Source organism: Eschrichtius robustus, chromosome 8 (assembly GCF_028021215.1).
Source record: "Eschrichtius robustus isolate mEscRob2 chromosome 8, mEscRob2.pri, whole genome shotgun sequence".
Taxonomy (NCBI): Eukaryota; Metazoa; Chordata; class Mammalia; order Artiodactyla; family Eschrichtiidae; genus Eschrichtius; species Eschrichtius robustus.
This window is the reverse complement of record NC_090831.1, coordinates 3,162,945-3,739,660: the sequence shown is the minus strand read 5'-3', so window position 1 is coordinate 3,739,660 and position 576,716 is coordinate 3,162,945. Positions and strand designations below refer to the sequence as shown.

Genomic DNA, 576,716 nt, shown 5'->3' with positions numbered 1-576,716 from the left:
GGAAGCCTACACAACCCACTGAACCAACCTTAGCCACTGGGGACAGATACCAAAAACAACGGGAACTACGAACCTGCAGCCTGTGAAAAGGAGACCCCAAATACAGTAAGATAAGCAAAATGAGAAGACAAAAAACCAGACAGCAGGTGAAGGAGCAGGGTCAAAACACACCAGACCTAACAAATGAAGAGGAAATAGGCAGTCTACCTGAAAAAGAATTCAGAATAATGATAGTAAAGATGATCCAAAATCTTGGAAATAGAATAGACAAAATGCAAGAAACATTTAATAAGGATGTAGAAGAACTAAAGAGGAACCAAGCAACGATGAAAAACACAATAAATGAAATTAAAAATACTCTAGACGGGATCAATAGCAGAATAACTGAGGCAGAAGAACGGATAAGTGACCTGGAAGATAAAATGGTGGAAATAACTACTGCAGAGCAGAATAAAAAAAAAGAATGAAAAGAACTGAGGACAGCCTCAGAGACCTCTGGGACAACATTAAACGCACCAACATTCGAATTATAGGGGTCCCAGAAGAAAAAGAGAAAAAGAAAGGGACTGAGAAAATATTTGAAGAGATTATAGTTGAAAACTTCCCTAATATGGGAAAAGAAATAGTTAATCAAGTCCTGGAAGCACAGAGAGTCCCATACAGGATAAATCCAAAGAGAAACACGCCAAGACACATATTAATCAAACTATCAAAAATTAAATATAAAGAAAACATATTAAAAGCAGCAAGGGAAAAACAACAAATAACACACAAGGGAATCCCCATAAGGTTAACAGCTGATCTTTCAGCAGAAACTCTGCAAGCCAGAAGGGAGTGGCAGGATATACTTAAAGTCATGAAGGAGAAAAATCTACAACCAAGGTTACTCTACCCAGCAAGGATCTCATTCAGATTTGATGGAGAAATTAAATCCTTTACAGAGAAGCAAAAGCTGAGAGAGTTCAGCACCACCAAACCAGCTTTACAACAAATGCTAAAGGAACTTCTCTAGGCAAGAAACACAAGAGAAGGAAAACACCTACAATAACAAACCCAAAATATCTAAGAAAATGGGAATAGGAACATACATATCGATAATTACCTTAAATGTAAATGGATTAAATGCTCCCACCAAAAGACACAGACTGGCTGAATGGATACAAAAGCAAGATCCATATATATGCTGTCTACAAGAGACCCACTTCAGACCTAGAGACACATACAGACTGAAAGTGAGGGGATGGAAAAAGATATTCCATGCAAATGGAAATCAAAAGAAAGCTGGAGTAGCAATTCTCATATCAGAGAATATAGACTTTAAAATAAAGACTGTTACAAAAGACAAAGAAGGACACTATATAATGATCAAGAGATCGATCCAAGAGGAAAGTATAACAATTCTAAACATTTATGCACCCAACATAGGAGCACCTCAATACATAAGGCAAATACTAACAGCCATAAAAGGGGAAATAGACAGTAACACAATCATAGAAGGGGACTTTAACACCCCACTTTCACCAATGGACAGATCATCCAAAATGAAAATAAATAAGGAAACACAAGCTTTAAATGATACATTAAACAAGATGGACTTAATTGATATTTATAGGACATTCCACCCAAAAACAACAGAATACACATTTTTCTCAAGTGCTCATGGAACATTCTCCAGGATAGGTCATATCTTGGGTCACAAATCAAGCCTTGGTAAATTTAAGAAAATTGAAATCGTATCAAGTATCTTTTCTGACCACAACACTATGAGACTAGATATCAATTACAGGAAAAGATCTGTAAAACATAGAAACACATGGAGGCTACACAATACACTACTTAATAACGAAGTGATCACTGAAGAAATCAAAGGGGAAATCAAAAAATACCTAGAAACAAATGACAATGGAGACACGATGACCCAAAACCTATGGGATGCAGCAAAAGCAGTGCTAACAGGAAAGTTTATAGCAATACAAGCCTACACCAAGAAACAGGAAACACCTCGAATAAACAACCTAACCTTACACCTAAAGCAATTAGAGAAAGAAGAACAAAAAAACCCCAAAGCCAGCAGAAGGAAAGAAATCATAAAGATCAGGTCAGAAATAAATGAAAAAGAAATGAAGGAAACAATAGCAAAAATCAATGAAACTAAAAGCTGGTTCTTCGAGAAGATAAACAAAATTGATAAACCATTAGCCAGACTCATCAAGAGAAAAAGGGAGAAGACTCAAATCAATAGAATAAGAAATGAAAAAGGAGAAGTAACAACCGACACTGCAGAAATACAAAGGATCATGAGAGATTACTACAAGCAACTCTATGCCAATAAAATGGACAACCTGGAAGAAATGGACAGATTCTTAGAAATGCACAACCTACCGAGACTGAACCAGGAAGAAATAGAAAATATGAACAGACCAATCAGAAGCACTGAAATTGAAACTGTGATTAAAAATCTTCCAACAAACAAAAGCCCAGGACCAGATGGCTTCACAGGCGAATTCTATCAAACATTTAGGGAATAGCTAACACCTATCCTTCTCAAACTCTTCCAAAATATTGCAGAGGGAGGAACACTCCCCAACTCATTATACGAGGCCACCATCACCCTGATACCAAAACCAGACAAAGATGTCACAAAGAAAGAAAACTACAGGCCAATATCACTGACGAACATAGATGCAAAAGTCCTCAGCAAAATACTAGCAAACAGAATCCAACAGCACATTAAAAGGATCATACACCATGATCAAGTGGGGTTTATTCCAGGAATGCAAGGATTCTTCAATATACGCAAATCAATCAATGTGATACACCATATTAACAAATTGAAGGAGACAAACCTTATGATCATCTCAATAGATGCAGAGAAAGCTTTCGACAAAATTCAACACCAATTTATGATAAAAGCCCTGCAGAAAGTAGGCATAGAGGGAACTTTCCTCAACATGATAAAGGCCATATATGACAAACCCACAGCCAACATTCTCCTCAATGGTGAAAAACTGAAAACATTTCCACTAAGATCAGGAACAAGACAAGGTTGCCCACTCTCACCACTAGTATTCAACATAGTTTTGGAAGTGTTAGCCACAGCAATCAGAGAAGAAAAAGAAATAAAAGGAATCCAAATCGGAAAAGAAGAAGTAAAGCTGTCACTGTTTGCAGATGATATGATACTATACAAAGAGAATCCTAAAACTGCCACCAGAAAACTACTAGAGCTAATCAATGAATTTGGTAAAGTAGCAGGATACAAAATTAATGCACAGAAATCTCTTGCATTCCTATATACTAATGATGAAAAATCTGAAAGTGAAATTAAGAAAACACTCCCGTTTACCATTGCAACAAAAATAATAAAAACCTAGGAATAAACCTACCTAAGGAGACAAAAGACCTGTATGCAGAAAATTATAGGACACTGATGAAAGAAATTAAAGATGATACAAATAGATGGAGAGATATACCATGTTCTTGGATTGCAAGAATCAACATTGTGAAAATGAGTATACTACCCAAAGCAATCTACAGATTCAATGCAATCCCTATCAAACTACCACTGGCATTTTTCACAGAACTAGAACAAAAAATTTCACAATTTGTATGGAGACATAAAAGACCCCGAATAGCCAAAGCAATCTTGAGAACGAAAAATGGAGCTGGAGGAATCAGGCTCCCTGACTTCAGACTAAATTACAAAGCTACAGTAATCAAGACAGTTTGGTACTGGCACAAAAACAGAAATATAGATCAATGGAACAGGATAGAAAGCCCAGAGATAAACCCACGCACATATGGTCACCTTATCTTTGATAAAGGAGGCAAGCATATACAGTGGAGAAAAGACAGCCTCTTCAATAAGTGGTGCTGGGAAAATTGGACAGGTACATGTAAAAGTATGAAATTAGAACACTCCCTGACACCATACACAAAAATAAACTCAAAATGGATTAAAGACCTAAGTGTAAGGGCAGACACTATCAAACTCTTAGAGGAAAACTTAGGCAGAACACTCTATGCCATAAATCACAGCAAGATCCTTTTTGACCCACCTCCTAGAGAAATGGAAATAAAAACAAAAATAAACAAATGGGACCTAATGAAACTTAAAAGCTTTTGCACAGCAAAGGAAACCATAAACAAGACCAAAAGACAATCCTCAGAATGGGAGAAAATATTTGCAAATGACGAAACTGACAAAGGATTAATCTCCAAGATTTACAAGCAGCTCATGCAGCTCAATAACAAAAAAACAAACAACCCAATCCAAAAATGGGCAGAAGACCTAAATAGACATTTCTCCAAAGAAGACATACAGATTGCCAACAAACACATGAAAGAATGCTCAACATCACTAATCATTAGAGAAATGCAAATCAAAACTACATTGTGGTATCACCTCACACCGGTCAGAATGGCCATCATCAGAAAATCTGCAAACAATAAATGCTGGAGAGGGTGTGGAGAAAAGGGAACACTCTTGCACTGTTGGTGGGAATGTAAATTGATACAGCCACTATGGAGAACGGTATGGAGGTTCCTTAAAAAACTTAAAATAGAACTACCATACGACCCAGCAATCCCACTACTGGGCATATACCCTGAGAAAACCATAATTCTAAAAGAGTCATGTACCAAACTGTTCATTGCAGCTCTATTTACAATAGCCAGGACATGGAAGCAACCTAAGTGTCCATCATCGGTTGAATGGATAAAGAAGATGTGGTACATATATACAATGGAATATTACTCAGCCATAAAAAGAAATGAAATGGAGGTATTTGTAATGAGGTGGATGGAGTTAGAGTCTGTCATACAGAGTGAAGTAAGTCAGAAAGAGAAAAACAAATACAGTATGCTAACACATATATATGGAATCTAAGGAAAAAAAAAAAAAAAGGTCATGAAGAACCTAGTGGCAAGATGGGAATAAAGACACAGACCTACTAAAGAATGGACTTGAGGATATGGGGAAGGGGAGGGGTGAGATGTGACAGGGTGAGAGAGTGTCATGGACATATATACACTACCAAATGTAAAATAGATAGCTAGTGGGAAGCAGCCGAATAGCACAGGGAGATCAGCTCAGTGCTTTGTGACCGCCTTCGGGGGTGAGATGGGGAGGGTGGGAGGGAGGGAGATGCAGGAGGGAGGAAATATGGGAACGTGTGTATATGTGTAGCTGATTCACTTTGTTATAAAGCAGAAACTAACACACCATTGTGAAGCAATTATACTTCAATAAAGATGTTTAAAAAAATAATAATAAATTTGATATTTTGTCACAGAAGCCAAATCTGGCTTCTCTACCCTGACACTGAATTAAATCTTGGAGACAGAGTTTTGGGTGAAGTAGAAAAGGATAGCTTTATTGCTTTGCCAGGCAAAGGGGGCCACAGCAGGCTAATGCCCTCAGAACTGTGTGTCCCAACTTGGAGGGGCTAGTGAGGAGCTTTATAGGAATGGTGCAAAGGTGGTGTGATCGGCTCGTGGACATTCTTCTGATGGGTTGGTGGGGAAGTAAGTGGGAGTTGGCATCATCAATCTCTGGTTCCACCTGGTCTGGGGTCTACATGCTTGTTGGCAGCAGACAGTTAGCTTCTCCCACCTGGTGTGGGTTTCAGTCTCTGCAAAAGAGCTCATAGATACTGTTATGTGTATCCCTTGAGTGGGAACCAGGACCCTGACCCAAGGCTGCACTATTGTTTCTTGACTACTCCTCCCTTGTCTCTGCATCCCCTCCCTTCCCTGATTAGCATCTGTTTGAACCTGCCCTTTGGAACTCAGGGAAGGTCATGGAGGCTGAATGAAGCCTATTTCCTTAATCAAAGAAATGGGGGACACAGAAAGGATTTTGTGCCTAGAAGCCCCACAGGGTTCTTCTTGGTATCACCATAAAGGTTGTGCATTAGTTACGATTTTCAAAATGTTGAATTAATACATTATTTATCTTGATTACTGAGTTTTTTTGTTACCTCCTTAAATTTTGTGCCCAAGCTGAGTGCTGTAGGGAAGTAAAATTTTCCCTTCTGCCTTTCTAGTTTCTGTGGCTGGTCTAAAAATTAAATTGACAGAGGAAAGATTAACAGGAGAAGGAGAAAAAAACCCAATTTAAATCATGTATGCATGTACAGTAGCCCAAAAAGATATAGACTCAAAAGGCCAATAGACCATTGAGGCTTAAGTACCATTGAGGAAAGGGACAGGGGTCTGGAGCTTCAAAGCGGGAAGAGATTCCAGAGAAAGTGGGAAGAGAAAATGTTTGAAGAGCAAAAGTAAGTCTCTGACAGACCTGGAGATAGTTCCTCCAGGTGAGGCCCCCTTTGTAATTGTAATGTAAATTTCCTTTATAAATGTAGATTTTGGGATTTCCCTGGTGGCATAGTGGTTAAAAATCTGCCTGCCACTGCAGGGTACATGGGTTTGAGCCCTGGTCAGGGAAGATCTCACATGCCGTGGAGCAACAAAGCCTGTGCGCCACAACTACTGAGCCTGTGCTCTAGAGCCTGCGAGCCACAACTACTGGGCCCACGTGCCACAACTACTGAAGCCTGTGGGCCTAGATCCCGTGCTCCACAATAAGAGAAGCCATGGCAATGAGAAGCCCATGCACTGCAACAAAGAGTAGCCCCCTCTCGCCGCAACTAGAGAAAGCCTGCACACAGCAACAAAGACCCAATGCAGCCAAAAATAAATAAATTTTTTAAAAATGTAGATTTCTCTTACAAAAGGGTAACTTCTACTTTCTTTTCAGATTTTCTCCAGCATCTTCAGCTGCTCAAAATAATTCTTATGCCAAAGAAGCATATTTTGGGGTTGCATATTCTGCTCCCCTTCAAAGCCCCGCTTGGCTCACTCTAACCCCAGCCCCCTTACTGAAGATTACACTTCAGCAAGAAGGAACTTGTACCAAGAAGCAAGGAGAGGGGATGCAAGGAGCCATAGTGAGCAAATAAATCATTGGCAAACATGTAAATAAATCTAAAATGTGTCCATTATAAGCACTATAATAATTAGAGTTACTATTTGGAAAGGATTAAAAACAAAGTAGTATTAAAATGCTACACAATAATGAAATGAAAGATGGGAAAAGGCTGAAAATTTTAGTGATATTGTTTCACTTTAAATTGCATTTATTAAGTCAAGATTATTTAAGAGTAATCCACTATTAAGAATGAAAATTAAAAACAGTGCAGGAAAAAATGTGTAGTGGGGGTGAAGAGATGAAAATTGATTAACTTAATTAAAGAAAGTAAAGAAAAGCAAAGCAGCAAAGGAAACAGATGGAAAATAGAAAATGTAAAATAACATGATAGAAATAAATTCAAGGATGATGGACCCCTCTGTGAGGCTCTGTTGTGAGTCACAATTAATCAAGTGCTTTTGCCAGGGATTCTTTGAGAGGTGTATTTGTATTCTATGACTGCATCACAAGTCATCCCAAACTTAGTAAAAAAGCACCTGGGGGGCTTCCCTTGTGGCACAGTGGTTGAGAATCTGCCTGCTAATGCAGGGGACACGGGTTCGAGCCCTGGTCTGGGAGGATCCCACATGCCGCGGAGCGACTGGGCCCGTGAGCCACAGCTACTGAGCCTGCGCGTCTGGAGCCTGTGCTCCGCAACAAGAGAGGCCGCGATAGTGAGAGGCCCGCGCACCGCGATGAAGAGTGGCCCCCTCTTGCCGCAACTAGAGAAAGCCCTAGCACAGAAATGAAGACCCAACATAGCAATCAATCAATCAATCAATCAATTTAAAAAAAGAAAAAAAAAGCACCTGGGTATCATCTCACTGTCTCTGCAGGTGGGTCAGGAGGCTGGGCAGGGCTTACATGGGTTCTCTGGCTGAAGCCCAGGTGTCAACCAGAGCCAGAGTCTCATCTGAGGCTCAGGGTCCTTCCAGATCACTGGTTGATGGCAGGATTCATTTCCTTGTCACTATAGAATGGAAGGCCCCCATTTCTTGCTGCTTGCAGGATGGAGCCTCTCTCAGCTCTAGGGAAGGGGGGGCGGTCCTCCCACAGGCAGTTCATGGTGTGGTTGTTTGCTTTCTTCCAGTCCTGCAGCTTCACTTCCTTTTAAAGGCTCTCTGATTAAGTCAGCCCCCACTCTCCCCGCCCCCAGGATCATCTCCCTGTTGACTGATTTACAGCGTGTCCACAGTAATGACCTCTGGACATGGATGCAGGTTTTGCCCACACTCAGGAGCAGGGGGTCACACAATGTATGTCTACCATGGATGGGAATCATGTTGGAATCCAACCTACCATTAGTGAGAGCACCAAACCCAAATCTGCCAAAAGATACACAACTGATATCTTTTGGAGATTTCTAATGTTTTCCTGTTAATGAAAAGTGACACCCTTATGCAGAGAAATTTCCCTGCCTTCCTGATTTTCCACATTGCTGTCAGAGGGAGTGATGCATAAGCTTCAGCCAGCCTGCAGTCCTGCAGTCCTGGGGGATGTCTGGAGACCACGGCTGGTCTACCCACCATCCTGTGGTCACCCCACCTCCCACTAAGGGACCCAATGCATGTGTGGGCAGGTGAAGTCTCACGCAGCTAGGTAATCTGTTACTCTGGCTACTAACACCCTGAGTGATGAGAAGCATATATGGGATTGATCATGGAAGAAACCTAAGGGCCCAGTGACAGACGGATGGATAAAGATGTGACATATATACACAATGGAATATTACTCAGCCATAAAAAAGAATGAAATTTGTCATTTGTGACAACATGGATGGACCTGGAAAGTATTATGCTAGTGAAATAAATCAGACAGGGAAAGACAAATACCATGTTTTCACTTATATGTGGAATCTTAAATCAAAAGAACTGAATGAATATAACAAAACAGAAACCAACTCACAGATACAGAGAGCTAGTGGATACCAGAGGGGAGAAGGACAGGGAGAGGGGCAAAATAGTTGAAGAGGATTAAGAGGTACAAACTACGACGTATAAAATAAATGTTACAATGATGTGATGTACAGCACAAGGAATATAGTGAATATTTTATAATAACTTTATATGGATTATAATCTATAAAAATATAAAATCACTAAGTTGTACACCTGGAACTAATATAATATTGTAAGTCAACTATACTTTAATCAAAAAAAACAAAAAAAGAAAGACAAATCCAGAAAAAGTGAACACCATCTTCCTGCATGTGGTTCCCTGTACAGTGGGAAGGAGGGACAGGAATGGGGTAGGAGGGAGCCTTCCCCAAATCCTAGTTTTGTTTTTTTTTAAAGAGATGACAGGAAACATGTTAACATTCCCTAAGTCTGAGTGCTAGGTTTTAGTAAGCCTACCATATTATACTTGGTACCTGTCTGCATTTTGGAGTGTTGCTTAACTTGAAATAGAGCAGAGGTGGTACAGCAGTGGTGGTGGTATAACAGCCCTACTGAGAATTCCTCCAGCTCTCAGTGGCCCCAGCTTCACAGAGATGCCTGGGGGATACGGATGCAGATGAACTGGGAGAGAGGGCAAAGGAACCTTACATGTCACCAAACACCACTTATTCCAGCATATAATATTCTGAATAGAGAGTGACCAGGAACCTTGGTGCTCCATGGACAATCTCAAAAATATGTTCTATTTATTTCATGCTAAATATATTTTATTTTTTAAATTTTATTTACTTTTTATTGAAGTATAGTTGATTTACAGTGTTTCAGTGATAAATAAATATTTATATATGTATGCCTACTCATTTTCTTTCTTTATTTATTTATTTTTGTTTGTTTTTTTATACTGCAGGTTTTTATTAGGCATCAATTTTATACACATCAGTGTATACATGTCAATCCCAATCGCCCAATTCAGCACACCACCATCCCCCCGCCACCGCAGTTTTCCCCCCTTGGTGTCCATATGTTCATTCTCTACATCTGTGTCAACTTCTGCCCTGCAAACCGGCTCATCTGTACCATTTTTCTAGGTTCCACATACATGCATTAATATACGATATTTGTTTTTCTCTTTCTGACTTACTTCACTCTGTATGACAGTCTCTAGATCCATCCACTTCTCAACAAATGACTCAATTTCGTTCCTTTTTATGGATGAGTAATATTCCATTGTATATATGTACCACATCTTCTTTATCCATTCGTCTGTTGATGGGCATTTGGGTTGCTTCCATGACCTGGCTATTGTAAATAGTGCTGCAATGAACATTCGGGTGCATGTGTCTTTTTGAATTACGGTTTTCTCTGGGTATATGCCCAGTAGTGGGATTGCTGGGTCATATGGTAATTCTATTTTTAGTTTTTTAAGGAACCTCCATATTGTTCTCCATAGTGGCTGTATCAATTTACATTCCCACCAACAGTGCAAGAGGGTTCCCTTTTCTCCACACCCTCTCCAGCATTTGTTGTTTATAGATTTTCTGATGATGCCTATTCTAACAGGAGTGAGGTGATACCTCATTGTAGTTTTGATTTGCATTTCTCTAATAATTAGTGATGTTGAGCATCTTTTCATGTGCTTCGTGGCCGTCTGTATGTCTTCTTTGGAGAAATGTCTATTTAGGTCTTCTGCCCATTTTTGGATTGGGGTGTTTGTTTCTTTAATATTGAGCTGAATGAGCTGTTTATATATTTTGGAGATTAATCCTTTGTCCGTTGATTCGTTTGCAAATATTTTCTCCCATTCTGAGGGTTGTCTTTTCGTCTTGTTTATGGTTTCCTTTGCTGTGCAAAAGCTTTGAAGTTTCATTAGGTCCCATTTGTTTATTTTTGTTTTTATTTCCATTACTCTAGGAGGTGGATCAAAAAAGATCTTGCTGTGATTTATGTCAAAGAGTGATCTTCCTATGTTTTCCTCTAAGAGTTTTAGAGTGTCCAGTCTTATATTTAGGTCTCTAATCCATTTTGAGTTTATTTTTGTGTATGGTGTTAGGGAGTATTCTAATTTCGTTCTTTTACATGTAGCTGTCCAGTTTTCCCAGCACCACTTATTGAAGAGACTGTCTTTTCTCCATTGTATATCTTTGCCTCCTTTGTCATAGATTAGTTGACCATAGGTGTGTGGGTTAATCTCTGGGCTTTCTATCTTGTTCCATTGATCTATGTTTCTGTTTTTGTGCCAGTACCATATTGTCCTGATTACTGTAGCTTTGTAGTATAGTCTGAAGTCAGGGAGTCTGATTCCTCCAGCTCCATTTTTTTGCCTCAAGACTGCTTTGGCTATTCGGGGTCTTTTGTGTCTCCATACAAATTTTAAGATGATTTGTTCTAGCTCCGTAAAAACTGCCATTGGTAATTTGATAGGGATTGCATTGAATCTGTAGATTGCTTTGGGTAGTATACTCATTTTCACAATGTTGATTCTTCCAATCCAAGAACATGGTATATCTCTCCATCTGTTGGTATCATCTTTAATTTCTTTCATCAGTGTCTTATAGTTTTCTGCATACAGGTCTTTTGTCTCCCTAGGTAGGTTTATTCCTAGGTATTTTATTATTTTTGTTGCAATGGTAAATGGGAGTGTTTCCATAATTTCTCTTTCAGATTTTTCATCATTAGTGTATAGGAATGCAAGAGATTTCTGTGCATTAATTTTGTATCCTGCAACTTTACCATATTCATTAATTAGCTCTAGCAGTTTTCTGGTGGCAGTTTTAGGATTCTCTATGTATAGTATCATGTCACCCGCAAACAGTGACGGTTTTACTTCTTCTTTTCCAATTTGGATTCCTTTTATTTCTTTTTCTTCTCTGATTGCCGTGGCTAGGACTTCCAAAACTATGTTGAATAATAGTGGTGAGAGTGGGCAACCTTGTCTCGTTCCTGATTTTAGAGGAAATGATTTCAGATTTTCACCATTGAGAATGATGTTTGCTGTGGGTTTGTCATATATGGCCTTTATTATGTTGAGGTAGGTTCCCTCTATGCCCACTTTCTGGAGAGTTTTTATCATAAATGGGTGTTGAATTTTGTCAAAAGCTTTTTCTGCGTCTATTGAGATGATCATATGGTTTTTATTCTTCAATTTGTTAATATGGTGTATCACATTGATTGATTTGCGTATATTGAAGAATCCTTGCATCCCTGGGATAAATCCCACTTGATCGTGGTGTATGATCCTTTTAATGTGTTGTTGGATTCTGTTTGCTAGTATTTTGTTGAGGATTTTTGCATCTATATTCATCAGTGATATTGGTCTGTAATTTTCTTTTTTTGTAGTGTCTTTGTCTGGTTTTGGTATGAGGGTGATGGTGGCCTCATAGAATGAGTTTGGGAGTGTTCCTTCCTCTGCAATTTTTTGGAAAAGTTTGAGAAGGATAGGTGTTAGCTCTTCTCTAAATGTTTGATAGAATTCGCCTGTGAAGCCATCTGGTCCTGGACTTTTGTTTGTTGGAAGAGTTTTAATCACAGTTTCAATTTCATTACTTGTGATTGGTCTGTTCATATTTTCTGTTTCTTCCTGGTTCAGTCTTGGAAGGCTATACCTTTCTAAAAATTTGTCCATTTCTTCCAGGTTGTCCATTTTATTGGCATAAAGTTGCTTGTAGTAGTCTCTTGGGATGCTTTGTATTTCTGCGGTGTCTGTTGTAACTTCTCCTTTTTCATTTCTGATTTTATTGATTTGAGTCCTCTCCCTCTTTTTCTTGATGAGTCTGGCTAATGGCTTATCAATTTTGTTTATCTTCTCAAAGAACCAACTTTTAGTTTTATTGATCTTTGCTATTGTTTTCTTTGTTTCTATTTCATTTATTTCTGCTCTGATCTTTATGATTTCTTTCCTTCTGCTAACTTTGGGTTTTGTTTGTTCTTCTTTCTCTAGTTTCTTTAGGTGTAAGGTTAGATTGTTTACTTGAGATTTTTCTTGTTTCTTTAGGTAGGCTTGTATAGCTATAAACTTCCCTCTTAGAACTGCTTTCGCTGCATCCCATAGGTTTTGGGTCGTCGTGTTTTCATTGTCATTTGTCTCTAGGTATTTTTTTATTTCCTCTTTGATTTCTTCAGTGATCTCTTGGTTATTTAGTAACGTATTGTTTAGCCTCCATGTGTTTGTATTTTTTACGTTTTTTTCCCTGTAATTCATTTCTAATCTCATAGCGTTGTGATCAGAAAAGATGCTTGATATGATTTCAATTTTCTTAAGTTTACTGAGGCTTGATTTGTGACCCAAGATGTGATCTATCCTGGAGAATGTTCCGTGCGCACTTGAGAAGAACGTGTAATCTGCTGTTTTTGGATGGAATGTCCTATATATATCAATTAAATCTATCTGGTCTATTGTGTCATTTAAGGCTTCTGTTTCCTTATTTATTTTCATTTTGGATGATCTGTCCATTGGTGTAAGTGAGGTGTTAAAGTCCCCCACTATGATTGTGTTACTGTCAATTTTCTCTTTTATAGCTGTTAGCAGTTGCCTTATGTATTGAGGTGCTCCTATGTTTGGTGCATATATATTTATAATTGTTATATCTTCTTCTTGGATTGATCCCTTGATCATTTTGTAGTGTCCTTCCTTGTCTCTTGTAACATTCTTTAGTTTAAAGTCTATTTTATCTGATATGAGTATAGCTACACCAGCTTTCTTTTGATTTCCATTTGCATGGAATATCTTTTTCCATCCCCTCACTTTCAGTCTGTATGTGTCCCTAGGTCTAAAGTGGGTCTCTTGTAGACAGCATATATATGGGTCTTGTTTTTGTATCCATTCAGCCAGTCTATGTCTTTTAGTTGGGGCATTTAATCCATTCACGTTTAAGGTAATTATCGATACGTATGTCCCTATGACCATTTTCTTAATTGTGTTGGGTTTGTTTTTCTAGGTCCTTTTCTTCTCTTGTGTTTCCCACTTAAAGAATTTCCTTTAGCATTTGTTGTAGAGCTGGTTTGGTGGTGCTGAATTCTCTTAGCTTTTGCTTGTCTGTAAAGCTTTTGATTTCTCCATCAAATCTAAATGAGATCCTTGTCGGGTAGAGTAATCTTGGTTGTAGGTTCTTCCCTTTCATCACTTTAGGTATATCATGCCACTCCCTTCTGGCTTGCAGAGTTTCTGCTGAGAAATCAGCTGTTAACCTTATGGGAGTTCCCTTGTATGTTATTTGTCATTTTTCTCTTGGTGCTTTCAATAATTTTTCTTTGTTTTTAATTTTTGCCACTTTGATTACTATGTGTCTCGGCGTGTTTCTCCTTGGGTTTATTCTGTATGGGACTCTCTGCGCTTCCTGGACTTGGGTGGCTATTTCCTTTCCCATGTTAGGGAAGTTTTCGACTATAATCTCTTCAAATATTTTCTCTGGTCCTTTCTCTCTCTCTTCACCTTCTGGGACCCCTATAATGCGAATGTTGTTGTTTTTAATGTTGTCCCAGAGGTCTCTTAGGCTGTCTTCATTTCTTTTCATTCTTTTTTCTTTAGTCTGTTCCACAGCAGTGAATTCCACCATTCTGTCTTCCAGGTCACTTATCCGTTCTTCTGCCTCAGTTATTCTGCTATTGATTCCTTCTAGTGTAGTTTTCATTTCAGTTATTGTATTGGTCATCTCTGTTTGTTCTTTAATTCTTCTAGGTCTTTGTTAATCATTTCTTGCATCTTCTCAATCTTTGCCTCCATTCTTATTCCGAGGCCCTGGATCATCTTCACTATCATTATTCTGCATTCTTTTTCTGGAAGGTTGCCTATCTCCACTTCATTTAGTTGTTTTTCTGGGGTTTTTTCTTGTTCCTTCATCTGGTACATAGCCTTCTGCCTTTTCATCTTGTCTATCTTTCTGTAATTGTGGTTTTTGGTCCACAGGCTGCAGGATTGTAGTTTTTCTTGCTTCTGCTGTCTGCTCTCTGGTGGTTGAGGCTATCTAAGAGGCTTGATGGGAGGCTCTGGTGGTGGGTAGAGCTGACTGTTGCTGTGGCGGTCAGAGCTCAGTAAAACTTTAATCCACTTGACTGTTGATGGGTGGGGCTGGGTTCCCTCCCTGTTGGTTGTTTTGCCTGAGGCAACCCAACACTGGAGCCTACCTGGGCTCTTTGGTGGGGTTAATGGCAGACTGTGGGAGGGCTCACGCCAAAGAGGACTTCCCAGAACCTCCGCTGCCAGAGTCCTTGTCCCCACAGTGAAACAGAGCCACCCCCCGCCTCTGCAGGAGACCCCCCAACACCAGCAGGTAGGTCTGGTTCAGTCTCCCCCAGGGTCACTGCTCCTTCCCCTGGGTCCCGATGCGCACACTACTTTGTGTGTGCCCTCCAAGAGTGGGGTCTCTGTTTCCCCCAGTCCTGTCGAAGTCCTGCAATCAATTCCCACTAGGCTTCAAAGTCTGATTCTCTAGGAATTCCTCCTCCCATTGCTGGACCCCCAGGTTGGGAAGCCTGACGTGGGGCTCAGAACCTTCACTCCAGTGGGTGGACTTCTGTGGTATAAGTGTTCGCCAGTCTGTGAGTCACCCACCCAGCAGTTATGGGATTAGATTTTACTCTGATTGCGCCCCTCCTACCATCTCACTGTGGCTTCTCCTCTGTCCTTGGACGTGGGGTATCCTCCTTGGTGAAGTCCAGGGTCTTCCTGTCAAAGATTGTCCAGCAACCAGTTGTGATTCTGGTTCTCTTGCAAGAGGGAGTGAGAGCACGTCCTTCTACTCCGCCATCTTGGTTAATCCTCCCGTTTCTCCGCCTATTCATTTTCAAATTCTTTTCCCTTATAGGTTATTACAAAATATTGAGTACAGTTCCCTGTGCTATCCAGTAGGCCTGTTGTTTGTCTATTTTATATATAGTAGTGTGTATCTGTTTATTCCAAACTCCTAATTTATCCTTCCCCCTGCCTTTCCCCTTTGGTAACCATAAGTTTATTTTCTATGTCTGTAGAAAAAAATGTATGTATGTATCAGCATGTATCAGTACCTCATCCTTTTTAATTACTGGATAGTATTTCATTGAATAGACATACAGTAAGTCCCCTACATATGAAAAATTCCTTTCTGAGAGCAGGTTCATTAAGTTCAATTTGTTTGTAAGTCCAACAAAGTTAGCCTAGGTACCCAACTAACACAATCGGTTATATAGTACTGTGCTGTAATAGGTTTATAATACTTTTCACACAAATAATAGGCAAAAAATAAGCACAAAAAATAAAGAAATCGTTTTCAATCTTACCACACAGTACCTTGAAAAGTACAGTGGTACAGTACAACAGCTGGCACGTAAGGGCTGGCATCGAGTGAACAGGCAAGAAGAGTTACTGACTGGAGGAGAGGAGGTGGGAGATGGTAGAGCTGAAGGATCATCAGCAATAGGAGACGGAGGGCAAGCTGCAATGTCACTCACACCTGGCGTTGATGGCACAGGTTCTGGTTCCTTGCTGGATTCAATTCTATCTACCCTCTTGAAAGAACGATCCAGTGATGTCTGGGTAGTAGCTCTTTTTTTCTCGTCATAGTTGACACAGTAGCACTGGATTGCATTCTGAACGGCTGCTGCAACCTTCGTGAACCATTCCACATTTGGGTCCTGTGCCTCAAAAACTAACAGTGCCTCCTCAAATAAAGAAAATCCCCTTGCCATTTCCTGCATCGTGAATCTCTTCTGTTTTTCAGTTACTTCTTCTTCCTCTTGTCTCTCTTCATCCTTTCTCTGGGCCTCCAATTCCATCAGGTCTTCATTGGTAAGCTCTTTGTGTTGCATGGCAAGGAGTTCAATGAAGTTGTCCTCTTGTTGATCTAGCTTGAAATAAAGACACTGTACTACTGTACTCTGTTATACAGTACTGTACAGTCAAGTGCACGAAAGCACAACCCCCTGTAGAGGATGAACATATCTTTGAAAGCTTACAACCTGAAAGTTCGTATGTAGGGGACTTACTGTACTACATTTTCTTTACCCATTCACCAATTGTTGAACATTTGAATTGTTTTTACCTTTTGGCTATTATGAATAATCCTATTATGAACATTCGCAGGCAAGTCTTTGTATGAATATATGTTGTGTTTCACCACTTTAGGAAGGTACTTCAGAGTGAAATTCCCAAGTCATCTGGTAACTTACAAAACAAAAAGAGTATTCTTAAGCTTTCTGCATCTCTGCTTGTTTACAGAGGACCATACATACTCAAGATTGGAGGCATATTAACTTCTCAAGTATTGTGTCTCAAGTAGTTAAAAAGAGGAATAAAAACTACTCTGCATTTAATATGGCTTCAGAGCCACTGCTTTAAAGACACTGGGGGATTTATCATATGTGACAGATTTAAAATTTTCTATGTTAATTTATAACTCTGTTTTAGCAATAGGCATTCATTCCATTATTCTGCAGGATATAATCTACCTGTTCATTTAACATAAAATCATAAACATTTTCAAGCTTGTTATTTATTCTTTTAAATTGCTGCTTAAAATTCCAGTGAATAAACATGATATGCATTTATGTAATCATTCTATTATAGATGAGAATTCATCTCTCTTAAAAATTAAGAAAAAAATCTTCCAATATTATCTTTGTGTAAACAGCTTTCCCATGTTTTTGGACAATTTCCTTAGGAAAGAAACATCCAAATGCAGTTCCTGAGTTAAAATAAATGTGCCTTAATGGTATTTGACCCTTAAGGCCAAATTGCTTTCCAAAGGTCTGTACCAGTTTGTTCCTGCTGCCAGCAGACTGTGAATGTCAGTGTCACCACATCCTTCCAACACAAAGTTACTTTTTCCAAGCATGCCTACTTAGAGTTCTCCTTTTCCTAAATCACAAGAAATCGGTGTAGAAAAATAATCTGAGGTCTCCTGTCTCCTTTTCCTAGAATCTGTATAAAACACACAGCCACCTCTGGTCCTCAGCTCTCGAAAGGGGCACATTTTCTTAGAAAAGTTCAGATTTTTTCTTAGGTAAGTCTTTTCTTTCCCTTTGCTCCATCCTTCTCCCCTCACCAGCTTGCATTCTGAATAGATTTCCATCTCAGATTGAAATCAACTGCTCAGCTACCATCTTATCTTCCCAACCAGATAAATCTTCCCAAAGATCTACTCAAGAAGAAAAGGATGTATTAACGCATATATGTGGAACCTAGAAAAATGGTACAGATGAACCGGTTTGCAGGGCAGAAGTTGAGACACAGATGTAGAGAACAAACATATGGACACCAAGGGGGGGGAAACCACGGTGGAGTGGGGATGCTGGGGTGCTGAATTGGGCAATTGGGATTGACATGTATACACTGATGTGTATAAAATTGATGACTGATTAAAGAAAAAAAAAAGAAAAAGAAAAAGAAAAGGATGGACTCAGGAAGAAAATACCCAGAAGAGCAGCAGTGTCCGTTTCCTCTTCAGGACGCTGAGCGGACAGCAGGGCTCGTTGCTTCTTCATGTTTGGTCCCACATCAGTAACGGCTGCCCAGGAGCCGTGGCACGTGGTAGGCCCCCTCAGCCTCTGATGAAGGTGCCTCATTGATGTGGCTTTCAGTGGCCCCAGATCTGTGGCTATTTTTAAAGGCCACACAGCAGTCATGGTGGACTGTCTCGGTGGCTGCTGACATAGGACAATGTCCAGCCCAGAACAGCCTCTGAGCCAGAGCGTCTGTGCAGTTCAATGGTGGTCCCCAGCATCATCTCAAAGCCCCACTAGGTGGACCCCACCCACAAGCTCTCGGGGGGCCCCTCTCTAGAATTAGCAGAAGGCTTAGCTGGGCAGCACTCAGTAGGTTACATTCTGCTCACTTAGCAATGCTGCTCCCACCACTTCCCCTGCCCCCACCTGAGCACTGCTGAGGCGGGCAGGGTGCTCTGACTTTCCCTTAGATTGAGGTCAAAGTTCATTCTCAACTAGGCATCACTCCCTTCTGGTTCCACCTGAATATAGCTACCCAGGACAGGCAGAGCCTGGACACATCAGTCAGCAAAGGAGTACACTCAGCATCTTGGAGACCCAGGATTTCCAAGATAAAAAGAAAACAAATTGCAATAGTGATCAGTACCCAACTTTTAGGTACTTGCAAAATGCAACACGGAGATTAGAGGACAGTTAATGACAGTGGAATCTTAGGATATACTAGAAAAAGGAAAAGAGGAATGTACATTAAGAAACTAATATATTTTGAATACCATTAAGTGACGGGCAGTGTTTATGAAACGTCTTCATAGACATTGTATCTCTTTACACCTAAGGAAGGCCCACCCCCTCACTCGGCTCAGGTCCTGTGTCACTACGTGTGTGTGGGGTGCCTGACTCAGTTCTCACTGGTCTGTGACAAGCCCGCATGCCAAAGTGAAAAGAGTAATGGGACTTGAAGTCAAGGATGGTGGATCTCAGTTCATCAGAACCAAGACCTCAGAGTCAGAGGAAGTTGATGTGACATCAGCAAAGTCCACGGCTCTACAGCAAAAGCCAGATATCAGTCAAACAAAAAGCTTCATCTAAGGAAGCTAAAAAAGATAAAAGGTAAATGTCAAGCAACCGCTTAGCCCACTTAAATGTTCACCATGTTTGAAACAAAAAGGGCATTTTGGACATTACAGACATTCTATGCCTTCACAGCCAATTCAAGTGTTACCTATGAAATAGCATGTGCTCGCTTGTTTCCCCAGGACCTACACATTAAGTCCCTATTAATGGCCATAAATAAGCAAGTAAATCAGAATACCTGCTCTGTTGCCTTACCAAACTGGAGTTGACCTTCCTTGCTCAATCTCAGTACCTAAAATCTATTTTGTGTGCCATGCAGAGACAATCCTGGGATCGGTAAACGTCTGTCTTCATCACCTTCTATTTGTGAGGCCTGAAGTTGGGGATCCTTCATTTGTGATACTGACAATCTCACAGAAATGGTGGTTTAGAAACCATGAAAGTTAAGAACCTAGAACTTAGCGACACCGAATAAATGGGAGAGCGTGGAGCTGTGGCTTTGCCAGGTCATTCTACTCAGAGGGCTCTCATCTGAGTCCCTTCAAGTATCGTAAACTCAGTTTAAAAATGAGGAAACCGAGGCGCAGAGAGGAGAAATTACAGAGCTAACTGGTGAGAACCACAGTAGAACAGAACCCGAAACTCATCCTTTTATAGTCTGTGATTCCCCTCAGAGCAGGATGCAAATATTGGTGGTTCCTGCCCAGCAAGTAATAGACACTGTGATTTGATTTGATTTGATTTTTTTAGTCATAAGCTATAAAATTGGGAGTTAACAAAAAATAAAAATTGTATTTTATATAATTTTGAGAAAGTTCCTTGTATTCAGTTTTCTCATATGTAAAAATTAAGGTTTTGTTCAGATTTGTTTTGAGATGATGAAAATATTCTAAGATTGACTCCGGTGATAGTTTCACAAAGCTGTGGATGTACTAAACATCACTCCATTGTACTGTATGTGAATTACTTGTATTATAGCTCAGTAAAGCTGTGAAAAATAAGTAAGGAGTTTGAGGAGATAAAACCAACACTCCTTCCAGCCAAATGAGAAAAACAGGAGTGAAACAGACCAGGATCCTATGGTCCTCCCCACCCAACCCATGTCCTCAGCCTGCCTTTTGTCTGTAGAAAAACTTTAGCCAAAGAATAAGTTTAATTAGAGAAGTGAGAAAATGTAGAAGCAAAGGAAAGCAGTCAAACAGGACAAAACAATAATAGTCTAGTTATTAAGCAAAGTGAAGAACCTTTAGTTCCTCCTCAAGGGCTACAGATAATATTCTGAGCCATGTCCTGTGAGCTGTCTCATAGACACTGAAACCCCCAGCAGGTGGAAGAAGTGAACTACATGATGACCAGGCTGTAGCCATGACATAAGCTGCCACAATTCCGAGAACTGGCCTCAAAGAAATGGGAACAAGCAGACCCTGGAACTGAAGACTAACTGTACTTAAAACAATCAAGATGATGTTGATCAGACCACCGATGACCAACTTCAAGATGCCTGCCAGAGCTGACTGTGCTGTTTCTGTATGTAGCCCCCTCCCTCTGCCTTTAAAAGCTCTTGCCCACTGGTTATCGGGTGTGTGTGGCCTCTGGACAGAAGTCTGCCCTCTCTACACCACCCTCCACCCCCCGTTGCCAGCCTCCAAAATAAAGCAAACTTTCCTTTACATCAGCCTTGCCTCTTTATTGGCTTTTGAGCTGCAAGCAGCCAGACCCCACTTTCAGTAACAGAAGCAAACTACAGCGTGAGCTGGAAATTGAGAAGACTAAAGTTAACCTCAGATGGGCCTCCTTCTAGCTGGACAAATGACTTAACCCAGCTGGGCCTCTACATCATTAAAATCCAATTAAAAATGGTATGAAGGTGGTAAATAAAGGCATAGATTTTCTTGTGAGTATATGTGAAAATGCCTGGCACTCAAACATTGTCAGTTTTCTTTATTGTTATTAAAATTCTAAACTATTAGGGACTTAGCTATATTGCTATTTAAAAATGAAGCACATTTCCTAAGAATTGGACGCTTGCTATCACTAGGGCACCAAGAAGCCAGAATGTTATACCCAGAAATGCAGGACACACGGAGGATTGTATTTACATCTACTCCGTATCTACAGCCCCTCATGGCTTTGGGCAGAAGGAGAACTTGGCCCAGGTCCAGAGAGAATTGCTTTCAAATCCACTGTTTACTTCTGTCTCTTCGCTGTCAGGCAAGTAGCTTCATCGTTGAGGCTCCCATGCTTGTTTGTAAAATGCTTGTAACAATGCCTAACTTATGGAATGATATGAGAAGATAAAAGAAGTATTACATAAATACTGCCTGGCACTGTACTAAATGGTCATCAATACGTGCTTTCTTCCCTCTCAATAAAAATGCCAAAGTTAGTGGTCAGGTACGGGGTACAGAACACTCACAGGTCGATGTGGCAGCGTACAAACCAAGCTGCCTCATGTTGGATTGATTTTGCTTTTCCCCCAGGTGTGTGAGGGCTGATTGGAGGTTCCTGAGCTGAAAGACATCACAGGGATTGGGAAGGAACCGGCTGGGATGTCCATCACCCCTACTGAGTTTTCAGTCTTGTCAAGAGTCTATGTGTAGAGTATGGACTAAACTCAGAAAAGAATTTCCACTGCCATTCCAGGCATCTCTCTCCTTTTGGCTTTACTTTTCTTAAATTCTCGGGGAAAGAAAACATAAAAACTCCCCAAACCCTCGAATCTTTATGTCTTTTACTGAGGGTGCTAAACTGTCTCTTTTTTCCTGTGTAGATATGAAAAAGATATGGTCTTGCCTCTGGTGATATTTGCTCTGTGGGAGAGAGCTGAAATAACACTCAGAACGCAAATAGACTACAAATGACCAGGGCCCTTTGAAAATTGCTCTCTCCATATTGATTCACTCCAGAAAGAGAGCCTGTTGGCCTGAGTTCAGCCAGCCCTGGACACACCCAGCTGGGGCTGCAGTCCCCCCACCAGAGGCAGGAACATGCAGAAATTTCAGCTGCCAGCGGCACTTAGCACCGTGCCCACCAGCCAGGTGTGCTGTAACTGTGTCCTCACCTTTGAAAGGCTTTTTGTTCATTCTGAACATTCTCTCCCATTTTCAAGTGACAAGTTTGGAAAGAAGAATGAGATCATTATTTAATACAGAAGCTGTTATCACCAAAGATATTAGGACACTGTGATTTGTAACTTTCAAAGCTCTTGACTAAACATTACTGTATGTTAAGCCTCTCATGACCTGTGAGTCCCTCCCCACAGAGGGGGAAACTTAGACTCTTGAGACCCTCCGTGGGTTGCACAAAGCCCAGCATTGGACAGGATGGAGTCAGGATTTCACCCCCAGTCTCTGATAGCTGCTAAAGATGATCGCACCTCTCCGGCAGAACTGGAAATGCACTAACTGCCCATCAATGCAGGGGTGGTGAATAAAGTCTGTTAGAGGCACAGTGGAAAACTGTGCAGCCATTTGGAAGCATGAGCTAGAATCTGGCACTGACACAGCAATCTGTTCTGCTTGGGGAAGAAAAGACATTGATCATACAAGAGGGGGTAGGTATGACTCAATTTCAGTTTGGTAAAATATTTCTAGGTTTTGGATGGTTTTTGCAGAGAGGTATTCAAGGATGCATGCAAAACACCTGAATGAGTATGTGACTCCCTCTGGAGTGAAAGGCATGCCTGCTTTGCGGGGCTGGGGACAGAGATGTAGCAGCTTTCACTTTTTTTCCCCAAGTGATACAGTGATGATACCAAGTCTCTCACGGCCTGTGCTCCAACGTAACCAGCCAATAAGATCGGAGTTAAGATGCCCGGTAGTTCCTTCCAGTGTGTTCGTTGAGTAGTGATAATAACTTTAAATAAATAAATCTACTATCGTTGGGCCAACAGGGTGCTGAAGGCCCTACTGCCTCCATCACCGCTGCCCTGCCTGGGCCTTGCCACTGTGTGGTTGGCATTAACATGAACAATAATAGCTCTTCTGTATGGATGCACAGGAGAAACACCCACACATCACGGGAGCTGACACCGAGTGGACCCGCCCTTACACCGCACCGGGCGGCTGGGGGGGCTGTCATCTCACTTCACCATGAGGAATCAGGGGCTCAGCCAAGGAGCTTCCAGAGCCACCCAGCCACTCCGTGGCAGAACCTAAACCTAGACCCAACCCTGTGGTCCACACTCGGGCACAGCCATGGAGATGAGCACAGGCAGGAAGGGGGGATATTTAAGGAGAGAAAGACCTCAGCCAGGGTCTCCCTTCTGAGAAGGGATGGTGAGCTGCCCCAGCCTCCATCTGTTTACTCATCTGTCCACTAGAGGCGCTGGTGGCCATAGGCCTGCTTTTAGGTCATCCTGCCTGGGAGCACTTTTACCGGGGAACTTCCCACTTTACAAATCTTAGAAGAAGGCAGAGACCACCTCCCACTTTGGAAGTTCACAATACCAGACAATCCCTTCTCCAAAGCAAAGACAGGTAGCCTGCATCATCACTCCTGTCCCCGCCCTGGCTGGGACTAGAAAGCCAGTCATTCAAAGGCTCAGATATTGCCTGCCCTGGGGGCAAGGGGTCACAGTGGGAGTGACAGCCTCCCTTTTCCAGGGGCTGCCCTGGAGTTGGTTCTAGAAGCAACATCCTTTGCCCAGCACTTGGGGTGTTGGTGGGGCAAGCAGTAGATTTGGGGCCACGCAGAGGAGAGAGTGGAACATTCGTGAAACTTGATTTGTAATGTGATTTTAGACTTTGGGTTTTGGCGTGTGGTCTTCAAACACGGCTCTCCTGGAAAGCCACTCGATATCTTATAATATATTACTCTTTTGCTGAGATTAGGCAAAGCCCGCTGCTGTAATTTACCACCCAGATTAGCCGCTAACTGTACATTTATTGAGTAAATGATAAATAGAAATCCGTGGTCAATTGTCAAGTTCTTCTCAGTTTTTCTACCCCTTGTCAAAGTCAAATCAATTGCGTATGAACAGAAAACTATATTTATTTCCTTTCCGTGCTCCTATTCCTCAATCAGCAGCAGAAAATAATCTTGAAGCTCCTAGTAATACTGGTCACTGTTTTAAATCTCAGCCTCTTCCCAACACAAATTAAGCCCAATTCATGTATTACCATGCCAGGTACTTTTCTTCACTCCTCCACTTTTCTTTTTATGGCTCCTAATTCCACAGGGTTTTCATATATTTATCACAAGGCAGCAACTGGGAGAGAGAGGGGATTGGCTTAGCTGAACAGGCACAGCTTGGTAGAAAAAAGAAATATTCTCGGTTGTATCTACAGCTCAGCCAGGAGCTGATGTGGAGAGATGCTGAGGTCTGAGTGGGCCCTCATTTCTGATGTTGGCTCTAACATGTTCCATGTTGGGTGGTCTCAGGCACTGAGCTAAGTTCTTCTGGTGTGTGCCATCCTAAGATTGTTTGACCAAACCCCATCAGCATCTGCTGGGGAAGTCCTCTCACCACCCACCACACACTGCACGTGGCCCATGAGAGGATGGTTCTAATAAGAAGACCTCCAACCTCATCACCCCAAAGAAGCTGCAGGACCTCATGCACCCAAATTAGCTCCCCAGGAAATAGGTGGAATTCGTTGGCCCCTCTCTCGGTGGTAGAATTTTACTGTCTCTCTACCCTTCCGTCCTCATCCCCAAGCGGTCCAGATGCTTATCAAACTCCACAGGAGACTTGGGTACCAGTCTTTTCTGCCCAGAATCAAGGCCAAAGTTCCAATGAGATGCTCTGTGTCCTCCTTGCCTCCAGCTTTGCAGGTAGAATCACCTGGGAGTGGGTAGTAGCAACATAAGTCAGTGGTCCTCAAAGTGAAGTCGCCAGACCAGCAGCTTCAGCATCATGTGGACACTTAGAAACACAAAACTTGCACCCCACCCCGACCTACAAAATCAGAAACTCTGAGTGGGAGCCCAGCAGACTCTATTATCACAAGCCCTGTAGGGGATGTGACTGATCCCTGCTAAGCTTGAGAACCACAGTCACAAATCATCACTAACCTGCTTCTCCAGCAGAGACGTGCCTCTGTCATGAAGCCTCTTTTCCAATTCCCACCTTGTCTGACTACAAAACGACTTCTGCCCTTTTCGTCTTGGTGATAATTAGGAGAGAATGGCTCCTGCAGTTTGGTTCCATTTGAAATTGGCTACGTGGAATATTCAGCACCCGTATGCCTGCATGTGTGTGGGTGTGTGTGCATGTGTGTGTACTTACACACCCACATATGTGTCACACAGGGCCAGAAAGGATAGGGAAGCAACACTTATCATCTCACACTCTTGCCATGAGCTAACCTTCTCCATCTCATCCAATTACATCTTGTTAATCACACCTAAGAAATCCTGTCTCCCAACCTGACCCAGGTCCATGACGTGTATCCTCTGACAGTACCTGGATTCTCAGGAAGCTGTCTGAGCACCAGGAGATACTCTGAGGAAGTTCTGGGACCTGAGCAGAGCCTCTTCCACTTTTCTCTCCAGGAGTCTTGTGGGATCTGTCCTCTCCTTCCTGTTTCAGAATCAGGGATATGAGTAGGAACAGGGGTCAAGGAGGGAAAAGGGTGACAGTGACAAAGGCTCCTCTGCATCTTTTTCAGGCAGGGCTTCTAGGAGCAACTTCCAAGCCTGGCGGGGAAGGGAGTGTTGGCCTCTGAGGGGCAGGTCATGGGGCACAAGGAAGTGGTGGCCTGGATGTGTCTTATGATGAGATTCAGAAGGACACTTGAAAGTGGGCAGAACTTATGTTAAATCCATTAAAGGAGGAAAACGGGACTTAGATGTGTGTAGGTGGTGTGGGGAGCAGCTGACACAAGTCACCAAAGTGCTCAAGGTTGACGTGTCATCTGATAAACACCCCTGGTCCCGCCCCCAGGGTTCTGTGCGCACCCAAGATGAATTTAAATTGCAACGGGACAATATATGGAAACAGAGAAAGTTGAAATAAGCCATTTGGAACTCATAGCTGCACAAAGTCATTGTGCCCAGAAAGTACAGAGAAAAACAATTGGGATCATTTCAGGCTTTGAAAACTTATAATTACAGATGAGTGGCTATTATGTTATTGGAGCAGCCATTATAGCTGAAAGGTACAATTTGAGATAATATACGTGAGGACATTAATACACCATCAGATTTTTACAGCATGAGCATCACAATGCATCCTATTTCAAATTAGAGGTTACCTACCTAGGTTTTTATTTTCTCCATTCTTTGCCTCTATTTTTAAACAGAGCATTCATGTGAACTAATGGCATCATTTCTTTCCCCCAAAAAAATCACAATAATTTTTGGTTGTGCATTTTTCATTACCATTTAAAAGTCTCCAGATCTTGAGACTTCCCTGGTGGTGCAGTGGTTAAGAATCCACCTACCAGTGCAGGGGACACGGGTTCGAGTCCTGGTCCAGGAAGGTGCCACATGCTGCAGAGCAACTAAGGCCATGCGCCACAACTACTGAGCCTGTGCTCTGGAGCCTGCAAACCACAACTACTGAAACCCATGCGCCTAGATCCCATGCTCCACAACAAGAGAAGCCACCGCAATGAGAAGCCCGTGCACTGCTATGAGGAGTGGCCCCCTCTCGTGCAACTACAGAAAGCCTGCGTGCAACAGTGAAGACCCAATGCAGCCATAAATAAGTAAATAAATAAAATATTTTTTTAAAAGTCTCCGGATCTTGAACATTTTAGGAAAATAACAAAAATCAAAATCACCCATTAGTACATTCTCCATGTGACTATTACCTTTAAGTTACTTCTGCTAGTTAAGCAGAGCTATGGCACGGCTAATCCAGATGGAGGGCAAGATAAAAATCATCTTTATTTATACTTAGAGTTTACATTTAGATGGAAATGCATTTGGTGCTTTGGAGGCCTCTGGATTCTGGATGAAGAGACTCAACAAGCACTACAATAGAGTGAGAAACATGAGTCAAACAGAAGGACCAATGGGATTCTGCCCTGGACTCTTAAGACCTTGTTGCTAGGCAGCATCCTTGATATCCCTGAGCCTTGGTTTCCCCCTGAGTCACGTCTACAGTGTGACTGTCCTGAGGATGATAGTGGTGGACTGTCTACAGGATAGGCACACAGGTGAAGGGCCAGGAGGGACCTCTAAGACACCTGCATAAGTGGCAGGTCCTTTTGGACACATTCTCCTGGCAAGCGCTAGGCTGTGGCTGTCTCAGTGAAGATCCAGGGAAGATCCCAGCATCGGGTCCCATGAGTAAACTCCCTTTGCCATTCCTACAGGCATTTGGTGCCTTTCTGTCCAATCTCAACCACTCTAGAATCCCTGGCTACAGGGTCACCTGTCCACTCGTGGGAAAAACTGAAAAATTAAAACTAGGAAAGCAAGTGCTTACTTTGAGGCTGAGTGAATCACATGTCCATTGGCCAGGTACCCATCCCCTTGGCAGGTTTGCATCCCAGGTTACTGTGATAAAATCTAGCTCTGCTCAGTGCCTGGCTTGTTATAAGTTCTTGATATGTTAGCTTCACATTTCATAAGATTGCAAACGTACCCCCCCTCTCCAACTTGCCCTGTCAAGATCCCATTCAAAACAGCATGTGAACTTTCATGATTATGCAAACACTGGCCTGAATAAAGAGATCTTTTACTTCTGCATTTATTTTTCCTGTTTTCTTGGGTTGATTGAAGTACCAATTTGCCCTAGATTTAGCTGAGAGACTATCACCCATGAACTGACCAGGCTTTCTTTAGAGGCTTTCCAGAGAGACTGATTGGTGATATGTTATTGGAAAGGGTAAAAGAGACCTGTGGTGACAACAGATTTCATCACATAAGCCACAGTGACAGGAAACTGGTCTAAACAAAAGCAGAGAGAGGTTTGAGAGTAGCACTAGTTACGGATGATTAAGGATTAAAATGGCCTTTTGTCAATACATTGTGTTTTCTGTATTAAATTAAATAAAAAGCCCCAATTTGATTTATGATCATCTAAATTTTCTATCTGTGAAAATTGTCTCATGCCCAGATATATAACATAATTCTGAAAATAGTATTAAAATTATATTGTGCATAGTTTTCTTGAATTATATCAAATGTCTGCAGAGTGGAAGGCGTTTTCCCATGAGTGATGAACAACTTAAGCATATCCATATATGAAAATCAAAGTCAGAGACAAAGGGAGCCTAAAAAGTGACCTACGAAACCCTATCAGATTTTATTTTTGATACTGGCCACAGAGAAAGAGAGACACGTTGGAGACACATCAGTCGGCATGTTTGTTATTTGATGTAAGGATTTGTTTTGTGAAATATTCAATCAAATCTTTATCTCAAAATAGTTGTGTATTGTGTAGAAAGCATAGATTTCAAAACAAAAATGTTATAGCTCCCCTACAATGTGATACAACTGCTCATATTCAATATGAAGCCATAACTTGGAAGGAAATAAATGTCCTGAACTAGTTATTAACCTTCTTCTGTGTATACGGTAAGTGACACACTCAGTGAGAAATAGGATGTTTGTGCCGGTAGTGTGGGTTCTGTTATTGCGGTCCAGGTGCCCAGTTATTCATCCAAGTATCTTAAGCACCTTCTTTGTGTCAAGTACTGTGAAATAGGGACCATGATGTTCCCTATTAATTTAATGTTTCAACTCAACTGGCCAAATGGTGCCCAGGTTAAACATGATTTCTGGATGAGATTAACATTTGAATCTGTGGACTCAGTAAAGTGGTTGGCCCTCCCCAGTATGGGGAAGCATCATCCAATCCACTGAGGGCCTGAATAGAACAAGAGGTGGAGGAAGGAAGAATTCACCCTTTTTCCTGCCTCATAGCTCAAGTCGGAGCATCTCAACTCATCTGGGATTTACACCACTGGCTCCCCTGGTTTTCAGGCCTCTGGACTCAGACAACATTACACCACTGGCTTTCCTGGGTGTCCAGCTTGCCAACAGCAGATCATGTGGTTCTCAGACTCCAGAATCCTGTAAGTCGATGTATCTGTATTTATCGCTCACTCAAACTTGCTCATTCCTGGATGAAAGAGTTCCTTAACTAGTGTAAATAATTAAATGAGGTGGTTCAACTAACCCTAAAAATTTAAAACATGTGTTGATGGATAATAAAGGTATAAACCAAAAACACAATCTTCTTTGCAACCAAGAAACTTATTCTTTTCCTAACATATATATTCAAGATGAGAAAATTTTGCTCTCAAAGCCATTAAAAGGGAGAGTCAGTTTTCTAGTCACAGTTGTGTAAAAATAGCCTATAGAAGAGGCAAAATCGCTCACGAGGTCACACAGTTGCAATTCATATACTCTTCAAATGTGGACATACATTTACACGTAGCATTCCATTTTCAGAACACATTTAATAGGCAATATGGCAAAGTTACAGAAATACTTTCAAAGCATGTGCACTCATCATGTACAAATAACTATGGTGCAAATTAGCTGAATTATTCATTGAAGTGCAGTGCTAAATAGCATTATCTAGACTTGAATGTCTTGCAGGTTTATTTCATTTTTCAAAAACTGTAATTGACAGTTCCTTATGATGCCTGAGTTTACACTAAATCCATGTCTGTAGCATGCTAAAGCATTTGTGAGAAAAGGAAACCATTTAGCTGGTCACTCGCCATGTTTCTCTACACAAAGCCAAATGCATCTGAATGAAGACTTTGGGCAAAACAGCCAGCTGATTGACTACAGTGTCAAGGTAAAACCTGGGAAACAAGATCCTTTTTTTAAACAATTGAAGTATAGTTTATTTACAATATTGTGTTAGTTTCAAGTATACAACACAGTGATTCAGAATATATATATCTATTCTTTTTCACATTCTTTCCTCTTATAGGTTACTACAAAATATTGATTGCAGGATCCATTCTTGACAGTTTTATAGAATATAACTCAAATCCTTTGTTTTCATATGTGGGGAAATAAAAGACCAAGAAGATGTCCAACTTACTCTGATGGCATCTCTGATGCTTGGAAAAGCCAGGTAAGCGTACAGCAGATACTGTGTTCTTACCTGTACACATCACCACCCTCTGTTTGCCTTAGGGCTTCTTTGTAGGAGGAAAACCAGTGGCTTGGGACAGGAAATGTCTTCAAAGTGAAATTGGGTCCTCCTTCAAAAATATCACAGAAAGCTCTCTGCAACTAGTGTTTCCTGTGTTTCAAGAGAAGCATCCAGCTAAAGATGCATTTGATGGGGTGATACCACGATGCTGTGGGCACATTTCTCGTTCCAATCTTTTCATGTGTGAGATTTAGGTAGTGTGCTCACACACAGCCAGCCCTGACACCTTCCTCCCCACCCTCATGCTGGGATCGAGGGGCTATAGGACCCAGCAAAGGTGTTCTGGAGAAGCATCTGGATTGAAATGGAGTGAGGTATATTGTCCTTAACGACAGCCTCCAACAACTGCTCCCTGGCCTGTGTGTGTGAGCTCCTCCCCTTCCCTTGAACCTGGTGGACTTATGACTTGACACTGTGCCAGCTTTAGGGTTAGCCCTTAATATGCCTGGTGGCTTTCACTTTTACTCTCCTGGGTCCCAGTCTCCAGACTCTAAGGAGGCAAGTAGAGGCTGTTGGAGAGGCGTCTTAAGCAGCACCAACTGCTGGATGTATGAGTGAGGTCTTTTGGAAAGTTCCAGACCAGCTGAGCCTCCAGCTGACTATGAAGGCAGGAGCAACTCCCACTCCCAACACCAGGGGGACCAGAGGGACTGCTGAGCTGGGTGCAGCAAACTCATGGAATTACAAGAAATGATAAACTGATATTGCTTTAATCCACTAAATGTAACATTTTTGTGGGTGATCTTTACTTTGGGGCTTCTTATTCAGAATTGCTATGCCACGTGAAAGACAGGGTTTCTCCTTACAACTAGGTCGTAAGCATTCTGAGACAGAGTAAGGAAAGGTTGTTCCCTGGCAACTAGGACATCCTCCCATGTAGATAAGGTAGGTGAAGGACACTTTAGGGGAAAATGGGGAGAACAGAAGAGAAAAGCCTCGTGAAATATTATCAATATTATTGGCACCCCTCACAGGGCTGCAGCTCATCAAATCACGGCTCCAGCTCCTGACCATCCCACACTAGGAAGTTACTAGCATGGGTGCCAAAATTTGTTGAGTGCATTTTTTGGAATTTGATTCCCCAAAGAGTATGAGAGTGTGTGTATCAATATTAGCTACATGAAGAACCCAGTCCTGCATCCCTCTGCCATCTTGTTTCCCTTGACCAGTTCTAAGAGAAGGGGCTGGAGAGGGTGTAGCGCCCTTCACGCCAGACAACGAAGCAAGACTGTCATGCACATTTATGCCAGTGTCACTTGTCCCCAGCAGATAATATATGTCATGGCTCCAATGATGTTTCCTTCCTCAATGGTGTCGTTTCAGAGCTCATTGGTTATATAGCAGGCCAAATTCTACAAAGGCTACTTATGCAAGTGTCAGAGAGCTAGAGATGGTATTGAAATGTGATCTATATCAAGCTTAACGTTCCATTTCAGAGCAATTTTAAGTGGGAAAACTATATGCCCGTAGTCCCAATAATCTTGAACTCTCAGCTATCCTATAATGTGACAGTCTTTTCTAATCAGTGAGCAATGAGCAGATAAACCTATAAAATAAGAACCCCAGAGACTGTCAGAACTAAACCTGGCCCCCCATTGACACAGTGACCAAAAGAAGCACAGTGACCAAAGGAAGTCCTTCATCTGGGAAACGTACACACCACATCAAAGAAACTTTGAGCAGAAGAGGAAACAGGACTGAGGTTCAGTATTTGATTCTTTAAGCTTTTATTTAATGTTTCCATTGTGCTGTGTGTGTGTGTGTGTGTGTGTGTGTGTGTGTGTAAGACTGGCAATGAGAATTCTATTGAAGGAAACTGTCTTTGTCTTTGAAACTCTCACCAACTGATATTGGACCTGATGATTTAAGCAGCTAAAAATGAAAAACTATGTCAAATTCTATATAAATTCAGAAAACATATTTTCCAATTATATGACCAGCTTGGTTCTAGCACTGGGAATTTAAAAAGAGTCTAAAAGATATGGACATTTTAAATGTTTACAACACAGTGTGATATATGCTTAACCCAGGCAGACACACAATGCTACCAAAGCACAGGGAGAGACTGCTGTAGAAGTTCAAAAAGTTTTCCTTGAGGAAAAAATACTCGTTCTGGGTTTTCAAAGAAGATTTGGAATTGGTGAAAAGAGAATGAAGAAAGGATATATTGTGTAGAGACAACAGTGGATGAAAAGGCATGTAGCACACAAAGATTCCTCATGGCTGTTGTATAGAATGAGCTTAGGAATAGCAGAATATGAGTCTCAGATCACAGATTGTTATGAGGTTGAATGCAAAGGACTTGAGTGCCATACTAAAGAGTTTAAAGTTTATGAAAAAAGCAATAGGGAGAATAAACCAGCTAGGTCTAACACACACAGAATTCTAACCAACTACAACTGGATAAATACACATTCTTCTCATCTGCACATGGGACATTCTCCAGGATAGACTTATATTAGGCCACAAATTACATCTCAGTATATTAAAATAGAAAGATATCATACAAAGCAACTTCTCTGACTGCAATAGGATAGCTAGAAATCAATAACAGAAGGAAAACTGGAAAATTCACAAATTTGTGGAAAGTGAACAAAACAACCAGTGAGTCAAAGAAGAAATCAGAAGGGAAATTAGAAAATTTCTTGAGATAATGAAGTAAAAATGAAAACGCAACATGTCATAACTTATGGAAAGCAGAAAAATCAGTGCTAAGAGGAAGATTTATAACTGTAAATGCTTATTAAAAAAGAAGGAAGATCTAAAATCAATAACCTAACTTCACAACTTAAGGAACTAGAAGAAGAAAAACAAACTACACCCAAAGCCAACAGAGGAAAAAATAATAAAGATTAAAACAGAGAGGTGTGGAATAGAGACTAGAAACACAGTACAGGAAATCAACCAAACCAAATGTTGGTCCTTTGAAAAAAGTCAATAAAACGGACTAAGTTTCAGATTGATCGACTAAGAAAAACAGAGAGAAGACTCAAATTACTAAAAATCAGAAATGAAAGTGGGGACATTACCAATGCTACAGAAAAAAAAAAAAAAAGATTATACGAGAACACTATAAACAGCTGTACACCAACAAATTGGATAACCCATATGAAATGGACAAATTCCTAGACACAAAACCTACCAAGACTGAATCATGAAGAAATAGAAATCCAGAATAGAGTCATAACTAGTAAAGAGATTGATTCAGTAATCAAAAATCTCCCAATAAAAAGAGTCCTGGATCTGATAGCTTCACTAGGGAATTCTACCAAATATTTTTTTAAAAACACCAATTTTTTTCAAACTTTTCCCAAAAAATGAGAGGAAGAAATGCTTTCTAACTCATGCTATGAGCGTTGCCTTGATACAAAGCCAGACAAAAACACCACCAAAAAAGAAAACTGCAGACAAACACCCCTTATAAACATTGATGCAAAAATCCTCAACAGGGGCTTCCCTGGTGGCGCAGTGGTTGAGAACCTGCCTGCCAATGCAGAGGACACGGGTTCGAGCCCTGGTCTGGGAGGATCCCACATGCCACGGAGCAACTGGGCCCGTGAGCCACAACTACTGAGCCTGCGCGTCTGGAGCCTGTGCTCCACAACAAGAGAGACCGCAATAGTGAGAGGCTCGCGCACCACGATGAAGAGCAGCCCCCGCTCGCCACAACTAGAGAAAGCCCTCGCACAGAAACGAAGGCCCAACACAGCCAAAAATAAATAAATTAATTAAAAAAAAAATCCTCAACAAAATACTGGTACACTAAATTCATCATCATATAAAAAGGATTATATACCATGATTAAGTGGTAACTATTCTTGGAATGTGAGGATGGTCTAGCATATGAAAATTGATTAATGTATAGATAATACACCACATTAACAGAATTAATGGAAAAAACTGCATGATCATCTCAATTGATGCAGAAAAAGCATTTGACAAAATTCAACACTCTTTCATGATAAAACATTCAGCAAACTAAGAACAGAAGGAAACTACCCCAGTACAACAAAACTAGATATAAAAAACTCACAGCAAACATCATACTCAAAGGTGCAATACTGAAAGCTTTTCCAATAAGATCAAAGAAAGGCAAATATGCCACATTAACCACTCCTAGTCAAGATGGTACTGGAAGTTCTAGCCAGAGCAATTAATTAATAAAAATAAAGAAAAAGTATCCAAATTGGAAAGGATGACATCATATTATATGTAGAAAACCCTGAATATTACACACGCACATACACTCAGTATGTTAGAACTAATAAACAAATTCAACAAAGTAGCAGAATACAAAATCAGCACATAAAAATCAGTTGGATTTCTATATACTAATGATAACAGTCTGAAGAAGAAATTAAGAAAACTATTCTATTTACAATAGCAACCAAAAATTTAAAACTTTGGAATTAATCAAGGAGGTAAAAACTCTTACAATGAAAACTGCAAAGAAAGATTTTGCTGAAAGAAATTGTAGAAGACATAAATGAAAAGGTATCCATGTTCATGGATTAAAATACTTAACATTAATTCATCAACTTACCTAAATTGATCCACAAATTCATGCAACCTCTATCAAAATCCCAATGACATTTGTACATAATTAGAATATTCATTCTGGAATGTATATGGAATATCAAGGTATCCCAAATAGCCAAAACAATCTTGAAAAAGAATAACAAAGTTGGAAGACTCACACTCCCTGGTTTCAAAACTTACTGCAAAGCTATAGTAATGAAAACGTTATGGTGCTGGCATAAAGACAAACACATAGACCTATAATACAGAATTGAGAGCGCAGAAATAAATCTTCAATTATATAGTCAAATTATTTTCAATAAGGATGCTAAGACCATTCAATGGAGAAAAGAGAGTGTTTACACCAACTGATGCTAGGAAAACTGGATATCCACCTGCAAAAGAATGAATTTGAATATTGTCTTAGTCTGTTAGAACTGTTATAACAAAATACCATAAACTGGTGGCTTATAAACAAGAAACATTTGTTTCTCATGGTTCTGAGGCTGGGAAATCCTAGATTAGGATGTCTGGTGAGAGCCCATTACCTTATGACCACCTTTTCTCTGTAAACTCAGATGACAGAGAAACAAGTTAACTCTCTGGAGTCTCTTTTATAAGGGCACTAATCTCAATCATAAGGACTCTGGCTTTATGACCTAATCACCTTCCAAAGGTCCCATGTCCTAATACAATTACTTTGGGGTTAAGATTTCAAAATACAAATTTTGGGGAAACACAAACTTTCAGCGTATAACACATCTTTACCTAACACCATAAATAAAAATTAACCAAAAATAGATCAAAGACCTAAAGGCAAGAGCTACAACAATAAAGTTGTTAAGACAATGCTTCATGACATGGAATCTGTCTGTGATTTGTTGGATATTACACTAAAGGCACAAGCAATAAAAAAATAAATAAAAATAGACTAATTGTACCTCATCAAAGTTAAAAACTTCTGTGCATCCAAAGACACTATTAATAGAATAAAAAGGCAGTCCACTAGATGGGAGGAAATATTCACAAATCATATGTCTGATAAGGCATTAATATCCAGAATATATAGAGAACTCCTAAAAATCAACACCGTCTGATTTAAAAATGGGCAAAGGATTTATATAGACATTTGTCCAAAGAAGATATACAAATGCCCAACAGGCATGAAAAAAGATGCTTAACATCACTAATTATTAGGGAAACGTAAATCAAAACCACAATGAAATAACACTTCACACCCATTATGATAGCTACTATCAAGGAAAAAAAAAAAAGAAAATTACAAGTGTTGGCTGTTGACAAGGACATAGAGAAATTGGAACCCCGTGCACTATTGTTGTGAGTGTAAAATGGTGCAACTGCTATGGAAAACAGTGTAGAGTTTCCTAAAAAATTAACCATAGAATTACCATATGACCCAGAAATTCTGCTTCTGGGTAAATACCCAAAATAATTGAAAGCAGGGTCTCAAAAATATATTTGTACACTCATGTTCATAGTAGCATTATTCACAATAGCTGTAATGTGGAAGCAACACAGTGCCCATTGATGGATGAATTGATAAACAAAATGTGGTATATCTGTACAATGGAATATTTTCAACCTTAAAAAGAAAGTACATTCTAACATATACTACAACATGGATGAACCTTGAGGATATTATGCTAAGTGGAATAAATCAGTCAGAAAAAGACAAATACTGCATGATGCTACTTACATATGACTACCTAAAGTAGTCTTATCCATAGATACATAAAGTAGAATGGTGGTTCCCAGGTATTGAGAGGAGAGGGGAATAAGGAGTTATTGTTTAATGAGTAGTTTTGGTTTTGAATGATGGGTTCTGGAGATGGATGGTGGTTATGATTGCACAATATAAATGTACTTAATACCACTCACTGAACTGTACACTTAAAAATGGTTAAGATGGTAAATTTTATGTTACATGCATTTTATCACACTAAAAATGTGTTATTAAAGGAAAAAAAGCAATGAGGGAGAAATGGACAATTTTTAAGCAAAGCATGAGATGACTTTTTTTTCTGTAGTTTAGGAAGATCATTTTGTCAGCAGCGTGGAGAACAGATTAAAAGAAAGTAAAACAGAAAATATTGAGAGAAGGCATAAAGACCTGAACTAGGACCATGTTTCTTGTGAGAGAGAAGAGGGTAACACTCAAAGGACTCTTGTGTGAGATAACTGGCAGGAAATGTTGAGCAATTTGAGAGATAAGATATGGGAAGAAGTAGATGGAAAGTCTTAGGATCTGGGCTGGTAACTTTTCCAACGTGGAGAAGACAGAAAAGGGAGCTGATGAGGAGGACGTAGAGTCCAGGGTTTGATGTGAGTGTGATGAGATATCACCCACATGGAGTTCTCCGGTGCAACACCAAATATGGGCATGTAAGTCTTGTGCTCAGAAATGTCTCAGCTTGAAAAGGGACCCTCCTACACTGTTGGTGGGAATGTAAATTGGTGCAGCCACTATGGAGAACAGTATAGAGGGTCCTTAAAAAAACAAAAATAGAGCTACCATATGATCCTGCAATATCACTCCTGGGTATATATCCAGACAGAACTCTAATTTAAAAAGATACATGCACCCCTATGTTCATAGCAGCAATATTTACAATAGCCAAGACATGGAAACAACCTAAATGTCCATCGACAGAGGCATGTATAGAAGATGTGAGATAGATAAACACACACACACACACACAGTGGAATACTACTCAGCCATAAAAAAAGAATGAAATAATGTCATTTGCAGCAACGTGGATGGACCTAGAGATTATCATGCTAAGTGAAGTAAGCCAGACAAAGAAAGACAAATATCATAAAATATTTATATGTGGAATCTAAAAATATAATACAAATGAACTTATTTACAAAACAGAAATAGACTCACAGACATAGAAAACAAACTTATGGTTACCCAAGGAGAAAGTCAGGGAGAGGGATACATTAGGAGTTTGGGATTAACATATACATACTACTGTATATAAAATAAATAAACAACAAGGACTTACTGTAGAGCACAGGAGACTATATTCAATATCTTGTAATAATAATGAACAAGAATTTGAAAAAGAATATATATTCTTTTTATATGTATTTATATATTCATATATAGAAAGAGATGTGTGTGTGTGTGTGTATATATATATATATATATATATATATAAAACTGAATCACTTTGGTGTACCCCTGAAACTACCACAACATTGTAAATCAACTATACTTCAATTAAAAAAAAAAGAAACGTCTCAGCTTGAAATATATATTTGAGAATTCTGAATATGTAGATAGTAAAGATCTGAACATGAGAAAAATAGCCCACAGAGGTTCAATGACTTACCCTAGATGGTCCACAGAAGCCAAAAGGATGATGTCATCTGCTGGATATACAAATCCCTAATAAAACTTTTCCTATATTTTCACTTGAATTAAATCTTTGATTTGATTTGATTAGTCATTAGACTAACCTTTTTCTAAAAATTATTTTTAGTACAACAAATCTATAAGTTACAGTAGTTTGGAATAAGAAAACAAATCTTCTGAAGGGGCAAGAGCTGTAACCTCAATTTTACAAAGAAAATATCTTATTAACCTCTGTGGATATCACATGCTTGGATAGAGCATATCCTTAGGAGACATAGACCTGGGTAATTTTCTTGTGTCCAGAATTTAATAGCTATAACCTTCACTTACTGGGAAAATCTAATTCTATTTAAAAAGTGAGAACTGGTAGAATCTTAGCTGTATCTATGATGAGGCATTTGGTACTGGAGGCGGAGTTATTATGGGATACATTTCCCAGCTAAAGTGTTGATTCCTAGATTTCAGAGCAAGATTAGGTGTGTTTCTCTCAGCAGAACCTCATGTTGTAAGCAGAGAAAATGCTTATGAATGCTACTAACAATGGGAAATATTTATTGTTGAACACTTAGGGAAGGTGGTGGTTTTCTTGTTTGCAAAGGAGTTAACCACTGAGTAGCTGATAAATATTCTTGGAATCAAACCTGCAGAAGGGAAGTAAATAAGACACACCCACAGCACCATGGTCAGTTCAGGACTCCATGGTTTACAGAGGACCATGCCAGCAGGGGGAAGGAATCACCGCTGAGTCTGGGGATGCAGAAATTGGCAGGTCATATCAGCAAATACTGTAGGGGCATTCACCTCTGCCCTTAGCCAGGATTTCATCCAGGGATAAATACTGTGTTGATGATGTATTCCCAGAGAGAAGACCAGGGTGCAGGTGTCCAGAGGAAAGGTCAGCAGAACATGGAATGGAATTGGCTCAAGGTCTTTGCATATATGTATTTAAAGAGCAGTTATATGGAAGTACAGGAAGGAACACATTTTCATTTACCCTGAAGCAGAGTTTGAAGGCCAGGCATCCCGCAGGTGAAGTAATTGCCTTTTGGAGCAGTGACCACCTTTTCAAGACCACTTGAAGTCCAGCAGAGAAGCCTGTAGCAGACAGGATCTTATTAACTGTTTGCATGACTCCCATAGGAAAGAACCCAACCCTGCGTTCCATGGACATCTTTGGCAAGATTATGTCAACAAAATAATGTATCCTGTACTGAGAGTTTTTAAAACAGCTTTTAAAACCTATGATTCGATTTTTAAAAAGTCATCACTTATGGTGGAAGATGATTTAGTCGTTGCAGTCAACAAATATTGAAAAACAAGGATTCTAATTATTTTTTTCTGATCTCAAATTTCCTGTTTCCCTCAAGGAAATGATCACACATAGTATTTTATGAGAAATATTGCAGTGGACTCATAGAACTACTACAATTACAGTTCTTTTATCTCTATGTGACCTCAGGTGTAGGTCTCTTAACCTCATTTGAAATTTGGGGATAATTTTCATGACTTGCCTCGTATTTTAAAAACTAAGAGCTATACAAATAAAAATTATTATTTTAAAGTGTGAAATGATAGGTGTAAAATAAATGATTTTTCCCCTTTACTATGCATGGCATTGAAAAAAATATATTTGAGACCCTTGTATAAAAGTGCATAATTTAAGTGAATGCACATACTGCTGACTACAGAATTTTTTACCATCACAGATTTTGGAGCTCCAAAAGGCCAAGAAAACAATGTTTTCAAATAGTGGCACTAATTAAAATTCTTACTGGAGAATCTGGATCAGTTTGCACTTTTCTTTTTCAAAGAATGACAGATACAGTATATAAAACTTCAGTGGGGAAAAAAATTGGTCTCTTTAAGAAGAATTGGGAGTTTTAAATGAATGGAACCCAGCCTGGAAATATACAGGGCTTTAACTGGAATCTGTGAGTCAATTACTCAGTGGCTGTCCAGGATTTACAAACAAGATTAAACTTGGAACTGTATGGGAAGCAAAATTTTCCACCCCAAAATGTCTCTTTGTCATGTGGATTATTTCAAGCTGAAAACAATCAAGGTCCAAAAGATTCAGAAAGGAATGTTCACCTTCCCCCCATCTGCCTAAAGAATGTAGATAGAGGACCTGGTCCAGGAAGGAGGCTGTCACCATAGATAATCATTAGTATGAACTGGGTGTGTAGACAGAGAGGAACCTGGCAAGGGTCCATTTTTTAAAAATTCCTTTCTGTGTCTCATTGTCTCTGCAAGCCCAGCAGACATTTGTTTTTTTCATCTCCATGTGAATTACCTTCCTTACCTTTGAAGTCCCAAACCACTACCCCCAACATCCTCCTTTGTTTTTAGCTGAAGATGATATTTGAGGTGAGGGCTTCATCCATTTTCGTGAGTTACTAAATTTTCCTAGATCTCGCCCATGTATACGTGTTATTAAACTTTTGTTTGATTTTATCCTATTAATCTGTCTCATGTCAGTTTAACTCTTAGACCAGGCAGAAGAACCTCAAAGGGTAGAGGAAAATTTTTCTCCCTGGCAAAACCAAAGCCAGGCAACACAAACCAGGGCCATTACGTTTATCTTGGCTGAAATTTAGCATAACGGGAAAAGATATAATCCCGAAGGCTCCTTGTGGAAAATAAAGCCATGGTAGGGGAGGAGTTACAAACGAGAACTCATTCACACTCAGATTCTAAGAAAAGAACTAAGAAAGCAACCCAAGCACAGGCAGGGAAAAGGTACTAGCTGGAGGCAGTGAGAGTATGCAGAATATTTCAGGGTAATTAAGACAGAGTCAGGGAGAAAACTGGAGGGATAGATGGGAGTCAGGTGGTGAGACTCTTCTATGATAATAATAATAATAACAGCAGTAATAATAAAGTCCAGTGTTAACATGAATAGAGCTCCAGAGATTTCAATTCCTTGGAACAAAGTACAGTAAATGTGAAATAAAAAGTTAGAATACCAGGACTTCCCTGGTGGCGCAGTGGTTAAGAATCTGCCTGCCAATGCAGGGGACATGGGATCAATCCCTGGGCCAGGAATATCCCACATGCCGTGGAACAACTAAGCCCGTGCACCACAACTACTGAGCCTGTGCTCTAGAGCCTGTGAGCTACAACTACTGAGCCTGCGTGCCACAACTACTGAAGCCTGCGTGCCACAACTACTGGGCCCACACACCACAACTACCGAGGCTGCACTCTAGGGCCTGTGAGCCACAACTACTGATCCCATGTTCTACAACTAAGGAAGCCCACGCACCTAGAGCCCATGCTCCGCAACAAGATGAGCCACCCCAATAAGAAGCCCACGTACCACAGTGAAGAGTAGCCCCCACTCGCCGTAACTCGAGAAAGCTGGTGCATAGCAACGAAGACCCAACACAGCCAAAAATAAATTAATTAAAATAAATAAATTGTTTTAAAAAGTTAGAATTCCGTACAAATTGGATAAAAGTTTTCCAAGCTTCTCATTCTTTTAAATATTGCTTTTTATATACTTCAATTTGAACAGACATTTGAATATATAAACTTACTGCATACAAAACAAATAATGTGGATCTCTTATTTCCTGTTTTAACACTGTATAAGATGCATGGCTATAAATCTTCTGATATATCACCATCATTTGGCACCATACTCCCAAAGATTTCTAACTTCCAGGGGTTTTACCTGGACATTCAATTTATTTCTTGCATGATCAGAAACTCCTGTAGCCATGTCTCTTTCATGACACACAACTTTCTCCCTGGTTGTAGTCATTTAGTCAACAACCGCTTTCCCCAAGGCTGGACACTGAAATTGGTGTAAAGATTCAAACATACGCAACACACTCTCTTTCCCTCCCCAACAGTTTAGTGGGGGAGGTGAATTTCTAAGCATATAATTAAAATGTTAAGGTGAGAAGTACTATTATTTTTAACATTAAAAATAAGTATTATGAGAACATAGGGAGGAGAGGTCAAGCTTTCTAAAGCAAAGGGAGTAAAAATAAAATATGATGTAATAACATTAGGCAGGATGGTGAAAATAAGTAGGATGAATCAGATGCCCAGCAGGAGAACCTGCATATGCAAAGAGCTGACACAGTTAAAGAGCATTACCTGCTTGGTCTTGGCAAGTGACTTGAAGTTAACTGGATAATATGAAGAGCAAAATGCATAAAGTGAAGTTGGAAACATAATTTCTGTACAGTGTTAAGAATATTGGAGGGGCTTCCCTGGTGGCACAGTGGTTAAGAATCCGTCTGCCAATGCAGGGGACATGGGTTCCATCCCTGGTCTGGGAAGATCCCACATTCCATGGAGCAACTAAGCCTGTGTGCCACAACAACTGAGCCTGTGCTCTAGAGCCCACATGCCACAACTACTGAAGCCTGTGTGCCTAGAGCCTGTACTCTGCAACAAGAGAAGCCACCGCAATAAGAAGCTTGCACACCGCAATGATGAGTAACCCCTGCTTGCTGCAGCTAAAGAAAGCCCATGCACAGCAACGAAGACCCAATGCAGCCAAAAAATAAGTAAATAAATTTATAAAAAAAGAAAAAGAATATTGGAAATGGTGATCAAAGTAGCATTAAAGCAGAATATTGATGCAATCAGAATATTATTTTAGAAAGACGGATTGAAGGTTTATGTGCCTGGAAGAAAATAAACCAAACAGGAAACTATTGCAATAATTTGGGTGAGATTTAGAAACATTGGCAATGGGGAAAGAAAGAAGAGATGGATTCTACAAGTGTGGTGTGAAGAATGTTAAAGAATTGGGTGCAGGAAGAAGGCAAGTAGAGTTTCTGAATTTCTAAAGAGGAAATGTGATGAGAAGGTGTACTTTCATATCTCCTGTGCAAGGCCAGGACCAGGGTGAGGTGACTGAGGAGCTCGGGTGCAAAATTTAAGAAGGCACTAAAAAACTCAGTAATCGAGATATATAATCGTTTAATATTTTTAAAAATCAGTATTAGTCCAAAATTATGATGAATGTATAAGTCAGGGTTCTCCAGAACCAATAGGATATACATGGAAGGAGGAAGAGATTTATTACAGGGAATTGGCTCATATAATTGCAGGGCTGACAAGTTCCAACATTTGCAGGCTGAGTCAGGAAGCTAGGGATCTAGGAATGCTGATTTTATAGTTCCAGTCTGAGTCCAAAGGACTGAGAACCAAGAGAGCTGATGGTGTATGTAAAGTGTGAAGGCCAGCAGACGTGACAGCCAGGAAGAGTCGATGTTTCAGTTTGAGTTCAAAGGTAGAAAAAAGCTGATATCTCTTTTTTTTTTTTTTTGGCTGCATCATAAGGCATACAGGATCTTAGTTCCCTGACCAGAGATCAAACCTGTGTCCCCTACAGTTGAAGCATGGAGTAGTAACCGCTGGACCACCAGGGAAGTCCCATGATGTCCCATTTTTGAAGGCAGTTTTATTTAGTTCTATTCAGTCTATGCAGGCATTCAACTGATTGGATGAGGCCCACCCACATTAGGGAGGGCAATCTGTTTTACTCAATCTACTGATTTAAATGTTAATCCTGCGGTCTGGGCAAGATGGCGGAAGAGTAAGACACGGAGATCACCTTCCTCCCCACAGATACATCAGAAATACATCTACACATGGAACTGCTCCTATAGAACACCCACTGAACGCTGGCAGAAGACGTCAGACCTCCCAAAAGGCAAGAAGCTCCCCACGTACCTGGGTAGGGGAAAAGAAAAAAGAAAAAACAGAGACAAAGAATAGGGACGGGCCCTGCACCAGTGGGAGGGAGCTGTGATGGAGGAAGTTTCCACACACTAGGAAGCCCCTTCGCGGGCGGAGACTGCGGGTGGCAGAGGGGGGAAGCTTCGGAGCCACGGAGGAGAGCGCAGCCACAGGGGTGCGGAGGGCAAAGTGGAGAGATTCCCGCACGGAGGATCGGTGCCGAGCAGCACTCACCAGCCCGAGAGGCTTCTCTGCTTCCCCGCCGGGGCGGGCGGGGCTGGGAGCTGAGGCTCGGGCTTCGGTGTTAGCCGGGAGGGAGTCCAGGAAAAAGTCTGCAGCTGCTGAAGAGGCAAGAGACTTTTTCTTGCCTCTTTGTTTCCTGGTGCGTGAGGAGAGGGGATTCAGAGCACCGCCTAAACGAGTTCCAGGGACGGGCGCGAGCCGCGTCTACCAGCGCGGACCCCAGAGATGGGCATGAGACGCTAAGGCTGCTGCTGCTGCCACCAAGAAGCCTGTGTGTGAGCACAGATCACTCTCCACACTGCCCCTCCCAGGAGCCGGTGCAGCCCACCACTACCAGGCTCCCGTGATTCGGGGACAACTTCCCCGGGAGAACGCACGGCGCGCCTCAGGCTGCTGCAACGTCACGCCAGCCTCTGCAGCCGCAGGCTCACCCCGCATCCGTACCCCTTCCTCCCCCTGGCCTGAGTGAGCCAGAGCACCCGAAGCAGCTGTTCCTTTAATCCTGTTCTGTCTGGGCGGGGAACAGATGCCCTCAGGAGACCTACACGCAGAGGCGGGTCCAAATCCAAAGCTGAAACCCGGGAGCTGTGCGAACAAAGAAGAGAAAGGGAAATTTCTCCCAGCAGCCTCAGAAGCAACGGATTAAAGCTCCACAAACAACTTGATGTACCTGCATCTGTGGAATACCTGAATAGACAACTAATCATCCCAAATTCAGGAGGTGGATTTTGGGAGCAGGATATGTTAATTTTTCCCCTTTTCCTCTTTTTGTGACTGTATATGTGTATGCTTCTGGGTGAGATTTTGTCTGTATAGCTTTGCTTTCATCATTTGTCTTAAGGTTCGGTTCGTCCCTTTTTTTTTTTTTTTAACTTAAAAAATTTGTTTTCTTAATAAATTTTTTCTTAATAATTTTTTCCTTATTTTTTATTTTAAAAAAATTAAAAAAAAATTTTTCTTAATAATTTTTTAATTTTTTATTATAATAGCTTTATTTTATTTTATCTTACTTTAATATATTTTATTTTATCCTCTTTCTTTCTATTTTTTCTCCCTTTTATTCTGAGCCATGTGGATGAAAGGCTCTTGGTGCTCCGGCCAGGCATCAGGGCTGTGCCTCTGAGGTGGGAGAGCCAACTTCAGGACACTGGTCCACAAGAGACCTCCCAGCTCCACATAATACCAAACAGTGAAAAATCTCTCAGAGATCTCCATCTCAACATCAAGACCCATCTTCACTCAACGACCAGTAAGCTACAGTGCTGGACACCCTATGCCAAACAACTAGCAAGACAGGACCACAACCCCACCCATTAGCAGAGAGACTGCCTAAAATAATAAGGTCACAGACACCTCAGAACATACCACCAGACATGGTCCTGCCCACCAGAAAGACAAGATCCAGCCTCATCCACCAGAACACAGGCACTAGTACCCTCCACCTGGAAGCCTATACAACCCACTGAACCAACCTTAGCCACTGGGGACAGATACTAAAAACAACAGGAACTACGAACCTGCAGCCTGTGAAAAGGAGACCCCAAACACAGTAAGATAAGCAAAATGAGAGACAGAAAAACACACAGCAGATGAAGGAGCAGGGTCAAAACACACCAGACCTAACAAATGAAGAGGAAATAGGCAGTCTACCTGAAAAAGAATTCAGAATAATGATAGTAAAGATGATCCAAAATCTTGGAAATAGAATAGACAAAATGCAAGAAACATTTAACAAGGACATAGAAGAACTAAAGAGGAACCAAGCAACGATGAAAAACACAATAAATGAAATTAAAAGTACTCTAGATGGGATCAATAGCAGAATAACTCAGGCAGAAGAACGGATAAGTAACCTGGAAGATAAAATAGTGGAAATAACTACTGCAGAGCAGAATAAAGAAAAAAGAATGAAAAGAACTGAGGACAGTCTCAGAGACCTCTGGGACAACATTAAATGCACCAACATTTGAATTATAGGGGCCACAGAAGAAGAAGAGAAAAAGAAAGGGAATGAGAAAATATTTGAAGAGATTATAGTTGAAAACTTCCCAAATATGGGAAAGGAAAAAGTTAATCAAGTCCTGGAAGCACAGAGAGTCCCATACAGGATAAATCCAAGGAGAAACACGCCAAGACACATATTAATCAAACTATCAAAAATTAAATATAAAGAAAACATATTAAAAGCAGCAAGGGAAAAACAACAAATAACACACCAGGGAATCCCCATAAGGTAACAGCTGATCTTTCAGCAGAAACTCTGCAAGCCAGAAGGGAGTAGCAGGATATACTTAAAGTGATGAAGGAGAAAAACCTACAACAAAGATTTCTCTACCCAGCAAGGATCTCATTCAGATTTGATGGAGAAATTAAAACCTTTACAGAGAAGCAAAAGCTGAGAGAGTTCAGCACCACCAAACCAGCTTTACAACAAATGCTAAAGGAACTTCACTAGGCAAGAAACACAAGAGAAGGAAAACACCTACAATAACAAACCCAAAACATTTAAGAAAATGGGAATAGGTACATACATATCAATAATTACCTTAAATGTAAATGGATTAAAGGCTCCCACCAAAAGACACAGACTGGCTGAATGGATACAAAAACAAGACCTGTATATATGCTGTCTATAAGAGACCCACTTCAGACCTAGGGACACATAGAGACTGAAAGTGAGGGGATGGAAAAAGATATTCCATACAAATTGAAATCAACAGAAAGCTGGAGTAGCAATTCTCATATCAGACAAAATAGACTTTAAAATAAAGACTATTACAAGAGACAAAGAAGGACACTATATAATGATCAAGGGATCGATCCAAGAAGAAGGTATAACAATTGTAAATATTTATGCGCCCAACATAGGAACACCTCAATACATAAGGCAAATACTAACAGCCATAAAAGGGGAAATTGACAGTAACACAATCATAGTAGGGGACTTTAACACCCCACTTTCACCAATGGACAGATCATCCAAAATGAAAATAAATAAGGAAACACAAGCTTTAAATGATACATTAAACAAGATGGACTTAATTGACATTTATGGGACATTCCACCCCAAAACAAGAGAAAACACATTTTTCTCGAGTGCTCATGGAACATTCTCCAGGATAGATCATATCTTGGGTCACAAATCAAGCCTTGGTAAATTTAGGAAAATTGAAATCGTATCAAGTATCTTTTCCAACCACAACGACATAAGACTAGATATCAATTACAGGAAAAGATCTGTAAAAAATACAAACACATGGAGGCTACACAATACACTACTTAATAACGAAGTGATCACTGAAGAAATCAAAGGGAAAATCAAAAAATACCTAGAAACAAATGTCAATGGAGACACGATGACCCAAAACCTATGGGATGCAGCAAAAGCAGTTTTAAGAGGGAAGTTTATAACAATACAAACCTACCTCAAGAAACAGGAAACATCTCGAATAAACAACCTAACCTTGCACCTAAAGCAATTAGAGAAAGAAGAACTAAAAAACCCCAAGGATAGCAGAAGGAAAGAAATCATAAAGATCAGATCAGAAATAAATGAAAAAGAAATGAAGGAAACAATAGCAAAGATCAATAAAACTAAAAGCTGGTTCTTTGAGAAGATAAACAAAATTGATAAACCATTAGCCAGACTCATCAAGAGAAAAAGAGAGAAGACTCAAATCAATAGAATTAGAAATGAAAAAGGAGAAGTAACAACTGACACTGCAGAAATACAAATGATCATGAGAGATTACTACAAGCAACTCTATGACAATAAAATGTACAACCAGGAAGAAATGGACAAATTCTTAGAAAATCACAATCTTCTGACACTGAACCAGGAAGAAATAGAATACATGAGCAGACCAATCACAATCACTGAAATTGAAACTGTGATTAAAATTCTTCCAACAAACAAAAGCCCAGGACCAGATGGCTTCACAGGCGAATTCTATCAAACATTTAGAGAAGAGCTAACACCTATCCTTCTCAAACTCTTCCAAAATATTGCAGAGGGAGGAACACTCCCAAAGTCATTCTACGAGGCCAACATCACCCTGATACCAAAACCAGACAAAGATGTCACAAAGAAAGAAAACTGCAGGCCAATATTACTGATGAACATCGATGCAAAAGTCCTCAGCAAAATACTAGCAAACAGAATCCAACAGCACATTAAAAGGATCATACACCATGATCAAGTGGGGTTTATTCCAGGAATGCAAGGATTCTTCAACATACGCAAATCAATCAATGTGATACACCATATTAACAAATTGAAGGAGACAAACCTTATGATCATCTCAATAGATGCAGAGAAAGCTTTCGACAAAATTCAACACCCATTTATGATAAAAGCCCTGCAGAAAGTAGGCATAGAGGGAAATTTCCTCAACATAATAAGGGCCATATATGACAAACCCACAGCCAACATTGTCCTCAATGGTGCAAAACTGAAACCATTTCCACTAAGATCAGGAACAAGACAAGGTTGCCCACTCTCACCACTATTATTCAACATAGCTTTGGAAGTGTTAGCCACAGCAATCAGAGAAGACAAAGAAATAAAAGGAATCCAAATTGGAAAAGAAGAAGTAATATTGTCACTGTTTGCAGATGACATGATACTATACATAGAAAATCCTAAAGATGCTACCAGAAAACTACTAGAGCTCTCAATGAATTTGGTAAAGTTGCAGGATACAAAATTAATGCACAGAAATCTCTTGCATTCCTATACACTAATGATGAAAAATCTGAAAGTGAAATTAAGAAAACACTCCCGTTTACCATTGCAACAAAAAGAATAAAATATCTAGGAATAAACCTACCTAAGGAGACAAAAGACCTGTATGCAGAAAATTATAAGACACTGATGAAAGAAATTAAAGATGATGCAAATAGATGGAGAGATATACCATGTTCTTGGATTGGAAGAATCAGCATTGTGAAAATGACTCTACTACCCAAAGCAATCTACAGATTCAATGCAATCCCTATCAAACTACCACTGGCATTTTTCACAGAACTAGAACAAAAAATTTCACAATCTGTATGGAAACACAAAAGATCCCAAATAGCCAAAGCAATCTTGAGAACGAAAAATGGAGCTGGAGGAATCAGGCTCCCTGACTTCAGACTATATTACAAAGCTACAATAATCAAGACAGTTTGGTACTGGCACAAAAACAGAAACATAGATCAATGGACAGGATCGAAAGCCCAGAGATAAACCCATGCACATATGGTCACCTTATCTTTGATAAAGGAGGTAAGCATATACAGTGGAGAAAAGACAGCCTCTTCAATAAGTGGTGTTGGAAAAACTGGACAGGTACATGTAAAAGTATGAAATTAGAACATTCCCTAACACCATATGCAAAAATAAACTCAAAATGGATTAAAGACCTAAATGTAAGGCCAGACACTATCAGACTCTTAGAGGAAAACATAGGCAGAACACTCTATGACATAAATCACAGCAAGATCCTTTTTGACCCAGCTCCTAGAGAAATGGAAATAAAAACACAAATAAACAAATGGGACCTAATGAAACTTAAAAGCTTTTGCACAGCAAAGGAAAACATAAACAAGACCAAAAGGCAACCCTCAGAATGGGAGACAATATTTGCAAATGAAGCAACTGACAAAGGATTAATCTCCAAGATTTACAAGCAGCTCATGCAGCTCAATAACAAAAAAACAAACAACCCAATCCAAAAATGGGCAGAAGACCTAAATAGACATTTCTCCAAAGAAGATATACAGATTGCCAACAAACACATGAAAGAATGCTCAACATCATTAATCATTAGAGAAATGCAAATCAAAACTACAGTGAGATATCATCTCACACCTGTCAGAACGGCCATCATCAAAAAATCTACAAACAATAAATGCTGGAGAAGTTGTGGAGAAAAGGTAACCCTCTTGCAGTGTTGGCGGGAATGTAAATTGATACAGCCACTATGGAGAACAGTATGGAGTTTCCTTAAAAAAACTAAAAATAGAACTACCATATGACCCAGCAATCCCACTACTGGGCATATACCCTGAGAAAACCATAATTCAAAAAGAATCCTGTACCAAAATGTTCATTGCAGCTCTATTTACAATAGCCAGGACATGGAAGCAACCTAAGTGTCCATCATCGGATGAATGGATAAAGAAGATGTGGCACATATATACAATGGAATATTACTCAGCCATAAAAAGAAACGAAATGGAGGTGTTTGTAGTGAGGTGGATGGAGTTAGAGTCTGTCATACAGAGTGAAGTAAGTCAGAAAGAGAAAAACAAATACAGTATGCTAACACATATATATGGAATCTAAGGGAAAAAAAAAAAAAAAGGTCATGAAGAACCTAGTGGCAAGATGGGAATAAAGACACAGACCTACTAGAGAATGGACTTGAGGATATGGGGAGGGGGAAGGGTAAGATGTGACAGGGTGAGAGAGTGTCATGGACATATATACACTACCAAACATAAAATAGATAGCTAGTGGGAAGCAACTGCATAGCATAGGGAGATCAGCTCGGTGCTTTGTGACCACCTAGAGGGGTGGGATAGGGAGGGTGGGAGGGAGGTAGATGGAAGAGGGAAGAGATATAGGGATATATGTATATGTATAACTGATTCACTTTGTTATAAAGCAGAAACTAACACACCATTGTAAAGCAATTATACTCCAGTAAAGATGTTAAAAAAAAATTAATCCCACTAGCTATCTATTTTATGCTTGGTAGTGTATATATGTCAATGCTACTCTCTCACTTAATCCCAGTTTACCCTTCCCCCTCCCCGTGTTCTCAAGTCCATTCTTTATGTCTGTGTCCCTATTCCTGTCCTGCCCCTAGGCTCATCAGAACCACCTTTTTATCAATTCCATATATATGTGTTAGCATACAGTATTTGTCTTTCTCTTTCTGACTTACTTCACTCTGTATGACAGACTCTAGCTCCAACCACCTCACTACAAATAACTCAATTTCATTTCTTTTCATGGCTGAGTAATATTCCATTGTGTATATGTGCCACATCTTCAGCAGCATAGCACATGGAGATCAGCTAGGTACTTTGTGACCACTTAGAGGGGTGGGATAGGGAGGGTGGGAGGGAGGCGCAGGAGGGAGGGGATATGGATATATATGTATTCATAGAGTTGATTCACTTTGTTATACAGCAGAAACTAACACAACATTGTAAAGCAATTATACTCCAATAAAGATGCTAAAGAAAAACAATAACAACAACAAAATAAATGTTAATCTTATTCAAAAATACCCTCACAGAAACATGTAGAATAATGCTTGATCAAATATCTGAGCACCCTGTGGCCCAGTCAAGTTTACACATAAAGTTAACCATCATAATAAATGAAATATAAAAATTTTATATAAAGACAGGATCAGTATTACTGAGTTTTCTTTTACCTCAGGCTCCAACATGGCTTGGCATGGCACTGCTCATGTTCTCCTAATGTCCCCTACATGGCACAATATCTCTTGAAGGAAGGTATCATAGAATATCAACTCTTTATTCCGCCAGTGTTTGCAATGTGTCATATACAAAATAAAGCTCAATGCATGTATATTTAATACATAGTGATGCCAGTTAACTTATGTAGAAAAGCAAGATTTTCCATCGTGACATCAGCCACATAAATTTAACAGCAAACAACCTAGAACACTCTTAAATATTCCTTTTGGATATTTCAACCAAAATGCATTTTTCATGCTGTTACTATTTAACAATTAATACTAGGTTTGCACATGAAAGGAGCCTAGTGATTGTCTTCTATTTTCTATGGATGTAATTTTGGTAGCTGTAACTACAGAAATGGCAGTCTAGAGTAATGGAAAGAGATTCCTAGAATATTACTGCACATCTTATTGCATGCTGTTAAGATTATTATCTGCGCTATGCAAATTGGAAAACTAGGTCTCAAGGATTCTAATTAACTTGATCTTGCTTGCATGTTTCATGAGCAATGGTAACACGACATAACCCTAATTCTGTCCAACTCCCAACCTTAGGATATTTCATTACTACCTCCATGTTAATCTCCCCAAAACAGAAAGAAACTGCCCAGCATTGTTTTCTTGAAATGTAAATATACACTTACTTTTAAGAAGTCTATTAACTCTAAACAACTAGTTGCCAATTTTGATTTGTATAGCTGCACCAAAATGCCATGAAAATAATGATTTTTAAAATATCTGAATGCAAACCAAGTGCCTTTCTCCAGTAAATTAAATGTTATCTGAAGTCAAGGTAAAATAACCAACAATTCAATAGCATTGTTCCAATCAGGAAAAGTAACCATAGCAACATAATTATTAACTTACACAGTTCCTCACCCCTCCATTTTGATTCTGAAAAGCCAATTTGACTGAATTAGTTGCTTATGTATTTTTTACAATCTGGCTTTCTATTGACATTGTCTTCTTAATCAAGTCAGGTGTCTTTTCCCCCCACCAAATATAGTCTGAAGTGAAATTTTAAAAACAAATTTCTCTACAATCTCTCCTCAAACTTCTTTCTGACTGCCTGACAGATAATTTGGTAAGCTTGTCCTCTTCATGTGTAAATATGGGGACAAATTGTGTCAATACAAAATTTTGGAATATTAACTGGTACCTTTTTCTGCAGGATTTTTTGTTACCCTCTGACTTTTTTCTATTCAACAGCTAGACCATGAGGCATCCCTTGCTTCAAGGAAATGTTTTTCAAAATGAACAGCAGTGCCAGAAATAAAATAGGCAAATGTTTGTCTTTAATTGTTTAAGTAGTAATTCAGGCATAAGACACAAAGGATAAGATAAGTGGGGTAAAAAGTAAGACCTCTCTAATTTTTGTCGTGAACAGAGATCTATCATTCTGGCTCCCACCATATTTTGTATTCACAGTTGTAATTACCTCATTATTTTTGTTGCTTCTTCCATTCTTACAGCCCTCATGCAATGGCCAGAATGTCATTTCTAAAATGCACAAATATCATCACTCTCTTCCTTAAAATCATTCAAGATAAAGTCTAATAAGAAGACTTTTACATTCCTATCCTGCCACTTGCTCCTGTGTGGGCCATGCACTGAGACACTGAATTTCTGGCCATTTCCCTGAGCCACAATTTCACACCTGTCTGCCTTTGCAGCTGCTCTTCTGTCTGCCACTATTGACCCCACCACTACCACACACGAAGCCCTCATTTACCTGATGACTCTCTTCCATGCCTTAACATTTCTCTGAAATATTATCTCCCCTGAGATTCAATGAGCAAAACCCCTTCCTCCAAAGTGCATCTTAAGCAGCCTGTCTGTGCTATTGGAGGACAAATACTGTCTTCCGTTATAAGCTCTTAACACATGGTGTTGCAGGGTTTTTCTTACTTGAATCACTCCTTCTCCAGATTATAAACTTCATGAGAATAAAGAAAAAATTTAGACTTTTCTATACCTTCTGTAACTAGCGCAATGTCAAACATACAATAAGTTCTCCGAAAAATGCTTTCTTAAAAAATCAATTTCATTAAAATGTCTTGAATGAAAGAGGAAAATGCAATTGTTTCTAATGCTAGGCTTTTTTTAAATCAGGGGGCTATAGGAAAAGTTAGTGACTATTAAAATATAATCTATTCTACCCTTAGAAAAGTTTTCACAAATTCAATTTTGTATATGTGCTTGTAGCACTCACATAGTCATCCTTAGGTGACTTGACTTATTTATTTAGTGTCCAAGTTATTATACACATTAACCTGAATTCCTAACTCCATTTAAAGTGAGTTGCAATAATAAATATTTTGAAAATTTCCTGACTTTGATTCTATTAAGAGAACCCCCTGTTTGGGAAAGCTTCTTCTCATCACTCCCTTACTTTCATAACCATCCTATTCTCTCTCTCTCTCTCTCACACTCTCTCTCGCTCTTTTCCTCTCCCTTTCCCTCTCCCTCCCCATGCTGCAGGGTCTTCATTGTAACACAAAGGATATTCATAAGATATACAAGGTTTTGGATACACATGTGGCTTTATCACTGAAGCAGAAATAAAATGAAGCAGAGCATTTGGTGGCTGCAACTGGAAGTTTTTAATTTCTTCAAATCATTTGGAGCCCCGCATCCTTTATGATATTGTTATTTAGTTCCAGTATCTCTCATTGTCCATTTAGATTTATTTACCTTCAGTCTAAAGAAGACCTTTTAGTTCATGTCAAATAATGACAAATTATCTTAGTTTTTGTTTCCCTAGAATTTTCTTCATTTTATCATAATTTTGAAGGACATTGTTACTGCACTTATATTCTGTAATGAGTTTTGTTTCTACACCTGAAATGTGATTCTGTTATCTTCTGCCTTGCATAGTTTCTGTTGAGAAGTTTGCACTAAGACTCTTTTGCTCTATTGCTTTTTCATTCTAGCTACTTAGAAGAGCTTCTCTTTTACCTTCATTTTTAGGAGTTTTACTATGATGAACCTCAGGTTTGGTTTAGTTTGGTTTTTAATTCATTATGAGTTCTGTAGTAATCCTTGAATCTGTGAGTTGATATATTTCTGCATTTGGGGAAAATATTCAGCATTCATCTCTTTCGATATTGCCACTTCCATCTGAGACTCCAATTACACTACATTGGACCTCTTAAATATGTTCCATTTGTTTCATATAGTCTCTTCTGTATTTCTTGTTCTTTTCCATACTTCAGTCTGGGTATTCTCTAGTAACTTATCTTTCAGTTCTGTAATTCTTTCTTTAGCTTTATCTACTATTTTATTAAAATCCTCTATTGTGTTCATAATTTCAGTTATTCTATGTTTAAGTTCTAGAATTCATAGTTTATATCTTTTTATAGATTTCAGATATCTAATGAGACTGCCTATCTTTTATCTGTACTATTGAACACATTAATCACAGTTATTTTAAATTCTGTGTCTCATATCATATTAGATTACCTGTGGGCTTGATTCTATTGCAAATCTTTATTTGCATCCTGTTTATAGACTTCTTATAAAATACTCAGACATTGTGCATTAAAATTGTTTTAGCTTTGGAAGATGCCATCTTCTCCCATCAAGCATACTCTCTATTCCCTTGGCAGGCAGCTGGAGTCAAGGCAGATCACCTTGATCCTATCAGGGACCCTCTTGGCCTAAGATCAGTTTTCAGATTTTGAAAGTCTCAGCCTACTTCTGGTTCACTCCTGCTGTGAAAGCATAGCCCTCCAGGGGATCAAAGAGATAGTTTGGGGTGTGTACCAGGGCCCCTTTTTCTTGGATAGTCCTGAAATCCAATTTTGTCTCCTCAGAGCCATGAGATTTTTTAAATCTCTAATTACATTTTCTTGCAACATTCTGCTAAATTTCTTATTCCTTCACTCAGGGTAGGTAAATAATCAGAAAATCTATCAAGAGGAAACAAGGTGCAGCCACCATGGAAAACAGTATGGAGGTTTCTCAAAATACTAAAAATAGAACTACCATTTGACCCAGCAATCCCACTCCTGGGTATATATTAGAAAAAACTAAAAACACTAATTCAAAAAGATACATGTGTCCCAATGTTCATAGCAGCATTAATTAAAATTGCCTAGATAGGGAAGCAACCTAAGAAGTGTCCATCAACAGATGAATGGATAAAGAAGATGTGGTACATATATGCAATGGAATACTACTCAGCCCTAAAAAAGAATGAAATAATGCCACTTGTAGCAACATGGAAAGAATTGGAGGGCATTATGCTAAGTGAAAGAAATCAGAGAAAGACAAATACTGTATGATACCACATCTATGTGGAATCTAAAAAATACAACACACTAGTGAATATAACAAAAAAGAAGCAGACTCACAGATAAAGAGAACAAACTAGTGGTTACCCATGGGGAGAGTGAAGAGGGGAGGAAAAGATAGGGTTGTGGGCATAAGCAGTATAAACTATTAGGCAAAAACTAAGCCACAAGGATATATTGTATTGCACAGGGAATACAGCCAGTATTATACAATAACTATAAATGGAGTGTAACCTTTAAAAATTGTGAATCACTCTATTATACACCTGTAACTTACATGTATTGCACATTAACTATACTTCAACAAAAAAAGAGGAAACAAATTCAAAAGATGCCATGTTTACTCATAATAAGAGAAATACAAATGCAAATGACACTTACAACCTATTAACATCTATAAGATCAGCAAAACTTCCAGAAGTTTTACAAAACACGTGGTGAGGCTGTGATAAAACAGGCACAACCATGTATTGCAGAGTGGGATAAACCCTATAGAGGATATTTTGGCAATATCTCTGAAAATCACATACATACACACACACACACACACACACGAACACATCACATACTCATAAACTCTTTGACCTGGAAATCCTCCCTCTAAGAATCGAGCCTGATGGTATATCTCATAAATATGAAGCCTTGCGTGAACATGGTTATGTTCTGTGACATGGTCTACTAAGCAGAGGTAGGAAATGCCTTTGCTAAATGGAGTATAGATTCACACAATGGTGTATTGTTCTGCCGTAAAAAAAAAAAAAATTGAATCTCTAAGTAGTGATATAAAGAGGGTTCCAGGATATATTTTTAAGTGAAAAAGCCAGGTGCAAAACAGTGATTATCTAATTCTTTCTGTGTTGTAATAGGAAGAAGAATACAAATATACCTATTTGTTTATTTTTGTAAAAGTTAAATTCTGGATGGATAAAGAAGAAAGTAATAATGGGAGTCAGAATGTAAAGGGATGAAAAAGAGGCTTCTCTGAATATGCCATTTTTATATTTTTGAGTTTTGAATGGAGTGAATATTGTACATAATCAAAAAATAAGTAAATTAACATCAAAAGGGATAAAAGAAAAACATAAAATTGAAAACAAACTGAAACAAATGAGTCTACATAAGTCAAATTGCTGATGTAATTACATAAGAAAGGATTATTTGAAGATATTCTGTAATACAGTGTTCTGACTTTTACATTCTTACATTCTCAGTGGGATATATTCAATATTCAAAGAGAATTACAAATAAATCTAAAACCTCATTCAATCATTTTACTGATGGCAGCAGTACTATTATATTTTTTAATATAAAGTAAATAAATAAAATACTCATTTGTGAAGAATCTAAATTTTTCACCACAGAAGAGAGAGAAAATATAAAATCAAAGAAATTCCACAAAAGTAAACTGTGTTGTTAATTTTAAATTAGGAATGTGAGTATGAATACATTATTTTTTATATTATATGTGTATTTCTTAACTCTAACCACAGAAAGGGCCTAGAAGCAATGTCACCTCAGTACCAATGAACAACCCAAACATGCAGATCTTGGTTTCTAAATAGAATTCCCCACTGAAAGGAGACTGGGCAGGTCTGGACAGGAAAAGTACAAGGTAAGCTTTGCATATTTTGTACTAGAAATCAAGGAAATGTTAAAGACATAAATGAATATAGCCAAAGGATAGCCTACTACTACATACCGTCTCATATAATACAAAATGCAGTTTATAGTATGAGGCACACAATTTCCTTGCCAAAAATGTTTCATTTGAGTATAATACAGTCTTTAGACCTAATTCCAGTTTATAGGAGAGAGGAGATATAAGAAAAGATAAACAGCAACCCAATCAATATATACACACAATGAGAATAAAGCAAATGCAGCAAAAATATTAACAATTGTTGTATCTAAATGATTAGTAAATGGGTGTTTGTTTTATCATTCCTTTAACTTTTGGCATTTTGGGAAAATCTCATAGTGAATATTTGGGACCATAAATAAATTACCCTGGAGTTATCTCCTGCTGACCTGGGATCATGGTGACGCAGCAGAAGTGGCTGACTACTGCTCTGGTGGGTCAGTGGAGACACTGTGACATCACAAGTACACCTGCTCCAGCGAGGGAGAACTGGGAGCCCTGTATACAGACTTCCGTTTCCACGCTCCAGTCCCAAGTTATGTTTTCACTCGCCACCGAGAAAGCATCCTGGAATAGATACCCACAGTGCCATGCTTCACTGGATCCCTTCCTTGTCCCTATGCCCCTAAAACACCTGGCTCCTTCACACAGCAGTGGCTCTGCTCATGCTTTCTAATCTGAAAAAAAGTCCTTTCTTATCCCCCATGGACTATCTCTCTACAGCATTTAAAATTCATCAAGGATGTCTCTGCCTCAAGTTTGTGTGCCCATTAGATAGCACTTCCATTTGCAATTAACAATAAGCCTATCTCTCTACTTCCTGAATAATAACCTCTTTGAAAGTGAGGACTTTGTATTCTTGGCATGGAGTATTAAGTATGGTACATAAATATCCATTGCTTAAATTCTATTATAGACAACAGATTGTGACCTAGAACGTGGCAGACAAGCACTCTGCCAGCCTTTGGCCATTGTCAACAAGAATGAATGAAAGAATGAATGAGAAGACACCCTCCAACCTGGCTCAGAAGGTCACACTTGGAATCCTCCTAACCGTAACTATAACAACAAAAAAAAAGAAAACCACGTGCTGCATCATGGCATCTTGTGAGCACACAATGCCTCTGTTCTTTAACACACTCATAGCTGTCATATCCACATTTTCTCCACTACACGTGGGATTCACATGCAGATGACTCACGGGCAGCAGTGAAAGATAATCTGAAATGGACGCGCTTGTCAAAATGGCATGCAAAGCCACTCCAGTGGAGTGTGTGTTTCCCCAAAGGAAAGCCTTCCCCTGTGAAGCAATGCTGGCTGATACAGATAGGATGTTTCCTTCAAGAACAAAGAAAATGAAAAATGTGCTTACTACTTAACAAACACAATTGGCTTTGAAAATGCATAAACGTAACATTTTTTGGCCCTGCTTTTTCCTGCAATAACCCTTCTCTGCAGTGTTTTGAGCATAACTATTTTCATGATTCCTGCCAGGATATTTTAGAATCTTATTGCTACATTTCCCCTCACCCTAGCCAACTGGCATATTCCCAAGTCATCATTTGCTACTGATTTCTTTGGACATTCCCTTTGCGTTGTAGGGCGAGAAGGTCCTCTGATGCAAGAGATCAGGGTTGGAAAGGTCAGGCAGAAAACTATTCAAAAAAGGCTAAATGATAGTTTTCTATGTTTATTTCAATACAAAACAACAAAAGCATTTTAAAGCCCCGCTTTTTATAAAACATGCTGCTGGTATATGTGAGACCTTAAAAAAAAAGGCAAGGCATGACCCCTACCCCCAACCTGAAAACAACCACGGTGTAGTTAAGAAAAAAGAAGATGACATATAGATGATAGACAGATGATGATAGATAGATAGATATGATAGATAGAAACATGAATAGATAGATAACTGACACACAGCAACAAAAATAAAGGATCAAATATGGGATTATAATCTATAGACATATGGGGGAGAAAGAATTAACCCAGCAAAGAGAAATTATGGAAGGCTGGAAGGCTTTTTAAGATTCTTTTGTGCTTTCCTATATTCAATGTAATGAAACTTATGCCATGAAAATAGTATAAACAAAAAGAGGACAATTGTGATTAAGAGACTTCGCTCTGAAATGTTTAGGAGAAGTGGGTATTTTAGGGCTACTCATAGGCCAAATCTCCTTCCAGGCCATGGCCCTATTCCAACTGTGGAACTGCCAAAACATAAGGTAAAACCAGTTAACAGAGAATTAAATGCCATTCTCTAATTTAAAAATAACAAAGCAATAATCAGAATAGTGATTGAAAAAGGGGTTTTGGGTTTTGTGTGTGTGTGTATTGTTGTCATTGTTCTACAATGATCGTGCCACAACCTAAGACATCCAAGAGGAAAATGGGCCTAATTCCCATATGAGCGACCCAACAAACTGTGGAATCCAGTGTTGAAACTAGCACTGTTACGTGCTCACGCAATGGTTTCTGTGAGGCTTTTGGTTCTGAGGCTGGCCTTGTTCTTGTTATATCACTTCCGACCCAGCTCTTGAAGAGCCAGGCCCAGAGACAACCCAGTACATGGGAAGATTTAGGAAGATCGGTACAGCAGCGGAGAATGTGGTAATGAGTTCATTTCATTGCTGGTCTCACTCTTCATAAATGAAGTTCAGGCAGGTAACAGCAGGAAATTGAAGAGGGATTCCAAATTCTGAGACCTGAGAGACAAATGAAAATGTGTCTAGTAGAGGAAAAGGTTTAAAAAAATAAGAAGGATAATTTGGGCAGAAAAGCTGATTGGAGGCCCTGACTCTAACAAGCCAACTCTAACAAGCTCCCCCCGAAAATTATCATTAATAAGATATGAATAACAAAATAATAAAAGTTGCCAGATTTTTTAAAAGTCTTTTTAATTCCAGATACTATTCCTTAATCCTTCAAGGAAAGCATTATTAAAGTCAAATTCTATATGAGAAACACTGAGGGGCTGAGTTGAAGTAATTTGCCAAAGTTCGCCTGGCTGGCAGATACGGGGCAAGGTGTGTGTACGCATGTGTACAGATGAGATTTATATGCGTGTGTATATGTACACATGCATATGTGTTTCAGTGGGTGTGTTAATATATGAATATAAATCAGACTCCAGCTAACGGGTCTGCAGACATATTCTGAGTTGCTATAGAATCATCGCTAAGCCATAAAGCCCAACTCGTTTTGCCACTTATTAATTGTCCTAGTTCAGCCAAGTCGTTTAAACTCTCTGTGATTCAGTTTTATCATCTGTAAAATGAGGATAATATTAGTACTAATCTCACAGGATTTTCTGATTAAATAAGTTTTTGTATATAAAGTGCTTACAACATTCCATGGCACATTGTAATTGCTATGTAATTGTTAGCTATTGTTATCATCATTGTTATTATTGATGTGTTTCATTGAAACTGGTTTTCTTTTTCTTCTCTCCTTACTCTTTATTGTTTTGTAGTTTTATCTGGTTTCCTGTATTATTTTCCATAAGGAAACCCCAGCAGATTTTGTAAGCCAAATTTATCTGAAGCAATGATGGATTCAACCACCACCCGGAATAGAAATCTCTGTTATTGCCCAGAATAAGACTTCTTCAACAATTGACCGACACCCCAGTGGGGTACCACAGTTGTCAGAGTGCTATGTGCTCATGCCACTGTGGGCTTTTTTTCACTCACCAGAGAATGGGTGGTGGTCACTAGGAAGAGTAGGGTCTGTCCACACAGTGTCCACAGCGGTCATCTCAGATCCTGTGCTCAGCAGACCTTCCCAAGGCCCTGGCCAGACTCACAACTGACCCACAGCAGTCACAGGCCATTGAGCTGAGTTTGAACAATAAAAATTCTCATATGTATGATTCCAGAGTCCAGTCTATCAACTTTTGTCTCAGCTCATAAAGCCTTGCAAACCTATTTTCTACTCAATTAACTGTTTATTATTTTCAGTTTCCCAATAATCCAAAGCATTTCAGCAGTCTCCTCTCAATGTCTTCCACGTGTGCATTCAAACAGTGGGGTCCCTGTCAATCTGAGAAGGACTTGCTAGAAACTCACAATAAATTGATTGCAGATTTACAGTATTAGAATAAGTCTCAGCGAGTAGAAAACCATATTTTAAACAAAATTGGGTTTTGTGATTTTCAAAACAAAAACGATTTTTATATGGAAAAACCAGATCTGGGTGCTTAGAAGGGTGCTGTAAACTGCCTGAGCAGAGTAAAATGCAAAAAAAGGCAATTAACTCAGATAAATTGTGCAGTTTGTCTTGAAATTCAACCATTTGTTCCCTTGTGGAAAGGCCAACTTGAAATCCTCCACATGCAATATGGCAGCCTTGACAGGTGTGAGAAGTTCATTCCTAACTAAGCCAATACACACACACATACACACACACACAGTGGGCACACATAAAGGCATGTGCCTACACACATATATACACATGCATATGCACACATGCATGAAAGCTCACATATGCATACATATGTGAACTCACCATTAGGGAGGGGGCAGTAGAACATATATCCTTCCCTGCTTTCCCACAACAATTTCCTGGGATATGTTGCTTGTACATAGCCCATTATTTTTCTAGATCACATCTTTGTCCTTCCCCCATATCCTCTATAGTAGTTATAGAAAAGTAGAAAAGTCTCAAAGAAGATTTTCATGTCTTTTTTGGAAGCCAAAGTTATTAATAGGTTGGACTGTATAAAAACTGCTATTTTGTAGCCAAAAATGGTTTCACAAGAAATTTCATATTGTTCAACCTAACATGTTGCTGACTTTAATTAATTGAAATATAATTTACACATAATAAAATGCACAGCTCTTAAGCCTACAGTTTGATGGGGTTTAACAAATGTACAATCTGTGCAGCTAAGATACAAGTCAGTATATAAAACTATTCCGTCACCTCAGAAAAGTCCTAGTGCCTCTTTATAGTGGATCTCCTGCTCTCCACCGCCACCATTATGATTTTTATGAACATAGTTTAGTTTTGTTTGTTCTAGGACTTCCTATAAATGAAATAACATAGGTTCCTTAATGTCTGGCTTCTTTCATTCAGCGTAATGAGATCCATCAGTGTTGCTGTATGTGTTAGTAGCCATTCCTGTCTATCGCTGTGTTAATATTCCATGGAACGGACAAACCATAACAATGGGAACCTAGGCTATTCACAGTTTGGGGTTATTATATAACAAATAAATAAATAAATAAAAGCTGCTTTGAACATTCTTGAAAACCTTTATGTAGACATATGATACCATTTTTCATGGGCAAATACCTTGGTATGAAATTGCTGAGTTAGGTTTATAAGAGGTGTCTATCCACCAGAGCAGCACCCCGTTTTCTGATGTGTTTCTACATCCCATTAGCACTGTGTTGGAGTTGTCACTGCTGGAGGTCCACACCAACATTAATTATTGTCAGTCTTCATAACTGCACATTCTAGTGGGTGTGAAGTGGTATCTCATTGCACTTCCTTCATGCATAATGATGTTGAGCACTGTTCATGTGTATATGTGTATGTTTCTTGCAAAATTCCATTTAATTGAGATTCAGAAAATAGCTAATTGGCTTCTGCATATGACTGAAGCAATAGCATGCAAATTCAGGAGCTGAAAGTGGGAGAATCACTATTTCCACACATGAACTGAGACGAATCAAAGGAAAGTCTGCAGAGCAAAAAGAATAAAGCAGGAATGAGCTAGGACAAGAGTACCGCAGGGATCCTGAACATTCCAATGTGTGTGCTGTTCCACTATAAGTTTCCTGTTCTTCCTTAAACACGTTTAATACAGTTTCTGTTACATTCAATCAAAAGCAACTTGATGCCAAAATTCTTTGACTATTCATTGTTTAGCCTATTATAAGTATTCATGTCTTTTAGTTTCTGCTTATTGGGAGTTTCAGAAAGGATCCTTTCCTGAATATTTTACCTATCTTAATTTAATAGCAGGCTCTCTTTATTGAAAGAAATTACGCCTATATTTATGGCCACACACACCCCTCTTTCCCTCTGTAGCATTCCAATAATTTTCAGAGAAATATCCAACAATGTCTCTTTTGCAGATTTTTAGTGGAAAAAAAATAGTTGGTTGAAATAGATGGAATGAAATGAGTAGGTTGAAAACTAATATTTTTAGGTCCTGAATTTTTGTGTATTTTGTTAATTTTTAAGTGTAATTGGTCATTTCATTGCATAATGGGATAGTTTTGCAAGTTTTCATTTTTCTTTAGTTTTTGAAATTTTATATTTCAATCATCTGCTAGCAAAGATTCTTTTATTTCTTCCTTCCCAATCTGCACCCTTTTAATTTCTTTTTTGTGTCTCAGTGTATTAGCTAAGATTTCCAGTGTGGTTGTTGAATAGGAGTGGGAAGAGGAGACATCCTTACATTGTTCCTAATCTTAGGGAGAAAGCATCAGCTTCTCATCATAAGGTAAGATGTTACCTGAAGGATATTTTTTGTAAATGTACTTTATCATGTTCGGGAAGTTTCCTCTATTCCTAGTTTGCTAGGAATTTTTTTCATGAATAGGTGTTAGATTTTTGTCATTTTTACCTACATCTTTCAATATGATCATATGATTTTTATTAAAAATGCTCTTAGCCACAATCTTATTTTATTGTACAGGATCCCTATTGCTGTGGTGGTAAGGTGTGGAGTGGGGGAAAGCATTATATGGTCCTATATTAGGTCTCAGTCTTTTTAATGAGCTTGAATTGGGTATTTTCCTTCCTCCATGTTAAAGGCTAGATAAGACTGGAGTTGCGTATTTACCTTCCCCCAAGTAGATTAGGTTTGGGTAAAATCCAAGTAGGTTAGGCTCTGGTAAAATAGTTTCCCATGAGAATAAGGCCTTGTTAAAAGAACATAAAGTCTATGTATATTTCAGAATAATAGCTTTTCCTTCCACCTGCCTGAAACTCTGAGGTATTTTCTTCTGATCTTCACTGTGAGAACCTGGAAGGCATTCTGGAGGTAAACTCGTGAAAGTGGGGGTCCCACAAGACTGTGCCCCTTGGAGTTTTTAACTCTTAACCACACTGATCCTCCAGCAATTTGTGGATCACAGGTTAAAGTATTCTTACAGCTTCTGGCTTTAGCTTGGGGCTCTGCTCCTGGGCATTTTCTATGTTTGATTTTCTGTATCTTCCTGTCTGTCTTTCCAGTTTTCAGGGCATCAGTTTTCCCTGTGACATCAGTTCTCTGATGGATCTAAAATGAGTTGTTGAGTTTCAGTTTGTTCAGCCCTTCTTTTTGTTGTGAGGTTGGGAGTGATGCCTTCCAAGCATCTTCCGTGTCAGACTGCAGCCCAGAAGTTCCCTACTTTCAATCAAATACCTAGAGCTATGTCTTTTAACACCCAGACATACTTTAGGGAGTTAGCATTTCTGATCCTTTTCAATAACTTGACTGTGGTCTGAGGGAAGATGTCTGCATTGACCTCAAAACCAGGTCTATGACTCCTCTTCACACGACAGCTCTGCTGACAGTACAGAATTAAATCTTAGAAACTGACCATTATGCTGAGATGTACCAGTGGAGTAAATGGTTCATTTCTGATCTCTCATCACATATTATCAGGGTGCCATTAGGTGCAAGGCATAGACTTGCACCTAATATAGGATCCAGTGCAATGTCTGATACAGTAAGATTAGAATAATGCCTACAACCTATCCAGATAGTAAAGAATCCCTCCTACGGTTGGGTGGGCCATTGGTCAGTAAGCCCGTAATAAAATAGTGATTTCCTGAATAAACAAATCTCAAATCAGTGGTCATCGCAGATGTCAAGTTCCCTGATGGTGAGGACCATGTGTCTCATGGTTGTTCCTCTATCCCCTGGACATAGTATTAGAATGGGATTGAACAGCTGCTCAAAGCTATTTGCGAATTAAATAAATGAAGGAATAAATTGGGAAATTTGTGTATCCAATCGGAAGTATATGAAGATTAGCCTAGTGGCAGAGCCTTAGAATTCCGGAAATTGCAGCAGGCAGTCAGCAACTTCATTTGGAAGGGGACATTTAGGAAGGGGTAAATTGACACAGTAAACCATCATTATTCAGAGTGACTGTGTATCCCAGAGCTCTGTGTAGATTTTAGTAGAATAGAGAGGGTATTGTTGGCTTTATCATAGTTGGGAAAAAAGAAAGAATAAAATCCGTCACTTCCAAAACTAATATATGCCTATCAGTCAAAAGTGAGCTGAAGTAGGCAGACACTGCATCTGCTGTCCACTCTCAGAAATCTTACGCTGCAACCAGGAGTTCTATGCTGGGGTCTATGGATGAGCTTCAGGGGTCCTTGAATCTCTGGACATTTTGTGCAAACATTTTGCATGGGACTTCCCTAGTGGCACACTGGTTGAGAATCTGCCTGCCAATGCAGGGGACACAGGTTCGAGCCCTGGTCTGGGAAGATCCCACATGCCGTGGAGCAACTGGGCCCGTGAGCCACAACTACTGAGCCTGAGCGTATGGAGCCTGTGCTCCGTAACAAGAGAGGCCGCGATAGTGAGAGGCCTGCACACTGCGATGAAGAGTGGCCCCCGCTTGCCACAACTAGAGAAAGCCCTCGCACAGAAATGAAGACCCAACACAGCCAAAATTAATTAATTAATTAATTAATTAATTAATTAATTAATTAAAAATGAATATTTGCTTATTAAAAAAAAAACATTGTGCATGTACGTGTATTTATGGAAGAAGAGTCATGAATTTCATTAGCTGCTGAGATGATTATGTAATGTAGAGGAATAAAACAGTATAAGAAGCAGGGAAATGCCCCAAGAACTTGTCCCCACCTTCAGAAGTTCCTCTTCTTCAAATGAGTAGATATCAGCAGAGAGTGTACATTCTGAGAAAAGAGAGACATACAGACAGACAGACTGCCCTGCACAGATCTGATGCTAAGCACCAAGCAGCCTCACCCCTTCGTCTTCCCAGCCTGACTCTTGGGGAGAAGGCAGAACAGACCTGATAATTAGCGGACCAGGATTTTTGGTTTAAGTCTGTTTGAGATATATCATTAAATATTCATTTATTTAACAGATGATCAATCCTTCCATTTCTATTTTGATGCAAAGTATCTATTGAATGCATTAGACTGTCCTCAGCTAATGAGCAATCATTGTCATTAAACAGCTGCATCACAGAAATAATAGGGAGAAAAAAATTCAAGATCTATAGTATTTTCATTTTCATCATAGCTAACGCAGAGGCCCTTATGCGGACGACAGGTCGGTGGCATTTCCAGGAACATTTCACGGAGGCTGACCCCTTCCTGCTGTCTTGCTCCCCCACAATTTCTCACACTCCCTCTTCCTTCACCTTCACCCTCTGGCAAAAAAGGCCAAAATCTCTTGACTCTCTTCACTTAGAAAAGGGTGAGCCTGCAAAGAGAATCAGATATAACAGCTGTTCAGCACAGGACTCAAGGCACCAGGAAAGAAGGTGATTTTCCAAAGTTAGGAAGAGGTAGGAAATCATCATGCCACAAAGGTCAGCAGCATCCTTAACCATGCTCATCCACTGTTCTTAGACCTTTAAACACCTCAACTGGCAGATGGCTTAAAACGGAAAGATTCTGTTAAGTAGTGCTAATTGATTCCACCTAATGTCCTTCTTACATTTTCCCATCTACAGGATGCCCTCTGTCCTCACAGGGAAAGAGAGCTTTGTATATTTGGTTGGTAACAAGAAAGCCCTAAATTAATTATGGAGAAAAGCCCATGATTTTAGCAGGAAAAAAACAGTGTCCATGGATTTCTTGTCTGTCACCCTGACTTCTTGAATTTCGCAGTCTTTTGTTGGGACAATTTCTCCACATGCCTATGAGAATTTGGAAGCCAGAGTCTGTTCCTGAAAGGAGGGGGAAACCACAGAGCTCATCAGGAGCTTCAACCACAACGGTCTTTGATTATTAGACAATGCTCTTTCTTGGGAAATCAAGATGCATATGCTATGCATATGATATTATTATTAAGATTATATATATTTCACCCAGAACATAATATTTTAAAATGAACAGTTTAATACATGTTATTAAACTCATGCTCTTCACAATCCTGGTTTCTCCCTCATATATGATTGAAGACATAAGTACCCAATTCTATTGTCTTTGTTCTAATTCTCACATTCATTAACAACAGTTTTTCCCCTAGCAAGATATTGCACACATGAGTGGCATGAATTTCATGTTTTTGACAAGTGTTTCCCTCTAGCATGACTAGACTCAAAGAGAACATCACAAGTGAATAGCACCGGAAAAGATATTCCAGAGAAAATTAATGTAGAGACAAGTTTCCATACCTACAACATTTAAAGAAGCTAAAAGCTCATTAAGGATCTAACAACCTGTCCACGAAAACCATCCAGACCTAATTCCTTTCTCAGTATCCTATTATGCTGCTGATAGGGTCTCAGACATGGGAGATGGCTGATGGTTCATGGGGTTTGAAGTCTTCATCTTAGTGATTTGGGGTTGGGTTGCTGTGCAGAAGCATCTTAAGGTAGCTTTGCGAGAATATTTTATTTTGTAAGAGCCAATTACATAAAAAGTTTCAGATCACACTCTCTTAAAAGTATTCAAAGAAACATAAATGGACATGTCTTTCTGGAATGCAATTGACAGCAAATATCAAAATTCTACATATATATAGTTTATAAAATATATAATATATATTAAACACATACATGTGTGTGAGTGTGTGTGTGTATATCTTTTGACCTAGTGGAGCCACTTTCAGGAATTCTTCTTATAGCAGTAATTGGACAAACATGCATAGGCATATATAGAAAAAAGTCTACTGAGGCTATGTTATAGTTGTGAATAACAGGAAACCACTCTCCATCAATAGGAATAAATTATGGAAATAAATATATCATGGCATATCCATTCAAAAGAAAAATCTTCATCCACTAATGATGATGAGGGAGACATATTTATCCATATGAAGAGATGGCCAGAAGATTTAGTTGAGAGGAAAAAAAGAGATTAAAAATCATCACATATAATAATAACATAGAGCCATATATGTTGAGAGAGAAAATGTCAGAAAAGAACTTTATTAAAATGTCTACCTCTGGATAAGGATTGTTTTAATTTTCTTCTAATATTTAATGTTTTTGAATTTTGCTTATAAGTAAAACAATAAATCAGTTTTCATTTTAGGGAGGAAAACTTACAAGATGTATACAGAGCTCACAACAGCAAAATAATGGAAAACAACAGGGCAACAGGTGATTTGAAATGCTGCCAACATTGGACTCTGCCAGCCTAACAGCCTGCAGTGTGCAAAGGCCTTTCTGTCCTGAGCAAACAGGAGTTACCACCGTCCCTCGTTGCATATTCTGTCCTGAAAAAGTCAGCTTGTTCCCAGAGCGTTTGGTTGTCAAATATTTTTTTTGAGATTTGCAGCTTGGCAACCACTCCGCTCAATGATTTGTTCTTTCGTGTTTCTTTTTTTTTTTTTTTTAATTGAAGTATAGTTGATTTACAATTTTTTTTTAATTGAAGTATAGTTAGTTTCAGGTGTACGGCACAGTGATTCAGTTATATATCTATTATTTTTCAGATTCTTTTCCCTTATAGGTTATTACAAAATATTGAGTATAGTTCCCTCTGCTATACAGTAGGTCCTTATTGGTTATCTATTTTATATATAGAGTAGTGTGTATATGTTAATCCCAAACTCCCAATTTATCCCTCTTCCCTTTCCCCTCTGGTAACCATAAGTTTGTTTTCTATGTCTGTGAGTCTCTTTCTGTTTTGTAAATAAGTTCATTTCTATCTCAGTGTTTTTGTTTTTGTTTTTGTTTTTTTAGATTCCACATGTAAGCAATATCATTTCAACTGTGTCATATGACACATTCAAACACCTGGGCAGTGCTCCACTGTTTCCATATAGAAAGTTATGCCCACTGAAAGGAATAGATGGATTATGAGAAAGTACCTTCCAGGTAAGACAGCAGAGTACGTACAGTCTAATTCCCGCCCTTTCAGATAACCATCTGAAGTAACAGTACAAAAAGATAGAAAATGCTCTTGGATGCTGGAAACCAGAGAGGTGTGACAGGACCCTAAGGAAATATAAGAAATTTCTGCTGTATACAGGCAGATGGGGTAGAAGCAAAGAAAGGAGAAAACAGCTCTCCAGGAAGGAAACAAAGAGAAGCCAGAGCTGGAAGTGAGGGTCCTGGGAGCACATCTGGACCCATGAACAGCTCCAAGAGCAGTCGGTCTGGGCTGCAGAAGAGTTGTCCGCAAGTCATTCTGACAAGTGTACGTGGAAATGACTACATCACTACCTAACTTTGCAATGCTATACCAAAGCTGCAAAGGAAAGGCACAGAAATGAAGATTCTGAACTGAAAATTAAATTTATGGTAAATTTAAACTTTTTCCTATCAATAAAGAATCTGGATAAAATCCATTTGAGTCCTTGTTTGAAGAGCATAGACTTTTTTCTTTAAAAGTATAATCTAGAATTATGCTTAAAAAAAAACAGCTATGAAATAAGGGGCAAGTTGGAGAAATTAATACAGAGATCTCTGTAGAATTTCTTTGAGAGAAACAAGAGGAAATGTGACAAACTCTGAATCCCATCTTCCACATCCTTCAGGGGCTTGTGGTGTATAGGAAACTATCAAAGACAGTCATGGAGGTGAAGTAATCCCAGGTCAAGAAAGGCCAGTGGAAACAAAAAGCTACGGTTGCCGAATTTAAAATGCAACGAGGGCAAGGAATATTCAATTGGATATTCAGAGACTGAATTAGCAAAGTAGAACACGAGTGTAAGAAATTATCCCAAACCTTGGGATAAGGATCTAAAATTTTTAGCATGTACATATATATAATAAACAGGAAAAACAGAGTCAGAAAATCTATCTCTGATATAATAGCAAGCCAAGAAGTAGAGAAAAGGTAAAAAAGAAACAATAACCAAGGAAATAAGTACCCCTTTCCTGATCCAAAGCCTTTTAGGGATTTCCTTTCTCACTTAGAGAAAAATCCAGAGCCCTGGCCCAGTGTACAGGCTTCCCCTGGGAGGTCCCTGGTTCCTTTGTGACCCTTTCCCTCCGTTCCTCCCTCCCTCCATCACTGGCCTGGCTGTGGTGGCACTTTCACTCCTGGAGCTCCCTGGGCCCTCCCTTCTGGGAGCTCTGCACGGCTGTGCCCTGACCCAGTACCTCACTTCCTCTCGGCTCCCTCAGACCCTCAGCCCTTGTTCCTGTACATCTCCCTGCTTCCTGGGGAACCTCCATCCCTCCTGCCCAGTTCTGCATGTCCCCACAACACTGCTCTCAGAGAACACACAATGGATTCGCGTGTTTGCTTGTTCTGTGTCTCCTCTCAATCACCCCACAGTCAGGCACAGTTTTGCCCCCAAAGGCACATTAGGAAATGTCTGGAAACATTTTTGGTGGACACAACTTGGGGGAAGAGGAGGTGTTACTGGCATCTACTTGGTGGGGACCAGAAAAGCTGCCAAACAGCCTGCAATCCACAGGACAGCCCCCCACAGATAACTATCCAGTCCCAAATGTTCACAGTGCTGGGGTTGAGAAGCCCTGCCCTAGGATAACTCGAGTGCCTAGAATGTAACAGGCACACAGGAAATACGGTTGAATTAATGGATGGATGGAATGTTGTATGGATGGACAGATGGATGTGTGGAAGAATGAACTGAAGATAACTTTCCTGAGCTGAATGCGGCCTATTCAGATTGAAAAAAGAGATCAAAGAAGAAATGTATTATTAATTTGAAATAATGGAGGGGAAACAAATATGTATCCATAGATATCCTGGAACTTTTAAATTCCAAGTTTTTAAATAATTACAGGCATTGAGGTAGGGAAAAAATTTACCAGTAGGTAAACAGACAAATTAAAAAAAATTAAAATGAGTCTCAGATTCCTCCACAGCACAGCTGCCAAAAGACAACTTGTAGGTGTCTACAGATTTGCTGGGAAATGACCAGGAGCAATGCATTTTACTTCCGGTGAAGTGGTTCCATGTGCTGCCATGTTGGTAGGGATAAAATGCTTTAACATTCCAAAAGAGCAATTTCTCAGAGATGTGCTCTGGTTAAATGAGAAATAAGTCAAATCAAATAATTCAAAACTGGGAGGCGTTGGCCCAGAAGATTTTCCCAGAGAAATAACTGTTAAGTAGAAAACTGTATGCCTAAGCATTGTGAACATGTAATGAAACAATGCAAATGTAAAAAGCAACACTTGAATGGGAAAAATAGACAAAATCTGGGGAAAAAAACACCTGTATATGAGATTATAGCAATGAAACTGGGATTGAAATAATTTAAATACAAAAAGCATTACAAAAATCAGAAGAAAATATGGTTAATAGTCAACAGATCTCAGGTAGGAAAACAGCATTCTAAATAACAACACAAACAAAAGAAATAAAAAGGAAAAAAATGACAAACCCGATTAGACAAAATTTTAAGACCTACATTAAAGTATATTTTGCAAGAACAAAAGGCAAATTACAAACTAGAAAATACACTAGCAGCATATGTTTGTGTGTGTATCTGGGAGTATATCTTAGTATCCCTAAACATTAGAAACAAAACCTCTTAAAAATAGATAAGAAAAAATATGAGTATCTCAGAAGAAAGCTGAACAGAGGAAATAAATGCACACATAAATACAAATGGCCAGTAAATATTCTTAAAATGTTCAACATCTACTAGTAATAGTTATACTGTTCCCATAATATTTTTCCTGCATAAGTGGAAACTTTTATAACAATTGCAATAATAATTATTCTCAGTACTGTGGAGTACAGGGCAATGGGCACTACCATACTCTTCCTATAAAAGTATAATTTAGGACAAACTGCCTGGAGGACAATTAGGCAGCATGAGGAGAGAGCCTCAAAAAACAGCACACACTTTGATTAAGGAGTTTTATTTCGAGCAATTTTTCCTAAGGAATCAATCACAGATGTTTATTTAAAAAGATGTATGAGCAATGCTGTTCTCCTCAGCATAACTTATAATAGTGAAAAATTGGAAACGATCTAAATGGCTGTCAATAAGAAATTGGTTTTTAAAATATGGATCATATAAACTATGTTGAAATTCAAGAGAATGATCAGCAGTCATGTACAAGAATACCAAATGAAAAGGGGAAATGACAGTGAGAGGACTAAGCTCAAAGTAATGTACAGTGTGACTGAATTTGGTTAAAATATGTGCAAATATCATAATAATTTTTTATGTATAAAATATGTGCAAAGAAAAGGTCTGAAATTACATATAACATTATGTTATTGCAGACTCTCTAAGTCAACTTTGCACAAGAAAAGCAAAGTGGAGGACTTGTCCTGCCAAATGTTGATACATTTGAAGTCTTGGTAAAATAAAAGTATTTATTAGCCCGCAAGAACAGTCTACAGGACAATGAATCAGGTGGAGGTGCCAAAGATGGACTGATTTGTATATGAAAATTTAACACTTGATAAAGATGCCACTAGAATTAAACAGAAAAACTGTGGGTGGTTTGAGAAAATTGGTTCACTGAGTGAAGAAAAATAAGGATGGTTACCTACCTAAGGTCATATATACAAATGGATCCTGTCTCTATTAAAGACCTCAGTGTAGGGGCTTCCCTGATGGCGCAGTGGTTGAGAATCTGCCTGCTAATGCAGGGGACACGGGTTTGAGCCCTGGTCTGGGAAGATCCCACATGCCACGGAGCAACTAGGCCTGTGAGCCACAACTGCTGAGCCTGCGTGTCTGGAGCCTGTGCTCCGCAACAGGAGAGGCCACGATGGTGAGAGGCCCGCGCACCGCGATGAAGAGTGGCCCCCACTTGCCGCAACTAGAGAAAGCCCTCACACAGAAACTAAGACTCAACACAGCCAAAAATAAAAAATAAATAAAGACCTCAGTGTAAAAGTAAATTTTCAAAGTTAATAGGAAATATTGTAGGAGAATATTTTTTCTGAATGAGAGAGGAGGAAGACTTATTAAGGAAAACTTCGAACGTATACACCATAACAAAGGACAGGGTGAATTTAACCATGAAATTTAATGAGTCCTTTTCATTTCTAACAGCTTTATTGAGGAGTAATTGATAGACAAAGAACTGTGCATATTTAATGTGTTCAATTCAGTGAGCTTGGACACGTGCAAACGCCCATGATACCACCACCACTATCAAGGTGATAGACACCCAACACCTCCCAGAGTTCCCTGGTGTCCCTTTGTGTTTTGACATGAGATCTACCTTCTTCACACATTTTGAAGTGCACTATACTGTATTGTTAACTACAGACACTGTAGTTAACACAGCAGCTCTCTAGAACTTACTTGTCTAGCACAACTGAAACTTCATACCGATTCAATAAATTTATGTAAAAAAGTCAAATTGGGGCGAAGATATTTGTACTGTCCAAATGAAAGAAATTAATCTCTTGAATAGGCAAGAAAATCTTCCAAATAATAAAGAAAACAATTACTCTAATTTTTAAAAGAGTAAAGACTATGAAGATAATCACAGCTGCCTTTGTAAACTTAAAAGTCTATAAAAATGTAAAAAGATGTTCAAAATCGAATAGTAATCAAAGAAATACAAATTACAGCAAAAAAAAATGACATATCACTATACACAAAGTAGATCTGGAAAATTTAGAAATCTGGAAAAGGCCAGTGTCAGCAGGAATGGAGTTAGGAGTATAGAAGCAAACCAATGTGCACTGCTGGGAGAAGGTAGGTTGCTGAAGACCTTCTATAAAAGAGTTTGGCAGCATTAAGTCAAGTCAAAAATACTTACAACATGATCTACAGAATGTTTACTGCTGAGTTTAATTCCTAAATATATTCTCACACAAATGGATGAGAAAATATGTAAGTAAAGTTGGGAGGGGCTTTACCAAGTTGCTAAGTATAGTTACACAATTATACAAAATGTTGGGTGAAACTAATGGAGAAATATTCAGTTGCAATCGAAGGTACACTACTGTAGCAATATTTATAACTGACAAGAGAATTTAAGACAAAATGGATTTATAGATATAAAGTATCAATACATAATGATAAAAGCTTAGTAGAATGGTTGGATAAACCATTGTAAACTTGTGCATGTTGTATTATAGCATCAGTGTATACAACAAAAGATTACAGAACTGCCAGGAGGAATTGACAAATTAACCTATCAGGAAAGATTCTAACACACCTCTTTAGTATATTATAAACCAAGCAAACAAGTAAACAAAAAAAGCAGGAAGCCATAGAAGAGTAGAACATTAAAAAGTTTGATCTAATGGACATATTTAGAACATAGCACCAAGCAGTTAAAGAATACATATTTTGAGATTGGTTCAAGATGGCAGAGTAGAAGGACATGCTCTCACTCCCTCTTTCGAGAACACTGGAATCACAACTAACTGCTGAACAATCATCAACAGGAAGGCACTGGAACTCACCAAAAAAGATACCCCACATACAAGGACAAAGGAGAAGCCACAGTGAGATGGTAGGAGGGGCGCTATCACAATAAAATCAAATCCCATAACTGATGGGTGGGTGACTCACAAACTGGAGAACACTTATACCACAGAAGTCCACCCACTGGAGTGAAGGTTCTGAGGCCCACGTCAGGCTTCCCAACCTGCGGGTCTGGCAACAGGAGGAGGAAATCCTAGAGAATCAGACTTTGAAGGCTAGCAGGATTTGACTGCAGGATTTCGGCAGGACTGGGGGAAACAGAGACTCCACTCTTGGAGGGAACACACAAAATAGTGTGAGCAGATGACATGATACTATACATAGAGAATCCTAAAGACGTCACCAGAAAACTACTAGAGCTAATCAGGAATTTGGTAAAGTTGCAGGATACAAAATTAATGCACAGAAATCTCTTGCATTCCTATACACTAATGATGAAAAATCTGAAAGAGAAATTAAGGAAACTCTCCCATTTACCATTGCAACAAAAAGAATAAAATACCTAGGAATAAACCTACCTAAAGAGACAAAAGACCTGTATGCAGAAAACTATAAGACACTGATGAAAGAAATTAAAGATAATACAAACAGATGGAGAGATATACCATGTTCTTGGATTGGAAGAATCAATATTGTGAAAATGACTATACTACCCAAAGCAATCTACAGATTCATTGCAAACCCTATCAAATTACCAATGGCATTTTTTACAGAACTAGAACAAAATGTCTTAAAATTTGAATGGAGACACAAAAGACCCCGAATAGCCAAAGCAGTCTTGAGGGAAATAAATGAAGCAGGAGGAATAAGACTCCCTGACCTCAGACTATACTACAGAGCTACAGTAATCAAGACAATATGGTACTGGCACAGAAACAGAAATATAGATTAATGGAACAGGATAGAAAGCCCAGAGATAAACCCACGCACCTATGGTCAGCTAATCTATGACAAAGGAGGCAAGGATATACAATGGAGAAAACACAGTCTCTTCAATAAGTGGTGGTGGGAAAACTGGACAGCTACATGTAAAAGAATGAAATTAGAACACTCCCTAACACCATACACAAAAATAAACTCAAAATGGCTTAGAGACCTAAATGTAAGACCAGGCACTATAAACCTCTTAGAGGAAAACATAGGAAGAACACTCTTTGACATAAATCACAGCAAGATATTTTTTGATCCACCTCCTAGATTAATGGAAATAAAAACAAAAATAAACAAATGGGACCTAATGAAACTTCAAAGCTTTTGCACAGCAAAGGAAACCATAAACAAGACGAAAAGACAACCCTCAGAACGGGAGAAAATATTTGCAAATGAATCATCGGAAAAAGGATTAATCTCCAAAATATATAAACAGCTCATGCAGCTCAATATTAAAACATGGGCAGATATTAAAATCCAAAATTAAAATCCAATATTAAAATCCAAAAATGGGCAGAAGACCTAAATAGACATTTCTTCAAAGAAGACATACAGATGGCCAAGAAACACATGAAAAGCTGTTCAACATCACTAATTATTAGAGAAATGCACATCAAAACTACAATGAGGTATTATCTCACACCAGTTACAAAGGGCATCGTCAGAAAATCTACAAACAACAAATGTTGGAGAGGGTATGGAGAAAAGGGAACCCTCTTGCACTGTTGGTGGGAATGTAAATTGATACAGCCACTATGAAGAACAGTATGGAGATTCCTTCAAGAACTAAAAATAGAATTACCCAGCAATCCCACTACTGGGCATATACCCAGAGAAAGCCATAATTCAAAAAGACACATGCACCCCAATGTTCATTGCAGCACTATTTACAATAGCCAGGTCATGGAAGTAACCTAAATGGCCATCGACAGACGAATGGATAAAGAAGATATGGTACATATATACAATGGAATATTACTCAGCCATAAAAAGCAACGAAATTGGGCCATTTGTAGAGACATGGATGCATCTAGAGACTTTCATACAGAGTGAAGTAAGTCAGAAAGAGAAAAACAAATATCATATATTAACACATATATGTGGAACCTAGAAAAATGGTACAGATGAACCGGTTTGCAGGGCAGAAATTGAGACACTGATGTAGAGAACAAACGTATGGACACCAAGGGGGGAAAGCAGCAGCGGGTGGAGGTGGTGGTGTGATGAATTGGGAGACTGGGATTGACATGTATACACTGATGTGTACAAAATGAATGACTAATAAGAAAATTAAATAAATAAAAAATAAACATTAAAAAAAAATTTGTACAAAATCTGCATATGGATATTTTTAGCACCTTTATTCAATATTACCAAAATGTGAATGAAACCAAGGTGTCCTTCATTAGATGAATGGAAAAATATACTCTAGTGTATTCTGGGAATGGAATAATATTCAGCACTAAAAAAGTAAGCTATCAAGCCATAAAAATATATGGGAAATTCTTTTTTTTCTCCTTTCAAGTATAAATGATTTAAAATAATGTTAGTTTCTGTTGTACAGCATACTGATTTTTTTTTTTTGGAGATTCCATTCCATTATAGGTTATTACAAGATATTGAATAAAATTCCCTGTGCTATATAGTAAAAAAAAACACAAAAAATAACACATTTCTTTCAAGCACACACACACACACACACACACACACACACATTTACCAAAAATATGACCAACCACAAGAACATAAATCAAATCTCAACAAAATAACTCCAAAGAAAATAGAAGTAAAAAAAAAAGGATAAAAATGAGAGACCAAATTAATAATATAGACTAGACTAGATTAGATATATTTTATAATATTTAATATAGTAGGTGGTCCTGGGACCCCAGAAAAAATTATAAACAACTTTATAACAATAAATATAAAAACCTAGAAGAAATAAATTCTTAGACAATATAGCTTAAGAAAGCTGACTCAAAAAATAGAAAAGCAGAACAGTTATATTAACGATCAAAAATTGGAATCTGTAAATATTCCAATAAAGAAAACACAAACCCAGATGATTTTACAAGTGATTTTACCAAATCTGCAAGGAAAAAAGATAAATTCAGAGACTAGAGAAGGAGGAACATCCTAAATTATTTTATCTCCTATGAAACAAAGCACTTGGACATGGTGCCAGACAAACTTAGGTTTAATTTCCAAATCTACCAAGTGACAGGTTTGTAACTGGAGTTATTTACCTAACCTGTCATAGTTTCCTCATCACCTTTTCAACAAATGTTTTGTGACATCTCCTATGTTCCTGGCACATTTCTAGACAGTGGGGATACAGGAAGGAACCAAACAGACAATAGCCCTTTTATTCCGGGAGCTGGGAAAGGACATCCCAAGGATGTGTGGAGAGGTAGCATTCAGGCAGAGCCAAGGGTGTATGGGCTCTGGGCGGGAAGTAGGGCAAAAACAGACTGGCCGCACATGGGAGCAGCACAAGAGCATTAGGAGGTGAGATCAGGCAGGGCACAGGGACCAGGCTGTGACTGGACTTGGTTGGTAGGAGTAATAAAGAGGAGAAAAGAATGACTCCAAGATGCTTGACCTGATAAAATAGAGTTGTTTCTAAATGATGGGGAGGACTGGCCAGGGGAACAGTTTAGGGAAGCTGGTCTCAAGTTCGGATGTAAATATTTTGAGCTGTGTATCCCTCATCCGAGTGGAGGTCTGAGTTGGCTGTTGGATCTAGATTCTAATATAAAATTGAAATGCCATGTGTACATAGTACTTACAGACAGCACCTAAAGCCATGAGGTTCTATGAGATCACTGAGAAGGTAAATAGAATTAACAGGAGAAAGAATCCAAGCAGTGAGCTTCAGGGTACTCCAGCACTTAGAGATCAGGACATAGACAAGAACCATCTAACTTGATCCTGTGAGAATAGACCACTAAGGTAAGAGGAAACCAAGTGAACACAAGTGCAAAGGTAAAATGAGGATAATAAATTGATAGAAATATCATCTGATTCAGTATATTGTGAATTTCATAAGACATGTAAAGTGCCTTGTGGCTTTCCCTTCTTTTCATTCACTTATATGCCCACAAAAAGACTGAGTTTGCATTCTTTCTGTATGCTTTTGTTTGTCTCTATATGACAAGCCACCTGTTTTAGCAACAAGATGGAAGGTAAGTACTCTTTAAAATTGCTTTATTATTATTTATGTACTTATTTATTTATTATGATTTATTGACAATATGTATCTAGAAAAATAAAACTATTCACACCTTTGAATAATTAATTCCATCTCTCAAAAATAACTCATATTAGGGAGAATAATTACATGTACAATATCCTCACTTCAGTATTATACATCATGGTGTAAAATTGGAAAGAAAACATAAATGAACAAAATCAAAGGAATGGTTAAATAAATTTTTAAAAGCCACTCATCAGAAATTTAAAAAGATGATTGTAAAAACTGTACCACACAGGAAAAAACAGACTAATAGAAAATGTAAAAAGCCTGAAAATACAGAAAGAATTGTCATGATGATTACCGTTACATAAAAAATAGGAGCAAGAGGCAGAGAAAGAAGTTGAAAGGTGTTTAGCTCATATGCCGGGAGAGTTTCTGTTACAGTAGTATAAATAGAGACGTCTGGTTTTTGTTACTCCCTCCTTTAGTAATTTATCAAATTGTATGTCTACAGCTGAGATTCAATCACATGATTTTCAAAATCAAAATACATTATTAGTTTAAAAAATTCCATGCTTAGGATCTGTGTTCAGTGATAGTGTGAGGTAACAATTGAGCCTGGGTCCTACCTCACAGGAAAGGCTGCATAATTAAGTCATTGAATACAACATGAAAATACTTTGTTAATAAATCAGTATAAAGGTCTGGCTGTAGTGTTTCTATTCTACAGTCAGGAATACTCCCCAAAGAACATAATAGTTTGTACATGGACAACACCTCCTGAGCAGTCATGTTCAGGCATAGCAGTAAGGTACAGGAGATGTTCTGTCTCCAAGGAGACAACTTCCTCTGCTGTTGCATCCAAGCCCAATGCAAAGCTTGAGCAAAACCTCTGTGATTTATATTTTTGATAAAAAATTAAACGGACTTAAATGCTAACATCTTTTTAGCTACATAAAATGTAGACTTCCTGATTTACTTAGATAAGTAATTTGAAATATCGTAGTTCCAAGAATGAGAAAAGAGGATGAAACAGAAAAATGAAGGGAGAAAAAAAATCAACTTCATACCTGGTGTTCTCAAAAGCCTTGACAGCCTCTAAGGTCTTAATCGACAGCACTTCTCCTTCTATAACTGAAAATGGCAATGCTAAGAAGTCCAAGTTAATTCAAGTGAAAATGCAATAGAGTCCATGTAGAACTTAAAAATCTATCTGTGAGGAGACAACTCAATAATTCTTATTAAACCCACAGCTTATTTTCAAGTAAGCTCTGGCTTAGTGGATGGAGAGTTATTTTACGAAATAGGAGTTTGAATAAGAAACAGGAAAAACTAGATAATGAGAGCATGTCCTAGAAGTGGGTTTGCCAGAATCAATTTTGCTAGATTGGAAAGTGATCTCCACAGTGAATTTCCCCAGAATGTGTAATGACTCTGCTTTCTTTCCTTTCCATGTGAGTGTCTAGGAATGGGAGACTAAAATATTAGCAAGTGGAAAAAATCACAATCAAAGTGAATTCAAGAACACTTACATTAGATTCTTAAAATAGAGTAAACTTAGAGATTTTCCTCAAATGAATGAAAAAGGTATTAGTCAAGTATGATGGATAGCACTTGAGACTTGGCGAGCATTTTAATATTAGGATTTGTTTCCTTAATCAAACACCTGTATCTGGTTAGAGTAACTGGGAGAAAAACGATTCTGGGTAATGTAATTAGAAAAGGAATCTTTGGAAGGATATGAAATACAAACAGAATCAAGAATAAGGATAGAAAACCAGGATCACAAAACAACAGAAATCAGGAGTCTTGGGAGCAGGGATTTAATAATAATAATAATAGCAATAGTAACAACAGTAACAATAGTAACAGTAGCTTGGATCTATTGGGAGAATACTATGTAACTGGCATTACCCTAAACCATCTGCAGGAATGAAGTCACTAAATTCTCACCCTATGAGATGGTTAGTATTATCCCATTTTGAGATGACAAAACTGAGACATAATTAGAAGTTTCTTACCAAAAATTCAACAGCTTCTAAGTGGCAGTAAATCTCACTTGAACGCCGTTGTTGTTACCTACAGTGACTCATTCAATGGCACAAGCCAGGGGATTGGTTGGCTTCCACCATTGTTTTCCATTCCACCCCTGCATTCAAGGCCCAAAGTATCACTGGGCCATGGAGTCTTGGAAACAGGCATCCAAAAAGGGCATAAGAGTCAAGCCTACTTTCATGTCTACCCTATGATGTTATACCAAACCTGATAGACGCAGGCTATTTCACCCAATTAGCTCTCTTGGTTAGCAAAATGCGATATGAGTTGAAGGTAAAAGAGTCAATATTTTTTTAATTGAAGCATACTTGATTTACAATGTGTTAGTTTCAGGTGTACAGCAAAGTGATTCAGATACATATATATAATATATACTCTATACTATAATATATAATATATACACTCTTTTTCAGATTCTTTTCCATTATAGTTTATTACAAGATATTGAATATAGCTCCCCATGCTATACAGTAGGTCCTTGTTGTTTATCTATTTTTTATCAATATCTAGTAGCTTGTAGCTGTTAATTCCAGTCTCCTAATTTATCCCTCCCTCAACCTTCCCCTTTGATAACCATAAGTTTGTTTTCTATGTCTGTGAGTCCCCTTCTGTTCTGTAAGTTTATTTGTATCATTTTTTTAGATTCCAAATATAAGTGATATCATATGATATTTGACTTTGTCTGACTTACTTCACTTAGTATGATAATCTCTAGGTCCATCCATGTTGCTGCAAATGACATTATTTCATTCTTTTTTATGGCTGAGTAATATTCCAGTGTGTACATGAACCACATCTTCTTTACCCATTCATCTCTCAATGGATACTTAGGTTGATTTCATGTCTCAGCTATTATAAATAGTGCTGCTTTTTATACTGGTGTGCTTGTATCTTTTTTGAATTCGAGTTTTTGTCTTTTCTGGATATATGCCCAGGAGTAGAATTGCTGGATCATATGGTAACTCTATTTTTAATTTTTTAAGGAACCTTCATACTATTCTCCATAGTGGCTGCACCAATATAGATTTATTCTTCACTGAAGAAAGTTGATTTTACACACACACACGCACACACAGCTGGTAAGCAGAGCACACCAATCCCTAACCCCATCTGACTACATCTGAAGTGTGACCAATGACAGAAAAGCAAAGCAACAAGGGACTTCATCTACCAAGAACTGGTCACTGTGCTTCACAAAGCATTCTCATTCCATGCTCACAAAAATCCAGGAATGGAGGTGTGACTAACTCTCTTTTATGGTTGAGGGCATCCTATTTAGTGAGACTAAGAAGCTGCCCAGGATGACCCAACCAGTCAGTGGACCCAGCATGCTTTCCACCCGGTGTTCTCTGCTTCTAAAGCTCACACTTTTGCTGCCCAGGTAAGGCGATATGTGCATCTGTCAGTAGTCATAGACAATTAATGCCCTACACTGTTGGTGGGACAGCTGGATCATCTCCTACCCAAGGGCTGAAGCTCCAATCCTAATTTACTATTTTAATTTCTTCTCCACAGAGAGAAGCCAGCAACGTCATCACTGAGTCACCATGCTTAACCCAGATGGTCCCAAAAAAAGTCTGTGGAAATGCAGTGAGCAAGCAAATTCGAGCCAACTAGTTTTAGTGGACAAATACAGTTCCATTCTCCCAGAAATAACTAGGGCATCTCTATCCCTCCTGCTTTCTGTCTTTCGTCTTGGTGCCTAACACTTTCTCTATCACTGTGCACTTTGATTACTTCTGAGACTTCTGAGCTGTATTTAAATTTATCTCTCAATTCTATTTGTGACACCACTTTTAGACTACAAGATGTTGACATGGTCACAAATTTGAAACCAAAATTGAAGCCAAAAAATGCATATGTAAAGGTTTCTGCATCAAAGATCCCGCGGAGGTAAAGATAGATATGCAATTAAGGACCTAATTCACAGGGTAAATCCAGCTGAGAGCTGAGAAGGGAGGGGCGGTGGAGGGTTTCAGAGGAAGTATCTGGGTGGATTCCACATGGGCAACAATGAAAGCAAAATAAGCCAAAGCCAGCCATCTGCACTTGAGGGTGATGCTGACCTCAAGCCACCAGAGGGGGAAAAAAAGGGTAATAAAATGTTGAAAACTGTTAGAAGTAAACATTCGAATGGAGCTTATAAGCCAAAATGCATTAGGTCTAAAGGGCATCTTTTTCTCTCTTCTCAATTTCACTCTCCCTCTGGACTTCCAGTTGGGCTTTTTAAATTTAGCCATAATTAGATCTTTTCACTACGTTTTTCTGTAATCTAATTTTTCCACTGCTCTTTAAAGCTCCTAAGAAAATGTCTCACTATGTAGTTTAAAGAGAAATCGGCATATGACTCCTCCCACGTGCTGACAGAGGCTCGAGACTTAGTGCTGGGGAGGAGAGACCTTCCACGGAACACGATGCTGGAATTTCAGGTGTGGAGCCCCAGGGAGTATCCAGTGAGGGGTGCTGTGCCCTGTGTTGCTTCTACCCCCTGCACCTCTTCAGTAGGTCTACTGCTAACTTGCCCATTTTCAAGGTAAACCAGATTCAGTCAACTCAGGATGCTCAACAAGCACTTCTGATTCCCCAAACATGACAGACGCAGTCGCTCACTCTGATTTAATGAGAGAGAAAACCCAGCTGCTCTCGTCTCAGCTGAAGTCAACACAATTACTTGTTAGCATTTTCCCCATCACTGCATCAAATATCCAGCCCCTCTCCTCTTCCCAGCCTCTTCTTTCTCTGCCATCCCCTTCACGCATTTGGTTGCTCCAGAACATTCTCTCAGCCTGTTTCCTAGTTTGTTGGGAGTTCTGACCACGGTTCTCATCTTCACAGGTCATCAGTCCCTTTCAAATAAGGAGAATATCTAGAACAGCTCTGTTTAATAAACATACAATGAGAGCCACACATGTAATTTTAATTTTCTATTAACCGTATTAAAGAAAAGGAAAGAGGAGAAATAGGTTTTAATCTATATTTAAAATATAATCCAGTGTATTCACAAGATCATCATTTCAATATATGGGCTGAGCTGCATTTCACATGCTCAGCAGCAATATGTGGTTGGTGGCTTCTTTGTGGGCAGGGAAGCCTAGAAGGTGCTCTGCACCCCAGGTAAGAGGGACTTCACTTACATCATGCCCTAGGTGTTGTCATCTCCACCTACCATGGGGAAGCTCAAAGCCAGGGAAGCCATGCAACCTGCCCACGTTACCCAGCTTGTAAACCACAGAGCTGGAGCTTGAACGCAGGTCTGATTCCAAAGGGCATGCTCTTTCCATTTCACCACACATCTCCCTAATTCCAGAAAAGACAGACTCACCAACCTGGTCCAGGGGCCAGTCACTTCAAAGATGCAGTGGTCCTCCAGACCTTCTCCTCTCCATACACAAACTAGGCATCAATCACCCCCTCCAATCTGTCTCCTTTTTGCACACACACACACACACACAGAGGGAACTTAACCTCTGTAAACTTATAAAAGCTACATGCAGAAGCATCTAGCTACAAGTTTGCCACTTCACTCTGACTCCCTCACTTGTCCTGCCATTTCTTAGTATCCTTAATACCTGTGTCATGTGGCTTACTTTTCTACCATTCTCCAAACATTTTGGAGGTCTCTGGTCATCCTTTTATACCATATCAGATGTTTTTTTTTTTCTCGGTCTCCAGGACAATGCACGTTGGCATATTGAAGAAACAGGACAGGGGACTCCAGGTCAGTATGACTTCAACCAGTAAGCTATCAGGACCAGGACTTAAGGATGCTGCAGGCTCTTACACATAGTAAGGGCTGAACCAGTGTGAGTTTTGCACACTGCATTCACAGGGAGGCCACGCTGCCCTCCCTGATGTTAGAACACGGGGACAAGTCTTATCTCTTCCTTCCTCGGAAATTGTCCTTGTCTTCCCTAGAGCCTGCAGGAGAAATTTCAAACTACCTGCAAGTTAGTTTCAAGGCCTCTGTTATCTGATCTAGCCCAGGTGGGAAGCAGGACACAGGGAAGTTCTGCTCTAAGGGAAAAATCTCCCATGTTCCAAGATCTGCCTTCAGGCTCAACAGCTAACACAGGGCCCAGAGGCCAAACCAGAGGATAAGGTGTGTGCCTACTTGGAGGGTCTGAGTATGAAGGAATTAATTTGTTTCAGCCATGGAGATAAGCAGTTTACATGTGTAGTACATATAGCAAATAGTACTTTACATATGTGATATATGTGGATATGTAGAAACATGCATGTATATGTGTATACATGTGTGTTCACATATATGGTACATTTTTTTAAAACCCTCTTACAGTTTCATAACTATTTCCATTTCCAAGATAAGCTAGTCCTTTTGACATTAGCAAGTTTTAATACATGCTATTTTAAAAGAAGCTGAAAATGGGAAATCTGATTTTACCACACTACAATTTAATTCTTTCACAGACAAAGGTTCTATTGATTTTAGTATATGCAATGAACTAAATAATTCTAATATTCAGTTGATAGGCAAAGCACTGAAGAAATCTACTGCAAAAGTGCCAGAAGTTTGATCAATTTCAAACAAAAAGCAATATAAGAAACCTGTAGAAAAATCAGGTGGGCCATAAATTCCTTTCTCTTTGAGAGAGAGACCAGGCAAGGGAAGGTCTTTTATTTTTGTGGGGGGGGGATTCAATTTATAAATTAAAATATAAATATTTTTACTGTTCTCTGCTATAATCTCTGATTATGACCAAAGATAGCCATAGTACCCATATCAGGAGATAAGGAATGAGAGTTCTGGAGGAGGTAGTCTGGGAAAAAATATAGGAAAGTGCAGAAAGGTGGGAGAGGGAAGGATAGAGAGAGAGACAAGCTTCCAGTAAGAAGAGGCTGCATATTTTTCAGTTGCAATAAAATATTAGATAGTTAACTCTTGGGAAATAAAGAATATGGTGATACAGTTAATAGAAAAGATTTTAAACAATGTGATACAACTTTGTAGTTGAATGCAGCCCAGTAAGATGCTAGTTTAAAAGAAAATAAGGGAGAAAGTAAATTTATTTGTACCCTTAAGATGTACTTTAATTCTTTCAATTAATTGATTTGAATGACAGTTGTGGATAACTACTGAGCTACAGATGTCCAACTCCAAAATGCAAGTAAAACATGGCTTATCGGTTCTTTTCGAGAAAAGATAGGAGTTTACCTCCCCTTCCTTTCTCCTAAGCTCTGCTGTCTTTGTGAAATATCTCTGGCTCCATCTTCAGAGAAGCAATGTGTGCGCAGCTTTGAAAGAGAGACTGATGTTGGAAAGCCGAGACTCGTCTATCAAAGCAATTCCACACACTGGGTCCCTTTGCATTGGAGACTGAATTTCTGGACTGCCGAGACAGCAGAGACAGACTTATTGCCTAATGATGGTTCTTTATGCTGAAATTACTCTTGCAAATTGATCATCTATTTATTTCCAGGGTGAATGCCCAAGCTATTTGGAAAGGAATTCTATATCGGGGGATATTGATGGACCACGGGACTGCCTCCGGAGTTTACTTAAGTCTTTTAGGGAGAAAAAAACCAGCAAGGCAGGTATGGTGGGTGGATGGTCAGTAGAAAGTACCAAAATGCCTTTGGATGGTTATTCATCAGCTTTGAAGGCCAGATGCCAAAGTCTTAGGAGCCCACTCTGATTTGGAATTGGAAAGCTTTCTTCTAACATTCTAAGCAAACATTTGGTTCAGAGGATGCGCTGGCAGTCAGCTGAAGGACCTGCTGGAGCCAGATTAACAAGATGAATGAGGAGTGCTGGCTGTCCGGAATATCCCTCAGAGGAGCCAATGTGGCGGACACCTACAGCCCACCGCCTTCAGCCAGCCTGCAAAATAGCCACAGGAATCCACAGGCATCAGGGATTTTGAGACAAGGGATACTGTGTTGTTCAAGGTCAAAGAATAAGAGAGAATAGAAATCTCGGTTTTCTTTTCCACTTCTGAGGCCCACGTCAAAACAAATTAAAACTGTTAAGCTCACAATGATGAGGATAGCGTGACTTTGAGCAGTGCCTTGTACAACAGCCCAGGGAACTTTTATAGGATGTCTTTAAAAAGCCATCCAGCAGAGATTCACCAGACACTCACAGATGGTCATGAAAGTGCCTGAATGCCTTACCATTTCCAATAACTGAAATTGAAATCCAAGAGAGTCAATACTTACATTACTTATGTTTTTCAGTAAAAACTAATTAAAGCTACTTAAGTTTTTAGTGATGGGCCTGGGAATGTAATCGAGCAGGTTCAGATTTAGCAGGCCATTCATTGAGTTCTCGATAAGGATACGAATGAAGAAGGAATCAGTGGCTTTTGGATTCCAGCCCATTCACCCCACCAGGCAGGGAGGAAGCCTCAGATTCCATCTTTTCTCCATGTTCTTCTCTCTCAGCCCCTGGAAGACAGAAAACAGCATTCTTTTAAAGTCATTGTTAGGCTCTCTCAGAGATGGTGCTTAGATTCAGCTGGTTTTCAATTTTCCAGCTGGGTTCATTATTTTTTGGAAATGTGGATGGTGGCAAATGCCAATCAAGGGACGTGAAGAGAGGGAAGAATTAGTCACATGATGTTCGGGTCACTTTAGCTCCACTTTTTGTCTCTAATACTGCCTAGAAAACACTCCAGTTCTATTTTAAAGACATCTTTGAATTCACAAAAGGCCATGGCACATGCTTGCTACTGGCTGCTGTGAAGGAAAATTCAAATTCTGGCAAACTGCTGCTTTCATCTGGTCCTTGAACAAAGATGCTCTTTTGAAATTCTGATTGCATCTTGGGGAAAATAAGACATGCTCCCAAATTTAGAAGATAAATTCAGCTTATCACCTAACCTCTGCATGGAACAGCTAGTATTCCCAGGGAAATGTAGCATCCCTGTTACCCCCACACTTCCTGGAATTAGGATGATACACAGATCAAGGGCAGCATCTCTGCAGAGATGCTGTGCCCCCACTGCAGGAAACCGAGCTTGCCAGCTCTCTCCAAATGAGTGCCAGTGGCACCAAGCAATTCAGTGCAATGCTGAGGGAGAGGCGGGTGTGAATCACACAGTGACACACTCCAGCTTTGCTTACTGGATTTCCTCCCAACTCACCTAGCTTCTCCTGCAGGAAATGCACGTAGATTCAGAGCAAAATGATCATTCCTCCCTACCTGTGCGTTTTTACTTCTGCTCCAGCAACAAGTGCCATCGAGGACACATTGTTTCCTTGATAATGTCCTGTCATCCTTGGCCCATGAGAATCGCCTGCTGTCTCCACTCATCGGACTCCCTCTGCCTCTCGTTTGGAAGGACCAGGTGATGACTGGTGATATTGCTCACAGGGCTTAGGACTGTTAGCAACATGCATTGTACATCCTCACCCGCACAACCTAATTGCATGTTCAACATCCGTCTTCCTCACTGGGTGAAATACAGAAGGAAAAGGACAGTGAACCTCTAGGTTGGTGTGTGATCCACAGAGCGAAGCACCTTGTAGGAAAGCAAAATAAATGCAGGTTGAATGTATAAAGAATTAAATCATCAAGTTGGTTTTTATCCCATGATTAGATTGTAATATCCTCAAGATTACAATGTTATGTCCTAGCTTATATAATTTTATTTAATTTTTCCAAATCAAGAAAGTATTTTGTAATATTGGGTGCCCAGAATTGATTTTCACTGGCTATTTAATGAAGATTATTTCTCCCATTAGATTCTGCATTATCTTCTCTAAAAAGGTTGTTCCAATACAGTAGTTTCTGGTGTTATAATTCCCTCTATTTGGAGGGAATCACCCACGGTATTTGCAATGAGAAAATGTTGTTAAGGCACAAATTTAATCTTGGTGTCTGAGAAACAATGATCAAACCTAGTGGACAGCCTGGCATTCCAGTCTCACTGTGGTTTTGTTTTTATTTGATATAGGTCCAAACGAGGAGAATACAGACTAAGTGCTATTTGCAGGTTTGTTCTTAAAGGTCTGAAAATGTCAAGGTTCTGGTTCCGTTTGCCTCAAACATAACCAGAGGCAGAAAACCACATTCTTCAGTGCGCGATTGTTTGCAGCTCTTTTCTATGTAAGATAGAGGCACATTTTGACTATATTCTTACTTTTGAAGGGCATGAGACATTACACACAGGCAGTGGTTGTGTCACACATAGCTCAAACTAAAACAGAGTGGAGATTTTTACTGCTGTACACATTTAAATAGATAAGGCTCATAGGAATAAAAATCCATATGATTCATTAATGTATATCCTACAAATTGACGGTAATTTGGATAATTCTGATTGCATCTGGCTGATTTACTTTAATGCAGGGTTTCTCAACCATGGCACCATTCGCAGTTTGAGCCCAATAATTCTTAGTTATGGGGTCTGTCGTATTCATGTGCGACAATTAGCAGCCTCTGGTTCATACCCACCTGATGCCAGTAGTGTCACCCCTGACTTGACAACTAAAATGTCCCCACACATTGCTAAGTGTCTCCTGGTGGGAGGGGGCAAAATCACCCTGCGTGAGAACCACCGCTTTAGTGCCATCTTGTAGAAAGAATGCTAAACAATGTCAGGGATAAAATAGGCAGAATGCTGGACTAAGCATCTTTGGAAGTGTTTGTACCACAGATGTGCTCATGTCATCCTATTCTGACTAGTCAACAAAGAAAGCCTCAGCGCCATCCAGGGCAGAGGTCTTCCAGAACAGCAATTGCACCTAAAAGTAGCCAGATGCCATTTCTAAGAGCCCATAATTAAGATTTTTGCTAAGTTGCCCTAGAATGCTCAATGGTCATCACACGGCAACTAAGTGTGCCACTCTCTGATGTGCACGTAAATAATTGTCTTTCACCCTCTCACGAAGTTTGCAAAGAAAATAATGTCAGTCCTTGTTTACAAACAGGCAAAAAGCCTTGGAGAAGTTCGGAATTTGTCCTAGGATGCACAAGGAGAGAGTGACATAGGAATTTAGGGTTCTGTACTGTCTGCCTTCAAATTTTGTGTTCTATCATTTTCATAGTGTGATATCTGTTAACTTGCAGTTTGCCAAACTGGGATTAAATTCACGGACACATGTCTTGAACTTAAGTGGAGAAGAGAAGATGGTGATGGAGGCCACAGACGTGCAGGTCAGAGGCAGGGTCTCATCCTGTAAGCAGCTTCACTTACCACTCTGGGGGTCTCAAGCCCAGGGACCCACCACCCACATGGAGCTTGTGCCCTACAGCTTCCGCCATGTTTTATCTCAGGAAAAATAGCATTGGGTGGTAGAAAAACACGGCCATTTAGGTCTAAACTCCAACTGTACCAAGGGGAGGCACAGAGACCCTGAGCCTTTGTTCATCCTGTTCTCCCCAGGCGAACAGGGGGACACTCTTAGGTCAGATGTGCAGCCGGGTAGTTTCCTGATGGAAGGGAGGTTTTCTCCATCCCTTGTACCCAGTAGTTAATAACTGCTGTGCCTGGTTCCCACCCTAACTTTCTGCTATTCCATGTAACATGGTGTTCCCACTTTAATGTAAGGGTGTAAGGGCATTTCCCCAGCTGACCTGCAGGTACTATCAACAGGAGAAGGTCACGGAGAAGGAGGTCAGGGCCCCCATGGACCTGTTGCCAGCACCCCAGTCACTCTGTCCCCTCAGCCCTGCTCACCACCTGTAGTTCCCCTTTATTAACATTCAGTCTCCTTTTCCATCAGCTCAAGATCAAACCAGGAGTCGTCCTAGTAGGACAGGCTGAGGGTCTTGCCCCATCCACTAGGGCAGAACTTGTTACTGACATCAGAGCATCAAGTGCGACCTTAGGGAAGGTTTCCTGGAACACAGTTCCTCACCTGAGAGTGAGGAGGCTGGGCTCCATCAACCCAAAGTTCTCCCAAGCTCTGAAAATTCCATCTACTGCTCATCAGGCTGTGCTAATTAGAGGAAGCAGCCTAACGCAATCTGTCTGACTAATGATGCTGTGTGAGATGGACGGAGAAATCAGGTCAGGAAACCGGCTTCCTAATGATCATTAGCATATGTACCTGCAGCTGTGTACCTGTTTTGGCTGCATGCAGACCAGCTTGTGCCCCTCTCTCATTACCTGAGTGCTGAGGGAAGCACACACGTCTGCACTGGCGTTTAGATTGCTGTTGTGGATTCAGTTCTATCATTGCCCTTTAATCTGAGTATCTTTTGCAAATCTTTCCCTCATCCTATAGATGCCCTCCAGAGACTGTAGGCCTTAGCTACCCAGAGTGGGTCCCTGGACCAACAACGTGGGCATTGCTCTAAAGCTCGTTAGAAATGCAGACTCTCAAACAAAACGAAAAGACAACCTACAGAATGGGAGAAAATATTTGCAAATCATGCAGCCAAAAAGAGCTTAATTTCCAAAACATACAAATGGCTCATACAACTCAATAACAAAAAACAGGCAATCCAATCAAAAAAAATGGAAGAAGACCTAAACAGACATTTCTCCAAAGGAGACATACAGATGGTCAGCAAGCACATGAAAAGATGCTCAACATCGCATATTATTAGAGAAATGAAAATCAAAATGACAGTGAGGTACTACCTCACACCTGTCAGATTGGCCATCATTAAAAGTCTACAAATAACAAATTTGGAGAAAAGGGAACCCTCCTGCACTGTTGGTGGGAATGTAAGTTGGTGCAGTCACTATGGAAAACAGTATGGAGTTTCCTTAAAAAACAAAAAAAAACATAATTACCATATGATCCAGCAATCCCATTCCTTGGCATATATTTGGAGAAAACTATAATTCAAAATGATGCATGCATCCCAATATTCATAGCAGCACTATTTACAAAAGCCAAGACATGGAAGCAACCTAAATGTCCATCGACAGATGAATGGATAAAGAAGATGTGGTACATATATACAATGGAATATTACCCAGCTATTAAAAAGAATGAAATAATGCCATTTGTAGCAACATGGATGGACCTAGATATTATCATACTAAGTGAAGTAAGTCAGACAGAGAAAGACAAATACCATATGATATCACTTACATGTGGAATCTAAAATATGACACAAATGAACTTATCTACAAAACAGAAACAGACTCATAGACATAGAGAACAGACTTGCGGTTGCCAGAGCGGAGGGGTGGTGGGGGAAGGATGGAGTGGGAGTTTGGGGTTAGCAAATGCAAACTATTACATATAGGATGGATAAACAACAAGGTCCTACTGTATAGCACAGGGAACTATATTCAATATCCTGTGATAAACCGTAATGGAAAAGAATATAAAAAAAGAATGTGTATATATATATATATATATATATATATATATATATATATATATATATATATATATATATATATATATATATATAACTGAATCACTTTGCTGTGCAGCAGAAATTAACACATTAGAAGCCAATGATACTTCAATAAAATAAAATTTACAAAAAAAAAAAAAAATGCAGACTCTCAACCCCACCCCTGAATCATTGTGTTAGGATCTGCATTTTAAGAACATCCCAGTCAATTCATGGGCACCTCAGAGTTTGGTTTAGGCCAGCACATTGTGGGAGGGGGTGCCATCCCTCTGTGAGATTCTGGTGGTCTTAATACAATTTAACTCCAGTGGAAACAGTTGGTATGGGTGAATCGTGATCCTCAAAAATTCATATGATGAGCTCCTAACCCCTAGTACCTAAGAATGTGAACTTATTTAGAAATAGGGTTGGAACTTGCAGATGTAATTAGTTAAGATGAGGTCATCCTGGAGGAGGGTGGGTCCCTAAGCCAATATGACTGGTGACCTTAGAAGAGGAAAAATTGGAGACAGCCACAAACACAGGGAGATCACCATGTAAAGATAAAGGCAGAGATCAGGATAATGCTTCTACAAGCCAAGGGATGCAAAGATTGCCAGCAAACCACCAGAAGCTAGGAGAGAGGCCTGGAGCAGATTTTCAGAGGCCTCAGAAGGAACCATCCCTGCTGACACCTTGATCTCAGACTTCCAGCCTCTGGAACTGTGAGAGCATAAATTTCTGTTGATTAAGCCACCCAGTGTGTGGTACTTTGTTTCAGCAGCCCTAGCAAGCTAAGACAACAGTGCAGGTGATTGAGTTAGAATTCTGAGCAAGACACAGCTGCTCTGTGCCATGACTTCCTCTCATAAAAATAAGGACCATGGGTTTCTTTGTCCTGGGTCGGTGTGACCTTGGAGAGAGTCTGTGTAAAGAGCTGGCCAGGTGAACCCTGTGTTTGGTGTCTGTAATTCCTCTGCAAACTGAACTTCTCTGGAGGCAAAATCAGAACAGATGACCATTGCTGCCTAGGAAATCAGCTGTCCACCAAGATGTTTTTAGGCTAGAATCAATTAGCATGATTGTTAGCATGTATTCATAACAGAAAGAGTAAATATTAAAACACGGGAACTGTCCAGACACGTGAGAATATCTTTACCCTCCCCAACCCCAGATCATCCCAGGGGCCTTAAGGACATCCTCAGACAGCATTTCTTGACAGATTGTTCAAGTGCATGCAGCTTCCTGTTTCCCCTGATTCCTCTGGGAATGGTTCTGGGACACGGAGGCTCTCTCTGTCTCTGTCTTCAGCCCTCACAACCACACAACTCTTTCTACCCCCTGAGGAGTTGCCCAGGATGCAGGACTTCTGGTGCAAAACTGGGAGGGTCTCAGGCCAAATGGGATAAATAGGTCACAGTTACAGGTGAATTGTGTCCCTGCAAATTCGCATGACAAAGCCCAAACCCCCCAAGAATGTGAACTCACTTGAAGATGTGTTTGCTGCAGAGGTAAGTAGCTAAGATGAGGTCATCTTGGGGTCTGGTGGGTCCCCAACCCAATGTGACAGGTGTCCTTATGCAAAGGGGACCTTGGGAGGCAGTCACGCACAGGGAGAACACAGGTGATGGGAAGAGTGATGCTGCCACGAGCCAAGGAATTACTAGAAACAAGGAGAGGGGCCTGGACCAGACCCTCCCTCACAGCTGCAGAAGGAACCCACCCTGACGATGCCTTGACCTTGAACTTCTGGCCTCCAGACTGTGAGACAATACATTTTTGTTGCTTAAGCCACCCAGTGTGTGGTACTTTGTTACAGCAGCCCTTGCAACCCAACACGATCAACCTAATTGAGATCCACTCCAGAAGTCTGAGATAGGCAACATGGACAAAGATCTCCTTAGTGCTGCCGCACTCCACAAGTATCAGAGAGAAAATAAGAGGTGGGGGGGATTTAAAAACAAGAACAAAGTTTTCCTGGGCTGTATATTCCGAGATATCTCTGCCCAGATGGCATCCTTCTGACATCCTTCTTTGCTGTTTCCTTCTCAGAGGTTGTAATATAAGCCACACTTGTCTTTTCTACATTATCATCATTCTCATAAAATCCATTGCTACTCCAGCAGGATGCAGCCAGGGGCAGAACCATACCAGCAATAATAGTGAAGTATAACAATGTAATCCCACAGCTCAGGACAAGCTGGCAGAGCCAGATTGCATTCAAATAGCAAGCTCTGTGTAGGGAAGAAATTCCGACTTCCCATCCCCAGCAAAGGGGCATTGCTCGTTACTCTATCACAGAGATTCCGACCCTTATTTATTATTTCTGTTGTTTGAAAGGTGCCAGCTGTTCATCATTTTAAAAAATTGTTACACATCAGTATCACACAAGAGACTTTATCTATCTATTTATTTATTGGTTTATTGATTTTGATTGGAGTATAGTTGATTTACAATGTTGTGTTAGTTTCAGGTGTACAGCAAAGTGATTCAGATATATATATAGATAGATATAATTTTCCAAATTCTTTTCCATTATAGGTTATTTCAAGGTATTGAATATAGTTCCCTGTGCTATACAAAAGGACATTGTTGTTTATTTTATATATGATAGTGTGTATCTGTTAACTCCAAACTCCTAGTTTATCCCTCCCCCAGAGATGTTAAATACATGAAGAAACTAATCCTTAAAATAAACCTACAGATCTATTTTCATACCCATTTAAGATGTGAGGAATTGAAGATCAATAAGATAAGTGAGGTGTCCAGAGACCCAGAGCACTTCCTTGAAACCATTGGTCCGCTATGCTTTTTCCCTGCGAGTATACATTTGTATACTCGCTCCTAGCTCACTCTCTGATGGCAGAAGGCACCCAAGAACATATTTCAAGAGCGTGGCAATCAGTGGAGAACAGGGAAAGAACTGAGGGCTGCCTTCCCACTTCCCATGGAGTCCTGGGAAGGACAAACTCAAATGTTCCATGCAAAGCATGGAACAGAATGGGGACCCAGAGCTGCTCATGGGCCAAGAGGACTGTAGGCAGATGTGACAGCTCTGGGCCACCAGCAGCAGTTACAACCCCAAGGGCTTCAGGTGGGCAGTTTGAGCAAGTGACACTAAAAACCTGGGCAGGGGAGGGACAGGCCTGCAGGGTCGGGCAGACAGGCCCAACCTCGGGGGCCACCCTCCACCCAGGCACCTCCTCTCACTTCCCGAGACACTGGGGAGCTCCTCTCACTCTTCCAGGTGCTGGGGAGTGAGGGGAGGGTGCAGGGGTTAAGGACACAGACTCTAGCATCCAGGCCTGGCTCCATACTGGCTCTGCTGATACCTTACCTCCTCTGTGCCTCAGTTTCCTCGTGTATAAAATGGGGTCAGCCTGGTGCCCTCATCACAACGTCTTCTGAGAATTAAGTTGTGTGCCTTGCCTGGAGCCCGGCCCACCAGGACCACTTAGGCAGTTAGCAGCCCCACCTCTCTGGATCCCCCGCCAGGACTGTGTCCTCCTGGGAGAGACTTTGCGAGGGTCCTAGCCCCTGAGAAAGAACCTTCTCCACGCTTTTCTGTGTGCCCTGAACTCAGCACATGCCCCAGAGCCTAAGATGCCTTCGATCCCACTCAAACTATTCCCTTTGGAAAAAGAATATAAAACTTTCTTTAATTAGAAACACAGCCTCTGCTTTGCTCGACTGTACTGGTGATCATTTTCCCAGAGATCGTGGGGACTGAGACCCTGTCAATACCTTGGCTTCTGGCCTCCGCTGCCTCCCCAGCCTGGCCTCCATCAGGCCTCGTGTGCCCAGATTGCACTTGGATGGCTGTGTTTTCTGCCTGCTACTTAAATGACCTTAAAATGTCATTACTGAAATGTACAGAGAAGAAATGACTTATCACTTCGCTTCTTTCATAAATTACCACCAGCTAGAGTTCAATTTCCTGCAAGCATTCTCTGCTGTATTTGTTTGACATTAGGAAAACCATTCTTCTTTTTCCCTAACAGTTTACAGGCCAGGGCAAGTGAGAGCTCCATGCCCTGGAAGGCTATGTGGGGGCCTTGTGTACGGGGTCCAGCTGTGCGATCTGACCCTGAAGTCTGATTTTCAAGGAGTAATGGACAGTCAGTTCCTGAGAAAACCAATGTAAGCTGTGTCCTTGTTCTTGGGAACACATTTGAATCCAAACAGAAATGCAGGTGCACATTTGAATAACTGTGAGAAGAAATAGTGTTTTGCTCTGGTTCCTAAACCTTTGGGCTTCCGAACACCATCGCACCCTGGAAATGGATCAAGAATTCCCTTCCCACAACATAACTCAACAATATTTCTCGTAGATCCCTTTTTCTGAAAGAGAATTTCAGTGTCAGGGTAGGATTTTCCTACTGATACTCTGTAGTTACATTTTTTATGAAATGTGTTTCCCTCGAACGGAACATAAACTGTGGATGTGTAAAGGCTCCTCTTAAGCAAAATGGTAAAAGAGAGCAATGAATCAAAATCGCCTTGAGTGCCTGTGGTCTTTCATCACGGCATGTTCAAGAAAACATTTTTCTTCATAGAGTATATTCAAGCTTGCCATCAGAGGGATTCTAGTAATACCAGGTATTATTGGGTCTTCCAAGTAGGCAATAACTTCAGCGCTGCCAAAATTTATACCTTTTGCTCAACTCTATCTGACCTGCAAATGGTCCTTTTGTAAAAGAACAGTGGTCCATAAAATCAGATGTTTTTCTGGACAGATCAGTTAGAACAGGGAGCCTGTTTCCACATCAGTGAAAATCTGTTCTCTGTGCCGTATTTAAGTCTTCCTGCCCTCGTGGCAGGAGCTGTTTGTCCCCAGGTTCTGGGGCTGTCATCCCTCTGCACCATAATCTTTCACTCTTGCTCAGAAAGCGCTCTCTTAAGTAAATACACTGCGGCCGTTTGGTCTCCTAACATAACAAAGTATGATTTCTCTCTTTTAATGCCGTTTCTAGCCTTAAGCAGGTGTAAAACCTTTCCCTTGCCCCATGAGCTGTCACATCTTAATCCTCACCTATCACATGCTTTCTGGTAGTTTCTGGTGTTTGTTCAAAGTTTTCGACCTATTTTCATCCTAAAATTCGAGCTCTTTTAACGTCAATATACAACACTGGGAAATGCATTCTCCTTGGCTGAGCTTGCCAACATTTTTTTTCAGCAAAGCATTTTTATTTTTATTTTTTAAAATTAATTTTGTTAATTTCTTTTTTTTATTGAAGTATAGTTGATTTACAATGTTGTGTTTCCCATATAAGTTATTACAAAATATTGAGTATAGTTCCCTGTGCTATACAGGAGGTCCTTGTTGTTTATATACTTTACATATAGTGGTGTGTGTATGTTACACCCAAATTCCTAATTTATCCCTTCCCCCTACCTTCTCCCTTTGGTAACCATAAGTTTGTTTTCCATGTCTGTGAGTAAGCTTGCCAGTTTACAGGAGGGTATCAGTGCCTCACAGTGGACCCGGCGCATGGAGACTCGGTGCTGTATAATGCAGGGGGGCATTTACATGGGGGCTACCAGTGTGGCTGTGGAGTGAGGCCCTCACATGGGAGTTCCAAGCCCACCTCAGGCTCAATGCCTAAGTTATTAGGCACCAGGTGGAGGTGCTTGAACAGGTATTCTCTCTAATTCTCAGTTGACTAAGCTTTGGAATCTATGAAATAATGTATGTGAAATGTGTAAAAGTATCTTTAATGTATCGCACAAATATAAAATATATTTTTAGGTATCATGCAAACGGAAAGTTACATACAGTCCGCACACCCAAAGGGCATTTATGTGTGTCCATCTATGTACACCAGACAAACCATTTTGCATTTTGGATATTATCATTTCATGACTTAAGAGAAATGGCTGCCAATGAATGGAAATCTATACAACACCTAAGAGAAATGCTGCATTTTGTCAGGCTTCTAAATTTAACTTTTAAATAATATTGATGTGGAAGGCCCCACTATCTTTGAAACTCACTGGTTGTCACTACATAGCATGCATAAGAGGTGAGCTTAAATCTTATCATTTTATAAGTTCCAGCTTCCTGGGAGGGAAAATCCTTGCAAAAACAATGTGCATTTTCTGACCTAAATTTCAAGGCTCATGTTATTAAGATGTGAACTTACATTTCTGCATGAGAGTCTGCAAGTCTAGAGACTGATACCAATTATTAATGTTTTGAGATTAATAGCTTGGAAGATGGGAACATCTGTCAGGTTGTAACAACAGCTTTCAAAGTAAATTCTTTACCTGGAGACAATAACTAATAAATGTGTGATTACATTTCTGTGCCTTTCTTCACCTGAATCTAGATGGCTGCCTCTGGGTATATGACACTTGAAATTCTCTCTTCATCCTCACTTAAAAAAAATCCAATGAAGGAGATACAAGTTCAATCAGAAACTTAATATTTAAAAAGTGTTTTTTATAACTTGTCTGCTTGTCTCTGCATTTCATATGCAAAAAGTCTGTGAACCTGTAAATATAGGTAAAACTTTCAACAGGATGGCATAAAACATCTGTAAATGTGACACTTAAGAACTCCCAATGTCCGATCTTTAAGGGAAGGCACAGCCCATCCTGGACAACTTCTTCCCCCACCCTGCAGGCAAATATTTGCAAGTGTCTGTGGCACCATCAGGTCAATGCCCTAACTGCTCCTTAGAACTGAAAACTGGCTAAAAGCAAGTCTCCCTCAGGGAGGCAGATCTAGGTTCCTAGGTTCCAATTTCTTCTCTCCCCCATGTGAACTTGGACAAGTTTCTTAATTTCTGAGTCACAGCTCCCTTATCAATAAAATGGAGTTAATATGAAGCACAAATACATGATCACCAGGTTGCTGCAAGGATAAAACAAGATATTGCATGGAAAATGCCTGAAAGTTAAAAAAAAGAATCTCAATACTCAGTAGCTATGCCTAGAATCATCAGTATGCCATGGATACCCTGGTAGTAAGACCTACCAAGTCCCAGAGCTGTGGTCTATGATGACGTTGGTTTTGCTTTTCCCCACCCTCTTCCCCTTGCTTTATGGAATTTTGTACATCCACACAGACAGTAGCTACTCAGCTCCTTTCCAAAGGGCCTCTTAGCCACTGCGATCACCCAGCTCTTCAAGATCTGAAACAACTTTCCCCTCTCCAGAATGTCTGCTTCCCTGAGAAGCATGAACACAAGCCCTAAGAATAAAAGTTTAATGTTTGACACATTATTTATTGCAAAACAAGAGCTTCTCCCAGGTGGCCAGTCAGAGCAAAGTAGCTGCCCACCCCGAGGCTTCCATTATTGAATGAGAAAGAGAACTGTGGATGGGGCCATTGTAAGCCCCTTGGAGACATTCTGACTCTGGACACCTCACCTAACACGTAGCAAGCTCATAGGTGATACAGAGTGATAAGAGTTGAGTTCCAGTTAACAAGGTGAGCCACTGTTATATTTTATAGGCAGGTAAGCATTTGTTCATTTTGATTGTGGAATCTCTTTTCATAGTTTTGAGCCATTTTCCAGATGTATTTACGTTCTTTAAGTCTTTGAAAAGGTCATGTGTCTATTGCGGGGCCATCTGCAATGCCATAAAGAACTTGTGCCTTGACCCCGATCTTAGCAACATCATTCTGGATCTGTCTCCTCAGGCAAGGGAAACAAAAGCAAAAATAAACCAATGGGACAACGTCAGACTAAAAGGTTTCTGCACAGCGAAGAAAACCATCAACCAAACAGAAAGATAACCAACCGAATGGGAGAAGATATTTGCAAATCATATATCTGATAAGGGGTCAATAACCAAAATATACAAAGAACTCATACAACTCAAGAACAAAAAGCAAACAACCTGATTAAAAATCTGGCAGAGGAGCTGAATAGGCATTTTCCAAAGAATACATACAGGTGGTCAACAGCAACATGAAAAAATGTTCAACATCACTAATCACCAGGGAAATGCAAATCAAAACTACAATGACTTATCACCTCACACCATTTTAAATGGCTGTTATTGAAAAGGCAAGAAATAAATGTTGACAAGAATGTGGAGAAAAGGGAACCCTTGTGCACTGTTGGTGGGAATGTAAATTTGGTGCAGGCACCATGGAAAACGGTATGGAGGTTCCCCCCAAAAATAAAAATAGAACTATCATATGATCCAGCAATTCCACTTCTGCGTATGTGTCCGAAGAAAATGAAAACACTAATTCAGAAAGAAGTATGCACCCCGATGTTCATTGCAGCATTATTTACAACAGCCAAGACATGGAAACCACATAAGTGCCCATCAATGGGTAAATGGAAAAAGACGTGGTGTATACACATACATATACATACAATGGAATACTACTCAGCTACAGAAAAGAATGAAATCTTGCCACTTGCAACAGCATGGATGGACCTTGAGGGTATTATACTAAGTGAAATACGTCAGGTGGAGAAAAAACTACAGTATGGTTTCACTCATATGGGAATAACAACCCTCAAAATAAATAAACAAATGAAACCAAACAAAAAACAAAGTGGTCAACCAAGGGAAAGAGGCAGGGGTGAGGGTGAAATGGATAAAGAGGGTCAATTGAATGGTAAGGGATGGAACCTAGATTTTGGTGCCGAGGACACTGGAGTGTATTCAGAAGTCAAAATATAATGTTGTACCCGTGAAACATATATAATGTTATAAACCAATGTTACGTCAATTTTTTAAAAAAAAGGAAAAAGCAAAACAAAAACATACTGCTTCCTTCATTGAAAAAGTTTTGCTGTAAGTTAAAAAAAAAAAAAAGCCAGCTGTATTAAGATGTGCTTTTAGTGAAGTAACTGATTTATATTTTAGTACAAGTTCCTTTCACATTACATACTGGTAACAAATAGATCCCGCAGGCAGCCCGTCCCCAGAACACATGCTGAGTGCCAATGCCTCAGACAAGACAGCCTTCCTCACTACTTCACCTCTGAAATGCTCCTTGGTCACCCCCAAAACTGGTGTTATTACAGCCTATTTTATTCCTCACCCTGGACATATATAAGCACATGCACACTAAAACCCCTATCAATATTTCTCAAAATTGTGTGGACCTAAGAAGTACTGGGGAGCTTTTGAACATATAGATTCCAGGGCCTTGTTCCCTTTAATTCAGTAGGATTTTCCTAGGGCTTAGGTATTTGCATTTTTAACAAGTACACCAAGTAATTCTAACACTGGAGACCCATGGAGACTCTGTCCTTCAGGCTGTGCTGTCAAAAGTGCCTCTCAGCAATCCCACTACTGGGCATATACCCTGAGAAAACCATAATTCAAAAAGAGACGGGAATAAAGATGCAGACCTACTAGAGAATGGACTTGAAGATACGGGGAGGGGGAAGGGTAAGCTGGGACAAAGTGAGAGAGTGGCATGGACATATATACACTACCAAATGTAAAATAGATAGCTAGTGGGAAGCAGCTGCATAGCACAGGGAGATCAGCTCGGTGCTTTGTGACCACCTAGAGGGGTGGGATAAGGAGGGTGGGAGGGAGGGAGACACAAGAGGGAAGAGATATGGGGATATATGTATACGTATAACTGATTCACTTTGTTATAAAGCAGAAACTAACACACCATTGTAAAGCAATTATGCTCCAATAAAGATGTTAAAAAAAAAAAAAAAAAGAGAGACATGTACCCCAATGTTCATCACAGCACTATTAACAATAGCCAGGACATGGAAGCAACCTAAGTGTCCGTCGACAGGTGAATGGATAAAGAGGATGTGGCACATATATACAAGGGAATATTACTCAGTCATAAAAAAGAAACGAAATTGAGTTATTTGTAGTGAGGTGGATGGACCTAGAGTGTGTCATACAGAGTGAAGTAAGTCGGAAAGAGAAAAACAAATACCGTATGCTAACAAATATATATGGAATTTTTTTAAAAAAATGGCTCTGAAGAACCTAGGGGGAGGACAGGAATAAAGACGCAGACCTACTAGAGAATGGACATGAGAACACGGGGAGGGGGAAAGGTAAGCTGGGATGAAGTGAGAGAGTGGCATGGACATATATACACTACCAAACGTAAAATAGATAGCTAGTGGGAAGCAGCCACATAGCACAGGGAGATCAGCTCGGTGCTCTGTGACCACCTAGAGGGGTGGGATAGGGAGGGAGGGAGGGAGAAAAAAAAAAAAAGTGCCTCTGCCGATTCCTGAATGGAGCTGTCCTCCCGGCTGCATGCAAAGATCTAAGGAAATGCTGAAGAATAGCAAGGTCACAGATCACCCCCTGATGCCACGAGAGGTTGGGCCAGTATCAGCAGTAACCCCCTCCTCTCACAGAATTCTCACTCGATGGGAAAAATAAACCACATTTTGTGGTATTTTCCTGCCATTTACAGCCAAGTGTAATCCATGAAATCACCTCCCAATTATGATGAGCCACTCTGCTTTCTCTCCCTCTACCTGCTGATATCTTATTAGAACTTGTTTTGTTCCTCGTATACATTTTTGTCACTTTATATCATTTTCCTTGTGCTGGTCTGTTTTATGGATGGCAAGTTTGCCTTCCCAATAAGAGTTCAGCTGACTTTGGAAGTGTCCACAGAGTACCAGCAAGAAACAAGCACTAACTTGTATCATAAAAGGCTGGGATGGTGATCCAATTCAACCGTCAACTTATCATGTGCCGCTCTTTCTTTAGCTCCGACACTCCAGCCACACCAGAGTTTTGGAATTCCTTGAGTTGCTGTTGCAGGGCTGTTTCAAAGGCAGACTCCCTGCCCCTGGCATACTCTTCCTCCCATGTTTCCCCTTCCTAATCCCCACTCATCCTTCAGACTTTAGTGTGACCGTATCCTATTCTCAGGTTAGGTACCCCTTTCTAATATTCCCAATGGACATTGAATTTCCCATTGATCCTACTTAACAAACTACTAATTACTGGCTAATTGTCTGTTATACCCACCCGCCTACACAGCTCTGCCTATGACCAATATGGGAAAAAATTTGGCTTATGTTTATCTTGTTGACTAAATTCCCAGTACTTAGTCCAGTAGCTGACAAGTGGTCAGCAATCAATCACTGTTGAATGAAGAAGCGGATAAATGAGCAAAAAATTCAAGCTTTACATCCTCTGGCTGTGACTTTGAAAATGGCATGCAGTTTCCTGACATTCTCCCAAGTTCTTCACTCTTCAGAGGTGATAACGCCAATGCCAAAACAGCAGCTTAGATCAGGTGCATCTCTCTGAAAATATCTCCTGAGCCGCTTGGGACCCCACATGCAATAACATCTTGGCAGGAAACCATCTTTGAGGCAACAGGACCCAAGAGGCATCAGTGGTTCTGAGCAATGTTTGGAAGCACCCAGAAAAAATCAATGAAACCTTTATTTTAATTTTCCTATCACATATAGGAAACATCGTTTCTGACAAACAGATTATTTATGAATCCTATGACCCTCACACTGATCCTTTGTTACAAAGGTCTGCAAAAATGTATCCTCAAGTTTAAACCAAAACCCTGTGAAATAAATGGAGGAGTTGGTGGAGACCAAGTCAGGTGGAGACCTAGGGACAACACGGACCAGAAGCGATGACACACCTGGGTCAGCAGTAGGGCAGGTGGAGAGTTAGATGACTTTGGAAGGTGTCTGCATCCCTCAGGTCCCTGTGTTCTCAGGCCCCCACCTGTAAACACGGCGTGTGTGTTGACTTAAGACAGGGATTGGGAAGATGATTCTAAAAGATGTCTAAGAGTCTTTCCTCATCTTATATTCAACAATCTGTTACTCTTTCTCTGAATGAAATCAAACTGAGTCATTTGAAACTGTCTGAATCAATACATTTCTATATTTTTTATTGAGGTAAAATTGATACATAACATTATATCAGTTTCAGATATACAGCATATAGATTCAACACTTTTAAATACTGCAAAGGGCTTACTGCAATAAGTCAAGTTAAAGTCCATCACCTTACATAATAGTCAGAAAAAATTTTTTTTCTGGTGATGAGGACTTTTAAGATCTATCCTGTTAGCGATTTTCAAATATGCAATATGGTGTTATTAACTATAGTCACCATGCTGTGCATTATATCCCCATGATTTATTTATTTTATAACTGGAAGTTTGTACATTTTGACCCCCTTCACCCATTACTCCCACTTCATACCCCCTGCTTCTGGCCACCACCAATTTGTTCTCTCTATTTATGAATCTGCTTCTGTTTTGTTTTGTCCATTTCTTTGTTTTGTTTTGTTTACATTTCACATATAAGTGAAATCATATGGTATTTGTCTTTCTCTGACATTTCACTTAGTAAATATCGTCAAAGTCCATCTGTGTTGTCACAAATGGCAAGATTTCATTTTTTTTTTTATGTCAGAGTAGTATTCCATTGTATATATATATACCACTTCTTCTTTACTCATTCATCTATTGATGGACACTTAGGTTGTTTCCATATCTTGATTGCTGTAAATAATGCCACTATGAACAGTGGGGTGCATATATCTTATCAAATTAGTGTTTTAATATCCACTTGTAAACCACTTTGGTTGAACAAACTTTAAAAATGCTGCTGCTACCAGAGAAAAGAGGTTAAAATTAAAAATAAATACTGCATACAATCCACATATCACAATTCATATTTGAAATGAAAGTATTTGAAGACTTTCTTAGCATGATTAAGAAGAGGCAATCAAGAAAGCACATTGTATAAAAACCAGCCTCATTTCATAAAGAAGATATTTTCTCATAATGATTTTCTGACAAAAATTGGCCCAGGACAATGCATTAAGAAATAATGATATTCTTACCATGATACCTTCTAACTAGGATATGACTTTCCATGGGGTTTTGCCTAGGGAGAGATAATTCACTGGCTGGACGCTGTAGGCAGTTGTATTTTTCATTTTATAATAATTAAAATTATTTTTATCACTTCCACACACAAAGAAATCAATGGTATTTCTTTGTAAATTTAATCTTGCAAAGAAAAGAGAAAAAAAAAAAAAACCTTTTATTTCTAGACCTTAGTGCATTATGCTTCGAGATTTCCTTGAGGGTTCTCAAAAATCTCAGGGTCAACTTATGAGGAATAATAAATGGCTGTTTATCCATCTCCCCCTTATAAAGGCTGCATACGCTGAGGCAGAAGCCAGCAGACAGGATTCAAGCGAGTGTCTGCAATAACATCCCAGGCAAAGCGGTATGTCAAAGTTAGTCCAAAGCAGGAAAATCCGACAGTTCAATTTCATATCAAAGTCCTTGAGGGAAGCTTGATTGAGTGACAATAAGTACCATCTGCTTTTTATTGTATGTATAAGCAATGTTCTGTACTATCTTCATAATAACCATAACATTATGTTAATATGAGGGTATTGAGGCTCTGAGTGGTTGGAACCCACTAGTTATATGGTAAATGAGCCAAAGTTGGATAATCCCAGGCTCTCGGCCACTGTGGGTATCTTTCTGGTTTGCAGATGTGAGTTCTCTCATCCAGAGGTGAAGAGGCCAAACACAAACTCCAAATATGAAAGGGAAGAATAGGTTTGCAAAGCAAACCAAGCAGAGGGTACATACAGGACACAAATGTTCAGAGGAAACATCTAAGAAAGGCTCGGGCCATTTGCTGCCAAGGAGCCTGTGATACCTGCTACAGGCCATTCCGAACCTCGGGTTTCCGGCCCAGGAACCTTTTGGCTTCACTCGGAATACACATTGAAAGGCCAAAAATGTGGGACTTGTGCATCAGATCTTAAAGCCAAAAACTGATCAGCCCTTGCAGTCGTTTTCTCCTGAGCATTTAGCCAGGGGATATAAATCCTCCTAGGAGTGGGTTGAAGAGAAGGAGGAAAGAAGTAGCAGTTCTTGTTGTTGCTATAGCTTGAGATATCTCTTGCCTTCTCAGTACTTCACAGCCTCCAAGTCTCTCTTTCTGTGTCCCTAGGTGGCACTGCTCATGGGGCAAGGGTGTCAGAAATTCAGCAGGACTGTTAGATGTCATGTCACAGCCAAACAAACATCCCACTCCTGTGGCACTAGAAAGCAACCTTATAAATAGATAAAGCAAACTAAACGAGATTGTGTTTATAAATAAAAAGTGCTATGGAAATTGTTAACTGCTAATCAGATGGGAGGTATGTTACATAAAAATGCCAGCCACATAGTTTCACCATCCCAAGCCTTTTAATCCCTATAAAGTCTGGCTTGCCTCAGAGCTTGGTCCACCCAACTTGTAACCGGTATGAATAAACATTTCCATTCTAGCCTAAACACATCTCCCTTATGCTGCCTAATCCTTTATTTCCTTCCCCAACTCAGGAGAAGTACATTGAAGGTAACAATTTTATCATCCTATAGAAATTTCCCATCTAATTCATTAAAAAAATATCTTGGTACCAGATGAACTGGCACACGCTTCTCTGCATTTAAGATATAAGAAAGATTTTGAAGGTGTAATAAAATCTGCTTTCCTCCACCCAAGATCAAAGCTCTTCACACTCAGTGCCCAGGACCGTGGGGCAGCAGGTAACCTTGCTGGTCATTTGGTCCAAGTTCCTGGTTGATCTCAACCTCTTGGAGGTTGGTTAACTCAGAGGATACCAAGCCTGGGGTCTTCCTCCATGGCAATCTCTGTAGCCATCTCTCAGGACAAACTCTACCTTCATACATGGAAGGGTCATCATGGGCACAGAGAAGGGCAGGGGCAAGGAGGTGGTTCAAGATATATGACAAACACCTTTCTAATCCTTCCCACTGCTGCTTTCTCACACCTGCCTCGTTTTGTCGGACCCATGGCTGCCCACAAAATCTTTCCCTCCTTTCCTCGCACCTGGATAATTATTTCCTGTCTTCCCCTCTCTGACATATGTTCTACCCTCCATACCTTTGCTTTTATCTTTCCATATTGTCACCAGGAAAACTCTTTAAAATACAGCTTCAAAATCAAAATCCTTCCGTATTCAAAATTATTTAGGAACTGTGAAGTGTCAATTTCCCCCATCAGATGAGCAAAAGTGGACAGATGAATAGTATCTTGGGAATTCCCTTGCGGTCAAGTGGTTAGAACCCTGCACTTTCACTGCCATGGGCCCAGGTTCGATCTCTGGTCGGGGAACTAAGATCTTGCAAGCCACATGGTGCAGCCAAAAAAAAAAAAAAAAAAAAGAATGTTATCTTGTTGGTGTGAATAGGGGGAAATCAGCTCACTCCACACAGTGGTATAACATTTTGGAAGGTCTGTGTCTATCTAAATTCAAATGCACGTTTTTGTTTTTTTTTAACTGAGAAACCAGTTCTAGGAATCTAATTTATATGAATTGTTCAGCTTGTAAATAAAGGTGTGATGTATGTTTAAACAACAACAACAAAAAAAAGTAGCACTTCTAAACACTAATCGGTAATTGAAATGGTTCTAAAATTGCAAAGCCCTTCATTGTCCGGAGCAGGGAAGTCCTGTCTTTCCTGAAGTCTGGAGCAATTACTAGCTGAACGGGCATGATTCTGTTCTAGGAGTATGTAAGGCTTCACATAGAAAAGCCCATTTTTCAAATTCTTTTATCAGACCCCCTGCTAGATTACTCTCCTCAAGCATTAAAAGAAAGAAGATTGAAATACGAAGGCTTTGAGGTCAGAAGAGCCAGCAATGAACAGCGAGGTAAGAAAGATTATTCCTGGCTCACGTCCCCTGAAACAAGAACTCTTTTACATGATTTCTTTTTAAACTAAAAATAATGCTTCCTTTTTCTCTTTTCCTTGTAATGAAAGCAATAAATATTCATTAGAGACGAATTATAAAGCATAGAGAAGCTAAAAGAATGATGGAAATCCACATTTGTACTACTCTGATATGTAACAATTGTACTTTATTATTTTTTTGTCCTCGTGGATCTTTATTTCTGAAGTATGTTTGTGTTTGTGTGTGTGTGTACATTCAAAAGTGATGAGAAAGAGGCTTCATCTCTGGTGATAGGGCTTGAGAAGAAATACAGCTAGGGAGAAATTCTTGGCGACAGGAATAGCTGGGCAACCTCTAGGAGTGATGGTGTCAATGCTAGGGTTGTGTAGTTTTGGCTTTTATGATGCAACGTCCCCAAACCACCTCCATTTTCACCCTAACTTCAGCAAAATCTCTCTCTACAATACCTTCTGTTAGTGACATTTTGGCTGGAAGGGAAGTGAAAGCGGCACTGTAATCAGCTTTTTAGCTGAATTCAAGTGGACAGAATTTCACACTCACAGAAGCAAAGTTGCAGAGTGGAGGTGGGAAATTCCGTGGAAAACTCAACGTAACTGAGAAAACCACAGACCCTCAAAGGATCATTAATGGTTTGGGGAAAGGCCCTTGGCTCCTTACTCTAGCAGAGTAGTATCTCATTTAGATTTCCAAAAACACTCAGGGGAAGATGGCTCCAGAAACGTATAGGATTTTTTTTTTTTTTAACATCTTTATTGGAGCATAATTGCTTTACAATGGTGTGTTAGTTTCTGCTTTATAACAAAGTGAATCAGTTATACATATACATATGTTCCCATATCTCTTCCCTCTTGCGTCTCCCTCCCTCCCACCCTCCCTATCCCACCCCTCTAGGTGGTCACAAAGCACCGAGCTGATCTCCCTGTGCTATGCGGCTGCTTCCCACTAGTTATCTATTTTACATTTGGTAGTGTATATATGTCCATGACACTCTCTCACCCTGTCACATCTCACCCCTCCCCCTCCCCATATCCTCAAGTCCATTCTCTACTAGGTCTGTGTCTTTATTCCCGTCTTACCACTAGGTTCTTCATGACTTTTTTTTTTTTTTTCTTAGATTCCATATATATGTGTTAGCATACTGTATTTGTTTTTCTCTTTCTGACTTACTTCACTCTGTATGACAGACTCTAACTCCATCCACCTCACTACAAATACCTCCATTTCATTTCTTTTTATGGCTGAGTAATATTCCACTGTATATATGTGCCACATCTTCTTTATCCATTCATCTGATGATGGACACTTAGGTTGCTTCCATGTCCTGGCTATTGTAAATAGAGCTGCAATGAACATTTTGGTACATGACTCTTTTTGAATTATGGTTTTCTCAGGGTATATGCCCAGTAGTGGGATTGCTGGGTCATATGGTAGTTCTATTTTTAGTTTTTTAAGGAACCTCCATACTGTTCTCCATAGTGGCTGTATCAATTTACATTCCCACCAACAGTGCAAGAGTGTTCCCTTTTCTCCATACCCTCTCCAGCATTTATTGTTTGCAGATTTTCTGATGATGGCCATTCTGACCGGTGTGAGGTGATACCACAATGTAGTTTTGATTTGCATTTCTCTAATGATTAGTGATGTTGAGCATTCTTTCATGTGTTTGTTGGCAATCTGTATGTCTTCTTTGGAGAAATGTCTATTTAGGTCTTCTGCCCATTTTTGGATTGGGTTGTTTGTTTTTTTGTTATTGAGCTGCATGAGCTGCTTGTAAATCTTGGAGATTAATCCTTTGTCAGTTGCTTCATTTGCAAATATTTTCTCCCATTCTGAGAGTTGTCTTTTGGTCTTGTTTATGGTTTCCTTTGCTGTGCAAAAGCTTTTAAGTTTCATTAGGTCCCATTTGTTTATTTTTGTTTTTATTTCCATTTCTCTAGGAGCTGGGTCAAAAAGGATCTTGCTGTGATGTATGTCATAGAGTGTTCTGCCTATGTTTTCCTCTAAGAGTTTGATAGTGTCTGGCCTTACATTTAGGTCTTTAATCCATTTTGAGTTTATTTTTGTGTATGGTGTTAGGGAGTGTTCTAATTTCATACTTTTACATGTATCTGTCCAGTTTTCCCAGAACCACTTATTGAAGAGGCTGTCTTTTCTCCACTGTATATGCTTGCTTCCTTTATCGAAGATAAGGTGACCATATGTGCGTGGGTTTATCTCTGGGGTTTCTATCCTGTTCTATTGATCTATATTTCTGTTTTTGTGCCAGTACCATATGCAAAGTCGCTGAGGGATCTCGTGTGGTCTCCAGCAACCTCATGTTAGGATGTTAAGCATTCTATAAATACAGGCCAGCGACCAAAAATAACTCAAAGTACTTTAAGTGTTCACGCAGGCTTTCAAAGCAATGCCCAGTGGAGTTTGAATCTGGGCTGTGACTTTGGGACAGTTCCTATCCTCTCTGAACTTCGTTTCCTGCTTTGTAAACTGGAGATAATAGCGCACTCACACCCGCGGCTGTGGACAAACACGGCCTCAGGGCATAAGGTGCCAGCCCTGCTTGATGACTCACAAACATGGATGCCCATCCCCCTCTTTGGTGTCACCTGTGCTGGGCTCGCTGACCTCCACGTGGCTCTCAGCAGTGTCTCCTTATCGCCATGACCCACATTGGAGTCCCTGGTGCGAACTCCCTAGCTTTATATCTTAGCCTCCTTGGATCCAGTGCTCAGTGCCTTGCGAGGTGATAATATTCTAATTCAGTATGTTTCCTGGCAATAATATGCCAATGAAAGGAGGCTTAAGCATCATTTCCAGACTCAGCAGCCTGCACCTGGACTATCATTCTGTTCGCGTTCAATTCCACGTGTTAGAGATACCTAGACAGGCTGGGACAAGTTTGGGGGAAAGAAAACAGTTGTGCTGCAAGGGAAAGATTTGCTGGAATTGTGCTGAGGAGCCAAGAGGATGAAAGAGTCAGGAGACTATATGATCATTGTCTTCAGGGGCCATAACCTGGGATGGATTTTCAGGTATTCAATATTCAGTAATTTTCCATTAGGACATAGGGTCTGTGTTCTGTAAGAGTGCATTACTGAGTCACACAATGGCTTCAGAAGCTACCGGCTTAGTTTCAGGCCCAAGAGAAGTATAGCTGCTGTCTCCCTGACCCCTGAAATCTAGGGGCTCCAAGAGCCAGATATGGAACCGAAGGAAGATGGCTAATCTCAGCCACGCCCAGGAATCCGTGGGCTTGACATTATTTGTAACCTGTGGCTTAAAGCTACACCATTACCTGATTGTAAAGAGGAGTGATGATTTTGATCCAAATTCTATCAGAATCATTTTTATTTGGCCTCTAAATGACTAAGGACTGAGGAGGGAAAAAATCTCTTATGCAGAATAAAGAATAATCTTAGTTTGATTTCTATTATCTCAAGGGCTAGAACGAGGACCCTTGAGTACAAGGCACAGAACAGTTATGCTCAGTGTAAAAAGGAGACAGAGGGGCTTCCCTGGTGGCGCAGTGGTTGAGAATCCGCCTGCTAATGCAGGGGACACGGATTCGAGCCCTGGTCTGGGAGGATCCCACATGCCGCGGAGCAACTAAGCCCATGCGCCACAAGTACTGAGCCTGCGTTCTAGAGCCCGTGAGCCACAACTACTGAGCCTGCGCGTCTGGAGCCTGTGCCCCGCAACAAGAGAGGCCGCGATAATGAGAGGCCCGCGCACCGCGATGAAGAGTGGCCCCCCGCCCGCCGCAACTAGAGGAAGCCCTCGCACAGAAACGAAGACCCAACACAGCCAAAAATAAATAAATAAATAAAAAGTTTGATTCTCACTGAAAAACGGTTGTATTCCCCAATCATTTCTTTAAAAAAAAAAAGGAGACAGAGACATAGAACAAACCATAGGCTGAGTGATCTAAGTAGGCAGTGAGCTCATCACTGGATGCCCGCAACCAGAGCGACGCATCTGTGCAGCAGGAACGTGGTCCAGAGCACTCCACGGCCTCAGGTGCCCCAGCTGGGCAAACGCGGTTTCCCTCTGAGTCTTAGAAGTCACGTAATTCTGAAGAAGGGACCTCAAAGGAGGAAACTTCAAAGCAGGCGGCAAGGGAGGACCGCAGAATGACGTGTTGCAGAAATATTTGATTGGTCAAATCCCATGGGATCCCCTACAGCACACGCCCCCGGTTACAGGGGTGTGTGGAATTTTACATGTTGTGTGCATCCGTGCCGTCAGTGGGAACCATGTAGCAGAAAGTCATTATCAGTGTGTGGCCCAGGAAAGAGACTGACTCCCCAAATTACAGGGTCTAGGAACTTTGAGCCAGAAGGAGGCTGAGATGTATCTTTTCAGCCCTCCAGAACTTGTGTCCCACTGAGAAACATTCATTGCAGTTTTCAATGTTATTCTCTTATTTATCTCCAGATTACAACTCCTATAGAGGATGAAGCAACAGGGTGTCATGAAGAAAGGGTCACGGAGGTCGTTGGACAGGCCAGGTTTTCACTTGTCAATGGAAAATATGAAAGAATAGTGATGTATCTTTCTTTAATGGAAGACCCTGCCTGTAGGGTGTATGCATTTGGATGACTCTTCAGCCTGTGTCCTCAACACTTTCTAAAATGCTCCCTAAGCTCATTCAGGGAAGGTGAGGCAAGTTTTTCCTTTTGTGCCCAATTGAAACACTGTTCTATTTCTTTAAGCATCAGTATATCAACAGATCTTAAGTTCAGCCCGTGCCTCCCACACTGAGGAGGTGGAAACAGTACCCGTGACTGTCCTTGAGCTGGGGTGTTGCTCATCGGAATGCCACCTCCATTGGGAGGATTCAGACATTACTGACGCTCGGTGCCGGCTCTAGTTTGCCCACTTCCAAATGAATTTCCTCTGCTCTCCATGAGCATTTTGACAGCCTCCAAATGCCAGGGGCAGACATAGGAAGCTGCCAGAAGGAGGAATCCAAGACAGCTGTCCTACAACCTTGCATCTGTGGGTACCAGCTCTCAGAAGAGCCAGCAGTACCACCTGAGCCCTGCCCTGCTGAAGCAGCAGACAGCTTCTAGGAAACAAAAAGCCAATTGGTACCCGGTGCCATTTCTGCATAACTCCACTGGCTAATGAAATGTGGCACGGGTCCCGCTCCTTTTCCTTGTTCTTCCCCAGCACAATGAATATATCATTCCATTAGCCTGCAGCTTAGGGCTGATTTCACTATCATCATTTGTTTAGGGCTAATAGTGTTTACCCAGGCTTTCACAGGGTTTCTGTGTGTGTGTGTGTGTGTGTGTGTGTGTGTGTGTGCGTGTGCACGTGTGTGTGACAGGCAGTAGAAGCCAGCCTAGCAACTGTAGCTAACGGGCTCGAAGCAGTGCTGTTCCCCAGAAATCACTGCTCACAGCATCTCCAGACACTTGGCTAGTGTTCTCTGAAAAATCAAAAAGTTCTAACAAAGGAAAATAAACTGCCAGGGACCCAGGATGACAAGGAAAATAACAGGAAACATAAAAAGAAGCACTAAGGTTCTCAGCAGTCTTGGATGAGGAGGAGGAGGGAGGCAAAAGGAGGTGATGGGCCCCTTTGTCAGACCAGGGCAGTGGGAGTCGAGGTCTAGAGAGAGGCTCTGGGACTTGGGGATGCCCCCCCCCCACATATCTGCTGTGATTCAGAGATGTCGGAGCCGAGGCCGGTGGTCCCAACCCCATGCATCCCACCATCCACTTGCCCCACTGGGACCACCCTCTGCCAACTGTGTGCAGGGCGGCCAGCCTTCCTTTGTGGTCTGACCACCAGGCCCTTCAGCTGCCCTGCGCTGGTGAGCTAACCCCCGGTTCTCCACACCAAACCCCACTGGCAGCCGGGTTCCCAGAATGCGCACTCTTCCCTTATGTGATTTAAAGGAATAGATGCATTTTGTTTCTGTCCACATCTCTGATGGTCAAATGAAAGGATATCTTCCTGATTGACTGGTGGCAATTTCAGACACAATCGAGCCCGTGCTTTGGGACAAGGATGGGCTCAGCGTGCCTATGTTCACAGCAGTCACTTGATGCCCCGAATCCCACGCTAACTAAATGGGAGTCTTCTAGAAAATCTTATCTTGTTGGCTTTGTACAGAGTTTCAGATACGTTAGATTTTTCTGTTATCCTTTGCCCTTGGTCCTCTCCTATCTGATCCTGGAGAGAATCCTCATGGAAGCAAGGTCAGCCTAGTTCCCTACTTCCTTTTTTTTTTTTTTTTAAACATCTTTATTGGAGTATAATTGCTTTACAATGGTGTGTTAGCGTCTGCTTTATAACAAAGTGAATCACCTATACATACACATACATCCCCATATCTCCTCCCTCTTGCGTCTCCCTCCCACCCTTCCCATCCCACCCCTCTAGGTGGTCACAAAGCACCGAGCTGATCTCCCTGTGCTATGCGGCTGCTTCCCACTAGCTATCTATTTCAGTTCCCTACTTCTGTTGTCTAATGTGATGACTGTTTGGTTTGCAAAATCCTCACGGGAAGATCATTTCCTGATCGAAGGCAGCTGATGGGATGCTGAGAGCAAAGCACACTCACAGTAGCCGCCTCTCAGACTCCCTTGAGGTCACGTGGGGCGGTATCCCAGGGAAAAGAGAAACTCCTGTGCGCGGGGGGGACTGCGTCTCTGGAGAGGTGGTCCTCATGGGTCCAGAGCCTCTTGGGCTTCACACAAGCACGGACATCACTGCATTGAAGAAGACGGTTTTTGTTCCCTAGTTGTACCTACGATCTCTCCACCTGTTCCCTCAATTGAACACCTCTGGTATTCAGTGTCTTCATCCTTAGGACTGGAGTAGTGACAGACCTGCTTCCCAGAGGCGTGATGAGGACGACATGAGATAGTGCATGAGCCCAGGACTCTCAGCTCTCGCCTGGCAGATCCCTGGCACCCCTGCTTTGCCAGCTGGTGGTGCTGCCTCGGTTCCCTCCACTTGCCCACGAGACAGGGAGGCAGGTGCCGCAGGGCAGGGATGGGGACGTGTAGCACCCCCCCTGGGGCTCTGGGTCCCTTTCTCCCTTCCCTCCCCATCACCCGCCCTTCCTCCCTGTCAGGGTAAGAAAGGTTCCCTCAATCCCTCTTCCCACCGCAGTGTTTCAAGCTGTGCTCCTCTCCCCACCTGAAGACGAATTTCTGCTGCAGGCTGACAGGCATCCAATCCCGAGTGCTCAGAGCCGCTCCTGTCTCTGTGAAGGTGGAAACGCCCTCGAGATGTGGGGAAAGGAGATTTGCTCCAAAATGGTCCAGGCAGGGAGGCAGGGCAGTGTGGTGCCACCAGGGATGGGTGGCTGACCCAGGAGCAGGGCCTCGCCCGGTGAGCTGTGTCCTGTGCGCCCCTCCTCAGCCGCTTGGGCTAAACAGACCTACCCGAGGGGAGGTGCCGTCAGCGGGTGTGAGGGGAGCAGGGCTGAAACGTTTGGAGAGTCTCATCCTGGCCTCTTTGCTGGGAGCAGGGCCCAGACAGATGCTCGGGCTGAGGGAAGCTCTAGGTGTAGCAGAGGGAGTACTGGCCAGATATTGGCTCTGTGCTCACCTGTAGCTGAGCCCAGGCTCCACGACGACCCTCCCCTATCCTGAATTCCCTCCTGGGGGATGTGGACAACTGCAGCACCTTCCAGAGGAGTCAGTGAGCTCAGGCAGGAATGACATCCAGCCCTTGGCAAAGAACAGCAACTCAAACTACTGATGGACTCAGGCACTTCAAGTGCCTTCCCTGGTGTTTATATCAGGACAGACACAAAAGGTTGCCGAGTGCCAGAGCCATTTAGCTTCCTTAAAGTTTGAGACCCCAGACATCCATCATCTGGCCCGGAATCTGTCAGGGGCTTTGGCTGCCTTAGTCCCAGCCTGGCAGATGGAGCTGGGCAGGATTGGCCCTGGATTTGCCCAGCTGGACGGCACAAACCCTGAGGCTGGGGCCCCTGTGTGAGCAGCTGAGAGCAGCACCCGGCCTTCAGGTCTGGTCCAGAATCAGGGGGCAGGGGGTTCAAGAGTGGGTGCAACCCAGAGGGGACCAGTCAGAGGGACAATTCCTTCCAATGTCCACAGGAGGCAGAGTTTTGGAGAAATCTTGAGCCGATTCCAGACCCAGGCAGGTGCACTCAACTTGTGGGGAACTGGAAAATGCAGCGGGAAGGTGATGGAGCGGGAGAAGCGCAGGAACCAAGACCCCAGGCCAAGCTGCCAGGGCCAGGCACCTCAGCGTTTGCGCAGGGAAGTGGAAGAGGTGGAGGCCACATGGGGGCTGGGACTCCAGGGCTGAGGTGGGGACCACAGTTCCTAATAGGAAGGGGCAGTGCTTCTGTTATGGGCTGAACTGTGTCCTCCCCAAATTCACACACTAAAGCCTTAACCCCCAGCTCCTCCGAATACAACTGTATTTGGAGAAAGGGCCATTGCAGATGTAATTAGGATGAGGCCATACTGAAGCTGGGCAGGTCCCAATCCAATAGGACAGGTGTCCTTATACAAAAGGGGACATTTAGGGACAGACACACACACATGCACATACACACACACACATACACAGGAAATCAACACGCGAAGCCTGGAGGGATACTGTCACAAGCCAGGCAATTATCAGAAGCTAAGAGAGAGGTCAGCCAGCAGCTGATTCTTCCCTAGCGCCTTCAGGGGGAGTGTGGCCTGCCCACGCCGCGATCTCAGACTTCTGGCCTCCAGGAGAGTGAGTCAGTAACTCTGTGATGTGTAAGTCACCCAGCCTGTGGTTTTGTTATGGCAGCCAGAGCAGACCAATGCATTTCCAAAGACTGCTCCGTGACTGGGTCTGGATCAGGGCAGGGGCGTGTGAGGCCTGCGTGGACCCTGCGGGGGGCACCTGGGGGTGGGACAGAGCAGCCCTCCCTGACATCCTGGTGGGGAGGGGCAAGGCTCTAGAAGAGCCTGTGGAACCAGAAATATTGCCGCTGGCATTTCTGGAAAACAGCACTGTCACGGTCTGCCCTCGGGGTTGGGTAGAGATGTATTTTAATGTGTTAGCACATTAAGAAATTTTTCAGTGGTGAGTGGTTACTGGAAGTAGAGCAAAGGTTATAGAAAAAGTAGTTTGCTCTATTAACCACAGAGCAAGTAAAAAATACATACATTAACTTTATTTAGCAAAGAAAAAAGTGCCACAGTTCCATCTCCAGTCACTTTTAGCCTGAATAATCAGCTCTCACTGGTCTTAATTTATGCTGCATCTCACTTCCCCCTGCCAGAGCTAGGATTGGGGTTAGGGTCAGGGTCATTGTCCTCTGATACTCAAACCCTGCCCTTCCTGCTCTGAGCTGGAAAGATTTCTGGGAGAACTGAGACAGGGGAAGCAGCCTGAAACAGCCCAATGTGGCATTTTGCTGAAGCAGGCATTGCCGAAGTTATCTTAGCCTGGTCGTCCTCATGGACTGTTGGCCCAGAGTAACATGAGGTATCTGGGGATTTCTGTCCTTTTCTAACTTATTTTGTAGAACAGATCACGCTCTTAGATCCCAAGACAAATGTAAGTTTACTGCATTCTTAGCTGCTTTTTTTCCGTCTGGAGCTCTGAGGGCCATCCCGGGCCTCAGGAGTGTTGGTTTGTGGAGGTCGGGATCTAAAATACACATTTGCTCTGTGTCCTGTCCTGCCCTGTCTGGACCACACTGGTCCCACAGCCCTGCAGCATCCACTGCAGATGCCTCTCACAGGTGGGCCATCTGCCGGGCACAGGGGTTAGCATTTAGGACAGGACTCACCTTCTCCTCCCGTTTCCCAGGGCCCAGCACACATCCTGCAGTGACCTCAGCTGTGGGCTCAGCAGGATTTTGTGCCAATGTGTGGCCCTGGTGAGTCATGTAAGGACGGGAAACTGTGGTCTCCTGTTTGTAGGACAGATATAATAGCACTTACACTACGGGTTCTCTGAGATTCGAGACGATGATCAGAGTATGGCCCCTGTCCCAAGGCTGGCATGTGTTGGGGGACAGTCCACCATCTTGGTTCCCTTCCCTCACTGGCACCCCCAAGCAACTGTCCAAATGCTTCAAACTGGACATTCTGTGTCCTAGGGTCTCTACTCACATCCCACTAAGGCCTCCCTGCCTCCAAAGAGAACTGTTAGTCCAGCAACTTGATACAAGCCTGTGCTCTTGACGCAAGAAAGGAGATTGAAGTAAAGAAATATACAAAAACCAAACATCCAGCCCTGAGTGGTTCCCGTCTCCAGCTCTGAGGCAGAAAGCCTCTGACATATTGTTCCTTAGACACTGGGAAGCAGGGGGATGGCTGCTGACATGTCGAAGGACTGGCAAACATTTTTCTAAGCTGCCTGACCATGCAGAAACATATTTTTTTATATTTATTTGACAGAAAGCCCCTAGGTTCCTCAGGGTTTTAGAGAACTCAGAGCCATCTGTGAAGTTTCTGAAAACTCCTGCTCCTAAGGGTGTCAGCTAACACCAACTTCCCAGAAATACAGCTGGCTGGGGGGCAGGCGAGATTCTTATCACAGGGCCTCATAGGAGAGTTGATTAAGTTGGATTCACGTGTGGTATCCAATTGCCTAACACTGCCAGGGAGCTTGCTTTCTAAATCAGGACTTCACCGCTTCCCACAGGGTAAGCTAGAACCATCGCGATGTAGCATGGAGCCTAAGGAGCTGCACAGCCATGAACTGGGGGAGGGAGGGTTGGAAGAGAGCCCCTGGGTGCCCGTGACCTTGCAGGAACTGGCATCCGTCCGCGTGAGAGGCAGGTGGGAAGCAGGTCTCCATCGCTCCATCCCTCCCCATCTCTCATTGCCCAGCTCCTTGTGACTCCCTGGGTCACTTAGCAAGGCAGCAGGGCCAAGTCTGAGGCACCACCTCCCCTTCCCACGACCATATCACACTCTCTCCATAGCTGTCCTCCCTCCTTCTCACCTGCCGACGTCTCCCTCAGCTGCACCAATGTGCAGTCTCGTGACTCGGATTCTCAAGGACTCACCTTGTGCAAATGGACTGTTATAGTCGAGCAATTCTCCAAAAATCCTATTCTGAGCATCTCCTGTCCAGAAGGGTGCCACCCAGTAGCCATACAATGTGAACCGCATATGTGACGTTCCAGTAGCAACATCAAAAGTGTAAAAAGAAACAGATCAAGCTAATAACATATTTTTAGCCAAACATGTCCAAAATGTTATCATTTCATACATATATATGTACACACACACATATAAACATATATATATAATATTAATGGTCTTTATTTTATACTAAGTCTAAACCCAGTGTGTATTTTACCCTTACAGCACATCTCAGTTTGGCCTGGCCACATTTCCAGCGGCTACCCTACTGGACAGGGCAGCTCTAGAAGCCAGGGTGTCGGGGAGCAGGAAGGGCTCACCATGAGCAAGACAAGGACCCCTCTCCCAGGAGCTGCACTCTTAGGGTGGCGGACAGGGCAAGCACAGCAGAGGTTAAAGAGTTTAGCTAATCACACAAGCCTGGACTTGAATCACAGCTCCAAGACCGGTTGGCTGTCTGACCTTGTACCAGTTATTTAACCCCACGAAGGCTCACATGACCTCATGTGTTGAAGATGTGGAGCCATCGTCTCTACTGACAATAAGGATACAGCAGAGAGATGCTATTTAAGGTAAACAGGGAATGTTAGTGTCAAAAGTATTATTGTTTCCACTCAAAGGTTCCGTGTATTGTTCCAACATCTCCTTGGGCTTCATGATGTTCTGTTTCCATGAGGCCTCTTATCCATCCACATCAGCATCGTGGTCCTCAGCCGTGCCCATCAGAATGAACTGGGGTGTCTGAAACCACAGCTGGCTGGCCACTGCCCCCAGAGTTTCTGGTTCAGCGTGTCTATGGCGAGGACCGGAATCTACATTTCTATCGACTTCTCAGGTGATGCTGGCCCTGATGGTCCTGGGACCATGTTTCAAGAACCAGCAGTAGTTCCCCACTACACACTGGAATCCTCTATTAAGTTTTTTTTTTTTTTTAAGTGTCCATGTCCCACCCACTCAGATCAACCAAATCCAAATCTCTGGCACTGGAACACAAGGCATGGCCAGGACAAGGATGTTTAAAGCATCTCGGGATATTCTAATGTGCAACCAGTATTGAGAGTACCCCAAAGCCAATCAGTAGCAAGAGACTCAGCTCCAGGGCCACCAAACTGCCCACAGAGGTTCTCCCATCTGCACAGGTATGCAGGATTCATTGTTATTCCTGATGAGGTAGGAAAGAGCCCCTTCAGAAAGCTAAGAGCTGAGGGTTCTTTGGGTCCCGGGAACCAGACCCCTGTGTTCATCCTGTTTCTGCTTTCGGGCAGGTGGGAGGTAGTCCCTCCTCTTCCTTCCCATGCACCCCTGCAGACAACCCTCCTCTACCCCAGGCTCCTTCCCTCCACTGAGGGGTGCTGGGTCCACGGGTAAGGGAGCAGACAGCTGAAGGCCCATGAGGGGCTCTCAGACAAGATCCCAGACCTCCAACACCACAAAGGGAAGGGAAATAGGCTGGGAGGTCCCGGCAGCTGCCAGGAAGGGAGTGGGTTTAACCAATACTGCTGATTGTTTCCGAAGAGCAGGTTGAAACACCCTACATCATTTTGCACGCTGTGCTCTGATTTGTGGTCAGAGAAGCAAAGTCACCATGTCTGCAGGGCACGTCTACAAACCAGGTCGGGAAAATCAGGAAGACTTGAACTTTGAAATTTTTGAACTTCTGTCTTCTTGTATGTCTTTTTTTTATACCTCAAGTCCAATTACTTTTTTATTAGGTTTTCAAGCAAATTTGTATTTGTGAGTTGACACTGGTGTGTCTTTTTCTTGCATCTCTTTGAGGTCTGAAATTCAATAGGATATACAAATAATAATCATGATTAAAATAACAAGGTTGCCATTTATTGATGATACCCAGTACATTTTAGTAGCAAATTTCTGAGTAAATAATCTCATGGAATATTGTCAGAATTCTTGCAGAAATTCTGGGACTATGTAAAAACAAAACAGTACTTTTACATTAGACCTATTGCAAGAATCACGATGAATATATAATGATGAAAGCGACAAAGCAGTAGGTTTTCAAGTGAGACCAGCAGCACCAACATGACCCAGAACCTGGTTAGAAACATAAATTATTGGGCCCCACCCCCAAGTCTATAACGTCAGGTATTCTGGGGTGAGAACCACTATCAAACATTACATTCCTGCGCTACATAGGACTGAATAACGCCTCTGACACCTGTCAAGCCTTCTGTCCTTTGCTGCCCCCAATTCTAAACATTTCCAGAAACCTCTCAACCTGCTTACCCCCATCTCCTCCAGGTCCCTCCCTGGGGGCAATTTTACTGGAAAATATCGCCTCTCATCCCCACAGCTTCACATATCACATAGGAAATGCCATCTGTCTCTTTCCTACTGCATTCTTCCTCTGTTCTTTACTTTCTAGAATATCCTTAGATGTGACCTCAAAGAGGACCAGTAAATAATCTCATGGAATATTGTCAGCACCCACTTGGCTTCCCTCTCCTGAAAGAGCAAATTAATTTATCTCAGTTATGCTAAGATTTTGCACAATCCTGAACTGGGTTGTAAAACCATATAGATGGACAATCTTTACAGGCTGAGAGATTATTTTTAAATTAATAAAAAGTGTAATACATGGTAGAAAAAAAAAAAAAAACAACCTTGATTTTTCATCTGGGCTCTGCCCCCAACTTATCAGCCAATGTTGAGCAGACGTCTCACTCCTCTGGTCACCAGTTTCCTCACATCTTAGGGAAGGAGGCCGAAAGGGACCCCTGACTCCAAGGTGAGTTCCTTGGAGTGACAACAGCTCTAAGGAGCCCCTTAGGCTTTTGCAAAGACATGTGGGGAAGAAAGTTGAGGAACAGAATATAATATGCAAGCCAGCGGACTCAGCATCCTTTATACCCATTCCAATATGAAATGCACCTGACTTTGTGGAGCTTCTGGGGAGGGGCCCAATAAGCTGATCACCATATGTAAGGTGGGGCTGCGTTGTCTGGGCCGAAGCAGATGAACCAGCATGAGGCCAGATGAGGCTGAGTCTTGGACACTGGGCAAGAACAAAAATAAAGTTCTGGACAGAACCCTGGTTGGGTCTGTCAGAAGTTGTGGCAGTTTGGATATAACAATGCAAAGTAGGTAACAGAGATGCATGGAAACAGGTCCTGCCTTTTCAGGCCTGACAGTTCCAACAGGAGTTTTCAGCGAGGGCTGCCCTGGCCTCCCACGCCCTCCCTGGGTGGAGGTGCCGTGTGACAGTAGGATTGTGTGTGTGTGTGTGTGTGTGTGTGTGACTGTTTTGTCTTCCAGTCACCCTCTTTGTTTGGAGCAGATGCTGAACTATACTGGGAACGTGGATCCATCATGAAGCTTGCTGGCCGTACTTCTCACAGCAGGTATTTATTTGACGGTTGGGAAAATTAAAGTTTATTTAATAGGTACAAGCAAAGATCTGGGAAAACATATGTTATAGTAATATTCTCATGATGTTTCCATCACTTAATGTTCTTTGGTTTCTAACAACGCAAATCATCTTAGCTATTTAAGCAAAAAAGTAACTTGAAGGATACTGGATACCTGTATAGAAACAGCAGGACAGGAGATACCTGAAAGGTTGGAGCAGCAATGTTCCCAGGTCAAGGCGCCTGGAAGAGGCAGCGAAGGGAGCACCCAGGGCACCGGCAACAAAGAATTTGACCCGTCATCCTCCGCCTCTGACCCGTCACCTTCCCGGAAGGGGGACTGGACTGGCCTTGCTTGCACACGTGTCCATCCCTCTGGGGGTGCTGGTGGCCCCACGGCACAGAGGCGGGTGGCATAGCTCCTGAAAAGGAGGAAAGGAGGTGATGGAGAAATTTACTAATGCAGAAGGAAGTTTACAGGGGAGGTGCCGCAGTCATGCAGGGTCTCCGTGAAAGGAAGATCTGAGTTTGCAGGGATGGATGTGGTGACCACTGGCTGAGCAAGGTGAGGCCAGAGTGACAGGACATTAGCAAGGAGACTTTGTTTTGTTGGCTTGGGTGGCAAACATTAGAGACCTGGCAGAAACAGACCCTCAAGGAAGACAAGAGAGAAGTAGAAGTGTCACTGACTGTGTCCACGTGTGCTCTGTGTGACATGTTACCGTGAGTCGCTCTACCTCCCAATACAACAGTGCATAAAGGGGTTATTGCCAGCTTGCTTTGGGAGATGGCTGCCTCTCCAGGGCGATGCAAGCAGAGGAGGGCAGGTCCGACCCGAGTGGGCAGAAATGAGCAGACTCTGACCAAGGAGCTCCCCCAGCAACCCTTCATACATGTACTAGGTAACCAGGACAGGTGTTTAAGGCAGACGTTCCTTAACTAAAGAAAACGTTCTGTCTCCAGTCTCCTTCCAAACATACTGACGTTTTTTCTTCATAGCAGACAAAGGTTTATTGCAGGGCCAAGCAAGAAGAATGGGTGGCTTATGCTCAGAAAACCCAACCTACCCGATGGTTTTTATTGAAGAGTTTTTAAAGGTGAAATTTGGGGTGAGGACTGCAAGGTGTGTGCTTTCTTCTGATTGGTTGGTGGTGAGATAACAGGGTGAAAAACACACTGACTTTTAACTTTTCTGGGTTTTGACCAGGGTCCTGACATTGTTAAGTGCTGAAATGTAGTTAAAGGTTTAGCCCAATATGGGTTCAACCAAATATTTTTCTCTTTTTTCTTTTAACAGGGTGGGATAAATATACTTATTGGAAAATGCCAACAAGTTCATTGTCACCATCATCTTCTCAGTATATATGCACACATGCAGACACACACACTTACACATGGGCAAATACATGCACACCTATATGCCCATACACTCCCCTAGACACACCACGGGTGCATTGTACACACATGTGAACACACACACACATGCACAACCACCTGTACTCACAGAGACCAACACTTCTGAGGGTGTGATGCTCTTTGATCTGATTCAATCCCCTTCTCTAGTAAACATAGATGGAAATGCATGCTCATGGGGCTGTGAGGAGATTTCCATGAGAAAATGGAAGGAAACCCCTAATACAGTACAGGGTCTCTGTAGCATCAGGCACTCAGCCATTTCTTTTTTCTTTTCCTTTCTTTTTTCTTTTTTCTTTTTTTCCTATTTATTGTTTTGATTTACACAACTTACAGAGTTCAGGGAACCATCAAAATAACTCTCAAAGTCTCCCTCGTTAAGCATCAACAGACATCTCTTTATTTCTCATACTCATTATGCATATACTGAACTAAAAACGCCATCAATCAAAGAAAACAGAAGAGGCCAGAAAGGGACATTCACTGTACATGTGCTACCGCAGGCAAAGTTTAATTCAAAAACAAAGGCAGATGGACAGTTTAATTGGGAAAGCTGACAGCACACATTATGTCAAGTTCATTCCATAGTGAATAACTATCTGGGTTTATACCGACTGAAATGAGGGCCTGAACTCCTTCGCAAACTGCAGTGGGGCCTCCTTGCACCGTGTGCCATCATCCTGAAACTCACTGCGTAGATGTTGGTCACATAACTTCCTCCAAAACAAGATGGCCACATAAGAACTAAGTAATAATATCAAGATTAACATCAGCCCCAAAAGAAGTTTCAAGAAATATACCTCTCATCCGTTAGGCTAGGCTTCCAACAATTTTCAGTGGTTTAGGGCAGGTACAGAGGAGCCACTCTCCCACTCTTCCTCACCTGCTCAGGGATGCATCCAACCACTTGATCAGATCCATCCAAATCACCCCTGGCTCTGATTTGCAGTGCTTGTACTGGGTGGCTCTGCTAATGAGTTGGTTGGTGGTGGCTATGGGCCGAATGATTGTGTTCCCTCTAAATTCATATGTTGAAACCCACCACTCCGAAGTGATGGTACAAGGAGGTGGGGTCTTTGGGACATAATTAGGTCATGACACTGGAGCCCTCATGAAGGGGATTAGTGTCTTTATAAGAAGAGAGACAAGATAGCTTTCTCTCTCCCTCTCCCTCTTCTCTCTCTCTTTCTCTCCCCACCAGGTGAGGACACGGCAGCAACAAGGCAGCTCTCTATAAGCCAGGAAGAGCACTCTCCCAAAGAACTAAATCTATCAGCACCTTGATCTCAGACTTCCCATCCTCCAGAACTATGAGAAATACATTTCCTTGTTTAAGCCACCCAGTACATGGTGCCTTGTTATGGCAGCCTGGACTAAGACAATGGTCCATGGGACATAGTTCTGTGTCCTCATTTTCTCCATCCTCACCCTGACAGGTCAGCCTCACCTGCCCTTTCCATCCATTGCCCAAACCCACATAAGCCAATCACAGCATTGCTCAGGTGGAAGTAGGCAGAAGAGCCCCATGTGTCCCACAGGTGACCCCCTACCTGGCAGCTAGGCAGGAGGATCGCTCAGAAGGAGACACAAAGTGAGGTGGACTTGTATGACATGGCGGGAGGCCCTCGTGGGCAATGGAGTGACTGGAAGCGAGGAGCAGAAGAGCAGAAATGCTGTGACCTCCAGCCAGCCTGGGGCGGAGTCAAAGAACAAGCCAAGTCTGAGCAGAGATCACAGCTGGAGGTTTGGGACACTGCCAAGAAGCCCAGGCATGTGGAGGAAATTAAATAGTTACTTGCCCACCTTGGGTTTTGATTTTGTCACAAAGCTACTAAAAGTCTATGCATTTTATAACTTAAACTCACACGACAAATATGTTCAAATAAATCATCATGCAAATGCCCCAGAAGTGTCATCTGAGCAGCCCCCAGCATGGTGTGGTCTCTAAACCAAGCTCCTACACAGGGCCCGGCACAGAGGAGGACCTGGATGCACCGTGTGAGCAAATGAATAAGTCATCACGCGCTTACAAAGTCCAACACCATAAGTTTCCTCTATGCTTTGTGAAAATAGTACATAACACAGTAGAAAAAAGGAACTCTAAGCCAATCTATGGTCTGACTGGTGACTATCTCCTCGTGAGCACGTCTTCCTCTGGGTGTGTACATTTTTCTTTTGTCGACATCCAGCTCACTGGTCTACAATCTCCCAGTTCTCCCCAGTCATGAAAACCCCCGGAAAATTCATGAGAATCTTGAGTAACACCACATAATTTTGTTCCTATCCCTTTGGAAGTAGATTGAATTATACAAACTGTAACTATTTTTATTCTGTTTAAGTAAGTGACATCCAGAGCTATGAGGCCCTTTTTCATAAAATAGACTTACACTGAGGAAAAAGAAGCTGTAACACAGGAGGACCTCTTGTCAAAGCCCCTCCGAAGCTGTAACAGTGTGTTTGCTGTGCTTCTTCTAGACTAGATGAGAAAAAGAACCTTGCCCCAAATGAGGACAGGGAGTAGTACAAAGCGTCACCCACGAGCTCCCCCAATCTGCCTGAAGGAGAAAGACACAGGGTGCCAGAGCACCTCCCCCAACCCTCTCACACTGGGTTCCAGTTCTGCTCACAGAGCTCAAAGGGGCAGAAGACCCAACTCTTGGTGTCCAGCCCTTCAGCCAACAAACAGGACAGAGCATGGCTGTGCAAAAACTTCCCACCCTAGGCACCAGGCTGGAAGGTGTCTGTTCATTACAGGAATTGTGCTTGGCATCGTTTCGGGGAAGAGTGGGCAGCAAGAGCTACAACTGAGTTGTCTTTTTGTTTCCAGAAACTTTTTATTTCCTTCAAAAAGTGTCCTCCCTAATCCAATCACCATCACCATCTGCATCCCCACCAGTGATGATCACCATCTGCATCCCCACCACTGAAGCAGCAGCCCTCATCTTCTCTCACCCAGACTATTTAAATAGTGCCAGAAGGGTTATCCACACTGCAGGCAGGAATACCACTTAGAGATATAGCCCAGATCATGTCACTCATCTGCTCAAATCTTCCTTTGGCTTTCCATCTAACTTAGAGCAAAAAAAAAGCCCCTCCCTTGCCTTCGAGGTTCTGCAGAATCTGCCTTTCCCAAGACCCCACAGGGTTCTTCTGTCTCCAGTGAGCCCCTTGCTTCCTGTGTCCCAGCTGCACTGGCCTTGCAATGCTTCACACAAAACAGCATCCGCCCTGCCGGAAGGTCTGGACACGGGCCGCCTCTCCCCAAGACTCACTCACATGGCTGCTCCCTTGCTGCTTTCTGTTCAAAGCTTATCAGAGAGCCTTTCCCTCGCCCTTCACCCAAGGGCCACCTCCCACACCCTGTAACTCTCTCCATTCCTACTGTAGTGAAGATGGGTCTCTGTCTTAGCATTTGCCACCACCTGACACATATACTCCCTGAAAGCAGGGCACTTTATTGTTCTTTGTCTGGTCCCCAGCACCAACAGCGACACCTGGAATGATGTATGTTCTCAATAAACACCGCGAGAAGGCAGAGAAGGAGAGAGAGCCCAAGGTAGCTGGAGATAATTTGCGATTACCTGCCTAGACTGCCAAAGGTTTGTCCTTTGTGTGGCCAAGTTACCCAGCTCTTTACTCAATTTTGCGGGCTACTCAGTATCCTTCCAGTGATTTTTAAAAACAAAACTAGAGCCCATTTATAGGACTTGCAACCACACACCCCGGATGGACACACAGCCCCTCTCAAAGTGAATGCCCTCTCCCTGTGTCTCCTAGCACCTGCTTTCTTGTCACCAGTATCTTGTCAGCCTCTCTCATCAGGTGATGGTCCAGACCTTTCCACCAGCTGCATATTTCACCTTGGCAATCTCCCTAACACTTCTGGATCTCGACTCAATCATCAGCCCCATGGATATTCTAATAACCCCTCTCCTGATATCATTCCCTTGGAATTTATGAATATATCCAGTGAAATAAGATACAAATAGACACTTTCATATGGATAAAGTATCATAAAGTGCAGGCATTTGTTGCCTTCATTTAAGGAAAGAGAAAAAGAAAAATACTTAGGCAATCACAGGGGCAGTTTGAACGGGATCAGTCAGCTGGAATTTTCCACCTTGCAGCTTTTTTTATGTTAGCATGCTAAAAAACCTTCCTTTTGTCATTTTTCTAAAGTTTTGCAATTTATACAAGTCCTTAGGTCTACAGTTTAAAGAGTTTATATAAAGTTCAGGACTATTTTGAAGAAAACTGGCATCTTTTATCCTATTTCCTTTTTGGCCTTACTAGAGGCAGATAAGGGCCCGAGGACCATCATGAAAATGTTCATGCAACTTCGATTTATTAGCACGTTACTTATTGAAATAATTAATGGAGTATCACCATTTTATTTTTTTACAACGATTTCTAAGTGATCATACCATACCCATGAAGGGCAATGTCATACATCATCAATCTTAACTTCTCACAAAAATGGTGTGTTTTGAACAGCATGCCTTCAGGGGTGTGCCTGTTATGGGATACTACCTTTTGGGATAAACACACTTAAGTGCTATTGCATCTCTCCACAGCCCACCAGCTTGATTCCATGCATCAAGTACTGTACATGCCCGACCCTGTGAACAGAATGGGGGAGAGCTCCAAGTTATTGGAAGAGCTTCCAAAATGGAATGGTAGATCTAGCACCTATTGCCCTTACCCCAATCCTACCTAGTCCTTAAGTGTAAAAAATATTTACTTTTATTTATTAAGAGTGAATTTGGCTGGAGATCCTATGATACTGATCCTCTTGACTAAGAATTGGCTCTTTGATCCGTGGGTCAACACTGGCCTCGAGGCATCACCTGAACAAGTGAAATTTCTACCACCTGGATGGCCTGTCAGTTGTCCAGCGCTGCACCCACCTCCCAGCCAGAAAGCAAGTTCCCCCTCAGCCTCTATCTCCCCAAACAGCTACTTAATAAGTACGGATGATTCAGGGCGGGTACATATCTGTTCACGGTCCTAATGCCTTAACTCACTTAGGGTTGGCAATTTAAAAATCAAATCCTTTTCTGGTCAGATAGTGGGATTTTTACCACCAACTTGTCTACCTGGATGCTGAGAAGGACCCAGGATATCCTGCACCATAAATCCCCTAACACAAGTTAAATATGTTTCACCTTTCCCCCAAGCAAAAGCAGAAAGTCTTCTATAATAATAAGAACTTGAGAAATACCCTCTACATAAATCTCCAAAGCAAAGGAAGTTGTCTTCCCAAGTGGGGTTTTCAATTCCCAGGAGGGAAGCGGGAGGGAGCAGAGTTTCTAGTTCAGGGAAACTGATGCTGAAGCAAGATGACATCCATTAAGGGTTGCCAAGGGAAAGAAGCAATTCTCTTTTCAGATGTTCTCCTAGCTCCCCTGGTTCCTGCTAACATGGGACTCAGTTAGCCTGTGAAATGTAGCTGCTGGCTGGAGGTGTGCTTGGCAGTGAAAGGCAGCTCAGTCAAATTAAACAGGTTCATTTAACAATCCAACCAACAGAATGGTGCTCTCAGCCAGCAAGGGAATTAGTGCAAAGCAGGTCAATTTGAACATGCACCAACCTCCCCCATGTGGATGGAGGAATCTGAAAAAGGCCAACCTTTCCTGGGAAGGATGGGTGACAGGCAACACCCCCATCTCCCCGACACACAGAATGCCACCCATCCACCACCAGGACTCCCGCATCACCCTAGCCAGGCCAACACACACCAGCAGGGGGGTCACAAATGATCCACAAAAATGGGTCACCTGGAAAATCAAAGCCCTGTTTCAGTTTCAGGACTAGCATCAAAGAATGTTGTTTTGACATGGTTACAGCAGGTCGAATGGCCTTCCTTCTCTTGAAGAATGAAGATATTCTACGCCTTGTGGAGGCATAGATTCTGAGAATTTGAAAGAACCACCAGGCGTCTCATCCTCGTCTTGGAATTGTCTCTCCAGCTCCAGAGCTCAGACCCACCACACCCATCCTCTCCCCATCAGCTCTCCTGCGGTCACTTTATGAAGATGTGCTCCCTCGTATTGACCTGAAAACACTCTCAGAGTGAACCATTTTTTGCATAACCTGAATCTCTTCTTTTTTCTCTCATGAATTTTTTATAATTAGTTTTTAAAAGCCTGCCAAAGCGTTTAGCACTTGCTAACCCAGATCAAAGACTCCTCTTTTGACGTCTTACCATGGGATCCCTCCAACCTCTCAGAGGACTTCTTGGTTATGTTATCTTCATTCTTCATGTTTCCTTTTAAAATCAGAGGTTAATAGATAGTTTCTGTATCAGGCTGGGTCCCAACAGGAAACTGAATTATTCGAGGAAGATTTCTTTACAAGCAAGACTAATCGTGAGAGTGTGGGTGTGTAATAGGGGGTTATGGGGCAGCTGCAGAGCCCTCACTGTCCCCAGCCTGGGAAGGACGATGGAGAGAGAAATTACCAGAACGCAGGAACCAAGGGTGTGACCTTGAGAGGGTCAGTGACTTTCCCTCCCACAGACCAGGGGTGTGGGAAGGCCCCCAAGTGGCAGAGGGCTGGAAGGGAGCAGCGGGTCTGAGGCGAGTGCCCCGTGCAGACCCTGCACTTGGAAGACCCTGGTTCTTGCTCTCCATGTAGATTGGCAGTAAAACTCCCTATGAGGATCTTCTCATCCCACGAGCATCTTGCCCTCCCATGTCTAGTGTCCCCTTAGAGTCTGGTCTGCTGTTCAATGAACTTTTTAAAAAGTGTCTTCCCAAAGTATAATTTGAAAAGATACATGCACCCCAGTGTCCATAGCAGCACTATTCACAATACCCAAGACATGGAAGCAACCTAGGTGTCCATCGACAAATGAATGGGTAAAGAAGATGTGGCACATATATATACAATGGAATATTACTCAGCCATAAAAAAGAATGAAATAATGCCATTTGCAGCAACAAAGATGAACCAAGAGATTATCATGCTAAGTTAAGTAAGTCAGACAGAGAAAGACAAATACCATACGATATCACATATATGTGGAAGCTAAAATATGACACAAATGAACTTATCTTTGAAATAGAAACAGACTCACAGACATAGAGAACAGATTTGTAGTTGCCAAGGAGGAGTGGGGTGTGGGAGGGATGGAGTGGGAGTTTGGGATTAGCAGATGAAAACTATTATACATAGGATGGATAAATAACAAGGTCCTACTGTATAGCACAGGGAACTATATTCAATATCCTGTGATAAACCACACTGGAAAAGAATTTGAAAAAGAATGTATATATGTGTATAACTGAGTCACTTTGCTGTACAGCAGAAATAAACAAAACATTGTAAATCAACTATACTTCAATTAAATAAAATTTTTAACCAAGTGTCTTCTTACAACATTGGTGGCCTCACTGGCTGAGTGAACCCCTCTCCCCTACTTGATGATTTCAATCCTACTTTGCACCACTGCCTTCCACATTCCTGCCACTAGCATGTCACCAAATGAGGAAGGGGGTGGAGGGACGTGAGCCCTACAGGGACTGACACGCAGGTGGGCAAGCCCACCGTGCCTGTTGGCAGGGGAAGGCAGAGAAGCAGGGGCTTAGGGGGAAGATGGGGCCCCCACTGTGGAGTCCCCAGTGCCACCCGCAGTCCAGGTCTGAGCCCACTGCAGACTGGACAGAGGAGGAAGGCTAGAGGGTGGGTCTGTGACAGTCCCAGGGCCGGCGTGTGTCACAGGCTAGACTGGCACTCACTCTGCTCCTGAGAGGTCCCACCAGCAGAGAGATCCACCGAGCATGGGTCACACTGCCCGCCTGTGCGGTCCCTGGGAGACGACAGGGAGCAGGTGATGGAGGGGAAAGGCTTTGCTTGGGAGCCCCTGGGACATACCTCCAGGGCTGCCTAAGACAGTGGGGCAGGAGCCCCATGGAGAGGGGGCAGAGGGCATCCGGCACCAGGGGGAGCCCGGATCCCCTGACACAGGCAGGCAGCTCAGACAGGGTGGGAGTGCAGGCCCCCACTTGGGGCTGTTTGTCCTGTCCTACCTTGGCAGAAGAACAGGCACTAAGCTGATTTAAACCCCTGTCAGACCCCCCACTGTGAGCCCAGGATGGTGTGCAAATAACCTTGTGCTCCCAGGCTGCCCCTCCTTAGTCACCTGTCCCCAAGGCACTTCCTTGCCTCTGTCACCAGCGCAGAGGAAGCCCTTCTAATATGCTTCACTACCTGGGTCACCCATGTCTACACAATGTCATTTCACCTTGATGTTCAGGGCTCTTTTTTTTTTTAACATCTTTATTGGAGTATAACGGCTTTACAATGGTGTGTTAGTTTTTGCTGTATAACAAAGTGAATCAGCTATACGTACACATATATCCTCATATCCCCTCCCTCTTGAGCCTCTCTCCCACCCTCCCTATCCCACCTCTCTAGGAAACAAGCCTGTCTCTGTGAAATGACATCTCTCTCCAGCATGGACTGAAGGTCTGCCCAAGTCTCCGGCTGGGGGACCCTGACAGTCATCGCCCGACCTTGGGGAAGGGTGCTGCTCCCCCAAGGCTTCCATCTCTTACCTGTGGAACCAGCACCAAGGAATTCCACTTACCGGTCTGTAGCCATCATCTATGGGGGCATCCAGCCTGCAGGACAGACATTCAAACAGCACTGCCTGCCTACTGCCACGCACCTGCCATACACCTTTACCTGCAGAGTTCAACCTCCCAGACCCACCTGCAGGGGCTAAACTGAGGGTGATGGCTCAGTGATTCCCATCCCAGAGAAGGGGGAGAAGGGTGCCGTGCCGACCACTTGAAGGAGAACCCAAGACCGTCCCTGGCACCCTCACCAGGGACACGCTGGGGTGACAAGACATACCTCTCATCCCAGCATGAGCCTGCGCTGTGCCATCACCCGCTAGCTGCTGGCTTCTTCGCGGTGCTCTCTGCAAGACTCCACGATTCACTGTCCTCTCCCCCAGGAAAGCACCCACAGCATGGAGCCCACCTCTAGTGGCTGGAAAACCTTACCCAAGAAAATATCTAGAAGTTCAACCAAAAGCAGATGTCAGGATGTGAACAGAAATACCCAGTTTCTTTCATCATAGAACATTTCCACTGTTCTCCACTTCTGCAGAAGGGAAGACCCCCAGGAATCCAAGTCAAGCTGTCTGAGGCTCTCCCACCATGGCTTTTTGTTTTTTGGACAAAGGATGTGAATATCTGATACAGCAATTGTCTACAGATACCTAATATCAACACCTACCTACAGCACACACTATAAGGAGGTACCTGGTGACCCAAAAACAAACTGAGATGCCGGAAGAGAACATTCCAAGGGTATCATGTTGGATAGTCTCTTGCAAAAAAATCAAAGCAAGAATCATGAAGCCAGCCCACTCTGGTCCTCCCTCCCCCATATTCCTACGGGATCTCGGCCATGACTGCTGGATTGTGGATACACTGGAAGAGATGCAGCAGGTGGAAAAGATGCATTTCCATGTTTGGGGACTTCTGCCATCCCCAGGGTCATGGAGGCCCCCTTCATACTGGCAGGCATCTCAGAGCCTCAAAATATAAGCACGTCACTAAAAATGAATGGCTGCCACCAAGGAGGCTAAAATGCTGCCCTGTGCTGCCTCCAGTCTATTCATGGATCTGCCTATTAGAAGCCCAAAAGCTCTAAAGAAAGCCAACCTTCACACGAGTCCCACCTCGGCCTTCCGGGGGGGGGGGGGGGCGGCTCACCAGGCAGCCTTCCCAGCATCTGGCCTCGGCTTCCCCCTCTTTTTATTTATACATTTCCAGCTGCCCTGCTTTCTGTAGACAGCAAAACTTGTCCTCCTTTGATTACAGATCCTCCATGGTCAAATAGATGTGCCTCTGCCTGTTTTATTTTTTTTTCCTTTATTATTGGAGTTTAATTCAAGGCTTATGTGAGTGAAGCCTTTTGGCATTTCTTCCCCAAGTTTTCCATGTACCTCACAAGGTGCCTTTTAAAAGCTTTGCAGAGTGCTGAGCACAGTAAATGAATCATTTCTCTGCTGTTTATATTTGGGTACAATGAAAGCTCTTGACAAGAGGCAAGGCTTTCCAAGCCTGGCATTTATGGTCAATTTCTGTAGCTATTAAACAAGGTCAGAAGCTTTTTGGAAAAGTCTACCCACCTGTGAATTTCCTTTTTGTTTTTCCAACTGATATGGTTCATGATTGCTGAGGTTCTTTTCTAGCATCATGAATAATACACCAAGGATAACGGACTGCTCTCTATTTTTTACTTATGAATCTTGGATTTTTGGCAGGAAAAAGCAGCACTCGGTTTTTCTGTAGAAGGAGTATCATTAACAGTATGCCTCCTCTGTACCCAGGCACAAGTGCTGCTCCCCAGGAATGCCAGACACAAGGACATAGCCTTTGTGCCCCATCCAGAAAGGGCCGAGTAGCACTGCATTCTGGGAAAATCCCCAGAGATTGGTCCTCACCAGAAAGGAGCTTTGTGCAAATTTTGGAGACAAAGAAAAATAGGTATTTCCGCATTTCATCGCCTTAATTTTTTAGAGTAAACATGCTAGCCTTCTATTTGAATCCAGCAGCATGACCATCACAAATGAAGTCAGGCTTTAAAAATAAAAATGAAGCAAAACACAAGCTGTAATGTTGCTCCGTGCAGGAAGGTTTTCTGAGCTATGCTTCAGCCATACAACAATGTCTCAGAAATGACTAGACAATCCATGATGAACCAAAAGCCCAGTCCACACTTATCAGCTGAGATGATCATGTCCCAGATTTGGAAGCCAACGCAGTTAAATTGCATAAGTCTTTGTGCCTTAATTATTGAGCTAAGCAGACAATCCTTGGTTTCCCTTCAACTGGCCCAACGATACTGAGCTGGGGAGATTGATTCCTCTCTTCTGGAAGTGTATAAACAAACTGAGAAGGATCTGTCTCCCTGGGCTTCAGCTCTCTTTGTGAGTGGTTCCCTGGGACCAGAAAACAAGGTGCTATGCCAGGCTCTGAACCATGGCTATGTGTCACTCGGCTCACCAGCACCGGCAAATGTGTACTCTGATATTCAGAATTCATCGTGATGGAAGTGGTCTTAGGCTAGAGGAGTGAAGGAGCTCGTGATGGAAGTGGCCTTAGGCTAGAGGAGTGAAGGAGCTCTTGAAGACCCACAGATCATCTGGTCCAGCCTCCCTCTGTAGGTGGCCACTAGGTTATCCAGAAGAATATGAAATGCAGGGAAGTACTCATTTTAATTCTTCCTAATTCACCCACAATAGCCAATAGAATTCAACACGCACAACACCAGACTCTTAGAGCAGACATGCTTGGTTATGAAGTGGACTGATTTACGCGATAGCACAAACCACCAGTACTTGCCAGGGTCCCACTCCCTGCCCTGCACGTGGATCTGGTGGCTCTCCTGATCAGGATTCCCCTAGAGTGATGACAACGGATGCTAGACAGCCAAGCTCGGGCTGGTTTGCAGGAGGAAAAGTCAAGAAAGTTAGCCAAGGGACTTCCCTGGCAGTCCAATGGTTAAGACTCGGTGCTTCCAATGCAGGGGGTGTCGGTTCGATCCCTGGTCAGGGAACTAAGATCTTACAGGCCCCACGGCATGGCCAAAAATAAAAAGGACAAAAAAATTTTTAAAAAAAACAAAGTTAGCCAGGTATCAAAGCAAGATACCTGCATGTCCAATGTTGTCAAGACACAAGAAAGAGCCTTAGGAAGAAATGATAGGAAAGCAAAACTCTGAGAGATGTACAAAAGATAATTTTTTCTTTAACAGTGTCTGTTTCACATCCTCACTCCCTCACTCTCTGATTATACAACACATTGTCTATCCCACTTCCCACCTTGACCCCAGGCTGCTCCTCCTACAAATTGAAAGCTGAGGTTTCCTCCCAATGGATATTTTCTCAACTAACACTAACTGGATAGAAGCAGGTTGCCATTTCTTATTGATTTATCTGTTTTATCTGACACAGAGAAGCAATATTTAGTAACTCTAAAACCAAAGGAGGAAGCGTATCTCAACTGCACTTAGACGAGACGGCACCTCCCAGTGGTCACAGAATCTCCCCTTCTCTTTTTCTCTTTGTTAGGTTTTTGCAGATGAGGTTCTGTGAGCATCCTAGGAAATTCTTCCAAGATCCAGATAATGCAATCCTCACCAGAAAGGAGCTTTGTGAAAATCTTGAAGAAAAAAATTCATTTCCCCTTAGATATGACTTGTCTGAGGCTACTTGGCTACAAAGTGCCAGAGCCTGGCCTTCAACTCATAGCTCTAGCATCCAAGTTTAACGTTATTCCCCACTATATCATATTGTCTCCTCAACTTTGATATTTCAGCAAGAGTTTATTGAGTGCGTACTATGTGCCAATCCCTGACATATGTGCTGGAATTCAAAGATAAATAAGAGTTTCCTCCCTGTCCCAGGAGCTCACAGACCCTAATACAATGTGGTGAAGGGGCTGGAGCACCCCTGGGAGTTAGGGACAAACATATGTAAGGTAATATGCAAAGCATCCACAAATGGAAAGTAGCCCATATATTTATCTGCATTAATATAGATAAATAAATTGTGTTATATTCATACAATGAAATAATAGAGAGCAATGACAATAAATAAACAACATACAATACCATGAATTAATCTAACAGAAGTAACTTCGAGAAGAAAATAATCTACAAGACAATTCTACTTCTGCAGTGTGAAATCGCTGAGAACAGTGCATTGTTAGGGGCCTGCATGGGCAGCTGATAAGCTGTAAATAAAACCAGGGATTGATGAACATGAATGTTAGGATGGTGATGATCTCCAGCAAGGGGAATGCTATTGTGGTGAAGAAGTGTAGGCAAGGGCATCTGTACTGCATCCCCATCACCATCCTGTGGAGCTACAAGGGCTCAGGGCTCTGCTTCCACCAACTATTCAGACAGAGCCATAGAGGCTCGGCTCCTGGGGAGCTCAGCGCCCACTCCGGGGCTCCTTCTAGCAAACCAGCAGGGATGCATGCTTCCATTTCCAGGCCAATGTCTTATGTCTCCCACTCTGGTTTGCACTTGGTCTTCATAGCGTCATTTCCTAATTTCATTTTTAGTTCCTCTTCTTTGTGAAAACTGTCCTAAGTTCACCCTGGAACAAACTAGAGAGAAAGCACAAATAGATAACTAATTGACCAAATGGAAGTCATGAGGTGCCCCAGAGAAGAGAGAGATTGGAAACTTGCAGACTACTCTAGTTACCATTAACTAAGTTAGCTATTTTACCTTGGAAGGTTCAGGAAGAATGGCTCTGAGGAAGTAAGTCACTGAGCAGATAGCTGTCACAAAGAGTCAAAGAAGATCCCACTGTAGTAGGAGGCTCTAGGTGATGGAGGGATACCCACAAGGCCTTCTGAGGATGGGCTGCCCTGGGAAGATCCTGAAGGCAGCAGCAGAACTTAATCTAGCACCCCAGGCCACGGCCATGGCCATGGCCATGGCACCTCAGCCCAAAGGACATGGAGGTGAGAGGCAGCCCATGCAGACTTCTGAATTCACCACTAACCTTCCTAGTTTCCCATTAGTGACTATTACCACATCACCTTCACTTTCAAGGTTGGTCCCAGCTTGAGCTTAGGCCTCTGGAATTCACACTCGGCCAAGTCTCGAGGCAGAGTGGGGGTAGAGTCACCCTTACACCTGCTGGGTGGGGTACACTGAATGGCACAGGGCTCCCTGACATCCCCTTTGCACCTTCCCCGTGTGGGGTGTCCAGGAACACGTGCCTTCCATTTGGTTTGTTTGAGCATCCTCTGGATGATCTTCCACAAGGCTGGTTCCCAGCATCTTAAAGTAGAAAAGTGTCAGGAAATTGCATATGCAGAACTCTGCCTCTTAAAAGCTCTCCCTTGCTAGGCTATAAACCCTTAGAGAGCTGCATTTCTTTTTACCTCAAACCTCTAGACCAGTGCCTGGGACATGGCAGCCCCTAATAAAGACAAACAGGGAAGGAGGATCAGAGCACGGCTCCAAACGCAGCACTGGTGGCCACGTACGACACGCGTCCTTCAACCATCTTCTGGGTGATAGGAACCAACTAGCCACCCCTGAGTCCCTCCTATGCTGGACCTCGAGACCAAATGTTTCCCAGATCCACTTTTCTATAAACGCCGGTGAATACTTGAAGAGGGCAATTGTTCACACCTACATGCGGTCAAAGAAGCAAAAGAAGCTGAAGCTGCGATCCTTTTAAGTTCCATGCAGAGGTGAGGTCATGTAAGGAGTGAAGCAGCGGGAGCTCTGTGTAGGTGGGAAACAAACTAAAACAGGGAACTCTGTTAGTTTGGCAGTTTATAAAATGTCTGTCTTTTAAAATCTTTTGTGACTCTAAAATCCACTTCTGAGGAATGAGGCTCCTTCGCGAGCTGAGGGCCACAAGATCTTGCTCCCCACCCCTTAAAGTGGACCTCCCAGGCTCTGAGGATAGGCCTGGGTTAAAAGGAGTAAATTATTTTTATCGGAATAGAGTTGATGTACAATATCGTGTTAGTTTCAGGTGTACAGCACAGTCATTCAGTTATACATATATATATACATAGAGCCTTTCTTTTACAGATTCTTTTCCCATATAGGTTATTACAGAGTACTGAGTGCAGTTCCCTGTGCTTCACAGTAAGACCTTGTTGGTTATCTATTTTATACATAGCAGTGTGTACATGTTAACCCCAAACTTAAAAGGAGTCATCTTAATTGTAATAATATCACCAAATATCAAATGGGAGTCACCAAATATCAGAATGTGGCCCAGGGCTACATTCAGGATGTGCCAGACTGCGGTGTCTCCTGCCTTGACCACCTGCCGCTAAGGGCATCCAGCCAGGTGAGCAAGGAGAGAGCCGCCTGGACTCACAGCCAGCTACTCACTGATTTATGACTTGGGCGACTTGCATCACTCCGTCGCTTGAGTTCGGTCAACAGTAAAATGGAGATAATGGTCCATTCCTCCCAGGGTTTTACAAGGATTGAGTCAATACTCATAAAACGCTTAAAATGGGGCATAGCACGCAGAAAGCCCTCAGCGGAGTCAGCCCTCTGTCAGCCGCGCATCTTAGACCAAAGTTCTCAAACTCTGACCTCCACACCCCACATTTGTAAACTGAGGTCAGTTCCAGCTCGGGGTCCCAGCCAAGATCCGCTCCTGCCTTCTAGCCCCACCCACCACCACCCACCGTACTGCCAGCCGGACACGGCTGCCCCACTCCCTCATCCAAGGCAAACTCACCCACACGGGCAGCAGTCCCCAGAGTGACAGCTCCTTAGCTCATTTCTTTTCCATTTTTGGTGGATCTAAAAAGGAAACTCTAAAAATGCAAACCAAAACTACAGTGAGGTATCACCTCACATCGGCCTGAACGGCCATCAGTAAAAAGTCTACAAATAACAAAAGCTGGCGAGGGTGTGGAGAAAAGGGCACCCTCCTGCACTGTTGGTGGGAATGTAAATTGATACAGCCACTATGGAGAACAGTATGGAGGTTCCTTAAAAAAACTAAACATAGAGCTACCGTATGATCCAACAATTCCACTCCTGGGCATATATCCAGAGGAAACCATACTTCAAAAAGATGCATGCGGGCTTCCCTGGTGGCGCAGTGGTTGAGAGTCTGCCTGCCAATGCAGGGGACACGGGTTCGAGCCCTGGTCTGGGAGGATCCCACATGCCGCGGAGCAACTGGGCCCGTGAGCCACAACTACTGAGCCTGCGCGTCTGGAGCCTGTGCTCCGCAACAAGAGAGGCCACGACAGTGAGAGGCCCGCGCACCGCGATGAAGAATGGCCCCCGCTTGCCGCAACTAGAGAAAGCCCTCGCAAAGAAACGAAGACCCAACACAGCCAAAAAATAAATAAATAAATAAATAAATAAATAAATAAATAAAATTAAAAAAAAAAAAAAAAAAGATGCATGCACCCTAATGTTCATATGTGAATGTTCATATTCACAATGGCCAAGACATGGAAACAACCTAAATGTCCATCGACAGATGAATGGGTAAAGAGGATGTGGTACATATGGACAATGGAATGTTACTCAGCCATAAAAGAGAATGAAATAATGCCATTGGCAGCAACATGGATGGACCTAGAGATTATCATACTAAGTGAAGTGAAGTCAGAAAGAGAAAGACAAATACCATATGATATCGCTTATATGTGGAATCTAATATATGACACAAATGAAATTTTCTGCAAAACAGAAACAGACTCACAGACATAGAGAACAGACTTGTGGTCTCCAAGGGGGAGGAGAGGTGGGGGAGGGATGGATTGGGAGTTTGGGGTCAGCAGATGCAAACTATTATACATAGAATGGATAAACAACTAGGTCCTACTGTATAGCTCAGCGAAGTATATTCAATATCCTGGGATAAACCATAATGGAAAACAACATGAAAAAGAATATGTATATATATGTGTGTGTGTGTATAACTGAGTCAATTTGCTGTACAGCAGAAATTAACACAATATCGTAAATCAACTATACTTTAATAAAATTAATTTTTAATTAAGAAACATATTTTAAAAAAGGAAACTCGGAAGCCTATCCCCTCCAAAATTAAAAGGACAGATGTTAAGAAGATTTTAAATCGAGTCCAAACTCTCAAGTCCATTTACTCAGCCTCAATTTCCTCATCGTGTATATGGGATCAATCATCATTATGTGTTGCTCAGGGGTGGTAGTATAGATGGAGACTGGAGTGTCAGGGGCTCAGTGGCTGACACACGACTCATGTTTGCTGGAATGTGTTTGTCATCATCGTGGTGCAGTGTGGTCACTGAATGACTCTCCTATCTCTTGCTACCACACTGTTGGTTCTTCAAGGACAAGGACGTGTCTTCCTCATTTTGATACCTATCATCCAACCTAGTTGAATGTAGTAATTGGTGAAAATGATGCAATCATATAATTAAATCGAACAGTACATGTATATAATCTGTCTTATCAGTTCTCAGTTCCAACTGTACATTTGAATCACTCGAGCAGCTTATAAAAGTCCCTGTGACAGCTCTTCTCCCTGAGCCAATTAAAGCAGAACCTCCAAGGGAAGCTTGCAGGCATCAGTACGATACACAGCTCCCCAGAGAAGTCTGGAGTGCAGCCAGAGCGGAGAGGCTCTGTTTCCTCATTTACAGCTGCCTACTATGTGCCAGGCTCCGCTGAGAATGACAGTGACAGACGTCGGCAAGGGGAGCCTTGCCTCACCACCTACAGAGAACGATGCATAAATAAATCACTAATAAATCAGGGGACCACCCACGCGTAAGGAGATAGGAAGTTCATTTAGAGGAAGAGATGTTTTTAAATGAGGGAGGGAATTAGGAAAAATGACCTTCAATGAATTGAATTTCATTGTCATGCCTTCAATGTTTATTGAGGACCATCGCTATGAGACAGGATTCTATTTATGAAATAAACATCTTCCCCAGTATGACTCAGTAACCCTGCTAAAGGAGTCTCGAAGGAAACTTCTTTCAGAGTTTCCTCTTTGCTCGGCAGAACAAAAGTGGCATTTTTATCCTTCCTCTAACTCTGGTTTCATAAGACATTTCTTAGGCATTTCCCTACTCACCTTGAACTCCAAAAATTTTATAGACAGGCTTCTGTGCATTGGTGAGTTTTGTGTCTACAACTATGGATGAACTACTTATCTTTTTTTTTTTTCTTTTGGACCAAGACTCATATTTTAAATTACTTCAAATTCTTTTTTTTTAGAAAAGAGGGAGAGAAATTATTAAATGTAAATGTCATGGGTCTGTATTCCCTACAAACAAAGCATCTATGTTGTAATTCTCAGTTCAGCTGCATTAGAATGGGGACAGGGAAACATATTTACTTAGCACTTAGCATGTGTCAATTTGTTATGTGCTTTACACACATTATGTAAAGTATGTCTCCTGATAATATCGTAACTTTGGCACTAATCTCCCAATTTACAAATGCAGGGGAAATGGGATTCAGTGCAGATGGGGCCAGAGGACTGGTAAGCAGCCCTTTGAGGGGTTGAAAGATTCTCTGTTAGTGTCAGGTCCTTTATATTTCTAATTAGTGCCTGTTCCTCTCCCAAACTTTACTGTTTGATTGTCACAGATCTCAGTGACTTTTCAATGCAAATCCCAAGTCTCAGCCACTCCACATCATGTACCTGCTTTTGTTAATTTAATACATTAAATCTGCTCACCGAGGACCATCCAGGGAATGAATCAGAAAGAGATGAATCAGAAATGCACTCTGCTCTTAAGGGAATTTATAAATTATTAGAGGGAGTGAAACACACTTATCATAATTAAAACCAATACATCAGGGCATCCCTATCAGAGGAGAAGCTGCTGAGAAATTCTCTGCCCACCATCGCTGGTGAAGGCCATTGTCCAATAACCCCAGTGGGAGTCTGGGCGGGGGCTGGGGGGGGGGTGGCGGGGAGTGGGGAGAGAATCAGGACCTGGAACCAAGGAGAGAGGAACAGCCGGGGGACCCAAGCAGGTGGTCAGAACCGTGGTGTGCACAGACCCTCTGGGGAGGGATCTCCTTAAAAGCTGGTTATGGGGCCTGAGGGTCTGCATTTCTCACAAACTCATAGGCGATGCCAAACCACATTTTAAGTAGCAAGGGTCTAGCAAGGATCAAACGTGTAAGGTACACAGTATGTGTGAGGTGCCTAGAACGGGAGGAAAGCCTGAAGGTCAGGGGGTAGGACACGCAAATGAACAAAGACGGCAACGAAGCAGGGAGGGTCAGGAGGGTGCCTTGTTCACGGCGCGTGAACTGTGACGTCATTCCTCTCTGAGCTGAGAGGTGGGCAGGTTAGTCAGATTAAAGTAGCCTTTAAGGATGGGGTGGACGGCCACTCAGTGCTCTCAGTTAAAACAATCAACCCACAAAAAATGGCGATGGAGCCATTACTGCAAAGTCAATGATTCAGGCCTCATCAAGAAACCCAGAGTAGGGACTTCCCTGGTGGCGCAGTGGTTGAGAATCTGCCTGCCGATGCAGGGGACACGGGTTCGAGTCCTGGTCTGGGAAGATCCCACATGCCACGGAGCAACTAGGCCCGTGAGCCACAACTACTGAGCCTGCGCGTCTGGAGCCTGTGCTCCGCAACAAGAGAGGCCGCGAGAGGCCCGCGCACCACGATGAAGAGTGGCCCCCGCTTGCCACAACTAGAGAAAGCCCTCGCACAGAAACGAAGACCCAACACAGCCTAAATAAATAAATAAATAAATAAATAAATAAATAAATAAATAATAGTATGGGCATGAAAAAAAAAAAAAACAAAGAAACCCAGACTATTAAGACCACTTGAACACACTTCACTTCCAGTACCACTGGGAGTCGGTTTGTCCACTTCCGTAGCCTGTTGGTCATCTGTCTCCATGGCTGTTGCTGTTTAGGTTTGTGTAGGTTTACTGTCAACCACAGAGGACTTTGGACATATCAATTAGCACATTGAGATTGATGTTGTTTAAGGGCTAATAGAAATCTGTTTCAACTGAAAGAGTTGATATGAAAGTGCTGTGTAAATACAAGTCATTTGGATTTTTCAGAAGATAGAGAGTTCATACTATCGGTCACATAGAAGAGAAAAATTACCCTCTAAAGTACAACCTTACCCCAGCACCCAAAATGTCATTATTTATTTAGCATTTATGCAAATATGACTTTTTTCTGGTGTACATCCTACTGAGGATTTGGAATTTTGAATTCCAGTTTGGAATTTTTTTTCCCTTACTGTTTGACTTACATATGAGCAAATAGGTTGACTAATTTTCAAAAGGAATCTGACTTTTCTGTTTTGAATGTTAATAGGAAAATGACAGCCCGGATACTTTGACAAAATAGGCCCTTGCCTACACTTCACAGCTGTCATCTGAAGTAGACGTCCAAAAGCCCAGGCGTTTCCTCCAGAGAGCTCTAAAAGTAGAAGGGCACTTAGATCAAAAAAGAGAAACCCCAGCTGTCCTGGACCAGTGACACCTACTGGGTGAGTAGTGGGCTTGTGAAAGAAAACAGTCATCCTGGGGAAGCAAACTTGGTTATCAAGCTTAGTCCTTTGCTTTAAGTAAAATAAAAGAACAAGATGCTTGAGCGAACAAAGAAAAGTTGCCTTATTCCAGAAACATGGGCCATTGGAATCCGTGATAATAGAGGTTGCCTGGAGAAAAGGTACAAGAATTCATGGCAAAATGCAAGTGTTGGGCACTCTGTTGATGGATACCTTGGAATCCTGGCAACTTGGTTAGTGAGAATACCATACTTGGAGTCGCAAACCATTTTCACTCCCCGCAAATAGACAATGTAACAGGGTGTGTGCTTTGGAGGGGGACCCAAGTCGATGAGAACATCATTGCTTGGTTTTGCGATGCTATGTGGGTGGGAATGATCTGTGCTGACCACGGGTTGGGCTGGCCAAACAAACCAGCCCGGAATCTTACATAATCCCTTCTGCGTCACGCACCAAGGCAAGAGCAGGGCAAGGAACAGGAGAATATGGATATTTTTAGTCCCATTTCTCAGTTCAACCAAGGACTATCACTCCAGACTCAGCAGATGGCAGACCAGACAGTTTTGTCTGATGAGCTAATTAGTTTTCAGCACCTCATTATCACCTCACAATGGAATCTAGAATAAAAGCTTAAAGTGCAGAATGTTTAAGGGACTTATTTGAATGCAGTAAAGTACATTCTTTAAGTTAAAGTCCTTCCTCAAAAATGGGCTTTATCTGTGCAGGAGATATTTGAAGAGAATGAAGATTGAGGAGAAAAAGATTCATAAAGTAGCATGTCTCTAACATTGAAACGTTGTCAAAATGTGATGTGCATTCCAAACAAAACACAGGTAAGCCACAGTCTGTAGTAAAAAAGAAACTAAGAACAAACTTATGGTAACCGGGGGGAAGGATCAGGGGGAGGGATAGTTAGGGAGTTTGGGATTGACATGTACCCACTGCTATATTTAAAATGAATAACCAACAAGGACCTACTGTAGAGCACAGGGAGCTCTGCTCAATATTATGTAACAACCTAAATGGGAAAATAATTTGAAAAAGAATAGATATATGTATAGGTATAACTGAATCACTTTGCTGTACCTGAAACTAACACAACATTGTTAATCAACTGTACTCCAGTATAAAATAAAAAGTTAAAAAATAAGTTATTGTTGGTTTGACAGGAAAAAAAAACTAGGAACCAGAGACTTGAATTTTAGTTTCACCTCTGTTGCTAATTAACTGAGTGGCTGGAGGCAAGTCAATTTCTCTGAGCTCTGTTCTCTTATCTACTAAGTGAAATCTCTGGAGGAGGTGGATGAACTCTGCAGTCCCTTCCAGTTGGAAAATTCTCCTGTTTTACTAACACTAACTTAGCGTCAACTCTGCAGCCTTCTAAGGCACATTTATGAGATTTAATTTGGGGGGATAAAATAATTTTCAAAATTGCTAAGCACTAAGAAGTTTTGTTTTTTTTTTTCTTTTAATCATTGCTTTGGCAGATCCATCTGTTTCCAGCAACAGAATCTGACATGCCATGAGCATCTAACCCCTGAGCATCTCACCCTTGAGCTTGATCAACAGAAAGCTGGGGGCTATGGGGTTTAGATGGTAGCCAAGCTTAAACCCCTTTTGCTGGAAACCACATTGAAGAGGGATTCCCAGGTCACGTGGCATGCTTGCTGAACATGTGAGAACCCAGGGACACGTGCTGTGTCTTCCACCTTCACTGTCTAGCTCCCACTTGGTGCTGGATTATTGTCGCAAAGAGACATGATACAAAGTGTTGTAGTATTTAAAATGCACTGAGATGTACAATTTTTCTCTGCTGGAGTCAGCTCTTTTCTGACATGACATAGAAGTTATCAATTAACACAGCCAAACGGCAAGTGTCTCACACATTCATACTGTCAACACTCTACACATGGCAGTGCCCGATTTAGCCACTAGTCATGTGTGCCTATTTAAGTTTAAATGTGAATTGATTAATATTAGATGGAATTTTTAATTCATTTCCTCAGTAGCACCAGCCACATTTCAAGCATCCAATAGCCACGTGTGATCGGTGGATACAATAAGGAACAGTGGAGGTCTAGACCATTTCCATCATCATAAAAAGTTCTATTGGACAGCGCTGGTCCAGACTGACCATTCCTGACACCGTGAAATTCCTTTTCAGTTTCAGCTTAGAGAGCAAAACCAACATTGAAACATTCTTTGTGTGTTAACAACACTATCAGAATTCTATTGTAGGTCATGGAGGGCTGGGAAGATTATAACTTATGGCATACTTGAGCAATGCCTTATTGTCTTTGGAGGAACACCAAGCACTCTCACCAAAAAAGCTCTAAGATCAACTAAAATTGGGAAAGGGTAGGTCAGACTTAGACTCGGTAAAGCAAAAAATCCAGTGAAGAATTTGTACCCTTATCGATATTTCCTAACTTGAAGCATTAAGCTTATTTACATGCTTACATTTACATCTTCTATAAGTAGGTTTGTAAACTGGGGAGGAAGAATCCCCATCACAATTCATCCTCTATTTTCCTGGAATTCACTTTTATTTCTTATTTCAGTCTCTTACAGTCCCTTTTTTTAAATGTGATTCAATTGAAAACATTGTTTTTTGTAAGCCTTTTTAGCTTTCTCATTAAGGAGATTTTTTTTTTCCTTTTGACCCCTCTTTCTAGAAAAGGTTAATTCACAAAGAAAAAGAATGAGTGGATGATTATTTCTCTATGACCACCAGTACTATTTCTGCTTGATTTTATTCCTTTGAAAGATCCCCTTCCTACTCCTTTAGTTGAGGTTTTCTTTTTATTTTTTTTCACTGAAGTATAGTTGCTGTAAAACATGTTACAGGTGTACAATAGAGTGATTCACAGTTTTTAAACATTGTGCTCCATTTATAGTTATTGTAAAATATTTGCTATATTCCCTGCTGTACAATATATCCTTGTAGCTTATTTCATACGTAATAGTTTGTACCTCTTAGTCACCTACCCTATATTGCCCCTACCCCCTTCCCTCTCCTAACTGGTAACCACTAGTACGTTCTCTGTATCTGTGAGTCTGTTTCTTCTTTGTTATATTCAGTACTTTGCTTTATTTTTTAGATTCCACATATATTTCCACATATAAGTGATATCATACAGTATTTGTCTTTCTCTGTCTGACTTATTTCACTTAGCATAATACCCTCCAAGTCCATCTATGTTGTTGCAAATGGCAGCATTTCATTCTTTTTTATGGCTGAGTAGTATTCCACTGTATGTATATGTGTGTGTGTGTGTGTGTGTGTGTATTTATATACACCACATCTCCTTTATCCATTCATCTGTTGATAGACATTTAGGGTACTTCCATACCTTGACAATTGTAAATGATGCTGCTATGAACATTGGGGTGCATGTACCTTTTCAAGTTGGTGTTTTGGGGTTTTTTCGGATATATACACAGGAATGGAATTGCTGGGTCATATGGTAGTTCAATTTTTTTGTTTTTAGAGAAAATATACCATTTTCCACAGTGGCTGCACCAATTTACATTCCCACCAACAGTGTAGGAGGGTTCGCTTTTCTCCATATCCTCGCCGACATTTGTTTTTTGTTTTTGTTTTTGTTTTTTAGAAATTTATTTATTTATTTATTTATTTATTTATTTATTTATTTTTGGCTGCCTTGGGTCTTTGTTGCTGCATGCAGGTTTTCTCTAGTTGAGGTGAGTAGGGGCTACTCTTCAATGCGGTGCACAGGTTTCTCATTGCGGTGGCTTCTCTTGTTGCGGAGCACAGGCTCTAGGTGCCTTGGCTTCAGTAGTTGTGGCACGCAGGCTCAGTAGTTGTGACGCATGGGCTTAGTTGCTCTGCGGCATGTGGGATCTTCCTGGGCCAGGGCTTGAACCCATGTCCCCTGCATTGGCAGGTGGATTCTTAACCACTGTGCCACCAGGGAAGCCCTGCCAACATTTGTTACTTGTAGTTTTTTTGGATGATGGCCATTCTGACAGGCATGAGGTGATACCTCATTGTGTTTTTAATTTGCATTTCTCCAATGATTAACAAAGTTGCACATTTTTTCATGCACCTGTTGGCCATCTGTATGTCTTCTTTGGAAAAATGTCTATTCAGGTCTTCTGCCCACTTTTTAATTGGGTTGTTTGGTTTTTTTTATATTGAGTTGTTGAGCTGTTTATATATGTTGGATAGTAAACCCTTATCAGTCATATCACTTGCAGGTATTTTCTCCCATTCAGTAGGTTGCCTTTTCATTTTGCAGATGGTTTCCTTTCCTGTGCAAAAGCTTTTAAATTTAACTAGGTCCCATATGTTTATTTGCGCTTTTATTTCCTTTGCTTTAAGAGACAGATCCAAAAAGATACTGCTATGATTTATGTCAAAGAGTGTTCTGCCTATGTTTTCCTCTAGGAGTTTTACAGTATTCAGTTTTATATTTAGGCCTTTAATCATTTTAAGTTTACTTTTATATATGATGTTAGAGAATGTTGTCATTTCATTCTTTTACATGTAGCTGTCCAGTTTTCCCAGCCCCTCTTATTAAAGAGACTGTCTTTTATCCATTGTCTATTCTTGCCTCCTTTGTCATAGATTAATTGACCATAGGTGCATGGGTTTATTTCTGGGATTTCTATCCTGTTCCATTGATCTATGTGTCTGTTTTTGTGCCAGCACCATACTGTTTTAATTACTGTAGATTTAGAGTATAGTCTGAAGTCAGAGACCCTGATTCCTCCAGTTTCATTCCTCTTTCTCAAGATTGTTTTGGCTATTGAGGGTCTTTTGTGTTTCCATAAAAATTTTTAAATTATTTTTTCTAGTTCTGTGAGAAATGCCATTGGTAATTTGATAGGAATTGCACTGAATCTGTAGATTGCCTTGGGTAGTATGGTCATTTGAGCAATATTGATTCTTCCAATCCAAGAACACAGTACATCTTTCCATCTGTGTTGTCTTCAATTTCTATCAACAGTGTCCTATAGTTTTCCAAGCACAGGTCTTTTGCCTCCTTAGGTAGGTTTATTCCTAGCTGTTTTAGCTGAGGTTTCTATTTGGAGCATAACATGGTACATCTTAGTAACCTAGGTTATATGTAGGAATTCTTAAAATTTCTACAAACACTTTCTTTTCCAAAACATGGAATTGGAGAGTACTGGTTTATAACAGAAATTATTTCAACTCTGTGACTGGTTGTCATCCTGCTCAGAATAAATAGTGGATATGTGTGTGTTTTGTCATCAGCTTCTATTCCCTTCTTCCAGTACCAATTTCCTGGTTTTCTCCTGGGATCCACATCTCCTGTCCTTTGGGAGGCCAATCAGAAGATCCCATTCAGCTGGCACAGGTGTGCTTTCAAAGATGGCCTATCTGATGATCAGAACCAATTGGGGTCACTGACAACTTCAGTCTAACCCTTCAACTTGCCCTCGGAAGGACTCAGGCCAGGTCTGCAGCTGCATGCTGTGTCCGTGAGGACAAATAAAGCCTGCCAGAGAACAGGAGCATAAGACAGAGAGACAGGAGATAGAAACCGAGAAACTGCAGGCTGAGGACATCTTCTGAGCCCTGAATTCAGCCAGCCTGGCAACTGGTCTCTTTTCCCCAGCATCCTTTCCAATCCAGAAGCCAAACTATGTATAGTATTTCAATGGAGCTTACGTCCTATGGATCATACATTTCTTCATAGAGTGTAGTTTAAATTGTGAAAATCTTTTGAAAAAATCTTAATTTGGTAATAATGCCAAACAAGTTATTTCTGAAAACTGGCAAGCATTTTAACAAAGGAAAACTTTCCTCAAACTATCCAATTTGTAGCAGCACAAGAAGATGATGGTGAGATTCTGCTATAATTAATAGGCACATTGTTAAGTGAATTATGCAATATTAAAATATCACCGAGGGGACAGAACTAGAGATAAATGTCCTCACCTGGGCTGGATGGAGCTCTTCTGGGGAATCACATTATAAAGTTCTTTAATTTAAAAAATTACATTTCCAGGGCCTAATATTGTCAGAAAGACAAATAATCTGGCTCAGTAAGAAATATAGATTTAGAGGATTGTACTTAAGAGCCTAGCACAGGGGTTGTACATCATTGTCAAGTGGAAAGTAATCAGGACAAAGAAGCTGCATACCTGGTTCTACGGGGTGAGTGTTGATAGAAAAGCATCCTTGAGCATCTCTGAATCTGAGATGCCTGAGTCCCGCCTCCTGCTGATACATTGCCGGGCACGCTCGATGTTTTAATACAGGTTTTATGATTATTTAGGGTTGGTGGGGCCAGCAAATCAGGAAATGACATCTATTGGTAAGATAGTTTGTTACTCACAAATCCTAAGAGAAGGGGGCATGCCACACCACGGAGGGCCACCCAGGGAAGCACCCAGGTCATTCAGGACACAGAGGGAGTGAGGACAACTGGGGGCAACTGTAGTTTCTCCAGAAAAGAATGGGGCGAGGCAGGGTGAGCAAGCTTAGGATTGTCTAGTTCAAATCATTTCAGCGGGTTCTAAGGCATGGGGGTTGTCCCTAGTTGTCTGGTACTTGGCCCTGGGGTGATTAAGACAGGGGATGGTGGCCCAGAGGATGAGAGCCCAGGGGAAGAGGTGGTGGGGGTGTGGGTTCTGCACTGGTTGATTTGCATATGGAAGGCTTGTATCTCTAGGGCTTGAATATCCCTGGGGCGTGGGGATGGAGCAGTCCCTCCAGGGTCAGCAAGGCCCCAGATGTCAAAGCAACAGAATTTTGAAAATAAAAGACATGACTAATACTCACAGGGTGGCTGGCCCACATTTAACACCTGCAAGCGTGACTGGCGAGTGTCACCAGGGGTCCTTCTACCAGGTGAGGAGGGAGGACCGGTGCTGATGGTAGTGACCAAATGCAAAGAGCTGATGACCAAAGCAGGCCTAGCCTGTTCATCTAAGGTGCCCAGTGAAGAACCTGTGCTCCTCACCACCAACATGTTTCATTTCCCGTTCTTGGTACCTGAAATGCACCAAGGGTGTTTTCTTTAAAAACAATAATGTTGTGTGGATTCTGGAAGATGTACCCAGACATAGACCCTTGCTCTCTCTCCCAAACCCCTCCCGAGAGGACTCTCACAATGTCATAAACTGGAGAGGTGGCTGGAGCCCTCCCCTGCAAGGATCTCCAGCACTTTTGAAGCTTAAGGTTCTTGTGAAGATTTGTAGGGCAGGGAAGGACGCTGCCTTCCCCATTGTCACAGGGTCTGGAGAGACCAAGGGCTCAGCACCCAGGAGGAAGCGGCTCAGCAGAGCCGGTCTAGGGCCAGCCCCAGGCTTCCTGAACATCCCAGGAAATGTCCTCTCTTATACTACACAGACCAGGAGAAACTTGACGCCAACCACAGCCTCTGCCACGGGACCACTGCAGGGTATTTCTGAAATAGATCCTGCCACTGGGAAAGGACTCTCCCCTGCCATCAGTCACAGCTGGAGTGCCCCCAAACCTCTGAATCAGAAAGCAAAAATGAACCAAAAAGGCAGCCAATCAGCCCATAAGAGCCTGCCATTTTCCTTCCAGCCTAGGAAGAAAACAAACAAAAATTAACTTTTCTTCCCCCTTAAACCCACCCCTGCCCCAAAGGTCCCAGTAGCCTGAGCAAGGATGCAGAAGGAAGGAGAAAACCCACATCATATGGAGCTCATTAAACTGAAGGGAGCCGGACGCCCAAGAGATTGGAGCAGGACACAAGGAGGACATTGCCACCAGAGATGCAGAGCCCCACCCACACCCACCCCTGTCCCGTGAGGCATCTGAGAACACAGGATGCCAGGTCACACCCTCAGGGGTTCTGACTCAGTGGTATGACTGCAGCCTGGGCGTCCCCCCAGGACTCCAATGTTTAGGCCAAGTCGAGAAGCAAATATATAGGAAGATATTGCAAAACATTATTTCTGATTTTTTTAATGTAATAAAGGAACTGGAAAACAGAATCAACAGCAGTGAATCAGGAATTTGTAATCAGGAGGGCCAAAGGGGTTACTCCCTCACAACAGAACAAAGAATATTGAGAACCACATATCATTTTCACTTATTTAGTAAATGCTTATCTAGCACTTAACGCGTAAGGCACTGTTATGAGTGCTTTACAAATATTCACTTGATTACACTCGAAATGAGCCTATGGAGGTTGGTCCTACTATTATCCGCCTTTGATAGACTAGTGAACGGCTGTTGGTATTGGGTAAAGAACATCTAAATAATTCAACCTAATTCAAACATCCAAACAACGTGAAGGAAAAGCTGATACCTCGGAGAGCTGCACCTCCATCTTTAATGGGCACCCAGGGCCCTGGGGTCTTGTTATAAAGCAGATTCTGATTCAGGAGGTGGGGCTGGGGCCTGGGATTCCTCGTCTCTCACAAGCTCCCTGGTGCTGCTTCAGAGGGAACAAAGAGACGCATAATTTGTGAATAACAGTGGTTCAGAGAACAGAACAGAAAAGAGACAAAGAATTGTAAAAGAAATAATAGAAGGAAATGTCCCCGAGCTGAAAATAGACTTGAATTTTTAATTGAAAAGACTATTTTCAATTAATCCAAGGATTAAGGAAAATGAGTGTCCCCACCAGCGTCCAGAGTGACTGGACTGCTTACAAAGTAAAAGGCAAGAGGCTGGCGTGGAATGCTGACAGGACACCAAAGCTGACACTGTCATCACAGAGCTGGTGGAACACACCTGGGGACCTGGGAAGAAACCTTCATCATCCAAACGTCCTCCTTCGAGAGAAATGCTGCAGCCTGGCAAGGATTCAGAAAGAAGGGGCTGCTCATTTTCTAGGGAAACTTCCTGTGGAAGTACTCAGCCCAGGGAATAATATTCATTCAGAACAAGAACCTCAAAGCAAAAGAAACCAGAAAAAGCAGCGAGCTTTAAAAAAATAATGAATTTTAAACAGAAAGTCATAATGACCTGGCTTATTATAGGCAGTCAATAGTTAAATGAAGAAAATTACACTTCGTATTTCAGAGAGAAGGTGAAACAAAGGGGGTAGGTGAAGATGGGAAGGGGTGTCAGGTTTTTATTTTATTTTATTTTTAATTAATCTTGATTGGAGTATAGTTGATCTACAATGTTGTGTTAGTTTCAAGTGTACAGCAAAGTGAATCAGTTATACATATACATATATCCACTCATTTTTAGAGTCCTTTCCCATATAGGCCATTACGGAGTACTGAGTAGAGTTCCCTATTATCTATTATCTATTTTATATACAATAGTGTGTATATGTCAATCCCAATCTCCCAATTTATCCCTTCCCCCCTTTCCCCCCTTGGTAACCATAAGTTTGTTTTCTACATCTGTGACTCTACTTCTGTTTTGTAGATAAGTTCATTTGTACCATTTTTTTAGATTCCACATATAAGTGATAGGTTTTCAATCGGCACCTTGAGGAGAAGCAGTGTGGTTCACTCAGTAACAGAGGGAAGTCCATGGTCAGGCCCAGAAAATCAGAGGGCTTGTCTCTTTAGGAGTTTGATGTTGACTCTTTCAGAGACTCACTCCCTGATGCAGCATGACCTTCCACCCTCTGCTTTATCATCTCAATAGACGCAGAAAAAGCTTTCGATAGAATTCAACATCCACTTATGATAAAAAGCTCTCCAGCAAATAGGCATAGATAGAACCTACCTCAATATAATAAAGCCCATATATGACCAACCCACAGCTAACATCATAGTCAACAGTGAAAAGCTGAAAACATTCCCTCTAAGATCAGGAACAAGACAAGGATGTCCACTCTTGCCATGTTTATTCCACATAGTTTTGTAAGTCCTAGCCACAGCAATCAGAGAAGAAAAAGAAATAAAAGGAATCCAAATTGAAAAAGAAAAGTAAAACCGTCACTGTATGCAGAGGACATGATACTATGCATAGAAAATCCTAAAGATGCTACCAGAAAACTACTAGAGCTCATCAAAGAATTTGGTAAAGTTGCAGGATACAAAATTAATACACAGAAGTATGTTGTATTTCTATACACTAATATCTTGTCTTCGATTTAACTGAGTATGATGGTGAAGGAGAACTGAGGTCTCTTCACAACATGGGTTCCCAGCAACCTTCACCTTGCTTTGGAGGAAAGCAATCTTAAGAAGCATTCAGCTGATAATGGGCCTGACCCCAGTTTTCTGACTGATTCTGGGAATCTGACTTGGTGCTTTGGGAGCTGGGTCCATCTTCATGATGCAAAGCATCTCTGTGGCTGGACAAAGAAAGCCAGCAGGAAAGGAGTGGACAGACAGCCTAGGTCACAATATTGTGCCAGTGACACTAAACAAGAATGGGGCTTCCCTGGTGGCGCAGTGGTTGGGAGTCTGCCTGCCAATGCAGGGGACACGGGTTCGAGCCCTGGTCTGGGAGGATCCCGCATGCCGCGGAGCAGCTGGACCCGTGGGCCACAATTGCTGAGCCTGCGCATCTGGAGCCTGTGCTCCACAACAAGAGGGGCCGCGATGGTGAGGGGCCCACGCACCGCGATGAAGAGTGGCCCCCGCTTGCCACAACTGGAGAGAGCCCTCGCATGGAGGCGAAGACCCAACACAGCCATAAATAAATTAAATAAATAAATAAATAAATAAATAAAGCATGACACAGATTAAGCAATGTGAATACCATCAAGCTTTAAAAAAGAAAAAAAAAAAAAAAAAAAACAGTTTAAAAAAAAAAAAAAGAATGAACAGAACTGTATTACCCACAATAATTTTCTTTCTCATACGTTTTCTAATCATAATATTAAAAAATGAAATTTAGAAGTTCACCTGTAGTTCCACTGATTAGCACAAGAAATAATTTTTATACTTGCCTTTGTAAGTGTCTCCACATGTACATGTAGTTTTTCCTTAAGGCATACTCAATTACTTTTGTTTTATTTCACCCCTTTTCAGGTTCTGACCCAGTTATTACATTTAGCATTTTAATGACTATATAATGTGCTATAATTTACTCATCTAAACCCAGGTTACTGAATATTTATACTTTTTCGAAATGGAGTTTTGCTAAGTTGAGAAGTGCAGTGACAGAGAATAAAATGCTTTAACTGGAGGATTTTGTTGGTCCTGGGAACAAAGCCAGCACATAGCTGGGAAGCCAGTGCAAGAACACTGAACATGAGGGAGCCAGGACCTGGCTGAGGCCCTGTCACAAGAGGCCACATCTGGATGTGGCCAGGTCCTGAGGCCATTGTCAGAGAAAAGCATGGGTGAGGGAAGGTGTCAGGAACTGGCTTGGGAAAGTTAGAGCAGGGCCCTGAGAGAGTCAGCTGGGCTATGGGGTTGGGTACATATGAAAATGGATGGTCAGGATGGTAAGCAGTTTAGGCTGGACCAAGTCCCTGGGCCCAGCTGGGCCTTCAACAACACTGCACTTCCTTTGCACCCTGGAGGGCAGGCTGCAAGCCAGACACACAGACACCTGTGCAGACAGCACCCATCAGCAGAGGCACCCGTGTGTCCACCCTGCAGCAGACGTGAGCACGGCCAGCCCACCCCCGTAGCCCTTACACCAGCCCGGAGGGAGCTCTTTAACTCAGGATTTACAACGATACAGGAGGATTTGTTGAAAATTGCTAAACTCACACAATTGGATAAGAAAACCAGGCGGTTCAGGGTACGTTAACTTCTCTGTGACTATGATAATTCTTTGACATTCACAAAGGTTAGGTCCCAAGACTTATAGAAATCTGCAAGTTTATGAACGCATCAATGCTTGGACTGTCTTCTGGTTTTCTCCGGAAACCGATTTCCGTTAAGAGCCGTTTCTTTCCTGGGAATTGTCTCACACTGTAAGCTAACCATCTGTCAACCCTTGTTAAGTTTTATCTCTCACTTAATGAGCACGGGGCAGAGTTGGCTGGAGATCTTCTTCGACAGTTTCCCCAATCAGTTGGCTGTCACTCGTGGGCTGGTGGCCAGAGTGAGGCTGGGTCCTGAGTGCTCCCAGCCCCCAAGGCTGGGGCCGTGGGGGTCCTGGCCATTCTGGCAAATGCTCGTGTTGTAGCCCCAATTAGATGAGGGATCCCCACCACCCAGGCTGAACCCCAGAGAGCGGTCAGACAGGAAATACTGAGTCTGTGGGCGAACAGGAGCTCCCCTAGGGCCACAGAGCAGAAAAACAGAGTCTACAACGGGATGAAATCTAAGAAGCCGCTTCAGTTCCAGCCAGTACCAAACCCATTCACACAGTTGTTCTTCTGCCCAAATAAGCACAATTCGTGTGTTTTAAATCTGCCAACCCACTTTGAACTTTCTTTTCCTTTTTCACATTGCTTGGAGTGAGGAGGATGGGTAAATTTTGGAAAAATAGCTCCTTACCCATGACTGCTGAATTCTTTGCTAAAACACAGGGCTGCCCTCCAGCCAAGATGTGTTCACTGTGTGTATATAACCACACCCACCGGCCAGGACATATCACCTGAGGGTTTTGGATACATTGCAAGTGTTCTTGACTTGAGACAAAAAGCTTCAAAAGAGAGGAACGCCACTCTGCTGAGGGCAGGACCCCCACGCGCCAGGATGTGGTGCCATACTCCGGGAAACCAGCACCCACTTAGAGAGCCAGAGCTGACCCCAGGTAAGCAAAATACCCAATGTCTGGTCCATCCAAACAGGCCTCCTTGAGAAGGATTGCACATCACTACCTTTGCCATTTCCTGGGAAGTCTTAGCCCTGCAACTCTGCAACGTGACCCTCACCCCATGACTCCTCAGACCCTGCAGTGGTCCCTCAGTTGGGTCTGTTGGCCCATTTTGTGCTTGACAGGGAAACACGAGCCGTGGGTGTTTTAGCAGAAGAGGCAGAGTGTGCAGTAACCCCATAACATCATGCCACCCAAACTCTCTGCTTCTCAAGGCTTAGTGAGCCTCCGCTATATAATAGCAGATACAATGATAAAATAGTTGCTGTTTATTAACTGCTACTTTGGTGTAGTTACTGTTCCTAATATTTTTCATACTTTCATTTATATCTTGAGTGTTTATTATGTAGCACATATATACAATGGAATATTACTCAGCCATAAAAAGAAACGAAATTGGGTTATTTGTAGCGAGGTGGATGGACCTAGAGCCTGTCATACAGACTGAAGTAAGTCAGAAAGAGAAAAACAAATACCATATGCTAACACATATATATGGAATCTAAAAAAAATAAAAAATTGTACTGATGAACCTAGTGGCAGGGCAGGAATAAAGACGTAGACATAAAGAATGGACTTGAGGATACGGGGCAGGGGAAGGGGAAGCTGGGGCAAAGTGAGAGAGGCATCGACATACATACACTACCAAATGTAAAATAGCTAGTGGGAAGCAGCCGCATAGCACAGGGAGATCAGCTCGGTGCTTTGTAATGACCTAGAGGGATGGGATAGGGAGGGTGGGAGGGAGGCTCAAGAGGGAGGGGATATGGGGATATGTGTATGCATATGGCTGATTCACTTTGTTGTACAACAGAAACTAACACAGTATTGTGAAGCAATTATACTCCAATAAAGATCTATTAAAAATAAACAAATAAGAAAATAAAACACAGTAGGAATTATATGAAGATTACTTAAACATAAAATTACTAAAGTTTATTCCTGGGGAGAGGGGGTAGGGGTAAATCTTAAAGGACCCTAAGGAGGATTCCTAAAGGTGGAAAAGATACTGATTCCAAGCCTAGGCTGGTGCGGTCAATAGTCCCAATTTTAGGAGGGCTGAGGGACGTTGTATTAATTTCAAAACAATATTATCTTACTAAATATGTGTTTAAATAACAGCCACGATGCATATTCCAAGAGTTTTTAAGCCATTTAATACAGAACATCTGTTAAAAGCAAGAGTTTGGTTGGGACTTCCCTAGTGGTGCAGTGATTAAGAATCCGCCTGCCACTGCAGGGGACACAGGTTCGGGCCTCTGTCCGGGAAGATCCCACATACCGTGGAGCTACTGTGCCCATGCACCACAACTACTGAGCCTGTGCTCTAGAGCCCACGAGCCACAACTACTGAGCCTGTGTGCCACAACTACTGAAACCCACGTGCCTAGAGCCCGTGCTCCGCAACAAGAGAAGCCACCGCAACGAGAAGCCCGCGCACTGCAACAAAAAGTAACCCCTGCTCGCCGCAACTAGAGGAAGCCCACGCGCAGCAACAAAGACCCAACGCAGCCAAAAATAAATAAATAATAAATAAACAAACCAACCAACAAATAAATAAATAATTGTTTTTAAAAAAAAGAAGAGTTTGATTCCAAACACTGCAGCAGCTGTCCTGGGATTTAATGAGCTCCTGTGGGCCCTCATCGGACAGTGATGACCAGCACAACATTGTATGGTACGTGTCCTGTGCTGCACAGCCAGAGGGGAAAGCAGAGGTACCTCTATTGATTGTGATTTTGCAGGGTCCTTCTTGGGTTTCCTTCCTCTGCCTGTTTCAAACACTGTTTTTCCACCAAAGCTATCTCCCAGACACACCTTCTTCTCCATTCAGATGCTCTCCCTAGCTAATCTCATTTCTTCCATGACCTCATATACTGATACTTTGTATGGAAGTACATCCTAAATAAACAGACACACTCCAGAGCTACCTCTTGAGCTCCCAACCCTCACATGCAACAGCTTAGCGGACATCTCTCTTTGGATGCTCCATAGTCTTTGCAGTCTCAACACTTTTCCTTGAAAAGCCATGACCTTGTTTCTGTCCGGTCCACTTTATTGAATTGTACCCACTTTACTAAAGGTGGAAATCTGGAGTCATTGTTCTCTCCTCCTTTTCTCTACCTCCCACGATTACCAAAATCTTGTAAATTATACATCTCTCAAAGCTCTGCACTTCTTTGGTCTACTTAAACTGCCCTAGTTCAACTTTTCATCATTTCTCCTTTGTTAACTCCAACAGACTTTTAACATTTCTGCTCTTTTACAGCACTGAGCTCTCCAAATTACCAGAATGGTGCATTTACTGTTTTGCAGATCTACTAGTACACCCTTATTTAAAATCCTCCTCTGGAGCCCCAGAGCCTTCAGAATAAAATCTGACATCCTTTGTCTGGCGTCTTAGAACCTTGAAGATCTTGTCTTGAGATTCTCTGTAGCCTCATCTTTATTGTAGCCCTCCTCCTAAGGGGTTAAGCTCTTTTCATCTTTCAAGACTCAGTTCCTCTTCCCCCACATCTGCACTGGCTTTTCCTCTAATAAGGTGTGGTTATGTCTACTGATGAGCAGTTGAAAGCAATTATGAGCTATATGGAGCAGAGAAGGGAAGGAAGCAAGTATCCCTGGACCTGAATTATGTTTGCCTCTGACTGCCTGACCTGGGCTGCAAAGGATAACAGGGTCAATCCATCAGTTGGACATAATGATTTTAAACATATATGCACCTAACTACATATCTTCAAAATACATGCAACAAAACTGACAGAAAAGAAGGGAGAAATAAACAATTCTTCAATAATTGGAGACTCCAATACTCTGCTTTCAATAGTATATACAACAACTAGGTAGAAGATTACAAGGCAATAAAATATTTGAACAACACAAACTAGCCCAACAGATATCTATAGAACAGCAAAATACATGTTCCTCTCAAGAGTACATACAACATACTCCTGGATAGACCATATGTTAGGACATAAAACAAGCCTCAATAAATTTAAAATGATTGAACCCATAAAATGCATATCCTCTGATGACAGTGGAATTAAATTAGAAATAAGCAACATAACAAAATGTGGGAAATTTAAAAACTTGTGAAAATCAATGAGTCAAAGAAGAAATCACAAGGAAAATTAGAAAATACTTTGAAATAAGTGAAAACAAAATAAAACATAGGAATATTTATTGGACTTAACTAAAGCTGTCCTTAAAGGGAAACTTATGGCTGTAAACACTAGTATTAAAAAAGAAGAAAGATCTCAAGTCAATAATCTAACCACCTATCTTAAGAAAACTGAAAAGGAAAAACAAATTAAACTCCAAGCAAGCAGAAGAAAGAAAATAATGAAGGTTAGAGAGGAAATAAATAAAATAGATAGAAGTAAACAAGCAGATATACTTATTGAAACCAAAAATTTTTTTTGAAATGATCAACAAAATTAAACAACTTTTAGCTAGACAGGAACTAAAGAGAAGACATGTATTTCTAATGTCATAAATGAAATACGAGCCATCACTACTGACCATACATAAATAAAAAGGATCATAAGAGAATACTGTGAGCAATTGTATGCCAACAAATTAGGTAATCTAGGTGAAACAAATTCCTTAAAGACACAAACTACTGAAACAGCCTGAAAAAGAAGATATGGTTCATATATAAAATGGAATATTACTCAGCCATATAAAAGAACATAATAATGCCATTTGCAGTGACATAAATGGACTTACAGATTCTCATACTGAGTGAAATAAGTCAGACGGAGAAAGACAAATATCATACGATATTGCTTACATGTGGAATCTAAAAAAGGGTACAAATGAACTTATCTACAAAAGAGAAGTAGATTTACAGATGTAGAAAACAAACTTATCGTTACCAGGGAGTGGGGGGGGAGGGATAAATTGGGAGATTGGGATTGACATATACATATATATATATATATATATATATATATATATATATATATATATATATGTATATATATATATGTATATATTTTATATATAAAATAGGTAAAACTGGGAGATTGGGATTGACATATATGCATACATATATATATATACACAGGTATATATATTTTATATATAAAATAGGTAACTAATAAGGACGTGTTGTATAGCACAGGGAACTCTGCTCAATACTCTGAAATGACCTATATGGGAAAATAATCTAAAAAAGAGTGGATATATGTATATGTATAACTGATTCACTTTGCTGTACACCTGAAACTAACACAACCTTGTAAATCAACTATACTCCAATAAAAATTAATTTTAAAAAAATTTTTAAAAAGAAAAAGGAAATTTGAAGAGATCTACAGTAAGTAAAGTGATTAAATTAGTAACTGGAGAAACTAACCACAAAGAAAGGTCCAGAACAAAATGTCTTTACTGGTGAATTCTACTAGATGTTTAAAGAATTAACATCAATCTTTTCACAAATTCTTCCCAAAGAAATAGAAAAAGCAGAAGCAATTCTCCACTCATTTTATGAGGTCACTATTGCAGATACAAAAACCAGGCAAAGACATCACAAGAAAAGGAAACTGCAGAACAATATTCTTTATGAATATAAACACAAATATCTTCACCAAAATACTATCCACTTGCATCCAGCAATATACAGAAAGGATTTTACAACATGACTAACTGGGATCTATCCCAGAAATCCAAGAAAATTTAACATCCAAAAATCCAACATAGTAATTAATGTAAAAAAGAACAAAAGCATTATGTCAACAGACACAGAAACAGCCTTTGAAAAATCCCAACACCCTTCCACAATAAAAGGTTTCAACAAGTTAGGAAGATAAAGGAATTTTTTCAACCCCATAAGTTCATCTATCTATTAAAAATTAATATCACAATTAGTGGTGAAAGGCTGAATGCTTTCCCCTAAGATTTCACCACTTCTATTCAAGACTGTACCAGCCAGGAAAATCAGGCAAGAAAAAGAAATAAAAGGCATTCAGATTACAAAGGAAGTCAAACTGTCTCTATTCACAGCTGGCATAATCTTGTACTCAGAAAACCCTAAGAAATCCACATTTACAAAATTTAAAAAACTATATAACTAATAAATGTGTTCAGCATGATTGTCAGATAGATCAGTATACAAAAATAGAATACAGGAATATGCAAAAGCCAATTCTATTTTTATGCACTATAAAAGAATAACCTGAAAAGAGTTAAGAAGATTGTATTTGTAATAGCATCAAAAAGAATAAAATTAGAAATAAATATTTTTAAGTGCAAAACTTGTACACTGAAAATTACAAACATTGTTGAAAAAATTAAAGATTTAAGTAAACGGGAAGACTTCCAGTTAAATCAGTGAGTCTTGCTGTATCCTGGTTACCTTGGAGCTCACATCTGCCATCAGCCACTGCCAAGGTTTGCTCTGCGGAGCTGTCACAACACAGTCAGGTTTGTACCTGCACCTGCATGTGGACAGCGGGGTTTGAACGTGGGACTGGAGTCAGAGCCTTGGCCTTGGCCGTCTCATTACATGAGGGCTTTGACTTGAAGTTTTAAGGAAGGTCATGTCACGGTTACTGAGTATTTATCAATCAAACAATGAGCAGGTCTATTTTTTAAGCGTGGGAATGCCAATAGGTATAACACCACAGCCGCTTTAGTGCTGTGGGCATGTGTGGCTGCGAAGAATAGGCAGGAGGGCCAGGCTGATTACGTTGCGTCAGATTAGACTCGGCAGGTCTTTCTAGCCTGACAAGGAGACCATTATATTACCTGAAAGGGTGTGTGTTTACTCAGCGGTTCAGATAAGGCAGAATGAACCCGAAGCTGACAGTTAGTAAACAACACAGTGCTTTCTGCAAGGAAGCTGGCATCATACTAGGATCTAAAAATAGAAATATAATATGCAAAACAAATGTCCTGGATCCCAACTCAGAAGCATCTCTGCCTCCCACTCTGCTTCCCTGGACCACTTACTGCCTCAGCCCGGCCCTCCGTCAGCCCTCACCCAGACTGTGGAAACCTGGTAATTGATCCCCTGCCTGTATTTGTAACCCTGATGCTGGTCTTCTTGAGACAGGCTGGGACCTGGGACCCTTTGCTGCAGTGCTTGCACCTGGGAAAACGTCTCCTTGAGCAACAAAATAAGGGACTAAAAATAACTGTATGCATATGCAGTTGGGGCAAATTCTGGACAACAAGATACAAAGAGACCAAAAAGCCACTTCTGAAGAACCAAGAGCAAAAACAGCATGTCGGGAGCAAAAGCAGGGCACTGAGCATGCCCCCTGCACACAACACCACTAAAGGAGCAGGGCAAAACACATAAGCCACCCCTCCAGCCAGAACCCTGGACACAGCCTTACCCTCACCCCATATAAGGAACCAGCTTGAGCCCCTCAGCGAGCAAGCAAGCAAGGGAACCTATTGTTTGTTCTTGCTCCCCCCTGCTGCAGCAGGGGCCCCAATAAAGCCTTGCCTGAATTTCTTGTCTGGCCTCTGATCAATTTCTATTGATTAAGGAGGCCAAGAGCGCTGGTCGGTAACATTCTTACAACCTCTAGAGACATCTGCCTAAAAGGAATGGTGTCCATAACCCACAAGATCATGTCTACACCACAGGTGAAGCTCTTGCTCTTGGCATCCCCGTTGGGCCCCCTCGAGACGCTGTCTTGAGGAAGCCTCTTGCAGCTCTGCAGCTGGCCAGTCATTCACTGACCCCCGCCAGGCACCACGCGAAAGGCCTTTCATCTTCCCAGAAAAACTGCCCCACATGACAGGCAGGTTCACGCAGATAGAAGGAGTGGGGCTGTCCCATCCTGCAGCCACACCTGTGCCCTTGGCAGCCATCACACCATCAATCACCTGTGCTGTCTGCGACCCGAGTGCCATTGAGCACTCTTGCTCCCCTCCAGATGCATCCAGGCTCCTTCTCTGACCAGAAAACTCCTTTCAAGGCCCAGGTCAAACTTGAGCTTTCCTGTGACCCCTCGCTGACCCCTCCAAAGTTGCAGCTGACCTTCTCCCATGCTTGGCTCTTGTCCCCTCACAATCGGGACCACCTCCGTCACCTTGGGTTACGTGGGCTCAGAACCTCTGGACCTAGGCCATTTCTTTTTCATCAAAGTATGACATGTAGTGGAAATAGAGTAAGATTTTTGGAAGAAGTGAATAACGAGATCATTCCAACCTCTTATCACTGATGAGATCTTCTTGGAACAGTAGTATTACCTTGAAATTTATAATTTGGAATATGACTTATTCAGATGAAGGAATTCATGAGTCTTAAAATTGAAATGTACTGTACAGGCCCTATGTATAAATTCCTTTATAAAACCTCTCAATCTGTTTGAGAATTTCCAAGGATGGGCTACTCTCCATTCCACAGGGCAACTCATTCTATTTTTTAAGTAACTCTGGCTTTTTTCAGTTCTTAGAATGCCCTGCACACCTTCCTACTTTGCAGGGATGCCTCCTAGGCCTGAGACATCCTTCTCTCCATGACTCCTCTCAAAGACGACTTGTTCGGGGAAGACTTTCCTGACCTTGGAGGCAGGTCAGAAGTCTCCATCACAAACTCTCAGAGCTCTCTGTGCTCCCACTTCACAGATTTACCACAGAAGAAAACCAATAAAACATGTGAACTTGGTTGATCATTTTGGTTTCACTTAGACTGTAAGCAGGCCCGGGTCGATCTTAACCACCACTGTGTGCCCAGGTCTGAGCACAATGTTTTGCATCCTATGTTCACTTAATATCTGTTGAATGAAATGAATGACTAGGTAATGTCATCTTTTGAAAGTTGATTCTTATATTGAGCTGGAAACTACTTCCTCTTCAATTCTTACTGCTATGGACTGCATGTCTGTGTCCCCCCAAATCCATACATTAAAGCCCCAACCCCCAATGAGATGGTACTAGGAGGTGGGGCCTTTGGGAGGTGATTAGATTTAGATGAGGTCATGAGGGTGGAGCCCCCATGATGGGATTAGTGACCTTGGAAGATGAGAGACAGACTTGAGCTCCCTCTCTCTCTCAGTTGTGTGAGGACGCAGCCAGAGACACACAGTCTGCAAACAAGGAAGAGAGTCTCACCAGGAACTGAATTGACCTGCACCCTTGATCTTGGACTTGAAGCCTCCAGAGCTGTGAGAACGAAGTTCTTGTTCCTTAAGACAGCCAGGTTATGGTATCTTGTTATACAGCCTGAACGGACATGGACACTTACCATTGGTCCTATTTGTCAAATTATCCTCCAACAACAAAGACACCATTACTGGGAAGCTGGCCCTGTTGATTCAGTTTTTGGTGGGGTCAAAGCTGGGAGGAAAAATGTGTCTTGTTCTGATTGGATGGTATGTCACATATTTGATGTGATCTGAGTTCCCACTTGCTTTAATCTGCAGGAATCAGTATTCCACCCAGGTTGTGGTTAACTTGGGATGACACCTCCAGGCCAAGCAGCCCAGATGACCACACCTCAAACCACTGGCTTTGCCAAGGGAATCAGAGCCAGCTCCAGTGTTCCTGGACATGTAGGCTCATGGAGAGAGGTTCTGAGTGCTGGATCTGTCTCTGATAAAATGGCTCTCATTTAAGGACTTGAGGAGTTTTTCTAGTCAGAAACCAGCAAGATGGAGTTTTCTAGAATGTGTGCAGGCTCTCATTTTTCTCCCAGGATTCTAAAGGCATTGTGGTCAGGTAATAAGTCCTGAAAGGATCCTTACACTAGCATTGCACAGAAACAATACAAGTTTATGCTCAACATCACTAATTATTAGAGAAATGCAAATCAAAACTACAATGAGATACCACCTCACGCCAGTCAGAATGGCCATCATTAAAATGTCTACAAATAGCAAACTCTGGAGAGGGTGTGAAGAAGAGGGAACCCTCCTGCACAGTTGGTGAGAATGTAAATTGGTGCAGCCACTATGGAAAACTGTATGGGAGTTCCTCAGAAAACTAAAAATAGAGCTACCAAATGATCCAGCAATCCCACTCCTAGGCATATATCCAGGCAAAACTATAATTCAAAAAGACATATGTACCCCAATGTTCATAGCAGCACTATTCATAATAGCCAAGACATGGAAGCAACCAAGCAAGTATCCATCGACAAATGAATGGATAAAGAAGATGTGGTGTGTGTGTGTGTGTGTGTGTGTGTGTGTGTGTGTGTATACATATACAATGGAATATTACTCAGCCATTAAAAAAAGAACAAAATAATGCCTTTTGCAGCAAACATGCATGCAACTAGAGATTATCATACTAAGTTAAGTAAGTCAGAAAGAGAAAGACTAATACCATATGGTATCACTTATATGTGGAATCTAAAATATTACACAAATGAACATATCTATGGAACAGAAACAGACTCACAGACATAGAGAACAGACTGGTGGTTGCCAAGGGGGGGGGGATTAGGGGATGGAGCAGGAGTTGGGGTTAGCAGATGTAAGCTTTTATATATAGGATGGATAAACAACAAGATCCTACTGTATGGCACAGGGAACTATATTCAATATTCTATGATAAACCATAATGGATTTGCATTTCTCTAATAACTAGCTATGTTGAACATCTTTACATGTGCCTCTTGGGCATCTGTATGTCTTCTTTGGAGAAATGTCTGTTAAGATCTTCTGCTCATTTTTTTGATTGTTTGTTTTGATGATATTAAGCCACATGAGATGTTTGTAAATTTTGGAGACTAATCCCTTGTCAGTCACATCATTTGTAAATATTTTCTCCCATTCTGTGGGTTGTCTCTTTGTTTTGTTAATGGTTTCCTTTGCTGTGCAAAAGCTTTTGAGTTTAATTAGGTCCTATTTGTTTATTTTTGTTTCTATTTCCATTACTCTGGGAGATGGATTGAAAAAGATATTGCTGCGATTTATGTCAGAAAGTGTTCTGCCTATGTTTTCCTCTAAGAGTTTTACAGTGTTCAGTCTCACATTTAGGTCTTTAGCCTATTTTGAGTTTATTTTTGTGTATGGTGTTAGGAAGTGTTCTAATTTCATTCTTTTACATGTAGCTGTCCCGTTTTCCAAGCACCACTTATTGAAGAGACTGTCTTTTCTCCATTGTATCGTCTTACCTCCTTTGTCATAGATTAGTTGACCATAGGTGCATGGGTTTATCTCTGGGCTTTCTATCCTGTTCCATTGATCTATATTTCTCTTTTTGTGCCAGTACCATATTCTTTTGATGACTATGGCTTTGTAGTATAGTCTGAAGTCAGGGAGCCTAATTCCTCCAGCTCTGTTTTTTGTTCTCAAGATTGCTTTGGCCATTTGGGATCTTTTGTGTCTCCATATAAATTTTAAGATTTTTTTGTTCTAGTTCTGTAAAAAAATCCATTGGTAATTTGATAAGGATTGCATTTTTATTAGAGAAATGCAAATCAAAACTACAATGAGATATCACCTCACACCAGTCAGAATGGCTATTATCAAAAAATCCACAAACAATAAATGCTGGAGAGGGTGTGGAGAAAAGGGAAACTTCCTACACTGTTGGTGGGAATGTACATTGGTACAGCCACTATGGAGGACAGTATGGAGGTTCTTTAAAAAAATAAAAATAGAGCTACCATATGATCCTGCAATTCCACTCCTGGGCATATATCCAGAGAAAAACATGGTCCGAAAGGATACATGCACTCCAGTGTTCATTGCAGCACTAATTACAATAGCCAAGACATGGAGGCAACCTAAGTGCCCATAGACAGATGAATGGGTAAAGAAGATGTGGTACATATATACAATGGAATATTACTCAACCATTAAAAAGAATGAAATAATGCCATTTGCAGCAACATGGATGGACCTAGAGATTATCATGCTGAGTGAAATAAGTCAGAGAAATAGAAATACTGTATGATATCACTTATATGTGGAATCTAAAAATAAATGATACAAATGCATTTATTTACAAAACAGAAACAGACTCACAGACTTAGAGAACAAACTTACGGTTACCAGGGGGGAAGAGTAGGGGAAGTGAGAGTTAGGGAGTTTGGGACTGACATGTACACACTGCTATATTTAAAATGGATAACCAACAAGGACCTAATGTATAGCACAGGGAACTCTGCTCAATATTATGTAACAACCAAAATGGGAAAAGAATTTGAAAAAGAATAGATATGTGTATAGGTATAACTGAATCACTTTGCTGTACACCTGAAACTAACACAACATTGTTAATCAATTATACTCCAATATAAAATAAAAAGTTGGGAGGAACTTCAAGAAGGCGGAAGAGTAAGAGGTTGAGATCACCTTCCTCTGCACAAGTACATCAGAAATACATCTACATGTGGAACACCTCCTACAGAACACCTACTGAACGCTGGCAGAAGACCTCAGACCTCCCAAAAGGCAAGAAACTCCCCACGTACCTGGGCAGGGCAAAAGAAAAAACAGAGACAAAGAATAGGGACGGGACCTGCACCAGTGGGAGGGAGCCGTGAAGGAGGAAATGTTTCCACACACTAGGAAGCCCCTTCGCCGGCAGAGACTGCGGGTGGCAGAGGGGGGAAGCTTTGGGGCCACGGAGGAGAGCACAGCCACAGGGGTGTGGAGGGCAAAGCGGAGAGACTCTCGCACAGAGGCTCGGCACCAAGCAGCACTCACCAGCCCGAGAGGCTTGTCTGCTCCCCCGCCGGGGCGGGCGGGGCTGGGAGCTGAGGCTCGGGCTTCGATCGGATCGCAGGGAGAGGACTGGGGTTGGCGGCGTGAACACAGCCTGAAGGGGCTAGTGCGCCACGGCTAGCCGGGACGGAGTCCAGGAAAAGGTCTGCAGCTGCCGGAGAGGCAAGAGACTTTTTCTTGCTCTTTGTTTCCTGGTGCACGAGGAGAGGGGATTCAGAGCGCCGCCTAAACGAGCTCCAGAGATGGGCGCGAGCCACGGCTATCAGCGCGGACCCCACAGATGGGCATGGGACACTGCTGCTGCCGCCACCAAGAAGCCTGTGTGCAAGCACAGGTCACTATCCACACCCCCCCTCCCGGAGCCTGTGCAGCCCGCCACTGCCAGGGTCCCGTGATGCAGGGACAACTTCCCCGGGAGAACGCACAGTGCGCCTCAGGCTGCTCCAACATCCCGCCAGCCTATGCTGCCACAGGCTGGTCCGGCATCAGTACCCCTCCCTCCCCCCGGCCTGAGTGAGCCAGAGCCCCCGAATCAGCTGCTCCTTTAACCCCGTCATGTAAGAGCAAAGAACAGACGCCCTCAGGCGACCTACACGCAGAGGCAGGGCCAAATCCAAAGCTGAACCCCGGGAGCTGTGCGAACAAAGAAGAAAAAGGGAAATTTCTCCCAGCAGCCTCAGGAGCAGCGGATTAAATCTCTACAATCAACTTGATGTACGCTGCATCTGTGGAATATCTGAATAGACAACGAATCATCCCAAATTGGGGAGGTGGACATTGGGAGCAACGATGTATATATTTTTCTTCCCTTTTTCTCCTTTTGTGAGTGTGTATGTGTATGCTTCTGTTTGTGATTTTGTCTGTATAGCTTTGCTTTTACCATTTGTCCAAGGGTTCTGTCTGTCCGTATTTTTTGTTTGTTTGTTTTTTGTTTTTTTAATTACATTTTAAAAATTTTTTCTCAATAATTTTTTTTTATTTTAATAACTTTTATTTTATTTTATTTTATTTTATCTTCTTACTTTCTTTCTTCCTTTTTTTCTCCATTTTATTTTGAGCCGTGTGGATGAAAGGCTCTTGGTTCTCCAGCCAGGCATCAGGGCTGTGCCTCTGACGGGGGAGAGCCAACTTCAGGACACTGGTCCACAAGAGACCTCCCAGCTCCACGTAATATCAAAGAGGGAAAATCTCCCAGAGATCTCCATCTCAACACCAAGATCCAGCTTCACTCAACAACCAGCAAGCTACAGTGCTGGACACCCCATGCCAAACAACTAGCAAGACAGGAATACAACACCATCTCTTAGCAGAGAGGCTGGCCAAAGTCATAATAAGGCCACAGACACCCCAAAACACACCACCAGACGTGGACCTGCCCATCAGAAAGACAAGATCCAGCCTCAGCCACCAGAACACAGGCACTAGTCTCCTCCACCAGGAAGCCTACACAACCCACTGGACCAACCTTAGCCACTGGGGACAGACACCAAAAACAACAGGAACTATGATCCTGCAGCCTGAGACAAGGAGACCCCAAACACAGTAAGCTAAGCAAAATGAGAAGACAAAGAAATATCCAAAAGATGAAGGAGCAAGGAAAAATCCCACCAGACCAAACAAATGAAGAGGAAATAGGCAATCTACCTGAAGAAGAATTCAGAATAATGATAGTAAAGATGATCCAAAATCTTGGAAATAGAATGGAGAAAATACAAGAAACGTTTAACAAGGACTTGGAGAACTAAGGAGAAAACAAACAGTGATGAACAACACAATAAATGAAATTAAAAATTCTCTAGAAGGGATCAATAGCAGAATAACTGAGGCAGAAGAATAGATAAGTGACCTGGAAGATAAAATAGTGGAAATAACTACTGCAGAGCAGAATAAAGAAAAAAGAATGAAAAGAATTGAGGACAGTCTCAGAGACCTCTGGGACAACATTAAACGCACCAACATTTGAATTATAGGGGTCCCAGAAGAAGAAGAGAAAAAGAAAGGGACTGAGAAAATATTTGAAGAGATTATAGTTGAAAACTTCCCTAATATGGGAAAGGAAATAGTTAATCAAGTCCTGGAAGCACAGAGGGTCCCATACAGGATAAATCCAAGGAGAAACATGCCAAGACACATATTACTCAAACTAACAAAAATTAAATACAATGAAAAAATATTAAAAGCAGCAAGGGAAAAACAACAAATAACACACAAGGGAATCCCCATAAGGTTAACAGCTGAACTTTCAGCAGAAACTCTGCAAGCCAGAAGGGAGTGGCAGGACATATTTAAAGTGATGAAGGAGAAAAACCTACAACCAAGATTACTCTACCCAGCAAGGATCTTATTCAGATTTGATGGAGAAATTAAAACCTTTACAGACAAGCAAAAGCTAAAAGAATTCAGCACCACCAAACCACCTTTACAACAAATGCTAAAGGAACTTCTCTAGGCAGGAAACACAAGAGAATGAAAAGAACTACAATAACAAACCCAAAACAATTAAGAAAATGGTAATAGGAACATATATATTGATAATTACCTTAAATGTAAATGGATTAAATGCTCCAGACAAAAGACATACGCTGGCTGAATGGATACAAAAACAAGACCCCTCTATATGCTGTCGACAAGAGACCCACTTCAGACCTAGGGACACATACAGACGGAAAGTCAGGGGATGGAAAAAGATATTCAATACAAATGGAAATCAATAGAAAGCTGGAGTAGCAATTCTCGTATCAGACAAAATAGACTATAAAATAAAGACTATTACAAGAGACAAACAAGGACACTACATAATGCTCAAGGGATCACTCCAAGAAGATATAACAATTGTAAATATTTATGCACCCAACATAGGAGCGCCTCAATACATAAGGCAAATACTAACAGCCATAAATGCGGAAATCGACAGTAACACAATCATAGTAGGGGACTTTAACACCTCACTTTCAGCAATGGACAGATCATCCAAAATGAAAATAAATAAGGAAACAGATGCTTTAAATGATACATTAAACAAGATGGACATAATTGATATTTATAGAACATTCCATCCAAAAACAACAGAATACACATTCTTAACAAGTGCTCATGGAACATTCTCCAGCATAGATCATATCTTGGGTCACAAATCAAGCCTTGGTAAATTTGAGAAAATTGAAATCATATCAAGTATCTTTTCCAACCACAATGCTATGAGACTAGATATCAATTACAGGAAAAAAATCTGTAAAAAATACAAACACATGGAGGCTAAACAATACACTACTTAATAACCAAGAGATCACTGAAGATATCAAAGAGGAAATCAAAAAATACCTAGAAACAAATGGCAATGAAAACACGAGAACCCAAAACCTATGGGATACAGCAAAAGCAGCTCTAAGAGGGAAGTTTATAACAATACAATCCTACTTTAAGAAACAAGAAACATCTCAAAGAAACAACCTAACCTTACCCCTAAAACAATTAGAGAAAGAAGAACCAAAAAAACCCCAAAGTTAGCAGAAGGAAAGAAATCATAAAGATCAGATCAGAAATAAATGAAAAAGAAATGAAGGAAACGATTGCAAAGATCAATAAAACTAAAAGCTGGTTCTTTGAGAAGATAAACAAAATTGATAAACCATTAGCCAGACTCATCAAGAAAAAAAGGGAGAACACTCAAATCAATAGAATTAGAAATGAAAAAGGAGAAGTAACAACTGACACTGCAGAAATACAAAGGATCATGAGAGATTACTACAAGCAACTCTATGCCAATAAAATGGACAATCTGGAAGAAATGGACAAATTCTTAGAAATGCACAACCTTCCGAGACTGAAACAGGAAGAAATAGAAAATACGAAGAGACAAATCACAAGCCCTGAAATTGAAACTGTGATTAAAAATCTTCCAACAAACAAAAGCCCAGGACCAGATGACTTCACAGGTGAATTCTACCAAACATTTAGAGAAGAGCTAACACCTATCCTTCTCAAACTCTTCCAGAATATAGCAGAGGGAGGAACACTCCCAAACTCATTCTACTAGGCCACCATCACCCTGATACCAAAACCAGACAAAGATGTCACAAAGAAAGAAAACTACAGGCCAATATCACTGATGAACATAGATGCAAAAATCCTCAACAAAATACTAGCAAACAGAATCCAAGAGTACATTAAAAGGATCATACACCATGATCAAGTGGGGTTTATCCCAGGAATGCAAGGACTCTTCAATATACGCAAATCAATCAATGTGATAAACCATATTAACAAATTCAAGGAGAAAAACCATATGATCATCTCAATAGATGCAGAGAAAGCTTTTGACAAAACTCAACACCCATTTATGATAAAAACTCTCCAGAAAGTAGGCATACAGGGAACTTTCTTCAACATAATAAAGGCCATATATGACAAATCCACAGCCAACATCATCCTCAATGGTGAAAAACTGAAACCATTTCCACTAAGATCAGGAACAAGACAAGGTTGCCCACTCTCACCACTATTATTCAACATAGTTTTGGAAGTTTTAGCCCCAGCAATCAGAGAAGAAAAAGAAATAAAAGGAATCCAAATCGGAAAAGAAGAAGTAATACTGTCACTGTTTGCAGATGACATGATACTATACATAGAGAATCCTAAAGATGTTACCAGAAAACTACTAGAGCTAATCAATGAATTTGGTAAAGTAGCAGGATACAAAATTAATGCACAGAAATCTCTTGCATTCCTATACACTACTGATGAAAAATCTCAAAGAGAAATTAAGGAAAAACTCCCATTTACCATTGCAACACAAAGTGTAAAATATCTAAGAATAAACCTAACTAAGGAGACAAAAGACCTGTATGCAGAAAATTATAAGACACTGATGGAAGAAATTAAAGATGATACAAATAGATGGAGAGATATACCATGTTCTTGCATTGGAAGATTCAACATTGTGAAAATGACTCTACTACCCAAAGCAATGTACAGATTCAATGCAATCCCTATCAAACTACCACTGGCATTTTTCACAGAACTAGAACAAAAAATTTCACAATTTGTTTGGAACCACAAAAGATCCCAAATAGCCAAAGCAATCTTGAGAAAGAAAAATGGAGCTGGAGGAATCAGGCTCCCTGACGTCAGACTATAACACAAAGCAACAGTACTCAAGACAGTATGGTACTGGCACAGAAGCAGAAATTAGATCAATGGAACAGGATAGAGCCCAGAGATAAACCCACGCACATATGGTCAACTTATCTTTGATAAAGGAGGCAAGAATATTCAGTGGAGAAAAGACATCCTCTTCAATAAGTGGTGCTGGGAAAACTGGACTGGTACATGTAAAAGTATGAAATTAGAACACTCCCTAACACTATACACAAAAATAAACTCAAAATGGATTAAAGACCTAAATGTAAGGCCAGACACTATCAAACTCTTAGAGGAAAACATAGGCAGAACCCTCTATGACATAAATCACAGCAAGATCCTTTTTGACCCACCTCCTAGAGAAATGGAAATAAAAACAAAAATAAATAAATGGGACCTAATGAAACTTAAAATCTTTTGCACAGCAAAGGAAACCATAAACAAGATGAAAAGACAACCCTCAGAATGGGAGAAAATATTTGCAAATGAAGCAACTGACAAAGGATTAATCTCCAAAATTTACAAGCAGCTCATGCAGCTCAATATCAAAAAAACAAACAACCCAATCCAAAAATGGGAAGAAGACCTAAATAGACATTTCTCCAAAGAAGATATACAGATTGCCAACAAACACATGAAAGAATGCTCAACATCATTCATCATTAGAGAAATGCAAATCAAAACTACAATGAGATATCATCTTACACTGGTCAGAATGGCCATCATCAAAAAATCTAGAAACAATAAATGCTGGAGAGGGTGTGGAGAAAAGGGAACATTCTTGCACTGTTGATGGGAATGTAAATTGATACAGCCACTATGGAAAACAGTATGGAGGTTCCTTAAAAAACTAAAAATAGAACTACCATATGATGCAGCAATCCCATTACTGGGCATATACCCTGAGAAAACCATAATTCAAAAAGAGTCATGTACCAAAATGTTCACTGCAGCTCTATTTACAATAGCCAGGACATGGAAGCAACCTAAGTGTCCATCATTGGATGAATGGATAAAGAAGATGTGGCACATATATACAATGGAATATTACTCAGCCATAAAAAGAAACGAAATTGAGTTATTTGTAGTGAGGTGGATGGACCTAGAGTCTGTCACACAGAGTGAAGTAAGTCAGAAAGAGAAAAAGAGATACCGTATGCTATCACATATATATGGAATCTAAGAAAAAAAAAAAAAGGTCATGAAGAACCTAGGGGCAAGACGGGAATAAAGACACAGACCTACTAGAGAATGGACTTGAGGATTTGGGGAGAGGGAAGGGTAAGCTGTGACAAAATGAGAGAGTGGCATGGACATATATACACTACCAAACATAAAATAGATAGCTAGTGGGAAGCAGCCGCAGAGCACAGGGAGATCAGCTCGGTGCTTTGTGACCACCTAGAGGGGTGGGATAGGGAGGGTAAGAGGGAGGGAGACGCAAGAGGGAAGAGATATAGGGACATATGTATATGTATAACTGATTCACTTTGTTATAAAGCAGAAACTAACACACCATTGTAAAGCAATTATACGCCAACAAAGATGTTAAAAAAAAAAAATTCTACATTTCTTCCCAGTGTGATTCCTCCTCTTCCTCCTCCCCCTCATCCCCCTCCCTCTCCCCCTCCCTCTCTTTCTTCTTCTCTGTGAGGGGAAAGGTTTTCCACTGGACTGCTGTTTCAGCTAGGAAATTTCTGGTGGCAGTTTTACCTGCCCTTGGGACACTTGTCATGGCTGAAGAGATTTGGGGATGTCAGGGTTGTTGCTAGCATTCACTGGGTAGAGGCCAGGAATGCAGCTGAACATCCTACAGAACACACACGTGCACACATACATGCATGTGCGTGCATACAGACCAAGGGTTTATCTGGGCCAAATATCAACGGTGCCATGGTTGAGACCCTTTGTCCTAGACTGTCCATTGGCTTCGCCTGGCAGGACTATTAAAGCAAGGCTGCTGGACCCCACCCTAGAATTTCTGGTTCAGTAGGTCTGGCTGGGACACAAGTTTTGCATTTCTGACCAGCTCCCAAGGGATGCTGGCACTGCTGGTACACACTGACTAGTGAGGAAGAACCCAGGAGAGTAACTTTAGGCTCTTCCTTCAGTTCCCTACTCGCCCTCCCCAAAGACAGGAGGATAGAGCTGCCCTGTGAACAAGTGTGGCATCCAAACATTCACCGTTCTCTACTGGGTGGGGCTGGTGGGTTAGAATCCGCTGGCTTCTGAGGCCGGCCTCCCTCTGCTGCTGCCTGGTCTCCATGGTGTAAGGCATCAGCTCTCCTCTGGCCCAAGTGGAGGTGATGCCGTGTTCTGCAGGTACCACCCATCCCGAGGGTTTGTGTCCCCCCCACCTCTGTCAACCTGGGTGGGACGAGGAGGAACCCACCTCACCCAGAGCCCAGCTCGGCTCCTGTCGGCCCAGTCCTCCCACCGTGAGCTCATGTCCCTACCTCTTCCAATGTCAGCAGATCTCCCGTGAGTTTCTGAACTCAGGCAGGAACAGGGGCAAGAGGGGTAGGGGTCCCTGTAAGCTTCAACCCAGGGATTTTTGACTGGAAACTGGTAAGTATCCATGTCCATACCCCGAGCTGGATGAGGACATACGTGGGGAGGTACAGGACTGATTCTTCAGGGGCCTGGAAGGACAGCCATCACATGGAGCTCAGGGAGCTTTGCCCTCCTGCAGGGGCTCCAGCAGCCTGACAGGACCAGCAGCCTAGGTCCCTGGGTCTGCCTGTAAGAGGCACCTGCCTGTTTTTAAAAAGTGCAAACATTTAAAACACTGGACAAGCAATTTCTACCGAGACTGAGCCTATGAGGTAAGATAAAAATTAGATTAAAGCTGGACTCAAAACAGACAACAGGCTTTTGAGCCATTGGCATGGGAACTATTTTTGCTCTCTTGAATGTGTTTTTCAGCCAGGGCTGCAGGCTCAGGCTTTAAACAGCGGTGGTGGTTCATTGTCAGAAGGTCTGCAGAGACCCAGCTCTGGCCTTCAAATCGCAACATCCCCAATGCCAATTCCACAGGTGAGCCCCAAATGCCTTCATCACTTCTAAAATGTCTTCGTGTCTAAGGAGGATGCAGCCTCCCCTACCCGCACCCATCCTTGGGTTCGTCCACAGACACCTAAAGTCATGCGGCCTACAAGGGCTCAGCAGGATTGGATTGCTTTTTTAAGAGAAAACAAATAAATAATATTCTTTGGACCAGTCTTTGGGTTTTAAGGACTCAGACAGCTCAGCCATCAAGGAGTGATAAATGTTGTCATGGAGCAGATAATGACACAAAGGCTGGATTATACAGGAGTGTGATTTTTTTTTGTTAATAAAGTGAAGTAATTACTAAAAGCTAAAGGAGCTCTGGGGAGAGATTGTAACTCACACGTCTTCTCCAGGAATCCTGCTTCCCCACGAAGCCATGAGAGGCTGGGTTGGGTTGAAACTTGATTTTGTCATTGGTGTCAGGAAAGAGGCAGTCACGTATAAAAGGAAAGGGTCTGATTAAACTGTAGGAAAAAAAGGAGCCCCATGGAGAGAAGGGCTATGAATTCAGGGCAGGCTCCAGGCCCCCAGGGAAGGAGGAAGCAGGACCCCTCCAACCGACGGCCATGCTGTTTAAGAACCAGTGATGGGCAGGATGTGGCTGCCTGAGGGCCGTCGACAGGAATCCAGCAGAAAAGAGAGATCAGGTCCCGAGGTGAACGAGAATTAAGCCCTCCATGGGACCCCAGGAGGTGGAGTGACTGCCAATGAGCGTTTCTGTCTCAGGAAAGTCAGGGCAGAGGCGACGGGATTGGTTTGGATGGTGATTGTTTTTGGTAGACCCAGAAATTAATGACTTCATATTTTTCATCTTGGGGTATCCATAACATAAAACCTAGAAGGGAAACAAATATCTAGACCTGAAAGCAAAAGGAGGGTTTAAGGGAAGAATAGCACTGCAAGAAACCCACCACCACCATAGCCCTGCAGGAGGGATGGAGTTGGCATGCAGGTGAGGTGGAGAGAGGGCAGGTGACCCCGTGGTTTGGCTCATATGACAGTTTTCCTCTTTAACAGCAGGCTTGCGGGACTGCCCCCCACCCCCAGCAGAAGGGCTGCTCTCCAGGGAGGGACCCGGAGGCCCAGCGATCACCAGAGCTGGAGAGGGGTGTGGAGACAGGATGCCCTGGAGGAGACCACTGCTGTTGTGTGATATGACCTCATCCAGACCACGTCCTCTCCCCACACCAAGTCCCTTAGAACTCACCCAGTACTGCAAGGCAAGGAAATAATTCAGGATTATGTTGGATCTGCAATCCAAGTTTTAAATGGGTAAGATTAGACTGAGGTGCCTGGAAAGCAGGAGGACCTGCCTGGATGAGCAGGGGAGGGTGCTGGCACCTCTGACAGCAAAGAAAAAGGGTTTTCATATGTCACCCTGCCAGGTTCTGCTTGTTCAATACACAGGTGATTCTGGATCAGGAACTACGAAGTGTCCTCTTCACTTTTCTCAGGACATCTTTGGCTGAATGCAGAAGGAAAAGAGGCTGAGACAACACATTAGGAAAGTGCCAGAAGCTTGGAATAGTGCCTCAGGGAGGAGGAAAAGTAGTGCTTTGTGCTCCGAGGGAATTTGTGCTAACATCAATCGGCGTGGAGACCGAGGTCAACCTGGGCAGGAGTGGAGAGGACAGGGCAGCAGGAGGGAGCTTGGAAGAGCACTCATAACCCAGCCGGGTTCCATCTGGAGAGCAGAGCTAGTTGAAAGGGTTCCTTGACATTAAGTTTGTTGACCCGGAGCAATTCTAGACCATGACCTGGTCAAAGATAACCATGGTCCTGCAGGCAGAAGTAAAATAGAGGTGAAAATTACTGAGTTTAAGTAGGTGAAGAACATGCATTCTCATAGACATTAATGGTGCAGGGTGAGAAGACAGGGGTCCTTTCCAGACTCCTTAATAAATGTAGGCAAGTGACTTTAAGGGTGTTTGGTGGCAGGGAGGAGGAAGGGATGCCAGAGTCTCTGAAATGGGAAGAAAGGGTCTTTGCAGGGGCAGGAAGCACCCTAGAGATTGCAAGGGGAAGCTAGGAGGACACCATGATTCCTACCAGGCTGTGTGTAGATGGGGTGTAGAGAAATGGTCAGGCATCTCCAAAGGACCACCAAGGAAGTGGAGTCCTCAAAAGCAGTGCAGTTTCCATCAAGACAAGCACTGGGAGAAGCGTGCAGGTGTAACCCAGCAGGACCCTCTGGAAGGGGCCCTTCCAGAGATAGACCTCCCCACCCCCACCATGCCATCCTCCTCCACCTGCACCTTGTTTGTAGAAAAACTTTAGCCTCCTAGACTTTCCCTGGGTCCGAAGAATAAATTTAATCAAAGTGAGAAAATGCAGAAACAAAGGAAAACAGTCAAGCAAGACATAATAATAATACTTGAGACATTAAACAAAGTCAAGGACCTTTAGTTCCTCCTCAAAGGCTATAGATAATATCCTGAGCCATATCCTTTGAGTTGTTTTTCAGCTACTGAAACCCCTACTGGGTGGGAAATGTTAACTGCATGCTGCCCGCAAGCACGTAGATCCCAGACTGGTTGGAACCAGAAGGTTGATGATGTTGACTTCTGATTACCTCACCACCAACCAGTCAGAAGAATGTCCATGAGCTGATCATGCACCCACAACCCTCCTTGCCCATCCTATCTTTAAAAACCTTTCCCAGAAATCCAGCAGGGAGTTCAGGTCTTTTGAGCACCAGCCACCCGGACTCCTTACTTGGTGCCTGCAATAAACGTTGTACTTTCCTTCACCACAACCCGGGATCAGTAGATTGGCTTTACTGCTCAGCAGTGAGCTGACCCAAGTTTGGTTCAGTAACACAGGGACCAAGATGAAGAGAGAAGAGCATTGTTGTCATGCACAGTGGCAAGGTCAGCTGTGACAGCATGCATCACATGGAAGAAGTCTGGAAATGTATGGAAATAAGGGGACAAAGAGGATTGAAGAGCAAAGGAAATTGCATGTGCGGAATCTTCCAAAGATCCGAGGACTGAAGGGCTAACATGTTATCCACAGGCTCTGAGCTCCACCCCAGACAGGTAGGGCTGGTGCCCATCACAGGGAATTGTAACCACAGCACCCTGTCTACTGCCAGGTGGGAGAAGGGCTCAGGGTCTATTTTTAAGTTCACTTAAAGTTTAAATGGTGGAGATCTTTTTGGCTGGTAGAGTCAGGACATGTTACTTCTCAGTCTGACAGCTCCTTTCTCCCCGGGCTTCTCCCCCTGCAGGGATGGCTGAGCGACATCTTACAGCAGAGTTGAGCAGTTGATGAGTGAAGATTCATGTTACAAAGGAAACTTCCAGAGTTCAAACTTAGTATGGACAGAAATCATAATAATCACAACTTTTCCCTGCCTTTTACCATAGAGACATAGATACAACCACCTTATACACAGACTATGAATCCAAACACCTTTATGTTTTTTCCTAAGACAGTCTGCCTTTCAGAATTACTAAAATTGGCAGTACCTTTATATCAATAGAACAATGACAGCCCCCATTTACCGAACCTCACGATTATGTCTCAACACTTCACTGTTCAGATGACCCCACAATAACCCCATGATGTGGGTCTGAGTCTCCCCATTTTACAGGTAAGAAAACTGTCTTATTTTCGACAATCATACAGCTGATGAGTGTCTCCTAACTCCTCTGTTATTTTTCCTCTATATTTCTAAAATGTATTGCCAAGGAACTCTTCCAACTGTAATTTGAAATAAGAAGAAAAATGTCTTCTTCATTTGAAATATAGTCTAAGCCCTTGAATGGGTTATGAAAGACATTAACCCTAGGGAAGAAGAAATTGATACTCCCCATCTGTTGAATCACCGTCTGGAGGCTGAGTGCACCTTGCCTCCACCTCTTTGTGCCAAGTGTGAGCACAGAATTATGCTTGCAGAGAACAGAAGCTATTCTCCTCCCCTCCCATTAGAAGACATTCACATTCACATTCTCTGCCGATCTGCTTATTTGCAAAAAGTGTCTTTTCAAACCATTGCAGATAGAAGTATCTCTTTCTTTCACAGCCAAGCAATAAAGCCAGATGATATATCTGGGAAAGACATTTCATTGAAAAGAGAAACAAAGACATTCAGATAGCCCTCAAGCAAGAGGCTCATTTCTAGAATATCTAAGGTTGTGTTTATCCTTCTGGGGTCGGTGTGGAAATCACTGAGGCAGAAAAAATGCTACAAAGAAACGCTCTGGGCTTTCTCCTCTGCTTTCCTCTGGCTGGATGACCACAGTCGGGGCCTGGTTTCAGCTGTGAAATTTGGTAAAGCCCATTTCACCCTCCTTCATCCTGATTTTCCTGGGATTCCATCCTAATTCTCCAACGTTATAATTATATACAAGTGTGCTGGCCTGGTAAATCCACTCAGTATTTCAGTTAGTGTCACCCTTAGCACAAATCCCTCAGGGACTGAGGTGCAGACCCCTAGCTGACACGCCTGCATGGACCGGGGAGCCAAAGCCGAGGGAAAAGAGCCAGCAGGCAGCTGTGGGGTGTGCATTACTGTGAGACCATCTATTCAACCTCCTGTTTCTACTGTGAATGATTTGATTTGGGGGCTCCATCTCCACGGCCCCTGGGGGAGCTCCTATGTGCTCCCCACTTGGTTGGCTCTTAATAAATATGAATTAAGGATGAACAATGAACAAAAGAACAAAATGTCCACCGTTAATAAAAGGGAGAATTTTTGCCTCTAATGCGACCTTGTGTGGCACCGGCCAGGCCGGGGAGAGGATTGGCCTTCACCTCTGACCCCTGCACCACCACCCTCCCGGGTCTGCTCAGCTGGGCTCAGAGTTCCTCCCCACCAAGCAGTCATCAGGCCCAGCCAATCGCTGGAGAATGTCCTGTCCCTGGCTTTCAGCCATCGATCTTCATTTCAGGAGAACTCGTGCATCCCTCAGTAAATGCACCGGTCGTAGTCGCCTTGGCCAGACCGTGGGCTGATCTAGGAAGTGGACCGGCCATTCATCTCTGTTTTTTTGAGACATAAAACACGATCTTTAGACTAAATCCTGGTGGTCCCTCTGGCTCTTAATTAAACTAATCCTGATAAAATGGAAAGCCTTTTCCCAATACTCATGAGTATTTGTATTTAAAACAGTACAATATAAGGTCCCAGGGGCTGGGAAGTGGCAGTCTTTAGGCGTCTCAATGGGCTGGTGACAGTCACACCTGAGTCACAGGTGGAGGTGGCACTTTTCCAGCATGAATCATCCTCTCCTCCATGTGGCCAGCAAATCCCTGGGACCCTTGTCTCACCTGTTTCAACTGTGAAATAGAAAGTAAACTAAACAACCAATAGGGACTTGTGCTTGCCCCGCTCGGAAAGGATGCTGAGGCAGAGCTGACGGAAGCTCTGAAGGAGCTACAGCTGGAAATGGGATTGCGGCTGCCAGATCTGTCCCCTCCCCTCCCTCCCATGCTCTCCCCACCTCTCTTCTCTGATTTTCTCTGCGTGGTGCCATTCCATAAAAACAAAGCTCTCTCCATGTGGTGGTCAAATGGTCCCTAGCAGCTTCTGCATCATTTTATTCCAGATTAGCAGCCCCTTCTAATCATCCTTCAATATCTGTATCCATTTATTTAACAAACAGTCACTGAAAACCTCTGTTCCAGGTGCTTGGACTATGTCAGTAAAGAAAAAAAGGGCAAACAATAAAACTAAATTTCATGGGATGAGACACATTGGCCTTGTGTGTTTTATTTTTAATTTTTATATCCTTAGCTTTATTGAATCTTTTTAACAGCTCCAAGAATTAAAAACATTGCACCAAGAAGGACAAAAAAGAAAGTTAAAGCAAAGCCAGTGAAGGACCTTGGGGTCAAACACAGTATGTGTTAGATTAGGATTCTGGAGAGTGTTTCATATGCTCCCTGGCCAATGGACCAGTCCCTTGCTAAGAATGCTGTGATTGGCCAATCCTGGGACTTATGTCCATCCTTGAGGTGTAAGAATAGAGAGAGTTACTAAGACTCAAAGCCCTACCAGGCATAAGGAATTTGAAAAAGGGAAGTAAAAAATCGAATGTGCCGAGGACACCACATTTTTTCCTAACCCCTCCCCTCCTCCGGGCACCGTGCATCCCTTCCTTGTGAAATTGCACTCACCTTTCCCAGGGCTTGAGCTCCTACCCTCCCTCTCTCCCCCCAACCCTGTGTAACTCCTGCACCCACACAGTTGACGGATGATGCTTGTCTTCAGGACTGCTGGACGTCCTTAAACCTGGTCGCCCTTCAGCAGCACTGTACCCCCACCACTGGACTTGGTTGCAATGCAGAATTGCCTGCTTCACAAGCAGAAAATTGGAAAGCCCAGCCTCTGGCTTCCAGCTCCTCTCATTTGCATATATCATTCCTATCAGCCTTGTTCTGGGAACTCTGCAAAACTTTATCCTAGTTTCCTAATCTCGATAATATGCCTGGGTGCAGTTGTCAGTGCTATCCAGACTAAACCTGAGGCATCACTGCTGCTCTGCCCAAGAGCACCCATTACGTGCCTGGGTCACCCACCTGTCCTCTGTGTCTCCCCAGGGCTTCTTGGGCATATGGAGGGACTCTGGGACACCCCCTACTTCTTCTCTGTTGTCTCCTCCTCCTCCCCCTCCCCTTCCTTTCCTTCCTCCTCCTCCCTCCCTGTCCCCCTTCCCCCCTCCTCTTCCTTTCCCCTCCCCCTCTTCCCTTCCTCTCCCTCCTCCACCCCCTCCTCCTCCCTCTTTCCTCACTGGGCACTGTGGAAGCCTCACCACGGCCAGTTCTCCAGGCCTGGTGTCCCTCAATCCTCAGTGCCCGCCCTGGGATGGGACTGGACATGACACGCCCCTTAGATAGTTGTCTGCCTGGTGAACCAAGCACAAAGGTAGTGCCCCTCTATTTGTTGTTGTTGTTGTTGCTTTTTCACAATAACTTGTATTTTATCAGGAAGAGCCACATACAGTCACAGGTATTTCAGAGACTGCAGCAAAGTGTCAAGATAAACACAACAGACCCCCCGGGATGCCAGCAGCTGACTTTGGCCTCCCGGACACTGGGGAGCCCACCGTAGCTGACTGGGTTTGCTTGGCATCGGGAAGTCAGCTCTGGGGCCGCCTCTAGCACCCCTGCCATTTCAGTGGGCATTCGCCTGATCTCTCTCTCCCTCTCTGGTCATCTCAGCAGAAGCAGCTGAGTCCTCAGCAAGATAATTCCTTTTTGCAAAAGTTCCACTTGTCATGAAAGCCTGATTTCAAAGGAAAGCCACATGCCAGTCCCTGATGAGACAACATTTACAGGCACAAACCTTCAATAAACACATGAGAGGGAAAGTATACCTGCCTGGCATGACCAAATCAAGCTCACCTGCTTTAGAAGTGGAGTCAAAGGAAAAGAGAAGCTGTTCTCATTCCTGTACTAGGTCTTGGATGCCAGGAAAAGACTGCATCTCATGAGTCCAAGAAGGGAGGTGGGCGGAAGGCAGGGAGGGCAGAGCCAGGACCACGGAGGAGCCATGTCCAAGGGTGCACTGGACAGCCACAGCTCCACTAAGCTCTGGCACAAAGATATAGGATGGGCTCAAATTTCAGTATTTAATTCTTTCCATTTTGCATCACAACATTATCAGTCTCCCAGGTGCCCTTGACTTCAAGTATGTTTCCATGGAAGAGTCCTTCAGGAGAGAAACAAGGAAATGAGCCTTCTTCCTCTCTTGATGCAGGATGGCCAGCCCAGTTAGACCTGGACATAGACCAGCCCTGCCACCCTGGCCACCAGATGCCCCCAACCCTCGCCTCAACCTCCAATCATCCACATCCACGTTTGCTTTCTAAGGCATTTGTTTGGCAAATCTCATGTTCTCTAGACATCTTTAATTGGGTGTAGCAGTATTGGGATGTCCATACATGCTGGATGAGTTTAAGAACATCACTTCCCCATCTTTAAATAATTTTACCTTCAGTGTCTACATCAGCTGTTCTGAATCTGTGTTCCTGGGAATATTAGTGTCAATAGATGCTTTAAGAGAAAGACAGGGAGGGAGGAAACAGGAGGAGGACTGTTTTATAAAAAGGGATTTTACTGTTAACTAAATACCCTGTCTCTTAGAGACTAGAGATTCACACTTCTACGTTTGCAAGGTAGAGGCACTAAAAACCCTGTGCTAAAGAAATCTGTTAAGAGTTTACAAGCTGCATAGCACAGGGAGATCAGCTCAGTGCTTTGTGACCACCTAGAGGGGTGGGATAGGGAGGGTGGGAGGGAGGCATAGATGGAGGGGATATGGGGATATATGTACACATATAGCTGATTCACTTTGTTATACAGCAGAAACTACCACACGGTTGTAAAGCCATTATACTCCAACAAAGATGTGTTAAAAAAAACCAATTCTTTATTAAAAAAAAAAAGATGCCGCTTTCTGCTTGCATAACACTTACAAATAGAGGAACAATCACAGACCAATTAAAACCAAGAGGTCACTGGTATTTGAGGGTAATATGCACTCACCTATCCTTACACAGAGGAGAGAACCATCAGAATTTTGCAGAAACTGAGCTGAAAATACTAAAAAGAACAAAACTTCTGCTGGGTCTTTATAGCTCTCTGTGGGTACCAAAGAGATTCTCTAATGAGTCTGTTGCTTCTGTACCGCTAAACCCAGGACACAGTCCAAAAATCAGACGAATGTGAGAGATCATCTCTTTTGTGAGTGTTGCAGTTAGGAAAATGATATAATGGTCCCACTCAAACCCTAAATATAGTTGTCCCTGGGTGAGGGGTGTGTGTATGTGTGTTTGGGGTAGGGGTGTTTGGTTCAAAAGTTAGCCATCAGGTGATTTGGAAGGTTGCGGAGCCATATATGCACCTCCTAAAGTCAGGGAACCTCAAAAATGCCCACCTTGAACAAGGTACCAACACCCATGTAGTGCACTATTGTCAACTGGGGCTCAGCAAACTGTTTAAACAAAGAACCAATTAGTACATATGGCTTTGCAAGCCATGTGGTTTCTGTTGCAACTACTCGACTGTGATGGTGTAGCACTAAAGAAAATCATACACAAATGAACGAGCATGGTTTTGTTTCAATAAAACTTTATTTACAAAACAGGTAATGGATCAGATTTGGTCTGCTGGCCATCGTTTGCCCCCCACCTGTGGTAGACCAGAGTGGTCCACTAAAATTTTCTGTAATGATGGAAATCTTTTCTATCTGCCCTGTCCAATGCGGTAGTCACTAGCGACTTTAACTATTGATCAGCTGAGGAGCTGAATTTTTAATTTTATTTACTTTTAATTAATTGAAATTCAAATAGTTACATGTAGCTACTGACTGCACTCTTCATTGGCCAGTGCAATTCGGGACTGAATAATGTGGTATAAATACTTCCTGTGATCTCTGGTCCCACCAAGGCCTGGACGTGAGAAGATTGAATACTTAGGTTAGAATATCCCCAATAAGTAGGAGGAAGATTATTCAGCACAGGCCTCTGAAGAAGGAAATGGTCTCTAGGAAGAACCTAGACCTTCAAATAGAGGAGCAAGAATTAAGGCGTTCAGTCAAGTTTCCTTCTAAGGGTTTAACTTGGAACCCATATGAAGAAACAATTCAACTGTTTGTTCGTTTTTTCTTTTACGCTATCATTCCTTTTACTCAAACTGTTCTCTCCAGGGAACCCATATCCCATCACATCAAACCGTATGATGGTGCTGTGAAGGGCGTAGGGTAGGAAGGTAAAGTGGGGCAGGACCTGCTGCAGTTTACTCCCTTCTGATGGACACATAAGGGAACAGCCCCTGAGACGGGGAGATCAGAACCCAGGAGCTCTGGCCTGGGGGTCATGCCGTGTGGACCCTGGGCCAGTTGGGGCTGAGAGCAAGTGAAGACGTCACAGTGAGGAGTGACTGGGGAGGGAAGGAGGTGGTGACAAAGAGCCCAGAGCCTCGTGGAGGCTGGTGCTTGGTTTACGTGTCAGGTAACATCCCAAGGTACTGGAGTCCCAAGGAAAATGCTTTGGGAAACACCTCACAGACTCACCTATTACACACTTAGAGTTAGCACCAGCGTCCTTAAGGAAGTGGGAGAGGATATAAAGATCATTTTCTTCTACTTAGTCTTAGAAACTCAAGGTCATTACAAGGACACAAGTGGCCCCACAATACTCCCTTCCGCCCTTCTCATACACTCTCTCTTTTTTCCCCTGGCTTCTCCCCTCTGGCAAAAAAAAAGGGCAGTGATTACCTCATCTCTGCCAATTACAAAGCCAGTGGAATGTCCAGCGTCTGGAGATGACACATTTCCTTCATAAGCCTGGCACTGTTGTCATCATGTCGGCCTCCCCACAGGGTTCTGGCTTGAAGCTACCCGCTGGGGCCTCTCCCTCTCAGCCCTGCAGAATCCTGAGATCAGTGTGATGCTTGTGGCCTCAGCCCTGGAGCATCCTGTCTTCAGTGAATACTCCTTGTGTCCTGCTCTCCCTCCACCCTGGTCTCTCTTGCCCCTGGATATCAGACTTTGACTCTGCCTCTCAACAGAAAAGACACATCACCTCCACCCCTAGATGGCTCTGCCATATAAGAAGAAACACACAAACACGCAAACAAAAAGCCTCCTTCTTCCCTCAAAAAGTGGAACATGGGTTCCCCATGAACTGACCCCACGGGCACCCCACATGCATGGACCAAAGACACTACAGCACACGGTAGTAGTAGGAAGCCCATGTCTGGAGTGAGATTAGACCAAAACCCTAGTCCAATTTGGTAGGAAGACTTTCCCATGAGCTGGAATTTAATGTTATGCATTTTCACTGCTTTAGTTTTGTTTTTGTTGTTGTTGTTTGTTATTATTTTTGTTGTTTGGCCATGCTGCACAGCTTGCAGGATCTTAGTTCCCTGACAAGGTATTAAACCTGGGGCACCGGCAGTGAAAGCACCAAGTCCTAACCACTGAACTGCCAGGGAATTCCCTGCCTTAGCTTCTTAAAAGCTTTCTACTGGGCCGCATTCAAAGAGAAAAGTTGACTTCAAACCAACGTTGACCCATTCAATTTATGCAGTGAATACTTATTCTGTGCCTACTGGCAGCAGACTCTGGGCACCCAGCAGTGAGAATGACTCCGACCTGCCCCACAGGCAAATGGTAAGAGTGTGAAGTGGGTTCACGTCTTAGGCCACCAAAGCTAAACTCTATGGTGGTCCATCTGGTGATAACTTATTGAACAAAGAAACCTAAAGCCAAAGATAAAATAAAGTGTCACAGTTATAATTAATTACAAATAACCTCTGTAGAGTGAGAGGTATAGCTCATTTTGGTTAAAAGTCCTAAATTCAAAGGCTGGCTTCTCCACTAATGGTTGTGACTATCATGTTATGTCTCAGAATGGACAATAATAACTCCTAATTCTCAAAGCTGCCATAAACAGTCAATAAGTCCTGACAATAGATTCTCAAGTTATGTAAAAGGAAAGAAAATCACCATATTTTTTTTGGCTGCACCGTGCAGCATGCAGGATCTTAGTTCTCTGACCAGGGATCGAACCTGTGCCCCCTGCAGTGGAAGTGTGGAGTCCCCACCACTGGACCGCCAGGGAATTCCTGAAAATCACCATATTTTAATCATCATGGTAATAATTGATTTAGGCAAATACTGTGATTGAAAACTAAAATAAGATTAGTGGGTGCAATTTCAATAAAGGAACAGGGAATTTATATAGCCTCAAAATATTTTTAACAAATTACTTAAACAAAAAACAATAAATAGTACCTTTGAGTGGAGAAACAGGATCAAAATTAACATCACCAATGTTGGGACAAACCGACTTCATGAACCCTGTGATATGATACACCGAGAAGGATACAACATCACTTGTGAGATAATCCCACCCAAACACACACTATCTAAACACCAGGCAAACACACACTGAGAGGGTATTCTAGAAATAACTGGCCTGTAACCAAAAATGTCAGTGATGTAAAACACAAAGACTGATGGTCTCTTCCAGGTTACAGGCGTCTAAAGAGACACGGCAACTCACAGCACTGCGTGCATCTGGTGGATCCTGGGCTAGCAGTTAAATTGCTGTAAAAGACATTTTGGAACAATTGCAAAACTGGAACATGGGCTATACTTTTGATAGTAACATTGTGTCAGTGTTAAAATCCCTAAATTTAATAACTGTATTGTGGTCATGTTAGAAAATGTCCTTCTTCTTGGGAAACACACCGAAGTATTAAAGGATAATACTTGCAATAATACATGCAACTTACACTCAAATGGTTTAGGAAAATTAGATAGGCTAGATAGAGAGATAGACAGATGATAGATAGGTAAATACGTAGATAGATGATAGATAGATTAGATAGATGATAGATAGATAATAGATACATAGATGATAGATACATAGAGGATAGATGATAGATAGATAGATAGATAGATAGATAGATAGATAGATAGATAGATAGATAGATAGATAGATGATAGATAGATAGATAGATATAGATAGATAATGCAAAATACTTACAATGGTGAATCTGTATAAAAGGCACACAGGTGTTCATTATTCTACTATTGCCAGTTGTCTATAAGTGAAATTGTTCTATAATTTAAAAGGGAAGGAATGTGGGACTTCCCTGATGGCACAGTGGTTAAGAATCAACCTGCCAGTGCAGGGGACCCGGGTTCGAGCCCTGGTCCGGGAAGATCCCACATGCCGAGGAGCAACTAAGTCTGTGCACCACAACTACTGAAGCCCACGCTCCACAACGAGAGAACCCACTGCAGTGAGAAGCCCGCACACTGCAAAGAAGAGTAGCCCCCACTCGCCACAACTAGAGAAAGCCAACGTGCAGCAACGAAGACCCAACGCAGCCAAAAATAAATTAATTAATTAATAAAAAGTAATTAAATAAAAGGGAAGGAATGAAAGACTACATGTCAAACATCATGGAACAGGTTCTTATGAAACAGTATTTTTTTCTCTCTCTGAGTCTCCGTTGCTCCCACGAGCACAGTGGGAAAATAATAGCACGCCTCTCCTGGGCTGGTGAGGGGCTTTAGCTGCAACGTGAGAACAAAAATTACAGGGTCTCACGCATAATAATGAGCATTCAGTGGATGCAAGTTGACTGTAAAATGTTGAGTAATTATCCCCACAACATAATAAAGGAAAACTGGAGGATTCCATGCAGCTCAACCTTAGTTCCTAAAAAAAAAAAAAAAAAAAGAGTACTGTGCACTCTGACTGTGCTGGTCCAGGTGAGAGAGGTAGTATTTGCTTTCCCTTGGCTAAGACGTTTCCTATCTTGGCTCAGTTTTATTCTATGTACAAATATGTGTTCGTGCCCAATGCTGACTTCAAGAAGTGTTCAACATGTGAGCAGCCTCTAAATTAAAATTAAAAAACAACAAAACACAAATGTGCCGAGCTTGACGTCGAATCACAGCTGCCTAGAAGATGCAACAGCAATCCAAACGCCCGTGTCCTTGTCAGAAACAGTACCGATGTTTGGAGAATACATTCTGCCTGGGAGGTTTTAGACAATGAAATAGAGAACGAGATATATTTCTCAAATATGAAGGAGATAAAGTACAGCAAGGACCAGCATTACCGGGAGCCGAGATAGGCAGGCAGAAAAGCGGAAGTGACAATTACATAGAGATTTCTGAGTCCAGCCCTCGGAAAGGAAGGACCATTTCTGAGCCCGATACCTGGGAGGTATGCGGCACACCCACCATGCAAGGTGATGCCACTTCCTCATTTTCTAGGTGAAGAAATTATATTCAGTGTTACATCTTTGCTCAAGTCAACGATGTTCACTTAAGCAGAGGTCTCCTAACTTGCAGGGCAGTTTTCTTTTTCTGATGTCCAGGTGAGGTCGTTGAAATCCATGTGCGCTCTAGTTTGCGCTCTGAGCTCACTTCCCCCTGCATCCCTTACCCCTCCTCAGTACTGTATTGCTGATCTGTTTCTGCTCCCAAACAGAAGGTAGCGCTTGGGAAGAATTAGGGACCTATCTCATCCAGGTTGCTTTATTTGCCTCCAACAAGTATTCCTGGAGGTAAGAACCAAATATAGAGAAAATAAGACTTCGATGGATTTGGGATATTTGAGTTATTGGCCCCAGCTTATGTACCATTGCTGACTTTGTTATCCTACAATGTTGAAGAATTCTGTCATGTAGTCATTTAACACTTGTATCTCAGAACTGCTAAGGGGTGACATCACTCCAAGGTTCCCCCAAATACCTGGCCCTGAGAAACCCTCTGAGAGCTGAGAAAAAGCAAAAACAAGGTGGTTCTGGACCACATGACCATGAGACAGACCAGAATTCTAGAGCCCAACGTCAAGCCACTGAAGGTTTCCCAGTCACCTGAGTGACACTGTTTCTCATGAGATGGTAGAGTTCTTCTCAGCAGTGGAGAATGAGGGCTGGTGGATAAAACAGACGAAGAACGGGAAGTTATCCAATTGGAAATGTGACTTTGAATAGTTTTACTTTTCTAATATGCAATGTTAATTAATTTTTAGAGTGGCAAAAAAATCTTCCAAAACATTCAGGAAGGCTAAGAACATAGTCAATGCACAGCTGTTTTTCGGGACAGAATTAATCCACACGGTGTTTTGCAGAATTCCAAGAGTTTGATTAAACATCAGCTCACTTGTTACTCCCACAGGTAGAAATGACTGCCTTTTATGAGAAAACTCGGGTTAGTAGATCAGGCTCAGAGGCGCTCAGCTGGCCAGCCAAAGCCAGTTTTCTGTGTCCATTTCTTTCTCCACTCTTCCTTACTTCCTGGATCTCTTGAAAGAAGCTTTGACTAAGTAAAACTTCAGCTTTGTTCCAAGATAATTTGCCCCCATTTCTGTCTTTATGTTAAATCAAAACACACCTTGGTTGCATTTTTGACACTCAGGGCAGGATGCTGTCACCCTGTGCCCCCCAGTCTGTCCCTTCTGGAAGAGGTTGGCCACTTCTGTTTGAAAAACCTTGTCTTACCTCCACCCCATGACAGCCACATGTAGAAAAACTGATTATTCCTCTTCCCCCCATTCATTTAAATCCTCAGGTCAACAATCCACCTGCTGGCGCCACTTAGGGTCTGTTTCTAAATGTTCCTGCAGTCTTCTCAAGATGGGCAAAATAAACTTTCTGAAGCAGTTAGGTGACCCTGATTCCCAAACATAGCTTCCAAATTCCAGATCCAGTGGTAAATTAGGCTGTCAGTTCTAAGGTCTGGGTGGATGTGTTGCAAGGCAATAGACAACCAGCCCCTGGGACGGTGTGCTGACGGCTCTGCCCGTGGGAATGTCCCCCTGAGGTTGGCAGGGGGGTCAGGCAAGTAGATGCAGTGCATCTTAAAGGCGTTCCCTATGGGGCCGGAGGGGCCCATTTAAGGGGATGACGCCTCCTGGGTCAGCTCCCTGGGGCTGCAGTAACAAAGCAGCACAGAGGGGGCGGCTTAGACCACAGCGATGCACTGTCTCATGGTCTGGAGGCCAGAAGTTCAAGACTGAGGCCTGAGCAGTGTTGGTCCCTTGGGAGACGGAAAGAAGAGCCCCTCTCCTTGGCGTGTAGATGGCTTTCCTGTTCCCTGTCCTCATGCCATCTTTCCTCTGTGCCACCTGTGTCCAAGTTTTCCTAGACGTCATCTTAGATTAAGCCCCCCTAGTGACCTCATTTAACTTGATCTCCAAAGACAGTCATCGTCCTCAGGTTCTGGGCTGGGCGGGACTTGGACACAGGAGTTTGAGGGGACACAATTCGACCCCTATTCTGTGCCCCTGATGTGCCTGCCTCACTGTTTGGTGAGGGACGGGCGGCCCAGTAAGCAGGCAGCATATTGCGGGAGAGAACCCACAGCCAGTGTCTTAACATCCAGCTACAAGTCCCCTCGGGGACAGAGCTGCTCTCTGTGACCTTGTCCAGTGAGGGGGAGAGCCCAGGAAGGGAAGACAGTCTCTCCATCCCTGTCCTTACAAGCTGGCTTTTGAAACTGATGCTGCCATCATACAAGGGTGACATTCATACCTGGAGTCAGAGCCGTGGGTGAGCTCTCTGTGTATGAAGCCGTTTTCCTGTGGTTGGTTGGGTTGAAATCTGCAATACCCTTTCTTCTGTCACCACTGCCCTTCTTGTGAACCCAGAGGCTGTCCTGTGATGACCACCTGAAAAATTTAGAACAAATGTGTGTCTGTGGCTATAGCAATTATTCAAATGATAAAAAAAAAAAAAAATACACGCTTTGCTGAAAGATCAGACTTGGAGGGGGATCTTTTATTTTTCTTTTATTCACAATTTGCCTTTGAACAGCTATAAAGGATTCCAGTCTTTCCCTAATGTCTAAAGGAAGTGAGGGCGCTTGAACATCTGACGTGATTAGATTGCCTTGCGGGTCACCTGCAACTTGGAAGTGTGTGTTTTCCTGCCAGTGATCAGGGGCCGTTTCCACCAATACTTGAGATTTAAGATGCAGAGCTGGAGATGGTGTAAGAAAAGTGGGTCCTCTGTCCCTTTGCTGCAACCTTCCTCTCGATGGGACTGGAGGTGGAGAACAGCGAGACAGGTTCAAGTGTCCACGAGGAGTACAAGAACTATTTCTTTATAAGAGAATATGATAATTCACATAAGCTCAGAGAAAATACTGCAGACCCTTGAGATAGCACAGGATTCGAATAAAACTGTAGTCAAACTTTAGTCCAAATCACAAACAGGTACTCATAAGGAAAGTGACATAATGGAAATGTAGCTTATCCTGGTTGGGTTTCTATAAACTGGACTGAAACTTGGGGAGAAGTGAGGACCGTTGTTCCCGTCTAGTTCTGGTACCTACTAGAGGTGGGGACCGGAGCCTCACCCAGCATCCCTGGGCCCCGATGTCCTCCCCAGTAGCACAGATGTGGCACTTTGTATGTGACAGGTGTGTGCCAGGAACTAAAAATGCCTTCAAGGATATCAGTGATCAAAGAAGAGAAACAGTATTCAATCATACATGTAATCAATATCACGGAGTCAAATATTGTTGTAGGCATTGGAATACATGAGGGCACAAAATAAAGATGCTGGGAAGCTTTATAATGCAGTGGTAAAGGTGAGGGACAGCAAGGCATGGGCCTGAAGAGGACACTGGGTGTTGGAGAGCTGGGGTCCTTCATTCATTCAACAGGCTTCAGCCGGAGCCTGGGAGCCCTCCAAGCCAACTCAACCCCGTACCGGGGACACAGTGAACGGAGGAAAGACCCTGCTTCTGCCTTGTGGGCCTTAGACTCTAGTCGAGAAGGTAGACAATTAAACAAACAATTAAAACAAAGTATGAGGGAAGGGATAGTTAGAGAGTTTGGGACTGACATGTACACACTGCTATACTTAAAATGGATAACCAACAAGGACCTACTGTATAGCACAGGGAACTCTGCCCAATATTATGTAACAACCTAAATGGGAAAAGAGTTGAAAAAAGAATAGATACATGTATATGTATAACTGAATCACCTTGCTGTACACCTGAAACTATCACAACATTTTTAATCAACTATACTCCAATATAAAATAAAAAGCTAAAAAAATTTAAAAAAACAAAGTATGAATCACAATTCAGCTTAATTTTGATGTCAGAAATCATGATACTTAAATGACATGACATGACGAAGCACCTAGCACAGAAAATGCTTATTATTTTTAATAAACTAAACAGCTTCCCGTGTGTGTGGAGAGAATTTATAAACAACAGCAAGTTGTAACGATTTCAGGAGCAAAGCAGGTTAATGCGGGAAGTCGTGATGGATCACGTAACCTTGAGTTAAGTACACAATACTTCATTCCCATCTCTGTGGACTCCTATTCGTCCAGCCCAGACTCATTTTTCTCTCCTAATTTCACTGTCTGGGAGAGCTCATTAAGAGATTTACCAGATCAGACTAAATGTTTCTTTCCTGAATCCATCTCATTACGCTTCCAGCACCCCGGGTACTGGCCTAAACATTTGAATTTCATCTCTTCCATTAATGCAAATAGAATCTCATCAAGGTCTAAAGAGTCATAGGAGAGCTGAGATGGAATGTCTTCATGTGAATGCAGAAGACGGCAGCATCCCCTTGGATATTTCTCTGTTTACAATGTTTCCTTCTGTCAGAGATGAAATCATCAGTGCCGTGCAAAATGAATGAATCCCTTTCAGATTCTCTAAGCCCCTGAAGGAGCCCAGCTCCCGTAATTCAACTTCAGACCCGTCCGATGAGATGCTTATGTTGAGATGAGGAAGGCGTGGGTAGCAACCTACAGGATTTCTAACTTTCAAACGTAACTGATACTCAAGCCAAAATGAAGAAGCATGAAGGAGAAAAAAGTAATAAACAGGGAGAGATCCCTGTTAAAAGCACAGGATGAGTAAGAAACCTCCGCTACTCCATAAAGAGGCTGCAGAGGTCCAGATTAGAAAGAGTAAACATGGGTTTGAATACTCGTCTCCGTTTTTGCCAGCTGAGAGACCTTGATCAGCATCTCTTTATCTCTGTTCTCCATCAGAAGAAAAGAGATAAGAATCCTGTTAAGAGATGAAGGAGGACTGAGTGATGGCAGAATAGATTAATGCTTTGCACGGGACGTGGAGAATGGATAAAGTATTATACAAAGAACCAGAGATACCACAGGGATTACATTTGTATTAGAATACACGATGAAACCTTCTGCTAATAAATTCTAAAACTTAAGTGTAATGGACAATTTTTGTAGTAATGTAAGTCAATACAACTTATCTGAGAAAAAGCAGACGGACAAAATAAGTTAATTATTAAAGAAATTGAAATGATATTCACCAGCCTATATATACACTCATATACACTCATACAAACACATACAAGGAGTCAGGAAAGTGTTGATTCGTTTCTTATACAAACTGAAATGAGAACTTTAAAAGGCTAAAAAACACCCAAGTCAGCTATAATTATTATTCAACTATTATCATTATTCAGCTATTATGAGCTTAATACAGAATTTAAAAAGATAGCACAAGAGAACATAATTAGAGGTCAATCTCATTAGGAGCAAATAGGCAAAAACCCTAAAATAAAATTCACAAATTAGTTTCTGCAATACAATTAATTATATTAAAAAACCATGCTGACCAAGTAGGGTCTCTCTCAAGAGCACAAAGATGTTTCAACATCCAAAATCAATTTCAACAATACTCTCTAATTGCAGATCAGGGGAGAAAAATCTATGATTGTTTCAAATGATGCAAAAACTGGTGACATTTAATGTTTATTTATAATTAAAAATGCACTTTGCAAGCAAGCTGGAAATAAAAGAGATTTCCTTAGCCTGGTAAATGATAGCTAACAGAAACCCAGAGCAAATACTAATGGGAAAACATTAGATGTATTCTGTTTAGAGACTAAACAAAAAAAGGATGCAAATTCTCACCACTTCTGTCCAACATTGTAGTGGAGATCCTAGTCAATGCAATGACAATTTTTTTTAAATAAAAGAAGTAAGAATTAGAGATAAACCAAACTGTCTTTATTTGCAAATAGCGTATCCTTATTTGTAAATAATATGGCATCTCCAAGAGAGTCAACAAAGAATGTATTAAAACTAGTTAAAAATAAAATAGCAAGATACCTGGATTTGACAAAGATTCTCTCCTTGACCAAACTCTTTGTAGTATTCCTGAACCTTTTCAGCTAGGTCTATTTCCAATTTCCTCTTCGTGTCCTCCAATTTTAGCAAGAGTCCTCATAAGTCCCTTTAACCAGCATCCCTCATCCTCCACATCTGACCAACCTCCATGTCTGATGAGTCCCAATCCTCCACTTTACTCCAGGGGATGTCTGATCACCGTCGCCTGTCTTCAGCAAGAATCCTATTAGGTCGTTTTAGCCAGAATCCCGCTTGCCCTGGTGTTTCCTTTTAGTAATTTTCCGTCCACTGACCCCCACTCTGCTCCTTGGCTATAAATTCCCATTTACCCATGCTGTATTCAGAGTGGAGTCCAATTTCTTTATCCCACCACAATACCCTATTTTGGTGGTCCCTACACCCATCATGATAACTGCCCTTTGAATCAAGTCTGCCTTGCCATGCATTACCAACAAGTGGCATCAAATATTGTTTTCTTTAGCCAATATAAGATCAACATACAAGCAATAGTAGTAGCCCAGTACACCGAGCAAAAGTTAAAACGCTATAAAATTCTAAAATACAACTTCATTCACAGGAGCAACAGGAAGTATAAGGCATTTGGAATAAATATTTTAAAGATATTTAGAAATTTAATTTAAAAATTATAAATCTTTTCTGAATAAAAAAGAAAACTTGTAAAAATATACTTATATCTTTATAGCTGTCAGTATAATTATAGAGGTAGACAAAGAGGTGGATACAGACGCAGAGCAGACACAGGACAGAGGCAGTACAGATGTGCAGAGAGATAGATACAGATGCAGATGTGGGTATAGATACAGATGTATATGTAATTACACGTGTAGATAGATATAATTAAGGGAAACACTAAAAACAATGAAGATAGCAATTCTTCCCCCAATTTATCTATAAATTAATTACCATTGTGGCCAAAATCCAATAAGTTAATTTATGGAATTTGACAAACTAAAATTTATAGTAAGTAAAGAGCCAGGATTAGCTAAGATGATTTGAAGAAAAAGCATAAGGCTGTAGGACTTTCCTTATAAACTATCATCTCATTATTACAGTAAAAAAAAGTGTGGAATAAATCAATAGAAAAACAACACCACCAGAAACACCATAGATATAAAGTTATGAGTCATGGTAAAGGTGACCTTACAAGTAAATAGGATAAGGATAATTCAAGAAATTATGCTGGGAAACTGATATTCAAATAAGAAAATGTATATAATAACTCACAACATACAGAAAGAAAATTCCATAAAGTCCTACACATGACAAACAAAACCTCCAAATTGTCAGGAGAAAACAATACCATTGTGACTTCAAGCAGAGAACAATTTCTTTAAAAAGACGCAAAAGGCACAAACCACAAAGAAAAGATGAGTAAATATATTATATTAAATTTTAAAATCTCTGTTCAGCAAAAGACAAAGTAAGCAAAGTTTTAAAAATAAGTTGCAAACAAGGTTAAAAAGTTTAAAAATCATATATATTGAGAAGATCTAATGTACAAAATATGTAAATAACTACATGTTGCATACAAATTATATCCAAAAGACAAACAACCCAATGAAAAATTGAACAAATGATATTAAGAGTTAATCAACAAAAGAGGAAATCCAAATAGCCAATAAACATGAAAAGATGCAAGTAATATAAATAACAAAATAATAATGTACCATTTTATACCCATGAATTTGGCAAAAATTCAAAAAGCCTGGTAATATCTTGGAGAGGATGTGAAGAAAGGATGCTGGTGGGAAAGTAAATCAATGTATCATTTTGGAGCCAGTTTGGAGTGATATAACAAAGGAATATGCATATGACTTTTACTTTATAATTCCACTTCCAGTATTTATTCCCAAATAACTTTTACCTGTATGCTCAAGGCAGTATGAAGAATACTATTTTATTTTTTTAATCCAAGTATAGTTGATTTACAATCTTATATTAGTTTCAGGTATACAACATACTATTCATTTTTTATAGAGTATGCTCCATTTAAAGTTATTACAATATAATGACTATATTTCCCTGTGCTGCACAATATATCCTGGTTGTTTATTTATTTTATACATACTAGTTTGTATCTCTTAACCCCCTACTCCCATCTTGCCTCTCCCCACTTTCCTCTCCCCACTGGTAATCACTAGTTTGTTCTTTATATCTGAGAGCCTTTTTTGTTTTATTCATTCGTTTTATTTTCTAGATTCCACATACAAGTGATAACATAGAGTATTTGTCTTTCTCTGTTTGACTTACTTCACTTAGCCTAATATCTTCCAAGTCCATCCATGTTGTTGCAAATGGCAAAATTTCACTCTTTTTTATGGTTGAGTAATATTTCATTGTACATATATGCACCACATCTTCTTTATCCATTAATCTGTCAATGAACATTTAGGTTGCCTTCATATCTTGGGTATTATAAATAATGCTGCATTGAACATTGGGGCGGATGTATCTTTTTGAATTAGTGTTTTTATTTTCTTTGGATATATACCCAGGAGTGGAATTGCTGGGTCATATGGTAGTCCTATTTTTAGTTTTCTGAGAAACCTCTATATTGTTTTCCACGGTGACAGCAACAATTTACATTCCCACCAACAGTGTACAAGTGTTCCCTTTCTCCACATCCTTGCCAACATTTGTCATTTGTAGACATTTTGATGATGGACATTCTGTCTGGTGTAAGGTGATATCTCACTTGTGATTTTGATTTGCATTTCTCTGATGATTAGTGATTTTTTTGTTTGTCTTTTGATATTGAGTTGTATGAGCTCTTTGTGTATTTTGGATATTAACCCCTTATCAGTCATATCATTTGAAAATATTTTCTCCCATTCCATAGGTTGTCTTTTCATTTTGTCAGTGGTTTCCTTTGCTGTGCAAAAGCTTTTTTTTTTTAATTAACTAATTAACTTATTTATCTATTTATTGTTGGCTGCACTGGGTCTTCACTGCTGCACGCGGGCTTTCTCTAGTTGCAGCAAGCGGGGGCTACTCTTTGTTGTGGTGCACAGGCTTCTCATTGCAGTGGCTTCTCTTGTTGCAGAGCACGGGGTCTAGGCACAGGCTTCAGTAGTTTTGGCACGTGGGCTCAGTAGCTGTGGCGCACAGGTTTAGGTGCTCCGCAGCATGTGGAATCTTCCCGGACCAGGGCTCGAACCCATGTCCCCTCCATTGGCCGGTGGATTCCTAACCACTGCACCACCAGGGAAGCCCATGTGCAAAAGCTTTTAAGTTTAGTTAGGGCCCATTTGTTTATTTTTGCTTTTGTTTCTTTTTCCTTGGGAGACAGATCCAAAAAAATATTTCTATAGTTTATGTCAAAGAGTGTTCTGCCTATGGTCTCTTCTAGGAGATTTATGGTTTCAGGTCTTAGGTTTACATCTTTAATCTGCTTTGAGTTTAGTTTTGTATATGGTGTGAGGAAATGTTCTAATCTTATTGTTTTATGTGTAGCTGTCCAGTTTTCCCAGCACCACTATTGAAGAGACTGTCTTTTCCCCACTGTACATTCTTGCCTCCTTTGTCGTAGATTAACTGACCATAGGTGTATGGGTTTATTTTTGGGCTCTCTATTCTTTTCTATTGATCTATGTGTTTGTTTTTGTGCCAGTACCATGCTGGTTTGATTACTGTAGCTTTACAGTATAGTCTGAAGTCAGGGAGCATGATACTTCCAGCTCTGTTCTCTTTCTCAAGAAAGACAAATGCAAGACAGCAACAATGATCAAAGGGAGAATCTCCAGTACAGGAGGAGGGAAATGCACCATGATTGTTAATGGAAGCAAAATAAGTTATTAGTAGATTAAGGAGAAAAAAAGCACATATCAGCCAGACCTGTATATGATGAGAGGAAGAAAAACAAATAAACAAGGAGATTGACGGATGAATCAAGAACTGGATTATGACAAAGCCAGTGGGGTAAAATGCTAATTGAGGAAAATAAGTACTGGACATGTGAATGTGCTGTAAAATTATTTGATCTTTTCTGTATGTTTAAACTTCTTTATAATAAAATTTTGAAAATAAAACAAGAAGAGAAATAGGAAGAACATCTAGAATATTTGTACTTTCCTGGCAACAAAAATGAGGGCAGCAAAAACAAAATGCTTTTACAATGAGTTGACGTTGTCAGGAGAGAATCCCAGGTCTCCCCTGCCACTGTTCTTACCTGGATAGAAGTGACCTATGCAGCTTCACTACCTGTTTTCCCAGAGCATGATATTCACCTGTGGCTCAGTTTCAGAGCAGAGACTGTTTTGCTGCCACTATTACCTCTTCATGTCCCTCACCCTTTGGTACCTTAGCCCAGTCAGAGGGCACCAACTGGAGCCCAAGAGGACCTGTCCCTGGAAGGTGCTGAGAATGAATGAGGACATAAGTCAGTGAGAGAGATGTTGCCCGACTTTACCATATACCCTGGGAGCCAGGAGCCACAGAGTGGATCTCAGCATAGAGCTAAGCAGGGTATTCAAATCATGGAGATCTACATGAAACCAGCTGCCTTGGGTGGCGATAGATCTCAGACATGACAGATTCTGTAACAGGGAGAGTGGTTTCATGGATCTGGAAGCTACCATCACCTCGTTTAGACCTACCTCCCTAGGCTGGAATTTTTTCTCTCCTGGGTATTTTGTTTTCGCTTCCACGCCCCTCCTCCTGCTTCCTCCCTGTTTCTCCTCCTCCCTCTTCTCCCTCCTGCTCCCTCATCCTCCTCGGGCATCATCTCCTCACTCTCTCCCTCCTCCTTTGTCCTCACCCCTCACAGTCAGCCCCCTAGCCTGCTCTGCTGCACAGCCTCTTCTTTTCATCTTGTTCGTAAAATAATAATGAGAATGACAAACCGAGAAGAGGGAAGGTCTCTAAAGTATTCACAATTCACTGAGAACACAAACACACCAGCAGGTTTGAAGTACGGATGGCAAGACCTTGCATGTTAGTTTGATAGAAAACTCCTATTAACCAAATCCAAGGACAGGGCAGGAGCCCGGAAGGTAATTTTTAATTAAAGGAACTTTATCAAACCTCTCTTCCCAGACGACAGATCCTGAGCCAGAAGGAATTAAACGATCAGGGGAGGCAAAGCACAGTCCCATAGGAACCCTAGTTTCCTTTCAGAAAAAGGGGTCAGGGTGGTGCATTTGCAATAGGCTGATGCCCTCATAACCATCAGAGGTTGGCTGCCCCGCCCATGGGCCCCAAATAAACAAAGACTCACACCCCTCTCCTGAAGGCAGCTCTGAGCCTGGTGGACAACATGACATCCACTGGGTACGTTTTATGTTGTACATGGGGATCCTGAGGAGAAGGCGACTCACTACAAGTCTCCATCACAGGCTTCCCTGATGTAAACACTGTGATTCTGGATACACTTCCGGCATCTGCAAGAATTTCTGTTCCAGTAAATGTGAACTACCAGTTACTCTTTTGGGAGGATAGTTATAAATTAAAGGGTGAATGAGTTTGAAGTTTGATACTAGTCCCCTCCCCTCCCTAGTCCCCTCCTCGTCATCACACAGGGTGGGAGTAACATAGAGGGCACTATCGGAAGGCCAAGGGCAAGGACAAGGGGGCAGAGGGACGGCGCCTGCAGTGAGAGACACTGGCCACTCCTTTTATAATTCTTTGTATGTTCACCTACTTTTTTTTTCTTTATCTGAAGTATAGTTGATTTACGATATTTCAGGTGTACAGCAAAGTGATTCAGTTATACATATGTATCTATATCTATCCTTTTTCAGATTCTTTTCCCTTATAGGTTATCACAGAATATTGAGTGTAGTTCCCTGTGCTATACAGTAGGTTCTTGTTGTTTATCTATTTTATACATAGTAGTGTATATATGTTAATCCCAAACTCCCAATATATCCCTCCCTCCCCCTTTCCCCTTTGGTAACCATGAGTTGTTTTTGTTTTTTGTTTTTTTTTTTTTATGTCTGTGAGTCTGTTTCTGTTTTGTAAATAAGTTCATTTGTATCATATTTTAAATTCCACATGTAAGCGATATCATATGATATTTGTCTTTCTCTGTCTGACTTACTTCACTTAGTATGGTAATCTCTAGGTCCATCCACATCGTTGCAAATGGCATTATTTCATTCTTTTTTATGGCTGAGTAATTTTCCATTGTATGTGTGTATAAATCTTTATTCATTCATCTGTCGATGGACATTTAGGTTGCTTCCTCATCTTGGCTATTGTAAATAGTGCTGCAATGAACATTGGAGTTCATGTATCTTTTTGAATTAAAGTTTTCATCTTTTTCGGATCACTTACTTTTAACAAAGGAGTGTGTGGGTGTGTGTGTATGTATTTATACGTCAAACAGGCTCCTGGCCCTATTGTTGAAGTCCAAAGGTGATGACTTACATTTTCTGGTGTTGTTACAATTTTAATTCAGGGTTCTTTAAATGTATTGGGTTGGCCAAATATTTGTCCATAAGATATTACAGAAAAACCCGAACGAACTTTTTGGCCAACCCGATATATACTGTTATTTTTGATGCTTCTGTTTTAAATATTATTCTACTCTGAAGAAGAGGATTTAAATCCCTATTTTTCTGCCCCAGAAACACTCACAGAGCTCTCCTTCCACTAGTCCCCCAATGTAGTTATAGCAAAAATTGTGGTTAGCTCAGTACCTGTTTACTTTTTAATGAATATGTCATTAGTCGCAGCTGAGCCATGGAGTAAGAGTATGATTATGTGTCTTTTCTGGTACAACTCGTGTCTCCCAAGAGTAATTCTCTCTCTTTCTTCTACTCTACTCCTCTGCTTCTTTCTCTCCTTTTCTCTCACTTGAGAAAAGGAAATTTCTTAGTCTTCTTTGTCCATCATTAAGGTATCCCCCAAATCTCACACAGGAGGACTAGTCCCTTCTCAGTATCCAAGCATCCTTCTATGTGCATCAACCCTGGGAATCCCTCACAGTCACTTTGAGGATTCCTTTCACCTCCCCTGTGAGGGGTCCCCATCTGTTTCTTGGAGCCTCTGCTGCCCTCATTACTGCTTATGTCCTCGATAATGTGGTAGAACACATCTCCACCAGCTTCCTGAGAAGACATGAAAGCTAACATTTTTGAGATTTATATGCCTGGATACATCTTTAATCTCCTCCCACACCTGGCTGAACACCTGGATCTAAAATTTCTGATTTGGAAGTCATTTCCTTCAGAATTTATATGCCATTTCTCACTGTTTCCAACAAATACTTCTGCTAGTTTCCAAACATTGTTGGGAAGACTAGTCCCACATCTACCTGAGTCTGTGAACATGAGCTGTAGTGAGGGTGTGGATGTGTGTGTCTGGGACTTTCCACAGTCACTTGTCTCCAGTGCTCTGAACTGTCACCACCCTGTGACTTGGTGCAGGTCTATCTTCACCCCTTTTGCTGGGCATTCAACCTGAAGACCTATGTCTTTCAGTCTGGAAAGTGCATTGAATCATTTCTTAAAAATGAGTTCTTTCCATTTTCTCTCCGCTTTCTCTTTGGAACATCTATTGTTTTGATATTGGACCTGCAGGACTTAAGCTCCAGTTGTTCTTACGTTTTCTGTTTTAGTTCTACCTTTGGGGACAAAAGTCTACCTTTGACTCTATCTTCCAACTCTTCCACTTAATTTTTCGTTACTGATACATTTTTTCATTTCCTGGAAATTTTTTTGTTGTTCTCTGAATTTTTTAATAACCTCCTGTTTGTATGTCAGAGATGTCATATGTTCTCCTCTGAGAATATTATAGATTTTTTTCAGGTTTTCAATTTCCTACATATTTTTTGTTTACTCTAAATTGTCTTTTGTTTGCTATTTGTCTTTTTTTTATGTCTTTCAAGTTAGAGGTTTTCTGCAAATATCTGTATCTTCTTGACTGCCTGTTCCTACTTATTGGTGAGGGTAAAAATCTCATCCAAAGTGCCCTCTGTGTGGATGGCATTTATCTTTTAGTGGGTTCACCAAAGAAGACCTGACTTGACCGTTTTGGTGGGTGACCTCCTTGTGTCAGTGTCTGCAGGGTTTTCTCATTGGTTGATCAGTTTTTCAGGAGTGGAATTCTTTAATCTCTACAGGGAAATGGGAGTGGTAGAGAGTTTGGTTCTTTGTAACCCTAGGCATTGATGGTTTTCACATTCTGGGAATATCACATTGTTTCCTGTAGATTTTCACTTGGCACACTGTGAACATTCTAGAACAGATAAACTTAAGAAAATCAAAGTTTTGTGTGAAAATTATACACGTTTTTAGAATTCTGTTTATGGTCATTAAGCTGAAATGACACTGCAGCTTGATTGCTCTTGAGAGCTTCCTCTGTGCTGAGTTCTGAGAGTTTCTAAGTTTATCTTCGTCATAGGAGTAAGTTTATAAAGTTGAACAAGCAGGTGCAGAAGACTCCAAAAAGCCTTTGGACTCAAAAACACCAAGAAGAATCCATGCTTCTAATTGAGAAAAATGAGACAGAGATTTAGGAAGGATAGACGGAGAACACATGGCACAACATCTTAAATGTTCAGAAAACAACCAATTATAAAAGAGGTTGTCAAACTCTACTCCCAGGGGCACAGGATCTCTGAGCTGCTCTGAAGCATCCTGCCCCCAGAAGGCAGTAACAACATTCTTGTCGCTGAGCACCATCACCAGGTTGACCAAGTTGTCTTTAAGTTTTCTTCTACTAATATACTAAAACTTTCTGTGACTCTTCCTGTTTCTCAATTCCAGCCTTCCTGGATGTACCTCCAGAGCCAAAATTAAGCCAAAATTCCACTGAGCACCGGACACAGTCGCTAAGCAGCCCTGGCTCAAGGCATAGCTTGCCCCTGCTGCCCAGAATCTCGTTTCCAGGGCATCTTCACTTTTGTTGCACCTGGGTGGGGAACCCTGCCTTGTTCAAACATCTCTTAGCTGACTGGCCAAATTTCAAGCTAATGCTTTCATTTTAACATTTTTGCTTATTTCTTATTATAAAAGTAACACATTGTCATTTTTGAAAAGCTGCCAAGTATAGAGAAACACAAAGAAGATTTTCAATCCCCTCCAGAGATAGCCACAGTTAATATTACCTAACTTTCCAGTAATTATTATCTATGTTTTAATTAAATTGGGGTCCTGCTGTGTGTGCTTACCATATGATGAACATTTCCTGTGTTTTTTCTCTTACCACACAGCTTCTACTGACCATATAGATCCCATCTTCTGTATATGCCAAAATGTATATAACGAATCCCTCTACATGGAAATTTATTATGTTTCAGGTATTTCATCATGACGAATAAAGCTGAAATATTTCAATGTCTCCTTTCATGGAAGCAACATCTCCTAGGATTACCCAACACTCCACATCACAGTACACCAAAACACTTTCAATACGCTCCACAGTGGGCGGCATGGAATTGGTTATTTGGAAAGAGTTTATGAAAGAATTAGAACAGTTATGATTTTAAATGGCTAATACTTTTAAAGATGTTTGAATTAGGGTGAGCTGTATTCATTTACTTGGAAATGTCACTTAAATGAACTGCCTCATTCAAAAAAAATGTCAAGGAGTGTTAGGAACATTTTACTGCACAGTATCCAGTATAGATGAAATTAGTAACGACTAACAAATAAGTTTTTTCCTTCTATATTTGTTATTACTTTTACTCTCTAGAAAAAAAAAAAATTGGGAACAAGAGAAGGTCAACACAGGCATAAGTACATATGGACAGTTGGAGGGCAAAAGTAGTTTATTTCAACCTCTCTCATTAGTCATACAATGAAATTGAGGTTAAAAGAGCAAATGTCTTACCCAGGGTCATAGGCAGAAGCACAGACGAGGTTAGAGCTTCAGACTCCAGTATTTTGAACACAATTTTTATTCTTTATAATGCTGGCTTTGTCAAAACCATGTGCATGGCTGACTCCCCAAAAAGTCCACCAGAATTAGTATTCATTCATCAAGCAAAGGAAAGTTTATTAGCTCTGTTAAGGTGAGGGAGGATACCACTTTTCCAGAGCCTTAAAGGTATATGAGAAGGAAGTGATCAGGAGAGGATACTTACAGGGTTTGGAGATTGGTCTCAAGTGGCTAAGGTAGGTCTTTCAAAGTGAGGAATTAGCTGTAAATGGATGTGGTTCATGCTTTAGGATTTTTTTCCAAACTTTTAGTTTTAACATTTCCAAACATACATAAAAGTTGAAAGAATAATACAATTAATATCCACATACCCTTTATGTAAATACATGGATTGTTATATGCTAGGATGGGTGAACACAGTGAGGGAGGATCTTCAGCCCATCTTGATAAGTAAACTATTAGGTGATAAGTAAACTGCTTGCTGAACAGTCTTGAGAGAATAGCTTTTTGCCCAGATGAGCAAGTTCTTTTCCCATAAGAATTGGTTTACAGGAAATTCTCAAAGCAATCTGAATTATTGATTGGCTTACAACCTTATCTTTCCAACATTCCCAAGAATTTCCTGGTGCAAATTGTTAAGCCCTGTGGTCACACATGGTGGTCATGGTGCTCAGTCCTGAGAGTTAAATTATGTGAATGCAGGTGCTTCCAATTCTCAGTCACTTCAGGAAGGAGCCTGTAGTGGAGACTCAGTCTGGTTACTTGGCCATCTTAGGAAAAGGGGTTACCTCGAATGGAGGAACCTGTCCTAGACAAATATGCAAGTGTCAGAAGAAACTTGTACAGTTTCTGCTACCCCAGCAATTCCGACAGAATCAAAGACTTGGAAGAATACAAAACATGGGAAGGCCCTTTCCTGGAGCTGACCTGCCCTTCAGCGATTGTTCAAATCTAGAGGGCAGGATCGAGGCAGTTAAGATGAGTCACAGTCAGTCATGTTCATCTAACCCCTTTCCTCCAGTCTCCATTAGTTAAAAAATATTTTTTTAAGTGTCCACTGAATTCCAAGCACTTAGGTAAGCATTAGGATGTGCCTTACGAGGCTGTGATGTAGTAAAGTGGACAGAAAGATACGTAAATAACTCCATCTCATGGAGGGAAGTCATTAGAAAAGGTCTCACAAAGGAGATGACAGTGTTATGAGCTGAATGTTTGTGTCCACTCAAAATTCATAAGTGAAGTCCTAACACTCAAGATGATGGTATTTGAAGATGGGCCTTTGAGAAGAGATTAGGGTTAGATGAGGTCATGAGGGTCAGACCTTCATGATGGGATTGGTGCCCTTATAAGAAGAGGAATATTCTCTCTCCTCCTCCTCCTTTCCCTTCCCCTCCCCTCCCTCCTTCTTCTCTTCTCTTCTCTTTTCTCTTCTCTTCTTTTCTCCTCTCCTCTCCTCTCTTCCCTTCCCTTCCTTTCCCTACCCTCCCCTCTTCTCCTCTCCTCTCTCTTTCTCTCTCTCTCTTTCTCCTTTTTCCTCCTCCCCCTCCTCCTCCTCCTCCTCCTCCTTCTTCTTCTTCTTCCTCTTCTTCTTCTTCTTCTTCTTCTTCTTCTTCCTCCTCCTCCTCCTTCTTCCTCTTCCTCTCCTTCTTATTTCTTCTTCTTCTCCTTCTTCTTCTTCTTCTTCTTCCTCTTCTTCTTCTTCTTCTTCTTCTTCTTCTTCTTCTTCTTCTTCTTCTTCTTCTTCTTCTTCTTCTTCTTCTTCTTCTTCTTCCTCCTCCTCCTCCTTCTTCCTCTTCCTCTCCTTCTTATTTCTTCTTCTTCTCCTTCTTCTTCTTCTTCTTCTTCTTCTTCTTCTTCTTCTTCTTCTTCTTCTTCTTCTTCTTCTTCTTCTTCTTCTTCTTCTTCCTCTTCTTCTTCTCTCTCTCTCTCCCACCCTCCCTCCCCTCCCCCCATGGGCGTACACTGAGGAAAGACAGTGTGAATACACAGCAAGAAGGCCGCCATCTACAAGCCAGGAAGTAGTCCCTCACCAGACCCTGAATCTGCTGGTCCCTGATCTGGACTTCCCAGCCTTCAGACCTGTGAGCAATGAATTTCTGCCATTTAAGCCACCCAGTCTATGGTACTCTGTTATAGCAGCTTGAGCTGACTAAGATAACATTCAAACTGGGTCATAAAGGATGATGGATTTTGCCTGGTGAAGATGGAAGAGAAGGTCATTTCACAAAAAGCATATGCAAGTGATCTCCACAAATGATGAATTCTGAGAACACTTTGGAGGATGAAACATGTGATGAGGAGCAGAGCAAGATGAGGTGGGAAAGGTAAGTCTGGGCTGTATCTTTGAGGGGCTTCTATGCCCTCCTAAGGAATTTACTCCTTAAGCAGAAGTGAGCTAGTGAAGATTTTTTAAACATCTTTATTGGTGTATAATTGCTTTACAATGATGTGTTAGTTTCTGCTTTATAACAAACAAACAAACAAAGAGATAGTGAAGATTTTTAAATCAAGATTTGATCTGGGTTTTATTCTGATGTACCTGACACCTTGGTGGAGGATTAAATAAAGCAGGGGACAGAAAAATTGCCATTGGCCAGGGGACAGAAAAACTGCCATTGACCAGAGAACCCAGATGCTTCACAAATGAGGGAATGGGCTGAAAGCGACCTGTGATGGATAAAAGAAACAGAGGGGACACCTCAGTCCCCTGAGCCTCAGTCATTTGGCTGCATTTTGCTGGCACCACATGAAAAGTACGTTAAAATGTCAGTTTCTGACTCAGACGTAGGGGGAAATTTGGTCTTTTAAAAATGCCCTTCAGCATGGTAAATGAGAAAATTAAGAATCAAAACAAATTTTTCTTATGCAACTTGCTTTGATCCTCAGTGACCTAATGAATTGTTTGTCATTCCTTGCAGAATCACTCATTACATTACTGTTTAGGTCAACCTGACCTTGGATAACAATGTTTCAAGAGTGGGTTCTCATCTTGACAATAAGCAATAGTCCTTTTTATTTAGAGTGAGGCACCATTAGTAGTCACTGAGGTTTAGATCTGGAAATGAGTTAGGCTTTTCTGAACCCCAGATTCAAGACTGGCATCTTCCAATAAGCCTGGGATCTACTCAGACTCCTGCCAGTAGAGTGCAGGGTAGTGAGAAACACCAGGAAATTCTGAAGTGAGAGACTCAAATACAATCAAGAGAAGCTGTTCTAGGCAGTTGACTTAAAAGAGAGAGTCTTCAGTCATCCCTTGTTGAACTATATTCTTGCCTTTGGGTCTCCTGGCTCTTGTAATTTTGCTTCTGAATATGTTTCATGCTCTTCCCATATTCTACTTGTGATTGGGCTCTAATGAGTCCTCAGTGGATGCTTAAGATTGATGTCATCTTGAAAACATGTTGGATATTCACAAAGACACATTGTGGATGTGTCTCCACAGAGATCTCCTCAAGCGAGTCTAACGTGTACTACTGATTAGAAATCTCACCTAATCAATAGCCTTCATAGGATGACTTATAGGAAACCCAGACACTCCAGACAGTCCCAGTGTTAATGGGCAGCTGCTATGTCTTACCTACTGTAAGATGTCAAGGACCCACAAGATAACCCACTGAGATTCCTGAGGATGTATAAATTTCCAGTGAATGCAGGGTCATATTTTAGTCATAGACTTCCCATTTCTCATAAAAGTGGCCAGCCACTCATGACAGGCTGAGTGCTATCAGAGTAATGGGAGACTCGCTGAACTGGAACCAGGATGTAAAATAATGGGATGGGGGATTCAGCTCTATAAACTGTTGTGCAATTTTAGCTCTTCTAGACTGGTCTTGAGATGTTCATAGCTTCACTCTGCTGCTTCTGGGCATTATAAGGTCAAGAGTTGTCCAGCTGTCCATCTGCAGTACATTGCCTGAGACCTGGAACAGGGCAGGCTACTAAGCAGAGCTGCTGAATGGTTCTGAGGCTGGTATACAACTTTGAGTTTGGACAGCCCTTGATTTGAACTCTTTCTGAAAGATAAACTAATTTTAACTCTGGGTATTTGACTTAAGGCATGCCGGTCTCAGTTTACTCACCTATAAAATGGGAATGATATTTTCTACAGAAGTCTTACAAAAGTTATTTATAATGCATGTCAAATACTTTTAAAATAGTTAGAATGATTATTTATTGTATTCATTCTAGGCCAGAGAATTTAGCTGAATGACCTGGAGAAACCAATTCATTGAAATTGAGGTAGTTTCTGTTTTACAAAATGACTTTTTAAAAAAAATTTTTTTAAGTTATTCTTTATAACTCTCAATCAGGCACTCAGAAACAATGCAATTAATTTCAATATATGTAAAATATTTTTTTGCAGACTGCTCTGTGGTCATCATCCCACCAATATGACTCATATTTTCTTTTGGCAAGCATGTGGTACAACATAAAGTCAAATGGACACAAATGTGTCTGGCAACAGAGTGGCCACTGCAGTTTCCAGGATGCAAGGCACTGTAAATACTCTGAATGACCAAGCTAGAATTGCTATCAAGTGTCGGTCAGAATACATGAGCTTATGACTGCTACAAGTCAGAAACAAAAAAAGAAACGATAAATCAAAGTCCCTGGGGTAATTTTTTTGGACTTGCTGAGCCCTCAGCACTTGGGGAATGGTCAGCCATTGGGATAATGCATGGGTTTACCTAAAATTCCAAAGTAGGAGGTTTTACCTCATAGGAATAGATTCACTCCAGTCTCCTGCCTTTCCCAATAACATGCTATCGGAAAGATGCAAATAAACTTTTAGAATTTAGGCCCTTGATGACTGAATTTAAATTGAGATATAGCGACAAGATTCTTATCCATTAGCTTCAATTCATCTTGAGAAACCTGGCTTAGAAACGCATAGCTGCAGCCTCCTCTGGCATACAAATAATTCATCTTTTTCTCACCACTAGAGCTGTATATATTATCTGCCTATCATCAAGGAGAAGACAGAGCTGCAGTTGAAGGGCAATTACTTCTAATGCTGGCACTGGACAGGAGGTCAGAACTTCCCACAGCTACTGTGGAGCCTGTGTTTTAAACCCCACCAAGCATGTACATGTCTTAGTGTGTGAAGTAGGTGGAGCCTTCACTTCTATTGCACAGATGGGTAAAATGTGTCTCTAGGAAGTTAAACAGCATATCCAAGGTTACTAGAAGCAGTGAACCAAGGAATGCAGACCTGGAGCAAGCTGAATCCTGTTGTTTGGAAGAAGAGCTGCTTGAGACTCAGTGATGAGATGAGAATAAAAGAGCCCAGATGTTGACAGAGCCCTTTGCAACTACAGCTGATATCAGCATTCTCTCTCCACACATGGGATTGGCTGCTTGTAGGAAACCTCCCAGATGGATCTCAAGTCTAGGACTGGAAATGGATCCAACAGCAAGCCCACCCTTTCTACCTCCTGAGCCCCTAGGATAACACGTCCTCCACCACACTCTCTCATTTTGGTGGAGAAACAGGATGGAAAATTGTACCCTCCTTTTAACAATATCCATATTGAGCAGTGCTAGTAGCTGTTTTAGAAATGACTGTATTAATTAGGCTTAGTTAATCCCCCTCTGGGTTCTCTGCAGATGGGAGAAAAGAGCTTCCCTCTGAGGTCACAGAGTGTCAGACGTTTAGAGGTTTTGCCAAGAAAAAAAACACCAGAATATTTTTTCCCTAATTACCAAAATTACTGTAATTCACAAAATAATCTGAAACAGCTGGTCATCTGTTCAGAAGACAATGTCACATCATCACATAAAATCAATGTGTGCCAGGATCCCTGCATTTGCCTCTTCTTGCCTGCATTAACTCACAGTTGGAACAAATAATAGAAATAATAGCTTATCCTCTATGTATAGACCACAGCCTTTCTTTGTCTTTTGGTATATTTTATAGCTGGAAATGTTCACAAACTTTTAGCTGGTAGAAGAGAAAAGGCATTTGAAGACTTTCTATACGAAAATATCCACTTCCTCCTGTAACTATGAGAAGACAATTGGTAATCTTTCTCAATTTCTTTAGATCAAGATGATTTGAAAATCTTGAATCAGGAGGGATTGTGAGTCTGGGGCAAACGAATCCTGAATCCTGCTCCCTCTGAGGCTCTGGGATATTTCTCGTACCTGCATAAAGGTAAGATGGGGGTGCAACGTAGGCAGCAAGAGAGAAGTGAAGTCCGTTGAACAGAGACTTTCATTCTGGTGTCCTGCAGTAGTTAACTGGGGATTATAAAATGCTATCTGGACAGACATCTCCATTATAGTCAAAAGCTTTGTTCATGACACCGATAGGAAATGTCAGGAAATAGACTAGAAACTTCTGCCAGCCTCACGGGTGCAGTTAGCACTAGCTCAGTCTAGGGAGGCAGAGCGGCAGGACTGCAATTGTAAATATCTCACCAGAAAGATGAACATCAAACATGCCATGTGAAGCCTCTGCACACAAGTCTCGGGAGAGGGTGCAGATGAGGGCAGAGCAGGGAGATGGAGCTGCAAGAAACTAAGGGTTTGAAACTCAAGGGAGGTTGGAGGGCCCAGAGGTGAACATATGTTCAGTGTGGTCACATGGTGATGGGACAGCATCATCTGTTGTGGTCACCGGGCACCACTGCCCTCGGGATGAAACTCAGGACTGCCTGAGCATTCACCTTCTCCCTCCGGGACAGTCACGCCCTCCTGGTCCTGGGCGGGTCACTTCTTACATGCTGCCTGCCCGCTGAAGATCAAAGGACCATGTGATTGTTTAATTGAAATCTTTATCTTGTATGGGTGTCTGAATGGCTATGTTGATTACTGTGGGTTTATACTTGGCCCTACTGAATAACAAAGAAGTACATTTATACTGCAAACACACATTCATGGGAAGGCGTACTCCTGCCTCTTGGTTGATCAGTCCACTGAGGCCACTGCAGGGCTGCTGCAGAAGGTGGTCCTTACTTAGTTGCCACAAATAGGGCAGCACCCAACAAAACTGTAGAGAGAATTCGCAGGATCCATCATTCCTAGAAGTCGAAGCTTTAAGAATCATGGAAACAGCCTGCAGGGTTCCCAGAGAATCAGAGTTAGGATGGTTCCAAGGTAAAATTGTCAGATGTAGCAAATAAAAACATGGGATGTCCAGATAAAATTTTTTTGAGAATCTAAAATAAACCCTTATTTTATCTTCAATTGATTTTTTATTGAAGTATAGTTGGCTTACAATATTGTGTTAGTTTTAGGTGTACAGTAAAGTGATTCAGTTCTATATTTATATGTATATATCTATATTCTTTTTTATATTCATTTCCATTATAGTTTGTTACAAGGTATTGAATATAGTTCCCTGTGCTATACAGTAAATCCTTGCTGTTTATTTTAAATATGGTAATGTGCATCTGTTAATCCCATATTTATCCCTCCCCCACTTCCCCTTGGTAACCATGTTTGTTTTCTATGCATGTCTGTTTCTGTTTTGTATATAAATTCATTTGTACTCTTTTTTAGATTCCACATATAAATAATATCATATAATATTTGTCTTTCTCTGTCTGACTTACTTCACTTAGTATGATCATCTCTAGGTCCATCCATGTTGCTGCAAATGGCATTATTTCATTTTTTATGGCTGAGTAATATTCCACTGTGTATATATACCACACCTTTTCAAACAAATCATCTGTTGATGGGTGCTTGGGTTATTTCCATGTCTTTTCTATTGTAAATAGTGCTGCTATGAACATAGGGTGCATGTATCTTTTCAAATTAGAGTTTTCATCTTTTCCAGATATATGCCCTGGAGTAGGATTGCTGAATCATATGGTAACTCTATTTTTAGTTTTTTAAAGAACCTCCATACTGTTTTCCAGGTAAATGTTAATTTCTGTACACACACTTTGCCAGTATAAGTTTGTACTAAATATTCATGAAGCTAAGTGTAAACACACAGTGATGGGCGGCAGCATTGCACACTGTTTTTCATGTGGGAAGCCTATTCCATGGTGAAGATTTTGGACACGAAGAACACACACTTCCCCCCCACCTGGAGACCTGGTTCCCTCATCACTAACCTGGCCGTGGCAGCTCTGCCATCTACCTGTCAGGAGCTACACCAGCGTATCTGCAAACGTGAGCCATGCATAGCTAGCAGTCATGGTGATGCATCTTCAGATGTGATCTTCACCAACGTTTTCAGATTTGACACCCAATTGGAGGGCCCCAAAAGGTTCATGTGGATGGCTGCCAGCCTCAGGTGCCTGATGCTCTGGGATGATGCCTGAAGGACTTGCAAATCGCAAGCACACCCCAATCTATCTTTTGTCCTCTACATATTCAAGCCAAAGAGCTCCATTTCAAACATCAAATCTTAAATTCTCTCTTAAAAAAAAAAAAAGGAAGCTTAGCAGAGACAACAGATTCTGAGGGAAAGGCTAAGCTAACCAATCACTCTATTCTGGAAATCCTCTGTGCTTTGTGTTTGAACCACTGAGGGCAACAGAAAGCTGCAAGTTCTATGTGAACTGGCTCCTGCTCCTTCCAGAGCAAACACACGCACATGCGCGCGCACACACACACACACACACAGGATTATCCTGGTAGTATCACGACGTAGACAGCATTGGGTCCTCAACTCCATTTTTTTAAATTAATGACCTTTCTATTTTAGAGAAGTTTCAGGTTCACAGCAAGACTGAGCAGGAACTACGGAAAGTTCTTATACATGCCCAGTCCCGGCAAGACCTCCCTATACTACCAACATCCCCACTAGAATGGTGCATTTGTTACAATGGATGAACCTACACTGACTTGTCTTTGTCACCCAGAGTTTATAGTTTGCACCATCCCTTCCTCCTAACTCCTGGCAACCACTGATTTTTTTTTTTTTTTTTTTTTTTTACTGTCACCATCATTTTCCTTTTACAGCATATCATATACTTGGAAGCATAGAGTATGTAGCCTTTTCACACTGGCTTCTTTCACTTAGAAATATGCATTTAATGTTTAGTCTTTTCATGACTTGACAGCTCATTTCTTTTGGATGCTGAATAATATTATTGTCTGGATCGACTACAGTTTATTTATCCATTCACCTACTGAAGAGCATCTTGGTGGCTTCCAAGTTTTGGCAACCACTCATAAAGCTGTTACAAAAATCCATGTGCAGGTTTTAGGGTGGACATAGTTTTCGATTCATTTGGGCAAATACAAAGGTGCATGATTGCTGGATTGTATGGTAAGAATATGGTTTGTTTTGTAAGAATCTGTCAAATTTTCTTGCAAAGTGGCTGCACTATTTGGAACTCCCACCAGCAATGAACGAGGGTTCCTGTTGCCCTGTATGCTTATCAGCATTTGGTGTTGTCAGTGTTTTAGATTTTGGCCATTCTAACTCTTAGTGGTATTTCATTTTTTATTGAAGTATAGTTGCTGTACAATATTATATAAGTTACAGGTTACAGGTGTACAATATGGTGATTCACAATTTTACTCCATTTATATTTATTATATATAATAATTATGCTCCATTATACTTATACTCCATTTATAATTATTATATATAAAATATTGGCTTTTTTCCTAGTGTTGTGTAATATATCCTTGTAGCTTATTTTATACTTAATAGTTTGTACCTCTTACTTCCCTACCCTATATTTCCCCTCCCCTCTTCCCTCTCCCCACTGGTAACCACTGGTTTGCTCTCTATATCTGTGAGTCTGCTTCTTTTTTGTTATATTCACTAGTTTGTTGTATTTTTTTAGATTCCACATATAAGTGATATCACACAGTATTTGTCTCTCTTTGTCTGACTTATTTCACTTAACGTAATGCTCTCCAAGTCCATTCATGTTGCTGCAAATAGCAAAATTCCATTCTTTTTTTATGGCTGAGTAATATTCCATTGTATATTTATACCACACCTTCTTTATGCATTCATCTGTTGATGGACACTTAGGTTGCTTCCATATCTTGGCTATTGTGAATAGTGCTGCTCTGAACATTGGGGTGCATGTATCTTTTAGAATTAATGTTTTTGGTTTTTTTGGATATATACCCAGGAGTGGAATTGCTGGGTCATACGGTGGTTCTATTTTTAGTTTTTTTAAGAAACCTCTATACTGATTTCCACAGTGGCTGCACCAATTTACATTCCCACCAACAGCACACGAGAGTTCCCTTTTCTCCTACATTTGTTATTTATATTATTTTTGATGACAAACATTCTGACAGGTGTAAGGTGATGTCTCATTGTAGTTTTGATTTGCATTTCCCTGATGGTTAGCAATGTTGAGCATCTTTCCATGTGACTATTGGCCATCTGTGTCTCCTCTTTGGAAAAATGTCTATTCAGTTCTTCTGCCCATTTTTTAATTGAGTCGTTTGCTTTTTGATGTTGAATTGTAAATCTGTTGTATTTCTATACACTAAAAACAAACTAGCAGAAAGAGAAATTAAGGGAAAAAATCCCATTTACCATCACATCAAAAAGAATAAAATACCTAGGAATAAACCTACCAAAGGAGGCAAGAGACCTGTACTCAGAAAACTATAAGACACTGATGAAAGAAATTGAAGAAGACACAAACGGATGGAAAGATATACTGTGTTCTTGGATTGGAAGAATCAATATTGTTCAAATGAGCATACTACCCAAGGCAATCTACAGATTCAATGCAATCCATAACAAAATACCAAGGGCATTTTTCACAGAATTAAAGCAAATAATTTAAAAATTTGTATGGAAACACAAAAGACCCTGAATAGCTAAAACAATCTTGAGAAAGAAGAACTGAGCTGGAGGAATCATGCTCCCTGACTTCAGACTGTACTACAAAGCTACAGTAATCAAAACAATATGGCAATGGCACAAAAACAGACAAATAGATCAATGGAACAGGTTAGAGAGCTCAGAAATAAACCTATGCACTTATGGTCAATTAATCTATGACAAAGGAGGCAAGATTATACAATGGAGAAAAGACAGTCTCTTCAGTAAGTGGTGCTGGAAAACTGGATAGCTACATGGAAGAGACTGAAATTAGAACATTCTCTAACCCCAAACACAAAAATGAACTCGAAATAGATTGAAGACCTAAATGTAAGACCAGATACTATAAGAGTCCTAGAGAAAAACATAGGCAGAACACTCTTTGGCATAAATCAAAGCAATACTTTTTGGATCTGTTTCCTAAAGTAAAGGAAATAAAAGCAAAAGTAAACAAACTGGACCTAATTAAACTTAAAAGCTTTGCACAGCAAAGGAAACCATCGACAAAACAAAAAGACAACCTACTGAATGGGAGAAAACATTTGCAAATGACATGACTGATAAGGGATTAGTATCCAACATACATAAACAGCTCATTTTTTTTTTCACACACACACACTGTATTTTATTTTTACAAGAGATAAATAGACTGACACCAAGCGTTGTAAATGGATGACCACAACAAAAGCAACAATGATAGCAATTACCAAACAAGAAACACACTCATACTATGTCATAATATTGACATTCAATCCAGTAATCCTCCACTGTAACAGCTCCTTTACTTTGCAGTGAAAATTGATTTCTATATTCTTTGCCTCTGAGTACTTGTGGGATTTTTTTTTAATTCAAACAGAAAGTCACAAAAATTATAATCATCCTCATCAGTTCACTCAGTCCCATGTAATTTTTTTTTTTATCTTGATTTTTTGTTAGCACTTTTATGAGTCATAAACAGCTCATTTTAAAATTTATTTGCAATTCCCTAATGACATCTGTTGTTGCACATCTTTTCATGAGCTTATTTGCCATTTCTATATCTTCTTCAGTGAAGTGTCTTTTGCCTATTTTTAAAAATGGTTCTTCATTTTCTTATTGTTGAATTTTAAAAGTTCTTTGTATATTTTAGATAACAATCCTTTATCAGATTTGTCTTTTGCAAATTTTTTTTAACATCTTTATTGGAGTATAATTGTTTTATAATGTTGTGTTAGTTTCTGCTGTATAATGAAATGAATTAGCTATATGTATACATATATCCCCATATCTCTTCCCTCTTGTGTCTCCCTCCCTCCCACCCTCCCTATCCCACCCCTCTAGGTAGTCACAAAGCACCAAGATGATCTCCCTGTGCTATGCAGCTGCTTCCCACTAGCTATCTATTTTACATTTGGTAGTGTATATATGTCAATGCTACTCTCTCATTTTCTCCCAGTCTGTGATTTGTATTTTCATTCTCTTCACGTCATCTTTCACAGGGCAAAAGTTTTTAATTATAATGAAGTCCAGCTTATCAATTCTTTCTTTCATTAATATTGCCTTCAGTGCTGTATCTGAAAAGTCATTGCCATATATAACCAAGTTCATCTAGGTTTTCTCCTGTGCTACCTTCTAGGAGTTTTATATTTTTGAGTTATACATTTAGGTCTATAAACCATTTTGAGTTAATTTTTGTGAAGGGTGTAAAGTCTGTGTCTGGATTCATTCTTCTGCATGTGGATGTTCGGTTGTTCCAGCACCATTTGCTGAAAAGATTATCTTTGTTCCTTTGTCAAAGATCAGTTGACTATAAATAAGTTCATTTGTATCATTTCTTTTTAGATTCCACATATAAGCGATATCATATGATATTTCTCTTTCTCTGTCTTCACTGAAACTATCACAACATTGTTAATCAACTCTACTCCAATATAAAATAAATTTTTTTTAAATAAATAAAACATACACACAAACATCAGTTGACTATATTTATGGGGCTCTTTTTCTCAGCTCTCTCTTCAGTTTTTGTTTGTTTGTTTGTTTGTTTTTTTGCTTACTAATATAAATGGTAGTGTGCTTTTTTCAATTACAAATTCCACATGTTCATTCATGACATATAAAAAAGGCAATTGACTTTTGCATATTAACCCTGTATCCTGCAACCTTGTATAATCACTGATTATTTCCAAGAGTTTGTCTATTCTTACAGATTTTCTACATAGATGATTGTCATCTGTGAACAAAGACAGCTTTATTTCTTCCTTCCCAACATATATACCCTTTATTTACTTTTCTTGTCTTATTGTATTAATTAAAACTTTAGTATGTTATTCAAAATCATTGGTGAGAGGACTTATTCTTGCCTTGTTCCTAATATTTATAGGAAAGCTTTGAGTTTATCACCATTAAGTAAGATGTTAGATATACATTTTTTGTAGATGTTCTTTAACAAATTGAGGAAGTTCCTATTTATTCCTAGTCTGCTGAGAATTTTTATCATGAATAGGTGTTGGATTTAGCCAAATACTTTTTCTATTGTGTTGGCCAAAAGTGCCTTCACTTTTTTGGGTTTTTTTTTTTAATTTATTATTTTATTTATTTATTTTTGGCTGCATTGGGTCTTCGTTGCTTTGCATGGGCTTTCTCTAGTTGTGATGAACGGGGACTACTCTTTGTTGCAGTGCATGAGCTTCTCATTGAGGTGGCTTCTCTTGTCGTGGAGCACAGACTCTAAGCATGCGGGCTTCAGTAGTTGTGGCTCATGGGCTCTAGAGCACAGACTCAGTACTTGTGGTGCACGGGCTTTGTTGCTCCACAGCATGTGGGATTTTCCCAGACCAGGGCTCGAACCCATGTCCCCTGCACTGGCAGGTGGATTCTTAACCACTGTGCCACCAGGGAAGCCCTACCTTCAGTTTTTAAGTAAAAATAAAAGACACATTTTTCATTTTCACCAAGAATTATATTGAACGCTGAATTCACTCTTTTGTTCCACTACCTTCTGCCATTTTTCAGGCAACTTCATAATTCCATCTTCCCAAAACTTTTTATCTTTTTGAGCAAAGAACTGTTCCACATGCCTTTTACAGTCTTCCAGGGAATTGAAATTTTTTCCATTAAGAAAATTTTATAAAGACCTAAATAAGTGGAAACCTGAAGGTGCAATGTCTGGTGAATATGGCAGATAAATCAGAACTTCCCAGCCAAGCTGTAACAGTTTTAGCCTGGTCATCAAAAACATGTGGTCTTGCATTATCCTGATGGAAGGTTATGCATTTTCTGTTGACTAACTCTGGACACTTTTCATCGAGTGCTGCTTTCATTTGGTCTATTTGGGAGCAGTACTTGTTGGAATTAATTGTTTGGTTTTCTGGAAGGAGCTCATAATAGAGGACTCCCTTCCAATCCCACCATATACACAACATCACCTTCTTTGGATGAAGACTGGCCTTTGGTGTGGTTGGTGGTGGTTCATTTTGCTTGCCCCACGATCTCTTCCATTCCACGTTATGTACAGTATCCACTTTTCATCGCCTGTCACAACTTGTTTTATAAACAAACATTTTCTTTACATTTCAGAAGAGAATCGCAAGCAGAAATATGGTCAAGAAGGTTTTTTTTTTCGCTTAACTTATGTGGAACCTGAACATCAAAGCGATTCACATAAGCAAGCTGATGCAAAAGATTTTCAATGCTTGACTTGGATATTTTGAGTATGTCAGCTATCTCTCACATGGTATAATGTTGATTGTTCTCAATTAATGTTTCGATTTGATCGTTATCAACTTCAACTGGTCTACCTGACCGTGGAGCATCAGCCAGCAAATCTCCAGCATGAAACTTCACAAACCACTTTTGACATGTTCAGTCAGTCACAGCACCTTCTCCATAAACTGCACAAATCTTTTTTGCATGTCAGTCGCTTTTTTATCTTTCTTGAAATAATAAAGCATAATATGCCAGAAATATTGCTTTTTTTCTTCCATCTTCAATATGAAAATGGCTACACAAAAACTCACCAATTTTGATGTCTTTTTTTAAATGCACACTGATATGACAGCTGTCACATACAATCTAACAAAATTGTTTCGAATGACGTTAAAGACAACTGAGTGCTACTAGAGCCATCTTATGGAAAAAAATGAACAAAACTTTTGGCCAACCTAATACATCTACTGATATAATCATGTGATTTTTACTCTTTAGACTGTTGATATAATGGATTACATTAACTGATTTTCAAATGTTGAAACAACCTTGCATATTTGGGATAATTTCCACTTGGTCTTGGAGTATAATTCTATTTCTACATTTACTGGATTTGATTTCCTAATATTTTGTTGAAGATTTTTGCATCTGTGTTCATGAGAAATATTGGTCTGTAGTTTTCTTGTAATGTCTTTGTCTGATCCTAGTATTAAGGTAATGCTGGCCTCAATGAGTTAAAAGTAGTCTTTCTGTTTCTATTTTCTGGAAGGTATTATAGAGAATTAACATTGTTTTATCCTTAAATCTTTGGTAGAATTCACCAGTTAACTCACCTGTCTGGTGCTTTCTGATTTGGAAGGTTATTAATATTGATACAGTGCCTATTCAGATTTTTTATTTCTTCTTGTGTGACTTTTTGCAGATTGTGTCTTTCAAAAAATCAGTCCATTTCATCTAGGTTATCAAATTTGTGAGCACACAGTTGTTCAGTATAATTTTATTGTCCTTTTAATGTCCGTGAGATCCATAGTGATGTTCCCTCTTTCATTTTTGGCATTCGTAATTTGTATCATTTCTGTATTATTTGTAGTTTTTAGTATGGCTAGAGGCTTATTTCATTGACTTTTTGAAAGATCAGCTTTTGGTTTCATTGATTTTCTCTATTATTTTCAAATTCATTGTTTTCTGTTCTGATTTTTATTATTTCTTTTGTTCTGCTTATTTTGGTTTAATTTGCTCTTCTGTTTCTAGTTTCCTATGGTGGAAGCTTAGATTATTGATTTTAGATTATTCTTTCCTTCTAATATAGGCAGTCAATTCTGTAAATTTTCCTCTAAGCAGTGCTTCCTTTGCATCCCACAAATGATATGCTGTATTTTCATTTTTTATTGATATTTTCGTTTTGTTCAAAATATTTTAAAATTTCTCTTGTGATTTCTTTTTTGACCCATTTAGAAATGTGCTGTTTAATCTCTAAGTATTTTGGAATTTTCCAAGTATTTTTCTGTTATTGATCTTCTAGTTTAATTACACTGTGGTCTGAGAGCAGACATTGTATGATTTCTATTCTTTTTAATTTGTTAAGGTGTGTTTTTTGGCCCAGAATGCAATCTATCTTGGTGATTGTTCCATGTGACTTGACAAAAATGTGTAATCTTCTTTAGTTGGTTGAAGTAGTCAATAGGTGTAAATTATAACCAGCTGATTGATGGTGCTGTTGAGATCAACTATGTCCTTACTGATTTTCTGTCAGCTAGATCTGTCCATTTCTGATAAAAGAGTGTGGAACATTCCAACTGTAGTAGTGGAGTCATCTTTTTCTCCTTGCAATTCTATTAATTTTTGCCTCTCATGTTTTGACACTATGCTATTAAATGCATACACATTAAGGATTATAATGTCTTCTTCGAGTACTGATCCCTTTAATATTATGTAATGCCCCTCCTTATCCTTGATAACTTTCCTTGCTCTGAAATCTGCTCTGTCTGATATTAATATTTCTACACTCTCTTTTAGTTAATGCTAGCATGGTATATCTTTCTGCATACCTTTACTTTTAATCTATCAATATAAGTATCTTAGTATGTATATTGGATTTCTTGTAGACAGCATATAGTTGGGTCTTGTTTTTGATCCACTCTGACAATCTCTGTCTTTTAATTGGTGATTGAGACCACTGATGTTTAAAGTGATCATTGGTATTGTTGGGTTAATAGTCACCATATTTGTTACTGTTTTCTATTGTAACCCTTGTTCTCTGTTCTTATTTTTTTTCTTCCACTCTCTGCCTTTTATGGTTTTAATTGAGTATTTTCTATCATTTTTATTTTCTCTCCTTTTTTAGCATATCATTTATACTTCTTGTTTTTATTTTTTGTAGTAGTTGCCCTAGATTTTGCAATATATATTTACGATTAATACAAGTCCACTTTCAAATAGCACTATACTGCTTCATTAGTAGTGCAAGTACCTTATAATAACAGAATATTCCTAGTTCCTCCCTCCTCTACCTTGTATAATTGCTGTCATTCATTTAACTTATAAATATGCATACATAAGTAAATGTCTATATGCTTGTGTGTGTATATATGAATGTATGTATCTATATGTGTGTGTATACGTATATAGATTATACATTGTTGCTATAATTTTGATCTGTTAAAATAAGAAAAATAAAACTGTTTATTTTACTTTCACTTATTCATTCTCTGATGCTTTTCCTTTATTTAAGTAGATCCAAGTTTCTGACCTATTCGTTTCCCTTCTCTCTGAAGAACTACTTTTAACATTTCTTGTAAGGAAGTTCTATTGCAAACAAATTCCCGCAATCTTTGTTTTTCTTAGATAGTCTTCATTTCCCTCAATATTTGAAGCATAATTTCACAGGATACAGAATTCTACGTTGTTGAGGTTATTTTCTCTCAACACATTAAATATTTCACACTGCTCTCTTATGCTGCATAGTTTCTGGGGAGACATCAGATGTAATTCTTATCTTTCTCTTCTATAAGTAAGGTGTGTTCTTCCCTCTGGCTTCTTTCAAGATTTTTTCTTTATCATTGATTTTCTGAAGCTTGAATATGATATGCCTAGGTGCAGTTTTGGGGTTGTGTTTTGTTTTGTTTTGTTTTGTTGTATGTATCCTGTCTGGTGTTTTCTGAGTTTCCTGGGTCTGTGGTTTGATGTCTGATATTAACTGGGGGAAGGTCTCAATCATTATTGCTTCAAATATTGCTTCTGCTTGTTTCTCTCTTTCTTCTCCCTCCCAGATATTCCTATTATGATTTTGTTACACTTTTTGTAATTACCCCACAGTTCTTAGACATTCTATTCTTGTTGTTGTTGTTGCTTTCCAGTCTTTTTTCTCTTCACTTTTCAGTTTTGGATGTTTCTATTGTCATTACCCTCAAACTCAGAGATTCTCTCTTTAGCCATTTCCAATTCACCAATGAGTCTACTAATTTCCAGTCCATCAAAGGCATTTTTCATTTCTATTCCAGTGTTTTTGGTCTCTAGCTTTTCTTTTTTATTGTTTCTTAGAAGTTCTATCTCTCTGCTTACATTACCCATTTATTCCTGTATGCTGTCTTATTTTTCCATTAAATCCCTTAACATATTAATCATAGTGTTCTTAAATTGTGCTCTGATAATTCCAACACTCCTGCCATATCTGTCTCTGGTTCTGATGTTTGCTTTGTCTCTTCAAACTGTAGAGACTGTGTGTGTATCCTGCCTTTTAGTATGCTTTGTCATTTTCTGTTGACAAGGGGATATGACATACCAGGTAAAAGCAACTGCAGTAAATAGGCCTTCAGTAATCTGATTACGTCTCAGTCTCTTGGTGACCCTTAGTCCCTGGACTGTGAAATTCACCAGGGCTTCTCAGGTCTTTTGTTTCCCCCCTTAGGTGGGACAGAATGGGGACTGGAGTTGGATGTTTCCCTTCTCCCAGGTAAGCTAAGCTCTAATAAAACCCCAGCACCTTAGGTTATGATAAAATAGTTTCTTTTGAGGGCAGACCTTGTTCAGAAAATCAGAATGCTCTGATGTATTTCAGAATGATTCCTTTCCCTCTTTCTCTGCTGGGAGCACAAGAGAATTTTTCTCCAGTAATTTACTATGACGACGTGGTAGAGCTCCTGGCAGTAACAACCATACAATCGTGGGAGTCCCCGTGACTGGGGCCTCCTGGAGTTTTGAACTCTCAGGTTGCCCCCACTGGTCCTCCAGCAATTCATCACTTACAGTTCACATGTTTCTGCCCCATCCCTGGTGTCCACGGCGGTTTTAGCTTTGGTAAGTTGTGATTCTCTGTCCCCATGATAGGGACAGAGTAAAGGGACAAAGTAGGTGATTAAATAGTTAATCCCACTAGGGGATTGTAAGTAGAGAGGAAAGTATGGGAGACCCCTGTAAGTTAATGATCACTCAAGAAAGCAGGCTTGGGGACTTCCCTGGCAGTCCAGTGGTTAAGGCTCCATGTTTCTACTGCATGGGGCATGGGTTTGATCCCTGGTCAGGGAACTAAGATCCTACATGCTGCGTGGCACGGCCAAAAATAAAGAAAAAAGAAAAAAAGAAAGCAGGCTTGGTTGGCAATAAAACCAAGCAACTGAAGCATGAGACATGCCCCAAAACAATAAAACCATGATGGCATGAGACCCACATCCTGCCCAGTGAGGTCAGTAAGTTAATGATTCCTAGGACACGCTCTTCTGCACGCACTAAAAACAAAAATATAGGGAATAGGTGACATGATACTGAAACCTGAGATGATTTACCCTATTTTAGTATATGTTACTGCGTTTTGCTAATTTCCACAGCACCATGACAATCCCATTTGGGCCATATAAAGTCAAAAACTCCCCCGCCCAACGTGGAGGAGGAGTTAATGATGGAAGACCTGAAGAACGAGGAAGAAAGTAGTCTTCTCCCCCTCCCCACTTTTCCTTTGATTATAAAAATGTAGCCCACTAAGTTCTCGGGGCGGCACCCACCTTGTCTGCCCACTTGTATCTCTCACAAACCTCCTATGCTAATAAACTTTTCCCTTACCTGTCACTCTGCCTCTTGCTGAATACTTTCTGCGCCAAGACAGAAGAACCCATGCTCTACTGAGTCCTGAAACATGTCCTGCGGTTTCACCCACCTGTCAGGTCTCTCCAGCTTTGGGGGCAGCCGTTTGCCCTGTGACCTCACTTCTCTGACAGATCTAAGAGTTGTTACTTTTTCCATTTGCTCAGCTTTTTATTTGTTGTTGAAATGGAGTGGTGACTTCTAAGCCGCTTACATGCCAGACCATAAAACAGAAGTCAATTCTTTTTAAGGTTAAAGACTATGTGAAAAAAGCTTGTATTAAAAAAACAAAATTCTCTTAAAATATTGATTACTCTGAGGCTCAGTGTGACCTGTCTAAAGTCTTTAAGAGAGAAAAACTGCTCTGAGCTCAAGCAGGGAAAATTGACTCTTCTGACATCCTTTAGAGGTTCGTTTAATAAAACATGAAAGCTGCCCCATCCTTATGTCTCCATCTTTACATAAACTGCAGGAAACGTAGAGTTAAGTGCCCATTGCATCAAGTAGCTCTTCCTCGGTGGAATTTCAGGCAGAGGTCTCTCTCCCAGGCTCTCCTTTCAAATGCACTCTTACTTCTTTTCTCCCTGAGGCAATGACTTCCTTCTTATAATTTGCCTCAAGAGTTTTGTTCAAATTGGTCTGGTATAAATACTCATAATCTTTGAAAAAGCCAGTTCTCTTTTTAAAATATTCTCTGGATAAGCTAAGAGTTCTTCAAGAAGATACTTAAATAAACCAGTGGTGATTCTGGGGACACCAACAGAGAGAGTTTTCTCTGCTTGTAAGAACCATCGGAAAGCAAGTGTTTCATCCCAGAAAGTAAGGTCCAACTAGCTGAGGCTGGGCCACCAATGAGAATATACAGAAAGGAGGGCAAACTCCTTTAGTGCCAAAGCACTAAACTGAAAATTTGTATTAACTGACCTTTAAAGAAGAACCTAGCTAACTAAGAACACTTTTCACTAAAAGCCTCGGTGCGGCACCACTAAATTCCATGATCTGGTTCAATCCTCGGCAGGCGCGCTGGGGCCTGAGTACTAATGGACCCGGACAGTGCTGTGAATGTCAATTCTGGTCTCTGGGGAAGCATTTTAGAAAGGGCCCCTCACGAGTCAGGGCTTAAAATAAGCACGGGGAAAGTCAGAGGGACCCCGTTCTTCTGGGGGCTCCAGAAGGACACACACACAGATTCTAGGCCCCGTGGAGACCTCGACCTGGTTCTAGCTCCCGAGAGAGGCCAGCAGACATGTGTCCTCTGGCTGCCAGCACTGCCTGACACAAGCGTCCTCAGCCAACCTCAAGCCGGGATTCCACCCAAGACGTGGCCTCTGGCCTGGCCGAAAGACACACGGTCTTTGGAGTTTTAAAGTATAACAGAGGATAAATGAGAAAGACACCCAATTACAGTCACCTTTACAGGAATAACCCTGGATTTTAATGAATCGCTAAGTTAAATGTTAACACCATCTCTCTAACCTTTTGACCTCTTGAGCAGAAACTTTATTCCTACTTTTCTCTTCGGGGTGTTGAGACCGTGTGTCTTCCCTGGTCTCCTGCTTCTCTCTGGTGGGATGGTTCTCCGTGTGCAGTCCCCAGACCACCACCTGTTAGAAACGCAAATTCTCCGGCCTCATCTTAGACCTACGGAATCAGGAACACTGGGGGCTGGCACGGAAATTGGTGTTCTAACTGTCCTCCAGGCGGTTCAGATCATCTGCCCAGGGAAGTCCTGCTCCGGGAAAACCCGCCCTCACCCCTCCATCCTGGGTCTCAGCACCACACCCCGATCCCAGAATGCTCCCCCTCCAGAATTTGGCTGCTCCCCAGAGGGGCAGTTCACAGTGGAGACAACTTGTGAGCCTTCCCCCAGATGGCGGCTCCCCCAACTTCCTGCTCAGGGACTTTGGGGTGAGTGTCTCCCCTCTCTGATAGCCAGTTCCTCTGCTGCAAAAGTCAATCCCTAGTGGGGTTACATGGACAGTCATCAAACTAATACAAGCAAAGCTCACTGCATGTAACAGAGGCTCAACTAATGGTCATTACTTCCTTGCATCTAAAAGAACTATGCAGCCCCTGTTCTATTCTGACTGTACTATGCATCGTTCAACACCCATCACAAATGCGGTTCTTTTTTCCCCATGAGGATTTCCTAATGCTCCAACCAGAATTTATTGCTTCTCTTTTGGAGACCCGGCTTTGGAGCCGGAAGATTTTTTCACTTCTACTAAATCCTGCTTTGATCTGTTGTCCTGAATGTGGTTCTCCACTCTTGCTCCTCAATGAAAGCACAGCAGAAATGGGAGCCCACCATCCCCAGCCCTGTGGGACCCCGGGGCCTTGACCAGAGCACTCAGCCCACAGCGCAGAGGCGTTCTCTTACACCTGCTAGTTTGCGATATTTGCAGTACAATGCAAAGCCCAGGAAGACACCCGGTTTCTGCTTCAGTCACCTTCCTTCTGGTCAGGGATAAGGAAAACACGGGGTGTTTGCATACAACTCCTCAGGCACAAATATCTTCCACGTCCCCCTCCGGAGTGGGGACTGCTGTCTAGCGAGCATGAACCTCTCAACCGAGTACATCACTGCTATGGGCCCGATGTGTCCCCAAATTCATAGGTTAAAGTCCTACCCCCCGTATCTCAAAATGCAGCTGTGGATTTAGGGCCTTTATCGAGGTAATTCAGTTAGACTGAGCTCTTTACGTTGGGTCCTAGTCCAATCTGTCTGGTGATTCTATAAGAAGAGGAGCTAAGGACACAGACACACACAGAGGGACAACCACATGGGGACACAGGGAGGAGATGGCCGTCTACACATTGGGGAGAGAGGCCTAGGGAGAAACCAGCCCTGCCCACACCTGGATCTCAGGCTTCCAGCCCCAGGACTGTGAAGAAGTGTGCCTCTGTTTTTCAAGCCGCCCCATCTGTGCTATTTCTTACGGCAGCCTCAGGACACTAGTGCAGCTCTGTCTAGGGCCCCAGTGACACTCTGACCAACACAAAAAGCGGGGCCCAGAGACAAAGAGACAAGCCCAAGTCTCCCAGAAAGGAGGATGGAAGTGAAGGAGGTGGGTCTTCCTGATCTGATAGGAGGGAGGAGGGGGCTCAGGGAAGAAGCCACCTCTGGGAGGGGCTGACAGCTGCCAGCAGGACGCGGGACCATATCACAAAGGAGCTGGGAAAGAGTGAAGGCTCTGGAGGCAGCTCCCTCCAGCCCCCGAATGGCCTCCCAACCCTTCCCAAATTCTTATGGTGAAGCCCTAACCCCAATGTGATGGCATTTGCAGGTGGGGTCTTTGGGAGGTGATCAGGTTTAGATGAGGCCATGAGGGTGGGCCCCATGATGGGATTCGTGCCCTTAGAAGGAGACGGAGAGACTGGAGCTCTTTCTCCCTGCCACGTAAGGACACAGAGAACCAGGAGGCAGGGCTTCACCAGGCCAGATCTGCCAGCACCTTGATCTTGGACTTGCAGCCTCCAGAACCAGAAGGATGTCTGGGGTTTAAGCCCCCATCTGTGGGGTTGTTAGCACAGCTGAGCTGATGGACGTATTTCTCACCCAGGTCATCACACAACCCTACCTGTCCTCTCCTGTAGGTTTTACCACACATTTTTTTTTCAGGGTTTCCTCGAGCTTCAGCAGCCTGCTCTGGCCTCAGGCCTGTGCACTGGTGCTGGGGAGAAGGACTGTCTATGCTCAGAGTCTCCCTATTCCCTGGTCTCCAAACCAGTGTCCACCCCGTGTCCCCCGAGCTCTGATCAGGGAGGCTCTTTGGTACCTTGCTGGAGCCCATCCTCATCGCCTGCCTTTTGGACAAATCTTGACACATACAAGGACAGATGAAAAAGCAGTGAGAACTAAGAACACCCCACTGCATTCCTGTTAGATTCTGTGTGCTCTTCTGTGGACTGGTGACAAAGGTACTTAGGACATGGTGGAGGAGGGGTGCATGGCGGGGGGCGGGATACATTGAACCAATTCTAAGGGAGAAAACAACTTTTTAGATAATCCCGCCAGTGAGACCCAGCATGGTCACTCTGGATTACCCGAGAAGGTGGATGTTGGTACGAGACTGAAAGGGACAATGAGGTCTTATCTCAGAATCAAAGACTGACCCAAATTTAGCGACATTTTAATCCCTATTATTTCTGTTATCAGAATGGGAGAAAAAGTTCAAACCAAGACTACATGGCATCTCCACCCTTCTGCTCCATTTTTTTGTCTCTGGTCTTACAGATGTCACTACCCAGTAAGGCCTGAGGTCATCCCCAGCACAACGGCCTCCTTTCTTAGGCTAAGGACTGTTTTTGTATCAGACCTGCCTGCCATGTTCCTGACTGTCCCTATTTATGACAAGTGTCACCGGGTCTCAGGTTGAGCCTCTGTCAGCCTCAGCAGGATTCAGAGGCATCCAACACATCCTTCCTTCCCCTGCCTCCGTGCCTGACTCCTGGTGGCTTCCTGCCTTGCCCTCCATGCACTGTGCTGGTGCCAACGTTGCTTGGTGAAGGCCTTTTCCTCTCCAGGTAATGTGACCTCTTTTCTTGGGTGCCCACCCATTCCCACAGTCTTCTGCACTCTACAGTAGCACCCCCAAGTGTATAGTCACTGGTTCACACACCTGTCCGATGGGTGGACCCCAACGCTCTCGTGAAGGGGCTGCATCCCCCTCCCCACTCAGGGGACAACGTGCAGCTCACGGCCGGTGCTCGGTGTTGATGAGATCAATCTGGGTGGACGCAGTGTTGCTGGCGTCCCAGACAAGACGTGTGGCCAAAACTGCCCCAAACAGATCTTTATCACTCTCGTCCCATAGACTCCACAGTCATCAGTTTCTAGCTAGAATAAAAGAATGGTTTTGAAGAACTCTGAGTCCGGGGGGATGGAGATAGAAACTCTTAAGTGTATCATCTTTGGTTGTGAAACAGGTGGTTCTCCTGGTAAACCAAGGCAGGGGCTGTGCCAGAGGGACAGACCCACTGTCCAGGGCAGAGCAAAGCCAGTGGACAGCAAGGTGATGGTCACGTCACCCCGGGGAAGGCACCCTGGTGGGCTCACGGGGAACCCGGGGCTCAGAAGAGCTCCTTTCTCCACGTCAGTTGGGGCCGAGACAGCATCCAAGGTGGCGGTTGAAGGCTGCACAGACAGGTACCCAGTCCCGTGCATACTCCCCTAGTGCAGCACCCCTCCCCCATCTCCATCCTCACCCCTCCTCGTGTGCCTGGGTGGGAGACATGAGGGCCTGGAGGTGGGAGTGGCGTGGTGGGAGGGTGGGGCGGTAGGATCCTCTGCCAGCCACAGCTCTGTGCCTGGTCCCCACGTTGCCAGGGTGTTACACTCGGCCACTCTTCACAAATCAGAGAAGGAAAAGATGTTTTTACAGATTTGATTGTCATCCCAATGTTCATTGCAGCACTTTTTACAATAACTAGGACATGGAAACAACCTAAATGTGCATCGACAGATGAATGGATAAAGAAGATGTGGTACATATATACAATGGAATATTACTCAGCCCTAAAAAGAATGAAATGATGCCATTTGCAGCTACATGGATGGACCTAGAAATGATCATACTAAGTGAAGTAAGTCAGAAAGGAGAAAGACAAATACCATATGACATCACTTATATGTAGAATTTAAAACACAACACAAATGTACTTCTATGAAACAGAAACAGACACACAGACATAGTGAACAGGCTTGTGCTTGCCAAGGGGGAGGGGTTGTGGAAGAGGGGTGGATTGGGAGTTTGGGATTAGAAGATGCAAACTATTATATATAGGATGGATAAACAAGGTCCTACTGTATAGCACAGGGAAATATATTCAATATCTTGTAATAACCTATAATGGGAAAGAATCTGAAAAAGAATGTATATATATATATATATATATATATATACATATATATACACATACATATATGTGTATATATATATACACATACATATATGTGTATATATATATATATATATATAATCACTTTGCTGTACACCTGAAACAAATACAACTTTGTAAATGAACTATACTTCAATTTAAAAAAAATATTTGATTGTCACGTTCTTGACCTTCCTCGTTAAGAAAACAAGCGTCACTAGTGTTCAAACTGAGCCCAAGTGCCTGTCTAATTAGGGCAAAATCACCAGGCTATTTACAGGGAGATTTTATATATATATATACACATATACACACACACAGAAACACATACAACAGGAAGATATATAGGTATACGTGTGTGTATACATACATATAGACACATAGATAACATACAGGTACGTATATGTTACATATAGGGTATGAATGCACATATCATAAAAATGGAATATACACTTGCTTAAAAACAATGGAAAGATAAACTTACAGCCTAAGAAGCCTCCTGGGAAGAGCTCCCCAACAGAAGGAAGGAGACACCGTGGGCTGGGCTGACCCAAAGGTGACGGGCCCCACAGCAGCACAATGTCACAGGCATCCACCTTGGACCTGGCCACCCTCCGCTAGGGAGATGCCTCAGTCACATGGGAGCAGAGGGTGATGGGAGAGTGCACATGGCTCGGGTGACAACAGCCAGCATCAGGGGCCCGAGAGGATGGCCTGGGTCCGGCCCAAGGATGCGGCGCACCCACCAAAGGAAGAGTCCCTCTGGATGCGCAGTGTCTGCCCAGGATGGTCATCAAGTCAAAGAATCACACCCTTTTGTGTGAGAGAGGGGTGTGAACACCCACACATACATGTGTGCACACACTAGGCATTGTATGTTACAGGGACACACCCACGCACATGCTGCACTTACTCAAAAGCAATGGAAGAGAAGCCAAACTCAGGTCCAGCGCAGAGCATCCTTAAGGGAAGGGGAGCACGGAAGATAGATTCTGAGCATGCCTCCTTAGAGTTTTAACTTTGGAATCATGCAAATATTTTACAAAACCAGAAAACAAAACTAAATATAAAGAAAGCAATCTCTGAAAATTGGAAAACCACCCCAAACAAATGGAAACTAACTGTAATTGTGATTGGTGGCATAACTATACTGAGAAGAATTATTTCAAATGACTAGAAAACACATTATTTTTGCAGCCTCAGTGGGTTAGAGCATAAGAATAAGAAGAACTACAAAAAACAGCTTAAACAACATTCACCAACTTTACTGTTAGCAGAAATGTTGATATTTTTATATTTTATATTCATAACTGTATATATTACATAGTAGGAAAAAACAATTAAGAAATTATATCAATATCATTAAAAACCAAAATTCAAGTGAAACAGATCCAATTATAAAAGCAAAGAAGTGAAATAAAATCCTTGTGATGTTGGGTTTGAGCTGGAAATATTAGGAAGAACTCCTGAGTTTTTTTTCTCCTTCTTTGTGTATTTCCTGGCTCTGTGTGGAAAGCCTGGAAGCGGTGACAACCCAGCATCCATGAGCCCCTTGGGTGCCCAGATGGTCATCTAGAAATACATTTCTCACCCACAAGAAACCCAGGGACCTGGGAGAGAGAAATGGGTGGTGCAGGAGATGTATGAGAAAAGCCTGAGTGATCTCATTGCCTCAGAAAACAGAGATATTATCAGATAAGTAGGGTCATGTCAAAGGACAGAGACGTTTTCCTGGAAGGGCTCCACTAAGAGACAATGTGAACCATCAAAAGGGATAATACCTGCAATGAATTGGAACACATCAATTAGGTAAAACTCATACTCAACACACACACACACACACACACCCTTATATATACACCTCGCTTGTTTCTGACCGGAGGCTGCTAGGGCAACAGTTCACCATTACAAAACTGGTAAAGAGAGTCAAGCAAGTATATTGTCTGTCCCAGACAAATTGCAGTTCAGGGTAACCAGATAATTGTGGAGGAAAAGTCATTCTGTATGGAAGGATGCCACATGATCATCCAGGATGAAATTTAGAATTTGAAACGTCACCCCTGTGAAACCCCTAGTGATGTAAACGATCTGGGGCCACAGTCATCCAGAGCTGCTCAACTCTGATGGAGAAGATTGTCAGGACCCTCATACTGCAAATCAGAGTGACACCTGAACCCACTGACCCTTCCCAACATCACCAAAGGGACAAGCAGAGCCTTTGCCTCCAGTGCAATGAGGACACAGTCCTGCCGATGACTCTGTCGCTGGAAGAATCAGCATCTACACACACCTGTAACCCTCACTGCACCTTTATGGGAAACAAGGCTCCAAAGGGCATTTTGCCTAAGACGGGGGGAACTGGGCTGGATCCTGACCCAAGCAAACCAAATGCACAGAGATTGTTGTGACATGAGAGAAAACTGAACACGGTGTGGATGTAAAATTATATTAAGAAATTGCCATGAAGAACTTTAGGAGGTGCTGAGAATACACTGAAAGAAAGAAGATTTCTGTCTACTACAGATTTCCAGTAAGATATTGATTGGTGAGATTGATGAGATACCTCTGGGGTTTTCTAGCAAAAAAAAAAAAAAATTGAGGATATCTGAAACAGAAATGGTAATGGTTGCTGCTGGGTATCATTAAAAATTTGCCAAAAATTAAAATTAAAAAAAACAAACAGAAAAGACAGAGGGAAATGTGTCTCTCGCTGACATTGTCTTCTGGCCGAGACCCTGGACTTCTGACCAAGGCCTTCAAGTCAGGGGCTTAAGATAAAGGGCAAAATCACACATGGGCACTTTTCTTACCATCTCAGACACTGGGAGGTGCCCACGCTGGTTAGGAGGGGCAGGGCACAGTGCCACTTGGACATTCCTTCTCTTGGGACACTGGATAAGAACAGTTTTCTCACGTGCACGCTGGACAGGTGGACATCCGGGGCTACACAAAGTGGGCCAGAGGAGACCACACAAGACTTGGGCAGTAAGAGACCCTTGGCAGATGTCAGACACCCTCTGTGACAGCACGGAGACGTGGTGACCACAGTGCTGTGGCACTGAGCCTGTCTACGTTGCTGGGAAATCAGAGGAAGGTTTCTGAAAGGGCAACGTGTAATATAACACCTGAAAGGTGAACAAGAGTTCATCAGGACAGGAATGAGGGAGGAGGGTCTGGAGAGATGTGCCCAGTGGAAAGCAGCTCGGGGTAGCTGGGTCATCTATTTTGGGGTGGAAAGTGACAAAAATCAAGGTTGAGTATAAACTATAAAAGATTTTCCAGGTCATTCCCCCAAAATGTGAATTTTATAGAGACAACAATGCACAGTCAAGGAAGGTTTGTCATCAGGGGGAGAGCAAAGAATCACACCTAAGAAAGATCATTTTTGCTGAAGTGTGGGCAACGGACAGCCTGGGGTTACGGCTGAGGCCGAGGGAGAGCATGGAAGCCGTGCAGGTGAGTGACCTTGGTGGGTGGTGATGGTGGCCAGGTCACAGGAGGAAGATACAGCTAAGCGGACACACAGGAGCCACAGGAATGCTGTACAGCTCACAGGTGTTCATCCCTTGGATCAGCTCTACTATGAGCTGATTCATTAGATGAATTAGAGAAGAGAATTAATGCTACACGGATAGCTGCCGGTTACAGCATCAATGAACAAGAGGAGGCAACTCTGTAAGAAACAAAAGGCGACACTCTAAGAAAAAGCCTTCTGCACCAGCCCCATGCTGCTTTCTTTGAGTGGCGTTGTTCTTCTTTCACCCTGATGAGCGTGAGTTAAGAAGCTTGTGCTGACGATGATGCTGGTGGTGTCAGGAAAACAGAAGCCGTCCTCTTGCTCAAAACTAGATGTGTAGTCATTTTCACACTGTTGATTCTTCCAATCCAAGAACATGGCATATCTCTCCATCTGTTTGTATCATCTTTAATTTCTTTCATCCGTGTCTTATAGTTTTCTGCATACAGGTCTTTTGTCTCCTTAGGTAGGTTTATTCCTAGGTATTTTGTTCTTTTTGTTGCAATGGTAAATGGGAGTGTTTTCTTAATTTCACTTTCAGATTTTTCATCATTAGTGTATAGGAATGCAAGAGATTTCTGTGCATTAATTTTGTATCCTGCTACTTTACCAAATTCATTGATTAGCTCTAGTAGTTTTCTGGTAGGGTCTTTAGGATTCTCTATGTATAGTATCATGTCATCTGCAAACAGTGACAGTATTACTTCTTCTTCTCCGATTTGGATTCCTTTTATTTCTTTTTCTTTTCTGATTGCTGTGGCTAAAACTTCCAAAATTATGTTGAATGATAGCGGTGAGAGTGGGCAAACTTGTCTTGTTCCTGATCTTAGTGGAAATGGTTTCAGTTTTTCACCATTGAGAACGATGTTGGCTGTGGGTTTGTCATATATGGCCTTCATTATGTTGAGGAAAGTTCCCTCTATGCCTACTTTCTGGAGGGTTTTTTATCATAAATGGGTGTTGAATTTTGTCGAAAGCATTTTCTGCATCTATTGAGATGATCATATGGTTTTTCTCCTTCAATTTGTTAATATGGCATATCACATTGATTGATTTGTGTATATTGAAGAATCCTTGCATTCCTGGGATAAACCCCACTTGATCATGGTGTATGATCCTTTTAATGTGCTGTTGGATTCTGTTTGCTAGTATTTTGTTGAGGATTTTTGCATCTATGTTCATCAGTGATATTGGCCTGTAGTTTTCTTTCTTTGTGACACGTTTGTCTGGTTTTGGTATCAGGGTGATGGTGGCCTTGTATACCCTGAGAAAACGGTAATTCAAAAAGAGTCATGGGGGCTTCCCTGGTGGTGCAGTGGTTGGGAATCCACCTGCCAATGCAGGGGACATGTGTTCGAGCCCTGGTCTGGGAGGATCCCACATGCCGCGGAGCAACGAAGCCCGTGAGCCACAACTACTGAGCCTGTGTGTCTGGAGCCTGTGCTCCGCAATGGGAGAGGCCGCGACAGTGAGAGGCCCGTGCACCGCGATGAAGAGTGGCCCCCACTCGCCGCAACTGGAGAAAGCCCTCGCACAGAAATGAAGACCCAATACAGCCAAAAATAAATAAATAAATAAATTAAAAAAAAAAAAAAAAAAGAGTCATGTACCACAATGTTCATTGCAGCTCTATTTACAATAGCCAGGACATGGAAGCAACCTAAGTGTCCGTCGACAGATGAATGGATAAAGAAGATGTGGCACATATATACAAGGGAATATTACTCAGCCATAAAAAGAAATGAAATGGAGGTATTTGTAGTGAGGTGGATGGACCTAGAGTCTGTCATACAGAGTGAAGTAAGTCAGAAAGAGAAAAACAAATACCATATGCTAACACATATATACGGAATCTAAAAAAAAATCATGGTTATGAAGAACCTAGAGGCAGGACAGGAATAAAGATGAAGACGTAGAGAGTGGACTTAAGGACACGGGGAGGGGGAAGGGTAAGCTGGGACGAAGTGAGAGAGTGGCATGGACATATATACACTACCAAATGTAAAATAGATAGCTAGTGGGGAGCAGCCGCGTAGCACAGGCAGATCAGCTTGTTGCTTGTGACCACCTAGAGGGGTGGGATAGGGAGGGTGGGAGGGAGACGCACGAGGGAAGAGATATGGGGATGTATGTAAATGTATAGCTGATTCACTATGTTATAAAGCAGAAACTAACACACCATTGTAAAGCAATTATACTCCAATAAAGATGTTAAAAAAAAAACTAGATGTGACCAAAGGCTGTTTATTCAACCATTTTACATCGATATACATGCGACAACTGAAAGTACCCTTATTAAAGAAATCTCTCTAGTAGGAATATTTGTCCTTGCATTCTTAAAAGCCTCAGCCCCAAATCATCTTTTCTCATCAAACAAGTTGTTTTCAAAGCATGAGTTTTGATAAATGCCATGGCTCCAATCTTTACCCAGAGCAGTGGTTCTCAACCAGTGGCTACTTCAGTTCCCTGGGGGACAGTTGACAATGTTTAGAGACACATTGAGTTGTCACAACTGGGGAGCAGGTATCCCTGGGACCTAGGATCCAGGGATGATGTTAGACATCCTACAATGTACACACCACCTCCCACAGCACAGACTTGCTCAGTCCATGGTATCGATGATGCTTGAAGTTGAGGAACCCTGCCCTGGACCCTAGATTCCCTTCTGAGCTCAAGACTTGTGTAAACTGAGGCATCATCCCCATTTCATACATAAAGGAACTAAGACTCAATGAAATTGTTTATTTCACCCAGGACTCCATCACTGGTGAATTCTGGAGTTGAAGTCAGGTAAGGGACAGCTTCTTCCACACCATGCAGCCTCCCAACCCCCTCCAAAGGAGGGGGAGCTCTCCCACTGCCCCTCAATCACATCACCTAGGACAAAACAGCTTAATACAACTATTTATTTTGCCTAATTGTTAAAACATAGCTGTTTAGTTTTGGTTTTAAGTTCTTTCCCCCAGCTTTTCAAAGTAGCAAAAGACCTTCCTATCGTGCTGAGCCTGCGCGTCTGGAGCCTGTGCTCCGCAACAGGAGAGGCCGCGATAGTGAGAGGCCCGCGCACCGTGATGAAGAGTGGCCCCCACTTGCCACAACTAGAGAAAGCCCTCGCACAGAAAAGAAGACCCAACACAGCCATAAAATAAAAAATAAATTAATTAATTAATTTTAAAAAAAAAAGTTAAAAAAAAAAAGAATCAGAAGAAACATTTAAAAAAAAAAAAAAAAAAAAAAAAGACCTTCCTATCGAAGTGTCCAGTGTATCTCCAGAAAGCTGGGCTCGTCTATAACCACGAGGCCCCCATCTTCCTCCCTGACCTGTCCACGTAGCTCGGCGGCTCTGTGAGGAGCGGGAACCCTTCCGAGGTCAGCTCTTGACCTAGTGTGCTAGGGCCCCAGGCCAAGATGATAATGCTTTTCTGCACACATCTTTTTATGAGGAACTTATCTTTGTATTTTACCTAAGGCGCCCCCCTGCCGGCTTGCTTCCAAGCTCCATTAGAAACCAGCGCACCTTTTGCAACGTTAATATTATCAAAGAAGGAAACTTGGAGGCACACATGTAATTACTGAGTTGGTTCAGTACTCTTTGGCAGCGTTTCCCAAACTGCCCCTCCTGGGAAAGTACTTTGCTGGGAAAGGTTAGTAAGTGTGGCAGTGAAAAAGGGATTTCTCCGTCAAAAATTTGAGAAACGCCAGAGATGAAACCCCCATCATGAAAATTCAAAAAGCACATTAGCCAATGACAGTCTCTAAGAAGCCAAAGCAGAGAAGGATATAAGCCTTTTGAACTTTGTTTGACACAGACTCTCCCAGGCTTCTTTGATGTTCAAAACCGTTTTTCACATACCATCTATTAGCAACCAGCAGACCCATTGTTTCACAGAACATCAAAAATGCTACCCTGAGATGGAGGAGATTAAGCCATCCGTATGCCCATTTTACAGATGAGTAAATTAAGGCTCAGAGAAGCCACTTGACCAAACTCAATGTCACCTAAGAAATGCTGCTTGGATTCAAGGTTGGAACTCAGGGTTTCTGCATCCAAAAGTTCTCCCTTCTCTCTACCACAGTATTTTCATGGCCCATGAGTCAATTTTGCAAATTTTTCAGACATGAGGATTTGCCACAGAACCACGCAGTACCAGATCAGGCCTGGTTCCTGGGCCCTCAATCCTTCCACTCACAAAACCGGGACCCCTGGATAGCATCTCGGCCACCCCATAAATAACAGGCTCACTTCTGGCTCACTTGCCTCCTCCTAAGACAGACCAGAGAACCAGGAAACACTAGAGTCACACAAGGGCTCATCACCAAGTTGGGGATGCTGGCCTGGCCTTGGACTTGCTTCCCAGTTGTGACAACTGGGCTTCTGTACTCAGGTACCAGGGACAGGGCTCTGGCCTCAGAGCCTGGAGTGGATCCTGTACTGACGGCTGGTCCAGAACCCCAAATTCTTATGGAAAGGGTGCTCAGTCTTGCCCTTTCCAGGAACCCTGCCCAGACATCAGAGCTGAGACCCAGCTCGAGGACTTCACACCAGTGACCAGCCTGCAATCACTCACCCCAGATTTCTTCAGCAATACTCTCCTATCAGCTGGACTGACCATCATGGACTCAAGGATGTCAGAGATCAAGAGCTTGTCCATGTAGTTAATCGCTACACCCTCCAGTTACTGTGTTCTCCTGCCCAACTAAATCTTCTTTCCACTTCCTCCAGGATAAGTTGTTTCCCTATTTCCTGACTCAACTGCGAAAACAAACCTGGTGCCTGCCAATAAAAAATCCACTCATCTGTTCAGTGAACAAGGTACCCAGAGCTAGTCTCTCCTTTAACAAGTGCTGAGTGGCTCCTCCGTCTCAGCACCGATCGTTGGAGCAGGGGGTGGGGGCAGGCGGGGGCAGAGGCCAGGACCAAGTGTCTGCTCTTATGAATTAACATATAACATGAGCTGGAAAGGAAAACCATGCAGGGTGAGGGCAGAGAGAGTGACCAGGATGGATGGGCTATTTTACGGAGCCAGTGTTTTAAGCAGTGAAAAGATGTGACGTTTTTGAAAGATCACTTTTTCTGGCACGGACAGAAGGCCTGAGTGAGGAGAGGCCGCAGGAGTCCAGGCAGGAGGACGGGAGCTGGAGCAAGGCGGGTGACGAGAGGCCTTCGGATCCAGGAAAACCGCGAGGGTCCTGGAGTCAGAACTTACGACGGGGAAGGATGAATGGATGGGTGGTGCTGCCATATCTCAACCCAGGAAAGTCCAGCCAGGAGGGGCTGGGGATCCAGGGCTCAGAGAGGACTAGACGTCCAGGAGAAAATGCGGGGCACACCCAAGCTGTTAAAAGATAACCTGAGGCATAGTCAAAATTTTAAGAGTTTATTTGAGCAAAAGTGAATTCGAATCAGACAGCATCCAATCTAGCAGATAGGAAGGAGGCCCGAGCTGCTGTTGATTTTATAGACAGAAGGGGGCAGGGACAAGGAATTATACTTGGCAAAAAGCTGGGGGGTGGGTTCTGACGAGGGGACGGTTCTTCCTTTAGGGGATGGCAGGGGCCTGTGAAGCAGGTGACCTCACCTGTGCTGATGGGGTGATTCCTGATTGGCCGGTTTAAGGTTCCGTTTCTGGGAGAGCCGAACTGCAGTAAGTCTCAGTCTGGTGACTTGGGACTTAGCATAAGTGACTCCATTTGGGGCCCGCTGTCTCGTTTTTAACAATCCCAGTTCAGAAGAGAAATTAAGTCAGGGCTAGAGACAGAATTTGGAGGTTCCGTGGGAAAGGCATCCTGGGGACTGGCCACTGTGATGCAGGGAGAGATGGAGGACGAAGGAGAGAGCTGACAGGTGAGACGTGAACCCGAGAAGTGCGAGTTCTCAGCAACTGACAGGTGATGGGAGAATAAGGAGCCACTCCAGGAGCCTGAGACGCGGTCGAGCTGCCAGGAGAGAGCTCGGGGGGGATCCAGGGGAGGGGAATGAGCAGCACTGAGCGGGTCATCCGATTCCTCGTCGATAGTGACGGGGACAAAGCAGGAGCCCAGTGGAGTCAAGAGAGAATGGGCGTTGAGGAGGAAAATATAGAAAAAGTTTTCCTGGGAACTGCCGAAACTGAAGGGAAACAGAAAGCAGGGAGTTCACAGCTGTCTGTGCGCCTTTCTGGGGTTGGGGGGGGGGGGGCATGTGTCCATGTGGGAGCCAGAGTGGGGTCATTAGCAGACTCACGCTCTCATAGGCCAGGAATTTGGTACCCAGAGCATCGGGGCAGTGGTGGGCTTTCCACAGGGAGGGGACCCATGTGGTCACTGTTGAGACAGGCTGAAGCCTGGGACCTGGGACGCGGGACCCTTTGCTGCAGTGCTTGCACCTGAACAGACATTTTCTTGAGCTACAAAATACAAAGAAACTCTAAGGGATTAAAAATAACTTCATGCATGCACAGTTGGGGCCAATTATGGACAAAAGATACAAAAAGACCAAAAAAACTCAACTGCTGCTTCTGAAAAGCTGGGAGCAAAAGCAGGGTACTGTGCATGCCTCCTGCACACAACACCACCTAAGGGTGGGCAAAACACCTAAGCCACCCCTCTGGCCAGAGCCCTGGACACACCTCTACCCTCACCCCATATAAGGAACAATTGGGAACCTGTTGTCTATTCTCACTCCCCCCCGCAGCAGCAGGGGCCCCAGTAAAGCCTTGCCTGAGTTTCTTGTCTGGCCTCTGGTCAATTTCTATTGCTTAAGGAGGCCCAGAGCGCTGGTCGGGTAACACTGTGACCCGAGGGAAAAGGGGCCAGAGGCAGAGGGACAGACCCCGTGGTGAGCAGATGAAGAGCCTTCTTCCAGCTGATTTTATTTTCTTGTTGAGTGAGGACTGGCTGGAGGTGTGACACAGAAGAGGCTTGAAGCCCTCCCCTCAGGGCTGAATGGGGAGTGGGTAACCCGCCCAGGGAGATGGAGGGCGTGGCCGCAGGTGCTGAACGCACCAACCCTTTTGGAAGCGATGGAACAAGGCACAGGTCTCTCCGTGACCTCAAGAGCATTTCTACCCTAAATGCAAAAAAATACACAAAAGCAACAAGGAAAGATCTTAAGGCCAAAACATTCGAATTTGTGACAGTGAAGATAAACTCTCTCCAGGTACATTTCCAATAGATGCCAACCGGGCAAATAGAAAGGAAACAAAAACAGCAAATATTTGGCAAATCAAAAGACAACCTAGTCCTATTTCAGTCTTAAGAGCCACTCATTCCTTCTGCGTTCCTTTATCTTTTTCGAAGGTTTTGCAAAGAAGACCCTATATCCGGTGTTTTGTTACATTATGACTACAGCTATTCAAGGTGACACGCAAGATCGCAAGGCATTATAAACACTTAAAAATATGCATCGGTAGCAGATGAAAGGAAGTCATTTCATTCTTTTCCAGCCTCACAAGAAAGGAGGCACTTGGTTAAAGCGGTCATTCTATCACCAAGGAAACAATAACCTCAGACTTTCTAACGTGTACCTGCCTCTCTTCCCAGAGCTCGGAGCACTTGCCCACGTGGTCTAATTTATCAGTGAAATAAGGCAGGAAGGGAAGTTTCAAGTCTGTTTTGCAGATGGAAAATGCATAATGCGAAAGGGCTGGTATCATTAAACGGCCTCTAACTCAGCAACACAGGACGTAAATGTCTACAGAAGTGGGATTTTGAATCCAAAACAAACAAAATGGAACGGTCTTTAGTTGGAAACCAATCTTTCACTAGCCATTTAAAATACATATATCTGATTTCTTCCTATCTAGATAAGTATTCATATTTTATATTAATCAGGTCATTTTATTTCCTTATCAATCACAGTTCTCTACATTCCAGAATTTCTTTGAAGTGATAGACCAACACCATAGAGAAACACTGTTTGTGACATGCCTGAAAGAAGTAGGTCCCCAATTCAAAAAGCAATTGTTCTCATTGACATCTTATTTGGCAGGAAGCCAGGAGATGGGCTCTTGTCTGCATTAAGAGTCCCTGGTAATGACAGGGCTGAGGGAGAGAGGATGGTCCCCCCCCCCGAGGCATCGGCAGCTTGAGCCTGGCCCGGGCAAGGCAGCCGGCTGCGACTTCAGACCAACCTTGGCTGAACGTGTGCCTTCAGATCCAATGTGGTCAGATCCGCCCATTTCTTGAGAGAGAAAAAAAGGGAGGAATTTAGGATTACTACGTGAAATCTCTAAGTTTGTAAATACTATCAACAATTTCAATTCCTTTTCAGTTCACTAAAAAGTTCAGTGCGGGCTAAATGGAACACGCCTGCAGGCGGAATCTCATGGGGCGCCCAGCTTGCCGACTCTGTGTTAGATCAACTTCCAGCTCCGACACTGAGGCTTGTCAAGGTGGTGGTTTTGTTCTAGAATCAGACTCTGGTAAAGGGAGCGATGGGGGCCCCTCATGTGGCATGAGGTGGGACCGGAGAGCTGGCTCCATGGCGAGGCCATGTCACCTGCCACACTGCCACCTGGATTTCAGTGGGCATCACCATCCCAGGTGGTCTCTGCCCTGAGTGCTAGGGTGGGAGAACCACACAGAAGAGGAGCCTTGATGGCTCAGATGAATATACTTCCTTTACCTGGTGCTTTAGTTCAGTCCCCTGGCTCGGGCCAAGCTGGCTCCAGCTCGATGGTTTACTACAAACGTCTCAACACCTCTGCTCCACTATAGAAATGCAAAGGGCACGGAACCTCCACGGGAGGCAAAAGTATCCAAAGCCAGATGGGACCCCTGCAGCCCCAGCCTACAAGAATGGTCCACCTCATATTGTCACACGGATGAAAACGTAGACTCAGAGCAGACCCACCCTCTTGGGTTCAGTTTTGCTGACCGCCCCCTGGGTGTGGCTCCACCCATGTCTGAGGATCATTAACTCCTTCCTTCATTCATTTACACAGCCTGGGCCAGCCTCACGGCCGGCGCTCAGAAGGGCCCATGTTCTATTGGCACCATCTTGAAACTGAATCATTTTACCTTCGAACCTGTTTTTTGTAGGTGAAGTCCGCTGGGGGATTAAATAAGCTCATGAGCAGAGAAGATATGAGAAAGGAACAGGCTTCTATGTCTGACCGTTTCACTGCACTTAGCCCTTCCTTTTGAGCAGGACCCACATTTACATTCTGCGCTGGCCCAAAAATTAGGGACCAGTTTCCGCCTGCAGAAACTGCCTTCTGACGTTGGTCTCTCTTTACAAACACCTACACAGCCTTTGGGCAGTGCCCGCCATTCAACTGTAATTTTACATCCTCCTCCTTGAAAGTGTACGTCTCTCTAAAACACCATTTTGAACCTGAGCTCCCTTACAGCTTTGCTCTCTTCAGGCTCAGAAGGTCTCCATCCTCCCTCTCCCCCACCCACCACTGTGTCCTTCTCCTGTCCCTGCCCTGGTCAGCAAGACGCATCAGGGAGTGAAATAAGAGGGGCAGGAGACACAGGGATCCTGGCCACTGGGCAGGATTCAGCCGTCTCTGAAGTTCCTTTTCTTTTCAGAGCCCAGTTCAGAGTGAGTCACAGCAAACTTTTATTCCACGGACTTCTCAGGTTCCTCCTAGGGCACCTCCACGTGGGTGTGCAGACTTCACGGTGGTTCCCTTGTTTCCTCCAGAGTTCCCTGTGCTGTGTTCTCTGTGTCCAGAGAGGCCTGCATTATTTCTGTTTCCTTTGCATCTCTCAGGAGTCCTGTCCAGGAGCCCGAGGTGTGCGGACAGCCCTCCACGTGGCCCTGTCCTAACTCACGCCATCCATGGTTGAGACAGACACACTGTTGGTAAAGAGCCCAATTCAACTCTTGTGTAAGTCAGTAAGTAGATAGACAGATAGATAGATAGATATAGACAGATAGATTAGATAGATAGATCGATAAAGTTAAATGGGAGAAGAAATTTTTTTTTAAAAAAGCCCTGAAGTGACCCCTGCCACTGCAGGCACAGCCATTTCAGTAAGGAGCACTGATCCTACAGCACGTGGACCCAGGAGGTGCTCCACCAAAGAGCCTCGGGGAGCTTGGGACCCTGAAGGTGTGTACAACCTCTGGTATGTGTGTGTGTGTGTGTGTGTGTGCGCATACGCATTTTTCTAGAATCTGATATTACTGAATACCAGGAACGTTCCAGGCCCTGGGCCGTGCATTGCCCATGCAGAAAATAAAGGGTGAGCACAAGCCTCAATAAACATCATCTGACCCAGCCAAGAGGTAGAGAAGTCTGGGACAGAGCCCAGGGCTCTTCAGGAAGACCCTGGCTGCTAGGGAATTTTCAAGAAGACTCTTATCAGCAGTCCCACAGTTGTGGGAAAGAAAGCTCCATAACTTCTCTCAGGCTGTTTCCCGTCAGCTAAACGGGATATTAGCAAGCGTCATAGCCCCTTTGCCTTCCTCCTAGTGAGCTAGCTTCACGCCTGTGATCTCCTGAGCCCTGCGATCTCCAGCCGTCCTAGGGGTGACCTTCCTAGGAAAGCGCTGAGGGACGGAATCCTCTAGCCAAGTCCAGCTGCATTTCAGCCAGGAGCGTAGGTGCCTTGTAAGCAGGGCTGCTTCCCCAGAGCCACGCAGGGCTCCTCCCTCGGTCAGAATCCCTGGGTCCTACCTGCGCTCCCCAGACCCCCGGCATCACCTGGAAACTTGCCAGAAACACTAATTCCAGGGGCCCAGCTCCGAACAACAGAAACAGAAGCCTGGGGTCTGGGCATAGAAGTCTTGATTTGAGCAAGTTCTTTCCTCAATGCTGACATTTGAGGCTCAAACCACAGTTCTGATAAATCTCCTCGCCTCACCCTGCACATTCTTTGTCTTCCCTCGGGGCTCAGTCAGTACTGCCTTGTTGGAGGCCATCTAGACCCCCCCAGCCCTCTCGACACTCAGGGAAGTCAACCTCTCCCCAAAGCTGCCACTCGGCTCTGAGACCTGAGGATGAGAAAACAGTCAGCACTTATGAACTGCTTCGTGCGGACCACGCCCCTCGTTCTCAGGGATCCTGTTTCATTTATCCGCCTCACCTTGGTTCAGGAAGGATCTGACACAGCTTACAACGATTTCCATAATAAATGAGAAAATACAGGTTAGAAATTAGGTGCAAAAAGTAGGATAGAAGGAAGAGTAAGACAGTAGGCTGGAGTCGAAGCAGTTGCACACCCAGCAGTACCTGTGGCTGTGAGCAGCCAAAGTACCTGGTCCTCATGTCCTGCAAGTGCCCGGCGTGAGGAGGGGTACAGTGATAGGATTGCCAGGGCCTGTCAGATGCTGACATCAGACCCCGGAGAATCCCCTCTGTGGCTCTGGTGAGAGAACACTGTGCAAAATAGTTCACCCTCCTGCCTGTCCTGTGCCTTCACCTCCCAGTTACTGATTTATGCTCTTTCACACTCTTATCTGAAAATATTAAAATGAGAATAACAAAGGGAGTGGATTTTCTTTTCTCTGCTCCCTGCATAATTCCAGATACCTCTTTTTCTAAAATTCCAGGTTTTAACCTAAAAGTAGATTTTTCAAAATGTACTTCCCGGGACATATCTTTTCAGGTTGAGCCTAAGTTCAGTCTAGACGACGAATGTATTGGGCTTTTGACGAGGAGGCTTTCAGGATTTACGCTTTGTAAGCAAGACGTTCTCTTATTTATAATGCGTGTGGACATTTTCCTCATACATTATTTCAGTAAAATACACTGTAAAGGGGAAATAATGGAACCCAAGAGATAAAATATGCCCTCTAAGAACCTGCATGTTAAACGTGGATCTGTACATGTTTGGGTCTTTATTTAAGTGGATTCTTTCAGGATGATGCATCTCCAAAAGCTTCAGTGCTATTTTCTTCTAATTCCCTCATGCTTCCTTTGGGGGTAACTCAACCCCCATACTGTAATACATATACACAATCCACACCTGGAATGGGGTTACGGTACTCATGGCAGGTTTCCAGAAACCAGATAATGAATAAGTGAAGGAATTAATGAATTAAAGATTATTAGTAGGTATCACTTAGAATCATTTTCCTTTATTTTTTGCTTCTTATGTACATTAACTTTTTAGCCCCCAGAGTTAAGTAGGTCCATTAGGGCGTCTACTAAAGAGAATGAGCCTGAAAAATAGAGAAGCAGAAATCACTTTAATGCTCAATCTGTTTACCCACTCCAGAGAAGGAAAGAAGAGAAAACACTAATCCTTTTTAAGGTTATGTCCGAATAACGGCCTCCGTGTGAAGATCTGCAGCCCCGTCGAGCCTCACCCAGGGACGAACACAAATTTCACCAAACATCCTTCATACAATCAGACTTCCAATCCTTGTGGTTTAGGAAAAGATATTTTTGTTGAACAAGCGGTTAAGTATTTCCAAGTGAAACACTTCTTGAAAACATAACTGTGCCGTGTCCAGGTTGGGGGAAGCCTTTTCAGGATTTCTGTGGTCCAGCAGTGACACCCAGCGGCTAGAGGCACATGTAGGCTGCAGGAATCTCTCCTTTACCCCATATTAGTGAGAGGAATCACGAAGGGTGAGGATCAAAGACTCCGTGGGAAAGAAGGTGACAGCTGCAGGACGGGTAGCAACGTGGGGGGCGTAGGGACACTCTGGCCTGAGGACACCGGCGTGGGCTTGGTCCGTCCCATTGCCAACTTCCCCAGCAAGATCCGGAGAGCGTGGGGCCACAGGAATGACGCTTGCCAACTGGGTATAGATGGGACCGTGGCAGGTTGTCAGTGCTGGACCAAACCGCAGCGGTCACCAAGGCAAAGTGAGGTCACGTGACACACACACCGAATCAGTCAACGATTCCATGGAGCTGGCACAGAAACACAGGTCTCCTAGGCCAGTCGTTTCTCTCCATGACATCAAACACATGACAGTAAATTGGAGGGAAGATGAAGGGCTGTGTGGGAAGACGTAAGAGCTTGCGCCGATCTTTATGGGATTTTTAAACTAATATTGAAATACTTCACACCGAGAACTAGCGCAGTCCTACCTGTAAATCGCAACAACTTGGAGATAATATCAAGTGCAAGGAATGGTTTGATCCTACACTAAAAGTGAGGGTAGAGGCCTGACATTTAGGGCAAATGCTCGGGGGGCTCTGGGAATTCTCAACAGCAGCTGCTGTTTGAGGGTAAGCTGTTCTTCCTCGGGAAGATGGACCCTGACTCAGAGTCAGGAGCGAGGAGTCTCTGCTCCAGCCCCAGGACCTGTTCACCGCTCCACACCTCCTCTTAACTTTCAAAAGATGGCCTGATTTTTTAATCTGTAAAAGGCGAGGCATTGCAGGGGGTGTCGATGTGAGTTCCACTGCCTATTAATTGTGTAAGTTCAGTCAACTCCCTCAAACCTTCTGAAACCCAGTTTCCTAATATATATTTTAAGATAATAATAATACTTACCTCAAAGACTGATGCTACACCTAATGATATAAGCAAATTTAAAGTGCCCAGCACTTAATACAGAATTATTTTTATTCTGACATTTTATCACAAAACTTTTCAAACATACGGAAAAGCTGAAAGCGTTTCACAGTAAACACCCATATTGATCATCATCTAGAGTCTACAATTCACATTTCACTGTGCTTGCTTTATCACTTACCTCTCCATTGATCACTCCCCTACCCACACACCAATCCATCTTATTATTTTTTGATGCATTTAAAAGAAGCAGACTTCAGTCCATTTCCAAATGTCATTCATTAGAGTGCAATATTTGTCTGTGGCCCCATTTTATTCTTTGGAGGTAAAGTTCACACACAGTGAAATGCACAAATCCTAAGTATATCATTTAATGGGTTCTAATAAATGCTCACCCCCTGAGCCCAAGCCCCAGTCATGATATGGAATATTACCATCACCCCAGAAGATTCCCTCATGACGCATTCCAGTAAATCCCTGACCCGCCTTCAAGATGCAACTGCTCTTCTCATTTTCTTGGCCATACATTAGGCTTGCTCCCATCCAAAACTGACCCAAAGCGATCCAGAACCTGGGTCACATAACTAAAGACCTCATTTCCAGGTGACTTTCATATAATAACAAAGAGTCAAAGGGTTTTATCCCCAAATCTATGCATTTTTCATTATTGTTTGCATCTTGGTTGCTAAGAAACTTTGCATCAATAAAATGACAAAATACATTTGGAACAATCAACCCAAGAATCATTTTGCACCAGCAGTGAAAATTCTCACCACAAGATGGCAGCAGCAGCCCATGATGTCACTCCACACCTGCCACTGTGATCCACCAGCCTTAGGATTATCAGGCTTCCACTCCGTACTCACAAAGCACACTTCTGTTAGGAGCAAGGGGCCAACAATGATGAATAGCACCTGTACTTAGGGATGGCATTTCTAAACAGGTAAATTAAGGGGAACCAAGAAATCCACAAATGAGGCTGATTAACATATGAGATACCCCTGAGACCAGGCCCCTGGTTACCCCTGGATCTCTTTGGTCAGTTTCAGGTGGGGCACGTAGATGTGTTGATCAAAGCTGCCGATGACACAAATCCAAGAGCTGATTATAGAACTCTAGCTACAGAATCAGTTGCCAAAAGCTGTCGATGTTTAACAGGGATGAAAGAAAAGATCTTCACCGAAGCATCACAACTAACTGCCAGCATCGGTACCAGATGGTGGCCTGCAAACTACCTCTTCATCCTGGCTCTCAAATTCCAATTTGAACTGACAAAGGGATGCAAAGGGCTGAGAAACTGCTTCTGGACTGGAGAGCCACCTCCAAAAAACCCTGAAGAATAATTTAGAGCAGGAAGGTCCTAGGGGCCAATGCAACACTCCCTAAATTTGTAATAAAGTTTGCAGTGTTTTGGAAACCAAGAAAAGGTCATGTCAGTAGCCGACTGCATGACTGCGGAGGACAGAACTTGAAGAACTAGAGCAAAGAGAATCTACGGAGCGGCCAATGCTGGCTCGGATGTAGAAGGCCTGTCAATGGTCACTACCAGTGTGAGTAGCATCTTTTCCCCTTCAGTCTGTTGCCTCCCCTTCCCTGATATGTTCACAGCAGAGACAACCACATTCGGGAGGGAATGTTAAGGAGGAGAATCCATGTGACAGACGATGGTGAGAACTTTGCAAAGTGTGGGACTAGTCACACTGGAGGCTTGCACCACGATTGGGGTATTAAAAAAGAGACGATTTCCGAGGTGCTTAGACACATAACAGTAACACACAGGAACGAGGTTCTTATATTCTTCTACTTATAAATCCATCAGATGATGATGTATTACATATTGGTATCATCTTGCCCAAGCCTTCTTAGAGAGCAAGTCTGTTGAAACTGAAGTCCATTCAAACCAGCTTGTTCATCCAAAGCCCTGGGGGAGACACATCTCAGCACAAGTCCCCTTTCACTGATGGATAAAAACCCTAATTGCTTGCAGCAAGCGATGAGCTTACCTTAACACAGTCAATAATGTTGAAATTACTTTGATTCCTTGGGCTGACAAGATGCACATATTAAAGATCGCCGTAATTAAATATACAACTTCAAGTCAAATAATCATTTGAACGAACAGGGAGCGGTGAGGACCCGCTGGCCCTCATCAAACCCTTCCACCTCCGACAGTTCATTAATTGAAGACAAGGAACTAACAGACTCAGGGGTAGACAAATGGAGTATGTCGGGTTTAGGGCAGAAATCTTTGGAAAGGTGAGAGTTTTCTGCTTCTCTTGCGGAAAACCTCTCTCACTGTGATTTTCACTGCAGCTCGTGGCGGTGTGGATTCCTCTGGGAAGTTGGCCAGATTTCCTGGTCTCTCCTCGGCAAGGACCAGCACAGGGGTGGCATCTCATGGTACCTGCAGCCCAGGAGGGGGGGTCAGCGCCCACCTCGCAGATGAGGAAACGGAGCCCCAGGAGGCTCCTCCAGCCAGGGGTCCTGAGGCCTCCTGATGCCTGGGGACACATCTGCAGCCCCAACTCCCCGACAATAAGAAAGCCCAGGCTGAGTGGGAACAGATCTCTCTAAACCACGCAGCCCGCAGAAGGGCCCCAGGCACTTCTTTACTTCAGCTCCCAACCGTGTTGTCTTGTTTCCCACGAGGTATTACCATACTTAAACATACTTTGCTCACTTCTTCCTCTGTACATCGTATTTTTCATGTGCAAAGTATTCTGCGACTATTATAATAAAATAACCTCCTTTGTTAGGGCTCAAAGTCCCTGCTTTCTCCCTTAAAGTTTCTTGATAATTTTATCTACTCTCCCTTTTCCTCAGCCCTGGAAGGGGCTCCCTGTGAGTCTGGTCCCTGCCGGGCAGCACACTGCACCCACCTCCTCCCGCCAGGCTCCCATCAGCTCCCTTCAGCACCACACCACCCAACAACCTGCCATCTCTCTGCCCTTCTCCTCGCCCACCCCGCCCTAACCTCTGCCCATCTCTGCCTTGGCAGGCTGGCCCCGCAAACCTGATTCCTCCTCCTGGGCCTCACCTAGACTACATTTTTCTCCCCCTTTGCATCTAGGGGGCGCGGGCCTGTCCCCAGCTGGCAAGGAGCAGGGTGCTGTAGGATTTGCAGTGAAGACGTGTGCAGTTCCCCAGCCCCGACTTGCCCTCCTGGGGTGGGCGCAGGGCAGGACTTCAAGCACCTCCCGATGGCTCTAGGGGGATGGAGGGTGCTGGTTCCAGCCATCAACCCCTCCTGGATGGGACACTGCACTTCCCTCTGTCTCCTCTTTCCTCTTCCTATTGGCTCTTCCTCGGGACACACAAAACTTATCAACATCTTTGCATCCTAAGGAGAAACTATCTCCTCTGGATCCTTATTTTCCCTCAAGTTTCTGACTCGCTTTTCTTCATTGTCCCCGTGAATAAGTTCCGAGAAATACCCTCCAAGCAGCTACTTCTGTTGGTTGCCTCCTTAACCCTTTGCTGTCTGGCTTCCACCCAACCCCTTGATGGAGACCCCATAACTGCTCTTTCAAGGGTCTTCAGTGGCCAGGAGTGCCCTCCAGCCCTGCTGTTTCTGACCTGTCTGTCACATCGCACAAGGTCCACCAACCCTTCCCTGAAACGCATGAGCTTCTTCAAATCTCACCCGCTCTTGAAATCTCCTATTCTCTGCGACAGCTTTCTTCTGTCTCATTTTTTTCTCCCTCCTCTAAGACTTGAAACTTTGAATTCACATAGACACGGCTCAAGTCCTGGATCCTCCCGGATTTGTTTGACCTTCAGCAAGGTACTCAAATTCTCCGAGCCTCTGTTTCTTCACCTGTAAACTGGGAAAGATAAGGGAACAAGTATAAAGCCTTCAATGAGAAAACAAGCAGAATGTGTAGCAGAAGGTATGCGTAATAAGAAGTTAATTTCCTGCCTATCCATTCCACCTCCACCTCTGTGTCCCACAGAAACCCCGGAACAGTGACATTTAGTAAATATGTGTGAACCCACATGGAATCAGGGGTCCTGCATGATGACCAGCTTCTGGCAGATGAGTAGCTTGGCTAAAAGTGGAGAGAACAAAGTACCACTGTGGGAGCCAAGTTTCTCACCAGGCAAATTCCTTACAGATTTCTCATCTCTGACCCTTCTTCCTTTGCACCACCCTGCCATACCCCCAGACAGTGTCTGCAATCCTATGTGTTAGCAGGCGATGGAATCCACAGACATGGGAGCTTAAATGAGCTTTTCAAAATAGCAGACAGCTCAGATGTGCATGCCAGGGCTAAAGAGGGAACATTGTGTTAGTCCTGCTTGCAAAAAACAAACAACAACAAAAAACAGTTTTAATGAACATTATATTCTTGTATAAATGGTATAAAGTTGATAATGTTACCATATTCAGAATTTGTAAGTTGTTTTCCTTTGACACAGAATTTACAACCTTGTGTTTAAACCACTGAATAGCCTTGATATTTTGTTCTGACTTGTAGTATATTCTTGGAATTAAGACAGCATTGCAAATACTTAGAAATCAAGACCACGAACGAGACTGTTCTTAAAAGCTAATTCTGGAAGAAGAAATGACTCATTCCAAGATTCACCTTTCATGTTTTTCAAAGTTCAAAACTTTTTTAGTAGCACTATTAACACAAGGAAAGTTGTGTTCATTTCCAATAAACGTCAATATTCTCCATTGAAGAACTTGTCCATCTTTAAAATCCTTTTTGAGTTTTATTACACAACAGATGTAGAAGCCCCCTGGGGCACTAATAAAAATAACTGTTAACAGCTTTATTGATATATAATTCACATGTCATAAACGTCCCCGTTTAAAGTGTACAGTTCAACGGTCCTTAGTATATCCACAGTTATGCAACCATCACCACAATCTGACTTTAGAACATTTCATTCACCCCAAAATGAGACCCATTAGCGTTCACTCCCTGTTATAGGTTAAACCGTGTCCCCCAAAAAATCATGTGTGGAAGCCCTAATCCCCAGTACTTCAGAACGTGACCTTATTTGGAAATAGGGTCTTTGCAGTTGTAATTAATTAAACTGAGATATTGTCGTATGTTTGAGCCCTAATCCAACATGACTGGTGTTCTTATACAAAGGGGAAATTTGGACCCAGGTACACACACAGAGAGAACCACGTGAAGATGAAGGCAGAGATGGGTGTGATGCTTCCACAGGCAAAGGGATGCCAAAGATCGCCAGCAAACCACCAGAGACTAGGTCAAGGGCATGAGACAGACGTTCCCTCACAGCCCTCAGAAGGTAGCAACTCTGCCAACAACTTGAAGTCAGACTTCTAGCCTCCAGAACCATGAGACAATAAATTTCTGTCTCTTTTAAGACACTCAGTTTCTGGTACTTTGTTATAGCAGCCCTAGCAAACTAATACCATCCTCTTTCTGCCTGTACCCCATCCCCACACCAACCCCTGGCAACCCCTAATCTACTTTCTGTCTGTAGATTTGCCTATTCTGGACATTTTGTATACATGGAACTACATAATATGTCATCTTTTGGGACTGGCCTCTTTAGCACAATGTTTTATATTATTTAGTATAATGTTTTCAATCATCATGAATGCTGCAGCACTTCCGTCTGTTTCACTGCCAGATTGTATTCCATTGCATGGATATGCCCACTTTGTTTATGCATTTATCAGTTGATAGACATTTCAGTTGTTTTCACATTTTGGCTATTATGAATCAAAGTGCTATGATCATTCATGAACAAGTTTTTTGTGTGGGCATATGTTTTCATTTCTCTTGAGTATATATCTAGGAGTGGAATTTCTGGGCCATATGCTAACTCTTAATATTTTGAGGAACTGCCTAACTATTTTCCAAAGTAGCTGCACAAAGTTTCCAATTTTTTTCACACCCTCGTCAACATTTCTTATTATCTGTCTTTTATATTTTAGCCATCCTAGTGCACGTGAAGTGAGATCATTGTAGTTTTGATTTGCAGCAGTAGCAACAATAAAAAAAAAACAAGCAAATAAACAAAAGCACACGTTCATATAACAGACTGCCCTGCATTTTAGGGGTTACAGCAAATATGGGATGAACAGGCTCAGACCCACTTGAAGGACATCTGAGCCAACACAAAGAACCATACAGCTTCATCACCCCTTCCACTAAGTCTAATTGGACCCCCCCCCTACATGGGCCAGAACACCCCATTTCCCCACCCCCGTTCCTCAGAAGGACTAAGTTTCCCCAAATCCTTATTTTGTACCAAACACCTCTATGACGTATATCACCTTGTTCATCTGCATAATTAAAAGGTTTGTTTTCAGCCTGCCAGCGCTGTCTGATCCCCTGCAATCCCAGAACCCCCTACACCCGTCAGTCCCTTGAGTCAAACCAGCCGTGTCTTCCTAGTATGCCTGGAATTGTGCATATTGTTTCCGGGAGTTTGGATTTCATCTGAGAGCCTTACCTGGGTCTGTAAGGCCGGCATGACCCAAACTCTGAGACTCCCAAGAGGTCTCCCACCTGTCTACCCTCACTCACTAAATACCAGCCCAGCTGGCCCTTTTCCTGATCTCAAAAGCGCCAGCCACATCCCATTTTGAGATGGACACCCATAGCAGCAAACCGCAGCCCGCTCTTCTGTCCCTTGGCTTTCTCGCCAGTCGAGTTCTCACTTTGATCTCAGACTAAGTTAGCAGACACCCTCCAGCCACCTTCTATAGCAGCCTCTTGCTTGGTCTCCTCTGAGCACCCAGCAGTGTTTAAAGTTATCCTCTTTGCTTATTTATCTGCTAACTTTCATTCTCCCCTCTAGGAGTTCCATGAGATAAGAGATCTCAGCTATCTTTGATTCCCAAGCATAAAACAGTAGCTTGCATATAGTAATTGTTTAACAAACATTATAGAATGAATGAATGAATGAATCAGTGAATGAAAATGGTAATTTCCAAAGGGAATGAATTGGGATTTTAATTTTTCACATGAAGAACAACATAAAACTTTGAAATTGTACTTTGCTTTTCTGGTATCTTTCCTCCCTATCAAGGAGTCAAAGATTCCTCAAAGACTCTAGAACTAATTTTCAGTAGAAATTATGGTTCAAAGGGCCATATGCTTTCCACTTCCACCCCATCCCAACCAGCAGCCTCCGCCCATGTGGCTGCCTTTGCGTGATTCACTTATATTTTACTCTAACAAAGTAGGACTTTGGTAACTACAGCTATAGAAACACAGGTAATAAAGACTTTGAACTTGAGGTCTGAACTTCGCCCATTGGTGAAATAAGTGACCAAGGATGACCTGCAAGTGATATAAAAGTCCGGACATAAAGAGGTGTGGTGACCAGAGCTCTGAACTGGTCCCCAGTGACCACACCCCTCTGGAATTTCCTCCCTCGGATCATGGGCAGGACTTGTAACCTCTCTCTAATCATAGAATACAGCACACAGAGGTCACTCTTGGGATTACGTCTTGTGGCAAAGGTGAAGGTATTTTGCAGGTATAATTAAGGTCCCTAATCAGATGGCTTTGAGTTAATCAAGAGGTCACCTTGAGGGTCAGAGACTGAGCAGTTGGACGCCCTCTCCAGGTGGACTTGAAGAAGCAAGCCCCCGGGAGTGCCACAACGGCAAGGAAACGATTCTGTCAACCACCAGTGGGCTTGGAGGAGAACTAACGCAAGAGTGCTGAGCGGCTCCGTGCCATTACAGTGAGAACAATATTTTAACATCACAAACTCACGTGTGCAACAGTGCACCGTTCACAATTCAGCCCCTCCTTCAAGCACCCATCTTGCCCGATGAAGGGAAATGAATATCTGGACTTTCTTCATCATTTTCAAAGGAAAACTCGGCACCCTAGATACCCCAATTTCACCCCAGAGCATCCTGATATTTTCAGGGACTGAGGAAGCGTCATAGATGGAGGTGGGCAGTGGGGAGGGGGTGGGTGTCTTGTATGTGTCTGGTCCTGATATCCAATCACACGTGGACCTAGGTGTGCCCACCTCCCCCTGATGGCATCCCCTAGGGGTGTCCTCTTCTCCGTGGGACGTCTAGGCACACCACCCACCCTGCCTCTCTGACAGCACCCCTGAATCTCTGCACCGAGGTTCACATATGGGAAGAGTGGACCTTCATCTGCAGCTGCAGAGCACCGCCCAGGCCTGCTCTGCCTGCCACACCATCAATCACCCATGCCCACTGCCCCCGGGCATTGCAGGCCCCTTGGGTCCCCTCCCCAGGCACACTGTCCAGCTACCCATGCCTCCTTTGGGAATGAACGCCCTGTGAGTAGGAGGCAAAGCCTTTCTTGACCTGCTAATCCTCTCCGTTCCTCTTCAGGTCTCTTGTCTTCCTCAGTCAAGAGAGTAATGTTGATCCCTTTATAAGTACAGAAGGGAAAAAATAACTTGCTCAAAAAGTGTTTGTAGCTTTACACTAGACCATAACATTGGGACTTTAAGGACAAAGAATGTGATGTATATATTGTCTGGTCCACCAGCTGGAGGGGCACAGATGATCACAAGTGTAGTGCTCAGCACCGGGATAGAAGTCCGTCGGCTAGGTTTGTTCTTCAGCAACAAACAAAATGCAGCGGCTCAGCACACAGCAGCATGTCTCTCACTGATGTAACGTCTGCTGTTAGACATTAATCCAATCGCCCTGGTTGCTCAGTGTCGTGACTCAGCATACAGGCGGCCTCACCATCCCCAGCGCCTCACAGGAGCCAGCTCGCACCAGCTTACAAAAGCCAACTATTAGCATCTCCTCCCAACTCCACATTCAGAGACAACTCATGAGTAGCTTGAAACTGGTCTTGCTGGGAGAGTTGACACCATGAAATTAGCAAATGTCACCAATCATTTTGATTGTGTTCCCCAGAGGGCTGGTTGTTCAACATTTACCAGCACACCACTGGCCATCAACTTTCAACACGTAGCCTCTGAGGTCACCAGCACAGAGGAAGATGGATCCAGGGGGAAACACACCAGCTCTTAAAGGATTTGACCTGGAAAAGACACACCGTTCTGGTAACAGCCCACTGGCCACAACTAGTCACATGGCCCTGCCTGACTGCCCAGGATCTGGGGGACACGGGGAAATATGTGGATATTTGGCAAGAAACAGGAGTATCCATCACCCTGTGGAAAAGCAGAGCACAGAGAAGGACCACCAGCTCCTAACAAGAAATTCCATTCCATCACACCATGGGGAGGTCTGCAGGGACTTCTATGGAAGCACAGAGGAAGATGCAAATTATCAAGAGATTTAGAAGCTACATCAGCTATTTAAAAATATAGAAAAAATATAGAGGTTGTTTGTGACAGTTGTTTTCAGAGTTTTAAAGAAATCTCATTTGTACGAAGCATTCAATTTATTATAGAAGACTGATTACAGAGTGAACAAACGGGGTGTTCAGAGTTGAATTAACTGTTGGGTACAGCTCAGTGCTGGATGGAGATGGAATAGAACCAGGGCACAATAGTGGGCAGTGACCAGAGGAAACTAATGTAGGTCAACTGGTCAAAGAAGGCCTCACCATGCTAACCCTTTGTTGGGGAAGCTAGTAAAATAGTCTTGTTCAGACTTCAGAGGAAACAATAGGCCTTTGACTAAACAAAGACCCTGAAAGAGCTACATGCCAAACTGCTAGACTCCATGCGGTTCAGCAGAAACGGTGCAAGGAAGTCTTGGGAACCAAAAGATAAAGAAGGGAGTAAGTCATGAAACTTTCTGGGCCTTGGGAATCTGGCCAGTTCTGGGGATCAGTCAACATTCTGAGACTTACAACTAAAGTATCAAAGCATTTACAATAATAGCCAGAGCTGCATATTTGCACACAAGCTGATGATTATCAGTTTGCGGCTTGGCATTAAAAGCAGGACTCCTTTCGGCGGCACTCTGAAGTGTCACCTGTGGGGTGGACGCACCGCCTGGGACCTTCCCAAATGGGACTCCAGATTGCTGTTCAAGGGACTTCCCAGCTGCTGCTTGGATCTGGAAGTAGGTGTCGGCCCAACTAGGTGATGTGTGCTCTGTTATATACTCTGCTAATATTCTTATTCCTTTCCCTCTAATAATTGTATATTGAAATTTATGTACCCTATTAGTATTCTTATTCCTTTCCTTTTAATGATTGTAGGTTGAAATTAAGTTAAATCACCTTCTATTAAAGATTTGATTAAAACTGTTTATTTGTGTGAGACGAGTGGTTATTTTGCCAGCGAATCCCTCGAACCTTAAAACGGAAAGCAGGCTTTCGGCAAAACACCCTCGAGTGCTAGGACAGAGCTAACAGAAAGAAGTTTCATACGCATGAGTGGATAGGTGTTCTACCACAAGTCGTGTCTCTATCGAGTAAATGATGTTATAATAGTTAAAACCATGGGTCTAGCTGGGGTGTCTCCTGTGGTGAGGTTGCAAAGGGGACTCATTGTTTTGTTCAGGGTAGGGACCTGCATCCACAGAGGAGTGGATAAAGAAGAGGTGGCACATATACCCGATGGAATATTACTCAGCCGTAAAAAGGAATGAAATCATGCCATTTGCAGCAACAGGGACGGACCTAGAGATCCTCATACTAAGTGAAGTAAGTCAGACAAAGACAAATAGCATACGATATCACTTACATGTGGAATCTAAAAAAAATGACACAAATGAACTTATCTACAAAACAGACTCACAGACATAGAGAACAGACTTGTGGTTGCCAAGGGGGAGAGGAGGTGGAGGAGGGACACAGTGGGAGTTTGGTATTAGCAGGTGCAAACCGTTATATATAGAATGGATGGACAACAAGGTCCTACTGTACAGCACAGGGAACTATAGTCAATATTCTGTGATAAACCATAATGAAAAAGAATATATTTATATATATGTATGTATAAGTGAATCACTTTGCCCTACAGTAGGAATTAACACAACATTGTAAATCAACTATACTTCAATAAAATAAATTAAAGAAAAAAAAGAGTAGGGACCCAGATGTACGGGAGGCTCCAGGCTACAGTGGTTGCAAAATGGCCATTGTAACTGGGGATAACTGGGGAGGGGGATAGATTTTGGAGGTTGGAAAATGGGAAGTTCAGAAAAGAGAAGGGAAAGTGGAGAACGTATGGTCGTAGGAGAGGCAAAGAGGCAAAAGAAAATCAAGTGTTCAGCCCACAGCCCTGCCCTGCAGTGCACGGAGTGGGGTGGGGGCACCCTGAAGTCTCGCTGAGTGTAGCTGAGGATGTCCCGGCAGCCTCATGAGGCTGGGCCGGGAAAGAGCATGAGAAATAAACTGCTGGTGCTTAGGAATCTTCCCGTCACCAATACCAAGGTGGTAGAATGACTTCTACTCAAATACACAAACTACTGAAATCTCCTCCTTACCAAACATGGGACGTCTGTGTGTTTGCGGAGTCAGGGAAGGACTGAGGTTAAGACTGATCATGTTATCAAATAGGTTTAGTTGTATTATTTACGACTCGCTTATTGCGTCATCCAAAATAGATTAAAAGTCTCTCACGGTCTATTTGGTCATTGTTTGCTATTGCTTCTCCACCACTCCACCCACCAGTGATTAATGTGGCTTCACGATCCTGGGAACATTAGGTGCTTCCTCTCTCCCGGGGCCCAGAACCACGCGCTTCTGTGACTGGGAGGGAACCCAGCGTCCATGTTGCCCTCCAGGGTTTTCATGCTCGGATGCTGGTGGCCACCCTCACTGGGCCCTTGACCTGGAAGATCCTTAACCCAAGGAAGGACCCGGGTAGTTTTGCCCTAAGGACCCGGTCCTGGTGCCCCTTCAACAAATGAGATATGACTCCTGTAGAATAAACAGCTAAAGAAAGCAAAGTTAAATAATCATGTAAGAGACAGGAACTCTCTCCATCTGCCAAAGAGATGAAAATCAAACAATCTGAGGATATTTTAACTTATCCGCCCCCCTTGATGGAGTATTTACTGTCATCTCAGCCAGCTCTAAGCACTGGGGATACAGTGCTGATCTAAAGCAACTCAGTCTCTGCCCTCTTCCGGCTTACATTTTATGAGGGAGAGAAAAACAATAAATAAGTGTATTAGTTTGCTAGGGCTGGCATAACAAAGTGTCACAGAGTGGGAGGCTTAAAGAACTGAAACTGATTGTCTCAGAATTCTGGACACCAAAAGTCAGAAATCAATGTATGGGCAGGGCTGGTTTCTCCTGAGGCCTCTCTCCTCAGCTTACAGGTGGCCATCCTCTCCCTGTGCCCTTTGTGTGTGTCAAATGTCCCCTTCTTATAAGGACACCGGTCATATTGGATTAGGGCCCAACCTTGAGACCTGATTTTTAACCTAATCGTCTCTGTAAAGACCCTATCTCCATATACAATCACCTTCTGACCTCAACATATGAATTTCAGGGGAAGGTGGACACAGCCCATAAAGATGAGTAAATGTATTAATAATACATCAGATGATGTTAAATACCAAGCAGAAAGTGAAACTGGGGAAGGAGATTGAAGTGCAGTTTTAAATATGCTAGCAAGAGAACATCTCTCCGATAAGGCAACTGGAAAAAAGAATAGGAACACACCATAGACTTGCAGAAGGACTAGCGATGCAAAGGCAGGAGGTGAGGGTACCCCTGCGGCTTTCAGGGAAGAGGGAGGACCCCGGTGGCCGAGCTGAGCTCCTGGAGTCGGTGACAGTTGCGGGCTGCAGTCTGCCTGCACCAGCCAGCGAGAGCCCATCAGTAAATGTTTTAGGAATTTTGTGTGCAACTTGACACGCCCTAGTAGCTGGGCTCCCCACCCCCCTACCTGGGGAACCAGGTGTAAAACATTCACAGCACAACTGTGGATAAGGTGAGCCTGGTGAGAGGTGATGCCAGAGAAAGGGCTGGAAGGAGGTGCCGAGGGCTGAAAAGCATGGCAAGGACGTGGGCTTTTATTCTGCGTGAGATGAAGGGTCTCTGGAAGGATATGAGGGGAAAGGGGACAGGACTGAGCTTTGGTTTGAAAAGGATGGCTCTGCAGCCGTAGGGGAAATGGACTTCCGGTGGGCAGAGCTGGAAGCAGACAGACCAGCAAGGAGGCTGCCGCCAAACGCAGGCGAGAGATGAGGATGCCTTGGGTGAGCGGTGGAGACAGGGAGGTGTGGAGAAGAGGCCTGACTCCAGGGGACATCTTTGGACCACAGGGGCACGGGCAGAAGATGCAAGATAGGGAGCAAGAGGAGCCAGGGGTGACTTGGAGGCTTTAGTCTGGAGCTGCCAGCAGGAGCGTATGGGAACCCTCTCGGGAGAAGAGCAGCTTCCTGGGGGTAACGGGAGGTGTGAGATGGGCGTTTGGATAAATACTCCCGAATTTTAGAAGAGAGGTCTGGATACACTCTATTTCAATCACAAGATGCATTGCCTTTAAATGCAGAATAAAACAATGGGACTTTTAATATAAATCAAGATCAGGACATACTTTGGTGATTGTGTTTGCAACCATCCATCACTAGAGGGCAGTATAAAGCAATATTTTCCTATTTGAAGCAAATCTGATAAAATGATGAAGATTATTAGGCTACAGGGCTTCCCTGGTGACGCAGTGGTTAAGAACTCGCCTGCCAATGCAGGGGTCACGGGTTTGAGCCCTGGTCCAGGAGGATCCCACATGCCGCGGAGCAACTAAGCCAGTGCGCCACAACTACTGAGCCTGCACTCTAGAGCCCGCAAGCCACAACTACTGAAGCCCACGTGCCACAACTACTGAAGCCCCCACTCCTAGAGCCCGTGCTCCTCAACAAGAGAAGCCACCACAATGAGAAGCCCACGCACCGCAATGACGAGTAGTCCCCGCTCGCCGTAACTAGAGAAAGCCCGCACACAGCAACAGAGACCCAACACAGCCAAAAATAAATAAATAAAATATTTTTTTTAAAAATCTAGAAGAAAAGAAAGAATATTAGGCTACAGAGTCAGGTGTTCTAATGCAGACCAGCTTTTCCCATCAGAGGCTGTGTCAGGTGACCCCGGCACTCTACATCATGGGGTCATTGATGTCCGGCCACCACAAGGAGGGAGATTTGAAAACCGACATGTTTAAAATAAGAGGAAAGGTCATTCTTTACTTGAGTTAGACCCACTGTTTACTCACTGTATTTGCCTAAATGGTAAGCAAAATAGTCCCTATTTCTTCGTGAGTTAATGTGCGTGTCTGTAAATGCTAAGGAGCTCAAGGCAAGCACAGTCCCTGTGTCCTTGACGTGGGGCGGGGCGAGGTCCTGGCATTACTGAGGCCCTAACTCACCTTTGGAGCACTTCCCGCCTGGTTACAGGTTTCTGGAAAGGACAGAAGGGGCGGAGGAGAGGTGATGTTTTTTCCAGGAGAGCTGTCAGCTCAGAGGCCACATGGAGGGGATGAATACCAGGTCACATCACCAAAGGGGAGAGGGATGGGAGGGGTGGACAAGTTAGGGGTGTAGGATCAACAGATACAAGCTCCTAGGTATAAATAGATAAGCAACAAGGATTTATTGTACAGCACAGGGAATTACAGCCACTAGCTTGCAATAACTTATAATGGAGTATAATCTGCAAAAATACTGAATCACTATGCTGTACACCTGAAATTATCACTATATTGTAAATCAACTATACTTCAATCAAAAAAAAAGAAAGTTAAGCATGAATGAGGAAAGGAAGCAATGAGGGGAGGAAGTCTTACAATTACAGCGTGATTATCATGTGTGGGAGAACTAAAGGATGAGATTGATTTGGCCAAGATCCGGGGTGAGGGCCAATGTCCTGGAAGAGAGAAACCCTGAAAGGCAGGCCCTGCCACCTCCGGCTGCAAGCAGCAACCACAGTCATCACCACGCCCCCTGGTGCCCTGGGACCACCCTCGTGATGAAGGGGAAAGAGAATTGATTCTCCCAGCCGTGCAGCCCAGACACTAGCACACCCCCTCGGTGACCTGGGAGGGATAGTTTTCTTGGGGAACAAGGGGGAAAAACACACAGTGATGCCCTCCATCCAATCTGGGGGTCTCTGTGCCTGGGACCCAATGCCTGTGCTTACACAATGGTATTTAGTTATTCCTCATAGAAGATGCTAACAGCAAAAGATATACGCATCTTTATAGAGAGAAGATATGTCTCTTCATTTTTCTCAAATCCTTGAAAGGTCCCAGCAATACTATTAGACAAACACAATGTTTGTTTGTTTGCTTTTCACAAACAATCAAAGACACTAAGGCTTCTGTTGTGCTCTGGAAGAAACAAAACTTTGTATGCTTGAATATTTTTTCTCAAGATAGAAGAAGGTACAGATTGCTGTAAGTAAAACATTTAAAAGGTGGTGAAGGTGGTATCTACGTGCAGGCATATACAGCAGAATGGAAGGAGCAGAAAAGCATATTATTCATTGTTTTAGGGTTTACAGCTTGTGTAATAACAAACTAGTCTAATTGTTTAAAACGTTTTTCGTAGCAGAAAAACATACTCTCAAGTGAAATCTTGCCCAGAACCCCCATGTATGAATTCATAAAAGGTGACGCTGCTTGGACAGGACCAGGGAGGGGCCCGAGTCTCTTGTGTTCATCTGGTTGTCACCCATCCCCCATCCCACCTGGCTATTGCTGAGGCTCTAGCTTGCAAACTTATTTTTCCTTAGACACAACATGTATATTTTGGCTAAAAAACAAATTTTCTTAATGCCTGCATAATTTTTTTAAATTCAAGTTTAATCTTGAAAAATATACAGATTATTTCATAGTCCAAACCATCAGAGCCTGGGAGTAAATGAGAAGTCTTTCTGTTTCCATAAACAGACAGGGATGTCAAGAATTCTACTTCATAGCCGTGGCTCAGCCAACGTATCGCAAGCTAGCACCTAAAAGCCACACCCAGCATTCCACTCAGATGCCTCATTTCAGTTCTGCATACCAGTCGCTAAGGTTATAAATGAACAACCCATTCTTCTTTCCCAAATCTGTTCACTTCCCGCCAGCATCAGCCGGCCTGCCCTTCTATAGCCCCTCACAACGGGGCTCAGCTGCCCCTCGCTGGGTTCATCCTACCCACATCCCCATCAATCCTGAAACATGGTCCCTATCAAGATGCTCCCTTGCCCAGACGTCTTCAGAGTACCTGCCTTCTCCAGGGTAGGGTCCAAACTCCTCTGTCCATGGACCAGGCTGTCAATCACATTGCCCGGCCACTCTGAGGTCTCACTAAGGGCCCTCCTGTTTATTTAGACACATCAGCCCAGGTGGAAGGTCAGCAGTGTTTCAAAGCCAGAGAAAAGGAGGAGGGGTGTCCCCAGGCTGGGCTGGACCAAGAGAAGTGTTACTCAGTTATACGGGAATGCAGGAAGGAACATGGGTCTCTGAAAGTCTTCTCAAGGGGCCAAGGTCACCGAGGGCAAAAAAACACAGGGAACCAGCTCCAAGGGCAGACAATGGAAACTGAAGAAGGAGGCCAGAGAGGGGAAGGGAGGAGAGAGGCTTAGCACTGAGCCTGCACCTCAGAGCTGGTGTGGCAGGCTGGTACTAAGAATAGAAGTGAGGAACCTAAGCAGGATTCAGCCACTATGGGGGAGAAACGGGTCCAGATGGAAGGTGATGGAGCACGGGAAAGTGTCCATACAATGCAGTGCATTGCTGGAGCCTGCCTGGAGGGATCTGTTGAGAGGGACCGGGGTGCTCTCAGGCCCCAGAAAAATGTGAGCTGCTCCCACGACCCGGGGGACGTGGCTCTCTAATTGTCTCTCGGCTTCAGATCTTCCCCTGGTACCAAATTTCCATCAGCTTCCTCAGTGTCTAGACCCAATTAAAACCCTCCAGCCTGCATGGAACCACACCAAAGCATCCCTTCTAAGGGCAGAAACTTCCAGCATTCCACAAGCCAGAGATACATGACATATGAAATGTATCACATCAAAGAAGTTAAATTTTATCTCATCAGATGGGATGTTTGCAGAACCACCCCGGATCTAAGCTACAGCACAGAGCTCAGGGTTTATCAACCCAAACACAAGCGCTCAGCTCCTGTGAGTATAGGTGTGGAGTAAACAGGGCCAAAGACTGAACACTGGGGTCCATGGTCAGAGAACCAGCAGTGAATCAAATGCCTGTGAGGAAATTAATGAAGAGGGGGCTGGAAAGCGGGGAGATGCGAGACCCGGTTTTGTAGACGGTGGGAACAGAGCAAAGGGCAAGAAGCGTCATCACTGTCCGATGGCCAGGGAGGTGAAGGACACTGAGAATTGGAAACAAAAGTCCCAGGGCCACATGGCTTTCCAGTTTTTGTTTCACGTGTGAATTTTCAGTAGAACAGAGAGGGCTACGTGGCAGGGAGGGCTTGGAGAAGGAAAGGATGCACAGAGATAACTAGTCAGTGTCTGGGGACCACATTTTAAAGATGTCAAGCCACAACAGGAAGGCGCTCAGAGGATGGATGTCCAACAGCCAAGCAGCGTCCTGGAAGAGAAAGAGTGCTACACCTGCACGGCTGTGCATGGCCAGCCACGTGTGAGCAGCCTCTCTGGGTTACCTTGCTATCAGAGTGTCTTCTCATTCTGGGTTTCATCCTCAGCTTTTCAAGTAGAAGCTCAATGTTTTCTGGGAGCCCAGCACCGATTTGATCAAGGACAATTTCAGATTCACTAAATTCTCAAGAGCCAGATGTAGAAATCAAGGTATCCATTCATGTAGTTATGATGAGTGTGAATCATCAGGAAAGAGCAACTAAATCCACAGTGAGATTCCTCTATAAACACATCAGGATGGTTGAAATTTAGAAGACTAACAGTACCATGTACGGGCGAGAATGTGGATCTCTCAGATTCTGCTGGTGGAAAGGTAAATTGGTACAGCTTCTTGGAAAACTGTCAGCATCATAGCTGAACATATGCCGCCTCTGTGACCCAGCAGTTCTGTTCCCAGATGTAACACTGAGATAAATGCAAGCTCATGTCTCCCCAAACACATGCCCCGGACTGGGCACAGGAGCTTCATTCATAGTAGCCAAAAACTAAAGTCAAGTCAAATGTGAATCAAGCATAGACTAGATAAGCAAACTGTGGTGTATTCACACGTCTGAATACTGCAGAGCAGTACAAAGAATAAATGGCTGTTACTTACAACTCTGTGGGTGAGACAACACACAATTCTGTGGTTGAATCTCACAGCAGGAAGAAGCCACACACAAAGAATACATAGTGTTTCCTCTGGAATATTGATAGGGAAGGAACATGGAGAGACTTCCACAATTCTAGAAATGTATCTGTTCTATATCTTGGCCTACAGTATGCTACCATAGGTACACACATTTACAAAAACTCACGAAGCTGTATATCTAAGAATTGTGCACTTGACAACACGCATGCCACATAATAAAAATTAAAAGAAAAAAGAAAAGCACTTAATCATATGGTAAGTAGAATTTGTAGAGTGAAACAAAGATCTTATTAGATGAATGAGATGGATATTCTCTTTGGAAACAGAATAACAGAGCCCTGAAGAGATGAAGGTGAAAACTCTCTACTACATCAGAAGCTCCTTTTAGGAGAAGCTATTTCTGATCTAGTCTGATGTTCCCAGTGCCCAGAAGGGTTTCTGGAACATAGCAGGCACTCAGTAAATATGTCGGTAATTAATAAACAGAATTAATAAACCAAAGCGGATAGAAAGGAGAAACTCAAAGGACCAGCACTTCGAGATTAAGACGTTAGCTGAAACCAATAGTAGAAACAGCAGCAAAATAGTGCCTTGGTAGCTGTCTCTCACTCTCTCCTTCTCTCTTTATATGTTTCTTTACTTTTTTAATATTTTAATTTTATTGGAGTATAGTTGATTTACAATGCTGTGTTAGTTTCAGGTGTACAGCAAAGTGATTCAGTTATACATATACACATATTCATACTTTTTTAGATTCTTTTCTCATATAGGTTATCACAGAATATTGGGTAGAGTTCCCTGTGCTATACAGTAGATCCTTCTTGGTTATCTATCTTATATATAGCAATATATGTATGTTCATAGCAAGCCCCTGATTTATCCCTGCCCCCTATTTTTTAATGACTCTACTCTTTGTGGTAGAATTGAGGCTCATACAATTTGTTTTAATTTTTATAAATCTGATACGTTTGGGAAACCTTGCAAACTGAGTTTTAATTCAATTAGGAAATTCCTGGACTTTTGCCAAAATTGGCAATTCCAAAATGAACACTGGTAAACTGAAACTACTGTGCCTGATGGATAAAGGCTGCTTTGTCAAACGTCTCCACCTTAGTGAAACCTGCCTAACAGGTAAAGGGTGGAAACTTGGATGGCAAACACTTGCAAGTTGCCAGTTTCAGGCTGTTACAGAAAATGGTTATTGAAGCCAGTAGAGGTGGAACAGATTCCAACGTGAGTTTTCCCACATGCTGCTACTTGGGGGAAAAACATCTCATCCAATGACAGTGCAATCCAGTAGGCTGTGAAGTGTTGCTTTATGAACTGAACTACTGCCCTGCCATAGGCAAAAGCCATTTCTACATTTTATCTTCATTTTTTATCTCCTTTGGCTTCAGATTCCAATTGTAAAAACGTAGGGAACACACTTATCCAGTCCACTCAGGAATAACAGGGACACCGTCATACAAGGCAGGGAAGTAGGGTTACAGATGGGTCTTGTCTCACGGGACTAGCAGGAGAGAAGCATGAGCATCTTTTAGTGGCCGCCTGAAGTGGACACACCCAGGCTCAGAGCAAATCTTTGCGCAGTGGGCGGGTGGTCTCCACAGGAGCAGCGGGGCTAAGGACACCACCTCTAGTGCAAGAGGACCCGCCTAGACTCAGGTAGCATCATGGCTCAGATGAGGGAGGTGGGTGGGCAGGTGTGTGGCCTCACCAGGTTCTTTCTCCACCCTACACTCATCTCAGTTCAGGGTCTTATGATCACCCTCTGAGTGGAAAGTTGTATGTGTGTGAACTCAGCCCTGATTTGTTTCAGGAAATTATTCCTTAAACGATGAAGTATTTTGCTCCTGTTAGAAAGCTTCCATACAAAACAAACCACAACCAGAAAAGTGGAGTCAGAGGCAGTTGATGGTTCTGTGAGCAAAGGCCATGGCGTTCACATGGCCTGAGGCCACCATTTCTCCTGGAATCTTGAGCCCACTGGTCAGGACCCTTGCCATCTCCACGTGGAGCTGGAGAAATCTGGCCAAATCTGACCTGTGACATTCCTTTTCTAGACCATATGAAGTGCATGCATGCTGCTTGTATTAACCCTTTCCACACAGGTGGGAGAGGCCCCAGAGTCTGGCACATTCAGACGTGTCCAGTCCTGCGGGCAGTTTCGGCAGACACTTGGGTTCACCGCTATGTGTTGGTTTTACTTGCTGAACCATCAGGATCTAATTTGCATGCTCTCAGGAGCATCTCACAAACAGCACCCTCTTTACTGCCCACTATTTCTGGTCTAGGCTGCCACTAACTTGCTAGGTGACCTCGGACAAGTCGATTTACCTTTTTTGGACCAAAGCTATGGAATCTGTAAAATTTTAGCATATAGGCGAGATTTGGATACCATGTTTTCTGAGCTTACCTGCGATCAGTGATTTCAAGAAGAAAGGAGCCTAAACCTTGTGCATTCAGGTACAGTGGAGCTGAGGTCTGCGTGGAGACCCCTGGAATTGTGGCCGATCCTCTTCTTCAGACAACTCCCTGTGAGCGTTCGGCTCAGACGCACCTCAGCTCAGGTGCATTGCACATGAGGACATATATATCTTGCCCCACAAAGGTTCCTTAGAGCAGTTTGGCAATTCACAGTTTACAAAACTTACTGCTTCCTAACGGTTATGTATGGAATTCATTAGTAATGATTTCCATTTCAAAGACTGGGAGAAAAAGGAACCTCAGAAGTTGGAGTGATGTGCCCTAGTTTCTGTCTCTGATAATTACAAGCTGTGTGTCAAACCAGGAGAATTCAGACCTCCAGCCAGTGTTTTTGCCTGGTAATCAGAGTGCCTGTCCTTAAGTTCTAGTTGCCTGGTCACAATTTACAGGCGATGAAGCCCAGTGCATTCAGGTACCAGTCTGCCTTAAATCGTATTAATGGTATGTACAGCAAACACCATTTAAACATCAAAAGATACAAATTGCAGCTTAGTGTACATTCTGCATGTGTAACACACAAGTGGGGCTGCCCTGTCCTCGGGAGAGGTTTGCTCCTGGACAAGGAATTCCTGCCCAGGTCTCCAAGTATCACAAGGTTCCGGAAGGGAAAGGATGCCAGGGCAAACCTAACACCGGGGATCCCGTCCGTTCTTCCCCGTGAACTGAAACCCAACGCCTGTCTCACCACCCACACCCCACGATCCTTTTCCTTATTTGGGAGGCGCTATCACAGCTCAGGCTGAAACGTGAGCACGTGGCCACTGGGCAGGCTGTATTGTGTGTCATGGGAACATCAGATCCAGAAAGCGACCCTCGGTGCTGTATGCCCGCTGTTCTGTGGGCTCAGTGGGAAACTCTGACGGGAGGCTGCCGACTTGGTGGAGTTTCAGGGTCCACATTTGTGGTCATGGGAACAGGGAACGGGTGGTGTTGCAAAGCTGTCATAGCTGAATCATTCAAGAAGGGCGAGAGGACATGTTTTTCTCTTTTTCCTTTTAACATCAATGTAAACCAACTGGTTAATTAATAACTACCTCCATCCAATCAAATCTATTCCTCTTTTCTTTGGAAATGTACCTAAACGCACATGCGTAAGAGGAATGGAGTTTAATGACCATATCTTTGACCAGAGAAGCCAGAGATCCTATGTCCCCTTATCTTCTCCAATTGCCTTCCACCAAAAGGAAGAGGGAGACAACTTATAAATGTGCCCATTCACAAATACATGTCTAAAATAAAAACTGAATGTAAAGATTCGTGATGGAGCACACTTTTAGTGAAATAACTGCAAGAAACACACATTTTCTTAAGACTATACTTTGAAAAGAATATGCAATCACAAGACCCCACTGGTAACAACCACAAGATACAACTTCTTATTCTGTAATGGGAAGTGATTGCCCACGTCAGGAATTAGTGGGGCTGAAGCGGGAAAATCTTCCAACGTCTGTAAGGAGCTGAGGACAGAAGCTGGGAAACGAGACAGAGGTCAGTGACTGTCACCTGTATGACTTTTTACCTTTTGCTTCCAAGTCAGAATATCTGCTTATATTTTCGGTTATTCATATTTCTTAGGAAAATATTATATTCACATAGTAATTCATGTATAGGAGAACAAAGAATACATATGTTCTAACCAAGTCTCTATTATAACTTTATTTTTCAAATCATGCTGCCCATCAAGAGTCTTTGCATCTGATTGACCAGCTATGTGAAGGAAGCCAAAATGTCTGTCTCTGATATATGTAGCATAAAACAAGGAATTTTTTGTGTCTTTTATTGCAGGTACCTTAATTTACCAACATAATCATCAGTATGAACAATACATGTAATCCCAGGGTGAGTCCCTGAAAGCAGTGTTTTTATTAGCCCATTTTACAGTGCCTTGCTCAGGCGTTCAGGTGATGGGAGCCTTTTATTCACACCCACCACCTGCACACACGTGCCCCCGGCTGGGTACAGACTCACCCTGGAAGTTACACTCAACTGTGCAATCGTTCTAAGATTAATATTTTAGAGGAAAACTATTAATTTGGGGATTCTGCGTCATTGACAAGTATCTCCAGCTACAGTCACCTTCTCTGCCATGGAGCATGCACCCCTGTGAACGATGGAATGAATGAACTTCCAAATAATTGAAGCAGAGATGGGAAAGGAATCATGCTTGTTTCTTCAGTGTGATCACTGGAAAATGTCTCTAAAATACACTCACCACCTTTGTTCCTTCACTGAGAAATGAAGAAGGCTGAATCTTCGTTGATATGTTCAAGTAATTTTTAAATAACTTTAATTTTGTAAAAAAAAAAAAAAAAAAAAAGATACATAGGCATAATATAGATATCCAACAGGACAATAATTTTTAAAAGTTTAAAATCACCACAAATCTCACTGTCAGAAGTAAGCACTCTCAACATTAACTCTTTTAAATCTGTGTGTGTGTGTGTGTGTATACACACGTAGGTAGGTAGGTAAATGTATATATAAAGTTACACAAATAGGATCATGCTGTCAACTATAAACTGGCACTTGCCATCTACCTCTACAAGGATTAAATCCTGTGCTGGTACAGCTGCTGACTTTCAACACCCCCTGAAAGGAGGTCAGGGTGGAGAGCAGAAATGAGGCACTGTGCTCTGGGGAAAACTGGCAGAACACATCTTCAGATAGATATTTTCAGGAGCTGATTTTATGAGCCCAATTCTTGCACCTCCTCATATCTAGAAAAGCACTCAAATCCTTCATGGTGACGTTCTGCTCCTCGTGACTAGCAGTGACCTTCACGAGACCAGCAGAAACCTTCGGCAAAAAATATGTGCTTGATTGAAGGTACTCCCCCTTCACCAAAATCACATGTTTACTGACCTTCTCCCCTGCCTCTTTGGAGCAGTTTCTCAGAGCTCTCTGAGATGCTATCTCCCGGGCTATAGTCCTCATTTTGCCCCAAATAAAACTTAACTCACAGCTCTCACCTTGTACATTATTTTAAGGTGACAATGCTCTTCCAAGTTACTAGAGAGGCATAATTGATATAATATTGTAATATAATATCATTAAAATAATTCAATGAAAGAATTCTGTATGCAAAAAGCCTTATTAAATGGCCAGGCAGTGATCATATTTCAATGCTAACAGATTATTTCACCTTGGATTCTAATGGCATGTGCAAACTCTCTCATGGAAATCTATTGCTAAGGCCATAATAACATAATACAACCATTCCAATCTGCAGCTGCCTGTTTGAAGTTGGTTGGAAGTTATATGAGATATTAAAGATTTATCAAAGTGCAGATGTTAAACTTAAAAGGAATGACCTAATATTCTCTAAAAACATCCAAATAGCATAACTGACTAGTGTTAACGAGTTTAAAATACCAGCCTTTGCTGTTCATGAAAGGTCTACATCAGGCTCCAAGTATGCCTTGTTTCATCCGTACTGATATTTCATAGCAAGAAAGCTTTCTTTTAGAAGTAGAGGCAGCCTAAGTCCTACATGAAGCCTCCTGACTCCCTTTTCTAGTTTTTCTCTCCTTTTATTAAGAGTAGGAAAACTTTGTTTTTATTTTAATTAATTTCCACTCTTTTCAGTGAAGACTATATGGAGAGGGAATCTGGCACATTTTTTTTTTGCATTCTTCCAGCTCAGGAGGTCAGGAAGAGGGAGAGGGAGGGCTGGAGATTGCAAACTATGGAATTATTGCAAAATATGGAAATGCCAATTATGGACAGCTCCTTTGTCAACCTAATGACAGTTGGCACCTTTTTTGTATTTCCATCTAAATAGATGGAAACTTGGGGAATGGACTTTACATGTGAAACAGATACAAGAGAACTGTGGGTTCTGAGCGCCTCAGGTGCACAGCACAGGGACCACTGCTTTAGCCCCGGGGTTGGAGCCCCGCCTCCTCACTTGAGACTCTTCTCCCTTGAGACAGTACTGATCCCCATCCCACCCGGTGAACGGCACCGAGGATGGTAACCGGCTTGCAGGTCTGGAGTCCCCTGGACCATCAACACCTGTCAGATGGCAGGGTATCTGGAAACAAGTAGCTTTTGTAGGTGGGCCCTGCCCCACAGCTGCCATCCACATTCTGTCATTTCCCCCGACAGAAAGCAGGAGAGAACAGGACGCTCAGATGTAATCATACAACCAGGCAAAGGGTTTATTTTCAAGGTGAGAGGGCAGCATCTCCATGGCCAGCAAGGGCAGGACACGTCACCAGATGGCGAGCCCAGGGTAGAGGCTTGGGGAGGAAGACCATCAGGGAGGTTTCTTTCTTCCACCTGGTTTACTGGAGCTTGACAGCCGCTCCCTCTGCCCTGTCAGTGGGAGCGGTGATGTTTAGCATCAGGCCCTTTTGTACCAACTGGTTTCCAGATGACATCTGATAGCTCTGACCTCAGACGCTGCTGTTCAGTGAAGTACAGAAGAAGTCAGCTGCTGATTTGACTATTCTGTCAGACTCTGAGAAAACATTTACATTTTACACTGGCCCAAAAAGCTAATGACGCTTTGTTTTCCTGCTTCTGGATTGTTCCTCTCTACGAGTTTACATGGGTCAGCATTACACCTTCAGAGAACTGACAACAGAACCAAATCACACACGCACAAAGGCCTACGATCTTAGGGTATAATCTTCGGGCCATGTCAGACCGCATTTCTGCCTTGCCAGAAAGATCAGAATTGATCTTCATTTCCAAAGTCTTTCTGGGGGAACCTTCATTCCCTACTTTAGCAACTTTTTTTTTTTTTTTTTTTTTTTTTAATTTATTTATTTTTGGCTGTGTTGGGTCTTCATTTCTGCGCGAGGGCTTTCTCCAGTTGCGGCAAGCGGGGGCCACTCCTCATCGCGGTGCGCGGGCCTCTCACTATCGCGGCCTCTCTTGTTGAGGAGCACAGGCTCCAGACGCGCAGGCTCAGCAGTCGTGGCACACGGGTCTACTAGCTCCGCGGCATGTGGGATCTTCCCAGACCAGGGCCCGAACCCGTGTCCCCCGCATTGGCAGGCAGACTCGCAACCACTGCGCCACCAGGGAAGCCCGCAACTTTTTTTAAAATTTTATTTTATTTATTTTTTTATACAGCAGGCTCTTATTAGTCATCCATTTTATGCACATCAGTGTATACATGTCAATCCCAATCTCCCAATTCACCCCAGCACCACCCCCACCGCTTTCCCCTCTTAGTGTCTATATGTTTGTTCTTTACATCTGTGTCTCTATTTCTGCCCTGCAAACCGGTTCATCTGTACCACTTTTCTAGGTTCCACATATATGCATTAATATATGATATTTGATTTTCTCTTTCTGACTTACTTCACTCTGTATGACAGTCTCTAAATCCATCCACGTCTCTACAAATGACCCAATTTCGTTCCTTTTTATGGCTGAGTAATATTCCATTGTATATATGTACCACTACTTCTTTATCCATTCGTCTGTCGATGGGCATTTAGGTTGCTTCCATGACTTAGCTATTGTAAATAGTGCTGCAATGAACTTTGGGGTGCATGTGTCTTTTTGAATTATGGTTTCCTCTGGGTATATGCCCAGTAGGGGGATTGCTGGGTCATATGGTAGTTCTATTTTTCGTTTTTTAAGGAACCTCCATACTGTTCTCCATAGTGGCTGTATCAATTTACATTCCCACCAACAGTGCAAGAGGGTTCCCTTTTCCCCACACCCTCTCCAGCATTTGTTGTTTGTAGATTTTCTGATGATGCCCATTCTAACTGATGTGAAGTGATACCTCATTGTAGTTTTGATTTGCATTTCTCTAATAATTAGTGATGTTGAGCAGCTTTTCATGTGCTTCTTGGCCATCTGTAGGTCTTCTTTGGAGAAATGTCTATTTAGGTCTTCTGCCCATTTTTGCATTGGGTTGTTTGTTTTTTTAATATTGAGCTGCATGAGCTGTTTATATATTTTGGAGATTAATCCTTTGTCCGTTGATGCATTTGCAAATATTTTCTCCCATTCTGAGGGTTGTCTTTTCGTCTTGTTTGTAGTTTCCTTTGCTTTGCAAAAGCTTTTAAGTTTCATTAGGTCCCATTTGTTTTTATATCCATTACTCTAGGAGGTAGATCAAAAACTATCTTGCTGTGATTTATGTCAAAGTGTGTTCTTCCTATGTTTTCCTCTAAGAGTTTTATAGTTTCTGGTCTTACATTTAGGTTTCTAATCCATTTTGAGTTTATTTTTGTGTATGGTGCTAGGGAGTGTTCTAATTTCATTCTTTTACATGTAGCTGTCCCATTTTCCCAGCACCACTTATTGAAGAGGCTCTCTTTCCTCCATTGTATATCCTTGCCTCCTTCGTCATAGATTAGTTGACCATAGGTGCGTGGGCTTATCTCTGGCCTTTCTATCCTGTTCCATTGATCTATATTTCTGTTTTTGTGCCAATACCATACTGTCTTGATTACTGTAGCTTTGTAGTATAGTCTGAAGTCAGGGAGTCTGATTCCTACAGCTCTGTTTTTTTCCCTCAAGACTGTTTTGGCTATTCAGGGTCTTTTGTATCTCCATATAAATTTTAAGACTTTTTGTTCTAGTTCTGTAAAAAATGCCACTGGTAATTTGATAGGGATTGCATTGAATCTGTAGATTGCTTTGGGTAGTATAGACATTTTCACAATATTGATTCTTCCTAGCAACTTTTACAGTTGGGAAATCAGTTGTTCCACAATGAAAATTCTCCACTGTGTTCTGAGTCAAAGCTTTTCTGGTCTCTAAGCTAACCAAATCCAGTTGGTTAATGATTTTGGTGGTTTTCTGCTACCTCATTCATAGGCTAAGAAGTGCTTTAGTCTAACCATTGGCTAAGAAGGATTTTTGAAAGGGTGAACTTTGTGCTCTGTGAATTAGAGCACAATAAAAAAGTACAGAAGAGGAATCCCCCCGTACACACACCTAATTCATACATAGGAAAATATGTATTTATATAAATATGTAAATATATAAAATCTCCTCTATACACACACACTACTTATTTACTTCCTTGTTTTCTAGTTTATTTGGCTTTCAAAGGAAATATAATGAATATAATAAAGATGGCCTCATAGCCATGACAAGACTTTTTGTTCTCTTACAAGTCATAACTCCCATCTGTAGCTCTCTCTACTTACCCTGCCTGAGTTCTGCATGTTCTGTATTTATAATTCACTTTTTATTTATATTGGCATTTACCTTCCATAATGCTAAAGAATTCACTGATTTATTTTGTTCTCTTCTGGTATTTATCTTCCACGGTACTGTTAATCAAACAAACTTGGGTCTGCTTGCCTGCATGCAGTAAAGCCAAGATACTGACCCCGGGTTGTGGTGAAGGAAAGTGCAGGGTTCATTGCAGGCGCCCAGCAAAGAGTCCAGGGCAGCTAGTGCTTCAAAGGCCCAAACTCCCTGATTAGTTTCAGGGAGGCATTTTAAAGGCCAGGTGAGGGAGGGAAGTAAGTGATCGGCTTGTGCACAATTCTCTGACTGGTTGATGGTGGGGTAACAGGGCAGGGTCACGGGAGTTAACATGATCAGTCCTCAGTCTCTGGTAGGTCTAGGGCTACACCTTCGTGGTCATCAAGTAGTTGATTTCTTCCATTTCCTGGGAGTTCTAGTGTCTGTAAAAGAACTCAAAGATATTGTCATGTATATTCCTTGAGGAGGAACCAGGACCCTGCTTTAATCACTGCATAATTGTTTCTCCTCTGTCTTTCCTTTGTTTCTACATCCCCTCCCTTCCCTGATTAGCAACTGTTTGAATCTGCCCTTTGGAATTCAGGGAAGGTCTAGGAGGTCAAAGCCTTTTTCCTGCAAACAAAAAACAGGGGACACAGAAAGCCTCTTGCACCCAGGAGGGCCTCACGGGATCCTGCTCTGTGTCAGTATTATTGATACAAAATCGTGCCCTCGTGTTCAGTACCTCTTGGTTATGTAACCACTCACAAGAAGGGCAGCTCAGTCTGTACCCCTCCTGGACTAATCTTGAGAGGCATGCTGTCCTCTGTCAAGTCGCCACACCTTGCCCCATCCCCCTCCGTTCAGCCCCATCACATCCCAAAGTCCAAGCACCTGGGCACAGCTGTGAAGAGCCATCACGTCTGGGATGCTGGGCACGCAGCACCAGCTCTCCTGGGCTCCCATCTTTGCTGTGCTCTGGTCTTTGTCCCAGTCAGTTGACAAACTGCTGAAGAACAGGTACAAGTATTTTGTACTTTCTTTATAGTTCTCTCTTTCTCTAAGACTCTCCTCTACCCATGGAATCTAATCAATGAATGTGGTCACAGTTTGCCAAGGTCAGTTTAAATTATAACCCTCTCTTCTGGGGCCCCGTTTGTCCCCGCCAGCTCTGTATCAGCTACACAGGTACAAAGCATGTTTTTCCGTTCCATCTCACCCAGGTCATTGATAAAGATGTTAAACAATACTGGGCCCAGACCCAACCACTGAAGAACATCTGTTCTGTGCTCCAGGCATCACTGATCCGTTGATAGCCACTCTGGGGACACTGCGACCAGTTGTACTCTGATGCTTGCAATGCATTTTTTCCCCTTGCGACCCGACATGGCTATCTGGAAAGAACTGCTTGTTCAAGGGATTTCAGAAGTGAGATCCAAGCACGAGTGTGATATAGGTCAATATTTAACAGAACATTCAATAATTTGCCACATGAAAGAAAAGAACCATAAGCTTTCATTCATGTGTCTTACACATAAGAGAAAATATGGCCATTAATTGCCCAGCAAGGGTGGAGTGCCAAACAGCCCAATCTTTCCTCTGCGCTATGAACAATCCCAGGCTTAGTCACCAGCTATTTGCAACACGCACATTGTGACTTTGAAGTCCAGGGCGGAACTGACAGCTTTCACTCACAGATCCTTCACTTTACAGCAGTTTTTGTAGTTGGTACTGCTCACCATCAAGCCGCTCATAATTCAAATTGCCTGGCTCAGTGGCATCTTTCCCATTTTAGCTCCACCTTAAAATAACACCAGATGCCAACAGAACACAAGGCTCGGTGGAGAGAGTTAGGTCCTGGGAGTAAGGATTGTCTAAACAATGTCAGCCAGAGTTTGACTTTTACTTTATGATTGACTCTGAGTCGCATAGTGGGATGAGCTCTGCCCGTGGTCGATTCACCCTTTCTTGGAGACGTCCAGTGCCGAGAAGGCTCACACATCCCCAGGAGCCCTCCCCATGGAAAAGCCCATCAGCAGTGCCACCTCCTTCACCCAGAGCTGCCCAGTTGGCCAGGCTTGGGCTCAGGTCCCAACAGCATCCCTGCTAACCGTGTGAACTCCAACAGTGTTTCAACACCCCGGTTTTCTCATCTGTAAAAAGCGAGTAAATCATTACTTCCTGGAAGGGAGTTGAGGATCTTGAGTAAAGTTAATATGATTTCAAAAATGCTTAGAGTGTCATCTGTCACATATTCATCAGTCAGCTTAAAAATTCCAGAAGTGCGTGGTATTCTTGCGAAAAATACCTTCACCTAGTTATGAGAAAACATCAGACAAACCTGAACTGAGAAACATTCTACCAAAAAAAAATTATAACGATACTGAAGAGCTGCTCCATTGGAGGAGGCTACAGTGACAGATGCAGTGTGGGAAGAGGATTGGCTCCTGCGGTAGGAAAAGGACATCAGTGGAAGAATGGTGAATTTCAACTGAATTCTGCAGTTGAGTTGATAGATTGCGCCAGTGTCAGTTTCCCGGTTTTGATAATGGTGCCATTTTGATATTACATGTTAACCACACGAAACTCTCTGTGCTGTTTTTGTTTTGTTCCTCTACGTTTTAAATTATTTGAAAACATTTCAAAATGTTATTTTTCAATGTAAAATAATCTTAAAGTTCTAATCAGTTTTTGTAATCTGCATTTATTTTTTAGTGTAACTTATTCGCCCTTATTGTTCTTGAGACCTTCTTTTACAGCTTCATCATTTTAAACACAAACATTTTGAGAGAGAGCTGCATGGGAGAGGAGGTCTGAGTGCCGAGCTCGCTTTGTCCAGAGCAGGTCACCGTGGCCCGGGCGGGGGCAGCTGTCTTAGAGTCCGGGAGCTGCGTGGGGAAGCAGGGTGAGCGTCTGGGACAGCCAGCGGAGACAACCTGTTCAAGATGGGTGGCTCCAAGGGAGAGCCGAGCGAAAGGGCCACAGCAGGATGGGTGCAGTGTTGAATGGACCACGTCCTGGCCTGTAGGCCTGCTGATTGGAATGATACAGGACAAAGAGAAAATGGGATGATAGAGGGAAAAAGTGGAGAGGGGCAGGAGCAGAGCCCTGGGCAGGAGAGAGGTGGGCCTTGGGAGCCCCAGTGTCCTCTTTAACAGGCTCATAGACACAGAGGTGGCCAATTGAGAGACTGCGGAAGATGAGAAAATGCTTTTCTGATTGCGTATGTTTCCTCATGAAATGGTGAGCAAGGTCATCAGTGAGGAGAGGAGCAGGAGGGGTTGGGGGAGTCTCGGGAGATTCAAAAGGATGCGAAATGGTCCACGGAGGGTGAAATGGTCCACAGAGCGTGGGCAGCGCATCCACCAGGGACACACAGCATCAGCACCCGGGGCCCAGGGCTCCCCTACGGTGCGTGGCCCTAAATTCAAAGGAGCTCATTCTCCCTGGTGGAGGGTTTTCTCCAGCCACTCTCCATTTCTTGAGTGGAGGAGACACAGAGCCAGGGCCCCTGAGGTTGGCGGGCAAGGCCAGGGATGCAGCCCAGGGCAGGAATGACTCCGGCGCCTATGGAGTTAGCTGAGCGCAAAACGGAGGCTGGCCAGGGTGTCCAGGGTTCAGAGGACACGCGGCCTGGAGCAGAGAGCCTGCTACTTTTTAACTGCAGACATTGGGCTTGCTTTCCCTTCCCACCCCCGCCCCCCACTTCTGATTGGCCATGTGAGTTACACCGAGCATCCTACACCTGCAAGTCTCAGAACAGGGAGACCAGGTAGATGGAGACGAGGCAGCACCGAGGCATCAGGTGGGTCATCGGGGGATGGAGGTGGGGCGGCCAGCCCACTTGGCTCGCATCTCTTCACTCACTCCCCGCCTCGGGCTGCGTTCCCCCTCTTCCACCTCATCCCTGGCTCTGGAGACGTGGCTTTTTAGCTCCATCATCTTGGGCACCTCGATTCTACTTCTCTGCCAATTCCTTGGCCTCACAATTCCATTTTCCAGAGGTTTACACAACTTGGGCTTTTTTCCTCTAGAAACCAGCTTCCGGAACCTACTCTTGGCTCCACTGGTGGGTCCTGGGGGTCTGATATGCTGGGTGACTCACCCACTGCCCCGGCTCCTGCCCCTCCGCCCCTTTCACTGTCCTCCTTGGGGCAGCCCCGCCCCCTTCACAGCCGTCCAGGGCCCAGCTCTGCCAGAGCATCTTCCATTTCTTAGGGAGGCCAGACAGAAGCTTACTTTCTTCTGTCCTCTGTGGCAAAATTAAAAAGCAACTTTTAGACTTGTCCTACAACGCAGCGTGGACTCCTAAGGTTGCATTTAGCTCCAGATCTAAAATCCGTTGTGAATGTGTGCCTCAGTGTGAGACTAGCCTTTGGTCAAGAAATGATCCAGTCAAGATGCCCCAGGCTGTTTTGGGGCCTGTAGCCCTACGTGACCATTAGAATTCCTAAAAAGGGCTTTCTTTGCGTTAGGGCAGCAGGATGTGGATACTTTCCTTTGTCTCCCCTTGCTTTCCACAGTCCCTGACATGTAATGGCATTTGTGGTACATTTTTATTGAATGAGCAGAGAAGATGCCAGGAAAGAGCTCCTGAATGTATTGTTTGAGCCCATGGCCAGGCAGCACAAATGTGCTGGTTCCTACAAAGGGCAGCGAACATGGGATGTCTCTGGCTGATTAAGTCAGGTATAAAGCCCGGGGCTTCTGCAAAGAAAATGTGAACGAGTACCAGAGCAGGGCACAGATTTCAGGAATTCCAGAAGGAGGCCGTGGTAAAAGCCAATCGAGTCTCCTGAGTTGGAGTGGAAACATTTTCCCCCAAGGGTCCTCTTGCTTAGCTCCGTCCATCAGAGACGGCTGGGACGATCACAGGGCAGAGAACATGGCCATCGTTTCTACATCCCTGCCCCAGAATCACCCCCGGACCTCAAGCTCACAGGCCCCCTCCCATGGCAGGTTGGAGTTAGGGTTAGGGTTGGACGCTTCCACTTCTGTCTCTCCAGCCTCCACATTGCCACTAAGGTCTACTCAGAGCCACTGGAGTGGATGTCACTGTCAGCCTGGGGTTCCCCACAGCTGTGCTTACTCCATGCACAGTTTCTGAGCTCCGACTTCTAGAGCCACTTGGGATAAACCCTCTGCAGAACAAGGCCCAAGTTCTTAGAGGCAACAACAGGCATCCCGCAGAAAAGCAGGCATACCCCCTCGGTTTGTGTCCGAAGCATTTCACGTCTCTCCTCCTTAAAGCACTGTCCCTGTGTTCCCATGGAAACACTGAGAGGTCAGTGGCGATGCCTCCATCCTCTTAATTCAGAACCTTCATTCTGGTGTCTCCAGACCTGACCGCCTCCAAATGTCTTCCCTATCTCCCGGGGAGGACCAGGGATGCAGGGGATCTGAAGGCATGTGTAGGGTGGCCTTCCCTCTGGGCCCCGTGCTTGCACAGCCGCCCTCAGCTAGACTTCGATGGGACATAGGGAGTGTACCAACACCCCACAGGGCTGAGGGCTGAGGCACAGGGCACACCAAAGGGCCGTGTGTCTGTAGTAAGGACACACCCAGGGGGAGACCTAAACAGACACTTCAGCCATGAGCATCACCCACAAACCATCCTCCTGAGACCAGGAGACGGGCACGTCATGTAAGCCTCCACAAAGAAATCTGCCAAGTGTTTCCTCGAGGGACGCATGGGTTGATGCCGCCTAGCTCACTGCCATCCTTCTGGAGACACAGGTAGGCAGGTGATCCCCAGATATCACAGGGAGAGCAGCTGGGAGGGGGCAGCCTATGGAGCGAGCCGCCACGCTGCTGGGAACGGGCACACGTGGTCCTGAGTTGAGGTTGAGCGCCAGCTGCACAGGGTGACAGGAGCAGAGGGGTGGGAAGCTGTGGCAGGCTGGCTGAGACCCTCCAGGGAATGAGGCGGGCCGCGTGTGAGCTAAGCCAGACCACCAAGTTGCTGTCTTCCCTGGGAGCCAAGGCGCAGGAACTTGGTTCTCTCATTTTTCCTTAAATTCATGTGGAAACTGTGACCATGTCAGGATTCGAAAATGCCGGCAGGCATCTCACACCCACCCTGGGGCCCCTTGCCCAGGTCGCATTTTGTGCGCAGTACGTGGACCCCATCCTCATTTATCCACCAGAAGCCTGAGGCTCGGGACCACTAAGACGCCCACCCGGACAGAGCCCCAGGCCTGTCTGTTCTCAGTCCAGCAAACAAGAAAAGCAGAGCCTGAGAATACGTTAAGCAAAGTACACATGAAACTTCAAAAGTGAGTATGAGATTTGGTGCCAACTCAGAGATAAGGGCAGGAAATCTTTGAGCTCTCAGGAGTTGTGAGGGTCTGGGAAGGCTGTCTGGACATTGATAAGAATCTCCTTTTTCTTTCCTTGCTAACAGCAGATTTTCTTTTAGAAGTAGTTTAAAGCTACATTTATAATTAGCTGGATATCAGCCCTTTAAAGGGGATCATTGCTCAAGTGAGTCCCAGAACCTGAAGTAAGGGGTGGATGGCGTGTTTGCTCAGTGCCTGGCTTCCTGGGTGCTCTTTCACCGGGGCCACGTGATTTCCCTTGACGTATGCGTGGTCACAGGAACCTCTAAAGGCGAACACTTTTGTCTACAGCATTCTGCTGTCTCAGAGATTAAAACCGGCAGCTTGGGATATTTTCAACTTACAGGTGGGTTTGGTTTAGTCCATAGAATGTTTTCTTAAACAGCTTTACTGGAGGGTAATTGACACACAATAAACCGCATGTGTCTCAAATGCACACTTTGACAAGTTTTGATGTATATATACACCCATGAAACCATTACCGTGATCAAGATGCGGATCGAGCCCATCACCCCTAAAGGTTTCCTCCGGCCCCTTCCCCTTTACCTCTCCCCCTCACCTGCTATGTCCAGGCTACCACTCTTCTTTCTATTAGTACAGATTAATTTGCATTTTCTAGATTTCTATGTAAATGGGCTCATTCAATATGTGCTGGGTTTTTTTTGGGGGGGGGGGGTTCTGTCTTCCTTCACACAGCATAATTCTTTTGAGAGCTTTTTCCATGTTGTTGCATATATAAATGGTAAATTCCTTCTTATTGATAAGTAGTATTCCATTGTGTGAATATACTGTAATCTGTTTTCCATTTATCTGTGGTGCACTTGGGTTGTTTCCAGGTTGGGGCTGTTACACATAAGGCAGTTTTGGGTTTTTTTTTAACATCCTTATTGGAGTATAATTGCTTTACAATGGTGTGTTAGTTTCTGCTGTATAACAAAGTGAATCAGCTATACATATACATATATCCCCATATCTCCTCCCTCTTGCATCTCCCTCCCTCCCACCCTCCCTATCCCACCCCTATAGGTGGTCACAAAGCACTGAGCTGATCTCCCTGTGCTATGCAGCTGCTTCCCACTAGCTATCTATTTTACATTTGGTTGTGTATATATGTCCATGCCACTCTCACTTCGTCCCAGCTGACCCTTCCCACTCCCCGTGTGCTCAAGTCCATTCTCTACGTCTGCATCTTTATTCCTGTCCTGCCCCTAGGTTTTTCAGAACCTTTTTTTTTTCTTTTTAGATTCCATGTATATGTGTTAGCATACGGTATTTGTTTTTCTCTTTCTGACTTACTTCACTCTGTATGACAGACTCTAGGTCCATCTACCTCACTACAAATAACTCAATTTCGTTTCTTTTCATGGCTGATTAATATTCCATTGTATATATGTGCCACATCTTCTTTATCCATTTATCTGTTGTTGGACACTTAGGTTGCTTCCATGTCCTGGCTATTGTAAATAGAGCTGCAATGAACATTGTGGCACATATGGTCACCTTATCTTTGATAAAGCAGGCAAGAATATACAATGGGGAAAAGACAGCCTCTTCAATAAGTGGTGCTGGGAAAACTGGACAGCTGCATGTAAAAGAATGAAATTAGAATGCTCCCTAACACCATACACAAAAATAAACTTAAAATGGATTAAAGATCTAAATGTAAGGCCAGACACTAGAAAACTCTTAGAGGAAAACATAGGCAGAACACTCCATGACGTAAATCACAGCACCTTTTTGACCCACCTCCTAGAGAAATGGAAATAAAAACACAAATAAACAAATGGGACCTAATGAAACTTAAAAGCTTTTGCACAGCAAAGGAAACCATAAACAAGACGAAAAGACAACCCTCAGAATGGGAGAAAATATTTGCAAATGAAGCAACTGACAAAGGATTAATCTCCAAAATTTACAAGCAGCACATGCAGCTCAATATCAAAAAAACAAATAACCCAATCCAAAAATGGGCAGAAGACCTAAATAGACATTTCTCCAAAGAAGATATACAGATTGCCAACAAACACATGAAAGGATGCTCAACATCACTAATCATTAGAGAAAGGAAAATCAAACCTGCAATGAGGTATCACCTCACACCAGTCAGAATGGCCATCGTCAAAAAGTCTACAAACAATAAATGCTGGAGAGGGTGTGAGGAAAAAGGAACCCTCTTGCACTGTTGGTGGGAATGTAAATTGATACAGCCACTGTGGAGGACAGTATGGAGGTTCCTTAAAAACCTAAAAATAGAACTACCATACGACCCAGCAATCCCACTACTGGGCATATACCCTGAGAAAACCATAAGGCGGTTTTAAACACTGGTCTGTAAGTCTTTGTGTCTGCATATGCTTTTATTTCTCTTGGGTAAATACCTAGGTGTGGAAAGCCTGGATCATACAGATCTTTAACTTATAAGTAACTTCCAAACTGCCATTCTGGTAACTGTATCATTTTACATTCCCACAGGAAGTGGATGAAAGTTCTAGTTTCTCCACATCCTTCCCAATACTTGGTATGGTCAGTCTGTCTAAGCTTTGCTGTTCTAATAATAGGAGTGTAATGGCATTTCATGGTGGTTTTAATTTGTATTGTGGTTCTAATGACTAACATGGATTTTGAGCATCTTTTCATTGCTTATTGTCAATCCATATATCTTCTTCTGTGAAATGTCTATTCGAATCTTTTGACTATATTTTAATGGGGTTGTTTATTTTGCCTATTAATGTGTTTTGATATACATATATATAAAATATACTGCATACCAGCTTCTTTTTTATGAGATATGTCCATTTCCAGTCTTTTGTCCCAGTCTGCGGCGTGTCATTTCATTCTCCAATGTCTTTGAATAAGCAGAAGTTTTTTTAAAAGTCCAATTTATATATTTTTCTTTTATGGATTGTGCTTTTGGTGTCATATCTACAAAATCTTTGTCTAACTCAAGGTCACAAAGATTTTTTTCTATGTATTCTTTCAGAAGTTATGATTTTGGGCCTATGATCTCCTTTGAGTTAACTTTTATATATTGCACACGTTTGAATCAAAGTCAACCCTTTTGCATATGCATATCCACTTGCTCCAGCACATGTGTTGAAAAGTCTATCCTTTCTGTACTGAATTGCCCAGTTGTTGAAAATCAGTCGTCCATATACGTGTGGGTATATTTCTGAGTTCTCTATTCTGTTCTATTGGTTTGTTTGTCTGGCTTTATACTAATGCAAATGTTTTAGCAGTGTGTCAACTAGAATGTCTTGATGAAATCGGATAGCGTTAGTTCTTCAACTTTGTTCTTATTTTTCAAAGGTTTTTTGGCTATACTGGGTTCTGGACATTTCCATATGAATTTTAGAATCGGCTTGTCAAATTCTACAAGAAAGCCATTGGAATTTTCATTGGGATTTCACTGAACTTATAGATCAGTTTGGGGAAAATTGACGTTTTAAAATCCTAGCCTTCTGACTTCTAACCATGGTATGTATAGCTCTCCATTTATTTAGTTCTTCCTTAAATTCTCTAACTTTTTTTAGATTTCAGTGTTCAGGTCTTGTACCTCTTTTGTCAGATTTCTCTCTAAATATTTCTTATTTTATGCTATTTTGAATGATATTGTTTTACTAATTTCAATTTTTTATATTGTTTGTTGCTAGAATATAGAAAGACATTTAATTTTCATATTAATCTTGTATCCTGCAACCTTGCTAAGAGCACTTGACTAGTGGCTTTTCTTATATAGAGTCCATCAGATTTTTTTAACATAATCATGTCTACGAATAAAGACAGTTTTCTTTTTTCCTTTTCAACCTGGATAGCTTTTTTATCCTTTTCTGCCTTATTAGAGTGTTATAGTCTCCAGTACGTGATTGTGTGGAGGGAGATAGAGCAAATGTTCTTGCTTTGCTCATGATTCTAGGAGGAAAGTATTCATTCTTTCATGATTAAGTGTAATGTCACTGCATGTTTTTCACAGAGACCTTTTATCAGTTAAGTTCTCATCTATTCCTCATTTACTGAGTAGCTTTTTTTTTTTAATCTCTAAATGAATGGATGTTTGAATGTGACCACATGCTGTACTAATTGAGATGATCATATGGTTTTTATTTTTTATTTTATTAATACAGTGAAATATACTGATTGATTTTTTAAAAAATTAAACCAACTTTTCATTCCTAGGACAAATCTCTTTGGTAGCTATGTTTTATCATATTACATAGTTTTTTTACATATTATTGAATTCAACTTGCTAAAATTTGGCTATGACTTTTTACATCTGTGTTCATGAAGGGTAATGGTTGTAGTTTTCTTTCTTTCTTTTAAATTCCCTTGTAATATCTTTCTCTAGTTTTGCTATTAGGCTCATGCTGGCCTCAGTGAATGAGTTGGGAAATATTTTCTCCTCTTCAATTTTCCAGAGGAGTTTCTGCAGAATTGATATTATTTCTTTCTTAAATGTTTTCTGAAACTCGCCAGTGAAACTATCTGGGCCTGGAATTTTCTTTGTGGGAAAATTTTTAGCTACAAATTGAATGTCTTTCATAGACGGAGTTTTAGGCTCTTTCTTTCTGAATGTGCTTTGGCAATTTGTGTCTTTCCTGAAATTTGCCCACTTTATCTAAGTTGTCAATTCTATTCGGGTAAGGTTGTCCTTAGTGTTTATCTCTTAGTATCTGTAGAATCTGTAGTGATGTGACCTCTCTCACTCCTGATATCAATAATTTGTATCTTTTCTTTTTTTTTTTCCTGATTGGTCTGTCTAGAGGTTGCCAATTTTATTGACCTCAGAGAACCAGCATTTGATCTCATTGATTTTTCTCTAGTTTTGTGTTCTCTTTTGTTAATTTCTACTTTGACCTTTATTATTTCAACTGCTTAGTTTACATTTAATTTGATTTCCTAGTTTCTCAAGGTGGAAACTGAGGTCACCGTTTTGAGACTTTGTTTCTTATCTGACCCAGGTCTTTTCTGCTTTTGTCCTGAAGACTGATTTAACAGCACCCCACAGAATCTATACAGTGTATCTTTATTCTCATTCAATTCAAAACAGTTTCTCATTTCCCTTTTGGCTTCTTTAGATGTGTGGCATTTCATTTCCAAAATTTGGGGTTTCCCAGGTACTGACTTTGTCACTGATTGCCAATTGCCTTCTATGCACTCAGAGAACGTACTTTGTACGATTGAAAGCTTTTATGTCTTTTGAGACTTCTTTTATGATCCAGACTATTTTTCATCTTGATAAATATCTCATGTCCACTTGGAAAGAATGTGATCCTACTGTTTTGGGGGAGAGTCCTGTCTTTGACTTGTGATGAGAAGAAAGATAAAGTAGCACATTTTTATCCCCTCCTGGGTGAAAACTGGCCATCTATCATCTGCTGTATTTGCCCTGCCAGTGTGTTTGGTATAGTCCAGACAGCGCTTTAAAATATCTAAATCATTTTCATATTTAAAAATTAGAGTGGATTCTCTGCCAAAATTCTAGCTCCTGGGATTCCAACCCCGACCCACCATGTTAGCAGAATCCCCTGTCTGGCATATCCAATCCCAACGAAAAGCAAAAGGAAAAAGTGGAGGCCAGGTTTATAATATAATGGGCCTTGCGTGTTACGCACAATGTTTAGACTTGGCATTTTTTAGGCATGGAAGAGTAGTAAGGGAGAGTGATGCTGGTTGGTAACTTGAGGTAGGACATGTGTCTGGTCAGATCATTCGAAGGGAGGTAAAGAGGTTACTGGAGAAATTTTGAGTCCTAAAGCCTTGGTCTGAACATCACGAAACGGCTGGGTCATTTTCTGGCCTGGCTCATGGAAGGAGTGGGGGACACATCATGTCAGCTCCCTCTTAGGTGTTAGGTCTGGCAGGTTAAACTGGGCTGATTCCCAATGGCCTCTGGGTTTTTTTTTTTGCCTCTAAAAGCATCATTCCTCTGTTTATTCTTATCAACTAGAGTGCTAAGTGAACAAAGCGATGAAGAAAGAATAAAGATTAAATTCCAAATTTAGGGGCTGACTACACTGACGCTCTTCTCTCAACTTATAGGACCAAGAAACACAAGTGGACCACCTCCAGAAAGGTTCACAATTGATCACTCGCTGCTGGGAGGTTGGGATTGTCCCAGTTATTGGTTCTCTTTTCTTTATATAGTAACCACCATGAAATATGCCAATGTATTTCCTAAACATATACTCTGAGATGACAAACATTTAAACATACATGTTGTGTGTATGTGTGTGCTTTGGGAGTGGTTCCAGACCAGTCATTTAGAGTCCCCACAGCCAGTGGCTTTATTCTTAGCCACTTAGAGCCTAGATGACAGACAGAGAGGCCATTTCTCCATCTGGGAAATGTGCTTGCATTCCTCCTGGTTCTAGAACTCAAGACATTGCCTAGGGAGCTTTCCTTGCAATCCCTTAAAACTATAGAGCAGTTATATTTTGGAAAGGGGTAATCCATCTCTCATTCTTCTTTCAACTCAACTACATACACTCTTGTGCAATACACACACACACACACACACACTCCCTGCCAGAAACTGCACTGATCCAAAAGGTCCAACACTCCTTTGATGAGTAGAGAAGTCATGAGTTTTTCTTCTTTTCTGAAGCATCTGCTGATTTACATGTGCTGGTTAGCTATGTCCCAGCCAGCCACTTCCACTGAAAATTATGTCATAGAAGGAAATAGAAAAATAGGACAACCATAGTTTCTTTTCCGTTGGGTCCTCCCTTACTCATTTATTGGTAGAAAGTGTGTGTGTCAGGAAGCAAGATAAAAACAGCAGCATTAGTTTTGTTCAACATTTCCATGGCTCTCATATGAAAGAAATACTTATGCATGTACAGTTATGGAATACAGATTGTGCCACTGGACCTGCATATGAGCTAAGTTCTCCTATACTCCCGTTTAAAACTGGCATTGCACAATATAAAGATGAATGGTCATATCCGTGCTAATGATTTTAAATTTATTGTTTTTCTTTACTTAGAATGACAGTAAATAACAAGTGAAAAACACCATGACATGTTGAGAAAGAGATCCCAGAAAAGGAAAAAGTTTTCAATTTTAGTAACTTTAAGCACATTTTCCCCTGGATTTTATACAAAAGGCCCGGCACTCTGATTTTCCACTGGGCGGCATGCTGCTGGCCCCTGGGGGCGGGGTGATGCTTTCTGGTGGAAGTCACCGTGTTCTCACTCTCACTGCCTCTCTACTCAGGTTTTGGTGCCTTGTGGCCCAGCTTTCTCCCATCACCCCGGGTGAAGCTCATCAGACCAGGCGGCCCCCAAGCTGCTTGCACGCGTCTCTACCACTGTCAGGGCAGTAGGTCGCTCGGCTTGGTGTGGCCAAGCACGCCGGGCTGCCTCGACCCCGAGTGCGTGTGTGGTTTTCTCCTCTTTAGAGAAAGAATGACTGTAGCAATGTTGGCGGTGTCACAGAGCTCCTCAGAGCCAGGTCCCGTCACTCCACGCAGAGTCACTCAGCGCTTTCATTCGTTATGCAAATGTGGGACAAGCTGGTCCCTTCGCGCCCAGAAGGGTGACCACAGTGGAACGGCTGTTCTTCCAGTGTCTTCAATCCCTCGTCTTGCCGTGGTTGGAATGGAGCTGAGGATGCGTGGAGCCCCTTTGCCCTAGAATCCAGGACTCCACGCGGTCCCCCCCATGCGCTGGGGTCTGGGACGTGCCTGAGAAGAGGCCCTGAAGGTTACTAGAAAGAGCTGCAACCTGCGAAGTGCAAATGCCAACATTGTGATCAAGCATCTTTCAGAGAATCCTTTCAGCCCAGCGGGAATCAGCCTGGATCAGAGGCCCGCATCCATGTGCCGCAGAGCCCCCCGACGTGTACAGGCTGGCAGCAACCAATCACGGCACGGGTGGGCGCCAGCTTTCTCTGAGGTTGATGCTAAGAGATCACTGATCACCCACCCCTGTTTACCCCAAGGGATTCCTGGACGATTCAACAGAGGTGGCGGCCCGAAGATGGAGAAGGTTGACTTACTGCCACAGAGGCATGTGATCCTCAAGTGATGGATGGGAAAAAAATGAAAGTAATGTGTACAGAGTAGGAAACATTCCAGAGGTGACCTGCAGGTGAGAGACTCGTTAACTCAGACAAATTTCTATTTCTGCACGATTTCAGCCTGTTTGTGTTGGCACCTGGCCTCTCTGAGAGCCCTCTCCCCGTCTTTGCTTTTCTTTCCAGGAGTAAAACAAAAGAAAAAATGGGATTGTAAAGTGGAACACAATAGCCCTGCAGCATTCACTGGTCTGATACTCCATTCTGCCTTTTCATTTTAAAAAAGCCCAGAGGTGTGATTCTGCTGTGCGCAAATGAGAAGCACACAAGAGAATCCCCTGGCAGACAAGGTTGCCCCTAGGCTGCTGCACCTCAATTCAGCTGTGGTGTTTCTGACTCAGTAGGCAGGATGCAGCTGCTCTTGGGAGTAATGAAAGTTTGATTCATATCTGTTTGTGTGTGAACAATTGCCAGTTAAATAGTGAACTTCTGTTGTGAAGACAGGCACAGGAAGCAGGGGCCCCTCTCCTGAAATGTCATTCTATAGAAAGCCAGAACCCTGTGCCAACATATTCATCATTATGAATCTCAAGATTTGTTATTTAATTGAGGTTTCTTTTTTTTTTTTTTTTTTGACACAAATAATGATAGCAAACTTTATTGAGTGTTTATTTATGGGTGAGGTAATCTTCTTTTGTTCTTTTCTATTTTTTTTTAAATTGAAGTATAGTTGATTTACAATGTCATGTTAGTTTCAGGGGTACAGCAGAGTGATTCATATATATATATGGATAGATATAGATATATATAGATATATTTCTTTTCAGATTCTTTTCCCTTATAGATAGGTTATTATAAAATATTTAGTAGAGTTCCCTGTGCTATACAGTAGGTCCTTGTTGGTTATCTATTTTATATATAGTCGTGTGTATATGTAACTGAAGTTTCTTAAGCTACAATAGCCTGAAAACAAAAACAGTGTCCAACTAGCAACCAACATTGAACTACCTAAATATGTAAAGCAGATACTATCAGAACTAAAAGGAGAAATAAACAGTCAAAGGACAGTCAGAGGGTCCAAACTTTGAGTTATTAGATGAATAGTTTCTGAGCATGTACCATACAGCATGGTGACTATAGTTAATGATACTGAACTGTATATCTGAAAATTACTGAGAGAGTAGATCTCAAAAATTCTCATCACAGGGACAAAAAATTTTAACAATATAAGGTAATGTTAACTAACCTCACTGTGGTAATTATTTTGCAACATATGCATACATCAAGTCATTTCATTGTACACCTTAAACTTACACAACACTGTGTATCAATTATACCTCAATGGAGCTGGAAAGAAACAATGCCCAAGTATCGTAGCAAGTGAAAACGTTCCTGCCTGTATCCCATTACCCCTAAAAAACTCCAAGCCATCTATAGCTCTGGAGCTTACCGAAGAGTGCTCTTGTACTGTACAGACTGGTACCTCTGCACATGTGGTGCCCCCGCCCTGGTCCCTCTCCTGCAGCTCTGTCCCTCCTCAGTGCTGCTGCGACAGTCACCCTGCTGCTGGGCCTTCCTTGACTGTGTACCATAAAGCGCTATGGCTTGGACACTGCTGCCTCTTAGGCCTGCTAGAGTCACAGGCGACCCGAGGTCTGGACCCAGTCCCAGTCTGGATCCTGACGCTGCGTGAGGCTCAGAGCCCCTCCCCCCGACGATGACAGAGCTGCCCCTCCTTGGTCACTCCTGTGCTTCCTCCTCTCCACCCTCAGGATGAGCCCCTGCGAGGAGGCCCCTCAGCTCCTCATCAGCTGGGATCCCCGGTGGCTACCCTCGTCCGTCCTCGTATCCAGACTGGCCCGCTGCTGGAGGTAAACCCAGTGCAGGTGCTGGAGTGGAGCCGTCCTATGTAGTGAATGTTTGGGAATACAAGAATACAGAATGCATTCCGTTCCCTTTCTTCTCCTTGATAAATGTAGCCCATAGACACACGAAAAAGATGAAGCTATCCCTTTGGGAAGGAGGCTATGGGTTGGCCCAACAAACTGCTAATAATCGAAACCAAAAATCAGAAATTTAGAAATGTCATTATATTTCTTTGGCTGGATCCCTCCACTCTCGAACTATGTTAGATAACAGAGTTTTTAATTTTTTTTAAATAATTAATTAATTTATTTATTTATTTTTATGGCTGTGTTGGGTCTTCGATTCTGTGCGAGGGCTTTCTCTAGTTGCGGCGAGCGGGGACCACTCTTCATCGCGGTGCGCGGGTCTCTCACTGTCGCGGCCTCTCTTGTTGCGGAGCACAGGCTCCAGACGCGCAGGCTCAGTAGTTGTGGCTCACGGGCCTAGCTGCTCCGCGGCATGTGGGATCTTCCCAGACCAGGGCTCGAACTCGTGTCCCCTGCATTGGCAGGCAGATTCTCAACCACTGCGCCACCAGGGAAGCCCCAGAGTTTTTAATACACAGAAAAGTATGAAAGAATATGGAATGCTGTTCATCCCAGTTTTGGTTTTTGGAATGACATCAGAATGAATGATACTGAACAAACGTGAAGGATATAGTCTTACTTGTAAACTAGTATGTTCTGAACCTTCAGCTGAGTTAAAACCTGGCAAGTTCTTGAATGCAAAATCATGTATAATGACAGAACAGACATCGGCCTAGGTCAGAAAATCCTCTTTAGTCAAAACTCCAAAGATGTGTGTCCTGAAGAGGCTCATATTTCTAGAAAATACTGCAAGGAATCCTAAACCCAATTGCATAATCCTTGTGTGGGTTGTGGGTGTAGGTGTAATGTTACATAAATTCAGGGGCTGAATATCTCATCCAAGAGACTCAGAGACGCTTCCTCTTGACAAGGCACAAGGGGAAAGCACAGCTCTTAGTATGATCTCACCAGGAGAAAAATTACGACAGCTGGCAGCTAAAATAAAAGCTTCGTGACAAAGTGGCAGGAGAGCCAGACCTACACATTCTCTCCATTTGCTGGTTGGCAGTGAGTTCTGAACACATTTGCTGACAAATATGAAGGGCGGCAACTGCTTCTGTGTTGAATGGGTCACAGGGCAACTGGGTGTTGGGCATAGATTAGAAGAATTGTCTTCGCATAACAGCAGAGGACACAGCGTCTTGGGTAAAGTTTCCTGGGCTTGAATCCTTGCTCTGTGCGACCTTCAGCAACTCAGTTAACTCCCCAAATTCTTAGTTTTTTCATCCCTAAAATGGGGACAACAATAGTACCTATCTTTTGGGTCACTTTAAACATTATATAATTAGTGTTGTTAATGAATTGAACACAGTGCTTTGCCCCTAGTAGCTGTCCTTAAACGTTAACTATGAATATGGTTAATAATTCAGTCAATACATACTTGTTGTCTAATTATTATTAGAAGAGAGAGAAGACAGAAAGGTGTGTGTCTTCTGGTAGGTGCCGGAGGCTGGTCCAAGAGAAACAAACCAGGGATGAGGATAGGGCTGAGTCAGCTCCCAGACTTGTGATTTTGAGGCTCAGTGTATATGAACCTCTCCCAGAGACCTCAACCAAGAACAGCCCAGAACCAACCACCTCATGCCTAATCCAATTGTGGTCCCATCCCATCTCTCTCGGTTCCTATTCCGGCTCCTATTCCACCAAGGGACTCCGGTTCAGAGGCAGTATGACCCCCAAATCCCTTCCACCCCTTGAGGGTGGTTTCAGGATTCCTGGGAATCAGAGCCCTGCCCTGCGTGAACTCCTTAATTGCTAATACCTGACAGCACTTTGTGGATTCCATGCCTTGGATGAATGTCTGGTAGCTATTCAGATGGAATTAGCCCTGACAAGGAGCAACAGACTAGCCTACAAAGAGCTATTTTCAGGAGCTCCTAATTAAAGAACAGGCTGCAGAAGGAGAGGACCCAAGTCTCGGAAGACACACTAGAGCTACTTCCCAATCTTTCCTGTGCTTGGCCTTACCCATAAACTACTACTTTGGAAAAAAAATACTGCCATTGTTTTAAAGGAGGATTAACACTCTACAAACAGACCTTAGATTAGGCAATGATTTCTTAGATACGGCACAAGCAACAAGAGAAAAAAATAAATTAATTGAACTTCATCAAAAATAAAATATTCTGTGCTTCAAAAAATACCATCAAGTGTGTGAAAGAACAGACATAGAAAACCAACTTACAGTTACCAAAGGGGAAAGATGGTGGAGGAGAGATAAGTTAGGAGTTTGAGATTAGCAGATACAAACTACTAGATATAAAATAAACAACAAGGTCCTACTGACCAGCACAGGGAACTATATTCAATATCCTGTGATAAACCATAATGGAAAAGAATATGAAAAAATGTATGTATATGTATAACTGAATCACTTTGCCGTACAGCAGAAATTAACACAACATTGTAAATCAACTATACCTCAATTTAAAGAGAAAAGAGTGTGTAAGAATAACCCACAAAAGGATAAAATATTTGCAAATCATATATGATAGGGATTTGTATGTAGAATATAAAAAGAACTCTCACAACTTGAAAATATAAACAATCTAATTTTCAAAATGCACAAAGAACTTGAAACACATTTCTCCAAAGGAGACATACCAATAGCCAAAAAGCACATGAAAAGTTGCTTAACATCATGTCATTAGGGAAACGTAAATCAAAACCACAATGAGAGGGACTTACCTGGTGGTGCAGTGGTTAAGAATCTGCCTGCCAATGCAGGGGACACAGGTTCAAGCCCTGGTCTGGGAAAATCCCACATGCCACGGAGCAACTAAGCCTGTGCACCACAACTACTGAGCCTGCACTCTAGAGCCCATGAGCCACAACTACTGAGCCCGTGTGCCACAACTACTGAAGCCCGCGTGCCTAGAGCCTGTGCTCCGCAACAAGAGAAGCCTCCACTCGCCACAACTAGAGAAAGCCCATGCACAGCAATGAAGACCCAACACAGCCAAAAATAAATAAATAAATTTATTAAAAAAACCCAAACACAATGAGATACCACTTCATACCCACTAGGATGGCTATGATCAAAGACAGACATTAACAAGAGTTTCTGAGGTTGTGGAGAAACTGGAACCCTCATTCACTGCTGGCGGGGATGGAAAATGGTGCAGCCACTTTGTAAAAACTGTTTGGCAGTTTCTCACAGGGTTAAACACGGAGTTACCATATGACCCAGCAATTCTACTCTTAGGAATATACAAAAGAGGAATGAAAACATGTTCACACAACAACTTGTACAGCTGACCTTTGAACAACACGAATTTGAACTCTTTGGGATTTTTTTCAATAGTAAATACTACAGTACTACATGATCCACAGATGGTTGAATCCACATATGCAGAGACTCAGATACAGAGCAACCTTGTGGAAGGTCAACTATAAATTATACTCAGACTTTCCACCGTGAGAAGGGTTGGTGCCCCTAAGCCCCGCATCATGTGTTGTTCAAGGGTCAAGTCTATGTGAATGTTCATAGCAGTATTATTCATAATAGGCAAAAATTGAAAACCACTTAACATGTTCATCAGCTGATGACTCTATAAACAAAATGTGGTCTATCCATGCAAGGGAATGTTATTTGGCCATAAAAAGGAAATAAATCCTGTCATACGCTACAACATGGGTGAACCTTGAAAACATTGTCAGTCAAAGAAGCCAGACACAAAAAGCCACATTATTGTATGGGTGCATTTCTATGAAATGTCCTGAACAGGTGGATCCATGGAGACCTAAAGGTGAGTGATCCTGAGGGGGCGGGGAGACGGAGGAATAGGGAGAAAATGCTTACAGACATAAGGTTTATTTTGGAGGTGATAGCCATGCTCCGAATTTAGATAGTGGTGATGGCTACGCACCTCTATGTATAATCAGACAACTGGATGGCCACTGGAGTGTACACTTGGAAGAGGGGACTCTTATGGCATGTGAATATCTCAATAAAAATCAAGGACTCTACATTAATGTTTTTTTGAGTTACTATTGTCAATTAATAATCTCACATGAAATGCAGTCTAGTTTTAGTAATTTACCAACCTAAAAAAAGTTATTAAATCCTAGCCTAAAGCAAACTTGAGAACTTATGGGGAGAGAGTGAGCTCTGGTCTCTTGTCTTCTTATAAGGTCCCTAGGCCTGTAGAGCTGGGACCCCACCCTTGTGACCTCATGGAACCTAAATTACCCTCTGAAAGGCTGTATTTCCAAATACAGTCCCACTGGGGGTTAAGGCTTCAACTTAGGAATTTGGTGCGGGGGGGACACACACAATTCAGTCCATAGTACATTCAAAATAAATATCCATTTTGGTATCTAAATTGGTATTGATCATATGGTATGCTTTTAATTTTTTTTAGCATTTATTACCCTAATTTTTAATGTAATTTACTTAATAGTAAGCTTATATAATTTTATATTGAAGTTTAGTTGATTTACAGTGTTTCAGGTGTACAGCAAAGTGATTCAGTTATACATATGTTTCATATATATATATATATATATATATGTATATTTTTTTTTTTTTTTTTTTTTTTTTTGGCCGTGCTGCATGGCTTGTGGAATCTTAGTTCCCCGACCAGGGATTGAACCCGCGCCCTCAGCAGTGAAAGCGCAGAGTCCTAACCACTGGACCGCCAAGGAATTCCATATATATATATATATATATCTATATATAGATATATAGATATATATATATAGATATATATATTCTTATATATTCTTTATCAGATTCATTATAGGTTATTACAAGATATTGAATATAGTTCCCTGTGATGGTCTGCTTTTTTTTTTTTTTAGGTAATTAAAATTGCATAGTCAGGCCCCAGAAAAACCTGGATTTGCCTCTGATGATTCTTATATTTCAGAGGAGGAAACTAAATCTTAGAAAGGAGAAGAACTCACTCTCAGTAGCTCTGTTAGCGAGTGGAGAATCAGGCCTGAGGCTAGTGTGAGCCTAAACCCTAGCTTCCCTGCCTCACTGGGATCCTGTTAGAAATGCAGACTCTCAGGTCCCACAGCCCGGGAGCCACTGGACCAAGAGCTGCATTTTAACAAGATCCCCAGAGTGTCTTGTGTGTGTTCAAGTTTGGGAAGCCCTGCTCTCAGCTGATCTGCCCGGGGGGTGGGTGTGTGTCATGTACATTCCTCCCCTCCTTTTCCTCGGATGCGTGCCCGGTAGCTGGAGGGACTCTGGGCATTGCAGGGACCCCATCTGGAGGCGGGGGCTGAGTGCACAGGCGGAGTGGGGTGCTGAGGGCCTTTGCTGCCCAGCAGAAAGGGGAGATCTGGGCGGAGAGGGAGCAGCAAAGCGGGGCGTTAGGGTCAGGGCAAGGGAAGGGAGCCCCTGAGGTGGTCTCACACTCTGATTCTCAGCAGCAGTGACAGCGCCCACTCCTTCGGTCAGGAGCTGCATGACGGCCGTCCAGAGCCGTAGCCAGGACGGGCCAGTGACAGCCGGCACAGCGACACCAAGCATGGTGCCCAGGCCTCAGAGCGGGTGCTGAAAAGGGGCAAAGCTTCAGCTTTCCTGCAACACTTAGGAAGGTGAGACAGGCAGCTGCCAGTGTGTGTGGGACCTGCCTTCAGTGACCTCGTGATGGGTGATGGTAGCTTGAGACAGGCCAGGGTGGGAGCATTCACACAATAAAAATTGACAAAGTCTGCAAACTGGGGCTTTTTTTGTTTGTTTGTTTGAGCCATTTTAAAAGATGTATCAGCACGTCTCTGGGTATTTACAACACCCAAAATAGAACATTTAATGATAGTTAATATCTGCAAAGGTGCTAGTTTAGTCAGGGAAACTTAAAAGAGTGTGTCAGTAAGGAGCAGCTGGGAACCCCTGTCCCCCAGAATTCAGGCCCCTGCATGCAGGTGTGCATTTGCTGTAGAAGGTCGGTAAGCAAACCCAGGAGAGCGCCCTGCTCAGGACTCCACAAGGGGCAGAGCCCTCGCCCTCAGGCTCTCAGCTATTTATTGCTGGTTCCCTATTGCTGGTACCCTGTGGCCGGAAACGCTAAGCCCCTGCCTGGTACTTCTGTTTCCCTGGTGTGGCTCCATCTGGGAGGTGGTCAGCTGTTTCCAGCCTGCACACAATGGCTGGCACATAGCAGATACTGGAAAGTATCCATCTAACTGCACAATTTTGGACCACACCTCTACACAGGTGGGTCTGCAGGGATCCTCACGGTAAGGGAAGTTTGGGTTGCAAACAGAGAAACTGGTTTCCTGCCTCCCAGGCTCTGTGCCCCTCCTTCACAGCTGACCCAGGAGACTGCCAGGCATGCCACTGGAACTCTCCCCTGAGGGCCTTGGGAGCTCAGCCCACCATTCCGATGGCAGGTCTCATCCTGCCCCTCCGCCTCCTTGTGATATTTCTTCCCAGTCCTTGCCCTCCACCCCACTCCTGGACAGAGGTGCCTGTTGGTTTTCAGGGTCTGAGATGCCTAGTGGCCCTCCTGGAATGAGAGGTGTCCAGGCCTCTGGGTCCTTCCGGGCCTCTATCCCATGAGAGCAACTTGAACCTCAGCCTGGAGGTGGGAGACTGCCTCCACCTATTAATTCTTCTAGGACGTTGACTGTCTGGCGGAGAAACAGCTACCTGCTGTGACCCCCTTCTCCACTGGGACACTGGGCTATTCCTCACCCCCACTCCTTCTGCCACAGTCCCAGGCCCTCCAATCCCCTGTGAACCATGAGCGGCACTTCCTCCTGTATCCTCAGCAGGCTCCAGGCCACAATCTCTGGTCCACTTCCCGGCTCTGGCCCCTCCCAGGCTGCCCTTTCCCATGTGGCGTCCAGAGCAAGGAGGGACTCCTGAGATCCTGGGGAGGAGCACCTGACCCCCGAACCTAGAGGGGGAAGGAGTCGTGGAGACTCATTCATTCAGTGCACTGGTTACTTTATGGAGGCCCCCTCCACCTGCCAGGCACTGTCCTAGATGCTGGGGGTCCAGTGATGCATGAAACAGACAAAGGCCCAACACTCACTGAGATCAAATTCTCGGGGAGGAGACAGATGGCCAGAAACATGCTGAATATGAGATGTACTTATATATTTATATTGCATTGATTTATAATGTATGCACCCATAATTGTTTATACACTTATATAAATATAAACAAAATTTATATATACATTCATATATAAGCAACATTTTGTTTATAATGCAAACATAAACAGTTCTTTATAAATATAAACAAACATTTAAATACATGCAAACAACAAATATATACTAAAATATATATACTATTGATATATATACAAACAGAATGATAAATGTTTGGAAGAAAAATAACTCAGGACAAGCAGAGCAATACTAAGTCTGTGCTTTCACACAGAGGGCTCCGGGAGGGCTTCCCTGGGGAGGCGGTATAGTATCTGAGCAGGCACCGCAGGGTGGGACGGTGCAGGCGGGCAATCCCGTGGCAGAGCATCCCAGGCAGAGACCTGAGGTGGGCAGAGCCGGGGGTGCTGAGCCGCAGGGCGCTGGGCTCCGAGGCCGAGCGCAGAGGTTAGGAACAGGCTTCTGGGTGGGCGCCCCGGCCTCAGCACTTAAGGCCTTTCAGGTCCGGGCAAGAACTTCGCATTCTGTGTCTAGACCGCCCCCCCCACGCCCCCGCTTCGTTAATAGGAAAACTGGAGGGTAGAGGGAGGACGGCTCAGGCTGGCCTCGGGATTCCTCATCCAAGTTTAAGATCCGAAGGCGCGCCTCCTCCGACACCGATCCCTGCAGGCTCACTTACTCGCCTTTTAGTCTAGTCGTTGGAACCACAGCAAAGAGTCATTTCTGTTAGACTTTCGCACTAGCGCAGATCCCTTTTGTGGCTTTGGGGTGGGTTAGGAGGCGTGTGGGGTGAAGCTCGCCAGATCGGGGGCCTCTGGCTGGCTTGCTCTGGGCCCCCCGCGGGCTACCTCTGCTGGCATTTCTGCCCGCGGCCAGCACTCGGACCCACCGCGGGGCAGCGCGACCGCGGCGCCTCGAGAACAACTAGGCAAAGTCGAGCGCGCGTCCACCCGGCCTCCGGGAGCACCTCCGGGCCGGCTCCAGCGCCTGCAGCTTCCGGCTCCGGACGCCGGGGCGGGGCCCGAATCTGCATTTCTAGCCGGCTCCCAGATGCTGCAGGTCAGGCATCCACTTTGAGACCCACCGCACCAGAGCTCCGTTGCCCGGATGGAGGTTCTTTTGGGTTCCAGGGCAGCGAGCCTGGCACCGCTCACTCACTCTTCGATCGCCAACCTCAGTCCTCCCGCCGGTCCGCCCACCTCGCCCTCGCCGGACCCCGCCGCTGACAGGTGCTTCCCCCTCCGCAGCTCCTCCCCGCCGCGGCGCGGCGCGCTCCCGGGGCCCGGAGGTCCGGGGGAAGCGGGCGGCGGCGCGGCGGCGGGCCGGGAATCGCCCCCGGGCGCCGGTGCCGCCGGGCCCCTGTCCCGGACGCGCGCCGCGGGCCGGGTCCGCCACTCGGGAGGCGCGCGGCGGCGGCGGGGGCGGCGCACCTTACTCCCGGCGCCCCCGCCCCGCGCCGGCCCCTCCCCGCGCGGCCCGCGCTCCCGCCCGCGCGGGTCGGTTCCAGCCCCTTCCGTCGTCCCGGCCCCGCCGCTGTCCTCCGCCGGCCCGCGAGGGAGGACGATGGGTCAGCGCGGAAAAAGTGAATGAGGGCGGCGGCGGAGGCTGCGAGCGCCTGACTCGCGGGGCCCGAGCGCCGCCCGCGCCCCCCGCCCGCCGGCTCCATGGACGCGCCGCGCGCCTCGGCGGCCAAGCCCCCGACCGGGTAAGCGGCTCCGGGCTCCGCTCGGCTCGGACGCCCGCGCCCGCACGGCGCGCACTCGGGGCGGGGGCGCCCCTCTCCGGCCCGCGGGCCCGCGCCCCGCGAGGGAAGGGGGTTGTGTACTTTGTGCTCCCGGGTCGTTGCCCGGGTAACAGTGTCAGGCCGAGGCCCGGGCGCTTTTCGCGTGGGTGCGTTTGTGGGCGCGCTCCCTTTGGGGGGGGTCCCCGCGGGCAGAGCCCCACCGAGCCCCGAGCCTTCCTCTGCCACCCGCGAGGGCTCCCCGGGGGCGGGGGGGTGGGAAGGCGGTGGAGACTCGGCCCCGGCCCCCAGCCCTATCGCTGACTTGCCCGGTGCCCGCCCGCGTTCCAGTCTGGTCACCCTGCACCTGGCACGGCACCCCGCCCCACCGTCCGCTCTACCTTCCCCCCAAAAGGAAGGGGAACAGGTTCCGGGCTGCCAGAGGCGCCTGGGTGCGGCGGTCTCGGGAGGGCTGTGTAGAGGGCACTGCCCTGGAGGTCCTCCTGACCGCTGCTCCCCCGCCCCGGCTGGCTTTTCGGGGCTCCCCTGCACAGGGCACAGGCGGGGCGGACCGGGCCCGCGTCAGGGACCCCAGCATCGGAGTATAGTCGGGGCTCCCATTCCGGCTGGCGTGGTCGTGCCCCTGCCCAAACCTTCGCGGGGTCTGTTTTCCATGCCCACACCTCGCGTGTGTGGATTGCATGTCACGTTCATATTTTACTCGCAGAAAGAGTAACTTCCCTAATACGAGAAAAACAAGCCTGGTCTTTAACCGGATCCTGAGGCGGAATTTGAACCTTGCACGACCCCACGGGGCCTGGCGGCCGCTGCGCTGCGACGTCGCGCGCTCTGCTTGCGGCTGCCTTGCGTCTCCGCGGGGCGCACCCAGGACCTGCGAACTGTCTTGCGGGCCTGGAGCAAATGTGTGATGAGTCCTGCAAATGGAATGAGTGCCTGGGGTGGGCCCTGCACCTGCTTACCGAAGGGGCCCACGTTCCCCTCTAGCAACTGGTCTCCAGCGAGGCAGCTTTGGGGACAACTAATCTCATTTCTTTGCAGTGTATCCCACTGACTCATCCTGCCCGCGTGTGCCCATAGGCCGCGGTGCTGCCCAAGTGTGCAAAAGGTTTTCAAAAACTGGCTTTTTTTAAAAAAAAACTCTCCCTTTAATGCCAGGAAAAAGTGAGCCAGGTTAGCAAATCAAATAATCCTGAGGCTGAGGAATGTGAAAAAGAATTTTTTTTTGCAGGGCGCTTAGTGGTTATGTAATTACGTATGAATAAACAAATCTCCAGCAAAGAAAATACACGTGGAAAATCCTTTTTCATGGTAGTGGTCATTGCAAAATGACTTAGAGAAATGTGAAACAGAATTGCCTCTAAATCTGCCGTCTTCGGAGCTTATTTAATGAGCCTGTTTAAGGAGACGGAATCGTTTTTTGGCAAAACTACCTTATAAATATATTTGAAGGAGAGAACGTTTAAGAGGCCAGCGAAACGGTATCCAAAAACTACCTGTGAGATCCTTTAAAGGAATCTGATTGTAGAAGTGAAACGGGGAGCCCTAAGAATGGGGCCCACTTTCCAGGCTGGTACTGTGTAAGCAAGAGGGCAGTCACCCTGGGTCTGGTTCACAGTGCTTTGCAGAGCTCTGGTTGGCCTTCACGTCCAAGTTCCCCAGGGAGACTAAGGACTTTTGCTGTGGATATGGTAACAAAACTGAGATTGTTATTATTTGTTTTTTGTTTTGTTTTTTTAAATTATTTTTTTAATTAATTAATTAATTAATTTATTTATTTATTTATTTATTTATTTATTTATTTTTGGCTGTGTTGGGTCTTCGTTTCTGTGCAAGGGCTTTCTCTAGTTGCAGCGAGCAGGGGCTACTCTTCATCGCGGTGCGCGGGCCTCTCACCGTCGTGGCCTTTCTTGCAGCGGAGCACAAGCTCCAGACGCGCAGGCTCAGTAGTTGTGGCTCACGGGCCCAGTTGCTCCGTGGCATGTGGGATCTTCCCAGACCAGGGCTCGAACCCATGTCCCCTGCATTGGCAGGCAGATTCTCAACCACTGCGTCCCCAGGGAAGCCCTGAGATTGTTATTATTGATGCATTTGGTTTTGTCCCCACACTAACATCTAGAACCTCCGATCTGCTTGTTTGAACATCTTTGTCCAAGAAATGTAGACATAGTGCTTTTAAGTCTATTATTCCCAATTATTGTATCATTTGTCATTTGTTTTAGTACATTTTAGTGAAGTCAAGCAAATATCAACGTGCTTAAAATCAGAGGAAAGAAATGGTCTTGGGTATTTTTGAATGTTTTATGTGATTTAGGTGTATTGGTTGCCTACCAGAAAGGAAAGATACAGATGTGAAAATTTTGGCTTTGGTACATGATTGGTGGTAGTCAGCTTCTCTTGGTTCTTCACCGAAATTACAGTCTCGTCTCTCTGACTGGTTCCTACGTTGCCTGAGAATAAGGCAGTGCTTGCCACGTACTCCGGGGAATTTGTTTTTTCTCTGATACTGCCATGATTGGTTATCCAATCCCACTTTCGGTAAGTTATCACTTCTCTGCACGATAGCAGATAACTGATGTAACGAATTTGTTGTCCTTCACTGAAACTGGCACTTTTCCTTGTAATGGGCTGGATGGGGGACAATGAATTAAGGAGATTTCACATTATAAAATACAGTGTATGACAGCCCTTCTTGAGGATTACTGAAGGGCCAGAGGACTTAGTGAATGTAAACTCACCCATCGTATGTCTGCCTAAATTATTAATGCAGAGTTATTAGTTATCTTTGTTGAGAACACAAGTATACTTTTTAGTTGGATTGAAATTATAGGTTTTTACTGGTAATTTCATTAAAATCATAACTTAAGACTAACTTAAAACTGTCTGGGGAAAGTATTCTTTTAGGAAAGAAGACATATGCAAAAACTAACAGACTTGATGTGACTTTTTAGGAATTTCAGAGCTCAGTTGAGGTATGATAATTGATGGAATATTCTAGAATGCAAGTAAAGGTAAATTACCTCACCTTTGGGTGAGGTTTTAAAATATCTTTAAGTCCATTTAAGACAAAGTTTATTGGCTTACTTTTAGTTTGAGTATGTGTGAGATCTGTCCCAGTAGTTGGTGATGGACACAGGGTTAACTGTCCCACTGGACCCTATATGAATAAGAGACAGCACATTGGTGAGTTTGGTAGGATACTGGTTAATTTTTTTTTTCTATGGCGGAAACACGTATTTCTGTAGAATAAAATAGTCTCCAGTGACATGAAATGTCTAAACAGCTGGTGCCTTTGACCACTGACTGCATTCAGACAGTGTGCTTATGTAAAAATCAGTGGAAGTTTGCTAGTCAGTGTCATCAAAAAGTGTGCTTCCTGGAGACATAGCTGGTAATCCTTTTTCTGCATAAATTCGTCTTTATTTAATCAAGTTATTAGAACAAGAAATAATTTTTTAAAATATTAATTCAAGTGGGTAACTTGAGCTCCTTGAGTCCTTTCAACACCCAACGTAGCGTTCAGTATATGAGGCTGCTACTGCCGACAGTAAACTTGAGTGGCCAACTCAGCATTTCCTACCTCACCTCTCACGAGCATACAGAGATAATAAAATATTAACAGGTGTGCCCCATAATAACAGGTTTAGGCTTCTAGGCCTTTTTTTTTTTTTTTAAGGTTTCTAGGTTTTTGGCTAATGTGTTAGAAAATGTATTTACATACTTAAAAATGACAGTGTGTCTAATTATTGGCTGCATTAAACTTTTCCCATTTAATTTGAGCTGTATTTTTTAGATGTTATGTTGGCAGTTCATTTAAGAATGTCAAAGTTATTGTTTGATATAAAGTGGAAAGGAAGCCTAGGAATTTTATTCTTTTGTAATTATAGTTTTTCTTAAAATTTTCTTAACACGTAAGAGGAGTTGGACATTTCCGTGTTACAATAGCAAATCATCTCAGAGCGCTGTAAGTATTTCTCAGTGGTTGTATAATGAAGGTGAAGCTAATATACGATTAAATTTGGTGTAATGACGTTTGTACCGTGCTGGGTTCTCCTGACTATGGGCACGGCAGCCTGCAGCCCCTCCTCTGTCCCTCCCTGCCTGACTTTTCTGGCGCCAGCAGAGTGGATTATTATTGGGTAGGTGCAGTCAAGTGACACCCCCATGTGCATGCAGGTCTGGGTCCAGGGGCCTCTTTAAGTTGGGACCTGGGAAGTGAAGTAATTTCTGAACACCCAAGAGTGCTTCCATAATTATTAAGAAAACAGTGATTATAGGCTGTCTGCACACCAATGAGCAGTTTAGGTTTCTAGGCCTTTTGTGCTTTGTTATTAAATTTATCATTAAATTTACATTTTTAATTGACCATCAGTTTTAAAAAGTGAGCCGAGATATTTGACACCAAAGTAATGTTTAGACTGGGGATGTGCAAGTTTAAAACATAGGAACAGTTGGTTGTGATCTGGACTTGAACTAAATAAAAACGTTCAGTGGAGAGGTAGTGTATTTATTATGTGTTTCCTGCACCCCTTTATTCTCTCCCCATCCGCATATAATTGTGGGGTCTGTGGATTGTATGTTTTGGGTAATTTTAGTTGTACATTTTTTCAGTTGCTTTATACTATAACAGAATATAGATTTGAAATCCCATGATCCACTGAAGGCTTTTATATATCTTCATCTTTGTATTTTTTTCTTGATTTAAGCCATTTAATATTGATGTATGTTATTGACATAGGGATAATATGCCTTTTTACTCTTTTATGATTTTCTTTTAAGCGAATTTTGAATCTCTCCCCTGCCCCCCACCATTTTACACCTTTGCTTCCTCACTTGCACCTTGTCACTGCAGGGTTCATTGTCCAGGACCACTTGCTGGCTTTCAGCCCCTGAGTTGATGGCAGTGTCTTTTATCACTTTTCCTTCATGTTCCCATAGTTCTTTATTTTTTACCGTCTCTTCCAGTCGTAGTATTCAGCTTTTTTTCTGACTTATATCAATACTTTATATGGTTTCATTTGCTTTTTATACACAGCTAATGATGGTCATTGTTTTCAAGACCTAACGGTGTTTATTCTAAAGTAGATTTTGCTGCGTACTCTGGTGGGTCTTCGGCAGCATCTACGTTTCCTCCCGTCCGTCTCAGGGATGGTCCCCCGCTTCAGAAACGAGGACACTCGCTTCCCCGGCTGGGGGCACACTGCAGCCTTGAGGGTTTTCACAGGCTTCCGTTTGTCCCCTAATTAGGTGCTGAGCTATCGCTTGCCAGGACCGTGTCTTCTACAGGTCAAGTTCAATTAGAATAAATTCCACAGCCAAAAACATTTCTATTTAAAAATTAAAGGAAAAGCTTTTCAAGCGACGGCTAAGATGTATTTTACTGAGGTACATTTGATGAGACGGGTTCCCAGACCACAAACACTTTCTCACAAACCCTGTTGTAGGTCCAATCCCCACCTCTGCCAAACCAAATGTTACCTTTTTAAGAGACACTGATTGCTTTAGAAAGATCATTGAAGTCCTTATCCTTTTTGGAAAAAACGGACACAAATTCCCAAAGATGAGCCAGATAGACCAGGAGTCCCGGTTTGTTGCTCTCCCCCTTCCTTCTCGCTGTGTTGTCCAAGATCTCAGACGGGGAACCGTTGTCTCGGGGACACTCTCCCCTCCCTCCAGACGAGGGCAGCAGGCTGTCTTTCTCCCTGGACACACGTGGACACACGTGGACATGCTCTCACCCAACTGGGCCAGACCTGTGTCCCCCTAATCTAGAATGCCTTGTGCTTGGTCATTAATCCTGTTTCACTTTCTCCTATCAAAGGCAGACAGGCAGGCTTGGTGGAAGGAAAACGGGCTCAGGAAGAAGACTTGGGTCCCGGTGTCAGTTGTGCGGGATTAAACTGACCTTCTGAGCCGAGCCTGCTGGCCTGTCCTGGGGGGGCTCCTGCCTGTTTCCCAGCCCAGTGCGGCCCCATGAAACTCTGTGAGGGTAAGGGTGCTCTGTATTTGTGTCCAGTCCAGGAGCCCCTGAGCACTTGGAATGTGCAGCTGAATTTTGCACTTTCTTCAATTTTCATTCATTTACATGTCAACAGCCAGGTGTGGCCGGTGGTGCCCTAGAGGGCATGCAGTTCGGTCTCTTCTTTCTTCCCTGCCCCCTTATCCTTCCCGAACCAGACTGTGCCCTGCTTTCTCAGACTTTCCCTCTCCCCGTGGCCCGTGGGCTATTCTCCTTTCCTAGGTGGTTCCTGCTCCCTCACCCAGCTGCAGCTGGGGGCTCCATCGAAGGCCTTCGAGACCCCTCCTCCGGTCTCGGATGAGGGCCCTGACCTTCGCCTCTTGTGGCGGTGGTGATTGCCCTGTTGGAAACCCTCATGTGGGTTTCCATTTACTTGTCTCTGACCCTCTGACTTACGAGCTCCTGGGGGGCAGGGATGCTACCTGGTGATAAATTGTGTCATAACTTTGTGGCACAGGACACGATGCACAGCTGCAGTTCTGTAGATGAGCCCTGCTTCCCTGTGATTGGTGGAGGGTATTGGATGAGATGAGCTCAAGACTCATATGACATCTAAAATCATAGGATCAGAAGTGTTCCCAGAAATGATAGACCCTTCTTTTGTAAAAACTGACTTTTTAAAAACCGGCGGCTTCATCTTTCTTTTGCCAGACTATAGGACAACAGAAAGATCAGTTGTTACTACACCATTCAGCCCGATCCACTCCGACTGGCCTTGCCAGCTGTGCCATCCTGGCTTTGCAGACTTGGGATGTGTTGGACGTCTGATTTTGTGGAACTAGAGTGACAGTATTAGACGATGCAAAGTGATGGTGGCTGAGAGAGGAGATGAAAGTCTGTGGAAGTCCTGCTGTGGTCTGAATGTCTGTGTCCCTTCCACCAGATTAACATGTTGAGTTCCTAACCTCCAAGGTGGTGATATTAGGAGGTGGGCCTCTGGGGTGGGGCCCTCATCATTGGGATTAGGATTAGCGCCCTTATAAAGGACACCCTGAGCGCTCCCTTGGCCCTTACACCGTGTGGAGGTACAGTGAGAAGTCTGCGGCCCGGGAAAGGGCCCCCCCGGACCACGCCAGCACCCCGGCTTTGGCCTTCCGTCCTCCAGAGCTGTGAGCAATACATGACTGTTGCTTGGAAGCCACCCGGTCTGTGGTGTTTTGTCATAGCCGCCCGAACAGGCTGAGCCAGGATGCCAAGTCACAGGGGACCTGCTTCTCCCTGTCTGGGGGCTCTGCTGGGGCCCGTGGATGGACCCCATCTGCTCCAAGCCAGCCTGAGGTGGGGGGAGGAAGGGGACATGCCCTTTACTTTGAGTTGCCCTTTCCCTTTGCTCATGTCTGTTGACCCAGTCTTTGCCTTTATCGTTGTAAACTTTACATGATATAGCATTTACCATTGGTACAGCTCCGTGGCATTAAGTCCATTCACATTGTTGTGCAGGCATCACCACCTCCAGCTCCACGACTTTTTTCTGCCGGAACCGAAACTCTGTATCCATTAAACACTCACTCCCCATCCCCTTCCCCCAGCTCCTGGCACCCACCATCCTACTTTCTGTCTCCGTGGATTTGACTCCTCTAGGGACCTCATATAGGTGGACTCATACAGTATTTCTCTTTCTGTAACCGGCTTGTGTAACCTAGCATAATGTCCTCAAGGTTCATCCATGTGGTAGCGGGTGTCGGAATTTCCTTCCTTTTCAAGGCTGAAAGTGTACTCACAGCACTTGTCAGTGGACACTTTGGCCTCCACCACCGGCTGCTGTGAATGATGTTCCTCTGGACATGAGACTGCAGATACCCGTCTCTGCTTTGACTCCCTCCCCCGTATCCTCCCAGGAGCGGGATTGCTGGACTGTAGGCAGTTCTGTGTTTAACTTTTTGGGAATCGCCGTCCTGCTTTACACAACAGCTGCACCGTGTGGCATTCCCACCAGCAGTGCCCAAGAGCTCCTGTTTCCAGCATGCTCTCCGCTGGCTGCGTCCTCATCACCTGGTCCTTTACAGTCTTGGAGGAAGAGGGGACGGGACCAGGGAGCTTCCCGGCATCGTTGCTAGTGTGCTCGAGTCTCTGACTCTCTGTGGGGGCTGGGAGGAGCTCTGGTGAAAGTGGGCAGACCAGGCAGGTATCCCTGCTCCTCCTCCTCCAGGGTCCTGGGGGACCCCCAGTTTCTTCAGACTGGGGGCCCCTGGCAGCTCCTGGGTCTCTGCTGGAAACATGGCCTTAGTTTGCTCTCAGCATCACTCACAGCCGTGGTGCAGGGCTTCCTCCACAGTGTGGCTATGGGTCTGTGACAGCACCTGCTGGGCAGCTGGCATCTCCGGATGGCAGTGACACCCTCCCAGGCCATCCAGGAGAGCCCCATGCACCAGCCTGGCCCTGACCCCACGGCTTCATTGGGAACAGATCAGGGCACCAACAGTTTGCTTTTTACAATGTCTCTGTCCCTGTTACTGGTGCCCTGCCCACTCTGTCTTGTTCAGAATGGGCACCAGCCTGAAAAGCGAGGGGGAGGGAGGAGGATTTCCAAGCCTGGGCCCCCGGGGTGGCCGCCGCAGGAGAATCAGGGTTCCCGCCTGGGAAGTTGGGTGGGTTGGGAAAGGAATGGCAGAAAGGATGAGGAGCCCCTGCAAAGCATTTGTCTCAGCATCTGTGCTCCATTCGGCCTTCAGCTCAGGGAGTGGACCAGATGTGTTGACCCTCCAGTTACGTGGAAGTGGCTTGAATGATTAAATGCTTAGGTAGCAAACTGAGTTAGGAGACTTGGGAGAATGGGCTGTGAACGCGAGTGCGTGTGCATGCGCGTATGTGTGTGCAGGTGGCGGTGACGTGATGTTTAAGCTCACTCCCAGCAATGGGCAAAGCAGCAGACTCCCAAATCAGATTCTGGCAGTTGTTGCAAACCTGATGTTTAGGGAGTTGAATTTAAAAATAGCTCAGGTGGGAGTGATAATACAGCAAAAGTGTAGACTTGTGTTCCTGTGGCTAATTCCTGAGACTTAAAACATATTGATAGTTGTGTTGGCTGGAGCCCTGTTAATTAATAAGAGCAAAATCCACTAATGTTCAATAAACAAGCCATTAGGTTGGAAAGAGACTGATTCCCCATGGCCAGAATCTAGACATTTGCCACTGAGAGTAGCTCCCTGCCAGAATTCCCCACCCGTCTGCCCGCCCGTCTGTCTTGCTGCCTATAATTATCACATGGAGTTGGCTTGAAAACTTTCTCCCTCTGATGCTGTGTCTGAACCCCTTCTTACATCCCAGTGGTTAAGAGTGTCTGGACAGCATCACACACAGGAGGAGTGGTCTGCATACCTGTCAGCGGATTTAAAAAGTGGTGGTTGCCGAGGGGGAGGGGGAGGGGGGGAGGGATGGATTGGGAGTTTGGGATTAGCAGATACAAACGATTATATATAGGATGGATAAACAACAAGGTCCTATTGTAGAGCACAGGGAACTGTATTCAGTATCCTGTGATAAACCATAATGGAAAAGAATATGAAAAAGAATGTATATATATATATATATATATATATATATATATATATGTATAACTGAGTCACTTTGCTGTACAGCAGAAATTAACACAACATTGAAAATCAATTATACTTCAATAAAAAAAAAAAGCTTTTAAAAAGAGGTGTTCCTGGGGGTCACGAAGCTGAGTGTCTTTCAGGCCCTACCCGCCCTACATCACTCCCCCTGCCCTCCCTACATCACTCCCCCTGCCCTCCCCCACCACTTCTCAGGTGCCGTTGCCTGGTTTCCATGCAGTGATCCACAGATGAAGAGTGTCCCGAATGAGGTTAGGGGGGGGAATTTTACCACATTCAGAAAAGTAATGAAAACTAGTTTGGGAACGAGATGAATTTAAATTGAAAAAGATTTCAGTGTAAAGTATTTCCTTGTTATTCGTCAATTCTTTTTTCACTGACCATCATGTTTCACGTTTATGGAATGCTGCCTTTGGGGTTGGACACTTTTCTCAAAGGAGGAAGCAGAAATGCTTTTCGCGAGGACCTGCCTCATTTCAGCCTTGTAGTCATCTGTGATACTCATGTTTTCCAGCTGACGGGACGGGCGTCACCAGCCCCGCCCCAGGAGGTTGGACCCCCATCGGTGCTCCAAAGTTGGTGGATGTAATTCTGTCTACAGCTTATGGGTGGGATTGTCACATGGCTGAAGACGCCAGGCTGGTGTCCTGCTCCTCACCGTGAGGTCACCCACCACACGGAGTAGAAGCCTGGGACATAGTTTCCAAAGTCCCATTGGCTAAAGCCACCATCTGGTTTCCGCAGGTGATGTCCCTGAGCTGTTTCCGAACCACCTGCGTTTCTCAAGGGCATTTTTCCGAAGAAACAGTCCCTTGTCAGCATCCGAGTGGCTTCTTGTGTGTGGGACCCATGATGTTACCCACCTGATGGTAGTGGTATTGATAGGTCTCCAGATGTGCAACCCTGAGTCGCCCAGGTGGGGTGTTGTTTTGGGAGAGGTACGTGGGGTGGGATCCCAGCTCTTGTGGAGCACAGACAACATGTTTGTGAATTAACGTGATGCCTCGAATGCAGACTTCTCCCCCAGCAAGACATTCTGCTGATCCTGGCTTAGGAATTAATAGACGTTTCAGCCCCTCCTTTGGCCCAGGATGTTGACCCAGTTCACTGCGTCTTGTGCCCGTAGGTTTTGGGAAAGCGCAGGGCTCTGCTCTGCCCCAAAGACAGGCTGCCCTCCAAGTAGAAGCTACGCAGACCCAGACTCACAGGGCTGGGGGTGTGATTTTTTGTGGGCGGCCTTGGCCGGACCGTGGGTCATGCCGTGAGTGTCACGGTAAGCCGGGCAGCCTTCACCGCCCACCTCCTGCAGGTGGGTGGGCGTCAGAGATGGGGGCTCCTGGGGTGAATGTCCCCCGTCTCTGGCCCCCCAGCATGGAGGAGCTAGGAGGCAGGATATCCCGGGTGGTCCTCAGGGCGGCACTGATGCTGCTCTGTCCTGCAGCTGAGGCCAAGGGGGCCTCATAGGTGGAAAGGATCGCCGTCGTCATCAGGTGGAATTGATTGAGCGCCCACCTGGGGGCCCCTTAGTGTCTGAAGGTCCCTGTACAGGTGCTCTTAGCCCCCCAGGGTCTGTGCCAGCCCATCGTTCCTCGGTGTGTTTTCTTCTTTTTAAGCTTGTTTTTAGTCACACTCACAAAAATAACTTATCCTGCTTGATGAAGCTTGACTTAACCTGTGTGGAATCCTTTCCATCTGTCAGTTATAACTGATAAATGACACATCCGAAGTAGGAAGAAAAAGTCCTTTCTCTCTTTATTTTCACTGTTGGTCTGTGGAAAACATTGCTTTTTAGACAAGGCATCTGAATGGCAACCCCAGGGGGAAATTATATGTTTGGAATGTTTTCTTGCTGTTTACTTCTCATTTTCTGAGTTGAAAATGATAGGTATTTGTATGTCAGCATTTAGACTTTACCTGGCGAGGTTAATGGGAAGTAATGGATGACTTGTCTTTAAACTGGGCTGGTTTTAATAATACACTCGTGTGCGGGAGGGGTGCACACTTCATTCTCATAACATTTTTATGTAAGTAGGGAGTTTTTTTTTTTTTTCTTTTTAACTGAAGTATAGTTGATTTACAATGTTGTGTTAGTTTCAGGTATACAGCAAAGTGATCCAGTTATACATATACATATTTTTTTCAGATTCTTGTCCCTTATAGGTTATTATAAAATATTGAGTAGAGTTCCCTGTGCTATCCAATGGGTCCTTGTTGTTTCTGTACTTTATATATAATAGTATGTGTATGTTAATCCCATACTTGTAATTTATCCCTCCCCACCACTTCCCCTTTGGCAACCGTAAGTTTGTTTTCTATGTCTGTGGGTCTCTTTTTGTTTTGCAAATAAGTTCATTTGCATTTTTTTTTTTTTTAGGTTCCACATATAAACGATATCATGACACTTGTCTTTGTCTGACTTAGTTCACTTAGCATGATAACCTCTAGGTCCATCCATGTTGTTGCAAATGGCATTATTTCATTCTTTTTTATGGCTGAGTAATATTCCACTGTGTATATGTACCACATCTTCTTTATCCATTCCTCTGTTGATGGACATTTAGGTTGCTTCCATGTCCTGGCTATTGTAAATAGTGCTGCAGTGAACACTGAGGTGCATGTATCTTTTCGAATGAGAGTTTTCTCCGGATACATGTCCTGGAGTGGGATTGCTGGATCATATGGTAGCTCTATTTTTAATTTTTTAAGGAATCTCCAGACTGTTTTCTATAGTGGCTGCACCAATTTACATTCCCACCAACAGTGCAGGAGGGTTCCCTTTTTTCCACACCCTCTCCAGCATTTATTATATGTAGACTAGGTAGGGAGTGTTTTTATAATGCTAAATAGGCATTGGCATTGAAACATGTTTTCATTTATTTTCTACGTGCAGAAGTGGTATATCATTGGGAGAAAAAGCTTTGCACCAGGTTTCACTTATGTCCCTTTTCTTTTGTCAACGTGTGGTAGTGACCACCTATTGCTCTGCAGGAGGTCCTGATGTTGCAGGCTGGGGATGTTGAGGGAGGAGCGAGTGGTTGGCTGCTGTCTGGTCACCTCCTTGATGAGGGTGTGGATGTAAAGAATGGCAGATGGGACAACAAGGTCTTCCAATGCACTCTCGGTGCCACTTGGACCTGGGCACCCCTTCGTCCTTGGTCTTGTCTTGACTGATATGGAGATGGTGGAGCAGCCTGTGATTGGATTGGGGTCTCCTGACTGTCGGTCCAGTGAAGGATTTTGGAGGAGATCTTTGCTCCAAACCTAAGCTGTGTCCAACATCATTGCACGACATCCTTTACCCATTAAAGAGAATATAAAGTAAATAATCTAGGTTCAGCGTGGACACAGTCAGCGATGTCTCACATGTGTTTGATCAGCTCTGTAGACTTCTCTCTGCGAAATAGCACCATAGGATGATTTCCTGAAAAACATGTGTTTGGAAATGAGGTAAAATACCGAGCAAGTCTGTAGATCCACTGGGGAAAGTGTCAGGAAAGGAAGACACTTTGCTGATCCAAACGGAAAACCCCAGAGGATTTACACATTCCCTGGTAGAGTCAGATCCGTAGACAATCTAAATTTTGATAAGTCTGTCTATGTTTGTCACAGGAAACATCTCAGAGCTTAGTCAACTGCCACTCCAAGCTCATTAACTTGAGATAAATAGGTGTTCAACAATATTTGTTGTTTTGACAAACTTCCTCTTGACTCTATTATTTTGCTACAGGAAAGTAATGGTAATTGGGAGGTCTAACCTGCCTCTGTCTGCTGCTCCTCCAGCCCGGGGTGGGGGGGATGCCCCCCACCACCTCCCACTGCCCACTGGGCCCTCGCTGTGTACACAAAAGCAGATGTGTACCTTGACCTCCCTGTTGGATTTGGATGACGGGCTTTCCAGCCCACGTTCAGCCGCATCTCCTGTCTCCAGATTCTATAAAAGGGCGTAAAAAGTTTTTACATCTCTGCTTCCTGCAAGTGAACGTAAAAGCCTAAACCTGAAATTATGGTCCATTGTGTTAACTTTGTAATGAGGCTTGGGAAAACCTCCACTTATGACTGTAGTTTCAAACGCTCTCATTTGTGAAGTACAGGGTTGTATCACAGCAGTGGAAACAATAGCTTATTTCGAAGAATGCAGCCTCTGAGTGGTGTATTGTTGTCATAGTTTCAGCATTGCATTGGGAACATCGAGCCAATGATTAAGCACATGCCAGAAAATGAGTCACCGTGATGGCCTCAGCTGTCTGTGACCCACTGTGACAGCCGTGCTCTGGCTCCTGTGTCAGGTCTTCACTTAAAATAGTAGTAAAAACAATAGCAGCAGTTCATGACCAGAGATCTGGAGTGAAAATGAACTCAGTCAGGTTCCTAGTTTTGAAAGCACGGTTATCACCAGAATTGGGGCTCTTCAGGAAAAAAAAGAATGGTCTTCTCATTTCCCATTAGCAGTAGAACATCTTAGAGTAGCATTTCTCATCCCAGTTGACGGCTGGAAATCACGGCATCCTTGCTTTATTTATATAACCCCTCCTTGTTTATTATGCTGGCGAAGAGGCCAGATCTTGGCCCTTCTACGTAGCAAACTGCCCACAATTATTTCATAAACATCTCTAAGCACAGGGGTGAGGACTCAGAGGGGACCAGGCCAAGCCAAGACATTGGAGAGCAGCTAAAACCAACATAAAGGAAGGCCTTGCAGCCCTGACTGCAGGAGGGCCCCTGTTTGAAGCCAGGAGATGAGGAAAAGCCGGTCAGATTTGGAGCTGGGTGGAAAGGTGGATCAAGTGTGTCTGGGTGGTGGAAGGTGAGGGCCGTGTGCCAGGGGAGGGGCTGCCAGGAGTGAGTGAGGGGCCCGTCCCCACCCCCGTGGGGCTAACTGACAGGCGGACACACCGCGGAGGATGGAAGGGAGCACTGAGGGTGGCGCGTGAGATGCCTGAACCATGGGTTGGGACCACAGCGTGTGGTCTGCAGGGCCAGCCCGGGGGTCTGGACTTCATCTTGAAGAACTGGGGGATCGGTCAAAGGGATGTGAGAGGAAGAGCTCCATCCCCATGGACAGAGCTTGTTCTTAGAAGATTCCACCGCGGCCAGCATGGCAGAGAAGCCAGAGAGGAAAGGGGAGCTTCTGGGAACCGGCTGGGGCAGCCAGAGGGACCAGGTGGACCTCGCCTCCAGCCCTGTGAGTGGAAAGGAAGGCTCGACTCTCGGTGCCCCGGGCTCCGGGTGGCAAGGCTCTGAACCCCGAGACCTGGGGCGCCGGACGTGGGCGGAGGCGGCAGAGCTGGGCAGAAAGTCTCTCACTCACTCGCTCACTCAGATGCTGGTATTGCCTGTGGGTGAGGCTAGAGGGTGGCCCAAGCCTCTGTCCTCCAGACCCTGCTGTCTGGGCAGGAGAGGGGGAGGGGGCTGCATGGAGAGAGTGACAACAGCTCAGGGAGGGCACGGGCGGTGGGGTGCTTACCAGGCACCGTTTACAGTGCCGCTATGTGTCACCCCACTTCATCCTTCCAACAGCCTGGAAGAGGGGCTGCTCTTTCCGCCAGTTTTCATGAGGAAGGTGAGACACAGAGAGGTTAAGGAGTGTGACCAGCTGGGTGGCACGGGTAACGCAGGGTCAGCTGGGTGGCACGGGTAGCGCAGGGTCAGCTGGGTGGCACGGGTAACGCAGGGTCAGCTGGGTGGCACGGGTAGCACAGGGTCAGCTGGGTGGCACGGGTAGCGCAGGGTCAGCTGGGTGGCATGGGTGACCCAGGGTCAGCTGGGTGGCATGGGTGACCCAGATCTGAACCCAGGGACACAGGGCCTAGTGCAGTCCTTTACCCTGCAGTGCATGGCTCAGATATTTGTGGAAAGGTTGCTGTGGGCCCTGAAGAAAGTTCTGGGTCTCAGGGGAAGATGTGGGGCGGTTTTCTAGGAGGTGTGAGCAGCTGGGGGACGTCAGGCTCCTGAGAAGATGCAGGTGCTTCAGGAGAAAGGGAGCCTTGGCCGAGGGTGGGCTGGAGCCAGGGCCTCTGGGGGTGCTGGGCTGGCGGTTTGTCACTTCACTTCATTTCCAGGGCCTCTGGGAGAAGGCAAGCACCCATTTCATCCGTGAGGCAGTGGCCCCAGCCTGCATCCCACATCACACAGGTGGTGGTAACAGGATTCGGGGAGTCAGGCCCGGGACTGCCGAGCGCATGCTTCTCTGTCTCGCTTAGCATCAGGACCAGGCCAGCGTGTCAGCTGTCTGTGCTTCAGTATCCACGACTTTAAGTCTGACTCGAAGGCAAATATTAACTCTTGTAATAACAAAGTAAGAAAGAAGCAAGGCCAGTGAACCGGGGTTTGAGGGCCAGAGATACATATCCTGTGTTTGCAGCAGGCCTGAGACCAGTGCTACTCAGAGCGTGGTCCGTGGACCTGTCTGCAGCGAGATAAGTATGCAGCCAAGATGGTGTCCAGAAGCTTTCACAGCAGTTTGACCTGCTGGGACATCACAGAAGTGGCCTGGCCAAACCTGGCCACAGACCGGCAGCTCTGGTCTGTGGATGTGGTGTGAGGGTATCTGCAGGCTTTCTGTGCCTTGTGTCATTTATCCCTCTCAATAGACACGTACGTAGGTACCTTTATTGTCATCATTTCGGGGATGAGGACGCTGAATCCCAGAGAGGTTAACCCACCTGCTCGGGGTCACAGACCCCAGGCCTATGGCCAGGAAGCAACGCAATGTCCCCTCCCTGGGCGCTTTCAGCTGTGGACGTGTTCTGTCATTCTCGGAGCAGGACTGCCACCCTCCTGCTGTCCCCAGCCCATCACCCCACCATCAGCAGGACCCGGGCCCACATGCTGGTGCTCCTTGAAGCCCTCCAGCTGGGTTAGAGAGGTTCCAGGCATGCTGCTGGCCAGTGCCCCCTGCAACCTGGGCCCGTGGGCAGGGGGGTTATTCCTCCTGCACCCAGTTGGAAACTTGTGACCTTAGGAAGAAAGAGAGGAGAAAATCAGCAAAATCTGAATTCCTGTAATCCTCATTGATTTACCTCTTTCCTGCCTCACCGCATTGTCAAGGCTAGGGATTTGCAAAAGTTCTTTGGAATATAGGACTTTCTTAACTGCCAACTCTGCCCCCCAGCCCCAGGCAGCCAGGCTCCTGGCTCAATCAGTAGGTTTTGAAGGAGCTCCCAGGTGGCTGAGGCGTCCAGTCCTGGGTAAAGATTATCCATCCCTTCCTCCATCCCATTGTTCATCCTCCCATCCAGTCTGAAAGTGAATCGCCTGAATAAAGACACTGTTTCAAGCTCTCAAGGAGCTAAAGTTTTGTTTAGTCTGAAAGAACCACATACATTAGTGCACAATTGTTCTAACTGTTGTTACATAATTTCCTCTTCAGAGGCCTTTCTGTGTACGTTTTAATACACTTCACATGGTTTAACCCAGTTGCCTTGGAAAACGCCAGTCAAGCCCAGATTGCAGGCAAGCGCTCCTGCTATACTTAGCCTCTAGCTGTGAGTCATGGGCAACATCGCAACATGGAGATGGTTACAAAGCCTTCACAAGCATCCCCCATGAAACAGAAGGCTCTGTAAAATACTTGTGGGGTCATTTATCTAGTGGTTTTCCTGCAGAATTACTTGTCTGAAACATAAATTGTTGATCAAAAAAGACATGAAATATTTAAATGGCGTAAAAAGATTCTTTGGTACAAAACCAAAAATGAAGTGAAGACAAGCTTCATTTAAAAAATTTTTATCATCAAACATCTTTTTAATCAAACATCTTTCAGCATCTTAGGACAAACTCTTGTTTTCTTGTTGACTGAAGAAAAACCGTAAGACCTGAAAGTCGTGAGTTATATTTTATTCGGGGATCTTACTGAGGACTCTAGCCCAGGAGACAGCCCCTCAGTTCGCTCTGAGGAACTGCTCCAAAGAGAAGCCAGGATATATTGGAGCTTTTGCTGGAAAAAAAACATGTAGTCAAACATCAACAGACTAATGCTAATCAACAAAACCCAGACATCTCCAGTTAATGATTTTAGTGTTTTTCCATGTATGGGAAGATGCGAGAGTTTGGGCTCATTGCAATTATTCCTTAGGTTCACATCTTTACTGTCTAGGAACCAGTATCTTGTTTTTCTCCATCCTGAATCCCCTCAGGGTGGACCATGGGGGCTGCTGCAGTGGGCTGATTCCCGTGGAACTGGAATGGCAGACAACATTCCCTGCCCACACGCTGGGTGAAAATCATATATGTATGATCTACTCTGTTAAGTTTGTGTTCTATTTCCCTCCCTACAATGGGTGTTTAAAATGAAATGGTCCATTTTTACTGATACAGGACCCTTTTAATATTTATTCATTTAATCAGCTATGATTTTCTAAGAACAAGAATTCACGAAAGCTCATTCATCCATGGGCTGGCCTCTTGGGTGTGGACAGTTTGTCCCTGACCTGACAGAGCCCACAGAGTAGAAGGAAGGACAGGTCTCTAAAGGAGTCATGATGACACACGCTGTGACAGGGGTGTGTACAGAGTGCTGTAGAACACCCAGAAAAGAAGGAGCAATTAGTCCCGCTTGCAGGGCGGGGCAGAGATCAGGCAGGTTTATTTTTATGAAAGGCCTTCTCAGAAAATGGTTCTGCTGAAGCAGTTCTTAAATAGAACACGCCTCTAGACGCATCAGCAGCCAGGAGGAAGGAGCTGTAAATATCACACCAAGATTAGTTCACGTAAATAGACACCCAGAGGTTTATTCAGTGGGGAGTTCTCTGTTTCTAATGATCAAAAAGGAGGATAAAGAGGGGTGGAGACGTGCAGACATCTGGGAGGCTGTCAGGACTGGACACTATTCAGAAAAGTCAACACCAGAGTCGAGGATATCAGTTTGAACTGCAAATTATCTGGCTTCGGTGGCAGTTCTTGGACATGTCGTCCAGGCGGCCCTGCAGGAAGCGCGGGGCACGTGGTAGCTGAGGAGGACTCTGGCCTGAGGACCCCAGGAGTGTGCAGGCACCTTGCCACCAAGCTGTCATGTTTGTTTTGCTGGGTGGGCCCTGACCTTGCACAGAAACCCCCGGCAGTCATGTATGTGGTGACAGGGCAGGCCTGTGAGGGCGGGCGCTCATCAGAGTATTTCTCTGGCCCCATTTACTTGGGCTGTATTTTTTTTAAAAGGGACAATTTTGATAACTTTAACTGAATAAGGGATACAGGTGAAACTTAATTCTACGGAAATTGAGCACAGACCACGTGCAAGGACAGTGCCAGGTCTGCAGGGGATATAAGAGTATGCATGTACCCTGGGCTAGTACGATCAGATACAGAAAAAATAGCAAGGCTTTATTTAGACAAAGTTAGGACTAAGGTAGATCCTCACTGATGGAAAACGTAGGCAGATTGCTCCAGGTGGAGGCGCTGTATTTTATTTGCAGAGAGCACTGTCCTGACCTCAGACCCTGAACTCAGTGGGGAGTAACTAGCGCTGTAGCCAGTGGCCTGCTGGACCTCAGTTATGAATTATCTCACTCACGCTATTCCTCTCAGTATTTTGAAGATGGGTTCTTTTTCGGGAATTTATTCTTTTTTCCTCTGTGCGGTTGAGAAGATGTACTGAGTTTTATAACTACTGATTGAGGTATATTTATGTACAATCAACTGCATGTAATTAAAGCATATGGTTTGATGAATTTTGGTATATGTTTACACCCTGGAAAACCATCACCACAATCCAGATGCAGGGTTTTTCTATCACTTTCAAAAGTTTCCTTCTGCCTCTTTGCAACCCACCTCTCCCTCTACCCGTACCTGGTCGGCTTTCTGTCACTATAGGTTAGTTTGCATTTTCTGGAATCTTCTTTACATGGCACTGAGTGGCACATACTCTTTTTTGTCTAGTTTCTTCACTCAGCATAATGGTTTTGACGTTCATTTATATCTTGGTATTTCTGTGGTTTGTTCCTCTGTTGACAGGAGGGTTGTTTCCACTTATTAATTGACAACAATTTGTGGGTCTGTTCTCCTGTTGATGGACATTTGGGCTGTTTCCAAGTTTTGGCCACTACGGATAAAGCTGCTGTGAGCATTCATTTATGGTCTTGGTGTGGACATAGGTCCCTTTTCTCCTGAGTAACTACCTAGGGGTGGAACGGCTGGGTTGAGTGGTAGGTGTGTGGTTACCATTTAAGAAGCCCCCAGCTGTTTTCCAAGCTGCTGAACTGTTCTGCGTTCCACCAGCAGCGGAGGAGAATTACAGTCGCTGGGTCCGTCTTCAATCTTCACTGTTCTAGTGTGTGCGAAGTTCATTAAATTTTAAATGTAAATTTTTTACTGGGAGCATCAAATGTGTTAGCAGCTATTTCTTCAGTAATTGTCTTAACTCAGCGGGAAATGGAATCCGTCCAGCCTGGATCACTAGCCTCACCTGCAGGGGTGCCCTGGGCCTGGGGTACGAGGCATCCCTGTGGGGTCCAGGTCCTCTTTACGGGGATGGAGGTGGGGTGGCTTGCAGAGAGTGTGACGAGTTGGCCCTGAGCAAACCACAGGGTGCTGGGAAGTAGCTGAATAATGCTTTCCTAGCTTCTGATTCAGCAATGTTTTCACATGGTCATCATTCATTTTTAAATAGTATCCACCTTAAAAATAGAAAAAGAGGATTTTAGAAGAGATCACTTTTCAGGGGACTGCCCTAAATTCAGTAATGAACAGCAATCCATTTGAAGATTCAGCTAATTCCATTCAGTGGATGACTTGAAATGACAAAAATGGAGTATTTCTCCTTTTAAAAAATATTATGGCAGATTTCAAACATACATAAAAGTAGAGAACAGCATAAGGGGTGGGCACAGGGGGCGGGGCTATACTCAGGTGCCCATTTGTGCCCGTTGTCATGCTTTAAAAATTTTAAACTTCTGTATTATTTGGCTCGATTGTTTTATGGGTAGAGCCCTCACGCTGTCCTTTCGTTTGCAAATCCTTCTGCGGGCATCACTGACTAATAGACAGGCTGGCTTGCTCATGGCCATTATCTCATTATCATGTCTAACAAAACTAACAGTAATTCCCTACTAGCCGTGGATTTCCTGTCCTTACTTCAGCTGCCCAGATTGTCTTCAAGGTAACTTGGAACAGTTACAAAAGTGATTCTTAAGCTGAACCTACTGGTTAGGACAACAGGTCAGACAAAGAGTTCGGCTGCAACTGTGTTCCTTCTCATTTCCCCTGGTTCCTTCACGGCAGCATCTTCCTGCCCTTCCTGCCTCTTCTCGCCCCTCCAGCTCCCTCTGTGTGTGTCAGGGTCCCAGCCTCGCAGCTGTCCTCAGGGGGTATGTGCTGTGTGCCCACTTGTGCAGGTGAGGGACCCCGGCCTGGCAGAGAGCAGCAAGGGGTGATGGAACACGTGCTCCAGGGCGCATGGACGGGAGGCCGGGTGTGCACGTGGATGGAGGGGTGCGGAACGGCTGAACGGGAGCTGCCAGGCGTCTTCGGGGGTGTTATCATTTGAATCATTTAATCTGAGAGACGGGGGGAAGCTGAGGTTGCCAGGAAAGAAGTAGTAGGGACGGCTGGACACCCAGGGCTGTGACGTCTGACCTGTCACCTCGGAGTTCTAGAAAAGGTGACGCCCATCCTTGCAGGATTTGGGGTGTGCTGGCTGCTGGGCTGAGGCAGGCTGGGAGGACAAGCACAGGTCACTCTGTGACTGACGCACGCACGGTTTTTGCTAGCTGATGGCCCGAGCTGGGCCCTCTCGGGTTTCAGGGAACCTCTGCCGGGAAGGACTCTGGCCATCAATCCGTCTGCTTTGCCTGTCGCTTCAGAACCCACGCTCCCCATCGACTAACAACCAAGAAAGATCCGTGAGCCGTGCTGGTGGCCCTCGGTGTCCTGGAGTGACTCGGAGCAGGGGACTGGCCAGTGCCACCACCGCTCCTCGATGCCGTGTGCGATCCCGTCGTGTTTGCTCAGGTGCACGAGTTGGCCTGGCACAAGTGCTGCCCCTCTGGTTCGGCTTGAAAACGTGGTCCGTCCCAGGTTCCGGCTGCTGCTCAGTGGGACGATCCCTTCCCCGCACTTTCTACGGTTGCCCTGACCGTCTTCCTGCCCTGCCATGTGCATTTCCTCTGTGTCTCATCAGTTTCCCTGCGGCCTTGGCCTAGGGCCTGTATGCAGGAAGGTTAATGAAAACCGGAAGAGAAAACCAGGCCAGGGAATGCAGAGGCGGGCAGGGGATGCCAGCCATGAAAGCAAGTCTGCGTGCAGTGAGGGGGCACTGGCTTTGTGTTTCTGACGAGCTGGGCAGAAAGGGAAGCACTGATTGCCGTAGTTCTCATCACTGAAAGGAAGACAAGCTCTTCCTCAGAGGAGGCATCATTTTTCCTGGCACCGAGAGATCATTAATTACTCGCAGGGGTTAGTTGTGGTCACTGCTGCCCACCTACCTTCCGTGGCTGGCTGGAAATGCTCGCTTCCACCTGACACACGTTGTTAGCACACCTACTGTGTGTGGAGTGTGAGGTCGGTGGCTGGCAGAGCGGAGCAGCCTGTCATGGACCCGGGTCACTGTGGGTACCACGTTCCAGGCACGTGCTGACGGGGGCTGTGTCTGCGCGCCTGGGAGGCCATGGGTAGGAAACGGACGATCAGCCCTTCCGCGCCAGGGGACAGCGGATGGCAGGAGCGAGGCACGGAGGCGTCCGAGAGCACGGCCTGTTTCTGGAAGGACGAGAGAGCTGGTTCTCCAGGGAGGAAGGATGCTGGGCTGGACCAGAGGTGCCATCGTGCTGCGCATTAGAGCCCGTCCATCTGTTAGGCTGCGGAGGAGGGGTGGAAGCTCATCAGCTCCGTCAGCAGACGGCCCTGGTGCCATGGGGAGGGCGCGGCTGGGGCAGGGGGCTGAGGTGGGAGCTGCCGTGGAGGCCCAGGTAGAGGAAGAGGTTGTGGTCGGAGCCCATAGACAGGCTGTTGGGCACGGATGGGGACGCGTGTCCGAGATAGAATGGATGGACTGATGAGCAGGTGGGGTGACTTGTCAACAATGGAGAAGAGAACAGTGGACATTTGAGGGGCCCTTTGCCAATCCCTCTGGCTGGCACCGAGTTTCCATTGTCCGCGGAGGCCTGTGGGGAGGGCAGGACGGGTCCTACTAGCCTCGTTTACATGTGGCTCAGGGAGATGCAGAGACTTGTTCAGAGTCACACAGCCTCAGGCTGGGTGTCTGACCGTGAGCCTGGGGTGGTGGGCAAAGCACGGCCTGGAGCCATCGCTTTGGAGCAAGACGCAAAACAGCAGCTCTCACTTGGGGTAGGGGTGAGATGAAGGGGCCGAGGAGCCCTGGGCTCTGCACCTGGTGGGGAGGCTGCCTGTAGAGCCCACCTCTGTGACCTGATCCTGCTGAGGCCAGGCAAGGAGGGCGTCCCCACGGGCCGACCGCTTCACATCATACCCACCTGTCTGGGCGGTCCCGAGGACACCACGGCCTGGGGGCACGGAGAACCTCTGCGATCTAGGGTTGTCAAGTTAAATACAGGATGCCCGTCGTGTGATTTTTCAGATAAACAAGGGATGTATTTAGTGTAAGTAAGTCCCACATCATCACCGTTTATCTGATGCCCACCTGTAACAGGCATCTGGCATTTTTCTCTGTTATCCTCCCAGCGTCAGAGAACCAGGATTACAGTCTGTAAAACCAAACCGATTGGTTTTCTGCTGTCACGTGGTGCTGCTATCACCGCAGCCCTGAGAGTAAGTGAGTGTGTGTGTGTGTGTGTGTGTGTGTGTGTGTGTGTGTGTGAAGTGAGGGCAGACGGGGCACCGACACCTGACGCTGGCCTGGAAGGTTCTGGGGGCGGGGTGGGGGGGGAAAGGACTTTCCATGGACATCTATCGTGAAGACCGGCGCCTGAATCCAGCTCTTACTTTCTCTTTGTGTTTTCTAAATTTTATTTTTTAAATTAATGCAGAGTCAGCTTGACTTCTTTGGTGTGCAGGTCCTTGAATTTTAACCACACGTGTAGATCTGCTCAACCAGCTCTGCAACGAGGATACACAGGACAGTCCCATCACCCCCAGGACTCCCCCAGCCTCCCTCGTAGTCTCCCTGGCAACCACTGATCTGTTGTCCATCACTACCATTCTGTCTTTCGAGGATGCCGTCTAAATGTCCTCATGCAGTGAGTGTCCTTTTGAGAGTCACTTCTTTCGCTCAGCAACCATCTCTGAGATTCAACTTCTTGCATGTCTCAGCAGCTCATTTAACTTTCATCGCTGAGTCGTGGTCCATTGTGTGGCTCCAACCCAGTTTGTTTACCCATCCATCCATTGAAGGACATCAGGGTTGTTTCCACTGCTTTGTGATTGTGTATTGAGCTGCAGTAAACGTTCCTGGACTGGTGTTTTTGTGAACTTAAATCTTCTATTCTCTAGGGTAAATGCCCAGCAGTGGGATTGCTGGGTCAGATGGTGTATGTTTAACTTTGTAAGAAACGGCCAAACTGTTTTCCAGGGTGGCTGTACCATTTTGCATTCCCACCAGCAAGATATGAGACGTCCAGTTGCTTTGTATTCTCACCATCTCTTGGTATTTTCAAGACGTTTTTCCTGTAGCCATTCTCATAGGTGTGGAGTGGTACTACATCATGGTTTCAACTCCCATTTGCGTAATGGCTGATGATGTTGAGCACTTTTCATGTGTTTATTTGCCATCCATATATCTTCTTTGGTGAAATCTCTGTTCCCGTCTTTTGACTATTTTTAATTGGATTATTCATTTTATTTTACTGTATTTTGAAGAGTCATCATTTAAGGTGATACAAATCCTTGCTCAAATATGTGATTTGCAGGTATTTTTCTCCCAGTCTGTGGTTTGTTTTTTTGTTCTTTTAGCAGTGTTTTAGAAGATTAGGTATTTTTAATTGTGAGGAAAACCATTTTTTTGTTTTTTGTTCTTTTTTTTTACACTTCATGCTTTAGACATGCTTTGGGTGCCATGTCTGAGAACTGTTGCCTAACCCCAGGTCATGAAGATTTCCTCCCATGTTTTTACTTTTCCATTTAGCTCTGTGATTCATTTTGAGTTAATTTTTATATAAGGTGTTAGATTTAGATCAAAGTTCTTCTTCCCCTCGTCGTGCTCTCTTCTTTCTCTGGCATAGGGCATCCAGTTGTTCCAACAAAGTTGTTGAAAAGACTGTCATTTGCTCCTTCTTCAAAAATCAGTTGCCCATATTTGTGTGGATCCATTTCTTTTTTTGAAATTTTTATTGAAATATAGTTGATTTACAATGTTGTGTTAGTTTCAGGTATACAGCAAAGTGATTCAATTATACTATATATATATATATATATATATATATATGTACATATATACATATATATATGTGTGTATACATATTCTTTTTCAGATTCCTTTCCATTATAGTTTATTATAAGATATTGAGTATAGTGTCCTGTGCTATACAGTAGGTCCTTGTTGGTTATCTATTTTATATATAGTAGTGTGTATATGTTAATCCCAAACTCCTAATTTATCCCTCTCCCCTCCTTTCCCCTTTGGTAACCATAAGTTTGTTTTCTAAGTCTGTGAGTCTGTTTCTGTTTTGTAAATAAGTTCATTTGTATCATTGTGGATCTATTTCTTGATTCTTTTTTTTTTTAATTGATTTATATCTGTTCCTTCACCAGTACCATTGAATATTGTAGCTTTATATTTAGCCTTAAAACAGGGTAATGTGATTCTTCCAACTTTCTTCTTTTTCAAAACTATTTGGACTAGTCTCATTTCTTTGCCTTTCCATAAAAATTCTGGAATCAGTTTATCTATGTCTACAAAATAAATCATGCCTGAAATGTTGTTAAATCCGCAAGTCAATTTGAGTCTTCTAATCCATGAACATGAGATATCTCTTCATTTATCTAGGTCTTCTTAAATTTCTTTGATGAGTTTCTTGTCATTTTCAGCATATATTGATAGATCTTATCTATGTTGGCTCAATTTATACCTAAATATTTTCCATTTGTGGAGCCATCATAAGTGGAATTTGAAATTTCAGTTTCCAATTTTCATTGTTGTGTAGAAATAGAATTGATTTGTGTGTTGACCTTGTCTCCTGTGACCTTGCTGAACTCATTTATTAATTGTATGAGGTTTCTGTTTTGGTTTGATTTTTTGCAGATTCTTCAGGATTGACTATGTATGCCTAGAAAATACATATATTTTTATTCCTTTCTTTCCAATCTTTATGGCTTTTATTTATTTATTTTTTCTCTTCTTATTGCACAGTGTAGACTTCTGGTTTGAGGTTGAATAGGAGAACTGAGAGTCTACATCCTTGCCTTGCTCCTGACCTTAGGGAGAAAGCATTCAGCCTTTAGTATTATTTAGTATGATACAACTGGAGGCTTTTTGTAGAGGAAGCTCCCTTTACTCCTAGTTCACTGAGAGTTGTTGATGTTGAGTTAGGCCAAATGCTTTTCTTTTTTTTAACTGATATGTTAATGTGGTTTTTCTTCTGTAGATGGTCAATATGGTGAGTTACATTTATTGATTTTAAAATAGTGAACCAGCCTTGTATTCCTGAGATGAAATCCACTCTGTTGTGCTGTATTATTCTTCTTATATATCCCTGATTCTGTTTGCTAATATTTTTTGAGGATTTTTGCATCTGTGTTCATGAGGGGTATTGGTACTTAGTTTTCTTTTCTTGTGATGTATTTGTCTGGTTTTGGCATTAGTGTAATATTGGCCTCATACAACGATTTGAGATGTGTTTCCTCCTCTTCCATTTTCTGGAAAAGGTTTGGTAGAATTGGTATAATTTTTTTTCCCTTAAATGTTTAGTAGAATTTGCCAGTGAAACAATATGAGCCTGAAGATTTCTTTTACATGTTCTTAACTGCAAATTCAAATTTTTAAATAAGTATATTTGGGTTATCTATTTTATCTTCAGTGAGATTTTGGTAGTTTGTGGTTTTGAGGAACTGGTCCATTTCACGTAAGTTCTTTAATTGTGTGCATGGATCTGTGAAGGGCATTCCCTTACTATTCTTTTTAATGTCTGTGGTTTCTATAGTGATATCTTCTTTTTAATTCTTCATATTACTAAGTGGTATCTTCTCTCTTTTCTCTCATTCTTGTGATATATTTATCAACTTTGTTTGCTTTACAAATTTATTTTATTTTATTTACAAAGAACCAACTTTTGTTGTCATTTTCTCTATTGCTTTGTGTTTTCTCTGCTCTAATCTGTATTGTTATCTGACTTCTGCATGATTCCGTTTATTTTCTCTTTTTTAAATTTAATTAGGTGGAACTCAGATTATTGATTAGAGACATTTCTTTTCTAAAATAAGCATTTTATACTATAATACGTTTTCTTCTGAGCACTTCCTTGTTATCATCCCATCAATTTTAATTTATTTATTCATTTATGTTCAAGTCCTTGAAACTTCCTTTTTATCCCATGGATTATTTAGAAGTATATTATTTATAATACAAGCAATTTCCAAGTGCTTAGAAATGTTACGGTTATCTTTCTGTTATTGATTTCTAGTCAGATTCCAGTATGGTTAGAGAACATATTTTATATGCCTTCAATTCTTTTTGCATCTGGTGAGGTTTGTTTTGTGACCCAGGAGATGTTTTATCTTGGTGAATGTTCTATGTGCACTAGACAGCTGTTTTCTGCTACAGTTGAGTGGAGTTGTAGAAATGTCAGTTGGATCTGGTTGGTTGATAGTGTCATTCAGTTCTTCTGTATCCTGTTGACTGTGTGTTAGTTATATTGATTACCAAGAGAGGACGGTTGTCTCAAAATTTAGTTGTGGATTTGTCTATCTCTCTGATGAGTTTTGTTAGTTTTTGTTCCATGTATTTCAAAGCGTCTTTGTTTGGTGCATTGAAGTTTAGGATTATTATGTCTTCTTGATGAATTGATCCCTTTATTATTATGTAATATCCCTTTTTAATCCCTGGTAATTTTCTTGAATTTTCTGACATATTATCTCTATCTCATATTGACATAACCTTTCCAGCTTTTTTTTGGTTAACGTTTGCATGGTATATTTTTTCCATAATTTTACTTTAACTACCTATTTCATTATATTTAAAGTAAGTTTCTTGAAGACAGTATATATTTGAATAATCCATCTTTCAGTTGAAGTGTTTAGACCCTTCACATTAAATCATAATATCAAACCATTAAATTCCATTAAACTATTTATATGAATGAAAAACATTGATCTGTAGTTTTTATTGATTTTTTAAAATTTAGGTCAACAATTTAGTTATTTTTTTTCTTTCTTGCCTGTTTTGCATTCCTATATCCCCTTTCCTGACTTCTTTTGAGTTATTTGAAAAAATTTAGTGTCTCATTTTAATTTTTCTACTGTGGTTTTTGAGTATAACTTTCGTTTAATTGTAGGGGATTGAAATTGTATGGATTGAAATCTGCAAACGTTTCACAGTCTCCCTAGAATCAGTACTGTATCATTTCATGTGGAATATAGGTATTCTCCATGGTTATGTGTTACATCTGTATTGTAAAGAACTCAAGAAGAAAAAACAAACAAAACAAAAAAAACAAAAAAAAAACCCAAAAAACTCAAGAAGAGAAGAACAGCCTCTTAATGTTTGCCTACATGTTTATCATTTCTGTTGCCCCTCATGTTCCAAGTTTCCTTCTCATTGTTTTCATTTAATCTGAAGAACTTACTTTAGCCATTTTTTTAGACCATTTCTGCTGGCAGTGAATTCTCTTTGCCTTCATTTGAGAATGTCTTTATTTCACCTTCATGCGAGAAGCATATATTTGCTAGGTATAGAAATCTGGGCTTATAATTCTTTTCTTTCAGTACTTTAAAGCGCTTTTCCCCACTTCCTTCTAGCTATTATAGTTTCTGTAGTTGTTCAGATCATTCTCATATACGAAATGAGGATCTATCTTGTTGCTCTCATGATTTTTTTCCTTATCCTTAGTTTTGAACAGTTTGGTTGTAACATCCTCGTGGGTAGCTTTCTTTATATTTGTCCTATATGGGGTTTACTGAACTTCTTGAATCTGTAGGCTATGTCTTTTACCACATTTGGGGAGTTTTCTGCCATTATTTCTTAAAATATTTTCTTCTGCAATGCATTCTTTCTTCTCTCCTCCTAGGAGTCTGTTGACACGCATATTAGACCTTTTGGTGTTGTCTAAGCGGTCCCTGAGTCTGTGTGTACTTTTTGTCAATCATTTCTCTTTATGTTATTCAGATTGGAGAATTTATATGGACAGATACTCAAAATCAGTGCATCTGCTATTGAGCCCATCCAAGGTGTTTTTAATTTCAGTTATTGTATTTTCAAATCTAAAATTTCCTTTTGGTTTTCTTTGTATCTTCTGTTCCTTTACTGAGACGTCCTATGTTTCCATTGATTTCAGGTGTATTTGCTCTTACTTCTTGCAGTGCTTTTATAATGTTTGCTTTAAAGTCTCTGTGAAACAGCTCCACTCTACGGATCATCTTGCCGTGGCGTCTGATGGTTGTCTTTCCCCATGTGAATTGAGATGAGTAAGTTTGGATGGACTTGTTGAATATTATGTTTTGATATTCTGGCTTTTATTTAAGTCTTATGAGAATGTTGATGTTTTTGTTTTATCAGGCAGTTGACTCAGTTGAGTTCAGTTTAAATTTCTGCCCAGCTTTCCGTGGTTATTGTTTCAGTGTCAGTTCTGCTTACAAAGCCTTTACGATGCTTTCAGATCTTCCCCACGTTTGTGCCACCACTGGCCAGTCTGGGACCCGGGGGATGGTCTGTCTTACAGTCCAGTTCTCAAAGGCTGTGATTGCTGCTAAGGGTCAGATCCACGTTGGTGTGGTTCGGAGATGCCACGGGGAGTTCATACGACTTCATGGAGTTTCGTGGGCTCCTCCTTTTCTGCAGTCTCCCCAGGGCTGTCTGCTTCTCTGGGCTTCCCCTTTTGGTCCTCCAGCCAGAAAACTGGGGCTCTATTTCCCCAGATCCGAGGTGCACTTCCTGGGACTGCCCACTTCTGGAGCAAAGCAGCAGAAGAACAGAGAGTGGAAAAAGCAGTGGGGTTTACTCTACCCTCTTAGAAGCACAACTCCTCAGAGTTCCAGGGTCCTTTGGCCCCCACTGTGCCAGCAGCCCTGCCACCACGAGACTGCTTGGGACTGGGCTCACGAGAGCAGGGGTGAGTGTACAGGGCCTCCCCCATTCTCTTGGAGCACTAGGGCCCCCTCCCCTGCTCTTGGAGCCAGCACTCTGTCCATGCCTTTGCCCTCTGTAGAGTTCATACTGCATTGCGTCAGGACTGGAAAAAATGGTAAACTTAGCACCAGTTTGGTGGTATTGTGAATTCCAGTCTTCATCCCCAGTTCGCCTGTTATAGTTTACTTCCCAGGGTTCTCAAATCGCTGCTCCATGCCTTCCGGCCAGGTGTTATAGCTGCACTGAGTGGGAGAGACAGGGCCTAGAGTGTTTATTCCTTCGGAACCATTTCCTTTTTCTTTTAAAATTTACGTGCCTGGTACATGCAGACAGTGTAATCCTATTCAGCACTAAAAGGAAATGAGCTATGAGACCATGAAGAGACGTGGAAGAACCTTACATGCATTACTAAGTGAAAGAAGTTAATTTGAAAAGGCTACACACTGTATGATGCTAAATATGGGACATTCTGGAAAAGACAGAACTATGGAGAAAATGAAGAGATCAGTGGTTGCCTAGTTAGGGAGTCGGGGAGGAGAGGAGGGTTGAATAGGTGGAGCACAAAGGATTTTTAGTGCAGTGTCACTCCTCTGTATGATACTACAACAGTGGATACATCATTATACATTTGTCTAAACCCATAAAATCTATAACACCAAGAGTGAACCCTAGTGTAGACTAGGGTTTCTCAGTGGTAATGATGCTAATGCAGGTTCATCAGTTATAACAAAGGTACCACTCTGTTGTGGGCCGTTGATAGTGGGGGAGACTAGGCGTGTGTGGGGACGGGGTTACTTGGGAAATCTCTGTACCTTCTGCCGAATTTTGCTGCGAAACTAAAAATAAAGTCTATCGAAAAAGTCATGTGTCAAAGCATCTCCTATCAAAATAATAATTGTAGGGCCTAGTAAATATAGTTGAAATTTCAGGCAGTTTATTTGAAAACAGAGAGGAAATAAAATTATCAAAGAAAGTATAATGCACCCTTGGAAGTACACCCAGTAGCGCCACACATTTCATTTCGTTTTTTGTAGTTAGGGCATGGCTATTCATTCGTTTCTCCCGTACGGTTTCTGGGCTCTATCCCTTATTAGAATTACCTGGGTTTTAGTAAGTAATTTTTCAAACACTAAAACTTTATGACTTCACTAAGAATGTAAAACGTGTGCAATGCCTTTCCCGTAAATTTGTTGTGCGGCCTCTCAGGAAATCACTGGGATTTTAGAAAGCCAAGCCCTATGATCATTAGTCTCCGTGTGCTGGGCTGGTACGCAGGGCGGGGTCTGCTGGTAACCTGAGAGTGACAACAGCTGTACCATTGCTCACAGGCCCGAGTGTCTGGGAAAGGAGTGTTCCCGCAGGCGGCATGCTGCGTGGGCGCAGGGCTTGGTGCAGGGAAGCATACGAAGAGTCAGCAGCCCAGATGGCGCTGAGATCGCCAATCATCCCCACGCTGAAATCGGCAAGGAAAACACATCCCCCGTGGAGGTATCCTCCCACCCCCGGTTCTACAGATTACAGCTATCGTTTTATTATTTTCGTGGTCACTTGGCTTTTGGACGAGGAGTGCTTGGAAGAGGCTGATCCGTGCTCCCTGGCTTCGGTGTCTGGAATCACGGACCCATCTAAATATAGCACCGTTGTCTCCTGTGGAGCTGAAGGAGGGGACGGGTGGCCATAAATGGGAGTGCTCTCCCTGGGGCTGGTTCTCAGGTCGGCTAAGCTCCGGATCAAGTTCACCCTGTTCAGTGTGCGTGTGTGTGTGTGTGTGTGTGTGTGTGTGTGTGTGTGTGTGTGTGAGTTTCTGTGAATGTGGAGCTTCTAAATTTATTTATCATTTGATATGGGTATTTACATGCTAGTGTTTGCGGCCACTGTGTTTTTGGTCCAGAGATAGGATTGTCCTTTAGGCGTCCCCAGGGGCTGCGCTTCTTGTTTTGTACATGCCTAGCATGTAGGCGCAGGAAGGAGGTCCGTAAATAACATGAAACTGATCTGCTCTGGTGTGTGGCCAGGAGTTCAAAAAGCATGTTGGAGAAGGGAGATGGCCCATCCGCGATCATCTCCTGATGGCTTCTTACATGGCAGCTCTGTGCTGCGTGTGGTTGCAGGACATGACCACACTGAGTTCTTGTGGCCGCCTGGGAGGGTGGCCTTGTTGTCACCTGCGTTTGATGGCACAGGAACTGCAGTGGAGAAAGAATGATGCATCCTCTCTCTGTTTACCTGTCCATTGTCTGTCCATCTGTTATCAGTTATTAGTTATATCCACATAGGTCCCAGAGGCAAGTTAGGATCACAGAAACTTTTTTTAAAATTAAGGATGACTGACCCATAGGGAGAACAAAAGACTATATAGAGAGTAAAAAAAAATAATTACATTTTTTTATCCAGAGAGAAACATTTAAAAATACTCTTTACTCATTATACTTCTAAAATTTAGAAAGTGACCATAACTGTTATTTGAGAAGAAAATAACAAATTATTATAAAGTTTCTCAAATTCTTTGTAAATGTTTATATCTTATACATCCTAAATAATAAAAGATACACTCTAACTCCTTTTGGAATTGAGTTCTCCATTGGGTAGGTGGGGAGGGGGCAGGAAGGAGAAAGAAAGAAAGAGGGTCAGTCTGTGGAAGGCAGGAAGAAGGAGAAACGCGGAGGAGCAGAGACAGAAAAACCAGGGGCCAAGAGACCGGGGGGGGAGGGGGTGGGAGGTCGGGGTGTTGGAGAGACCGAGATAAGAGGGGCGGGTGCTGGCTCTCGTGCCGGCTGAAGAATCAGATGGAAATTACCCCCAGTATCCTTGTGCGGTTCGATAGTCCTTTCTCCATTTTCTACCACTATATTTTTTAATTGTTTATTTTGGAAGGATGTCAAGTTTACAGGAAAGTTTACAGGAAACCAGTCCAGGCACGCGTGCGTGGACCTGAACGCTGCCTGCCTGCTGACAGTGAACCTGGCCAGCGAGGTGCAGAGGCCCAGCTGCGGACTTCAGGTGCAGTCGCACCCTGCAGGCTGTGGGCAGGGGTCACGGCCTTTCTCAGGCTGAATGACTGGTCCAGACCTTCGCAAGCCCAGACCTGGCAGTTTTTGACTCAGCGCAGCGTTTGCTTGGACCAGAGCATCCATGGTTGTCATGGCAGCAGGGAAGCCTCACCCATGGATCCCCATCCTGCTGGGCCTGTGGTGCGGCCCCACTGCTGCCTTTGCAGAGGCTGGTGATGGGGCCCTGCTGCAGCCAGGATGGGGGCCCTTCACCATCTGGGGGGGTGGGTCAGCACTTCTAGACGTGTCCCTGCCGCAGGGGCCGCACCAGCCTTTCACCCTCCGCAGCAACCCCTGCCCCACTTTACTGTTCTTATCTGGCCCATCTTCCTCTTTACTCCTGAGCTCCGATGACCCCCTCTGCCCTGTGTGCTGAAGGCCACACTCTTTCTAGGGCTGGGGACCTCCACCCCTGCTCTGGCCCCAGGCACTTCAGGGAATGGTCCATACCGTGTCCAACCCCTGCTTCCCTGCAGACTCACAGAAGGCAGGGGGGTGAGGCCTGAGGGGCAAGGGCAGGCCCCCCCCACCTGGGACCCCCTTCCCGCAGGTGCCCTTTCCCATGGGGACACGTGGGCACTACTGCGGGGGACATTCCAGCCTGCCTATCACAGTGACCCGAGTGAGTAAAGGACATCTTATCACAGGTTTGAATGTGCCACTCCCGGCTGTTGGCTGTCCAGCCCAGATCCTGAGTTCTAATTCAAACGGATTCCTTAGAATTCCCGCTTTCTTGTCACCAAAATGAGGCGCTGTCCGGAGTCTGTGTGCACGTCCTCCATTATGAGCTTCACCAGCTGAGCTGCTGGGCATTTGCTTTTTCGCAGGACACTTTGTCCTGTGTTTATCCCAGTGTCTTATTTGTAGAAACAAAGGGCATTTCCTAGGAAAAGGAAGGGAGCTTACTGCCGTTGAAGAGTACATAAGAAGATGATAAGGGCTTCTTTGTTGAAACAGAGAAACCCACAAATCCCTCTGCCGTGGGGAGGGGACAGATGAGAGGAAAAAGAAAGTACAACTGGGGGGCGGGGGCATGTTGGGCTACAGCGGGTCATCAGGGTCCACGAACATTCTCGGAGGACAAGGAGACAGTTGCTTTTATTTTCCACGGTGAGGTGACAGCTGGAATTTCTAACCGCTGGATGACTGTTTTTGAATAACTTTGTCCTGGCCTGGGGTTGGGGTAGTGGGGGAGATGCCTGTGGGGCTGGGGGGGAGGGATGCATGCAGAATTCAGGGAGCTCCCAGCTGACTAGGTGCCTCGCAGCTGGACAAGGGCCCCCTCCCAAAGGGACTTGGGTCCCAGCAGCCTGGGCTCCTGGAGTTTTGCAAGTTTCCCACGTGACTCCCATGGGCCCCTCTGCCTGTGCCCCTGCATCTCCCAGGTCTCTGCTTGCCTATCTACTCCCGGATGGTGGGGTAGTGGTTTGTTTTTCTCTGACCTTTCCTCGAGAAGAGGCTCGACTCCTTTTCTCTGGTGGAGCCTCACTCCCCAGCCCTCCCCACAGATCTGCTCTGCAAAGTGGGGAGGCCGATGGGCGTGGGAGCCACACGGGCCAGGACCCCGGGGGTCAGCCCAGTCCTGTTGGATGTGGCTCCGTCAGATAGATCTGGAAGTGGGGGGAGGTCCCCCGACAGTCTGAAAATTCTCATTGTGCAAAGGGAGTCCTGTACCTAGATGTTGAGAATGTCCTTTAGCTTCACACAGTGTTACTGCAGAGGCAAATAAACAGAGTTGATACAAATGCAGCCTTGTTCTGGCATCTCCCGGATGTGCCACCAGGCCTTTCCTGCAGCTGGGAGTGGCCTGGGTCCTGGGGTGGACCTGCCTCCCGGGGCAGCCAGCCCTCTGGCCCCTCCCGTGGCCGAGGACTGGCATCACCCAGTTGCTGTTATCAGTGAAAAAGAAAACATTGCTGCCATATCAGTAAACAAAGGGTGTTGCAGCCACCAAGCTATCACATTACATCCTCCTCCTCATCACTGAAGAGGCTCAGGTTGGGAAGAGACAGGACACTGTGGCCCCAGGTAGCTGAGGTGCACATCAAAGGGATGATTTCAGTGAGCCCAGACCCATGCATCTTCCCATAGATGCATAGAAAAGCGCTAAATTCCTTAACTTGAGATGTCTGGTTTTCTTTAATTAGCAGTAATCTTTTGATGTTCCTACTACCTGGTCTTTGTTGCCAAAACTCCTGTATATCCTGGCTCCCCCCTTACCTCTTCAGAGCAGTCCCTCAGAGCTACCTGATAGCCTGTGTCCCAGGCTTAAGTCCTCCGTGTTGTCCGCTGAATAAAAGATAACTCAACTTTTAGGTTGTGCAGGTGTTTTCGGTCGATGCCGTAATGCACCTGGAGGGGAGCACACACTTAGCCTCCACTCTCCCCCCGCCCTGGACCCTCTGCCCACATCACTTCTCACTGTCCTGTCGCTCGGGAATCAAAGGTTCAGGCATTAAAGAATTGAAGTGCAGCCAGATGATTTGTATTTAATTTGTTAGTATTGGTGTTTCCCATATCAGACAAAACCAGTGCATACAAAAATGCAGACCTGAAAATCAAGTCCAGTTGTCTGCATCAGAGAAGAATTCTTTTCAATAAAATTATCTCAGAGGTCCCTTAAAAACCGGACTTTGGAGAGGCAGCAGTGACCATGGACAAGAAGGGGACTGTTGGAGATTCTTGCAAAGGTGTGGTCAGCGGGCTGGCTTTTGGATGTGGGTACTGGAAGGGACCTTTGGAGTGGAGTGAGTGGTGCTGTTTGCCTGGAGGACGGTGAGGAGGGTGGTGACATGGCAGGAGGAGCGTGTGTGGGAGGTGAGATGCTGAAATGAGGCTGGTGTCAGTGTGAGACCCTGGTGTGTGAGGGGGCGGAGAGTGTGACAGCTGATGGAGGTGCTCAGCGGGAGAGGGGGCCCTAAACAGGAGGGGCACAGGCTGGGGGTAACTGCGAAGGAGGCAGTGTTGAGGCCGGGACATGATGTGACACACAGAGGGGACAGGTGAGGGAGGAGAAGAGGGTCCAGCCAGAATCACTGTCTGGGTAAGATGGCACTTCATGGTGATGGACGTCCAGTTGCTACAGGTGGAGCTGGTGTCCTAGAGACAAGAGGGCTGGGTCCACGAACTGGGGTGATTCAGTGACCCTTTAAATAGAAATACCTAAAATAGTTTTTGTGAGGTGTTGGAATTCCAGAACCACTGAAGTGTTTAAGTATTTTTGGATTTGGATTTGATTATTTTTTTAAACTTCACATATTTATTTATTTATTTTTGGCTGCACTGTGCAGCTTGCAGGATCTCAGTTCCCCGACCAGGGATTGAACCCTGGCCATGGCAGTGAAAGCCTGGAATCCTAACCACTAGGCCACCAGGGAACTCCCTGTATTTGGTTATTGAATTAAGTGAGTGAACTATTTTCCAATACGTAAAATTAGTTTGCCTCTCTGCTGAAACTTCTTACTTTGATGTTAAATGCCAGGTGAATCCATTCACTATAAATGTGCCCATTTGCTTAGGATGCAAGAGCTGCCTGTGGGTGGTAATTTCCCTTCTAAAAGCAGAAGTGAGTGTTGGAAGGTAAGTCGGCCTCAGTACCTGGTTAGGGCTGTCTCTGCAGACATGGGCTTATTGTTTTGGTAAAGAGGGGATTTTAAATAGTGGTGCCTGCCATATTGCCCCAAACGCTTTTGTGACAAGCTAGAATATACATTAAAAATTCACAACATACGTTAGCTTTATGTTTTGAGGTTGCTTTACAGTTGCGTATGATTTAACTTTTGTTCCCAGAAATGGGAATGCTGTTGTTTGTGGTGGTGTTTGCTGTGTGTCCCATAGATGCATGCTCAGACACAGAGGTACAGAGAGGGGGCTCCCCGACTGCCAGACCAAGTTGTACAGTTTCTTCCTCTAACTGCAGGCGGTGGGGCCACTGAGACCCCTGTTAGCACCCTGCCCCCCTGCTTGCCCTGTGGAGACTCCCAAAGTGCAGGCTTTGGGGTGAAAACATCAGAAAACCATCACTTGAGTGGATTCCTCTGGCCCTGGGCTTGAGCGTTCAGATGTCTGAGCACAATTTCACTGACATGTAGCATCTGGAATGGAACTCTGATAAGTCTCTTTCCTGAGTGTGTTAATTGTCCGTAATCTGAATTTTCCTTTTCAAACTTCCAAATTTAAATGAATCTTTTTTTTCATAGCCCATGGTGGAGTGTTAGATAGCAAAAATATTTATAAATCTTATAATTTAGAATATCTTTTAGCCCTGGCTTCTCTGGAGTCGGAATCACAGAGTGGTTGAGAATGCTATTTCCCAGAGTCGGGCTGTCTGGGGCTGGACATAAACGTACCACATCTCAGCTGTGAGACCCGGGCAAGTGACCGAAAGCCAAGCACAGCTCCCTTAGCTGTAGGACGGGGACAGAATTGACCCTGTTGGGAGAAGTTGTCCATGAAACAGCGGGGAGTGTAGGGAACTGCAGGCCTGTGATAGTGGAAACCAGTGATCTGACCTGAGTGGGATTATGATTCATTGCTTAAATGAATGAGTGAGTTGAAACTGTGAAATGTTCTAAAAATATGCATTTACATATATTTTGCAATCTTTAGATAGAGGATCACACCCAGAACTCATTGCTTATGGTTTTCAGCTTCGGATTCTCTAAAGTCAGCTAAGAACTTAAAAAGAATTTCGATCAAATCTGAGTGTAGTTTACACAACAGAAATAGATCCGCAGACATAGGAAACATACTTATGGTTACCAAAGAGGAAACTGGGGAGGAGGGATAAATTAGGAATTTGGGATTAGCAGATACAAACTACTATATATAAAATAGGTAAGCAACAAGATCCTACTGTATAGCACAGGGAATTATATTCAATATCCTGTAATAAACCATAATGGAAAAGAATATGAAAAAGAATATATATATATATATATGTTTTGCTGTACACCGGAAACTAACACAACATTATAAATCAACTTCAATTAAAAAAAAATCTGAGTGCAGAACCCTCCTGGGACAGACACATTTTTTTTTTTTTTTCCTCCTTAGTCCTTAGACTTTCCATCACCTAAGTAAACCAGTCATTCATTCATTCCTAGCAACTTACTTTGTTTTCCTTAAACATCTATCTCAGGTTACACGAAAATAATCATATTTTGTCTCTTCACACTCATTATGTTCTGTAACGTATTCTTTAAACAACATGATCAAAATAGTTAGGTCCTGCGGGGATAAGCAGTTTGGGGATAACAGAATCACCTCTTGGGTAGAGTATTCCCGAACTGGCAGAACCGCAGTGAGCTGCTCACCAGAGGGCAGCCCACCAGCTCCAAGGACAGTCGTGTGTTTTCGAGAAAGTGCTGAAGAAACTGGATGAAGAGGCACCGGGAGACTGAGGTTATAAGGCTGGCACGTCCAGATCCCGAGGGCTGTGTGCCCTTGAAAGCCTTTTGGATTGTATCCTACAGGTCGGGAGTTGGCACACTTTTCTGTAAAAGGGCCAGATAGCACATGTTTTCAGGTTTTTGGACTGTATATCTCTGCAGGGGCCCACTCAGCACTGAGCTTACATACTTAAGTATTCAGTGTGTAAAAAAACAGGCGTGGCTGGGATCCACTAAAGACTTATTATCCGATAAATAATGGACACTGAAATTTGAATTTCATGTAATTTCACGTGCCGTGGAATATTATTCTTATCTTGCTTTTTTCCCTCAACCATTGAAAAATTGTAGAAAATATTCTTAGCTTGCTGACCACAGGAGAACACGGGACAGGAATTTGCCGACCCCTGAGATGGACCGTCCCTGCTGTCTGCGGCCGGAGTTGAACCAGAGGAAGCCAGGCCAAGTCCACTGTTGACACCCATTGTTAGTGTACCTGCTCCTGGACGTCTTCATTGTGGTCCGTCCTTTTTAAGGACCTGGATATAAGTCTCACAGAAGGTAGGCTGAGGGTCACGAAGTTGATCAGATCACAACACAGAGCTGTCTTTCCATCTTCTTGCTACTTGCTTCGCCATTGTTGGCTCATGCAAGAGGTTCTCAAAGTCTGCTCAGCGTCAACCAGGATGCCTTTTAAATATTCAGGAATCAGACTTTACTAGGGAATCCACATTTATCAGATGCCCTCTAGGTGGTTCATAATTTATACACCAAAGCTTGTGGACCAATGCACTGAACCCCCTGCACGGCCATGAACCAGACCTGTTGGGTCATCCCATGAGGATTTCTGGGACGAGAACGTCCCATGGATAAATGAATCCCATAAAGAAAAATGGGATTTAGGTTGGTGCCAAGGAGGCCTGTCTATAGCTAATGAGCTCCCATAGTATCTCTACTGAAATAATTAAATTTTACCAAAAATTAATAAGACTTAAATCTTGGGATCACACATATACACACTCGCAGATTTCTCAAATCTGCTAGTCTTCTGTGTTTTGGTTTTTTTTTTTAAGTTGAACAATAAAATGCGTGGTAGGCACATAGTAAGTATTGAGTAAATTGCCATCAGTTAATACTGAGGAAGACCTTTGGGGCTCAGATCTCCGTTTGTGTATCTTTCTTTTCTCTATTTATTTTTTCCCCTTTCAGCACCCTATTTTCTCTAAAAATACTCTCCCAGTAAACTCCAGTCTCACGACAGGATCTGACAACGGTTATTAACTTTACATCGGTATGTTATTTCTCCCTGGAATATTTGCATTTGCATTATCTCTATTTATCCAACGACAAACACTGTCTCTTTTAGAAGTAAGCCAAGTGCAAGCAAGCCAGATGTTTCTGTACGCTGCCAAAAATGCACCCTGCGTTCCCTGACCCTCTTTTCCCCACGAGACTCTGGAGAACAGTACTGGCACATAGTAGGCGCGTCATACATGTCTGAATGAATGAGCATATTGAGGAAATTCAGTACTCTAACCAAGAATGTGCGTCTTTGGAGGAGATCTTGTTTTGAAGTCTTTCTGGAACGGAACTACTGCTATTCACCACCTCAGGGCCAGTGCTGGCTCTGAGCTTTGCAACACTGGGGCTGTATAAAGAAGCCTTTCTAGAGGAAATGTTTTCTCTTCCTCTCTTCTTAAAAGGGTGCATTTCATTTTGCTCCAAGGAAGCCGCATGTGCTCAGACGGGTGTCCAGGGGGAGCTACCATCCACAGGTTATGCTTGGCAACAGTGTTTCTAAGACAACACAGGTGCTTCCAAACCTAAGTCCATCTCGGAGGGCGTATAAATAGACTTCAGATGGAAGTGTGCGTGTTGGAGATATTTTGGTTCCTGTCTATTTTCCTGATTTGCTGACTTGATTAAATCCAGATGGGGGGAAAGAGAAGCTGCACACCAAGGGGGCTTCTGAGGAACTCCTTCTGTCCTGTGTGGGTACAGCTGTCCACTAGCTTAGGGTTTTCTCTGGGGCTTTTTCCTACTACATTTTCATTTGAGGGCGACAGAGCATACCTTGTTTCTTGACCCAAGATTCTTTGATGAGGAGGGCTGGTAGAACTGTGAACATCTATATTCTAACTGCATCTTGAAACAAACTAATAGACAGTGTCTATAAAGAAACTATAAAAATACTCTCCCTTTTCTGACTCTGGCTATCACAAAGTCAAAGATTATTATGGCGAGCCAGAGTCACAATTGCATTTACTGTGGTTTAAGTGAAGTCTTGTCTGTTCGCCTGGAGGAAACCATGAAACAGAGGTGCGTGGAGCTCTGGGGAAGGTCTAGCCAGGTCTCCTGACCCTGAACTCCCATCCTGCCCTGCACGGCGAGCTGCCTGGACAGGCCCTGACCCCCTCCAGATCTGCACGCCTGTTCCCCTTCCTGGCCCAACTGCTCAGACAAGGGACTCTGTGTGTGACAGCATCTTGTCCCCCATGTCACGAGCACATGACAAGCCCTGGCTCCCTCCCATAATGAGCATCTCTCTCCTCCTTCCCTGGGGTCACTGATGTAGTACGTGACTTAGGATCCACTTGCTGTGAGGATAAAACTTCCTTCCTCCTGCCCCCCTGGGTTGCTTGGAGACACAGGACCAGCCTGAAGTGACACTGAGCAATTAGCTTGTCACCAAGCCACGGGCAGCCGGGTACCCCCTGCTATCTCGTGTCTGTGCCCCTCCCCCCACCTCACTCCGATCCCCCCTTACTCTTGCTTCCTTGGGATTTGCACCTAAACTCAAGCTCTATTTTGAGGGGAACCTAAGACACCCCGTGTTCTTAATTCCTCATCTGGAAAAAGGGGTTATGATACACCTGCTTCTAGAGTTGTGAAGAGCCCGTAATTTTTTTTTTTTTTTTTTTTTTTTTGAGAGTTATGTTTTATTCAGCAGGAATTTTTAGGACTGCAAGCCCGGGAGGCAGAATCTCAAGTAACCCTGAGAGAACTGCTCTGAGGAGACGAGGGGGGAGCCAGGATATATAGGAGTTTTGCAACAAAGAAGAGCCCGTAATTTAAACGTATACGGCACCTCACACACAGTGAATACTTAACTTGGAGCTATTATTATTAATATTTCTTATCATTTTGTGAAAGTGTGATAGGAAAGGCTATTCTTGAGGAAGACTGAAAGTTCCGTCTATACTCTGCTGTCATTGGTAAATTCAGAGGACACTGCTTGGGCAGAGGTGCTGTTTCCTACAGGGAATGGTTACCATGCTGTAGGCTGTACTTGGTGAATTCTCCTTTTGGACAGATTGCTAGGGACGTTGGCGCTGCTTTCTTCCATTCCTGGCTCTGTACCCCTTGATTGGAATAAAACCCCTGGTTGCATCCTGGGGGGATGAAGGAAAAGTTTCCTTATTGAGGATGGGCAGGAATGATGTCCCAGATGCCACACAGTAGACACCCTGCCCTCTGGGGAGGGAAGCGAGCTGTCCAGGTCATCGTGTCGCTGCCGCCAATATCACTTGCTCATTCTTAGAGGAGCAGAGGACGGGTGTATGTCCCAGCGTGCCTGCCTCATGATCCACTCGGTTTGGGGAAGGAAGTATTTAATTTTTGTCTTATCCTTTCCAAAGTTTTATGTCCGTGCAACTTCTGTAATGTTCACAGTACACTAGTAATGTGTCTCTATTTATAATAAATACACATAGAAAAATGGAGCCCCTGCTCCCAGCCTGAGTGGCTTCACCCTTGTGGCTGTCTTGCGCCCACCTTGCATGTGCACATCAGGAGAGCCTGGCCACGCTTCAGGCCGGGTGGACACCCAGACAGGGGCCGGGAGAAGGTCCTTTATGCAGGGATTTACAGCAGGGGACTGGGAAAGCCATCGTTAAAGAGGTAGAAATAGCAATGGTTTCAAAATTGTTTTCCGAAAAATCCTACTTAAGTAAATAAAATAACTCTTTACGTTGGAGGTTTTCCTGCAAACATTGACCTCTGTGTGGCCTCCAGGTTCCTGTGGAAGGAGAAATAGTGGCAGACGGAGATTTTTAAAAAGCAAGAAGGTGTCTTGGCCACCTTTGGGGCTTATTCTAAGCACCTATGGAAATCCTGACCATTGTGCCATTTTATGTGTGTGTGTGTATATATATATATTAATATTTATATTATATATATATAAATACATATTAATATATTATAATTAATTATAATATATAATTATTTTATATTAATATATAAATAAATATATTTTTTAAATTTCCAGTCATGTTATTCAGCTTAGCTTTGTAATAAACCATGGGTTAAAAGTAAGAAGCAGAAGGGGCCCTGATGTTGAGATGTGAGTTAATGGGGAAGATAAAAAAGGGGCTCATTATACAAATTCGCCTTGTGATACTCCTCCCGAGATGGCTAAGCTGTGGATCCAAGTAAAAATGTTACATCTCTTGGTCTAAGTGTCCGTAAAACTGCAAGTGAGAAAATACATATATGCTGCTGCTGTCCTAAAGCCTCTTCATTTTTTTCTTCCCTGGGGAGTAGGGACTGTCCTTACACATACTGCACTGTTTGTGCAGAAGTGCTTGCAAGTGCAGCCGAAAAGCCATTTCTCCCTTTGTCATCTAAAATAAGAGCCAGTTGATCTTAAAAAAAGGGAAAATGTCAAACATCCAGTTCACAAGAGCAGTTTTGCCTAGAATACGTAGTTAAGTTTCAGTCTGCATTTTACCGAACATTTTGTTTCCATACAGATAATGAAATAATACACAGAGAATGAAATAATTAATCACTTTGTTACTCATTTGCCCACATCTAAGTTGTTTCCCACAAAATGAAAACATGCTAACAGTATGCACCACTAGTTCCATAACAAGTCAAGATTTATCTTTATGTGTAATGAATATTTGTTAAGTATCATTTTCAATGATCCCCAAGGGAACTTGTCATATTGTATATGACTGTGAAAGAGGATTGTGAGTCAAATAAAATGCTGGGAAACGTGCATCCTTTGGGTCACATCTGGCCCTAAGTTTTGTTATGAGTTCAGAGCTGTGTCCTCACATGGAGGGGACATCGTGGGGATGGCTGCTTCTTTGGGATGTGTGGGTGTACATACACCTGCGAATCCACTCTCGTGTGAATCCGCGTGGACCGTCGACCCGTGTGACTCTGAACTCCTGGTTGGAAGCAGGGAGCCTGGGCCGTGGAGGGAGGGTCACAGGCAGGCCGCCCGGCGCAGCCAGCTGTCAGGGAGCCCTGCACCCTCCTCCTTTCCTGGGCACCCCAAGGATGCCAGGGTTCTGCACGTGCATCTTGGGTCTTTGCACCGAGTTGAGTCCTGTTCCCGGGGCTGGCAAGCAGGACGTCTCCCCTCCACCTGCACGGAGCCCAGGGGCTCTGCCTGGACCTCGCTGTTCAGCCGCCGCCTGGGGTTCCTCCTGCCTTCACCTCTCGGCCGCCCTGCCTGCCCTTTCCCTGTTGGGCCGGCGCAGGGTTTGGGAGAGTGGCCCTGCTCTCTGAGCACCCATTCCGTAGGTCTCCTCTGCCTTCACAGGGCTGCCTAATCTGTGACCCCTCGTGCCTTGTCTTTGACGTGGGGGTGGGATTGCAGACACTGCTGGCGTCGGAAGCTGGAACAGGAGCCTGTGACTGTCAGACCCAGGAAAGTAAAGGGAAGGGTAAGATGTTCCTCTGAGGCACCCTGCTGTAGATGGACCGCGCCTGGGTTTCCTGAGTGCTGCCTGTGGTTGTCAGGCACCTGACCAATGTCATGTGCCTTTCCGGGCAACTTCAAGTTAGGCACAAAAGCTGGGATGACCTGCCAGTGATGGAGAGCCCTTCCGTGCACCCTGGGCCTGGAAGGAGATAGGAGAGGCCTCAGGCCATTCCAGCCCCACCGTTGGAAAACGTCTGTCTGTCTGTCTATCTATTTATCTATCTATAGATCTTTTATTTTTTTATCATCTATCTATGTCTGTCTATCTGTCTAAGTCTGTCTGTCTGTCTATATCTTTCTTCTGTGTATCATCTATCTATGTCTGTCTATCCTTCTGTCTGTCTATCTATCAGAGGGAACAGTGTAATGGACCCATCACGTCCCCTTCAACACAGTGTATTTTGTTTCATCCTATGCCCCATGCACCCCATCTGCGGTGTTTTGATGTTACCACCTCAGTGTACAGTTAAAAGCATTTGGTTCATTTTGCTTCAAGTTTTAGGAATAGCTTTTTTAAACTGTACTTCCTTTCACGATTATGTGAAACAGCTGCCTTCACAGAGAGTGCCCTCGGTCTTGGTCCGGCTGCAGAGTTCCTCCACTGCGAGACCCTATCATGGTCTGTGTAAACTGCCTCCTGGGGATGGACATTGAGTGTTCCTGCTGTCACTGTCATGAGCCGGTCCCCACAGAACTGCCTGTGTGCACGTCCCCTCCTGCCCTGCACTTTGATTCTGAGAATCCGAGAACCTGGGGAAGGTGTCATTTAGAACCACAAAGCATCTTAGGGCGGTTGGGCTCAGACAGCCCCGCATGGGGACCCCAGCTCCGTCCTTGACTAGTCACGTTGTCGCTGGACAGCAGTTCACCTCAGTCTCATCTTTTATAAAAATGGGAGTAGTGCACCTCCCTGTGGGCTGCTGCGAGGGTGAAACGCGGAGCTGGGTGCCGGGGCCCATGTCACGTGTCTCAGCATCCCCGAAACACCGCTCCTCCCCTCCCCTCCCCTCCCCTCCCCTGGTCTGGAACAGGACAGCGCTTGCTGTGTCCGAGGGCTTCTGCGCAGGGAATCCTTACAGATGTCTGGTGGTTGCCAAAAAGGCACTCAGTGACACTGGGACTGTGTCACCAGCAGCAGTGCGATCCAGCCAAACTGGTCTGCCCGGTCCTCTCCTGGCCCTTAAACCTGCAGGCAGGCCAGGAGCTGAGACCTGTTACACCTGGGGATGCCTTCCTCCTCACAGTGCTGGGGTTTCACCTGAACGCGCAATTTACCGGGAGAGCGGGGACCTCTAGCTGCTGTGTGCAAAGACATTTAGACCAGTTTACCTTAAAAAAAAAAAAAATGTTTCTTCTTGCCATTTTGAACAATTTTTCCCAACTCATTTCCAGCATCAGCCCCTGTTACCCTTAATCCTTAAACCTCCAAGTAGTTGGAAAACATGCCGAAGTCTTGACTGCATGACTCCTTCAAGATGCTCTTGGGTGGTGACGTGGGCCTGTCTCATGGGGACGGGTCCCCCGTGCAGTGTAGACCTGCAGCAGACAGGAATCTAAGCCGGGGTCTGGAGATGGGGGTGTGCAGATCAACTCTGCCCCCTTCTGTGGCGCAGATGGTAGCGTGACTTAGTGGACGTGGCCCAGCACAGAGGGCAGCCGGCTCCTGGGGACGGGCTGTGAGAGCACGTACCACGTGGTGCTGGGAGAGGCAGGAGTGGACGGGTCTAAGGGAGCTCGCGGATGCCCTGCAGGCCGCCCCTCGGCACCCACCCCTTGTGGACACGCCGCATGCTCCCTGCGTGGCCCAGGCCTCTCCGTGGTCCGTGGGGCGTCCGTTCTGGCCCAGGCCCTCGACAGCTCAGTCCTGGCCTTGCCTCGAGCCTCAGGCGTTTTCTGTGCACTCTCCCATGTGCGCCGTGGCCAAAAATAATATTTCAACCATCCTTATCCCATCCTTCAGCCTCCCGTTTCCATCAGTGTTCCCCCGAGTGCAATAGCCCCACGGCGTCAGGTCTGTACGTGTCCCGGAGGCCCTGGTAGGGGCGCTCTCGGTCCTCCCCGAGCGAGGGTCGGCTTCTCTTCATCCAGGTCCCAGGCCGGACCCCCCATCACTCGTTAGCATCTGAAGGCACGTTTATGCTTCAGTCACTCTGCTCCTTGTGTGACAGTGAGAAGGAGCTGGTCCCCACTGTGGACCCCAGAGGCCCTGATTCCCCGGATCCTTCCTTGGCCTCCCCACCCCCGGTTCTCCTCACCACACACCGCCCCCCCCCCCCCCCCGCCCTCCTCTTCCATTTACTCTGTCCTCCTCACATGCAGTCGGCGTGACCCGCGGGGCCATCCTCCCTGTCAAGCAAGGGGGGGGGTGGTGGTGTGTAGGTCACCATGAATTCCTCTAATCACTTCTTACCACGTCAGCTTTTCTTCCTAAATACTTTGTCACATTGACACTTCCTTAGTTCAGACAAAATCAGCACTGGTGTTTATGGATGTCTGTAGCACTTTCCTAATTCTGGTCTCACCTTCATGCATGCATTTAATAGCTATTTATTGTGGACATGGTAGTCCCTGGTGTCTTATACCTGGGATACAGCCGTGAACGTGGTAGGCAACGCCGACGTGTTATGTTCCAGCGGGGGAGATAGAGGGTAAATACGTAAGCCTACGTCCTTCGGGAGTGATAACTGACGTGTCACAGAGAGTTGTCAAGGGCTGCTGTTTGGATGAGCTGGCAGGCAAGCGTCTTTGAGGAGGTTCCCTCGCTCACAGAGCTCAGTGAGGGAGCAGTGAGCCACGCCAGGGTCGGGGCAGCACGTGCAGATGTCCTGGGGCGGGGCTGTCCTAGGGTTTCCTGTGCAGGCGCAGGAAGGCAGTGGGTGCGGCTGGGGAGAGCCAGGCTTTGGGGAGAAGGGCAGGAGGGGAGGGGGGAGAGCTGGGTGGTGTGGACCTGCGTGTGGATCTTTTCTAGAGTTTATGGGATGCCCTCAGATGGTGCTGAGCAAAGGCGGGATGTGCTCTAAACCCACCCTGCTCACACCTCCAGGGAAGTCACAGCCAGAGGCGAGCGCCGTCTAGGTACTGCCCTGCCTGGAGGCCTCCGTGGGGTGGTGTCCTCTGTGGGATGACGTCCAGGCTCCTGTACGGGGTCCCTGCGCCTGGGTGCGCACAGTTGCCGCCCGGCCACTTCTCCCTGCAACCGCAGCTCTCCCCACGTCCAGCCGTGCTTGTCTTCTCCTCCCAGCCTGTCCCTGCCGTGGGCTAGGTGCTTCTCTACCCGGCTCTTAACACCTGCTCCGCCAGCACCTCCTGCACGGCCCCTGCAGCCACCCTCCCTCCTTAGGCAGAAGGAGCTGATACTCTTTTCTAAAAAAATGTCAAGTTGTATTTATTACCTTTCCCCCCTTTATTTATTTTTAAGTGAAGCATAGTTGACTTTCGATGTTGTTTTAGTTTCAGGTATACAGCAAAGTGATTCGATTATACATACATATAAAAATCTATTCTTTTTCAGACGCTTTTCCATTATAGGTTATTATAAGATATTGAGTATAATTCCCTGGGCTATACAGTAGGTCCTTGTTGTTTATCTTTTTATATAGAGTGGTGTGTATATATTAATCCCAAACTCCTAATTTATCCCTCCCACCCTTTCCCCATTGTTAACCATAAGTTTGTTTTCTCTGTCTGTGAGTCTGTTTCTGTTTTGGAAATGAGTTCATCTCTATGATTTTTTTAGATTCCACATATAAGTGATATCATATGGTACATGTCTTTCTCTTTGTCTTACTTCACTTAGTATGATCATCTCTAGGTCCATCCATGTTGCTGCAAATGGCATTATTTCATTCCTTTTAATGGCTGAGTAGTATTCCTTTGTCTATATGTACCACCTCTTCTTTATCCATTCATCTGTCTATGGACACTTAGGTTGCTTTCACATCTTCGCTATTGTGAATAGTTCTGCAATGAACATTGGGGTGCATGTATCTGTTTGAATTATAGTTTTTTCTGGATATATGCCCAGGAGTGGGATTGCTGGATCATATGGTAGCTCTACTGTTAATTTTTTGAGGAACCTCCAGACTGTTCTACATAGTGGCTGCACCAAAGTTACATCTTGAGCTCCAAGGACACTTGGTGTGACCCTTGGTCATGGCACAAGCCTGTTGTTCTAGTAAGTGTCTGTCTGTCTGTGTCCCATTAGCAGGGAAATTGCACCAAGAAGGGACCACGTCATCCTTGGTTGGCATTACCCAGATTCTACCCCAGAGACCGACCCATGGAAGAGAAGTAGTGAATGTCATTGGAGTAAGGGAATTAAGAAAAATCAGGCACTCTCTCTCCCTTTTCATTTCATGCAAATTTTAGATATTACACAGTTCTATAAATAAGATATACAAGAGCCATTTCTTTTAGATGTTTGAAAATACTATATTGGTTTTTAACTGTTAAAGAATTATACTCTTTTAAATATAACATACTATCTTCATTTGTTTAGGATAATAAATTCTAACTATTTTTATTGAGTAAAAGCAGTGACTGAAAATGTTGTTTCTCGTTATAAAAATACATTTCAAAGAGAGCTATCTTATATCCAGGAAAAGTAATTTCAAAATTAGCAAATAAGTACATTATATTACAGGTAAATAAATAATGCATTTCCTTTGTTATATCAAATACACAGTGTCCTGAAGGATTAGTTTTAAAGTTTAATTTCATTAATCAACATGTTTCTCATTGATTATTGATGCCTAACTGAAAAGCTTTTCTTATAGGAATAGAGAGGGGGAGATTTGATCAGATATGAGTGGATTCTTAGTACTTTTGTTAATGTATATATTTTTCTTTAGATCAAGTTATTTTGCTAAACACTAAAATGGCTTCCATTCCTTTGCTTTCATGTTTTGTATAATTAATGCCAAATATTAGCAACATTTTTTGAAGACATAATTTTAACTGAAATATGTGTTATCTATACGTTTTATACATGTGTGTACATTATAGATTTATCTATAGTAATCCCATAATAAATAATTGGTTGAAAGCATATTCAACCAAAATATCAAGTTTATAAGCCTGCCTTTCCTGTAAGGAATAAACCTTTGCATATTGCTTAGAAGTATTCTGGATTTACCAAATTAATTCCCTATTTCATAAAACATTGGTGGTGCTTTAGATGTGCCATCTTTTATCCTCGATCAAGCCAACCCAGGAGGCAGGTGCATATGAGACTGCCTTGTTTGGACTCTGAATGGAATTGGACCTTGCTTGGTGTCAAGGTATATGCTTTAGTGAGGGGAGGAGCAGTTGCTGGAAAACTGTTAGGGTGTTTTTTCAGCGTGTCGTTAGGGACACAATTCACTTTCAACACTGTATTCTCACCATGAGGTCCTGCAGTAAAGTGGTCTTCCAGGTCCACCTGATTTGGGACATGGAACTTTGAATCTGGCTGTGCTTGCCATCTTTACTGTGCCCACGGGGAAGCTCAGAGCCTTGGCTGGCTACTGTAGAGAGCTGAAAGGGACACGGCATCCTCATCCTTGTTTAGGTTCTGTTCTTCTGGCCTTCCTCATCCCCTCTTAAAATCCTGTGTGTGTTATGTACAATATAGTGAATGAACCAGGAGAGTCAGTGAAGGAAACCTTATCTCTGCTAAGGTCCTGTATGTGGAGTCCCAGGTTGATGGAAAGCAGTGATCCTTCACTTTACACAATAACGCAGGGAAACAGGATGTCAGGAGGGAAATATTTCTGAGTTAAACAAGGCAGTGAAGTAATACAGCTGCTCATTAGAGCACCTGTTGTCTTTTTAGCAGTTGGGGACCTTCCTCCAGTCCCATAACGCCTCTGAGCTTTCCCTTCCCTGCTAGTCTGTGGGGATGGTCCCCACTCCTCCTGGGGTCGTCCTGAGCGCTTAACACACTGGAAACCATCTGTGTGCTGGGGAGGGTGCACACAGAAGGGCTCCCTGGGGAGATGAAGGTGAGTCTGATCCAGGTGATGCTGCTAGCGGGCCAGCGCCCCTGCTTCCTTTTCCGGGGGATTCTAGCTTCTCCAGAAACACGCAGAACCCTGTTGGTGTGGTCACTGCCTTTCCATCATGCTCTAAAATTGGCTGCTGCCTGCGAGACATTGTGTGTGCTGAAAGGCCCAAAGAGTGGGCTTTTCGGACACACAAAGCCTTGCTTGTGGCACAGAGAGCTGGCTTTCAGAGGTCCTGAGGAAAGCATGGCTGGAGGGGGCTCCTGCAGGGAATTTCATGGCAAGACCTTTTGTGCCTCAGCGTCAGCCCTTTGGTTCCCTCCAGTATATACAGATCGAGAATGCTCATTTGTTCTGAGTCCTGGAAAGTCATACCCAGGGCGATCTGGAGCGGGAGTCAGTTTGAATGGCTGGAGTCCTGGCTGCGCTGCCTGGAAACACTCCCGCCTTTGTGCTTGGACCCGCTGGACCGCTGCCATGAAATCCCGGGGTCTCAGCTAAGCCGTGCAGCCCTCCAGAGCGCATTTCAGAGATCCTTTTCGCTGCGGGTGTGTCAGAACGAGGAGTAAAAATAGCTGCCAGACCCTGGGGGCGGAGATGGCTACGTGCCGGCCCTGGGGTCCAGGCCACTGGCCGCCTTGATGCTGCAGTGTCTACACAGCGTGGGCCGTCCTGCTCTGCAGGAGCTCAGGGGACAGAGCAGGGACTGGGCCATGATCGGGGCTGGCCAGCTGAGTGAGGAAACCTCCCAGGCCAGCATTGTTCCCCAGTTGGTGTAGGGACAATCGTGCCCACCTTCACGTGGGGTAAATTTCACCAGATGACATCCGCCGAGTGCCTGGCTCCCGGCTGCCAGGTGTGCTGTGAGCCCCTCCGGCCCACCCTGGAACCTGCGGGCCATGTGTCTTTGCAGCAGGAAGGAGGTCTCAGCGGGGGTGGGGTTCCCTGGTCCAGCCCCCGCCATCGCCAGAACAGGCTCAAAATTCTTGTCTGTTCTTTTCCATGGCTGAGCCTGGGCCCCACCAAAGCTCTGGCATGTTACTCCATGGGTCAACCTCTCATAAGGATGACAGGCAACTGGTCTACCCTCAAATCAGTGCGTCCCTGGACAGTGCCACTTATTACTGTTTTCTGTCGTCTGTCTGGTTGGTAATCACTTGGTGAAGAGGAGATGCAGGAAAGGCCACAGCATGGCTATGTCACTCTTTTCCCGGAGAATGATGTGTGGAACTCCACTCGAACTGGCTGAATGTTTGCTGTACACCCAGCGGTGTCCCGGGCAATCTTACAGACATTTTCTCCCCTAGCCCTGACCGTAGTACGAGGTAGCTAGGATGATCCCTCTTTTAATTACATCTTGCATCTTAAACATTTATTTTAAAGCCAAAGAATCTGGCATATGCTAAATGGCAGGGTCAGAAATAGAATAAAATATTCAGATTGATTCAGGCTTCACATGTAGGCAGCACTTTAATTTCTTATTCGTTTTAAGAAATATATGTTTGGCTAACAGCTAGAACTATCCACAAGGTACTTTTTAATTCGGGGCGGGGTGAGATGTATGTAGAGAGATTGAAGTCAGTTACAAGTAGTAGCCTTTTAAATATGGTTAGAGCTTTTAAACATTACTCAAGGACAGAGAAAGTATTAGACCAGCCACGTTTACTGAGGTCTGAGGACAGTCATTAGAAAGTGTAAAATAAATTGAAGTCAGCCTCCCAAGGGCTGCTTGGTGTTTTCGCCTTACATACACCACCCCCCATGAGGTCAGATGGTGGCTTTGATGTTTGTGAATGGAACAGGGTCACAGAGATGACTCCGTCTGGCTGACAGACTCATGAGAACTCAGTAGGCCACTTTCTGGAGAATTCTAGGCAGTCGGAGTTTCTAGCATCTAATGTGGAAGAGTCATGGAGAGGATAATTTCCACTTGATTCCTCAAAGAAGGGAAAAGGGGGATGGAGGGAAAATGGCAGGAGACCCAGGGTTACACGTGGTATTATTAGGATTCTGTTTGAAGCTTGGACAGTTAGTTTGTTTTGATTTGACTTAATTCAAGTTGCACATTAGATGTTGAAGTTATTGTTTTGTTTGTGTCTCCATTTACATAAATTAACAGTGTATTTTCTCTTATATACAAGTTTGCGTTTAGTTCCCAATTTAACACAAATGGTACTTAATTCCACAATGGAAGGATTACAGTTTAATCACCAGAAATTATATGCCTCCCATCCTGCCCTTTTGTACAAAAAAGTTATTCACAGTCTCACATCATCTATTGAAATTACTTTGTATCAGCACCCGCCCACCCCAAAAAAAAAGGAAAGAGAAAAATCATTATGAACTGACATGGAGCGATTCCCAGTAATCATAGTGAAATGAAAAAAACCCATGGAAACCATTCATGGTGTTCTACCTTTTATGTAAGAAATAAGGGGAAATGAGGGTACACATACATTTGCTTTCTTTGCAAAAAATTAAAATAGCAGGAAGGATGGAGGTATGTGGGGATGAAGTGGGTAACATAAAAGCAGGAGTGAGACCTTGTGAATGTTCCTTTTTATGTGGTTTTGATTATGAACCAGAGAGTGTTTTATGTATTCAGAGAACAAACTAGTATCAAAGAGGAAAGAAGGAAATCATAAAGTCAAATAGAAACAGAAACGAATGAGCCTGACTCCATAAATTTGGTAACACAACCACCCAGAATAAAGACTTTATTCTGATAATTTTTGAACAGAGTTTTCTGACTATATGTCTTTAGTGAAATATATATATTAAGAACAAAAGAAGTGGCAAAAAACTTGGGGCTTTAGCTAGTTCAATTATAGTTGATAGTGGTGTTGCTTTTGTAATTCTGAAATGATTTTGTAGCTATTGCAGGACAGCGCAGAAAAATCAAATGTATTGATGTTATTGGGCACTGAGGTTGTAGGTGAAGGAGGAGAGGGCTACATGTGGTATGAATAGTCTCTCTCTCTCTCTTTCTCTCTCTCTCTCTCTCTATATATATATATATAGAGAGAGAGAGAGAGAGAGAATATATATGTATATACATGCATGTATACATCACTGTTTTTACATATACAAATACATATGTATTTATATGCATAGGTATATGTAACAGTTACACTAACTATACTTTCCAACAGTTACACTGTACTTTCCTGCAGAGATCCTTGGAGCAACAAATTACTACAGATATTAAGCAGGATAATCTGGTGCCAGAAAGCAAGAAAGTAGTCAAAGACGTATGGAACTATGTCAAAAAAGACCCCAGAGTTGGCTTGATGGACCTTCTACTGACAAGAATAATTATAGTAATAGATGACAGTGTATTCAATTTAAAAAATTCCTAAGTTCATAGTGTTACTCGAAGAAGAGAGAAGGGAGAAATGTTAGCTGAGTAAATTCAGAAGAAACAATGCATTTAAAACATCTCCGTTTTGCCACTTTGAAGCAGGTAAGGATCACGAGGGGATGATAAAATTGCTGGGTGAAAGTTTGTGGGACAATTGGGCGTGCACACATCCTCCGCATGGCCCCGCAAATCGCCTGCTACTTACAAAGGGAAAAGCGTCACTTTGCAATGGAGCAGTCTGGGGATGAGGCCCTTAACCTAGTGCTCATAACCCAACTCCTCCAGTACTGGGACAACCTGACGTCTTGTGCCTCCTCGTGTAATGCCATGGGAAATGATCAATACTCCTCTGTAGCATTTTTGCCAGGACAGTTTTTCATCTGAATCTCATGATGAAGAAACAATAGGACATACTGAGAACATTCTTCAAACAACTGCAGTGAAGTCCTCCACAGAATTCAATGTCATAATTCTAAAAGTCATGTGGAAATGCAAGGGAACCAGAATAGGCAAAACAATCTTGAAAAAGAAGAACAAAGTTGGAGGACTCACACTTTCCAATTTCAAAACCTACCACAAAGCTCCAGTAATCAAGCCAGTGTAGTCAGCCATACGGATAGACTTAGAACAATGGAACAGACTTGAGAGTCCAGAAGTAAACCCTTACATTTATGGTCAGTTGATTTTTGAAAAGGGTGCCAAGTCCATTCAATGAGGAAAGAATAGTTTTTCAACACATGGTATTGGAATAACTGGATAACATGCAAAAGAACAAAGGGGGATCCCTTACTTACATGACACACAAAAATTAAGTCTAAGTGGATCATACACCCGAATTAAAGAGCTAAAACTATTAAACTCTTAGAAGAAAACATAGAATAAATCGTTATTGGTCTTGGGTTAGGTAAAGCCTTTTTAGAAATGACACCAAAAGCACAAGCAAAAAAAAAAAAAAAAAAATTAGATAAACTAGGTTTCATAAAAATTTTAAAAATTCGTGCTTCAAAGACTACCATCAAGAAAGTGAGATGACAACCCACAGAACAGGGGAAAATATTTGAAAATCATATAGTTGAGAAGGACTTGAATCCAAAATATATGGAGAAATCTTACAACTCAACTATAAAAAGATAAATAACCCAGTTGAAAAACGGCCAGAGAATATCTGCAGACATTTCTCCAGAAAAGATGTCCAAATAGCCAATAGGCACATGAAAATATGCTCAGTGTCATGAGCTATTAGGAAAATGCAAACCAAAACCACAATGAGATAACCACTTCACATTCCCTGGGATGGCTGTAGTAAAGACAGACAACAACAAGTGTTAAAGACATGGAGAAATTGGAACCTTCAGACATTGCTGAGAGGGGTGTAAAATGTTGCAGCCACATCGAAAGATGGTTTGGCAGTTCTTCAAAATGTTAAACATGGATTGAGCATCTGACACAGCAATTCCAGTCCTAGGTGGGAACATAGGAAACCATATGTCCACACGAAAAAATGTACGCGAATGTTCACGGCAGCATTATTCATCATAATCAAAAAGGAGCAGTGATAAATTTGTAGGCACAAACCGCTTTGCTCTGGTCATTGTGAAAGCTACCCGGGGGGAGAAGTTCTCTGAGTGTGTATCCCCCTGTCACCTGCTGGCTGGATACAGGCTGGTGCTCTTTGGAGAGGGGAGAGCTTTGTGCATCAGCCTGCCGGTCCGTGGAGGCTTAGGAAGGGAGTGTCGACTCTGCATTTCATTTTATTTTAATTTAATTTTGTTTTGTTTTGTTTTACTCTATTCTATTCTATTTTACTTTTTTTTTTTAAAGGAATTCCTTTATTTTATTTATTTATTTATTTATTTTATTTTTGGCTGTGTTGGGTCTTCGTTTCTGTGCAAGGGCTTTCTCTAGTTGCGGAGAGCGGGGGCCACTCTTCATCACGGTGCGCGGGCCTCTCACTGTGGCGGCCTCTCTTGTTGCGGAGCACAAGCTCCAGACACGCAGGCTCAGTAGTTGTGGCTCACGGGCCCAGTTGCTCCGCGGCATGTGGGATCTTCCCAGACCAGGGCTCGAACCCGTGTCCCCCGCATTGGCAGGCAGATTCTCAACCACTGCGCTACCAGGGAAGCCCCTATTTTACTTTATGTTACTTTACTTATTTACCTTACTATTTTATTTTAATTAAAAAATTTTATGTAATGACTTACTTTATGTTATTTTATTTGAGCTGTGATTGACATGCAACATTGTATTAGTTTTAGGTGTGCAACATAGTGATTTGATATATGTATACATATTGTGAAATGATCACAGTAATGAGTCTAGTTAACTTCCATCACTGCACGTCATTATCGTTTTTTTTTTCTTGTGACAAGAACGTTTAGGATCTACTGTCTTGGCAGCAGTTCTGCATTTTACCTGATGTTCCTCTCCTGGCTGGTGGAGGGCAGGGTGCAGGTCCGGTGACCGGGCAGTGATCCCTGGGAGCCCTGTCATTGGCTTTCTGATGAGTGAAGGAGCCTCATCTGGGCGGCGACAAGGGGACAATAGATTAAAGCTCTTACTGAGGGCAAAAGTCAGAGCATAGAAAGGGAGAATCAGAGCAAATAAGGTGGTGAAGAAATGTGCTCTGCTTTCAGCAGGAAGTTACCAACTTTATTACTTTAGGAAAACAGTGTAAAAGGAGTGGCATTGGAATCCTGTATGATGTAATTCAGATGATCTGCCATTGAAGAATTTAAGAAAAATTCATCTCAGGAGCCCTCACTCCACCCTCTGTTAAAGCATGATTCTTTGTGTAAAAATGCATTTGCATTGTTGCCCACACCTAAGTTGAGACTATCTCTAAAATAAAGATAATAACCTTCATCAAATTTGTCTGCAATAGTTTACAAAGTTTGCATGGGAACATCAACTGTTTTTGTTGTCAAACTTAAATTTCAGGAATTTACATAATATTTACACTGAATTCACATTCAGCTTTTTGGGCATCTGTCCTGCTGGAAGGGTGATGACGGAATTTCCAGGATGCCTTGTACTTTTCTTGTTTGTTGTTTTCACCTCACTCCCTTCCCTATCAAAGCCTGTCTCCTGGGACACCGCGAAACCTGCTTTTCGGTTTGCAGGTCCCATGTCTCCCGATGGACAGGTGTTTCTGTCACCACTTCCCTGCCTCGTCACCTGTCAGAAGTAGACTGAACATTGTCCTGTATCTGGATCTGATACGGGACATCCATTAGAGATAAGAGATAAATGGTTGGAAAGTTGCATCATTTCAATGTATTAGATAGGTACAAAAGCAGACTTGGGTAAATAAATACTATTTTAGAAAAGGACCCATTCAGAATGAGTCTGAATCAACTCAGTTTATCCCAGTATATCTTGCAAATCTTAGACCACTGAGGATATTACTGAAAAAATCAGCTTGGAAAAGTGAGCTGTTTTCAAGGAGGTAAAGGTTGTAAAATTTCTCTTAATTAAAATTTATTTAAGATACTTCTGTAGCCTTTGGCATGAATCGAATGATTTTCTCCTTAAAAGCGAACCTACTCACTAGGCAGCATTTTTGCGTCTATGGCCATTATTCTGTCTGAGGCTTGTTGTACTTGTATGTAAAAACCTTCCTGCAGTTAAAACTATTTTTCTAATTCTTCTAAATTTAAACTCTTACTTAGATATGTGCAGAGACTTGGCTAAGTTGAGGAGTCTTAAAATGGGTATAAACTGAAGGGGAGATATTCCCTATTGGTAAAACAGATGAAAGTTTACCATGGGCATTACACGCTTTCAAAATACGCATTTCTAGACTCCCCTCTCCATCTTGTGTCATCGGCTGAATGTGAGGTGAGTAAAAAGAGTGGACAGCTGACCTACAGCCCCCCCTGAGAGAACCTTGCCAGACCAGGCCTCCCGCAGGGCCTGGGCGTGTTTGTGGAGGACTCTTCCCTGGGTCAGGGGCACACTGCTGTTCTCACCTCCTTATGCATAAGGATGCTAATTGAGCAGAATTTTCCCGTAAAATGAGGGGCCCTGTTTCTATTACAAATCAAGGGGATAGAGCAATATTTCTTAACACGTATGTTTGGGGAAACGTAACCATGTCATAAACAGAAGGCGTATTGTAGGAGTGTATTCATTTTTCTTTACATTAAACTCTTGTCTGTTTGATTCAGGGTTACCATTCTGTGTGCAAAGCCTTAAAAGAAACTTAAAACAACCCTTTTGGTCTTATTTCAGTAGTAATTCAAGTGACCAGTCAGTACTGAAATAATTTCAGTAGGGTCCATTACAGTACCAGAACCAACCTAGCCGTTATTTACCAGAGCAACACAGAACTTTTAGAGATCCACTCTGAACACGTCAAGGAGGAAGACATACACGGTCCCAGAAATGCCCTCATCCTTTTAGAAGACAGAGGAGAACAAGCCTCGTCCATGGCATGATTCACGGATGCTCCCCAAGACCACCGGCCCCTAACTGTCCAGCTGTGCAATTTCATACACTTTCCTCAAAAAAAAAAAAATCTGCCATCTCTTCCATCCAGCCAACTCATTCTGTCTCAAGGTTTAGAATTTAAAAACTGAATTCCTATTTCCTTTCCACTTTGCAGCCCTCCCAAGGGAGGTATAATCGTATCTGTCATTTAGACCTTGCTAGAAAGAACCAGGGAGGTCTCAGACCAAAGGCAGGTTTTGATAGTTGAGAAGGCGGGGAGAACCTGATCCCACCGGGTCTGGATAAGAGGAAGACATGCACCACGGTGAAGGCAGGGGCCCTGAAACGACAGGGACGTCCTGCAGGAGCCAAGTTCACCCTGCAGGAGCTGAGGCCCAGGTGTTCTGAAGCCTCGCCTGCATCGGTGGCCTCTGTCTTTCAGGTGTGAGGTTTGTGGGTTAGTGTGGCTGGTTAGAAGGAGGGGATGCTTCAGCCTCAGGAGGGGGGGGGGCACCCCTACCACAAAACTCAGAAGGTGTTCAAAGTTTCAGCTGGTCACAAGGTGCTGAGTCCAGAGGCGTGAAGCGCTTGGTGTTGGCAGAGATGCTGGCCCAGGCTTGAGGGAGATGAATTGTCTGGGCCCTAAAGCTTGGGACTTAGCGGGTGTCTCCTCTGGGCCATGAATAGAGGACTAGACCATTGCATTGATCAAAGCACTCAGCTTTCCCCACGTGAATTGAAGCTAATCCTAAAGTCTGACTTCTACACACCAGTTCAGTTTAATAAGTTGCCACTTTGTCCTCAAGCAGCAGCCACTGATGAACTATCGTTGCCTATAGATAGCGCCAGGTCAAGGGTTAAGAGAAAAACATTTATCCCCTGCAACTAACTGGCCAAGAGCTTGTCCTGCCAGCTAAGTCTCCAGTTGTTTCTGTTTTGTCCCTGCTTTCTGGAAAAGTACTTACTTTCTTTTGCCAGGTAATCCACTGGTCAGTATGAGGAGTCAGTGCTTGAAAAGGCTCTCAAGCTCCCATAAGAACCTACCTTATCAAAGAAACTGTGTACTCAAGAGTGCAGTTCCCTGAGAGCCAGCAAGTGCGATCTGCCTGAGTCAGGGGTGTGTGATCCATTGTGTCCCCCACACCCACCCCTCCCCGGACGCCTTTGCCCACCTCCTCGAGGCCCAGTGAGTAGAGGTAGCTGGCCATTGGGGTGTTGGTCTGCCGCCCGGCCCTGGTCCTAGCGCTCCTCCCCCTCCCGCTGGGGGCTCCGCTGGATCAGAAAGGCCAGCTGTGCTGATCCTGGGGAGACGGCCGCACCTTCCCAGGGCAGAGGTGAGGTGAGCATCCCGCTTAGCTCCAGGGACACCTGAGCCTGCGCTGGAGTGGCCTATCTCCTCCCGTTCCTGAGGCCTCCCTGCACTTTGCTACCAGCATCGTCACTTGCAGCTCGTGGCCCTGAGCGCTTTCAGATCACCTTCCTCTCGGCTCCCGGGTGTGACCGCCCGGGGTTGGGTTTGTATCGTCTCGGGGGTTCTGGTTTGGGGGACTGGACTCTGCCTGTTCCTGCGGTTACGTCCCTGCCCCAGATATCCGGGCCTTCAGAGAGCTCCCCACTTCTGTCGTGTTAAAAACCAACCTTTGACTCACACCAGCCGAGAGGTGGAACGACACAAGTGTCCGTCGGGGATGAATGGGTGAATAAAATGTAGCCCGTGCCTGCAGTGGAGTGTTATTCAACCTTACAAAGGAAGGGGATTCTGGCCTCGGCTACGACACGGGTGAACCTGGAGGACATGATGGTAGCAAGTCACAAAAGGACAAATGCTGTACGAGTCCACTTGTAGGAGGTCCCCGGAGGAGTCAGATTCACAGAGATGGAAAGGAGAATGGAGTGGGCCCGGGGCTGGGGGTCGGGGGGAATGGGGGTGTTTGTTAGTGTTTAGTGGGGACAGAGTTTCAGTTAGGAAAGATGACAGAGTTCTGAAGGTCGGTTGCCCAATAACGTGGATAGGCTTGACACTACTGATTGTACCCTTAAAAATGGTTAACGTGGTAAATTTCATGTTATGTGTATTTTACCACAATTTAGAAAAACAACCTTTAGCAAACCTCGATTATCTTATCCTTATTAACCAACAGTGATAGCTGGTGCCTATGGGGGGTGTTATGTGCTGTGGACCAGGGTCCCTTCCATGTGTCATTACCTCTGTGCACTTGGTACCCAGCACTCCATGCAGAGAGACGTCGGACAGCTCACTGAGACTGTGCTGCTGGCCGCCTAGATCCGGGATGTGAGCCCAGGCTCCAGGCTCCAGGCCCAGCTCCCCAGGCTCCAGGACCTTGCTGAACCCCCAGATGTGCTCTTTTGTCTCTGTGTGCCTGGGACCTCTGCTCGGCTTGCCTCTGTCTGTGTCGCATTTGAAATGAACGATTCTCTCCCTCCGTTTGCATGAGCGGTCAGTATCCAGGCTGCCCTAGGAGGGCTTCTCAGTGGGATGTAGCCCACCAGGTAGGATAAATGGATGGTGAGCACAGAGGGATAAAGGATGCCCTTTTTCATTGAAATGAAGGAAAAGTCTTGTACGATGGATGAACTAGTCTGTCTGCAGGAAATGGCTGCTTTTGAAGGTATAGATGAAGCGTTTCTATGGGAGGGAATGGGTTTTGGGGCTGTTCTGCTAGGACCAGAGATACCCACTGGCCACGTGGTACCCGTTCAGGGACTGAAACTGCCCTGGAGCCCAGAAGCGGTCCCCTTGCTCTGATGGCCTCGGAGGAGAGACAGCAGGGTTCCCTGATGTGCTCAGTTAACGTAATATTTGGGGCGAGTTGCTTAGCTTGACTGACTCTCGCCTTCCAAATACGTGCTCAGAGCCCTGGAGGAAGGCTTAATGAGGACACCAGAGGAAGAGCCTGGAGTATCTTAGGCACAGAGTCAGTGTGGGAGGGGAGCCTGCGTCACAGCCCAGCCCTGCCAGCCTCCCTGGTCATGGGCACAGTGACCTCCTGTGCCCTTTGGTTCAAGTTTTATGACGCGAAAACCTTGACAATCCCAAAGCCACCTTCCCCGCCTGCCAGCTATTTGGGGAGTACACTCCACTTTGTCTTTTAACAATTTCCCGGTGTAGTCAGCTATGTCTCATGTCATTTCAAAAGGATCATTGTAAGTGGAAACGGGCCATCGGCAGAAATAAGCCCATTGGCTTGTTCCAAGCTTTGGAAGAAATCTACAAGTAAGGAGGTCTGTTTCTGAGTTCAGATCAAGGATGTCGTAGAATAACAGCCATAGGAGATGGTCTTTTCCTTCTTAAACATTTGATGGCTCCATCGGTCAGCATTTAATGCATTTTATGAGGGTGGTTGAGGTGTTCTATGACCATGATCTAAAGCCACGCCCCCGTGCCAGGCTGGGGGCCTCACAGTTGATGACAGCCGGCAGCCGGGGCTGAGCTGCGTGCCAGGGGCAAGGTTCATCCGTGGAACTTTAGGGAGTGATGTACACAGCAGGGTGGAAGGAGGGGTCTGGCAGGAAGCTCGGGGACAGACAGAAATGCTAGCGGGCTGGGAGTTGTTCGGTACACGTGTCCTGCTGCCAGCGGGTGACATTTACAATGGCTGCCCAGGACACTCAGTCTGGGCAGGGCTGCCTGACTCCCGAGCTGCTGGGGACAGAGGAGGGTGGCCCAGCAGGTGCTGCTTCTCCCTGGAGAGACGGGCTGTGGCCATGTGTCTTCCTGGTCCAAGCATATAGTCAACTGCTGTCTTCTTAATATGTTCTTTTTATTTGAAGTAGAACATTTAGATGCTTAACTTGCTTGTCTTCATTAAGACTAAGATGTTCAGTTTTTTGTGTTTTTAGTTTTAAATTCATGGAGTGATAAAAAGAAGTGTGAAGTATTTTCTAAATGCTACTAGATAGTCTTAGTCCTTTGTGCTTAAAAATAAATGACACACACATGCCACGTGGTATGATTCGTAGATGTCTTATTCGGCATTGGCAGAGGTGTTTGTCAGATTGCAAATTAAGTCTTTGAATAATGTGCTACTTATACTATAATAACTCCCTTACAAACTTGTAATCTGCAGGCAGAACTTGTCTCTTATCTAACTCTGTTTTCCTAATTTAATAATGTCAACAACAATAGTTTAAAAATACCAACATTGTGCTTTATGGTTTACTTGTTTATGAAATATAGTCTTGCATATTTCACATCACTTAATCCCATGTTTTCCTTTATTGTACCATAGTTAAGCGTCTATCTTATCACCTCTAATAGACTATAAGCTTCTTGAGATCTGGGACCATGAATTATAGGATGATTTATGTCAGAGAGTGCCTAGAAAATGCCTTGTATATGGCAAGCTCCTAATACCTGTTGATGGAATGCCTGATGCTTTATTTAGAATCTTATATGCTTTATAGGTCATATTCCTTCTATGGATGTAATTCGTTCACTCGACAGGGGTTTCACTGAGCTCGCATTTTCAGCAAAGTGCTGGAAGCTCCTGGAGGTTCCAGAGCTTAGTAAGAGGACAAAGCTTCTGCTCCAGAGGGGAACGCAGTTGGCACGAATAGCTGCAGAGCTATGGAGGAAGTGTTAGCACCCTAAAATTGGATTCATAATTCAGAGTGGCAGCAATTCTCAGTTTGGCAAGCGTTGGGGGGGGGGATGAGGAGGGCTCGAGGGGGCTTCTAGGAGGAGCTAAGTTTTCTGTTGGGGGAACAGAAGAACCTGGTCCACAAGAGGGTGTGGGTGTGAAGCAGGGCATTGTGGAGGCATGGGGCGGGGGAGGGGGAGCAGGGAGGGAGGGGCCCCAGGGAAGGGGGCTGGAAACCTGGCTTTGCAGGCGTGGGTCCTGAGGACGCTGGGGCAGTGAGTGTCGGCCGCTCTTTGGGAAGTTCCCCCTTTGGAATGGCAGCAGGTGTGGAGAGAAGGAAAGGAGAGCCCCAGCCAGTGAGCCAGGGCCGGGCGGGGTGGGCGAGATGAGGGTAGGAGGGGGAAGGGCGCAAAGCCCTGAGGAGATGGAACTAGACCTTTTGGGGTTGGGCTCCCCAGGGTGACCTGACTTGACAGGGACCTTGGGGGAGGCCAGGTGTGGGAGGAGCCCTCATCCCAGCCTTGCCCTGCACCTGGGTGAAGGCAGTGGGATGGGAAGTGGCCGCAGGCCGGCGTGGGCCCAAGGAAGATGCTGGGGCGCCTCGCGTCTGGTACCAGAGAAGCACACACAGGACTCTGTTGGCAGGAAATGGAATTGCCAAGTTCGAGCACGTGTGAGTGGCTACCTTCCGTAGCTCTTACATTTCAGCATTGTATGTTAAGCATTCTGTGTCACCTTCCTGGACGGCCCTGACGCTGGGCCGTAGGCCACGTCAAAACCCAAGCTCCTTTGGTTTTGGCCCAATTTACGCAGCAAATGGAGTCACACAGTGCAAGCTTCTTCAACATCTGTATACATCTTATATAGAACATGGGTTGCAGTTCACTCTGTTCGGAGGTGGTATTCTTGGTGTCGTCAATTAAAGACAGCATCCGGAACCATGGTGGTGTTTTTGGTGGTGTTTCGCTTGGTGTTGAGGACCCCGCCTGGGAGGTGGATGGCATCTGAAGCACGCCCAGCTTCCCGTGACTTTGGTGGTGCGTGCATGCACCCTGCTCGCCCGCCTGTGACTTTGGTGGTGCCTGCATGCGCCCTGCTCGCCCGCCTGTGACTTTGGTGGTGCCTGCATGCACCCTGCTCGCCCGCCTGGGCCGGGCAGGCCCAGCTCTCGGGACGGCTAGCTGTCCACTTGGGGAAGAGGAACAAAGGAAGGCGCCCGGCCAGGAAGGGACCAGGCCTGCAGCAGCCTCGCCGGGTGCCGGGTGCAGGAGTGGGGAACACGAGGTCCCCTGGGCCAGTGAACTGGCTGTCGGAGGAGGGAGGAGAACTTTTCCTTTACCAGTAGGAGTGTCAGTGCTGTGATGGGATTAAAACGATTCCCAAAGAAACTGGTGCGTCTGCCGGGAAATAAGCAAAAGCTGTGCGTGAAACGTGCGCTGAGCTTTGAACAAGCCCGTGAATCACTCACACAAAGGATGGAGTGTCTTTAGGCTTGTGCTGTGGCCCTGCTTCCAGTGGGCAGCTCCCCCAAGAAGGGAGCCTGTGGGTCTGGGCGTCCAGCAGAGGCTGCCCTGTGCCCAGCCCTGGGAGAATTTGGTCCAGCAGCCCTTTCCGGGGGTGTGTCCTCTCACACTCTGTGGAAACACACCCGCGCGCGTGCACGCGCACACTCACACAGGTAGAGTCCTAGGGAAGAGCCTGGAAGGAGGGCAAACATCTGGTTCTTTCTGAGGAAGTGGATGGGGGACAGTGAGAATAGGACAGTTTTGGTGTGTGTGTGCTGTGTTCTCTTTGATACTGTTTACATTTGTATGACGAGCACGTAGTTATACTTCCAAGAGATCCGATGATTGCAGCCCCTACGTATTTTGGGTGGTTTGCAGTTCACGTGTGTAATGCTCCCGACCCTGGGAGAGGGGTGACTCCCGCCACCCCCGTCACCCCTACATAGCCTCTGGGAGCCCGAGGCCCAGGGTGGTGGAGGTGGAGCGACTCACAGGTCACCGAGCCAGTGGGCGGGAGGGGGAGGGGCAAAGCCAGGGCCGCTGGCTCCAGGGCCCCCATCACTCTGCTGCTTCTTGGGGTTTGTACCACAAAGGGTCAAAACCATTCACCTTGGGGACAGCTTCCCGCTGGCTCCTCTGCACTCTGCTGGCCTTGCGCTGACATCAGTTTCAGCCATGCTTTGCCCATCTGTCCTCAGTGGGACCAAGCGAACTGTCTGTGCATCCTGGCAGCGTCTCCCCGGGCACAGCCGTCCACACTTGACCTGGGCAGCCCTGGTCCCGTGCTTTCCTGTCGCTCACTCCTGGTGCCTGGTGAACTTGGGCCTCTTCCTGGGCTCTGGACTCCCCTTTGTAGCCGTCGCCAGGGCATCCTCTGTGCTGGGCGTCCTGTTGGATGAATCCGTCCACGCAGAGGTGTGAATGTTGGCCTCAGACGAGGCCTCCTGGAGAGGAGTTGCCTCGGAAAGACCCCGGGTGCAGGGTCAGGGCCCAGGGTCCGGGCACAGCCCTCTCCCTGCCGTCAAGGGTGTCAACTGTGGGTGTCACCTCTGTGCACCTGCGCCATGAAATCCAGTCACCAGTATCTACAAAACGCATTGGCTTAGGTCCTGGCAGGGTTTCAGCCATGTTGAAACCCCAAGTTGATGTTTTTTGTTTGTTTCTGGATCTCAGGAACCTTAAGATCATAAAATTAAATAGCAGCAAGGGGGCGGCTCTGAAACATCACTGTGTGATTTCACAGGAGGTGCAGAGGGGGCGTGGCCAGCCTGCACCAGCCTGCACGTGAACACAGCTGCCCAGTTCACGGCCACTCTAGAACTTTCTGGCACCTTCTCTATACTGTTCATCGTGGAGGGGAATTCAGCCAGGGCAGCCTGCGGTATCCCATGAGAGGGAGTCAGGCCCTGAAGGACTACAGGACATGACAGGGAAACCTCATGAGAACCAGCAAATGAGGGCAATGAGGCTTCAGGGCCTCATTGTTTTCTTTCTGAAATGTGTGGAATGAGGAAATATTTATTTTATACATGACGGTGTGACTGCCAGACTATTGAACCTGTTTCTTTCTCTCCTTGTTATAATCTTAGTTTGTCAGGTGTCCAGACTTCCATTTCAGAAGACATCTAATTTCATACTTATTTTTATGCAACATTATTATTTTTTAAATAGGAAATTAGCTTATTTCTCTGCGTCCTTGAGCAGGAACCAATTACTTAAAATGCCAGTCAGAAGTTATGGAAATATAGCCAAGAAGCTGTGCACATAAAGTCACTCGGTGATCACAGATGCTTTTGTTATTTTGTTAATTTGTGGAACCCTTGAACCCACACGGGCACTCCGCGGTTGCGGTGATGGACAAGTGTAGTTCTGAGTGAATGTTGATGGACATTTTCATTTCCAACAAGAAAGACAAAGATGAAACAATGAATGCTGGAATTTCACACTTTCCTCAGTGGTGTGAGACTTCCTTGCTGAATTGGATCGAGTGTATGAATTCTACCAGAAACTTTCCTTGACCTGGTATACTATCCACAGTGTAAAGGCTACACACAGAACACCCTTTTGTCGAATAGGCATCATGAAGATTTTCTCCATCATTTTCTTAATAAGTTTAGACTAGAGGTTGGCAAACTATGGCCAAGAGGCTGGATCCTATTTTGGGCCAGCCTGCAATCTAAGGATGTCTTTTAAATTTTTTAATGAGTTTTGAAAAAACAGAAGGAGAGTAATATTTTGTGACACACGAAAGCTATATGAAATGCAAAGTTCAGTGTCCATAAAGGAAGTTTTATGGGAACACAAATTATTCATTTCCATGTGGTTCTCAAGCCGTGAGAGCCGTGGAGTAAAGCAATTGCAGCAGAGACCAAACGGCCCACAGAGACCCAAATATTTACTATCTGGCTGTTTATGGAGAATGTTTGCCGATCCCGGCTCTGGACCGTCAACAGAGCAGCAAAGGGCACGCTTATCTGTAGCAGTTGCCCATTTCCGTGGTGAAGACAAGATAGCACGACTGTTTCTGAACGCACAGCTGGAGGAGAGGCAGCAGCCATCATCCGCAGTGGCTGCAGTTCTGTGAACAACCTCAAGGGCAGAGATGACAGTAAAACAATTAGGGGGCCATAAGTGCTGAGTGTTTCTTGCCCTTGTTTCTAATATAGTTTATTTAATCATAAGCGATAAAATTTAATGTTTAATAATGAGTAACTGCTGGAGGCAGCCCCCGGGCACCCTTGGGGAGGGGCACCCCCAGGATGGAGGGAGGCCGGGTGGAGGTGTGGCTCCCTCTGCCTGGGATCCTTCGTGGGAGAAGGATTTCCCGGACCGAGGTGGATCTTTAGGGACAAGGCAGAGATGCTGGGGGATGAGAGGGGAGAGTTCTCTGCAGAGGAAAGCGTGGTGGTAAGTGATGGTCCACGGATTCAGGGTCCTGGACTGGAGCCTGGCGGCTGGGGGGCTGGGGGCTGCTGGATGCTCCCCAAACTGGAGCCTTGAGTAGGAAACACAAAAAAGACTGGCTGGTGTGTATTTAAAGCCGACATACTCTTTTCCTTCGCTTTAACTTAACAAGATAGAGCATTTCAGTTTGCGGAGAGATATGGCGTGAGTGTGACCCCGAGTGGGTGCCCTGGTCCTCTCGCTCTGTCTCTGCAGCTGAGGGTCAGGGCTGATGGATTCTCATCCTCTGGCCATGTCGGCCTGCCAGCCTCCAGCATTTGCTGGTGTCCTGCTCTTAGGAAAATTGGAAGAAACCGAGCGTTTTTTTCCCCCCCAAGGATAAGAAAGCTCCTGGAAAGCTGAGTTGGATGCTGTGCTTTTTTCAGAGCTGGAGGGCAAAGAATGACCCCTGTGTAGGTCACAGCTCGTCTGCCCTGGGATGCTGCTTTGAGACTGAAAAGGGGCTTTGACATGGAAAGTGAGAAATCTGCCCCGTCTTGTTAGAGGGGCTTTCCCGGGAAGGTGCATGTGCTGAGGGCCTCTTAGAGAAAACCCAGCAAGGGCAGGGTCTTGCCCTGATGGGGCCGGGCTTGGGAGGGGGCTGAAGGGAAAGGCCCACGGAGAGGTCCAGCTGTCCCTGCTCCAGAGGAAGGACCCTCACTGCCCGAAACTTGCTAACAGCGAACATTAGTCACAGGGCTTTCATGTGGGTAAATGTTAGGTGACTACCTGTGGAGCCAGGGAGGCCCTCAAAGCCGGCTGGTCATGGCTGTGTGGACTCTGCCCTCACGGGGAAGTCTGACCCCCGAGCTGGGCAGGGAACGGGGCCTGGAGTCTGTCCACTGTCAGCTTCGTGACCACCTGGGTGGGTGGAGTTTCTTCCTCCTGCCTCACTCCCATGTGTCTGTGGTCCTGGAGGGGAGTCCCGCAGGCGTCCTGGCAGCCTGAGGTGTCAACAAAGGCACCTGTGACATCAGCCATCCTGCTCCCTGGGCTGCGTGTTGGGGTCTCAGCAGACTACCCACAGCTTTGAAACAGGAGATGACCCTCAAGCTTCTAGGACTTAAATCCTCCTTGGGGACCTGGTCATTACCTAAAGCACCATGTAAATATTGCCCTATTCTAATACATCTTTTGTTTTCTTTGCTAACATGCTAATGTTTCTGAAAGAACGGCAGCTCTTGAAAGTTAATTTTTTTTCTCTGGGTGTCCCAGAATGGACAAAATACAATGATAATTCTATATGTTTTGGTAATACCACATTCAGATTTCAGAAGCTAGTGACAGAATTGAGTGGATATACGGCATAATTTGCTACTATAGCCTTTCCTATTTTATAAGTGAAAAAAATGATAAAGGGACTTAATTGATCTCCATATAGTTTACGTGTATTGACCTCAGCAAAGCTTAACTGTGAACTCAGCTGAAACATCTTAGCTGAGTTCATTTTTCAACGTTATTGCTAGCTGCATTTTAAGTGGTTTTTGTAAATTTTCAGTGCAACTTTCTGTTGAACATAGTGGGGAAACACTGTGGACAAATCGTTGTGAGGATGTAGAGAAGGGTGTAGCTTTGTTTAAAAGCTTTGTTTTTCCTATTAACAGGTTAGAATCAAGCTGAAAAGCATATTAAGTTTTAACTTTTAAGAGTCATTAACGAGTGCCAAGCGGCTTCGCTGAGATCTGGGTAAAAGCTGACGAAGCCGTGGGGATTGGATGGGGGATTCTGGACCCCAGGGAAGGAGAGCTCCGCCGAGCTTTAGGTTACAAAAGACTTCAGGCTCCAGGCAGCCAGCTGGACCTTTTGCTTCTTCATTTCGGTTTTGATTTGAAAGGAGCAAAGGGCAAGGAACTGGGGGGAGGGGCTCCTCCCTGGACCAGCTCGGAGGCCAGGTGGGCAGCCAGGTAAAGCGTGGGTGCCGACCCAGTGTGCGGGACAGAATGAGGTGGTCTCCAGCCCAGCACATCCCTGGCGGGCTCAGACTTCAAGAGGGAGCCGCTGCCACCCTGAGTCACGAAGTGCGTCCAGGCTGGGGAGGGGCTTGGGGTTGGGGGGCGGGGCTGGTTGCCATGGGGCTGGAGGATGAGACAGGTGCGAGGTGGGCTTGTATCCCCCGAGTGCGTGCGTCCGAGTGCCAGATGCCTCGGTCACTTTATTTTACGTGCTGTGCCCCTCACTGCGGGGGTGGGGGAGCTGCCCCTGGTCCTCTTCCCAGGAGAGGCATCTGAGCTGCAGGGGGACAGCTGGTGTGGAGCCGACCCGGGACCCAAGCGGCGCCCACCCCAGTGCCCACACTCCTTTGTGTGGCGCTGTCTGAACTGAGGCTCGTCCGAGGGGCTGCGAGCTTGCATCTGCTACACGACACGGGTGTCAGCTGTCAGTCCCCGAGCTGCTTTGTTCGGAAGGGGACAGGTGTCTAGGTTCTTTCAAATCCCGCTCGCCCGGAGGGCAGGCCTCACGCAGCACCACAGCTCCCCTCCCTGGAGGGGGCCCCTCCGCTCCTCCCCATCTGCCTGCCGACTGCAGCCAGCGGCTGAGGCTCTCTGTGCCGGAAGAATTCATCGTCTCTTCCTCTGCACGTCTCATAAGATCCTGCCTTCTCCGTCTGTAATCCCCCCACGTCTGAATCCCCCCATTGTATTCTGAGTCCTTTGCAAACAGGAACCGGGTTTTCTCATTTGTAGACACCTTCCCACACTCCCCGTGGGGCCTCTGCACCCCACTGGGCAGGAGGGTGAGTCCTGACTGGTCTCTGTGGACGGCCTGGCAGGTTGGAAGTTTGGATTTCAGGAAGCACCCCTTTTCTTCTCTCGGAAGATGAACCGAGCAGACTAGGCCCTGCTTACTTGAAGGAGGTCCTCGGCCTGCTGGAGAGGGCAGTTCCTAGTTTGGGGAGACACCCGGGTTTCTGCTGAGTTTCTCCTGTGATGCTTAGAAAGTCAAAGGCTTTTTGTTCAGCCAGACTGACGTGTTCTGGCTTTTGGGGTGGGCCTGGGTGGGGATGGTGGCCGGAAGAGCCCAGAGCAGGGGTAGCTGGGCCGGGAAGGCTGGCCGGCCCCCTACACTGACAGGCCCCAGGGGCCGGACCGTCAGGGCTGCCCGTGTTTGGCCGTGACCGACTTCTGTAGTGTGCTCTCCGGTCTCTCTCTTAAAGAGGGGCTCCCAGACTGTGGCCCCTCCAACCAGGCTCTGCCCCAGGCTCGTGGTTTGGAAGGCTGGGAGCTGTCCTAGGTGGTGGGCAGAGGGACAGCTTTTCGAGTTCAGACATCAAAGACTCCCTTTCAGGTGCTTGGCTTTGACTTGAGGGGATGTGATTGCTCCCTGGAAATCACAGACTTGCAGTAAAAATTCTGGTGTCCACCCCAGCTTTCTGATCTGGTGTTTGGGGTGGATGGAGGCTGAAGGCGGGACCAAGACAGATACCCTCAGAGGCGGGAGGAGCAGGAGGCCGGTGGGCTAGTTCAGCGACATAAAGGAGGACACTGCCTCCCCACTTCCTTTCCACAAGGGGACGAGACCCCAGAGGCCCCCGTCCAGTGCTGGGTGGATGGACCATTAGCCCTGGGTTTAACAAGCATGGCGTTTTCCCGCCATCCCTGCTTTGGACCCTGGGTGTCAGGGAGCAGGCCTGGCCCCTCAGCTCTGCACCCGCCAGCGGATGGTGCAGGTCTGAAGGTGCCAGTTGTGCGGGCTGGGAGGGGCTGATCCAGCCGAGAATGGAGGCTCCCAGCTCAGGTTTCCCAGCACAGGGATCGGCCGCGGGGCCCAGGCCCTATTTTGAGAAACAGTTCACAAGGAGGTTATCAAGTGTCATACTTTCAAAGGAGAATTAAAGGCACCCAGCCCTTAGCTCTGAACCCAGGAAAGGTCCCTATAAGAAACAAACTGACCCCTGGCCTCTATTTCTTTTTAAACTTTACCAAAAGTATTTTATTTTTTTTACTGTAAGTTAACAGTTTTTGTGGTAGCATTTACCCCCTAAATTTCCAAATTTAAGACCAGTCTTCATTGATATGAGCATGATGCCCTTATGTCACTGACATGGATAACGCCCCGCGGACCTTCTTGGTTTTGTACTGCTCTCTCCCTCACAGTTAAAAATCAAGAAGCTGGCCTCTATGTCTGCCTGTGCTTTCCTGTCTTCATTCTCTGCTCTCTTTACTGAAGGTGCCTTTGAAAATAAAATAATGTCAACCTAAAGAAAGTGCCATTTCCTTGTATTGTGGGCAGTGAAAATTCTATTTATAACAGAGGCAGACATAAGATCGCGAGGTGATTACACTTGAGGTAGTAGGTACACACTTTAGGGGGTTTTATAGCACATCTGCAGTTTGTCTGCAGGAACCTCCCCAATGATAATGAAGGAGTGAAGACTCAGGTCCAGAGATCAGAGGTTCTCTGGGAGACAGACATCAGGCGAGGGGCATCGGGGACCATGGTTGGGTGAGTTAGCGGACTTCAGTGAAGGGAGGTCGGGTTCGTTTTCCTGAGAAATTCTCAGGGCTCTATTCCATCCCAATCAGTTAGTAGCTGTGCTGAAAGCTGGCTCATCGGATTTCACTGCTTTTCAGTTATTTCCAAAAGTAAGTAGAAACGGAGCAGACGTATCAGCAAGCCAAGGGATGCATTTCACAGCGTGTGGCGTCCCAGCTAGCTTCTTGCTCTGCCTTTTTTATCTCGGGATTCCTACTCAGTTTCGCTCTTTTTTTTTTTCACACTTTGCTGGGAGGAACTTAATACCGTCCTGCTCCTTTTTTTCCCACTGAAGGGAAAAAACATACCGTATGGCTTGTTGAAAGCCAATCACTGTCTACTTGTGACGGGTGGCGTATTGCTATTTCTTGCCCCTTGCCAGCTCTGTCAGTGAATCGGGAGGAAAACTATAGGTTTTGCCATAGGTCTTTTGAACTAAAATCAGTGCTAATTTGGCCAGCGTGTGCTTTTGGAGGCTGGTGTGAAACCAAGGGGTTTTCTGTCACTACAGATAATTCGATGTCTGTTGTAACCCCCCAAATGTGCTTAAACCATAAAGAGTTTTGTTTTAATTAATGTTTGTCATTGTTTATTCTGCATATTCAGTAACGGAATTGCTGTTTGTATTTATATTCTCTGATAGCTCTTGTGTCATAGACTATTTGCCGTTTCCATAGTGACGTGTTGTATAATTTATCCTGGTCATCTCTGTAATTACCTGTTACGTATCACCTTGATCGCTGAACTTGCACACAGCCTACCTGGTACTTTCACGGGATATGGCTACTAATGGCCAGACAGCCCAGGAAGAAATTTAATAAACATGTAGGAGAAAGTCATAAAAATGTCTTCTGGTTTTATCCTTCGGGAAATAAACATAGCCGCGCTACCAGACCTTGGGGACGCGCTGGGCGGTGCCGGGTTGCTGCTGGGCTCAACTGTCCAGACCCTCAGTATGGCTCCTCCCCGATCCTTCCAGAACCACATTCAGGTGGGTGTTGGCGAATTCCAAATTCTGCTCTCCAGGAAGAAACTAGGTCTTCATGATGGTCCTTTACTTTCCTTTTTTTTTTTTTTTTTTTTTACTGTTCTCCTGCCTTCTCATTTTTGGCCCATTCCCATTTTTTACGAAGAAAACGATGATGAAAATGAGGATGTGCAGCCCGTCTGTGGAACAGGGTGGCACCGCGGGCTTGCTTGGGAGGAAGCCCTGCATTGGGTGGCACCTTTATGAATAAGTCACAGGCTGGTTGGATCAGAGGCCTCTGCACGTCCAGCTCTGCTTCTCCTCTGCGCTCCCCTCCAGGGAAGCGCCAGGGATGGGCTCTTGCCTTGAGCTGTTGGGACTGCGCTGGCCGTGAGATAAGGTGCCCCCCGCTCCTTGTAAAGGGGCACAGCAAAGCCTCCAGGAGGGGCCAGCACAGCTTGGGATGTGTGCACACATCGCCAGGTGGTTTGGGAACCAGTAAGTTTTCTCCTCGGATCTGTTTCCTTTCATTTGATAAGAATGTTCCAACCTCAGTAAACTAGTGCAGCCTATTTTTTGGAAGGAGAGATCCTTTTTCTATAACGTTTAGCAATGCAGTAACTCGTGGTTTTATCTGATTCCTGGGGCGTGAGCTGCTCTGCTCCGCTTCATTGTGGAGTCCTGGCCGCCGGCTAAGTGATCCACACCCACGGGCTCTTTCTTAATTTACTGGGGGTTGGGTAACCGCTGTGGGATTCGGCTCTCAAATGCTCCGCTTTGAATATGTACTTGATGTGTACCGAGATAGCCATGTTCCCAGGTACAGGGGCCCGCGTTTCAAGTTTGCTGAGTGTTATGGATAGCTTTTGCTATTGTGTCTTTGAGAACCCCATCAAGAAAGCTAATCATTTCATTTTGAATTACTGAAAGCTTCTCCAACCCTAGGTCACAACGGTGAAAGTCTCTTGTGAGTAGGGTTTCTTGGTTGGTTTTGAATGCGTTTGCTGCACAAATGAGCTTTCATTGGGCACCTAGAGGAGTCAGCTTCTCCTCTGCCCTTGTTAGAGGCAGGAGGCTTGTTTCTTTGTCCCAAAGAGTAAACCTGCTAATAACAGTAAAAGCCGTTTTAACAGCTGTAGTCCCTGAGTGCCCTGCAAGAAACTTCATGAGTCATCTTGTTTAATCCTCACGTGAACCCCATAATAAACACTGAAATCATTCTCCGTTTGGCTCCTGGGGAAACTGAGGCTGACAAGTGGCAGTACTTGCCCAGACAGAGTCGTCTGCTGTAGGACACACAGCTGGCAATATCTTCGCCAGATCCGAATACACCAGAGTGTATCACGGGGCTGGCAGACGCTCTGCAGCTATGAAAGGGTGTCCTGGGGCAGAATTCCAAAGGACGGTGTCTCTCCGTTGCCCTGAAAAGCAGTGTTTTTATGGGAAGCCCTTTTCCCCCTGGTTTACTGGGACTCCGGTGTTCCTCTCTTGATGCAGTGTTTCTCCTTCAGGCTGCCGCTTGAAGATGGCCTCTTAATTTGAGAATTCCATGGGTGCATGTATCTGGATCTTTCGTTGACTGTTTCTCTTGTCCTAAGTTTTGTTTTTAAAGGCAAACATGGTAGGGAAAGCATCAGAGGGACTGGCCTCATTCCTCCTTCATTAGAAGGGATTCTTGTCTAGGAAGGAATAGTACCCTGATGGTGCGAGGTACTTACTGAACCCTGAGAGAAGGCATCACCGGGGTTCGAACCCGGGGTCCCCGTGACTCACAGTGGTCTGCAGGAATCGCGTGCACGTACGTGAAGGTGTCTCGGTGCATCGTGCCCTCATCAGAGCCTCAGAGGAGTCCTGAACCTAAAGGCTCGGAGAGCCCTGAGGACTGACCCGGAACCTTCCCGCCGTCAGCCAGGGTCCAGTCTGCCCATCTCTCCGGGACTCTGCCTCTTCCTCTGTTCCCTGAGGATGTTGAACACAGCCTGTGATTCGTGTGTCCTCAGCACTGAAGGACGTCCTCGGGGCTCTATTAGACAAGGCTTGTCCGGACCCCACATCACAGCAGACTGTGCCAGAGACCTTTCCCAGCGGGGGCCTCCCGACCCACCCCCTGAACTCAGTGGCCCCTGCAGGATGCCCACCCTCTAGCACATGGCACAGAGCCTGGGCGATTCAACATTGGCTGCTGGATACCCTGGGGTTCTTTGTTTTCAGGAAGTAACTAGGGAGAGAGCCGGGGGCGCATAGTGGCTCAGGAGGACCCCTGGCAGTGTGAACCCGAGAGAGTCCCTTGCCTGTCGGATCCTCAGTCAGTTGGGAGAGTAACCCTGCATGTGCCCTTGTGGTGAGGACTGAACGTATGTATGCCAAGTGCTTGGGACTTGGCTGGCTTGTACGTCCAGAAACTGAGAGCTAAAAACCCCGGTTACTGCTGGGCTCAGAGCCGTGGGAGCTGTTACTGGAGGGTGGGGAGGGCTCACCACCCCCTGGCACCCATCCTGCCCGCCCTCCGCAGTGCCGTGCTGTCCCCGGGTGTTGGCCTGGGTTTTGGGACGGCCACCTTCTCTTAGATGCTCGCACAACTGGACAGTGGCACGCAGCTGAATCACAGCAGAGGGGAGCTGACTCACTTGTACAGCAAGTAGTCTCCGAGTTACCGTCTCTGCTGGGACCAGGAGAGTCGTGGGGTCAGAGTCTAGAGCCGTGGCTGGTCCTACATGGTCTGGTCGACTGGGAGAAGCGCTGTGAGGGACACTGGCCAGATGCTGCGCTGGAGAACATTCTACGGGGTCGCAGTAGGGATGGGGGAGAGAAGTTTCTGAGGAGCGCGCCTTCCAGGGTGAGTCAGGAGGAGAGGCAACAGCGTTTCCGGCAGGGAACAGCGTGTGTGAAGCCCTCGACGAGGGAGAGCTTGCTGATTCAAGGTAGCAAAGGAGGAGGCGTGGAGGGACGGAGGAGACTGGGACAGTCAAGGTGGGTGTGCTGGCGCCGCAGTGCTGGGGGGATGTAGGTGAGGACTTGGTAGCTACTACTATCTGTGATTTAAACGATGGCTTGAGTGCAGAATCTAGCAGAGGGAGAAGGGGTGAGGGGTGGGAAGGGGCCCATGGGGATCCCATGGAGGGGGATTTTGTCCAATTGGGATTCCATCCAGACCACCCCAAGCTTTCTGGAACTGCTCTCTTTGTGTCCCAGCCAGAAGGCGGGTCTTGTTAGCAGTGGTGTCTCTGTCCCTTGCCCCTGGTCGGGGTGGCAGGGGGGACACGCCCTTGCTCTGTGCCCTGTTGCTTCAGGTATTGAGGACCATTGTGAAGACCACTCTTTCCTGCCCTTGTGGCCTCCACGGTATTTTTTTCCCCTCATTTCTAACAACCCTATTAGCCTATATTTGGCGTCATCTTTGGGGTTCGATGTCTGGGTTCCACTTTCTCCTGGCATCTCCTGACCCATGAAAGGATAAACAGAAGGATGTTGTCGGTAGCAGCGGGAGGCCCTACTTCTTACTGATGCCCAGAGCTCACCTGGGCTCCGCAAATGCAGGCACTTGACGTGTTTAAACTTTCACTGAATTTCCTGAGAAAACCGTAGAATATATCTTGCAGAAGGGAAACTCCACCCACTGGGTGAAAACGTTTACAAAAGGGAACCAGCCCATCGCTTGGCTCATGCTGACCCCCTTCAAGGCTCTTTCCCGGGTGTGACCCAGGCCCCTCTCTTAAATCCGGTTCCTGAGTGGGTGAGGCTGACAGGGGTCACACAGAGGAAGGAACAGCGCCAGGGACACCCCCGGGACAGGGACAGGCGCTGCGGGACATGGGGTGCTGGGAAGCCAGGCTTGGAACAAGGCTGCTTGCCCTGTAGCCCTCACTCTGAATCACAGCTCTCACTCCCATTCTGCGGCTGAAATCCGGCTGAAATCGCCAACATCCCATGTAAATGTGAAAAGTTAAACCTTTGTATTTCGGTTCCTTATGGTGCACATCAATCTTCTGACTTTAAGAGGATGACCATCCTTTACATTGACACCATCTTCATGATTGCTTTCATTTATTTATTTATTTAAAATTTTTATTGGAGTAGAGTTGATTGACAATATTGTGTTACTTTCCGCTGTACAGCAAAGTGAATCAGTTATACGTATACATATATCCAGTCTTTTTTTCAGATTCTTTTCCCATATAGGCCATTACAGAGTATTGAGTAGAGTTCCCTGTGCTGTACTGTAGGTCCTTGTTGTTTATCTACTTTATATATAGTAATGTGTATTTGTCAATCCCAGTCTCCCAATTTATCCCTTCCCCCTCCTGCACCCTGGTAACCATAAGTTTATTTTCTATATCTGTAACTCTGTTTCTATTTTGTAGATAAGTTCATTTGTAGCCTTTTTTTAGATTCCACATATAAGTGATATCACGTGATATTTGCCTTTGTCTGTCTGACTCATTGCTTTTATTTTTAATGCAAATAACTTAACAAGATGCCGTTAATTTGATGGATAAATTTCATAATGCATCCAAACATGAAACTAAAAGGCAGTTAAATGAAATAGTCTTCATTGCCTGTTTAACAGTGCACACAGCTAATTAAAAGGCCAAGGTCTTCATGCCGTTCTCAGACAACAAAGAAAAAGCTAGTTTGTACTGAAGCGATGCAGGGCTTGGTCCCTTACCCCTCATGGTACAGGGGACAGAAGTCCTTCATTCTCTGTTGCTGGCATGTTCCCAACCCCACCCGGCCCTGGTGGGGAGCAGTGTGGCAGTGAGTAGAATGCAGATGACCTCATGTAGGCTACTACTAATTTTAAAAAAATTGAAATGATTGCACGTGTCAAAAAAAAAAATTTTGCACTTTGGGCTGCCAATGAATCCTTTTGTAGATCTTTAGGGACTGGTAAACTTTAGTTTTTTAAAAAAAGTGTTATAGAGACAAATTTTCTTGCACAAAAGTTTTACTTAAAAATTTGATAATTACCTCAAAAATCTGTAAAGTGTCTATTTAAGAAGAAATAAACAGGCATCCTCAAGCACATTCTGCCCTCATCTCGTTTCTGTGCAGCCACTGTGTGCCTTCCGGCTAGAAATGAACTTAGCACAGTATTAAGTCCGTTGCAGATTTCTTCATCAGTCAAATACCCTCTTCGGGGCGTGAGAGCCTATACAGACACGTGACCTCTTGGGGGCACCTGCCCCTCACCGGGTCCTGGGCCAGTCATCTTATGTATGTTACCTAGTTCAAGCCTCACAACAGCGAGATCACAAAATCTGCGACTAGTTCCAGCCTCCCGAGCAGATCGCGGAGTGTTTGCTGGGCCCACCCCTTGTGAGGGTTTAGTGCCTTCGTTGGAAAAGCCTTGGCTTATGCGTTCACACTTCTTAGCCTGCTGTGTACACGAGCGGGCAGCTCTGAAACCAGCACTGTCAGCGTCACGAAATCAGGTTTTTTCTGCCGGAGAGCAGGGCAGAAGCCTTTGACTTGGTTCCCTTTCATGCTAAGTATGTGCTGACTCAGAGTCCTTGCTGCGCGGGTAGCTAGCTGCAGGTGTAGACCCTGAAGTCCTGGCAGTCACAGATGTACATCCTGCCCCTGCCCTCACCTGCCCGCACGCCCTCACCTTCACCCCCGCCAGCCCGGCTCACAGACACATGGGCGCAAAGGGAAATAAAGTGTCCGCCCTCAGACCCCACTGGGGACTGCTGGGGACGGGACGGGCTTCCCTTTAGGGTGGGATGTAGGGGAGTGTATGTCCTCTGGGGCTGTCTGCACACCTCACCCTCTAGGTGTGTTTCCACCAGGGAGGCCAGCACCCTAGTCGTCATGTGGGCCAGGCTGCTGACGTCAGGCACACGGAATCCTCACCCAGGTGGAGGTATTCTCAGAACGACTCTGACCTTCCCGTAGTCCTGCTTTCGTAGATCGTTCTGCCCCTGATTCCGTCGAACCCCTGCCCGTCTCGTGTTTCTCATGATGGTGGGATTTCTCCTTTGGGTCTGATGGTCAGCCGCCTTAAATTTGCACCTGTTTGTGAGCTTGCCTTCCAGAGCTGTGTATGTGTGTGTGTACCCGTGTGCACGTGTGGGTGAGTGTGTGCACGTGTGAATCACGTACCTTGTGAGAAGAGCCTATTTTGTTCCTCATCGTTCATAGGAAATTCCCGAAGTCCCCCCCTCCGCACGCCCAGGGTCCCTCCCTAACCCAGTCTGTGCACATCCCCCGCCTCGCCACGTGCCAGCCTTCCTGAAATGTCCCCACCTCCGAAGCCCCTCCCCACCTCGGTGCCGCCAGAATGACTGTCCTTGCTGGGGACAGCCTCAGGCCCACGCTTGTCCTTACCACCTCCATCTGATCTTTCATGTCACGACTCACAAATCATCTCCTGAAACTTTGTGAACTCAGCCTAAATCAAGAGCCCTTACCAATCCCTGTGGAGCCGTCTTGCCTTCCTTGGCCTCGTGGTGGTACCATTCTTCCTCCTGCGTCACCTGAGCTGTTGTCCGCCCTTGGGGACCATGGTCCTGTGGAGGGTGACTTACAGCTGTGGTCATCAATCTTAGGATGGTCCTGGGATGTGATGGGGCCACCACGTATTTGTTTAGCGGATGACTGTCTTCCCAGACACGCACGACATTGCTCATAGGAGAAGTTAAGTCTTTAAGTGTGAAGGATAGTGTTTGATGGTATGGTTAAAATCCTGTTATTCCTGCCCGCCTTTCTCTGAGGCTTCCTCCAAACCAGTGATTCCCAGATCACTGACTTCTTTGCTGCACCCACGACTCACAAGGAGGTGACTCAATTCAGAGTCAGATTCGGGAGGCCGGCCGGACGGGGCCGTTTGCCCAGAACCCCAGGCCTCCTGCACTGACTCTCACTGGAAATGCCTGGCAGCCTCCGGGCTGCTCCCTCCCTGGGGATGAGCAGGCCTTGCGTCCAACAGCTGGAGGAGGATCCAGGTGACCCTGGAAGTGACCTGACCCTGAGAACCAGGGCAGCTCGTGTCCAGTTTTCTGACTCTTCGGAGAGGAAGCAAACTTGTCCTTGGGAAGACTCTTAGGAGAGAATGGTGACCCCTTCTGCCTGCAGCGCAAACAGACCCACTGAGCCAGAGCTTGCTTCACGGGCAGATCGGGACCAGGAGTAGCGTGGTCTGGTTTTTCTTTGAAATTTGGGCGGGGTTCAAATTTCTTTGAACTTTGAAATTCCCTTTCAGGAGATGCTGTTCACCCTGCCTCCTGCCCGGGCCGCCAGCGTGCTAAATGGGCGGGGATCCTGCAGGCTTGTCGTTCGGCGGAGCTGGCATCAGCCCCAGCATCCATGGGTAGTGACACGCAGAGAGCAGAGCGCCCTTTGGACTCTGCTCTGGGAAGTAGAGAGCTGTGTGGACTTTCTCTGCTCAGGCTGCAGCCCTGCCTGCCCGGGCTCCTCCAGCGTGGCTGGGTGCCCGCCATGGCCTGGAGTGAGGTTTTAATTCAGCTGCCTGGACCCGGCCCTGGGATTTGCACTCACTGAGCCCAGACGGTGTCAGACGCACAGCCCACACCGTCTTGGATCGGCTGGCTTTCGTTGGGGAAGCATCTCCGCCTCCTGCTTCACGCTGAAGGGCTCTGGGCGAAAAAGCCGTCTGGCAGTGCCCCCGCTGATGTGGGAACCAGCAGACATGGCCCTGACCTTTAGGTCATGACGATGTGATGGTTTTAAGGTAAAACCCTTTGGAGCTCTGACTGATGATGTTTGAGATGCCAGGAATGTTTTTACGTGATGGTTTTAAGACGGATTACCTTTGAGATGCCAGGAATGTTTTTGTTTATTTAAAAAAATTTTTTTTTACATGGATCATCATAGCATCTTTATTTTATTTTTATTTTTATTTTTTTTTGTTGATTAAAAATCATTCTTTTTTATTTTTTTTAACATCTTTATTGTAGTATAATTGCTTTAAAATGTGTGTTAATTTCTGCTGTATAACAAAGTGAATCAGCTGTATGTATACATGTATCCCCATACACCCTCCCTCTTGTGTCTCCCCCCCACCCTCCCTATCCCGCCCCTCTAGGTGGTCACAAAGCACCGAGCTGATCTCCCTGTGCTATGCGGCTGCTTCCGATTAGCTATCTGTTTTACGTTTGGTAGTGTGTATATGTCCATGCCACTCTCTCACTTTGTCCCAGCTTACCCTTGTTTTCCTCTGCTAAGTCCTTCCTGCCGGGGCACTCCCAGCTGCTTTCCTGGAGGGAGCAGAGGGCAGGTGAGTTGCTTGCTCAGCAGCTCATGCCCTGAAGAGCCTCCCAGGCTGTGCCCAGGAGGGGCCGGGCCCTGGGTCCCTGCCCGGTGGGTCCCCAGACTGGGGCAGAAACCCGGCCCTTTGACTGCCATGCGCTCCCAGACTCAGGTGACCCCAAATGCCCAACACCCGCGCAGACCTTCCAAGGTCAGCATCTCGGCTCTCCTGGACCGAGGGAAGGTGGTCCGAAGTGGTCCCTCCCGGGCAGAGGAGGCCAGTGGTGCTGTGACCATGTTGTGTGGAGGTGCTGCTCATAATCGGAGGGGCCTGGGGGGTCCGTGCACCTGGGCAGCTTCTGCTCGTGAACCGGCCCACGGTCACACCCTTGAACCCACAGCCTGAGGTGTTGCGATGCTTCTGGGGTGGAGGAGGATGGGGGTGGGCAGCAGAGATGTCTCACTGCCCTCGGGCGCTGCTCCCTTCAGGGCTCCCTCCCCTGGGCGGATGCAGCCTCCCCCCTTCCTTCCCTTTCCTCGGAGGGGGCCCGTGAGCCTCCACCCCCGTCAGGTCCTGCATCTTCCGCCTTGTCCCCCAGCCAGAGAAGCTTCTCGTGGGTGGTGGGACAGAGGCTGAGGGGCCCCAAAGAAGGAGAGAGCCCTGGCAGTAAGACTCACAATACCAGCTGATCACGTTACTAGGATGAAACGATTTTATTAGGATGAACTCTGATTTTATTAGGATGAAAACTTAATTTTATTAGGAGGCAATGATTAAATTGTGATAAAATCACATGACGTAAAATTTACCATTTTTGAACCACGTTTAAGCCTACAGTTCGGTGATGTTAAGCACATTCACATTGTTGTACAACCATCTCCAGAACTTTTTTTTCATCTGGAACCACTCAGCAAACTGGAACTCTGTTAAACAAAAACTCTGTTAAACCCATCAAACAAAACTACCCGTCTCCCCCCTCCCCCAGCCGCTGGTAACCACCCTTCTATTTCCTGCCTCCGTATGAACTTGGCTGCCCTCCGAACCTCCTATAAGCGGAATCAGGCAATAGGGGTCCTTCTGTGACTGGCTTGTTCACTTGGCTTAATGTCCTCAAGGTTCATCCATCTTTTAGCAGGTGTCAGAATTTGCTTCCTTTCTAAGGCTGAATAATATTCCACAGTGTGTATTGGGCCCTATTTTGTTTATCCTTTCATCTGTTGATAGACTCTGGTTGTTTCCACCTTTTGGCTATTGTGAATAATGCTGCTCTGAACATGGGTGTACAAGTATCTTTTCGAGTCTTTACTTTCAATTCTTTGGGTTACATACCCAGGAGTGGAATTGCTGGGTCGTATGGTAGTTTTATTTTTAATTTTTTGAGGCCCCTCCATACTGTTTTCCGTAGTGGCTGCACCAATTCACATTCCCACCAGCAGTGCTCAAGGGTGCTGATTTCTCCATGTCTTCGCCATCATTTGTTATTTTCTGATTTTTTTGATAGTGGCCACCCCAGTCCTGACCACAGCTTAATTTAATGTAATATAATGGTGGTAGTTTGGGTTTATATTTTTCTGTCATTTAGTCTATTAGAACTGGAAGCTCCCAGTTTCACCGACCTGGAAACTGAGGTCCAGGAAGGAAACTCCCCTGAGATAACACAGGTGGACACACAGGACCACCTAAGAGATGCTCTTTTCTGCTGCGGCCAGGTGTGGCCTCAGAGCCAGGTCAGCCCCTGTCCAGGTGTGAGGGTCCGTCACACTGGACTGAGGGGAAACGGAGGATGGGGATTGGCCTGCCCACCTGAGACCAGGAGGCGCCCAGGTTCAGACCACAACCACGTTCTCGGTGCCCTTGTCCCTCCTGGGAGCCCGGTCCTAAATCTACAGACCCGTCACCCCGCAGATTGCACATACTAACACCGCTTCCAGGGCTTTTCAGTGGCTGGCACCACAGAGGTGCCTGGTCTGAGAGCGAGGACCCCAGAGTGTCCTGAGAGATGTCTTCAGTCGCTCCTTTCCCTCTGCCCGTACTCACTCCGCTTACACGGGGAGTGTCACTGTCATCTCGAACTCCATCCATGGAAAGCCGATTGCTGGCCGTCCCCCAGGATGCATCCTCTGCGGGGCTTTGTGGAGCCTCGTGCAGGAGTCTGGGTGACGTGCAGTGTCCTCCCCACGCCCCCAGCCCATCCTCTCCCTCGCGGCGTCTGTGTCCGGGCACCCTCTCTCCACCCCACCTGTCCTCCACTTCAGCCCTCGTGCTGTGGACCTGGGGCTGTACCAGCTGCCTCTCCAGCCTTGCTTCTCCAACTGTTTCCCCGGACGCCGCCTCCCTTACCCAACTCCTGACTTCCCCTGCCGAGGCCTCAGGGACCCCGCTGGCTACAGGGTCCTCCAGGTCCTCAGCGACGTCCCACCTGGGAACTTCTTCCCGCAGCAGCTGGGCCCCTCCTCCAGACAAAACGGACGCAGAACCACCCTCCGGTCCCGACCTCTTTCTTGGTGACCTTGAAAGAAGTAATTTAGGCACTCCCCAAGTATCTGTGGGATACCTGTTTATTTAGAACCCACCTGCGCACAGTTCCCCCAACCTTAAAAGGAGAGCTGGAGATCTTATCCTTTAGACTATGAGGGTCAGATGAGACAAAGTATGCATTTATTTATTTATTTATTTATTGCTGTTGAAGTATAGTTGATATACAATATCATGTTAGTTTCGGGTGTACAGTATAGTGATTCAGTGTCATATATATATATATACACAAACACATATATATATTCTTTTTCAGATTCTTTTCCCTTATAGATAGGTTATTACAAAATATTAAGTTTAGTTCTCTGTCCTATACAGTAGGTCCTTTTCGGTTATCTATTTTATATATAGCAGTGTGTGTATGTTAATCCCAAACTCCTAATTTATCCCTCCCACCCTTTCTTCACTGGTAACCATAAGTTTGTTTTCTATGTCTGTGAGTCTCTTTCTGTTTTGGAAATAAATTCATGTGTATCTTTTTTCTTTTTTTCTTTTTAGATTCCACATGTAAGTGATATGATGTTTGTCTTTCTCTGTCTGACTTACTTCACTTAGTATGATCATCTTTAGGTCCATCCATGTAGCTGCAGATGGCTATTTCATTCTTTTTTATGGTTGAATAAGAGACAAAGCATATTTGGAAAAACCACAGCCCTCTGGTACACTGTCGGGCAGTATAGTCAGCCCATGGTGCTGTTTGACATCTCCTTCTATGATGTGCATTACAGTATTTCCCCCCCCCCCATACACGTTTTTCCCCCCCTCACCTCCAAAGTCTACACATCCTCAGGGCTGCTCACAGCCTCCTCTGTAGGTGGGCACCCCACCACTGCGGTCCATGCAGGGTTCTTCAATTTCATTGTTGTCTCAAGATTTTATAAGTCTGCTGAGTTCCTTGTAGGCTGAAACTGATATAATTTCACTGTGGCCAACATGAATATCAATGAGTGTTTTTAAGAACCTACAAATATGAAGAGCAGTGTGCTAAATATTGAGCGTACAGACAGCCTTAGTACAGCATCTGCTGCCTTCTGGAGATATTAAATAATAGTGGAAGAAATGAGGTTCTCGTTCGCCTCATAAGGAGATTAATCACAGTGGGGGTGGGACCTCTGCGTCTGGGATCTTAGGCTGGCAACAAGCATATCTCCCAGCCTGGGGTCTGTACATTCGCGGACAGACGCAAAGCTTCTGAAGTGGGTCTGATGCTGAAAACTCAGCCTCTATGCACTGGTGCCGAATCAAATCTTAGAGACAGAGTTTTGGGTGAAGTAGAAAAGAATAGATTTATTGCTTTGCCAGGCACAGGGGGACACAGCAGGCTGGTACCCCTCAAAACTGTGTGTCCCAACCCGAGGGGATTTGGTGAGGAGTTTTATAGTGATGGGTCAAGGCCAGGGTTTCTGATAAAGATCAGGGTGTGTGTGTGGTGGTGGGGGGGGCCTTCATTCCTTTAACCTGGCCTCAGGTTGGCTCCTCCTAATGTGCTTCTCTGGTTACTTTAATCTGGTCTCAGGGGGTCTCTTGATGAGATCTTCTCTGGAATGAAGAATGCTAATATCTTCCATTTGTTGGGGGTTTTAGTTCTATAGGGAGCTTAAAGATATTGTTATGTGTATCCCTTGAGGGGGAGCCAGGACCTTGCCCTAAGGCTGCACTGTTGTTTCTTGACTGCCCCTCCCTTGTCTCTGCATCCCCTCCCTTCCCTGATTAGCAACTGTTTGAACCTGCCCTTTGGAACTCAGGATAGGGCATGGAGGCTGGAGTCTGCCCCCTGAAAACAAGGCTTCCCTGCCCAGGAGCCCCACAGGGTCCTGCTTGGTTTCAGGTCCACAAACCCATCCGCACCCCAGGCATCACTTTTGGTGTGAAATTTTCCATGAGCACTTCTGAAAATCTGCAAATGTTATTCTGTGAAATAAAAAGATTCATGAAGTTATGAACATATATATTAACTGTATATTTTTCTATCAGTTGCTTTTATCAAATGATACAAAATCACAGCTAAAACCATATGCCATTTCCATGTTAAGAGCCTCTGTTCTAAAGAGATGTGATCGTTAACATAAACCAGCTCCCAGAGACTCAGATTTGATTGGTTCGTGGTGGCAGGTAAACACTTTTTAAGCTTCCCAGGTGCTTCTGCATGCAGGTAGAGACCCCTGAGCTCAGCCGTGTGTGTCTGGAGGCCAGAAGCCCTTGGAGGATTCTCAGGAGACATGGTTTCGAGCTGTGTCTTCAAGGGATCAAAACCTCCAAGGCAGATGGTGAGGCAAAGGCAAGGGGGGACTTTCGTGCTTCCAGGATCAGGGACCAGTGTCCTGTTACCAGCCAAGTGGGGGAGATCCAAGAGGGGCCAGGACTGAGGGTCCGTGGAGAGCCCTGATTTTCAAGCACCGCTGTGGTTTGGATGTTGTGACAGCTCCACAGGGTACAGGTGTGTGATGGCCCGGAGTCTACGGGTCCAGATGGACACACACAGCTAGGTTTTGCTGTGAAGGTGTTCAGAGCCCGATCAGATCTTTGATTTTTACTTTTTTAAAAAAGAGCCAGAAATTCATTGTGTTCTTGCGAAACATTCTAGTTTTTTCAATGTTGGCCAACTTACACATGCACACATGTGCGCTCACACATGTGCACATGACACAGCACTGGACCCACAGAAGGCTCCCTGAGCATCCATGCAGCCCACAGGGAGCATCTTGGTTTCTGTGTGGCCGCAGGGAGCGTCTTGGTCTGTGTGTGGCGGGGGGTGCTATGTGCAGAGCAAAGCATGAGAAGATGAAGGGCATCCATGGTCGCACTGAGTGCGTGTTTGTGGAATGAGGGGGTCACAGTAGAATTGGGTGGCAGGAGGCTGGGGTGTAGGAAGAGACTGAATTTGTGCAGACGTTAGTGATGAGGGCTTGGGGGTGCAGTGGGAGGCGTGGGGAGGAGGTGGGGATGGAAACAGTATCCCAAAGCTGACTCTGGGTGGTGGGGACAGCATTTATTTGGAAAAATCTGGGACAGTAGACATTTCTTCTGCCTCTTTTGCCCCCATCGCAGTGCTGGCTGAATGAACAAATGCCTCCTTTTCTATTCAGCGTGTTCTGAAGGAGTTCAAGTCTTTAAGCCAGCTTTTTTTCTTTTTTTATTGGGGTATAGTTGATTTACAATCTTGTGTTAGTTTCAGTTGTACAGCAAAGTGATTCAGTTATATATATACATATATCTATTATTTTTCAGATTCTTTTCTCATTTAGGTTATTACAGAGTACTGAGTATAGTTCCCTGTGCTATACAGTAAATCCTTGTTGTTTATCTATTTATATATATTAGTGTGTATATGTTAATCCCAACCTCCTAATTTACCCCTCCCCCTCACCTTTCCCCTTCGGTAACCACAAGTCTGTTCTCTGTCTGTCAGTCTGTTTCTGTTTCGTAGATCAGTTCATTTGCATCATATTTTAGATTCCACATAGAAGTGATATCATATAATATTTGTCTTTCTCTGTCTGACTTACTTCACTTAGTATGATAATTTCTAGGTTCATCCATGTTGCTGCAAATGGCATTACTTCATTCTTTTTTATGGCTGAGTAATATTCCATTGTAAAGCCAGCTTTATTAGTACCCAGAAATAAAAATGTAGTTTACTTGGAAAGTATATTTATTTCCTAAAAATGATAAAAAATGATTTTTTCCTGAAAGTACTTCTGGGACGTAATGCTAATGGCAGGTGGACTGCTCAGAGACTGGGCTTCTAGCCGAGACCTATGGTTGATTAATGAAGGACCCCATAACCAGTCTCTCTGCCTTGACTTTTCCATCTGTATAATGGGCTGATATCTGGTCTTCCTAATAGAGGTTGAAGGATGCACTGGTTAAAACTTCAGGCTCTGGAAACAAATTGTCTGTAATCTGAGAAAGGTGTGCCCAGACTCCTTATCTATAAGACAGGAATGGCAGTACCTCCTCACAGTGTTATTGTGAGGAATAAATGAATTAATACTACATAGTCCTTAGACCAGTGCAATATATGTTTCCTACCTCATCTTTATTTCTATAAGTTTAAAGGAAAAAATATGTAATGAATAAGAATAAAGCATAAAAATTATAAAAAATATGATGTAGGTATAAGGTTTTCAACAAGAAAAAAAGAGAATTAATTTATATCTACTTATCAGGGTAGAGGATGAAACCCAGGTGTCATTCCTAAGTCTTGTGTTGGCCAGTGAAGTGAACAGTGATGGTTTGAGGCCTCATCTGAACCCTATTAGCTGTTTTTCCCCACTTTAAATGACCTCTTTCATTTTACAACTAATGCATAGAGAGGTGATATTATAGAAAAAATTAGGAAGTGCATAGAAGTGAAAATAGCAAAACAAATGTCATGGTGCCCATCACCCAGAGATCATTGTTACTAATTCTTTGCCTTGTCTTTCTAGACTGTTTTGTGATCTATTGCTATAATGCATACTTCTCTTATAAACGGTATTTCTCAAAACAAAGAATATTTCAAAGTTTGTTTTCTTAAAATGTCTGTATTGAGCATTTTGGAACATCAACTTATATACATTTAAAATATATTTATTCTTTTACATGTAGCTGTCCAGTTTTTCAAGCACCATTTATTGAAGAGACCGTCTTTTCTCCATTGTATGGTCTTGCCTCCGTTGTTGTAGATTAATTGACCATAGGTGTGTGGGTTTATTTCTGGGCTTTCTATCCTGTTCCATTGGTCTATATTTCTGTTTTTTTTTTTTTTTTTGCCAGTACCATACTGTTTTGATTACTGAGCTTTGTAGTATAGTCTGAGGTCAGAGAACCTGATTCCTCCAGCTCTGTTTTTCTTTCTCAAGATTGCTTTGGCTATTTGGGGTCTTTTGTGTCTCCATACAAATTTTAAAATTATTTGTTCTAGTTCTGTGAAAAATGCCATTGGTATAATTTGATAGGGATTGCATTGAATCTGTAGGTTGCCTTGGGTAGTATAATCATTTTGACAATATTGATTCTTCTTAATAACCTAAATGGGAAAAGAATTTGAAAAAGAATATATATATATATATATACATATATATATATATATATATATATGTATATATATATGTATAACTGAAACACTTTGCTGTATACCTGAAACCAATACAGCATTGTAAATAAACTATAGTCAAATATAAGATAAAAATTGCCTTTAAAAAGTATATTTAACCAGTACTGGTATAACATTGTTTTAGTACCATCATTTATTGAAATTCTCTCTTTTTGACCTGTGGTTAGAATATCTTACATACGTTTGCCATTATAAATTGCGTTGTACTGAGTATCTTTGAACCTCCCACAGTGCATTCCTGTGGGATTGTTTCTTTAGAATAATTTCCTAGAAATGGAATTTTGATGTCTGATGCTTTGGGCCAGAGTGTCCCAGCACATTGCTCTGCAGGAGAAGTTAAACGTTGAGGGCTCACGTGGCCTCTCTGTGGCTCCTCGCTCTGGAAGAGGGCAGGCGGGAGCAGAGTGAGGTGGGGAGGGGCAAGGCCCTAGGAGCCAGACACACCTGCTCCGCATCCCCGCTCTGGGCTTCGGGGGAGCTAGGATCTTAAAGACACTCAGTGTTCTCAACTGCAAAATATTTTGAATGAAGTGAGCTTCCTAGGCGTATTATTAGCATAGGTCCTGATGCTGAGTAAATGCCAGTTCTTATTATATAATGCCCAGGACCTCTGTAAAATAAGATTCTTATATATAAGTAAGAAACATATAAATAAATGTGTGCATGTATATGCATACACATAAACATACACATGCATATGCACATGCACATACATATACATATATGTACTTGTACATACAACACTTGTGTACCTAAATATAAAATAAAACACCTACACAAAGTAAGGTCAGTTGCCTCCCCTGAGTAATATGGAGGAGACAAGAATTTCTAAAAATGTTTGTCAGAGTGGGTGATTTATTGACAGGTGTTTAGAAATCTACAAGGTGAATTGAGAATTCAAAGCACCGTCAGAAATAAGGTGAAAACAGAGGGGGAGCAGGTGGCGTGTTAAAATACCATCACTCGTAGCCCCTGCCACTAAACTGCCACCTCCGTCCACAGTGCCCGTGTCTGTGGGTGTTGGTCTGGTGGATTTTCTGGCTAATTTAGTACCTCCTGATGTAGTCCTATCACATCCTCAATACCGTGGACCCATGGACTCCAGATCCTCAACTGGTTGTGGATCCAGAGCTGGGGCAGTGGTTTCAGCTAGAGCAATGCAGACCCCTTAATTAGCTGGGATTTGTAACCCAGTCAATGGTTCAGAAAGGACTGGTCCAAGCAAAGTCTGCCACCCCAGCCCACTCCCAGGAGGGGAACACATTGTAGGCTGTTTCTTTCCAGGAACACTTACTTTCAAAAATGCGTCCTCCATAGACCGTAGACTGGCGGTTGCCGAGGGGGAGGGGGGTGGGGGAGGGATGGAGCAGGAATTTGAGATTAGCAGATGTAAGCTTTTATGTATAGAATGGATCAACAACAAGGTCCCAGTGCATAGCACAGGGAACGATATTCAATATCCTGGGATAAACCCTAATGGAAAAAATATAAAAAAAGAATATATATATACATATCACTGAATCACTTTGCTGTTCAGCAGAAATTAACACAACATTGTAAATCAACTCTACTTCAATTAAAAAAATGATGCATCCTCTACTTTTCTTAGTTGTCCATTTTCTCTATATTGAAGAGCGCTAATATATTGATTTTTTAAAATTGAAGTAGAGTTGATTTACAATGTTTCAGGTGTACAGCAAAGTGATTCAGTTATACACACACATACATGTATATGTATATATATGTATACATTCTTTTTCAGATTCTTTTCCATTTTAGGTTATTACAAGATACTGAATATAGTTCGCATGCTATACAGTAGGTCCTTGTTGTAATATATTGATTTTTAAAAGTTTGTGCAACTCAGAAGGCCTTAAGCACTTAGAAGACTGGACAATTAAGAGGAAAGGTCCTTAGGAGCTGCTGGCCATTGACAGGTGACTTGTTAACTTTGGGCTGGAAGCTGCCACCTCATTCAGTCCTTCCTGTTCTCGCCTTTCAAGGAGGAAGATGAAGGCTCGTGCTCCCCCCCCTCCCGGGAGGCCCACCACCCCCAGCGTGCACAGAGGACAGAGACCTCCCCGCGATGCGTCCCCCAGCCCCCCGCGGAACCCGCTCGGCAGGACGGAGACGCTGGACGGCAGGGTGGTGGCCATGACCGTGGTGCTGCCTAGCGGGCTGGAGAAGACGAGTGTGGTCAACGGCAGGTAAGGGCCCGGGCGCGGCGAGGAGGGCTCTGCCGCCCAGTTTGCAGATCCACCGAGACCTGAGGCGTGGGCGCATCCCCCCGCGTTGGGCTGGACCAGGGCCTCGGGGTGTAAATCTGGGCCTAGTGACAACCTGCAGTGTCGCAGGCGGCCCGGCTGCGTGCCAGCTGGGCCACCACATGCACCCTCATCCTTGGGACTGCAGCTCACTCCTGTTAGAGGTGGGCTCAGAAGGAAGGGGGCTCTCAGGCCCATAAGCACCTCCAAGGAGGTGACCACCACCACAGGTGGGGCCGGCATCCTTGGCCCTGAAGTTGCACAGCCGGGGGGCAGCCCCCCCGAGTGACCATCCTCGGGTCCACTTACGGACTGACTCTTGGAAGTATGAGTACCGTCAGTTATCAATTTTCCAAATGGAAACAGTGCAGGTTTAGATGAAGGAATAAAATCTGACCCGTGGAGTTGACACTGACCCTCGATTCCCACCCCACACCCTCATTGGGAGCTGATCTGCCTGCGAAGGTGCCTGTGGCCGAGCTCAAACGCTGGTTCTTCTTTCCGTCGCTTCCCAGTCGTAAAGGCAGGACGGAAGCATTGGTAATACTCCACTAAGAGTATGAAGGGTGTTATTACCCATAGAATTTCTAACTTGATGTTTGATATTTATCAAAATAGATCGTAATTATACTGTTTGAGCAATTCTGCATTACTGTTATTAACTCAATCCATAATAAACAATTTTAACAAAATCACAGGAAACAATTCCATTTACATGTTTAGACATTTTATTGTGCAGAATATGATAGAGTGATCAATTATAAAAACATTCAAGCTTAAAAACAGTTTTGTATAATTCTGAGGCAGGAGTGAATGGGAGTCGTATTTCTAGGAAGCCAAGGAAGGTAGGAAATGATATGAAATATTTAAATCTTAAAAAACCGTTTGCTCGAGTATTTTAGAAATGGATAATGGTGGAAATCACATCACTCTGGGTGTTTTTATTCTTGTGGGTACATTGAAAATAGCGGTACAACAGTTTTTTGTTTTTTTTTTTTAAGATTTTTTTGATGTGGACCATTTTTAAATTTATTTATTTATTTATTTATGGCTGTGTTGGGTCTTCGTTTCTGTGCGAGGGCTTTCTCTAGTTGTGGCAAGCAGGGGCCACCCTTCATCGCGGTGCACGGGCCTCTCACTGTCGCGGCCTCTCTTGTTGCGGAGCACAGGCTCCAGACGCGCAGGCTCAGTAATTGTGGCTCACGGGCTCAGTTGCTCCGCGGCATGTGGGATCTTCCCAGACCAGGGCTCGAACCCATGTCACCTGCATTGGCAGGCAGATTCTCAACCACTGTGCCACCAGGGAAGCCCGATACAACAGTTTTATGTTAAAATCTTAGTATTCTGATTCTACCCGATATTACATCCTTTGCAACTATTAAATTTTATAAGGAAAATTCCAGGTGACAATTTACTGGCAAAGGGGTACATAGGTTTTTAAAATTATTTTATGGGCTATGTGTACAAAAATTTAAGGAATGTTTCTCCAGGCAGTGATATGTACCTGGGGTACAACATCTTGAACTCTGAAAGGGGATGCAAAGCAGCTTTCCAGAGTGTTACCAGCAGGGAGCACCGGGGTGTGGGGCTCTGGTGGGGCTCCTCCCCATGGCCACCAGCCCACCAGCAGAAGACTCTGGAGCCAAAAGTTAGGACTTACCGTGATCCCTGTGGCCTAGACCCGCAGAAGGCAGTAGCTTCTGTGCGCAGGGTTCACGCAAGAGATATTCAGGTTTCTAAAGTGTCTGTGTTTCTTGTTTTCCAGAGGGATCTTTGTTCTAAGTACGCTTTTCCCACTTAACTTTAACTTGAGAAGCAGGCCATATTATCATAGGTTTACAAACTACCTTAATAGACGAGTCTAATTTTATTAGTGACTGTATTACAGTTGACTCACCATTCTTATATTTTTGGCCCAATTTCTAGTTACAGTTATAAAAAAAACACTTTAGTGAAGTGTGATTAACATATAAAAACTGTCCATATTTCATGTGTACAACTTGAGTTTGTGGCTAAGTGTACACCTGTGAAACCATGACTTCTTTGTCTAGTTACATATCTTTTAAGAAAATGGACTCATGGGTCATGTCTTAAATAATACACAGGTCCGATCTTACAGGTGCATGAGGAGAGACAGAATGCCCACTTGTAAATTTAAAATATTATTTTGAAAAATGTTTTCAAACTGAACACATTCTTCCGAGTTTATCTTTAATTTTCTTTTTCTTTCAAAGTAGAAGTTATCACTGTGCCATTTTGCAGTGCGGCTGTGAGAATAGGTTCAGCTGTAGAGATTAAGTATTAAAATACTTATCTCTTTTCTAAGTAGTAAATACTCATCCCTTCCCCAAGGGTTTCCTGCAGCAGCCTCTGGTCTCCCTTAGCGGCTTGTAACTTGCTGACGCTGCAGCTTCTTGCTTTGGGAATTGGTTTTATGTGTCCTACTCTTCAATAATACAAGAGTGGGCCGAAGTCACATTCCTGACCCTTGCTGAAACCAGATCTACTAAACGTTTATCAGTGTGGTTTCTCTCTTCCATTTTATCAGAGAACATGTCCACCTTTTCGCAGGATAAGCAAGTCGTTTATAATTTACAGTCAGCACCTTAACCACCTTTCCAAACGTGAAAGATTCTCACAAGGAAAACACATTAGTACTTGGAGTCTGATGATTCCATTCTGCATATGACAGTGATTTTTCTTTCTCTCTTTTTTTAAAGTTTCCTTTGGATTTAGAAACATAAGTAAAAGGCTCAGTATGTTCTTCGATGAGACATGGGAATGGGTGTTCTGGAACTTTCTTAAGGAAGATGCTCTGGTGCCCTTTTAGGATGGGTGCTACCAGCACTGCTCAGGGCCACTGCAAGGAGACCGCTGGTCCCATCACTCTAACTCGGGGACAAGTCAAGAGAAGGTCTTTGAAGAGAAAATGCCCTTTGACAAAAGGGAGCTTCATAAATGGTGTCAAGCAATCGAGATTTGGGTCCGTGTCATTCTGATGTGGTAAATTAACTCATGTCCAGTTGGCATGCAAGCCCAAGGGGCCCAGGACAGGAGAAGGCAAGCATTTCCTTCTCAGAATGGAGGAAATCTCTCTCAATGTTCAGTCCTGCGATTCTGCCTCTGTGGGCTGTCAGACCCCATTTATAATAGCCAAGTTTACAACCGTGCATGGATTTGCAGGTTCCCGGCCTGGTAAAACAGCACAGGATTCCCATGGCACAGGTATCGTCCTCCGAATCCCTTCTGGAGAGAGTTCATGCGTTCCGAGATGAAGGGGAGGGGAGGGGTGAGCGAGCCCAACCCTGGTCTCTCCTCCATCACCTGCCCATCAAGGTGCTGGCCACGCTCCCTACAGAGAAAGCAGGTGTGTGGTTGGCTTGCAGCTTCAGCAAGGCCCCGTGGCCTGAACCCTGCTCCCTGTGAGCTCGTGGCTCCAGGGCCTGAAGGAAGCTGGCTCTTCTCCAGCACCAGTGTGTGAAGGGGGTGAAGCTGGAAAGGGCAGTTTTGATGCTGGGGATGCTGCCAGAAGAGGACCATTCTCCAAATAACAGGCTTGGTTTAACTTGATTTACATTTCCACTTAAAGGATACCGTTTTTTAAAAGACTTTATTTTTCAGAGCAGTTTTAAGTTCACAGCAAAATTGAGAGGAAAGCAGCAATATTTCTCATATACCCCCTGCCCCTATATGCACCCAACCTGCCCCGTTATCCACATCCCCCGCCAGAGTGGTACCTCTGTTCTAACTGATGCACCTACACTGACACGCCATCATCACCCAAAGTCCATGGCTTACATCAGGGTTCAGTCTCGGTGCTGTACATTCTCTGGGTCTGGACAGATGTATCATGACATGTATCCACCAGTATAGTATCATGCAGAGTATTTTCACTGCCTTAAAAATCCTCCCAGAGAAAATTCCTGGGGCACAAGCCCTTATTGGTGACATTAACTAGAGGTGAATCTCATTGAACATCATTCACTGGTCCTAATTCACCATTTCTAGTGACTACCTCCCAAATGTTTCTGCCTTGTTGAGGCTTTGTTTGTTTGGGCTAAATCTAAGAGAAGCTAAAAAAATTACTGTCACATGCAGAATGTCATCAACAGCCTCCAGTTACTAAGTTTCTTTATGAGAATCTTTCCAGTGAGGAAATAGCCTGGTTAAGGGGCAGACCATAGATTATCAGCTCCTTGCTTATCCTGTGAAAAGGTGCTGTTATGGTTTTGGATTTGGTGCTAAACCAATCGTCCCGAGAGGCAGTCTCATTTTGTGGGATCCCGGTAGACTAAAAAAATGAAAATGATCATTTATTCGTTGAGCAAAATACATATTGAACACTTAGCTTTCATGAGACACCGGGAGGTGGACATCCCAGCATACAGAAGGAAATAAATAGCATTTGCAAAAGGACCAGTTTGTGCAAGAAGGCGGAAGTGTAGTGCTGCTGGAACCCGGATTGAGAAGGGGAGATGCGCGGCCTGGACACGAGGGCTGGCTGGGTCCCAGCGTGTATCCTGGAAGCCATCCTATGGCTCCACTTGCCGCTAACAAGACTGCACGTGCCACTGGGGATGCAAGGTTCCACCCCAGCGCTAGGCAAGTCAGGAGAAAGCTGGTGCATCTGAACATTAATTTAACTTACACATAGTGAACAATAGTCCTACATTAAAGGTAGCATGCAAATTTCACGTGCGTTTTAAAAATAAGCACAGACAGGGAACTTTAAAGATATCCGGGCTGTGTCCCAGGTCCCCCAGGGGGCTGGTTGACTCCCCTGCCAAGTGAGAAGCACATAGAAAAACCTGCTCCCATATAACCTGGATACAGGAGGCTCTAGATTCTCAAGTCAGATGACCTCCAAGATAGAGGTCAAAGATGCTGAGGTTGGAGTTAAGAAAAACACAAGTTTCTGTGGTCAGAACCTAAACAGAAGGCACCGCTTTTTGAGATGGCCCGTCCACACCTGTCCAGATAACCGCTCACGACATCCCATGCAGCCAGGATAACGGTCAGGCTGCAGCCTCTGAAATCCCTCTCTCCAAGTCAAGGTGTTCCAACTAGCAGTGTGTTTTGAACAGTTTTACAAGTTGAACGCCTTTGGAGAAGGCACGTCCCTCCAATCGGCAAAACTCCCTCTCTCCCTCTGGTCACGTACTCAGACCCCCTGCAGGCTGGGGCAGCTGCCTGGCCCCCGGTGACATTTAGGTTTTGTGAGGATGTGACCAACTCTCTGATTTGGTGCCGTCGTCCTGATGACCGGGCTTCTGACATGTGCCTGAGATGCAGGCACCCCTGGTCATTTTGCTGCGGCTTGTTCCCTCGTGCCTCGTTGATGGGCTCAGGACCTAAGCGGCCATAAGACTGGATTTTTGCCAGTGACCCTGGCCTCAAACCCAGAGCCCGGCCTCTGGGTGATAGACCCACTCTGGGCAGGCCCTGCTAGCAGCTTGCCATGTCCCGTTTCTGTGTTGCCGAGTGAAGCTGCCAGACTGGACTTGCTCTGACTCTGTAACACCAGAGTCTGCCTTACCCAGGGCTCAGGCCACCTGCTGGCCTTGATCCCACACAAGAAACTAGGCTTGTTCAACCAGTCTGTGATTTGACAGTGCACGCAGATTGTTTGTTTTAACGTTATATCTGGAAGTAGCGACCTTAACGTGATTTGTACACTTGACACTGTGGCACCTTTTAATCCAGTCATTGCTAGGTACTCAATGCTCATTTCATGAGTACCGAGGGTGCAGTAGTTTTTCAGTGTGGCCCCAGACCAAGAGCCGCTGCATCACCTGGGAACTTGTGAGAAGTGCAAATTTCCTGCCCAGGCCTAGTGAATCAGAAACCCCGGGGTGGGACCAGCGATCTGGGCTTTAACACGCTTGAACTTTCGGAACACATGTTAGACTTTGAGAACCCCTGCTGCCGTGCGTGCCATGGCTCTGCCAGATGTCAGCGTATCCGGATGAGCCCAGGATCCCCGAGAGTGAGCCCAGGGTCTCGCCGGCATGATGGCAGCAAGAGGGAGTTGTAGATTAGTGTAAGCATCTCAGTGAACCCCAGCAGCCTGGCCAAGGCAAGCTTTGTGACTTAGATGGAAGCGCCCTACCTCGGAGAAGGAAGAGGTCCATCCATCCACCCAGCCAGATGGAAATGGGACTTGGCCTCTCTGACTCCCATGTGGTTCCCAAACAGCCTGGTCCCCACGTGCCCTCTGCATTTAGGGAGCGCAGGATTGGCATGGGCTGTTCCTTGCCCTGTCCAGCTCTCTGCCAGGATTTCAAAAAGAACCACACCTGAAAGAAGACCAGGTTTTTCTTATTGAAACCACCGACTCATGCAAACCATTTTTTGGAAATCTCTACATATTTGTAAAGTAATATTTTTTAAAGAAAAAAATTAGAAAAATTCTACTCACTTTCTAAATTTAAAAATAAATTTAATAACTTAAAAATAACTTAATAGAGGGAAATCCCTTTTTCTGCTGTAAGAATAGTGTTTTGTTTAGATTTAAACCCAAGTGATCTTTCTCTTTAAGTCTGAAGTATCATTATAACGTAATCGATAAATATCCAAAGTAAAGGATAAAATTTGAAATTATTCCCATCTGTTTTCTTTGTGCTGTTGATGTCAAGTACTGCAGGAATAATACCGAAGATGCTCAAGATGGGCAGAAATTACCTGTAGATGTGTTCAGTATTGAATTTTTGAATGTGTAACGCTCAAGGAAGGCTGCAATCTGCATGTTCTTTTAATCACCCTTAAAAATGTGAAATCTTTCTGATAGACCAAATGAGAATTAGAGCTGTATTTTATTTCCTTTGAATTCCCACAGCTGGGCACACAGTAGGGCCTAATGTCTAAGTGAATGGGTGAATGAATGAGCAAAAGAAGCTTATATACTGTATAAAAGACTTTTCTGTGCCTAAAAAAAAAAAAAAATGCCGAAAAATAAATTTCATCCTTACATTGGGAGCACTTAAGATTCATTCGGGGAACAGAGATTAAAAAGTTGGAAGGAAAAGGATATTTGAGGAGCAATGGAGAGAAACCCCAAAGATCTGTGTCATTACCCACCCACCACCCCTGTTACTGTGCTTTGGGGTAACCAGTCCTCTTTGTTACTACCTTTTACTCTTCCCTTGAACTTGGGACTTGGGATTACAGAGAGGGAGGCAGAGACCCTGATAATGGTGTCTGTCTTGGTCTTAGTTCAGGCGGTCTTACAAATGCCACAGACGGGGCAGCCAGAACACAGACATTTACTCCCCACAATCTGGAGGCTGGAAGCCCAAGGTCAAGGTGACGGCAGGTGATTTCATGATGAGACCTCTTCCTGGTCATAGGTGGCCACTGTCCTGCTCTGTGCTCACACGACCTCCTCTCGGTGGGGTTGTAGGGGGAGCGAGCTCTCGGTGTCCCTTCGTCTGAGGACACAAATCCGATCAGATTAGCGCCCACCCTTATGACCTCATTTAACCCTAATTGCGTCCTTAGAGGCCCCATGTCCAGACACAGTCACACTGGGAGTTGGGGGATCAGTGTGAATGTGGGGGGAGATGATTTTGTCCATAGCACCATTCATACAGGGGGACCACTGAGACCAGAGGGCGTGCTTGGGGTTCTTAGCAATGATGGTGTGGTCAGTTTCTTTAATTCACCTGAGTCTTCCTTGACACTCTGAGAGTGTCTGATTGCCTACTGTTCTTCTTTGTAAGACTGCAGGAACTTTATGGGGCAATCCCCTGAGGGTACTGCTTTAAATGAGTATATCTTGGTACTTGCTGGGAGCCGGATGGAGTCCAGCCACATCCAGGCAGAGATGCTCTGCGCTGAGCCAGGGAAAACTTCTCACCACATACAACCACAAACACCAAAGACAGGATCCAATTCACTCATTTATTCAGTAAACACTTCTCACTCACCATGTGCCTGGCGCTGTACTCAGTGACTTAGGGGTGACTTAAGACTCACTGGTGGATGGACAATCCTTTTGCCCTCACCGAGGAGGAGACCGGGGCAGAGAGGCAGGTCTGAGCAGTGGTGAGGGTGGTCCTAGGATGCCTCTGGAGTCCCTTCGTTAAACCAGCTTTGGGGGGAAAGATGCCCGACCCCTCATCAAAGGGCCAGAGCATCAGAGGCGGTGCTGGTCGTCCTGGGGGCAGGTGGGAGTCACGGAGGGGAGTCCGGCTCCCGAGGTGATGAGGGGGTGCAGGAATAACCAGGCAGCCACCTCCTGTCTCCGGAAAGTCCTCTCCTGTGGCCCAGTGGCCCCGGGACCTGCTGAGGCCCTGTGGAGGGCACGCAGGGCTGCCTGGCTAGAAGTTCTCATCCTCTGCAGGCTGAGGTCCGGTGAATCCAAACCCCCGGGGACCAGACAGCAGCTCGGTTCCTCCATGACTGCCATCGGGTGCTGCCACTGTGCTGTGGTTTCCTCTTTCTTCTGGGTGGCTTTTTCCAGTAGCATCAAGGACAGAACTGGCTGGCTGTTTTGGAGTTTGGTGACTTAAAATGCCAGCCAATAGCCGCTTCCGTGGTGCGATGGAAGTGGCAGAAAGGCCGGCCAACTCTCACCCCATTTTCTGAGGACACCGTCCAGAAAAGCTTGTGCTGGAAAGTAGGTCCTCAGATCATGCTTTAAATGGGCCTGGGGAGGAATCAGTCGAGTGGGAGGCCCTGCAGGAAACGCGAAATGAGCTCATGCTTTGGGACCCAGGGCCTCACGTTTGGCCTTGCGCTGTGTGTCCAGCTTCTTCAACGCGGCCTGGGTCAGTCTGCATTAGGATATTGGGTCTGTCACTCTCTGTAGCCACAGAGAGAGGCCTGCAGAACAGACAGCTTTCAGAGCCTGAGTTCTCCTCATGTCCTAAACCTCCTTGCTTTCCTGCAGAAGCCCTCTGTCATGGCTCGGGTTCCAGCCCCGGGAAGAGATGCTGTCCCCTTGGCTGAAGTGGTAATGGCCTCCGTGCCCTTTGAACAATTTAAGCACGTACCGTGACGGGTATGGTGTTGAGTTTTATTATCATGGTCTTACAGTGGTTTGGTTTTGTTTGTGCTTCCCCCTTCCCCAAATAGCAAATTTGAGGAAATAGGCCTCCAGCATCATAGAATTTTCTGCTTGGGAATTCCTTCCCTCCCCTACTCCCACCAAACATTTTGTTGAGAAACGCGTCCACCCTCAGGTGTTGAAAACGTCACTGCAGCTTCATCGTTAAAGAGCTTTCGCTGGGCAGAGCCGAGTCCTACGTTAGGGTCACGGAAGAGTGAGGGCAGCAGGGTGGGTACCGATCGGCCAATTGTGGAGGAGATCCACTCGATACACAGGGTAGAGGTTTGGGCGCCCAATTCTTTATCCGGACAGGAGCCAAATACTACATCACTCCTTGGCTAGTCCGTGCGAGAATAAGTCCCAGCTTCTGTTAATGGCAAGGAGGGTTTATTCTCTGTGATGCAGGAAAACCCCTCCAGCCCCAGAGCTGGCCTGCTCCCTTTCAGAAGGTCAAATTTGATGTTTCAAACATGTTACCAATTATTGAATCAGAAGAACAGAAGTTTACATCAGTAGCTTTGGTGTTCTTCCTGGTTTAACATTCTAAGATTAATTCAAATCTTTGTTTGAGAATTTATCCTTATTGGTTTACTTGGTGGCAATAGACTGTGGGTGGAGGTAAGAGAGGGGAAGTGACAGTCAACATCGTATGGGACCAGGGTCCCAACCCCAGCTCCACCCCCTCATGGGAACTGGAGGATAGCGGTCCCCACCCCCCAGGCTTGGTGAGGGTAAGTGGGAACAGTGTGACCTGCACAGAATGGCTCTGGGCCATGGAGGAAACATAGTACATGGTAACAAGGAATAGGTCATTATTTTAGCATCGTTAGAAGTCTGTTTTCTGTGCTGAGGCTTTTCCGTGGAGTTTTGTGTCTTGGAGTCTTTGGTGATGTCGCTGCCTGTTCTGATGCATTATGCTTGTCGTTGAGAGAAAGATGATCTTTATCCCGGAGCCGAGGGAATCAGAGCTGACAGCGTCATTAACCAGCACGCCCACCCGCGTGGCCCATGTGAGGGTTAGCGCTGCCCTGTCCCCACCACGTGTCCTTTCAGAGTCCCTGGGAGCCAGGGGGGTGATGAGCCTCCTAAACGTCCCAGGTGATTCCAGGGTCCCCTGGTTAAGACATAGGCTGTTACCTAATTACTTCCTGGATATCGGGTGGGAGGAAGTATTGTCATGGAGATGGCTGGGAAATGTTTTGTATCCACTAGTTCATTATTGATATTTTTAGCAAGTGAATGGGAAATAGGGTGCTTTGCACCTTTGCCTGTGGTTTCACAGTTCAGTGTCAGGGCCCCCGCAGCTCACAGCCCTCAAGGTGAGTGATGACCGAATGGTGGGCGGAAGCTGGCACCTGTGCCTTTACAGGTGCACCATGAGTCCCAGGTCTACACACCCCTGAGCGCCAGACACCTGGAAGGCATCACTATGACCTGAAATTATTGCCGTGCCAGTTCCTGATTAAGAAATAGATCACAGGGAAGGACGTATGCTTTCGTGAGGTGTTTATGCACCACTGCTCAGGAAATGTGTAGGAAAAGCGAGGTCAGCTTGAAATATACAGACATTCTGCCAGGTGAATATAAATGATGGAAATGAGATTATTTCATTCTTTGGGACAGTCTGAATTGTTTTTGGCTCCCTTAGTAAATAATGATCTGTGATGGGAGACATTATAAAAATTATTAAAATTTTTAAAATTTAGAAATTATAAAAATTCAAATAAGGTAATTTTCTTCATTTTTTGTCTTGAAAAAGCATACTTTTTAGCTAAAAAGAAAGCTATTGTCTTCTTCAACTTAAAATTTCAGTGTTTAAGATACACTATATTTGTGAATAACTGAAAATTTAATGCCTTATGCCCATATGTTAATATCATTTGTGCTGACCTTATAGGATTCAGGTCAACGTATCCATGGGTTTAACTAGAAATGTAAATATTTTCCCAGCTATTCTGATTTTGATGGTGCTTTCAGTAGCGTTTATTAGTATTGAAAGTGTTAAGATATCACTGTGCAGTCATGCTTGAGGAATTAACGAGAAGCTGTTTTCTTTCTTCCTACGGATGGCCAATTTGCTTATTCACCCACTGGTTCATTTGTCTTAACCCACTCAGCTAGCAGAAGGGAGAGTGCAAACATTCCCCATGACCGTGATTTGTTTCTCTCTTTCAGTCACGCGATGATGGACCTACTGGTTGAACTTTGCCTTCAGAATCACCTGAATCCGTCCAACCATGCCTTGGAGATCCGGTCTTCAGAAACTCAACAGCCTTTGAATTTTAAGCCAAATACTTTGGTTGGGACCCTGAATGCGCATACCGTATTTCTGAAAGAAAAAGTTCCTGAAGCGAAGGTTAAGGCTGGCCCCGCTAAGGTGCCTGAGGTCAGTAGCACAAGGGACCCTTTGTCATAGAAGGCCATACGCAGTTCCCTGTGACCCAGGGTGCTGGAGGTGCTGAGGAGGGGCTGGCGGAGCCCCTGCTGTATAAGTAACGCACGCTGCGGTTGAGGTTTCCACTTGCGTGGTGGGCTAAGTTAGACCCTAAACTGAGTTTACTTTAGGAGACCGAAGTTCACCGCATTGAATAATGTTTGCTGTGTAGCATGGCTCCTTTAGATACCAAAGAAGAGGAACCAGTCTAGAGCAGAGCCATCCACCAGAACTTTCTGCAAAGATGGAAATGGTCTATAATTCTGCCCTCGGCAAGGTGACAGCCACTGATTACGTGTAGCTGCTGAGCATGTGAAATGCAGCTAGTGTGATGGAAAAACAACTTTTCATTTCTTAATTTTCATTGAAATAACCACAGGTAGCCAATGTCTACCCTCTTGGACTAGTCCTGAAGCTTCTAGCTGAGTTCTGGAGGCCTTCCTATCCACGGCAGAGGTTGGAATATGTAGACGGTGTAAATGTTTCCTAGAGAGAGGAAACAGAAAGGGGTTCCCTTTTGAAATACTAATGTCAGAAATACTCATTGCAATTTGGATACTATTTTATGCATAGATTCCAGGCTTTTGAGTATTGATTAAAGGTAACTCCAGCAGCTTATTGTACTTTTTAATAAGGCTTTGTTGTGGATCTTTCCTCTCCAGTTGAAAGCAATGCTATTTCATTCTTTTAGATTATTGTAGTGCCTACTAAATTTCCCTATTTTTAAACATGGTAGTTTGGCCAACGGGTCATGTCCTCTAGGTTTGAGTGGTTAATAACTTTTCATGGGTGCTGTCTATACTTTGAGTTTTCCCTAATTCTTCAATTAAAATCACCGTTTAAGGAAATAAACCCTTTTTATATTCTGTGGCTTTTCTTGCCGTCTTGAACCCCAGCTGCAAATTCCAGGGGCAGGTGAGCCCAAGTTAATATATGACTCCAGTTTAAGAAACATGGAAAAGATCCATGGTTCCATTTTTCCTCCTAAAATTCATCAAACCCTGGCACTCAGACTGGAAAGGGGTGAGATAAATCTCAGTCAGTTTTTTTTTTTTTATTCAATACACATTTACTGTGTCCACTCCCCAGGATCTTAGAACAATGCGGGTGATCAGTAAAGACCAAACAGAAGTTGACTGCATGAAACTTCAGCCTATCACATTTTTGATGGGTCACTTTATCTGTAGACATGTATAATCAGCTTTAGTCAAATTGATTGTTTTTTGATTATGATGTCTATTATTATATGCCTATTATATTTGTATGTCTAGTGTATGTTATATTTTTCTAGCTTAAAATACATGTGTGTAGTGTATATATGTCAATATTCATATAAATATATGATACTAGATATTAATATATTTATGTGAGTATTTTGGCTTCTTAAACAAAAATTTGATGTCTTGTTTTGTGAGGTTTTTCTTTTTCCTTTAAATTGGATTGTTCACAAGAGTTCCAAACCACTTCCCTTTAAAACATGTATTAGTGTCTTGTGTTCAGGTCTGTTTAGAATCCTTGAAAGACAGTGTGTATATTAGATTCCAAGTTGAGACCCTCACTGCTCTGTCCATTTCCCCATGTTGGTGGCAGTTTGTTCATTAGCAAAAGAGATTGGAAGGTAAATTTATTTTTCCAGGCATTTGCCGTTCCTGTTCAGTGTGCCCTTTCCCCCACGACCCACTGAATTTTGGAAGAAAGACCCGGTGCACACAAAATCGTGCCCTGCTCCATCCTAGTATACACCCAGCCGTGGGAAGATGCGCTCACGGAATTCTGCCCGCCGTGTCTTGCAGAAGACGGTGCGCCTGGTGGTGAACTACCTGCGCACGCAGAAGGCCGTGGTGCGCGTGAGCCCCGAGGTGCCCCTGCAGAGCGTCCTCCCCGTCATCTGCGCCAAGTGCGACGTCAGCCCGGAGCACGTGGTGCTCCTCAGGGACAACGTGGCCGGCGAGGAGCTGGAGCTCTCCAAGTCCCTCAACGAGCTGGGGATAAAGGAGCTCTACGCCTGGGACAACAAGAGAGGTGAGGCCACCCGGGGTCTCCGACGCGGCGCCGCTGGCTCTCCGCGCGTGCGTCGTAGCGCAGAGCGCTGGGGATGGGCGTTTGCAGGCCTCTCCGATTCTGTCCAAACCAGAATGGGAGTGGGCGGGAAATAAAATACATGCACTGTAGTTGTACCTCTTTCCCCCAGTCGTGAGCATGCTCGTTACCCCTTGTCTCCTGTGACCTTCCATGAGATACGTAAAAATGGGAAAGGTGAGAATACTGGAGCTTCCATGAGATACGTAAAAAGGGGAAAGGTGAGAAGACTGGAGCTTCTGCTCTAAAAGAACTTCTCAGAAGCCACGTGTGAACTGTATTCTCCTGGATTTCCTTTTCAGTTGCCATTAAATACTCCCAAGTCTCAAACGTTGCTCGTAATCGAAACCAGTGGCAAAATGCAGTTAGCTATTCCCTAAACCTGCCCAAATGCAGTTCAGTCCCTGGAGACAACACATGATGCTTCCTCTCCATCCTTCTCCTCCCGTGAATGTGGTACCAGCCTGAGATCACAGTTAGTAAGAAGCTCTGGCTTGAGTGACAGCTTGAGGCCAATGTTGGTACAAAGGCTGCTGTGTAAGCAGATTTCCCTGATTGACACAGGGGCTGACTGTATTTGAACAACTGTGAGACCAAAAAATATATATATATATAGTTAATATTCCTTGACTTTAGAATTATTAAAATGGACTTCACAGAAGTGTCTATTTTAATGAGCTCACTTGATATCCGTTGGCTTTTATTTCACAAATATTGACCAGGTTGGGCTTTTAAAATACACACATATTCAAGTTTTCATGTTTTTCTACAGTTTAAAAAAATTTTTCCCAATTAAAAAAATCTATATTTTCTTATTACCAAACTGTAATGGTCATAGTGGAACCTCCCCTTCCCCCAGATCTCCTCCTGAAGGTTCTGGGCCCTGGGTCTCATTTGACATTCAAGAAAGGGATTTAGCTCAATCATGTATAAGATCATAGACTATTTATTCCTTCAGAAAAAAGTGTTCTGGCATTTGAGAGTAATGCATCTTGTGTTTTATCCAGTATCTTTTTAAAACACAGAGAAGACGATTCTCAGCACCTGCTGCACGGGCCTGGATGTTGCCGGTGTGTCTGTCTCCTTATATCAGCCCTATTTAAATTTGGTTTCTGGGAATCTTTGGAAACAGAGCTTTGATTTGGCAAGACAGAAAAAGAGAAGGAAAGACAAGAAAAGAAAAATTGCCCCACATTTAAGCATGTGAAAGGAAAAGGCTTCTGCAAACAAGTATTTCTGTTATGTGCTAATCGCTCGGAATATCTTGACAGGTAGCTGTAGAATCTAGTACCTGGGAAAAGCATAGGAAACCAGTCTCTGCATTAAGGAGTGGGCCCAGCAAGCCCGTGTGTGGTCTTCTGGGGACACGGGTGAGGCGGAGAGAGCGGAAACTGCCCTAAGTCTGGAGCTCCCTCCTCTGATCCTCGCGCAGGGCAGGACACGCTGTTGCACGCGGAGAAATAGCTGTCCCCCAGCCCCTGAATCCTCCTCTGCACTGCCTCGGGCACCCTCCTGGGGACCCTCGCCCTGGGACCCCGGCAGCCTCCCCAGACAAATAAAGGAGAATCACCTGGCATGGCGAGGATGTGCTCTGCCTGTGGCCGACATCCTTTTCGTCTGGACCATAATGTGCCATGTGGGCTGTGAAATGTTTGATTATCATCCTTGCCAAATGCCTCCATCCCATCCTACTGACGGTCAGACATTTGAGTGGAGAAGAGAACATTTCTGTCCGTGAGGAGCTCTCTTCTTTGCCCCTCTTGGGTTGCGCCCCCTCCAAGCTGGCAGCTGCCTGGGGAAGGGTAAAGGCCACTGGCAGGAGATGTGTTGTAGGCAGAGGCCCGCCCTGTTCTGGAATTCCTGGCGGCGGCAGCTGGAGAAAGCAGAAGGCTTTGCTGCCACCTGCTTCCAGGATGGCGCTTAGCAGCCAGACAGCTGCGGGATTCTAGGGGATCCAGGCCAGGGATGCAGGCCTGCTTTGCACTTGGCCTTCTCCTGTGGGACGCAGCAGCCTCAGCCCAGGCTGACACGGGGCCAGGGCCTTGTCAGGTGCTGCCGTGGGTCAAGAAGCCTGTCTTCACTCTCTGTTGCCTGCCTTTTCCAGTTCTTCTGACCAAAACACAGTCGGAGCCTTCCCTGAGCTGCCGAGGTACCGTGAGCCCAGCGCTGCCCCCGCCAGCTGCACCTTGCATGGCTCTGGGCTAGGACAATGCACGGGGTGACCTGAGGGGATGCAGGGCAGCACCTCTGGGGGCGTCTGGCCAGGCTGAACTGAGGTTGTGGCTTGGTTTCTTGACTCCCTGGTTGACTAAGAGAAGAACGTCCCTTGGGCGAGGGTTCGTTCTGTGGTTCTGATTGGTGAGCAGTGAGGGAGCTGATTGTAGAAAACGGCCCTTTATGAACACAGAACTTCAGGGCAGAGCAGAAGTGGTTCCATGCAGGAGAGGCCCCGTGCCCTTCTCACCTGTGCTTACCTGCCCTCAGGGTCTATCCTGCCTGCTGCAGAATCTGGGGCAGTGTGAATTGTGAAATCTGACCTTTTCTGTCATAGACAAGTATGTAAATGACTGGTCCAAATTTTGCATTCATTTCTTATAAATTTCTTATATATGTATGTATTATGTATAATACATACATACATATGCATGCATATGTACATAGGCGTGTATGCACACACGTATGTATTGGGACTTATATAAATCTTTTGGACTACACACACACACATAACACACACACACACTCCAAGAGGGTCATTAAAATCCCAATGAGTGTTTGGATTTTATAGAAATTTCTGTCCGTGTTTGGTAAAGTGTTTAACATTAGACTCTGTTTCTAGAAGGAAAAATAATGCAGAAAACCTGGGCTTTGTTCTGGAGCCACGGTCCACGTGTCGTGTCTGACAGTGGCCTCCCTTCATATTCCTCACCTGTTACCTCCTCCGTCATACAGGGCAGATGGATACTACAAAGAGAGGGCCTCTCTTTTAAGAAACACCATAGACACTTCTCCAAAGAAGACATACAGATGGCCAACAGGCACGTGAAAAGATGCTCAATATCACTAATTAGTAGAGAAATGCCTATGAAATGCCTATCAAAACTATGATGAGGTACCACCCCACACCAGTCAGAATGGTCATCATTAAAAAGTCTGCAAATAACAACAAATGCTGGAGAGGATGTGGAGAAAAAGGAACCCTCTTACACTATCGGTGGAATTGGTGCAGCCACTATGGAGAACAGTATGGGGGGGGGGTCCCTGAAAAAGCTAAAAATAGAATTACCATATGATCCAGCAATCCCACTCCTAGGCATATATCCGGAGAAAACTCTAATTTGAGAAGATACATGCACCCCTATGTTCATAGCAGCACTATTTGCAACAGCTAAGACACAGAAGCAACCTAAGTGTCCATTGACAGACGAATGGGTAAAGATGAGGTACATATATACAAAGGAATATTACTCAGCCATAAAAAGGAATGAAATAATGCCATTTGTAGCAACATGGATGGACCTAGAGATTATCATACTAAGTGAAGTAAGTCAAAGACAAATACCATGTGATATATCACTTATATGTGGAATCTAAAAAAAAAAAAAAATGATACAAATGAACTTATTTACAAAACAGAAACAGACTCACAGACACAGAAAACAAACTCAAGGTTACCAAAGGGGAAGGGGGGAGGGGATAAATTAGGAGTTTGGGACTAACAGATACACATACTACTACATATAAAATAGATGACCTGCTGTATAGCACAGGGAACTATACTCAATATCTTGTAATAACCTATAATGGAAAAGAATCTGAAAAAGAATATATCACTCTATCTATATATCTATATCTATCAATCTAGCTAGCTAGCTAGCTAGCTAACTGAAACTAACACAACGTTTTAAATCAGCTATACTTCAATTAAAAAAAGAAGCACCATGAATAGATAGTTGGTTTAAGCAGAAAACTCATACATATGAAGGCTTGATCAGTTCTGAGTGATCTGATTTGGGGATACTGTAAGGCTGAGGGCAGCGGGGAAGGTGAATCAGAGCTATTTTGACTGTTCTTTTACGACCCCCGTGTTGGGGACGGTCACTTACAAATGTGCACATTTCCCTGCGATGCAGACCCAGTTCCCCTCTTGCATTTACAAGCTTGGTGACCCGGATCTGGCCCCCGACGGCTTGCTCCATTTCTGCATCCGGAAAAGTGGACGTTTTCAATGAGCCAGTCCTCAAGGGCCCCTGCGGCATCCTCTATCCGTCCACACCCCTCAGCTCATCCGCATCGCCTTCCAAATCACTTTGAAACTTCCAAACGGATGAGACACAACCTCCCCTGCGTTTTTATTCATATCTAAGTCTTAGTAAATGAGAGTAAACTGAAACAAAATAAACTCCACACTCAAATTGCCATCCATTTAGAACCACAGCTTCTAGGTCTTAACTTGCGTATTTTCTCCAGGCCTGGCTGCGGACCCGGCGGGGCACCTTGGGGGTCTTGGCTGATGGGAACACTGTCAGGAAAACCAAGAGCTCTTGCTCTGCCCTCCAACCCATCCTTCCGCAGCGCCTGCCACTCGCAAACCTCACAGGAGGCCCCATCAGTCCAGAATCTCCGAGCCTCACCTTTGAGATTAGACCGTCTGGTTGGGGCCCAGCTCAGAGCCGGGCAGCCGTGGGCTGTGGCCTCTCGGTCCCCGTGGGGTGGCTCTGTGCCCCGAGCCCGAGCCTCAGTCCTGGGGCTGGTGACCAGCCACTCCCCCTGTCCAGGAAGAGAAACGAGAGGCTGAATTTCTGATCCAGTCTCACCGTTGTGTGGCTGGCGTAACAGCCTGTGTGCCAGTGACGTGTCCTCTCTCCCTCATCTCTCAGGCACTGTCATATCCTGCACTTTCTACATCTGTGTCACATAGCAGTCAATTCTAGAAACATCAGAGGTACAAACATACATGTTGGTGCATACTGCTGTCCACATATAGCTTTACTCTGCAGCACAGAATATTCTGCTACAGGCTCTGGGCCTAACAGAGGGTTTTGGTGCAATTAACCGTGAACCCTACGTGCACGTGTGTTTCTCGGGGGATGCATGCCTCACCTCTGGAGCCGGTCCCCTCGCTGGTTTGGATGTCATGTGATGTGGGGACCGCTGATTGGCCCGGCTGGAGCCACCTGCATGAAGCTGAGAGGCCTGGTTCCTGGGACTAAAACCGGAGCCTTTGCCACTGACAGAATGCAGGGATTCAGGGGCTTGGTTTTTGCTTCATTGGGAGGACAGTATTATGTTAATGCATGTCACAAAGGCTCCGACTTCCACGTCTGCCTTCTCGAGTTGGAATATGCAGTTCTTGGTTAGCAGATGAGAAGTTCACCGATGTTTACCTGGTTTGGGTTGGTATCTTGGTGGCAGAGTTTGTAAAATCCAGTCCACATTTTTCCACCAGTGGTTTGGCGGTCCAGCAATTGGCAGCGGTGTGGGGAAATTAATTTTTCAGTCCTTCAGCAACACCTAAACATCTTTTCCTCTGGCCGTATTATCTGTGTGCCTTGGAAGAGAAGAACAGGATGAGCGGATGACAAAGGCCTGGAGTGGCCTCCGGAGTGTCATCGATCAATGAATAATGGTCACAATGGTTGTGGTGGCACTGAGGATGCCAGGCTTGGGCATCTGAGTCATCCTCAATCTGCAGATGGGGAAACTGAGGCCCAGTACGCCCGCACGACGGCATCCTTAAGCTCTGCTCCGCTGGCTGTCAAGTGTGGTCCCCACAGCTTAAGCATCCCGGGGGGGGGGGTTGTGTGTGTTGAGTGGGGAGTGCTGGGCCCCATCCCCAGAGTCTCCCACGTGGGCATCTGGTGTGGCCCAAGGTCCCAGGGATGCTGCTACCGCCCGTCCTGCCTTGCCCTGCAGACCATGGCCCTTGGCTGTGTCGCCAGCAGCCTGAGCCGTCTGGGCTTTGGTGCCCCGTCTGGAACTCCAGAGCTTCCATTCGAGCTCGAAAATCCCGCTGAAGAAAAAACTCCAGGAAATGGAGAAGATTGAGGATTTAGAAGTCAAGAGTAAAAAAAAACAATAGAAGAAAAAAAACAGGTCCCCTAGAGAATGTAATGAGAAAGGAAAACATCCTGTTTGAGGTAGAGGAAGAAAAATCTGGGGACATGGGTCATAGAGCAGCCGACGTGGTTCTTTCAGATGTCCCCTGGGTAAACCATCGCTGTTACTCCACGTTCTGGAAACGAGTGGGCTCCTCAAGCCGGGAAGCCGTTGATGTAGTTTATGTTTTTACCGCCACCCTCATAATTCTTAAAGCAGATGTTTAGCACAGAGGTCGCAGTCCTGAGAGCTGCGCTGTCCGGTCTGATGGTCACAAACCAGGCATGGCCGTCAGGCACGAGGCACGTGGCCAGTGCAAGCTGAGATGTGCTGTGATGTGCATATTGCATTTTGAAGGCTTAGTACCAAAACGAATGTAAAACACCTCATTGATCATTTCATATGGATTATGTGATGGAATACTAATATTTTAGATCTATTGGGTTAAATAAAACATTATTCAAATTAATTTCACCTGGTTCTTTTTGGTGCAGCTGTTGGAAAATGCAAAATTAGGTATATAGTCCCATTATTTTTTGTTGCACAATACTGCCCTAGAACTTCTGGATTTATTCGGGGTTTTTTTTTTGTTTTGTTTTGTTTTGTTTTTACAATACTAAAGATTATAAGAACCTTTAGAGGTTTCATAAACCCAGCTGGAGGCTTTGAGGTGACTCAGATGCTTTGAGAGAAATAGTTGATGGTTTTGCTCTCTTCTAAGAACTAAAGTTTAAGACTAGAGTAAAAAAAGCATTTGTTGATATTTTTAAAGTGTTTAATGTTTCATATGCTGAAAAATAACTTAGTACTTTTTTTTTTTTTTCCCCAGAAACCTTTAGAAAATCATCACTTGGCTACGGTGAGACAGATAAAGAGAAGAAAAAAATTCTGGGATTTTTCAAAGTTAATAAAAGAAGCGATAGTAAGGTAATTGATTCAGTATCAAATATCAGTCAAATTGACATATGGTTCTGCATTCTGTACAAATAGTTTCTTGAGATGTTTGTCCTCAGCCTATCTTGGAATTTATCTAAATACACATAGGAGTCCTCACTCCTTCAGGGAGTAGGGTGCGTGTCATGTCAGTATGCACAAATGCCTCTCATATCCCACACTTGGTTCCTAAAACAGTGGTCTTGGGTGATGGTGTTTAATTCACCAGCAGAAAACGAAGCCATGCACCCTCTCTGCTGGTACCTGCACAGTCCTGGAAGGAGGTTGAAGCTCAGTAAACAACCTCTGGATGGATGGATAAGTGAATGCATGGTACGGTTAAGTTTATATAAATACCCAATATCCCGACCAAATGAACCAAATCTTCAGAACTTGTACAACCTGGTGCAGCCTCAAGGAGCTGCCCAGGGGCCACTTTGTGGAGAAGAACATCAGTTGTTGAGTGGGTCCATTTGCCAGTAAATTTTAGACGTTCCCTGCTCCTCCCCATACGAAATGGGAACATGCTGAATAAGTTAATTTTATCGATCTGGTTGGTCTTAGTTAATAAATCCTAAAACTGTAATTTGGGTACAGTGTTATAAAGTCATAGTACAGAGAGTAAAAATGAACACATTTAAAATCATCTTTGAAATTCTCAAGCTATACATGCCTTCTAACTACCAAGAAAGGAAAATGCTTGTGAGCCCTATTGTGTTGGTTTAAAAAAGGTTTATTTTGCTGGGTCAAGTGTTTTCTCTTAACTAGTAGATGGCACTAAAAAAGACAGAACCATTGTGGGGAACGTTAGTCTTTAATCTGCCAGCTGGGTTTGGAAGCGTCCGCCATCCACGGAGCGTTAGAGGAGGCGTGAGTAGGGTGGATGCACGTTGGTCCAGAGCCCTCTCTGCCCATCGCATGGCCCTTGCATCTGTGCACCAGCCTGCACGTGTCCTGACCTTCCGGAGCCCATGGGGTCAGAATTACCATCCACCCCATGTTCCTGATGAGGACGCTGGGGCCCAAAGAAATAAACTTGCTCAGGGTCCTGGGGTTAGATCCCAGGTCAGCTTGTGGTTCGGAGGTGAGAGGTCGGTGTGCAGGCTGGGTGGAAGCTGGCAGCCCAGAGAGAAGCCATCACCTGAACTAGTGAGGGGTCCCTGTCCTCAGGAGTTTCTGCCACACTCTGGTGCACTGCTTTTGACTGCCTGATGCTTTGACTGTGGATTCTTGATTCTCTGTCTTATTACTGATTGTGTGTGTTTCCCCCCGTTTCCATGTGTCCTTTGAAAATCTCTGCTCTATGTGTGTCTCTGCTTAAGATCTTCTGTGCCCTCACCCCACTATCCTGTCCCCCTCCTCTTCCCTCCTCCCCCATCCTTTCCTCTCCTGCCAGAATTACTTGAAATTACAGATTCAGTTTCACGTTTGAATTTCCCTTCACTCTCTTAATGTTGGGTTTCTGGTTCCTGTCATATTTTTTAAAAAATTTTATTGAAGTATAGTTGATTTACAGTGTTGTGTTAATTTCTGCTGTACAGCAAAGTGACTCAGTTATATATACATATATTCTGTTTCATATTCTTTTCCATTATGGTTTATCACAGGTTATTGAATAGAGTTCTCTGTGCTGTATAGTAGGACCTTGTTATTTATCCATCCTATATATAATAGTTTGCATCTGCTAATCTCAAACTCCCACTGCTTCCTTCCCCCACCCCTTGGCAACCACAAGTCTGTTCTCTATGTCTGTGAGTCTGTTTCTGTTTCATAGATAGGTTGGTTTGTATCATACTTTAGATGCCACATATAAGCGATATCATATGATATTTGTCTTTGTCTGACTTACTTCACTTAGTATGATAATCTCTAGGTCCATCCATGTTGCTGCAAATGGCATGATTTCATTCTTTTTGATGGCTGAGTAATATGGTTCCTGACGCTTTGAGGTCAGTTTGCTGGGACTGCAGGCACCGCTGGCCTCTTTGGTTCTCACAATTCTAATTCACAGAAAATCTACCCATTCCTCACACCAGGATCTCAAGAGCCCTTCTTCTTGTATCTTCCTGCTTTTGAGACATGAAACCGCCAGCGAAGTCAGTAGAAAATCTAGAAGTGCCTTTGTTTTAAGCAGAATAAGAGCCTAATGCGTGTGGTGGTTTGGCAGCGTTCTCCATGAGAGTCTGAAACACCTGTGAAAATGCCACAGACGGTGAGGAAGCCTGGTCTGTGGGTCCCAGGGGCTTTCCCTCTGCCGTACCCCATCTTTCTTCGGTCTTAGACTGGCTAGAACTGTTTTTCCTTTCTCGTACACCTCATCTTTCCCTCTCATTTATTTTATTTTATTTTGCGCTCAACTGCCCTTATACAGTCGTAACCTTACTGGATTATTTGTTGTTTTGGGCATTAACCTTTTCCTTCCTTGCTTCTCTCTGTTTTTATTGTTTGAGATGCTGTGCTAAATGCACCCTCCTTTAATCATCTATAAACCTGATGAGAGAGGCATTATCAACCCCATTTTACAGGTGAAGAACCCCAGGCTGCACACTCTGAGCAAATCCCAGGGCTAGTGTTGCCGGAATTCGGGCCCGCCTGTCTTTCCAGAGCCGTGGCTCTCACCGTCCACACACTGTACACTGCCTGGCAAGCCTGGGTCTCAGGTTTTCTTCATTAATAGCAGGAGGGTTTGGAGTAAATTATTTTTTATTTTTAAAATTTTTATAAATTTATTTATTTATTTGTTTTTGGCTGCGTTGGGTCTTCGTTGCTGCGCGCAGGCTTTCTCTAGTTGCGGTGAGCGGGGGCCACTCTTTGTTGCGGTGCACGGGGCTTCTCACTGCGGCGGCTTCTCTTGTTGTGGAGCACGGGCTCTAGGCGCGCGGGCTTCAGTAGTTGTGGCGCACGGGCTTAGTTGCTCCGTGGCATGTGGGATCATCCCAGACCAGGGCTCGGACCCATGTCCCCTGCATTGGCAGGTGGATTCCTTCCCTGGCAGGCCACCAGGGAAGTCCTGAGTAAATCATTTTTTAAATGATTTCTAAAATCCTATGATGCCAGATAGTCTACACATGTCTGAGAGCAAAATACTAAGAATGGAGACATTTAAAGTTAAAATGAGTCTTTATTATCTACTTAAAGGAAAAAACATGCATATGTGTGTGTAAAATCTCAATAGAGAATATGCTTAAAAAGATACCATTTTGCCTGAAGTCAATGAGGGCAAATATCCTTCCTTGTTTTAAAACTTTGGTATTTTAATGTTCTTTCAACGTGATAACTTTCATTTTGACATTATTTATTCTCCTAACCAAGTAGTTCTGAAAATACCTTAGAATCACCTTAAGATCTAGTGTAACATTTGGATTCTTGGGTCACATCCCCAAAGATCCTCATTTGGGAGGGCAGGGTGGGCCCCAGAGCCGTATTTTCCAGGGCACCTGGTGGTTCTCTGTCTGGAGGTCACCACACCATCAAGGGAAACCTTCTTTTAAACAATGAAGTGAGATGTCATTATTGTTCACCTTTTATGGGTAGGGAGTGAGGTATTTGGTGAGTTACTTTGCAAAATGTGTATCCAGTCAATCAGCAATGCAGTGGTAAACTGAATTTAAAACGTGGAACTCCTCAAAACCTACTGAATTAATTGGTTTTCGGAGCTAATTGATCAGCTCAGACCCGCCGCTGTTTTCATACTGCATCTCTTCTAAGCAAAAGAGATGCTCTGGGGAAAAAGACAGAATGAAAACTCATACTCCGTGAGTCATGAATTTCAAAATTGTGGTTGTCAGATCTGTGAGCACTGCTCAGGGGCTATTTCAGAGCAGCTTTCAGGTTCCTAAGCTGAGGAATCGAGGCCGTGGATTACAGCTGTTTATGCAGACGCTGCTGCCCTGAGGGACGGCCAGGCTGGCGTGGTTTGCTTTAATAATTGCTAAGGACAACTGTTCTGTGTGACCCTGCTCTCACCTGGAGGTGACGGGGGTCCTGCTTCTGTTCCAGGCAGAGCAACTCAGGCAGCCGGGGGCGGAGAGCGATGAGGACGCCACCAAGTCCGCACTGGGAAGGGGCTCGAACGTGAGTACTAACACCGCAGGGGCTTCGCGCTAACCTCGTGGGGCTTCCGGCGGCTTTGCACCACCTTCCGGGAAATGAAGTTATAGATTAGTTTAGTTGCTTTTTGTTTTTGTGGGTTTCTAAAAACTAGATAGATGCACAAAGCGTCATGTGGCTTCTTTTTTAGTTGCCCGTGGTACATTCAGAGGATGAGCAAATATGTCACTTTCCGAATGTGTTAGTTTCCAGTTCTCCAGCCCCAGCCGGCGTGATCCGGAGGGCCCTTCATTAGAGTAACTGAGTTACAGCGTCCGAAACCACTTCCCTGAATTCTCAGGAGCAGCTGATGGTTTTGGAGCCACACAGCCTGTTTCCTAAATTCTGCAGCCATACGTTGAAAGAATTTTTTTAAACTTTCTGTGCCCTCGCATTTCAAAGTTGGCATGCAAAAAGCTTCTTCATAATTTTAAATACTTGAAAGAAAATATTTCATAGCGTCTTATAAATATTGACATTTTAAATGTATCTAATAAAGTTTGATACCATCACTTTAAAAATCACATAGATACATAGACAAATCACATAGACAAACTCTTCTATAACACTAAAACATTTTGCATTATTATCTTTTTCTTCATTTCACATTTCCATACTGGTCCCATGTAAAATTGTATTCTATTCAATATATATTTTGTTTTCAAAAGTCTGTTTTAAATAGTTGAAATGAAATGTGATACAAAACAAGAATGTCTATCTAAATTAGATTTTTAAATTTCATGTGATCATAAAACTGTGGGTAGGAAAATATTCTTCTAGACTAAGTTATTACAATTGCAAATAAATAAAAACAATATAAATATATTACAACTGCTGATATATACTTGTTAAGCATGAAAAGGAAATCTTTCTTGAAAAGACATCTTTTAATAAGATGAAAGGTAATTTTTAAATTTATTCCATATACCCATTAATGAACATAATTTATGGATAAAACCAGAAGAGCTTCAACATTAATCGTGTGACTCTCTGTTTTTATTGGTTTAAACCCTGAGGAAATATTTTACATAAATAAGTACAAGAGGATGAAAAAGTTTGCTGCTATAAAAGTGCCTTTCAATTCTTTGAAGTCCTTCTGGTCAATCACATAGTGATCTATTATCAAATATTATTTTGATTGATCTTTTATCTGTACCTGACTAGGTTCTCGTTTAATTGGTCAATAGCCGAGATTTGGAAGCCATTTGACTTGCCAGGGGGGTTGTTACTCAATCACACTAAAGTTATTGACTTCTGGGAGGTATAAGAAAAACACTTTATCAAGATTTCTCAGATAATAATTACACTCATTACTCAGAGGCACTTTCTCTTTTTTTAAAATAATGTTTGAAGACATCTCCCCCAAAGGAACAAATATAGTAGAAATCAAATATGTTGTGAAGAAAATTTTTTATTCATAAAGTATTATATACATATAAAGGAGTATTATCATTAAGTGTGATATAGTTTCTGAAATTGTATAAATTATTTCTAGATAATTAAAGTAAATCAAAATGAGCAATTTGACATCATACTCTTCTTTTCATTCATGTTATATTTTTCAGAAGTCTCAAGTTAGAATTACATGTGTCCCAGCTACTGATTTTACTAACATGTTTATATGAGCTAAGGGATAGCAAAGCTGACCATTTTTAAAAATTGAAATGTAATCAACATACAACATTGTATTAGTTTTAGGCATACAACATAATGATTTGATGTATGTATATATTGCAAAAGGATTACCACAATTAAGTTTAATTAACATCCATCCACCCAAAAAAAAAATTGTGACTGTGTGTGCTGATGGATGTCACAGGCACTTTCTAAACCTAGTATATCATCAGTAAGTTTTGAGGAAAATGACATATTGTCAGTTTTCACTCAGGAAATTGACATATTGTCAGTTTTCACTCACTCTTGCCAAAATAGTGTTTTTTTAGTGAATGTTAAAAATCTCATCCCAAACTTTTAAGTCTATTTTTGTCAGGATTTTAGGTTTATAGATTTAGCCCATTCAGTTTATGGAGAATGTCTGCCATATAAATTAATTAGCAAAATGAGCCCTTATTGTCCAATCAAAAAGCCAAATCACATTTACTTTTGGTTAAAAAAAAAAAGTCAAGTCATATTTTTAATTTGAGTAAGTGTGTTAATATGTATCCTCCTGAAAATTATCAATCTCAGTTCTGAATCTAAAGGTAGCTAACTATAGAGTCTCAGTTTCTCATCCATCACTTTAAAAACATAGGAGTTTAATGCCCTGGACTTGATGCTGTTTTCCCTTTTGATTCCCATATTTTAATGCTCTTTGAAAATCAGCTCTCAGCTTTCCTGACAACCAAATCTTGCTGGTTTCCAATAAGAAGGATTTAACTCGTGGTGGGAACTCAGGCCAGGCTGGAGCCTGGGGTGGCCGCAGCTCGTCCATAGAAACGCATGTGACCAGTATTCTCATCAGACCCCAAATTAACCTGAGTACAATTACATAATGAGAAGGTCTCTTCTTCAGCTGTATAATCTTAAGCAAGTCTTTCCTTGCCATAACCACATCAGCAATGTGCTTCTTTGCTATAAAACAGACTTAAATCCACTGAGAATGGTTTAAAATGTCCGTGCACTCAATTAGTCCGTAAGGCTTATCTTTTGTCAGCCTCAATTTTGGCCACAGATTGTTGGAAAATGTCTTCTAATATTTCACACACTCTGCCAGCAAACTTTGTGTTTGAGTAGAGGATCTGTTAAACTACCCTGTAGGGCTTGACTGCTCACACCTCTTTGGTTATTACAACATGCCAGGAGTTACTACTTTTTCTACAGCAATGGATGGTAGCATAAGTTTTGCAGTGGGTGTTGCTAATTTGTGTGAGATTTTTTTTCTTACTAATGCAGCCTAAGAACACATTCATGACATGATAGACAGATGATAGATAGATAAACCTAGGCAAAAAGTTCATAGGAAATATCCAAAGCATTTATGAGGAAAATCATAAAATTCTACAATTTTGTGCAAATGGAAAGACGGGCCATATTCTTAGATATGAAGACTCAACATCATTATGTCATCAGGTTTGTTGTAGAGCTAGGTGAACTGATTACACAGAGCAGTTTAAGGGAAGCAGGAAGAACATTCAATACAGATATGGAGTGGTCTCTAGGATTTTTTTTTTCATTTTTTAAAATCATGTGTGACTTTTACTAGAAATCAAAGTCAATAAAGGAATCTGCAATGTGGTAGATTAACTCTTCACCTGGAAATAAGAGTTTCCTGGGTTTGAAGTCCTAGGGCAGGATAGCACTTAATAAAATAATGCTGGCCAAAGAGGATGACGACCACGGCTGCCACTACCTGCCTGCCTGTGCCAGGCCCGTGCTTAGTTAAATAATCTCGTTTCATCCTCCCCACATCACTGTAAAGTAGGGGCAGCCTTCCTTACGCAGACGCAGAAATTCCCAGCTTCCGGAGGCCAAGTGGCTGGTCAAATCCGTTGATGTCTGCTTTTGTTTCTCAATGTTTTATGTTCATGTTTATATTTCTTCATGTCTGTGATGTCTTATCTGTGTTTGAGATTATGCTTTCCTTTATCAAGCAAGTTGGTGATGTAACATTTCTTAAGAGCGCTGCTCCTGTTTTTATACATTTCCCCAAGCCCTTGACTCCTAGCTGAGTGCAGGCATCTGCCCTTGGGGTGTAGAGCTGAGCTTTTATTCCCAGGCAGCAGAGGGGGCCTCTCTGTCTCCCCTTTCTTCATCTGTATGACGGGCACAACGCCATCCACCCTGCAGCATCCTTGTAAGGATTAGCAAGTATAGAGCTCGGCTAATAACTTTAGGAAGCATTCTGAAATGGTGAGTAAACTGGATCAGAGCTTCATTAGAACCTTTCCAGATAGTATTGTTGTTTTTCCTTGAGCTAGTTTCTTATATTTGTAACCTGAAGAGTCGGAAGAGAATAGACCTGCATTTAAAAAAAATTAACCTAAGGTATGTAGGTAGCCAAAGTAGTCAGATCTTTCCTGGAAAGATTAATTTTATGTAAACTAACGTTTAGTCTATTCCAAGATACATTTTCATTTTCTTAATCAAAGGACCCTTGAATCAGAGTGAATATAATCACCTCACGAATAATTTCAAGCAGTTTTCCTGGAATTCGGCATTTTCCGGGAAACTGTCCCTTCTCTGTGCATGCGTGGCGTCCCACAGATCTGGACCCTGAGACACATGGAGGGAATGTGGTCAGGGTCCACTGGATGTGATTAGCGGCGAGGTGGGAACGGTCCTCAGGCCTCGGTCTCCATCCTCTGCTGTTTTCCTAAGTCACATAGACAGCAGTATGAACTCTGCACCTTGATGGAACAAGACACCTGAGCTCATTTGTAATCCAGCGCACAGAAATGCCACACACGCAGAATACCGCAGCATCTGGTAAGGTGGTAAATAATGCTCTGGTGTAGGAGGAGAAGGACCCGAGTTCTTAATCCTGCTTCTGTTATTAACTCTGGGATTTTGGGCAAATTGTAAAATGAACCTGTAGTGACTGACCTTTTATAGGCCCCTGGCCTTCATTTAAATGCTATAAATTTGACCAACCTAAAAATTTATCAATGTGAGCCATACCAGATACCATTGTGTTGCTTATTACCATTGTTATAAAATCTTTTGGTGAATGATTTTTAAAAAGCATTGCCTCAATTTAAAAAAATCATCTGGGGCCATGTTTCCCCTGTTCAGGCAATTATGGAAGGTTTCCATCATCCTAGGAGTTGCTCACCATGTTCTGAAGTGATTCTCAATCCAAAGCCTGAATAAGCTTTTGGGGTCCAGGTTGACATGTCCCCGCAGAGTCATCTGGCCCGGACGGAGGCAGCTGCTGTATTGAAGTCCTGCCCTTAGGAGCCTAAGAAGTTGAGAGGGATGCCCATCAGTAACATGACACTTTCAGAAAAAGTTATTAAAAACTAAGTTGTAAAGCAAGTTCCATAATTGAGTGCCCTGAGTCCCATGCTCATCAGAGAGCCTGTATTTCTCCCCGGCTTGCACGGGTCTGTTAAGAATCCCGTCCCAAGCGGATGATTAAAGAGCTGGCCCCCCAAAATGAGTGTTGAGTCAGATCCGCCACAAGGGGGCAGTGTTTTTCCAGACACAGCAAGTCCTTCTGAAACTCCTGGCCTGAAAAAGCTAAAATTTGCTGTTTTTTGAGCATTCACAAAATCGAGGGCTGAGCCACGTTTGGGATGTAGAACTAATTTTTGTTATACATCCATTTTGAAGAGATATTTTACAAATCTAGTGTATACCTTTCAAAAATGTTTTATATTCAAGATTATAAAATAAGTACCATATGGAAAGTTTTAAATGGGGAGTGAGGGAGTCACGTGGCATGCCAACAGCCCAACACAATTTCTCGTCACTTTGTATGTTCTCTTGAGCCTTTCTGGTGCCTAAGGCCAACTGTGATGTACACAGAGTTGTGCTTTTTTCCTTTAGCGTCATGTCATTTACAATTCGCTCTGGTACAACAATGGTCTCTTAATTTTTTAAAGGTTGTGTGATCATCCAGGAAGAGGGAAGAGTGTGGCTTTTGTTTCTGTTTGCTTGAATCTGGATTCTGACTTTAGCACGTACAACTCTGTGACCTTTACAGCCTCCCCTCCCCCATGTGTGCAATGGGTTTGTCATCACTCCCAGGGCTCCTGGCACTGGGAGGGGCTTGTAGCTGGCGCTTGCTAAGCTGCATCACTCTGCCCGTTACTTGTTGCTTTTTTCCTCTGGAACTATAAATAATGAGAGGGCCATCTTCGTCCCCAAAGCCCATATTCATTTGGGGAATTTTCCTTATAATACAGACTTGCAAAGGTATTAGGGAATCAGAGGATGAGACAGTTTTATGGCTTTCAAGACAACACATGTTTTCACGTTGCTTCCCGAAAGGGTGGTGCCACCAGCAACAAATAACAGTACTTATAGCCACTCAGTTTTTCATTTCAGATCCAGTGTCTTGGACATGAAATTTCTATCAAAGAGTGGAAAGGACACAGACCCAAAAATGTAATTTAGAAAAATGATCCTAAACTTCTTTGCATACCTATTTGCCCATTCACAGTAGTTTTTAAAGTTTTCATGTCACATGCTCTCTAACGCAAATCTGGAAACTGTCAGAGGAAGGTTTTGTTTTTAAAGCCTCAAGGAATGTTTTTTCCAAAACACTGGATTCTTAGAATGGGAATAATATTTTCTAACTAGAGCCTAAAAGGTTGATTGAAGGGCCTCATGCCAATACTTAATTCTCAAAGTGAAAACAAGAAACATAGACGTTTAACCTCTCGGCTGAGGATTCAATGTTTGTAGGGAATGAGCGGTAAAAAACGTCCATTTCAAAATACTGATTTTCCTCATTTTCCTTATTTCCCTTAAAACAGGAGTATCTATTTTTTCCTAATGTCTGTATTTCTTTTGTGACCTTCTCCTGCCCTTGGATGGACAAGCAGAGATCCGTAGAATTGCAGTTGCCTGCACACGGCTTGGTTGAGTGAATAGCATTCAAGTTGCTTCTCAAACTAGGTGGCAGAGAGAAGCAGACCCCCGGTCCCTCCATGCCCTCTCCGCTTGGGGAAAGGCAGCTTGTCATCCCGGTGGCTTAGCCCCAAACCTTGGAGGCCCCCTTTGCTTCCTCCATTCTCCACGCTCCATCTGCCATCCAGCTCAAAGCCCACCTGCTGCCTTCAGAATGCATCCCGAATCCCACTGCCTTGCTCTTCCCCGTGGTCACTGCTCCTGCTGGCCTCCCCGTGGCCTCTCTCCCAGCCTCGTCCACAGCCCCCCTTCTGGCCTCACTGCTTTGGGTGCAGCCTTGTGCACTTAGCAGGCGGAGCGAGGCTTTGTGAAGGGGGATCCTGGCCAGACACCTGATGACCACTGCGGTGGTGGCCTCGTCTCACTCAGCCTAAGACCGTCCTCCACAACCTGCCACCCGCAGACACTCTCCCCACCTCCTCTCATCCGGGGAACATCCCCCCAGGATTCCAGACAGGCTGTTCTGGAGTCTCAGTCCAGACTGACAAGTGGTGAGCCTGGAGCCTCTCCGGGTGTGTGCATTCAGCTTCTCTCAAATCCTGGCCCACCTGCTTCATTGCACCCGCCCCAGCGCTGTGCTTCGTTTTCTTCCTGAGCATGTCTTGGCCCCTGAGCTCCATGCTTTTCTCTTCCAGCTTCTCCCAGTTCTTACAGGCGGGATGGCAGTGCAGCTGGGGCTGCCACCTGCCACGCCCCCTCTGTTCCAAACACAGGAGGCCGCTTGCCTCTCCCCATCTGTTCGCCGAGCATCCCGCAACGACTGCACGTGTGTTCGAGGCCCTGCCCCCAAGGTGACCTGTATCGGATGCCCCCTGGCCTGGTTCGCCCACCCTGGAGCCTGGGGTCCTCCTGAAGCCCCCTGCACCGGCCTCCTCCTCCTCTCCTGGTGTGGTTTGGGCTGGATTTCTCCCTTCACTGTGGCCTTTGCTGCCTCTTCCCATCTTGTCATATTTTCTTGATTTCTCCATCTTAAATGTGCCCCAGGTTGACCTCGATTACTTCCTGCAGAGCTGATTACAGGTCTGCACTCCTAGTGGTCATGGGGAGGCCCTAACGTCCCTCTGCTCTACCGGTCAAGGCTCCCCCCTTAGACACAGACCCCGCTGTCAGGGCCTCTCCCCTTTGCAAAATGTTGGTATAGTTCCAATTTATAGAAAGTTGCAAAATAAAATAAATAGTCATGAGTCATCCACCCACGATTAACAGATGTTCACGTTTAGCCCAATTTGTCTCATGTCTTTTTGAGAATTTCTAAGAAATACGGCAAATGGAGACACAACTGCCTCTAGAACCATAGCAGACCCCTTTCCCTTTTCCTTCCCCAGGGATAACAGCCCTTTCGAAGCTTTTATATTTTAAAAGTACAGTAAATGGTTATATGTTCATAAACAGTGCACAGTATGTCTGTCTGTTTTAGCGATGTATGTAATGATTTTCCAAAGTCTGAATCTTTTTTAAAATTGTATTGAAGTATAGTTGATTCTCAATGTTGTGTTTAATTTCTGCTGTACAGCAAAGTGACTCAGTTACACATATTATCTATTCTTTTTCATATTCTTTTCCATTATGGTTTATCACAGGATATTGAATATAGTTCCCTGTGCTCTACAGTAGGACCTTGTTGTTTATCCATCCTGTATATACTAGTTTGTCTCTGCTAATCCCAAACTCCCACTCCATCCCTCCCCACTCCTCCCCCTTGGCAACCACAAGTCTGTTCTCTATGTCTGTGAATCTATTTCTGTTCTGTAAATAAGTTTATTTGTGTCATATTTTAGATTCCACATATAAGTGATATCATATGGTATTTGTCTTTCTCCTTCTGACTGACTTCACTTAGTATGATCATCTCTAGGTCCATCCATGTTGCTGCAAATGGCATTATTTCATTCTGTTTATGGCTGAGTAGTATTCCATTGTCTATATGTACGACACCTTAGCAAAGTCTGAATCTTCACTCATAGAATAAGAAAAGTTAATGTTGAGAAAAAAACAGACAAGGAAGGACAGAAGGGAGTTGGGGGGAGAAAAACAAAGGAAGAAGATGCAGGGTGCCTCACAAGTGATCCCTCTCCCCTCCGCCCCTGCCCGAGCCCCTCTCTGGGCAGATTTCACCAAGGCTCTGCTGTAGGAGACCAGGGGGCCACCGGACACTTGGGCTACAGCGAGGAGCCAGGCTACGCCCTGCGTTCAGGAGAGACACACACAGGGGCGCCCCCCACCCCGCGCTGCTCAGACTCCAAGCGCAAGGGCATCGCGGGGTCTTGTGAGAATTCTGATTTAGGGGGTCCAGGGATGGGGCCTGCGATTTGGCATTTCTAATGAGCTCCCAGGTGAAGCTCTGTGCTGAGAACCGAGGCCCCGAGCCCTGGCTCCTGGGTGGAGAGGTGGAGTCGGGCTTAGAGAGAAGCACACGGAGCGGAGGGGCAAGTAGGGTCTGCGCTGGGACCAAGTCTGTGAGCTGGTCCACAGGGGATGTGGGGAGGTTGTGCTGCCCACAGAGGGGACGGGCCGGGTGCTCCCGGGCGTGTGCGTGTGCAGGTGTGCGCGTGTCAAGGGCAGTTTGCAACGACTCTAGATTGGAAACACACTGAATATATGACTTCCTGCTTCTCAGTGTCCGACCCTCAGTCTGGGGTGAGAAGGACCAGAGCTTTCTTCTCATCTTGCGGTCGGAATGATGCCCATATTTACCTGGTGAAAAACGTTTGCTGCCCCAGATGACTCAGTGTGCATCTATAATTACATCATAAGCGTAACCCTTGAAGGACAGCCTCCAATGAAGCCTAAGGCTTGCTCGTGACGTTTCCTGCTGGGTGACCCTAGTGAGCCTGGCATCTCCTTTTGGAGGAGACGCTGAGATCAGCTTTCAGGAGGCACCGTTCAGGAATTTCGGCACCGAGCTTCAGACTGAGATAATTTGATAAACTTGGACAGTACCCACTGATTGGATATGGGAGATACAAAGGGGAGAAAAACTAAGAAAAATAAAAAGGTGAGAAAGGAATGTTTTGCCTCCCTGGCTCACATAAAATATATGACATAGATATTGATAGATATTTGATCAGAGTATTTGGTTAAACTATAAAAATACATATTTAGTGATACTTCCTAAGTGGTTTGTCTTTGCTATTTGTTTCCTTTAGCATGATGGATTTCTGTTATATATTGTCTGGATGATTTTCTAGCTTTATAACAAAAATACAAGCAAATCATAAATGCAGATGGTTATGCAGGTTGTTTCTTTGAAAATACCATGATTTACAGAAAAAAAATGTGATTTTCACCTGCATCTGAATTTCCCTGCCATCTCTGTCTTGGTGTGAGGTGAATGCCATGTGGTTGAGTGGAGGGGGCAGAGTGGATGCTAGCATCTTCATTACAGGTGACACAGGCCCTCCTCCATGTAAGTCACCATAATGGGACCTAGAACAGATTCTAAACAACTCATGGAGTAAAACTTAAATAGTACCAAGCAGATGTCACGTTCCTCCATTCAGGCTCCCTTTAGTCAGGCGTTTACTGGTTTTAGTTGCCAGTCTGTTTAACACACGCTATGTCTTAGGTATCTGGCTCTGAGTATTAATTTATGGGGAAAGAGGTTGAAATCTGTACAAATGAAGCTGAGAGTACATATGAACCGTGCAGTCTTTTCATTACCAAGGAGAGCTGTCTTTAAGCTCTATGAGGGCAAGAGCCATTTATTATTATTATTATTACCATTATCATTATTATTATTATATTTTCATGACTCTATCCCTAGCAACGAGGGTGGTGCCTGGAACCAAGAGGAGGGACCTCATTTGTACCCGCTGAGCATGTGCATGACATGTTCAGAGCACAGCCAAAGAAAACTGATTTCTGGTTCATTTTGTTACTAGAGACAAACATTTAGTATAAGCAGAGTCAGGTTACACACAGAAAAAAAAAAGTTATTAATGCTGAAGTTTATATCCCAAGTTGCCCAGCTCTATAAGTTTTATGCAAAGATTTTGAATGATTCCCTCCCTGGAGAGAGGAGAGTAGAAAGAATTTCAGAGTAGGAGATGATGTTCCACACTTCTCTTGACAGTTTTGGGAAATTGTTGCTGCCCCCTCCTCTCCTTGACCTGCACATGTAGGTCAGGCATTGGGAGGACCTGGCAGGCATGCCCATGTCCACCTTTCCAAACACCTGCCAGACACCAATGCTACCGCCTGGCCCAGCCTGTTCTAGGACACACTCGGTCGGAGAGGAGGGCTGGTGCTCCGCAGCCCATGGGAGTCCCTAAGGCAGAGGTGAGAGAGAAGCTTCACTTTAGTGTTGCTGATGGGTCACAACAATATGGCTGTTTGGTTAAACAACGTTGTGCTGAGGTCTTGCTTCCTCCTGTGGAATAGCACCTGCTCCACGGGAACTGCGAATGACGTTAGCTGTGTGGTACCTGTCACCTGACGCTCTCAAAGCCCCTTCCTATCTTGGCCCCCGTGATGCTACCCACGGAGCAGCAGTGGCCCCTGCAGGTCCCCAGAGGGGAGGAGAACTTTGCTGTGCTGTCAGGTGCTGTGCTGAGACCGGCATCCCCTGCCGTCGTGAGGATGTCATGCTCTACCCAGGCTGACGTCTGAGGAGCGAGGTAGAAATAGTATTGGGGGGATTTACTTTACTCTTGAGAAACTGAGACTAGAACTTAGGGTGCTTTGGTTACAGATGAGAAGATGCAGACCATATGCGTATCTATTTGCTGTCAGATAATTCTTGGAAATCATACTCTGGATGATGCAAAGTCAGCAGGACCCATGAGTCAGGTGAGTTGAGGGAGGCTGAGTCTAGAGCCTTGTTCCAGAGTAGAATAAAGCTATAGAGCCATTTCTGAGCTGGATGTGGAGGCAGATTATGATCAGGGGTCAAGGGTTAGGAGGTCTGAAAGTCTAGCTATGGCCACTCCCATTAAGGGGAAGGGTCTGTTGCAATGTGGGGCATAACACATTGGTCTATACTTGTTCTACATTGTTAGATCCAAACAATCACCTTCTCAGATTTTCTATTTAAGACTACTGTTTAAAACGGTAGGGAGTCCAACAAACAAAAGTCTAGGACCAATTGGCTTCACTGGGGAATTCTATCAAACATTCAAAGAAGAATTACACCAATCCTTCTCAGATTGTTCCAAAAAATAAAAGAGGAGGGAACACTTCCAAACTCATTTTACAAGACCAGCATTACCCTGATTCAGACAAATACACCAACAAGAAAAGAAAATTACAGGCCAATATCCGTGATGAACATAGATGCAAAAATCCTCGACAAAATATTAGCAACAATACATTAAAAGGGTCATGTAGCATGGTCAAGTGGGATTTATTTCAGGGATGCAAGGAGGGTTCAGCATCAGCAAATCAATCAATGTGATGCACCAGATTAACAAAATGAAGGATGCAAATCATATGATCATCATAATAGATGCAGAAAAGGCATTTGACAAAATTCAACATCCATTTATGATTAAAAACTCTCAACAAAGTGGGTATAGAGGGAACGTACCTCAATATAAAAAAGGCCATATATGACAAGCCCACAGCTAACATCAAACTCAAGGGTAAAACTGAAAGCTTTTCTTCTAAGATCAGGAATAAGACAAGGATGCCCCCCTCGCTACTTTTATTCAACATATTATTGGAAGTCCTCATCAGAGCAGTTTGGCAAGAAAAAGAAATGAAAGGCATGCAAATAAGAAAGGAAGAAGTAAAACTGTCACTATTTGCAGATGACATGATACGATATATAGAAAACTGTAGAGACTCCACCAAAGAACTGTGAGAATAAATGAATTCAGTAAATTTGCAGGATACAAAGTCAACATACAGAAATCTGTTGTATTTCTATATAGTACTAATAGCAAACTATCAGGAAGAGAAATTAAGAAAACCCATTTACTAATTGTGTGTTAAAGAGTAAAATACCTAGGAATAAATTTAACCAAGGATGTGAAAGACCTGTACACTGAAACCTGTCAGACATTGAAGAGAGAAATTGAAGAAGACAAAATAAATGGAAAGATGTCCCATGCTTGTGGACTGGAAGAATTAATATGGTTAAAATATCCATACTACCCAAAGCAATAGACGGATTTATTGCAATCCTTATCAAAATTCCAATTGGCATTTCCCATAGAAATGGAAAAAGCAATCCTAAAATTTGTATGTGATCACAAAAGACCCCGAATAACCAAAGCAATCCTGAGAAAGAAGAAAAAAGCTGAAAGCGTCATGCTCTGCGATTTCAAACCATATCACAAAGCTCTAGTAATCAAAATATTATAGCATTGGCATGAAAACAGACAAACAGAGCAATGGAATAGAAAAGAGAGCCTAGAAATAAACCCACACATATGTGGTCAATTAATTTATGACTAAAGAGTCAAAAATATACAGAAAGAATAGTCTCTTCAATAAATGGTGTTGGGAAAACTGCAGAGCCACATGCAAAAGAATGAAACTGGACCCACTCTCTTACACCATATATAAAAATGAACTCAAAATGGATTAAAGACTTGAATGTAAGACCTGAAACCCTGAAACTCCTAGAAGAAAAATGGGTGGTAAGCTCCTTGACATCAGTCTTGGTGATGACTTTTTGGATTTGACACCAAAAACATAGGTGACAGAAGCAAAAATAAATAAGTGGGACTACATCAAACTAAAAAGCTTCTGCGCAGCAAAGGAAACCATCAACAAAATGAAAAGTCAACCTACTGAATGAGAGAAAATTTTTGCAAATCATATGTTCAATAATGGGTTAACATCCAAAATACATAAAGAGCTCATACAACTTGATAGCAAAAAAACCCCAGACAATTCCATTAAAAAGTGGGAACAGGATCTGAATAGACATTTCTTCAAAGAAGACATAGAAATCCCCAAAAGACACATGAAAAGATGCTCTACATCACTAATCATCAGGGAAATGAAAATCAAAACCACAATGAGATATCATGTCACACCTGATAGGATGGCCTTTATCAAGAAAATAAGAGATAACAAGTGCTGATGAGGATTTGGAGAAAAGGGAACCCTCATGTACTGTCAGTGGGAATGTAAATTCGTGCAGCCACTATGGAAAACAACATGGAGGTTTCTCAAAAAATTAAAAGTAGAACTACCATATGACCCAGAAATACCACTTCTTGGTATTTATCCAAAGAAAACAAAAATACTAACTTGAAAAGATATATGTGCTTCCATGTTCATTGCAGTATTGCTTATAATAGCCAAAATATGGAAACAACCTAAGTGTCCATCAGTGGATAGATGGATAAAGAAAATGTGGTACATATATTCAATGGAACATTATTCAGCCATGAAAAAGAATGAAATCTTGCCATTTGCAAGAACATGGATGATGGACTTTGAGGGCATTATGCTAAGTGACATAAGTCTGACAAAAAAGACAAATACCATATGATCTCATTTATATGTGGAATCTAAGTAAATAAGTAAACATACAAATGAGCTCATAGATTCAGGGAATGGATTGATGGTTACCAGAGCATGGGGTGGGGAGTGAATGAAATGGGTAAAGGGAGTCAAAAGGTACAAACTAACAGTTATAAAAGCTATAAAATTAATGTCCTGGGGATGTCACGTACAGCATGGGAACTATAGTTAATAATGCTGTAATGTATATTTGAAATTTGCTAAGAGAGCAGATCTTAAACGTTCTCACCACAAGAAAAACATTCTGTAACTGTGTGTGGTGACAGATGTTAATTAGATTTACTGTGATCATTTTACAATATATACAAATGTTGGATCAATTGAAAAAAATAAATAAAACAGTAGCATATTTTCCCATCTGTCTGCACGAATTCAGGGCTTTTACTCTCTAGGATCAATGACACGCAAATCTTTTGAGGACAGCCACCAAATTATAAGGGTAGGCTGAGGTGCTGTAACAAGTGAGTTCCCCAGATTCAGAGGCTTGGATCGCAAGTTCTCGATTCTGCCCATAGCCCTTCCAGGATTGGAGTTGTCCAGGGATGGAGACCCTAACCTTTCAAGGACACAAGAGTCCAGATGCCCACCATCATCTCCCTGTCCATCCGTTTGAAGGAATGACGGTGAAAAGAGGTTTCCACTGGCCAGTCTGGAGGTTGCTTGGACATCACGTCCACTCACGTTTTTGTTTTTTTGTTTTTTAATTTTTATTTATTTATTTATTTATTTATTTATTTATTTATTTATTTATGGCTGTGTTGGGTCTTCGTTTCTGTGCGAGGGCTTTCTCTAGTTGTGGCAAGTGGGGGCCACTTTTCATCGTGGTGTGCGGGCCTCTCACTATCGCGGCCTCTCTTGTTGCGGAGCACAGGCTCCAGACGCGCAGGCTCAGTAATTGTGGCTCACGGGCCCAGCTGCTCCGCGGCATGTGGGATCTTCCCAGACCAGGGCTCGAACCCGTGTCCCCTGCATTGGCAGGCAGACTCAACCACTGTGCCACTAGGGAAGCCCCCACTCACATTTGATTGGTGAAAATGTAATGACGAGGCCACGGACAGCATCAAGGAGCCTGGGAAGTAGGTCTTGGCTGGCTACCGTGTGACAGCACTTGGCTTGAAATCAAAGAAGGGAGACTGGGTTTTGCTGGAAGCTGATTGTCCCTGATGTTACCCCTGAAGAGGGACCAAGAATTTGGCCTTCCTCCCAAGGCTGCCTCGCTCTCTGCTCTTTCCCTTGACAAGACGAAGGGGGGAAGCTCTCAGCAAATGGTCTGAGTTCAAATTAACTTGCTGTTTGCAGCACTTTACTCATTTACTTTGTAAGAGAATGTAAGCGTCTATATGAGATTTTAGGTGATTGAAAATGCTGTAAACCAAAAACAGAAGCAACAGCAAAACCTTTATCAATTTAAATTTGGTGACACATGTTAAGTGTGTTCATTTTTAATTAATACAATTTCAGTAATGAAGTTACTGAAGTTAATTATATTTCAGTAATAAGATATTAATATTACTTAATATATTAATTTTCAATTCAATTTCTGATTTTCATTTAGTAAGTGAAAATAATACTTAATATTAATTAAATAAAATTCATTCAGTGGTGAAATAATACTATACAAGTAAGTTTGGGTGGGGGGATTATGTTTACATTTGTTTTAGCATAAGTTTATGGATGATTCCTTCTTTCTTGTTATTTCTAGTTATTTGAAAATGATTTGCTACATATCTTGTGACTGTATATATTTAAATATCAGCTATAATAATTGGCAGCAATAAAGCAAAATTAACAGTGAAATATTATCAAGGAGCAAGAATGGCAACATTTGAAAGCCTAATCCACTTACGTTTAGCTTAAGTGATGTGCTCATAAAAGGGCATCCTGCCTCTGTGGGCTTCTCACCGGAGACAGCGTGTGTTTGAGAAGAACTTGACAGTCCCTCGTGGCAGCCAGGACCCACCCAAGAGGACAGAACTGGGACCTAGGGTCAACTGTAGCAACGTTGGAGTTTAATCTTATAAAACAAAATAGCGGTAGCTCCCTGGCAGGCGGGTAGTGGTCCTCAGCCAAGTGTGTGCCTAAGAGTCTTGGTACCTGAAGGCAGGCCTACAGCTCTGGTTCCATTGGGTCCATCACTGTGGATCCCTGAGCCTGGTCTGAGTTAGAGGATGCCCACACTGGAGCATTCAGAGCGTCCCCATCTCAGGCCTGAGAAATAGAAATGCCGCAGAGACCTTTGCAAATCACCCGACAAGGATGAGAGGAGATGCCATTTCCAAGCAGACTTGTACTGCCGATGACTTTGTGTAGCAAACTGCTTTTGATTTTGGAATGATGTCTGCCTTTGCCAACTCCTCCTTAGCGATAGAACGTGTAGGTAGGGCCCTGTGAAAACACTCACGGTGATGGATTTCCAAAAAGGGAGGGGCTACCTGGGAACCTTAGACAGTATTAATTAGTAGTTTATTCCAAGTTCTTTCTCTTGCGTTTGGTCTGATAAATGTGCTAACAAGAGATGCTGGGCCAAGACGGTGTCTATAAACATGCAGACAGCCCTGCAAGCGTGAATGCTGGATCGGCTGGTGTGCGGGCTTCCTGCGGCCCTGGAGGTGGGGAGAAGAGTGAGGTGTGGTCCCAGCTCCACAGGACGGGCACTGGAGTGGGAGTCCGTGCTTGGCAACAAGCTACAGGTACAAGGACTTTCCCAGCAAGGCCAAGTGATTGCTCTTATTTGACTTACAAGTAACTCGGTCCTGTGTTCTTCAATTCTTTCTCAAATCAGCATTAAACAGGGATCACTTATGTCTGCTTGGGGTTTGTCTGGGGCTCTGACAGCCCTTCCTTTCATGTTTCTCTTGTAGCCTTTGAGAGCTGTGATATTTCAGCATCCCCTTTAATCCTACTCACATCTTTATGATATCATATAGTGTGTGCATTAAAAATGACTTGAATTTTTTTAATTGAAGTACCGTTGATTTACAACATCGTGTACGTTTCAGGTGTACAGCACAGTGATTCAGCTATATATATATATATTTTTTTTTTTTTTCAGATTCTTTTCCCTTATGGATTATTACATCATATTGAGTAGAGTTCCCAGTGCTGTACAGTAGGTCCTTGTTGGTTATCTATTTTATATATAGTAGTGTGTATACATTAATCCCAATCTCCTAATTTATCCCATCCCCCCCCTTTCCCCTCTGGTAATCATAGATTGTTTTCTATGTCTGTGAGTCTATTTCTGTTTTATAAATAAGTTCATTTCTATCATTTTTTTTAGATTCCTCATCTAAGTGATACCATATGTTTTTCTCTGTCTGACTTGCTTCATTTAGTATGACAATCTCTAGGTCCATCCATGTTGCTGCAAATGGCATTTTTTCATTCTTTTTTATGGCTGAGCAATATTCCATGGTATACATCTTTTAAATAAGAATGTATTTTGTCCTGAGATCACACAATATATGAGTTACAAGTGGCTGTTAAACAGTCAGACCATTAAGGCCCTTCCACACCTGAGGTAAGGAATGGCCACAGGCCGTTGGGGAGCAAGTGGTGAAGTTATGCTAGGGTGTCCGCTGGGGGCCTCCCAGGGTGCTGCTAGGCTGAGCCCTCGGACCGCTTTCCACTCTTGAAGCCACATTTCAGAGCACTGTGCTGTGCTGATGAGTGAGCTGGGAAATCGCCCCACCATATTTTGCTGGTCTGATTGCCTTTCAGCTTGTTTCCAGGCTTGTGACTCCTCTTGGCTGAGAAATTACCCATTGCTGCAATATAGGTATTGGCCTTTCTCTCCTGTATCATTTCATAAGCATATCCTAGCATGAACAAGATACTCTGAGCTCTTAAGGCTTAAGTCTCTGTTAAAAAATCAGCACATTTATTTCTCACTTGTTTCTCCTTCCTCACCCACATCAGTCATGGGTCAGCATCCTATGGAGACTCTGAGAAGGGCAGGCAGGGCCCAGTAGGTGACAGCTGTCCCTATTAGGCATTGGGTTTCTGACCTCTGGTGTCTGTAGGTGAGGTATCCATGGCATCCCAGGCACAGGAACTTACGTACTTAACTGCCACTCAGAAGAAGACTTTTCAGACTGTAGGTAACACAGAACTGGGTGGCATAACGGCTGACAAGTGAAATTCGTACAGAGCTTGGTTATCCGTCATGCAGGGCTGCAGAACTTAAACGTAAATGAATGAATTTAGGTTGAAAAATTTTGCATGCGTATCGCAACCTAGGTGAGACCAGATTCTATTGTAGTTCATGTGAGAAGGAGCTGAAGATTTTAGTTGTTTGCAAGGTCAACATTCTGAGAGATCTGCATTGTTTTTGTCTACTTCTCTGAACACTGGTCCTTCCTAGACTCATTCGGTTTTGCTGTGATATAATCAGGTCAATCCTGGGAGGAGTTGTTGGTGGCCACGGTTCAGAGCTGGGGGTGGGTGACTCTCACCCCTAAGGTGTGGGCTTTGTTTCCCACCCAAAAGCTGACTGAGCATCTCTAAGTTTACAGATGGACTCATATCTGGGTGAGAGGTTGCCATCCCAACCCTAAGACCCTGTAATTTTGCATTGGAAAAAATAGAGCACTTTCTCCAAAAAGCCAGAAGGAGACACTTAACCCTTTGAGTTGTGGAGCTTGCTGTCTCTGTCCAGCCTTGAGTAGCCACAGGTGGCCTTCATCTGTCATCTGTTAATGACATCAACCAGAATCATCTTCTGCAAGTGGCCACATGTTCTGTCACCCTGATCTCATCATCCAGGCTGAAAGGAGGCCTGCTTTCTCCTGGAAGATTGGAGAATTACCTGTCCTCTGCAGTTTCTCCAGGAAATGTGAACATTTATGCTGAGGACAATCAAAATACAAAAAGAAGGATGTGACCATTTAAAAAGAATTTTAATAATCTGTGTCAGCTCTGTGTATTGGGGGTGTTCCCTGGAATGCTGACTCAAGGTTTCTGTGGTTGACCACTGAGGCTGGGCTTCGTGTGGGCTGAGCAGGAGAGACTCGCTGTGTGCCTTGCCTGTTCCTGGTTGACCAGAAGGCTGGGTTTCACTGCTGTAGCATCACTGGGCACATGGGCCACTTGGCTGATGCCTGGGCCAAAGCATGACCCTTCTGCACTGTGGCAGGGCTTGGCTCCCTCTCTGTACTTCCAAGCTTGTGGCTTCTGTAGAAGCAATAAGTACTTTGTTCCATGGTTGTGTGTGTGTGTGTGCACAGCCGTGCACGGCATGCACACACATGCATAGAAGTGCCTCTCTAGAGAAATGCCAACTGCCAGCTTTTTAAATGGAAAGAGAGGAATGTGAGAAGGTCTAAAGTAAATGATGACTTTTGTATCCGTATCCCAGACGTTCCAAGGAAAACAGTGAAACACATTTGTCAGAGACTCACATCTGTGAACCAGCAAATCCACCAACACCCTAGAAACAAGAAAAATCGGTTGATTCACTCATTTCAGAAAATGGACCAGCCAGTTTAAAAATTACTCATAGGGGAGACCTTCAAGATGACAGAGGAGTAAGACGAGGACATCACCTTCCTTCAACAAATACATCAGAAATACATCTACATGTGGAACAACTCCTACAGAACACCTACTGAACGCTGGCAGAAGACCTCAGACATCCCAAAAGCCGTGTGGCTGACAGGGTCTTGGTGCTCCGGCCGGGTAACAGGCCTGTGCCTCTGAGGTGGGAGAGCCGAGTTCAGTACATTGGTCCACCAGAGACCACCCGGCTCCATGTAATATCAGACAGCGAAAGCTCTCCCAGAGATCTCCATCTCAATGCTAAGATGCAGCTCAACTCAACGACCAGCAAGCTACAGTGCTGGACACCCTATGCCAAACAACTAGCCAGACAGGACCACAACCCCACCCATTAGCAGAGAGGCTGCCTAAAATCATAATAAGGTCATATACACCCCAAAACACACCACCGGACATGGTCCTGCCCACCAGAAAGACAAGATCCAGCCTTATCCACCAGAACACAGGCACCAGTCCCCTCCACGAGGAAGCCTACACAACACACTGAACCAACCTTAGCCACTGGGGGCAGGCACCAAAAAACAACGGGAACTACGAACCTGTAGCTTGTGAAAAGGAGACCCCAAACACAGTAAGTTAAGCAAAATGAGAAGACAGAGAAACACACAGCAGATGAAGGAGGAAGGCAAAAACCCACCAGACCGAACAAATGAAGAGGAAATAGGCAGGCTACATGAAAAAGAATTCAGAGTAATGATAGTAAAGATGATGCAAAATCTTGGAAATAGAATGGAGAAAATACAAGACACGTTTCACAAGGACCTAGAAGAACTAAAGAGCAAAAAAACAATGATGAACAACACGATAAATGAAATTAAAAATTCTCTAGAAGGAATCAATAGCAGAATAACTGAGGCAGAAGAATGGATAAGTGACCTGGAAGATAAAATAGTGGAAATAACTACCACAGAGCAAAATAAAGAAAAAAGAATGAAAAGAATTGAGGACAGTCTCAGAGACCTCTGGGACACCATTAAACACACCAACATTCGAATTATAGGGGTCCCAGAAGAGGAAAAGAAAAAGAAAGGGACTGAGAAAATATTTGAAGAGATTATAGTTGAAAATTTCCCTAATATGGGAAAGGAAATAGTCAATCAAGTCCAGGAAGCACAGAGAGTCCCATACAGGATAAATCCAAGGAGAAATATGCCAAGATACATATTAATCAAACTATCAAAAATAAAATACAAAGAAAAAATATTAAAAGTAGCAAGGGAAAAACAACAAATAACACACAAGGGAATCCCCATAAGGTTAACAGCTGATCTTTCAGCAGAAACTCTGCAAGCCAGAAGGGAGTGGCAAGACATATTTAAAGTGATGAAAGGTAAAAACCTACAACCAAGATTACTCTACCCAGCAAGGATCTCATTCAGATTTGACAGAGAAATTAAAACCTTTACAGACAAGCAAAAGCTAAGAGAATGCTTTTACATTTTACAACAAATACTAAAGGCACTTCTCTAAGCAGGAAAAACAAGAGAAGGAAAAGACCTACAATAACAAACCCAAAACAATTAAGAAAATGGTAATAGGAAAATACATATCGATAATTACGTTAAATGTAGATGGATTGAATGCTCCCACCGAAAGACATAGACTGGCTGAATGGATACAAAAACAAGACCCATATATATGCTGTCTACAAGAGACCCACTTCTGACCTAGGGACACATACAGACTGAAAGTGAGGGGATGGAAAAAGATATTCCATGCAAATGGAAATCAAAGGAAAGCTGGAGTAGCAATTCTCATATCAGACAAAATAGACTTTAAAATAAAGGCTATTACAAGAGACAAAGAAGGACACTACATAATGATCAAGGGATCAATCCAAGAAGAAGATATAACAATTGTCAATATTTCTGCACCCAACATAGGAGCACCTCAATACATAAGGCAAATGCTAACAGCCATAAAAGAGGAAATCAACAGTAACACAGTCACAGTACAGGACTTTAACACCCCACTTTCACCAATGGACAGATCATCCAAAATGAAAATAAGTAAGGAAACACAAGCTTTAAATGATCCATTAAGCAAGATGGACTTAATTGATATTTATAGGACATTCCATCCAAAAATAATAGACTACACTTTCTTCTCAAGTGCTCATGGAACATTCTCCAGTATAGATCAAATCTTGGGTCACAAATCAAGCCTTGGTAAATTTAAGAAAATTGAAATCATATCGAGTATCTTTTCCGACCACAATGCTATGAGACTAGATATCAATTACAGGGAAAAATCTGTAAAAAATACAAACACATCGAGGCTAAACAATACACTATTAAATAACCAAGAGATCACTGAAGAAATCAAAGAGGAAATAAAAAATATTTAGAAACAAATGACAATGAAATCACGACAACCCAAAACCTATGGGATTCAGCAAAACCAGTTCTAAGAAGGAAGTTTATAGCAATACAATCCTACCTCAAGAAACAAGAAACATCTCAAAGAAACAACGTAACCTTACACCTAAAGCAATTAGAGAAAGAAGAACAAAAAACCCCCAAAGTTAGCAGAAGGAAAGAAATCATAAAGTACAGATAAGAAATAAATGAATAAGAAATGAAGGAAACGATAGCAAAGATCAATAAAACTAAAAGTTGTTTCTTTGAGAAGATAAACAAAATTGATAAACCGTTAGCCAGACTCATCAAGAAAAAAGGGAGAACACTCAAATCAATAGAATTAGAAATGAAAAAGGAGAAGTAACAACTGACACTGCAGAAATACAAAGGATCATGAGAGATTACTAAAAGTAACTATATGCCAATAAAATGGACAACCTGGAAGATATGGACAAATTCTTAGGAAAGCACAACCTTCAGAGACAGAACCAGGAAGAAATAGAAAATATAAACAAACCAATCACAAGCACTGAAATTGAGACTGTGATTAAAAATCTTCCAACAAACAAAAGCCCGGAACTAGATGGCTTCACAGACGAATTCTATCAAACATTTAGAGAAGAGTTAACACCTATCCTTCTCAAACTCTTCCAAAATATAGCAGAAGGAGGAATGCTCCCAAACTCATTCTATGAGGCCACCATCACCCTGAGACCAAAACCAGACAAAGATGTCACAAAGAAAGAAAACTTCAGGCCAATATCACTGATGAACATAGATGCACTAGCAAACAGAATCCAGCAGCACATTAAAAGGGTTATACACCATGATCAAGTGGCGTTTATCCCAGGAATGCAAGGATTCTTCAATATACACAAATCAATGTGATACACCATATTAACAAATTGAAGGAGAAAAAACATGATCATCTCAATAGATGCAGAAAAACATTTCGACAAAATTCCACACCGAGTTATGATAAAAACCCTCCAGAAAGTAGGCATAGAGGGAACTTACCTCAACATAATAAAGGCCATATATGACAGATCCACAGCCAACATTGTCCTCAATGGTGAAAAACTGAAACCATTTCCACTAAGATCAGGAACAAGACAAGGTTGCCCACTCTCACCACTATTATTCAACATAATTTTGGAAGTTATAGCCACAGCAATCAGAGAAGAAAAAGAAATAAAAGGAATCCAAATCAGAGAAGAAAAAGTAAAGCTGTCACTGTTTGCAGATGACATGATACTATACATAGAGAATCCTAAAGACACTACCAGAAAACTGCTAGAGCTAATCAATGAATTTGGTAAAGTAGCAGGATACAAAATTAATGCACAGAAATCTCTTGCATTCCTATACGCTAATGATGAAATATCTGAAAGAGAAATTAAGGAAACACTCCCATTTACCACTGCAACCAAAAGAATAAAATACCTAGGAATCAACCTACCTAAGGACAGAAAAGACCTGTATGTGAAAAACTATAAGACACCGATGAAAGAAATTAAAGATGATACAAACAGATGGAGAGATACACCATGTTCTTGGATTTGAAGAATCAACATTGTGAAAATGACTATACTACCCAAAGTAATCTACAGATTCAATGCAAACCCTATCACACTACCAATGGCATTTTTCAAAGAACTATAAGAAAAATTTCACAATTTGTATGGAAACACAAAAGATCCCGAATAGCTAAAGCAATCTTGAGGAAAAAAAACAGAGCTGGAGGAATCAGGCTCCCTGACTTCAGACTATACTACAGAGGTACAGTAATCAAGACAGTATGGTACTGGCACAAAAACAGAAATACAGATCAATGGAACAGGATAGAAAGCCCAGAGATAAATCTATGCACATATGGTCACCTTATTTTTGATAAAGGAGGCAAGAATATACAATGGAAGAAAGACAGCCTCTTCAATAAGTGGTGCTGGGAAAACTGGACAGCTACACGTAAAAGAATGAAATTAGAACACTCCCTGACACCATACACAGAAATAAATTCAAAATGGATTAAAGACCTAAATGTAAGCCTAGACACTAGAAAACTCTTAGAGGAAAACATAGGCAGAACACTCTATGACATAAATCACAGCAAGATCCTTTTTGACCCAGCTCCTAGAGAAATGGAAATAAAAACACAAATAAACAAATGGGACCTAATGAAACTTAAAAGCTTTTGCACAGCAAAGGAAACCATAAACAAGACGAAAGACAACCCTCAGAATGGGAGAAAATATTTGCAAATGAAGCAACTGACAAAGGATTAATCTCCAAAATTTACAAGCAGCTCATGCAGCTCAATATCAAAAAACACAAACAACCCAATCCAAAAATGGGCAGAAGACCTAAATAGACATTTCTCCAAAGAAGATATACAGATTGCCAACAAACACATGAAAGGATGCTCAACATCACTTATCATTAGAGAAATACAAATCAAAACTACAGTGAGGTATCACCTCACACCAGTCAGAATGGCCATCATCAAAAATCTACAAACAATAAATGCTGGAGAAGGTGTGGAGAAAAGGGAACCCTCTTGCACTGTTGCTGGGAATGTAAATTGATACAGCCACTATGGAGAACAGTATGGAGGTTCCCTAAAAAACTAAAAATAGAACTACCATATGACCCAGCAATGCCACTACTGGGCATATACCTTGAGAAAACCATAATTCAAAAAGAGTCATGTACCACAATGTTTATTGCAGCTCTATTTACAATAGCCAGGACATGGAAGCAACCTAAGTGTCCACTGACAGATGAACGGATACAGAAGATGTGGCACATATATACAATGGAATATTACTCAGCCATAAAAAGAAACGAAATTGAGTTATTTGCAGTGAGGTGGATGGACCTAGAGTCTGTCATACAGAGTGAAGTAAGTCAGAAAGAGAAAAACAAATACCATATGCTAACACATATATATAGAATCTAAAGAAAAAAAATGGTTCTGAAAAACCTAGGGGCAGGACAGGAGTAGAGACGCAGACGTAGAGAATGGACTTGAGGACACGGGGAGTGGGAAGGGTAAGCTGGGACGAAGTGAGAGAGTGGCATGGACATATATACACTACCAAATGTAAAATAGATAGCTAGTGGGAAGCAGCCGCATAGCACAGGGAGATCAGCTCGGTGCTTTGTGACCACCTAGAGGGGTGGGATAGGGAGGGTGGGAGGGAGACGCAAGAGGGAGGAGATATGGGGATATATGTATATGTATAGCTGATTCAGTTCATTATACAGCAGAAACTAACACACCATTGTAAAGCAATTATACTCCAATAATGATGTTAAAAATATATATATTTACTCATAAAGTGAGAGCTAAAACGTAGCCAGAGTGTGGGAGGGTATTGCCTGTGAGGTGAGATCCTTACTGGAACATGGGGCTTTTGAAGCAAGTGGGATTCGGGAAGGACCTGGCAGCCTGGACACACCAGCTTGTGACCCTGAGGAGGGGAAGGTGCCAGGGGAGCTGCCTGTGACTGACATTAGTGGGGGGAATTGTCCCCCGCCCATGGTGGCGTTCAGAACCCGGGCACTTGCGACCTTGCCGACAATCTTCCAGAGAGGTGCAGACCCTGGCGTTTCACACTGACTCATAGAGGATGAAGGAAACAGTGAGCCCCAGGCAGGGGGCCCTCTGGACGATGCCCGGCCCTCAGGCTCGGATACAGGGCATGGGATGCGGGGGCTTGCAGGTGCCTGTTTGATAAAGTGGGATGGCCAGCCCTGCGCAGCCCCGGCCAGGGGACCTGGCACGGGGAATGTAAGGCTTGTCTCAGGGAGTTGGAAAATAATCCAGAAACAGAGGCTGAGGTTTCTGTGTTAAAATAAGAAATGAGGGCTTGAGTATTTACGTGATAATAAATAGATTTTTAATTATATTATTATATAATGTACATTATATAATACATTATCATATATTAGTGTATTATATTAGTACATATTATGTTATATATGTTGATGTGTATTATATATTATAGTATATTATATGATATATAATATGCTACAATATATATAAGTATTATAATGTAATAACACATTATATATTATGTATCATGTATGTGTGTGAGTGTGTGTACATAGTCATACACACATGCACACACACCCTGAATGGGCGATGGGGTGCCGTTGGTTGGAGACCCACTGGAGCTATGGTTCCCTGCAGGATGGGGCGCCGCGGGCGGTCCCGGCGGGAGCACCAGTCACTCAGGGCATCCTCTGCTGGGCTCTGGAAAGCCCACTCTCCGCACTCACCCCTTGGGCTCCTGTGGGCCTGTTCCTGAGGCACTGCTAGGGGAGCAGATCCCAGGCAGCTGTGCGCCAGAACCAAAGAGGGCAGCTGGGGAGGAGGGCAGGGCTCCCGGGGTAGATGCTCTTCAGAGCCGGGGTGCTGATGGGGGCCCGAGAGGAGAGAGGCTGAACACAGCCTCACAGGTGACAGCGTCTCCGGCCTCAGGAGCAGCTGCATCTGAGAGAGAAGGTGAAGGGCAGTGGGGCTCCGGCAGGCAGGTCAGGAGGGTACGTCCGCTTGGGAAGAGCACCCAGACTTTTGCTTAAAGCCGGTGGAGTTGCCTCTTCGAATCCAGCTGGGAGACGGATGCTAACAGGGGCCCAAGGTGGGCTCTGAGTCCTGAGCGAAGAAAAGAGGAGGGAAGGGGACTCTCTCCCTTCCCTCCTGGGCCCCCCATCACTCCTGCTGCCCTCCCCCCTGCCCTGCCCCACACGACCCAGGATAGAGAGAGGCAGCCGTGCCCACTGGCCTGTACGCCCCTAGGTGAGGTGGGCCCAGAGGCGGGGCAGCCCCAGGCTGTGGTTGGGACTCTGCTCTGAGTGGGACGGCCTTTCTCCTCCCCTTCCGAGTACCTCCCGCTGTCAGGCCTGGACAGAAGGCCTGCCCTTCTGGTTTATTGTACAGGCATCCCGCTAGCTCCCCACATGCCACCAGAAAGAGGAGAACATTGCACCTCTCCCAGGATTGCAAACATAGCAACAGCGAGATCTGCTTCCCAGTTTCCTGATGGGTTGTAGCAACCATGTTCAGTAACTGTTGTGGTGGTCCGGTGTTCCTCCTGGCTTGTTCGCCTGGGACTGGAAAGATTGGACGGAATCCCTCGGATGTCCCTTGGTGTCCCCTCTCTGTTATCTGCTTTCGGGTGGGAAAACTTGCATCTCCCTCCCATGGCCCCTCTTCTAACCCTCCTCTTCGCCGGGCCTCTGGGCTGGCCCCACCCCTGCAGTTCCCCTGCAGTCACCATTTTCCTATCCCCTCGTTTTATTTCCAACAAGAGTTAATGTCTTAAAGGGAGAATGCAGAGCGGGCACAGGTCAGAAGAACTGCAGAATCTTGTCCCTAAATATCAGGCTCACAGGCAAGCATGGGGCTCCATGAGCAGGTCACAGGAAAACCTGAAGAAATCTGAAGACTTTACATGTGAACATCACAGGTGACCTGGGGTGTGTGTGCCCTGAGGTCCCCTCTCTGTGGCCAGGCTGGCGTGCACTGGATCAGTTGTGTGTCTTGTGGGGCAGTGGAGCCCCAGAGAGGGGTCAGGGGTGGGGTGCTTTGTTAGTTAATAGTGAAGTTGCAAAATTTATGAATGATTTACTTAAAACAGAAGGAGGCTGTTCAAGGGTCCCCTGGAAAAACATTGTCCTTCACTTCCTAATACGTTTTTCTGAGGGAAAGTGTGAGGGGCAGAGATCTCGTGCAGATGCTCCCTGTGGAGGTTTGTCATGCATGGGAACCCCTGCCACCATGGGGCTGGGGACCAGAAAAAAATGTCGGAGGCTGATGCTGTAAGGTCTCTCCTGAGAGAGAAGGAAAAATGAGACACCTCTGCCCCGGGCAGCGTGAGTGGTGTGATGGTTTCGGGGAGGAATCTGCAGCAGTGGCTCTTCACCTTGACTTTCAAAGCAGACGCCTAACAGCCAGCGAGCCCCTGAAATGACGCCCGGGTCACGATGAGCTAGAAATATGCAAACCCAAACCTCAGTGAGGTGCCGCTTTGCACCCGCTAAGATGGCTATCATTTTTTATAAAAGGAAAATAAATAAGTGTTGGCAAGGACGTGGAGAATTCGGAACCTTCCTTCATTGCTAGTGGAAAGGTAAAGCGGTGCAGCTGCCAGGGAGAGTGAAACGTAGACCCGGCAAGTCTGCTCCTAGGTGCCCACAAAACTTGAGGGCAGAGTTTCAAGCCAACACCTGTAGGCAGATGTTCACAGCAGCTCTAGTCACAAAAGCCAAAAGGCGAAAACAACCCGCATGTCCGTCCCCAGGTGAATGGGCGAACAGAATGTGGACTCTCCATGGGAGGAAGGACTATTCAGCCATGAGGCGAAAGGATGCTCTGACACAGGCCAAGCACGGAGGAACCTTGACATCTTCACGCCGAGTGAAAGAAGCCAGGCCTGGAAACCACGTGTTGTTTGACTCCGTTCATGCGAAGGAGCCAGGACAGTCCATCCAGAGTCAGAAAGCAGGTGGGTGGTTGCCAGGGGAGATGGGATGAGCAGTGGCTACTGAATGGACCCAGGGTTTCCTTTCAAGGGGATAAGAAGTTCCGGAACTAGATCCTGGTGGCTGGACAACACGGGGAAGGTACTTCATGCCTCTGAACTGTACACTTTAAAATGGTTGAAATGGTAAATCTTATGTTACACGTGTTTTGACACAATAATTTTTCTTTTTAAAGAAAAACAGCAGATGCCTGGTCCCATCCCAGAGTTTCTGCTGAAGTTGGTCTGGGGTGTGGCTGGCCTTTCCCATCTTTAAAAGCTCCAGGGTGCGGGGGAGTCCTGATGTGCGACCAAGTTCTAGAATCTCTGTTCCAGTGCCAGCCTGCCTGGCTCTTCCACTGTCTGGATGTGGCTCCAGGCACCCGCTCTCTCTGCCTCAGTTTCCTTCCCTGTGAAAGGGGGTCCTGCGATTACCTACCTCAGAGAGCTGTCACACGATCAGATGGGTTGATGTGTGGAAGCTCAAGGTCCCCTCACGTATCTGTTGTTCTGCCTGAGTCTGGGGGTGAGACCCCCTTCTTCACCGGCAGCTCTGGTTCTCTGCTCTTGGCCAGTGTCCAATCAGACTCCCTTCTGGAAGGGGGACCACCCTTCTCTGTTTGTCCAGGACAATCTTCAAAATGCTTTTGCCCTGGGCTTCCCTGGTGGTCCAGTGGTTAAAACTTCGCCTTCCAATGCAGGGGGTGCGGGTTCAATCCCTGGTCAGGGAGCTAATATCCCACATGCCTCGTGGCCAAAAAACCAAAACTTAAAAAACAGAAGCAATATTGTAACAAATTCAGTAAGGACTTTAAAACTGGTCCCTATCAAAAAAATCTTTGAAAAAAGAATGCTGTTGCCCCATGTTCTTTCCAATTGGGCCTTTTTCCTGGGCCACTTGGATAAGGGTCCCATTTTGGGTACTGGAATTTGTGATTGCTGTCCTACAGCACGATGCCTGTAGATAGCAAAGGATGATGGATGTCTTTGCAGGTGAGAGTGGGGTGCTTGGACAGGTGAGAGCTGGTCTCCTCAGCTGAGAGACGATTGAATTACACCTACACTTCCTGCTTCTTAAAAAACCCTCCTATTTTACTTGAAGATGAATTTGCCGGAAGAGAAATCTAATCAGTTTCGTTTCTTCCACCTAATGACTTGGTTACCTAGAGTTAGGGAGAAGCCTTCCTGATCTGATCCAAGAGTTAGAAATCATCTGGTTTCTGGCAGAGAGATTCGTTCTCATTCTAGTTTTGTTTCTATGTGGGGATGAGGCATCTTTTCCGGCAGCCCTGAAACCCAGCCAGTACCAACCGGCAGCCAGGCCCCCATTTCCTTCCCTCATCCAGCCCAGGTATCGATGAAATGCACAGGAGCCGTTTGACATGCGAGGCCTGATGTCCTTTAGAGGAATCCATTGATCTCAACTGTGGCTATGTAGGAAATCTTACTCCTGATGAATTTTAGTAAACAACTTACAGATCAATATTCAAAACCTGCTACAGTACAACTTTTGGGAAATTTCGCACATTTTAAAGGGAAACATTTGTTATGAAGGTTTTATTGTTCGTGTGAATTAGCACCATCTCCCCCCACCGCCTGTCCCGCCGCCAAAAATTGTGCTTAATTGAGTTTGCCTCCGTTGAAATCTCACATAGAACCACAGCAAGCCATCACAGACACACACACACACACACACACACACACACACACACAAATGTGTGGAGCCCTGGCCCCCCTCATTCTCCTGCTCCCCATGCGTTATGCTCACCACCCCCCCACTCACCATCACACCACCTCCCTCAGTGCTCTTCCTCTCCTCTCCTCCTCCACAACCCCTGCGGAGCCTGCACACTGACCCCTGGGGCCCCTGCGCCCTCCCCGTCAGGACCATGGCCTTCCTGGGGCCGGGCATCGCGTGTTCTACATCTTTGAATTACACCAAGACTTGTTTCCTTTTCATTCACAAGCTTTTCAGAAATGTCTGGCTTTCTAAAATGTCTGGCTTTCCTGGTGAAAGTGGCCAATTATGAATAATCAGTATATCCCAAGCATTCCCATCTTCGCTAACAGGTTTTGGTTTTCAGAAGGTCCTACAGCAGAAGGTTCAGACTAATCCAGCTCACCTTCAGTTTCTTCCCTGAGTTTTGTTACAAGAAAGATATTACCAGTTGGATGCTCTGGCACACTTAACATTTTCCTGTAAGTTCAGGAAAAGTCCTGCCAGTGGAAAAATGATCTGAAATTGTCCTGATGCTTGTAACCGTCAGAGAGCTTCTATGACACAGTATTTTGTTGTCCAAATAGCTTCTGCAACTTATCTTCTATAGAAATGCCTTTCCTCAGGCATCCCCTCGAGGCACTTGGCGCAGAGTATGGCCATTTCCCACTCACATCGCAGAGTAGAAACTAGATTCATAAGTTCCGTTTCTCTGCCCATCACAGGGATTTGTTCTCACGAAGCTGGTGGGCTTCAGCCTCTTGGTTTGCCCTTTACTCTGAATTGATGCCAGATTTCCAGGGCGTGGGAAGACTTGGTGCCCTCTGGCCGAGGGATGCAGCCATGGGTGTGTCCATCAGGAAGGCTGTTCTCCTAGGATAAGAAAAAGCAGGCAGAGCACACCCTTGAGGAAGGGAACTTTGCCTGGCCCAGTGTCCAGGAAGGTGCCAGCAGCCGCGGGATGGGAAGCGAAGTTCTCTGCTTTCACATCAGAGGACTTTTGATAGATCTGGGCTGCTGTGCCCAGCGGATCCCTGTGAGTGTGGGCAGGACAGCGGGGTCCATCCATGCCGCCTGGTTTCTGCCGTGTGGTCCTGCCTTAGATCCCTGCCAAAGCCTGGGTCCGAAGAAAAGGCGATGTGGGTAACAGGTCTGACTGCAACTTCTCTCCCACTTGATTCTTTGACCAAGAAGGAAGGAAGGAAGGAAGGAAAGAGGGAGGGAGGGAGGAAGGAAGGGAGAAAAGGAAGAAAGAGAGGAAGGAAGGGAGGGAGGGAGAGAGGGAAGAAGAAAGGAAGGAAGGAAAGAAAGAAAGGAAAAAGCAAAGCTGTATGCAATCCTTTGAGAAGGGGGCAGTGTGGTGGAAGGAGAGGAGGGATGCAGGGCAGCTTGGGAACTGACTAGTTGAATCCCATCCCCAGGGGCTCAGGCATCCTGAGGAGCTCAGTTCATTTCCTTGGGCCTCAGTTTTTCTCACTGTTAAAACTCTGAAACCATGCCATCCTAAAAACATCTGGTCTAATTTAGAAGCATCTGATGCTGAAAGGATGGTTGATGGCTATTTTAGACTGTACTTACTGTAACCAAAATATTTTCCTCAGTATTTAGACCAAAACCTCTACCTGAATTCCTCACCAACCATGTCAAAAGGTCCACTTGATCATGTGATTGGTTCTCACAAGATAAATAGTCTTTTTTTTTTTGCCAGAATGAACAGTTTTGAGAAATGGGAACAAAATAACTCTTCATCCTTACTTTTTATTGGAATCAATGTAAACAGAAAGGTTGCAAGTACAGCATTGACCCATTTGTCTCCGGAAGCATATTCTAGCCAGTGTTCATAGCTGCCTTGCTGTTTACAGGGACAGATGGCTCCCCTTCGGCTGTGACGTGGATGCTGGTAGAGCCGCCTGGTGCAGACAACATCAGGAGCTCCAGCAGAGGACACACACGGGGCAGCTGGGCTCACGTGGAAGGAGTGATACCCACCTTGGGCGCACTCGGTGTCCTGCCTGGTACTGATCTCTGATCGATGACAAGCAAATGAGTCAAGGAGAGAAGCTGCTCTTTGCAGCGCCTGTGCACCCCAGAATCATTCTAGGGAGACCCAGCGCTCCCGGAGCTTTCCCTGGGGTTATAAGGAGCTGTAACAGCTGTGCCCTCTGCCCGTAGTGCTGGCCCCGCAGAGACCACTGTGCCTGCGGTGACGTTCCCAACGGGTTAGAGTCAGAGCTAATCCAAAGGCCAAGCCCATGGTCACCCACCCAGACCACTTCCCAGCTCAGCTCCTTGGGAAGCCCCCAGAGTCTGTGCATCTCCCCACAGAGAAGCTCAGGTCGTTTGTGTCAATGAAAACATTGTTGCTGCTGTAACAAATGGTGATGCAGCCATCAAGCCATCACATTACAGCTGCCCTGACAGTGAGCCCTGAGGGAACTCAGGATGGAAACAGGGTGCCTGCCATCACACCATCAGGCACTGCAGCCGCCAACCCCCCGCCCCCTGCACTGAAGGTGCACCCTGAGGGGATTCAGGACGAGAAAGCATAGGACACTGGCCCCAGATAGGTGAGGTGCACATCAAAGGGATGGTTTCAGTGAGCCCAGATTCTTGCATCTTCCCATACATTGATAACAGCTAAATTCCTTAACTTGAGATGTCTGGTTTTCTTTCATTAACAGTAATCTTTTGATGTTCCGACTACCTGGTCTTTTTTGCAAAAACTCCTATACATCCTGGTTCCCCCCTTGCCTCTTCGAGCAGTCCCTCAGAGCAATCCGAGAGGCTGCGTCCCGGGTTTAAGTCCTCAGTTTTGTCCGCTGAATATAACATAATTCTCAACTTTTAGCTTGTGCATTTTTTTTTCAGTCGACATTTGCAAAGTGGCTGCGGTGACAACCAGATAGAAGGAGATCAGGTCTTGCTGAGATAACGAGTGCATTTCAAATGGAAACAATCAATTATACATTTTTTCATTTAAAATTTGAGATCTCTGGCAAAATCAACCGTCGCAGGAGATGTTGGTCTCCTCTCAGGCTGGCACCCAGATCCTGAAATTGTTTCCTAGCTCCCCACTCCCAGCTGTGTGTGTGAGATGGGATCAAGTTATCATTTTATACTGAATGTAATAAATTCCTGGGCTGTCAGCAGTGATACAGATACACCGAGTTTAGTACTGTTTCCCATCTCACTAGCCCTCTGGGGACAGCAGGGGAGGTGTACACCCTGCCATCTGAAGTCCCACGAGCTCTGGGTGGAAAAGGTTGGGTTTGCTTTATCCCCTTTTCATTATCCATTGCTTTTTCTTAATGATTTATTGGGCTTCACTCGCAGGAGAAAAACTCCTGAGAAAATCTGGTGTGACTGTAAGAGCCAGAATCTGTGGATCTTGTTGCCAACCTTTGTAGAAAGGCATGACTCACTCCCCTACCAGAAAAGGGCTTGATATTAAAAAAAAAAATGTTATTGACCAGTTTGGACAGGAGCAGGAAATGAGATCCCTCCCGCAGATAAGCCGTGGTCTGTCCCCCAGGGAGCCTGGCCGCTCTGTAGCAGGGGAGAACCCTGAAACTGGAATAGGAGGGCGTGGACTAACCTGTCTAGACCCCAGGCTACATGGACCGCGCTCTTGGTTTACCATTTTGTTTTATGTTGTTGTGAATGAGCATCTTAAAGGACATCCGATACTTAGCAGTGTTTTCATCCAAATTACTCTGTGGGTTTTTTTTTTTCTACATTCTGTGTACAAATTCCAGGAGTGGGGAAAGAAGGAAACAGGAGTTAAACCACAAATATTCTCTGGGCAGCCGAAATGTTTTGGCTTCCCATGGGTTGAAGGTTGAGAAACACTCTTGTGTTTCAGAATTGAGAGGGGCTGGTGGACCAAGATCTAGGGGACCCTGACATTGTGAGGGGGTAGGGGGCGGGGTTAGGGGTGGGGAGAGATGTTTGTGTGTTCTCTAGAGCAGATTTGGCTAAAAAACATGTGTCAAAATTCACTTCTGTTCCAGAGACACAGATAATGGATCGAGTGTAGCCCATCGCCCGGGATAACAGGTGCCAGGACTTGCAGGGGGACCTGGATGGGTGGCTCTGGGGTCCAACTTTCTGCTGCCCAAGGCCATCTCACTGTGGCCCTGATGAGGTCATTCTTACCAAAAATACTTATCAGAGGAGAAGGAAACCACATAGGTGGGACATCCCTAATGTGACAGTAACATGCTAAGTGCTGACCACAACTTTGAAGTAAATGGAATGCCCCCAGTTTTAAAGATGGAGACATTCCTGCCTGTGTGTGCATGGTGGGTACTGGGTCAGCCCCTCACCTCAAGAAGGAGTTGACAATCTCAGATGTCACAGTGCTCTGAGGGCTACAGGATGACAGAGGTAGAACCTGAAATAGATACAAAATGGGTGAGCTGTGAAGTGCTTTTAAGGGAGTGTCCGCACAGAGCTGGAAAAATGCTCAGGGCACTTAAAGGACTGAGGTGAGTTCAGAGTGGTGCAGAGGGGTCCTCCAGGCTTGCACCGTCTTGGTGAGGACTGAAGCAAGTGGGATTGGAAGTTCCCAGTCTAGACAGGGTGTAGGGAGGAAAAGCAGTTAGTATCAGGGGTGTAAAATGCATTGTCGCAAACATCTTGTTTATGGGATGCCAAATGGGTCCAGGCACACTCCAGAGATGCGGGCAGTGGGTGGAGTTCTCCGTTGTATTTCACAAGTTTTAACAAACCTCCATAGCATGAGTTTGTACCCCCTTGAATGCGGGGGGTGGGGGGCATTTGAGCGATCCAGCCACCCAGTGCAACACCTCCCCAGCTCCAGACTTGGACCAGTCAAGCCCTTGCTCTGGTTTGCTTCATTTGCTTAATTTTATCATCTGGACCCTGCATCTCTGAGTGAATTTAAGTTCTCGTGTCTCCTTGCGTGTTCATGGTTGCTATGGAGGTAGATGTAAGGCAGAGAAAAGTATTTAAGAGTTCATTTTGCATTGGCTTATTTGCTTAGCAGTGAGTCTAATGTCTGCAGAACTCAAGGATTGGGAGAAACATTGACATTTTTTCTTTACATTTTTCTATGGGAGCCTCGGTAGGGGTCGATGGGTTTTCTGGGTGTTGGGCTATTTCCTGTGGATCCCTCACCTATTCCTTATGAGGATTCTGCATTTGATGAGCAGGGCATTTGATGGTCAGTGTCTCACAAGGAAGCATGAATTGGCATAAAAAGCAACCTTCAGGGATTGGGTTTTCCTTTGATGTTAATATTTAAGTACAAGAAAATCTGAGTCTCATGGATAAAGAAGATGTGGCACATATATACAATGGAATATTACTCAGCCATAAAAAGAAACAAAATTGAGTTATTTGTAGTGAGGTGGTTGGACCTAGAGTCTGTCATACAGAGTGAAGTAAGTCAGAAAGAGAAAAACAAATACTGTATGCTAACACATATATATGGAATCTAAAAAAAAAAAAAAAATGGTTATGAAGAACCTAGGGGCAGGACAGGAATAAAGATGCAGATGTAGAGAATGGACTTGAGGACACAGGGAGAGGGAAGGGTAAGCTGGGATGAAGTGAGAGAGTGGCATGTACATATATACACTACCAAATGTAACATAGATAGCTAGTGGGAAGCAACCACATAGCACAGGGAGATCAACTCAGTGCTTTGTGACTACCTAGAGGGGTGGGATAGTGAGGGTGGGAGGGAGACACAAGAGGGAGGAGATACGGGGATATATATATATGTATAGCTGATTCACTGTGTTATAAAGCAGAAACTAAGACACCATTGTAAAGCAATTATATTCCAATAATGATGTTAAAAAATAAATAAAAACCACGTAAAAAAAAAAAAAAAAAGAAAATCTGAGTCTCAGAAATCTTCTCAGGGAACTGAATGATAGTATAATTGGCTGAACAGAATAGAATTTGAGGCTGCGGGCAGGTAATGCGGGGCTGTTGCTGAATGCGATGAGTTTCCTGTCTGTATTTGTTTCAAATATGGTGAACCAATGGTTCAGATGAAAGCTCACCCACAAGTTCATTGTGTGAAACGTGAGGGTAGAGTTGCCCACCCGCTCATTTCTGCAAATGTGGGCTCAAGGGCCCTCCGGGTACCGGGAGATGCTAGGAGCCAGGGACACGGCCATGGGTGCAAACAGGGAATAATCATTGTCCTCATGGGGCTCACATTTACATGATAACTATAATAGCACATATCAGATGCTTACTTTGTGCCTAGAACTCTCTAAGGCTCTTTAATCTGTCGTAACCCATTCAGTTCTCACGATTTCTTTGTGATGGAGGTGCTGTTATTGACCTCAATTTTACAGGAGATAAACTGAGGCAGAGAGAAGTTAAGAAACCTGTCCAAGGTCACACAGCTTATCAGCGGCAAAGCCAGGAATTGAGTCCAGGCAGTGTGTCCCCCTCATCTGTGGGCTGACCACTACACTGCACTGGCCTCGGTGTGGACTACACCGGGCTGGGACACCAGTGCTGGGGAGGGACGGGGCAGGGCGGAGGGCACAGCGCACAGCAGGGCAGGGGGTGGGCTCCATTTCAGTTTTAATTTGGAATTAGACTGCTAGTTCTCTAAATGCCCTTCCTGCACTAACACTCATATGATTCTATTAAGCAGGACCTAGGAGGAAAAACTGGAAAAATATATATGTGCCTTTAGTCTGCTCCCTGGATATAGACCTTGCTCCTTGGGAACAATTAATTAGTGTGTTAGGTTGAATTTATTTTCAGTTGATTAGGGATCTGTCATGAAGTACTGCATTTGGTGGTCATGTAAAGTCTTCACAGCAGGCTGTTTATACTACCCGGCCACTTGTTTGAAACTTCTCAAAGTTAGAAGAAACCTAAGCCCCTCCCTGGCAGTGGGTGAAGTACTTCTCGAGATGGCAAAGACGGGCTTCTTCTCCAGCAGAAATATACTTCTTGATCTGTTCCTTCCTCTTTTCAGCATCTAAGTGCTCACTCTGATGACAGGTTAAAAATTTAAGGAGGTTAATTCACCACTGCAGGTGGGTTGAGGATCTTCCATGATTCCAGCTGGTAAGAATTCCTCTTAGAGGTTTAAAAAGTCTGCTGTTTCCTTCATGATTAGGAAAATAAACCTCACAACCAGGAGGTGTGTCCTGCCATGGGGTCTGTGATCATTTTCCCAGCAGAGTGAAAATAAGAGTTTTGTTCCAGCCATTCAAGCTGTCCATGGAAATGATGATGGGGGAAGTTCAGGTGGGTGGTGGGCACTCGGCTTTCGTGTCTGAGCATTCATATGCCAAAAAGCATCTCAGAGTGATCAGGTTTTATGTTCGCCTCTTCCCCCGACAGGGCTGCTTGACGACCCCGAACTCGCCGTCCGTGAACCCCCGTTCCACTACACTGGGTCCATCGCGCTCCCTTGGCAGCATCTCAGGGGTGTCGGTCAAGTCAGACCTGAAGAAGCGCCGAGCGCCTCCCCCTCCGTCCCTGCCCCGCGCGGGACCACCCGTGCAAGACAAGACATCGGAAAAGGTAGGGAGAGGGCGCCGCTCAGGACCAGGGCCCCTGCTGAATGAACCCGTGAATTCTCTGGAAGGCGCCTGGGCGCCCTGTCATCCTTCAAGCTTGTGGCTTTAGCAACGAGATGGTTCAGGGTGAAAAGTTATGCTTTATTCAGAAGTCAAAGGGAGAGGCCGCGTCGCTTCATTTAGGGAAGATCGGAAACTATTTTAATGCCTTCAGCCCTTAAAGGCTTAGGCTTGTTGATTAACATTTATTTTATCTTTAGCTTTGAAATGTGGGGCACCGTTGCTTAATGAGAAAATTGCAGGCACTGTAAGAAATCTGGAGTGTAGATAAGATGGGGATGACACTTAATATGATATAGGTGCCAAATAAACCGCATTCGCAGGACAGCTGAGAAGGTGTTTGCACGTGAAGTTGGTTTCTATGTGACATAACGTCTATTTAGGGAGGCCTTGTATCTGCGGAGCCTTCGGAGCAGAGGAATGGCTTTGCACGTGACTGTCCCGTGGTGACCGGGCAGAGCCCGCATCCCTAGCGGCTGGCCTCTTACTCTGGGCTTCTTCCTTCATCCACCTGATGATTGGCCTTGAAACACTATTTGACATACCAAGCCCTCATTTTCCAGAGGCCAGGACACTCTTTGCCAGTTTTTCTAGCTTAAAATGTGACACTGAAACAAATTATTTGAGTGGGATGTGACAGGGATGACACCCAAGGGTGGCCAGGACGGACGAGGTGCCCTGGGTGCTTTTAGAAGCCAAGCTCTCCTGGGCAGCAACAGGAGTGCTCCGCAGAGACCCTGAGATGCGGATCGGCCTGCAGCGTAAGGAGAAGGACCCACTATTCCTCACTGAGCTGAGGTGGTTCCCGACGACTTGTCTGGCAGCTTCCTGGGCAGATACCGCCCCACAAATAGCAACGTCTATGTGGAGCCCCTTTAAGCCCAGCTCTCCTCCAGCAGGAGCTGACTCTCCTGACACTTTTCTCCTGCTGTGGTGTTGCTTGGCTGGCCCGGGTCTGCTTCACGGGGTCCATATCATCACACCCTGCTGGTCTTGAGGCCCGGCCCTTTTGTGCTTATTCATAAACTGACTTTCCTTAAAATAAATTAGAACCCACGTCTGTACCTTTCAGACGGGAGGCTTGGCCCCTGTATCGTGGTCAGCGGTCACGTTAGTGGCTCCGTGGCAGTGTCATGACACCTCACTTCCTTTCCTTTCCGGCCTGGTCATCTGTCTGTCCGTGTATCAGTCTGTCTGTTCGTCAGTCACCTTTCTCAGTCCCTCCAGGGGTGTTCTTTATCCCTGGTCTAGAGACACCCCTGTTCCCATCTAACGGTCTTTCCATCCACAGTCCTCGCAGTCTGTCTGAAAAGCCTGTAATGCAACACATTTTACAAGAAAACTTTTGATTTTTAGGTTTTTTAAACAGTTTCTAATACTACTAATTTATTTTGAGTTTTCCATCGTATTTTCACTGTCTTTTGATAAAAGAAATGTAGGCACACACCAAACTGGCATTGTTCTGCTGTACGCATGCCCAACTAAACAGCTCAGACTCATGAACACAGAGCTGCTTCCCGTGGGGGTCTGCAGTGCGTTTCACCCCTTATTTTGTGGGGAGTTAGATTTCGAACTTTCTCATGACACAGAGCATTCTTACAGCATTTAGCAATTTTCAACCACCTACCTCTGGGGGGTGTCTTGTTGCTTTTGATGGGGAGGGGTATTTCTTTAGTGGTGACAAGTGTGAGTTCCAATATCAGTATAATTTAAGCTTTATTTCAATAAGAATTGCATTTGCCTAATGTTATAGAATGTAGATGCTACACTGCATCGGTATTTTTAAAAATTTTATTGAAGTATAGTTGATTTACAATGTTGTGTTTAATTTCTGCTATATAGCAGTGACTCAGCTTTATATATATATATATATATATATATATATATATATATATATATATTCTTTTTCATATTCATTTCCATTATGGTTTATCACAGGATATTGACTATAGTTCTCTGTGCTCTACAGGAGGACCTTGTCGTATGTCCATTCTATGTATAATAGTTTGCGTCTGCTGATCCCAAACTCCCCATCCATCCCTTCCTGACCCCCCACCCCCTTGGCAACCACAAGTCTGTTCTCTATGTCTGTGAGTCTGTTTTTATTTTGTAGATAAGTTCATTTGTGTCCTATTTTAGATTTCACATATAAGTGATATCATATGGTATTTGTCTTTCTCTTTCTGACTTACTTTGCTTAGTATGATCATCTCTAGGTCCATCCATGTTGCTGCAAATGGCATTATTTCATTCTTTTTTATGCTGAATAGTATTCCATTGTATATATATACCACATCCTTATCTGTTCATCTGTCGATGGACATTTAGGTTGCTTCCATGTCTTGGCTATTGTAAACAGTGCTGCAGTGAACATTGGGGTGCATGTATCCTTTCGAACCTTGTTTTTCTCTGGACATATGCCCCAAAATGGGATTGCTGGATCATATGGTAGGTCTATTTTTAGTTTTTTAAGGACCCTCCATGCTGTTCTCCATAGTGGCTGCACCAATTTACATTCCCACCAACAGTGCAAGAGGGTTCCCCCCTTTTCTCCACACCCTCTCTAGCATTTATTGTTTGTAGACTTTTTAATGATGGCTATTCTGACCGGTGTGAGGTGATAGCTCATTGTAGTTTTGATTTGCATTTCTCTAATAGTTAGAGATATTGAGCATCTTTTCATGTGCCTATTGGTCATCTGTACGTCTTCTTTGGAGAAATGTCTATTTAGGTCTTCTGCCCATTTTTCGATTGGGTTGTTTGTTTTTTTGTATTGAATTGTAGGAGCTTTTTGTATATTTTAGAAATTAAGCCCTTGTCAGTCGCACCATTTGCAAATATTTTCTCCCAGTTCATAGGTTGTCTTTTCATGTCGTTTATGGTGTCCTTTGCTGTGCTGCATCAGCACTTTAAAAACACCTTCTATCCAGAGAAGTTATGTTTTTCAGATTTTTATGTGCTTATCCAGAGTGGATAAAGTCGGCTTGAGTGGGAAAATGTATATTAAGTAGAGAATAGGGAATTCGGAATGAAAAATAAATAGTACTGTATACACTGCAGAATGAATAGAGCTCCCTCTGAGGCAGTAAAAGCTTCTTTACTGAAATCCGTTTTATTTGGCACAGAATGAGTGGAGAAATTGACTCACAGCAGCCATCTCCTTTTTTAAGAATGTGAATGGCATATGGATTAGATTTAAGCATTTGCTATGACCATGCTTTTTTTTTTTTTTTCTTTCTAAATGAAAGGTATTTTGTTATTTACTAATTTCTGGGAAAGGAACCCAAAAATGTATTGTCGTCGTTGGGGAAGAACGTCAATTCCTTCTTCCTGAACTTCCTCCCATATAAAGATAAGATGTTTGTTTGGAAAGCCTTATTTATATGCAACTGTTACTAACACGAATATCCTGAATCAGGAGGAAAGGATTATTTTCAAGGCTGTGACTAGTTTATAGGAAAATGGGAATGCTTAGATTTTCTTCTTTTAAAAGACTTTTTTCTTATCAACTAGTATTAAAAATTCAGTACAGTAGTCCCTTCCTGTCTGTGGGTTTCCCCATCCTCGGATTCAACCAATCATGGATCAAAAAGAGTCAGAAAAAAAAATTCCAGAAAATTTCAGAAAGCAAAACTTGTATTTGCTGTTTGCTGGCAACTATCTACATAGCATTTACACTGTATTAAGTATTGTAAGTCACCTAGAGATGATTTAAAGTACACAGGAGAACATGGGTAGATTATGTGCAAATACTGCCCCATTTTATAGAAGGGCCTCAGCATCTGAGGATTTTGGTATCTGAGGGGGTCCTGGAAACATCTCCCACTGAGACTGAGGGGCGACTCTATTTACTTTTTCAGGTCTTAAAGGCAAAATAATTTCAGCCATCTTCCAGGTCATCTGAAACTTTTAAAAACTGTAATCTTTGTCTCAGAATTTGCAACCTGCTTATATACTCATGATTTGAGTATTTGTTATTTCTAAAAGTACTTTTCAAGAAGATTTTTCCAGAGGCGTTTGAGCCAATGAAAGAGATGGGTGGCATCCTTGTACCAGCCCTTTGACAAAGGGGTCAGTGAGATGAGGGAAGCCACGTGCCATTTTCAGAAAAAGGTGGAACTGCTCTCTGCCTCAGACCTTCACCTCTCGTCCCAGTGCCTTGAATGAAGTTTTAATTACGTGGAACGTTCAGACAGGAATGATCTATACATTAGGGCACCATGTGCTAAGTCAGTATTTTTCAAGCTTCAGTGAGCATCAGAATCCCCCCAAAGGGCTTGTGAAAACACATTTACCTTGGCTCCACACTGAGGGTTTCTGATTCAGGAGGTCTGGGGCCAGGCCTGAGAACTCGGGGTTCAGCAAGTTCCCAGACAAACCCCACTTTGAGAACCACCACCCCACAGACCTCTACCTGCCCCATCTGCCCGCCCAGAATTTGGACTAATCAGATGTGAGAGAAGCAGGTCTACTCAGTATAAATACTTTTAACAGATCTGGAGAGATTCTTCGGCACAAAAGTTACCACCATCGTGCACCGTTAGCTGAGGCCTAAAGCTATATATTAAGATAAATGAGTAGGTCCCACTTCTTCTCACTGGGACCTGGGAAAAAGGACAGAGGAATTGCCTGTTCCAGACGGGATCTTTCTCCCTCTTTCATCTTGGAGGGGCCACACTGTCCTCTCCCCGTCTTGCTCCATGCTGAGATGACCCCTTGCCTTGTCCTTAGCCCTGCACAAGGGCTTGCTGCATCTGTGTTTGTGTCAGAGCCCCCTTTATACAGCAAGTCTTACAACGGACCCCAAGGAGACTTGCCTTCCTGTCATTTGCACACATTTCTCCCCCTGGGGCTGCTCTTGGATCAGTATGGGTCAGCATTCAGATCATGAATAGGGGCTGAGGACACAGGTGCCCGGGTGGACAGCCCTCCACTCACTCGCTGGTCCTCCGTTTCCTCCTCTACAAAATGGGAACGATCAAAGCAGCCTCCCCAGGTACACAGGGTAGAGGTCAGAGCAAGGCCACTGGAGCCGCTTCCTGGATTCAGATGCCAGCAGCTCTGTCATTCCTGGGAATATGATCTTGGCAAGTTGCTCCACTTCTGAGACTTGTTTTCTTAGGTGTGCAGACTGTACTGTGGAGTGGAGGTGAGAGCTGGCCCCAGGGCCCTGGGGAGTGGAGGAGCCAGGGTGCAGGGGGCCCGGCCAGGGTCCTGCATTAACCAAGTGGAAGACTGTATTTAAAGATCAAACTCTTCATTGCTAGAAACACCAAATGTATAATGAAAAGTTGCGAAGCCCCTGGAACAGCCTTATTCTGTTAAAGGATGCCTCCTCATCTTGGTGGCATTTTCCCCTCTGGGCACAAAGCTCGAACAGCCTACTCACTAGTCCACACCTTCGGAGGACTGTGGAGGAGAAGGCAGTTGGTCATCCCTTTGGAGCCCCTGTTTGAGACGAAGAGACTAGAATACTGTCAAGTCATCCTTCCTCAGGGGACTCAATTCACCCATTAAAGACAGAAAATCCCGTGAACTGCATCGGCCGACATCGCATTTGTACGGCCCCTGTCAGGTTAACTGAGCAGCTTATTTCACTTTTTATCACTGTCCATTGATTAAAAGTAACTTGTGGAAGTCTGCTAGACAATGCTGTGTCTAATTTTAGCTGTCATCATCCACAAATATGGAATAAACAGCTAGCCATTAATTTATTCAGTCAATATCCAGTTGTTATACAGCTGTGCATCTTTTTTTTTTTTTGTAAGTAGAAGTAATTCAAAAAATATTTTAGTTATTGAGGTGTTCTTTTGTCCTATTTTATTTGAATTATTGCGTTCGTTACGTTCAGCTCCATATAATTCCAACATGACAGTGCATTTGTACATTATGTCCAGTTTATTGCATTGAGACGAAAATAGCTCGTGATGTCGGCTATTATAATGAGAGATGACGGAGGCGTGTTATGATCAGTTATTAGTATAAGCCGAAACGGAACTTTCTATGAAATATATGATTGTGTAGTCAACAGATATTTTTGAACAGCTGCTATACGCAAGGCCCTGCACTTGAAAACATGAATTGACATTCATTACTGTAATATCTCAGTACAATGTACACATTAGAACACAGTATCTCCTACTGTGTAAATAAGTAGGATAATTTGGGAATGTTGGGAATTTAGCGGAAAGCACTACTACTTGCAAGTTCCATTTTCTGGATCATCACGAGAGTTAGGTAATTAGAATATTACAGGAAATCATAAAACTCTGCTGTCCGGACTCCCAAAGACACGTTTCATCAAGAACGGGGGTGTGCACGTGGCCCTGGTCAAGGTGGGCTTCTGTGGCCGTGTCTCTGGTCCTGCTGGCCTGTTCCTGACCCGCTCTGCTTCCCGGGCCAGAGCAGAGGGAAGGCAGTGCGGCAGCCCTGGTGGCCCTGGTTCCAGGGAATCTGCAGGGAGCAGGACCGTGGACGGGGGGGTGATCAGGCCACGCGGCCAGCAGGACCAGATCCTGTCTCCTCTCCCGTTAGGACTGATATTTTTTGCTTATTGGAACGAACATCTAGAAGATGCTGAGGTCGAAGTGATTCTGACTTCGCAGTCATTGCTTGTCACCCCTGGGCCTCCTGGGGTGAGGTCCACTCCGTTTCCTATCACACACCTCTTGGTGGTGGTTCTTTTGTTTCTGGAAAGGTGGTTGATGCTTGGAGACTTTTTAGAATTTATTTTTCATACTAATGAAAGACTTCTGGCTACGGCTGGCATGTCGGCTTCCTGCAGTGCTGGGCTGAGCAGGGAGGAGCCAAGGTGGACGGGGCTCAGCAGAGAGGAGTTGTCCTTCAACTCGCCTTGTGCATCAGACGAGGCTGGGTGGGGGGAGGCCCCCCTGGACCCCACCCCATGTGAGGGATGAAGGGGACAGGGTCTCGGATCCACAGGGCACGCTGTCTCTCACACTTTACATCCCACCTGTCGGGGAATCCTGATCTGAATCCAGGTCCTCCCACCGTGCCCTCCCCGCCCCCCAGTGCCCTGGTGCAGTCCCAGGACGTAACTCCTCACTGGTCCCTGCATCTGCTTCCGTCCCTCCCCCTCGGCCTCCTCTTTATGCCATACTCCACACAATAGAAGGAACATCCTGTCTTAAAGCCTCGGGGGCTTCACCTCCCCCCGGGCCGCCGCGCTCTGGGCCAGCCGCCGCCTGTGCTCTCAGCCCTCCCCACAGGCCCTCCCGTTCTCCCTGCCCCGCCCCTGCTCCGTGCCCCTTCTGACGCCCTCTGCCCTCTGTCACTCTCTGCGTCCTTCCCCTGTTCCGTTTTTCTTGTAGCTGCTCACCCGTCCGCCCGGGGAAGGAGGTTTTGCTTCTTTATTCACTAACCTCTCCCCAGCGTCTCCCATCAAGCCGTTCCATCAGTAAACGTTTATATTAAATGAGTTCATATGTGCGTCATTCATGTATCAAGCACCTATTGATGGATCCTGTCGAAGTGAAAACACCGGTTTCAGAATTTATGTGGAAATAGCTAAAGAACTGCTTTGCTCCAGAGCCAGTGTAGAAAGGGCAGCCCCTCTGGACCATGCCTGCAGGATTTGCTTATCACTGAGGGACAGGAGCTAAGAGGAGATGCGGAGCTGGAAATGACCCCGTGCTGTGGACGGGACCAGGTGCAGGGACCGTGAGGGGCGGGCGGCAGGTGGGCGGGGTGAGACCAGAGCAGCTGCTGCGAGGGGTCCCTGAGGAATGGGCGGCCCTCTGAGATGCGAAGGGTCCATCGGAGTTAGAGCAGAATGCCGCACGTGGCACAGACATCACGGCCCAAAGGAGCCTGGAGAGCAGCAGCGAGCTGACGGGGAGCGGTGGGCGGGGCCGGAAGGGGTGTGGCCGGCGCTGGGCCCGCCCCCCGGCGCATCCCCTGCCCGGCTGTTCTGTGGGTGCAGAGACACACCGAGAGGATGCGGATGGATCGCCAGCACAGCAGAGCTCTGGGTTTCTTCTCTCCCTTCCCCCCACCCTCCATCTCTTCCCCCTTCTCTCTCCTCTTCTTCTCTTGAGTCTTTTTCTGCAACCCAGGTTTTTCTCCCTTTTGATCCGTATATCCTGTTAAATTCCCTTCAGTCCGTTTGGTCTTCCAAAGCCTCTCAACCATGTTTCTTCAGAATGATAACGTATATGTGTGTGTGACACTGTTTTCAACATTTGGAAAGTACGCTTCCCCATAAATGGTCGGATTTCACCTTCACAGCGGTCCCGGCAGGTTTGCCGACTATGAAGGCCCTTCTTCGGGTGAATGGAGGAAACTTGGCGGCCACGCAGCCCAGAACGGTGGAGCTGACTCAGCCCCGCTCCGCCTCCTGCGGCACCGCTGGGCGTCCCCCCTGCAGGTTGTCCCCTTAACCAGAGGAGGACCTGGCCTTCTTTCACCTGCAGCCGCTTCCCCTCTGCCAGTGAGTTTGTAAGAGATGAACCGGAGCTGGGAGAGGAAGAGGGTGTCAGCGTGGAGGAGGGGTCCTCTGTCTCCAGGGGCTGGTCCTGGAACTGGAATAGACCCCTCACCGCACGCCGCGGCCAGCGGCGGGGACTTCCTCTGAGATGTGGCAGAAGTCCTCCCATCCCCCAGCGAACCTGACCGCGCCCTTGAGCAGCCATCCGCAGATCCCCGGGAGGGCTGTTTCCTTTCCGTTTCGCAGTGCCCATCCCTCTGGGGAAGGTCAAGAGCAGGGCAGGTAGTACATTTTGTGTCCGGCTGGAGGTCAGCACCTAACAGCACGGCTTCCCCAGAGGAGCTGAGCGGACCCGGGTCCCTCCCCTGGCCCCCAGGGCCCAGCCCGTAAGTCCCCTCCTTCCGCGTGCTCCAGCCCCCGCCCACCCTTGCTGCCTGCGTGGATGGGCAGGAAGGGAGGCCTCCATCCCAGCATGTCACGCAGGCAGACCTTTTGGCTTCTTCTGTGTGTTGTCTCTGTGTGGGCCTTTGGGGAACGTTTCTTGCTTTTGAAAAGCCTTACCCCAACCAAGATGTGCCTGGCACTCTCTTCCCACAGCAGGGCCTCGCTCTGGATTTTTGGTCCCAAGCAGGATGCAGCAAGTGACTTCCTGCCAGAAGTCATCGCGCTTTTCCCCACTGCATCCACCCCATGAGCAGAGCGCAAAATCTCCCTGATTTGTTGGGTGCAGTGCGTCGCGCTCTGTGTGGCTCTGTCTCTGTCCCTTGGAGGAGGAGCTGGTCCAAGACATTGTGACACGGAATGCGTTTTGCAGCGTGCCTGATTTTCCGGTTCAGTGTCTTTGTAGGACAACCCTTGCTCTCAGCTCTACTCCGAGAAATCCTCAGCAGAGCTCGGTTATGGGCCACTAGGTAGAGGGACCACTGGTGACAGAGTCCAGACAGGCCCATAGCACCGTCTCGGTCCCACCGTCTCAGCACACAGCTTGGAACTGCTGTGCCCTGGACCGCTTCCCGGCCTGGAACAGTGCCGTGTTCCGCATTAGGTCCCAGGCTCCACGCACAGTACCTGGCAGGCAGCAGACGCCCTGCGAGCATTACTGAAGAGAGACGTGTGGGCTAAGGAGACTCGGGGGAGACTACATAACCTTGTCTCGCATCGGGGTGGATGAGTCGTCTGTCTGGGCGGAGCTCTCGGGCGACAAGTCCAGGGAGGGCGGGCCTTGTTTTAATCATTGACTCAAATGAGCGATTCCGCTGGAGGTTCAGGTGGATGAAGGCAGGTGGGCAGGAGGGTCTGTCGGGACCCCGAGCGACTGGTAGGCTGAGCAGGTCTTCAGTGGGGTGGCATTCGGGGTGGGGGCATTCGGGCTGAGCTGGGGCTCTAGTGGCCCCAAGATGAGTCACTCCTGTGATCCCTGTGTTGCAGATCCTGGACAAGAGGGTCCCCAGGTCCCATTCAGCCCCTCCTTTTTCCCCAATCCAAGGCTGACCCGGGGCCCCCAGGCTTCCAGGGCCAGAACGCCCGAGGGAAGGGTGCTGGCGTTTGGGTGGTATGGGCAGCCAGGTGAGGCTGTGCGGAGTTTCCAGCATCCTGAGCTCCACCGACCCCGGTGTGATGGAGGGAGGGGCTGGTGCCGATTGCGCCTGTGCCTGGGCAGCCTTGTGTCCGGGCCACATCGTAAGAGACGAAAACTAAAGATGCCCAGAGGAGAACCTTCTGGGAATTGATGAGTCTGGAAATTGCCATCCCTTATTTTTAAAATAGCAGAAGTGAGAATATTTTAAACTATTAGAATATTGAGAGAAGGAAAGGCCGACTGGGACATGGCAGCTCCATTCAGATATTTGAGTCCCGATCCTGAGGCCCCAAAGGGCAGGTTGGGAAGCAGCAAGTGGACCCTCTAGAAACGCTTCGTTCAGTGGGACAGAGGAAAGAATTTTTCTGTGGGGCAGAGTCAGGGGACGGAGCGGTGAGTATGTGGGCAAAATACCTCGTGGCAGTTAGATTTAGTGTCTGCTGACATTGTCTTGTAACACTTTGCTGCTGCATGATCTTACACTGTCTCACCCGCTCTTGTGGGGACAGGGTCTCCTCTTACGGCTCTCGGGGCCCACGAAGCATAAGTGACTTGCTCAAGGTCATGGCAGTGAGAAGAGTTAAAGAGTAAGGCTGAAGCACTGTCTGAGCACAGCCTCGTGGGCTCCAAAGTCTGAATTTTTACCTCGAATAGTGCCTGCCGACCAGCTAAGTTTAAAGGTGACCAGCCTGCTCAGGCTGCCCTGACAAAACGCCACCATGGGGCTTAAACACCAGACATCGGTTTCTCACAGTCCCAGAGGCTCAAGTCTGAGATCAAGGTGTCTGCAGGGTCAGTTCTCCTGAGGCCTCTCTCGTGGCCTGTAGATGGCCGTCTTCCTGCTGTGTCCACACGTGGCCTTCCCTCCGTGTGTGCGTGTGTGTGTGTGTGTGTTCTCACTGTCTCTTCCTCTTCTATAAGGACACCAGTCATATTGGGTTAGGAGCCACTCCGATGGCCTCATTTTAACTTGATCTCCTCTTTTAAAGGCCCCATCTCCAAATACAGTCACATTCCAAGACCCTAAGGGTTAGGACTTCAACATACGGATTTTGTGGAGACAGAATTCAGTCCATAACAAAGGGATACTGAGTTTCTGTTTATGTGCAAAGCGGTTTTCTTGGCCATAAGGAGTTCGAGGACAAATAACAAACAGTCTTTTCAAAGCTCTTAATATTTAATTGGTGCAGAAATTTTGTGCCCCCGAAATACCAGAGAACAGCCCTTGTCTGCAGAGATCGTGGCATGGGGTGCAATACAGCGAGAGCAGCCGATCCCACGGGAAGCTCCCACGTGCACTGCGGCTTTTCACGATTCCACCTGATCCCCATCCCCGGAAAATGGTCAGCATTGATCTGATCGGGGGCCAGCGGCTAGACTGGGTGAAGGCGTCACGTCTAACTTCCTTCCTGGTGGGTGGTACGTTGGATCACGGGTCAAGTCCTAGTGGAGAAACATTGTCCAGCCCGGCTAGGAGCGGTTAATGTTAAACCAACTGAGGGCAAAAGGCCGTGGTGCTGTACCAACCACATGCAGCGGTCCGCTCACCGACACAAAGCCTTTCCGTGGCTCCTGGGCAGAGAGGGCGCCTCATCCCGTCCTCAGCCAACTGGTCCCAAGGTCAGCATGAAACAATTATAATGACCAACACCGGTTCGGTGCTTGTCGTGTTTCAGCTGCAATGCTCAGACCTTACGTACATCATCTCATTTAACTTCATCTTTACAACGTATCATGAAGTCGGCGCTGTTCTTATCTTCGTTGGACAGTGAGGACACCAAGGTTCACCGAGGGGAAGTGAGGTCAGAGTGTATCCCAGGGCCCTCGGGCATCTCTCCTGCAGGGAGCTCTCCTGCATGGGCGCTGAGTGGGGTCAGAGGGAACCGTGCGGCCGTCAGGGGGCACTGTGCCGGAGTGGGATGTGCAGACTGGAATCCCACCCTGCAGGCTCTGCAGTGCGGAGTAGCGGGGGCGGGGGGGGGGGCAGCAGGTGTTGGGGTATCTTCCTCCTGTGCTACGCGGTCACCTCTGATGCAGAGATTCTCAAATGGATGGAGCGTTTGAAACGCAAGAGCTCACTTATTTACTCATCATTGGCGGGGAAGTCACGTGTTTGCTGTTGGAGAACCAAACCTCAAAGATGAAAACTATTCTAAAGATCTTCTTGAAGGGGGCATGTGTCATGCTCCATTGCGTACTGCACTCTCCGGATGCTTCAGCGAAGCGGTTTCCGAGTGCTCGGAGTTCCCGGGACCCTTGCTCAGCGGCCCACTCTGCTTGTCATGGAAGTGATGCTACGGTTGAAATATCTGGCAGAATCAGGATAGAATCAGTTCACCTCCATACGTGCCCTTTGGCAGGGAAATTAAGCCAAACTGGCAAGCGACTGATGGGAAAGCCTGGGCTCCTGTCCTTGGGTAATCCTGTTCTCTGGGTAGAAACTGCTGGATAAACGGGGTTAATTTCACCTGACCCACCAGGGCCAGAAGTATATAAACCTGACCCATATATAAGTCTGAAACCCATATTAAACTCATAGTAAAAGAGGTGATGTGTGAAGCCTTTACTGAAGCCATGGCCAAACCCTGAAAATAGATCAACCGATACGGCTCAAAGGTGGATATCTGCTGATTTTTTTGAGATGCCTCCTCTATTTGTTGGTTCCCCGCAATTAACAAAAGTCTGTTTATCTGCTCATACAATATGTTATGGGACTTCAAAGGTCTTGACAGGAATGAAGAATAAAACGAATGGGGCTGTGTAAAGTTCTTTTGGACCTAGCCAAACTGCCATTGAGTTTATATTTTAAAAAATAATGTTTGCTTAGCCTTCAAATGTTCCAAATATAAAGTATATCTGCCTGTTTAGTGCATACACAGAACTACGGCAAAACTAAATAATGGATTTACACTAATTGTTTTTGTAATCAACAGCCAAGTATAGGTGTTGTTTATATCCTAAAATATGGGAAAGCAAACACAAAATGTATTACGGTACAGAATGATCTTTTTAAAAATGTTGGGGGTAATATTCCATCATGTATGGGGACAGAGTTTCAGTTTAGGAAGGTGAAAAATTCAGGAGAGGGATGGTGGTGAGAGTTGCACAACAACATGAACGTACTTAGTGCCAGTGAACTGTACAGTTAAATCGGGTTAAAGTAGTATGTTTTATATTCTGTGACTTTTACACAATAAAAAACATTAAAAAGTGTTGGGGGAAGTGGAAAGGCTGAGGATGTCACCTCTGGTGTCGGGATGTTTCCTTTTCCCCTGGAAGCAGCGAAGAAGATGAGGGCTGCAGTGTGTTTAGAGGACGCCCAGCTCCTTCGCCGAAACACACGTCCCTGTGAGACTGGGGGGTGCATTGCAGAGGCTGTGAAAACATTGGTGCGGCCAAGGAACTTCCTTGGGTGGATATGGCAGGTCCTCCATGGAACTTCCTTGGGTGGATACGGCAGGTCCTCCATGGAACTTCCTTGGGTGGATATGGCAGGTCCCCCATGACGAGAGTTTGCAAAGAAAGGAACCAGGAGCTATTTTTGCTGTTTCGTGCCTACCTTTTGTTCTGGATCGTTTCCTCCCTGACTCTTCCAGCTACAGAAACCGGTGTTTGTTGGAAGAAGATTCGATTCTTGTGTATTTTTAGCTGTCGTTACAGTGTGACGTTTTAGGGAGGCGTCTTTGATAAAAATCAAAATGAGAAGCGAGCTGGCTGTTCTACACGTTGACATTTTAGTGACACAGGAAATTAAAAGCTAGGCTTTGTGTTACAGAGTCACACGGTTTAAATATCCACTGTTTAAATATGCCGTTCTTACCTCATTCTTTGTCCTTTCGTCACTTTGGTTTTGCCTATCAATCATGTCAACAGTTCATATGTTTCTCATTATAAAGGGGATTTGCTAAAATTGTGACTTCATTATTTTTCCTACCTTTACATTTTGCTTCTTTCTATCCAAGCATTTTCATGATTCTTTCCAATCACTTTGGTAATCAACAATCAGAAAAGTGGGTTTTAGAATAGAAATCAATATTTCAAATTTAAAATGGAAAAGGCCCTAATTCCTCTCTTTGAGGCATCATTCAGCCTTCAGAACCCTGGACCAGTTTAGACCTTCTACCCAAGCCCCATCTTGTCTTGAACCTCCATCCCCACCTCAGCCTCGCCTGATCTGGGTTCACTGGGGTTAATTGACCTTCATGTTTAGAAACATTTGATTTACTGCCCAGCCACATTCACGGTTTTAGTCTCCGTGAAGCTTTTACTTCTGTGCCTCAAAAGAGACAACCAACGGAGTAAAAGACAACATATAAAATGGGAGAAAACACTTGCAAACCATATATCTGATAAAGGGTTAATATCCAGTATATATAAAGAACTCCTATAACTCAACAGCAAAAAATAAACAACCTGATGAAAAAAGGGCAAAGGACTTGAATAGTGATTTCTCTAAAGAAAATACACAAAGAGCCAGTTAGCACATGAAAAGATGTTTGACATCGCTTAACATTAGGGAAATGCAAGTCAAAACCAAAATGAGGTACCACCTCACATCCGTTAGGGTGAGTCCTTCTCAAAACAACAATAACAACAAAACCCAGAAAATAACAAATGTGGTCAAGGATGTGAGAAATTGGAACTTTTGTGCACTGTTGGTGGGAATGTAAAATGGTACAGCCACTGTGGAGAACAGTATGGCAGTTTTTCAAAAAGTTAAAAACAGAATTACCGCATGATCTAGCAATTCCACTTCTGGGTGTATAACCAACAGAATTGACAGCAGAGTCTCAAGATATTTACATATCCATGTTAGTGGCAGCATTATTTACAAAGGCTGAAGCAAACCAAGTGTCTGTCAGTGGATAAATGGACAACAAAATGTGGTCTATACATACCCTGGAATATTAACAGCCTTAAAAAGGAAGGAAATTCTGACACATGCTATAACATGGGTGAACCTTATGCTTGTAACGGAAGGACATTATGCCCGTAACGAAAAGACAAACACTGTCTGATTCCACCTCTGTGAGTACATTGAGTAGTCAGATTCACAGAGACAGAGAGCAGAATGGTGGTTGCAGAAGCCCTGTTGGTAATTTCGCCACAAACATCTTTGTACCAAGCAGTTTCGCTTGCACAATAAATCGGCCGTAAGGCAGTTTTGCCATAAAAATTAAAACGCCTGTAATTCACAACAGTCTTCAAGAGCATTAATGATCGATCGACCCTTTGGCTAATTTAGGCACAACATCTTGTTCCCTCTTGCCATCTTTATCAGATTTATCACGCAATATTAGAAGTTGGAGGCAAAAGAAGAATCAAGCTCGTGCTGTCCCCCCAAAAAGAAATGGTTACGTGATTCCTGATGAGTATAAGTTTCTTGAAAATGGTGAAAATTTTTTGCTATTTATTAGTGGAGAACATGATGCAGACAGAATTTTGGTATTTGGCACAGAATCTGGCTTAGATGATTTGGTGAAATATAAGGACCGAGCTTGTGATGGAACATTTTAAATGTAGCGTGGATATGGGCTACCAGGTATGTACATTACATATATTGACAAGAAATAAAAGCCTCCCTCGTTTGTTCATTTTATTTCCAGGGAAGTAAGAAGAGATTCAGAGCACATTTTTTTATATTGTGAATAGCTTATGTCCAATATTAAATTCTGAATCCTTAATGATCAACTTTGAGAAAGGAAGTCTCATTGCTTTGTCTAAGCCATGCCTGAATACAACTATAACCATGAATCTACACATATTTTAAATGTATTCCAATATTTTTTTTATTTTCATTTTCACAATAAAATCTTTTTAAAATTTTGCTGTTCATGTTGCATTATGTCTTTGTTAATTTTATTTTTTAATCTAGATTTTTATTTTATTTTGTTATTTTATCTTTCATGGCAAAATTGTCTTATGGTCAATTAGTTGTGCAGCAAAACTGCTTGTGGCAAAGCTTCCTAGGGCAAAAAATACCTAGAACCGTCGGCAACTGGGGGGAGGGGGGGAGGGGAGTTGTTTAAGGGGTGTAGAGGTTCAGTTTTGCAAGATAAACAGATTTCTGGAGATTGTAAAACTATTCGAATGCACTTACTACTGAACTGTAGACTGTTAAAAATGGTGAAGATGGTAAGTTTTATGTTGTGTGTATTTTATTGCAAGTAAAAATAATGATTCGCCACTTATTAATGAATAAGTGATTCACCATTTCCTTCAAAAGGTAAAATCTTAAGTGAAATATTTTTACTTAAATACGGAAAATATACTTTCCCCAAATGCCTTACTTGTAGCATATTTTTGGGTAAAATATTTTTCATGACCCTAAGAAAGTTCACTGATGCCGTAAACATTTTTAGTGGGTAGATTTATTTATTTATTTATTTTAATATTTATTTATTTATTTATGGCTGTGTTGGGTCTTCATTTCTGTGCGAGGACTTTCTCTAGTTGTGGCAAGCAGGGGCTACTCTTCATCGCGGTGCGCGGGCCTCTCACTGTCGCGGTCTCTCTTGTTGCGGAGCACAGGCTCCAGACGCGCAGGCTCAGTAGTTGTGGCTCACGGGCCTAGTTGCTCCGCGGCATGTGGGATCCTCTCAGACCAGGGCTCGAACCCGTGTCCCCTGCATTGGCAGGCAGATTCTCAACCACTGCACCACCAGGGAAGCCCGGGTAGATTTATTTGACAGCGAAATAACTTGGGTTTTAGTCCTTCATTTTCCCCTCATGCACTTTCTCTCTCCTACATGTCACACCATTTTGACAACACTATCTTGTCCCTCTGAGCTGCTCAGGCTGGCGTTATAAAGGGCTCTGTGGTTTTCTCTTTCTTTTTTATATGACTGTACTTCTTTACAGTATTTACTTCCTCTCATATCTTAACGCCACCAAAACAGGACTCCAGCAGGAAATCTGAAAGCATGTAGCATGCCTTTGCAGAGACAGCAAGCAGTGAAACAGCAACAGCTTGTACTTAAGTGAGATCCAGACATTTAGAGATCATGTGGCCTTTCTCATCCGCTTACTGTCTGTACAGCTTTGGACCAGTATCTCAGAAGGAGTTGCCAATCAACCTTTGTGATTTATGTTTCCTGAGAAATAAAATAAGAATAACTCCTGTGCCTGTCTGCATAACCAAGGCTGTTTTGAAAGGCTAATATATTCATAGGACTTGTAAGAGTGCTTACAAGATCAGCAAGGATTTTCAAGTATTTAAAGCCCTATGTGGATGAATATTCATTTCAAGTGAACAATCTTTAGGAAACATCTAAATAAAACCTGACTGTTGCCATTACCCCTGTTTATGTGGGGGTCACATGGCATTTACTGCAAAGACTTTAGTTCAACAGACAGTTGACCTCTATTGGTGCTACAAAATCTTAATTTTTCCCTTAGAAACTTTTCTTAATTCCCAGTTTCCTTATTAACATAGAGAGGCTTAAGGTGCAGTTTCTAATTTTAGAGGTGAGAGGACCTTTCAGGTCAAGAGCACAGCTTAGCTCTCTCCCTCTTTTACTTCATAAACAAAGGCCCATGGTTAATAGACTTGCCCATGCCAGCCAGCTGGTGAGTTTCAGTTTCTCCAAAAGACCTTGGTTCTCATGGTTCTCAGACTGATGCTTTTACAACTGCTATTTATGAAACTAATATTTCCATTGGTATTGAGCTACTTCTTGATATAAACTATTAGAAATGTGTTACCATACGTATCATTAGGATTACAACAGATCCAAGACTACAGAGCCTGAATACCATGGTAATTTAAGAGAGGTAGTAAAATCACCAGAGAAACTTAATGGATAACAAAACTAAGAGAATCAGTCTTTGCCAGATAATGTTCCTATAACTGATAGGTGTATTTTAACATTTTGGTTTCTCTGAATCAAATTGTGTCATCTGTTGGACTTTCTGGTAATGTAATCTCTGGTGACCTTAATTATAGAAGAGGAAATAAAACACTTTCAGCAACTCTGGGACTTAGGAAACTACTTTTGTGTTTGAGAGTTCTGAGTTGCAGATATAGCTGAGATTTCACATGACTCCAGAAAGACTGGATAGCATTGATTTGCAGATGGCATATTTCTTTTATTGATGCCTCTCTGAGCTGAATCCAGACTGCTCCCACAATGTAGAGCATAGTTTTGCTTGTTTGATCTATGCAGCATGCCAGGAGGATGTAGGCTTTGCCTGGATTTGAATGTGAGGCTCTACCAGCACTGACCTTTGCAACTTTGGAGAAGTTATGTTACCTTCAAGGGCCCAGATTATAAGACTGTAAAATATACTTTTGGCCCTGGTGGCCAACGTATCCTAACGTGTTTCCCAGAGATTCACATACTTGGATGAACCCCTCTCCTTGGGTTCACTGGAACCTACAACATGCTTCTCACCTATAGAGTATATGGCAAAGGTGATGGACTATCACTTCCTTGACTAGGTTACATTATATGGTAAAGATGATGGAATGTCTCTCCCTTGGATACATTTTGTTATATAAGATTCCATCTTAGCAGAACAGGGAGATTCCTCTGCTGACCTCAAAGAAGCAAACACGCATGACATGAACTGCCTTTGAAGGGAACCACATGACAGGGAAGTGTAGGTGGCCTCTAGGACCTAAAGATGGCCCCCAGTCCATAGTAAGTGGCCAGGTCCTTCAGGCATACAGCTGCAAGGGAAGGAACTTGTCCAACAACCTCAATGAGCTTGGAAGTGGATATTCCAGGTAGGAATACAGCCTGATGACACCTTGTGAAACCCTGAACGGAGGACCCAGCGTAGCTGTGCTTAGGCTGCTGACCAAAAGAAACTGTGGAATAACAAACAAGTGTGTCTAAACTCCTAAGTCTAGGTTAATTTCTTATGCAGCAATAGAAAATTAGATGTAGACTCAAGAAAGTAATCCATGATCCCCAGTCTTCCTGGCCTGAAAAACCAGGACCGAAATTCAGGGCAGCCATCAGCCACTGGAAATTGAGGGAAGAACACCAGAAAGGAGAAAGCCAGAGAGCCATAAATTCTGTGGACTAATTCTGCTCAAGTCTCTGGCTGACAGAATCATGAATACAAGAGATAAGGACCAAGCAGCCTAGCTATGGGTAAAAGAACTTGAATGGCCAGTTTTCAGAATTTTCATTGTGAGTCCATTCAGCTTATTATCTCTTAAAACAAAATAATTAACACTCTTTGTAGGAATATAAGAGAATCCAGCATCTTGTAAGCAAAACATTCACAATGTCCAAGAAACAAGCCAAAATTATTCAACATATGATGAACCAGGGAAATGTGACCTGTTCCCAAGAAAAAAAGTCAATCAACAGAAACCAACCAGGAGATGACCTGGATGTTGGAATTAGTGGACAAAAAATTTACTGCAGCTTTTTAATATGCTTAATGACAGAGTGAAAAAGGTGCTTATAGTGAATGAAAAAATGGAAAAAATCTCAGAAGATTAATAAGAAATATAAAAAAAGAACCAAATGGAAATTCTAAAATAGAAAAACATAATATCTTAAATAAAAATTTCACTGGATGGGCTTAACAACATAATGAAGGTAACAAAAGAAAAAGGCAGTGAAGTTGAAGACAGATCAATAGAAACTATCCAATTTCAAGAAAAGAGAGAAAAAACTTTGGAATAAAAATAGAAGAACTTCAAAGACAGGTGGAATACTACCAAAATGTCAGTGTCAATAGAATCCCAAAAGAAAAGAGAAAAAAAATTGTTTAAGTAACAAGGGCCAAATGTTTCCCAAATTTTGTAAAAGACACACATTTTCAGATTTTAAAAGTTCAGTGAATCCAAACCAAAATAAATAAAAACAAAACTATGCCTAGGTACATTATAATGAAAATGCTTGAAAACAGACTTCATGAGAAAAATCTTATAAACTACTAGAGAAAAATAACATATGTTTTGAAACAGTGTTTGGGTAACAGTGTTTTGAACAGGGTAACAGTGTTTTGAAAACTGCTCAGTTTATCGTCAAAAGCAATGGAAGCCGGGTAAGAGTGTAGCAACATTTTAAAGTGATGAGATACATAACCATGTCAATTCAGAATTCTATATCCTTTAAGAATGAAGGCAAAAGAAAGGTATTTTCAGATAAAAGATAAAAAATGTATTGTCATCAGACTTACACAGAGGAAACATTTCAGACTGAAGGGAAGTAATACCAGATGGAAGCCTGGAATATTGGAAGGGAAATGGTGAATATCTGAGTAAATATAAAAGACTGGTTTTGCTCTTAATTTCTTCTAAATATATACGATTATTTAAAGCAGCAATTAAAATATTGTCTCTGAGATTTATAACATAGGTAAATCTTACACATATGACAAGTAAAGCATAAAAGGGACCTGTTTGATTGCAAGGTATCTACATTTTATGTAACGTATTATAATACTTAATCTAAGTGTACTGAAAAAGTTAGGGATATGTATTTTAATCCTCAGGACAGCCATTAAAAACAAATAATGCAAAGAGTACAGCTAAAAACCCAATGGATAAATTCCCCCCCCCCACCGAGTTGTGCTATTTTCCAATAAGATTGTGGATTTGTCTGTTTCTCCCTCTAATTCTGTCAATTTTTGCTTTGTGCATTTTGAAGCTCTGTTGTTAGGCACATACATAGACATATACGATTATTAGACTTTCCTGATCCATTGACTCCTTTTTCATTATGAAACATACACCTTTAACTCTGGAAATACTCTTTCTTAAAGTCTATTTTATTTGCTCTTCATGTAGCCATGCCAGCTTTCTTATGCTCACTGTTTACATGATATCTTTTTTATACATTATCTTTTAATAAACCTATAGTTGGTTAAAAACATATTTAAAACAGACAGCATTTTATCTATTCTGACAATCTAGAGATTGTCCTTTAACTGTAATGTTCAGTCTGTTAACATTTAATATAATTATTGATATGACCAGGTTTCATTATACAATTTATTACTTATTTTATGGTTGTTCCTTCTATTTTTTGTTCCTACTTTACTTTGAGTTTTAAAATGTGTTCACTCCAATAATAAATAGGGAGATTAAACCAGTAATCAAAAAAACCTCCCAACAAACCACCCAGGACCAGATGGTTCCATGGGTGAATTCTACCAGACATTCAAAGAAGAATACCAATATTTCTTAAACTCTTACAAAAAAATAGAATAGAGAATGCTTTCAGACTTATTTTCTGAGGCTAGCATCATCCTGATACCAAAGCCAGACAAAGACACTACAGAAGAGAAAACTACAGGCCCATATCCTTGATGAATATAGATGCAAAATTCCTCAGTAAAATACTAGCAAATAGAATTCAAAAGCAAATTAAAAAGTTTATAAAGCATATCTAAGTGGAATTTATCCCTGGGGTACAAGGATAGTTCAACATATGCAAATCAATCAATATGATACATTACATTAACAAAATGAAAAGAAAAAAGCACATGATTCTCCCTATAGATGTAGAAAACACATTTGACAAGGTTTAACACCCATTCATGATTGAAACTCTCAGCAAAATAGGTGAAGAAGGAACTTAGGTCAACATAATAAAGGCCATGTATGAAAAGCCCACAACTAACATCTGAGTCAGCATAGGAAATCTGAAAACTTTCCCTCTAAGATCCAGTTCAAGGCAAGGATGCTAGATTTTACCACTTCTATTCAACAAGGAAGTTCTAGCCAAAGAAATCAGACAAGAAAAAGAAATGAAAGGCATCCAGATCAAAAAGGAAGAAGCAAAATTTTCTTTTTGCAAATGATGTGATCATATATGTATGAAACTCAAGACTCAACAAAAAACTGTTAGAACTAATAAATGAATTTAGTAAAGCTGCAGGATACCAAATCAACATACAAAGTCAGTCATGTTTCTATACACAATGAACTATCCAAAATGGAAATTAAGGAAACAATCCCATTCATAATAGCACCAAAAATAATAACATACTTAGGGATAAACTTCATCAAAGAAATGAAAGACTTGCACACTGAAAATTATCGTACTGATGAAAGAAAGAAGACACAGGTATATGGAAAGACACTCTGTGTTCATGGATTGGAAAAATTAATATTGTTAAATGTCCATACTACCCAAATGAGCTAGAGGTAAATGTATTGCAAACCCGATCAAAATCCCAGTGTCATTCTTTGTAGAAATAGGAAAAAACGTACTAAAATTCATATGGAATCACAAAAGACTGAAGAGCCAAAGCAATCTTGAGAAAAAAAGGAAAAATCTGGAGGTGTCACACTTCCTGATTTCAAGATATATTACAAAGCAACAGTAATCAAAACAGTATAGTAATGGCATAAAAACAGACATGTAGACCAGTGGAACAGATTGGAGAGCCCTGAGGTAAATCCCATGTCTGCTGTCAACTGACCTTCGACAAAGGTGCCAAGAACACACAGTGGGGAAAAGATAGTCTCTTCAATAAATGGTGTTGGGAAAACAGGGTGTCCACATACAGAAGAATGAAATTGGACCTTTATCTAATACCATACACAAGAATGAACTAAAAATGTATGAAAGACTTACGTTGATAAGACCTGGAACCATAAAACTGCTAAAAGAAAACAGGCTCCTTGGCATTGGTCTGGGCAAAGATTTTGTTCGTTATGACACCAAAAGCACAGGTGACAAAAGCAAACATAAATAAGTGGGATTTCATCAAACTAAAAAGCTTCCACACAGCAAAGGAAACAATCAACAGAGTGAAAAGGCAACATACAGAATGGGAGTAAATATTTTCAAATAATATACCTAATGGGGGTTAATATCTAAAATACATAAGGAATTCATACAACTCAATAGCAAAATAATAATAATAATAATCCAACTAAGAAATGGGCAAAGGACTTGCATAGACATTAATCCTAAGAAGATATACGAATGGCCAACAGGTTTATTAAAAGTGCTCAACATCACTAATTATCAGTGAAGTAAAAATGAAAACAGCAATGAGATACTACCTCACATCTGCTAGAAAAAGCTGTTATCAAAAAGACAAGAGATTAAAAGTGCTGGCAGGGATGTGAAGATGGAACCCTCCTACATTGTTGGTGGGAATGTAAATTGGTGCAGCTACTATGGAAAACAGTATGCAGTTTCTTCAAATAATTAAAAAGAGAACTACCATATGATCCAGCAATCCCACTTCTGGGTACATATCTGAAAAAAAAAGAAATCAAGATTTCAAAAAAATAGCTGCACCCCCATGATCATTGCAACATTAGTTACAATGACCAAGACATAGAAACAAGCTAAGTGTCCATCGATGGAATGGATGAAGAAAATGTGGTATATGTATATACAGTGAAATATTTTTCAGCCATAAAAAAAGAAGGAAATCCTGCCATTTGGGCCAACATGATGAAACTGGAGGGCATTATGTTAGGTAAAATACCAGACAGAGAAAGACAGATACTGTAGGATCTCACTTACATGTGGAATCTAAAAAAAAACCCCACCAAACTCACAAAAACAGTAGATTGGTGGTTGCCAGGGGTGAGGGTGTGAGGGTATGGGAAATGGGTGAAGTTGGACAAATGATAAAAAATTCCAGTTATAAGATGAATAAGTTCCGGATTCTGAAGTACAGCAAGGTGACTATAATTAACAATACTGTATTATATACTTGAAAGTCGCTGAGAGTAGAACTTAAATGTTCTTGCCAAAAAAGAAAAAAAATGGAAACTATGTGAAGTGAAGGATGCGTTACTGAACCTTATTGTGGCAATCATTTCACAATATATATGCATATCCAATCATCATATTGTATACCTTAACTTATACAATGTTATATATCAATTATATCTCAATAATATAGAAAAAATAATGATCTAAGTCAACGAAGAAGCAACAAAGGAAATTTTGAACTGAATAAAATCAAAAATACAGCATATTAAAATTTGTGGCATGCAGCTAAGCAATCCTTATAGGGAACTTTATAACTTTGAATGTTTATATTAGAAAAGAAGAAAGGTTAAAAATCAAAGATTTAAGGTTCTCTCTTAAGCTGCTAGAAAAAGTAGAACAAAACAAATCCAAAGAAAAAAGAGAGATATGAAAAAGCAGAAGTCAAAGAAACCAAAAGCAGAAAGATAATAGAAAAAAAATCAATGAAACCAAAGCTTTCCTTGAAATAATCAGTGGAATGATCAACTCATATCTAGATTGATCTAAGAAAAAAAGAAAACATAAATCACTGGTACCAAGAATGAAAGATGATGACACTTTGCTGTACAGCAGAAACTGACACAACATTGTAAATCAACTATCCTCCAATAAAAATTAATTTAAAAAATAATGCAAGATGTATCACTCTTACCAACATTAAAAAGATAGTAAGAAAATGGTGTCAACTTTATCCCAACAATTTTGAAAACTGAAATAGGCAAATTTGTTGAGAACTACAACTTACCAAAATTGACACATGCTAAAACAGCACAGAGTATTCTAGTAATGGCAACTGCAGTAAATATTGATCATTATAGGGTACACCTTCTTCATCCAGCCTCATATTCTGAGAGCCTGCTGTGTGCTTACAGAGACAGCAGAATACTCCAATGGAGCTCATGTTGGGAGATAAAAAAGTTGGTAAACAAATACACAAAAAGCTATAAGTGAGTACAATGAGGACGTTAGCGACATGATAAAGATTGATGTGACAGGGTGACTAATCAGATTCAGAAGTTGGGGAACTGCTCTCTGTACCAAATGCTTAAAAGGAACCAGCCATGTGACAGTCTAGGAGACGCAAATTCCAGGCACAGGGATGTCTATTGCAAAGGCTCTGAGTCAGCACACACTTTACTGACTCTTTTTTCTCCCCCATCTCTAATAAAAATGAACTTCACACACACTTAATGCTGTAGCAAGAGGAGGACTACCTGGAAAGCTCATTCTGGTGATCTTTAGTGACTGTCGATGTCACTAATACAGACTTGGGTCCAGGAATTGTTCTTTAGGGAGATGGGACAAGTTAAGCCCTGGTCCATTGCACTCTTTTTTTTTTTTTAGATGCATTAGTAGTATTCTTTTATTGAAATATAGTTGATTTACAATGTTGTGTTAATTTCTGTCTTTTTTAAATATTCTCTTCTATTATGGTTTATCATAGGATATTGAATATAGTTCCCTGTGCTCTGTAGTAGGACCTTGCTGTTTATCCATCCTATTAACAAAAGCTTACATCTGCTAACCCCAACCTCCCACTCCATCCCTCCCCCAACTCCCTCCCTCTTGGCAACCACAAGTCTGTTCTCTATGTCTGTGAGTCTGTTTCTGTTTCATAGAGAAGTTTACTAACACTGCAGAAATACAAAGGATCATGAGCGATTACTATAAGCAACAATGTGTCACATTTTAGATTCCACACGTAAGTGATATCATATAGTATTTGTCTTTCCCTTTCTGACTTACTTCATTTAGTATGATCATCTCTAGGTCCATCCATGTTGCTGCAGATGGCATTATTTCCTTTTTTATGGCTGAGTAATATTCCATTATAGATGTGTACCACTTCTTTATCCATTCATCTGTCGATGGACATTTAGTTTGCTTGCACGTCTTGGCTGTTGTAAATAGTGCTGCTATGGATGTTGGGGTGCACATATCTTTTTTTTTCATTAATTAATTAATTTATTTTTGGCTGCCTTGGGTCTTCATTGCTGCGCACAGGCTTTCTCTAGTTGCAGCAAGTGGGGGCTGCCCTTTGTTGTGGTGTGTGGGCTTCTCATTGTGGTGGCTTCTCTTTGTGGTGGAGCACAGGCTCTAGGTGTGCGGGCTTCAGTAGTTGTGGCTTGCGGGCTTAGTTGCTCCGCAGCATGTGGGATCTTCCCAGACCAGGGCTTGAACCCGTGTCCCCTGCTGGAGCAGTGGTTCAAGAATCCACCTGCCAAGTCCCACATATCTTTTTTAATTATAGGTTTGTCCAGATATATGCCCAGGAGTGGCATTGCTGGATCACATGGCAACTTCGCTCATGACTGTATTGATTTCCTTCAAGTAGGAAAATTTATTAAAACTAAACAGTCTTGCTGCGTGTGTGCTCAGGGTCCCTGCAGAAGAACTTCTGGGCAGGTGATGGTACCACACGGGTGCAGACAGAATACAGATCCTCATGGTACTTCAGTGAATGCCATGTGCATCATTGCCCACATTCACCAGCTTTGTAGAAGCAGTATTCCACATATAAGTGATATCACTTCTCTCTCTGACTTACTTCGCTTAGCATGATAATCTCTAGGTCCATCCATGTTGGTGCAAATGGCATCATTTCATTCTTTTTTATGGCTGAGTAATATTCCATTGTATATATGTGCCACATCTTCTTTATCCATTCGTCTGTTGATGGACACTTAGGTTGCTTCCATGTCTTGGCTATTGTGAGTAGTGATGCTATGATTTTTTTTTTTATGTTGAACGCCCAATTCAAAATACTTCTTCTTTCTACATTTGGAACACACAGGAACAGCAGTTGGGCCTTAATTCTATGTACCAGTGAGAAGAGGACAGCTACGGGGAGATGGGGACCAGCTCACTCTGAGGAAAGCTGGCCCCATGGGGGTTGCTGTTTTGTGACAGGTCACCCCCTGTGGCTGTGACTGCCCTGAGCACGGCAGTGCTTGCTGAGCATGTCCCTTGCAACATGTGGTAAACCCAGACCCTCTATTCCCGTCTTGCCAACTAGCTCCCTGTGGATGGCGAGCTGGAGGTGTCCCATGGGGACCCATAGTCTTGGTCTGGACGAGTTTCACAGCCGTTTGGAGTGTGGCCACACTCTGAATCCATCTAATTGGCGGGGGTGGGAGGATTGGACAGAATAACCCGGAAGATGTGCACAGTGGCCAGGAGGGTAAAGAGTGATGTGTGTGTGGGGATTTAGGTCGTGTGGAAGTCAACGGCCCTTGATTATTTTTAGACAATATAAAATAAGCAATCTTAGGTTATATGAAGAGAACCATGCTTAATTTCATCAAGTTCAAGTTTGTTTCATATTTCCAGCAAACTAATATGATCAAGTGCTGAGAGCAGCAAATAACACATTTCTGATAGGGGAGAGAAATTACTTTGAATAGTATTGAAAAAGGACTGATTTCTATATAAAGGACTCATTCAACCATAGCAAGTGTTTTTTTTTTTTTTTCCAAAATCTATTGTTTCAGTAGATAATTACCACAAAACAAGCACACTATCTTTTGTGTTGTTCTTTGTGTCTTTCTATTTAGCTTTCCATGTTTGCCAAGGGACAGAAGATTAAAGAAGCATGTTAACCATTTTAGACCCTTGTGGTATCTCATTAATACCAATTACTGTGGTGTTGTGGTATCTCATTATTTTAATTTGCATTTCCCTAATGACGTATGATATGGGGCACCTTTCCATATGCTTATTTGCCCTCTGGATATTTTCTTTGGGGAGGTGTCTGTTAAAGTCCGTGGCCCATTTTTAATCGGGTTGTTTTCTATGGTTGAGTTTTAAGAGTTTTTGTATGTTTTGGATGACAGAATTTTATCAGATGTATCTTTTGCAGATGTTTTCTCCCAGTCCATGGCTTGTCTTCTCATTTTTTTGACAGCGTCTTTTGCAGAGCAGGTGTTTAACTTTAATGAAGTTCAGCTTATCAACTATTTCTTTTATGGATCATGTCTTTGGTGTTGTATCTCAGAAGTCATCACCAAACCCAAGGTCATTTAGATTTTCTCCAGTATTATCTTCCAGGAGTTGTATAGCTTTACATTTTATATTTTTGGTCTGTGATCCACTTTGAGTTACTCTTTGAAAAGGGTGTAGGGGCTGTGTCTAGATTCATTTTTTTTGCATGTGGATGTCCAGTTGTTCCAGAGCCATTTGCTGAAAGACTATTTTCTCCATTGCTCCTTTGTCCTTTGCTCCTCTGTCAAAGATCAGTTGACTATATTTGTGGAATCTATTTCAGAATATACTTTTTAAACCCACCCTATAGCATTTCTGTCTTTCTTTCTAATGCTTTTGCAAGCTTTACTTAAGTTGTATCCAAGCCTATGCATGTGTATGTGTGTGTGTGTGAGAGAGAGAGTATTTGGCGAAAATGGCAATGGATGCCCACCTGGAAATCTCTGTGGGATGCTGGCTAATCCACCTGAGCCTGTTCAGAATGGTCCCAGTGCAGGTGAACAGGATATGGCCATGACCTCACATCTTCCTGGGACGTGCTTGCTCTGTGTCCCTGTGGATAAGTGGGAAGAGAGTGGTATAAATACACGGCGTTATGTAGGCAGGGTCTTTACCATTCAGAAATGCACCTACTTAGTTTCCCACCTGCCAAAACGTGTTGGGGGCTGTTGCCTGTCCTGCCTGGAGCCAGACCCAGGTGCTGAGCAACACAGGTAGACAAGCTTTACCCCTGGTTTTGAGGAGGCCGCAGTCCAGGGGAAGTCAGGCATGCATGACGGGGTGGCCACAGCAGGTGCAAGTGTCCTGGGGTGTGCGAGAGGCGGATGTTTATGTTTGGTGAGGATGGCACATTGCACTGGGGTCTTGAAGGGTGGATAGGAGTCTGCTAGATGCAAGACAGGATGACGCAGGTAGAGGGGACCCCGTGGTGGTGTTGGAGGCTGAGGTGTGTGAGGCCCGCAGGGGGGGTGAGATGAGACAGGAAGAATTGTCCCCCGCTCCCCGAGGAGCCGGGTGGCTGCTGCAGACATCATTTGGGTTTGAGCCTACTTACAGTTTTAAGGAGGGAGTGACACCGAATAAAGCCAAGCTGCTTTCCGAGGCCAGGAGCGCCATGCAGGGCCTCTGGCCACAGGGACCTCCCTGTCCTCTTGTAGTGGCGACAAAGCTGGGCGGCTCCCACCCTCTCCTGTCCTCTGCTTGGAATATTCTCCTGCTGCTTCTCATCATTCAAGGCAGATGTCCGCCTCCTCAGAGAGGTCTTTCTTGACCCTCCTTTTAACTGCTCACGTGAGCCCTCCATCCTCAGCCCACAAAAGCATGTTTCTGTCTTAAATAAGATGGGTCACCACCTAAAATTACCCAGGTGTTTCTTCCTGTTGTCCCCTCACCAGGAGGTGAGCTTGTGAGTTGAGGGAAGGAATTTGTCTTCTTTGAGGCTCTCTCCACTCATGGGAGACAGTGCCTGGCGCTTAGTGGGTATTTAGGGAGGTTTTGAGTAAATAAGTGGTCCCAGTGCACCTGGGAGCGCTGTGGAAACTGACTCAGGGAAGGGAGAAAGGGAGGCCAGACCGTGAGGTGAGAGACCTTTAAAGTAATCCAGGCAGGGATGCTCTGGGCCTGAGACTCGGCAGCAGCAGAAGAGAGGGAGACACGGTTCTGAGAGACTCGGGAAAAGACCCGAAGTCCTTCAGGAGTAACGCGGTGAAGGAAGTGTGCCAGCGGGAGGGATCCCAGCACGTGGGACGCACCCAGCATCCAAAGATATGGGGAAGGGACAGGTCGGAGGGGGCTGTAGGTTCAGGTGATGATTTGGGACCTGTGTCTTCAGGAGACGCACAGGGGAAGTCACTTGGTGATTGATTGTCCCTGGAGCTCCGAGGTGGGGAGAGGCGGGTGGTCACAGTGGGCAGTCTGAGAATTATCCGCGTGTAGGGAATGGCTGGGAAGAGAGGAGTGGGTAAGACGCAGAAGGGGAGAAGGACAGAGGAACCCGGAAGAACATCAGCAGAGGAAGGAGAGCCGCTGGGGTAGAAAGCGGAGCTTCCTTCCAGGACCGCGGGGCTGTGGGAAGGTGGGGAGGAGGCGGGTGCTGCCTGGATTCAGGGGAAGCCGGGGAGGGAGCCGAGGTTTTAGAGACTCAGAGAGGCCGTGGTCAAAGGAGGCTCTTAATTTTGCTCTGAAGACACGATCTCGGTTTTGGCCGAGGGACCAGCTGGCCAAAGTGGGGTGGTGGACCATGGCACTAATGCTGGCAGAGGAAGAAGAAATGATGTGATGTTTGTGGGCGGGGGTGCATCCCGAGGACAGGGGCGTCATGTGCTCGAGGGTTGAGGCATGGCACTAATGCTGGCAGAGGAAGAAGAAATGATGCGATGTTTGTGGGCGGGGGTGCATCCCGAGGACAGGGGCGTCATGTGCTCGAGGGTTGAGGCTGTCACCTGCTTAGCCTGCCTGTCGTCACCTCTGCTTGTTACGGGAGCCCCTGCTGGGCCTGCATCCTGTGTTACCTACCGGCCCCTCTTTCCAATTCTGACACCCCCCGTCTCCTGTCCTATCTGCGGGTCGTGGGTGGGCTGGACCCCTCTTCTGTTCCTCTGCCAGAGTCCCGGGCTCTGCTGAGAACACGGGAAGCATTGGCAGAGGTGAGGGGTTGCCCGTGGCGTGCCGATGCCAGTGAGTGGCAACTTCCCTGCGTGCCTGAGTGTGAAATTGTAAAGGAAGAAATTTTTCTGCCAGTACTTTAAACATAAAAAAGATTATATTTGAAAAGATACATTCACAACAGCCAAGACGTGAAAGCAACCTAAGTGTCCACTGAAAGATTAATGGATAAAGAAGATGTGGTACATACCTACAATGGATTATTACTCAGCCATGAAAAAAAGAATGAAATAATGCCATTTCCAACAACATGGATGGACCTAGAGATTGTCATGCTGAGTGAAGTAAACCAGACAGAGAAAGACAGATATCATATGATATCACTTATATGTGGAATCTAAAAAAAATGATAGGAATTAACTTTTTTACAGAACAGAATTAGACCCACAGACATAGAAAACAAACTTGTGCTTACCATAGGGGAAAGGGGGAGAGAGATAAATTAGGAGTTTGGGACTAACAGATACACATGGCTATATAGCTGCTCGGCCAAAAGGTTCATTTGGGTTTTTATGAAAGATGTTACAGAAAACCCGAACGAACTTTTTGGCCAACCCAATATAAAATAGATAATCAACAAGGACCTATTGTATAGCACAGAGAACTATACTCAATATTTTGTAATAACGTATAAGGGAAAAGAATGAAAAATAATATATATATGTACATATGTATAACTGAATCACTGTGCTGTACAACTGAAACTAACATGACATTGTAAATCAAGTATACTCTAATAAAATTAAAAATTACAAAAAGAAAAGCAAGCCAGAAAAAAACAAAATTAAAATAAAAACAAAAAGACTGTAAACCTACAGAGAACTATCTCTGCACAGATTTCTGGCTAATGCAATTTTAGAAGAAAAATTAACCCTTCATAAACATCTCTTGAAGTGGTATAAGATTCTTTGGTACACATTGGGAAATAGGAAGGAAAATCAGACTTGAGGATTCCATGTTAAAAATCTCTATTTAAAAACCAAAAGCACATAATCAGTATTCTGTTTTAGGGCATTTTGTTCTAACTGAGGTAGAAAGAAAGTGCTGGAATAGCAACTTTTGTTTTTTCTCATAACTTTCCATGAAGCATGCCCAGTGTTTTTCTTTCTGGAATTACCAAAGATGGTGATGATAGAAATTGTTTTCCCTGGCAGCTTGCCCGCTCCCACCTGTGAAGAGGGCTTTAATTTTAGCTGATGGAATATAAACAACCAAAGGGAGTCATTTAGTTGACCTGAGGCATCAGAGTTTGGGTGGAGCCTTTCTTTCTTTTTTTTGTTTTTTCTTAAGGTTTTGTTTAAATTTATTTTTTGAACTGGTAATACTTTTACATGTTTCAGAATTCCAAAAATATCAAAAGATATGGAGTGACAATTATTCCTCATCCGTTTCCCCCTCACTTCTCCTCCCCAAGAGCAAGTAGTATAGTAATATGTATGGTCACTTTGTACCCTTCAGATATAGTGTGTGTGTGTTTGTGTGTGTCTGTGCGTAAGCAATGGCTTCCTCTTTGTACACAAATGGAAACATACCATGCAGACTGTTTTATACCTTTTCACTTAACAAGGTATCTTGGTGCTCTTTTCCACAGGAGTTCATAAATACAGTCCCCATTTTAAGGGCTGTGTAAAAGCCAAGCAGTCTACCATAAATCACTTAGCCAGTTCCATGTGGTGGACCCTGAGGCAGGCTGTTTCCAAATGTTCGCTTTTGAGATCTCAGCCTTTCTTAGTAGCCTAAGAATAAAGCAGAATCCCAAAACATTGGATGGATACCGGAATTTCCATGGCCAAAAATATGGTGACCTTAGTCATCTAATGGTAGCAAATAACTGATAAAAATTCCCCACACCTTGGGCATAGGTCTATGATGTATGACTTGTATAGTTCCTAGAAGGACTCATTTTTTTTTTAATTTTAGGAGTGAAAGGGTTACATATCAGTTCAATTAGAATTTGTGCCAACCGTCTGCCCAGATAACACCCAGCCAGGATACTGCTTTCATCAAGTATGATGTTCGCTCACACAGAATCAATGCTACTTTATTTAGAGTGACCAAAATTAAATGGTGGCATATCCTCTGACAGCAAGATAAACTTGTGAAATTAAGACTGTACAGGGAAATCTAAGATTCAGAGTCCCCACATTTTATGTCATTGGTGACGGGGTGGATGTACTCTTTATGGTGGGATTTAGGGACCCCTGTAAAATCAGGATATGATGTCACCATCTCCTTGAACCCCCTTCCCAAATTCCCAGAAGGAAAGTCACATGTTAGTACTAATACCTGAGCCCTGGTTCCCCAAGGGCTCTCTCACCTGGGGAGGGGTCTAGAGGGCAGGTGTTTAGACACCCCTGGAGGACAGATCAGCTGAGCAGACTGGAGCTGAGGGCTGTGTCTCCGGGTGCATTGGAAGGGAAGCATCCTTGAGAAGAGCATGGCTAAATAAATGAGTAAACAAGCAGAAACAAGCAAATCCCAATGGAAACATGTCCTTGGGGTGTCGACTGAAAAATAGCACACAACCTAAAATTTGAGAATTATGTTATATTTGGCAGACAAAACTAAGGACTTAAACCCAGGGTGCAGCCTCTCGGATTGCTCTGAGGGACTGTTCCAAAGAGGTAAGAGGGGAGCCAGGATATATAGGAATTTTTGCAACCAAGACCAGGTAGTGGGAACATCAAAAGATTACTGTTAATTAAAGAAAACCAGACATCTCAAGTTAAGGAATTTAGCGCTTTTCTATATATGGGAAGATGCAGGAGTCTGGGCTCCCTGAAATCATCCCTTTGTTCTGCACCTCAGCCGTCTGGGGCCAGTGTCCTGTGCTGTCTCATCCTGAGGATCCTCAGGGTGCACCATTGGTGGGGTGGGCTGCAGTGGCTGACGGCTGGATTGAGGGCACCCTGTTTCCGTCCTGAGTTCCCTCAGGGCTCACCGTCAGGGCAGCTGTAACGTGACGGCTTGATGGCTGCAACATCCTTTGTGTACTGATATGGCAGCGACATTTCTTCACTCGCAGGGGCCAGCCACGGCCAGCTCTGGGACTTGCTCATTCCTCGAGTGACGCTCTTTGACCTAAAGCCCCAGACTTGGAACTCTGCTTCCTCCTTGGATGCTGCCTCCCCTTCCTCCCCTTAAAGGCACTGGCCGTGGCCAGCATCATTGCCATCTGTCTGGGTTCTTGCACAGTCTCTGTCGGTGCCCAGAACAGAGCTGGACTCCCCATCACCTGGCCAGCAGGTTGGAGCCACCCCAGGTGCCAGCCTGGTCCACACCGACCCGCAGGTCTGCTCCACGGCAGATTTCACAGCAGAGGTTCCCTCTCCCCAGAGCTCACTCTCCACTCCCATCCCGTTACCTCGGCTGCTTCTGCCAGAGGATTTTACTTTTATTTTCATCGAAATCTATTTGACATATAACATTGTGCACATTTAAGGTGCCCCACGTGCAGACTTGATACATTTATACACTGTAATCTGATTGTAGCCACAGTCAGCACTTCCGTCCCATCACATAATTATCATTTCTCTTTTTCTTGTGGGAATAAGCAAGATCTAGTGTCTTAGCAAGTTTGATGATTATCGTACAATATTGTTGTCTATGATCGCTGCACTGGGTACTAGGTCTCCAGGGCTTATTCATCTACGCTCTGCAAGTTTGTTCCCTGAAACTACCTCTCTCCTGTCTCCTCACCTCTCAGCCCCTGGTAACTACCATTTTACTGTTGTCACAAGTTTGGCTTTTTTAGATTCCTTATATTCTCTGTCTGATTTATCTCACCTAGCATAATGCCCTCAAGGTCCACCCGTGTTGTCACAAGTGGCATCCAGACGGCCAACAGACACATGAAAAGATGCTCCCCGTCAGTCGTCATCAGGGAAATGCAAATCAAAACCACAATGAGTTATCACCTCACACCTGTCAGAATGGCTTTTATCAAAAAGACAGGAAATAACAAATGTTGGCCAGGATGTGGAGAAAAGGGAACCCTCCTGCACTGTTGGTGGGAATGTAGATTGGTGCAGCCACTATGGAAAACAGTACGGAGATTATTCAAAATATTAAAAATAGAGCTACCATATGACCCAGCAGTTCCACTGCTGGGTATATTCCCAAAGGAAATGAAATCAGTATCTTTTTTTTTTTTTTTTAACATGTTTATTGGAGTATAATTGCTTTACAGTGGTGTGTTAGTTTCTGCTTTATAACAAAGTGAATCAGTTATACATATACATATGTTCCCATATCTCTTCCCTCTTGCATTCCCCTCCCTCCCACCCTCCCTATCCCACCCCTCTAGGTGGTCACAAAGCACAGAGCTGATCTCCCTGTGCTACGTGGTTGCTTCCCACTAGCTATCTATTTTACGTTTGGTAGTGTATATATGTCCATGCCACTCTCACTTTGTCCCAGCTTACCCTTCCCCCTCCCCATATCCTCAAGTCCATTCTCTAGTAGGTCTGTGTCTTTATTCCCATCTTACCACTAGGTTCTTCATGACCTTTTTTTTTTTTTCCTTAGATTCCATATATATGTGTTAGCATACTGTATTTGTTTTTCTCTTTCTCACTTACTTCACTCTGTATGACAGACTCTAACTCCATCCACCTCACTACAAATATATTTGGCCTCGCATGTTAATTGCAGGCAGGACATGGGACTGGAGACATTTGCAGACTTTGAGCAGAGCGTGGCCGGCTTTCCGTGGGGAAGGGTCTGGGGTGGGCGCAGGGAGGCCAGGGAGGGACTGTCACACTTGTTCAGGTGAGAGATGAGCGTGGCTTCAAGCGAGTGGTGACAGGGACACGGAGAAACACCCGCCTGTTGAAGGGGTGTGGGCTCCTCCAGAACGCCTGGGGCATCCGGCCCTGAACCGCTAGAAACAGGGAGTGACCGTTACCCTGAGGTGGGGGAGCCTGGGGGAGGAGTGGGTCTGGGGAGGGAAGCAAAGGGTTGGTTTGGGACATGCGGAGATGCCCATGTCCAGGTGCTGTTGTCAACAAGCATTTAGGTGTGTGGCCCTGGAGCTCAGGGGAGAAATTCAGGCCGAGCTCTGAATCTGGGAGTCTCTGCACAAAGCTGGCATTAAAGGCATTGAATCTGGAAGGAATCGCCTTGAAAATTCTCTGGGATAAAAGGAAGTGTCCCAAGGACTGCCCCTGGGGCTGGCTCAGGTCCCAGGAGCCCGAGGAGGAATGTGCAGGCAAAACGCCCCCTAAGTGAGCCCCCAGCCCCTCGCCTGTCCCCCTGCCGCTCCATCTCACCCTTGTCACGCCCCCTGCCGCTGCACACCACCCCGGGCTGCCCGCCCAGCCCATCTGGCTCTCCCATGCTGCGCTGCTCTGGGTGCCCCGTTCTCCCCAGGGCCGGCACCCCCCTGCACGATGGCGTTCTACACCCTTACCCTGCCCGAGCTCGGCAGCCTCTGACCCTCCCGCTCACTTCCTGCGCCACGTCGCTGCGCCCCTTGGCTTGCCTCCAACTCTCCAGCGGCCTTCCAGAATCTTCCATTCTAAAGCAGCCCCATGAAAGTGAGACCGTCTTAGGGTTGTATTTTCCTTTCTTGCCCGACGTTCTTCCTGGGCAGTCCCATTCGTGCTTAGCTTCGGTGCCACTGCCGTGCGAGTGTCTCGGTGGGATACCTCCAGCCTGCCCACCAGAAAGCTCCACAGGCGTGGCCAAAACCAGAAGCCTTGTCTTCCCCCTAAACTGGTTCTCCAGGGGTGTCCCATGTGGCAAGGAGCAGCACACTGTCCACGAGACGTCTGGTCATCACCCATGTCCCTTCCACTAAAACCAGCCCCGAGGTCCTGTCTTGCTCACCTCTTATTCTCAGTGCCAAGTCAGTATCTGACACATAATAGGCACTTAGAAAGTCACCCAATGAGTGTACCCATCCTAAGAGAAAAACAGATGCTGGTTTCATCATATGGATGCTTTCGGTAACAGCATTGACTCAGTTAATGGATATTTAGTGAGCACCGAAAATATGCCAAGGACGTTTCCCAGTGCTGATAAGACAGCAGCAAATCAAGCAAACAGCCCACCTTCAAGGCAGAGTGTTATGCGGGGGACCATGGGCCAGCCCAATATGTGTCCCCCAGTCTCCCCTTGTGTAAGCAGGTGGCACAGAGAAGTGTCAGACAGCAGTCAGCTCTGCGGCCTTCAGCAGGTGGCTCAGCCCATCCAAGCTCACTTCCCTTTTCTGGACAGTGAGAGGTGGTTTTGATCATTAAACAAGACAACGGGGCTGCGTAGGAAACCCTCGGCACGGCATCTTCCTCTCAGCACGTAAGCTGGGAATCATCATCGTTCTCTCTTTCACTAATCAAGGTGAGTCAGGTGGAGTTGGTCTTGAAAACATCATGCAACTTCTGGTCCTCTGCTTTCTCATGTGTAAAATAAAAGAGTTGGAATTCCAGCTCTAAGATTTTGTGTTCTTTGATGTTATTCAACTTGATTCCTGTTTCTTTAGCAAACAGATCTATATCACTTTCTAGCAGCTGGGGATATTTCTGGGCACACATTTAATGCTTACATGATGCCTTATGGTGCCCTGTGGGGTGGGCGCTACTATTGTTCCATTTAAAAGCGGAAAGTGAGGCACAGAGACGTTGGTATCTGAGCAAGCGTGTGCAGCTGGCTTAGATTTAGTGCTGCTCACAGCTCCCAGGGCGGCCACATTTTTCTGCAGGGTGGTATTGTCAGCGCATGTAACCTCCGGAAACCTAACTAGGAAGGCAGAGCTTGACTACGTTCTCCGAGGACCCCGCCGTTCCCTGTAAGAGCTGAATCCAAGACTTGGGTCCAGCCAGGTCTGGTTCTGGGGGTGACCTTCAGCCGTCCAGGGACCCACTGCCTTGTCTGCCGTTGACTCGGAGGGTGATGAGGAGGATAAGGTGAAAGATGTTAGTAGAAGCTGCCCACCAGTGAGGACAGCATCCTCTGTACTTTGCATGATATGACTCACTTGATCTTCCCAGTCACCAAAAGAGACAGTAACTGTTTTCATCCCTGTTTCACCAGTGGAGAAATTGAGGCACAGAGAGGTCAAGCAACTTATCCAATATTGCACAGCTCATGGTGGAAGCGAAACTCTAACCTGGCTTTCTGCCTCCAGGGTCCAAGCACGACCACCGTGCTACGCTCTCATCTTGCTGATGTATTTTTCTAGGCTGTTCTTGTTCATAATCCTTTTGCTCCTCCTCTTAAAAGTACAAGTGTATTTAAAGGAAAATTATATGGAAAAATCACCATGTAAAAGGAATAGTTGAAAATGTAGGTTTACATTTTAATCCAGAGCAACCTCATTATACTCTAAAGTTGGCATCCTGGTGTCCCTGGAGAATGAGAACATGATAAAGAAATAACTGCCTTAGATGACTAAGGATTTATCCCTTAAAGTACAAGTCTCTTTTTTTGTAGAAGTCATTTAAGCAGTACAGAGGGAAATCTTTCTAGACTGCATCACCAATTTTTCTGAATTCTCGGATCTGATTCTGACTCTCCCCAGGAAACTCTGGGTTTATTGTTTTGTGGAGGTAAAATCAGATGACTTCAGGGACAGAGCTTAGGCAGGAGCCTGGCAGGGGCGGCAGGGCAGGAGCCTCCTGCAGATGATGATAGACATGAGCTGGCAGCCCGGTTCTTCATGGTTCTGGTCTGGGTTCTGAAGAGGTGAGATTCCCAGCAGGCCAGATTCTTGCCGCATGAGATGCTTCGGGAACGAAAGGACACGTCAGTCACAACACCAGTTTTTCACACCTCATTCTGTGTGTGATATTATTGAATTTCGTTTTACGATAATATAGGTGGCTGCAGATTTATAAAATAGTTGTCATTTGTGCTGTAAGCTCGTTTAATCACTTTAGGGGAAATGAAGAGCATGTAAAAAATTATGCCCAGGTTGATTTAAAATAAAAGTGTGAAAAAGTAAGCCAGGAAACTACATTAAAATAATAGGGACTTTTAGATTTTGAAATCAAGAAGCCTTTTCTTAGTATGACACAGGGTTAGAAACAAAAAAAAAGAAGGGGGCACCTGAGAGATTGAACTAGATAAACTTTCACATTCCAAAAAAAAGTAAAAAAAAAAAAAAAAGCAGAAAATTAAAAGGCCATAAGAAACTAGGGAAAATATTCACAACATATTTGTAATTTACATACATATTGATATTATTAAGAAAAGGCTAACACCACAGTAGACAGAAAAAGCTTAATGGTTAGAACTACAAATTCTTTCTCTCACACAGACACAAGTAAACATTAAAAAATCATTTTAATCATTAAGAAATGCTAATCCTAGCATTTAAAGAATGTCAATTTAAAAAGTTACTAGGCATTAGAGAAATGCAAATCAAAACTACAATGAGGTATCACCTCACACCAGTCAGAATGGGCATCATCAGAAAATCTACAAACAATAAATGCTGGAGAGGGTGTGAAGAAAACGGAACCCTCTTGCACTGTTGGTGGGAATGTAAATTGATACAGCCACTAGGGAGAACAGTATGGAGGTTCCTTAAAGAACTAATAATAGAACTACCGTATGACCCAGCAATCCCACTACTGGGCATACACCCTGAGGAAACCATAATTCAAAAAGAGACATGCACCCCAATGTTCATTGCAGCAGCATTTACAATAGCCAGGGCATGGAAGCAACCCAAGTGTCCATCGAAAGATGAATGGATAAAGAAGATGTGGCACATATATACAATGGAATATGACTCAGCCATAAAAAGAAACGAAATTGAGTTATTTGTAGTGAGGTGGATGGACCTAGAGTCTGTCATACAGAGTGAAGTAAGTCAGAAAAAGAAAAACAAATACCATATGCTAACACATATGTATGGAATCTAAAAAACAAAAATGGTTCTGAAGAACCTAGGGGCAGGACAGGAATAAAGATGCAGACCTAGAGAATGGACTTGAGGACACGGGGAGGGGGAAGGGTAAGCTGGGATGAAGTGAGACAGTGACATGGACATATATACACTACCAAATGTAAAATAGATAGCTAGTGGGAAGCAGCTGCATAGCACAGGGAGATCACCTCGTGCTTTGTGACCACCTAAAGGGGTGGGATAGGGAGGGTGGGAGGGAGGGAGATGCAAGAGGGAGGAGATATGGGGATATATGTATACATACAGCTGATTCACTTTGTTATACAGCAGAAACTAACACACCATTGTAAAGCAATTATACTCCTATAAAGATGTTTAAAAAAATAATAAAAATAAATAAATAAATAAATAATAAAAAGTTATTAGGACACTTTTCATTGACTCTGATAAAAAACCGGAACGGTTGTCTCTGCTCTGTTGTTGAATGCAGTTAAGAGGGTGTTGATGAGGGTTTAAACTAATACAGCCTCTCTGAAGGTCTGTTGGGCAACATGTCTCATGTTTTTGGTTTAAATTTTACTTTATTGTTGTAAGAATACTTAGCATGAGACCCACCCTCTTAAATCTTTAAGTGAACGATACACTGCTGTTGACCCTGGGTGCAAGGTTGTACAGCAGACCCCCAGAGCTCACCCACCTTACTTGACTGAAACGCCTGTTGGTTAGTGGCTCCCTGAGCCCCTCCCCCAGCCCCTGGCAACCACCATTCTACTCTTTGTTTCGATAAATGCAAATCAAAACTACAATAAGGTGTCACCTCACACCAGTCAGAATGGGCATCATCCAAAAATCTACAGGTTTGTAGATTTTTGTTTCGATAAATTCGCCTATTTTATTAGATCCCTATGTAAATAGAATCATACAGTGTTTGTCTTTCTGTGTCTGACTTATTTCACTTAGCACCACGTCTTCAAGTTTCATCCGCCTCGTGGTATGTTGAAGAATTTCCTTCTTTTTTCATGGCTGAATGCTCTTCTGTTGTGTGAATGTACCACGCTTTCTTTACCTGTTCTTCTGTCGATGGACATTTAGGTTATTTCCACATGCTGGCTATTGTGAGTAATGCTGCAGTGAACATGGGAGCGCGGATATCACTTCGAGATCCTGATTTCAATTCGTTTAAAAATGCTTTGCTTGTGAGCCAGTGATTTTATGGTGCCGTATCAGAAGGGAACAAAGTGGAAACAGATAAATATGTAAGGATCCTCTTTGCAAATGTATTTGAAAGAGCAATGAATTGGAAATAACAGAAATGCCAAACCTTGAGGACAGGTAAATATGGGTGGTCCATGCAGGGGTGGTCCCTTCCTGTCCTCAGGACTTTGGAGAGATCCACAGCCAACAATGGACAGCATCACAGGAGAAAAAAGCAGTTGTCATCAAGAGAGCATGTCCTCATTTTTGTAAATATTCACATACGTAGATACACAGAAAACAGACTGAGGGGACACACATCAGGCTGAACAGAGGTTATCTTTTGGGGCTAGAGGTGAGGTAGGAGTTTCACTTAGTACTTTATATGCCCCTTTATTATTTGAACTGTTTTTAGTGCGCATATATGACTTTCATTTGTCAGAGTAAAAGCAATAGAGTATTTTCATTTTGCACAAAACAGAAATGAGAATACAGGGCCAGGGCTGTGTTGTGCTTACAGGCTCTCATATTTGTAAATTCCTTCCATAACATGCTCCATTTATATAAAATGCCTGCTTCATTCTTTCTTGTATTCGACAAACATTTGATTCCTAAAGCACAAAAGCACTAGGCTAGGAATTGTGGAAATTCAAAAACTAATAAATCATGCCGTTTACTGTGCAGAACTCAGAGGCAAATAGGGGAGCTGGGCATGGCAGCAGTGAGCAAAAACCAAGGCACGGGGAGCTAAGGATTTTCCTCTGAGTAATGTTCCCCTCCTGCATCTGGGCAGGAAGAGGGGCTGACTAACTGCCACCCAGGGGACTTCTGGGGTCTCCTCTGAGAAGTAGCAGTAAAGAGTGAGGGAGATTTCAGCAGGGGCAGAAGATTGATAGAAGCGTTGGGAAAGGAAGGGCATTCCAGGCCGAAAGAACAGCTTGAGAAAAGGCAAGGAAGCAGGGACCCAGTAAAGCACAGTCAAGCCCACATGAGCCATCCGTTCAATGGGGCTGAAAGAAATGCCCCTGGTTTTCCTTCTTTCACTTCTGTGTGCCTGGTGCCTAGCATGGAGCTTGGTACCAAGTACCCATGTGCTTGGATGGATGGATGGATGGATGGAAGGATGGATGGATGGATGGATGGATGGATGGACAAATGGATGGATGGAGGAATGCATGGAAGAAAGAATGAACTAAAGAACAAATGAACACATAGGTCGATGCAAAGTGCTGAAAACCATACTAATTTTATTCCATAACATAGACCCTCAAATCTAGTGATGTGTCTCCTGTAGCTAGACACTTGAAACCTAGAGGAATATGTCCACTTCCTCCAAGAATAATGTGAAAATGTGTATGCGTGTAGATGAGAACTATAAAGGAGTGTAGAAAATAAACACACACACAGTCATTCAGTCACTTTTGATTATGTTCCTACCAAGTGCTTCGCCCTGAGCAAGGTGCAGAAGCCAAGGTGGGGACAGGGGCCCTGGGTTTCATGGTGAGAGTCCTACTCAATCTCTTTACATCAGAACTTCCCTTCCCTCTTAAACAATTTTCTGAGTCTAGTCACATTACACATGACCGACACAATGAGATTCAGAGACCAAAGCAGCCACAGTGGAACGGATGCTTTCTAAAAAAACCAAGAAATCCAGGGCTCTGATTCTGCCATCGGGGAACGCTTCCTGGCTATTGGTCACCAGAGGGGATGCAGGGTAAAATTAGCCCTGCCTAACTAAAAGTGGCCACGGCATGTCCTGGTTCTAAGAAGGAAAACAGTGATAGGTACAAGTTCTAGAAAGTGAGCAGGACTAGATTTCAAGTGCTCCTCAAAGAATGTGCTAAAGACAGGCCTTGGGCCTTAACACTGTTTTCTAAAGCAAAGCATAGGTTGGTTTCTGATGTATCCAGCAAGTGGATACTGTACCACGTGGAACAATGAGGACTCCTTGGGTTTTAGTTGCTTATGGAATCATAGGAATGGACATTTCTACTCAAAACTGAAGGAGTTATTTCTTCCAGACCTGAGGAAAATGGTTTAAACCAATGTCAAATCTCCACTCCGCCCACTTGTTAGCTGTCTGACGTTGGGCAAGTAATCTTCTACAAGCTTTAATTTCTTCCTTTGTAAAACAGAGGTAGTGAAATTACCTCTCTGAGGTAGTCGTATGAGATACTGTTGGCACTCCTAGTAAACGTTTACTACATCTCCGTTGCTGCCAATGTTAACAATATTTTCTAGAAGTCTGTAAATACATCTACCAGAACACTTTTGTTTAAACACCTTAAACTAACAAAAGCTGCAGAAAAAAACCTTTTGCCCATTAGATCTTGTCTTGATTGGAGTCTCAGACTTTGCCAAAACACTTTGCAAAGACATTACCTTAATTGATCGGGAGTAGCCGTGTGCCGGGAAAACACATCGTCACCAGCCATTGTTTGTTGAGTGGCTGTGATTATCTCTGGGAAAAGGACAGCCAGGGGCAAAGCTGGGCCATCTTGGCAAAGGCTTGAGGGTCTTGATGCTTCTCCAAATCTTGTAACAAGGAGTGAGCCAGAACTTTCTTTCAACGGGTAAAATTGCTTTTCCAAGCTGGTGAGCCAGAATTGCTTCCCTGATCCATTTGTTTTTTTAATTCTCTCCCACTCGATGTTGGCACTCGGCAGAATCCGGAGCACGTCATTATTATACAGACGTCAGTGGGAGCTTAGCGGGCGCTGATCAACCAGCGTGAACTCACAGAGGAAACCATGTCCCCAAGTCAGCCCCAAATTACAGCTCTTGGCAGTGTTTCCAGCCAAAAGAAGATCACGTAATGTTATAGAATTCTCTCTCCTTCATTCGATGGCGGGCATCAGTGTGAGGTCAGGAGCTTTATCTGTCTTTGAATCCACTGTCATTCCTGTCACAGCATAAGGAATCAACAGTGGCTTGTTGGTTAATGGAAAGAGCAAGTGAACAAATGACGAGGTCTCTCGCCATCTTTTAAGACGAGATTGAGAAACGTGTACAAGAAAATAGTACAGGCAGGCAGAGCCATAGCATTTGAGCGTCATGACGAACGAATGGATGGATGTCAGCCCTGAAGGAAGAAACCCGGGTACCAGAGCCAAGGCTGTCTGCCTTTCCACGTCATCATCCGCATCTGGACAAAAGGGGGAGACGGAATTATGACAGGTGGAGATAAGAGCAGGCAGCCCACCCCTGACCAGGGTCCCCCCCGAGCAGGGTATCCCAAGAGCCCAGCCACACACCCCCGCCCCGGGCACCCAGGCCCCAGTGAGCACCAAGGACCAGAGTAGTGCGCAGATACTAACAGAAAAGTGGAAACCATTTATTTCAAAAAGTCCTGGTGGCTTTAATCCCGAGCTCAGTGCGAGGCAACCACGTGACAGGGATTCTTAACGTTGGGAAACAGTGTTTGAGTCTGATTTTCCTCCAGTCTTACATGTTCCTTACCTCAGAGGCTGCAGTCAAGAAATGTATTGGAAACTCAAAAAAGGAAAAGAACAGAAAGAAAAAGACATATGGGAAAGATAAAGGAGGTCTACAAAGTTTAATGTGTCATAGCCAAAACCACAGTCTTAATATTCCACCAAAGAAAGAGGGAGTGAATTGAATGAACTGTGGCTTCAGGAATCCATGCAGTACTGGGCAGCCTTTAAAAGATATGGGAAAACGTGGCTGATGGAACGAGCTAGTCTAGCTCTCTCCTCTCAAAACCCCATTAAAATGAACAAAAAGCATTAGTCCACGACGGCAAAGAGATGGGGAAAAGGAACAAGGACAGTTGTCAGTAGACACTTGGAACTAGAATGAGTTGATGGTGCTAAATTCCTAGCAAAGCAGAAGAAGTTGAGAGGTGCAGGCCGGGTGGAGAGGCCATCAGAAGGGGCCCGGCCTCCACGAGACTCAGGACGGTGGGATGCGAGTCCTCTGCACAGCAGTGGGCAGGAGAGCTGCTGACCAAGGACGGGCTGTCTGGCTGTGAAGCAGCAAGGCCTCCAGGCCCCACCCGGCCATGGACAGCCACAGGTCTGCCCATGAACTCCAGACAAGAAAGAAGGAGAGAGACTGACTCTAGGATGTCAGGGAGGGGGGAAGCCCAGGGCTGCATGAGAGGCCAGGCCTTCCCACTGGACCCTACTCTGCAAGGCCAGCTGCCACCTGCAGGCAGGAGGTCGGAAGAGAGGATCCTACCGATATGGATATTTGGGGATCCCCCAGTGAGCTCACCAGATTTCTTCCCAGGTACCCGCACGGAACCCCATGAGTGTCCACAGACCCTGTCCACAGAAGCACGCTTAATTAGGATCAGTGGGCCAAGTATCACCAGAAATTGAGGCAAGGTCAGGATGTGACAGGCAAGAGGCCAAGACAAAGAGAGCAAAAAGGAACTTGGAGAAAAAGTGCGTATAACAAAAGAAAATGAAAATAAAGACACTTTCTATTGAATTATAGTTGATTTACAATGTTGTGTTAGTTTCAGGTGTACAGCAAAGTGATTCAGTTACATATATTTTTTCCAGATTCTTTTCCTATATAAGTTATTACAAAATATTGAGTATAGTTCCCTTGTTTATCTATTTTATATATAGTAGTGTGTGTACGTTACTCCCAAATTCCTAATTTATCCCTCCCCACCACCTTTCCCCTTTGGTAACTGTAAGTTTCTTTTCTATGTCTGTGAGTCTATTTCTGTTTCGTAAATAAGTTCATTTGTATCATTTTCTTAGATTCCACATATAAGCAATATCATGTGATATTTGTCTTTCTCTAACTTACTTCACTTAGTATTACAATCTCTAGGTCCATCCATGTTGCTGCAAATGGCATTATTTCATTCTTTTTTATGGCTGAGTAGAAAGACATATTTTTAAAGATATAAATTAACAGCCTCAGAGAGAAAAGAGAAGAGAATGTATCCAGGAAACATACATGAAGCTATTTCAAAAAGATATAACAAGAAAGAGCACTTGGAAATTTAAAATATAGTAACCGAAAATTTAAAAGCCAGAAGAGTTGGATAATGAAATAAAGGGCATTTCTAAGAGAGGAGGGAAAAATGTTAATTAGTCAAGAATATTCAAATATGACACAAATGAACCTATCTATGAAACAGAAACAGACTCAGAGACATAGAGAACAGACTTGTGGTTGCCAAGGGGATAGGCAGGGAGAGGGATGGTCTGGGAGTTTGGGATTAGCAGATGCAAACTATTATATATAGGATGGATAAACAACAAGGTCCTACTGTATAGCACGGGGAAATATATTCAGTATCCTCTGACAAACCATAATGGAAAAAGAATATAAAAAAGAATGTATCTATAACTGAATCACTTTGCTGTCCAGCAGAAATCAACACAACATTGTAAATCAACTGTATTTCAATTAAAAAAAAGAATATTCAAGAAAAATTAGAAAATTGATTTAGAACTTGCAGCGTTCAACTAATTGGAATCCAGAAAGAAAGGAGAAAAGAGAAGGAAGAAAAAAATCTTTGAGGAAGAGCACTAGAACATTCTGCAGAATCTCAGGATGTACAGATGGCTGGGGTCCATGGATGACCCAGCAGAGGGTGAAAGCAGCTTCACCCAGGGCATGCCAGGATGGTCCAGGGCTCAAGGAGTGAGAAGATGCTCAAGCCTGTGGAAGGAAGATAGCCAGCCAGCCTGGGGTTGGGATGGGGGTGGGGTGCCCCCACTGCAGGGTTGCAGCCTGGAAGACAGTGGAATGAGAGCTGAGCATCCTGAGAGAGCTTTCCAGTGTAGACCTCACAGGTACCATGCTGACTGCTCAGTGTAAGAGAACACAAACATTTTTAGGTTTTCAAGATCTCAGAATTTTACCCCATACCCATCTTGTCTCAGAAAGCTGATAGAAAGTGCCCCCCTAAAATGAAGAAGTGAATTTTAAAAAGGCATAGGATCCAGGAAGCAAAGGATAAAAAATCTGTGTAAAGGAATTTCCAGGAAACAACTCAGTGAGAAGAAAAAGTAAGAAAACAAATCAGTTATCAAGTTCAGAGAAAACGAAAGTTCATCTAGAAAGAAAATGTAGTCAACATACACATTATATGTCTCGGCCGCAGAAAGTTGCTCTTGAAGAAAATTTCTGTTTTCATAATTATAATATCTATTATAACTCTATATGGATAACTAAATAGTGAATGTTAATTTGAATATTGTGCTCTAACTTTTTTTCAAAGACTGGGGAGGAAAAGTATGTGTGGGGTCGTGTGTCTGTGTGTGAGCCTGTGTCTCAAAGAACTTCTGGAGTAGGAAGCCAAAATCTAACATGGAAAAAGTCAAGAAACAGCAGAATAAGCTCATTATGTAGAAAAACAGAGTAAATGCTAGACGAAAAGTAGTTTGAAGTGGCTGCTGTTGGAGTGGGCTAGGAGCTGCGGGTTTGACTCTAAGCCTTGTGGTACTGTTTGCCTTTTCATGTCCATGTTTTTCATAAAACATGGAATTTTAAAGGTATAGGAGGTGGATATAATGTATTGTGGTAGAAGGATAGAAAAAATATGACTTTAAAAGAAAACAGAAAGACCAGAAAAATGTATGCCAATTGTTAGTAGTTAATCCGAGTGTCAATTAAGGGATTTTTTTTCTTCCTTTTATAATTAAAAAAAAATTGCAATAGATATGTATTACTGATGAAGTTGTAAAAGACCTTTTACACACATACACACACACACACACACACACACGTACACACACACATACACATGCATACACACACATACACATATACACACACATACACACATACACACACATACACACACAGACATACATACACAGACATACACACACGTACACACACATACACACATACGTACACACACACACACACACACACACACACACAGCACCAGGCACACAGCCCGGAAGAGGAGGTCGCCCTCCCTGGGAGGAGGAGACACGCACTCCACCCACTGGGAGCCTGAGGTGGTACACCAAGGGGCTCCGGGAGCAGGACTCGAAGCCCAGCAGGGGGTGCTGGCAGCACCCCTCCCAGGACGAGCACTTGGAGGACCAGGGCCTCCTTGGACTTGGAGGCCCGGGGCTGCTGTGAGCCCCGCAGGGCAGGAACCAAGCACAGGCATCTTGTCGTGCCTTGCACATCCTCTGCGGGCGGTGCAGTGCTCTTTACATGCGGTTTCGTCAGTGACGGTGGATGCAGGAAAGCTTTGTCTGTAGTGCAGAGGAGAGGAACCGTTTGCACCCTTTCAGGAACAGAGACCTGGAATCAGTGAATCCAGCCTTGCAGACAAAACGGATTTCCCCTTCAACAATGAGACCTGCTCGATCCTAACAAGCCGCCTTCAGAAGCTGTGCATTTGTCATCGTTGAGTCTCCCAGAGGAGCTGGGTTTCCGTGCTGGCTGGGAGCGTGGTGTCCCATATGCCGGTGTCCCATGGGCTGACAAATCCACTGTGGTTCTGGGTGCGGGGCGGTCGGCCTGTGGACAGTTGCTACCCTGGCTGCAGGGGCAGGAGAGCGAGAGAAAGGCCAAGGGTAAGGCCAGAGATGCCCTCTGTCCTTCCTCTGCAGGGGCACATCATGGGGCCCTTGGTGAAGCTTCCAGAAGGAATAGTTCGTCTTTGCATTTAAGTGAGAGCTCAGGATCCCCTTTCTCATATTTACACTGAGGAGAGATTTCCAAGTCTTCTGATTTGCCTGGAGCCCCTAGGAAATACGGGGCAGAGCCCCCGCCCCCTGCCACCTAGGGGTCTTGGGGGGCATCTCTGAGTATCCCTGGACCCCCTCAGGGCCACTCCCGGGCAACCAGCAAGCCCTCACACCCGTGCCTCCACCGCCTGCCCATGAGCCCCAGGAAGGGGACTGGCAACCTGCCAGCCCTCCTCGGGGTACCCGTCACGCCGGCCAGCTCCCTCACGTGCCCAGCCACCCTCACACTGACTGTTTGTCCTCCCTTGTGCTTCACAGGTGTCTCTGGGGTCACAGATGGACTTACAGAAGAAGAAGAGGCGTGCACCAGCTCCCCCTCCACCCCAGGCCCCGCCGTCCAGCCCGCTGGTGCCCCCCCGCACGGAGGACAGGGAGGAGGACAGGAAAGGCAGGACGGGTGAGTGATGGCGTCCGCGCGCCTCTGGGTGCTTGGCCTGCATCTTAGCGCTGCTACTCACCCCTGCCGTGGCTTCCCCCGTGATGGCATTAACTCGGAAAATATTTAGGCGAAAGAAAGAAAGTCTGGAAATAAACGGTTGTGAGCCAAGGATATCCTACAGGCATAGTTTCTGGGGGTGATGCGGGCGTTTAGAAGGTGGGAAAGGCGTGGGTGGTCGAGGAGGCTCGGAGAGTGCGAGTGATGGAGAGCTGGAGAGCTGGTGGGTGTGGCTGGGGGACGGCGTCTCCCGGAAGGAAGGGGACGAGTCCTAGGATGGCGCCCGTGGATGCTGGTGTGAAAGACATCTCGGCCCCAGGGCGTTTATACACTAGATCATGTGACAACAGTTCAGTCATTTTTTGAGCACCCTTTTTGAAATTGATCTCCACTTATAGAGCTTTCCTGTATGGTATTCTCTGAGAAAAAGAGAAGCCAGAGTAAAGAGGGTGCAATCCTGGTATCTGTGAGCAGAGACGTATTCGACCATGATATCCTAGCCCCTCATGTTACAAGGGAGAGAAGAGATGGGGGTCTCTAGGTCCACCAGCCAGGGATGGCCAATTTTATTCTAAAATCATTCAGTGTTTGTTGTTTCATTTATGTAGGGACCGAGATAAGCCCCTGACGCAAGTGCTTCAGCCATTACAGGAGTGCCATTCAGTCTCCCCCCAGGCAGCCTCACATTTTGCCGTTGATCTCATGGCTGCAGCCCCCAAAGGGAAAAGACGCCCAGGGATAAGTGGTCACATTGTTGGTCCCTAAACCTTTCATAAGAGCTACTTGGCTGTTGGTCAGCATTTTCCCCCTGGCCAATACCTCGATTTTAATGTCTTAGCATTTCACAGCCTGGGAATCGATTTTGCTAAGGAGATACAGCCAATATTTCATGTCAGTCCATCGTCTTTCCCAAAGGAAAAACTATCTATCTGATTTGAAGGAAATGTGATCAGAAGCTCCTTCAAATAAACCTGTTTTTCTTTTTCTTTTTTCTTTTCATAATGAGACTCCCATTCTGCCTTCCAAGTTTTCTCCCCACTCTTTTCATAAGTGGATGATGAACTCAGATTGAGAGTCCTTGTTGAAATTCTAAGAAGCATCCGTGGTTAGGGTAGTGTAGATGTGGTGAATCCTGCCAACCTCCAGGCCAGACAGCCCATTTTAACCCCTGGAAGGACCTCCCGATTCAGCCTTGAAGGACCAAGGTCTGTGTCCAACGAGTTTGGAGAGCCTGGCCTGGGGGTGGGCAGCTGGTACTCACAGGGGTCTCAGAAAAAGGGAGATGGGCATTTTAAAGTGAAAAGGGTAGGGACAGTTCCCTCTCTAAGGAACATGTACAAAGAGGAGGTATGGGTGGTAGTAACTGCTATGAGTCTCTCTCTGGTCCACAGACTTTTGTTTTGTGGATTGAGGAGGAGGCCAGAAGCTCCCTTCCTCCTGTCAATAACTTTGAATATTTTTTGAGGTCAGCGGTCTTGGTGGCCATTTCAAAGCAGACTTCCATCCCCATCAGAAATCCCCATGAATTAAAAGTACAATGGCACCAGAGCAGAACTTTTAACCAAAGTCTTGGCTTTAGGTTAAAAGATAATAATTTTGAAAAAGTAGCCCAAACCACAACAAAATATGCTGAACTTCTTTTTGTATTCAGATGGCTGGAGATAGAAATTTAAAAAATTTTTGGAACTTGCACTAAAGTAGTATTGCAGCTGGCTGGATTTGGGTCTCGACCCAAATTTCTTGGTAAACAAAAAGAAGCCTTCCAGTAGAGAGGATATTCTTCTACCTGCCTTGCCCTTGGGGTTGGCTTGTCATGTCAGGTGCTTACCTGGGCCAAGCAAACCACACTCATTCAGACGCCTTGCTTATTTGCACTTTGAGGGAGGAAATGATATGTATATATGAGGAAATTAATATTTTTCCAAGTCTAGAGAACTATAAGCAAGAGAAAGAATAATGGATATATTTCTTGATGAAGAAATGATGTCTTAATATTTTTATTAATAGTCTGATGAAGGGCATGAAGTGTAGACTCTATTAATTACTAGAAGATTCTAAACTTTAGAGGTTGAAGCCAGTATTTTTTAAAGAAATAATCATGAACACAATTTATGATACTAGTAACTCCTATCATTTGTTATGTTGTCATTAACTTTCAAAAACTTTATTAGCGGAAGATAACCATTTCTATAGAAAATTGTAAATAGATTCCCAATGTGAACAGATCAAAGAGGGCTGCTCGGCTGGTCTGAGAGGTAGACTGGCCTGGGGGAGATCCCCACCCTTTCTCCAGCCCAGGATCCTTTTCAAAACAAAGTTTAAAAACTGTTACCGCAAACAATGGAAGAGGTTGATAGTATAAATGGGCTTAAAGAGGTAAATCAAACTAGGGGTTATTGGATCTGTAATAGGTAATAGATGTAAGCAGCAAGAATAAGCTAAAACACAAACCTGTGAACCTGAAAAAGACTAATGTGAAGAAAAAGGGTTCCTTTTAACTTGACAGAGCTGTTTAGGGACCTTTTCATAATAATTTCAGCCTTTAAAAATACTTGTGCCTTTCAGAAACAAATGGCAACTGCGCAGTATATTCAAAATAACCCAAGGATAGGACCCTACGTATATAAAATGTTAAAACGTTAGAGAGGTTGGATTTGGTGTGCTGAGTGAGGTTGGATGCGGTGCTGGGTGTGTTTGGATTTGGTTCCCGGTGTGGCTGCATTTGGTGACGGATGAGGTTGGATTTGATGTCGGGTGAGGTTGGGCTTAGTGCTGAGTGTGGTTGCCCTTGGTCCCAGGTGTGTCTGCATCTGGAGCTCTCGGTGTGGTTGAGTGATGGTGACGTACCCTCCACTGGAGACAGAGGGCCTCTGGGCTTAACCTCCTGAAGTAATCCCTGTTGATTCCACGTAGGTGTCGGACGGCAGGTGCCACAGAAGCCTCCCAGAGGCACTGCTCGGGGCCCCCCCCAGTTAGTGCTCCCCCCGCCCCCGCCCTACCCTCCTCCTGACACAGACGTGGCAGAGCCTCTCGGCTTTCCTGGGGAAGGCGCTGTTTCCGAGGCCTCCGACCTGAGACCCACACGTACGTGCCTCTCGTTTCATCTGTGTCGACGCCTCACCTCTCTGGTCTCCGGTGTCGGCGCTGGGTTTCCAGACTTTCCATTCTTGCCTGGGGATGTGTGTGCCTCTTCCCTCCAGCTTTTCTCTCTCAACGCTCAACGCAGTGTGTCCGGTTAACAGTGAATGCACCCCGAATGCCAGGCAGGTACCCGTGAAGAACGATTTAACCCATTAATCATTCATGTTGTGGTTCGACTTCAGCCAGAATTGCATCGTGTGGGTGGAGACAGCCAGCTAGGAGCAAATAAATGTCCCTCAAATTAGAACTGTACTCTCAGTGCCCGCAGGTGGCCCACTCAGCACAGCACAGCAATGATGCGATCGTATAGGCTGTATTGCTAAGCTTGCTCAGGCCAGCTGTGAATGCCAAGGGGGCTGTGCTCCAGAGCTGGGGGGACTTAACGGATTAAAATCTTTGAACCCTACAGCCAGTGGCCAAGCGTTAGTCCCGCAGAAGGGGAGACTGAGGCACCAGAAGAGGAAACAGCTTAATTTGAGTCTAACAACAGCCAGAATTAAAGGCTCATTTTGTTTCTGTTTCTTGTCACACCCTGTCTGAGATCAGGCTTTCTTCGTTGTTTCCTGGGATTTCTTTTGGACTTTAATAAGCACCATGTATAGCATTCCCACCTCCAGTTGGATATTAGCTCTCTATATTTCACTGTACACACACACACACACACGACATCGAGCCTGGGTGCATCCCTCCGTCAGGATGCCTGAGCTGTGCAGGGACATTGCCTTATAAAGCAGGTACCGTCCAGGGCTACATTTTCCCAGTGGTGAAAAGTCTCTATGCATTCAGCCCAGGGAGCGGCTGGCGCCCACATGAGATATGCAGCCCTCTGGTTAGGAAGTTCATCCTTTTCCACCATCGAACCACTTGATCTTTTTCTGTCTTCTTTGGAAATGACAGCTAGCTCCCCGCCAGCTTCTGGGGAAAGAAGATAATCGTTGGATTACTTACCAACTTTCTCTAGGCAAAATAATCCTGATTCATTTTATCTCTTTTCACAAAGACTTCTTTTCCATCCTCAAAATCTGTTTGATCATCTTGACGTTGGACATGTTTCCGAATGCAAATGAAATTTGTCGGGGATTCAGAAATGGAGGATTAGACAGATTAGTCGGAAAGATGACACCAAGGCTTAGACAGCTCTGGGGCTGTGTCATCTCTGAAGAGAGTGGGTTTGAAGCCCCACAGGCTGAGGCCATGAGCTTTCAGTGGCCGCTCCTGTGGTCCTCACCATGGATTGTCCCCCCTGGGGAGCCCGTGAGGGAGGAAGGGCTTAGGGGAGAGGGTGGCCCTCGGCAGTGAGGAGTGGCCACAGCCCAGGAGCTCGGGGGGCCTAACAGGATGGGATGGCCAGGCCCACGGACTGCCCTATACTTGACCTTATGTAAACCCTCAGACCCCAGCTTCCCCCGGGCCCCTGCCTGGGTTTGGGGGGACAGTGTCAGCGTGTGGTGTCTGCTGGGGAGACCAAGGACAAGATTTAGCAGCTGCTATTTTCTTTTTTTTTTTGGCCGCGCTGCGCGCCATGCGGGATCTTAGCTCCCCAACCAGGGATGGAACCTGCACCCCCTGCAGTGGACGCTCAGAGTCCTAACCACTGGACCACCAGGAAGGTCCTCAGCTTTTAAAGGCCCACAGCAGCCTGGAGAAGAAGAGCTTCCCCCTGGGTCTCTCCAGCGCTGAGGAAATACATCCCATCCCCGCCCTTGGGAGCCTTTCCAACAAAGGTCTGCGTAGAGCATGAACAAGCCTCAGACAGAGGAGGAGGCCCCCTGTCTTCTTGCCTGGAGGCTCCGTCTCCTTCTCCTGCCCCGGGACACTTCTCTCCATGTCCTCCTCTCCCCACGTGCATGTCCAAGGACCTTCCCCTGCCCTGGACATAGCTCACCTGCCCTCCTTCCCTTCTCATCCCCTCTCACACACCCACAGAAACGCCAGGAAGAGAGCACAGAAGCACGGGGGGAACAGAGCGGGGCCCCGTGAGTGTTAGGACCACGCAGAACCTGGCCCAGGCATAGCAGGACCCCTCCTGTCCCCTAGCCCTGTCCTCCTGACCACGTGTGCACCAGGGGTTAATGCATCCAGCTTGGAGCTTTTATTTAGCAGGACTGTCCCGAACATTGTTTACAGCATGAAAAACTAGAATCGCCTGCCTAGCCAGGCAGAAAGCAATTCACCTGCCTTGATTCAGGTCTTTAAAAAAGTGAGGGAAAACGACTCCTTTGTTGTCATTTGTTTTATTTTTTTACACCACGTTGAAATCTGGGTACTGCTCTCCCTCGTCTCTGGGGAGCTGTGGATTGTTGGCATGTAAAGTGTCGGGTGTGATTTCCGCCCCTTGTGGGCATGTGCATCTCACCTGCATGCCCATCAGACTTGCATCTATTTGTAGCCATGGGAGCTCAGTAGACACTTTCATATGCCAGCCATAAGCTCTTGTGTGTCTCCTCGTGAGTTCAGCAGGAGTTAGACCTGTGTTCTCTGTCTAAGAAACGATGTGTTAGTGGTGGAAATCAGACCTGAGTACCTGGAGGCCGGGCGAGTTCTCGCTCCACCCTCTCTGGGGAGACTCTGTAAGGAGGAAGCTGAGCCAGAAGCAGCTACATCACTGGCCCCTGGTCTCACTGTGGAACGGGTCCAGCAGGAATCGACATTATGGCGTCTTTGACCTTCAGCCTCTGCCTGCCCCCACCCCGAACGTTCCTCCCACTATGCCAGAGACTCCCACTGGACACCTTTGGCTGCGCACCTTCTTTGTGATTTGTACCACAGGTGGCATATCCCACTTAGGTCATTACAAAGAGGTAAGATACATTTTCTTGAAAACCAGTCAGCACAGCCAAAGATAAGATGGAAAGACTTAAGTAGCAATGAATTAATAGTAACTGGATTTGTACGCAGATGTGAGAAGGTGGCAAGGAAGACGTGAAACAGGTCCTCATACCACACCTTCTATTTTGATCTCTCCCATTCCAGAACCTTCTGTTCCAGCCGTCCCCCTGTCCCTGAGCCTTGCCTCTGCAGAATCTTGGTTCCCATCCTGGTGGCTTTGCTGGGGTTCCCATTACGGCTCCCAACCATCCTTTCTGTCCCCGGCCTTCTGCCAGCTGACCTGGGCACCAGGTGGGCCCCAGGCCCTGACCCAAGGACAAATCCTCTTTCCTATTTTTATGCTTTAAGTGTTAGCAGCACTTGACTCATGGTCATTAAGACCATGTTGACCTGGAACAGAAGCAAACAGGAGGAGACGTGTGTTCCAGGTCAGTGCCACATCTCTCTGCATCTCCTGAGCTCTTTTTGAACCAATGTACAGTTTGTAGTCGGAAGAGGTAGAATGACCATCCCCTCATGCATCTGTTCAGCTCCAAGAGGCCACCTTCCGCGGCCGGCCCCTCCGCCAGCTCTGGGGGGACCCAGCCTGGATGTCAGATTGATGTGAGCCCTGCGTACTCTCGCACAGTCAGGGGCAGGGGTCTCCTCTGTGCTCGCCCTGCTCCAGCCCAGGAGCCCTTTGGTCTTTGGCACGGCCACCCCTCCCTCCTGTTGTCCTCTAGGTGTTCATCCATTTCTCACTGTACTTGTTACACAGGCCTGTATGGGCTACCCGACTAGTTGAAGCTACTCGGAGGCTGTAACGGTCTTAAAGGGCATCCAGCGCCAGCACTGAGGTCTGTCTGTACGATGTTCTCCATAGCGTCAGCACTGCATCGGAGACCTTGGCAGTCACGCCTTCAGCATCCCAGCCCGGGCTTCCGTTCCTCAGTTGTCTCCTGGTCAGGTCCGTCTGTCAAGACGCCCTGTGGTACCCTGGATCCCGATGACCCCCACCTCCTGTGTTCACCCTCTTGTGTAGCCCTCCCCTGAACATGGACTCGTGTCTAATGAGTAGAATGTGTCAGCAGTAGTGGAAGTCACTTGTCACCTCTGAGACTAGGTGGAAACAGTCTGTGGGTTCCATCTGGAGCCTCTCACCTGCTCACCCCGAGGAAAGCCAGCTGCCGTGCTGAGATCTGCTCTACGGAGAGTCCACGGGGCAAGGACCGAGGGAGTCTCCAGCCAGCGGCCCTCAGTCCACTGACCATGAGAGCTGAGTCCTGCCATGGCCACTGAGTGACACTGGAAGCGAAGCTTCCCCAGTAGAGCCTGCAGGTGAGACTACAGCTCTGGTCCACACCTTGATTGCACACAGCTGAGCCATCCCGGCTTCCAGACCCACACAAACTGTGAGGTAAATCCTTATGCTTTGAAGACTCTAAGTTTTGAGGTCATTTGATCTGTGGCAATAGATAATCAATACAGGTTGCAAAACTCCCATCTCAAACCTACTCAGTTAGGGAATCTCTTATCTCATTAGGAATCCCGGTGGGACAGACTTCAGTGCTGAATCTGAGGCCTAGAGTTGCCATCAAGGCTTTCCCTAGATCATCTTGGGGTTGGCTTCCTCCTCAGGCTGGTACCCAGGGCGCCGTGGCTGTTCCCTGCATCCCATCCAGACACTGGAAGTCTCAGAGGAGGAGGAGAGACTATCTTTTCTAATAGTTTCATAGGAAAAGGGAACCTTTCCCAGGAACGCCCAGCTGCAGAGTTCCTCTCGTGTCTCATGGACCAGGGTTGGGTCTGGTGCTGACCCAGTCCCTGGGTGAGGATGGAATCCCCGGAGTGAGTCAGGTGCCTCCTGACAGCTGGGGTGGGGTCAGCTTTCCCTGCCTGTGTGGGAGTAGCTGGTCAGTACAGGAACTCTGCTCGCTGGGAAATGTGGAGGTTGCACACTGCATCAATAGCCAGCAGTGTTCACCACACACGAGTTGTAGCCTGAGGTTTCCATCCTGTGTCTGGAGAACATAAGATGTGTCGTGAGCAAGTGCAGAGGGAGGATTGTGTGCCGGCAGTGAAGGCCAGGCGCGTGGCTCAAAGCAGTGTGACCACACACCTGAAAGGCAGAAATCACCAGGGCACCGTCCTCCTTCGGGGGCAGTTTCAGTTCAGGCCTGGCGCCCACCTACATTTCCCATTTCCTGCTTTGACAAACCAAAGGAACTACTAGAAATGCTCCTGACATTAGAAGGTGCTCACTTAGAGCCCAGAGACTAAAGGGTTTGGTTTCTTGATCATCTTAGTAGCCAAGAGGATAACAGAATAGGGTTAGTGAAGTTGGGTGTTCAACCAATCAATCTTTGGAATCCTGTATCGCATTTAAAATCACTTTCTGCTCTAAGAAGCATCATTTTCTCTCTTCCAAGGTGAGCCTAGCTTAGGATAGACAAAATGCAGCCTCTTCAGAGTTGGTTAGGGCAAGTGTGAAGCTGGGTGAACCTGGCCTCTGCATTGCCCGGTGCAGGACTGAGGTCCCTTGGCCTGGTCCAGGCTGTCACTCTCTCCCTGGCAGCCACGGCCAGCCCAGCCTGTGGAGTCTGAGGTGGTGAATGCTTGGTGCACACGTGGGAGAAGAACGGTTAAGCTGGGTGATGTCTCAGCCTCATGGCACAAAGGTCACCGTGAATGGGGCTTTGGTGATGTGTTTGAGCTTTTGTTGCATAATTGTAACAACAGTAAATAGTAGTTCCTTGGCCTATGCTCTTCAATCTTTTTGTTTCTTATTAATAAGCTTTCATATTAACCTTTAGATATCTAATCAAGTACATTGGTGCATGTCTAAACCAGTATATTTGTGCATATGGATTTCCCCCCATAACTTTCTAACCAGCTCGCTCTCTGATTTCGGTTTTAGTTGAACCTTCATTGTGGATCATGATGGTAGAGTCTATCCCATTAGTTGCACTGAATTGTTTGTTTACAAGATTTGCAGTACTAGTTATGATTAAGTTATTAACAAGTTATTAGCTACTTATTTTAATGACAAGACCCTGGGGATTTTAAAAATCAATGCACAGAGAGCTCAAATTACAGATCCTTAATTTGTCTTATATTTTTTAAATTAAACTGTCCAATGACTGTCATTTTCTTATACATTTTCCTACACCAGGCTTGAGGAAATCAGCCTTTCCTTGGGTATACTTTTCTAAGGTAATTGACAAAGGATTTTAAAGGCAGAGAGGGAAACAGGGCCATTGTCTCCTGTTCTAAATGACATGTAAGGTTAAAGCACCACTGTGACAACCATTGTGATGTTTCTAGCTGACTGGTTTTCAATTTGTGAACAAGTGTCCCATTCTAAAGAACTTTAAGGAAATTCTAAATTAGGGGAATAAAATGAGAGAAATAAACTATCCATTCTCAATTAGAAGATAGTAATTTGCTCAATGTAAAATTAATAATAACAATAATTCACATTTTAGGCAGTGTGACTCAGCAGAAGATCTGAAAATCTAGAAATATTTTGGGCCCGGCTCTGTGGCTTACTGGCAAAATGGCTTTAATCAGCTCCCCACACTCCCAGACTAGAGCCTCGCTAACGGCTGTGCCATGTGGCATGCGGGATCTCAGTTCCCCGACCATGAGCTGGCCTGAGCAGAGAGCTTACAGAGGACAGGACAGGAGCTTCACTGATGCGCCTTATATCAGGACCAATAGTCTTCAAAGTCACCTAACATCTTACTTTACAATTGGAACCAACACTTGGCCCCTTTCCAAACAAAGTAGTTAATCCTGAAGCTTGTGACACAAATACAGTTCTGGGAGTCTCGTTTGTCCTGGAAGCACCCTTGAAACCCTACAGGTGTGTGGACTTCAGAGCAAGCCCAGGGAAGCACTCTTGCCCTTGTCTTGGGTATACTTGCCGCTTTCCTTCTGTGGCAAGAGAACCAGCCACGCAGCTGCTCCTGCTGCCATGGGAAAGGGCACAGCATCCAGGAAAACAGGAACTGCGTGGTGAGCAAATGGCCCGTCTCATAAAAGGAAGGAAGTCAGTGACTATGGGAGCAGAGTCTGTCCCTGCTCAGAATACATTTTGAAAATGGACTGAATTTTTAGCCTGTTATTATGGTTGAAAACCATTGAAACCATTCAATCTACCCAATATGAACTAAAGATTGAATACTACTTAGAAGCAAAGCAATGAGAATCATGGTAGAGTTATGTACAGTATTTTTTTAAAAACCCTATGAACATATTTCCTTTTGCTAATTATCTTTTAGCCCTTTATTTACAAGCTACCATGTTCCTAACTTGAGAGAGAATTGAAGAACTTAGTGACAACTCAGGGAGCCCGTATGCGCTGGACCTGGCTCACGCCAGCTGGTGAGAGCAGGTTGTTGAAATTTTAGGAATTTTGCAAGCCAGTTGCTAAGTAGAACCATTATTAAAAAGTAAAGTATGTAAGCTTAAAATTAAATAATATTAAAAACAAAGGTAACATATTAAAAACTCACCACTTTCTAATTATTTTACTACATTTTACTATTTCTGTGTTCTTGAGGTTATGTACGTTGAATCAATATGATTCAATAATATGTAACAGTGAAAATGCTATATAACAGCACACCACTGCACACCTCTTCTCAGCACCACATTCAGTGACTGATGAGACCTGGAAATCAACCAAGGAAGGAACATTTACACCATGGACATTGGCAAAGGCTATACAAATCAGGGCTGGATTTATTGTGTGCTAATTGTCCAGGTGTAGGATGTAACATTGGGAAATGTTAATAATGCAGATTAATTATAACAGCATATTATCAATAGCCAATGCATTGTGAAAAGCATCACCCCACCCCATCCCGCCAAAGTTGAAGGATAGTTCTTCCATTTTCCAAAAACCACTATTCAATTCAGCAAGGTCATTCATGTGATTGACAAAGAGGCCGAATTCCAACATCTGTCTTCATGGTTTCATGTTCATCTTACTCCTTAACATAAAACGATCAATCCACATTTGTGTCAAAAAGACACGTGTTTGTCAATGGTAATAATAGGCTGACTACAGATAAAATAATTTGACAAAAATTAATAAAAGGATTCTGTGAGAATCAATTGGTCATATAGAATTTACAACAAAGACTATTGCATATTTTATTATTACTTGTAAATTTTGTGCTACCCATCCTTTGTATCAGTAAAACTTTATCTGTCTGTTTATCCCTTTTACTTTTTCCAGAGAGCTGGTGAGTAACCATTTACCATACCAGCCTCCCACTGCAAAGGAATAACATATAAATAGGAATGCTGAAAGGGAGTAAAATTATTTAGTTAAGAAAACAGATGACAATATTATTTTTTATTTTCCTAGTTCACTGCTCAAGCTGTGAGTTGACACAAATAATCAAACAGGTTTCTGTGTCTCTCAGAGTTTTAATTTGCAGGCTAAGTTCAGCTTTGGCGTAAAAACCAACTTTTTTACATCAAGAGTTATAAGAACTTCTTTCTGGGTTCACATAAATTTAAGTTCTTCCTGGAAGTAAGGAATGGACAGCTTGATTTTTCAAGAATGGTTCAAGATTCTTAATAAATATCATTATTTTATTTTATTAGTTAAAAAGTGAATAGGGATTATAAACCCATCATTTCTTTACTGACAATAGTCTTCTAACCTGTTGTCTTAAGGATTTTTATGAGATAAATAAATTTCTGTGAATTTAGGCATGGCTGTCCTTTGTTTTAATCCCTTACCCTCGAGGCCTTCAGGGCTTTAAGCCACTCCATGCAACCAATGGCCCTTCATCAGATGGTCAGTCTCTCACTGCGGAAAAGAGCAAGGCCCAGGTCAACATGCATATGCAGTTGATGCCTGTCTCCAACTCAGTAAGTCAATCGGTATTTTCTGAGTTTATGCCTGAGCCCTGCTTAGTATCCACATTGTCGAGGCTGGATTGATTGATCTGCAGCTGAGGGCATTGGGAAGCAATGTTATCTATTTTTCCCTAGAGCTCTGAAAGCAACTTAGACTTCTTTCCAGGAGCTTTCCTACCAGCTGGTCACTGTCTCTGCCTGCAAGGACTTTAAGGTTTTGTATCAAATCCATATCATTTTATTAGAAAACCTCCAAGACAACAGTGAGTGCAGTGATGCTGATGATATAACTCTTCCAAGGACAGAATTGTGTACGTTGGATCAACAGGCCCTTTGGATAACTGACATAGTCAAAGACTGAAAGGAAGTGGGAGATACAAGTGAACTTATATACAAAACAGAAACAGACCCACAGACAGAGAAAACAAAGGGGAAGGGGGGGAGGGATAAATCAGGAGTTTGAGATTAACATATACACACTACTATATATAAAATAGGTAAACAACAGGAACCTACTGTATAGTACAGGGAACTCCACTCAGTATTTTGTAATAACCTATACGAGAAAAGAATCTGAAAAAGAACATATATATATATATATATATATATATATATATATATATATATATATATATATATATATATATATATATATATATATGTATATATACATACATACACACATATATATATATCTAAACCACTTTGCTGTACACCTGAAATTGACACAGCATTGTACATCAACTATACTTCAGTTAAAAACAATAAATTAAAGTTTTAAAAAAAGAAAGGAAGTAGAGGAAACATTAATAATATGATGATTTGGCCGACACCTCACTCTCTATGCAGTGCTGAATCCCCAGGGCCTTGATGATGAGAAGGGTGACATTTATTTTGCCAGAGTTTGCGTTCATATTTTACTGTTTATTTTCCCCCCCGCAGTTTATTGCTGTGCATCATTCCCTACCCATGCCAAGCGCTTCTGACGGACGGCCCCTTCCTGGAGCTCCGTACCTCTGACTTTTCCCTGTGCCTCTGCTGTCCTGACTCTGATTCTCCTGTTGATCTTCCATCTGTCAGCATAAAAGAGCTCATTTGTACACCCGCAACTTACTTTCTTTAGAATTTACATATAAATGCATAAACAACAGAGATTTGTCTGACCAAGGTTCATATTTCCTTGTAGGAGGTAAAGACTTCTATATGTAAATTCTAGGTTGATTATATTGACCTGTCTGAAATTCCCCTTTCATTGATACGTGGATATGTTTTTATTAAGAACCTTGCTTTATTTGAATTCATTATTAATTCATATTTTTCTTGTTTGATATTCAGATACAGAATTTCTTCTCCATTTTCCTTTCAACTAGATGGTGTCCATAAATTGACCAGCAAGGGCAATGTGGATAGAACTGAAATAGTCTATCTTTCTGGTAAAACTAAGTGCCTAAGCCCAGGAACTATAAATATAACCTGTAAGGACCCACAACTCATGATCTATAGGTATCCATTCGGGATAGGTAGGATATAACATTTTTGTAGATGTTTTCCAGGTTTTCCTATTACTGTGTCCCCTGCCATTTAGAGGGTTTATGAGAAGAAAACAGAGGAAGAGAAGCATGTGTCTCACTTCGTTGATTCACCAAACACGGGGTACTTGCTTGATGCTAGGGGTCTTTGGGGGCCGTTAGAGTGAGTAGCACATGACCTCTGCCCATGGCTTCTACTTACCATGACTCACTTGAGAAAAGAAGTAGCGATGGGTCCATTTGATAAATGCTAGTCCGGAGGTTTGTACGAGTGGAGCATATGCCCGAGGGTGTAGCTACCATGTCCATGTAGGGGTGTTGCCTGCTCTTCCTAGAGACGAAGGTCCTTCTCCCATCTTGAGAAAACCCACACAGTCACTGAGAACTGGTCACCGCAGCAGTTGTAAGACAGAGCAGGTGAAAATACTCATGTGAAAATTCAGGGCTTAGGAAAAAAGACTTGCTTGCTTTGATAAATTTTTATTATTGTGCAAAGATACATTTGAATTGGAGAGGCTTATCATGTTTCTCTCCAAAAGGTTTTTTAAATGTTAACTGCTCAAAGTGAGAAAAAAAATGAGTGTTTTTTACTTGTATGACTGTTGTCTGCTTGATCACAATGAGAATGGTAGCAATAACTGATGTAGGAAATATCGCAGCTGATATTGGTATTACTAGTAAATATAAGCTAGAACTTCTAGAAATATATGGCTAGAGCTGTGTATAACCAATCTAGTGCCATGTGTTGGTGAAAAAAACAAATTACTCAGGAGGAAACATAGAACAAGTTAGAAAGTGCTTTTCTTTTGCATTGAAATAAAGAACTATCGTCTGATAAGTAGCAGTCATTTGACCTTAAATCATTAAGTGGGGAAAGTCTAAACAAGAAAAGGTAATGTTTACCTAAATGTTGAGGAAAGCGTCAGGATTTATGGCCCAGACATTAAAGATTGTAGAAGATTGTATATAATTACAGCAAGAAGCATTTGTGTAAGAAGTAGCTATTACGCTGAAGAAAGATGGCGGTAGGAAGTCTTAAGGCAAAAAGTTAGGAGAAGAACAGGAGAAAGTGATATTGTTCATTGAATTATTGGTTGGGGGACAGAAAATGTAATACAAAAAATGTACCAAACTCTATGAAAAACAGAGGACACAGATGTTGGGGGTGGGAAGGAACAAACACAATGGAGATCGATCGAATTATGTGACAAATGGAATGCGACCAGGGCACCCCTGACGTCCTGGATCACGCAGTTAGCCAAAGACACAGATTTTTGATAACACCTCAGGGTTCTCTATCACCAAGGTGGTCTCTCACACAGCTGGGTAAAATTCAGGGCAATTCGATGAACAAGTTTTAGAGATCCACGTGTGTCATGACACTGTGCTTACCCAGCATCAGAATCTTCTAGGAACCAGACAAAATAATTTGGTTAAATATTTTTTTCTCGAGGCACTTGCATTTCTGAGAGGTTTCCATTTCTGGCTCAGCCCAGAATCCATCCCTCTTTGTGGGTCATCTCTTCTCCTTGTAAGCCAATAGGAGAACCGTCTGTTTCTTGTCTCCATCATGTTACACATACTACCAAGAGTCGAACTAAAAGAAAAACAGATTTGTGAGGGTTCACATTTTCTAGCCAGAGAGACACAAATCAAGCAGCCCTAGTGACTGACGAGCCTTGACTAGCCATGCAGGTTCCCAGGGACGCCCTCGGGATCACCAGCCCTAAACTCTTGCATTTTCACCGTAGAGACAGTGTCAGCAGTGGGCAGTGGAACACACTGTAATTTCTAAACTGCATTAGTTGAGAATGTTTGCCATGTCACTTCACCGGTACTTTTGACCTTTTCCTATGAAAATTCAGAGATTATTTCGTGGTGAATAAATACTCCTAGTACTACAGATGAAAGAATTTGGAGAATCTTACTCCAGTTTCCTCACTGGTATTGTATTTTATCACCCATTATAATCAACCACGCATTACATCTGTGTTTGCAATGCTTATCGACTGCTAATTTTCAGTTTCCATGTTAATTTGGGTCCATCATATGATACTGTTTGTTCACAACTCTCATAATTCATGTAGTCTGATCCAAAACATGCCCATATGCAGACTGACATTTTCCACGGCAAAACAAACTTTTCTGTAACAGAGATAGGATTACATCTTCCAAATATTATGCGGGGAGTAAGAGCCCCTCCACACAAGTATTGAAGGCACGACCGATTGTCTAGGAATTAATCCACTCACAGAGTACTTACTTCTTCTCTCCCCTCTGAATTGTGTGTGTGCATGCGAGCACACGTGTGTGTTTTTAACTATTTCATCCTTCAAACCCAAGGAATGTAGAGCAGGAGAAAAACTCAAAATAGTTTTGCTCCTTATTAGTTGCCATGGTAAAGCAACACGAAGCAAACTTCAAACACTGGTGAAAATGAGAGTCCAAGTGTGAAATGAAATGAGACTTGGAGTTACCCGCGGGCTGAGTTCCCATGCTTTACTTGTCACCAATAGCAACACAGAACACTTCTGTCAAAAACTCTTCACAGGAAACTGTGAGATTAAATTTATCATCACTTTCTGTGTTTATTCTGCCCTTAAATGCTTTATATAATCCTTCTTTTTCCTTCTTCTTAAGAAAATAATAAACTTTTTATTACTATGAGCAGAGCTGTGTAAACTTCAGAAGGCTGTATCTGCCTCCAGCAAAGAAAAAATGTTCTTCAGTAAAGAAAAAAAATGCAATTAAAAAAAAAAAAAAAACCAAAGAGGTGAGAACTATTGAGACTATTTAGGCTGGCTACATTGTTTCCAGGGTGATAAATCTACCCTCCGGTTTTCAGGGAGGAAAATGAGGGGGAAAGTGACCAAACGTGTGACCGAAATCAGAACGCAACAGCCAGTGTATCTCATACGTTTTTCTTTGGTGTGTGAGGAACTAGGGTTAAAGAGAAAATAGATCCTCATATCTTTCGTATGAATAAGACGTGGTAATGAGGGATATAAAGACTTCCTAATAGCACAAATCCTAAGCCAGATGGCAGATGGCCATGTCTGGCCCACAGATGTGTCCTCTTTGCCAGGTAAAGTTGCCAATATTAAGTCATATTGGCCTTGAAATTCTGTCTCCTCTGGAATGTGTAAGAACGCTCATGCCTTCGGGGCCCAGAACTCAATGGGCACCATGCCCCCCACCATCTCCACGGCCCAGCCGGGAATTCCTTTGCTATGGTTATTCTTGAGCTATGGTTTTTCCAGTCAGAGAATGGAGGGGAAAGTGATGAAGTCTTGCCATCAGGCTCCTGACTGTAGTGGACAAAAGTGGGAAAATGAAGCATAAACCTATAGGGCTGCAGTTTCAAAGAAAGGGGGATAAAGCTCAGGTTGGAAGTAGGGAGTATTCGCACCTCTGGCTGGTTTCTCTCATGGACGTTTCTGCCTAATCCTGGGAGCCTTTGATGTACGACCTCTCTCTCAATCTTTTCTTCCCACCCCCCAGTGGCAGGCACACCCCAAATCTGCACCCACAGAGGGTTACTGACAGAGCCAGGAAGGGGATGCCCGGGGTAGGGGGGATCTGCCTTGTGCATCTGCCTTTCCACCCCCGTCCCATCACAGCTGTCACACAAATAAGGTAGAGTGTGACCCTGCTGAGGGCAGCGCGGGCCAGGCCTGAACAGCCACTCCCTGGACAAATGGCCTGCATTAGGGCCCTGGGGCTAGAGGACAGAAATAGTGTACGTGAAGACGGTGTTCATGAAGTCCCGTGAATATCAAATAATAGCGAATGGTTTTAAATTGAGATTTTTCGTATCTAGTAGTGGATTGTAAGTTTCCTTTTACTATTGCAAATTGAAATATGGGAATCAAATTGATGGGAATTAGCAGTTTTTATCTTTTAAGAGTATTACTGATGTATAATTGGCACACAGAAGCCCTACATGTGTGTAAAGAAAGTATATCCTTCAATAAGTGTTGACACCTGTACACACCCATGAAACCATCACCACACCATCAAGATAGTAAACATATATAGCACCTTCAAAGGTTTCCTCATCTCTCTGTAATCATTTTTAACCTGTGTGTGTGTGTGTGTGTGTGTGTGTGTGTATGAACACATGAAACATTATACACATAGCTATATAGGTTACCTTATGACAGTACTGTAAATCGAATGGGGAAAGCTAGAAAAACAATTTTTAATAACCAAAATTCTAAATTAATTGAGAAGTAAAGCTCTGTTGCAACTAATTAGAAAAGTGTTAGACATGATGACTGTAATGATAAAGTTGAACGTTGATCTGCGGGGAGGGAAAACCAGTCACAACATTTTCAGCCAGAGCGGTACCTTGGACGCGGTATCGGTGAAACGCCGCCACGCACGTGCTTCTGCACGCACGGGCCATGGAGCCATCTCTCCTCCATCCAGGTTTTCAAGAGGAAAGGAAAGATTGTTCTCCATGGCATCATTTTCTCCTGCCAAAGAGGCGTGAGTGGGTGCAGAAAGATGAGTTTGCTACAAAGTTCACTGAAAGGAGGTCAGCCGCCTCCTCCGCTCTCACCAACTCCAGACCCGCTGGTCCAGGCAGGATCCTGGCTGCCACCTGGAGGGCGGGGTCGGGGCGCCAGGGCAGCACTGGGCTCATCTGCAGGGGCAGCGCCCTCTGCCCTCCCCTCCCTGCTGGATCGTCTAGCAGCTGAAGAGGCGGCTTATTAACAGGGCTGGAGGTGCCAGGATAAACAGTGTCTCCTCCCACTCCCCACTCCTTCCAACCACCAGGAAGCCCTGATTATCCCACTGGTGGACCATCTCAAGGAGAATTTTTCTGTACAAAAGTACAGAAAATAAACATCAGGGCTTTGAGTTTATGCCAATATTATGTTGCAGCCGGTCACACAAACAGCTGGCTCGAGCTACTGCATTCCTAGGGTCGAGCCCCCTCTGTTTACAAAGAAGGGAAAGTGAGGCCAGAAAAGTAGAGTGCCTTTTGTCTAAGACCACACAGCTAGAGAGGCCTGTGCTCAGATGGGCAGACTCTCCATCCACTGTTGCTGGTGTAACCAGAGATCTAAAAAGGAAAGCAGGTGCAGTACGGGTGTGTGTGTGTGTGTGTGTGTGTGCATGTGTGTGTGTGACTCTATCTATATATTAGTGCATCTCCATATCAGTGTATCTCTGTCTCTATCTCTGTCAATCTGTCTGGCATCTGTAGGTCTGAGGTCAGACAGTTTGCAGTGACGGTCACTACCCTGCAGGTCAGTCCACACTCACACAACGTGTTCCTGACCCTGGTGCCTGGCCCCTTGGCACGCTCTGGCAGGGCTGTGAACCTGACCTCTAGCCCTCTCAGAAATGATTGTCAGGCCCCCTCCTCAGTGCCTAACTGAGCACACAGTTAAGGGGAACCTGCTCGATCTGTCGTTAAAATTCGCAGTCATCCCATGTGGGTGACACAGCTCGAGTGAGCGGCAGCCCCCTGCCTCTCCTGCTCTCACACTGGTGCCCGTCTGGCTGCAGAGCGGGCTGGCTCCACCCAGGGGTGCCGATGCAGGAAGGGTCGCCCATGCAGGGGGCTCAGTCTTCGCTGATCCCCCACCAAGGAGGAGACAGCCTGAACAACCCCCTGCACGGTCTGTGGATGAACGCTTTTGCCTTCACTGCCACTCGGTGAGGTCAGTGCTGTTGCTACCACCCTCATTTTATGACGAGAAAACCAAGGCACAGAAAGAAGATGTTTTTCTGAGGCCAAAGGCAGGAGCGAGTCAACATTAAGGCAGGACTTGAACCTGGTGGTCAGGGCTGCACATCCACAAAGGCCAGCAGGACCTGCTGTTTGCCCTGGGGTGGGCTTCTCTCTTTCTAGAAGCCCACCCCAAAGGGCCAACGGCTCTGAGCTGAGCCATCTGATAAAACCTCAGCTGTGAGCCTGGGTGAGGCTGCACAAAACCCAGGAGACTGGAGGGCAGAGTGCATGGTAGGCTCGTGTTAACGGCTCTTGGGCCCAGAGACAGCCCTGGAGGTGCCATTGCTTCAGTGCTTTCTTCCCCAGGAAGGTGCTCTGGCCTATCATTCCACTCAGGCTGCATCACCAACCCCTGTAGCCCTCGGGGCCTAAATGCATACGAGGCATTTATTTCTCACGATCCTGGAGGCTGGATGTCTGAGATCAAAGTGGCAGCAGGGCTGGCTCCCTGTGAGGCCTCACTCCTCGGCTTGCAGAAGGCCGCCTGCCCGCTCAGTCCTCACATGGTCTCCTCTGTGTGCATCCATCCTGGTGTCTCTTCCTCGTCCTAGAGGGACGCCCGTCACATTGGGTTGAGACCCATCCTGACGGCCTCATTTTAACTTAATCACTTCTTTAAAGACTTTATCCAAATTCAGTCACATTCTGAGGTATGGGGGGGGGGGGCGGGTCAGGACTTCAACATATGAATTTGGGGGTCACCACTCAGCCCGCAACAGCTGGTGTTTTTTACCCCCATTTTCTGATGGGACGACAGGGGCGTCAGAGCCCATGCTGGGCCGGCAGCAGGAGCTCGGGGAGCACCCAGGCTCCGACTCCAGGCTGGACCCTGCTGCCTCCCTGTCCAGCTATGGTTAATTTTGCCTACACTGTCCTGATGCTGCCTTTGCATGTGCGTCCTGTCACTGCCCTGACTTTGAATTCCATCCCCCCACAGTTGGCAGAGTATCTGCAGCTCAGATCAGACTCCTGCACTTGACTCTGAGCGTCTGCACAGAGGCAGGGCCAGGCCCAGAGTCCTGGTGAGACCTTCCACCACGTAAGGGCTGGCCTGCAGTCTTCCCCGCTATCCCAGTGTCAAACGTCCCTGTTCCCTTTCCTCTTCTTGCTGCCCTGCACTCCTCTCAGCCTTCACCTAGCTCTTGAGAGCATTTGTCAAGTGCGCGCACGCACACACACCACCCGTCTTGTCTCTTAGCCACCTCGGAAACATCAGGGCTTTGCAGAGAATTCATAATAAACTGAACGCATTCCTCTTGTTTTCTGTGTGTGTGTTAGCCTGCTGTGAAGACATCATATGTGTGCCGCCTTCTAAAGGTTGCTCCTGAAATGAGTGTTAATTCACGTGGTTCTAATGTGAATTCTGTCAATCCCAAAATTTACCATGTTGTCAATGGCTTCTATAGGGCCCACGTGTTAACCAGGGAGGTTATAGAGTGGGCTGCAGGCTTTCCTGGCAGAAGGACCAGGCTCTGCTCTAAGGCCTGGCAGCCTCTGTGCTTTGCTTTGACAGGTTTTGATCAGCCTACGCAGGGCTTCTTAAACTGTTTGAATCAGCTGCTGAATCAGTAAGTAGGCTTTTTCTTTTTTAACTCTGATTAAAAAAAAAAAAAACTACAACAACATTTAACATGATCGTAACCATCTTTAATGGTTTTAACTGAACTGTACAGTTCAGTGACGTTAAGTATATTTGTATTGCTGTGAAATAGATCTCCAGAACTTCATCGTCATGCGAATCCAAAACTATACCCATTCCACATCAGCTCCCCCGCCCCCTCCCCCAGCTCCTGGCACCCACCATTCTACTTTCTATCTCTGTGAATTTGACTACTCTAGGATTGCGTATAAGCAGAATCATACACTATTTGTCTTTTTGTGACTGACTTATTTCATTTAGCAAAATGTCCTCAAGGTTCATCCACTTTGTAGCACGCAACAGGATTCCCTTCCCCTTTTTTAAGGCTGAATAGTATTCCATTATACATATATACCATATTTTGTTTATCCATTCATCTGTCGATAGGCGTTTGTGTTGCTTCTACCTCTTGGCTACTGTGAGTGCTGCTGCAGTGCACAGATCACCTTGAGGTCCTGCTTTCTCTTCTTTTGGATGTAATCCCAGAAGGGCATTGTTGGTGACTCATTTAGTATGCTTTGCCTTGCAGACAAAGCAACTCAAACTGGTGTAATCCACAAGGAAATGTATAGGTTCCTGCAAGTCTAGAGGTTGGGCAGGCTCTTAACACTCAGTCACGTGACAGTTCTGAACCAATCACTGTGGCCCAGGGAGACCCACGCACCCATTGGCTGCAGCTAGAAGGCACAGACCAATGGCCAGCAAGGAGGATGGGGTCACCAAGTTTAACTGGACGGTCAGGGGCCATCTCCCAGGAAACCTGGATGCAGAGGAAATCCGACCTGGTCCCCTAAAGTCAAGCACTGGGGTTAGGAGCACAGAACAGAGCCGGTGACCTCGGGCCACTTATCCATTTCTCTTTGCCTGAGTGTCTCTATTTTGATAGCAAAGTTGGTTTTGACAATTATACATGTAAGTACCTATAAAGCACTTAGAACAATGACCAGCTCTCCACAAATTTTAATTATTATGGAAGAAGTGGCCAGCATTTAAATGCGGGAGATTGTGCCTTAAAATCTTGATTTCTGCTTTTTCAAAAAAATTAGAGGCAGCAGCACCAGTGTTCATCATGAAAGAAACTGTCAGACTCAGCAGTAGATGCCCATTTTAGAGGGACATAGACTGTCCCCTGTGCCCTGGCCTCACTCCATCTCTCACAGATGCCCCTTGGCCCTTGTAGACACGTCAGTTTGGGTCAAACTGGAGAGATGAAGTAACTTAAGCCCTCGTTTTAAAAATTAGAAAAATGTAAAGATTCTGTTGTCACATAAACCTCAAATTAAGTGTTTAATTTTCTTCTTAATATGCTCACACAAATGATGCAGGGCTCTTTCCATCTTCCTCCTTTGTCTTAGGCTATTAAATGACTATACAAACTGTCTTTGAAGAGACTTATTTTTTTCACTTTTTACTTTTTAATTTTTGTACAATTTTTAAAGGTTACTTTCCATTTACAGTTATTACAAAATATTGGCTATATTCCCCATGTTGTACAACACATCCTTGTAGCCTTACACCCAGTAGTTTGTACTTTCCACTCCCCACCCCTATCCTGCCCCTCCCCTCTCCCCACTGGTAACCCCTAGTTTGTTCTCTATATCTGTGAGTCTGCTTCTCTTATGTTATATTCACTAGTTTGTTGTATTTTTTAGATTTCACTTATAAATGATATCATACAGTATGTATCTTTCTCTATCTGACTTATTTCACTAAGCATAATGCCCTCCAAATCCATCCATGTTGCTGCAAATGGCAAAATTTCATTCTTTTTTATGGCTGTGTGGTATTCCATTGTATATATGTACCACATCTCTTTTTATCCATTCATCTGTTGATGGACACTTAGGTTGTTTTCATGTCTTGGCTATTGTGAATAGTGCTGCAATGAATATTGGAGTGCATGTATCTTTTCAAATTAGTGTTTCTGTTTCTTTCAGATATATACCCAGTAGTGAAATTGCTGGGTCATAAGGTAACTCTATTTTTAGTTTTTTGAGAAACCTCCATACTGTTTTCCACAGTGGCTGCACCAATTTACATTCCCACCAACAGTGTATGAGGGTTTCCTTTTCCCCACATCCTTGCCAACGTTTGTTATTTGTGTTCTTTTTGATGATGGCCATTCTGACAGGTGTGAGGTGATGTCTCATTGTGGTTTTAATTTGCATTTCTCTGATGATTAACGATGTTGAACATCTTTTCATGTGCCTATTGGCCAGCTACATTTCCTCTTTGGAAAAATGTCTATTCGGTTTTTCTGCCCATTTTTTAATTGGGTTGTTTGGTTTTTCCGACATTGAGTTGTATGAGCTGTTTATATATGGTGGATATTAATCCCTTATTGGTCACATCATTTGCAGATACCTTCTCCCATTCAGTAGGTTGTCTTTTCATTTTGTCAGTGGTTTCCTTTGCTGTGCAAAAGCTTTGAAGTTTAATGAAGAGGCTTCTTACAGTGTGCCCTTTCACAGCGCATGAGTGAAGTGCCCTGCCCTGTCAGGGGGCTCTGCAGGTGGGCATGTCCTCTCCACTTGTCTTTAAACAGCTGCTGGTGACTCACAGCCTGGGCAGATGGGGGTGGGTGAGAACATCACTGGAGTTACTTCCGCGTGTGCCCACAGCTCTCCACTGGCATGCAGGGCTCTCTAGGAGGTAAGGCTGGGCTTGGGCCCCTCAGGATGGCCGAGCCGGGACGCCACAGCCCCACCTCCCCAGGACGGAGGCCCCGGTGCCGGCCAGGCTCAGGGCTGCCTCCCAGGACATACTGAGCTGTGCCTGAAGCTGACAGGCAAAAGATCATGTTTCCATGTGGTGATGAAACCCAGAAGTAAACAGGCTGTCGTGTCATCTGGGTTCACTTGAGCCGGTCTCACACTGGCCTAGTTGAGTGGAGGCTCTTGGGATGGCGGCCCGAGTGCCACCAGCTGTGACGGTGGCAACCACCGTGTGGTGCAGTAACCACTGGGCTAACCGGACGCCTCCCTCTGAGTCTCGGCCGGCAGCCCTGGGGCCTGGACAGCAGGACTCTGACTTAAGCCTTTGCCCCTTGCTTTCCCTGTGACTCAGGATTCCAAAGCGAGGGCTCAAGGAGGCATCAGAGAGGCAGCGGTGCCTTCACACCAGTGTCCCTCCATTCATCTGCCCACCCCTTGTCACGGGCACAGGGGCACTCAGGCAGAAAGACAGCCGGGTGAGCGGCTCCAGACATCTACACTGGCTGGCTGGTGCAGTTGTATCCGTCCAGCAGAGCTGCTCACTGGGAAAGCTACTCGTACAGACTTAAAGTAATGGATTAGGCAGTTGCTAAATGTGTGTTTTACTTTTCAGAACAATTTCAAAGCATGAGAAAAGTAATGAAGCTTTTTCTAAAATCAGGACTATTTCAGTCCTCTTTACTGTTTAGCCCTGATGGAACATAGATCCTTCAAGCTATAATGTAAACGTGTCTATCTTAGCCTAGTGGAAAACAGCAGTTCAGAATGAAAACGCACGTACTGATCACCTAATATGTGCCCGGCACCAGCAGAACAGAGTCACCCGGTCTGGAGGGATTAAAAAGCTGGAAGAACTCGTGCCTTACGGGGAAAAGAATTAGCTCTCCACTTTTCACCAACCCCAGAGAGGGTCAGCCCGGAAAATGAGCTGAGGGGGGATCTGTTTGACCCCTTAGGGAATCCTGTCGTCGGGAAACCAGTGAACCAATGAGGAGGGAAATGGGCCAAAGGGGATGTTAGATTGTGGGCTCAGACATGCTAAAATTTCCTGCTAGAATCTCAGGAACGCCTTCACCTGTCAGCTGGAAGGGCCGGTGTCCTGCCCTCCACTTAGGGACCGAGACACCGAGGGCGGGCTGTCCCCACGGTCACATCACTCAGAGAAGAGAGAAGTTGCAAACGGGGACCACAGGCAGCTGGTGCCACTGACCCTGATGCAGGGGCACCTGGGGACCATTTGGCTGGATCAGTGACCCTGCCCCCAGTCCTCCCACCCCTCCACCCCCAGCAGCTTTTTTGATCAGCAAATAATTTCCACATCCTCTGTTTCCTGGGTGTCCCCTCTGGGAGCCCCCTTGTCAGGGACCCCCTCACTCTTCCTGCACTTCTGGGCCTGGGGCTGGGAGACATGCCATCCTCGGGGAAAGTCTTCAGGCTGCACTTGCTGAAACCCCCACGCGATGGAGGCTGTACTTAGACCTGCCAGCTTTGGCGAGACCACGCCCGTGAATGATTACATCTGCCTGGAGACTGACGACGGGTCAAAATAACACAACATCATCATAAGAGCTACATCTACTGAGGCTTGAGTGTGTGCCAGGCCTGTCCTCAGACGTGACCTGCATGCAGGCTCCTGGTGGCTCCCTGTGTAAGGGATGATGGTTCTCAGCCCCATTTACAGGTGAGACAGTCAAGGCCTGTAGGGACTAATTTTCTCAAGGCCACGGTTGAATCAGCCCCCTAATTGGACTACTTTTCTCAAGACCACGGTTGAATCAGCCCCCTAATTGTTTAAACTGGTACAAAGATATAGGAGAAAAATTGTGCAAGCGCAAGATGAGGACACAAACGTGATAGCGGAGTGTGCATCTGATTCTCTTCCCATATTTAAGAAGTTTTGTTATACATTTATCCTAAAACCTTCTAAAAAATAAAGACGAGGAATCTTGGGGATGAGTGATTACTTCCTAACCATTGCCTGTGTTTTCCGGACTTGCTATACTAAAGAAAAAGAAAATAAACTTTATTTTATAACTCAAGGGCTTCCCTGGTGGCGCAGTGGTTGAGAATCTGCCTGCCGGTGCAGGGGACATGGGTTCGAGCCCTGGTCTCGGAAGATCCCACATGCCGCGGAGCAACTGGGCCCGTGAGCCACAACTACTGAACCTGCGCGTCTGGAGCCTGTGCTCCGCAATAGGAGAGGCCACAACAGTGAGAGGCCCGCGCACCGCGATGAAGAGTGGCCCCCGCTTGCTGCAACTAGAGAAAGCCCTCGCACAGAAACGAAGACCCAACACAGCCAAAAAAAAAAAAAAAAAAAGAATCTAGGCAATAAAATAAAGTCTAACCTTTAAAATAAATAAATAAATAAATAAATAAATAAATAAATAAAACTCAAAAGAATCCTAATAGAAAAACTCGGGTAAAGTGCAGCTGTTGGGGGGACGTCTCCAAGACCAAGTGGGGTGGAAGAGAAGGGTGTGGAGGTGCTTCTAGGAGTGGAGATGAGGAGGTGCTTTACTTCCCAGGGGGCAGCCCCCCCAAGCTTGGACTCTGCGGCGGGTGAGGAAAACTGAGGCTGGAGCCCAGCATCTCCTAGGAGGTTATTCTGGGTACTGGCAGGTTTTGCTGAGGCGAATGCTTTCTGGCCCATAAAGCCAAATTCTTTGGGGGCCACTATAATTGTGAGTTAGACAGGTGGTCTGCGTGTGAAAAGTTTCATTTACTGGCTATAGTCTGTTGGCTGTGGACAAGGCTGGAAACAATTCTGTACAAGTTTCCTAAAATGATGGGCTCTGACACTGATCTCACTTTTGTTACGAGAAGATGCCATTTCCAAGGCAGGCGGGACTCTGGCGAGGAGGCTCGGGGGGAAATCACGGTGTCACTTGTCATTATCTGTATGCTCACCGCTCTGTACTGTGTCTGAGTGGCTTTGAGGTAGCAATTTTGCTACATGTGTGTATAAGTGTCCAGAGGAGCACAGTACACAAGCATTGTTATTAGTCACTTAGCTTTTCCTTACTCACTTTTGCTGGCATATTAGCATTTTATGATTTCTAAAATTTTTATACAGAATGTATCTTGAAACCAGCACCTATTAGAGTCTCTTCAATATTTAAAAATGTTGGTACAGCCACTATGGAGAACAGTATGGAGGTTCCTTAGTAAACTAAAAATAGAGCTACCATATGATCCAGCAATCCCACTCCTGGGCATATATCTGGAGAAAACCACAATTCAAAAAGATACGTGCACCACAACGTTTATTGCAGCACTATTTACAATAGCCAGGACATGCAAGCAACCTAAATGTCCATCGACAGACGAATGGATAAAAAAGATGTGGTACTTACATACAATGGAATATTACTCAGCCATTAAAAAGAATGAAATAATACCATTTGCAGCAACATGGATGGACCTAGAGACTATCATGCTAAGTGAAGAAAGATAAAAACAAATATCATATGATATCACTTATAGGTGGAATCTGAAAAAAATGATACAAATGAACATATTTACAAGACAGAAACAGACTCACAGGCATGGAAAACAAACTTATGGTTACCAAAAAGGAAGGGTGAGGGTAAGGGATAATTTAGGCATATGGGATTAACAGATACACCCTACTGTGTCTAAAACAGATAACCAACAGGGGCCTGCTATATAGCACAGGGACCTATACTCAGTACCCTACATTAAGCCATAATGGAAAATAATATGAAAAAGAATATATATATACATATATATGTGTACAAATATGTATAACTGAATGACTTCGCTGTACACCTGAAACTAACACAACATTGTAAATCAACTATACTTCAATAATAAGTAAATAAAACTAAAAATAAATAAATTAATAAATTAATAAATATATGTTTGCTACATTAGTCCAGACCCAGGTGACATTTTGAAGAACGCCATCTTCACATCTATGCTATTCAATCGGTCCCAAACATCAGGCAACTTATACAAATAATTAATGAGGCAAAAGTAACCGCATCGTCTGGCTAAGCTGGCAGCTGGGCTGAGGTGTGGGGAAGATGTGCAGATGCAGGGACCACAGCCCTGTAGACTCAGACTTTTGCTCCATCACTGCGAGGGCCGCTGCTCCCCAGGTGACTTTTGGAGGTGCCTCCCACTAGCTCTGTGACAGCCTTTGGACACAGTGACCTGTGGGTCTCGTTGCCGCCTTGCGTCTGTGTTCCCCGGCATCTCCAGACCCCGTCTCCTTGTGCTCTGCGTGCGAGACGCCTCCTGCCTCAAAGCAGGACACCGGGAGTCCTGCCCGCTCCCCCGCCCCCAAAGTTAGCCCTTCCCTTCTCGCCTTGGGCGTATTTTACAACCATTTGGGATGTGTTGTGTCACTTCCTCACTCTGCCTTCCTGAAACTGTTCTAATACAGTTTCCACAAGTAGTTATGTTTGCTCTGCTGTCTTGAGGAAAGTGTCACGTTTAACTCTGCTGAGGGCATCCTGTGGTGCCTTCGCATGAAACAGGAGACACAGGAAGGGCATTGAGACAGAAAGTAGAGTCTAACAGTTTAGAAAGAGAAGAACACTCAAAATGCAGGCACTGAACGTCTGTTTTGAAAAGTGGTCTGTTCAGTAACTCCAGGGCCCTTGTTGGAGAAGTCGCTGTCTTTGGAGCAAAGCAACGAAGGGGCTTTGGTCCGAGGAGGATGGGGTGATACACAGGCTTGAGTGCAGATGGTCCTCAGCTGGCCGGGCAGCCCTGGCGAGGTGTTCAGGGAAGGGCTTCCCCCAGTGCAGACCTATACCGGTGGCTTCAACATCACCTGGGAGCATGTGAGAAATGCCCTTCTCAGCCCCAAGCCCGAGCCACTGAATCAGAAACTGCTTGGGGAGAGGGGTCACTGGGCAAGCCATCTTAACAGAGCCAGACATTCTGGTGGTTGTCTGGGTGCAGGACCCCTGGGCTGGGGAGCCCAGTGTGGGGCTCGGACCCCGCCATCTTTGAGCTGTGGTATTCTTCCCATTTGTGAGTTGCCAACCCAGGGGTGTGGGTTCTGACTTTACTACATCTCCACCCCTTCTGCCCATCTCATTGTGGTGGCTTCTTTGTATCTTTGGTTGTGGAAAATTTTTTCTGCTAGTCTGCAGGTTGTTCTCACAAATACTTGCTCTATAGGTAATTGCAGTTTTGGGGTGCCTGTGGAGAGAGGTGAACTCAGGGTCTTCGTAGTCCGGCATCTTGGCCACCTCCCCAATGCTTCTTATTTTAAATAACTCAAAATAATACAAATATATGGTCTATTTTATATTATATAATTATATGTGCGTATAACATACATATACATATGTACGTGTGTGTCTGTGTGTATATATATATATATATATGCTATTTTAAAAATCCTTATTTCCTAAAGTGGTTAAGAATAAATACCAAGAGAGCTTAGAGATATATGTGATGGGAAGAGCAGGATGTGGGGGGGTAGAATCCATGCGAAAGTCCTAATAAAGACTAACTTTGTTTCTGACCTTCCTGGGCACCAAGGCAAAAAAGCGAGGTGGGCAGACACTCAGCCAAATAGCAGGCATTCATTTCATCAAAAGGGGGGGAAAGGAAGATCTAAATTTTAGGACAAATTAAAGTGGATGCTTTTATAAAAGACACTGAGTACTATGATAGATAATATCTCCAACAGCAGTTTTACATCAGATACGAAAATGTTCTTCATTTGGTCATTTTCATGTCAATTTTAGGTCAGTAGCAATGGCTGAACAGTGCATTACAGAAAACTAAGCAAAAGTGGGCCACATACTTTGTTCTCTAGAGTTCTAATGATAAAGGGATAGAACTTGAGAGAATCTAGCAGAGAAACAGACGATATTTTTCCTGGACTGCCTGTCTCAGAAGGCAGGTGGCTCACCTGTACTTCATGCCAGACCTGAATCGTAGTTCATTCAATTTAGTAACTTGGCAAGTCCCTGAATGTCACCTTTTCTGAGCTGTTGATTAAATACAGTTCCCATGCTTTAATATACTAGACAACCTGGAGCCAGGGTTTCTATTTTGATGAAGCAAACTGAAGCATCAGCTTTGTTCCTGACAACAGAAACTACCATCCTGATCCCCAGAGGTGAGGCCCCAGAAATACATATGTAAGAGAGGGCTGGATCTTTTTCTCAAAAATATTTTAGAATATATTGAAATCTCTGGACAAATGGAACCAAGATTTGTTCCATAGGACATGGAAGAAAATCTTTTGGTGTAGAAAAATTTAAATGTAGGTATTCTCAGCAAGGTTCATTTCACATTTTCTTGGTGCAAGAACCTCGATTTGACTTTTGCTTAGTAAATGTTTTTGTGTGATTTTGAATAGTCGTGTCCTGTTTATGGGCCTGGCAAAGTATGTTTCTGTAACACGTACTCTCAGGGATAGATGAAATCATTTGTTGGCTGGGGCTCCTTTTATAATTTGAAAAATAGGAATAATTATTTTCATACTGCAGAGGACATTGGATAAATAAGGAGTTATCTGGACATTGCAGAATATCAAAAACCTAACTACCATTATATGGTTTCAAATATTGATGTTGCACTGTATATCTGATAGTTGTCAGCCAGTGGTCTAACATCTTAGGCGACTCTTAAAGCCATGACATCAGCGTGGAGGAGGAATTCTTTTAGCTATTTGCTAAATAAAATAGGCACATGAAAATAATATGAAACTTCAGTTTCAATACGGCGGAACTGAGTCTAAGAACCGTCAACCGAAGTCAGCATTGCGGCTGCTGAGAGAAACTGGCCACCCCATCCAGGTGTAGTCTTCCCCAGAAAGCAGCTTTCCTCTCTGCCCTGTGGGAATCTGCTCAGCCCAATCTGCCGTAAGGCTTTCTGCTCTCTCCTAAGGCAACAGTGATGGTCACGTGTACAAAAGAAATCTAGTTCCTCACATTACTGACACCATCATTTAGCACAGGAAAACAGTCAAGAATCACTTAACAAGATTTGTTTTCAGTGTGTGGAGGAAGGACCACAAACTGATCAGAGGAACTAACTCCAAAGGAAGTAGGGCTAATTTAGGCGACAGAGCAGAACTTTAAATATTTGTTGTTATTGCTTCAGAAAATTTTAACAGATTATGACATACATAAAACAAGAGCAAGCTAGTATTGAAAAACACATGAAAAGAAGAACTTCCAGAAGCTCTTGGAAATTAATACACATCCTTAGAGACATACACAATTAGACATATTTTGGCGAAATTTTTGATATCCATGGATAAAGAGGAAAATCTTACTAGCTTCTAGAGATAAGGTTATATATAGTTGGAAAGAATCATGCTAGCGTTTGGGTTCTCATCTGTGAGGCGGGATGCCAGACAACAGTGGTGCTGAGAATTCAATCTTGAGGAAGAAGGATTTTGATCTGAATCTGGCTTCATTTTAGCCATACTGATAGTGAAGGATTAAATGCAGACAACCTTGTGAAGACACAAGAGGGCTTAGAGAGTAAACTAGATCCTAAACTAGATTATTCCCAAAATAGAATTACTCAAATGTGTAATCTGAATAATGGAAGATAAATCCAGGAAAGGGAAACATGATATGCAGCTGTCACATTTAGTATATTTTTTTAAAATAAAAGTTCCTATAATGGAAACACCATCATATGAAACTCTGTGTGTGTGTGTACTTCATGCAAAAATCAGGGCAATTTAGACATTTGTTAGACAAGACTATCTAATTCCAAGAAACATGTATTGAACTAGTTACCAAAAAATGGGTTTTGTGGGATTTTTTTTTTTTTTGCTCACATACCTGGGAATTTTAAGAGATGAACCCTTATTACGGACATGGTGGGGTCCCCAAGCCCAAGTGCTGTCTTAGGTCTGTGCTCCTCTCTGTCTGTGGACAAGCCCTCTCCATGTGCTGGTCCAGATGACTGTCAATTTATCCAGGACCCTTCCCACTCCATGGATTCTGGCCCAAGGAGACCACCTGCCCAGTATCTCTGGCCAGAAGGCCCCGAGAAAGGCCTTGATTGGTCCAGCTTAGGACACGTGCCCACCTTTGGACCACGGTTCCAGCTGACTAGGTTTGGGTTCATCTCACATCCATGCCCTGCGGCCAGGAGTAGTGAGGGGGCAGTTAGACTCGCCCAGCTGTTGAGAACGAGGTTAGCTACCGGAGGGAGGAACTCACGTAGCACAAACAGGGAGGGGGCAGTGCAGACAGATAGAAGCAGCAGCTGTTTTCTATATATGTTTTCAAAGAACAGCAAGCGGAGAGCAGGCTTGTCCTCACACGGGTGAAACTGGGATTTCCTCTGTGTCTCTAACAATTAGGGTTATGGTTCAGGCTTTGGAGAAATATAGATTGATTGAGGCCAAGAGTACATTACTTGGCTCTTAAAAGAATTCAAGTCTATTCTAGATCCATAAATGCTTTCAAGGTCTTTATTATCCTGCCTTCTTGAAAAAAATATGTGTTCAGGTATGTGATACTTCTCTGTAGTGAACTGGCTACACTGCTATCTTCATCATGCAGTATCTTTGAGGATCCCAGGTCTGTGAGGCTTTTGGACAAGAACATTAATGTCAAATGTGGATATTTTTATATAATAGGGTTTTTTTTCATTGAAGTATAGTTGATTTATAATGTTGTGTTCATTTCTGCTCTACAGCAAAGTGATTCAGTTAAACATACATATATATATACATTATTTTTTAATATCCTTTTCCAAATATAAAGTGTTAAATTGTGCCCTTCCAGCTAAAGACACTGTCATTTTGAAGAGGAATAAATATATAAACTTCACTTTGAGGAAACTGTAACTAAAGAATCAATAACAGGAAAAGAAGGTGGCCAGGACTGGAGGCACCAGTCAGGGCAGAAGCCTACAATGCTGGTGACAGAGGTTCTCCTGAAGAGCAGTTCTGAACCCAGCCTCCCACCCTTCTTCCTCTTGACGTGTGCACACGCTGACACAGTCATATACAGCACGTGAGACATCGTACAGCCCAGCCACACGGCAGTACGTGCCGTTTCCCATTCAGCCTGTGTATCTGTGCTTTTGCCCATCTTTTGATCCAACTGCGCTTGTTTCAGGACCCAGGTCAGTGGCCACTTTCTGCCTCTTCTAGGTAGGAGGGTGCCCCCACGTCTGTCTCCCTGTGTTCCCCTCCCACCCGTGAAGTGACTCACCTGTACTGTGTGTGTTGGTGGGTTTAACCCGGGGATGTGTTCCCCTGGGAGACCCCAAGACTTTCCAAGGGGATCTACATCCAGATGCTATGCGTCCACATGTATTGTTTCCTAGAACCAAGGTGCCTGAGGGCTCACAGGCGGGCAGCATCCGTGCAGGGGTCCCCCCAGCTCCCCTTTGCTGCATGCCTGTCTCCCCTCCTCGAAAAAGACAGACATAGCCCCCAGCCATCAGGAATTTCACTTGGATGCCGTTCCCTGAGGCGAGCAGACCTTATCCTGATGCCTGACAAAAACACACACAGCATTTCTGGTAGTGGGCTGAGCTGGCAGATAAGTCCTTTTGAACATCAGGTGGTTTCCATGTTTTCTTTCCAACTAAATGGACAACGGATCTAATCCAGTTGTCAGTTAATACATCATTAAGCATAAATTTTATGACCGATCAATCAAGTGATGTGTAACAGAGGAAGAGTTTTAAAAACTGAGTGGGGTGATGTCACTATAGCCAAACTCTTAATTCACTTCCACTTACTCATGCGAACAAGGCTTCCCAGTTGCTTAATAGTGATAAGAATGAAAAATGTGAACTGCATTAATGCCAAACCCTGCCCTGCTCTAGTGATCAGTAATCCAGTCATTTTTAAGAATTATTTGAAAAAAGCCTTATCTGAGTCATTATGAGATGCATGTCTAATGACATTTTACCTTTTTGTTTAAGAAATGTCAACATTTCTAAAATATTTATGCACTTTTTATTGGATCTTTCCTATTCATCATCACGATGATAACTTCTCGTATAGAAAAAAGTTAACACTATCTAGTTACGGTGAGAGAAAATAAAAAATAAATTTTAATTTATATATATTTTTTATACCAAGAGATTTAATCAGTAGAAAAGCTCTCAAGCACAAAGTATGTTCGGTTAGGATGAGATGAGAGTCTGCGGCGGCGGTGGGGGTTGGGTAATAATTTCAAGAAAGAAGAGCCGTGTTCTAGAACGCCGCCTGTTCAAAGGAGAACTTTCTCATTCCTTTCGTCATGCAGGGTTCTGGACATCAATACCTTGAATACTATCATGTTCAGATTCCTTTATTACATTTTGTAAAATGATGGAACAGATTTATTTTAAATATTAATAATTACAATGAAATTGCATCTGTGGTAACTAATTGAACTCGTGATGGAAAGGTTCAGATGTCAGTTAAGAGGTAGGAGGGGTGTATACGACAAAATTTACTGACATACATCTTGTCAGTTCAGAAGCGCCTTACCTGTGGCTACCTTTCTTTCCCCTTTATTCCCAGTGCATAGACCAAAGGGAACTAAACCAAGGTGGGTTGAGATGGGGGACGTGAGCATGGCTCGTTGGCTTGTGAACGGGCATCAGGACGAGAGGAGGAAGAGGTTAGTCTTTCGATGAGACATTTTCTCTGGGCGGATAAGCCTGGGGAAACTGACTCTTGACAAATCTCCCTTCATAATGACCAGCAAATAAACAATATCGTATCATACAAGATCTTTCATTTGCATTTAATAAAATAATAAAAATGAATCCATTACCCAAATACCCAGAAGATATTTACATTTGGTGTTAGAAATTTTCTTTGGTGACTTTGTAAAAGAAAAACTCAATGGAACTCATGCCAAACTGAAATGATCGTGTGCAACCTGAGGAATTAGTAGCCTTGAGTTAGCACTTTCTTCTTCTTTCTGCTTTACGCCTGAGCTCGAGAATTTTTTCTCCATTTGTCTGTAATGGCATTTGAGCCATGGGATTATGTAATTCAGGTGGAGAACAATGGAAGTGTTAATATTCTGGACTCGGGCTCTGTGGCTATTTATTTGGAAGAGAATTTAATCGTGAATTTATATTTGGCATCTGCTAAAAACAAATTGTGTTTTTCCACATTTGCAAAAATCCCGCAATAATAACTCTTTAGTTCAAAAAGGTTGTTCACGCCTTAAGAGAAGAGCAAACTTGCCAACGCATTAATCAACTCAAAAAGAGAGACTTGGGCTTCCCTGGTGGCGCAGTGGTTGAGAATCTGCCTGCCAATGCAGGGGACACGGGTTCGAGCCTTGGTCTGGGAAGATCCCACATGCCGCGGAGCAAATAGGCCCGTGAGCCACAATTACTGAGCCTGCGCGTCTGGAGCCTGTGCTCCGCAACAAGAGAGGCCGCGATAGCGAGAGGCCCGCGCACCGCGATGAAGAGTGGCCCCCACTTGCCGCAATTAGAGAAAGCCCTCGCACAGAAACGAAGACCCAACACAGCCATAAATAAATAAACAAATAAAATAAAAAATTAAAAAAAATATATTAAAAAAAAAAAAAAAAGAGAGACTTACTCTTAGGGGTGACGGAAAATAGCAGAGAGGAAAAAAGGCCATGCTTTTTTTCTTTTAAGATTCCTAATTAGTCACCAGTCAACTGTCAAAAATGTTTACATCCTCCCTTTGGATTTGGAATTTCAAAGAAGGATAGAATTCTAGATCTAGAAGGGATGTCATACTTATTTTACAGAAAGGGGAAAGGGTTGTTCAAAGTTCTGAGTAGAAATTGGACCGGGCTGTGGGATTCAGGCTGGGTCCCTGCAGGACAGGACCTGAGGCCAAGCAGCTCCAAGTTTTCCTTTTGTCTCTTAGGCTTCTGTTTAGAATCAATAAAGAAAAAGCAATCTCCTGCTCCATCATGTCAAACAGAAATTGTCAAAACATGTTATAGTTCATGAGGTTAATAATAGGAACCCGTGGAAAAGAGAAAAGATAATAGGGGAGCAGATGGGGATGTCTGATTCCAAGCAGAAGGGTCTCAGGCTGGCAGCGCAGACTGCGGAGAGAATCAGAAACGGCCTGAAAACTAACACACTAACACTGACCCAGGTACAGAGCCTCATGGGGATGTCCATTCCCATCTACAAATCCGTGCCGGATTTCACAGTGCTCTCGGAAGTGGTTCGCAGGAGGCTTGAGCCTTTGCACAAGCTCACCTCTCGTACTAGCTGGCAGACCTGCCCGGTGCTCCGAGCAGCCTTCCATCCTCCCTCCCTCCTGCCCTCTCTGGTACTTACCACGCCCTCGGGATGCTGATGGCATTGCGCCCCTGTTCCTTCTCCCTCGGACGTTTATGCGGCTGCCCTTCCAATCCTGTGTGAACATCTCACTGCACACCAGCAGGCTCCCTGAGAGCAGGGGCCCCCTCGCCTGCTGCCCAGCACCGGCTCCGGGCCCTGAAGCAGGCACGCGGGTGGACCCTCACTGGACATCTGTCCATCGGGTTTGAGGATGGAGCACCCTGGGCCCTGGGGAAAGTCCTGGGCAAGAGGGGAGCTCTGGCATTCATACTCCTCACTGTGCATTTTTAAGTGGTTTAACACATCCACAATGGAGAGAGACTTCTCTCCCCTTGCTGACTAAGTATTTGCCGTTGGCTGGATTTAGAACAGTGACTCACAACTTTTTTTGCCTCAAAACTTCTGAGGGATGTAGAACAAGCCCAGACAAGCATCCTCGATCTTATACCATGATCGAAAAGGGTGGGCTTGGAGCGCCCCCTCTACCACGGATGCCTTGTCAGTTTCCAGGGCACGTGAGTGCCGGGAAGCCTTTTCACAGATGATGGTCCTCGTGTCTCCCTGAGGGGCCAGCTGAGAGTCTTCCTTCAGGGAGTGATGCCCACTGCAGTGGCGAGGGGGCAGGGCTGGACCGAGCACTTGTTCAGTGCCTGCTCTGTGCTAAGACCTCCCTCTGGCCAGCTTACCCCCTCTGCCTGTGCAAACACACCTGGTATTGGCATCACCACATGGCATTGTCGGTCTTTGTGTACTTGTCTGTCCCCTTGTGAACCGTGAGTCACCAGAGAGCTGGGTGACTCTTGGATTGGAGACCTGTGTCCCCAGGTCCAGTCACGGGGCCCTTCCCATCCTGGCACACACCCTGCAGTGGAGACACGCCGGGGGCATCGCACTGTGGGCTGGCATCACATTTAGTCCTCACCGCAGTCCCGCAGGCTGTGTATCACCTCACGTCCCAGAGGAAACTGAGACAGAGGGTCCAGGGACCTGCCCCAGGCTGCTCTGCTGGGATTTGAACTCAGATCTCTGTGACCTAAATCCTATATGCTCTTTCAATGTTCATGCTGTTTACACTACAGAGAAGAAAAAGTGTTAGTTTAATTAACCTACTTGCTCAGTGAAGGTGACAAAAAAGAAGGCAGGAAACCAGTGTCTGCTGGGCCATCAGGGCTGCCCCTGAAGGCTGGGCAGGGGAGCAGCTCTGAGTGGAGTTGGCAGGAGGGTCCAGGAGTGACATCTCCGGCAGAGTCGCTGGCTGTGTGGACAGAGTAGCCAGCACACAACATCCGAGGTGTGACAGCTTCTCAGCAGACCCATGGCAGAAAAGGCTTGGGTGGTATTAATCCATAGGCAGTGTTTCTTCTCCGGATTTGCCCTCTAATTAAGAGTCTTGGAACAAAAGCCAGGAAGAAAGCTAGAAGAAAGAGGTCATTGTTCAGAGACATTCACTGCATTCAGACACATTGCCTTGTGCCTTTGCTTCTCTAAACAATTCCTCCCTTGTTTCTGATCTTTATTTGTGAGCTCTTTTGTGAAATGTCTGGTTTTTTGGTTTTTGTTTTTTTGTTTTTTTTTATCTTGTTCTTTTATTTTACTATTTGGGATCTCCAAGAATCCAACACCTCCAGGAATTTTCTCCTTGGTGCTCTTTTGGTTTTGTTAATTCTGTGTCTCTAGTCTGCTGTCTAGTTAAAATATTGACGGTGTTGAGTGTGTATTGATGGTGTTATGATGTCACTTGTCTATCAGGGCATGAGTCTCTGGAGTTTGCACTCTGCATGTGTGTAGCCTTTATTCATGTTAGGCATCCAGCAATTTACTTATTGAAGGAACGCTTTTCAAACAAAACACACTGACACTACAGCACGACACAGTCCTTATTTCCTGGATGACCATAAGCAGTGCTTAGATCATATGCCTTGAGGTTTAAAATCTATATCTACATTCAATTTAAAAAAAACACCTCTGGTCTGAGGCTGGTCCAGAGTTCTATACTCCTGTCCTACCACCTCAATATTAGGGGGATTCTTCTCCAAGCATGGAGCTTTCAACCTCAAAGCTCAGTAAGGGGAAAATTGGTACCCACACTCTCCTAACACTTACCGTCCCTCGGAATAGCTGGACAGATGTGACGCGTGGCCGCAGTGCCCCATCATCACAATTAGAGTCTGATGGAATGAACTCGGGCCTCCGCAGTAAGTTACAACTCGGTGTGTCTTATTCCCTCTGCTGCCCTAAACCACGTTCAGTGCTCAGGAGACGGTGACCTCAACCAAGAACACTTTTATTCTCATTCTTGTACATTTTACTTGCGGATTCTCTTCTACAAGCATCTCTTACTTAAACCAGCTCTTACTCTCACATGTAAAAATAAAGAGAAAGCCAGAGGCTGACAATGACTGTCATTAATATTTAAAGCCAAATTATACATGTTCCTGGGAAGTTAGAAGTTCCCGAACAAGATGAGTTTTTTCAAAGTTTGTTTCTATTTTGAAAACCCCTAGTTTCTCCAGAGAACTCAGTTTCAAACAACTTCTGTTAAACCAAGGGTCAGACTAGAAACAATTGCATTCATCATGTCGTTAGTTTGAATTTTTTAATGTTGTTTGCTCCTAGTCACATACAGGATAACAATTCCAAAGGTTAATTCAAAATAGGCTGATTTTTTTAGGGAAAATGTTGCTCTCAATCACATATGCACGTAACGCCTTCCAAGTTAAAGCGTGTCCAGAGGGAAGTGGTGTGTTTGAGGGGTCCTCCCTCACACCCCAAATTCCAGATTTCAAATGAGTCAGGCAGTGGGGAACACACTGGAGCGTTGCCTGACCTGCCCTTGTGTGTCTCGTCCAGTGAGCCTGCCCCTGGGGCCTGGCGGTCCCTGCGGTGTGGACGGGGTCCCGCCACTGCCGTCGGAGGCCGAGGAGACTGTGTCTGTGGGCAGCTGCTTTGCCTCAGAGGACACAACAGAGGACTCGGGAGTGATGAGTTCCCCCTCGGACATCGTGTCCCTGGATTCCCAACACGACAGCACGAAATCCAAAGACAAGTGGGCCACAGACCAGGAAGACTGCAGCGACCAGGACCTGGCTGGGACCCCAGAACCGGGCCCCCAGAAGAGCCCCTCGTGGGAGAGGAGTGGCTCTGGGAACTGGCATCCGAGGTGAGTCATGGACGGAGGGAGGTCTTTCGTCCTGGTGACCCAACCAGTACTTGTTAGGTCACCACACCCTGACTGGGGACTTGTTATCCATAGTTCTGTCTTCATGCTCTTTCTAGCTATGCAGGTATTTACCAATAATACATAGTATTGGCTTGTTTGTTTGTACCTTTTATATAGATGGTACCATACTCTGAGTGTAGTTTTCCACTCAACATCATGTGTTTAAGATTTATCCCTGATAACGTATGTGTTGTTAGTTCACTTATGTATCCATTTCTTAATGAATGGACACTTAGGTTGTTCTGGGTTTTCACCACTGGAATCAATGAGCAAGTCATACATAGGTCTCCATTTATACATAGAGTTTTTCTAGAAGAGAAATTATTAGACCTTCAGAGAAAGCTCACCTGCAACTTTTTGGAATATTGGCATATTGCTCTCCAAAATGATGATCTGGTGTCCACGTCCTCCAGCCATCTATAGTGGCCTGCCACTCCACATCCACACCGATACGGGGATTAATGGGCGTCTTAAGTGTGGTAGTCATATAGGTGCCAAATGGCATTTCGTGTGGCTTTAAGATACAATACTCTGATTAGTAAGGATGAGCATCTTGTCATGTGTGTATTACCAATTCAGTTTCCTCTTCTATGAATTGTCTTTTCATAGCCTTCTCTTTTTTTTAAATTGGGACATTACTTTTTTTTTTAATTGTTATTTTCTCTTTAGACAGTTATTTACACACAAAGAATCTCTAAGATGGTGGCTTGAATTTAACTGTTTTATTTTGTTGTATGAAAATTGCTTTTTGATTTGAATATTGTTGAATTTATCCTTTTTCTCCTGAATGTATATGATATTTGAATATTTGAGAGATCCTTTTCATACCACAAAGGACTAAAGATTATCTGAATTTCTTGTAAAAGTTTTAGCGTTGCTTTCTTACATTTGGGCTTCTTGTCTACCTGGAGTTTATTTTTGGGTTTGGTGTGAAGAAGGGATCTATTTTTCCCACTGGTTCCTAGTTCCACGTTGGTCCTCTATCAAGTTTCTGTATACACATCAGTCTGTTTCTTGCACTCATTCCATAGACTGGTTAATCTGTCTCTGCACCAGAACCAGTCTGTCATAATTCCTTTCTTCATTCTTAGTTAGAAAGGCAGGTTAATTCTTGGCAACTCATCCTTCTTTTTTTTGTTACTGTGGAAGTATAGTTGATTTACAATATCATGTTAGTTTCAGGTGTATAGCACAATGATTCATTTATACATATATCTATTCTTTTTCAGATTCTTTTCCCTTATAGGTTATTACAAAATATTGAGTAGAGTTCCCTGTACTATACAGTAAGTCCTTGTTTATCTCTTTTATACACAGTAGTCTGTATATGTTAATCCCAACCTCCTAATGTATCCCTCTCCCCACCTCCCTTTCCCCTTTGGTAAACATAAGTTTGTCTTCTATGTCTGTAAGTCTCTTTCTGTTTTGGAAATAAGTTTATTTGTACCTTTTTTCTTCTTTTAGATTCCAAATATAAGCGATATCATGTGATATTTGTCTTTCTCTGTCTGGCTTACCTCACTTAGTATGATAATCTCCTTTTTTTACCTTTTAGGTAATTTTAAGAACCAGTCACACAATGTTTTAGAAACGTTAATAGAAATAAAGTAGATTTTCTTTTTAAAAAAAGCATAAGTTGATCACCAAAATGAATGAATGCCTTTGTATTTTTCATGTTTTTTTTCAGCTTTGTCTAAATGAACACACAAGTCTCTGTCTGGTTAATGTAATTGTAGTGTCAATACTATTTGATTTTGGTTTATTTTTAGCTAACAGTTTATCACGAGCATTTCCCCAGGTGGTTGTATACACCCTCTAATAATGTTCAAGTATAGCTCTTCAATCTTAAGGACAATTCCAAGACCAAGTTCATATTTTATTAGACAGGAAATTAGAAGGTGACAATTGGCCCATTTCGCCTCTGCCCCAAACAGGGTGCATTGAGCTGAGGTTGGCCTGTTTGCAGAGAAAAAATACGGTATTTCCTTCACAGGCCACCTAAACATAAAGGAAAGGAGCTTCACAGCAATCCTCAGATCTGTTCAGTCGGTTTGCATTGGGATTGCACACCCTGAGCTCTACATCTGAAACTAATCAGACACGTTACCTCGGTGCCCCAGGGATGCTCCTACAAAAGTCCCAGTGGATTTTGCTGGTGTTGACCAGATGTAAAATCTTGCTGATTTCTGTTCAAATATGGTATTGTTGTCTGCAGCCACAGCCAGGATAATCATGGGGTCTTGGAACCTGACGCTTTATCCAAACAGGGAGCAGGTCATGTTTTTCTGCCCTCGTCTCTGGGGTGCTGCTGAATTTGAGAGTAGTGTGGAGGGGAGGGAGGGGACTCTGGACCCTGACCGACCCATGTGGAACCCCACCACCACTAACTAGTTGCTTGGCCTTGGAGGGTCCTCCTAACTTTGCTGAGCCTCGAGTTTTGCTTATATCTGTGCAGATAACGCCTCCTACGTGTCACAGGTGTGGGAGCCACTGGGCACCTGTGCACATGCTCAGTGCCTCTTGAATAGCCATTGGGTGGGACCCATTGACTAAATCACACAGTTAGTTTAGGGACCAGAGCACCATGAATTTTCGTGGCACATCCACTTGCCTTTTTTGGGCTTTGGAGTCAAATGAAGATGAAGATGATCGCTGGGCCCCTCAGTCCTGTCTGTGCTGTTCCATTATGTGCCTCAGAATTGGGATCAACTCTCCACCCATGATTTTTCATGGAATATCTGTAGGTTTTTCTTTTTAAACAAGAGTTGTCTCCGTTGACAAATTAGACATACTCAGAGGCTTCAGCATGGTGTATCACATCTTTATGTCCAAATGCATAACTTTCAATAAATTTCAGGATTACTTAAAATCCGTGCCTACTGTGGAAAGCTGGGGTTACAAACTCAGAGGCCACAGAGCATGGGGGAAAACACAAGTCTTCTCTAAAGAGGGCAGCCCCACAGCTTCCTTACAGTTGTCGCCCTGAGGGATTACAGACCCAGTGTGGCCGGCGTTGGAAGAGAAGACAGACATCTAGATTTTTATGTGAGGTCTCCCCAATTTTTTTTTTTTTTAAGGGTATAAATGTTAATTGCTTTCATTTCTTTTTCTCTGATTCCCATGGAAGCTGAGCTTTCCCCATATGTTTGTCAACCAGGTTACATTTCCACTTTTGTAAAGACTCTGGTTATGGGAGGAATAGCCTTAAAGTTAGAATTTGAAAAATATTCAGATGCAAGAAATGAAGATGGGGACTAGAAAGCAGGTGGCAGACCCGGAGATTGTCCCCCGGAGGCTGATTTCACTTCCCTCCTTGGATACAAATGGTACTGATGCACAGCGGTGGGCACTGGGCCTAGGATGGGACAGGAGCTGGAAAGACGAAAAGATGGACAAGGTCCCCACGTGGAGACGGCCCTTGTATCGTAGCCGGGAGGACGGGTGGTTCCTCAAGGGCTGTGACCCACCTGCCATCCAGAATCCAGTCCCCTCCCCATCTGAGAGATTTAGGTCTCCCAGATTTTAAATCTTGGCAACGAATTCAGACTTTCAGGGCCAAACAAAACACATCTGCATGCTGGGCAGGCCGGTCCCAGATGCGTGCTCCGCTGACCGCTGGAGGCCTTGGTCCGTCCTCCTCTGCTCGCTCATTTGCCAACTTTGGAAACGCTACAATTACTCAGGTATTTCCTGGGATATATCTCTTGAAAAATATCGCTTCACAATATATTTGGGAAGTTCCACATTCTTCTCTTGGAAGAGGAGAGGATAAATTCTCTTACAAATTCTGCAGCAAAGCAACCTGTGTAAGTTTTCCCCTCTGCCTGCCTCTTAATATCCTTTAGAATGAGTGTTCCGCTGAGCACCATTTGGGAGATGCCGTCCTAGGGCATCCCCCTTGTGCACTGTCACACTTACGGCATTTACAAATACGCACCTCAGATACATGGATAGAGAGACAGAGAATACACTGCTTCTGGTGAACATGGTGCATTCCAGTGATGTGCTCTGAGGTCCTGTCTGAGAATAGGGCCTTGAGAGTTGGGACAGCAAAAAGGTACTGAAGCCTGAAGGGGGAGGGGAGGGTTGGGTCAGACTTCAGGGGCCGACTGATCCTGGCCCAGAGAGCAAGTCTGCAAAATTTGTGTGATCCACAATGGAGCAGATGATTTCAGGTGTCCAGACTGGCCCAGGGTCAAGTTCAATGAGATGACAACCCGTGCTTGGGGGTTGGTAGCCCAGAATCAAGCTGAAATGTCCTGAGAGCAGAGCCCACCGCTGTTCATGGAGGTGTGGTCTTAACCTCGGCCACCTGGAAAGGGCCCTGTAGCGGAACACTTCCCCGGGGGCACACGTGTTCAGTGATGGAGAGAAACAGTCACAAAGAACGTGGTTTCTGACCCCCTGCTCTCCCAGGAGAGGACAGGCCTGGCGACAAAGGCAGATGTGTACTCAGTCAGCCGGCCAGCTCTTCCCTTCCTGTGCCCTGAGATGGATGCCCCTGGACCACATTTAGAAAGGGAGGCCGCTTGAAGGGGCTGGTACCCTGATCTTGGTGCCTACTGCTGGGCCCTGAGTCCACCTCCTGGCTCTGCCCAGCATAGATTCTGACGCCTGGATTCTGCAGCTCATCCTAAGGCGGCATTTGTGTTCCCAGGAGGGGTGTTCTTCCTGTGATGATCCAGGACCTGGCTGTGACAGTGAGGCCTCTCCGCCAGAGGCTCAGGAGCAGAAGTTACCCTTTGCCATGATGGGCATGGCTAGGTCTCCCCAAATGGGACATGGGTTCTGATGGATGGTGAAGCTGTCCCCAACAGTCTCAGACACCCTCAGCTTGCAGAATCTCCACTGGGGCGCCAGTTCCCAGGGGAAATAAGGAGTGTTTGTGGTTTTCAACTTTGCCAGGGTGCCCTGTACTATCGCCACCCCTCTGATACTCGGAGATTCATTAAGTATTGGAGGGAACAGTGGAAGAACCTTTGTGGCCTGCAAAGACCCCAGTTTGTAAGGTCTGTAAAGTTCTAGTTTGCTGGGCTGTTTCTCCTCTCTCTGCCATCTGCTATTTTGCAGATAGCAAATTCATCCAGACTTCTTTGGCTGGGATTGCCTGGGGTCCCACTTTGACAAATTGGAGGCAAGGACTGTTTGCTCCAGAGCTCCTGCAGCCTGTCCAAAGAGCGTCTGTGGGGTTGGCTTCGGCTGAAAGCATTTTTCTTAAACTATTCGGTCTAGTGGCAAAGCGCACGGCTTCTGCTCATGCACTTAATTTGGAGGCTCTGCTCCTTGCTGCCACGGCTCCAGCTTCCTCAAGGGCAGCGCTGGCTGGGCTCCGTCGAATGCCCTGACAGCCAAGATCTTGAATTGAAAAGTCTCAAGGATAAATACCAGTCTTCTAAGGAGAGCAAGGGTGAAGGCTTGGGAATGATTAGAGTGCGCTTTGTGTGCTGTGATCTGAAAATGGTATGTTTTCTATCCAGTCATTCGATTAGATCCAATTATAGTTTGCATTGAAAAATAAATCTATGCCCTCAATTCAAACTTGACCCTGTAAGTGGGACATCAAATTCCAAGAGTCTTCCTCTAAATTTAGCACAGCCAGTAAATAATCTCCTTCAGGAAGAATTCAGCCCATGTGGTGATTGCCCCTCATGGTGGGGACACCTAGGAGTGGCTTCCGCACAGTCCTGCCCTGGGTGGGAGTTGTGTCACCCATGAACGATCTCCTTCCAGCTGCATCTTTCCTTCGTGTATGACCCAGGCCAGCTCTCCTAATACTTAAAGAGCAACACGATGTGAAGACTGCCTGGCATCATATCTGCCCTGCCTATTGCTGGTGACAGTGCCCTGGGCCAATGACTTGACCTCTCACTTCTTTTTTTTAAATTGAAGTATAGTTGATTCACAATGTTGTGTTAGTTTCAGGTGCATAGCAAAGTGATTCATATATATATATATATATATATATATTCTTTTTTTCTAAATTTATTTAATTAATTTATTTTATTTTTGACTGTGTTGGGTCTTTGTTGCTGCACGTGGGCTTTCTCTAGTTGCAGTGAGCAGGGGCTACTCTTCGTTTCAGTGCGCGCACTTCTCCTTGTCGTGGCTTCTCTTGTTGCGGAGCATGGGCTCTAGACACGCGGGCTTCAGTAGCTGTGGCACGTGGACTCAGTAGTTGTGGCTCGTGGGCTCTAGAGCACAGGCTCAGTAGTTGTGGCACTCAGGCTTAGCTGCTCCACAGCATGTGGTATCTTCCCAGACCAGGGATCGAACCCATGCCACCTGCATTGGCTGGGGGATTCTTAACCGCTGCACCACAAGGGAAGTCCATATATACATACATACATACATACATACATACATACATACATATATATATATATATATATATATATATATATATATATATATATGTATATATATTCGTTTTCATAGTCTTTTCCCTTATAGGTTATTACAAAATATTGAGTGTAGTTCCCTGTTCTGTATAGTAGGTCCTTGTTGGTTATCTGTTTTAAATATAGTAGTGTATCTGTTAATCCCAAACTCCTAATTTATCCCTCCCCCCTTTACCGTCTTGGTAACCACAAGTTTGTTTTCTATATCTTTGGGTCTATTTCTGTTTTGCATATAAGTTCATTTATATCATTTTTTTTTGTCTGGCTAACTTCACTTAGCATGATAATCTCTAGGTCCATCCATGTTGCTACAAATGGCATTATTTCATTTTCTTTTTGTGGCTGAGTAGTATTCCATGGTATGTATGTACCACATCTTCTTTATCCATTCATCTGTCAACAGACATTTAGGCTGCTTCCAAGTCTTAGCTATTGCAGATAGTGCTGCTATGAACACTGGGGTGCATGTATCTTTTCAAATTATGTTTTTCTCCGGATACATGCCCAGGACTGGGATTGCAGGATTATATGGTAATTCTATTTTTAGTTTTTTAAGGAACCTCCATACTGTTTTCCACAATGGCTGCACCAATTTACATTCTCACTAACAGGGTAGGAAGGTTCCCTTTTCTCCACACCCTCTCCGGCACTTGTTATTTGTAGAATTTTTGATGATGTCCATTCTGACTAGTGTGAGGTGATACCTCATTGTAGTTTGGGGGATTGACCTCTCACTTCTATTTTCTTGTCAGTACAATCGAGGTCTGCAATACCACCCCTTAGAATAGTGCCTAACATATTGCCAGCCTTCAGAAATTGATGGCTGGTGTTATTATTGTTGTTGTTGATGTTGTTTATTTAAAACTGCCTGAGGAAGGGTAGAAACTTGATTTGTTGGAAATCCTTATAACCTGTGTCTACCTCTGACCATCTGCCTCATTAAACTATTTATAACATCTTTGTTTGAAAAGAACATATGCTCATATTTGTGTACCGATAGATAGATGGGGGAGAGACTAGCACTATTTCTAAACTCTCGAATCCTGAAGCCAATCTTGTTGTAATCAGGCAACTTATCTATCTGTGTATCAATACTGTGAAGCTCTCAGTCCTGGGATCCCTTTGGGGGACACTAGTTCCGCAGAAACGCTGTAAGGAGTCAATGAGACAGATTGGGTAAGTGGGTTACAGGCTCTGTTTTTTTTAACAGAACCACACTGAAATCATGTGTAGAGCCTCAAAAGACAGAAACTGTAACTTCTCCAGGGGAAGGGCGTCTCACTGTATTGTCCGCTGCCTGCCCACCTTCCGCCTGGCAATCCGTAAGCTCGTTCTCAGCCCCTACCTGTCCGTGACTGGTGGACGTGAGGGCTGTGGAAGTGAGAAGCTGTGCCGCTGTTATCTGCAGGGCTGATGATTTCACGACGCTTATGGAACTGAGAATACGCAGGTCATGGGTTGGGGAGCTGGGCTCCGGTCCTGGCTTTTCAGCCCTGGAACTTTGAAACTAGAGGAGCTCTTTGACCTAGGAGGGTTTAGAGATGTTTTATACCTTCTAGACCTCTGCAGCTTTGTAGTTATAGGAAGGAACTTTGTGACTCTAGCATCATTTAGAAACATTTTATATATTCTAGATCCTGAAACTTGGTAACTATGAGAACTTTGTGACCACAGAAACATTTAGAAATAGTTTATGTCTTCTAGAACCCTGCAATTTTGTAACTACAGGAACTTTGTGCCCACAAGAGCATTTAGAAACATTTCATACCTTTCAGAACCCTGAAACTTTGTAACTGCGCTAACAAAGGAGTATTTACAAACATTAAGATCTTGGAGAATTATGCTATAGGTACCGTAGCCACCAGCTAACTTTGGCTACTGAGCCCGCCAGATGGGTAGCCCAAATTGAGATGTGCTGTGAGAGTGCAATTGCACCAAACATATGAAAAAATGAACTTTTTTATATTAATTATATGGAAACGATGATACTAATTTGGGTTAAATGTTGAGTTACAGTATACTAATTAAAGTTAAGGAAAATTAACATTAAAGTATTTAATGAAAAATAATCTTGCTTACTTTTTACCTTTTCAATGTGACTACAAGAAGATTTTAAATTACATGTGTAGCTCATATTACATTTCTATTGGACCCTGTTGTTCTAGAACTCCGAAGCTTTATAAATACAGGACCATTTGTACATGGAATGAGGAAGTTAAGCACATATTACTGTCATCAGCCATCTATTTTCCCAGGCTTCTTACCTTTAGTTTATCAAGTAACTGTTTTGAAATCGCATGGGTTGGTTTGGTTGTTGTCAGCAGTTGAACTGCTGCCTGAAAAGGACATCTTTTTCCTCTCAGACTTTGCTTGTTTTCTGCAATTGGGTAAATTACCTAAAGAAACTTTCCTAGCCACATCAAAAAGAAAAATGACTTGATGTGCTGGAATGGGGCAGAATCAGCCCGTGCTTTTTTCTTTCTCATATAAATTTTTTTTTTTTTTTTTAATGAAAAAGCACCTATTTGCCTGGGTACTGATTTCTCGTGACTGCTGTTAGTTCTCCCATGGGAGTGGGTGAGGCCATCGCCAGCCCCCGCCCCCGAGGCTTCTCCACTTCCTGGGAAGACTCCCGCTTGAGGCCGGCAGAGCCTCAGACGTTAGGCAGCAGTGGCTTGTCCGTGGCTGTGTCCTTGGCAGAGTGACCCTCCGTGGGAGGGAAGGCTCCCGGTAATGTTTATCCAACACGTGCAGCTGGTATCGGGATGCCTGTGCTGCTTGTTTGCCCTTCATTTCCTTGGTCTTAAACCAAAACAAACTGTCCATAAGAAACTGTCTATCTTAGACTGGGGTGTGTGTGGGGCATGAGGAACGATGCCTGGGAAAGGAACATCTGCGCAGTTGACTTTCAGCTAAAAAGAGGTGCTGGCGCTTCTGGCCAACTGTGATGCTTCAGGGGCACGCACGAGGGCCCTCCTGCTGAGCCCACAGAATCTGCCCTCCAAGCCCAGGGACCAAGTGCTTCCAACTGGCTGTTTACAGGGAGAGAGGAAAAGCTGTAATCCATCGGCAACCCTTTGAGGAGAAGTGGATGGGGTGGGTGAGGAAGGAAAAGCAAGTTCTGCTAAATCTCCCCCTCCTGAAGCTGTACATTGGAAAGCATAATAGATACATCACACCGGTTTGGGCTTTTGCCAGATGGCCCATTCACCCAGAAGCCCAGAATCCAGAGTGTGGCAGGTCCTATCCCACATCAGGGGAGGCACCGGCTGCAGACGCCAAGGGGTCCACAGGCCTGGCCTTGCCCCGCCCCGAAGGCGCTCGGCAGCCTTGGGAGAAGCACCGGCCAAGGACCTGGGCTCCCTCCCTCCACAGCGCTCCCAAGGCCGGTGGCTTCTTTCATGTGTCCACTCTCTCCTCCTGGACAAGGAAGTCCCCGGGGAACCAGGTCCACACTGGGGTGTCAAGAGCAAGGTCAGGTGAGAGGTGGGTGGGGTGTGTCAGCAGAGTGTGGAGCTGAGCATCTGGGGCAAACCTGGGACGTGTACAAGAGTCAGACGGGGAGGAAAGGGGCGGGCAGGAAGGCTGAGCCAGGTGGAGGGCAGAGGAGTCGGTATAGGGACCCCAGACTTCACCAGAGGGCCTGGACGGGAGGTGCGATGGGCAGGCAGAGAACAGGTCTGAAGCCCTGAGCTTGGGGCTTGGCCACTTATGGTTAGACCAGGCAGCTCAGGCCAGAGCCTGGGTGGGAGGAGCGAGGGGAAGGGCTGGCTCAGGCCTTGCTGCAGTGCCTCCTTGAGGATTTAGGATTGTCACACACTGGTTTAGGATCATCACAGGGATTGCTAGGTACTCAGTAACAAAATTAAATTATAAACACAGCATGCCATGAGTATTGGGCATGGTATCACAAACATGTAAACTGCTTTTCATAAAAGAATTAGTACTCATTAGAGGACCAAAAGATCATTTTAAATGTTGCCCATTTTAAAAATTGCCTTATCCATCAAGCTGCTTTATACCAAAACGAGCCTACTTCAAAAAAAAAAAAGTAGAAAATATTTGCCGTAATCCATCCATTTCAACAAATCACACTGGTTGGCGATGGTGCCTAGATTTCTGCCTCACCCTTGTCCACAGACACAGGTTACTTTTCGATCATCATGACCATCCTGTATGGAGTTATATGTCTTGATTTCTTCACGCGACATGCCGGCTTAAGCAGTGATCTGTGTTTCCACCTACATGTCATGGTCATCATATGGATGCAGTGACGGAGGGGACTTCCTGCTGCCGGAAGCTGTAGAGACCTCCCATGAATATGATGAACATGGTGGTGTTTATGTTTTTCCTTCCATAGCATTATTTTCTTAAGGCAAATTATCAAAAGAGAGGCTAATGAACCAAAGTTCCTACAGCTACATAGTTACAGCTATGCTTTTGCTTCTTGATGTACACATTCCCATTGCTTTCCGGTTAACACCAGGAGCAACAAGTGTGAGAGCCTCAGATCCACTGAATTGTCATCAGTTTGGCGTGATCTGCTTTCTCCAGTTTAAGCTTTATGAAATGATATCATCGGTGGAACTTCTAAATTACTTTTCGATTCTTTTTCTTCAAAGGGTGCATTATTTTAGTTTAGTTTAGTTTTTATTGAAGTATAGTTGACTTACCATGTTGTATTAGTTTCAGGTATACAACTAAGTGAATATATATATATATATATATATATGCATATACATATATATGTGTGTGTATATATATATTCTTTTTCAGATTCTTTTCCCTTATTGGTTGTTACAAAATACTGAGTATAGTTCCCTGTGCTATAGTTTTTAATTCTTATTAATATCATTCTGTTCCCATGGAGCTGTGTGATTTTGCATACTTTGAAGGAAAGGCAAATACTTTGAAGGAAAAGCATAGATATCATTTTGTTTGGCTGGACTTTAAACAACTTAAAGTAGGAGCCAGCATTTGAAAAGTGCTCTGTTTTCCATTTCAAACACTGTTTTATAGAGCCCTTTCCATTTTTTTCTCTGCCATATACTTTATTGAATACTTAAATGAGATTTACTTAAACCACCACATTCCATGAAAGAGAAAAACACAAGTTTAGTAAATGCATTCAATGAAGTCTTGGGGCAAAAGCAACAGGAAAGGCAGCCTTGAGCCTCCCGTGGTCGTTGTTAGTTGGTCCACAGCCACACAGATCTCGGCCAACGCTCTTTGTTTGCCGTGTCAGAGGACATTAGCTGAGACGGGTCTGGAAGCCACTTCCTGGCTCCAAAGGGACACGATCACCAAGTAAGAAAGACTCATTTATCAGAACACAAACTTTGCTACATAAGTGAGGATGGTACAAAGCATATTTCAAGCATCATTATCTCGGCCTGATTAGTAATGATGGAAATCGGTCCTCGATTTTAACGGTCAGCGGGAAAGACCTTCAGCTTTCACTGAAGAGGGACGATCACGCCGTATGTGTCTCTGTTCTTGGCACAGCAAGAAAACAGAGACAAGAGCCTTTGCAAAGGCTGCTTTCAAATTGCTTTGGCAGCCGTTGTCTTGTGGATGCCGCTGTCCAGGGACGCAGATAAGGAAGGTCCAGCTCTCCTTGGCGGGGGGGGGGGGGGGAGGGGGGGGAGGACATCTCCCTGGATGCCCGGGTAGCAGCACCACGCGGCACCTCTGGATACAGACGTGGCCAGCCCCCCCCCCCCCAGTTCTGGAACCCCTGTGAGCTTGGGCTGCTCCATCCTTAGCTCACGCGGTTGCCTCTCTGTGAAGCAGCAATAAGCACCTTACCTGCCTTACATCTGCTTGTGAGGTTCATCATAGGATGATCTGGGCAAAAAAGCCCCAAGTAGGTCCCCGCGTGGGAAGGCTGCATGAGGCACAGAGGGCACTGTGCAGCCCCCCGCTGTGGGCATTTCCCCCATCCAGTTAAAACCCCGGGGGCCTGGGGAGGGGGATGTGCTGGGGAGGCTGTCACCAGTGTCACTGCTGCCCTGAGGTTTGCTGTGGTGGTGGTGATCACTGTGTACCACACACACACACACACACACACACACACACACACACACACCATCTGCGCCCCAGTAGGTCCAAGGGCAGCAGTGGTCCAATGCCTTTGGAACTGCATGAATTTGACTATGAGTTGTACCTTCTTCAGATATTTCCAGAAAAGAGTGAATTACGTAAATCATGAGATGAACGAATGCCCTCCCCTTCTCCTTGGTCTTCCCTAGAAATGGAAAAGTTGCTCCAGCCTCACGTGAGGATGAAGACCTATTCATGACTGGCCAGTTCCAGAAAACCCTTGCAGAACTGGACGAAGAGCTGGAAGGTAAGCACCACCTACCTGCTCCTGCTTGGACCTTACCCCATGTGGCCGGCGCTCGGAGGGTTATCTTCTCCGACTGAACTTGATGTCACCACATGGGGAAGATGTCTGCGGAGGGGACGCAGCTCCGTGTGAGGAAGGCCCGGACTGGGGGCTGAGCACACAGGTGAGCACGGCTCCCTGGAGGGGACCTTGCGTCTGGGCTGCTGAACAGTCGTGAGGAAACGTCTGAGCAGCTGCTTAAAACCTCCTCTGAGTAATACTGATTTTGCGCATTAAAAAGTCTTCCATACACGTGAACAGAAAAAAACTTCTCCAGTCCTCAAATGAGTTCGGGAAACACTGGGTGCCACACAGGCAAACAGGGCTGTTTATTAAACCTCCAGCCCTGTTACTTGCTAACATGTGGCCTGACTTTCAAAGGGAAACGCAGAACACAGCGTGTTGACGGGGACCCCTCTTAGAGTGGGGCATCTCACAGCACTGCGATTCTGTGCATATATCGGAGAAATAATAGTGTAAGGCCAATGCAGATGCAAATCGGCTCAGTAAAAACGGGAAATCTTTCAAACGAAGGCACAGGGTGAAAATCAACTAGAAAGTAGATATTGGCTGTGCCTTCAAAGAAAACAAAACAAGAAGAAGGAGACAGACTCCAGAGCTGACCCGGAGTTTTGTCTGACTTGGTTTTCAGTGTTCCCTCCTCAGATGGGGCTGATAGAGCTGAGAAACCTTAATCAGGCTTAGTGTGTCCTCTGGCTCTGCCCACAGGGCTCACTGCATCCTTTAGGGCTAATTCTGACGGGCTCGAGGCTTAGTCATCAATAAGCAAAGCAAGAGCAAGTTGTCCCATAGGTTTTATGGTGCTCCTGGTGAACAAGAGCAAGATGAAAGTAAAAAAATCCCAAATCCACCTTCCCACCCCGCCCTGAGGTGGTCTATATTGAGGGCTTGGACTTAGAGATCAATTTGTAAGTGAAGATACCGGCAAAATGTTGTATGATACCTCAAGGCGTCACAGATCGGCAGACAGGTCCTCTGTTGAGTCATGCAAGCTGAGACTGGTTCCAGGCATGTGTAGATGACAACCCAAAATGACACTTTAAATAACTTACACCAAAGGCACCCCAGAGAAATCAAAGTCGGGGTGCAATTTCACTGAATAAGGGGCGTAGGAGTCGTCCGAGCGGTGCCCACCTGTGACCTGTGTTGTGCTTCTTTGCAGAAATCGAAGAAAGCTATGAAACCGACTCGAGCTCCCTCACCAACTGCGTACAGAGCATGTCCGGTCGCTGCCCGCAAGGCACCGTCATCCCCGACGGCGATACCGAGGCAATCCCGGTGACATTCATAGGGGAGGTTCTCGACGATCCCGTGGACTCGGGGGCATTTTCCAACAGAAACAACAACGCTGGCTCTTTCGACGCTGGGAGCACCGCCAGCAAGAAGGCCCGGCTGCCACCGTGCCAGGCCGAGCACAGCCAGCAGCACGGGCAGAGGAGGGCGGCGGGGCCTGGCTCACCCGCTCCTTCCCAGGACCCTGGGAGAGAAATCAGAGTGGCCTCGACCAACACCTGGAAGGATGTGACTCCCAGTAAAATGGCGCCCAAGGCAACTTCTGCTTCAACGCTTCACACGCACGACCTGAACGCGAAGGAGGAAGGCAAGGCGCCCGGCTCTGCTCATGGCGGGAGGACCCTGGGCACCAGGCGGGTGAGCACGCAGCCAGGGAAGGAAGAGGAAGGAGATGATAAAAATGACGTCTGGACCCCACCTCCATGGTATCGAGGCCAGCACCCAGGGGGGAGTTACGGGCTTAAATATGGCCTCACAACGTATAAAATCGTCCCTCCAAAGTCAGAGATGAAATGTTACGACCGGGGAGCATCCCTCTCCATGGGTGCCATCAAGATCGACGAGCTAGGGAACCTGGTGAGTCCCCACACGAATGCCGGCAGGACCATGGTCCCGACGTCGCCCACTCTGGAAGCAGAAGCCCCACCCATTGGAAAAGTCAAAGAATTCTGGAGGACCAACTCTATAGAAAAACACTCTGGCCAGCCCACAGATGGGGCCAAGAGGACCTCTACCCCCACCACGCCCACGAATCCGCAACCTCAAGAAAGCAGACTCAGAGCGGAGCCCACTTCCCCAGACCCCAAAGCGACATTTCCCCGGCCCCTGTCCGCCCACCCAGAAGATGGGAGACCTCTGGAGGAGGGCAGAAGCTGGCCACTCCCAGCAGCTGCTTGTCCCCTGAAAGTGCCAGCAGCTAACCCCGCAGAAGTCCCGTTTCTCAAACCTCAGAGAAGAACATCCAGCCAGTACGTGGCCTCTGCCATTGCCAAGCGGATAGGGACCCCGAAAGTCCACACTGACGTGGGGAGGAAGCCTGATAATGCCCAGAAGACATGTGAAGGCAGAGCGCCAGAGCCAACTGGACGACCTCCCATGACGAAGGATGGTACCACCCCCAGCCTGTACCCAGAGACAGGCGTGCGTCACCATGGGGACGAATCGGCAGCAGGAGCCCAACCCGGAGGGCAAATCAGCAGCCCTTATGGGAAGCTATGTACTCAAGACAGTCCCACTGGCATCCACAGAACTTCCCATGGACCACTAATCACAGCTGCCCAGACGGGTCAGGCTTCTGTGGGACAGAGCTGTGGTCTCAGCGGAAAGCAAAGCCCAAGGAACCACAGGACCAGCTCGGCATCTGATCCCAAGTGCCAGCCGGCCGGCACGAGTCCCCATCCCCCTCGCTCAGGAGGCGGTCACACTACAGGCAGTGCCCTGGTGAATGGCTCCAGGTGGGTCTCCGTCCACACAGAGCCTCCTCACTGTCCGAGAGTGTCTGAAACAAACAGCCACGCTGGACGGGAGCCCCCAGAATGGGAGGAGAAGCCGGGTTTGTTAAGCACAGATGTACCTGAAGCCGATGGTACCCTGCCAGCCAGTATCTTTGGGCCAAAGAAGAAATTCAGACCTGTGGTCCAGAGGCCAGCCCCGAAAGACACATCCCTGCACAGCACCCTGATGGAGGCCATCCACTCGGCGGGAGGGAAGGACAGGCTTCGCAAGGTGAAGTCATCAGCGGGCTCCTGCCTCAGGGATGGGCCCTTCCCCACACCCACCCAGACACAGACTTTAAGGTGGCGTCGGAGGAAGGAGAGCCGGGCTAGGGATGCGGGTGAAGGCACAGGTTTAATTTTACCTGGATTTCTGTCTCCTTGCCTACAGAGTTGTTTGAATAGAACCATTAAGGGGCCAAAACTGATGGGTTTGGGCTTGTCCACACTGCCTTTAAGGCTCTTGACTGCCCTGGGGAAAGATGTCGCCAATACATAGTCCTTACCTGGTCGCAGGGGAGTGGAGAGGAGGGGTGGGTGGGGCAGGAGGGGATCATCCATAACTGGTCCTTGAGCCTGGAGGGGTGGATGGAGGGTCAGGCTGGGCCCTTGCTCCCGATCGCCCTGCATTTTCAGCAGTGGTGGGCTGTCATTCTCCAGTAACCTTGGGGACAGTTTTACCACACCTGCCCCCATATAGGCATTTATCATCTTGCAAATGTTATTTAATAGCTACACCAACACTGATGATTGGGAACTGTGTCCTCCATTTTGCCATTGAGAAAAATGGGGGTCACCCTGCCAGCTAGTGGGGACCCAGGCCTCTCATCCAGGTCTGCAGGACTTAAAGGCACATATCTGCTCAGGAAAGCTAGGACCAGTAACAGGAGGGATATGACATTCAGGGGCGATCATCCTGTGCTACCCCAAATGTATAACCTTTGAGTTTTGTACAGTGTAAGGTCAATCCAGAATCCCAACCTGATAATTTTACCTTCTAACAGACAGAGACTGTGAAACTGACCCTGTAGGTCTGAACTGTTAACTGTGGGTTTTCTCTTGCACTCCCTTATAGTCAGCGTTCCCCCATCTCCTGAGTGACATGTGTTGACATCGTTAATAAATATTCTAGACTCCAGAACCCGGCTCAGAGGGAGGTCCGAAGAAACCATCCTACACAGAGGCAGACAGCGAGCGCTCAGCCCTGCTGGCAGCCATCCGTGGGCACAGTGGCACCTGCAGCCTGAGGAAGGTAAGAGGGGCCTCCACAGCTGCCCCCCACCCCAGTGATCCCGGGGATGCTGCAACAGCAACCGCAGGAGAGGCAGTGAGGGGCAGCCCCTGCACAGAAACTCTCCCTCCCTCTCCCAAACGTGTAAGTCCTCCCTGCATATCTGTGCACTTCCCCAAATTCCGGGGACCCTGAGCCTGGCTTCAGGGCTTAGATCACCGAGCAGTGGGAGGCGGCAGCGTCTCAGCTCAGGGATGGAGTTGCTGGTCTGGCACAGCTGCAGGACCACCTGTACTGGAGCTCGGGGACAGAGGGTCATCCAGCTTCCAGAGCCAGAATCCAAGGGAAAGCGGAACGGACACCTTCCCTTCCGTGTTTGGAGGAGGGGTCATCCCCATCGGTTGGTCGTTGGTGTGTGGCCTTGGGGTCTGTCCAGACACGCCACGATGAGGCAGGAGGGCAGGGGTCTCAGTAGGGCCAGACTGACAGTCCTGCTCCCTGCCATCAGTCATCTGCCAACCCCCCCCCCCAGCCCCCAGGAAAGCCCAGGGATGGGGAGCAGACACGCCCCCTGGGCTGGCTGCACGGTCAGATACCCTGTGCCACCTCTTGGAAAGGACCTTTGGGACACTGTCATTTAGCCGTCTCGTTGCTAGGTGACGTCCTCCGCCTCTGAGGAGCTCCAGAGCCTCCGCGGTGCCGTGGTGTCTGCACATGGGGCAGAACCCACGGGGCTAGAAGACCTTGGGATCCAGTCGGCACCCGCCCTGCCGCCGGCGCCGCCGGCGCCGCCCCCGCCCCCTCCAGTCACCCAGGCTCCCACCACATCCCGGACGGCGTCCAGGTCCAGCGCGGGCCCCCTCAGCAACCCAGTGGACGCCAGGCAAGCCTTGATGGACGCCATCCGCTCAGGCACAGGGGCCGCGAGGTTGAGAAAGGTGAGGATGCGTGACTGCGCGTGCGCGCTCCTGTGGGCGAGAGGACGGGAGAAGAATGCCCCTGGGCAGACGCGCACTCAGCGTGGTGGGAAGTCGCTGCCGAGCTCGCTCCTGGGATGCAGGGAGGGCTCCAGTGCGCTCCTAACCCCTGAGCGCGTTTCCACCACCCGCGGCTGCCTCTGATCCAGGACGGCCACCTGTGATGCATCCTGAAGGGCCTGCACCACACTCATGGCCTTCGGCGGGGTTCCAGGCGACAGCATAATTGGTTAATTAATTCATCTTTCTCCCTTTCCTTCTTTCTTTAGTAATTTTTTTTTCTTTTGCCAGCATACGTTTTGAAAATTATTGCATTTGACGTCCCTTGGGCAGAGCACACGTTTCTGGTTTTTCTAAAGCTTCTCCTCTATCTGGTCTTACGCTGGTCTGTACATTTATGCCCACCTAGTCCCTGAAAGCAGTGGAATTTGTGGCGTCCAAAGTAGGATTCCCAAATTGAAAGGACCTTTGGGCCAGATGGATTTTGAGATCTCCTTTAACTCCAAAATGATTCTGTGCATGGACTGACCCCCTCTCCCTGCCTGTTTCTAGTGGGTGGAGGAGTTAGGCTAATAACAGGGAGGTGGTGACAGGTATTATTTTCTGAGAGATTATGTCCAGATCCTAAGCTTAAGTTCTCACACGTACCTGAAGAGGTCAGTACTAAGATTATCCTCATTTTACACAGAAAGTGAATGAGGCTCAGAAAACCTGAGTAACTTGCCCTTGTTCACATAGGGCTGGACCCAGACAGGGGACAGTCTGGGCACAGGATGCCCACTCTGCACTGCTCTGAAAGAGAGCAGGTGGCCCACGAGACCGGTGAGCCACTTCCACAGAGGGCGGCAGGCTTTGCTGAAAAGGTTTCCCACCCAGGAGCCTAGGGGCTGAAGGTAGTCCTCACTGAAGCCGGGACGCCCAGTGGTGCCACCCTGGGCAGGAGCGGTCTGAACACCACTGACTGGGAGCGTTCCTGGGGCCACGGCCACGGCCCCCGGGTCAGCCCCAGAGCGTGTCCGTGTGATGGAGAGGCATTCATGCTGTGTGCTGTGGCCCTGACAGGGACCCAAGACATCACGTAAGGAGGATGCTGAGGGCAATTCACCACTGAAAGCACAGCCCAGCCTCAGGATGCTGGAAAAAGAAAACGTGCTTAACCACATGGCACTGGATGGCAGCCAGTTTCACACTCTCTCCTCTGGATGGGGGGAAAGGGCAGTTAAAAATTATTGAGGGCTTTTGGGTTTTCTTTACTTTTTTTTTCATTTCTATAGAATTTATATATTTATGAACTTAGAACTTTTATTACATAGAATGAGGGAAAGGTGAAGAAATTGGGGTGAATGGCTAAATAAGTGTCCTGATAAGTGGACCATGTGGATTCTGATGAAGAGAGCTCTGGAGTTCAACCCTGAGACAACCTCTCTCCTCCAAGCACATTGCAATATCAATTGAAAGTAAGTGCCTGTCCACCGGTCAGAATGGCCATCATCCAAAAGTCTACAAATAATAAAAGCTGGAGAAGGTGTGAAGAAAAGGGAAGTCTCCTACACTGTTGGCGGGAATGTAAATTGGTGCAGCCACTATGGGGAACAGTATGGAGTTTCCTTAAAAAACTAAAAATAAAGTTACCATGTAATCCTGCAATCCCTCTCCTGGGCATATATCTGGAGAAAACTCTAATTCGAGAAGATACATGCACCCCAATGTTCATTGCAACACTATTTACAATAGCCAAGACATGGAAACAACCTAAATGTCCACTGACAGATGAATGGATAAAGAAGATGTGGTACATATATACAATGGAATATTACTCAGCCATAAAAAAGAACAAAATAATGCCATTTGCAGCAACATGGATGGACCTAGAGATGATCATACTAAGTGAAGTAAATCAGACAGAGAAAGACAAATATCATATGATGTCATCTATATGTGGAATCTGAAAAAAATGATACAAATGAACTTATTTATGAAACAGAAACAGACTCTTGACATAGAAAACAAATTTATGGTTACCAAAGGGGAAAGGTCGGGGGGAGGATAAATTAGGAATTTGAGATTAACAGACACACACTACTATATATAAAATAGATAATCAACAAGGACCTACTGTATAGCCCAGGGAACTCTACTCAATATCTTGTAATACCCTATAGGGGAAAAGAATCTGAAAAAGAATACCTGTATAGTATAGATATACATACATCCATATATAACTGAATCACTTTGCTGTACTCCTGAAACTAACACAATATTGTAAATCAACTATAGTTCAGTTAAAAAAAAAGAAAAAGAGAAAGAAAGGAAGTGCCGGTCGTTCTCAGAGAATCCAAAGCAACACAGCTGATTATCAACCGTGATGGTCTGGCTGGTCTGAGGGAACGATTTTGAGTCTCTAAAACACTGTTTCGAAGTGAGATCCACAGGACATCTACATCCTGAGTCAGATTTTTCAGGGGTTTGAGCCTACTAATCTGCAATTTTCTAGTATTTATCAAGTCACTTTACATTGAGGTTTGAGATAATTATCCATGTCATTTGAGCTTTTGATACAGTTTGAGTAATGCTGACTGTAATTGTATGAAGGCTGTACTCATTTCTCACATACAGCATCTCATTGACTGGTTTTGGATCATTTCAAATAGTTGTTGCTCTCTCCACCTCCCAGGGGTCATGTGGAGCAGGGGCCCAGAGACCAAAGCCTGCCTGGGCTTGCACAGCGGGGAAGGGGCCACCACTGCAACCTTGAACCTCAGGCTTTCTCTCTCTTAGAACGTGTGCCCATGCCTTCCAGAAAAGAATTTTACAAAACAAGTTTGGGAACTGTCCAAAAGAGCATAGGAAGCTGTGCCACGAGAAAGAAAGTGGGGAGAAACACAAGGGCAGCGGTAGGAAGGGCCGGGACCAGGCGGGGCCTGCTGGCCAGTGGGCGGGGATACAGACGGGGGTGGGGGGGTGTATCCACCCAGTGAGCAGCTCGGCCCTGGCAGTGCCCACAGGAAAGGTCCGGGGGTGCTGAGGCCAGGCCGTTGCTCATCCTGATCTCAGCTTTGTGGCAGCAGCTTCACATGGCCATCGAAAGCCCACGTTTGGGCTTCCCTGGTGGCGCAGTGGTTGAGAATCTGCCTGCCAATGCAGGGGACACGGATTCGAGCCCTGGTCTGGGAAGATCCCACATGCCGCGGAGCAACTAGGCCCGTGAGCCACAACTACTGAGCCTGCGCGTCTGGAGCCTGTGCTCCGCAACAAGAGAGGCCGCGATAGTGAGAGGCCCGCGCACCGCGATGAAGAGTGGCCCCCACTCGCCGCAACTGGAGAAAGCCCTCGCACAGAAACGAAGACCCAACACAGCCATAAATAAATAAATAAATAAATAAATAAATAAACCCAAAGTTAAAAAAAAAAAAAAAAAGCCCACGTTTGGACTGTTTCTTGGATTAATCTAGGTGTTGGGGCCTGCATTGCCCATCCTGGGAAGGGTGAGGCAGTGAGTCTGGCGCGTCTGAGGTTCTGGTGCCCTTGGGCTGCGAGCCGGGCCTGAGTGAGCACGATGAGGGTGACCTGGGAGACCCTGTCCCTCTGTCTCCCCAGTGCACCACATCTTACCTAGTGGCCTAAGGGCTGAGTGACAGGGCTGTGTCACTGCTCTGCACAGCGACCCAGACCCCCTCCCCTCTCCCCCTGCTCACACTCTGCATCTCAGGGCCACGTAAAACCTGCCGAAGGACATGTGACCTCGGAGGCCAGGACCTGGACAGTCCGTCCACCCAGAAGCCTCAGCTCAGCCCCCATCAGGGACACCCAGGTGCGCTGGGCCAGGCTCACCTGGAACCAGCGGTTGTCCTCCTGGAGGTGTGCACCTGACCTCCTTTTCGACTGCCTTGCCCTCCCTATTGGTGTGGCACAGCAGACCTCTGACACCAGGGGACACACGTGCGATCCAGGTGACCAGGGCCAACTGTACCTTCTCTGAGGAGTCCAGTTAGGCGGCACTTGTCTGCGGGGCGCTGGCCACGGAGGTCTCTGTGGCTTCGCAGCTGATGCAGTTTGGGGTGTGTTGCGGCATTTACACCTCGAGTCATTTGAGCTCTGCCTCTTTAGCTTTCTTTCACCTTTTGGGCTTTTAAAGTTGCGTAACCTGAAGGAAAGTGAGCGAAGTGCGGGACTCCTGGATCCAAGCAGCGTGGGCCGCACCGTCTGTGGGTTCTCAGTACGAGCAGCGGCTCCTTCCTCCTTGGTGTTCAGTGACGCTCCAGGATGCGTGTAGCCGGGATAACATCCTGGACTGAGGGCTGTTCCCGGCTCTCCCGGGTGGTGTGAGGGGCTGCAGGGCCTGAGTCCTCCAGGCGTCCTCCTCCCGGAGAAGTAGGGCGTCCGGCCGTCCCGGGAGGGCTGGCAGAGGTGAGGGGCTCTCACCGCTAAGGCGGGCACAGTTACTCAACCTTCCCTGAACACGCGTTTTGCGTCGGTGACGTTGCCGCTTATGATAAAAGACAGAAGGGTCGATGTGATATAGGAGGAATCATCACCTTAAAAGTGAGTTGGCCATTGTTCAAGGCGATTGGAAGTCTGTTTGCCTCCCTCCACAGTGTGGATTGAACGCCCCGCCTCTGCGTTTGCAGTTGTCAGGGACGTTGCCCACTCTGTGTCTTCCCTCCAGCCCCAGATGACAGCATCCTCAGCTCTGCTCTGTCTGCTCTTCCTTCCGCAGTGGGCACTGCCCTCCCTTCCTGGGGGCAGGGCTCAAATGGACCCCAGAATCCACTTCTGCCTTCCACTCCATCCTGCATTTTTTTTAACATATTTAACATCTTTATTGGGGTATAATTGCTTTACAATGGCGTGTTAGTTTCTGCTTTATAACAAAGTAAATCAGTTATACAGATACAAGAGGGAAGAGATGGAAACATCCTGCATTCTTATTCATGGTGAAACTGTGTGCCTTGGACAGCCATTGTCGGTCTGTTTTAAATGCATTGTTTCAGAGGGCCTGGAATGGACACCAAGTGCCCTTCTAATCCGTGTTTATATTTAACACATTCACACGTCCAGCCATTCATTTCGCAAGCATTTCCTGAGAACCCACCAGGGTCCAGGGACTGTAGTAGCTGCTTGAGGTGGAGAGATGAATGAAGCATTGTCTGTGCCCCCGGGGGACTCTCAGCCAGGAGAGAAAGAAGGGGTTGGGGGCTTGTCCTTGGCCTTAGGGACATCTCACAAAGTTAGAGACCTGGTGAAAGCCCCCAGACCTTTTCCTCGTGTGTCCTAGCTTTCCTCCAAGGAGGGCAGAGGGCGAGCATCTGCTCTGTCCAGACCTCCCTGGACGGAGAGCCTGCAGCTTCCGTTCCACAGACGGGAAAGTGGGGCACAGATGTCCTGAGGGCCTCGTCCCGGCCTTAACTAGGTCAGTGCCCCTGCCCAGCCAGCCTCCGCGTCAGCCCGGCACGGGCGGACGCCTCTGGGAAATGCCTCATTAAGCCCCATGGTGGGCACGCCACGGCTGGGCCCTCCCAGGTGTGCGTTTTCCCACCCCAGGAATGAACTGATTCAGATCACACGTGTGTCCTGGCGCTTGGCCTTGGCAGGAGACCCTGTGAGAAGTGATCAGACGTGTGACACCATCACCGTCAAAGCCCAGGGAGCCCCTGAGCCAGGACAGAAAAGCAGCAGCAGCAGTGAGTGTCTGTTCTCCTACGCCTGAGCACCTTCCCTTGTGGGCGAGAGAAGCCCAAGTTCTGTGGCTGGGGGTTAGCTCGTGAGAGCCGTCAGCCAGCAGCAGCGACTCTAGGCCGTGCTGGGCTCGGCAGGGCACCGTGTAGACCTCTGATGTGTTTCAGTGAAGTTGGGAGAGTTCAGAGGCACAGACAGGTTAGCTCTGTCTTTGCTGCCCTGTGACCCTCCTGCCTATACAGACCTTCCATGTGACCTGTTTCTCCTGCAGGTGGAACCCAGGGATGCCTGTCACCGCTGCAGTGACCCCCTCAGGGCCCGCATGGGTGCGGTTCCCTATTCCTGGAAGGAAAACGTTTCACCTCCTAGTCTTCCCAGCTAATTCCCAGTCGTCCTGCGTGTTCCTGGATTAACCTCAAGCCCCCAGAAAGTCTCCCGCAGCCCCCAGGCTGGAGGAGGTTCCCCACCAGAGCATCACCTCATTTCCCCTCATAACCACATCGCAGCCTAATCTCAGTAGCGATCTGTGTAACTCCTGTGCGATGCTTGTCCTCCTGCCACACGGTGAGCTCCGGCAGGTCCCAGCGCCTTGCACAGCCCCAGACACAGAGTGGGTGCTCAGTAACTATCTTCTGGGGGAAGGGAGCGAGGGCGCCCATTCTTTGCGACCACATCGCCTGGCTCTCCAGACCAGTGGCCGAGTGCAACTCGGGGTCTCCGGGCTCAGAACTCGTCTATTTCATAATCATGATAAACTTGCCAAGAATCTGTTTCACACTGGAAGAAACCACCTTCTTTTCCTTTGGAGAATAAGTTCCGGACATCTCCAGTCTTCTGCCAGCGGTCCCACTCCCGTTCTGCAAAGCTGGCTGACAGCCACATGGCTGGGTCCCTTGGGAGTCCGTTAGCACCCCAGGAACTCATCTGTCTGGGTGGAAAGAAGGGACCTGAAACAGAGAACCCTGCTGCTCCCTGACAACTTCTTTCCTTCCCCTGGACACCAGCCCTCTGTCACCACTGTTCATTTTACCTTTTTCCGTATAAACATCATTTTCCTTGGCAGGTGAGGAAGCAAAATTAAACTTGGATATTTGTACAGCTTTCTGACTTGGCCTCAAACTGCAAGCTCTGTCCCTTCATTGATTTTCTTCTTGTCCAACCAAAATAAGAAAGAATCTTTCAGGAAGCTTGAAACCTTTGGGATGCCAGGAACCCTTCCAGTGTTTTTCTTCCAAGCTGTGCCTTGCAGCACGCCCTCCTCCCCTGGGGGGTGCCCTCTGTCCTCCTTGCCCACCTGAATTTGGTCACACCCATCCCGGGGCGGGTCCACTGGTCATGTGAGTGGGCACTGGGCAGCAGAACGCTCCCCTGCCCCAACCTAAGTAGCGATCACTTACCAGTGTGGCTTTAAACTTGGGTTGACACTAATGGCCATCAGTGTGATTTATGCTACCTTGTGGCCAGTTCCATCACCAAGCTGTCTTTGTTGAATTGTCCAAGTCAGAGCTTTTTAAGGCTGTCCTTCTTCAGTTTCCTTCTTGACACCAAAGTTTAGGAGTTCTCCTTTTCCTTCCTAGATATTTTCTTAGTTTACTGAGAACTTTTACAACCTGGATGCAGCCATCGTGTTGCTATTAGTGGTGATGAGAGCACCTTCTAGGTCTCAACCAGCCAGGGATTCAAATACCCCCCAGCCCGGGTCTTCTGCGCCAGCGACACTCAGGTTGCCAGGCTGGTGTGAAGCAGGCTCGCTGCCAGGAGAGCAGGTGATGTCCAGCCCCTGCTTCCTTCACTCGCCTGCCCTGTAGCTCCCCTCGCTGGGCCACAGTCCCACCCACTACCCCTCTGTGTCCTGGGAAGTTTACCTTAGCAACTTGGGACCGCCTCCTGAAAGTGGCTTCTCGCAGTCGGGCCAGGCTTTAGGTGACCGAGATGTGCAGGATGTCTCCTGCCTCGCCCCCAAACCTCCGTTCAGTAGTCATCTCATCGCAGCCACCAGGACGCTGGTGCTGGGATGAGACGAAGTGATGGTGGTGCTGGTGACAACGCGATGAGGTGTACCTCGAGCCTCACCGGGCAGGTCTGTAGTGCAAATCCCATCATCCCCGTTTACCGGGGAAGGAGGGGGCACCCCCTCCCTGAGACTCGCCCAGCCCAGATGCAAAGTCAGTATAGCCATACAATGAATCACTACCCAGCAGTAACAACATCGATGAATCGCAAAATAATTATGCTGAGTGAAAGAAGCCAGGCCAAAAATAAAGCCAGACCAAAAAATAAATAAATATTTAATCTAAAAATAAATATATGTCAAAACATATCAAGTTTTACACTTTAAATGTGTGCAGTTTATCATATATCAATTAATTTGTTAAAACAATAACAGTAAAGATACATTTTAAAAATCCCTCCCCCTGCCATGGACCTGCCCCCACCCCTGCCGAGCTCCTTGCTTCCCTTCACTGTAGCTTCTAGATGTCCTGCCCACTCGTGCTGCTCCATTTCCCCACCGGCCTCCTCCTGGCCACTCTCAGAACCACCCTGGTCAAGGTCACAATGCTGCTACTGCCCTTGGATGCAAGAATAGCGCCCTTTATTCTCCTGACCCTTTTCAAAGGGCAGGAAATGGGATAAACGTACTGTTAACAGGATGCTGGCTGCATTTTCCAATAACAGGCTCAATCTGTTTTTCTCTGCCCAGCACACACACTCTTTTCCCTGTTTCTTGGACATTCTGTGGCAAACTGACTGTGCTTTTCCAAACTGACAATTAAAATCTTTGTTTTGAAGTTAGAGGTGTCTCACTTCTAAAGGTGTCTAGAGTTTGAAGAAAAACCCATTGAGAACGTAACTAACATAACGTTTAAAAATAAGCTCATCTGTGTTTCCCACCCTTGGGGCCCCTGGTTCCCGTTGCACTGTTTGCTGTCACCATGTGCATCCTCGTGGACGCACTCTCCCCGCGGCTCGGCAAGCGCGCTGCACATTTGCCCTGCCCCTCCGGCCACGTTCTGAGTCTCCTCTGCCCAAGGCTGCATGTGACCCTGGAGAGAGTCTTGTCTTGGCAAGACAAGACCTCTTGTCTTCCAAATCTCCTCACTCTCCCAGGCAGACCCTTCACCGTCCAGACCACTGGCCCCCAATCCCACCTCCATCCTAAGCTGCCCTGTGCGTCGGACACGAATCTTCCGTGCCCTCCTTGATATCCACCGTGTGTGTCCCATGGGCTCCATCCAAATCAGCAGGTCCAGTCTCCTCCCTCCACGCCCCCAAACTCCACATCTCGTCCCGTTACATTTCTCAGCTGGTGTGGACGCCCCTGCAGCCAAGGAGACACTGATGGGCCAGTGTGCTCGTAAGAGATGGGCTGGTGTGCTCGTAAGAGATGGGCCGGTGTGCTCGTGAGAGATGGGCTGGTGTGCTCGCGAGAGGTGGGCCGATGTGCTCGCAAGAAACGAGCGGGTGGAGCCCTGCCCTCGTGGTCATGGCCTGGGGCCATGTTCTCTTCTCACATGAGCCCGCTGGGGATTGCTACTTACTAGTATTTGGCCCAGGCCGAGACAGCCCTCTACACCCCGGTTCTCCCATCTTTATATTGGAGGCAGTACCCACAGTGATAACAATGGCAATAATGTGTCAGTGATTGGGTTGAGCTGAAGTTTTAATGAGATGAGACTCACGGAGGGCTTGATATGGTGCCTGACACAATGTTAAGTGCACAGGAAATATTCCAGGTGGTGTGTGTTGTTGGCATTACAAGAAATCCGTTGGGTCCTTGGATGTTCGCTCTGATAACACAGTGAAAAGTGGGACTGGATGCCCAGCTCCCAGCGCTGTTCCATCTAGAATGTGCTGAACTCGGGGGAACCACGGTGAGAAATCCAGTGATCCTTTCACATGGTTTCACGTGAATCTGCCGCTTTTCTTAAAAATGCTGTTCACCTTGGCCTTCAGAGGCATGGAACTGTTTCCTTCAAGATTCTGCAGTCACATTTTCTTTTTTTCTTTTTTTTTTAAAAGAATTGCAGATAAATTTATTTATTTATTTATTTATTTTATTTTTGGCTGTGTTGGGTCTTTGTTGCTGTGTGCAGGCTTTCTCTAGTTGCGGCGAGCGGGGGCTACTCTTCGTTGCGGTGCACGGGCTTCTCATTGCGGTGGCTTCTCTTGCTGTGGAGCACGGGCTCTAGGTGCGTGGGCCAGTAGTTGTGGTACACAGGCTCAGTAGGTGTGGCTCGCGGGCTGAGTTGCTCTGCGGCATGTGGGATCTTCCCGGGCCAGGGCTCGAACCCGTGTTCCCTGCATTGGCAGGCAGATTCTTAACCACCTGCAGTCACATTTTCTGCAGTTGGGCATCCCAGGAGCGGGCAGGGCTGGACTCAGAGTGGCAGGGTGAGCTCACGCATCGAGTGGTCTGGGAACGTGTGGGTTTGCAGTTGCCCCTTGGAGCCACCGACACTCACTGGCACCCAGCAAGTCCTGCTCCCGGGGACGGGATGGGGATTGATGCCGTGGTTCCAGCCCCAGAGTCCCCACACCAGCAGTGAGAGACAGAGCTGCTGGGAGACCACGGCGGGCCAGGTAACCCACAACGCGAGGGGGCAATTGGATCTGCCCACCCAGGACTGAGCAGGTATGCCTTTTGCCAAGAGATGGTCTGAACGCTTCTTGAAGAAGGAGTCCTCATTTTCCAGCAGGAAAGGGGCATCCCCAAAGAAGAAACCCCACATGCAGAGACCAGCCCAGGAGAGGGACCCCTAACCGACTCAGAGACTGGGAGGGAGCTCAGAGAGGGCCGGGGCTGGGGCCAGCTGACGGCTCTGGGAGAAGCACAGGGACCTGCAGGCACATCTTAGACCCTCCAGCAGTTCCCGATGTTCTTTCCTGAAGGCAGTAGCCGGTCACTGAAAGCATTCAGGCATGTTGTTTGTGTTTCTGAGAGTTTTCTCCTTGGGGCTAAAAGTTTAATGGGTACAGTGTAAACACTCGCTGTGTTGGGAAAGGAATATTGCGAGGAGGGATTGGCACACAGGTCCTCAGCACCCGGATACCCGCACCCTGGGCTCCGCCGCATGCCCTGAGTAACTAACTGTGGTTCTTTCTTCACTGCAGGTGCCCTTGCTCGTGTGAATCAGCAACAAGAAGCGATCGTGGCAGAAACCCCCCTGCAGGGTGCTCACCACTCAGGAGCACCACCTGGCAAGGGACACAGGGATCTGGCGGCTTCCTGGTCTCCAGGCCAAAACTCGCCTCGTCGACTTTCAGTCTGTATCACGGTTCAGAGGGACGGGGCTGCCACTCTGCCACGCGGCTTGTGCCAAGGAAATGTATTTGCCTCTGAATACTTAAAGTTGCCAATAAACTGTTCTTGTTGGCAGATTAATGGGACTGTAAACGCTGGAGCCCAACACACTTAATTACATTGATAGACAAAGTGGAAAGAATCATGCCTTAGACCGATTTTGGACCTTGGAGACTTTTACCACATGTAGATGGTTGAAACCATTTAGTTGTTGAAAATCTTTCTGAATTCTAGGGAAAATATATAAATCAGTTGAAACAATCTGAATGTCATATGCTACTTGATGTAAGAAAAAAGAGTTGGGAGGCTTTTTCAAAGGTGACTTCACTGAGTCATGAAAGTATTGGATCCTTATTCCTCAAACATTTGGGGTGAAAACCTCATGGAGGGTGGCAGACCATGATCTGACCAACTAAAGCTATTAAAAATCAACCATGATCACCCAGAATAACAATCAAATGTGATGTATGGACATGGCAGGTCTGAGTTCTCCTGAGGTGTTGGCTGAGATCAGAAGGGCATTGGAGTGGATGGCAGTGCCCACTTGGATTGCTGTTCCCCAGCGGGCTGTGATGTAGCGCGGCCCTCCCCAACTGAGGGCTGAGCACGGAGCCCGGAGGCTGCCCTGGGAGCCTTAGAAATCCTCTGCGGGGCAGAAACGTGGATGCTGGGTGTCTGCGTGTTGCCCGGATCAGATCAAAATTGTGCTGATATTTCACAATGTGGGTTTGGTCTCCGTGCTTTTGCCCAGCAGGTGAGTGGCTTCTGTGGATCACGTGGCAGCCTTTTCATAGCACACAGCACCCAGTCTCTGGTATTTATCTTAGAGGTCAACTACGGCTGTAGAAAAAGCTCTTTAAGGGATTACTAGAAATCAAGAGGAATTCCTGAAATAAAATTTCTGTCTTAATGAAGCAACAAATATGGCGGGATCCTTCGAATGTTTCACGATTCCAGAGCCGGGCGTCACGTAGGACGGAAACTGCTCTGCGTTGTCTGATGAATGCCACTCACCTTCCCCAGGGCGGCCAGGGCATCCAGCCAATCGCTCTCACACCACACTGTCTCTACTGTTGGTCTTTTAGTGCCACAAATAAAAGAAAATGAAAGTGTAGCCTTCGTGTGGATTTCATGACTTCATACTGCGGTTTGTTTGGATACCCTATGCCCAAAATAGAAAGGAGACATTCGTTTATTCAATCGGTAGTTAGGACTGCTTGCTTCCCTCTCCTGGGCACCCGTTAACAGCAGATACCAAAACCGACAGGAATCCCTGCCTTCGTGGCATTTAAATCACAGCGGAGGAGACAGACCATAAGCGAGATAAGTGAACAATATACTGAGTATACTTAGGTGCTGGTAAGTGATTAGGAGAAAAGCATGAAAAGGGGTGAAGCATAAATAGGGGGATGAAGAAAAGCCTCTTGCTACAGTGACGTTTTACTAAAAACCTGGAGGAAAGGAGAGGGCCAAGCATGGGTGGACGCCTAGCTGGCAGGGAAAAGAGCAGGTACAAAGGTCCTGAGGCAGGATTTTGCCTGGAGTGTTGGAGGAATGAGAGGAGGATAGTGTAGAAGTGTGTGTGGGTGAGTGAGTGGGGTCCACACAGTTTCCCTGGCCTCTGACCCCTGGTCCTCACGCACGACTTGGTGCCCCATTTCCCAGAGCAGCCTCGTTCCCCAGCAGACCAGGAGAGCAGCAGACGTGAGGGTAGAAGAAGCGGGCCCTGAGGACGGGAAAGGCGGTCCCTTGAGTGCACACCCACCTCCTATTGCTCACAAGGGGAGGGACCAACCTGATACTAAATGTATACCTTGTTGCGTTATGTTATGTTCTGCACCCCACACTGGGTTTGGGCTGTGCCTGAGGGATGGGACAGCCTTCTGCATTGTGCTTTCGCCTTTTTGCAGAGTGTTTCCCAGTTGCGCTTGGTGGTTCTCAGGTCCAGGGGGGGTGAGGCACCGTTTTCCAGACGAGGATCCTGAGTCCAGGAAGATTACGCAACTGATGAAGCAACTTCATCGCGTTATCCTCGTTCTTAAATCAGTGGTTCTATGATCCCTGTTGCTACAGAATTAAATCTGAACTCCTAAGCCCGTAAGCCCCCCTCACCAAGCCATGGCCTCAACCTTAGCTCTCGTCCACGTGGGACCACCACCGCGGCACTGAGGCATCCCGAGGGCGCATGGCACGCCCCTCACCCCTCGCGCACTTCCCCTGCCGGAAGTGTGCAGCTCCCCTCACCGCCCACCCCACCAACTGGGAAACCCAGCCCTGTGCTCACGAAGCTGCTCCCCCCCCCCCCACCCCGTGTGCTCCTGCGGCCAGGCCTCCTCGCTGCCCCTGTCAGCTCACTTCCGCCGTCACAGCCACCCCTCCCCACACATCACTCCTCAAGCCAGCCCCTCACCTGCCTTTCTGCCCACAGTGCGTCAGCCTTAGGGCAGGAAGCAGGTCTGAATGAGCTTTCCGGGCCCACAACACATGGCCCTGTGCGCCAGGAAAAGGCCTGGTTTACACGGCGTAATCACTAATCGTGTCTCTTCTTTCTCCCCAAAGGTCCCAGTGTAGACACTACACTCAATGGTCTCCCTCGTTGTCAGGTCCAGATGAGGTATTCAGCAAGTGCTTGATGAGAGAATGAGCATCCTGGGAAGTGAGACTGGAGCCCAGGTGTCCTGTGTCCAGTCCAGGCTTTTCCCCACTTTCGCTCTGCCTTCTGTCGGAAGGAACTCAGAGGAAGGACCGGGGAGACCAGGAGGATGACCCCCAGGGTCCCGGGAGGCTGAGAGGCTCTCAGAAGGGGCTGAGAGAATGGCCTTCAGGGCAGCCTTCCCGCCCCTGGCTCTGGCCTCAGCCTCAGGTCGGGCCCTGGAATCACCTGATTTCTTTGGTGCTGAGAGCCCAGGACCGCTTTCCCCATCTTCCTGGGCCACGTCATTTCCTCATCCCTGCAGCAGGCCTCGGGGCAGAGAAGTGGCAGCTCTGCCTCTTGTGTATCTTTAGAGCAGCAACCTACTTACTAAGAAGTCCATCCGTAGAAGGGGTTCAGGCCAGGCTGGGTGATCATGCGGCAGCCCCACTGCCTCCAGGGGGACCCCATGATGCATGGTGAGGACTGTGGGCTTGACCTAGTGACCAAATCTGGGTGGAGCCTGCATTTCTGGATCTGGTCTGCTGCTCGTGGCCCTCCCTCTGCCCTGCTCAGCCTTGATGCAGTGAAACAGGTCACCCCAGGGAGAAAATTCCAGAAGGACCTGCCTAGTCAATGCCTGATGGGCAAATGCCCAACTGTGGGGTGGAAGGGAGATTTCCTAGGAGACAGACGGCTGTGAGCAGCTGGAAAGCCTCTGAATTGCAGTGAAGGGGAGGGCAGGGAGGGAGAGTGGAATTATCCTCAGGGACCGGTCTGCAGCCAGAGGGCACAGGCGGCCGAGCCCAGGCCTGAGGGCAGGAGATGAGCAAGGTGGTGGCATTTGGGAGATCAGGAGTCCGCTGAAAAGGGACTCAGAACGTGGCGTGACGAGCAGCTCAGAAGCAAGGCAGCGTGAGCTGAGAGCCCCTGGCCGCCCTATAGAGAACACGCCTGGTTTTCACGTGCCAGTGGAACTTAAAAACCGATGATATTTTAGGACACACAAGAACATCTGCACGGGCCTGCGGCTGGCCTGTGTTTTGCGGCAGGTCTGAGCAGGGGAACCAGCCCCTGTCCTGTGACCTGGTGTCACACCAGCGTCTACCAAGGACAGCTTGGGGCCTGTGGGTGATGTCATCCTTCTTGCTTCTTTGGGCAGCCTGTGAGCAGTAAGCAGGACTCAGAGAACCAGGAATGACAGATGTAATTTCCTGGTGAGCAATCGCATGACCTCATCAAAACATTTCCTGGCACCAAGGATTAGCGCACGAGGGCTCCCACAGAAATCGAGCCACAGAAAAACTCATGGGAAGTCAGGGGGGGAACGTGGCTCCAGAAGGTAACCCTTGGGGGTTCCTGGGTGCCACTGGGCCTGTCTGAGCTGGGGCTTCCCACGTGGGGGGATGCTTTCTCTGCAGCCCTGGAGATTGTGGCTCTGAGTCACCTGTCACCGGACCATTCTCTGATGAGAGACTCTGATGAGAGACTCTGCAGGGTGAAGATGAGGAGAGAGGAGCCCAGGTGCCTGGCTTGTGCCCAGGAGAAATCCAGCTGTAGTGAGACCGGGCACTGTGAAATGCTTAGACCCGTCGGGCAAATTTATTATGCCCCTCATCCAGAGGAGGAAACTGGAGCATAGGAAAAGAAAAGGCATTTGCCGAGATGACACAGCAGGCGAGGGTCTGAGCAAGAGCTGAGTGTGTGTGCTGGAGGCCTCTGCTCTCTCCTGCTGCTCTCGGCGTGCCCAGTGGCCCACAGTCAGCAGGACCCAGCGTGGCCCCAAGGGGACGCAGCAGTGGACGCCGGGTGGGTCCCATCTGGAACATCTACCCCGACACAGGTTTCCCAGACCACAGGCTCCTGGGGCGAACGTGGCAGTCCTGAGCTGAGAGGATTTATTTTCTCTTCTCCACTTGCTCGCTTTTACCAGATTTTCTTTCTTAAGCAAGTACTCATTTGATTGTTTCAGAATTAGGCATGGACAGTCACTGGATGCGACACTGGGGCTGCCTGGGAGACGGATAAGGCTGTTGGCTGAGTCACGTCTAAGTGCTCCTGGTTTCCCCGCTCCCTGGTTCCCATGATCTTAAAGTTCCCCAGTTCTGACTCTGGACTCCAGCCTGGCTCCCAACCATAGGGGCCACCCTCTGAGCATCTCCCAGTGACTTCCCCATCGCAGTTGTGGCTGTCAGCCCACAGCCCCTGTTTTCTGTGGGCTCCTGCCAGAGAAGGGCAACCTTTCAGGGATGATCTATCCCATCAGAACACTCTTTCAACTTTGGTGAACCACTGAATGGTGCTATCGGTGGGAACTGCACACCGGCCTGCAGAAAGAATGATTCACGCCCTTGCTGCCCTCACAGCAGCTCTCTGGATTAAGCAGCCTTGGCATTTGGCCTGGCCTTTGAGACATTGCTCTGGTTTCAGATCCAACCCACACAGGTACTGGTAAGCAGGCACTGGTAAGAGGCATGTTACAGGGTGGTTAGGATGTGACTCTGGAATCAGAAAGCCCCAGACGTGAATCTCAGCTCTGTCACACACCCACCCAGGCCACATGATGGGGACAAGCGATTTAACCTCTGAGTTTCCTCACCTACAGCATCAGCAAAAGTCATTTTGATAGCTAACGATGATAAATGTGTGTGCGGAGCACAGAGCCCGGCACACAGGGAGCCCTCAGTAAAAGCTAATTAATAAGGTAGTGGAGATACTCTTTATTAATAAACAAGTTCATTTATTAGTTCTAACAATGTTTTGATGGAGTCTTTAGGATTTTCTACATATTGTATCATGTCATCTGCAAACAGTGACAGTTTTACTTTTCTGTTCCAATTTGGATTCCTTTTATTTCTTTTTCTTGTCTGATTGCTGTGGCTAGGACTTTTTTTAAAACTATATGTTGAATGAAAGTGATGAGAGTGGACATCCTTGTCTTGTTCCTGATCTTAGAGGAAATGCTTTCAGCTTTTCACTGCTGAGTATGATGTTAGCTGTGGGTTGGTCATATATGGGCTTTATTATTATGATGTATGGTCCCTCTATACCCATTTTGTTGAGAGTTTTTATCATAAATAGATTTTTTAAATTTTATTTTATTTATTTTTTTATACAGCAGGTTCTTATTAGTTATCCATTTTATACATATTAGTGTATAAATGGATGTTGAAGTTTGTCAAAAGCTTTTTCTGCATCTATTGAGATGATCATAATATTTTTATCCTTCCTTTGTTAATGTGATATATCACATTTACTAATTTGCAGATATTGAACCATCCTTGCACCCCTGGAATAAATCCCACTTGATCATGGTATATTATCCTTTTAATATATTGTTGAATTAATTTTGCTAATATTTTGTTCAGGGCTTTTGCATCTATGTTCGTCAGGGGTGTTGGCCTATAATTTTTTTTCTTGCAGCGTCCCTGTTTAATCCATGCTGAGGAGGTCTGAAGAGAGTGTTGGTCTGAAAAGACAAGATCCATGGATTCTAGTTTCAGGCTATGTCATGCATGGCTGTGTGGCATCAAGCAAGTCACCCTTTCTCTCTAATCTGCAGACTCTTGTAAAGCAAAGGACTTGGAGTAAATGATTTCTGGGCACCTGGTGTCCTGGAATTATGCTTCTCAGCCAAAAAATTTCTGTTGCTCGTGTCAGCCAGTGTCTCGGGAAACAAAGTCTTACTCGAAT

At 44.3% G+C, this 576,716-nt stretch overlaps 1 protein-coding gene across 1 annotated transcript; it reads left to right on the top strand.

Annotated features, from left to right (window-relative positions):
• The first annotated feature begins 301,299 nt into the window (after positions 1–301,299).
• COBL (cordon-bleu WH2 repeat protein) lies at positions 301,300–571,505 on the top strand. The gene is made up of 15 exons (XM_068550231.1): positions 301,300–301,351; positions 391,406–391,609; positions 402,891–403,101; positions 404,943–405,171; positions 412,154–412,251; positions 416,257–416,331; positions 453,900–454,082; positions 502,506–502,644; positions 505,597–505,767; positions 541,243–541,552; positions 554,262–554,359; positions 555,582–557,437; positions 558,338–558,457; positions 559,093–559,374; positions 570,202–571,505. The coding sequence occupies exons 1-15, from the start codon at positions 301,311–301,313 to the stop codon at positions 570,217–570,219; spliced, it is 4,035 nt and encodes a 1,344-aa protein (XP_068406332.1). The 5' UTR covers positions 301,300–301,310; the 3' UTR covers positions 570,220–571,505.
• The last annotated feature ends 5,211 nt before the right edge of the window (positions 571,506–576,716 follow it).

What these genes read in the sequence shown, in the direction of transcription:
- COBL (XM_068550231.1), top strand. Translation starts at nt 301,311, where the DNA reads ATGGACGCGCCGCGCGCCTCGGCGGCCAAGCCCCCGACCGG. An exon ending in ACGAGTGTGGTCAACGGCAG is followed by an intron (nt 391,610 to 402,890) that starts GTAAGGGCCCGG and finishes TCTCTCTTTCAG; the next exon opens with TCACGCGATGATGGACCTAC. An exon ending in ATAAAAGAAGCGATAGTAAG is followed by an intron (nt 412,252 to 416,256) that starts GTAATTGATTCA and finishes CTTCTGTTCCAG; the next exon opens with GCAGAGCAACTCAGGCAGCC.